Source organism: Balaenoptera borealis (genome assembly GCF_965194805.1).
Source record: "Balaenoptera borealis genome assembly, chromosome: 21".
Taxonomy (NCBI): domain Eukaryota; kingdom Metazoa; phylum Chordata; class Mammalia; order Artiodactyla; family Balaenopteridae; genus Balaenoptera; species Balaenoptera borealis.
This window is the reverse complement of record NC_138880.1, coordinates 7,041,010-7,604,852: the sequence shown is the minus strand read 5'-3', so window position 1 is coordinate 7,604,852 and position 563,843 is coordinate 7,041,010. Positions and strand designations below refer to the sequence as shown.

General features: G+C 43.4%; 1 protein-coding gene, 1 long non-coding RNA gene and 2 pseudogenes across 6 annotated transcripts; 3 read left to right on the top strand and 1 right to left on the bottom strand.

Annotated features, from left to right (window-relative positions):
- Window positions 1-48,399: 48,399 nt before the first annotated feature.
- Window positions 48,400-52,924, bottom strand: LOC309619633 (dipeptidase 2-like; annotated as a pseudogene). Its single transcript has 9 exons — window positions 52,374-52,924; window positions 51,940-52,069; window positions 51,577-51,718; window positions 51,208-51,275; window positions 50,912-51,087; window positions 50,462-50,546; window positions 49,718-49,793; window positions 48,934-49,069; window positions 48,400-48,833 (listed from the first exon to the last, which is right to left on the bottom strand). The product of its transcript is annotated as a dipeptidase 2-like (transcript).
- A 26,956-nt stretch (window positions 52,925-79,880) lies between these two features.
- Window positions 79,881-502,362, top strand: ZMAT4 (zinc finger matrin-type 4). Of its 3 annotated transcripts, XR_014239095.1 has the most exons (8): window positions 79,881-81,340; window positions 155,855-155,960; window positions 203,961-204,050; window positions 270,594-270,750; window positions 297,456-297,683; window positions 379,404-379,500; window positions 419,135-428,288; window positions 494,454-502,362. XR_014239095.1 is itself a non-coding variant. In XM_082375085.1 (7 exons), the coding sequence occupies exons 2-7, from the start codon at window positions 155,859-155,861 to the stop codon at window positions 419,148-419,150; spliced, it is 690 nt and encodes a 229-aa protein (XP_082231211.1). In that variant the 5' UTR covers window positions 79,881-81,115; window positions 155,855-155,858; the 3' UTR covers window positions 419,151-435,878. The 3 variants fall into 3 exon arrangements, 2 of the variants coding, with proteins under 2 accessions (XP_082231211.1, XP_082231210.1); XM_082375085.1 differs by lacking the exon at window positions 494,454-502,362 and having other exon boundaries at window positions 79,881-81,115; window positions 419,135-435,878; XM_082375084.1 differs by lacking the exon at window positions 494,454-502,362 and having other exon boundaries at window positions 419,135-435,878.
- On the top strand, window positions 90,709-100,056 carry LOC309619577. The gene is made up of 3 exons (XR_014239044.1): window positions 90,709-90,808; window positions 91,513-91,724; window positions 97,512-100,056. It is a non-coding gene; the product is annotated as an uncharacterized lncRNA (long non-coding RNA).
- Window positions 313,169-317,035, top strand: LOC309619484 (BAG family molecular chaperone regulator 1-like; annotated as a pseudogene). The gene is made up of 3 exons: window positions 313,169-313,193; window positions 313,277-313,287; window positions 313,852-317,035. The product of its transcript is annotated as a BAG family molecular chaperone regulator 1-like (transcript).
- Window positions 502,363-563,843: the final 61,481 nt, after the last annotated feature.

The window sequence follows — 563,843 nt, the reverse complement described above, 5'->3', positions numbered from 1 at the left end:
ACAGCCTTCTTTTCTAACTGCTGATAAATGTTCTTAGACATGACTTCCCAACAAAAATACAGAGGTTTCATATTTGGGAAGAAATAAAGAACTAAAGAGATGCTGGAATCCCTCCTTCTGATCCTTCACTTTCAGCCTAAAAGATAATAGAAAATGCAGAGACACAGGAAACAAATCAGGAAACTCTTAATATGATAATGGTTAAAACAATGGTTTGGGGCTTCCCTGGTGGCGCAGTGGTTGAGAATCTGCCTGCCAACGCAGGGGACACGGATTCGAGCCCTGGTCTGGGAAGATCCCACATGCCGCGGAGCAACTAAGCCCGTGAGCCACAATTACTGAGCCTGCGCGTCTGGAGCCTGTGCTCCGCAACAAGAGGGGCCGCGATGGTGAGAGGCCTGTGCACCGCGATGAAGAGTGGCCCCCGCTTGCCGCAGCTAGAGAGAAAGCCCTCGCACAGAAACGAAGAGCCAACACAGCCAATAAATAAATAAGTAAATAAAATTTAAAAAATTAAAAAAAAAACCACACACAAAAAAACCCCACAATGGTTTGGGGGGCACGTGCTCTATGCCAGACACTTTTCTTAAACTACGTTTTACTTTTTGAGGTCTAAGTTGATGTGTTTGGTTTTTCATGGCGCTGGCTTGAAATTTCATGCAGAGGTGATGAGTGTTGAGGTAACAAGCTGCCTGTTCCCTCGCCCCCTCCCATCTTCTTGGTCCCCAGCACCCGGTCACCTGACCACAGCTCTGTTTGCTGGCCTGGCAGGAGTGGCTGTGCTCCTGGGGTTCTGAGCTACGTGACTCGGAAGCCACAGAGACCCTCTCAGACCAGAGTCACATACGCCCTAAAGGATTCAGGGTCAATTACCCAAATAGGGGAGGGGGCAGCTGGGAGGGACCCTTGCCTGGAGGCCCATGTCGGGCGCAGGTAGACCAGAGGCTCCGCATAGACAGGCGTGACAGCAGCGCTGGGCACTGGACTCCTGGCTGGACAGCGGCCGGACAGCCGACTCACAGGTCATGAGTCTGGGCGAATATTGCTTCTCATAGACCTGCCCTAGCAGCAATTTCTATGGGGAAATACTAACAGGATGCCTCCTTCTCACGATATTCTGCCTAAGGATTCAAAAGTACTTCCTTGGATTCCAGATCTGTTACTTCTAAAGGCTCAGCCTAGGAGAAGGAGGGAGGGGGATTTCAGGGGAGAGGCAGGGCTGAGGTTTCAGCTCCGTCTTGTCTGGCCCCTGAGACTCCTGGCAGCAGGGACTGAAAGTCTGTCCACTGCAGGTCCAGTGGGTCCAGGGGCCTCCCCAGTCTCCTTTGCTAGTTCTTCCCTGGGGCGTAGTTTGCAGACCTCTTTTCTTCTGCAGTACACTCACTCCCATATCAATCTTAGGAGTATGGTGGCTTTAATCCCCATCTATAAGTGATGACTCCCAGCTTCCATCTCCAGGCTCCACGCCCCTGCACAAACTGCACGCTCACGCGTCCAACTCCCTTTCTGACACTTCCATTTGGGAGCCAACAGAACCCACAAACCCCACATGTCAAAGCTGAACTACTGGCTTCCTGCTTCAGACTTGTTTCACTGGTGGCCTTTCCCATCTCTGTACAGCAACTCAGTGCTTACAGTTGCTCAGGCCAAAAATCTCACTGTTATCTTTTTTTTTTTTTTTTTTGGCTGTGTTGGGTCTTCGTTTCTGTGCGAGGGCTTTCTCTAGTTGTGGCAAGCGGGGGCCACTCTTCGTCGCGGTGCACGGGCCTTTCACTGTCGCGGCCTCTCTTGTTGCGGAGCACAGGCTCCAGATGCGCAGGCTCAGTAGTTGTGGCGCACGGGCCCAGTTGCTCCGCGGCATGTGGGATCTTCCCAGACCAGGGCTCGAACCCGTGTCCCCTGCGTTGGCAGGCGGATTCTCAAACACTGCGCCACCAGGGGAGCCCCCGCTGTTATCTTTGACTCCTCAATTTCTTTAATCTATCCAATCTATGAGGGGCCCTTACTGGCTCTACCTTCAGAATACATCCAGAATCTAACCAAATTCTCAGCGTCATTACTGCCACCAGTCTGGCCCAGGCCACATCATTGTCCATCCTTGCCCCTACAGGTTTTTTTTTTTAAAATAAATTTATTTTTTATTTATTTTTATTTTTGGCTGCGTTGGGTCTTCATTGTTGTGCACAGGCTTTCTCTAGTTGTGGCGAGAGGGGGCTACTCTTGCAGTGTGCAGGCTTCTCATTGCGGTGGCTCCTCCTGTTGTGGAGCACAGGCTCTGGGAGCGTGGGTTTCAGTAGTTGTGGCGCACAGGCTCAGTAGTTGTGGCGCACGGGCTTAGTTGCTCCGCGGCATGTGGGTTCTTCCCCAGCCAGGGCTCGAACCTGTGTCCCCTGCATCGGCAGGCAGATTCTTAACCACTGTGCCACCAGGGAAGCCTACAGGTTTTTTATGTTTTGTCACTTCATTGATCAAAACCTTCCGAGGGTCCCCCCTTGCCCTAGGGTAAAGTCCAAACCATAGCTTCCGGGCCCAAGCCGGGGCCGCTCACCAGCTCTTTTCAAGAAGGGGCCAGTGTCCATGAAGTCGGGCAGAGTGAGCTCCTGGTGGGTCTAAACATCCAAGGGATACAAAAGAGGGGGAGAGGAAGGTCACAACAACCAAAACTGAGGTACAGGCTGAAACCTAGACTCAAGTGAGCATCTACGGTATTACGATTTCACAGAAATGTACTTAGAGGATGCAGGACCCCGCCACTGACTAGGAATACAGTGAGCAGTTCCAGACCCCCATCCAGGAATGATAAATGCTGTGAGTATATGAGCCAGGCCTGACAGCATTATGATGTGGGAAGTATTACTACCCCATTTTATGGATGAAGAAATGCGGCCCTAAAGATAGATGAAGCAGTGTTGTGTAGGGCCACACAGATGGGTTCAAACCCAGGTGATTTGCCTCTGGAGCCCACAGAACAGATCACAGAACGGCTGCAGTATAAGCATCCATTGCACAAAGGAATCTTTCTGGTCACAGGCGTGGGAAGCGGGTGTCAGGCTACTAGATAAGAGTTCAGATCTGGGGACCTGTAATAGCTACCAGACTGAGGACTGTCTCATCCTACTGTAGAGCCCCTTTCTGCAAACATCCAGTCATCCCATAAATGATCATTCACCATCCACCCTCTAGTGCCAGGCACTGTTCTAGAAACGGGCCGTCCGGGGTTGAGCACGTCTGCCAGGGTCTATGCGTTCATGGAGAAAAGTCTGAAAGCCTGTCTTGTGCTGATGCCAGCAACACCCTCACAGAACAGACCCCAGCAGTGACCCATGTCATCACAGACTCAGTCCCTAATCACACATCCTGACCTCATTTTGCTCCCTGCATGCACGTCTCCGTGAATCTTCCTGCACTCTGGACCACCCTCCGGACTCAGTTTCCTGTTTCCAGGCTCCTGTCACCCACCAGACCTGAGGCTCTGCACCAACTCCCTATCCCGATCAACTGCTGAGGGCAGACATGCAGGCTGGACCACCCAGCCTGGACTCTCAGCCAGGGAGGGGTGCCACCTGTAGGACAGCCTCACAAACCAGGGAGGGTAAGGAAGACAGAGGCTGTGGGCTCCCCAGTAGCCAAGAGACGTCATGTGGCCACCCACCTCCTGGTAGGGACTGAGTGTTAGTATACAGACCAGCTTGTGTCCATCCATCCATCCATCCATCCATCCATCCATCCACCCATCCATCCATCCATCCACCCATCATTCATTCAACAAGTATTTGTGGGGTGGCTACGATGAGCCAGGCATGTTTGAGGCACTTGAAATACATCATTGAAGAAAATAGATGTATAACTGAATCACTTTGCTGTACAGCAGAAATTGACACAAAATTGTAAAGCAACTATACTTCAACAAAAAGTAAATAAATTTTTTAAAAAAAGGATGAGCTTAGGCCAGAGCCCTGAAGTGCCGATGGGTTTGGAACTGGCTTATTGCTGCCACCAGAGGCTGGTGATGGAGGGAGGAGGAGGGGCAGGGAGTGGAAAAGCCCAATTTTGGACCATGATCTGTCATTTCCTGATCTTGTGACCTTGGACACCTGACCTTTCTTTTTCAGTCTTCCAGGTTTTCCATCTTGTTTTACCGGCAGAGTCATTATTTTAAAAAGACATTTCTTTCTCTAATGATTAGTGATGTTGAGCATCCTTTCATGTGTTTGTTGGCAATCTGTGTATCTTCTTTGGAGAAATGTCTATTTAGGTCTTCTGCCCATTTTTGGATTGGGTTGTTTGTTTTTTTCATATTGAGCTGCTTGTACATTTTGGAGATTAATCTTTTGTCAGTTGCTTCATTTGCAAATATTTTCTCCCATTCTGAGGGTTGTCTTTTCGTCTTGTTTATGTTTTCCATTGCTGTGCAAAAGCCTTTAAGTTTCATTAGCTGCCATTTGTTTATTTTTGCTTTTATTTCCATTTCTCTAGCAGGTGGGTCAAAAAGGAGAACAGTATGGAGGCTCCTTAAAAAACTAAAGATAGAACTACCATACGACCTAGCAATCCCACTACTGGGCATATACCCTGAGAAAACCGTAATTCAAAAAGAGTCATGTACCACAATGTTCAATGCAGCTCTATTTACAATAGCCAGGACATGGAAGCAACCTAAGTGTCCATCGACAGATGAATGGATAAAGAAGATGTGGCACATATATACAATGGAATATTACTTAGCCATAAAAAGAAACGAAATTGAGTTATTTGTAGTGAGGTGGATGGACTTAGAGACTGTCATACAGAGTGAAGTAAGTCAGAAAGAGAAAAACAAATACCGTATGCTAACACATATATATGGAATCTAAAAAAAAAAAAAAGGTTCTGAAGAACCTAGGGGCAGGACAGGAATAAAGACGCAGACGTAAAGAATGGACTTGAGGACACGGGGAGGGGGAAGGGTAAGCCGGGACGAAGTGAGAGAGTGGCATGGACATATATACACTACCAAATGTAAAATAGGTAGCTAGTGGGAAGCAGCCACATAGCACAAGGAGATCAGCTCGGTGCTTTGTGACCACCTAGAGGGGTGGGATAGGGAGGGTGGGAGGGAGATGCAAGAGGGAGGGGATAGGGGGATATATGTGTATGTATAGCTGATTCACTTTGTTATACAACAGAAAGTAACACACCATTGTAAAGCAATTATACTCCAATAAAGATGTTAAAAAAAAAAAAGACATTTCTTGTGGAAGCCAAACTTATGATTATTACAGGTCAACTCAAAAGGAGGTCTGCTCTGATTGAGAAGGGGAGGGTTCGGGGAGCCCAGCACCCTGCCAAGCAGAATGTCCCCCCAGACTGTGTGTGTGTAAGTGGCTCCTGGGTCGTCTCCATCCCACCCCGGGGCTCTGCGGGATATCCGTGAAGCCCCAGCCTGGGATCCTGAAGGCCCTCAGCCGCTGACAGGTGGTGATTTTGTGACTTAGAACTGCTGCTGGGGTTCTTGGTGTAGCAACTGGGGATGAGTGAGCTGGCAGTGGGTGTGCAGGGGGCTAAGGGAGCAGAGGTCTGGAGCAGCAGGAGAGGACCAGGGGACAGACCACGGATTCCCAGGGAGCAGTAATTCCCTTGACAGCAGCCTGCCTGCTTGGGACGGGGCATCCTCCTGGGACTTCCTTCTCTGGGGGTCTCTCAGTCATGCTGCTTTTCAGGAGACCTCCCCTGTCAGGACCCCCACCCTCTTACAGCAGATGCACCAGGCATTTGCCTGCTGGTTTCTAAACCTTTTACTTCTTATTGTGTAATATCCCAGTTGGAGATGGGGAGATGGATAGAACACAGCCCCGCCCTGGAGGCACTAAGGGTCTGGGGGGAGGGTGCTGGATGGGAGGGGGTTATTTGCATGTGGGACGGAGACCTGCACAGAGGCAGCTCTAGGGCAGAGGGGGGCACCACTGCCACCATCTGGGGGAGGCCGGGAAGTGAAGCTGGAGCTGCTCAAGGAGTGATGGGGGAGCCGGGAGGGACCCTGGGCGGAAGCAGCAGTGTGTGTTCTTTCTTCACAGCCCTACTCTTTCTCCACTTTTCCGTCTTTTGCAAATTGGCTAGTCGCCACTTATGAATCATAAGTAATCGCCTGACCTGGGAGCAGGGATTTCTGCACGCCCACTGCTGAGGGCTGCAGACAGCGGGCTGTGGGCAGCGGACTCCCTCCCAGGAGCTGAGTGCTGCGCCGGCCCAGAGTGGGTGCTCAGTAGCAACTCAGCTAGTGGGTGGATCGGAGTGACCTCCTGCACAATTAGATTCCTGTGCTGATCAGAAAAGATGAGGGGCTGACATGCACTGTCTGGGGTGTGGGAGCACTCAGGAGCATGGCCGAGTATGTGGGTGAAGCTGGGAGAGAGCAGGGCCGTCCTCTCCCTTCCCAAGGGTGGAGGAGATGGACCCGGGGCTGCTGCTTCCACGGGACTTGCCCCGAGCAGCCTGGCTCCCGAAAGAAGCTCTGCTTGGAGGCCAGGTGGGAGGCTTGGAGTGTCAACTCTTCGGGCAGAAATAGGGGAGCAACCTGAGTCCATACTCACAGCCGGCAACGTCCAGCCTTTTCTGTAAAGTCCCACATAGTGAGCAGTTCTGACTTTGTGGGCAACAGTCCCTGTTGCAACCACTCAGCTCTGCTGTTTTAATGCAAAAGCAGCCCTAGACCACATGTAAGTGCTTGGGTGTAGCTGTGCTCCAGTGAAATGTTACTTACATAGCAGGCAATAGACTGGATTTGGCCCCTGGGCTGTAGTTTTCTATCCCTTCTCTAAGCTTATGACTCTGACTTGATGCCTTGATTTTGGTCTCTTGTGTTCCTGACCTTCTTTTCTTTGTGCTACATCTCTTTGCTGATCGTGACTTCTGCATTTCTGACCTGAGCTTGGTCACCCAGCCCCACCCACTGGCTGTGTCTCCTATTTGGGCTGGACTCCAGCTCCGACTGCCCCACCGTAACTACACACGTGGAGACAGTGATGCCAGAGGACAGAGCGGAATTGCTCAAGAGGGAAAAATGCGAGTGCCCATCTCCGCGACGGATGGTGAGGAAGATAATTCAGCCAGGCTGGTTCTCCAAGCTCAGCTGAGCCTCCAGTTCAGAGTCTCTCTGGCACAAAACCAACCTCAGAGAGTTGGGGGTTGAGGGAGACATTTGGGGACTCTGGTCCAGGCTGGCTTATATGGCTTTGAGAGTCTGGGGTGAAATATCTTTTGGCTTTTTTTGGATGTCATCTGAAACCAGTGGAGGCCCTCAGAGGACATGCATGTCCTTCTGTCGTCCTGGGGTCACCCTGTCTCCCCACCTCTAGCTCGACCTCTGGGGTGTCACCCTTTCTTCACGGGCGTGAAGCCTATAGGAATTAGATGGTGCCCTGGAGGTCACTGGATCTAATTTCACTATGTTTTACTGACGAGTCAACCAAAATTCAGAGAGATGAATAACTCGCCCAGCAGCACACAGCTGTGAGCCCAGGTCTCCTGGCTCTGGCATCTGTCTTTGTCTTGCACCTACTCCCCACTTGTACTCCCTTCTTGGTGCCTTTCTCCTGAATTTCCTGAGTCGTTCACATTTTCTTTTCTTTTTTTTTTTTTCTGATTTGGTAACATTTTATTTTATTTTATTTTATTGGAGTATAGTTGCGTTACCATGTTGTGTTAGTTTCTGCTGTACAGCAAAGTGAATCAGCTATATGTATACCTATATTCCCCTCTTTTTTGGGATTCCCTCTCATTTACGTCACCACAGAGCACTGAGTAGAGTTCCCTGTGCTATACAGTAGGTTCTCATCAGTTATCTATTTTATACATGGTATCAGTAGTGTGTATATGTCAATCCCAATCTCCCCATTCCTCCCACGCCCCCTTCCCCCCCTTGGTATCCATATGTTTTTTTCTCTACGTCTGTGTCTCTATTTCTGCTTTGCAAATAAGTTAATCGGTACCATTTTTCTAGATTCCACATGTACGCATTAATATATGATATTTATTTTTCTTTCTGACCTACTTCACTCTGTATGGCAGTCTCTAGGTCCACCCATGTCTACAAATGACACAATTTCGTTCCTTTTTATGGCTGAGTAACATCTTCTTTATCCATTCCTCTGTCGATGGGCATTTAGGTTGCTTCCATGACCTGGCTATTGTAAATAGTGCTGCAATGAACATTCGGGTGCATGTGTCTTTTTGAATTAACGGTCTTCTCTGGGTGTATGTCCAGGAGTGGGATTGCTGGGTGGTATGGTAGTTCAGAAAATGCCAACACCATGAAAAAGACACACAGGAAGCCTCTTCACCACAACCGCTGACTGTGGTTCCAACTTCCTCCTGCTCTAACCCATCCCCCACCCCAGCCAGGAAGCCACCTTGGGCGGCAGGTGAAGCAACCTCTGCAGGTAGCTGGTGGTGCTGCTTGAGTGAGGGTTCATTAGGAAAAGTAATTATTCACCTGCCTCATGCAGAACAAACCGCCTTCCTCTCACCCCTCAACCCCCTGTGAGTCATTAGAAAGCAGAACCTCGTCGTCTGTATTCTCTCCATAAAATGTGCCCTCCGTTGGTGTGAGGTGATGGGTATTCTTCCTTTGTTTTTAAAAAGGCAAACACGAAGCGAAAACAAGAGGACCGAGGAGATCTAATTAAGCCTCCATAAAGCTGGGGCTGGCATCTCTGAGATCTGGCTGGAGCGAGATTGCTGTTCTCCTTCCACCCTGTCACTGATATAAATGAGTTCTTAATTCCTCCTTTTGTGCAGAACAGGTTATCGTGTTCCTATTCATTAAGTGATTTCGGGGCCCTGCAGCAGAGCTTAATGGGAGTTGAAATTAGCAGCCTCTGGCTTTGGTACTGTGGCCAGAATAGGGAGTCCTGGGAAGAGGAATCAGTTTCCCTGGATTTCGACGCTGAGGTTCTCAGACGCCTCTGAGTGACCTTGGAGGTACTTGAAGGGCAGTCCCATCAATTGCCGCTCACTGCCCACAGGATGAAGTTCAAGCCCCTTTTGGTGGACTGAAGGTGCTTTGGGCTGGTTCCTCTGTAGCTTCCCTCTCGCAGCTACCTGGTCTCCTCTCTTGCCCCATCTCCCGACCACACACGCTGTGGCCACAGGACATCACTCTCTGGGCAGCCCTGCTGTTTCGGGCTTCTGGAATGCCCGTCTCGCTCCTCCTGCTGCCATTGTTCAAGGCTCACCTCCAGATCTTCCTCTCCAGGAGGACATTTCTAACCCCTAGACATGACCATCAGACTCCTCCCTCCACACCCTTGAAAACACCCCTGACCACGCCCACTGCACCTCCTTCTGGTCCTGCCTGGACCACAGACACCGTGATGGGATGGGTTCTTCTTCAGATCCACAGGGCTTCGCTGGGTGTGGGACACATGGGCATTCCATGCTCGTCGGGGTAGGAAGGAAGGACCTAGGATGAGGGGAAGGCGGAGAAGGTCAAGGTGGCCGTAGAGGAGGGAAGGGCCATTCAACACTCCTCCGGATCTGGGCGTCTGGGGGAGAAGTGGGATGGCACTCTGTTCCCTGGCTCCATCCTTGTCACTCAACTGCTCTGAACATAGGCTCTTAGCAAGTTTCTTCCTCAGCGTTTCTGTCCTCCCTCTACCTCTACGCTTCATCACCGCTTCTCCCCACCGCCCCCATTTGTCAGACTCACAAATTCAGGGTGCATAGTTGCTTCCTCAGGACCACTTGGAGGCAGAAGAGTTTTCAACCGGATGTGATCCCTCCTAAGAACATCCCCTCAGCCTCCGGTCCTGGAGACTCAGCGTATGCGCTGCAGTTCTAGGTGCCTATTTATTTCAGGTGCAAACCTCTTTAATTATCAGTAAGGTCGCACCTCAGATGCAGACGGCTCTTTTATGATTACTCTTAATTTTGCTGTGCCTATGAGATGTGCATTTTAAGTCAGGTTCTGCAGAAGCAGACCAAGGAAATCTTCTAGGAGAAAGTGGGAAGAGTGCGGGAGAGCAGACGGGGGAGGGAAGAGGCCAAGGGAGGGGGCCGCCCTGGAGCCGCAGTCACTCCTCTGTTCATCTGCTCAGCCCAGTTGCTGGGTTTTCACACCCAAATCCGCTCTTGCCTAAGGGGGAGGGGAGTGTAAACTCCCAGTCGCCTCGGTTCTCTGGGCCCAGTTGCCTCTGGGAGCCCAGGGCAGACCTGAGAAGCAGTCCAGGTGCAGGCCTTAGACACGACGCCTGCAGAGGTGGGGAGGTGGGTGCACACACAGAAGGGGGTTCAGTGGGTCCGGGTGGACTGCAAGCCCCATCTACTGCAGCACGTGCCCCGAACCTAACATCACTAAAAGCCACAGGCCTTATGCACCAGTCTTGCCTTGCTGTCTTCTGCAGGGAAAACGAGGCCGAGAGGAGGACAGGGATTCCTTCAAGATCCCATAGATCGGGCTTCCCTGGTGGTGCAGTGGTTGAGAATCTGCCTGCTAATGCAGGGGACACGGGTTCGAGCCCTGGTCTGGGAAGATCCCACATGCCGCGGAGCAACTGGGCCCGTGAGCCACAACTACTGAGCCTGCGCGTCTGGAGCCTGTGCTCCGCAACAAGAGAGGCCGCGACAGTGAGAGGCCCGCGCACCGCAATGAAGAGTGGCCCCCGCTTGCCGCAACTAGAGGAAGCCTTCGCACAGAAAAAAAAAAAAAAAACGAAGACCCAACACAGCCAAATAAATAAATAAAAATAAATAAATAATAATAATTAAAAAAAAAAAAGATCCCATAGATCATGAGGGGCAGAGCTGGGACTTGAATGCAGACCTTCTGACCTTAGCTCAGCCCCCTTGCCTGGTGTCCAGGGTCCCTTATCAATATGGTACAAGTCAAAGATGCCCACCAGTAACCCACTCGGATAAAACTCAGTACTTTGGTTCTGAATTATTTTCAAAGTAATTAATAATAATGCAAAGAGATTTCTTCTCTTTAAAAAACATTTACAGATTTCCATTAAACTGCAAGGTCCCCTAGTGTCTGTGAGGTCAGTCAGCTATTTTACAAGAAACTGAATACACGCTGTATTTCCAGTTTCTTGCCCCTCTGCCCTGCCGTCCTCCTCTGCGTCCCGTCCCACTGTTCCCTGACACGTGGACAAGCAACTTGCCTGCTTTCCCGCAGGTGACGAGTGGATGAAATGGGAAGAAAACCCAGGCCCCATATTAAATCAAGGTGACAGTCAGTCCTGTCCCTAAGACTAAAGCTTTTATTTTTCCGTTGCAGATTCTAAGGGAAACAATGAAATTGCTACATGGGGCCCGTGTGTTTGTTATCATCAAAAGCGGGTTGTTCAGCTGATTGTCAAGAAATGGGGATCATCTTTGCAAGTTTATCTTACGTGACCTCTGCATAAACGCTAAGCTCCAGCCTGTGAGGACTGCCACGCCTTGAACCCTGGCAAACCTGAGACGCACCTCTCCATGGCACTAAACTCTTCAGCAACGTTTCTGAAGCAAATTACCCAGCTGCTGCTGTCTTCCCTACAGGACACATTTGCCATCCTCACCGTGGTCATTCAGGGGACAGAGAATGAGTGAGTTTGACACAACCTGCTGTCCTGGGCTCTCCACCAAAACTGCATCTTTTCTATGTTGGTCAAACACCCAAACTGAAAAGGCAGAAGGTGGCTGGAGCATCGTTACCAGCAAATGTTGACAGAGTCACATCCCTGCTAATAGCATTTTTAAAATGAGGGGTTTTGCCACTCAAATTCTCTGAGCACTATTAACAAGTCACACGGAAAAGCAATACAGACGTTTGACAAAGAGCAATTAGAGTTTACAGTGCGTTTGAGTGAGGATTCCAGCAGGCTGGCAGAGGTGAGAAAGTGCAGATCCAATCCGGGATCCTTGTCATCCACGCAAAGCAAACCCAAGTTGTCTGGGGTGGGGACAGCGTGGAGGGGAGCGTGCGGGACAGAGTCTAATTGAAAACTGACAGATGAAACTAACAACTGTCAGGACCAAGTGAACACACAGCTTCCTAGGCAGATCTGACCATCCTTGGGAGATTTCTTATTCCCTGTCCAAGACAGAAAGCGTAACTGAGCAGGACCCTATGCGTGTCTGCCTGCTTCTTGTTTGCAGAAAAACTTCAGCCTCCTAGGCCTTCCCCTAATTCCTAAGAACAAATTTAATCAGAGAAGTGAGAAAATGCAGAAACAAAGGGAAACAGTCAAGCACGACAAAAGAATAATAATTTCGCCATTAAACAAAGACCTTTTGTTCCTCCTCAAGGGCTGTAGATAATATTCTGAGCCGTGTCCTTTGAGCTGTTTTGCAGATACTGAAACCCCCTCCAGGTGGGAGAAGTTGGCTGCATGCTGCCCACCAGCACGTAGACTGCAGACCGGTTGGACCCAGAAGGTTGAAGATGCTGACTCCTGATTAGCTCACCACCAACCAATCAGAAGAATGCCCACAAGCTGATCACGCACTCCGCTACCCTCTCCATAGCCCTATCCTTAAAAACCTGCCCCTGAAAGACATCAGGGAGTTCGAGCCTTTTAAGCACTAGCTGCCTGGACTCCTTGCTTGGTGCCCTGCAATAAACACTGCACTTTCCTTCATCACGACCCAATGTCAGTAGATTGGTTTTACTGCACGCACGTGAGCAGACCCAAGTTTGGTTTGCTAACAAAAGTGCTTTCCTGGTTTGGGTGCTTGACAATGATCCCACCTGGGCTAATGTCCATTGAGACTGTGGATTTCTTTAAAGAGATGCTCCTAAGGGATTGTCTGCTTTTGAGACTTGGATTCCTTTTAAGTGAAAGTGAATGTGTGTTACAGTGATGTTTGCTTTAATTCACCCATAGCTTTTAGAGTCCTGGACATGTGGCCTGAAACCCAGAAAATCCATCTGGAATTGGACAACCACACCATCGCTGAGGCACAAGCAGGGCCTAGCGATATCGCTTATAGCCAGGAGAGAGCCTCCCAGGAGGAAAGTTATTACTTCAAGCTTCTTCTTACTTTAAGTTACATTAGAGCTGCAGAATCCTTAGCAATGTAAAACGTGCACGGTGCCTCTCAGTTGCAGAGTATAAAGTGGGGAGAAGGTGGTTCAGGGCCAATCAGGAGTCTCTTGTTATAGCTTAATTTGGGGGGGATTTTCCATGCTTTAATAGTTGTGTCTGCTGTTGGTGGGAAAGTAAATTGGTGCAGCCATTATGGAGAACAGTATGGAAGCTCCTTAAAAAACTAAAAATAGAGCTACCATATGACCCAGCAATCCCACTACTGGGCATATACCCAGAGAAAAACCATTCTTCGAAAAAATACATGCACTCCAGTGTTTACTGCAGCACTATTCACAATAGCCAAGACATGGAAGCAACCTAAATGTCCACCGACAGAGGAATGGATAAAGAAGATATGGTAGCTATGTGTAATGGAATATTACTCAGCCATAAAAAAGAATGAAATAATGCCATTTGCAGCAACATGGATGGACTTAAGAGATCATTATACTAAGTGAAGTAAGTCAGACAGAGAAAGACAAATATAATATGATATCACTTATATGTGAAATCTAAAAAAAATGATACAAATGAACTTATTTACAAAACAGAAATAGACTCACAGACATAGAAAACAAACTTATGGTTACCAAAGGCAAAAGGTGGGGAGGGATAAATTAGTAGGTTGGGATTAACATATACACACTACTGTATACAAAGTAAATAATCAACAAGGACCTACTGTATAGCACAGGGAACTCTACTCAGTACTCTGTAATAACCTATATGGGAAAAGAATCTGAAAAAGAATAGATATATGTATCTGTGTAACTAAATCACCTTGCTGTACACCTGAAACTAACACAACATTTTAAATCAAATATACTCCAATATAAAATTTTTTAAAATAGTTGTGTCTGCATCAAAAGGAAAGGTTCCTGCAATTAACATTTAGAGCCTTGTGTGAGTAGCCAGAGGAGGTGGTGAAATTACCTCCTTGAATCTCTGCAACTGTTTAGTTTCTGGATGGAGGAAGATGAAAGAATTAGGTCAGCTGTAGAAACCACCCAGCCTTAAGATATTGTGATGCTGTGAAGTTCAGATTTTATATCACAAATTCTGAGCCTGCTTTCTCATACGTCAAATGAGAATAATACAAGTGCCTCTGTCATCGTGTTGTTTATGTACTCTGGGACTTACATAAGATAGTATACATGACGGTAGAATGCCTGGTGTGTACTAAGTGCTCACAGATGTTAACTGTTATTATTCTTATTTCTGAAGCTAAGGTCACCAGACTTAGAAGTAAGAAACCAAGATAAGAAATATAAGAAATATATATAAGAAGTCCTTGGTTTTCTTATTTGCACAATGGGTTGCTTTGAGACTCCAATGAGATCATGTATGTAAAAGCACAGATAAATGAGTAAGTGAAATGCACACCTGTAAGAGTCCTATAAAACAGCTTGCAATGTCCTTTCACCTATGCACAGGGTCACCCCCTTTAGCTATGTGGACCTTTTCCTTCTCATTTTCTTGTGTGTGACTTAAGGAAACGCCCCTGCCGGTAATATGTGAGGGATGAGTATCTCCCTTGGTTACAGACAGGAGCCAACAGGTGCTTCCCCCAAGAGGAGGATGGCGAGGGGCAGGGGGAGGCTCCCGAGGGACGCAGTGGCCGCAGCCCTCCTGGGTGTGTGGCTTTGTCCCTGAATCCGATCCATTCAGTTCTGGGTCCTTCTGGACCCAGGAGGGCTCAGTTGTATTTGGGAAATGGAAGCAGCCTAATAGCTCATCCAATGATCATGAAGGCCTCTACTTTGAAAGCCTTTGGGGGACCTCTGTTTCTGTAGGATGGTGGGCTGGCCTGGGGGAGGGGCCGCGTTCACAGATGCTTGGGCCCTGGGCCACCCTCTCAAACCCTTCTGGACTCTTCTGAGGCGATGGCCAGGAAACCAAGAACTTCGCTACCTCTGGTCACTTCTGTGGGGTCTATGTGTAAGCAGTGAGCCCTCGGCACGTGCTCCTGGTCCCTCACTCTGCCCGCTTTATATACAGGACTGGGCTGGTTTGATACGACCCCGTCCTTAACAAAGGCACTGCGTCCCCTTCTGGGTCTGGGTCCCCGAGAGCAGCCCCTCCTTGTAGTTCAGACTCTCCCCAAGCCCTGAGGCCCAGGCTTTGATTACATGAGACCTCTGACCTCTGTCCTCTGACCCTAGATGCATTAGGTTTAGTCTGTGCTCCTCTCCCCCAGGACCCCACTCCTGGGAGATATTCTAAAGGACCCACCAACGAACCCTTCTCTCACCTAGGGCACCTACTGGCTCCACTGTTTCCTTTGATTGTAAGCAACAGAAAGAGACTCTGGCTTCTCTGGGGGTAGGGAGGGAAGAGTCAACAGAAGCTATCAGCCGGGGATTGCTGGTGTCCAGCAAGGCTGTTCTTTCCTCCTCCGTAGTAATGGTGTTGAAGCAGGAGGGGGCCCTCCAGCGGGGCCAACATACGCAGCCCCACCCTTACAGCTGGGGCGACCAGAGTGTGAGCGGGAGTTTCAGGTGCCGCCGCTAGGCTGCGCCCCAAGACCTCGCAGGCACGTCCTTCACATCTCTCCCTCCTTCTCTGGCTGGAGTAGCTTTACTGCTGTGACTTTGGGACACTCGTGGAGCTGAGGATGACAGGGCGGCTGGCAGGGAGCTGGACTGTCCCTTTACAAGGAATGAGCTTATGCTTGGCCGGAGCCCTTGTGTTCGGGGCTCTGCGTTTTAGCCGTTTCACCTTGACCCTCATGAATTCAGGATTGTGAATCGAGAGAGATGTGGAACAACTAAGGCTGGAGGAGGTGGGGGCAGCTATGGATGTCCCAGCAGCAGGATCTTACTAGGATCCTGCCATTACTAGGACCCTCTTCATGGTCACTACCGGGCCTTCTATTGGCGTGGGTTTCAGATATCCGTGAGATGAGGAAACTGTCCCGGCTTCGGTCTGGGGTACACCCTGCCGGAGAGGCAGGGTCGTCACAGAAGCGTGAACACTGAGGTCCCCCACCTCTTTGTACCTCAGTCTTTTCTGGAAAAGACGACCACTGGGCACTCTTTTTTCTTATACCTGGTATGTGCCAGAATCAGATGAGGCCAGGAACACAGGGAGAGCCAGGAATCTGGATTTTGGTGGGGAAGACAGGTGATTGAATAGACACAATTTGGAGAGGCAAGAGCTATACCTGAGGTTCTTATGGGCTCTTCTGAGAGCTCAAGGGAGAGGCTGCTAACAGAACCAGAGGAAGAAGCTTAGGACGCTGTGCAATGTTGAAGGCAGGGTTACTGTTGTGGAAGGACTCAGCCTGACTTGAGATGACACAGCAGCTCTAGCAAGTGGCCTAGAGCAAGTGACGTCAATTACCACCCTGAGCATGCTTCCTCATTTGTGAAATGAAGATGATACTACAAGCTGCTTGCTAGGGCAGAGCTCTAGCTGTGCTGGGAGTGAGGAGGGGAGATGCAGAAAGGAAGGGAGAGGAGCTGCCACCCTTGTTCTGCCTGGATTGTAAGCCCCTCTTTTACCCCTTTCCTGTTTGTCTATTTCTGTTCCCCTTAAACCACAATCCTGAAAATGAGATCACTAGGTAACATTTAACCTCACTCCTGATCTTTGCTTTACTGAATGTACACAATGCCTCGCTTAACCTGTGGATTCCTTCCCTGGATTAAAAGGAGTAAGAATGAAGAATTAAGCAGTTAAAGAATGACTGACTCTCTACCCCGAGTTTCCCCCTTAGCGAATTAGCAGGTGGACCACACAGGCAAGACAGCTTCCGAAGGAAGATCAAGAGAAGCCAGCAGTCTTCACACAATGGAAAAATGGTGAAGAATCTGATCTCCTACCTTAATGATCAATTGAGATCGTTTCCCCTTTTGCCCTTTAAAAATTGTCATGGCTGAGAAGAATCTTTGGAGTTGGTCTCTGGACATGAGTCCACCTTCTCCCCTTCCTTTCTATTGACACTTTCTCTTGGATTATTGGCTTTCGAGCAGTGAGCAGTCAAATCTGAGTTTGGTAACAGGATGGTATTTGTGAGTAGATATCCCTGGGTGCCCAATTGTCTGTAATGAATCTGTTGCCAAAGGCTATTCTCATGTGATCTGGTTACCATCTGTGATGATTAGTTTTATGTGTTAAATTGGCTGGTCTATAGTGTCTGGTGATTCAATCCAACAGTAGCTTAGGAGTTGTTGTAAAGGGATTTTGTAGATGTCGTTGATATCTACAATCAGCTGACCTTAAGTAAAGGAGATTATTCTTGATAATGTAGGTAGGCCTCATGCAATCAGTTGGAAGGTTTTAAAGGCAAAACCAAGGCTTACCTGAGAAAGACGTAAGAGCAGCCTCAACTCCTGCCTGAGAGTTTGCAGCCTGCTGGCCTGCCCTACGGATTTCAAACCTTGCCAGCCCCAACGAGAGTATAAGCCAATTCCTGGAATGCATCTCTTTGTCTCTCTACATACAGATGAGATACCTCTCTACCCTGCCCCATTCTATCTTCTATCTGTCTATCTATCTATCTATCTAATAGCCCATCTCTTGCTGCTACGATCTATTATTTATCCCTTTTTATTCTCATTCCCTTTTCCTTCCCTCTCTTAAGAAATCTTTCTAATGTACTTGTTACATATTCTTTCATTTTGATTTGTGTTATAGCAGATTATGTATCATATAGTGTACAAGTATCTTAATGTATATAAATAGAATTGGGTTGTTTCCTTCTTCTTCTTCTTCTTTTTTTTTTTAAATGCAGCAATATGTTTGTATCTTCCTGTTGGTCTGTGTACTTCTGGTCTGTTGCTTCTACCTGCTGCAGAGTGTTCCATCATGTGTGTCCGCCATATTTATTCCATCCTTTCCCCATAAACGGACACTCCCCACACAATCAATGCTCAATAACTGGCCTCACATGGGCACCTTTGAGAGTTTCTCTGTGATCTACACCCAGGAGCAGACTTGCTGGGCCATGGAGTGTTTGAGTGCTTAAGCTGAGCACTTCGAGAATGGTCCCCAGAACGGCTGCACCCTCTACTCTGCTCACCAACACTATCCAGGGTCTCCCACATCTCCACACCCTCAAAACCCACTGGCTTTATCCAGTTTTCTAATTTTTTGCTAAGTTGGTAGTTGTTAAGTGATGGAGCCTTATTGCTTAATTTGCATTTCTCTAATTACTAACCCATGTGAGCATCTCTCCATGTGCTTGTGCCTCCAGGATTTCCCTTTTGTGAGTTGACTGTTCATGGTTATCGATCATTTTCTTTGGGGGTTTCTGACTTTATCTTGTTGATTTTTTGATTTGTGGGAGTTCCTTGAAGATTTTTCGATATTAGTCTCTTGTCAATTGTAAACGCTGTAAATACCCCTTTCCATTTTGCTATTTAACTTTCATTGTAGAAAAATCCTTAATTTTGATGTTTTCAAATCCATTAACTTTTTTTACCCTATGCTTTTTAGATTTTGTTTATGAAGTTCCTTTCTAGCCCTGGATCATACACCTATTGGCTTCTGTCATTATCTATTTACATTACAGTTTTATCTGTCGATTGTAGATATTTAGTCCTTCTGGAGTCTATCTTGAAATGTTGCGTTAGATAAAGATCCAGTTCTATTTTTCTTAATCTAGTGAGCCAGCTTTCCCAACACCTTATACTAATAGTCTGTTCCAGTTTAATTTGTGGGGCTGTACCATCCCTGAATATTCACAGGGCTCTGTCTTCGCTTTTCTTTTCCTTCCCATGAACTGTGTTTGTTCTCACATGTGCTGCCCTGTTTCTATTGCTGTGGATTGATAGTGTATTTAGCGGGCAGGTCTTTCCACTTTATTCTTCATTTTCAAAGTTGACTTAACTTTTCATGAGTTTTTTTTTTGTCTATATCATTTTTATTGTTTTGATAAAACTGGATAGATACAAATCTTTATAAAGTGTGTGTACTGTATGAAGAATAAAAATACAACAAACAGCGATGGACTTACTCCTAGTTGATAAAATGAAACATTATCTGTGAAGCTTCCAACACACTGTTCCACAATCCATTCCTGCGGACCTACCTTCCAAGGGAAGCTTTCTCTGGAATTCTGTGTTTATCATTCCATTGCTCGTCCTGGTAGTGTGCACAATGAAATATGGATTGTTTTGATTTCAATCCTTTGTTTTTAGCTTGGATTACTCCTTAATTGTACATCAGTGGAATTATACTGACTGTATTCTCCTTTCACTTACTTTTTTCTCCTTAACATTACATTAGTGAAGTTAATCTCTGTTGTTCTAGAGCATTCTTCACAAGTGTGAAATTGTCTGTAATAGTCACTCCTGTTGCATTGTATGAACATACTCTATTTTACTTATCATTCATTCTGATGTTGAGTGCATTGTCTCCAGTGTTTAGGTAACACCGCCAGTGCTACTATAAACATCCCTGTATGTTTCTCCTCTGTTCATGAGTGAGTATTTCTCTGCAATAGAACTTCTTAAACTGCTTGTCTTCAGGACTGTTTTCACTTCTAAAAATTTTTGAGGACTTTAAAGAGCTATTGATTATATGGGTTGTATCTATTTATATTTATTGTATTAGGAATTAAAATCTAGACCGTTTAAAGATATGTATTAATTCATTTAAAATAACAGTAATATTAGGGCAGTGAAAATGCTCTGTGTGATACCATAATGATGGATGCATACCATTATACGTTTGTCCAAACCCACAGAATGGACACCAAGAGTGAACTGTAGTGCAGACTATGGGCTTTGGGTGTTTATGATGTGTCAGTGTAGGTTCACTAATTGTAACGAGTGCATGTACCATCTGGTGGGGCTGTTGATAATGCGGGAGGCTGTGCATGTCTGGGGTCAGGGGGTATATGGGAAAATCTCTGTACCTTTCTCCCAATATTGCTGTGAACTAAAAACTGCTCTACAAGTGACGTCTTACCAAAAAACATTGTATATTGATATAAATAACATATCTTTATGAAAAATGACTATTTTCTTAAAAAAATTAATGAAGAGAGGCATTTTTTAAAAAACTCTTTAATTTACATTTAAAAACTCTTTAATGGCTGGATATTCATGTCTGTTTCTACAATCTATTAGTAGTTGTTGTTTTGGTTGAAGTATGTGGAGAAAACCTGGCCTCGCTCAGATATGGACTTGAAAAAGATGGTAATATTTTAATGGCCTTTTCACGTAATTATGAGTATTCTTCCCTGATTTTATACCAAAACTTGCCAAGTGACTATTTCTTAAGTATTAGTTGCAATATGGAATCTGAAAGGTGGAATTTTACCACTGGCAGCAAATAATATTAGTTTTTCTGAGAGTGAAAGGGTCACTTCATTCATTTTTGCAAAAATATCTTTCAAATATTCAAGTCTGAGCGGCCAGGTTTGTCTGTTGGTATTTGTTTCAAATAAAAACAGTGTTTCACAGAAAACATGGTCAGTTCAGCTCACAGTTCTAACAATCACATCAGGGCTTTTCCTCAAGACAAATTTCACTCTTCAATATGCAGCTGAAGTGTTTCAGGTGTATTTCTCATTTCATCACATAAAATATTAAAAAGATGTTTCTCCAAAATTGAGATTTAATAAAATTAATGCCTTTCACTGTGTTAAGGACATTCTTACGTAATAAAGGCAAAGTTGTTTTTTTTTTAACTGTAAGTACATGATAAGAAAGCATACACAGTGAAAAAAGCAAATTACTTCTAAGTATTAGAATGATATTTTCTTTTTTTGACCTTGCAGGACCCCTGTAAGGGTCTCTGGGACCCTTGGGAGTTTGGGGACTATATGCTCTGTGCCAGGGCTCTACAGTACGTACTTGGTAGTGAAATGGCTGCGTTAGACGGGTATTCACAGCTTCACATTTCCTAGACAATGTCAAGTTGTTTTCCAAACTGATTGTAATAGTTTCACTCCTACCAAGGATTCTCATTTCTCTGTGTTCTCACCACACTTGTTATGACCACATTGTAATAGGGTGACTATGCACCAAACCTCACTGTGGTTTTAATTTGCAATGCCCTGTCCAGCATCTTTCCTAATCTTTATTGGCTATTTGTGTTTCTTCTTCCATCAGGTATTTGTGTTTTGTCCAGTTTTTTCTTGATTGTCTCCCCCCACCGACCCCGCTCTCTTTTTGGTCTGTAGGCATTCTTTGTATAATATGGATTCCTCCATTTTTCTCTTTCTAGAACCATTTTTCTTTAATCTTCTCCCCCTCTTCTTTTATCCTGGGATCTGTCACGCTTCACGATAGAAACTATACATTTTCAGGAGGTTATTTTTTTTCAGTCCCTTCTTATGTCTGCTGGTATTGTAGGCAGCCCACATTTTCCCTGTACCTATCAGCTGCTGCGCTACAGTGGCCTCTGGTCTCAGGGACCGACAGGTCTCCAGCGGGGGAGGGCAGGGTGAACTCTGCACCTGGCACGCTGCCCATATGACTTCTGTTCCAGGCTTTTGTTTTCTCCAAGGCTTGAGATCACTGCACAGATTTATTAGTTGTCATGAATTAGAGACATGGAGAGAGACAGGAGAGCTTTTGATGGAGGGGAGAGAGAAGGAAGAGATTTCCAAGGGCTGGGGAAGGGCAGATGGTCTCAGGACCCGGCAAGCAGTGGGAAGAAGGCACCCCCAACTGCGGCAGCTTGCCGGAGAGGGGCTGTCATCTCAGAGGACCGGGGGCTTCTCGACCTCAGCAAAGATTCCCATGCCCCAAAGACAGCATGCAAGAGGCAAACCTCTGATCTCCAAGAGTCCACTGCAGCTGTGGACGCTGTGAATGCCAGCACTGACCATGGCTGAGTCGGAACTGGTGGCCTTGCACAGTTTCTGAGCATCCCGTGAAGCTGAGCTCTCAGAAGTGACACTGGATGTCATAGTGAGCCGCTTCCTTGCCATCTGCTTAAAATCAGATTTAAAGAGAATGAAGAAATGGGTATTTCTTACACAGAAGTTTGGGGATTGATACTTATGATCGCTAAAATCATATCTCTGATTTTATTTCTTATGAACAAATAGTATTGGCTTTATAATGCTGAGATCACTCACTTCTCTTCTGGCCCTGAGTTAAACTTCCTAACCTCCTGCATTGACAAATAATAGCGGACCCATGCCCAAATTAATCAGTGCATTTGTCGATATGTGTGGGGTCCAAGAATCTATATTCTAATAAGTCCTCAAGTGATGTGTTTTATTTGCTGGATTTTTTCCTGAGGGGTTGACAAGGGATAAGGTTTCACTGGGCCCTGCTTCAGCATCTGTCTTGCAAGGTCATCGTCTGTATTAAAGAGAATGCCTGCAGTGTAGCCAGCATGGGAGACAGTCAGTAATGGGTGCTAGGGGAGGTGACGTTTGGCTTTAGTTGAAAGGTGGAGTAGAAGTTGGCCAAAGAACAGTGAGAAAGAAAGGTCAGCACACTGGCGAGGCAGCATGGCGCGCGGAGGGCAGCACATTCCATGTGGCTGAATCAGAGGGTCACGGGGTGTCCATGGGGAAGGCTGCTACACGTGGGTGAGGCTCAGGTCTTCGGACGCCAAGAGTTGTAAGTGGGAAACGGCGTATTTGGCAACTGGATTGGAAGGGAGAGGGGATGGGACCGTGGAGACAGTGAGGGGTTGTCCTATCAATCCAGCCTCACCCTCTGGGCAGCACGGGGCTGCCTGAGATGGTCTCACGCCCTCCCAGCTCTGGATCCATGCTTTAAGCTTTAGTTGCTGCTGCCTTTAAGACAGGTCTGAAGGCTTCTTTGTAATCGCAGTAACACGTTATGATCGCAGTGACAATATCCAGGCAGAAACAGCCCTGCTGGGCATCTAAGGTCAAAAGAATGGTCAGAACTATCCCCGTGGGCTGTGCAGCGCAAGGTCGTATCAAGGAGATTTGGGGCAAGTTACTCTCTGTGTCTCTCTTTCTAAGACAGGGGACCCCAGGGTGAACTAAACATCCTTACTTGGGGCGCAGCCATCAGTCGTGAGGTAGGGGTGGTCTCCCTACGTCCCTCAGATGATAACCTGCCAACGACTTCAGGGGAGAAGAGAGCCAGAGTCAGCTTTCTAAACCTGCTGCCCCCTCTCCCAGAGACCTGGGAAGCGTTTGCTTTTAGCCTACGCACTCTGAGCCCCTTCTAGCCACCTGCTTCCAGCCTCTGATTTTTATCTCTTTTATTTCCTGCCATCCCCAGCATCTAGAACAGTGCCTGACCCACCTTGGACACTGAAGCCTTTGCTGGTGGACGCATGGCCTCAGAGAAAGGATGCAATGGCTGCTGTAGGCTTGTCTCCCAGCTTGCCTCGCTCTTCTCCTTCTCCCCCTGCTTCCTCTCTGTTGGCACCTTCCCAGGGCTTCTAACGGAGCTCAAGTCTGCCTCAGGTAGAAATAGAAATGCTCTCCTCTGGCCCTCTAGCTAATATCCCGTCTGCCTTGTCTCATCTTCCATCAGCTCCCCAAGCTTCGCCGCTGCCCTCTGTGCGCCCCACTCACTCCACTGGAGGGACCCTCCGCAAGGTCATGGGTGGCTGCTCCCGAGGCCACCATTTGCTTTTCGCCACTGTCTTAGCTACTGTGTGAGGGCCACTTCCCTCCCAGAACCTTCCTTCCTCTCTTGGGAGGAAAACATTGCCCTTTCCCAATTTTTCTCCTAATGTTCAGATCACTGTGTCTAACTCTGCCTCTACCCCCAGTGCTTCTCCTTCTGCCTCTTAAACTTTGGGGCTCCTCGGGGTTCCGTCCTCAGCCCTTTCTCTTCTCTGCTCCCCAAAGGACGAATCACAGCACTGAAGATGCACAAAGGGGCCCTTCTTGACTCCAGGCTAATCACCGCTTCCCAGTGGCTCCACCTGGTGCATCTCAGGAGACCCAGGGAAGCCACCCAAGCAAGCCGAGTCTTGTCTTTGGAGGTCTATTCCCCGAGACCACCCTGGGTACCAATAGCTGTATCAGTCAGGACGCAGTGTTTATTAGAGTGAGTTTAACATAGGAAATTGGTTAAGAAACATTAGAGGACAAGATGCAGAGAGGGTCCAAGGTAGCTGTAAGAAGCAGCTCCCACCGCTAAAGGCAGGTGAGGAAGGGAAGAGGTCGGGGTAACAGATCTCAGAGGCTCTAGGAGCTGAGACTCAGGCCACGCAGAGACAACCCAGCCCATCTGGGCTGAAACCTCAGGAGTTTGGAGCAGAAACCACAGCACCAGGACCCCGGGCTCTGAGGAGGGATGCTGAACGGCTGGTGCTGGGATTTCTGAAGGGACACGTCAGGCTGGTTCCGGAGGGTGGAAAAGCATCCTTGGTGGGCAGCCTGGTGGGAAGCCAGCCAGACACGAGGGGAGCCTCTTCCCTCCTCCTGTGGCTGGGAAACAGGGAATCCTCTGGAAATGGAGCAATGGGGTCTCCAGAATTCAGCAGGATGATCCGGAGCTGAATGGATCATTAATATTCCATCATTCACCTCCACACCTGCCCCTCCCCCTGAGCTCCTGGTCTCAGGTAAGGCTCACCTGTTCATGCTCCAAACTGGCCAAGCGGGGTCCTCTCATGTCCCACAGCCAATCAATTCAGCCTCTTAAATTGTATTTTGAAGTTGTCCCTTCCTTTTTGTCCCCAACATCTCTCCACTCATGTTGACCCTGTCATCATCAACCTCAGCAGCCCCTGCAAGAACCTTCAACCAGGTCTCTCTGATTCCTCCGTTGTTCCCTCCAAGCCACGCACACCTTAGCCGAGTGGTCTTTCTACCGTGTTAATCTGATGATATTGCTCCACTGTTACACCTTCGTGGATGGCTCTTCTTCGTGACAAGCACCAAGAGTGGCTTTCTAAGGGTTTCGTCACCTTGCCTCTATGCCCCCTTCAGTCTCGTCCCTGTCTGCCTTGTCCCCTGCTTCACCCGTGCAGAACTACAGGTGCATCCAAGGAACTGTTCTTTCACTCCACCATGGACGTCGCTCTGAAATGCCCACCTGCCACCCCACGTCCTGGCTGTCCGGCAAACTCCTTCGCGTGTTCTCGAATCCAGCTGCCGTTACTGCTTGTGAGATGCCTTCCCTGATCTCTCCAGGGCGGTTAGTCACTCATTCCTTGGTGCCCCTCTCATGGCTTGTCTCTGAGATATTTATTTACCCCGCTGAATTGCATCATCTCATTTGCAAATCTGTCTCCCAGGATGAATTCGAGTCAGGTTGAGCAGGAAGAGATAGGAACCCCCAAATGACAGTGGCATAAACAATGTAGGTGTTCATTTCCAAGTCACACGTGACTCAGCAGTCCCGGGCCGGCGAGGCTGCCAGGGGCTTCTACCTGCATGACTCATCTCCCTTCCCGTATTCAGCTTCCATTCACGGTCCCACGTGGCTCTTCCAACTCAGCCCATTGGGCTCACATTCCAACCACAGGGAGGAGGAAAAGGAGGGTGAAGGACACAGCTTCTTTGGCTAAGGTCACCTCCCCAGACCACAGACTTCTGGGAACAGGGCTGTATTAGCTCCCCAGGGCTGCTGTAACAAAGGGCCACAAACTTAAAGCAGAAATTTATCCTCTCACAGTTCTGGAAGCTGGAAGTCTGAAATCAAGGTGTGGACAGGTCCATGCTCCCTCTGAAGGCTCTAGGGAAGGACCTGATCCGTGGCCCTCTCCTGGCCTCTGGTGGCCACCAGCGCTCCTTGGTGACCTTGGCTTGTAGACGCATCCCACCCCTCTCTGCCTCCATCTTCACAAGGTCTTCTCCTCTCTGTGTCTGTGTCTTTTTTTATTTTATTTTTTAAGATTTTTTTGATGTGGACCATTTTTAAAGTCTTTATTGAATTTGTTACAATATTGCTTCTGTTTTTTGTTTTGGTTTTTTTGGCCGCAAGGCATGTGGGGTCTTAGCTCCCCAACAAGGGATTGAACCCGCACCGCCTGCATTGGAAGGTGAAGTCTTAACCACGGGACCACAAGGGAAGTCCCTGTGTCTCTGTCTTGACGTGCCTTCTTATAAAGACACCAGTCATTGGATTTAGGGCACACCCTGATCCGGTATGACCTCCTCTCAACTAATTATATCTGCAAAGAACTTACAGCCAAATAAGAACATGTTTTGAAGTTCTGGGTAGAATGAATTTTTCAGGGAGAACTTTCGCCCCAGGATCAGGGTCTCACCTCTTCATCTTGCTAACATGAGGCATGGATTCTGGCACCTAGTAGGAGCTTAATAAAAAGTGTTCGGAATTGCCTACAACTCATTACCGGTTTCTAGTGTGTTCAGCTACAGTTCTCTTCAATTAACATTCACTGAGTTCCTTTTCCACGGGGCTGGTTAATCATTTTGTGACATTTTCTCGTGAAAAATTAGAACCAGATCAGTGTGGGATGACTTCTTGGTGATATTCATACTCATTTAAAATTCGTCTTTTTTTTTTCCTTTTCAAAATAATACATGGACATAGTTTAAAAGTGAAATAATACTTTTAAAAATCAGAATTTATGACAAAAAGAGCAATCTCCTTCCCATTTCTCAGTCCTGCTCCCCAGATGCAACCCTTCTTAACTCTTCTGGCTGTGGCTTGAGGTGTTTAACCCCATGATTCTAAGTACATGCGTGTATTATCAATTTTAGACATTGTCACAGACCTGTCAGTGTCTCACCCATGTCCCTTGGGCCTTAGTCCTTCAGGGCAGCTGGTCTGCTTCTAGTTGCTGATGTGTCATCTCTTTGCCTAGGGACATGCTTCAAAGACCACCCTGCCTGTGCACAGGGCAGGCCAGAAGTGCTGAGGAATCCCCCAGAAGTAGCCCCCAACCTGATGGGACTTGGTGTATAAACGCCCTCACTCCCTCGCTGCTGGTGGACCTGACTCTGGGGCATGCACTAGCCACCCCCAGAGCTTCTCTGTGGGATTAAGATCTAGTTGCTCTGGGACTTCCCTGGTGGCGCAGTGGTCAAGAATCTGCCTGCAATGCAGGAGACACGGGTTCGAGCCCTGGTCTGGGAAGATCCCACACGCCACGGAGCAATGAAGCCCGTGTGCTACAACTACTGAGCCTGTGCTCTAGAGCCCGCGAGCCACAACTACTGAAGCCTGTGCACCTAGCCCCTGTGCTCTGCAACAAGAGAAGCCACCGCAATGAGAAGCCCGTGCACCGCAAGGAAGAGTAGCCCGCACTCGCCGCAACTAGAGAAAGCCCGTGCACAGCAGCAAAGACCCAAAGCAGCCAAAAATAAATAAATTAATTAAATTAATTAATTAATTTAAAAAAATTTTTAAAAATAAAAAGATCTAGTTGCTCTGGTGGACTCTGCTTGATCACACACCGTGGTTTTTTTTTTTTTCTTTTTTTTCTGGCCACACCCCGACCAGGGACGGAACCTGTGCCCCCTGCAGTGGAAGCACAGAGTGTTAACCACTGGACCACCAGGGAAGCCCTGATCATACACCTTTATCAGTGGCCTCATTGTTCTACTTATTTCTCTATGGTGTTTTCTGTTTCTCCCAAGTAAGGTTTTTTTTTTTCTTAAAAAAGAGAAAAACACATATATACCATTTTTATTGTGGTAAAATATACATAACATAAAACATCACTTTAACCAGTTTTAAGTGTACAAGTCAGCAGCATTCAGTACATTCATGTTGCTGTGTAATCATCACCACTATCCATCTCCAGAATTTTTCATCATCCCGAACTGAAATTCTGTGCCCATTAAACACTAACTCCTTATTACCCCCTGCCCCCCTAAACCCTGGGTAACCACTTCAAGTAAGCTTTTGGACTAACTCTTATGTGAGGGTCTGCTTCTGGAGAAACTCAAGCTGAGCCAGACATGGACTATGGATTTCACATCATGGTAATTCATTCATTGTTTTATTCAATCAATTAGGTATCTACTGTGTGGCACGCACTTTTCTGTAAGGTTTATATTATACGTGATTAGGAAATGTTATAAAGGCAAATAAAGCAGAGTAAGATGATAAGGGTGCTGTAGGTTGGGGGAGCATTATTTTAGATATCTTGGGCAAAAGAAGTGACATTTAAGCAGAGACTTGAGTAAAATAAGGGAGTGGGATGCCATGCCTTGTTTGGGGAACAGTGTCCTAGGCAGAGGGAACTGCCAGTGCAAGAGCCCAGAGGCGGGAATAAACTTGGATGAGGATTTAGTTCTCCTCCCCCTCCCACCTGCACATGTACACGTCCCCTTCAGTCTTCTCAATATTAAATTGTCTAGAATGTGTTACATCACACATTCTAGATAAACTAGTAGTTGGTCATTACCTTATTAAGTTCATACAAATACTGTTCACTGCTAAGCCACATGCTGTATTATGGTTATATTTTTGCTCTTATACATCCTTTTGTTTTGTTTTTCCTAGAGTTAGAAATTCTTTTCATTTACTTTATTTAGTATTGATCAGGATTTGCTCAGAAAAGCAAACCAATGGTTTTGTTTTTTGTTTTTTTCACCACGGCAGTGAAGGCCCAGAATACTAACCACTAGGCCACCAGGGGTCTCCCTGAACTGTAACAGTTTTTTTGTTGTTGTTGTTCTACTTTTACTCCTGGATCTCTTTCTCCAGAAGCTTTCTGTTTTTCTGCTCCCTTCTTTGCACACGGCACTTGACTGTTGTCTTGGGGCTTTTTTTCAGTTGCTCTGATGTCTCACTGGTTTCCTGGATCTGGTCTTCTTTCTTGGTTTGCTCCCTGCCTGCCTCTTCCCCTGAGTTTGTTTTATGTATATATGTGTGTGTGCGTGCGTGTGTGTGTGTGTGTGTATGCATGTGTGTATGCATGTATGCACACGTGTATGCATGTATGCATGTGTGTTTGCACGTGTGTGCTCACATATGTATGTGTGTGCATGGGTGTGTGTGCATGTGTGTATTTGTATGCATGCATGCACGTATATATGTGTATGCATGTGTGTATGCAGTATGCATGTGTGTTTGTGTGTGTATGTATGCATGTGTGTGCATGTATGCATGTGTGTGTTTGTATGCATGTATGCATGTGTGTGTATTTATATGTGTGTATGTGTGCACATATGCTTTATTCCTGAAACTCCTCTTCTGGTACCTCCTAGGAAATAATGCATTGGAGATAGAACACTTACTCTCATGCCTGAAAATGTCTCAAACTTGGTTGATGGTTAAGTGTTTAATTTTGATTGGCAATTGAAAATCATATTTTCCCCCAGAACTTCCAAGGCCTTCGAACATCTGGTATTGTTCTTGAGAAATCCAATGACATTCGTATCCTCATTTCATCATATATAACCTTCCTTTCTCCCTCCCTCTCCCTCCTCCTCTGCTTCCTCCTCATTCTTTTCCTTTCTCTCTCTCTCTCTCTCTCCCTTTCTTTCAACTATCATTTTTATCCTGATTGTGAAATTTCATAACTAGGGTTTCCTGCTCTGGGCCTTTTTTTTGTACATTGCATTGGTTATTAAATGGGCCCTGTTAATCTGTCCAGATTGAAATTTTCCTATACTATTTCCTTTATGTCTTTGTTATTATCTTCCCATCCATTTTTCCCCTGTTTTCGTTTTATGGAACTTCTTCTACTAGTTAAGCATTGGACGCCCTGAACTGCTCATTGAATTCTCCTATCAGCTTATCTATAGCTCATTTGTTTGTTTCTTCTCTTCCTGTTGCTTTTTAAAAGTACTTTCTGGGATATTTACTTGATTTAATTGAATCTTCCACTAATTTTTTAACATTTTAACATTCATTATTTTAATTTTGTTTCTTAAAGAACTTTCTTATTCTCTAATTGCCCCATCTTGGTATTAGAGCATTCTGTTCTTGTTTCATGAGAATAATATCGTTCTATGTCTCTAAAGATACTGATGGTCTTTGGAAATTTTCTTCTGTTCTCCATATTTTCTTTATTTCCTGATTTTAAAAAAATCTTTTTTTGTTTTGTTTTGATCTTTACGTTGAATGCTTTCTTTAAAAACCTATTGATACTTTGCTGTCTGTCCACATTTCAGAATAGAGGACTTGAGCTGATGTGAAGTTCTCTGACTGTGGTGGGGCAATGCCTCCCAGGCTGTGCTATTGGGGGATGGGGGTGGTCATGGGCTTTTTCATGGGGAGACTCTCCATTTACTCTGGGCTATCTGCTTGTTAACAGAGAATTCTGTTTCTTGAGAGAATATTGTCTGACCTCCTGCCTTGGGATATGTATCTATCTGGTTGTTGGCATTTGGAGCCTGCGACTGGAAGGGGGTGATGGGGAGTGAAGAGGGGTGAGTTTCTTTGCTCTGTAGACAGACATCATTCATTTTCTTTCCTTAGCCTCATAGCTCAGCCACGCCTGCCAATGTGCCTCAAGTGCCTTTTTCTGAAGTCCATCCTGCAGGGTGGGAGGGGTGCTACAGACTGAACGTTTGTGTCCCCACCAGACTCATAGGCTGAAGCCCAATGCCAGTGTGATGATATTTGGAGGTGGGGCCTTTGGGAGTTGATTAGTATTAGATGAGGCGATGAGGGTGGACCCCCATGATGGGATTAGTGACCTTATAAGATCAGAGAGCCTCCCTCCCTCCTGGCATGTGAGGATAGAGCAAGAAGGTAGCCATCTGCAACAGGACCATGAAGTGGCCACACCTTGATCTTGGGCTTCCCAGCCTCCAGAACTGAGAGATAAATGTTTGCCATTGAAGCTGACCAGTCTAGGGTATTTTGTGATAGCAGCCTGAGCTGACTAGGAAAAGTTGTTCTTTGCCTGTGCAGGGTACGAGAAGGGGACCTGGGGGCTTGATTATTCTGTAGAAAGTGTCCAGACAGTTCTGTTTTCAGCCTCTGTCCTTGCCTATCTTCCCCAGAATGCAGCGCCTCCACCCCGGGACTGCGGGTCCTTCATCAGCCCCGTGCGCTAATGGTCCACCCTCTCCCCACCCTCTGACTTCCAGAATCGTGTTGATGCTGTGGCTTCCCCTCCTCTCCCTGTCTTTGCGAAGCGACCCTTTTGTTATTCCTTTATGCAACATTTCTGGTATTTCAGGCGGGACAGATATGTGTTTATGCTCATTCCCCATATTTACCTGAAGGTTCTCCTCTTTTGCTGGGCTGGTTGCACCGGCCGTTGGTGGCTACTGCATTGTCCACACCTCAGGCTGCCCTCCTGGAGACTGTGCGCAGGGATGTAGGGATGCAGGGATACTAGCTGTGGCAGGAACGAGGCGACGTTTAAGCATGAGCCCTGGTCTGAGCTACAGCTGTTGAGCATTTGCTCTAACGCATATTAGCTGTGTGTCCTTGGACAAGTCACAACCTCTCTGTGTTTCACCTGTGAAATGGGGGTTATAACAACACTTACCTGAAAGGTCAGCTAGATAGTGCCTGTAAAACACTTTGCTGCTTCCAGCACAGAGTAAGGGCTCAATAAATTGGAGCAATCGTTATTATTATTAATATAAGTAACATACTATCGTATTTCTCAGAGATAAGAATATCTCTGTATTATCATCATTACATCTGAGATTGGACCAGATAAAAACAAGACCCAATTATAATCATTTCTACCATGGGTCTTCTACCAAGACCCATGGTAGAAATTAGAGAAAAGTCCAAATGATTTCCACCAAGTTATGTATTAAATCGTTTATTTATAATTATTTTATTATTTATCATTTTATTGTGTTATTTTATTCTTTGCTATTTATTTGTGTATCTAGTTATTTATGAAGCACCTACTACGTAGCTGATGCTATATACTGTAAGCCCCATGGGAACCAGGCCACAGAAGTGTGAAAGTGCAGACTCTGTCTTTAGGGAGCTTACATTTCAGCCAGAGAGAATAGTTAAAGAACAGCTAAATACTGAGTCGTTAATTACTGGCTGAAGTGAAACAGGAATGAGCAAGGAGATGGTATGGGGGTTAGATGAGGGGAAACGTGGCTTGGGGGAAGATGTGGAATTGGTCTGGGTTTGGAGGATGAGGCAGGGCCAGATGCACCAAAGGAAGGACAAGGTCAGAAGCAATAGGAACCCCTTTCCCCCACCCAGAGAGGGAGGGGAAGCTTTGTGTTTGCAGATCACGGTGAGAAGGGGGGGGGCCAGGGGCCGCAGAGGTGGGGTGTAAGGTTGGACGTTGAGGTGTAATCAGATTGTGAGCGGCTTAGAAAGAGGGGCGGAGGGGCTGGCAGTTAACGTGGCAGACACTGGCTCTCCGGGCAGGAGCATGGCGGGGCGGATGGTGCAGCAGGTCCCTGGGGCTTTACTTCGGTCCCCATCTCACCCTCAGCAGAAGGAGAACTCAGAGGGAAAGTTTCCAAACTCGCCTGAGAAGCTGAGTGATGGGATGAATGAAAAATTGATGTGGGTCATAAATATTGTAGGAGAGAATGCACCAGATTCCCTTAAGGGTAAAGTTCAGGGAGAAACCTACTGCTGCGGAGGGAAAGGGTTCCGTGGGGGAGGGAGGGGGATGCCCATTGGGGGTTCCGCGGTGCCACTCCCAGTATCCGGGGCCCCCGGGTCCTTGGAGAAGCTGCTGCTGCTCAGCGATGCTCCTGATGGAACAGAACGGCCAGTGTCCATTTGGTGAAGGGCGTGGGGGCAGAGATGCTCCGTCTCCCTCAGCCTCAAGGCTGCTGCTCTGGATTCCTTTCAGCTTCCTCAAGGGGCGATGCAGATGTGACCCCAGAGAAGCTGAGGTCTCTGCTGAGCTCGCTGATGCTGGCTGGCACTGGATAGCCCTCCTTTTCCACCAGCCCCACAAGCTCTTCCTCACACGGCTCTCCATGGGGTCTGGGCGGAGTCCACAAGTCTCTGTGACCCTAAGTGGTCCCCCAGAGGTCAGAGTTCCGGGGCTCTGAGTCATTTTTCTGGTTGCCTCTTTGCTCCACACGCACCTCGGAGCACTGGTGCAAAGATCTTGGTGATGAGTCTTTGCATCCAAATACCTGCTGGTGAACTTTCTTCCGAGAAGGAGCACAGAGAGTAAAAGGAGGGAGGCGGAGCCTTAATGCTGGCTCAGGGGGTCAGCCCCCCTGCCCGCATCCCCAGTGACTTCTCATCACCTGTCTCTGGCGGTTTATTTCAGGAACACTTGAGATGGGTGTGTAGTGTGAGGGGAATAGTTACAAGCAACCAAGGCAGGGGTGGGGAGTGAGAACAGTCCTGCTGGGTGGTGGGCTGATAAACGTTCACCAGCTCTTGGGGGTAGGGGTAGGGGAGGCACCTTGACTGGCAACGTCTGCTGATTTCTGTGTGTTAACACTCTCACTGTGACCCAGGTCATGTCACCAACAGGATGCCAGGAGGCTAACACAGTTCCCCAAGACGTAGCAATAGACTCGCCCAAGCTGGTAGGCACATGCCTGGTCCCACTGTCTTTGGAAGCTTAGAAACCCGAGTGGCCATCATGCTTTCTACCATCAGCCACGGCGAGACTGGGTATCTTGCCTCCCTGTCCCTCAGGTGGCCAAGAGTTTGCCTTTCTCTGGACCCACGGTAGGTCATCATGGTAGAAATTAGAAACTGGAAACCCAGGGGAGCTTTGGAGAGTCCCTCTGGGCTCACTGACTGCTGATGGCATCGGAATCAGATGCAGGAAGGAGGGAGGGGCTGGTAGGAACCCCTGCAGTTGCCCCAGAGACTGAGGGATGGGCTGGCTGGCAACTGGTCCAGCTCTCCCTGCCTACCAGGGGTGTAGTTGGCAGTGCCTCCCACTGGCTGAAAGGTTTCTGATACCCCTGCCAGCCCTCTGAGTCTGTGTTGATGACAGCTGCCACCTCCCCAGCTCCACTGCGGGTCAAGCACTCTGCTGGCTGCGATGTAGACCTCGTCTCGGTCAGTCTCACAGCCGCCCTGGGAGGTCAGCGTGACCTTGACCCCACTTCACACGCAGAAACCGAGGCTTGGATTAAGTAACGTGCCCGAGGTGATACCGTTGGTAAGTAGCAGAGCTGGTTCTGTTTGACAAGAACTTGCCTTCCCAGCCATAATACATCTCACCAAATGCAAGGTCCAGGCCTTTTTTGGAGCTCTGGACAGTCAGGTAACGTGGACATATCCCCCGCCAATTCTTACGTCTGGTTCTCTGCAGCAGAAACTCACAAGACCTCGTCGAACTGCCACTCCGGGGCCAGATTGCCATGTTCAACCCACCCAAGGTCATTTCCATCTCCAGTCCTGTGGCAGTCAGGGAGGCTTGTGGACCCTGAAGATGAAGACAAAGTCAGGCAGTGTCTCCCTCTGTCGCGGGAGCAAATTAAGTTCTGCCAAAGATGGAGAAAGGAAGCGGCCCCAGGAGCAGTGGGTCTCCGCGTGGCTGGTGAGAGCAGAGGCTCGTAGCTCTCACCGCAGAGCGCAGGCGCGTTCTAGAAGGCTGGCAGGAAGACATCAGCGCACAGAGTAACTAATGCACGATAAGCTACAGTCTTGGGAGCTGTGAGATGCCGTCGGGAGTCATGTCACGATGGCAGAAGACCTTAATGACTGAGGAAGAATTAGGGGCCTCAGCAGAGCCAACTGAAGCATGTCAGGGGGTCTCCCCCAATTGGGGGAAGAGGCAGGTTCAAGCAGCCGATGCTGATTATGTAAACAGAAGGCTCCATACCCCGGAAAAGGTGACGTCATCAAGCTTTCCTTGCTTGATTGACACATCCCATGAATTCTGAGACTACGAGGCATAATCTGGTACCTCCTTGTCTTTTTAGCACCCTCCCCTCTACCACATCAGACACATTACTCATTTCCCATCCTCTGTGTCTTTGCTCACTGACTGTTCTCCCTGGAATAAACATCCCCAACCCCTTGGGTACAAACCTTCACATTTATGTGTAAGGAAGCTTCCCGAGGGCACGACCGAAGTACAGTTTACTGCTGCACCCACCACGTGTCTGGCTTGGTGCCTGGCACATAAGAAGGACTCAGAAGATATTTGTTGAGTACGATTTTATTTATTTTTTTATTTTTATTTTTTTTTTAAATTAATTAATTATTTATTTATTTATTTTTGGCTGTGTTGGGTCTTCGTTTCTGTGCGTGGGCTTTCTCTAGTTGTGGCAAGTGGGGGCCACTCTTCATCGCGGTGCGCGGGCCTCTCACTATCGCGGCCTCTCTTGTTGCGGAGCACAAGCTCCAGACGCGCAGGCTCAGTAGTTGTGGCTCACGGGCCTAGTTGCTCCGCGGCATGTGGGATCTTCCCAGACCAGGGCTCGAACCCGTGTCCCCTGCATTAGCAGGCAGATTCTCAACCACTGCGCCACCAGGGAAGCCCAAGTACGATTTTAAATTTTATTTTGGGGGTGATCCTACCCACCAAAACTTAAACCCGGGCCATGACCTGAACGGGTGATTCTACAGGACTTGCTGCTCCCATTACGAGGATTACCCATCAGCCCTTTGTGAATTTGATGATTATGCATTCATTCCCAAATACGTGCTCATCCTTAGATGCTCCAATAAAATCTAATTTATTAATCTGTAAAATTGAGACCCAGACACACCATGACCCTTGGTAATCCTACCACAAAAAAACACACAGAAAGCACAGCCTAATACAGAATCATGTTCCCAGTTAACCTTCTGAGTGTCAGTCTTTCATAAAACTTTTGCATTAGATGCAAGAGCCTCAATTAGACAAGGAAATTCTGCGGTAATACGTTCAGTGCCACACTTCAAAATGATTAAGCGCAGAGTCTAGCCATGGAGGGGATCCCAGACTTTTCCATGTGGAGTTGTGTGTAATTTCAAGTACCTTTTCTTGGTCTGCCTTGTAAAAATTGCCTCTGTTGGCTTTAATTTCCACTCAGCTGAGTCGCAGGGAAGGAGAGGGATGAGTGTCCAAAGTTACAAAGGGAGCATCTGACATCCAACAGAGGGAAACACAGCGACTCCACTGCAAAGAGGAAAAGGAACCCAGGGCTTCTTATCACGGTGCCCGAGGCCCAAAGAGTGATGGGCAAACTCAAGGCAAGAGAGAGAAGCACATCACCCGCCGGTGCCCGGCAACCTCGGCAGCCCCAGAACACCTCCTTCAGCAAGCCTGGTGGGGCCACCAGCTCTGAGTCTGTGCCTGCTCCAGCCTCCAGACCACACAGCCCAGGAGCCCAGCACCCCGTGTTAGTATTTGCAAGCAGATCAGCTGATCCTTGCAGCGCCTGGAGGGGAGAGACTCACCCCACCTCTTCCTGGGCTTGACATTGGATTTGAGCCTCTGGATGAGGGAGGAGGTTGAAGATGCTTGGTCCATCTCCCCTCATCCCACCCTGAAGGTCACCTGCAGCTTGGTAGACACGGCTTGCATGCGCTGATGGCCTCTGCATCAGCCTCCCATTGCTGCACAGAGAACCATCACAGAGGTAGCAGCTTAAGACAACACACGTCTCTCCTCTCACAGTCCCCGTGGGTCAGGAGTTGGCTCAGCTCAGCTGGGTCCTCTGCTCGGCATCTTACAGGCTGCTATCCAGGTGTCAGCTGGGATTGTGATCTCACCTGAAGCTGGGGTCCTCTTCTAAACTTACCGCTTGTTGGCAGTATCCAGTTCCTCGTGGTTGTGGTTATAGGGCTGAGGTCCCCATTTTTTTTGCTGGTTGTTGGCTGGGGTCCCTCTCGGCTCCTGGAGACTACCCGCTGGACCTCAACATGGTAGTTTGCTTTTTCAAGCCAGTGGGAGGGGAGAGCATGCACTACTGCTTCTTGTCTTTTTCCAGGGCTCACCTGATTAATTCAGTATCACTTAATGATGGTGCTTAGAGTCAAAGGATTAGGGACCTTAAATACATATGCAGTATCTCTTTTGCCACATAATGTAACATAAATCACAGGAGTGATAGCCCATCATATTCGCAGCCCAGACCACATGCAAGGAGATGAGATTAGACAGGATGTGCCTCCAGGAAGAGGGATTCTTAGGGGCCACCTTAGAATTCTGACTACCACCATTTCTCACCTCAAGCTCTGGGTCTCTCTGCTTGAGGGATTTCTCTGGCCACAGGAACACTGGGGATACACTAAGTGCAAGGGATAATCTCAACCAATGAAGGAAAGCCTGGTGGATAAATACCCTGGCTTCCAGGTCCCTTGGTGAGACAGTTCTGAGGTGTGAGTTCCCCAGTCTCAAAAGGCAACCCTGAGAGATTGCAGCCCATGTTCCTAGAGCAGCTACTCACCCACGAATGTGCCTTCTATTGTCTCAATTCTCAACTCCCTGCCACACTTCCTGGGGTCATCTCCTAAATACACGACTAGCCCCCACATCAGTATCCCAGGATCTGCCGTTGGGGAAACCTTATTAAGTCAGACTTGAACTTCATTCCTCATGTCCACTTTGCCTTTCCTGCAGCAGCCCTGTCAACCTTTCTCCTTCTCCTCAGGTCTCAGCCACCTGCGCTCACCCCAGCCCTCCTGAGGCAATGAAAAGCCTGTCTGATGGAACCCGGGCGATGGAGGCTGCTTCTGTTTCCTTCCTTCTCCCGCAGGTTTCCTTCCTGGCCCACTGCTCTCAACCCCTTTCCCCGTGTGCAGAGACAGAAGGGCTCCTCCCCGAGGCGGTCTTAGATTCCATGCCTCCCTTTCTCCCTGGGGACCCTGCCTGCCTTCCATCTTGCTTCTCTTCCTCACAAGCCACTGGCTCTTCTCCCTCCCACCAACATAAATAAAAGCTCAAGTCTCCCCTGAAGTAACTCCTTCTTTGGTTCGGCCGGCCCCAAATGCTTCCAGCCTGACACACCTTCCCTCAAATCGTGGTCTGTGCCCCCAGCCTCCACTTCTCCAACGCCAGGGGCTGCCCAAGCCCGTGAGGCTGCTTCTTCTCTCCCAACCCCACAGAATCCGCCTCCTCAGGCACCAAGGGGCTCCCCTTGCAGCATCCTTAGCTTTTCTTGCTTTGCTTCTCCATCACTTTGTTGTCGCTGGAGGATTTGAAGATCCTATTCCTTACTGAAACTGTCTCCTCTCTTGGTTTCCATGAAAGTGAGTTTTTCAGTTTCCCTTCTTTCCTGACAACTCCTTTGACATCCTTGTCTTCTCCTTTCTTCCCCATGCCCAAGGGTTCTGCTCCCCAAGCCTCCACCCTTTCTCTACGCATGCCCTCGGCAGCCTGCCATCCTCATAGCCTACCTGGCGCCCCACACTGCTTCACACTCTCCTCCGGCTTCAGAACCAGTTTCATCCTGAGTCAGGGATGAATGGCTCAGTGCAAATCCACAGTTGGAGAAATGTGGCACCAAGGCAAACAGGCTGTTGACGAGCTTTGATGTCTTTCCTTGTTTTGCTGAGACTCCGCTTTGTGTGACCAGCTCCCCACCCTGTGCCTCCAGGACCAGGGACAGCAGCAAGGGCCCACGTCGCTGAGTGTACCTGCCAGGCCGTGCTGAGAGTTTCTACGTTATTTTATTCGCTTTATTTCATCCTTATGATGGTCATGTGGGGTGAGAACTCTTTTCTCCACATTTTACAGGTGAGTAAACTGAGGCCAGAAGGGTTAAAGGTTTGGCCCAGGTGGGTTCCCAGCCCCCACTGCCTTCTCATTTTGCTGTGCACACCACCGTCCCACCTCCTCCACTGCATCTCCAATCCCTCTCCTAAGCTTTCCACCCATGTGGTCACTGCCTGGCAGATGCATGCGCCACAGGCTCCCAAAGGGTCCAAAAGCAGGCTTCTAATCTACTCACTCCACCAGGCTCTGTCCACACTGCACTGGAGTCCCTCTTAGCACCCTCCACGGCTCTTCACTATTTGGTGACAAAGGCCAGCTTCCTTCCCAGGGGTCCTTGGACTACAACCCCCATCAGACTTCCCAGCCCCTTCTCAACCCTTCCCACGTGGTCCATGCAGACACCCCAACTCCTCACTGTTCTATGAACGCATCATGCACTCTGCCTCTGGATTTTGCACATGCCCCTTTTTCTACTGAGAATACTCTGCCCTCTCTCCCAGACAGACTCCTATTCACCCCTCAAAGCCCAGCTCAAATGCCCCCTCTTTGGACAATCTTCCTTTGTGCTTCACTGGTTCCACTGTGTTACCACCTGTTAAGAACTCCAGCCACTCATGTGTGTGACTGTCATCCACATGCCATTGGGAGCTCCTGGAAAGTGGGGTCACTGCATTACCTATTTTTGAGTCTCCACTGCCCAGCCTGGTGCCATATTACTGTTAACATATGCTTATAGAAAGTTCATTCAATGTTGCTTCCCATACAGTATTATGGTATTTAATCTTGACAATGAAAGTATGGAGAAAAGGGAAGACTAAGTGATGGCGGAAATAGGAAGACAGGCTCTGCTCCATCTGGGAGCGCCAGGAAGACAGCATTAGTCCCTATATGAGTTTGCTGGGACTCCCATAACAGAGTACCATAGACTGAGTGGCTTAACAGAGATATATTTTCTCCCAGTACTGGAGGCTGAAGGTCCTAGGTCAAAGCGTTGACAGGGCTGATTTCTTCTGAGGCACCTCTCCTTGGCTTAGAGACGGCTGTCCTCTCCCTGTGTCTTCACGTGGTCTTCCCTCTGTGCCTGTCTGTGTCCAAATTTCCTCTTCTTATAAGAACACCAGTCAGATTGGATTAGGGCCCCGCATTACCTTATTTTAACTTAATTACCTCTTTATAGGACCTCTCTCCAAAAATAGTTACATTCTGAGCTTCTGGGGGTTAGATCTTCAACATATGAATTTTTGTGGGGAGGACACAATTCAGCCCATGACATCCCCACTTGGCAGTTGGGAAGGTGATGAAGATCACATGGGTGACCTTCTAACCATCCCTATACGCCACCAGTAGCCCTCACTGTCCCTACCCCTCTGCCTTTCCACAAGGCCTAAGGGTACCCAATAGGGGATGTGGCCTTAGCCATCAGCATCCCTCCAGCCTTTTCATGTCCACGGGAGCCGCAAGCTCTCGGCCATCTTGCTTTGGATGGAAGGGGGTGCTGAGGGTGCCTCCCTGAGTGTCCTCATGCAGGAGTGCCCCCCTGTCCATGTGTCTCTGTAGATGGAAACCCTCCCAGGCTCCCTGCCATCTGTCTCCCTGTGCACAGCCCTACCCTCCTGGCCATGCTGGCGCTTCTCCCTTTGGTCTTCATTGTCTCCTCTCGTTCCCTAATCGTTCGCTGGTGTGCTCTTGTCACTCCAGTAATGCTACCAACTCTTTGAAAGTGGCAGCTGGGTTTCACTGTCATTCCTCACAGCCCCTGACTTAGCCAGCCCCATCCTGGGCATTCAATAAATACTGGTTAAAATAAACCGAAATGCATGGAAATGCTTCAGTTCCATTGACTCACTTTACAGAATTAAAAACAAAACTTAAACTTTGGGAGCAAAGCCTCAGCCAGCCTCGGATTTCCTCCCTCCCCTCTCCTTGACAGGCTGAGGCCTGAAAGGAGAGCACAGGGGTCTCAGGCACATCTCGGGAGGCAGCTGACTGTCTCCGCCAGGGCTCCAGCCCCCTCTTCTCTCGTCTCCCCACCCCGTCCTCTCTGGGTGCCCACCTCATACACACCCCCCCGTCCTTCCTTTCCAAACACGTGGCAAGTCCTCCCAGGGCTGAGCGGTGTGGACAGGGGCGTCTTGCTTCTCTGAAAGGGGGACTCTCTGTCCCACCTCAGCGTCTGCTCTTCCCAGTTCCTCCCCACGCCTCAGGCCAAGTTTCATGCCAACAGGGATGTTTCACAAAATAGGTCTCTGAAGCCCTCGTCTGAAGCTGAGTGCCCTGAAAATTGCATTCTCTGAAAAAATAAGTTAGAGAATACTGTTACTTGATTTTCCTCCTGGGGATTCCCAATCTAAACACATAAATTAAAGGCTCTGAGAAGTCCCGCAGTAAAGAAATCTGTTTATCTTTCCTGAACTCGGCTTTCCCTACTTTGTGATTGCACTCCCCATGGCCCCTTCATTGCTCCTCTCCACACACGTGATGACTTCTAATATCCCAGGGACTCATGTGGAACTCATGGGCTCGTGAGTAGGGCAACAAGTAGTAAGTGGCTGATGGAGGAAAGGGGAGGTACCAGAAGAGATGCTGTAACAGCACCACCATCGTCACCATCAGCAGCAGCAGCAGAAGCGGCAGCGAGGTGGCAGAACCCAGCCTGTCAACCTGTCTTCGGGCTCCCAGGTCAATCTGTGAAATGGAAAGAAGCAAGACTCCCAGGCCACATGTCCTTGGGATGTGGAAGGGTCACAGGCGGGAGTAGAAGTGAGGTTTCTGAAGTAGCAACAGCAGCAAGGCTGCTGGCTTCATCCCCGCATGGCTCCAGTTCTCAGTCTTTATTTCTGCCTGTCTCCCACCCTCCCCACTGCACACCACCCCCTGCACCTCTCAGCTCAGGCTGAGCAAAGACCCTGAAGCCTCAGAGCCCAGCCCAGGGCCCACAGAACCGGGAAGAGAGCCCGAGGTTGCAGTTAGGGTGTGAGGTGGCGGAGACAGAGAGCAGGCTTGAGGCGTTGGTATTCTGTTCAGAAAGGCTGTCGGGACCCATGTCAATAGACTGATATTCTTCTGATGAGGTTTCTTCCCTTGGCCTGAGGGGAAAGCCTGGGAGGCGGAGTACAAGGGGAACAGCTTGAGATTCAGGAGCATGTGGGCTGCGGCTCCCAGAGGGGGGAGATGGGGGGAGTCAGCGCTGGGGGGGGAGGTAGGGGCAGGGGGAGGGGGAGCGGGAAGCCGGACTGGGGCCAGCTGCCCTGTCCCTCCCGGCCCCATCCTGTGGCAGCCAGGTGGGCGGTGGCATCTGTTGGCAGCTCTGGGTCAGGGGCGTCCACTGGCTCCCCCGGCAGGTCTTGGTGGGAGGGCGAGTCAGGCACTCTGTTCCCAGGAGGAGATGGCGGATCTTGGGCTTAATGATGGGCCTGCAGTACTGGCAAAGCGGGGATCACTCTGCCTGCCGGGAAATGCCCTAAGGAACCCAGCTGAGCTGCAGTTACGGAGGTAGATTTCCTGCTCTTTTCCACATCTCAGGATTAATCCAGAAGCCTGAGCAGTGCGTGTGATGAGGCTCAGCAAAGTGGCTGTGGGCATCTCCAGCCTCCTTTGGAAGCCCCGCTTTTCCTCTGGAGTAGGTGCCCTGGAATCTGGGCCAGCCGTACACATTTCAGCAACTCGATTACAAGAGACAGAAGAGGCCGGGTGTGTGGCACTAAGAAAACCGCACACACCCTGTACTTCTCTCTGCCTGTTGCTGGTTTGTGCATTTCCCCACCACACCTCCCGAGAGCAGTTTGTTTCCCGGAAGCAGCAGAAGAGAGGTCGGGAGAAGGAGATGCCTTATTGTTGTGAATGTGATGGACGTGGTGGCACCACAGGGGACTGGACACCAAGGCAAAGACTCCAGTGTCTGATGAACTTACTGGTTGAACTTACCGCTTACTGGTCTTTGGCAGGTTATCAGCTTCTAAGAGTCTCTGTTTCTTCATCTGTAAAATTGGATCACGGTACCTGCACTTATTGACTTAACAAATAATATAAACATATAAATCCATACTCTGGCGTATTCTAGGTGCTGGAAATCAAGCAGTAAACAGAACAGTCTCTCCTCTTCGGATGTTAACATGGGAAGATGGAAAACTCGGCAATGACATCTGTGTCAGGTGGTTATGATACTTAGAAGAAAAATAAAGCCGGGGTGAGGGGTAGGGGAGACAGTGTATGCATGTGGGGATGACTTTTCTTAAAGGACAGTCAAGGAAGGCATCTTTGGTAAGATGATACTTAAACAGAACCTGGAAGAAAATGAGGTGCCATATAGATGTCCAGGTACGGCAAAGAGCTAGTTCAAAGGTGCTGGAGTGGGAGAGTGCTTGGCAAGTTCAAGGAGCATGAAGAAGCTCTGTGTGGCTGGAGGGGTGGGAAAGTGGGGGTCAAGGAGAAGAGGGCAGAGAGAGAGAGAGAGTGTGTGTGTGTGTGTGTGTGTGTGTGTGTGTGTGTTTGTGCAGGGCCTAGTTGGATCATGCAGCCTTGCAGGGTTACTCAGAGTGAGATGGGAAACAACTGGTAGCCTGGAGCAGAGAAATGACCTGATGTACATTTTACAAGGACCACTCTGGTTGTTCAGTGGAAAGTAGATTTTAAGACTGTAAGCTCGGTGCTCTGTGACCACCTAGATGGGTGGGATGGGGGGTGGGAGGGAGGTCCAAGAGGGAGGGGATATATGTATACCTATAGCTGATTCACTTCATTGTACAGCAGAAACTAACACAACATTGTAAAGCAATTATACTCCAATAAAAACAAAACACAGCACTGTAAGTGGAGAAGCCAAAAGACCAGGTCGGAGGTGACTGAATCTCCAGGTGAGAGAGGAAGAGAGCTTGGATTTCAGCAGTGGTCGTGGTGATAAGTGACCGTCAGAATCTGGAAATATTCTGTAGGTAGAACCTGTAAGATGAGCTAGTATGAGGGGTGGGTTGGGTGAATAGTGAGACGCAAAGAGAGACCTCGAGATTTTATCCTGAGATTGGGATTGACACATACACACTACTGTGTATAAAATAGGTAACTAATAAGGACCTACTGTATAGCACAGGGAACTCTGCTCAATACTGTGTAATGGCCTGTACGGGAAAAGAATCTAAAAAAGAGTGGATATATGTATATGTATAACTGATTCACTTTGCTGTACACCTGAAACTAACACAACATTGTAAATCAACTCTACTCCAATAAAAATTTTTTAAAAAAGAAACAACACTTTTGCAATAAAAGAAAAGATTTTGTCTGAACGATGGGTAAACTGGAGTTGTCACATATTGAAACGGAGAACTGGGTGAAAGGAGAACCCTTTGGTTGTGGGGTGCAGGAACCAAGAATTTGGCTTCAGACACATTAAGCAGCAGTTGTCTGTTTGATACCCAAGTGGAGGTGATGGGTAGACAGAGGTGTGTGAGCATCTGGGGCCCCGGGAGAGGCTGGGGCTGGGATACGATCATCAGTGTGTAGTTCATTAAAAATCTTGGGGCTGCATGAGATCATCAACGGAGTGAGTGAGGACGGAGAAGAGGAGTGGGTGGGACATTCCAAGGTTTAAAAGTCAGAAAAATGAGACAGAACCAGCATCAGAATCAAGAGAGCCTGCTTAAGACGGGACATAGTACAGAGTGGGGGCTCAATAAATCACAGCCACTGCCATCACCATGACCATCGGTATTTTCATGGTCAGAGTACGGAGAAGTGAAGTTTGAAAACAAAATAGCAAGAGTTCAGGAGGACGCACTTCATCTACTTTTTCCTCTTTTCCTTCCCTTTCCTCTGGTTCTGCATCAACCGTGGTCTCAGACTTCCAGCTACTTAATAAAAATAAAACAAAACCATAAAAAACTTCCGGGCACCTTACAAGCCCACAACTCAGTTCAAAATATTCAAGAAGAGCTGAGGTCTTTGGGTTGTTGGTAGGGTGAGTAATCACTGAACAGAGTCAGGGAACTGGATGTGACTTTCTCCTCTTACCAACTCACTATATGACCTCAGGCAAGTCCGTCCCTGCCTCAGTCCTGGAGGAGGATAGAGACTTCCATTCAGGGGAGAATACTGATTAGCTCATCAAGTTTCCTACTTGGATGGCATCTCTGCCATTTGCTTTTCTCGTCTCCAAAGCATATAGATCCTATCCTCAATTATTAAAGCAAGCTAACAGTGCTTTTGATTTCCCTCTGAGAGTCTAACCTCGAATTGTTGGCTGTTTAGTACTTACAAAATCTGGGAGAGGAGTGCCCTTTAGGAGTGACCATCCAAGGTCCCCCGCCCCATCCACCCCTGTAGGCACTCTGAGGCAGATGCCTCTCACTGGTCTACCAGAAGGCCAATTACTTGAACCATATTAGTTTATTTCCTTGTATAATTATCTTCACTGAATTGCATTTTAGGATTCACGCCCTTGGCTTTAATTAAACATCCTTGAAACAGTCATGCAAAGTTCACTGCTGCATTTGCACGAGAACTACTGTTGCCGACACGACCTATACGCTTCTGGAAAAGACTTCCTGAGTGTTTTTGTGAAGCACAAGTCTGCAGGATATTAATAAAAATTTCATTATGGGAAAAGTTTAGTGAGTTTGGAAAAAAACCCAGGTGTCTTTCTTAAAGGTTATCTAAGAGGCTTTACTAACAAAAAGTACGGTGGATCCTTAGAAAGAGGATAAACTGCAAGATTTCCCATTTTGTCGACCCTTAGAATCCTGTTTTGGTGGTGCAGCTCTTGGGATCAGTGCTCTGAGCACCCAGCAGAAGAGGCTCCGAATGCTTCAGGCTCAGTTAGTCAAGCACCGTGAGCTGCAACAGGGAACATACAGACAGGAGGCTACGTAAGCAATTGACAGGGGAGCCTGCAGGGGGATGAGCAGCGAGTGGGCAGCTGGCTCTTCCGTGCACAGCGATCCTGGGTGCCTGGGGTCCCAAGAGGCTTTGCAACGTCCTGGCTGCATCAGATATTAACTTTGCTATTCATGGAGTTAGGGGTCCTAGTCTCAAATATACCCCTCAGTGACCCTCCTGTACAACAACACACAAAATTAAAATATTTTTAAAAATAATTCATTGTTAGGAAAAGGACACAGAGACATGTGCTGTGTTTACTGTTTCATGGGCGAGATGAGGAGGAATGCCACTCGCTCCGACAGCTCACTACCTAGGAAGACCACTGAGAGTCTCTCCCCTCCTCTCCTGCAGCTGGAGTCTCTCTCTCTCACTTCCTAACGTGTACACCCCATCAACCCTCAAATTTCAGCCTCAGAAGCTCCGAGAAAGCCCCTTGGGGAATACTCTGCTCCTCCCGTTCACTGGGCAGAGCGACCAGCACAGGTGTGTGTGCAGACTGTCTGCCCTCCTATCCATGCAAGGTGCATTATTTAGAGGCTAATGATTTCATTTTAAAGTGGGAAGTGAAATATGTTTCGCTAAAGCTTCCAAAGTGAGGGAGGAAGGAGGGAGGGAGAGGGTAGGTCAATGGGTAAATATGATTGCCTGATGGTCTGGGTCCAGCCATCTTCCTAAGGCTGTGTCTTTAACTGGGAGGTACAGCAAGATGATCAATATCACAAGCAACCTTAGGAGAACCACACGGGCCAGCCCGGAGCAGCAGAGTCTGTGTGGTGAGATTTAAGGGGGTGCTTAGTTGGCCCTCCAGCTGTAAGTGTTTGCCAGATGACTTGTAACTTCACCACTGGAGCTAAATTCCTTTGACTCTTAGGGCTCTTTCTGCATTCAAGAGTCCCTGGAAATGAGAAATCCCTGAAATGGGTTGTCAGCTAACCCTGACGCTCAGGAGTAGAGTTGGGAGTAACGGGACGCCGTGTACCCGGGGTCCTTCCTGGGCGTGTGTAACTCTGAGGCTAAGACAGTGAGACTGGCAGTTTCAGAAGAACCTCCAGGACCATGTCACCTACTGGCAGGCGGAGTAAGGACCCTGCAAGGTGGACAGACATACCTCTTCTCTTATCACTTGAGGGTCTGAGAGAAGAGGCACCGGGAGTTTAGCCTGAGCCCTTCCCACAGGTCTAGAGGTGGGAAGAGAGAGGGATGGGCTTTGACCCTGGGCGGCTCCTGCCTCCAGGCCAAGACCCTGGAGGAGGTTTAGTTTGTATCTTCAGAGGGGATGGGGTGCCCAGGCAGGTGACTGAAGACTTTCTCTCCGAAGGACCCAGCATTAGAGAGCTTAACAGCCCCAGACCCCGCAGGCCGGGAGAGCTTCTGGCCGTCCTTCCGTGGGGTCCCATCACCTCCCTGATGGAGGCAGACTGGGTACCAGGACCCTGCGGTGAAGCCGACTGGGGAGCAGCTTCCTCCAGCCTCTCCAAGCACAGACGTCAGCGGCGAGGCTCAGACTTGGTGGCTGTGCTCTGTCTCTGCACAGGCTTGTGTACGCGCAGCGGGGGACCCACGCAGGGGACCGGGGTGGGGAAGCACACAGGGGGAAAGTGTAGAGTGGATGCAAGTGGCGGTGGTGATGCTGGGGCAGTGCGAGCGGACAGTGGCTCTCCTGGAGTCTCCACCCCTCGGCGGGCTGGCGTGGGACCTGGGAATGGAAAGTCCACGTGGAGGGGCAGCTACTCAGGGCTGCCCTTCCGGGGGGGGGGGGAGCGGGCGGTGCTGTCAGGCGGGGGCTGCCTTCAGGGTGGAGTTGTAGCAGAGAAGTGGGGTCACCCCCCTTGGAAGCTTTGAGAATGCGTATGAGGAGGGGGCTGCGAACGGAATCCGGAAAAGGTAAGGAGTGCCAGCTTGGTGGAGTTGGGTGCTGGCAGGGCTCACCTTGGAGTTGTGGGAGCGTTCCCAGGAACATCCAGGGGATCGCCGCCGGGGCCCCAGTGGTCCCACAGGCCTCCTGAGGCTGGCTGTGCTGTGCTGAAGCCCGTATCAAGGGCCCTGGGGATGGCAGCAGAGGCCAGCATGGTTGAGGGTCCCCCGCACCCACCTCATCTCTGCAGGGACCACAGAACTGCACGCACAGTGGGTGTTCTTCACCTGCTCACAAAAGAGCCGGGTCATTGCATGCAGCAGGAAAGGCTTGACGGGGGGTGACGGGAGGGAGGGCAGGAGCAGAGATTTTCCATCTTGATGGTTTTGTTCAAGGCCAGCCCAGAAGCAGCTGACGTTGGCTTCATTTATCCAAAGGGCACGGCGAGTGACCCTCTACAACCCAGGGATCCTGAAATATTTAGCAGCTCTAATGTTTGGGTGGGAAGAGAACCTCTTTTGGATGAGAAGCTCAATTATTCAGGAAGGGAGAGCTCCCGTTGTCTGGGGCGTAGGGGGGGCACCTTCCTGCTGGGTTGGCGGGGTGCCGGGCGCGGGGCACCCTGCCTGGGACACTTGCCCTGCTCTGTGGGTGAGGCCTCTCCCACAGTGCTGGGCTCTGGGGGACTTTTCTCGTGGCCAAACTCTTCGTGAAAGTGGCACAACGGCCTATTTCTTCCAACAGCATCTCTGGTTCAGCCTAGGGTATGGTTCGAGGTTGCATCTCTTGTAAACCCCCCTTCAGCTGCTGTCAAGGGCTGGCACCCGAGTTCTTGAATTCAGGCTGATGTGGGTCCTGCTAGAGCCTGCTGTCATCTGCACATGTCAACAAATGTGTATGCAGGTGTGGACCAGCTGGATCTCTCTGCTTCTCTGGGAAGCGTGGTTTTCAGCAGCGTCAGGCTGGGAAGACAGACATTTCATTATCCCCGAAGTCCTGTGCAGGCAGTTGTCACACAGTGTTCCAGCAGCGGCCCACGGCCGGCACAGAACACTGCAAAGCTCCATCTAGCACAAGTGACCACGGGGAACGGGTTGAGAATCCTGCTGCATTGTACACGTCTCCTAAGGGAAGAACATCAAGAAAGATGAGCTCGCCGCGGAACTGGCGAACTGTGTGGAAGGAGCGGGATGTGTAGAGCTCAGCAGCGGCGAGCTCCTGTCATGGCTTGGCCAATTCGGGTCTCCCCCTGTAACTTATGAGGGTGTGGCGATGTTTTCCCAGATGTGGTCCCCATGTACAAAACGAAGAATCGCTTTGCACAAAGCCAGAAGGGATACATTGAAAGAATTATCAGAAAAGAATAATACATAGGAAATGTTTGTGCTCGCATGCAAGGAAACTTTGTGGGGTATCTGTGGCTGCCAAAGTGACATGTGGCAGGATTAACTGGATCACCAGAGCCAAAGAATGAGGACTGGGAAGGCAGCAATAACTGTAAGGCCTGGGCCCATGTGGGGGCAAGATTTTGAGAATGACCACTTAGGTGACAAAATGGGATTCCCACGAACCGCAGCTCTGGTTAGTTTCTGGTCTGGAGCCAGATCCTCTCTCTGATGCAGACGTGGGAGGACGGAGCGGCAAGAGCTGCCCAGCTGCTCATCTGGGAAGTCATCCTCCAAGGGACTCTGTCCCTCGTTCTCCTCCCGTACCTGGAGGCAGAAGTCAGCGGGCAGCACCTCTCACAGCACCCCCACGTACACCTGCTCAGACCACCTGCTCAGAGCTACTCTTTTGCCCAGCCCAGCATACCTGTTCCACCTGTCTGAAGACCCACCGCACGTTTCCTCGAAGCACACCCCAGAGCTCTTCCTCATTCCAGCCATGCCTCAGCAACTCCTCTATCAGTACCGGGTATATGGACACGTCCTCCAGCCCCTGTGGGAACCTGTGTGGCCGCCAGCCAGCCAGCTATTGGGTCTCAGACCTGTTCCCTGGTCCTGAGTCAGAACCAAAGCCCTGTGTGTCCAGGATCCACTGAACCCCAGCCCTGGTCAGATATGGAAAATGGAGACTTGGAGAGAGTAAATGATTCACTCCTGCTCTTCATCCTTCAGAGGAAGGCCCCAAAAGCGCCTCGACTATTCGTCAAAAGTCATTGAATTGTACTGTTAAGATCTATGCCTTTCACTGAATGCAATTTTTGCCTCCATTTATAAAGAGAAGAAAAGCTTTTTAAGAACTGGGTTGACCACCCCCCTGCATGCACAGACCCAGCTGCAGGCAGAGAAGATGGTCAGCCCAGCCCAGACCTTGCTAAGAGTCTGCTCAGAGGCCGTGGGTCTGCTGGCACTGGATGGGCGCAGATGCTGGGCAGATGAGCTCTGTGTGGTGTTTTAGACAAATATGATGACCTGGAGTAGGGCCAAACAGGAGAGCCCAGGAAGCAGACCCTGGGAGAGGGGAGATACCAGTTGGGCCAGCACACCTGAGACTATGGTCAAGGCCATGAGGACCACAGTGTGGTGGGCACAGTGGCTGTGAACGCCCCACTGCTGCCCAGCCAGCCCGAGACAAGCCACGGGGAAGCACTCACCGGCCAGCCCCGTCATCATCTCCGCCAATCCCGATGAACTTGCATCCAGTGACTGCCCTGATGTGGTCGAAGTGATCTGAAGAATGGGAAGTCAGCAGCGTGGGGCTTCCAGGGCAGGGGTGGGGGTGATGACTGGCCTCTGTTGATTCCCCTTTTTGCAGCCTGGAGGCCAAACAGGCCAGTTCCTTCGTGGCCTGGCACCGAGAGTACCAACTCGAGGGCCCTGAGGTTTGATCTGAAGTGATCCCAGCTGGCTCTAGACTGGACTTCAGATTTGGAGTGGACCCCAGAGCCCCCTGTTTGGGCCATTTCCCACCCACGATTCACCCTGCCTCCCAGTCTCCTTGAGAACCTGTGGGGGCTCCTTTCCCCGGGTGTGGAGGATGAGAGAGGAACAAGAGTACAACTGATGGAGACCCCAGAGACCTAAGGAGCTGTCCAGTCCCTTGGCCAGAGGTAGGGGCAGTGCGCTTTAGGAGCCCCTGCAGAGGCACAGTTGGGCAGCACCCGGGCTCTGTGTCTGACAGCCTCCCTGATACCCATCAGTATCGCAGTTCTGATTCCGTGGCTCCAGTTCCACATGGCAGCAAGGTGCTGTGTACCGTCCATTACTGGGTTCTTGGGAGCTGTACCTATTGCCAACAGGTGGGGCAAACCACTGGGGCTCTTCTGAAGTCCTCCCCAAGTTTGGACCCAGCTTCAGCTCCAAATCAGAGTTTTCAGAGAGCCCAGGGTGAGGCTCACCTGCCACAGTAGGCACGCTGGCTAACGGGTTGCACTGCAGCACCTGCACGGACAAGGGCACCATCGCGATGCCACCGTTCTTCTTCTGCAGGGGCGGACCGGTGGACAGGCAGCTTGGCCCCCAGCACGCCACCTGCCTGTTCACGCGCTCGGCCCCTGTGAGGAAGGTGTTGAGGTCAGAGTCGCCTCCTCTCTGGGTTTGTGTGAATGGAGGAGCCGCAGCCCTGGTCTGGGTGGTGTCTTGGCCCTGGGTTTCCGGGTTTGGAGGAGTCTCTTACCACCTAGACCCCCACCTAGGGCTCAAGAGTTCAGGGGCTGTGGACCGTGGGTTTTGGGGGCAGAAGGTATTTAACCTGGGGTTTGAGGAAATTGAGGGAGAAGAGGCTCAGGTTCAAGGGCTCCCGGTTTGAACCTCTTGCTTTAGGTTTGAGGGCCAGGGCAGTCTCTCACCAGAAGCTGCAGGATATCATCAGGAACATTCCGAGTGTTCTTGCACACACCCCGGGCAGCTGAGTGGGAGAAGGTGACAGCTGCCTGTGACACTTCTAGGGCTCGCCGTGCCACAGCATCGAGACGTGGGACAAGTCCACCATCATGCCCAGGCGGTTCATTTCTGCCACCACCTTCTGCAGGGACAGGATGGGGAGAGGGCATCAGGGCTGTATTTACCTTGTGTGCATTTATCTGTAGGGAACAGGCGGGGCTGGACATTCATGTGGGGCAGGGTATGGAACCCGGGTCCTTACCTCGCCCAAGCCGGTCAGCCGACTGACATTGCTGTAGAGGGTGGATACCCTTTGCTGAGCTCTGTGCCCTGCAGGATGGCCAGGAGGCAGTCTGACTGGTGGCCATGACTTGGCTACAAGAGCCTAGAAAGAGGTTCTGTGGAACCGTCTACACCTGCAACTCCCTGGTGAGAGAGGAGGGACCCAAACTGGGCTGTGCCTGGCAGTAGGAGGGCCCTTCTGGGGATTCAGTCTTGTTCTGCAAACCTCCATTCCCCTCCTCACCCCAGGTTCAGGGCCGGATCCCAGGGGTAAACTTGCTTTGGGCCCCAGCGTGATCTTGCGCAGATCCCTGCCTCACTGGGCCCTTACCATCTGCACTGCGCTCACCAGGGCGTGTTCCAGGTGTGGGTGAGTGTCACGTAGCGCACACCCAGCGCACAGAAGGTACGCAAGATGGAGAGGCTACTGTCCAGTGAGTGGCCGCCCTCCACACCAATGAGGCAAGCCAACTTCCGGGTATTGTTGCAAGCTGGGGGCAGGTAGGTCAGATGATCATTTCCAGAGGCAGGGGTAGCTTACTGAAGTCCCTAGCACCTACCACCACCAGTCTGTTTACCTTTTCTTTTTGTTTTTGGCCGTGCCGCGCAGCATGAGGGCTCTTAGTTCCCCCACCGGGGCTCAAACCCGAGCCCCCTGCAGAGGAAGCGTGGAGTCTTAACCTCTGGACCACCAGGGAAGTCCCCCGTCTACCTTTAACTGAGGTCACAAGCTCCAGCTCAGAATAGGAGGCGCACATGAGGCGGATGAGGTCAATTTGCTGCAGGGTGAGGCGCACAGCATCCCGTGCGTGGGTCTGGCGTGGGACGTAGGCTGAGCAGAACTGAGGGAAGGCCAGGGCTTGGTTTGGGCTTTGGCACTCCTTGGGCTTCTCATAGCCTCCTCAGCTGGCACAGCACCCACTGTGCCCAGAAGTCACATGGAATGCGTTGCTGTTGCTGTGGTACTTGGATGCCCGTCAGGTTGGCTCACTGTGACCCCTGTAGCCCCCAGCATCCATGGCATGGCACTTTCTAGGTCACTATGGTAACTTAGTTCCAATGTGACTAAGCTGTGGTCTCTGAGGCCCCCAAACTGCCCCACGTTCCCCAGCAGCCATGGTGGCACCTTGTGTGTCCCTTTGGTACCTGGGCTCCCACGAGACCGTCTTTCAGCCTGTCCAAGCTGGTCTGGCCATGGCTGAAATTGCACAGATTAACATCCTGGAGCCCATTGTGGTACAACTGCCTCAGGACCAGGGGCATGTCGTTGTGGCTGGAGGGAGGTCAAGGCAAATGGGTGGGCTCCTTAGGTCTTGGGATCAGGCAGGACACATTGCCTGGCCCGGGCCAGCCGGGGGGTCCCCCACCTCCCACTGTCACACAGACTATACTAGGAGCAGCTGAGGCCTGGGCTGAGGGCTTCCCACCAGGGAGGGGATGACAGAGAAGGGGAAGGGCATCCAGAGATGATGGAGAGGACATCCAGGGGTGGTGTGAGGGGGCCTCCCCACTAGCTCTGCATGCTCCGGACCTCCTCCCCTGCCCAGGGCCAGGCTAGGCCCCCACCGGCCCCCACCAGCCCGCACACACTGCAGCCCCCCGTCCACAAGCGGGAAGTCCCGCCTCAGGGCCCGCGTGCGCTCCCGCGGACTTGGGGTGCTGGAGGTGCCCGGCGTGGTCTGGACGCGGGTTCCCGGCCGCAGCAGCAGACGCAGCAGCAGCAGCAGACGCAGCAGAGGCCGCTGGCGGAGTGCGCGGGGACCTTCGAGGCCCCCGGGCCGCAAGCTGCGCAGGGCCAGGCAGGTGGGCAGAGGCGGGTCTGAGAGGGGCGGGCGATGGGGTTGTGCCCGTCGACACAGGCCACCCAGCGGCGCGGCCTCGCGAGGGGGGCGGGGTGAGGGAGGGGATACAGAGTCACAGGGCCCTGCGAGCCGTGTGCGGAGAGCCGCGATCCGCGAAGCCCGGCAGCCCCGGGGCGGCACTGCCCTCCCGCCCCCTGCGCAGAGGCAGCTCCCGCGGGCTAAGCTGCCCTCTGCTGAGAGCCCACTCGCCTCCCGTCGCGGGTTCCCTCCGCCCCTGCGCCTCTTCCCACTCCCGCTGCTCCGAGGGGGCGCCCTAGGTTGCTCTCCCCCGCCTCTCACCTTCCTGGCCAAGCTGGGCCGCTTCTCTCAGAGGGCCACCTTCAGCCCGAGGCCTCCCGGGAGCGCACCTCGTCCCCATCTGCCTGCAGCCGGCCCCGCGCACTCCGAGGGCTGCGTGCGAGCGTCTCTGCGGCCACAGGTGCTCTGGGCTCCCGGTGTCCCGGTACGGGGCCCTGTGGGCTGGTGTGGGGGAAGAGAGAGTTTCTGGAAATGGGGGGGTAACCTTGTGAGCTCTGGATTCAGGAAGGGGCCCTCTGCCCCCGACCTTCTCTCTCCACCTACTTGACTCCCCAACCTGCATGACCATTCTCTGGGGACTTCAACCAGCACCCGGGAACTCTCAGGAACCCCCCCCCACTTCTGTCAGCCAGCCTCAGGGAAGAGCGCCCTCAGGAGCTGCTACACCTCCCCAGGGCCTGAAGAGAGGGCCTTTTGGGATGTGAACTGAACACCTTCTGGGGAGAGTCAACGACCCTTTTCCTCAACAGAGCAGGAACCCAGTCAGTAGGCAATTTGAGTGGAAGGAAATGAAGTCATTTCCATGGCAGCAGAGCCCCCATCGCAGCAACCTTCCTCCCAGGGCTGCTGGCTGACCTTCTGGCCAGGATCCCTCCTACCTCAGCGTGGAAGGCCTGGCCTCGTGGAGAAGTATAGGTTCTGAGGAAGGACCTGACACCTGGGTTCTGCTGCTACACTTGCCTTATCTCATGGCCCTTGTGGCTCCAGCTTTCCCAGAAACCTCAAGGGCTAAGTGCGTGTGCTTGCTCAGAGGCCACACGCCATTCCCCATTTCCAGCCTCAGGCCCTCCCCCTAGCTGCCTCCTCTGGGGAACTCCTCCCTCCAACACACACACACACACACAAACATAGAGGGGATGTGCCTTCTCACAGAAGCTCAACCACTGAGATGCTTTAGGGACTGTGCCCAAACTCCTTCATCGCCAGCCTCTCAAGTGTTTGCTCTGACCCCTGGCACCCCTGGAGCTGTTCCACCTTTGGAAGCTTTCCTGGGTAGCAGGAGTGCCTAGCACAGGGGTAGTGACCTAAGTGTGAGCACTGGCGACCCTAGAAGTCTGTTACAGAAAAACATTGAGCAGTAAGGGACCCCCCTGGGGGCAGAAAGGGCTGGGAATAAAGGAGCACGTGAACCTCGGGGCAGGGTGCGTGCTGCTTGACTCTCCATCCTGTTCTTGCTTCAGGGAGCAGGTCTTCCTGGGTCTCTCTATCCTGCCTCCTGAGACCCCAGGCAGGAGGCTCTTTGGGAAGCCACAGATTGCCGCTTTCAGGTTCAAAAAACCCAGCTCCCCCCTGGTTTGTGGTGGTGGCCGCTGACAATGGCTCAGGGCAGGAGCCCATGTGGTAGACTGCTAAGGCTTCTCTGCACCCTGTCTCTGCTCCTGCATCCTCCTCGGCTCGCAGAGTGCAGACTTTTCTGTCTTCAGCTGACAAAGGGGCCCCTGAGGATTGAGCAGAGGAACGTCACGTTTTCTTCCAGGCCAGCTTCAGCCCTGGGATGTTCAGGGCAGACTCTCATTTCAAACGTCAGTTTCTGAGGCTCCTTGCTTATGGCCATTTAGTGTGGAAGGAGGCTCCTGGCTGAGGAAGGCTCAGACAGAACGCCGCAGGTTGTGATCTGTGGCAGTGGGCAGTGGGGGGACGGGGTGGGTCACTGCAGGAAGAGGCATTCGCTGCCTTAGGCAGTTACACCATGGCCCTCTCTTCAGAATAGCTCAGCCAGCAAGATGCTGTGGGGTCTACCTCCTGGCACCGTGCTCCAATCGCCGGATTTTGGGTCTGGGGCAACCCAGGTCTTCGTCTGACTCTTCCGGAGCGTGCTTTCTCTTGGGAGCACGTCTGGGGACTGGCTTCTCTGCTTCCACCTTTGCTGGCGTGGCCAAAGGAACTGCTGCTGCAAAGAAAATCAGAACTGATCAGTCACTTCTGCTGTACACAGTCTCCTGCCAGAATTTCCCTCTCTCATGTCTCTCCCAGTTTCTGGCTGAAGACCTTTAATCTACTTGACATCCAAAACACAGCCTTGGCCCATCGCCTCTATGAGTCTCTAGAGAAGGGACACTGGCTCTAAAAGTGTTTTGTGGAGGAGAGCAGGGGGAGGGCAGAGGTACTCTGCCTGGCCCCTCACACCTGGGCTTCCCCACCCATGCCCTAGTCTAGCAGACACCCCACGTGGGGCGTGCCGGTGGGCTGGCACAGCCCCAGGGGCCTCAGGAGGGCAAGAGAGACCCACATTCTGAGATTGGCTTGAGAGGCAAGATTAACGTAAGAGACAGCTAGGTTGTATGGCACTGACCCTAAGAGGCAGAGATTTGTGTGGACTGGGGAATCAGGGAAGGCTCCTTGGCAGTGGGCCTGAAGGACAAGTGAGATTTGGACCCATGGGGAAGAGAGGGAAGACATTCCAGTTTGGAGGAATAAAAGCAAAGACACACTCTCCTCGCCCTTGTCCTGCCCCAAATATAAATTCATAGAACCCTCACATTTTCACAACTGAGGACTGAAGAAAAGCAAGAGGTGAAGGGGCCTACCCAGTGTTACACAGGTAGCGGAGAGGTGTTCTGCTCAATGGTTAGGTTCATGTTGGGGCTCCGGATTTACAGCTGATAGGAATGTGAGGACAAGCTCATGCCATTTCAAACATTTCCAAGTGATACTGAGAGACATGTTAAAGGTGCAAAATGAGGGTGCTGAATGACCTCACAAAGTGGGAATGGTAGGCCCATTTTCATATGAAATTCAAAACAAGTTCATGACCAAAGGGCATAATACAAAATGACAACATAATCATTACACTCCCCTCTCCCCTAGAAGTAAAAATCATTATAATCCTCCCTCTCTCCACCATGAAAGGATGAGGTAAAGGCTCATCAGCAGCCCCCGTGAAACACATGGTCACCACTGTGAAGAGGTGTTACTAAGACGATTTGGTCCGACTCAGAGAAGGAAAGAGACAACTCTGCCCTTAGCCTGATCAGGCCCACAGGAAGGAAGCACACTGGGGGCAGCCTTTGAGAGTGTGGCAATGCGAGAGAACCTTCTTTAGGAGGGGACTCCCTGTTGCCGACCTTGAAGAAGCAAGGATGGGACATTCTTTTACTGGGGCTGTTGCAGAGGGGATGTGCCCAGGAGGTAGACACTGCTTGGACTACTATTTTAGAGGTTGGGCCACCCTGGTTGAGAACCACAGCACCTTGCATTCCTAAACTGCTTGAATCAGCGGGTGCACGTCAGGACAGACGAAGTCAGGCCTCATTGGAGCAGACTGCCTTTGGGAGTGGTAGAAGGTAAAATGTGAAGGGGAATGCTCTGGAGGAGGTTTGTCATGGCAGGTGGGCCAGCATGAGACCATTCAGATTCTCCAAGGCTCCAGAGATGAGTTGGCTGGGAGCATCCCTCTGATGTGGTGCGGGGACTCCTACCTTAACAGGACCTGGCTGGGCATCTGCGGGAGGCAGAATAAATGGTTTATTAACTTAAGAGAGCGAGAGACTCACCTGGGGGGTTCCACAAAACCACTTCAAAAGACTTGTACCTGGATTCTTGAGCCAACCCTCAGAAAACGTATCTAGATCTGGAGTAGGGCTCTGGAAGCTGTACTTTTAATAAGCTTCCTGGGTAGTCCCACCACAGTGGTCCATGGATAGAGTGACCAAAGTATTGTGTATTCTCGGTTGCTTTTGGGAGTCAAAGTGGGCAATGTGAAAAACTGCAGCAGGCATACTTATAAACAGGGAATATTCAAGGCAAACAGAGGGGTAGAGTTATTCTATGCATGAATCAGATTTGAGGAAAGCTAGCCTGGTGGTTAAAGAACACAACCCTTGGGACGGAGAGACCAGATTCCGTCCTACTTACTTGTGTGATTTTGACCAAGTTCTTTTATCCTTCTGACTGTTTCTTCATATGGAAAAGAGCTATGGCTGTACATTTAGCACAATATTCTCTTTTGGCAAAGGTTGCTCTGGGTCCATTTGTGTTCTCTGCAACTTAATCCTTTCCGGTGCGCAAGCATTTTTAAGTTGTTTGGTGAAGTATTACATTTGACTTTCAACTGTTCATTACTTTGGGCAAAGCTTATTTAATGCTGCAGAGACTAGAACCTATGCAGAGATAGTGAGAGGATGTGATAAGCTTATTCTGCCGGTTTATCAAAAAGTTTAACCTTTTCTCCTCTTCCTCCGCCTGCCACCAAGAGATGAGAAAGAAGGCAGAGCCTGGAAATGCACACCAAGCAATACTTCTGTGTCAGTTTGCCTTTTATTTCTCTGCCAGTACTTCCCAGAGAGATTTCACCAAAAGTGCCTAAGCTTGCCATGGCCATTGTTGTGAAGAACCTTTCTCTCTATTGCTAGTCACATCCCCTTTTCCTTCTCCTGGGCGCTTAATGGATGTTTGGGGACAGGAAATAAAATTTAAACTAAAACATCAAAAAAAAAAAGAAAGATGAGCTCAAGTAGGCGTTATTGTGGTCCAGATAAGGTTTGGTTCATTCATTCCCTCGATTAGCATTTATCCCCCTTTGTGCCAGGCATGTGGGGAGAGAGAGAAATGTCTTCAAAGAGTCTGTGGTTGTATGGGGGAGGGAGCTGTGGAAATCTGTCATTTAGAAACAGCATGGAAGTGCTAGGGAAAAATTGTTTTGTTCATTTATCGCTCACTCATCCGTTCACCCATAGCAACTACGAAGGGTTTCACGCGGAGGAACTGGCTGCCCTGAACTTGACATTCTCGTGGGGGGAACAACAATGTAAAGCCCCAGCAGTGGTCAGTCACCAGTAGTGATTTCAAGCCAGAAGGAACCACTCAGCAATGGAGAGAGGCACAGGGTGAGCAGTGACTTGCAGAAAGGAGGGGTTATTCATGCCAACTGCTGAGTTCAAGTTCATCTGGGTTGTTGTGTGGTTCGTGCTTACTGCATCTGTTTTTGGAACGTGGCTCCACCCTCCAAGAAGGGTGAGGATGATCACCCTTCTTTCCTCCTGCTGTGCCCCGGGGTCACCCAGCGAGTGTCTGCAGGGATGATCTGCTCTGTACTGGCTTTTCAGTCCCACTCCCGGGAGAAGAAAGACGAAGCTGTGTCTCCACCGCAGCTTGGCCTGATTCAGTCACTGGGTGAAAAGGTGGGAAGAAGGTCAAGTTCATGAGAACTGATGCACTGCAGAGTCATTTAGTCCTGAAGTACCAGTTCTGGTTGCTGGTGAGTTGCTAAATCCAGGGACCTGAATGTAATTCCTCCAGAGCCACTGAGACATCACTTCCAGGCCCATGGCAGGCTGTAGGGGTGCTGACTTTTCTCAGTGCTAAGGAGCAGCCATCTTCCACTGAGAGAGGACTCTGTGCCAGCAGGAGCAGAACCACACCAGGCAGCGAAGAAGGTTCTGCATCCCAGCATCTCCCAACACAGTGATAGATAAACGAGTAGAAGATGCGACAGGGCATTCACAATAGAACACAAGCTTATCCCCAATAAATATGGAAAGATGTTCAACTTCACTACCTAACAAAGAAATGCAAGTTATAAATCTATTTCTTTTTTGCTCATCTAATTGGTAGAAAGTTTTAAGAATGCACAAAATTTGCTGCTAAGGATGTAAGGAAAAGGCCGTTTTCGTCTGTTGCTGCTGATGGGGATGGAAATCGGTGCATACCTTCTGGAGGGTAATTTGGCAATTTGTGTATCAACAGCCTTAAAATGTTCATACACTTTGAGCCAGTAATTTTGCTTTTAGGATCTTATCCTAAGGTGAAAGTCAAATTTATGTACAAGACTTATGTTCAAGAATATTCATCTCAGCCAGTATTGTAATAGACAAAATATTAGAAGCTACCTAAAAATCCCACAATAGGGGGTTGGTTAAATAACGGATGGCCCAACTTAAGAATGGAAAATAAAGACGCAGACGTAGAAAATGGACTTGAGGGCACGGGGAAGGGGAAGGGGAAGCTGGGTCGAAGTGAGAGAGTGGCATGGACTTACATATACTACCAAATGTAAAATAGCTAGCTAGTGGGAAGCAGCCGCGTAGCACAGGGAGATCAGCTCGGTGCTTTGTGACCACCTAGAGGGGTGGGATAGGGAGGGTGGGAGGGAGACGCAAGAGGGAGGAGATATGGGGATATATGTGTATGTATAGCTGATTCACTTTGTTATAAAGCAGAAACTAACACACCATTGTAAAGCAATTATACTCCAATAAAGATGTTTTTTTAAAAAAAGGATGGAAAACAGTTCATTCCTTAAAAATGATTTTCTCCAAGAATATTTAATGGTGGGAAGATGTAGTGTAAAAGCAGGGCACAAAATACTAGATGGACTATTTCATTTTGTTAAAATTTTAATAATACAAGTGCAGAAAAGGTGATGAAAATAACAGTACTGATTTGACTACGGGACATTTTTTTCTTTAAATTTTTCTGTATTTGGTGTTATAAAGCATCATATATCCTCTGTGAGTCTCAGCTTATGTTCTGTGAAGTGGGACTCATCACATCTACACTGCAGTGCGCTCGGGCAGAGCAGCACAATATTTGAAAGTGCCCTTGACAATGACCAGCCCATTGTAATACTCCAGGAATGGTTATAATATCATTGCCAGTGACACACCCATAGTCCGGATATTATCCGTAACGATTACTAAGGTTGTTTATCTCCCTCCAATTTTACTAAGAAAAGGATTAATTGAAGACTCTAAGTCATTTTTACTGAGGTTATTATTATTATTTTTTTCAAAATACTAATTGTAAAGTCTGCAGTGGGTATATAGGTGTTCAACTTTTTTCCAGATTGTATGTTTTTGGTTTTTTTTTTTAATTTTTAATTTATTATTTATTTATTATTTTTATTTTTGGCTGTGTGGGGTCTTCGTTTCTGTGTGAGGGCTTTCTCCAGTTGCGGCGAGTGGGGGCCACTCTTCATCGCGGTGCGCGGGCCTCTCACTATCGCGGCCTCTCTTGTTGCGGAGCAGAGGCTCCAGACGCTCAGGCTCAGTAGTTGTGGCTCACGGGCCCAGTTGCTCCGCGGCATGTGGGATCTTCCCAGACCAGGGCTCGAACCCGTGTCCCCTGCATTAGCAGGCAGATTCTCAACCACTGCGCCACCAGGGAAGCCCCTTTACTGAGGTTCTTAATACTCACCTTCCTCAGAAGGGTGGACAAAACTCTCAGCTTTTTGTATTGAGTGCAAATGTCTCTATTCTTGCCCATTTCAGAGTCCTCCTCACTCAAAATCTAGGTTTTGTCGATCTTTAGTACCCTGTCTCTCGTCTTATCTCAGATTATTCTGTGGTAAGATGGTGCAAACTATGTATTTACTAACTGGAGAGAATTCAAGTCCCCGGAGCTGTTGTAGCTCAAAATTCTGTTTTAAGTGGAGTCATTTTCTGTGCTTTCCTTTCATGCTGTCTGCAAAATGCCTGTTTCTGTCCTCCTTGAGATCCAGGTTTACAGCGCTCTCCTTTTTCTCATTCTGGGGTCTCTATGTTTGTGGTGTCTCTGAGGGCCCATGTTCTGTTGAGGCTAAATTTGATACCTGGGTGGGGGGGAAGCAACGTCCAGATGGGTCAGCCTAGAAAAGGATCCCCCATTGTGTAGAAATTTAAAAACAGGCAAAATACCTGTCCTATCAGACACTATGATTTGCCCCCTCTGTCTGACGCAGCCCAGAGCTTCGTCATTTAATTCACACCTATGTACTGTGAAGGCCAAGCCAACAAGATCATTTTGGAGCCCTGAGTGGGTGCCCAGAATGGATGGGAGGGCTGAGGTAACCAGAACTCTGCCTTTTTTATGGACAGGTGTTAGGGCGTCTTCTTTTCAAAGTGACACATTCCCAACCCATTCAAGTCACGTAGAGGAAAAAAACCACTGTCACCAGCCAAAGGGAGAAAAACATGGGGCTGCAGAGGAAGAGGGATCTTGTGGGGACTCTTGTATTATTCATCCACGTGCAAGTATGAGCTCCAGATTTGATAAGACATGCAGTCTGATCAAAAGTCATGCAATTAATGATTTCTTTCAAAAATCAAAGAACTCTTTGATTCTTCATTTTAATGTAACTTTGACCTCTTTTCTTTCCATGTCATGAAAGAGGCCTTGACTAAGCTAAACATGCTCTCTCTCCGTGCCTGCAATGTAGCAGAAAGCATCCTCAGTTACTTTCACAGGCAGTGGAGAACTCCTTAATTTTTCTCTGATGACAAGAGCTCCCTTTGAGCCTGGGCCAGAGGTGAGCAAGATTCTGATTCTGGAAAGATGTAGAAAAATGAAGTTCCTTTTGCCCGAGGTTCTGGGTGAGCATTGTTGATGTGTGACTGTTAGCAGTCTTGCCCTCCTTCCACCTATTCTTCCTTTTCTGCATGGTGGACTGTCCTTTAGTTTTGGGGGTACAGTATTGGGGAAAAAACGAAGGGGAGGCTAGAGGTAAGTAGGCTAGTGGCGGGGATTTTGTGCAAGAATATTTGAAGGAGGAAGTGTGGGAGCAAGTGCTGTGGTAAGACGGGAAAGGGAGAATTAAAAAAAAAAATCTGTGATCCATAAATCCCCTTCAAAGACTCTAAGCAAAGTACTTAAATTATTTTACAATTACTTTTTGGTTACTACTCTGCAGTATAAAAAACAATAAGTTCACTTTTTATCGTATCCCCATGTCATTAGCATCATTTTAAAGACGTGTCTTAATGGCTGTATCGTGTACCATCCTTTATTTAACCAGCTCCCTTTTTTGGACAGTTAATTCAGTTATTTTGTTGTTTATATATATATAGATATAGATATAGATATAGATATAAATATATCTATCTATCTATATATATATATGGTGGATATTTTTGTTTGTAATTCTGATTATGTCATTTTGTCAGTCAGGATAATGGATGGTAGCTGTACTAACAAACAACCTAAAACCTCAGTGGCTTAGCAGGTGTTGACTGAAAAAAATGCACAACTAAAAGTTGAGAATCATCGTTTATTTGGTGGACTTGCTGAGGACTTAAGCCCGGGAGACAGTGTCAGATCGCTCTGAGAGATTGCACTGAAGAGGGAAGGGAGGAACCAGGACATATAGGAGTTTTGCAAAAACAAAACAAAACAAAAAATAAAACCCCAAAACAACCAGGTAGTCGGAACATCAAAAGATTACTGTTAATTAAAGAAAAACCAGACATCTCAAGTTAATGAATTTAGCATTTTTCTATGTATGGGAAGAGGCAGGAGTCTGGGCTCATTGGAATCCTTCCTTTGATGTGCATTTGAACTATCTAGAGCCAGCATCCTGCTTTTCTCCATCCTGAATCCCCTTGGGTGCACCATCGGGGATGGCTGCCATGGCTGATGATGGCTTGATGGCTGCAACACTCTGTTGACTGATAGGGCAGGCGACATTCTTCATCCATACAGGTTCAAGTTTTCTTTCTTGCTCGATTTACTGGCTAGGGTTGGAGTGGGAGACTCTGTTCTTTGCAGATGTGAGGGACTCAGGGTCCTTCAACATTGTGGCGTCACCTTCCTCAGGTCCTCAGAGCCCCGCGCTGGAAGCAGAGAGCTTGGAGAAGGCACGCACGCTCTTGGCCTCTTCTGCCCAGAGAGGACAGAGCCACTTCTGCGCATGGTCCACTGGTCAGGGCTCGTCCCAGGGCCCCACCCAGAGGCAAGGGGGCTGTCGAAGGGAATCTGGATGCAGCAAAGAGAAAGGGCCAATGGGTATTGATTAACAACTAGCCAAGGTCCTACCTACCTACCAATTCACTGTCAGATCTTTAGAATACAAAGGGTTACAATCCTGCCATCCTCCTCTAATTCGAGACAATTCTCCATTCATACTCTCTTTTGCTTAGAGCAACCTTGAGCTGGGTCTTCCCAGGCTCTTCTTTCTACCCCTACAGGCTGTGGTCTCCTCGGAAGCTTTGGTGGGATGCAGGCACCATCTGGGAGAAGGCGCCTCGGAACTCACATGCCCGCGTTGCCCAGGACCCCAATTCCTTCCACCTCTCGGATGCTGCTTTCTTTTCCCAGGGACAGAGCCAAGCTGTAATTGACTCCTTGGGTATTTCAAAGTCCCTGATCCCAAGACTGAAGGATGACTCCCTGCAGTTGTGAAAGGTTACCAAATTATCAAGACCTCTGATTGGGAGGGACAGTGGGAAGAGGGGAGGTGGTGTCAGGGGAAAGGCACTGACGTTTCAAACTCAACTGGCGACTGCAGCCCCTGGTAATGGCTTTAGTAACTTCCCAGCTGATCCCTGTGATTGAGCATCAGGACCACTGAATGCTAATTGAGTTGAAAAGCTTCCCCCTCATGTGCTAAAACTCTCAGGCAGTCAAAGGCTTCTGACCATGTCTGGAGTTGCGTGCTGGGGACAATGTGCTGGGTTGCCTCTGTCTACACTTAACTGCTGTTCGTCTTCCCGGCTTGACGGGGTAGGGTTGCTGGACATACACAGACTTTAAAATTATTTTTAAATTATTTTAAAATTTTTTAAACTGAAGAATGGTTGATTTACATTGTTGGTGGTTTCAGGTGTACAGCAAAGTGATTCAGTTACGCATACACACGTACATACGTATACATACATACATATATATATTCTTTTCCAGATTCTTTTTCATTATCGTTTATTGCAAGATATTGAGTAATATTGAGCACAGTAATACTGTGCTCTACAGTAGGGCCCTGTTGTTCATCTATTTTACATATATCATATATCTGTGTGTCTCTGTTAATCCCACACTCCTAATTTATCCCTCCCCTCACCCTTTCCCCTTCGGTAACCGGAATTTTGTTTTCTGTGTCTGTGGGTCTATTTCTCAAACAGACTTCTTTTTTTTTTTTTTAAGCAGATTGCACCTTGCTGTGGCTGGATCAATACTCTGGAGTGAGCTGTTTGCCCTCAAAACTGCTGGGGCCGCAGCAAAGGAGCTGCAGGATCCCAACGGGGTCCTGACGTCCATCTGCTCTGTTTTTTCCAGATATGCTGAATCGACAGTCCTGAGTTTTGAAGTTTTCCTGGAGGGGACTTGCGGGGATTTCTCCAGGATCGATGGAACTCCTTTTGTGGTGCTTCAGTGCTTCCACCATGAAGCGCTCATTTCCCTATGCACGTCCCCCCGCCCCACCCCACTGTTTCCTTTACTCTCTCTCCTCCCACCCCCAATACCCAGAAGAAGATCTAGGAATCAGGTCCAAACATAAGATCTTTGGAGAATCCTTGTGTGTGTTTTTTTTAATTTTTATTGGAGTATAGTTGATTTACAATGTTGTGTTAGTTCCGGGTGTACAGCAAAGTGAATCAGTTATACATATACATATAATCCACTCTTTTTTAGATTCTTTTCCCATACAGGTCATTACAGAGTACTGAGTAGAGTTCCCTGTGCTATACAGTAGGTCCTGATTAGTAATCTATTTTATAGGTAGTGTTGTGTATATGTCAATCCCAATCTCCCAATTTATCCCTCTCCCCTCCCCACTTTCCCCCCCTGGTAACCATAAGTTTGTTTTCTACATCTGTGACTCTATTTCGAATCCTTGTGTTTTACTCTAGTCCTGAAACTAGATAAAGCCTAGCCATCAATAAACAGATGAGGAAGTAGAGCCAGGCATTGGTTGAGTGTTGATGTTTCTGGTACAAGCTGACTCTCTGCTCATCATCCCACACCTTCATCAGCCATCATCATGCTGTCTGTCACCTCCTCTTCTCTGAAGAAGGCCCGGGCCATCTTTTGAAAATACTTAGCCCAGCACTGAGACCCTCCCAACTGAGAGAGCAGGAAGGGCCAGGGCTGCTGAGGTGCTCCCTGAACCCCACTCAGGGGATCTGTGTTGTTCCCTCCTGGGTGTATTGCGTGGACCCCTAAAATTCCTCCAAACCTCTGCCTCTGGGCTTCCAGATTGCCCCTGAAAGAAATGAACAATAATCATAATACCCACCACTTACTGACCGCTGGTATCTTGAGGGCTTCCTTGCCATTGGACAACATTTGTTGAGCTCCTACTGTTTGCCAGACAGTGGGTACATGCTTTATGTGTGTTTAGCCCTTCTGACAACACTGTGATTTAGGACCTGTTAATATGTCTATTTTGCTGAAATGGAAACTGAGGTTCAGAGTGGTTAAGTAACAAGGAAAAGTCCATGTTTTTACCCCCTACACTAATAGATATGTATATTTGTGTATATATATTCTATATATGTATATTTAACATATATATTATGTTGACTGAAAAAAATGCGCAACCTCAAAGTTGAGAAATATGTTTTATTGGGTGGGCAAAACTGAGGACTTAAGCCTGGGACACAGCCTCTCAGCTCTCTCTGAGGGACTGATCCAAACAGGAGAGGGAGGAACCATCAACTATAGGAGATTTTGCAACAAAGACCAGGTAATCGGAACATCGAAAGATTCCTGTTAATTAAAGAAAACCAGACATCTCGAGTTAATGAATTTTTAGTGTTTTTCTGTGTATGGGAAGATGCAAAAGTCTGGGCTCACTGAAATCCTTCCTTTGATATGCACCTCAGCTATGTGGGCCAGTATCCTGTGCTTTCTCATCCTGAGCTCCCTCGGGGTGCACCATCAGGGGAGGCTGTGGCAGTTGACTGCTAGATGGTGGGCATCCTGTTTTCATCCTGAGTTACCTCAAGTTTCACTATTGGGGCAACTATAATGTGATGGCTTGAAGGCTGCAACATCCTTTGTTTACTGATATGGCAGGCAACATTTTTTCATTGACAATTATATATATACAATATACACTGTTCATGTTACATATATTATCTATTTTATGTACTACGTATTTTTTATAATCTTTGCAAAAAACCTTGCAAGGTAGGTGTTATTATTTACATTTCGTGAAAAAGAAATTAAAGCCTCTAACAGGCTGAGAAATTGGTCATGTCACTACATCACGATTAACAAGTCAGTGAACAAGATTTTGAATCCAAGTAATCCTTCTGTGAAAAACAAAACCCCAAAAAACAAAGAAGCTATGTTCTTTCCATGCTCCAAAATATATTTTGGTCAAGTGACTTAAGAAACTCTTCTCAAGCTTGTCTAAAGCAGAAAATAAGACAACAGTGCTTTACTGGAAATTATCAAAAGGCAGGATCAAGCAGGAATAATGAAAGGGAGCCTGAGGTTTCGGGTGATGAACTCACTGGCTAAATAGGCCCCTGGAAACAGACCCACTTTTTTTTTTTTTTTTTAATTCATTTGTATATTTGTTTATTGACTGTTTTCCTCCAATAGAAAGGAATCTTTTTTTTTTAAACATCTTTATTGGAGTATAATTGCTTTACAATGGTGTTAGTTTCTGCTTTATAACAAAGTGAATCAGCTATACATATACATATAACCCCATATCTCCTCCCTCTTGCGTCTCCCTCCCATCCTCCCTACCCCACCCCTCTAGGTGGTCACAAAGCACCAAGCTGATCTCCCTATGCTATGCGGCTGCTTCCCACTAGCTATCTATTTCACATTTGGTAGTGTATATATGTCCATGCCACTCTCTCACTTCGTCCCAGCTTACCCTTCCCCCTCCCCGTGTTTAGAAACCCCTCTGGTCCAGTGGAGAAGCATATTCTAGGCCCCCGGTGCCTTTCAGAAAAGAGAACAGAGGACGATTTTGCAAATTGATTGTTAACCGGAAGTGAAAAATTCTTTCCTGAGCATTGTCCTGCCTTAAAAAAAAACCTGATGAAGTGAAACTACTTTATTCCTCCCCTTTGGATGTAAAGTTTGCCACATTTTAGATTTCAGTTAGGCATTGTTTGAACCAGAAGGAAGACTGGCTTTTAGAAAACAGACAATGGTATAAATTGGATTGTATACGAAAACAGGCTTTGTTAGTAAAAAAAGATACACAGATAGAGTCTTTTCCTATAAGCTTGGCTTTAAGAGAAAGGTTGGTAAGGGAACCATTTTATTTAACTGAAGAGGAAGTTTCAAGCAATAGTCAGCAGCTGGTAATCCCTAATTTGTGGGCTAATGTTGAAGCAAGTTAATAAAATGACCTCAGGGAAAGAGCAGGGTAGTGTTTTATAGAATTCTGGAGCTGGAGGGAACTAGCAGAGCATCCAGCCCAATGATCTCATTATAAAAATGCAGGAACTGAGGCCAGCAGAGGAGGGGCAATCTCCCTCCGGTCACAGGGATATAGTTGTTATGCAGAAAACTCATTTAAATATTATTTTTTGAACATGTAGTTGTGTGAATGAGAAGCAGAAAAGGTAACATTTACTTTTCTGGTCTCTGGACGTATCTCCCTAATACTATTTGCCTTTTAAACTCTCTTTTCTCCCTTCAAGATTGCATTAAACAAAAGAACAAAGTCAAGGGCTTTAAACATTATTTATTTTTTAAAACAATATGTGCATATTATAGATTCGGAAAGTGGTCTCCCTCTCACTCCTGGCTCAAGCCAAGCAGGTCCCCTCCCTCGGGCTCACTGCCAACAGGTCTCCATGTGCCCCCCAGACCATCCCATATGTGGACAGGCCCATACGTAACTACACACTTCTCTGCTATTCGTGGCGTCCTTCATCCTACTTTTATTATTTTGCAACATCCCTTGGGGGCTGCTAACACATCAGGTCCCATCCAGTCGCCTCTTTCTTTTTAAATGGCTGCATCGTCTTTCATTGTCTGGAGGTACGAGAATTTATTTAGTACATTTGGGTCACGTCCTCTCTTTTGCTATTTCAAATAGTACTGTGATAAATATCTTTGTACATACATCATTTCACACATAAGGGGATCTATCTGGGGTATAAATCCCTAGAAGTGAAATTGTGAGGACAAAGAGAATGTGTCTTACATTTTGTTGACATTTTGTTGACATTTCTAGAGAATTGCAAAGATTGGGGTACCTGTTTCTCCCCACCATGCCCAACACCCTATCAAACGTTTTTCACTTTTAGGCTAGGTGCGATTATGGTAGGTGAAAAATATCTGGTTGTATTTTCATTTCTATTCAGACTCAGTTGTATTGAACATCCTTATGTTTAAGAGGCTTTGCAGAAATGTTCTGTTTTTCTCTTTTGCTCATTTTCCTACCGGTTACTGGTCTTTTCTCTTATTGATTTACAAGAGATCTCTACATATTAAGGCAATTCATTGTTTCTCTGTACCATTATTCACAAATTTTACTTCCATTTTGTTACTTGCCTTCTGATCTTGTTTACTGGGTGCCTCTCACCTCCCCTGTTCCCCTCTCCCTCCACCCCCGTTGGCAGTTCAGAAGCTTTTTTATTGTTGTGAACAACTGTGTGGATCTTTCTCTTTGTTTGTGTTCGGATTTTGTTATCATACTTAGTAAGGCTCTCCCCGTTAAAATCTGTCATACAAAATCTCCTCACAGTATACTTCGACTACTTTTAGTATTCCCATTATTGCATTTAAATTTTTCATTCATCTGAAGTTCCTTTCATGTAAAATATGCACTAAAGATTATACTTTATTTTTTTCAGATAGTAGCCGAGATATCCCAGTACCATTTATAAAATAAGCCATGTTTACTACATTGATTTGAAATGCTACATTTATAACATAAATTCGAATCTACTTCGGGACTTCTATTTAGAGCCATTAATTATTCTGCGTAGTCAAGAAACAGTACAACATTCTCTTAATTCTTATAGTTTACAATATATTTTAATAGTAGTTTTTCTTGTTTCCTGAGGTAAGATTGTATTTCTATAAACTTCCCTCTTAGAACTGCTTTTGCTGTGTCCCACAGATTTTGGATCATCGTGTTTTTGTTTTCATTTGTCTCTAAGTATTTTGATTTCCTCTTTGATTTCTTCAATGATCCATTGGTGGGGTTCAACTTTTATTTTTATTTTTCTTTCTTTATTTATTGGTGGCACCATGCGGCACATGGGATCTTAGTTCCCCAACCAGGGATCGAACCCGAACCCATGCCCATTGCAGTGGAAGCTGGAGTCTTAACCACTGGACCTCCAGGGAAGTCTGGAGTCTGGGGGAGAATGGATACATGTATATGTATGGCTGAGTCACTTTGCTGTGCACCTGAGCCTATCACAACATTGTTGATCGGCTATACTCCAGCATAAAATAAAAAGTTAAAAATAAAAAAGAATTAAACAAAATTTTTTAAAGCAGATAAGTCCTCAAAAAAAAAACAACAACAAACAAACAAACAAAAACACTCCTACTCTCACTCTTCCTTCTTGTTGATTTTTTTATTGTACAGAATGGAACCTGTTTGTTTATTTGCCCCTCTCCTTCCAAAAGTCCTGTGGGTTTTATGTGCATTATTTTACAGATTAACTTAGGGAGAATTGATATCTTTGTGATACTACATATTTCTGCTCAAGAACATGGCATGCCTTTTGTTCATTAAATGGTTCATTTGTGTCCCTTAATGCATTTATAAATTTTAATCACATACAGGTTACACATTTTTAATGTAAATTCCCAAGTATTTTAACTTTACTTTTACTGTATTTTCATTGTATCTTCCAACTAATTTTTCATTATACAAAAATATTTAGCTTGGTATATTAATTATATACCAGACATCTTTATGCATTTAAAATTTTGTAGTACTTGTAACGTTATTTTCTAAGAATACAGTTATATTTCACACACACATAATAATAGTTGTACTTCCTTTCCCTCAAAATTCATACTTGTTTCTTTCATATAGTTGTATAAGCTAGTGTCTCCAGAACAATGTTAAATAAAAATGGTTACAGTAGGTATACTTATTTTGTTTTTTACTTTAATGGAAATGCTTGTTGTATGTTAAGCCTCACACTAGCCTTTGTGCTGATATCTATATATGGATACACACAAGTATGTACATAAAGTTTCATATTTGGGAGAATAAAATCAGGTCATATTAAAATAACTTTGATAATTGTTTAAAGTGCCAAACTGTATTTATTGTTTTATTTCTTTAATACATTGTTCCTGAATGCTGTCTTTTGAATTGTTTTAAAAGATTAACATTTTTTTTACTGTTATTATTTTAAAAAGGGAAATTACTATTATCTTTGGCCTGCAAAATTCCTTTCAAGCAATCATTTTAAGAGGAGCTATTTTATAATTCATAAGGAAGGAACCGCAATTTACTTTGTAGCAGTGTACTTCAATCAAGGAGAACTTACCTAAAATGTAGTAAACAGTCCAGCAAACGTCTATAAATACATTATCAAGAAGTCATGCATTGTTCTCCTGTGACAGGCTGAAATTACATGTACTGAGAAATGCTTTGTATCCAGCACTCTGCTGATGAATTCAGATACATTAGCTCATGTAATAATCCTCCTAACATTGTTTTAAGATAGGCTTTGATACACCTTTTAAAGTTTTGGGAACTAAACCTCAGGCAAGGTTTCTGATAGAAAAGGGCATACCTGAGAATCGACACCAGATCATCTGATTCCTAATTCAGCTCTTGCCAGGTTAAAAACGACATGCCAAATATCGGTCAATTAGTTAACATCTTTTTTTCAACCTGCTCTGAGAGTGGCCATTATGTCAGACCAACAGACGTGTCATTCCTTCTATAAGCATTTATTGAGCACCTACTTTGTTGCACAGAGATCTCCTGGTGGACGAGGTGCTCTGTCATCCTGCACGTCTGCTCACGTGGAAAAGGGGCAGGTTGTAGGGCTTGGGAGAGCCAGTCACACCAGGGTTCAGAGGAGGAGGCCACTCAAGGGGAAGTGTGCAGACCTGGGATTCTGGAGGGTGCTTCAAAGGTTGAAGATGCAGTTGGAGGCCATGAAAGGGAGGGATACAGCAGACTGCAAAAAATGGTGCAGACATGATGTATCATAATGTACAAATAGTAGGGTTTTTGTCCTATTACATTTTTAAAAATGTTCTAATATTAAAAATTAGTGAATTTAAGGGTGATGACAGCAAGAAGAAAAAGGAGAGGCTGAAGAAAAAGCATCTGTTAGAAGCTAGAGATTGGCTTAGAGTCATAACTGATAGCTAAACTAAAATATAAGGAAAGGAAAGGAAGATAATTTCCAGAAGCCACACACAAATACAATTTGGAAGGTATAAGATATTGGGATGCCATACATTCCATTTCTTCACCTTCAGGGAGAATTACACTCACACTATTCCAATAAGATAAAAGATCATGACTATAGACTGAATTGTGTCTCTCTAAAATTTATACGTTGAAGTCCCAATTTCCAATGTGACTATAGGTGATAGGGCCTTTTTGGAAGTAATGAAAGCGAAATGAGGTCATAGGGTAGGGCCCTGATCTGATAGGATTCGTGCCCTTATAAGAAGAGACAGCAGACAGCTCTGTCTCTTTGCCACAGGGGAACACAGTGAGTAGATGGCCATCTGCAAATCAGGAAGAGAACCTCCCCAGAACTCCATCCTGCCAGAACTTGATCTGGGACTTGTAGCCGCCAGAACTGTGACATAATGAATGACTGTTTTTAAGCCACCCAGTCTGTGGTATTTCCTTTAGGCAGCCCAAGCAGACTAATACAAACACATTCTATTTTAGGATAGTTCCCTAAAACTCCAACTCCTCACTAACCCTTCTTAGCATCAACGGCCTTGACACCGATCAGATGAAAATAAAGTAAAAGGTTAGCAATGACGTGAGGGGGTCCTTCCAGGATGACCTAAGAAAGTCTTTTACCCAGAGGTGATTTTACGCAGCTTTAGGAGCCCCTCCAAACCTGGTGAAGAGATCTGAGGAAATAAATTGGAAAAGTTGAAAGTAGCTTTGTGTGTGTTGTCGCCTGTGTGCACAGGAACTTACAAAGATGTGATGGTGAGGAGGCGTTCCTAATCTTTCAATGTAAAGTTAAGAAGGGAAATCATTTCCCCCTATAAACATACAATGCGTTACTCCAGGAAATGAAAGTTCATGTTAAACGAGCCAAAGGTTTAAGCCAGTGATACAATTCACTCACCCCCTCGTTCTTTCTTCAACCCATATTCATGGAGCCCTGGTGGGTACCAGGTGCTGTGCTCTTAGAGTCCCCACCTCCCATCATTGGTACGTATTGAACAGTAAACATTCTTTTCGTTGATCTCGGTTTTTAAAATATTCTATTGGTCAGGGCTCTTTGATACACTTTTCTTGATGACCACCTCCCGCCCCCCCACCTCTCAAGACCTTCAGTATCAGGGTGAAGAGTCCAGCAGAATTTTCCCAGTTTGGAGAAGCTCTGCATGTACTTCATAACCTCAGGAAGTATTTTCTTAATCAGTCAAGATGGAGAATCCCAGCTGGGCCTTTCTGTGCAACTGATTATTAGCTTTATTCAAACATTCACTTACAAATCTGCCACATGTGTGCTCTTATTCTCACAGACCAGGTCATTGCACTGCGCCCGTTACAAGGGCAGAAGGACCACATTTCCTTAGCCCAATGCTGCTCCCAATGGAGCCAAGAGGGAAGGACCAAGAAAAGAACACCCGTTCATAGAAGTTGTCGGTCTCAGAAGCCCAGCAGTGCCTTGAAAGTTGGCAAAAAAAGATTAAAGGCCACTTCTAGTCACAGCAGTGATGTTGCTGCAGATACACTGGCATATTTATCCTCTTCCAGCCCTTCAGTAGCCTGGGCTATGGAGATTGTCTTAAGGAGCTTGTGTCGATTTCCAAGCTTTCCTCTGGAAGCTTAGCCCTTCTTAAGTGTTCCGTAATAGCCAAAAAGCAGAGCTGGATTCTGAAACTCCATCACTCAGACATTTTGTATCAATAAAACTGATGTTAAGAAGATTTAAGCTGAAATGCTGGCTCCATCATTCTTTTCTTCCTCTCTGTCACCCAGCCCCCTCAGACATTCATGCTACAGGCTTCAAAATGGGACTGATGTTAATGAATTTCAGCACCAAGGAGTCATTTGCTGAGGTTACCTGAGAATAACCCCCCAAACCAACTCCTGAGGAAAAATCAAGACAATGTTCCATAGACCCACCTACTGTTCCTTTATGTCGCTCTGCCCTCACAAACAACTTGTAGCCTAAAGTCTTTTAAAACTGAACATCTGCTCTTCTTTTCTTCTCTAGACAATCTAGGCAAAGGGGTGGGATTTTATTTATTCCATTTGGTGAGATTTTCATATCTCCTTTGCTTGAAATGGCTCAATGGTCAGTATAGTTTAACTTACAAGAGGAGGAAAATGACAGTTTTATGAATATTTATCAAGAGGGTCTAATATTGAAAATTGAAAAAGAAAACAGGAGTCATAAGAAAAGGGAAGAAAGAGAGAGAAAGAGGAAGGAGGGGAAAGGAGGAGGGGATCAGAAAAGATAAATCACTGGAATTTAGAAATCAGAAAAAGGTCTGAGGGAACATGGCAGCCCTCCTTCAGGGAGACGTTCATTCAAACCATTTCAACAAGAGGAGAGGGTCTTCCTGTTTCTTAAGGTCCCTGGAAGAGCTGCACCGTCTCCAGTCCATATGCCAAGACTGTCGCTTCATCTGTCCCATGCCTTCTGCCCTGGTCTCTGCGGGAATCGACAATGACTGGTCATGCCCTACTCTTCCCACGTGTAAAGGGACTTTGTTTAAAATAGACCTGATTGTCATACAATCATGAAATGAAGTTAAAAAAAAAGTACCTGCTTCCATTAATAAGCCAGTGGTAAATAGAACCATCTCTCATGGAGGAGAAAGGAGACAATTTTGGTGGGGGCTGGTGGCTAGCGGGACGCTGAGGGTATCTTATTGGCTCCCCTTTGAAAAAAGCTGTCCAGAGCTTCTGTCAAGACAGAGGATAGAAGGCTCAGAGCTCTACCAGCAGACCAACGGGGTTCCTGGTGGGGAGAAACCAAGGGAAGTTGGTATTTTGGGAGTTTTTACAAAGGAAATGAACACCCATCTTCTGGAGAGTAGCTCAGAATAGATGTCCAGGTGATGGGGAGAACCCCTCCAGCAGTCTGAGCATGAGGGGATTCAAGAGTCTTTATTTAAGTCTAAAGAACACTAGACACTTAGTTAACCAAAGCCCACAATTGTTATGTGTAATTCATTTCTATTTACATTTTTTATCTTAGACTTTGAGATAACACAGCTTATTAAGGTGACTTCTAAGACAGAAGGGGAAGATGACTAGTATACAGTAAGCCTTGGAGAATAAGTTTCCCTTGGGAGCTGCCTTTTCTAGACACGTGATGCTCTCCTAAGAGAGAGTACTGATGAACATAATTCCTTAACAATTTGGGGGGATTGCTATACCAGCTCTTTACTTCTGTGGCACTGCAATGGAAACTGCTGGTTATGTCACAGCAATTGGAAAGGTGTGCAGCCCAAGTCCAGCCTGAAGACATTCTTAGTACCAGCCAATCACAAATATAGAATGCAGAGGATTGTGCAAAAACACTAATTTGCTTTTTCCATCAGACACCTTTCAGTGCTAACGGTGACCATGTTGGATGAGAGTCCAGGAGTTCCATCCCTCATCTTCCTCTTCAGTTGCAACTCCCCGCAGTTTTTCTGCCCCTGCCTTCCCCCCAGGATCTTCTCTTCATTTCAAAGGAGGCAAATATGCTTGATAGAAAGTACTCCCTTCAAATACGTCTTCATGACAGACCAGTGTTTCCTTGTTAATGTTTATCACTTTTCCTCGGTAACTTAAATGCATTCTTAGGCTAAAAGAAACCTCTCTGGCCTTACCCAGGCTCCCTTCTTGCTGGAGGAAGAACGCGGGAGTAGAAGGAGGGAAAATCCGGTCCTGATGTCACTGTGATGCTTTCAGCTCTTTGCTTTCCCCTGATGCTAAGTGCGATATGCATTTGGATGGCCAAAGAGGCCGAGATGGGATGCTACACTCTCCCCTGAACGTTTTGAACAGGTCGGGATGACCCTTGTGCTAGATGTTACCAGATGTCCATTTCTTCCAGCTGTGAAAGAAGTTGATCTGTCCACGTTGTCATCAACTGTTCATTGTTGGGATTTCTAAGTGTTTGGCCTGCACTGTCCTAACTGCTGTGGGTATCACTGTGGATTTGGGGGTGACATGGGGGTGGTGTTAAGGCTACCAAATAAACATAACATGTAGTAGCAGATATGAAAATGGCCATATGGAAACAATAGTGAAAATACAAACAAGAATGTAACTAATTTTAACTTGTGTGGTGCAGGGTAAAATTGAAGCATCCTGGCAGACAGGAGAAGTGACAGAAGGAGAGATGCGTCTGGACCTTGGAGGACGGCTGCGATCTCACAGGAGGAGGCAGGTGCGAGGGAGACACTGGCGCAGCCACCGGGAGGCCAGGAGGCTGGAGTGAGCATGCTCAGAGAGGCTGTGATGGGATCGTGGTCCGTGAGGATGAGGGTGGAGGAAGTTACACAGGTGGGATGGGGCCAGGTTTCACCTGACTCTGAAAGCCAGGCAGAAGGCAGACTAGAAACTTGAGGCTTGTGTTTCTCAAACCCCAGGCTACTCATAAATATGCAGCATCTTCCTGGAAACTCAGTGTTATACAAATATTTGGGGCAACTCATTCTTTAACTCATGTACTAAAACAAATGTTTTGGAGTAGAATAAAGTTGGCGTGACTTTCGTAATAAAATATGCATTTTTGAAGCCATTTTGGTTTATGGCAGGTCCCTTGCATGACACTGTCACACCCCCAGGGACTCTTCTCCGTATGGAGTGTATCACGGGACAGTCTGAGAATTTCCTTAAGCAATAGGAAATGAAACCGCACTGCCCAAGGCTTTGCTCTGTGCCTGGAGCATCTTGTCTGCCCCTGTGAGCATCTTCTTGTCCCACTCCAAGAGCTGACCTGACATCTGGGCTAGTAGAGCAGAATGACTATGTGTCCCACGGATATTCGCCAATGCCAAGATGTGGTCCCTCAATATCAAGTGCTAGGACATCTGTACGGTCCTTTGTCGGTTGATTTGCCGTCATACTCTCCACAGCCCTAGAAATAATAATATTACCCTGATTTACAAATGAGGGAATGATGTGTGGCAGGTTTTGTAAACAAGTTGGATGGGTACTTTCGAGAAGACTGTATGTCAGTACATGGGTCCTGGCAGGCAGGAGGCCCCATAGTCATATTCACGTGTGCAGCCCTTTGATCTGGAAGGTGCCTTCTGTCACGGTCATCCGCCAGCTTCATGGAAGGCAGCCGCCCTTCCTCATTCAGTTCTCCAGCGTCTGTCAACTGGTGCATTGCTGGACAAGAATTAATGACAGCGTTCAGTCTCATGTTTCTTATGAAGTATTTAACTGAAGCAAACAGAATTTAGGTGGGCAATTTAGTCTTGCAGATTGCTGTCTGTCCATCTGTCTGTTTCTGTCTTTTTCTCTCTCTCTCTTTCAGGTTATTGACAATATCATCATGATTTGAAACCCCCAGAATCACCTGCTTTTATTTAGCAAGGTATTTTAAATAGTAAAATACTGTCTTCAAAGCTCAGGAAGCCCTGTCTATTTTAATACCAACTTTCTGAAGGCTCATTAGTAATTAATGAAATCATTAAGAATGGTTCACAGTGACTGACACCTTCCTGGCAACCACAATCTCCTCTTGTACTTACAGGAAATGTCACTGGCTCCACAGGTTTGATTTGGGGAGTGGAGTGGGTGGGTGTAGGGGGCAGGAATCAGATTACATAAAGTTTCACAACAGCCATCAGCCAGAACGGAAAGCTGTGCGTATGTTCCTCCAAGTGTCTCTACTTCGGAAGCTGTGCCTGCATCCATCCAATGCTGGTTTTCAGAAATCTTGCTAATATCATGTTTTCCAAGACAGTACCGTGTGGCTCAACTCAATTAGCAAAGATGCAAGGTTGAAAGTCACCCTCTCTTTTTTCTGTTGTTGTTTTTTCTCCCATTTTCACACATTTCCTTTTTTCTTGGCATTGCCTAGATTTATTCTCCTCTTTTCCCTTTTAGGAACAGAATTTGGCATAAATAAATGATAACTGACAAAATGGTGTAAGCAGGAGGGTAAACACAGGGTTTCTCCAGCCTCCGCTGCAGGTCAGGGTAATTTGTCGTAGCAGGTGGTTACCCACAAGGAGGATGGGAGCTCCAACGGCTGCTGTTTAATTTGTATTTTAATACAGCAACCCACAGCCTTCCCTTAATTGCTGAAAATGGAACGCGAACCCCCTCCAAAGCCTTTCAGGTCACTAATGCACTGAAATTGTTAAATCGAAATGGACTGCTTTAGCCAGGGCACTGGCCACAAGATGGAATTCGGTACATTTCATACCTCAGTGCATTTAAATGGTATGGAGCTGATATTTAATACAAATGCAAGCACCAGTGGAATCCGCATACTTCATCTGCGTTCTCCAACACTCAGAATTAAGCAGTTGATCTATGGGACACAAAGGGATCATCCTTCTCTTAAAGAGAATATTTTATGACCAGGCAGTTTATTTATTTATTTATTTGAAGTTTATTTATTTTTTTTTATACAGGTGGTTCTTATTGGTTATCTATTTTATACATACTAGTGTACATATGTCAATCCCAATCTCCCAATTCATCCCACCACCACCAGGCAGTTTAAAAGGCACTGACATAAACAACTGTTTACAGCTCTCTCTCTCTCTCTTTCATCTTCAAAAGGCAAAAAGCACATGTAAGGACTTGCTGTTTGGCAGACAAAGCATTTTAGAAAATCACTTGAAATGCCTTTCCTTTTCCTTTGAGGATGACTGAACCTTTGATAGGTGCTCAAGAGAGTTCTTATAATTTAGTTTATTTCTCTTATTTTTTCTTAAGGGGGAGAAGTGGGATAGTGTGAAGGCACAGAGCTGAAGCCTGCGTTTTTTTTTTTTTTTTCATTTTACCTTCGTTTATTTCTTCCTTTATACAGCTCTGAGTTTCTGATTTATATCCTTTTTTTTCTTGCTAAAGAACTTCTTTTAATATTTCTTGCAAGGCAGGTCTACTGGCAACAAATTTCCTTAGTTTTTGTTTGTCTGAGAAAGTTTTTATTTCTCCTTCATGTTTAACAGATAATTGCACCGAATACAGAATTCTAGTTTGCTGGGGTTATTTCTTGCAACACTTTAAACACTTCACTCTCTTCTTGCTTGCATGGTTTCTGACAAGAGATTTGCTTCAGTTCATATCATTGTTACTCTATAGGCAAGCTGCTTCCTAATATCTTCTGGTTCCTTTTAAGATATTCTTTGTCTTTGGTTTTCTGCTGTTTGAGTATGATGTGCCCAGGTGTCTAATTTTTGGTATTTATCCTGCTTCATGTTCCCTGAGATTCCTGTATCTGTGGATTCCACCCATTATTCAAATAGACTTCTGCTTCTTTCTTTCTTCTTATTCTGGGTTTCCCATTATGCAAGTGTTAACATCTTTTGTAATTGTCCCAAATTGGGGGGCATTTTGTTCTTTTTTTCATTCTTTTATTCTTTGCCCTTCAGCTTCAGGAGTTTCTGTTGACAGGTTTTCAAGGTCACTGATTCTTTCCTCAGTCTTGTCCAGTCTATTAATGAGCCCATCAAAGGCATTCTTTTTTTTTTTTTTTCACATCTTTATTGGAGTATAATTGCTTTACAATGGTGTGTTAGTTTCTGCTGTATAACAAACTGAATCAGCTATACATATACATATATCCCCATATCCCCTCCCTCTTGCTCTCGCTCTCTGCTTTCTTGTGGAAGTGGAAATCTTATGGCTTAAATCATGAAAGTATTATTTATGACTTTTACTCCATGACTGAACATGCCAGATTTTCTGGGACAGGGTCAATTTCAAAGGAACAGCTAAGGTTAATTTCATCCTTGGGGCTTTGTAAGAATTTCACCTAGACAAAGGAAGGAAATAGAAAACAAATACTTTGCTACACCCCTTGTCCTATTTTTTGACTCCTAATAGAGGGTCACTCTCCTTTTAGCCATGCTGATATTTGGAAAGCCACTATGGAAATGACTTAATTTTTTGAGGTATATGTCTCATAAATAAAATGTGTGTCCCTCATCTTCTCATTTCCTTCCAGCGCTCGAGGGAGTAAGAAGACATGGAGTGAAGAGCTGCCTCATTTTCCAGAGAGAATAGGGGCACTGAGAGCTTGGAGGGACGTCGGTAGCTGTCACAGTGTTTTGTCCTGAATTTTTACCTCCTGGAATCCAGGATGGGCCCCTTCCCCACCCCACCAGCTGGATGAGTGATCACAGTGGAATAATGATGCCAGGAGGCTCAGAGGTACGCTCTACGTTTTGAGTTGGGTTTTCTTAGTCAGCCCACTTATTGAGTGCTACGTGCTGTCACTGGAGTTATAAAGATATACATGATACCGGCTCTGCCCCTACAGAGCTTGCAATGTGTTTAGGGAAGCCAGGCATATCCCCATGAAGCAGAAGCTCACTGAACAAGGCAGCAGGAACTTTTGCCTCCAAGGATGCAGATGGTGATAAAGATTGCAATTGTCTGAGGCTACAGGGGACGAACTGGAACCATAGCCTGCGCTCTGAGACATGCGGATCCCAGAAGGAAAAGGGTGAAAGGCGAGTTCTATCTAATCTGAAATTTGATATTCCAAGAGCTTCTTTAAAAGGCCCTTTTAAAATTCTTTTTCTTCCTCTTAAAAAATTCAGCTGTCAAATGATGTCCGCTATCAAATGATGTCCTTTCTATACAGTGAAAAATATACACTAAGGAAAGAAAAAGGGCAAGACTCATGCTCTATGATTCCTTGTTGAACAAGGAAAAGCATTTGGACTGTTCTCACCCTGTGATGAGTTCCTTTTCCTCTCCTTCCTTGCTTTGGTTGATGATGTGAGTCTAAGCAATTCACTGAAGCCACGTGGGAACAAGCAAAAGTCAGGGTCCAAGCAGAATTACTAGCTTGGGGAATGCCTGTCTCTCTGGACCTCCCTGTGAGGCCAGTGAGGATTTCCAGACTTTCGCAGACTTTAAAATCAGCTCTCCTGAGACTGAATAAGGTGCAAAAGGAAACTGTCTTCTCAGGTTGGGTGGACCATGAGGGAAAGAACGGATGGATAAATCCAGGGAAGGTGCATACTCTGTCCTCCCAAACAATCTAAAATGACCTTCACATGCCCTCCAGGGTGGCCCCGGGAAGTACATCACTAGATTCCTCCAGGCTTTACCTTGCTCTGCTTCCCAGAGCCTGTGTTACACAGGCAGAAACACCACCGTCATATTTCTCCCTGCCCTCAGGAACATTCACCAGTTGGGGGAAAAATAAGGCCAGAAAATTGTTGCTATGGGCTCTGTTTTGTGGAAGTTAAAATGCTGGTGCAGGAATCTGATTGCTTGATAGCTCCCTCTCTCTCTCCATCTCTCTCTCTCTCTCTCCCTTCCTCCCTCTCTCCCTCCCTCTCTCTCTCTCACCCTCCACCCTTTCTCGGCTCTCCCTCTCTCCCACCCCCACTTTTTCTACTCTCCCCTCTTCCCTCCACTGGACTCCCAGGGCTGCTCCCACACCGGGCCCGGAGGAGAGCCTTACAGGTTGTCAATGAAACCTGGAATTATTTCCTTTGATGGCTCAGATAATAGTAGGAGCCAAGGCAATGAGTGAGGTCGTCTGAAACCAATGCAGTCCTGCCCGGGACCCGGGAGCCAATCGCAGGAGCAGAGGGCGGAGCGTCAGCGCCAGCAGATAATTGCTAAGTGCCTCGCTCGCACAGTTGGTCCGAGCCGCCGCCGAAAGGTCTGGTCGCAGAGACGGGGACGCGTAATCCTCAGCGTGCTCCATCCCGACAGCAGCCCTCCACGGCTCGGCAGGGCAGCGAGCCTCTGGGCACCGGCCCCTCTGCTCCACGGAGAAGGTACTCCTGCTGCATCCCGGCGGGGCTGCTCTTGCGTTTCCGTCCTCAGCGGCTTGCAGTTTAGCCTCTGTAGAGGGGTTGCAGAAAGAAAAGTTTCGGGGAGGAAATGTGACAACGGAGGGAAATCACCGTGTTTTGTTGGGAGGAAAACAAGCTGACGGTTTGGGAAACTTCTGTGCTGTCTAGAACTGGATTTGTTTACTACTCTCAATTAGCCGCGCTCAGGTCTGTGGAAATAGGTCTGGTCTTGGGCTAGGGTGCCTGCCTGTTGGGGTGTAGATTTGGATTTGTTGGGTGAAGGGGGTTGAACCCTGGATGTGCTGCTTCCTGGCGGACCCGTTGCTGGGAGGCTGATTCTGGGAAGCCTGATGGGTTGGTTGGGTTTTCCACCATAGAGTCTGCCTCCTTGACTTTATCCTGACCTGCTGTCCCCCAACTCTTGTGACCTTCAGTTTGAGTCCTTCCTCAAACTTCTGTCTCCTTCCTCGCCCCTCCCGCTTGCCGACTCTGTCTGCGCTCACATAATGTGGTGGAAGGAGACATTTCCTGGGGTGTGGGCGACTGTCCTGTTTGACCTGATGGGCGTCTGCCTGTCACATAACTTGGTGAGAAACCAACAAAACGGTTCCCAGAGGAAAAGCCATCACTCCACTGATTAGCTCCTGAAAACTCTGGAAGACTGTCTGGGCTTGGTGTGTACTGAAATAAAGGGGATGGAGTGAAATTGCAGCCCGTGTGAAGGTTACACCCTCACCAGGGGCAGGCCGTAGGGTGCTAAGGAAGCCCGAGGCTCTGGGTGCATGGGGGGCTGAGGGGCTGCTGGCACCACCATCCCTGCTGCCTGTGATGACTGTTCTTCAAGTGAAGGGCTGGCCACGGCAGGAGGCTGGGCCAGGCTTGTAGCATCCTTGTTCATTTCTGAACAGTTAGGACCACAAGGGCCCTGCTTGCTCTGAGTCCCACCTGTGGTCCTGAGGAGAAGTCCTTCTCCCCACGTTCTGCCACCCGGGAGGTATTAGGTCCGTGGGCCTCCTAGGAAGCAGGGTCCCCATGGGAGAAGGTGATGTGCTTGGTCTTAAACTTCCTTCCTGCTTTGGTGCAGGCAGCTCCTATTTGAATGTTCCACAGCACTTGGCCAGGTGTGTCCTCCCACCTGCTGGGTCCTCAGAAGCAGCTGGTCCAGGACTGATCTTCCACATCCCTGAGTCCCTCTGAATTCTAGCCTAGACCCGAAGCTGGGAAGTTCGGTTCCCAGTCCTGGCAGGATGGGGATGTGCTGGGAGGACTCCTCCAGGACACCTTGTCCCCAGGACACCCTTCCCGCCAAGGTGTAGAAGCCTCCATTCTCTGGCTCCACAAATCACATTCACTCTTTAATTCTTGTTTCCTTTAACCTCCACAAGGGCTTCTCCTCCGCCTCCTTTACACAGCTATTTCGGGTGGGAGATGTTATTGCCGAAGCTCTACTCACAATGCTTAAAAAAAAACCGGCTGCCCGACTTTTGTTTTTCTTGGTCAGGATGCAGTCAGCTTTCTTCTCTGCACATGTTGCCTGGCAGTAAACAAAACAAGCTTGCAACCCCGCAGAGGAGAATGCCTTTGTGTTTGGGAGGCTGGAGTGGAGGCTGAACTTGTCTTGCCTGTTGGGGCATCTTTGGCCCAAGACCTTCTCCTCTGTGGTCTGTCTGGGGCAGGTGACCCCCAGAGAGCCCACGAGAGAAGACATCCAGCAGGTGGGAGATTTTGAAAAGGGGCACCTTGGTTTTCATGAAGGCAGTGATAACACGAGAACATGCTTTGGAGTTGGAGGGGTATCTAGAACCGGGGACAGGTAGCAAAATCGTGGGTCCCTCCCACCGATGCCGATCTGCTAGATTTCTATCGTGATAGAGGACATTCAAAGTAAGGCTTTGAAACCGGCTCCGGAGTGGTGACTCATGCGGAGCTAGAAGGCTGGGTGGGGGCGGGAGCAGAGGGAGCTGCGAAGTGCAAGTGGGACCCGCTGGAGACACTCGCTTTCCTCCCTCCCTCTCCTCCTCCTCCGGCTTCCTTGTAGCTCCCTATTTGGAACAAAGATCATTAAAATAACAACTTTAGGCTAAAAAAAGCATAATGGGAGCTGAAGAATAATTGAAGAGTCTCAAAACACCATCACTGCAACTTCCCCTTGGATGGGGCCTGAAACCCAGGGTCCAACCACTGCGTGATCCAGTTTGGAGAATTTCACTGCTGGCTGGTGTTGGGCTGACTGGTTCCTTGTGAAGCCAGGCACCTGTTTGTGTCTGAAGGGACTGATTAGTGTTGAGGAAATTAAATTTGTCACTTGTCATTTCATCAAACGTGGTAGCTTGAGCCTGGACCCCGGATAAGCACCTCCAGCTGGCCAAACAGGATTTCTCTCCTTTAGCCCCTGTGCTGTGGAGGGGTTGCCTCTTTCTGCTTTCACAAGCCCCGGGTGATTTACCTGGCCAAAGTCCCTTCCTTACTTTCCTGCTCCTCTTTCCCATTTTTCCTTTCATCATCAACACATCAGTAAATAGTCTGTTTGCCAACCTGCCTTGATCTTGTCATTTTGTGCCAATCACGCTATTAATGAAAACTGTCCCCTGAAGTAGGGTAGAAAACATGTTAAGATTTTGATCAGAGACAAGCCTTTGAGTCTTCTGTCTTAAGATTTAGTGTTGCGGTTCGGGGGAAATCAAATCAGCACGTTTATTGTGTTAAGTGTTTTTGTAAACGCCGTTGAAGCGTCTTCTTTTTCTCTGGTAGATGTGTGAACTCCCAGTTATCCTGGGGGCTGGGGTGTGTCTGGGGGTCGGAAGTAAGTCTGGAGTGGCCTCTGAAAGGTGGAGTGGTTGGAGTGTGACGCTTCTGTTTATTCAAGATGCGGTGAAGGCTGTTTGGAGATGCGTTCACTCTACTCTGTTATTTTCCCTCTTCGTTCTTCGTTTAGGAGCATTTCGTAGCCCAGATTATCAGTAGCTAATTCGCTTGTCTCCCTTTTCCGTACACGCACGTGGTCCCTTCCTCCCTCCTCACTTGGGAGCGATTTCACACTGAAGCTGGGACCTGAACCATCTTACTTCATCCCAATAGATGCCTGTCTTTTCTTCCTTCCCTTCTGGTTCTTCCTTGCCGTCACTTAAGGGCACCCTAGAGGTTGAGATTTAATATTAGACACCATGCTTACCTTACTTCTGAAACAGTGAACCGGGGGTGTCAGGAATTCTGGAATGCACCTGGCGTTGGCCCTGGGGGAGCACTGTATTCAGTTCTAGACCTGACCGGGCACCCGGGGTGGTGCAGCCGCCCTGTGTGAGGCCGGTGGCCACAGACCTGCTAGATGCACACGGATGCCCACCAGGCACGGGGTCACGCCCCCTCCTCCCACCGGCTGTGCTGAGCCCCACCCTCCCGTAGCCTCCATGCGCAGGACTGACCTTGGAAACCAGCACGCGGTGGCATTTGTTTGGTCAGTCTCCCATTCTTGGTTTTTTGTTCTCTCCTCACCCCTAAATCTCTCTACCAAGAGTTAGGATCAATTGACTTATTCGTACTAAAGTGTGAATAGTTAACAGTGTTGTCACTTTCGGAGGTGTCTGAGCTCTTAATGGGATTCAAAGTGGAGTTTCATTTGTCTGCTAATGGGATTGGGGAGGTGAGTTTGGATCAGGAGTGTCTGTGCGATTGTGGCTCTTTGCTTTTCCGTTAAGGCTCGTTCTGCTCTTACCCATGGACACGCTGCAGTTACTCAGGGCGTAGTGCTGGCAGGATTTGGGGTCTAGCAGCTGAAGCTTGATTCCTCAGATTTGACCTTGGGCACTGCATCTATTTTCCTTTTCTGACCTTCATGTAAAGCCCGGGGCTTGGACTGTGTTCTCATCCATCCTTTTCTGCTCTGACCTTCTCTCTGCATTTTGCCACCCGAGTCCTAAATCCAGCTGGGGATGTAACAGCTCCAGAAGGACTCGGGTTTACAGAGCTGCTCTGGTGCAGGCCACAGCGCTCAGCGGTGCTTCCAGATCCGGAATCCCGTGCAGGCAGGTCGGAAGGAATGGTGGATGCTGTACCAGAAGGAAAACGGGCTGAGGGGTGATGTAATAACTGATTTTGGTTTAGGAGGGGATGTTATATGGAGGGTGTCGACCAGCTGTTCTCCATCTCCAGTAAGGACTGAACGAGAGAAAATAGACAGAAATTGCAGCAGATGGACTTAGATTAGGTATGAGGAAGAATTTTCCATCAGCAAGAGTTGTTAAAAAGGGAAGGTTCGGAGCCTCCGTGATGATCTTTAGGAAACGGATGAGCAGGAGATTCAGCTGGAGGACGAGGCAGGGACTGTGGGGAGGTGACAGGCAGGGGCCGTCTGGTGCAGGGGTCCCGGCCCATTCCTGATGAGGGTCCTTGTTTATTTCTCTGAGACCTCACCTGTGCTCTGGGGCATCAAAGACACCGAGAATCAGTCCAAGGGACGGAGCCGACAAATCCGAGCTGCCCTCCTGCCGCTACCTGAGGGCCAGACCCTGTCTGTGGCTTGAGGACCTCTCCTCAAGCCTAACCTTTCACTTCCAATGTGGCGAACGAGGCCCAGAGAGGTGAGAGGCCTGGCGTTGTCACACGGTGACCCGATGGCAGAGCCGGGATTAGAATCAAGGTCCTCCATCCCAAGTCAGTGTTACGTGCTTTGTAGCTCATTTATTTCCTTGCTTCCAAATTGAAGGACCATTTCCTTTTTCTGGGCTGCTGTCTCTATCTATCCAAATGGCAGAGACAGGGAGCCCTGCAGTCTGCAGTGGTCATTGAGTGCCCATTACTGATACCGTGTAACCAACTCCAGCTTCCCTGGTTTACATGGCAGACACTTTGGTCCCTGTCATTGGATGGGAAGGGGCTTCTGCAAGGCCAGGGTTGGCAGGACGCACGCCAGACACTGGGGAGGAAAGGAGGGGATGGGGTGGAACTGCGGGGACCAGGAAGAGAGAGAGGTGAAAAATAAAGGATGACTTAATCTGCAGCTTACGAAGGCAAGAGCCTTTAGATGTCTAGTTCCAACTCCTCAACGGATAAATGAAATAAAAGTGGTCCACAGCATGTATGGGCTCTGGACAAGACACTTCACCAGTTACCTTTACCCAACAAAACAGAATTTTGAATTTCACTTGGATTCTCATTTCTAAGAGAAGCTTCTACAACGTGGGGCTGAAATTCTACCTTCCTTCTGGCCAGACTTGATTCACTTTTGGGCAGACGCACCTCCTGGATGCTCGGAGGCCCAGGGCAGCGTGAACACTTCCGCAGAGGGGGGCTGTCTCAGGGCCCAGAGGCTGGCTCCCTGGGGGCCCAGGGACGGGAGTGGAGGGGTCCTGTCTAGCCAGCAGCCTGGGGATGAACACAGAGGCTGGCCCTCTGGAGAGCCAGGCAGAGGCTGGGGACTGCTTTGCCCTGTGGTGCTTTGAGCCATGTAGGCAGCAAGATGAATTGGTGAAATGAGCATCACCAAATGAATACATATTTTATTTGAAAAAAAAAAAAGGGATAAAACACTGAGGTTTGTGCTGGGCTAGCTAGGGGTGAGTGTCCGGCGGGGAGGGCACGACCCTTGCATACCCACAGCCCGCGGGCGTGTCTTTGGGCTGATGAAGGCTTCCTGAGCACTGAGGCAGGCACCGGGGGTCAGGGTGGGGTTCTTCCAGGAACATGGTAGGTGTGATTCTTCCGAGGGAACCTCTGTGGAAGGACCGTCAGCCCCAGAGGCAGCCAAGTGGGATGTCTGTCCAAGGAACGGCCAGGAGAGAAGATGCAGAGAAGCCAAAGCGGGAGAGGACACGGTGAGCACCAGGGTCTGGGCTAGCCTGGATGTGAGACAGCCTTGAGGGATGGCGAGAGCTTGGGAAGATGAGGAAGAGAGAGGAGGGGTGGGTAGCCGGGGGAAGACAGGAAACCCAGGGGCTGCGGAGCTCGTCCGCAGAAGGAGAGGGAGCCCCTGGGCCCTGAGACAGCCCCCCTCTGTGGAAGTGTGCACGCTGCCCTGGGCCTCCGAGCACCCAGGAGGTGCGTCTGCCCAGAAGTGAACCAAGTCCGGCCAGAAGGAAGGTAGAATTTCAGCCCCACGTTGTAGAAGCTTCTCTTAGAAATGAGAATCCAAGTGAAATTCAAAATTCTGTTTTGTTGGGTAAAGGTGACTGGTGAAGTGTCTTCTCCAGAGCCCATACATGCTGTGGACCACTGCGTGGAACCTGGGTCACCAGTCCCAGCCCCGGGTGCTCTCGACCAGCCCTGCGTCCACCATGTCCTTTTCATTCAGAAGGACGTTCAGCTGACTTGTCACTTCTGCCCTCAGTGTGGGTGCCGTGCGCTACAGACACAAGGCGGTGTAGTAAGCCTGACAGTGGGGGGCCCCGGACGCAGGCTGCACTGGGTGCCCTTACTTGGCGTGGTCAGAGGAGGCCTCCTGCAGAGAGGATCTCGGGGGGCGGGGGGACCTGAGAAATAAACCGGGTCCCCCCAGGTGGCTGGTGGAGACAGGGCAGCCACAGGTCAAGACCCAGAAGCATGAAGCGGCGGGGGGCCAGCGCCCCGTGGGTAACACTTGGAGTGGCTCCATCTGAGCACACAGGGATGTTTGGGGGTGTGGGAGGAGGAGACACCGGTGCCCCAGGTGGGGAGGGACCAGCTGGCCAAACTCAGGGGCGGAAGGGCTTTAGGCAGGAAAAGACAGTCACGTTTGCACTTAGGGAAAATGAGATGGGAATGGAGAGCGGGGGTGAGGTTGGGGAGGGGCAAGCCTGGTATGCAGAGGCCGGTTCCCAAGTCATTTGCTGCTGTTCAGGGGAGAAAGGATGAGGGCCTGGAGGAAGAAGTCTAAGAAGATGAGGGACGGTCAAAGGGTGATTCTCTGGCTTCATGAGTTACACTAGATCAGGCAAAAATGAAGAGGAATTATTCATCCCTGGAGAAGGGGCTGACAGGTGAGAGGGAAAGTTGCACTATTAGATGAAAGAGAGGGGTGCCCCCCACTGAAGACAGGATGAGAGCAAATGGGTTTAAACAACAGGAAAAGGGTATACGGTAGCATTAGCATTAATGCCTTAATGGAGGGGATTTTTTTTTTTTTTTAAAGAAGAGATATGATAGATGTGTTTGTTGTTTTTTTAAAATTTATTTATCCATTTATTCATGGCTCTGTTGGGTCTTCGTTTCTGTGAGGGCTTTCCCCAGTTGCGGCAAGGGGGGCCACTCTTCATCGTGGTGCACGGGCTTCTCACTATCGCGGCCTCTCTTGTTGTGGAGCACAGGCTCCAGACGCGCAGGCTCAGTAGTTGTGGCTCATGGGCCTAGTTGCTCCGCGGCATGTGAGATCTTCCCAGACCAGGGCTTGAACCCATATCCCCTGCATTAGCAGGCAGATTCTCAACCACTGCGTTACCAGGGAAGCCCAATGGAGGGGATTTTTAAACACAGGGGCAGAATCATCAAAGGCGGCTGTGGACTAATTCTCTTCTCCATAGAGTATTAACAAATCAGCCTGTCCCCTGATAGAAAAGTGGGCAGAGGATGTAAAGAGATCATTCACATGCAAAGAAGGAGAAATGTCCAGAAAACTATGCAGAAGTGTCCGACCTCACTAATCACTAAAATACAAAATTAAAAACAAGATATTATTGCCCACCTAGCAGATGAGCAAAAAGGAAAATGGGTATCAGTGCTGTTAAGATTACTGGCAAATGGATGTTTTCAGACTTAGCTTGTGGGAAGATAATTTGCAAACGTAAGCGACATGTCTTAAAAACATACCCATTGAACTGGTTAGCAATTCCGCTTCTAGGAATTTATCCTAAGGAAATCATCAGAGCTGTGCAAAATAGTTCTAATCAAGGATATTCCTTTTAGCATTACTCATTATAACAAAACATTGTATGAGGGGGGGGATTAATTAAATCTAATATGGCGCATGCATAAAAGGGAAATCAAGGAAGCTATTAAAATGACATTCAATAATATATAAGGATATGGGAAAATGCTAACCATATATATTAAGTAAAGAAAAGTCTAAAAACGAATAGGGTATAAATGCAATTTTGTAAAAACAAAAAGATGTGTACAGTCAAGAAAAAATAGAATGGATTACAAATATATCGAAGTGATAACAGTGGTCCTCTTCGGGTTTTAGGAGGCACCGTTTTTTATTTTGTTCAACTTTTCTTTATTTCCCAAATTTCCCACAGTAACTGTGCTATTTTACAGATTAGAAAAACACGCTAAGTCAGTTCCTCAAACCATGAATGTTCAAGCAGAGACTCCACATGTAGCAATGGATCCGGTCCTCAGTTCTCACTAAAAAGCATCCCACGGGGCGGGGGGGACCCCCCATCCACTTGGTGAGGTCAGACCAATGTGCACAGGCCACTCAGCGTGTGCTTCCCCGCATCAGTCAGGGCGAGTGTCGAGGGTGCGGCACCTCCGGGCAGGACACGGGGACCCTGGGCGGTGGCATCCTGCTCCTGTCTCCCCACCTCAACCCCAGGCCCCGTCTATAGGGGTCAGACCCATCCTAGCATTTCAGGTGGTGTGTTGACAGGCATCGTGGATACCTGCCGATTTCCCCAGTCGAGACGTTGAGGCTCAGACAGGCTGAGGCTCGTCCCGGGTCACAAAGCCAGCGAGTGGCAGAGCCGGGTCGCAGGGAACGGGGATGTCAGAGCCTGTCCAGGTGGCCAGTGGTGCAGGGCTTCGGGTGCCGTGGAGTCAGCTGGCAGATTTCCACCAGGAAGGTGTGGCGCTGTCCTCCCCCGCTTCCCAGAAGCCATGCCTTGTGCTTCACTCCCTTATTAATTAAGACTGAGTGCGTGCACTGCAGCTGTTACGCTTAGGGAAGGGACTTCAGGTGCTGAAGGCTCTCCAGAGGCCACCTCCTGCTTCTGTCTCCCGGGGTCTCATTTCGGTTGCTGCCTTTCTGAAACGCCTTGGCTTCCCGCTGTGGTTTCCTTTGTTGCATCCGCTCCGGGCCGCCTGAGCGTCCGCGCCCGGTGGAAGTCACAGCTGGGCAGCTCCGTGATGTGTGCCCGGCCACGTGGAGGCTCTGGGCGGTCTTCCCTCAGGGGGGCAGGTGGCAGCTCTGATAGGCACATCCTTGGGGCTTCCTCGGGCTTAACTGGAAAAGCGGCTGGGCTGCCAGAAGGTCGGGCGGGGTGAGGAGGGGTGTAGGCTGCGTGGCCGATTTGCCGCCCTATTTATTTTAATAGTAACGCGCGCGTGTATGGTGTTCTGTGTTCACAAGCCTCGGAGGTGGGTGGGGAAGAAACTGATACCCGGAAGGGCAAAGCCACTCTCCCCAGGTGGTACGGGCAGCAGGCAGAAGGGTCAGCATGGAAGGAGCCAGATATTCGTCCTGCAAATAAATACCGCCTGACCTCGGAACCAGCAGGGCTCCTTCTGGCCTGTGTGTCCTGGGCCGCAGAGGGGCGGGCAGGGTGTCCTGTGTCCCTGGCGGCCACTGGAGGGTTCGCAGCGGTACAGGGGAGATGACTTCCGGTCCGAGGTGTAGTCACCCGAGACCGCCCTCAAGGCCGGGCGGAGGTGCTGAGAAAGTGGGTGTCCGTGGGTGTGTGAGTGGTCACAGAGGGCTGGGGAGGTCCTGAATACCGAGCTCTGAAGTGTGAGGATGATTTGGACAGAAGGAGGGACATCCTTGGTGTGAGTGGTGGTCTCGAGCCCAGAGCCAGCGTGGGTGTCAGGGCTGCTGAGAAGCCGGGGGTTCCAGGCTTTGCTCGGTTCCCAGAAAGCCCTTCTGTTTAATCAGCTGGGGACAGTGTGCTCTGTGAAGGGGGGCGGGGGGAGGGAGGGGAGGGAGGGGGGAGGGCGGGGGAAATGGGTTGGAGGTTCTCATACGGATTTGCTCCCTTGCACCACCTCTCTCCCTCCTTCTCTCTGTCTCCCTCTGTCTGCCTCTCTCTCTCCCTCTCTTTCTCTCTCTCTCTCTCTCTCTCTCCCCCTCTCTCTCCCTCCTTCTCTCTCTCCCTCTCCCTCCTGCCCCCCTCGGTTTTCTTCCTGCTGATGTGAAATTGCCGTGTGGGTTTCCAGGAGGAGAGGGAGGCGGGTTAGGACGGCTCCGATTCTGCCCGGTCTCCCCGCCTGCCTGGACCTCAGGGTTTTCAGAATGTGGGAAGAGGAAGGAAAAGTTGTGAGACAAAAAGACAAAGAAAAAGAAATGGGAGCGGATGGGCAATAGGTGGGAACGCAAGAGGGATGTTTGGAAATGAGGGAGCAGCTTACAGCACACAGAAAGCCCTAAGCACAACCTCTTTTTACACAGTAGACCTTTAAGTGTGATAAACACACAAATAAGAAGTAAACAGAGTCTGAGACCACCCTTTACAGTCGTCCCTTGGTATCCACAGGGGATGGGTTCCAGGACCCTCGTGGATACCAAACTTCACAGATGCTCAAGTCCCTGTAGTCTCCCCCCACCACCCCCGTATCCAGGGGTGAGGAACCCGTGGACGCGAAGGACTGACTGTATTGTCACATGTAGAAGCGTTTGCTCATCGCCTTCCTTTTACAGAGAGGAAAGAGACTTGGACTGGTTAAGACTCGCAAGGTAACACGGCTGGTGAGTGACAGATTCCACGCCTGGTGCATTGTCTGCCATGACCCCCCATCCGGCTCACCCCTTCTGGGTCAGGGTAGCCTGGGGGCCTGCAGGGGGGACGGAGGAGGTGGTGCTGCCCCGTGTGTCTCCAGAGCGGCCTGCTGGCTTCCGGGAGGCTTGCAGAGAGGGATTTGGAAAGCAGCTGGCGGGCAGTCCCCTCGTCCGTGGGGACTGGCTTGTCTCAGTCCGGTCCCTGGGGCAGGTCAGTGAGGGATGCCGCTGGCTCCGGGCTGGGAGAGCTCTGCGCTGTGGTCCTCTCTGACTTCTCCACGACGGAAGCCACGTGCTTCTCTTCCCCATCCTTTTGCTTCCTCAAGATGGGAGGGGGCTTCTGAAATGTCTATGTCCACTTGTTCATTGCTCAAAATGCTGAGGATTGACAAGCACAGCTCTCAACGTTGAGAAGACAGAGGGGACAAAACCGATGCAGTGCCTGTCCTCTCAGAGCTTCTGCTCTAGCGGAGGGACAGATGCAAACAAGTGAGAAAGTACATAGGAAGGTCAGGCAGTGCAGTGGGAAAAAGGAAGCAGAACAAGGGGATGGGGGGTGTGGGGAGGGTGTGCCCGGGGGCCCTCGGTAGTAAAGTGACCCTGGAGCGGAGACCCAGTGCAGCGGAGGAGGGTCCATGCGGCTGTCTGGGGGGAAGCCGTCCACCCAGGAGGGGCCCTGAAGCTGGAGACATTTTGAGGTGTCAGGGGTAGCCCTGAGGCCAGGCTGCCCTTCTTCAAACCACTGGAAAATTTTGAGCAGAGGACTGACATAGTTTCAATGGAAACGGATCACTCTGGCCGCCGTGTGTGCAGCAGTGTTGAGAACACCTCCAGGAGGTCTGCCTGGAGGCAGTGACCCTGGCGAGAGAGGGGGCGCCTTGGATTAGGGTGGGAGCAATGGAGGGGTTAGTGGGCAAATTCTGCATATATTTTGAAGGTGGAACCAGCAGGATTTGCTGATGAGTTGAATGTGGGGTTTGAGAGAAAAAGAGGTTCTAGAATGACTTCCAAGGTTTTTAGCGTGAGATGGGAAGGCTTGTGGGGGGAGCAAACTGGGGGAAAACAGGAAGGGAGGCGTTTGTCTGGGGAGATGCCAAGCATCTAAATGCAATCCACCAGTCAGCAGGATGATGGGTCTGGGGTTGAGAGAAGAGTTTTCTATGCTGGAGAAAAATCTTGGGAGTTGTCAGTGTCCTGATAATACTGAAAGTGTGGGACCAGATGGGATCACCTGGAGAGTGAGTGTGGATAGAGAAGCTCTAAAGACTGGATTCTGGAACTCCCGTATTTAGGGGTCTGGGATAGGAATCGGCCACGTTTTTCTTAAAGGGCCAGATCGTAAATATTTCAGACTTTGCTGCAATGACTCAATTCTGCCCTTGTAGCACAAAAGCAGCCACAGATGACACATGAACGTGTGTGTCTGTGTTCAATAAAACTTTATTTATAACAGCAGGCAGCTGCCCGAGGGCCACGTTTGCTGACCCTGGATCTAGGCCATGAAGATGAACCAGCAGGGAGCAGCCCAGGAGAGAAGAGGGGAACCCGGAGGGCATGTTTCTCAAGGGGAGCAATTTTCAGGGAGGGAGTGATCAGCGCGGTCAGATGCTGCTGGTGTAAGAGGAGGATGGAGAGTTGACGCTGGCCACGTGGAGGCCATGGGGGAGCTGATGGGAGCACGCTGGATGGGGCAGGTTGGAGGAGAGGCATGGCGGCGGAGGACGGGGGGAGCGCGGCTTGCTCGGTCTGGTAGCGACTTTGTGGAGGAGTGTGGTTGTAAAGGGTGCAAAGAAGTGAGTGGTTAAGTGTAGGGCTGTTTGGTCAAAGTCAGTATTTCTCCCTTAAAATGGGAAACATATCAGGGTGTCTGTGTGCCGATGGAGCTGGCCCAGTGGAGAGAGCACAGAGGTGATGCAGGGAAGGAGGCGAGCACTGCTGGGCGCTGGCCCGTGGGGGAGGGGACGCCATGCAGGGGTGCAGTGCGCAGGGCCAGGCGTGGCCTTCGCTGGCGGCTGAGGGAGGGTGGGTAGCCGTGGTCAGAGGCACTGGCGGGCTGGGGTGGGGGAATCGTCGAGGGCACTCTCTCCTGTAGCTTCATTTCCTCTGTGACTAGGATCAAGAGCTGTGACCGAGGCAGGGAGGGACCTCAGCCCGTGGTCCATGGAGAGAGATGCCCCCGGAGCCCCGAGGGAGGGGACGGGAGACAGTGACAGAGAGAGTTTGAGTCTCTAAATCAAAGTTAAAAGGTTTCTGCCCACGCTCTCCCTGTAAAAGGGGCCTTGTAAATTCTCAAGAGTTATGACTGAATTAATAAGGCCAAGAGGAGGGTGTGGATTGAGGGTCCTCAAAACTTAGTCTCAGATTCCAACAGGCCTGGAGCTGTCTGCCCAGGTGGCTCTTGTATGACTGTATTCTTCAAAACTCGAGATGTAATTGACATATAAAATTATATGTTTCAGGCATACAACATAATAATTCAGTATTTCTATATATTGTGAAATGACCACCACAATAAGTCTAGATAACATCCATCACCACTCATAGTTACCTTTTTTTTTTTTTTGCTACAATTGCATTTTGAAGAAATGGAATGGCTTGCCCGGAGTAATGACAATCCTCAGAAATCAGACAGTTGGGTGAGGCGCCGAGAGCCCCTTGGCCAGAGATGGAGGAGGGCTGGTGGATGCTTACTGCACTTCCTCCTCTCTCCTCCTAAAGCTTTTTTTTGAGACTTCTTGTTTTTTTTTTTCCACATCTTCCTATAAGGCAGGAGGGAGGCAGGAATGAGAGGAAGATTCCTCTCTCTAGTTTTTTTAAGATGTTCTGGGGAAAGAAGGGGGGACCCAGGTCACATGATCTGGACACGGGGTGGGGCTCAGGGTGGGCTGAGCACGCGGTATCTCCCGTTAGGAAAGGAGGCCTTGGGAAGAGTGAAATGCAAATATAAACTGTGAAGACAGAATATCTTCTTCGTTCTCCTTAGATGTCCGTCGGGAAAGAGACAGGAAAGCAGCCCAGGCAAGGGGTGGGATTACAGGGTGACCTGGGGCTTTAGCAAAGAGAACAGTCCAAGGTCACAAATCACCAGAAAAGCCGGGCATCTGAACTTGACCCAGGCTGTGCTGAGGGGACTGAGGACGGTCACAGCAGTGGGGGTGGCAGTGTTTGCTCAGGGAGCTTCAGAAGAGATGCCTGTGTACTGTCATTGCAGCCAAGAATGGGGGTGGCCTCGGACGGGACACATGACTGGCCCTGGGTCTGTCGGATTTTCTGAGGGGCCGCTCTTCTTGGATGGCAAAGGGTCCAAAACGTTGTGCTCCCCTAGGGGACAAAGTCCTTTGTGGGAGCGATAAAGGCAGTAAGGAGTTTGTTGTTCAGTGCTGATCCAGGAAGAGGGATCGCCCATCTTTTCTCCAAATCTTGTTCCTGGAGGTTCTGTTTGAGATAAAATAGAGGATCTGGAAGCACAGAGGTGTAGGGACCCCGAGTTTATCTAAGGCAAGGCATCTCTGCAGACACAGCTCACATCGTCCCTGTGGCTCTGCTCCAAACTTCAGTTTCCCCAGCTCTGCATGACCTCCTGGTACCCACCTCGGAGGTGTGTTGTAGGGATTAAGTGAGTATTAGCTGTAGAGTGTCCAACACAGCACTGTAATGCAGCAAGGGCTCGATGAGGCCTGGGAAGTTATACAAGGTGATGATGGTAGTAGGGAGGTAGTTTCTCTCTAAGGATGGCTCAGGGAGAGCCAGGGTAGTGGGCTGGGGTCAGGAGAAGCCAGGCGATGGATTCTGTGTGGTTCCACTACCGAGATGCCAGAGTGCTTAATAAAAAGTTTGGAATACCTGTTTTGGGGTTTCAGAGCTCAAGCTCTTTCTCCCAAATATTGCTGGTCAAGGTACCAGAGAAGAACACTGTAGCATTGCCAAATAGTGCAGTGCCTTCAAAAAATAATCCTGGGCAGGAAACTCTGAAAAGCTGCAAGAACCATAATATTGAGAGAGATTTAGCGGAACCAAAAATCCCTGCAATGCTTAGAACAGCAGGAGCATAGATTTCTCATACAAATCAAGTGATTTGTGTGAAAATCCTATCCATCTCCCTAACCTGAGCTGAATCAAGCAAATGATCGCTGTGAATTGCAGAGTGAGCTCTGAGGCAGGCGCAAGGCTGGTTTATGATCCTGCAGAACTTTTCTGCAGCATGAATTCCTGGGTCAGCAGGTGACTTCGAAGGAACGAAGCTCCCCCATCCCGGCTGGCCTCCCTTCCAGCTGCTTTGGTGCAGGGCTCTTTTTTTGGGTGGAGGAATGTCCTCTGACTGCTTAGGGCAGAGCTTCCTGGCTTCCATCCTTTGAGGGGATTCAGCCCGTGGAGGGGGACTGGCACACATTTCCCTGGGCCTCTGAGGAGTGGCCGTGGTGGGCAGGTGCTGGCCTGGCTGTGAACTTGAGCATCACGGGAGGTGTCTGGCCAGGAGATACTCCTACCTCTGTGTGGAGAGACACATGGATATCTCGCCTTGCCTCCGCAAGGAAAGGAATGGATGGTCCAGTAGAATGGGCCCTTGTGAGTGCTGTGCTTTTGAGCTGGTCTATGTTATGGGTCCTGTAGAGTTGATCCTTCTTTGACTGTGAAAGGATATCTCCCACTCGAGAATCATTAGATGGATGGGCTTTGGTTTTTGATCCTGGCTCTGAGAGATGGTTGTTTGACCTTGTGAAAGTCACTTAATTCGGCCTCAGTTTCTCCCTCTGTAGAGTGAGGATAAGGGGGCCAACCTTCCCGGGATGCCATGTGCGGCTAAGGTGAAGCATTCAAGTCAAGCCCCGACCACCGATAACAATCCCAGTAATAACAATAATAAAAATGCTAAGTAAAATGTAAATGAGATGCCCTTTTTCTAGCTCTAAAATTACTGAAGGTTAAAAATGACATTGCTCGGTGTCAACAGAGATATGGTAGATTGGTATAATGTCCTGTTACTAGAACTACAATTGGTGCAAACTTTCTGGAAAGCATGATTTGGGGGGATTTTCATACTTTTGATTTACTTCTAGGATTCTATCTAAAGGAAATAATCAGAAATGTGGGGAGATAGGTGTGCACAAAATTGTTCAATGTGGTGCTATTTATCTTTCTGAAAAACTGGACTCAACTTTTCGCAGTAGCAGGGAGCTAGTTAAGTAAATTACGGTACATCCATACAGTGCAGTAGTAGGTATCCATATAAAACTATTTGAAGAATGTTAATGATATGAGACAACGCTCATGAAATTGTATGCTATTTATTTATTTATTTAAATACATTTATTTATTTGTTTTTATTTTTGGCTGCGTTGGGTCTTCGTTGCTGTGTGCAGGCTTTCTCTAGTTGCGTTGAGTGCAGGCTACTCTTCGTTGCGGTGTGCAGGCTTCTCATTGCGGTGGCTTCTCTTGTTGTGGAGCATGGGCTCTGGGTGCATGGGCTCAGTAGTTGTGGCTCACGGGCTTAGTTGCTCCACAGCATGTGGGATCTTCCCGGGCCAGGGCTCGAACCCGTGACCCCTGCGTTGGCAGGCGGATTCTCAACCACTGCGCCACCAGGGAAGCCCATGAAGCTGTATGTTAAATACTTCTAAACTGGCTAATGAAGCGTGTGTGTGTATGTATGTGTATGTATAACATAAATAAAAATATACTAAAGTGGTAATAGAGATTCTTTGTGGATGATGAGGTTATGGATGATTTTTGTTTTCCTTTTTGTACTTTTTCCTACAGCTTTCAGATATCTTACGATGAGCCTTTATTAATTTTTATAATATAAAAAACAATAGAAGTTACAGAAATAACATGAGATCCAGTGACCTGAGCGGACCAGGTTCTTGCCCTGTTTTGGAAGTTTTTCTCTGTGATCAGGGCTGGCGTGGATTCCCTGGAAGCTTGTCGGAAGATTGAAAGAAACATTTTGGAACAAAGAGGCAGAAGTGGGGATGTGACGGAGACAGCGCCAAGCACAGTGGGTAGCCTGCCCGGGGTTTGCTCTCTGCCCTGAAATCCATTAGCTTCTCAGAAGACACAGACACGGTAACAGCCTGTGTGTTTAGTCACTGCCAAAGGCACAGCCAGACTGGAACAGGCTGCCCTCTCGCCTGGCCGTTGTCACCAGGAAGCCAGGAAGAGGTGTCTTCAAACAAAGAAGCAGCCCTGCCTCCACGCTGCTGCCAGGATGCGGGGCTGGACGCGCCAGGGGTGATGCAGCAAACATTTGGCAGAGGTAGTGGGACCCAGGCGGGGGGCGACTCCCAGGACACAGCTGTTCCCAGGCCGGGCCACCTTACAGGGTGTCTCACCCGTCCCACCGTGCGTGTTGGGGAATGGGGCACACGAATGGAATATTTGCAACTTCTGTAACTCATGAAGTATGGCGATGGAGCTGGCTGTTTAACAGAAATAATGCTTTTATTCAACAAATGCCTTTTGAATGTAACGTGCCTGGTCTTGACCTAGGTGCTGGGCATTCCCTGGTAAATAAAGCTTTTGTAGAGCTTGCTCTTTTTTTTGTATGTTGGACAACTTAGTTCTGATATATATGTTTTTAAAATCTGGATTTTGTGTGTGGGTGTGTGTATTGGTTTTGCTTAAAGTAGGACACTTGCTTTAGATCTGTGAAATATTGTAGAAATAGTGATTTTTTTCCTTTTAGTGTAGATGTCCCAAGTGTTATATAAGTTTAAGTATTTTTCTTTAATTCATCCTTAAGACAGCTCTGTGAGGTGGGGGCAGGGAGAGGATGCCGTTTGCCTTCAAGTGAGGAGCAGAGGATGGTTTGGGCTTGAACTGTGGCCCCTCTGAGAACCTTCCAGGGCAGCCGCTGACTTCAGTTCAAGGGGGCTGCCTCCCGTGATTGACGGTCAATGGCCACTGGCCACTTGGAGGCCCTTTGCTGAGGAGGTGCTGGGTTTTCTGCTCTCTGGAAACCATTCATTCATTCCCTTCAGAACTTTTTGAATTGTGACACGTATGATGGCTATTGTGTTTTTCTTTCATTCCACTTGGTGCCAGAATCTGGTTCCCTAAGATCCTCAGAGGCACAAGATTATGCTTAGCAAATGTAAATTATAACTTTTGTAAAGATACAGTCTTCCGCTGTGTAATATGTTGTGACTTGGGTTCTTCCTCTCTGCTTTGGAATGTGCCCAGATGTTTTGCTTCTTTTAAAGATCTGACATGGCCATGGCCGGCTCTATAAATAGTACCAAACATTAGCTATAATGCTGGTATGAGGCTGATTTTTTTTTTCCTGCCACCCACTGAAAGTCTTGGGAGAAAATTCTCTCTCTTTCTCGCTCTCTCTCCACACACACACACACACACACACAGTGTCTACGGTTATATTTAGACATAAGTAGAAATCTTGAATGTGTTCAAACACGTATGTGTTTTTGCTTCTTTTGTTTTTTAGGAATTAGGCAAAAAGGAGTTAAAGAGCTTTCAACAATAACGGGAAGCAAAATGACTTTCCAAGTACCTACTCTGTACAAGCACAGTGGTAAATTAAATCAGTCCCTGGCATCAGAATGCACAGTCCTGCGAGAGGGCAGCTTTATGAGTAGCTAATTGTACCAGGCTTCCTGGGCATGAAACGTGAAAAGATACCTCTTATAAACTCCTGGGGACTTTTCTCAGCTGCAGAGCGACTTTCTCACAGTTGCATTAGTTTGCTAGCACTGTGGTAACAAAGTATCACAGACTGAGTGGCTTAAACCACAGACATTCACTGTCTCAGGGTTCTGGAGGCTGGAAGTCCAAGATCAGGTGGCGGCAGGGTTGCTTCCTCCTGAGGCTGTGAAGGAAGATCTGTTCTGGGCCTCTCTCCTTGGCTTGTAGATGACCATCATTCTCCCTGTGCCTCTTCATATTGTCTGTGTGTCTGTCACTGTGTCCAAATGTCCCTTTTCATAAGGACACCAGTCTTATTAGATTGGAAACCACCTTAATGACCTCATTTTAACTTGATTACCTCTGTTAAGACCCTCTTCCCATGTTCTGAGGGGCTGGGGGGTTAGGACCTCATATGAGTTTGTTAGGGGGCTGGGGGTGGCACCATTCAACCCTAACAGAAGTCTTTCAGGTAATAGTTCTACCTTGGGCAATAACTTGCCTTAAGCCACCCCAGACTGCCAGATTGAGAATATTTCTCTCCCTATCCCCTCACTAAGCAGTGAGTTTCCGCAATTCCCGTTACTTTCAAATTTGATTCCGTGAACCCCATACTCCTTCCCGGAGCCAAACCCAGTTCCTCTTCTGTGAAGCCAGCGGAGAATGGCCAGGGACCACCCTTGATCTAGGGCAGAGGTTGAAAGGAAACAGCTGAGGAGCCTGTGTCTGAAAAGTATTCAACAGAACCCAACATGTTGGTACGCTTGCAGCCCATCGGCTAAAAAGAAATGAATGAGCCTGTGTCTGAAAAGAATTGGATGTCCGCTTATTGGTGCTTGCAGCCTCCCAGGGGCAATGAAACTACCCGTTATCACCTACAGGATTTCCAAGTTCAGAAGCACAGTGGGGAAAGAGGGTAATGTGTGTGGTACGTGGTGTCTTCCGGGCGTGGAGGAGGATGTGAGAAGTGGCAGAGTCAGGGCTTCAGCCACGGAACACAGTCAGGCTGTGACAAGTTCAAGTGCTCCTTGGTCCCGCCCCTCCGTGCATCCCACTCTTACACCCATGGCCAGAGCCGTCACACTGGAGGGGGTGGTGCTGAGCAGAGGCGAGACATTCTTTTTTTTTTGCCACACAGCATGCGGGATCTTAGTTCCCGGACCAGGGATCGAACCTGTGCTCCCTGCAGTGGAAGCGTGGAGTCTTTTTTTTTTTTTTTTTTTGCGTGGAGTCTTAAAGCACTGGACCGCCAGGGAAGTCCTCCGGAGGTAAGACAGATGCAGGGAGAGTATACATGTCTGGATGAGCCCTTTCATGTAGACTCTGGGCAGGGAGCCAGGGGTCAGTTACGTTTGTTCAGGAGGAACCTGGGGTTCCTCTGGGGAGGGTTAGGAACCTGAAGCTGAGGAACAGAGCCTGGTGTGACAGAGAAGTAAGACTTCAGCTTCACCCCCGGCTGTCCTGATCCCTCCCTTAGATGCTGCGGGGTTGTACTGGCCAGTCCCACGGACCGGGCGTCGGCACATTCAGCGCATACGGGATGAACGGGTCCAAGTTCTTTATCGTGGTGCTTCCATCTGCTATGCTGTTGACATTCTGAGCAGCAGAGGTGGAAAATCCGGGAGGAAAATGGCAAGAGGGGAGGCAGTTTTCTTCTACTGAGTTATGAATACAGATACCACCACCCTCCCTGCTTTTGCTCCCTGAGATAAGCCGGGTCTGATACCACGTCTGCTGCAGCCCAGTTCACTCAGGCTGCCAGTTAAAATTAGGAAAGGCCTTGGGCCACTGATCTGACAAAAGCGCACTACAGAAAGGTTCCAGAGTCAAGAAGCATTCATGTGCAAAAGTGGAACCCTTCATAAATTGTGTTTAAATTAGGTATGCTTAGCTGCCTTGGGAAGGGCACAGGGGAACAATGCCAAATGTTAAAGCGGACTTTTACAATTTTCACCTGGGGGCAAGGTGAGGGGAAAGCATAGGAAAGATACACCGTGTTAGCTTGGGGGGGTTGTTCTTCTCTTTGGGGGTCAGCCAGGGCTGCATTCCCTCAACTGTAAGATTTGAGTGGCTGGATCCTTCCAGCCACAAAGTAAGAAATTGTTAAGGAGGATGATGAGCTTCACTCTGCCTGGGGTCTCCTCTGTGTACATTGTACCCATCCCTTCACAAACAAACCAGCAAACAAACCTGTACCTTCCACTGCCCTCATATTCAGGTGAGCCCAGAATGTAGCTCTCAGGCTCTCAGAGGTTTTTTTTCTTCCAGAGAGCGCCTAGGGGTGATGATCTTAGCAGTGGATGTGAGGGGCACACTCGCTACAGATCCTGCACTGGGTCAGACCGGTTCTGCGTCTGGAAGGGCACCTGAACACAGACACGTCATGCCACACCTCCTACGTGCTCAGAACTGTGCCAAGACCACAAAAGAGGCCCAGGAGTTGCCTAGGATGTAGACTCGGAGACAGAACACACATCAAATGACCAGAGAACAAGGAAGGTGCAGTGGGGTACAGGAGGATGCGGTGAACGTGCAGAGGAGGGGATGACTGCTGTGGTGATCAGAGCAGGAGGCAAGTGCAAGGGCGAGGAAGGTTGAACCAGGGCCAGTTAGTCTAGGGGGTAAAAGAGGGGGGAAGGACGAGGCTCCTGGCCACTGGTCTGTAAAGGTCGGTTACGCTTTGCCAACAGTCCATAAAGCAGAAGTGGCCGAAGGGAAACCATCCCTCCAGCTCATCACAGAATCCTTAGCAACTCCATCATCAGAGTCCTTTCCCTGGACCTCAAAGCCGTGGCTCCAGTGGACCCAACTGAGCTCTCAGCACCTCCTCGCCCCCTGCTTGCCCTGGGCCCGATGGAACCGCCTCTCATCTCAACAGGCCCTCTGCTGGCCTAGGACACACTATTCTCCTCCGCCTAATGCCCTTCCTGCAGCCCTGCAGGTTCAAATCCTCCCCATCCTTCAAGGTTCAGTTCAAATGTCATGTCCTCTGTGGAACTTTCCCTGATTCTCTCCTGTTCCTGGCTCTAAGGGATGCTCCGAGTCACGTATATATACTTCTCTTTAATTGTTCTTACTACTTAGTAGTAAAATATTGATTGAGTAGTGTACCAGGCACTATTCTCTGTACCTTGGATAAATCAATGAATCAATCAAAGACTTCTGCTGTCATTGAGTTTATGTTCTAGCTAGGGAAAACATAATGAAGAATAGAAAGAACATGTAAGTAAATCGTATGAAGTATCAGGTGATAACTATTATGGAGAAAAAGAAAAAGAAGAGTGGGAGAAGGGCGTTGGGAAAGCGGATATGGGAGGAGTGCGTTAGGTTGCGATTTTAAAGAGGGTGGTCTTTTGATAGGCCTCCTGTGGAGGCTTACCTCCGTGTGAAGGCTTGTGCAAAGGCCCTGAGGTGGAAGTGTGCTCCAAGAACAAGGAGGCCGGAGTGGTTGTAATAGAGAAAGGAGTGGAGAGAGTAGGCAATGAAGTCAGAGAAGTAATGGGGGGACATCACATGGGGTCTTGTTGGCCATCTTAAGGACTGAGGGAGACAAGGAGGATTTTGAGGCAAAAAATGATGTGATAAGATTTATTTTCCGTAGGAATTGATCTGGATGCTACGTTTAGAACAGAGGGAAGGTAAAGCAGGTGGAAAGCGGAGACAAACCTAGAGGCTACGGCAGTGGTCCAGGTGGCTTGGGCCAGGGTGGAGGCGATGAGAAAGTGGTCAGACTCTGTATGTATTTTGAATTTGATTATTAGTGAAAAGATTGTGATATATCGGAAAGGGCAAGGAATCAATAATGACTGGGAGGATTTGGGCCTGAGCAATTGGAAGGCTGCAGGGTCCAACACCAGCGATGGGAAAGGCTGTGAGAGGGGCCTCGGGCAAGTGAGGGGCTTTGAGTTGGTCCTCTTTGGACCGGAAACTACTTAGGAGTAGGAGGCCATAGCGTCATTCATCTTGGCTGTCTCCTTTGGGACTCAGGAATTATCTATCACTGATGGATGTATCCTGTTTCAAGAGCTGTTCTGATTGCAAAGAATTCTTGCATTGGGAAGACATCGGTTAACTTCCGGTGATTGTTCAGGTCAAATGTCTCCATCAGCTGTGTCTCCAGGTGGGCATTCTGCTTCTTTGACACCATCCAGAGGTGCAGTGACAGGTCTCCTCCAGTGGAGCGGGGTTGTTTGATGAGGGTCTGATTTAGGGTGGGTTAATCTCATGAGCTGCCAGGACATTTGATAGGAGTACAGAATATTTTCTTGGAACTAATCTTTTCTCTCCCAGTCATTATCACACCTAATGAAGATGATTAATTGGTGTTCATTGGTATGCTATCGGAGTGTGAATACTACTAAAAAGTAAATGTTCCTTTGGATTCTGGAAACTAGAGTGTGAATGGGGAGGCGGGGAGGACTTTCTGTATGACCCCAGACTTTGGAGTTTCTGGTCAGGATCCTGCTTTGTTGGTAGAAAGATCTGGTTGAAAGAGTACCCAGGCTGACACAGAGGGTGCTTAGTTAAAATATTCCCAGCGGGGTTGTCCTGGTGTTGGGAATGGGTTGACATGGAACCTGCTTATGTCTGTGTCATCGCAAGAGGGAACTCTTTACTCCACAGGTGCTTAGAGGACATCTACTCAGTGCCAGTCACCAGGCCAGGAAAAAAGATCCCTGACACACAGCGCCTGTCCTTAATACCCGGTCAACTAGAAGAGGCAGACGTGAACGCAGCCAGAGGTCGAGTTGGGCCTTGGAAGAGATAGAGGTCCGTTGCCCAGCTGGACCTGGAGGAGTTTTCTAGAGATGCGAGTGTTGAGTTGTGTGGATAAGGATGTGAAGTGGTTCTCCTCCCAGATAAAGTGGGAAGGCCATTCTGGGCACGTAGGAGCAGCGTGATGGGAGGTGACCCTGAAGAGAGTCATGGACCGACCATGAAGAGCCTTACAAGGAGTTGGACTTTATCCCGTAAGGAAGAGATAGATATTAAACGTTTTTAAGTGGAAGAAGGATATAAATCAATGACCAGGTCCTGGACCCTAGAGTGGCATGAAAGAGGGGGTGGAAGGATGGGATTATGGAGCCTGGGGGACTAAATAAAGGCTTTCACAACAGTCCAGGCAAGAAGCGATGGTGGCCTGGATTAGGATAATAATGATGGAGACCCGTGCAGAGGGATCGGTACCTTTCTGCACCTCGATTACTTATGATTTTAGAAACTACTCTGTAATGATAGTGATGGCATTTACTAAGACACTTGCATCACTTAATCCTTCCATCCACCCTATGAGGTGGGCACTGTTATAGACTCATCCTATTTGTGAGGGAAACCGAGGCCCGGATTGGAATAAGTTGCCCAGCATCTCACACGGCCAGGGATCTGACCATCCAGCCCTTACTCATGGCACAGTGACTGCCTCCAGGGTAGCGAAGATCACCCCATTCCATGGATTGAGAGACTGAAGAAGAGAGAGGGGTCTTTGGGGGGCTGAGGGGAGGGAAGAGACCAGGTTGGCTCCTAGCTTTGAGGACCCTCGGTTCTAGGGAACTTTGGAAACACTGCCAGTGGGTCCGAGTGTTCCCTCTGGGGTAGTGTCTGAGGTGGAAGTTAGAGAGAAGAGGCACGTTAATGTCTGTGTCTGTGGGAGAGAACCTTCCATGTGAGAAAATGCAGTTCAGTTCCTAGCCGTCTCACCTTTCCCGAGTCTGAGGGCGGGAGCCGTGGTGAGTGTACAGCACCCCGCTTCATGTGCCTGGCTTACCCGATTCATACTGACTACCGTGACCCTCCTTGGGCCCCAGGGGTGAAATCTCAGGCTGTCAAGTGGAATTGACATCGTCAAAACCAGCAAAAGTGGAAAACAGTGAGGAGGACGCATGGTCTCCGAAAGGTCCTGTTTCCTGACACCCAGTGAAGGTGAACTATTTTCAGGCCTTCTGGGACTCCTTTGCAGGGGTGCCCGTATTTGACCACATTCTGGGTGTCTGCGTCTTCCAAAGGCAGAGGGCTCTCCGTGGGGGGCCTCGCTGTGTCACTGGACGGCCTGGCTTTCTCATCAGAGGTCAGGCAGCTGAGGAAACAACCTCCTGAGGAGAAAGCATTCTGTCTAGGGTGGCCACTGGGACTTGTCTGTTAAAATGAAGGACGTGGCTCTTCAAGGGTGTGTGGACGTTTGGGGGGCTTTGCCCCCGACAGCAAAGGTCTACGTTCCTCTGTTCCATCGGGGACCCCGCCCTGAGCCAGGCCGTCGGGAAGCCGCTGTGGATTTGGCAAGGTCCACCCGGTGACAGGGCAAGGTCATAGCAACAGCTTTGAGTGACTCATTTGCATCTTGGATCATGTTCTAAAATAGCTTTATTTCTGAGAGCCATTAAATACTGATAAGTGGGCATTTTGGTTGACGGAAAAACAAATAAGGAGCGACATGAACATTATCTTTTCTGCGCACCTGTGTGGGTGCATCCAGACAGGGCTGGCTGGGGCCTGGCTTGCCGGTCAGATGATGCCAGTGAGGTTTCTCTGATGGGCCAAAGGCAATGCACCCCTGCAAGCCGCAGCTGCCCTCTTTGTTATCCCGAAGGAGTCTTCATCTAAATCTCTTTGTCACCTTGCATGGAGGATTTTTTTTTAACCTCTCAGGGCTTCAGAGACTGAGGCTGATTGGTACTGACAGCCCCTGATTATTTAAAATCCTGGAGGCCACGATTTCTGCTGTGCTGGTCCATGGAGAGTTCAGCTGGCCGGGCCCTGCTGATAGCTCTGGCGGCTTGGGCTCTGAGGGCCGCATGGAATAGCAAATGCCCCCTTAAATTCTGAAACAGTCCACAGAAACTCAGAACACACAAAATCCCCTTTTTTCCTCCCCCCAAGTCCCCAACCAGCAGTGCCCCTCTCCTCAAATTCAAGTCTAGTTCTCTGGCCTCAGTCTTCTCATTTTAAGCACAGAAATCTTGCATTCTAAGAGTGGGCCAGAGTCTGCCTTCCCAGGAGGGGGCTTTGAGGACACCCCGGGAGCACTCACCAGGTTGTACATGGGCTTCCTTGTCCGGAGAGGGAGGGCTTGGGGGGGGAAGAGAGGAGGGGATCACTGTTACCTAGCGACAGCCACGTCCTACAACAGGTCTGCCGCTGAAGGAAAGATGTTTCCACAGGCACCTGGAGAGAACTCCCTGAGCCTCTCCGCGAACTGGGGAGCTCTCGAGGTGCTCTGGGGGGCCCGCCTGCGGAGTTCCTCACTGCGGGGTGCCTTTCTTGCCCCTGCAGACTCTGTGTGCCCGTGTGTGTGTTCACGTGTGAGCACATCCGTAGTCCACGTGTGAGCACAGTGGCGGTGATGGGAGTGCAGAGGCTGAAGAAGCATCAGCTCAGTTACAGGGGGTTCCAGAGGATTCCAGATGCCTTGGAAGTTGCCCTCCACTTTCAAGTAGAAATCCCCCCCACCCTTGGGCTGACTACTGCAGCGACCAGATTGGCCCAAATTGGCCCAAGTTGGCCCTGATTTCAAAATCCCATTTTGCTTGGAAATCATGTCATATATATTTTTTTTCCCCTGAAAGCCCAACATTGCGATGAATGTCTTTCCTGTTAGGTTTTAATCCGAGCTGAAAACACATACATTTAGGAGTGTAATTTGTGAGACTTATATCAGTGTAGACTCATCAAGGGGGCAGTTTATCACATCCTTTCCTGAGAGCACCTCCTGGATAGAGGAGGAAAGAGCACGAGGGAACTGGGCCCCCAGTGGAAGGGCAGGCTTCCGTGGCCAAGGAAGAGAAGGGCTGTAGGAGATGGGTCACTCCACACTCAGCCTTGTCCTGGGCTGGCTGGAGGGCCCCATTCATCCTAGGAGACCGAGCTCACAGCTGGTGATTCTCATTTATTTGTTGAGGTATAATTGATGTACAGTATTATATAAGTTACAGGTGTACACTATAGAGATTCACAATTTTAAAGGTCATCTTCCATTTATAGTTATTATAAAATATTGGTATAGTCCCCACGTTGTACAGTATATCCTTGTAGCTTATTTTATTTTTTAATTTTTTTGAACTATAGTTGATTTACAATGTGTTAATTTCTTCTGTACAGCAAAGTGACTCAGTTATACATATATACATATATATATTCTTTTTCATATTCTTTTCTATTATGGTTTGTCACAGAATACTGAATAGTTCGCTATGCTATACAGCAGGACCTCTGTTGTTTCTTGTAACTTGTTTTATACATAATAGTTTGTACCTGTTAATCCCTTAACTGTACCTTGCCTTCCCCCTTCCCTCTGTCTCCCCACTGGTAACCACTACTTTGTTCTCCAGATCTATGAATCTGCTTCTTTTTTGTTAAGGAACCTCTTTTTCATGTCGTTTGTCTACCACCCTTTACTTTCACCCCTCCATGACCTCTGCAGCCCCGTGCAGGTTCTGGGAATTCCCTGTCCCTTGCAACATAACGCTTTTGCTATTTCTGGATACAAAGGTGGAGGAATATGGTGATTGTCTCCAGTGTTCCCAGTTACCTCTAATTGTGTTTGTGCTCTCGTAGAAGAGGGCAGAGCAGGTGCTTCAAGACATCCCTTCTCTTCGTCATCCTGGTTACCTGCCCTGTGACATCCTTCAGCAAATGGTGCAGCAACTTTTGTAAAATAGAAATTCTCGCCACGCGTCTCTGTGGGGCAGTAAGACGTGAGCTCTGTCTTCACCTGACAGTGGAGTAATAATGCGCTTCCTTGGAAGTGTTCACATTCCCTGGGGGTAGAGAAGCTTTCAAGGTGAGCTGTCTCATGCATCCACCAACCTCCTTGGAAGGTCATGGGCTTGCTTTACAAATAGGGGAGCTGGAGAAGGGAGCTAAGAGTGGCACATGTGTCCGATAACTGTAAAAAGGTCAGATAGCCCAGCAGACAGGAGCCCCCTTTTTGGAAAGAGCGTGTCTTAAGCCTGGCTTGCTCCAGAATCCTCTTCCTTAGCCTGGAAAGAAGTCTCCACTTGATTTACAAGACCACAATCTAGACCCATTTCTGCCATTACTTTTTAAGGTCTGCAATAATCAAATCGGCTTTAGTCAATCAGTGCGTTCATTCAGCTACTCAACAATTATTTTTTTCAGCATCTATTATGTGCATGGTGTTGGAGGGACAAACACGTGTCAGAAACATTCTGTAGGTCTAAGAATCCGTCCTCAATCTGGGAAGGGGACGTCTGACATAAACAGATGAATACAGAGGCCTTTAGCAGCAAAAGCAAGACATGGATGAAATAAGTAATTAACTTCTAGGGAAGGATAATCTTCCCTTCCAGAATTAACCAGACTTCTTAATTTTTATCTTGTGGGAAAGTTGGAAAGATCTTCAAGGAAGGTGATGGAAAGATTAGGGAAGGAGATCAGTGAGAAAGAGCTGAGGGGCTGGGCTGTCTCCCCCAGGAGAGAAGGTGGGGAGAGGTCATACTGATGGCCGTCGGTGTGTGCACTTCTTTAGTGAGTTGTCCTGCGTCTCTCTTCAGTTTGTTTAAGAATAAGACTGTGGACAATACTTTTTTTTTTTTTATCATCTACCACACACCAGATTATATGAGGAATTGTATGCACATTATTCACTCACATTTTTTATTACTGAGAACAGTGTGGCAGTTACCATCCTGGGCACTGAGGTGAATAAAGCCAAGTTCCTGCTCTAATAGAATTTGGGGATCATCTCATTTTGTCCTTCTGTTATCCCTGGGAGGAAGAGGTTTCTGGTCTTTTGTAGAGAACGAAGTCAAGACTAAAAGAAGTTTAGTAGTTTAGCCAAAGTCAGGCTGGAGGTTTAAGATCAAGTCCCATAGTACGCTCCTTCCCCACGGGCAAAAAATAACCCCTCAATACCAGTACCAAGGCAGTAGATACTGGCTAACTGGTCAATATTTATTAGGAGGCTTGTCTGTGCTCAATAACATATTATATAAGAGATTCGCATTATGCAGACTGATGGTGTTTAAAGTTTCATAAGAGAAGTTGACTTTCTTGGTGGAAGTGAAGGTTGATCCGGACCTTCTAGAAGCTTCAGTGATATTTGTGGGGCTAAAGGGAGGGCCTTCCAGTGAAAAGGAATAACACAAACATAAGTGAACAGAGGTGGGACGTGTATGAGACGTGTCAGAATGAAGAATGGCGTCCCATTCAGAGGGTTTGGCTGGGGGTCGGGGGGAGCATTGGCAAATGGGCTGGACGGGTAGGGCAAAGTCCATCTCGTAGGGCTGTGAGGGCAAGAGGGGGAGCTTCAGTTTGGGGTAACGGCTAAAACTGCAGACTTTTTAATTGGGCAGCTGCCTGTGAGTGATGGCGTTTGGTCGTGAATCTGGGGTGGAGAGCAGAATAGATCAGATAGCAGAGCCTGGAGCCAGGAAGGCTGACTCTTGTGACTGCTTTTGGTGGCCATGGAGAGGGATGGACAGACCTTCCATCTGTTCTCCTTCTCAAGGTCAGCGTGAAGCCTTAGAGCTCACCTGTCAGCTTTAGGGGCAGGAGGGGTTAGTGGTGCTCATTGCTTGAAGCTGGGAGGAGGGGCAGGTCAAATCAGATGCCCTTGGACTCTGTTCTGCCTTGATGATCTGACCCAAACACTTTCTCTCCTTCTGCTTCTTGTCTTGAACCCCACGGAGCCCTCATGGTGCCCACGTACAGTCTGTGATTAGAGGGCTGGAAGGTGTGGTGTCCTGAGTGCGGGCAGTGCGGGCATAAGGTGAGCTGGTATCATTCTCTCGCCAGAGTTCTGTAGCAGAGCTGAGCTGCTCCTTCAGGCAGAGTCCTGGAGCTGCTAGAAGCTACAGGCAGAAAGGCCAGGAGGGCGACCTGTTCTCCTCCTAGACATTCCCAAGCTGCCGTGGCCCCTGGTCTTTTGGCCCCCTGGTCTCCTGATAGCCCGTGGCCCTCTGGATGTTGTCTAATTTTATTATTTTGAATACAGGAGATTTATAAATGCCAACTTAATGGGATTATATTTTTGTATATGAATATACCTGCAAATCAGAGCAAATCATTTGTTCATTCTTCATTCAACAACTATATTAAAATGATTGTTATATACATTATGCAAATATATTAATAATTTATTTGTGCCAGACATGGTGCTAGCCTCTGGGGTACAGCTGAGGACAGTAATCCCTTTTCTCATGGAACTGACAGTCTGCTAGGTGGAGACAAACAAGACAAATAAGTAGGCAAATTCCACAGTATTTTTTAAGATGGTAAGTGTGGGGTGGAAAAATAAAAACCAGGTAAGATGGATTGGGGATGCTGGGAGACAGGGAGGGTTGGAAGCCTACATCTGAGGGTTAGGTGACATTTGGACAGAGACTCAAAGGAAGTGAAGAGGGAGCTACGTGGGTGTCTGAGGAAGAGCCTTGCAGGTAGAGGAAACAGCAAGTGCAAAGGCCCTGGGGCGCAGTGTGCCCGGTGGGTTTGAGAAGCAGTAAGGAGGCCATGTGGCTGGAACTGTGGAGCAAGGGCAGAGCAATTGGGGATTCGGACAGAGGCACAGAGGGAGGAGGCTGGGATCTGGCAGATCACGCAGGACTCTATAGCCACTGTAGAGACTTTGGCTTTTACTCTGAGAGAAATGAGAAGCCGTTGGGGAGGCCTGAGCAAAGGAATCATAAGATCTGACTTCTGTTTATCAGGATCGCTCTGGTTGCTCCTTTGAGAACAGAATAGGGGGCAGGAGAGGGCACAGAGGGACCGGCGAGGAGACCAGGTAATAATGTAGATGAGAGGCGAGGGTGCCTTCTGACAGCAGAGTGTGGAGATGATGGAGGGCTGGATACATTTTGCAGTTAGAGCCAGAGAAAGAGAAGCAAGCGTTCAGGACGACTTTGCCAGAACATCTTGTCTAACCTCGTGCCTGCAAACCAAAGTCACTCTGTGGGTAGCCTTTGGGTTGACTGTGCCCTGAGGGCGCCGCCTAAATGCAGACCAGGGGGATAATACTGTTTCTTCATCAGCATGCCCTATGTGTGTGTATAAATGTTTACATGTGGACCTGTGCACATGAGAGTATGTGCGCATGCGTGTGGTGCCCTTCCTGTTGGACGCTTACATCCCCAGCAGTGAATCCATCCGCTGAGACCAGTATCTCTGGCTCCTTGGGCTCTCGCCAGCCACTTACATACCAGACAGAGCCAGCCCCCCCCGCCACGGCATTTTGCTTGTACATTTTGCAGGTGCTGCCCTCCTTTTAATTATCCACCCACTTCCCTTCCCAACCCCCTTCTTTTTGGAAGTTGTAAAAAAAAAAAAAAAGAGGAAACAGCCAGATGTGAGCCGCGTCTCATCAGTAATCCATAAAAAAACCAAGCATTCCCCGCTCATCTCTCATGCTTTATGAAAAGCTAAAATTAAATCAGGGCAGCGTTATTAAGCTAAGTGATTTTTGCTGGATTCGGATGAATTCCTGTGTGTGCCACATCGTTTGTTGGAAATGTGCTTGGGGTGCCGTAGGCTCTGAATGCACATCCACCAGCTATTAGTGGAAATGGATCTGCTTACGATGGGGCACGTGAGGTTTTCCAGACCCAGGACATGAGCACTGCAGGCAGAACCCTCATTGCGCGCAGCTCTGGGTCCTCCGGTCCCCACCGACCCTTAGCAACAGACAGCGAAGACAAGAAAAAAGAAAAGAAGTGAAGCGGTAGATGGCATGGCCCCTGTGGTGATGGATTCGAATTCCAGAGGGAGAACCGCGGGGGATCCCCTTCTTTCTGGGAACCCGGGAAGGTCAGGGATGGAGGCACTATATTCTGAGAATGCTGAGTTCTGGGGATGCTGTGAACTAGAATTGTTGATCTCTGCTTTCACCCGCGAGACAGACGTTCGGAAACTCTGAGCTGGCTCTGAGCGTGGCTGTCTGAGGTGGCCCCTGGGGCTGAGGCTTTTTTATACCCATTCACCTGCTTCCTGGCTTTCTTTCCTTTTGAGAAACTCGTGAGTTAGTTGGTTTGGCATTCTAAAATACAAAAATTTTGTTGGGAAAGTCAGATTGCTGTTCAGCCAACGGGTTGGAAAAGGGAGAGTCTCTTTTCGGGCTCAGACTTTCACGTTCTGCCGGGTGCAGTGAAACAGGATAAGATGGAGTCACGAAGTCTGGTATTGAGCCTCTACTTTATAAACTGAGGCTGTGAGGCTGTGTGGCTTTAGGTGACTAACTTTCTAAGTTGCAGTTTCCTTCTCAGTCCCGGTACAATAAGAATGATGTCATCTTTTCTAGGACTGTTGCTGGGGAGAGATGAGCCCTGTATTTAAATCACCCAGCTGGGGTTCAGCCTGGAAAAGATGCTGGGTCAGTGTCAGTGGTCACTGCGCATCCTTTGTGGACCCGGAAGGAGAGAGGCCTGGGGTCCCTGGCAGGGTTGCCCTGGGGGCCAAGTTCATGTCCTGCCTGGACGGCACTAGGTCGCCATCCTCTCCACTCCAGACATGCCCAGCTCCCCTCACACCCCGGAGAGCAGTGCAGGTGTAATTGTATGGAAGATTTTATTTGAAGGGGACATTTTCTGAGGGGTGTCAGTCTTGGAGTGTATTGGCATGTTTGATTCTGCATTCACGACTTGCTTTTTGTCTTGGATGTTGTCATACAAAACATTGTGTGAGGGTCAGAAATAGGAGAACGTGGCATTTGTTGCTCTTTCTACGAGGTATGGAGAACTTGTGAATTCAGCAAAAGGTTGATTCTTTCAGCCCTCTCCTTTGCCAAGAGATATCCACACACAAGCCCGACATTTTTAGGGGAATCTTGCATCAGAATTTGCCCGTAAGATTTAATTTCACATTTTTGCCTGACACTGTTCCGAATTCATTCAGAAAATTTCTGTGCTGTGTGAATGTCACTCTTTTATTTAAAGAACCGACTTACTAAATAGAGGAAGAATTTCAATACGTGTTTCAGTGAAAGTGCTCAGGATTTTATATTTTTAGGAAGTCAGCTCTTCATAAATATTGGAATTTCAGATGATCCAAATCAGCTTCAGTGCATTTTCAATTTTTGATATGTTGTGACATATATTTCAGTTTTTGAGAAATATAATTTGGTAGACTTTTTACAGTCATCTCCTAACATGTTGGGGGCTGTCTCTATATTTGCTCAAATCCGACTTACACCATCACGGTGCGTAAGAATACCAGTCACTTGGGCAAGTCACAACCCACTGTAGTCAGAGAGATGAAAAATTTAGAATTGAGATGCTGCACCACTTGTGTAACCTGTGTGACCTAGCGTCATGACGTCATCACCAGCTCATGGCTTCCAGGAACTGTGACAAGTACCCAGGCCACACAGGGTAACTGTGACACTTGTTCTCTTTTGCCCTTCCTGTTAAGATGCCTCAACCATTATCTTGGTCATTAGAACTGTCCTTTCCCACTTAGATGGCATATCCAAGGGTCACCTCACCACCACCCCACCATTAGAGATTTACATCTCTCAATTTTTCTCCAGCTTCTTTTGAAATGCAAACACCTTCAGGTCTGTAAGATTTTAGCGCTGTGTTTGATCTGTGGGCATAGAGCCAGTGTAGTAAAGGGAGAAGGAGAAATTCTCAAAAGGAAAATGAATCTAAACAGAGGCCATATTCTGCAGATTTTCCAGACACTGGCAGATAGACAAGTGCCTTTCCATTCAGGTTGAAGCAGGCCAGACTTCCTCAGCCTGGGACAACACAACTGTGGTTTATTCCATCCAAGCAAAAGTCAGATGCATCCATTTGCTGGCAGAGGAATTCAGAAGGTCATCATCAAGGCACGCAGTCCCATGCCATGCACAAACCATCTGTATGTTGGAATTGTGCCAGGCATGAGAGATGCAAATAAAATATGGATAAAAATATATTCCCGGGGGGGCGGAGTCAAGATGGCATACTAGGAGGATGCGGAATTCGCGTCTCCTCACAACTAGGGCACCTACCAGGCACCGGTGGGGGACCACAGACACCTAAGGGGATGGGAGGAACCCCCAGCAACCGACTTGCAAGATCTTGTTTCCCAGGCTGGAGGTCAGGCCCGAGCTCCAAGTCCAAACCTCTGGACTAACAGAGAACCTCAGACCCCAGGGAATATTAATCAGAATGAGGCCTCCCAGAGGTCCTCATCTCAGCGCCAGACCTGGCTCTATTCAACTGCCTGCAAACTCCAGTTCTGGACGTCTCAGGCCAAACAACCAGTAAGACAGGAATACAGCACCACCCATCAAAAATAAAAGAAATGACAAAAAAATGTTACAGATGAAAGAGCAAGGTAAAAACCTATAAGACCAAATAAATGAAGATGAAATAGGCAACCTACCTGAAAAAGGATTCAGAGTAATGATAGCACAGGTGATCCAGAATCTCAGAAACAGAATGGAGAAAATACAAGGAACGTTTAACAAGGCTCTAGAAGAACTAAACAGCAAACAAACAGTGATGAACAACACAATAAATTAAAAATACTCTAGAAGGAATCAATAGCAGAATAACTGAGGCAGAAGAATGGATAAGTGAGCCGGAAGATAAAATGGTGGAAATAACTGCCAGGGAGCGGAATAAAGAAAAAAGAATGAAAAGAATTGAGGGCAGTCTCAGAGACCTCTGGGACAACATTAAACACATCAACGTTCGAATTATAGGTGTCCCAGAAGAAGAAGAGAAAAAGAAAGGGTCTGAGAAAATATCTGAAGAGATTATAGTTGAAAACTTCCCTAACATGTGAAAGGAAATAGTCAGTCAAGTCCAGGAAGCACAGACAGTACCATACAGGGTAAACCCAAAGAGAAACATGCCAAGACACATATTAATCAAACTATCAAAAATTAAATACAAAGAAAAAATGTTAAAAGCAACAAGGGAAAAGCAACAAATAACATACAAGGGAATCTCCCCATAAGGTAAACAGCTGATTTTTCAGCAGAAACTCTGCAAGCCAGAAGGGAGTGGCAGGACATATTTAAAGTGATGAAAGGGAAAAACCTACAACAAAGATTACTCTACCCAGCAAGGATCTCATTCAGATTCGACAGAGAAATTAAAACCTTTACAGATAAGCAGAAGTTAAGAGAATTCAGCACCACCAAACCAGCTTTACGACAAATGCTAAAGGAACTTCTCTAAGCAGGAAACACAAGAGAAGGAAAAGACCTACAAAAAACAAACTCAAAACAATTAAGAAAATGGTAATAGGAGCATACATATTGATAATTACCTTACATGTAAATGGAATAAATGCTCCAACCAAAAGACATAGACTGGCTGAATGGATACAAAAACAAGACCCGTACATATGCTGTCTACAAGGGACCCACTTCAGACCTAGGGACCCATACAGACAGAAAGTGAGGGGATGGAAAAAGATATTCCATGCAAATGGAAATCAAAAGAAAGCTGGAGTAGCAATTCTCATATCAGATAAAATAGACTTTACAATAAAGACTATTACAAGAGACAAAGAAGGACACTACATAATGATCAAGGGATCAATCCAAGAAGAAGCTAAAACAATTGTAAATACTTATGCACCCAACATAGGAGTACCTCAATACATAAGGCAAATGCTAACAGCCATAAAAGGGGAAATCGACAGTAACACAATCATAGTAGGGGACTTTAATGCCCCACTTTCACCAATAGACAGATCATCCAAAATGAAAATAAATAAGGAAACACAAGCTTTAAATGACACATTAAACAAGATGGACTTAATTGATATTTATAGGACATTCCATCCAAAAACAACAGAATACACTTTCTTCTCAAGTGCTTATGGAACATTCTCCAGGATAGACGATCTCTTGGGTCACAAATCAAACCTTGGTAATTTAAGAAAATTGAAATCATATCAGGTATCTTTTTGGACCACAATACTATGAGACTAGATATCAATTATAGGAAAAAATCTGTAAAAAATACAAACACATGGAGGCTAAACAGTACACTACTAAATAACCAAGAGATCACTGAAGAAATCAAAGAGGAAATAAAAAAATACCTAGAAACAAATGACAATGAAAACACGACCACCCAAAACCTATGGGATGCAGCAAAAGCAGTTCTAAGAGGGAAGTTTATAGCAATACAATCCTACCTCAAGAAACAAGAAAAATCTCAAGCAAACAACCTAACCTTGCACCTAAAGCAGTTAGAGAAAGAAGAACAAAAAACCCCCAAAGTTAGCAGAAGGAAAGAAATCATAAAGATCAGATCAGAAATAAATGAAAAAGAAATGAAGGAAGCAGTAGCAAAGATCAATAAAACTAAAAGCTGGTTCTTTGAGAAGATAAACAAAATTGATAAACCATTAGCCAGACTCATCAAGAAAAAAAGGGAGAAGACTCAAATCAACAGAATTAGAAATGAAAAAGGAGAAGTAACAACTGACACTGCAGAAATACAAAGGATCATGAGAGATTACTACAAGCAACTATATGCCAATAAAATGGACAACCTGGAGAAAGGGACAAATTCTTAGAAAAGCACAACCTTCCAGGACGGAACCAGGAAGAAATAGAAAATATAAACAGACTAATCACAAGCACTGAAATTGAAACTGTGATTAAAAATCTTCCAACAAACAAAAGCCCAGGACCAGATGGCTTCACAGGCGAATTCTATAAAACATTTAGAGAAGAGCTAACACCTATCTTTCTCAAAGTCTTCCAAAATATAGCAGAGGAAGGAACACTCCCAAACTCATTCTACGAGACCACCATCACCCTGATACCAAAACCAGACAAAGATTCACAAAATAAGAAAGCAACAGGCCAATATCTCTGATGAACATAGATGCAAAAATCCTCGACAAAATACTAGCAAACAGAATCCAGCAGCACATTAAAAGGATCATACACCATGATCAAGTGGGGTTTATCCCAGGAATGCAAGGATTCTTCAATATATGCAAATCAATCAATGTGATACACCATATTAACAAATTGAAGAATAAAAACCATGTGATAATCTCAATAGATGCAGAAAAAGCTTTTGACAAAATTCAACACTGATTCATGAGAAAAACTCTCTAGAAAGTGGGCATAGAGGGAAACTACCTCAACATAATAAAGACCATATATGACAAACCCACAGCCATCATCATTCTCAATGGTGAAAAACTGAAACCATTTCCTCTAAAATCAGGAACAAGACAAGGGTGCCCACTCTCACCACTATTATTCAAAGTAGTTTTGGAAGTTGTAGCCATGGAAATCAGAGAAGAAAAAGAAATAAAAGGAATCCAAATGGGAAAAGAAGAAGTAAAACTGTCTCTGTTTGCAGATGACATGATACTATACATAGAGAATCCTAAAGATGCTACCAGAAAACCACTAGAGATAATCAATGAATTTGGTAAGATAGCAGGTTACAAAATTAATGCACAGAAATCTCTTGTATTCCTCTACACTAACGACGAAAAATCTGAAAGAGAAATTAAGGAAACACTCCCATTTACCATTGCAACAAAAAGCATAAAATACCTAGGAATAATCCTACCTAAGGAGACAAAAGACCTGTGTGCAGAAAACTATAAGACACTGATGAAAGAAATTAAAGGTGATACCAACAGATGGAGAGATATACCATGTTCTAGGATTGGAAGAATCAACGTTGTGAAAATGACTATACTACCCATAGCAATCTACAGATTCAATGCAATCCCTGTCAAACTACCAATGGCATTCTTCACAGAACTAGAACAAAAAATTTCACAGTTTGTATGGAAACACAAAAGACCCCGAATAGCCAAAGCAATCTTGAGAAAGAAAAACAGAGCTGGAGGAATCAGGCTCCTTGACTTCAGACTATGCCACAATGCTACAGTAATCAAGACAGTATGGTACTGGCACAAAAACAGAAATATAGATCAATGGAACAGGATAGAAAGCCCAGAGATAATCCCACACGCATATGGTCACCTTATCTTTGATAAAGGAGGCAAGAGTATACAGTGGAGGAAAGACAGCCTCTTCAATAAGTGGTGCTGGGAAAACTGGACAGCTACATGGAAAAGAATGAAATTAGAACACTCCCTAACACCATACACAAAAATCAACTCAAAATGCATTAAAGACCTAAATGTAAGGCCACACACTATAAAACTCTTAGCAGAAAACATAGGCAGAACACATTATGACATAAATCACAGCAAGATCCTTTTTGACCCACCTCCTAAAGAAATGGAAATAAAAACAAAAATAAAGAAATGGGACCTAATGAAACTTAAAATCTTTTGCACAGCAAAGGAAACCATAAACAAGATGAAAAGACAGCCCTCAGAATGGGAGAAAATATTTGCAAACGAAGCAACTGACAAAGGATTAATCTCCAAAATATACAAGCAGCTCATGCAGCTCAATATCAAAAAAACAAACAACCCAATCCAAAAATGAGCAGAAGATCTAGACATTCCTCCAAAGAACATATACAGATTGACAACAAACACATGAATGGAGGTTCAACATCACTAATCATTAGAGAAATGCAAATCAAAACTACAATGAGGTATCACCTCACACTGGTCAGAATGGCCATCATCAAAAAATCTACAAACAATAAATGCTGGAGAGGGTGTGCAGAAAAGGGAACCCTCTTGCACTGTTGGTGGGAATGTAAATTGATAGAGCCACTATGGAGAACAGTATGGAGGTTCCGTAAAGAACTAAAAATAGAACTACCATACGACCGAGCAATCCCACTCCTGGGCATATACCCTGAAAAAACCATAATTCAAAAAGAGTTGTGTACCACAATGTTCATTGCAGCACTATTTACAATAGCCAGGACATGGAAGCAACCTAAGTGTCCATCGACAGATGAATGGATAAAGAAGATGTGGCACATTTATACAATGGAATATTACTCAGCCATAAAAAGAAACGAAATTGAGTTATTTGCAGTGAGGTGGATGGACCTAGAGTCTGTCATACAGAGTGAAGTAAGTCAGAAAGGAAAAACAAATACCGTATGCTAACACATACATATGGAATATGAAAAAAACAAAAAGTTCTGAAGAACCTAGGGTCAGGACAGGAATAAAGACACAGTCGTAGAGAATGGACTTGAGGACACGGGAAGGGGGAAGGGTAAGCTGGGACGAAGTGAGAGAGTGGCATTGACATATATACACTACCAAATGTAAAGTAGATAGCTAGTGGGAAGCAGCTGCATAGCACAGGGAGATCAGCACATTGCTTTGCCAGCACCTAGAGGGGTGGGATAGGGAGGGTGGGAGGGAGACACAAGAGGGAGGGGATATGGGGATATATGTATGCATATAGTTGATTCACTTTGTTGTGCAGCAGAAACTAACACAACATTGTAAATCAATTATACTCCAGTAAAGATGTTAAAATATATATATATTCGCATTTTCTGGACTTTATGATTTAATTGTTGAGCAAGTAATAATGTGTGACTATTACTTTGTATAGGTAAATGCTGTAATAAAAGTGCAGGTGTGTGTGTGTAATCTTAAATGAATACCAGATTGTGAGTATTGGTGATAGAAAGCTTTACTTTGGTTTCTTACATAATGATTTTCACAATGTCTTCCATCATCGGTATCTCGTAAAAATATACTATTCTGATGAATTTGGGGGGGGGCAATTTCATCTAGTCTCCTGCTTCAGTCACTGTTACTAGATGGATTTGTCTTGGATCTGTATCTCCAGTCTAATTCTTGGTCTGGGGTGCTTTACTCCGATGTATCCAGTTACCTCCTAGGTATTTCCTCTTGGAAGCTCAATAAGAATTTAAACTCACCTGGTTGTAATTGAATCCATCACCTCCATCCCCATCCCAGCCTCACCTCCCACCTCCTCCAGGGTTGTTCTGGCCACAGTAAGTGGCACCCCATTCGAGCCAATGCCAGGGCTAGTTCTTTCTTTTCTTAAATTAATTAATTAATTAATTTGTTTGTACCAGGTCTTAGTTGCAGCTGGCGGGCTCCTTAGTCGCAGCTCCCGGGCTCCTTAGTTTCGGCATGCGGCCTCCTTAGTTGCGGCATGCATGTGAGATCTAGTTCCCTGACCAGGAATCGAACCCAGGCCCCCTGCATGGGGAGTGCGGAATCTTATCCACTGAGCTGCCAGGGAAGCCCCAGGGCTAGTTCTTGACTGTTCCTTTCCTTCAACCACTTCTTTCAGAGACCCTCCACGTATGCAGATTCTGCTTGCTGCTGACTTCTTTTGTCCCTTCATCTCCAATGCTAGAGCGGCCCACCGTGACCTTTCACAGAGCTTTATACACAGACTCCTAACCCATTTCCCACTTCCAGGCTTCGTCCTTCCCAAACATTCCCGACACCATAGCGAGAGTAATACGGATCTGATAACCTCACTTCCCTACTTAAGTTCTTCTGAAGTCCACATTGTCCTTGTGATAGAGTCCAGAGTCTTTCATAACCGTCTGGTTTCTTCACTGCTTCCTTTTCCATACTCATCTCTTGCTCGTGTCCTGGCCCACAGATGATCTCTGTGTCACCTGAATGGCCTCCTATTCCTCAAACGCATCATCTGTTTCCAACCCTCAGTCCTTTGCATGGCCTGGTCTTCCTGTCTGGAACGGTCATCTCTGCCCTGATTCACCCACACATACATACAGAGCACCTAGACTTGTGCCAGGTCCTGGACTGAGGGCTGGGACACAAGAAAGACTTGGTTTCTCCCCTTGGAGGGTTTGAAGCTACAGTAAGTCCCCTACATACAAACAAGTTCTGTTCCGAGGGTGCATTCATAAGTCCAATTTGTTCGTAAGTCCAACAAAGTTAGCCTAGGTACCCAACTAACACAATCGGCTATATAGTGCTGCGCTGTAATAGGTTTATAATACTTGTCACACAGATCATACTTAAAAACCAAACACAAAAAATAAAACATTTTTAATCTCACAGTACAGTACCTTGAAAAGCCAGTAGTACAGTACAACAGCTGGCACACAGGGGCTGGCATCAAGTGAACAGGCAAGAAGAGTTACTGACTGGAGGAGGGAAAGCAGGTGGGAGATGGTAGAGCTGAAGGATCATCAGGAATAGGAGATGGAGGGCAAGCTGCAGTTTCACTCATGCCTGCCGTTGATGGAACGGAACGCACGATCGCATCTTTGAAAGCTCGCAACTTGAAGGTTTGTATGTAGGGGACTTACTGTACTTGAGGAGGCCAGTTATGATGTGAATATGTAAATGCCAACCGTGACAAGTAAGGGAAGGAAGAGGGACGACAAAAGTGTGAGAAGGGCCTGATTTAGATTGGGGGGGTGGTCAGGGAGGGCTTCCTGGAGGGGAGACCTTTTCCTCTTGGGGGCTTTCTCCCGCCATTTCCTCCAGGAAGCTTCTCCTGTTTCCCAGCTGTGGGTTTCTCGGCCACCTTAGGGCTCACGTAGCACTGCCCACTTCCCTGTTAGATTGTTTTGTTATTTTGCTGCCATCCCCCCTCCATGTCTAGACTGTCAGCTCCACGAGGGCAGGGTCAGAGCCTGGCTTCTGCAGCTCTGATTTCAGGCACACAGGTAGTTCATGAATATCTCTTGATGGTTTGGGGTAAAGTTGGAAGCTCTTTCCAGTCACATGAGAGACAATGTAGTATGTGGCCCGTGTCCTCTGCCAAAATTCTCCATGGGCTGAAAACTCTGGTGACTCCCGGCTGCCCATCCCCTGACGGACCCCCTGCCTCACCTCAGGCTGGTACTAAAATCACACCAAGGAGCCGTTTCTTTTGGTTTGGAAGATCTCTAGGTGAAAGGCCTCTGTGGCAGGGGTCATTACCAAACAGTGCCTGTGCAAATATTATTATCCATATTTTCAGATGTGGACACTGAAGGTGAAACAATCTGTGACTTGCCCCAGGCCCGTATCCCAGAGCTAGGATTAGTCTTGGTCCATCTTTGGTTATGCTCAAGGCCCACTGAAGATGATAACAAAGTCTTTATTCTCTTTGCTTTACTGCATATGGTGTTAGGAAGTGTTCTAATTTCATTCTTTTACATGTAACTGTCCAGTTTTCCCAGCACCACTTATTGAAGAGGCTGTCTTTCCTCCACTGTATACTCTTGCCTCCTTTATCAAAAATAAGGTGACCATAGGGGCGTGGGTTTATCTCTGGGCTTTCTGTCCTGGTCCATTGATCTATATTTCTGTTTTTGTGCCAGTACCACTGTCTTGATTACAGTATTTGCTTTGATACCTGACAGGACACAGGTAGCAGAGTCACTGCCTCTTACCTTGAGCTCTGCTCTTTTTTTTTTAAACTATTTTTTCTTTTATTAAAGATATTTTCATTCATTTATTTATTTATTTTTAAATTTATCATTATTTTTTTGGCTGCGACGGGTCTTTGTTGCTGCGTGCGGGCTTTCTCTAGTTGCGGCGAGTGGGGGCTTGCGGTGCGCAGCTTCTCATTGCGGTGGCTTCTCTCTGTTGCGGAGCACGGGCTCCAGGCATGTGGGCTTCAGTAGTTGTGGCATGCGGGCTCAGTAGTTGTGGCTCGTGGGCTCTAGAGCACAGGCTCAGTAGTTGTGGCGCACGGGCTTAGCTGTTCCGCGGCACGTGGGATCCTCCCGGACCAGGACTCGAACCTGTGTTCCCCGTACTGGCAGGTGGATTCCCAACCACTGAGCCACCAGGGAAGTCCCTTGAGCTCTGCTCTTAATCAGAGGTTTTTTTTCTTATGTTCAAGGCCCTCTGAAGATGGTAACTGGTCCTATAATCTGCCTTGTCTGACGATTAACTCAGAATCCTGCAGATGCACGTGTGTGTTGCTAGCTCCTCCCCCTGCCGCTGTCAGGGATGTTAGGATGCTGACGATCTGCGTTTCCACACAAGTACTGCTTGTGGGGAGAGGAGGGAAAGGCCATTCACTTTTCTTTCTGTGGGTTTGTGCCCCTGGTTAAGCCTCTTCATCCGCTGATGAGGGTGGGGCGACCACCCCTGGTTCCCTCCTCCCCGTAGCTTCTGAGGCAGGAGGGAACCAGGGAGGCCTTGAAGGCGGGCATGTGACTTTACTGGGTATTTTGCATAAATCTAATATCCTGGGAAAACACAACCGTTCTGAAGTCTCTGAGGTTAAGAGTGGCCAGGCAGGCAGGGACAGCCCTGGCCTTGCTGGGGAGGAAGCAACATGTATGTAGTGTTGATTCTGTGGTCAAGGGCAATTACAGAGGCTTTCTTTGGACCCCAGGAGTCATCCTCTCTGCCTCCCAATTTAATTAAGTGCAAGTAAAATGCATCTAAATGATGGGAAGATGCCAGGACATGACACGCTGCCCATTGATCATAAACACAGCTGTTCTGTCCTTCAGGGTCACCTTTAGCCCCATGGGGCAGGTGACTGGCAAGGACCGTGTACAGTGAGTGTGGGCTGATTTCACGTGGTCACGATGTTGACAAGGAGGACAGGGGCCAGCAGATGAACATGATGGAGGAGAACAGAAGAGGAGCTGAGAGGAGAAGGGATTCCTGATGAGAGAGTTTGCTGGTACCTTGAGAACTGACCTGAACTCTTCACTGGGGGACAGATAATGTGAGCTGAGGCTATGGGAAACCCTCTCATATGATCTCTGCAGCTGGTCGTTCATGGAGCCTACATCTTCTAATTAACCTTTCCTCTGGGTGAAGGCATTGAACTTCTTTGAGACCCGTAGAAATGAAGCCATCTTCTCTGGTAGAGGTAACACTTTGACCCGTCATCGTTCAGCAGGGCTTCCCTATACTTGCTTATTAAGCCTGTTCATCTTGGGATCCAGAGAAAAGAGAAAAAAAATCATCACCTGATCTCAAGGCCAAGGCAGCACCCAGTGACGGAGGGTCTGTTCTGCCCAAGATCTTGCATTAAGGAGATTTCAGGGAGCTTATGATCTAATAGGAGGCAGAAGACAAAACCCAAATATTTCCAAGCATAAAGAGGAAGCTTCAAAGGAGGGGAATATGAGCACCGTCTCACTGCCCACTGATTCCCTGTTTCATTCATGGAAAACTTCTTCTTGTCTGTCCGGGTGAATTCAAGTCACCTTTGACTTTCCCTTTCTCCAGGTTCCTCGGGTGAAAAAAAAATCATTGAAGTATATTTCAAAGCATACAGTGAAATGCCTAGACATTAAGTGTAGAGTTCAGTGAGTTTTGATAAATGTTTACATTGTGTAACTCTCACCCAAATAAAAATATACAACCGATCACCCCTGAGTGTTCACTCCTGCCCTTTTCTAGGCAATACCTACCATTGCCTGTTCTTGAACGTCATATAAGTGGAATCATACATTGTGTCCTTTTATGTCTAACTTCTTTTGCTTCACATACTATTTTTTGAGATTGTTCTTTACGTGGGTAGTACATTCCTTTTTATTGTTGAGTTGTGTTTCATGCTGTGGAGATATCAAAATTGGGTTGTCCATTTTCCTGTTGATGGGCATAGGGAAAAGTTCCAGTGTTTTTCTTTTGTGAGCAAAGTTATGTATATTCTTATATGGGTCTTTTTGGGGATATATGTTTTCATTTCTCTTGGGTAAATATCTAGGAGTGAAATAGTTTTCACGTTAGCAAATATTTCTATACAGTTTTCCAAAGTGGACGCACCATTTTCCCTTCCACCATCAATGCATCAGAATTCGAAAGACTCTTGTCACCTCCCAGCATTTGGTATTGTCAGCCTTTTATTTGGAATCATTTCAGTGGATGTGTAGTGAAGTCTTACTGTGGTTCCTCATGTAAAATTAACCATCAAGTCCCAGTGAATCCTTTCTTGGCGTTGCTCTCAGATGCATCTTTTTATTTAACTTTTTTTTCTTTTTTTAATAGTCATACCCCAGTCTTGATCAGCTCTCATCTGAACTAAACAGTGATCTCTTCACTTGCCTCCCTCACTTCCCGGACCAGGCTGCCAGCGTTGCTCTGGTGGCTTCCTGATCGCTTCAGGACTTTACTCCCAAAGACCTTGAATGACTAACACCAATATCAGAAGTTTTTGAACTTTTAATTGCAGCAGAGAACTCTTTCTTTAGAGCAGAGCTAGTCTTTTGAAGGGAGATGGGAACCTGTTTCTGCATCCTTCCCATCTATCCCTCCCTGTACCTGCACCTGAGGTTCCTTCGTGACTTGTGCTCTTTGGAGCGTACGTTGGAAATTGCCCACTGCCCCCCCCCCCCGACCTGGTGCCTGGCCACACCTAGAGCCCCAGTCCCTACAGCCCCCTTAGGTCCCCTTCCAGCCATATCTTAGTGCCTATAGTCTTCTGGATGCCAAAATACTGTTCCAAGCCTTAACACCTCTGCCTGTGCTGTTTCCTATCCTTGGAAAGTGCTTCTTGCCCATTCCCCAATGTCCGCCTGGGGAATATGACATCCTGTGAGCCAAGATGCTCCGGTATCTGTCCTTCATGATGTCTTCAGGGTTGATGTCTCCTGCTCTGTGGACCACCTTCCCTTTCTACACACCCTGCTGGGCTGCGGTCCTCTTAATCACCCTTGTTTCCCCAGTTCCCCACAGTCTGATGTTCAATTTCCTTTACATTATAGGCTCAACCTACTTTTCTTACGTGATCTTCATTGATTTCCATACTTTAACCTTGCACTCCTGCCAGAGTGGTACACATTCCGTACCGTACAAGCATCTCTCTCCATGCCTTTGCCTATAATGTCCTCCCACACCTGGAATGCCCTCTTCCCTTTGTCTTCTTTTTCCAGCCCTTCCTGCCTTGTGTTGGCTCCTCAATTCTGCTTCCTCCATACAGCATGCCAGGACACCTAGAGGAAAGGTGTCCAGAAAGATCTCTTTCTCCTCCAAATTATCCTTAGTATTTCTGAATTCCTTTGTCACTCATCATATCCTTCCTAAAGGCTCAGTGTCTGTTTAGAGAGTGGAGAAAAATGCAGAGGAAGAGATAGTAGCAGCGTGATATAGAGTTCATTATATCCCCTCCCTGGCCCACATTGTCCACGTGGATTGTGACTTACTAGGGTTCATTCCCTATTCAGAGCCTGGGGGTCTTGTGGACGGGATAACTAGGTGGAACCTCTCCTTAAAAAGTAATGCTGAGAATCACGATAGCACCAAATGATGGAAGGATAGACCTCTCCACGTAAGTGGTGGGTGGACCTGAAAGACACGGGTCAATTCAGTTTGGAAAAATGCTCCAGCCTCCATGAGAATTGGTTCTGATTGCATCAGTGCTTTTGGCTGTGTGGTGGAGAGCTGTGGTACCCCACGCCTGCGGATTTGCTGGGACAGAAACAGTTTTCATCTCGGCTGAAGATGTCTCTGGCCCTCTGTTTCACATCATCCGAGCCTAGCAACTGAGAGCCTGAGGGGTTTTGAGTCATTTGGCACCAGGGCCATCAAAGCAGCCAGCAGAAAAGCCTCTGATGGGCTCTAGTGGGGTCCACTGGGATTCAGAACATCCTGGCTCTGCTGGGCAAAACACCACAGCTTGTTAGAAAAATAGTGCAGGCGTGAACGGCTCTGGTCTGGGCCAACCATCGTTTACAAAGAGCCTAAGTTAAGTGGGCAGCTGGCCAATTTTTGAAGTCTAGTGTCATTTGAAATGAACACAAACAGCGGGGGACGGAGGAAAAGCGTGAATGCCACTGTGTTCAAATTAGCTGTGGGAGTTTTGGATGATGTCGGTGTACAGTATTCATCTGGTATAAACTTCATCTCAAAACTGTCCTACCTGTCCTTGGATTATGATCTTCCATTAAACCGACTTTATGTTTTTTCCCCCCAACAATCAGCCCCTTTGGAGCATCCCACAGTCTTCCCTTCCTTCTTTCCCTCGCCCAAATGTAGGCATTGGCCACCACTGGTATCTGGCCAGGGTCTGTTGTCTTTCTCCTCTGCGCTGTGCAACTTGCAGAGGCCATTTTCACACATCCTGCTGCCATCTTTCTTCCCTGCCTGGGATGGTTCCAACACCACCGGCAGTCTTTGGGCCGAGGCCATGATCTTCAGAATCCACATTAGCTGGATTGCTGGGCGTGAGGTTGGGGAGAAATCCAGAATCTGAAGCCAACTCTGCCAAAGGGCTGACCTTCTGGAATCCCTCCCTACCTAATCCTCCTGACTCCTTCAGGTCCACAGTCAGCATCGCCTTAGCACTTTGAATTCTCATTTGAAAATGAAGTCACTTTGAAATCTGTTTTGTTACACTGTTATCACTGTCATTCCTTTATATTGTTTGGGGTTCTTTTATTGATGCATTGTTTATATAACCATATTTTGAACTCCTAGGGAAGGGACTTTGTCTTACTCCTTTTGTGCTGTCCTAGCCTCAGTCTCCACACGAATTTAGAGCTGGGTCCACATGCGGTGGGTGCTTTTTATTTTATTTTATTTTTTTTGGCTCTGTTGGGTCTTCGTTGCCATGCGCGGGCTTTCTCTAGTTGCAGCGAGAGGGGGTTACTCTTCGTTGCAGTGCGTGGGCTTCTCATCACGGTGGCTTCTCTTGTTGCGGGAGCACAGGCTGTAGGCGCGCGGGCAGTAGTTGTGGCATGCAGGCTCAGTAGTTGTGGCTTCCGGGCTCTTGAGCACAGGCTCAGTAGTTGTGGTGCACGGGCTTAGTTGCTCCGCAGCATGTGGGATCTTGCCGGACCAGGGCTTGAACCCGCGTCCCCTGCATTGGCAGGTGAATTCTTAAGCACTGCAACACCAGGGAAGCCCCGTGGGTGCTTTTTAAATGTTTGCATTTTGGGGGATCTTACTGGTAGATCATTTAGAACAGTGGTTCACAAAATGTGGTCTGAAGACCGCTGGGGTTTCCTGAGACCCTTTGCAGGATGTCTGTGAGGTTGACATTATTTTCATCATCCTATTGAGGAGTTCTTTGCATTTTCCACTTGTTGAAATTTGTGGAAACACATGTGGAAAGTGTTGGACCAATGAGGCAAAAGCAAAGTGGTAAAACTGTAGGCGCCTTAGTTCAAGTCAAGGCCATGGCACTGCACTGTGCCAGAAGTCAGTGTAGCAGGCACACGCTTGTGGCAGTAAAACAAAACCCAAAGCTGTCAGTTGTACTTGAGAATGTCCTAACTGAAGTTTTAGAAATTAATAATTGTATTAATTATCAACCTTTGAGTACACATCTTTTTAACATCCTGTGTGATGAAGTGGGAATGATATACAAAGGACTTCTGTTCTATACCATGGTACAAAGCTTGTCTTGAGGAAAAGTACTTGTTCAGTTGTTTGAGTTGTGCACTGACCTAGTGCTTTTTTCATGGAATACTATTTTTACTTGAAAAAAGGGCTGGTAGATAAACTACTCTTTGAAAATATGGTTATTAGATTTAAATATCTGGGGGGACATTTTCTTAAAAAGAGTGAAATAAGCCTGCCATTTCAAGGAAAGTATTTTTTGCCAGTGATAAATTTTAAGCGCTCAAGTGAAAATTAGAATTTTGGAAAATTTGCATCTATCATGATGAACTTGACAGCTTCCCAAACCTTAAAGACTTTCTGATGAGATGGTTGATATTAATGAATGTTCTTTTTTTTTGATAGTGTACAATGAAATTTGTCAAAATTTGAAAGATCTACATAACTCAGTGAACTGTTTTCCACATCATCAATGCATGTTGTTATGAAATCACTGATGGGTGGAAGATCCATCCAAAATATAAGAGAGACCGACAGTTTATTATAACAAAGTACAAAAAGTTCACTGATAGCGGTTTCATATTTCACATTGCAACTAACCTTTAAGAAGTTATCCCTCATCAAATTTTGACGTAGTATCACGGAAAAAAATATCCATAATTATGTGTTAAGGCTATTAAATCCTCCCTTTTCCAATGACATGTCTGTGGGAACTGGATTTTCTTCGTGTATTTTAACTAACAGCACATCACAACAGATTGAATGCAGACACAGACACAAGAATCCAGCTCTCTTCTACTGAGCCCGACAAAAAAGAGACTTACAGAAATGCAAAACAATGCCCCTTTTCACACTAATTTATTTTAAATCCAGTTTTTAAAAACAACTCTTGTATTTTAAATTAATTTTACATCTATAGAGAAATTCCAAACATAGTACAAAGAGTTTCTGCATTACTTTCATTCACTTTTCCCTTACATTGACATCTTGCATTACCATAGTGTATTTGTCAAAACTAAATATTTAACATTTAGAAATTATTATTAGCATTAACACAATTATTAGTGTTAGTACACAATTATTTTTTTTTGGCTGTGCCACGGGGCATGCAGGATCTTAGTTCCCCGACCAGGGATTGAACCTATGCCCCCTGCAGTGGACGCTCAGACCCCTATCCACTGGACCACCAGGGAAGTCCCAGGCCACAACTGTTAACTAACCTATAGGCTTTATTTGGATTTCACTAGGTTTTCCATGAATGTTCTTTTTCTGTTCCAGGAGCCAATCTAGGATACCACGTGACATTTAGAATACAGTTAGTTTTATATAAATACGGAATGTATGTGAAAATGTAATGGTTTATGATTGTTATTTTTAAACGAGTTAATAAGTATTTTTTAAAATGTCTTACTTTAAATTTCTATCACATTCAATACTGATGGATTTGACCCACGTAAACAAAAGCCCCTTTAAATTCTTAACAGTTTTTAAGTGTGTAAAGGGGTTCTGAGAACAAAAAGTTTGAGAACTGCTGACTTAACATATTCTGTAAGAAAAGAAGGCTCCTGTTTGCAAACTGCTCACCTGGGAGGGTAGTTACAAGGTTGGGGGTTTACGTAATGTCTCTGGAGAATATGTCCGCTCCTCCTCCCCACCATGAGATCTATAAATGTACATACGTGTGCAAAAGTAAATTCAGTGAGAAAGAAGCTGGGTACTAGAGGCAGTACTAGATCAAGCCACTTAATTTAGTCAGCCCACAAATGTTTGTTGAGGACCGACTATGCACCTCGCGGCATTGCAGACCCTGGGGATCTAGCTATCCATAAGGCAGAGGAAGTCTCTGTCTAAAGAGCTTAAATTCTTCTGGGGGAAGTTAGGCAATAAACACACAAACAAATTGCATCACTTTATGTACTGGTTCGAGCACAGACAACAGGGAGATCGGGTAGAGAGCCATGTCAGCAGGGGGGGGGGGTTTGCCTGCACACGTGGGGGCTTGGTCATATTTGGAAGAAAGCAGCCAGGCAGAGATCTGGTAGATGCACCTTCCAAGTATGAGCTTGGTGCTTTCAAGAGGGTGGAGGGAAGGCAGCGAGGCTGGGGGGTGTGAGTAAGGAGGAGAGTAGAGGGAGACGTGGCTGGAGAGACAGGCAGGGTCAGGTTGGGTAGGGCTCCTGGGCTGGGTAGCGGGTTTGGATTTAATTCTCGTTGCCTGGGAAGCTTTGCTAGGCTTTAAGCAAGGAAGCGGCAGTGTCTGATTGACGGGTGAGATCATCCAAGCGCCTCGAAGGATGGACTATGAGATAGCAAGATGGAGCCAGGAGAGCAGGGAGGGGATTTGCGGGAGCCCAGGTGAGAGATGATGGAAGCTTAGGCTCCAGGTGTCCTGTCCAAGATGGTAAGACATGGTCTGATTTAGGATCTGTTTTTGAGTTAGAAGCAGCATGTCTTGCTAATAGATTGGATGCGAGTGGGAAGGAAAGAGCAATCACGGAGGGATCTTGGGCTTCTGTCCTGAGCAGCTGGGTGAGTGTTTGTACCATTTACTGAGCTGGGGAAGTCTTGAGGGCAGTGAACTCACAGATGGTGTTCAGTAGTTCTCTTTGGATTCGAGTTAGATTTGAGCCCTGTTGGGTAGATAGCCAAGCGTGTAAACTACAGTGTAATTGAACAGATATTGATCAGGTACCTACTCTGTGCAAGACACTGATCTAGGTATTCAAGGATTTTCTCATGAATGAGACACACACACACACACACACACACACAATCATGTGTGACCGTCTCTCTCATCACAGTGCTTTGGAAGCAGAAAAGATGGAGTGAGTAATGCCATCTGGGTGAGTTATCCTCTTGCGACCCCATTCTTGGGAATATATTGAGAATGGCTTAGGTACAGGAAAATCCAGCAGTCAGAGTAGACGTGTGTTCTCTGGGGACAGGTGGCATGATTGGGGAAGCTTTTTGCAATTTGGGGGGACCCCAAGAGGTATATTGTCTTTTATCTCTTTCTCCTGGGAAGCTTAGCGTTTCATCTTACTCCTCCTTCCTGTAACTGTGGGAGAGAGGTGGGCGGAGGAATGCCATTACTTGTAAATATATTACAAGTCAGTAATGGAAATACTCGGGAAAGTAGAAAAGAAGATGGTTCCTTGTGGCATGTCTGGCCACTTTTGCTTGGGTTAAAGAAGAAGAAGACAGGGCAGTTGTGGGTTGAGAGTGGCCTGCGGTCAGCCGTGGCCGGCGCGGCTTCGGGGAAGAGGCTGACGGGCTTAGCGTCTTCTTCCCCGCCTTGTTTCTAGGTCCGCAGGCTGGGTTCTCTGACTCTCTGTAGGCAGCTGTGCCACCTGACCTGGCGACTCGTGATGCCGGCGTTGGGTGGTACCCGCCGGCCCGCTAGCAGCTGGTCCTCCTGCCGGACTCGCCATCTGCCAGGGGCAGAGAGCAGTGACCTGCAGGGGACCTCTGCACTCTCCTGGGTGCCGAGTCTGAAGTCCTCTGAATCTCTGAACAGATTCTTTGGGGCTGGCTGGAATGATGCAGGTGCTTACTTGGTTTTTATGATCAGGAATCACAGTGAAGGGACTTTTGAATTGAGGAAGGGAATGGATGAAGAATTATACAATCCTCCCCAAAGCTGTAATCTTTAAAAAACTTATTTATTTATTTTTTATTTTCAAAACAAACAACTTTTTATTGAAGTGTAGTTGATTTATAATGTTGTGTTCGTTTCAGATGTACAGCAAGGCAATTCAGTTATACATATATATGTATGTATATATACATTCTTTTTCAGATTATTTTCCATTATAGGTTATTACAAGATATTGAATATAGTTCCCTGTGTCATACAGTAGGTCCTTGCTGTTTATCTATTTTATATATAGTAGTGTGTATCTGTTAATCCCAAACTCCTAATTTATCCCCCCCTTTCCCCCGACCCAAAGCTGTAATCTCATCGGTAGTAATAAAAGAAAGAGTCTGCTACCATTTATTTAATCCCTTCTATGCACCAAGCTTTTAGGTACTGTATGTTCTTTGCCCTCCACACAACCCTGATATGATGTGGTTATTATTATTCCTATTTATTGATGAGTAAACTGAGGCTCAGTGATTAAGTAATTCCCTGAAGTTCTATAACTTTGCAAATGGCAAAGTCAGCCATTGCACCTTTTGAAAACATTTACAGTCTTTAAATTCTTTGAAATTATTAAAAATTTTTTTTTATTGAAATATAGTTGATCTACAATATCATATAAATTTCAGCTGTACTACCTAGTGATTCACAATTTTTAAAGATTATACTCCATTTATATTTATTATAAAATACTGACTATATTCCCTGTGCTGTACAATATATCCTTGTATCTTATTTATTTTATACATAGTACTTTGTATCTGTTAATCCACTGCCCTTACTTTGCCCCTCCCTCTTCCTTCTCCCCACTGGTAACCACTAGTTTGTTTTCTATATCTGTGAGTCTGTTTCTGTTTTATTATATTCACTAGTTTGTTATACTTTTTAGATTCCACATGTAAGTGATATCATACAGTATTTGTCTCTCTCTGACTTATTTCACTAAGCATAATACCCTCCAAATCCATCCATATTGCTGCAAATGGCATTATTTCATTCTTTTTTATGGCTGAGTAGTATTCCATTGTATATGTGTACCACATCTTCTTTATCCATTCCTCTGTTGATGGGCACTTAGCTTGTTTCCATGTCTTGGCTATTGTAAACTGTGTTGCTATGAACATTGGGGTTCATGTATCTTTTCGAATCAGTGTTTTTGTTTTCTTGGGATAGATACCCAGGAGTGGCATTTTAGGATCACCTTGATGTCCCCAAAGCCTGTGCTTTCCCTACTATAGAATACATGCTGCTGCCTGACTCATGTCTAACTCACCTCCCACTTTTCTCCAGAAAGTTCAATTGCCTTAGATTCCTCCAAAGAACTGAAAATAATCACTATCTTTTTGGGTGGTGGTGTTGGTGGTGGTTTTAGTGCAAACACTTTCTTGCGTTTCTGGGGATACTCAGGTGTAATGCTCGGGTGACAGGATGGACACTGGCCCTGAGCGCAGTCTGGGGTCACGGAATGTAAAGTGTGACGTCCACATAGAGGAGACACTTTTCCCCTTCAGCGCACCCTTCTTCCTCCTGGCCAGGTGTTGCTTTGGGCCAAGTCATTTCCCTCAGAGTCACACCATGTGAAGCTCTTTCCCCTTGTTTCTCTAGGCTGTCGGATTTCATTTCCCTCTGCTTGGGTTGACATCTTTTCCCCAGGATGGCTGATGGCACTAGGAGGTAGGCAGAGGGGCACCTACATCCAGAGTCCAGCAGAAAACCCTCTCCTCATTTTCAAAATTACCCACTGCCAGGGACTTCCCTGGTGGCGCAGTGGTTAAGAATCCACCTGCCAATGCAGGGGACACGGGCTCGATCGATCCCTGGTCTGGGATGATCCCACATGCCGCGGAGCAACTAAGCCCGTGCACCACAACTACTGAGCCTGTGTTCTACAGCCCGCGAGCCACAACTACTGAAACCCGCGTGCCACAACTACTGAAGCCCGTGTGCTTAGAGCCCGTGCTCCACAACAAGAGAAGCCACCGCAATGAGAAGCCCGCGCACTGCAACGAAGAGTAGCCCCTGCTCGCCGCAACTAGAGAAAGCCCACGTGCAGCAACGAAGACCCAACGCAGCCAAAACAAAACAAAACAAAACAAGAAAAATTACCCACTGCCAGAAGGTTGCCTGGTCCCTGCGGTTCTGAGGAAAAGTCTGGGGCTTACATTAGAGGCCGTATCACGTGTGCCTTTGAACTACATTTCCCATCATCCCTGCCGGGTTCGCGCTCTCTGGAGGCCAAGAAGGGCTGACCTTGGGTTTTCTCCTCAGTGCCACGCAGGCACCGGGCTTAACTTCAGCCAATTCAGCCTGCACTTGGCAGATGGACTTAGGCTGCCCCATGAGAGGTGACTCGAGGGGAAACTCCCCAGACAGAAGTCACCTCTGCAGGGACCTTCATTCGCCTCACAACCCAGTTGCACAGACGTGTACGTTATTAGGGGAAAAGGTCCTTTTTCTTGCAGTTGCCACAGCTGTGGAGCAACTTGGGAAAGCAAGTGGTGACGGGGGAGGCCAGCTGGCTGCTTGGGGCCTCCAGCACCTTCTAGAGCCTTGTAAGAGGGACCGGCAAGCTCCTCTCACAGAGAGGATGGTGCGGAAATTTCCCTGGAAGACCCTTGCCCTCCCACCTCCTCCCCTTCCCTGTACTTCCTCAGTTCCCCCTACTTTAACCAGAAACACTAAATTGCTTTGGGAACCAGCCAAGCTCTCCCTTTCTGCCCTCAGGGAGGCGGGGATAATGCCAGAAACTTGCTGACATCAATTAGAGCCTGTGCCTGTGCAGTGTTCTCTTGTGTAACCTGCTGTTAATTGTCACGGCATCTTTGTGCGATAAGCAGGGCAAATACGACTGTACCCATTTCCTGGATGGAGAGACTGAAACTTAGAAAGGTGTTTTCTAAAGTGTTTTCTCCCAGGTCAAAAGAAATGGGATGAAATCACCCCATTTCTTTTTCCTAAAGGCCTGGGGAAGGGAGATGCCTTTACAAGCCAAACAGAATAGCCTGAACTCACACTTTTAGTTTTCCCTTTAAAACAAAGACCTACCTGGACCCTTTTCGCCCTCAAAAGGTTGAAAAGACAGGGTCAGTCCTTCCTGAGAGGTCCTCCTTAAACCCCTTCCCCTCAGCCGTGAGGATCCACCCTTCCCTGGGCTCTTGGATTGTACCCACCCCTGCTCCTGCAGCTTCTGACGCGGTCCCCACCCAGAGGGAAGCGGAATGCTCATGAAAACCGGGGAGCCGAGGGTGAATGACGGGGAACATTGCTGCCTTTGTTCGTTAGCAGTTTTCACCATTTATCAAAGGAAATGAAAAAGAAACAGCGCAGGATTTTAATTACTCTGCATTGAGGAGGTGATCAAACACCCAGTGACGTTAATTATGGAATCCAGAGGCAGGCAGCTCCGAGGCGGCAGCTGCAGCCCTGCCCTGGGCACCCTCTCCCTCCATGGAACCTGCCTCCACGGCCCCCAGACCTGAGCTCCAGGACGCTGGCTCTCCCTTTGTGTCCTGAAGCACATCTAGAAGGAGGGAGATTTGGTCTTCTTGTTGGGAAGATTGGAGTTCAGGATGAGTGGGAGGGTCGGGGCGGCGGTGGGCTGGATTGAGGAGAGGGAAGGGAGGAAAAGGCTGTAAGAAAAAACAAGTGTGAGTGGGGAGCCCTTTTGGAAGAAGCTCACAGGGCGGCAGCATCTCAGGGCGCAGCCAGAGCCAGTTGGCGGGCAGACTATTCGGTGCACCTTTGGCAGATGGACCGCTTTCTCTGATGCCTCAGGAAGGCTGTTGCTGAGCTGATCTCCCTGGGCCTTGAAAGAGGCTGAAGTCCAAATGTTGGAATTCCAGGATCCACAGACGAGGAGAGGCCCGCATTTTCCCGGCGTGGAGCCCATATGCCAGTTGGCTGCTCCCTCCTTTTGACACCTTGCCTCCTCGGGGGCTGGTCCTAATTGATGCTCAGCTCTATCCTTGTTCAACGCATCTTCACCCTCAGTGGCCCCCTCCAACCTTTTTTTTTTAAAAAAAAACTAACAAGTGCATTTAGCCTGGGAGGCTGAATCATTTCCTAACAGGTTTTTTGAGATTCCCTGGGCAGTGAACACGGCTTTTCACCATGTTCTCCCGGCGGTCTCTTGGGGTTCTCACCGTGTCAGGACTCTCTTGCCTGAACACGAGCAACTGTCTTGCCTGCAGTCAAATTACGGGAGGCGGCTATGTTTGCAGAAGTTGTCACAACCTGCAGGTCTGATCAAACATCTCACCAACTTTAGCAGAGGCTGCGTTATCTTCCAGAAGCAGCAGAGTCGCCAACTGGCATGCGGGAGACACCAGAAACCCGAGGGCAGGGTGTCTGTAATTGCCTGGAGATACCCATTAATAACTTTCAACTTTCTGTCCTCTTCCGAGGGCAGTCTGCAGAGTGGTGGATCTCGAAACGAGACTATTTCCTCTGGAGAAGCCAAGCTTTTGAAATTAATAATGAAGTTGCTGCAAAAGTTCCCTTTGATGCTGTTTGGCTGTATTGATCCGGGCACAGGTCCAGGGCGTCCGCACACTTCTTTCCCGAGATGATCCAAGTCCCAGGGAGATGGGGGAACATTGAAAGGTGAAGCTATGAAGGGCTGAGGATGCGATATTTATTGGTGAATGATGTTCAGCTCAGAGCCTTGCTCAGCACCTGCAATCACGTTATCTGGGACTGAATCTAAGGCAGCCTCTCTCCCACTGCGCGAGCATTCAGTGTCTTTGCTTTTGTCTCATTGACGCACTGAGGTCACCCCTTGGACCTTCCCCTGGGAGAAGCGTTATTTCTGCTCACAGCAATGCCACAGGCGCCCGAGTCCCGACCCTGACCCTGACCCTGCCACGGACAATGTGACCCAAGGCAAGTCCCTTTATTTCTCAGGTCCGCAGTTTCTGCTCTGTCAGGTGTGAGATAAGGACACTCTTACTACCCCAAGAATGTTCAAAACCTGATTGTGCTCTGTGTGATCACTTCCGAAAGTTAGAAAGTTTTGTTGTTAATGCGAGGTCAGCCATTATTTCATTTAACTGCGATGTTTGCTTTCTCAGTTTCCCCTTCTTCATCACTTTTCCCTTGTCACGTCTGCTGGTTGTATCCTTGGGCAGTTTTCAGAGGCCCCTGGGCGGGGCTGAAGATGTTCAGTGTCACTGGTTGGGCTTTTGCTAAATTGCATCACTGCCATTATGTGAGTCCTGGTTTTCCGGATGCCCTGTCTACACAGCCCGTAAACTCCGGGGGAAGAAAGAAGGAACAGATCCTGAAAGTTAGTGCAAGGTCCTCCTGGGTTTGTTTTCCAGTCATGCCCCCAATTGCCCCACCAACCAGAAATCATAACCGGCAGCAAATCCATTCAACCGATTTTTTACTTCACTGGTAGACCAAGAGCCTCTTGTGTCACCAGGAAGTGGTGGTGACTTGCTTGCAGGCACAGATTCCACAGACGGGAGACAAAGAACAGGCTCAGGGTGACCCTTGAGTCTGTGGAGCTGGCATCTGGTGAGTAAATGATGCGCTTCTGTGGACTAATGATTGTCGGAGCTGCAGGCTGGTGAAGTGTCAGTGTTGAAGGCTGTAGACTTGCTGCTGCTGCTTTGGAAAGATCAGAGGAGAGGTTTGAGCCCAGCGGGTGGAAGGGATGTCTGGGCCACGGGCAAGCCTTCTCTCCCTGGGAAAATGGGGATCACGTCGGTCTGTCCCTCAGCTCTGCCCCAGTTCTACTCTCCTTTCCCGCTCGCAAATGCAACCTAGCTGGACACAGCGGTCTGTGACATCGATCTGGGTCTTTGATCCCGCAGCACCTGGTAAATTATACTTTCGGGGCCTTTGTCAGGGAGCTGTGGAGTTCAGCGGTGACTGGAGAGGTGGCCCACGCGGATGTAATGGAATGAAGGGTATAGTTCCAATTTACAAGCCCGATCCCAGCAGTGGAGGGCTCTGAGACAATTTGGCTCCCAGTTTGGGAAGGGTCAGAGGGAAACCCAGAGTGTTTCCTGACTTTGCCTTTCTGTACAAAGCTCCCACTTCAGGGCTGGAGCTGTTTTGGAGGAGTCTTTAAAAATGTGTAATTTATAATATTCTGTTGGACTCTAGGTGCCTGAAGACCAGCCAAGGACTAGCCAGATTGGAGCTCCATAATGATTCCCTTCCTCTTGCAGAGATTTTAAAGTGGATTAAGTGATTACAAGTGCCTAATTACTATGGACTCCCTTTATGACAATGACACTGGCAGGTGAAGACAGCTTGTAAATTATTGCTTTCTCCTGACCCCCCAGATCAAGTGCAGCAACCCGGGCAGGTCTGTGACAAAATCAGGCAGGTGGCAGCTGCGGCTGTCTGGGCCTTTCCTGACCACGAGATCTGGAATTCCATCAGAGCCTCAAACTCTCTCTCCTTTTGGCAAGTGCAAAGAAAGGAAGGTTTTAACAAGGATCAGGAGACCCCTAAAGCAAAAGCTGAAACAACAGTTGATTTCAAAGCTCCGGAAAGCTCTGGAAATATGGCTGGACTTGCAGGCAGGAGACACAGATTCGAGTCCCTGGGACATGAATTTGACTTCCTGCTCTGTCTGTGTTAGTTATGCTGGGCTTCCCTTGGGGCTGTCACGTGGGCTTTCTGGGCCTCAGTAAGCACCTCCCAGGGCTGTTGTCATTATGGGTGTGGCATGAAATTCCTGCTCAGCGTGTTAGATTGCCAGAAATCAAGGTGTGAGCAGGATCCTGCTGTCTCGGAAGGCTCTAGGGGAGGATGCTTCCTTGTTCCTTCCAGCTCTGGTGGTTTCTGGCATCCTTGGTTTGTTGACGCTTCACTCCCATCTCTGCTTCTGGTTTCACGTGGTCGTCTCCCCATTTGTCCAAGTTCCTTCTTAAAAGGACACTAGTTATTGGATTAGGACCCACCCTGATTCTTTTTTTTTTTTTTTTGACATCTTTATTGGAGTATAGTTGCTTTACAATGTTGCGTCACTTTCTTCTGTGCAGCAAAGTGAATCAGCTATATGCATACGTATATCCCCATATCTCCTCCCTCTTGCATCTCCCTCCCACCCTCCCTATCCCACCCCTCTAGGTGGTCACAAAGCACCAAGCTGATCTCTCTGTGCTATGCTGCTGCTTCCCACTAGCTATCTATTTCACATTTGGTAGTGTATATATGTCAATGCTACTCTCTCACTTTGTCCCACCTTACCCTTCCCCCTCCCCGTGTCCTCAAGTCCATTCTCTACGTCTGCGTCTTTATTCCTGTCCTGCCCCTAGGTTCATCAGAACATTTGTTTTTTTAGATTCCTCCACCTCACTACAAAAAACTCAATTTCGTTTCTCTTTATGGCTGAATAATTGCTTTACAATGGTGTGTTAGTTTCTGCTTTATAACAAAGTGAATCAGCTATATATATATACATATATCCCCATATCTCTTCCCTCTTGCATCTCCCTCCCACCCTCCCTATCCCACCCCTCTAGGTGGTCACAAAGCACTGAGCTGATCTCCCTGTGCTATGCGGCTGCTTCCCACTAGCTATCTATTTTACATTTGGTAGTATTTATAAGCTCATGCCACTCTCTCACTTCGTCCGAGCTTACCCTTCCCCCTCCCCGTGTCCTCAAGTCCATTCTCTACGTCTGCGTCTTTATTCTTGTCCTGCCCCTAGGTTCTTCAGAACCATTTTTTTTTAGATTCCGTATGTATGTGTTAGCCTACGGTATTTGTTTTTCTCTCTGTATGACAGACTCTAGGTCCATCCACCTCACTACAAATAACTCAATTTTTGTTTCTTTGTATATATGTGCCACATCTTCTTTATCTATTCATCTGTTGATGGACACTTAGGTTGCTTCCATGTCCTGGCTATTGTAAACAGAGCTGCAATGAACATTGCGGTTCATGACTCTTTGAATTATGGTTTTCTCAGCGTATATACCCAGGAGTGGGATTGCTGGGTCGTATGGTAGTTCTATTTTTAGTTTTTTAAGGAACCTCCATACTATTCTCCATAGTGGCTCTATCAATTTACATTCCCACCAATAGTGCAAGAGAGTTCCCTTTTCTCCACACCCTCTCCAGCATTTATTGTTTGTAGATTTTTTGATGATGGCCATTCTGACCGGTGTGAGGTGATATCTCATTGTAGTTTTGATTTGCATTTCTCTAATGATTAGTGATGTTGAGCATTCTTTCATGTGTTTGTTGGCTGTCTGTATATCTTTGGAGAAATGTCTGTTTAGGTCTTCTGCCCATTTTTGGATTGGGTTGTTTGTTTTTTTGATATTGAGCTGCATGAGCTGCTTGTATATTTTGGAGATTAATCCTTTGTCAGTTGCTTCGTTTGCAAATATTTTCTCCCATTCTGAGGGTTGTCTTTTCGTCTTGTTTATGGTTTCCTTTGCTGTGCAAAAGCTTTTAAGTTTCATTATGTCCCATTAGTTTATTTTTGTTTTTATTTCCCTTTCTCTAGGAGGTGGGTCAAAAAGGATCTTGCTGTGATTTATGTCATAGAATGTTCTGTATATGTTTTCCTCTAAGAGTTTTATAGTGTCTGGCCTTACATTTAGGTCTTTAATGCATTTTGAGTTGATTTTTGTGTATGGTGTTAGGGAGTGTTCTGATTTCATTCTTTTAAATGTAGCTGTCCAGTTTTCCCAGCACCACTTATTGAAGAGGCTGTCTTTTCTCCATTGCATATTCTTGCCCCCTTTATCAAAGATAAGGTGACCATATGTGTGTGGGTTTATCTCTGGGCTTTCTATCCTGTTCCATTGATCTATATTTCTGTTTTTGTGCCAGTACCATACTGTCTTGATTCCTGTAGCTTTGTAGTATAGTCTGAAGTCTGGGAGCCTAATTCCTCCTGCTCTGTTTTTCTTTCTCAAGATTGCTTTGGCTATTCGGGGCCCACCCTGATTCTATATGACCTCATCTCAACTTCCCTACATCTGCAAAGACCTTATTTCCAAGTAAGGTCACATTCCCAAGTCCTGGGATTTAGGACTTTAACATACCTTCTTTAGAGACATGATTCAACCCATAACAGTCAGTTAGCATTGACTATGATGACGAGTATCTAGTAGCATTTTCCCAGATGTCCCACAGATGCGGTCTGAACAGTGGATGAGGCTAAATCCAGGCCGTGGGAGGGTGTGGCTCAGAACAGAGTTGCCCTGCCTGGGCAGAGGCAGAGTTGGTGAACTCACTTGGTCCTCCTGGGATGTTGCAGTGCATGAAGGGACATTTATTCCTCTTTAGTGTTATCTCCTGTTCCAGCTGAGACCCAGTGTGCAGCTGGGAGGTGAGGGAGGGGGAGGGGAGCTTACTGTTGGGGAGGGGAGGCTATACTCACTACTCCTCCCAGACCAGATCACAGAGGCCTCGTTTTCTAGGGTGGAGCCCCTCTGTGGGCTCTGAGAAACCTACACGTCTGCACTGGTAGGTGGGCTGCCTGGCTCTCCCTGGAGAAGACCTGCCCAGGGCAGCCCAGGGATGTCCCAGGGATGCTCTTGGAGTTGTTTTCTTTGGGACCATCCTCTGGGCTCTGCTTGATAATTTTCAGGATAACACTCAAAGAATAGAAACAGCAAGTTCTCTTTAGACACAGATGGCCACACCAGTGCGTTGCAACCCTAGCTGACGTGCTTAGAACGGCTTCCAGTCCGTGGGGCAGCACAGCACACCAGGGGTGCAGCATATCTTATATCTGTTATGTATATGTGTACACCGGGAGCTGGGAGGACCTAGAAAAGTGTCCCTAACCCAGCTTGGGTGAGAAGAAGAGGAACCACGTCCCAGGGAGGTGACGCCTGAACACCTGGATCAGTGGGGTGATGGAGAGGCGAGAACACAGGCTAGCAAAATGGGGGGACGAGCGTGCAGGGCACACTGTTTGTGATGCATGGCAAGTCTTTGGGCTGGCTGGGCTTTGTTGGCTAGTGCAGCAGTTAGGAGGCTTGTCTGCTCCCTGAATGCATTTACATTTCAGTGGGAGTTAACACTTGTTCAGGTTTCAGACTGGTTCTCATCAGAAGCTGTAAGAGCAGCTAAGGTCCTGGAGGAAAACCGGTCAGTGACAGGGGCCAGCACCTCTTCTGGTGTGTTGTACTACGTTTTACCCGAGGGTCCCACTGACTGTGGGTCTAATGACATCCCCAAGGGACATCTCTTACTGTAGGACAAAAGAACCTGCGCAGTCTCTTCCTGCCCCGTGACACCAGCATCCAATGGGTTCTATTGTATACGGTTCCCATGTCATAGGGTGCCATCGAAGATGAGCCAGGGATCTCCCCCGGGTGCCAGGTGGCTTGAAATATCTCATTAGGAATAGCTGTGTGGGAAGAAACAATATTTTTAGCCGTGGGTAGGCAGTGTTACTGAAATATGAGTTATTTGACATTACGGAACTTAGAAGCATCAGTTCAAGTCAGATGGTGCAATAATAACTGTAACCGCAGTGGAGACCACAGATCAAAGGGCTGGGAAATGGGATTCAGCTCTGGCATGTTTCTCTGTTTTGCATATTATTAAGTAGTACTGAGCCAATCTCAGGATACAGCGTTACCAGAGACAATTCTTGCCTCCGGTTGCCTGAATTTTACTCTGAGGATGACTTGCTGGGCTCCCAGAGGAATTCTAGGGCTTCGGGAACTGATCAGGTCTCTGAATTTCTGATGAGGTGGGGTCCACAGTGGGCCTACGGTGTGAGGTTCACCTCCTGGGGAGAGAAGCAAGGTCAATGTGTGGGTTTGCCGGGACGTAGACCCTGCAGGGTTTAGTGTTTGGGATGTTTACCAGGAGTGGCACCTGGGATGGACATCGTGGAAGGGAGGGGCAATCTCTCTACCTGCGAAAGAGGGTCCAGGTTGAGACTGTGTGTGCGACTTGTCCATCCTAAGACTCAGTGGCTGGTCTTTTCACCCTGCGTCCATCAGCGGCTGGGTGTGGGCCACCCTGGCTGGGAGTGTGACATTGGACCCGGTGACTGCAGCAGAAGCCATTCCCGAAAGGCAGACAGCTGAGCCCCAAAGCCAACCCCACTCCCAGCAGCTAGGGCAAGAAGGTCTTCCCTGAAAGGGCATCTGGACCTCTCGTCTCTCTGTCCACCCCAGGAAGCTCCAAGTACTTATTTCAGTGTGGGTCCAGATCACTCAGTCAGTAAGCACGTCATGGCCCATCGAGTTGGGAGGATGGCCTATTACTCTGGGTGGTGAGAAATCAGAACTGCTGCTCGTGATGTGAATGCACGGCTAGCGTAGGTGAAATCGGTACTTAAATCTACTTCCCTCTCTGACCTGATATCTGCACGACTCACAGGTCCCTGGCCAGGGCGTTCTCATTCCTGACCAAAGGATCAGTCACCAGAATCTGAGAGCCTGGCGGGGGAGGCGAGGCCCCCAACCCAATACCCCTCCCCTCCTCACAACCCCTCTCACCTACTCCCCAGAGTCCGACCCAGAAGGTGGTCTTTGTTAGGCATCCCTGATTAGCCAGGTCCCGCAAGTGTCTGGTTCCCCCCCCTAATTTAAAAGGGTGGCTTTGGTTCCTCCTTGCCCAAAATGCTTCCTAAAAGGAAAACAGTGAACATTCTGGACGGGCAGGGAGGTGTAGGAAAAGAATGTTATTGTATGAGGTGGGGATCCCCAGTTTGTGTTTGCTCACAGGGGTCACCTGGGGGTAAGTCCCATCATCTTCCTGCGTGTCTTCTCTGTTCTCTCTGAGTGTGGAGAAGAGGGCAAGTGGTCCCTAAGGTCCTTTCCAGGGCTGCGATTTCCTTATTCCTGTCTCCACCGTGGGATGTGGTCTTATTCCGTCTCCATTCCCCTCAGGTCCGGGTGGCGAGTCCCACGTCCCTTGACTTCGGCAGGCCGGTGTTCACACTGCCCTGTTTCCTTACCAGCCCATCCAGACACTGATGTGCTCTTCCACTGGGCAGCCCTACCTTCCTCCCAGCAGGTGGGGAAGCGGGGTAGGAGGGAGGCTGGGTAGGGGCACTGATTTAAGGTCAATCCGGTCTGGGTAGGTGGGCAGGAGAGGTGGAGGGGCTGACAATTCACTGCCAGGCTTGGGGCAGGGGTACGACTTCAGCGATGCATGGGGGAGGGGGCATGGCCTTAGAAGGGCATCCCTCAGCCCGTAGTTGATACGCCTCTCTTTACCCCAAAGCCACAAACTGCTCAGCCAGGTGATGAATCTAGATTTAATATGGTTTCATTTTCTGGAAACTGCCCAACCCCAGCTCAACTCAGCTGAAAAGGCAAGAAGCACTGATTCAGGGCAAGAATTTGAAAGTGCAACTACATTAGGAGCTGGAGTGGTGAGATGGGAGCTCCTTCCCAACATCAGGGCTGATGCCAGACGGCCAAGCTGTCGTTTCTGGCGAGGTGACAAGGCCCTGATACTCTGCTGTGAGGCACTTGCTCATTACCTGGCATCCCTGTGGTCATGGCCGTCTGCTCGGTTCTCCCCCCTCACAAGATGGCAAAGCAGATCGCACAAGACACCAGTGCCAGCATGCCGGGCACGAGGAGGATGAATGCACTCAAAGCCGGACAGAAACAGAGTGGCCTTCCTAGAAGGTGCCACTGGTATTTGAAAAGGGCTCCTAGTTAAAATACATGAAAAGGCCCTTCTAGTCAATGTACCAGTACATAGGCTTTGTCCTCAAACGGTGTGGTACTTTTCCATAAATTGCTTGATTTTTAGATGCCATAAAAGCACCACATCTCTTCAAATGAGGAAGTGATTGGTACCGGCCCGAATAAGCATTCTCGGGTAGACCTGGGCTGCTTACTGCCGTCACCCAGAGCACACAAGGGACAACGTAGAGTCGAATCTCTCAAGCTTAAGACCCTTGAAAGTCTGGCTTTTTCCAGCTCCCTCAAAAGCACGTAAGAGGTTTAAATGGTAAAAAGTATGCTTCTGGGTAACTGTTTTCCAGCCATGTCATGGTGCTTGTGTTTGAGTTGAGTTCGCTAAGGTCATGCTAGGTAGACCCTGGGGTCGTGGTGACTTAGCGCATCAGAAGTGTATTTCTCAACCACATAACATCCAGTGGGCACCAGGGGTTATGGCTGTGGGGCCGCACTCCATGTGGTCACTCAGGATCCCAGGCTTTCAGAAGTTTCACTTCTTTAACACGTGGCTTCCAATGGACTAGGGGATGAGTATCCAAACCTCAGGAGAGAGAGCAAATAGAAGATCGTGCAGCCGGCTTTCCAGGCCCGCCTACAAGAGTGCACTTTGTTTTTGCCCAGATTGCATTGGCCAGAACTAGTACAGGCAGACTAACTGCGAGAGAGGATGAGAAATTCAGATTATTTTTTGTGGCTGGGGAGAAGGAAAAATATAATGGTGTCTCTGTTATAGAGAGTGTGGAGGATTTGTTTCCAGAAAATTCTGTCTCATCATTGGTGCATAGATGGTATCTATCTATTTATCATCAATCTATCTATCTATCTATCTGGCATCTATCTAACCTCTATCTATCTATCATCTATCATCATCATCACTATCATTTACCATCTTTAATAACAATGAGCCCCTATATAACACCTTTCAAAGCAAAGTTAAGATCTGGCAACAACTTGCATCCAGTCACGTGACTCCCTCATCCTGCCCGTCTGCACTAATCACCATCCTGAATCCTGTCCTCATTTTTTTGCTAAACATTTTCAGAGTTGTATCTTCTCTACATGTATCCTAAAGACGTATCTATTTTTATTTCAGTTTTTTACTCGTAGAAAGGATCTTGTGTACATGCTCTTTGACTTGGTTTTTCCATGTAAACATTCGACTGCCGCGGTTCATCCATATTCTGGTGTGTTGTGGGACATCACTCATATCGTGGTTCTCCCTCAATTTGTTCATCCCGCCTCCGGCAGATGCGCATCGGGCTGATTGCAGGTTTTGCTATTTGAACAATGCTTCCACCCTCATCCTTTACACGCCTCGTGTCGTGCACGGAGCAAGAATATTTCTTGCCTGTCAACTGGAGTGCTTAGCTTGATGAGATAATGCTTAACTTTCAAACTGCTCTTCCTATCAAAAGTGTGTGAAAGACCCTGTGTGTCCATACTTTCACCAACACTTGATACAGTCAGATATTTTCATTTTTACTAATCCCTTCATTGTTTATTAATGTGCATAACACACACACCTTTTTATGCTCAGCTTCCCCTGGTAGCTGGATTCCCTAAGCTGTCATTATTTTTCCTACTTCTTGCTGCATCCCAAAGCAAGACGTGCTACACGATCTCAAACCAGCTCTCAGATGGGAAAAGAAGTTCTGATTGAAAGATTTCACGGAAGGGGCAGACCTGCAGGCAGGTTGTTGTCAGTTTGCGGATGGGTGGCCCCTACCTTTGCAACATTTAATTCCTGCGTCTTTTCATCTTGGCCACTCCAGATACTATTACACAGCTCTACAATTTTGCTGATTTTATGAAAAGCAGCACAGAAATCGAGACCAAAGAGGAATTTCCTGAGGAGCCAAGGCAAGTTAGCAGGCTGGAGTAGGGAACGGGGCTGAGAATGTCTGCTGGCTGATGGAAAGCCACACAGCATCCTCGGAGTACAGATTAGAATAAAAGTGATTGTTTTCCCCGCAGCGGCTCGGTCTGGCTCATCTGCACTTGGTTACAGGTGCAGAACTATGCCTCCAAGCCCTGGATGTGATAGCCACATTCACATCTGCCCTCAATCTGTCTGGTTCAGTAGGGGCAGTCGTGTGAAGATAAATCATGTAAACAAGTTACAGTAATGGAATACTTACTTATAAACTGCATTTGCAAAGGCTTGTATCCACTGTTCAGAAGAAAGAACGTGTTGTCTTGCAGCTTGTTAAGAAAATCCACCTGTTTTAAGGGTGCACCTGCTCCACCCAGGCAGCTGGCACCCTGGGAAGTGAGGAATCCACATCGTCAGCTTTCTTCCTTCAAGTCGGGATGGGGAGGTGGCGGGGAGGGGGGTGGGGAGGGCGGGAACCTACTCTTTAAGATGCGAGCAGCTTTTCCATCTGGGTGCACAGCCCTTCAGTTTGATGGAAAGAGCAACAGAAAACATAAAGGGCGTGTTCTTCTCGCCCATATTTTCTCCTCCCCTCTCCTCCTCTTTGTGGCTTAGTAATTTATTTTTTTCTCTCTGCCTCTGGCCTTCCTCCTGAGATGGGGGCTCTGTGTTGGCCCCGACGGAAGGGATAAACAAAGGGAAAATCTGAGTTCTCCATCCACCACCCATGTCTCCCCTCTGATGTGGCAGAAAGAGAAAGAAAATGCCTCTGACCCACTGTGATGGGGAGAGGTGCTGGTGTGTACCCATTCATATCCTACGGAAGGAAATGGTGCTTCTCCTGACAAAAGTGCTCCGTCAGGCCACTCAGACCCATCAGCTGGGGACAGTTGGGCTCATCGCCTGTTACCGCCAGCCACCTTGGGCCCTCCCCACAGCTGTCTCCTCTAGGGCCTTTGGGAAACCCAGACAGAAGAGCTCTTACCTTTTGGAAACCTGTTCACTCCCCTGCCTCTGCCCACATCCCCCATCTCTACTGTTCGCTGGAGACAAAGGTCCAACCCTGAAATCTTAGCAGGGACTTCTAAGCCACAGAACACGTAGAGATTCTAGAATGACATAAGAGAGAGATAGAGCCACTGCCTACTAGCTGGTATGAATATTTTATTTATGTGTGGAAGGAGATAGGGATTCTGTGTGTGTTTCTGCAGAATGGTGTGTACCGAGTCCAGTGTGTGAACCTTCTCGTGAGATCAGAACCTTGGAGTTGTTCACTGCGGCAAACCTAGTGCCTAGAGGGGCACCAGCACATAGTAAATGCTCAATAAACCCCAGGTGATGAGTAAAAGGGGGATGCGAGCGAGGCTGTAGGATATGCTGGACTTGGGCAGAGGCTGTTTTGTAAAGGTCATAGAAAATCTGAGGCGCTGGGGTTCCTGGAAGCCTTGGGCTCCACTCAGCCCCCTGGCGTCTACAATCCAGGCTCACACGTCCTGACAAGGCACAAGGGGCCGGAGAGGGAGAAGTGGCCGGGGACCAGATGCACACGTGTGTGCCCTCAGAGGCTGGCCCAGGCTGGGGGCATGTTTGCTGCTCTCCGCCCCAGGTGTCATCGGCCAGCCCGAGCCATATGTGGACGAGACTGACAGATATGGTTCCACAGCCCAGGGCCTGGGATGAGGCACGTGTGCCCAGCAGAGGCAGATGCCTCTGAGTCAGGATCGCAGTGCCCGGTTTTACAAGTGAGGAAAATGGTGCCAGTAAAAGGCAATTATTCAAGTGGTGTTAAGTCAGCTTTGCAGCTCCTGGCGACGCCAAGCAGAAGAGAGAGAAGAGAGTGGTGTGGGGAGTTCTCTGTCTCTCTCAAGCACAGGCTGGAAAGCAGAGCTTGCGCCTGCGTGTGGATAATCTGTGGTGAGGGGCCTGGACCTCCAGATTCCTTTACCTGAACATCATCAGGAAGCGGGAGGCAGCATCCGATCAGCAGAAAGGGCTTCGTCCCAGGAAACAGGGAACCCAAAGGTGCTTCAAGCTGGTTGTGTATCTGACGTCCGTCCGGATCTCAGCCACTTCACGGAGGTTCCAGGTCCCCCGTCTGGCCAGCTGGGGGTGTGCGGTGAATTAAAGGATAACACGTTGGGTCTGTGGCCCCGAGAGCTGGGTTCGGGCATCACTTCATTTGCGTGCTCTCGGCCCCCTTTCTCTCTCGGGTGCGATTTCATGGAAGTCCAGTTTGCTTCCATTTCTGGAGCACTTCCCGTGGTGGTTTTTGCTCAGGCTGCTTCGTCTGCTGCCATGGCAACCAGCCCTGCGTCCCCCACCTTCACATGGAGGGAGATGTGAAGGGACAAGACAGACCCAGCTCATCTGTGGGATTGTTGGTCCCTAGAGGCAGGGGTGGGGGTGAGGGGTCACTGTGGAGATGTTTCCAAAGTCACGTGTTTGTCTCCAAATCTTTGTCTGCTATGACAGGAAGGCTCGCGGGGAAGGCGGTTTATGTGCCCCAGAAGGACAGTGGCAGAGCCTGAAAGGGGAAGGGAGCACAGATCAGGCCACAGACACAAGAACACCAAAAGCGGGCTCCAGTTCAGGGCCCTTTCGCCCGTAGAATAAGAACTCAAAGTATCACAGAGAAGCAGACCAAGGCTTATTTGTTTTGTGCTGAAAATGGACCAGCCCCGATTCTCATAGCTTTCCTCCTTCTGAGTAGAACTTGATCCCCTCCAGTATTGGTAAGAACAAAATAGGAACCATTTCAATAGTCTTTTTGATGTTAATAATTTTAATTTTAAGATGTGGCTGAAGGTAAACGGCAGCAGGATTCCTCCTGTCTGTTTCGCGTTCCTAAACCAGGGGAAAGTTCGTTTTAATTGGTGGCATTTTCAGTCAACCATTCAGCTTGTCAAAATTGAAAGAGACAGAAGTCTAGCCTCTCCGCACGGGGCACTGTGGCCGCGGGAGTCCAGCCCTTTGCTGGAGTGGGCACGGGACATAGAGTGGAGGGTCCCAGCCGGATGAAGAGGAGCCAGCCAGGCTAGACAGAAGGGTGGGCTGGTTTTGCAGGGTGTCAGGCCAAATGGGAGGGCAGAAGTAGGTACTGAAGCTGAGGGTGAGTCAGGCTACCGATGTGCAGGCAGAACAGAGGTAGAATGTGCGGGAAGACGGTAGCACATCCCAGTTTGATTAGATAAACGCAGGTAAAAGCGTCTGGACCCTGAGGTCAGTTTCAGCTTCCAAGGTTCCACCTGGACAGTTGGGGCTCTCCAGGCCACAACATATGAATTCTGGGCAGGATGTCTGCCCGACACTTTCATTTTCATATTTTTAATGCTGCTCCCTAGACGGGCGATAGGAGAACAGACTGAAAGGCTCACCGCGCTGAATTCCACCCCAGGGAGGGAGCCAGGGTGAGGGCTGAGCGGTTGGACACAGAGTCAGCCCCAGCTTGGTACCCGACTGCCACTTACAAACTTGTTACTCAATCCGAAGCCTTAGTTACTCATCCGGAAAATGAGGCTGATGATGTTACCTGCCTCTTGGAGGAACTGAATCAGGTGGTAAGGCTCTTAGCCCTAACCAAGCCTGACTCAGAAGCACCACTTAGTATGTTTATAGTAGTAAAATAAAATCTTCGTTCCTTCTGGGTCTAGAGTTTTCACCAGAGTCAAACGCTGTTGAGAGTACTTTTTTTTTTTATTTTGGCCGCGCCGTGCAGCATGTGGGATCTTAGTTCCCCGACCAGGGATCGAGCCTGTGCCCCCTGCAGTGGAAGCGCGGAGTCCTAACCACCGGACTGCCAGGGAAGTCCCATGTTGGGAGTATTTTTAGATGCAGTCCCTGATACTGATGAGTTCACAAAGTCAGACGGAGTGGCAGTTTGGAAATGCAGAAATATGCCCCCAAGGGTAAGAGTAACACTGTGGTTGAAATTGCCATGAGTCTTAAATCCTATTTTTAAAGGGCTAGTGAGGGGAGAGAGAGTGAGTGAAGAGTAGGTTAGGTTATTAGATCTTGTAGATAAGCTTCGGAGGGAAAATGCCAAAATCTGTGACAGGATATCCAGCGGTGGGGATCACCAAGCCGAGGGCTTCTCTCTCCAAGGGATGGGAGCAGAGATGCCACCCTGGGGAGTGTGAGAGCTGTGGCCACCGCAGGGCCACCACAGTGAGTGGCTATGGGTGCAGAGAACTGGTCTACCCCCAGACTTCGGGTGGAATGTGCTTTTCCTCTGTGGCCACCCGGGGAGCAGGTCACAGCGGGAAGAGCACACGTGGGCAAGAGAGAGGGTAGGACGCAGTTCTCATCAAATTGCTCCGTCTGCCAGTATCAGCACCTACCAACAACAAAAATAGGTTTTAAACATTCGTGAAGTATGGGGTCTTCACAGGCATAAGGCCTGAGTATCAGCTGGCAGTGGAATCAGTAGAAACAAGACATTTTTGTAGATGATATTGTTAATACAAAAGAGAAAGCCTGTGAAGGCAATAAAAGCTATGATTTCAGCACACCGACTGTGTTATCTTCCCCCTTAGTCTTGAATGTGGTTCTGTTTATTTCTCTGCTTCAATATTTACAGCATCCCTCCTGAAAATAAGAATAACGATAATATAAAATTAATAATATTCATACCAGTGGTGGTAATACCTGTTTTTGGAGTGTCTACCATATGCCACAGTCTTTGTTAGATGCTTTCAAGCTTCACCTTCTCTAATCACCGCAATAACCGTGAGAATGTTTACCCCATTTCACAAATGAGGAAAGCAGGGCTCAAGGAGGATATATAACTTGCTCAAAAAACCTAGTTGGCAAGTGACCAAACCTGGATTTGAACTAATGTCTTGTTTTTCTCTGAAGAGCCCTGCATGGGTTTTGGGATCTTTAAGTCAGAAGCTATTTTAGCATTATTAGAAATGGAATGGAATGAAGAATATTAATCTCGGCTATGAAGCCTCAGGTTTCTTTGAATTTTCAGCCAGTGTTCCTGAAATCTACTCTTGAGGAGCAGAAAGAAGCAGAAAGGAAGGCTTCACATCTGCATTTGAAGATCCTGAAAAACGCCATTCCTTACACCTTGAGAAATGTGTTGGGACCTGGCTCTCCTGCTTCCATCTGGACCTTGAAGTTTGTGTACCCCTCTCTTCCTTGCATCTTGCTGCCTTTTCCCCTCATGTTGCATAATCCCAAATAAGCCCACCAGTGCCCTTCATATATATCTTCTTATACCTACTGACAGTAGGATTTTCTCCTGTGCCAGGGAAAAGAATTAGCTCCCGAGTTGGAACCCATTTCTCTCCACTCCAATCCTGTCCATCCTTAAATTTCAACTCTTATAGAGCCTCCTTGAAGAGTTCCCTATAATGCCTCTTGTCTCTGCAAATCCTGTAGCACTTTTTACCAGCCAATTACACTTGCAGCCTGTATTTGGTGGGTATCTCTCTTCTCACTCAATAGCTCATAAAAATTTGGAAGACAGGATCTGTGCCTTCTGTTATCCCGATGCCTCACACATAATAGATGCTCAGTAGCCATTATTGAATAAACAAAATCTCTCCCCTCCAAATTTTCTTTATTTATTATACTGAACTACACCTCTGAGTCTTACACTGTCACCGCTACACATTTAAATATTGCTATATAGAGACCTTGGTCTATTGCTGTATAGAGACCTAGGACAGCCAGTGAGAATCTAATCACGTTCCTGTTCTAATACTGCCTCCAATTCTACTCTGGGCCTTTACTTTCCTACAATACAGGCAGCCCTTTCCTCTGTGAATACTGAAGAGTGATAGAGAGGTTATTCAAGTCTTCAGTGTTTGCTTTGGAATGTGCCAGGGTGGGGAATACTGAGGAAGCTTTCCTTCAGATCAGTTTCAAATTCAGGACATCAGACTGCTTCCCTTACTCTTGTCTCCCTCCTCACAATGCCCCAGTGCCTGGTCAGAGTTCAGTACAATCAGCATGTTCTTAGAGTTTGGGGGGGCGTGTCACCACACATTGGCCCTGATGGACAGTATGACTGACCAGTAAGTGATCAATGGCCCAGCCCCATCTCAGCTCTAGCCAATGATTCAGCACCATGGACAAGGTTAAGGAAAGACAGTCAAGTTTTCCTTTTTCTTCCCAGCTCTCCTGTACTTCTGAAGGCCAGTGAAGCTGGGAATCCTATTCTAAACAAGCTGGAGGAGAGGAGCAAGTGGCAGCCTCTCCTCTCGGGAAGTCTACTCTTTGAATCATAAATCAGACCCTCTGCATGTCTAAAGTGACCTACACAGAAAGAGTTCTCTTTTCTTGGAGTAAAGGTCTCATGCACAAACCAGTCTGACACTTGTTCACTGATAGCGTCCCACTGGAATTTAACTCATTCAGGTATTCTACTCGGGCCATGTCGATTTCAGAGGGGTCTTTATTACCATTTTACTGTATGTGGGCTTGTTCAAGTCAATATTCTTATATAAAACAGTGGGAAAAGCCAGGATATTCTCTTCTTTCTTTGATTTTTTTTTTTTTTTTTTTTTTTTTTTAGTATACACATTTTATATTCTGCCTTTAAAGCTATTTCTGCTGCACAGCTGCTTTACCGAGACTCAGACTCCTACGGGCCCTGCTTGGTCCGACATGTACCTTGAATATCCTTTCACACTGTTTGATTTCTGCAGTCAGTTGTATAATGAGGCGGGAGTGTGCATTGAGTTTGGAGATTCCTATTAACCAGGTCACCCGTGAATCTATTTTCTTGCTTTTCTTTATTAGAAATAGCAGGGAACACGATAATATTTAAACACAACTACTTATAGGAGCTTGGCTTCAAAAATACACCTTACCAAGTTTTCTTTTCCCATTTGACATTTCAAAATGTACTACATTTTCGCATCATCAAAGCGCCTCTTCTCCATTTGCACTCTAGGCTGTGAATACAGACCGTTGCAAATGACAGTGGATGTTTTGGAGGGTCATTTGGATTTGTGATCCTCTGCTGACATATTTGGAGTGTTTCATTCTGCTCTTGGCATTGCCTTTGAAGATGGTTCATAAAAAGACAGACACAGACCAAGACGATAAGGCAGGACAGGTGTTGGGAATAGATAGAAGAGAGCTATCTTCAATACTTGAGGGAGGGGATCTCATGAGAAAGGGGAGTAGAATAATTCTGTGTTGTTCCCAAAGAGAATCAATGAGTGAAATCTACAGGGGGACAGATTTTGAATCGACCTGAAAAGTACCTAAATACTAGAGCTGCCAGGCTCTCTGGAACAGGCTGCCATGTGAGGTCGTGAGCCTCCAGGCACTGCAGGTGCTGTACTCCAAGTTGACCAGGCTGTCTGCCCGGAACGATCCTTCCAGAAATAACAGGTCCATTTCAGCTGTGAGAATCACTGGTCCTTACTCTTTGGCATTACTGTTGGGACTCAGGGCATTGCAAACCATAGGTACTCTTGTCTCCTGGGAGCAGAAACTGTGAATCCTTTTGAACTGCTTAATACAAATGCCCTAACGGGCCAAGATAGCCAAAGGTAAGGTAGAAAGTGAGTTTGGAGTTGTTGAGTAGGCAGCCTTTTATTTCAGGCGGATACTTTACTCCCATGACCCAGCTATTTAGATGATTTTTTTAAATGTCTTAAAATGGACCACAGTCCTTCATCTTGTTGCATTAATCCAGACTTGCCCGATATCTTACCAACATCGGGATGTCAGTAAAAATGGGATAGTGATTCCCATTCAAATAAAAGGAGCTTTACAGTTTATACAGTACATTCTTCTAGATTTCTCCTTTTGATATTCCCCACAGTTCTCTAAGGAGGCCTGGAAAATGTTGTTTTCTCAACTTTTATAGGGAGAGAACTGAGACCTAGAAGGTTTAGTGACTTACCATATCATGCAGCTTGCAGGTAGCGCTTGACCTGGGCTGGAGAGTGGGAATTGGGATCAGGGAAGTTGGGCTGTATCTGTGGCCATGCCAAACATCAGCAGTGTGACTCTGGACAGTGTCATGTGTACGGTGAGGGTGTCGGAGTAGGATGAACTCCATCCTCCACCATACAGGGTGCCCACCCCACCCTGCTGTCTCGGCTTCTCAGGCCTCTTCATATGCATGGCCTCTGGCACAGTCCTTACTCTTTGCTTGGCAGGTAGGAGGTAGGATGAAACGAATTTTGGGGTTAGAGAAAAGCATCCTGATGTGCTGGTGTGTGTTTCCAGGGTGGTGACATTACATATCAGCTACTGTAAGACACCTCTGTGTCAGCTCACTTTCACAAGCTTGAGAACATTGGCTGCATTTTGGTTTGGGGTTTGGAATTTGAGGATATGTTTGTTTACCTTTGTGGTCTCACTTGTGGTGTGGAGCGGTGGAAGTGACCTTTATGAATTTCCTCTACCCTACATGTAGAAAAGTCAGCAGGAATCATGAGGGCTCCTCACTTTACAAGGCATAGACTTGCAAAGAAAGTGATACTTTAATCTGATTTTACTTTTTAATTGTCTGAGTAAAGCTATTGAACTCAAAAGTCAATTTGATATTGCTTATAAGTCTCTTTACAAAACTAACCTGTTTCCATGTACTGCAAAAGCAATCCATGTTCATTGTAGAAAATGTAAAAATAAGGAAAATTACGTGACTACCTATAATCTCCCAAAGATAACTGCTATTAACCTTTTGTTAAAACTTCCTGGAATGGTTTTCTGCACACCTATACATGTTTTAAAAGAAATTAGTATAATTATGTACATACTGATTTGTAAACCTTTGTTGTTAATGGTAAACTTTTTCCTATTTTACTAAATATTTTCTTAAAGGATTTGATCGGAGTTTGGATTTAGGAGCCATGTAGTATTCTAGTGTGTGGCTGTATCAGAATTTCATTTAACCTATTTCCTACTGTTGGCTATATTGTGTGCTTACAATATTTTGCTAATATGAATCATCTTTGAAGATGTCTTTTCACATAAATCCTTGACAATACAGTAGATGTAGGTCTGATTTGTCAAACAAAGAAAACTAAAGCTGGATTTCAGTTTTTCGGGGTATCAGCCACACTGTTGAGCATTTATGAGAAAATGGTCACCTATACACTTACTAAGGTCGATTGACATGATCACCCCAAAGGTTTGGGGAGATCTCCCCCACTGTCACCATCATTGGATCTGGTACCGGGCTCCTGGCTTCTTCACACAGTTAGTGTCCTGCATAAAAACCAAAGCAGTGGATTCATCTTGCTTTTCTCTTCTTTTGCTCCTCTTTTAGCCTGATGAAGTCCTCCGATATCGATCAGGAGTTATTTACAGACAGTTATTGCAAAGTGTGCAGTGCACAGCTGATATCGGAATCTCAGCGCGTGGCCCACTACGAGGTAAGAACAGCTTCGCCCACTCAGTGTGTTCAAATGGAAGCAAGAGTAGCCTGGGTCAAGGCTGTGGGACTTGAGGGTGTTGCTTTCTCGACCTGGGGCAGATCTTGAGAAGCACAGGGCTTGAGCCGGCGAGTCTGAGATCAGGCCAGGACAAATGTGCACGCGTGGGGTTGGAGAGAGCGCTGAGGATGTCACTCTCAGGCCCCTGGCTGCTTCCCAAATTCTGCTTTTTCCTTTGTCCCTCAGCCCCTGGGGACCCAGTGCGCTTTCTCTACTTGTTAAATCTGTCATTGCTCATCCCTAAAGTTCCTTTCAGGGACACAGCCCAGGTTGCATTAGTGCCAGCTTCTCTTTCCTTCTCTGACCCTGAAGAAAAAGCTCAGAGGCCCTTTCTTCATCATTGGAGGGAAACATGGCAGCATCAGTGGTTCAGCACCAAATTCCTTCCACCTTCTGGCTGCTGCCCCCAAAGGTGTTTATTAGCAAGAAGACATCCCCCCACAGGGTGATGCCCAAGTTTTAAAGCCCAAATACTCTTGAAGGACATAATTCATTGGCTTTGGCTTTTTAGGATGGAAGTTCAAATGGCTGCTTTTTGATCTTTTATTGGGAAGAGAGGATGAGAGGAGACAGGTCGACCAGTTTCGGAGGAGGGAATGGCGGGGGGACACGTGTGGAGAAAAGGGGAGCCTGGGCCCCCAGATGTTGCTCAGGGCCATTAGCTTTGCAAGAGAACATATACCAGCGAGAACATGAGCTTTCAAGGGCAATAATTTGTAAGTAATTTTAGCTTAGAGGGCTTAGCCAGCAATTTTCTTTTTGTCTGACAAATGCCAGTTGTCACTGTCACTCACCAAACTCCTCAGAGCCTCAGAATCCTCTGTGCACGAGGAAAATAATAATAACCACACGCACACACACATACCGAGCGACGCATTCATCGACCACGTGTGCTCCTCAGGGTTTTGTGGTGACCAGAGAGACCCCTCGAAATAGCATTTGTGAAAACACTTTGGAAGCTGTACAGTGTGGCAAACGTGCAAAATTACGTTATTTCTCATTATTAACTCCGTGGCAGCAATATTTGGATGAAGGCAAAGAAAACTTGCTCTTCGGAGAAAACTTTTAAAAATCAGCCTCTGTGAAAAAAGTCAGCATATTCTTTTGTCAGTAGGCAACTGAGTGGAAGAGGAAGGAACTGTGAATGCAGAAGAATGATCAACATGGAAGATAGCCATCTTTTGAAATTAAGAATTTCTAAAATCTGTAGGTATTGCTTTGTAAACACATATGGTTTTTATTAATTCCATTTCCCCAGTGAAGGAAAATCAGGGAATTTGTCCCTGCTCTGAAATTCCACAGCCTCCTATTATGTTCTCCCTTTATTAGACTTTTTGGGTTCCATTTTTAATCATCTTACTAGATTCTTGAGGCCAGAAGGAGAGTTTTATTCATTTGATCTTCCATAATTCCTGGGACAGCATGTGCACATCAGAGCTGTTCAGGGAGCTTTTGTTTACAAAAATAACCTGGTGACACTGTCCAAACACTGCTTTTTTGTTACCTGAGCTAGAAAAGTAATGTCAGAAAATCGAAAACAACAATTTTTTTAAAGGAAAAACATCTTAGCAGCTCAGCTACGGGTTTAGTTATTTGAACTCAAGTTTTCCTGTTACCACACTGCACCAGCTGTGGCATAACTTAATTGTTTAGAGGATGTGTTAAGATTTGTTGTGTGTAGCATAGATGAGAGGGAGAAGAGAAAGCAATCGCAACAGATCTGCAGTTAACCGAGTTACATATCATCAGAACAACATGAAATGTGTTCCCGTTAACCAGGGATGGGAACTCTGGGCAAGGGTTCATCCCCTGCTTCCAGGTAGAGGTGGGTACTTGCTTCGGGGAAAATACACATGCAGAGCTGCTGCGGGTTCCGAAAGGGTATAGCTGGGACTGAGCACACCTCGTGTGGTCTCTGGTCTTCCAGCTTCGGTTGGAGACGTCCCCAGTTCTTCATCTCTAGGAGGATGGCTCCTATCAGATGATCTCAAAGGCCATCTGAGAACTGATATTTTCATGCCATTCATCCCTCCCACCCTCCACACACCCGCTCTGCTGAAATTGCACGTAGAGTGGGTCTCTGTGAGTCCTGTTGCCAAATTTGCCCGCTGTACATCGGGGCCGGATTAAATCTCGGAGACAGAGTTTTGGGGGAAGTAGAAAGAAATAGCTGTATTGCTTTGCCAGGCAAAGGGGGCCTAATGTCCTCAAGACTGTGTGTCCCACCCTGGAGAGGGTAGTGAGGAGTCTTACAGTGTTCAAGGAGCAGGGCGTGGTGAGCACGTGGACATTCTTCTGATTGGTCGGTGGTGATGTAAGTGGGAATCAACATCATCAGCCTTCTGGCTCCAACCAGCCTAGGGTGTGCGTGTTTGTGGGCAGCACACAGTTTACTTCTCCCACCTGCTGAGGGTTTCAGTATCTGCAAAACAGCTCGAAGGACGTGGCTCAGAATATTATTTATAGCCCTGGAGGAAGGTCCTTGACTTTGTTTAATGGTTAAAGTAATATTATTTGTCTTGCTTGACCATTTCCTTTCTTTCTGCATTTTCTCACTTCTCTGATTAAATTTATTCTTTGACTAACGTTCTCCTACAGACAAAGAGGCAGGCGGAGGACATGGGTGGGTGTCCATCCTGGGAAGGTCTCAGAGGGTCCAGCTCCATTACGGTCCCAAATCCCAGTCAGCTCACTGAAAATGTGTCTACAGTTATTCTCAGTGCTCTTTCACTGATTTATTGCTTCAGTATGATTTTACTCTCAGTTTGACCAGATCATATTCCCAGCCTCCCTACAGGGCAAATCAGTGGGAATCTTCCGTGTATTTTCTGCGTGCCCAACGCTATTAACGTTTGATATTGCAGGCGGTTCTGGGTTATGTGAGGAATAGTCCCTGCCACCAAGAGGCTTATGAACTTCCTTGGAAAGGAAAAGCCATGGATAGTTTAGTGTGGTATCTATGTGTGTGAGACCGGGAACAGGCTCTGTAGATTCTGCTCCTAAAAAGAAGCTGATCTAACTTGATATAAACAGAGTGTTCATTCTTCTGCCCATTTGACTTTCTGATGTATATGCTATGTTGTGCTGTTAATTTTTTAGATCTTTGCATATTCCAAATTCAAAAGGGTGAGTCATCACCGAGAGCTATTATGGTCAAGAGAGATTTGTGGGGATGACGTGAATTTTCGAGGTTTCAGTGGATGCGTTAAATTTAGAGGTTGCTAGAATAAGAAGCCTTGGAATCTCCAAGGAGGCTGGCCTGGCTGGACTGGAAGATTTGTGCTGGAGGAGAGAGGCTGGCAGCACCTACAGGTAGGGTGTGATCAAGGGGTAAGGAAAGGGGAGTCTGGACTCTTGTGAGGCTCTTAAGTATTTGAGAGTGTAAAAAATAACTATGCATTTCTGAGTGACAGCCATCGACGGTGGTCAAGATGTATTGTTGGGAAAAGAACAGCTCTTGATATGACTTTTGCCAAGAGGCTAACGTGCCAGTCCACTGAAGCTGGAGGAAAAAAAACAGAGCAGACGTGTAATGGCTAATAGCTTCATGTCCCATTTAAAAGCCTGAGCCTTTTTACAGGAGGACACAACCTAATATATGTCTAATAGACTAAACCCTTCCATGCTATACTTTTTTTTAATATCTCTTTTTACATATGAAGTCCTGGGCTGAAAAAAAGGGGAAACATAAAGACATTATTGTTTTTCTTACTTACTAAGCATTAATAACATGTAATGTTTCGGTGGAAAATATAATTAGATGTTGTCTCTGCTCACTGGTTGAATAGTCTGAATCAATAGAACAAGTAGACACAGACACAGAGGGGAAGAGAAAGCTTTCAAATGAATATGCCTGAATGTTACAGAGGTTAGAACTTGTTTCCCATTGAGGCCATGAGGGAAGGGGTGGTTTTCTAAGTGTAGGAAGAAGAGGATTGGAAGACTATGAGAACTGAAACTAAAAGGACAGAAAGATTATTTTCTGGAGTAAAACTAAAGGAAGAAGATGAATGATCACATCTAGCAGGAGAGAAAAAGCTCTTGTTAGGCAGGGAGCCAGCCATCAACGCGCCAGCCCCGATTCCTTGCCCGTTTTGTGAACCCTAATACCCTTGTGTTACTTTGCCGGCTGTGTAATTAATCACTGCTTGTGAAATCCATGTCTCAGAGGCACCTCCAAACAAGATTGCAAGCTTCCTGAGGGCAGGCCAGAGTCATGCACTGTGTTTCTCATTTATTTCCACAGCTTGGCCCATGGCTGTTGCTCAGTGGCACTTCGAGGGTGATGAGGAGGTTGCGGTGGGGACTGGCAGAGGGAAGCAGTGGGGCAGGTGTAGTGGAAGCGTTCATGGATGCACCAGAACACGCGATGCTGTACGTTTGGAGTCGCTCTATACTCTCGGAGCGGCCTTCAATGTAGAGGTGACAGTTCTGCAGTTATAGGAAAGACGGTTCTCTAAACTGATGGGGAACTCTTCGGGCATCTCTGAATCTTGTAGTAATGTCAGTCCTGGCAAGTGAACCCTATCAGTCCCCCTGGGAATGTCAGAATCTAGGGGCAGGTGCATTGGGTCTGCAGGGGCATGCTGAAATGGATTTTTCAGTTTCACCTGTTTTGATGGCCTTCCAACAGAACTCTGCCTTCCTTAGCTTCTGTTTAAAGTGGGGAATAGCTGAAGGGCACTCTCTTAGTCTCTATAGGTCCAATAGTGAATGGGGCATAAGTGTTTCCTGGGTAGAGACAACAAGGTACACATGAGGTCTCCAATATATGCTGATTACTGTCTTGACTTTTTGGTGTTACCAATGCCTTTATTGCCTTCTCCCCCTTAGTCCCTCATACCTTCGTCTCCACTTTGCTTCTTCTTTTTGCTAATTGCCTGAGTAAGCATGCAAGCTGGACAACTCCTGGCATATGTGTGAGAGTTGGGGGTCAGTGTTGTGTTGTGTTTCTGCATCAGTCCTGCCAGGTACCACGCTAACTGGACTTGAATATCGGCAGGGCTCACTGTATCCTCACACCACTCGCATCTCTCCTGGGTACCACTGGTGATGTGCTCCCGGAGATGCAAGTACTAACTGTGTGAGGACGACAAAGGATCTTTATTGCAGGGTCCTGTGGAGATGCCTCCTTTGCATTGTACACTGAGATTTGCTGTTTTAGTCTCTTCAGATCTCTTATAGTCATGACATGCTTAATTTCTCCCAGATGCTCTTACTACAATTATTGGTGCATCTGCCCAGGCTAAAGCAATCCTTACTACCTTTCCTCATGTCCTTGGTTGCCTGATACTCTTCGATGTCTGTTTCTTGACCAAATCATGAAGACTCTTGAGCTTCTGTGAAATTTGTTCCTATTCTTATGTTTTTCTATTGTTTATTCCAGCAGGTCTGGCCAGTTTACCTTTTATCACTTATTATTAGTTAATACAGTTTAGTGGAACATAAAATAAATGATTAATAGAGAAGCTACAGTGAAGTAGACAATACTAGGCAGAAGATCACACTCGACTCGGGACAACACAGACATTGACCAAGAGCAGTTGTCAGACGCTGCGCTTACTGCTCATTGGTTAAGAGCAGTTGGTTAATGAGTTCTCATTTGCTGAGAGCATATGACGTCACTCAGAGGATTTTAGGAGCCAGGCCACACTCCATTGGCTGGAACTCAGTCACATGGCCCCACTTAACTGCAGGGGAAGTTGGGAAATGCTCTTTCAGGGTTTAAGGAAATGAAATGGGTGCAGTGAACACATAGGATCATCTCTGCCGCGTCAACCCCTCTGGTCACCATTACATTCTCCCTGGGGCACGTGGAACACATGCATCCCATCTCCATGGGAACAGCCTCCAGGTGCTACCCAGTCACTGCCTACAGCTCAAATGTCAGGATCTCCAGGAGGGGAGTGGCTTTCTCTATCAGTTGTGGATGTGAGTCCTCTTGGTTCAGCCACCAACGAACAAAAGAGAAATGTCATCTCTCCCCCTCTTACACTTTAGGGTGGTGATGACAGCAGTAATATTTTCCATCTGAAAAAGGAAGAAAAGAAGGCAGAGAGTAACCGCTAGTCCATAGCAAAGTTGACATCCTGCAGGGCAGGCATTGGGAAGTTTCTCTTTCCAGGGAGTGGGGGAAGTTACCCAAATAGATTCCGATCTTCCCCTCTGGGAGGGACTTTTTGTTCATTTTCCCCAGTGATCCCTGGCTCTGCCCCCAGAGTTCTTCCCTGTCAGTCCATGGTCCTCCTTGACACATGTGAAACGGATCCTGGGTCCTCCATCCTCCTTGGGGACCGCCAGCGCCCACAGCCCACTTTCTGCCTGAGATTGATTTCAGGTTTGGAGACTATTCAAAGCTTTTCTTATTCCAGATCATAACAGCTTTAGTAATACAATTCTGTCAGTAATATAGAAGGCTTCTGATTTGTTTCCTTTCAGAAAGCTCCTCATGTCATAACCATAGTTTTTCCCAGACATAATTTCAAGGCTGTTTATTATATTGCTTCCTTACTTCTGTGCCTCTATTTTTCAGTTTCATCGTGGCTACCTTGAGGTTATTTAAAAGTGGGTGGAAAGACCCATCCTTAATCTGATTTTTGCCAAAGGCCTGAGTCACAACGTGCAACTGAGAAATCTCACGAGGTCTGCAATACACAATGTCTTTGAAAATGACAGAGAGGCAATGAGGGAAGGGGCAAGGTAGGGTAGGGGATCAAGAGGTACAAACTACTATGTATAAAATAAATAAGCTACAAGGATATATTTTACAGCACAGGGAATATAGCCAATATTTTATAATAACTATAAATGGAGTATGATCTATAAAAATTTGGGATCGCTATGTTGTACACCTGAAACTAACATAATATTGTAGATAAACTATACTTCAATTAAAAAAAAAGTTAAAAAATGACATCTCTTACTTTGAGGTGACTAGAAACAATTAGCAAATGACGTTTCCAACTCTTTAAGTCTCAAATTTCTGAAATAGCTTTTTATTTTGCTTATATTTATTTGCTAGTGTGTCAGCTACACATCATAGTTCTTGTAGTTCTTTGATACTTTTATTAAAAACCTAGCTGAACATCAGTAACAGGCAACTAGGAACAGGTAACATCTATCCAAGCAATCTGTTTTTCCATTCTCTTCTGGTTTTCTTAGAATTTTAACCACTTCCTAGTGCAGAACCATCGAGTTCTAGCACCATAAGCTCTGGAGGCAGGTCTGCCCTCCGGGGTATTATAGGCAGTAGCTTTGCCAATATGTTGTCACTGTATATCCCAGATCTGCTGTATCTGTACCCTCCCCACCTAACTCTCCACCTGCTAAGCCAATGCCAAATATTTGGTGTCTTGTTATGGGAGAACCCCCATTTCTATCTTAGACGAGGTAGGCTAACTGCAGTCACAAAAATCTCAGCATCTTAGAAATAAAAATTTCTTTACTGCCTGCGTTATAGCCCATTGTGGGTTAGCAGAGGGGGTTTTGTACCATGTAATTATTTAGGACTAAAGTTGACAGAGGCTCCACTGTCTTTGCTCCTGACAAAGATGATAGAGCCATCAGTTGCTCTGAGTGTCAAAGTCCAGCTGACATTTGGGGGACCAATGGGCAATGTGGGTGACTGTGCAGGACATTTTAGGGGCCAGGTCTGCAAGTGACAACACCATATTCACCTACATTCCACTGACCAGACCTCAGGCCTATATTTTCTGACTGCATGAGAAGCTGGGCAACCAATGTGGCTTAGCTGGGTTCCCTGGAGGAAAATGGAGCCGGTTTGGTGAACATAGAGCACTGCCTCTGTGCACTGCATGTGTGTGACACCAGAGGGACATCGTGACCAGGACCTGCTGTGGGTTTGTTGGGGATGGAGGGGGGGACGTAGAGAAAAAAGAGGAAGAGAGGAAAGGCTGTACATCCCCAAGGGAGTGCTCTTGACAAACAAACATACAAAAAACAACTCTGGGGAACTTCCTTGGTGGCACAGTGGTGAAGAATCCGCCTGCCAATGCAGGGGACACGGGTTCGAGCCCTGGTCCGGGAAGATCCCACATGCCGCGGAGCAACTAAGCCCGTGCGCCACAACTACTGAGCCTGCGCTCTAGAGCCCGTGAGCCACAGCTACTGAGCCCACGTGCCACAACTACTGAAGCCTGTGTGCCTAGAGCCCGTGCTCCGCAACAAGAGAAGCCACTGCAATGAGAAGCCCACGCGCAGCAACGAAGACCCAATGCAGCCAAAAATAAATAAATAAATGTATTAAAAACAAACAAACAAACAACTCTGGCAATCATGTGTCTGGGGACCCCTGTGAAGTTGATACCTATTTCATTTCCATGATGTGTGGAAAACTGAAGCCAATATGTGTTGTTTGTCTGAGACAAAGAAATACAATGCTATCAAATGAGGATTTTCTCTCCAACTCCTCCGACTTAATTGGTCAAGCCCAGAGATTTTCCATTTGGAATTTGGAGCCTGTGTTCTGAGTGGCATGTCCAACTGGGAGGATCCCCCTCTGCTCTGCCTTTTTGGGCCCCGCCATCCGGTCTCCCAGGCTCTGAGCTCTGGGGGGCCCAGGTGGTGAGCGGCCTGCCTACCCCACCCTCAGGGGCTCTCCATCTGTGGGCAGAAGCTGGGGATCTGCCCTTGGTATCTCAGCATCTTCTAAAGATGGCTGGCTGGGATAAATTTCTCTTTGCTCTCCCTTATAAGAAAAGGTGTTCTTCTGCTTGAGAGGCTGCTTTATCACAGGCCCTTGACTCTGATCTAGTTTCCTGCTTTGCTTTATCCACCAGATTCATGGCCGCATCCAGCAACAGGATTTTGTGTGCACATTTACTGTGCTCACTTTACCTCTGGATGTTATTATTTTCCTTCCCCTGTTTTAGTTTAAATCTGTACCTCTCAATTATTTATTTCATCCTTTTGCGTTAGAGGTGGATGTATTTTGATATGTCTTCTTAAAGTCTTTGAAGAAAAGAGAGGGGGATAAACATATCAATATTTAGTCTTTTTATTTTTAACATTTTATTCGGTTATTTTTGAAGAGGGGGTAAATTTATATGACTCAAAATTCAAAAAGTGTGGAAGAGTGTATAATGTGAAAATTCTTCCACTTATTCCCATTTCTCAGCTACCCAGTTCTTCTCAGAAGAACCCTGGGTGACCGATTTTCTTTGAAATAATCTATGCATATCGATGCAGCTTAATATTTAAAAAAAATTTATTAGAGTTGATTTACAATGTTGTGTTACTTTCTGCTGAACAGCAAAGTGTATCAGTTATACATATACATATACCCACTCTTATTTAGTTTCTTTTCCCATATAGCTCATTACAGAGTATGGAATAGAGTTCCCTGTGCTATACAGTAGGTCCTTATTAGTTACCTATTTTATATATAGTAGTGTAAATATGTCAGTCGCAATCTCCCAGTTTATCCCTCCCCACCGCCACTTTCCCCCCGGTAACCATAAGTTTGTTTTCTACGTCTATGACTCTATTTCTGTTTTGTAAATAAGTTCATTTGTACCATTTGTTTTTTAGAGTCCATATATAAGCGATATCATATGATTTTTGTCTTTCTCTCTCTGACTTATTTCACCCAGTATGACAATCTCTAGGTCCACCCATATTGCTACAACTTAATTTTTCCTTTTCTTTACTTTTCACAAATGGCAGCAAGCTAGACCCTCCACTTTTTGTTTGTTTTAATTGTGGCTTAGATTCTTTTGATACGAATGTATCACAGTTTGTAAAGAAAAAATTTACTGAATTGACTGATGACTCCTTGGCAGGCTAGATAAAACTCTGGTAGCAGGAAGATGCTCCCTGTGAATCCATGTTTCCCATGTTTCGTGACGCACAGGTGAGTTGCTTTTCAGATCCTGGCTCCTACTGAATGGTTATTGACAGTGACAATTTTTCTTCCAGTTTTCCGTTCCCGGCATTCCCTTGAAAGCATATGCATTTCCGACTTCCGAGTCGCTGAGCCATCTGGGCTTGTTGATTCTTTTAAGAAGATGTTAGCAGACAGGGGAATCTTGAAGGCTAATGACCTAAGGAAGTGGGTTGGAGTGCGGCTCTCGCTGTGGTGTCTTGCCCACGTTTCTTCTGATGCTTGGAGAAGATGTTGACGGCATCATATTTCCGTCCCTCTCTGTGATTTGAGAATTTAATTCATTTCTTTAGGCTTTTACTAAGATGCTTTAATTTTGAGTGGAATGTTTCTAGCTTTGAATTCCATCCCTTTCCCTGAGGATCATACAAAGGCATAACTGTATCTACTCAGGCAGGATCCCTACCACCTTCAAATTGCCCCCTCCTGCCTGCAGCCCCCTTCTCCCTGCCCCATCCTTCAGGTTTCCTGGCCTCTGGGCACATCTGTGCCACCACGATGCCAGCTGCTGAGAAGACTCTCCTATCCACACACTCTACTGACTCAACTATAGAAACAGTCCCGCCCTCACCCTGAAAAACCTACAGGCAGATGGAAAGTGTTAGATTTTACTGAGAAAATAGGAAAAATAGAGCAAAACTCTCTTCTATCTCTGCCCCAAATATTCCTCCTCCTGCTCTGGCCTTGCAGTCCCAGATGTTGCCTTTGACTTGGGATGTTTCTCCACCTTCTGGTTCCAGAAATCCAACCCATCTCTGTTTTCATTAATTCCTTGTAGCTCTTGACTTACTGGAAACTAAACCTCTCCAGGTTTGGCCCTAAATGATACCTCTCATCTTACTGCCCAGTTTTCTGTGGCCCTAAAGCGGCCCCTGTGTTTAACCTGGGGAATTCTATGGGATTCTATCACTTACTTTAAAGCAGCATCTTCTTTTTCCACTTCATGGAAACATTCATACTCCTTCTTGGCCCACATGCTAAATTCCCCAGTTTGTATCTGTGGAGTGAATTCACTCAGTTTATCCTCAGAGCAGGCAGAGTTTTCCTGAGGTAGGAAAAGAGCTTCTGGTGTTCTCAAGGTCAGAGGCTTGCGTTGTAAGTGTAATCTTAGTGACGTCACTTCACCCGTCCAGAATTGAGTTCCCCCTTCTGTACCCTGAGAAGGTTAGGGGTCTTCTTTCTTTTACCCCTATTCCTTATGCCCCTCTCCCCTGCATCTGCACAGGTAACCATTTTATTAGGGTTGACATATTTTTTATTTGTATATGGTCTTTGAAATGTATGTTGCTTTGTGGGCGTGTATATTTTATTTATTTAATTTTTTGTTTATTTTTAAAATTAATTTTTATTGGAGTATAGTTGCTTTACACTGTTGTGTTAGTTTCTGCTGTACAGCAAAGTGAATCAGTTATACGTATACACTTATCCTCACTTTTGTAGATTTCCTTCCCATTTATGTCACCGCAGAGCCCTGAGTAGAGTTCCCTGTGCTATCCAGTAGGTCCTTATTAGTTATCTATTTTACACATAGTAGTGTATGTATGTCAATCCCAATCTCCCAGTTCATCCCACTCCCCTTTCCCCCTTGTATCCATACGTTTGTTCTCTACATCTGTATCTCTATTTCTGCTTTGTGAATAAGTTCATCTGCACCATTTTTATAGATTCCATGTATAAGTGATGTTATACTGTATTTGTTTTTCTCTTTCTGACTTACTCTGTATGACAGTCTCTGGGTCCACCCACATCTCTGCAAATGGCTCTATTTCATTCCTTTTTATGGCTGGGTACTATTCCATTGTATATATGTACCACATCTTCTTTATCCATTCCTCTGTTGATGAACATTTAGGTTGCTTCCATGTCCTGGCTATTGTGAATAGTGCTGCAGTGAACATTGGAGTGCATGTGTCTTCTTGAATTACGGTTTTCTCCAGGTATATACATGTATATTTTAAAATAATTTTTATTCTAGTATAGTTTTAAATTTACAGAAAAGTTGCAAATGTAGTATGGAATGTTGTGGTGTACCCTGACCCCATCTCCCCTACTGTTAACATCTTGAGTTACTGTGGTACATTTGTCACAGCTAAGGATCCCAGATTGATGCATTATTATTATCATTATATAATGTACAAAGTCCGCTCTTTATTCCTTTTTCTGTTCTAGGATCCTGTCCAGGATTCCACGTTACATTTAGTCATCCAGTGTCCTTAGGCTCCTCTAGACTGTGACAGTTTCTCTGACTTTCCTTGTTTTTGATGACCTTGATAATTTTAAGGATTATTGGTCAGGTGCTTAGTAGAATGACCGTCAGTGGAGATTTGTTTGCTGATTTTCTCATGATTAGACTGGGTTTATGGGTTCTTGGTGGGGAAGGTCCCAGAGGTGAAGTGTTTTCTCATCACATCCTATCAAGGGTCCTGTCATCAACCGGTTGGGTCACTGGTGATGGTGACCTTGATCTCCTGGATCTAGGTAGTGTTCTCAGGTTTCTCCACTGCAGATTTATTTACCTCCTTTTCCGTATTGCAGTCTTTGGAAGGAAGTCATTAGGCACAGTGTAGGCATGTCTTTTTAATGGCATTGTGATGTGAGTTTCATTCTTGCTATTTCATTCAGCAGGATGTTTCTAAGACTCATCCATGTTCCTACGTGTGTCTAATCTCTTTCTTCTACCTCCTGCTCAACATTCCACAGCGAGCATTTATCATATTTTGACTTTCTCATTCCTTCAGGGATGGATACTTAGGTTTCTTCTGGTCCCCCATGAACACAAACAATGCTGGACAAACAACCTTAACCATGTTTCCTAAAGGACCTGTGTGGGCATTTTTCTGAGATGGACATACAGACAAGAGGAGACCTTGTGCCTCATAAGCCCTGTTATCACTTACTTTGACTGAGCCTTGATCAGGAGAGGGTTGGCACCATCAGGAGAGGGTGATGCTTCCCATAGCCACATCTCTGCCAATAACTGGCTTTATCCAGCTTCTCATTTTTTCCTAATCTAGTTGCTATGGGATAGCTTTGTCATTTGAAATTGCATTTCTCAAATTATTATAAAGTTTGAACAACTCTTTTGTACACTTACTAGCCCTTTTGCTGTCATTTTCTCGTTGCTGATTTCTGTTCATATTCTTTGACAATTTTTCTGTCAGTATTCTTGTATTTTTCTTTTTGATTTCCTCGTATATTCCTTCTTGAGTTTAGACACTGGAAATACCTTCTCCCATTCAGTCATCTTCTTATTATGTCGCTCGTGATGTCCTTTGTTCATTTTATTTATTAAGCTTGTTAATTTTTTTAAAATTAATTAATTTATTTTGGGCTGTGTTGGGTCTTCCTTGCTGCACACGGGTTTCTCTAGTTGTGGTGAGCGGGGGCTACTCTTCATTGCGGTATGCGGGCTTCTCATTGCAGTGGCTTCTCTTGTTGTGGAGCTCTAGGCATGTGGGCTTCAGTAGTTGTGGCACGCGGGCTCAGTAGTTGTGGCTTGTGGGCTCTAGAGAGCAGGCTCAGTAGCGCACGGGCTTAGTTGCTCCGCGGCATGTGGGATCTTCCCGGACCAGGGCTCGAACCCGTGTCCCCTGCATTGGCAGGCGGATTCTTAACCACTGTGCCACCAGGGAAGTCCCAAGCTTGTTAATTTTTATGTGATACATTTAATAAACTTTTTGTCTTACGGTTTCTTTAAGAAGTTCTTCCCATTGATTGATCACAAAAACATTGAGTATCCCAGCTCCTATTAATATGACATTTCTATTTTTCACATTCATGGCTTTAACTCTGTTAGGAGTCTCCCTTTGTATATTGTGTAAGGTAGGAGTCCACTTTGATTTTCCTCCATATGGTGAACCACTTGTCTTACCACCATCTACAGTCCTTTTTTTCTCCATAGTTTGTGGTGCCACCTTTACTATATGTTCATTTTCCACATGTACTTGATTCCAAATCAGACCTTTCTATTCTGCTCTGTGATTCTGTCTATCCGGGCCAGTCTGTACTGTAATTAGTTACTATCCCTTGGTGTCATGTCTTAATATCTGAGAGTGACAAGTCACATCTCTTTCCTCTGCCACTGCAGAGCTGTCTTGGTTAGTTGTGCGGTGTCCAACTGTGTTGTTCATATACATGCTTGAATAACCGCACAAACTCAGTTGAAATTTTGATTGGAATTCCATCAGATTTCAGAATGAATTTCAACAGTGTTGATATCTTTACAGTATCAAGTCATTTTATCTTAAAGCAGGGATATCTATCCATTTATTTATTCCATTTTAAACCCATTTTTACATTAAAATTTCAAAGAAATATAACTTAATAAACATATAACCTATGAGCACATATACAATTGTATAATTTAGTTCTTGATGTTATTTATTCTTTTCTATTCATTGACTAAGGTTTAGTCGTTCCTCTTCAGCTAAACTCGAATTGTGTTGAGGACCAAGGGTCATGCTTTTAATTTCTTTTTTCCCTCCTCACTGTCCTGCAACCTAGAGGGTCTTAATGAATACCACTTTTTGGATTTTTTTTTTGTTGTTGTTAATTGATATCCAGGACAAACACCCTATGGAAGGTTATTTTTTCTGGTTTCCTCTTTTACAATTTTGGTCTTTTATTCTCCCTCTTTACTGATTTGCTTGCCTTTTCCATCTGGTTCCCTTGTTTCCTCCCCTGGGTGAAAATGCCTAATGTGGCCCTTGTCACAGTAGGGTTTATCGAGTGAGGCTAAGCACTTTTTTTGCAGTGTGGTGCACTTCCCCTGGGGATGAACAGTGACACTTAAAACTCATCTGTGTCCTTGGTGTTTTGTGACCACCTAGAGCGGTGGGAGGGAGACGCAGGAGGGAGGGGATATGGGGACATATGTATATGTATAGCTGATTCACTTTGTTATACAGCAGAAACTAACACCCCATTGTAAAGCAATTATACTCCAGTAAAGATGTTTAAAAAAAAATACATTCAAAAAAAAAAAACAAGCTCAGCTGTGTCAATAAGTTAGGTGAGTTTTCGGCTTTACACAACTGCATTGCCAACCATTAGAAAGATGCTAACATTTATTGCCAAGCTTAAATATCCTGTAATAAAAAGCCAAAATATGCAGTCTTTTTCCCCCCCAAATCCTTAAGCTGCGTTTTCATTACCACATCTTCTTTACAAAGTGCTCTAACATTCGTTATGGAAACTTTTATTGTTTTAGGTGCTCCCATGGTAGTCTTCTTTGATCTAAAAAAAAGCGTTTTATTTTCCTAAAACAAAGTCACAGTAGATCCTCCTTATTTTGTTAGTGACATGTCTAACCCCTGCCCTATTGGCTGTTTTGCTTCGTGTCTCCTTTTCAATCTATATGATGACCCAGAAATATGATTTGACTTGCACCCTATCCAAATCCATATAATAAATTTGTATGATAATGAAGTTCTCCATGTTGAAAAGCTGCTTTAATCTGTATCACTGTGCAAAGAATTCAGCAAGTTATTTGGCTTTTAGGAACTGCATGTAGTGAGAAATAATTCAAAGTTGGATAAGCTGAGGGCACTTAGAACGCATGGTATCCCTTGGCTCTGGTACTTTAAGAACCCAGATGTCTTTGGAATGGTTTGGCATGCCTCAGATGAGACATGTTTGTGTGGTATTTATGGACTAAGCAATGTGCTGATTCTGTTGAGGCAGAAACAAAGTTTGGAAGTTAACCTGATGTCACTGGGCTTCCATGACATTAAGAAATTTTCTTGAAATGTTTTCTGGGTGAAGGAATAAGAAGTGATGTTTACTACATTAGCATCTTAGAGACCAAACTGTGTTTGCCCAGGAAAGCAGTCTTGTAGCTAAAATATTAATGTGGCAGAGTTACACGTTCTCTGTTTAATAAAAATGAAGGGCCACGCCGGGTGGTAAGGACCAGGGCTGTCCCATCAGTCTCTGGAAGACGTGAAACACCGAGTGCATAACTGGTTTCACCCTCGCTTAGCCCACCCAGAGTTTTAGGGTTGACTCCAGAACTCAAGAGGGTCTTATCCTCTGGAAACATTCATCTGGGAAACTGCAAGTCTCTTAGGCTTGTTTTTGTGACAACGGTGGACGGAAGGACACACTGGTTTGTGTTCTGATATTTAGGTCAGCCGAGTAGTGTAGGATTTAAGAGGTGACTGACTCACTGCAATTTCTGAACATTTTCTTCTAAGTCTGGAGCCTGGTGATGAACCCCCTGATGTTTGCCTGCATTTATGCTCCCAACGTATTTTTTGAACATCTACACTGTGTAAATGCACCATAATCGATTCCATTTTCCTCCTCTTCGGGGATCCCTAGATGAAAAAGACAAAGCTCTTGCACTCATTTGGACAGAGCAGAAATGACACCCGTACAAATGAGAAGGTGTAAGGAGCATTAGGGAAGCGCAGGTGTGTGTTATTCATCACAGAGATTTAGGGTGACTTGGTTAGAAGGAAGATTCCGTTGGACTTGTTCTTCTCTGTTTAATGAAGTGTGAAAATTTAAAAACTTCCTGTGTCTTTTCTGTGGACTAGATTTGTACATATAATATATTTAATAATTAAAAGGGGAAAATATGGTTGCTTAATAGAAGAACAAAGCCCTGATTATGGCAGCACATCTCTGAAAATTAAGGTCACTCAAAGTCACATTTAGGGAGCCTTGCTTTTTCTGTCCTTGGATACTTGTCATGTGTGTGATCATGAGGAAGTACATATCCGTGTCTTTAGGAAATAAAGTCAATTCAAACGCCCTGAATTTAAAAAAAAAAAGAAACAAAGCAAAACCCTGACAGTGATGCCCTGTGTCTGCTTCCCTGGAGGTTGAGGTTTGTGGCTCTGAGATTCCAGGGAGTGTTGGCACACTGTTGACTGAGCTGTCCGGATGCAAGACGTTTCGTGTTCCTCACATTTGGTACATGGATGGAATCTTGAGGTTCTACAAATTCTTTTACTTTTCAAAATTTTTTTAATAATCATTTTTAATGCATCTATTTTGGCAGGTATAAAGATGAACCATTCCCCTTTTCTGTGTTAATAAAAGATATTTTTATGGAATAAGACTTTAGATCATTAAATTACTGTTTCTCACACAGGAGTCATCATATCCTTAAGAATTTTGTTCTTGTGGACACTTGAGAATTTCTTCTTTTACTTGTGTTTGAGACACATTGCATCTGAGAGCCCACTCTTCGATTACTCTTGTGGGGGCTTAATAATTTTAAATTGCTTTTGTGTCAATGATCTCCAGATTTGGTGAGCCAATGATTTAGATTATTAAGATGATCACTAGATTGATGGATTTAACAATTGATTTTACCTATTTTCCAAGTATGCTGGTGGTGTTTTTAAAATTGTCTTTTATACTTTAACATTTTGATTAGCTGACTTTCTTTTGTGTATTCAAAAGGAAAATCACTTAGGGACTTCCCTGGTGGCGCAGTGGCTAAGAATCTGCCTGCCAATTCAGAGGACGCAGGTTCTATCCCTGGTCTGGGAAGATCCCACATGCCGCGGAGCAACTAATCCCGTGCACCACAACTACTGAGCCTGCGTGCCTAGAGCCCGTGCTCCACAACAAGAGAAGCCACCACAATGAGAAGCCCGTGCACCGCAGCGAAGAGTAGCCCCAGCTCGCGGCAACTAGAGAAAGGCCGCGCTCAGCAACGAAGACCCAATGCAGCCAAAAATAAATAAATAAATAAATAAATAAGTTTATTTAAAAAAAAACAAACCGCTTAGGAGAGCCTTCAGAGACCTCAAGAGAAAGCTCCAATAGTGAAGGGAACAGATCTGTGAATTTGGAATAAAGAAAAAAACACTTTGTTTCCAGTCTTGTCTGACTCCTTCTGTTTCTCTCTTTCCCCTAGATTTGTCTCTGCCCGTATATAAGAGAGAGAGAGAAACACAAACAGTGTTTGATGATCTGTTTCCTATCATCTATCTATCTATCTATCTATCTATCTATCTTTTACTTATCTATCGAGAGACAGAAACAGAAACAGACAGACACAGAAAGGAAGAAGCTAGACTAGATGGTAACAGAGGTAATTGAGCCAACTGAAGAGAGTTTGGTTTGAAAAAAATCCTTCGAAATGGTAGAAACAGTTTAGAAACACGGAGTGGAGAAGGAGGTAGGGGGTAGAGGTGGTCTGTGCACTAAGGTGCCTCTAATTTTAGCCGCTCTTTTATTCACTGATAAAACACTGTGTTGGCCCAGGATGAAACCCTAGGAAGTAAAGTTGAGGGATAGCAGCAAGGCAGTAAAGATAAGGGAAAATTAATCTCAGCAGGGTGCTGCTTTGGTAACGCAAGTACGAATTACCCTCTTTGTCAATGACGTTTTCCTGTCAGAGCCAAGAGAAGCTGGGAGGGATTGGGACGACTAGGAGCATCCACAGGCGCCTCTGTGGCTCTAAAACAGCCTAGATTTATGCCGCATGTGGAAACTCAAGGCAGCTCTTCGAGGTAGAATCAGTCAGGGGATAGAGATGTTGATTGGTTTCGAAGTGTTCTCTTCTGCTTTTCAGCAACGTCTTTTTTCAGATAGTTGCAACAGGGCTTGAGAAATAAGATGTCCTGCCCTCTGTGGGTTCTCATGCATTAACAGCTGGGGACCAGGACCTCGGAACCGAGCCCTACAGGTTGGCAAGACCACATCCCACTGTGGGGCTGGAGAAGAAGGAGGAGAACAGCGGAAAGTTCTTTCTGAGATGTGTGTGGGGCATTACGTTGCAGATCAGATATCTGAGCGGAGCTGCCCCGGTTCATGCTTGGATTTAAAGATTTTTTGCACTCCTTCAGAGGAGGCAGGGGAACGAGCCGCGGGCAGATCCCTCAACCTGTTGTAGAACCCCCTTCCCAGATGGTAGCGCAGCCCTCCTGTCTTCCTGCTCTGAAACTGAGGGGGCAGTCGAGACCGGGGAGGGGGAGAAAGGCTTGGACCACTGACACCGTCCCTTAGGAGCTCACCCAAGGGACTGGCCAGTCTTCCTCACATCCTTGACTGTTTCCCACCTGGCTCACCCCTTGGAGGGCTTTGGCCTGGACTTCGGGGTCTTAAAGGCTGCCTGTTCTCGTGTAGTTGCCACAGACCCGTCTCACCATGGAGGATGCCGCGGGTGAAAAGTGTGGGCTGGCCGACCACTCCCTGCCTGATCTGCTTCCCTACCCAAGCCCTTCTTGATGGCAACGCTTCCATTCACCGAGGGCCAGGCATTGTGCCAATCTCTATATGCATCATCTCATATTGTTCTTTTCTTTTTTTAAACACTAAAGCTGGTTTTTTTGTTTGTTTTTGTTGTTTATTTATTTATTTGGCTGTGCCGGGTCTTAGTTGCAGCATGCGGGATCTAGTTTCCTGACCAGGGATCGAACCTGGGCCCCCTGCATTGGGAGCATGGAGTCTTAACCACCGCACCACCAGGGAAGTCCTTCGTATTGTTCTTTTAAGGACTATCAAGTGGTAGATATGGCGATTTTCCCTTAGTCCTTTGAGGAAATTGCAGTTCAGAGAGGTTAGGTAATTTGCCCAGGTGCAGTACCTGGACTCTTATGTAGGAAATTCCCCCAATACCACCTTCCTTGGTCCTGTCACGCTCTCTCCTTTCTCTGTCTGAGAAAAGTCAGGTGACAATGCAGTTGAGTCCAACTGTGTTTTCTTCAATTCAACAAGCATGTACTGTGCTCTTAGAAAGTGCTGGGCGCTGAGCCTGGGGCCCAAGAATACAAGGATGAATGGTGGTGTCTCTGTGATTGCCTGGGGGCTCCCGGAGAGCAGGGATGGGTGTGTAAATGTTCGTTATACACGTCAGGTTGCCCCAAGGGTTAGGTCAGACCCACCCTGACCCCTGGCCAGGTGCTGGGCTGTGTTTTGGTGGGTGGGACGTGATGGATCATTGGGTGGGATTCACAGAGGAGAGGTGAGCAGTCTCTGAAGCTTTCAGCAGTTATAGACACGGGAAATAGGAGGCTCCAGGCTGTTGGCACGAAGTTCCAAAGTCAGAGTGAATACGAACGGCGTGCAGCCTGGCTTTGCTGGAGAGAAGAGCAAGCCCAGGGAGCCTGGAGGTAGAGGTCAGGGGACTGGCTGACCCCAGAGGTGAGGGGACCCTGCGTGGGGCTGGAAGGCTTGATGCTGTTGTGAATCCTGCCTGCGGCCAGTCAGTTCTCCAAGCACAGCAGCTGGCTATTTGGCCTAGAACTCCATGCAGCTTCCCCGACACCCAAAAGGAAGAGAAAAAACCAAGATGGCCTTTGACTGAAATGGGCAAGAATTCCAGACTGGATTCGATGAAGAAGCAAAGGCGATACTGTGAAAACTGCGTCAGGCGTGCAAATCCAGGCACCTTCTCCCATCTGGGCGGCAGCTGTGTGGGGCGGCCCGGGAGTGAAGGAGACACCATTCTCATTAGTGCTTTGGAGGCAGAACTGCAGCTCTGAAAGTTTTCTTTCTGTCTTTTTTTCTAAATACCACCGAGACAGTGATAAAGAGCCAGGTGAAATTCAAGGGTGGTGCTTAGCGGACAGCATTGTGAATTGCTCTGTGAATTGCTGATTTAAGCATTTGCTCTTTACCTTCTCCTGAGCTAAACGGCCGGCGCACAAAGAAACATCCTGAAATGGAATATCAATGCTCTCATTTTCATTTCAGCGCTGATCTGAGTAAATCATGCAGGACCGTTCCTCTAACGGGAAAAGGTGGGGGAGGGTGGAGGCTGATGTAGAGTTTGGGCGGAATGGGCAGCGGTGTTGACATCCCCTCTCACTGCGTGCATCTTGGAGCCCCCGCAGGTGCACGCACCACGGCAGGGGCGCGCTCCACGGCCGGTGCACGCTGCCTGCCTCGACCCCGCTTCCAAGGCAGGGTTACACATGGCGTGAAAACTTCCCCTTTCTTTATAGCCTCGCCCGCCTCCGCCAGCCAGAGAGAGTGAGGTCATTCTGGGGAGAGGGATCACAGCATAAATCTCTCCATCCCCTCACGCATGCTATTTGAGACTCAAAGTGAAAAGAAAGGGGAGAAAAACAAAGAAAAAGAAAATGTGGAAAACTCAAAAGTCATAGCCATATTTTTAAGTACTTCTTTTGCTTCTCAGGTCCATTTTGTAATAGGAAAGGATGAGATCCTGTGTAAGCGGTGTCTTGTAAGGTACTTGTAGTGATGGTGATTGGAATATAAAGCATCACTTTGGATGCTCATGAATGCCATTGGTTTGCGATTTGCGGGGAATGTTCATTATAAAGTATGGGGAGATTTTTATATGCAACATTAATGCCATGGATTGTATCCAGTAAATCTGGGGAGAAAGTTTATGCCCTGAGCCCCAGAGCCTCAGCCCTTTAAATCAATACCGCACTCCACTGCTGAGAACAGTTTCCCAATTGATGCATCAGTGCAGCCAGTGAAAGCAAAAAGGAAGCCCCTAAGGAGGAAGCAGGTGTGACACTAAATTCTCCCCTCAGCTTAGGGACAGCCGAGGCTCTGAATGGCACCTCTAGACCATGGTGTGTCATAAGGGTAACTTGTACCTTTGAAATGCCTGATGGGTTGATGCAGCGGGCTTTCTGTTTGTGTCTTTAGGATTCAGGTGCAGAAGTGCCTCTTTGCAGGAGGGCAGTGCAGGGACATTCACACCATTGGCCACAGCTGCCCAAGAGGTCTACCCCCAGGTCAGGTGCTGTGATGGCGTGCACAGCCATAAATATGGCCCAAGGTTAGGGCTTGCAAGGCAAGGGCCGGGTCCAGAGTAGATTCTTGATTGGAGGGTCTGAGGGTGACGATGACGGCAGGATCGTGAGCTAGGACTGCTCAGGAGTCCTTCATGAGCAGATCGGGAAAAAGAAGCATGGAGGACTCCTGGTGGCTCTGTCTGGGTTTCCAAGCCGATTCGAAGTGTTTCTGCATCTGTTACTTTCTGTTTTCTGAGCTTCCTCCTCAGCTGTCAGGATGATGACATTCCATTGGCCACTATCACCCAATCTCCCTCCTGCCCCATCTACAAGTTCTTGTTTTCCCATTTACATAACCATTGTCACGCTAGAGCTCAACACGTCTGTGATGACGGCTGTCCATCTGGCAAACCAGCGGAGACAGACCCAAGGAGAGAGAACAGAGGCTGCAGGGAAGGGAGGTCCCTGGGGCTGGGGACACCCGTGTCCATAGGAAAGCGAGGGTCAGAAGGCCCCAGGGACAGTGCATATCTGTTTTGTGCCACCGTGTGGTGTCCCGATCCAAACAGCATACACCCCATAACGAGACAATAAAAGCCCATGCAAAGTCCTTAAGAAGAAGCCTGATGTAGAAGCCTGACTGTTGCCTCCCAGCAGATAGTGCCTGGGTCACTGGGCTGGTGAAATACTTTGTGAACTGCAACACAGTATGTGTATATTTCCTTTCTAGGTGCCCCAGGTTTGAGTTAATATCCACAATGGAGACAGGTCCTGCTCTATAGCGTGTTGAGTAAACACATTCCTACATTCTGAATCAGGGCAGATCCCAATGCCTCTCTTCAGCTGTTGGTGCAGACAAGCTATTTCCCATCCAGGCTCTTGAGGGCAGTTTCTTCCTTAATGTATCCTGACCTCCTGATCAAGCTGCCGAGTTTTGTTAGCCCAGGACTGTGTCATGTTATGGACCCACATGAACAGATCAATGGATTTTATTTAATGATATTTACGTTTCAGTTCAAAAAAATTCTGTTAAAGGTAAAAATAAAAATGGCCTTTTGACCTCTCCTGAATCAGCCCACAGATAACTAATTCCATGGAACTTCTCTTCGGTGGAATTGGCCATTCTGTTCAACCGAATGGGAATACAGGAGAATGGGGAGAAATAAGCATGTTTTGTTTTCCGTGGATGGAAGACCTTGAGGAATGTACAGATCTGGGGCAGAAAATACACAAATATGTGCTTCTATTATGATTGCAAAAAGAGGGGCAAGTCTGTCACACTTTTCCTAAAGGAGGTGACAAGAGGAATCCAGATGGATTGTAATGACAAATGTCACATCTCAGGGGACCCCTGAACCTTGGGAAACCTCCGGGCGAGAAAAATGACCCAGATAAAATGGAGTGGTCCCTGTCTTCCCTGATGTGCAGGTTTGAAAACACTGGGGGCACTGCTTGTCACAAGCTATTCATTTTACTTGGAAATGTTTGCAAGTGTTGGACTTTTTGGCATGACTTGGAGATGAGATTAAACACCACCAGAGCTTTAGAAACACCCCCCAGTGGAAAATTTGTGATGCTTGAAAGGAAGCAGCAAATTCGCAAAAGGATTTCCAGGCTGCTGTGAAGTCATGCTGTTAGGAAAGGAAGGTCAGCCTTAGGCAGATTGGAAAGTCGATGGAGCGTGTCTTTGGGACTTGTCTGAACTCCTTTAGGGCCCCTTCTGCAGACATGAGGGCTGCCTCCCCGCCAGGTGCACACAGCCTGTCCCAGGAGTTTTCTCCCTGAGCTCACCTGTCCTTAATTTCTGTACTCGGCCATGAAAGGCAAGATGGGTTTCTTCTTTTTAAATTAATTGACTTAATTTTTTAGAGCAGTTTTAGATTTACCCAAAGAATTGAGCAGAAAGTGCAGAGAGTTCCTGTATATTCCCTAACCTCTGTGTTTCTCCTACTGTTCACATCCTGAATTGGTATGGTCATTTGTTATAATCCATGAACCTATGATGACACATTATTACCCAAAGTTCATAATTTACTTTGGGTTTCACTGTTTGTGTTATTCATTCTATGGGTTTTATGTCCACCATTACAGTACCACACAGAATAGTTTCACTGCCCTAAATACCTCTTGTGCTCCACCTGTTCATCCCTCCCTCCCTCCATGTAAGCCCTGGGCATCTACTGAGCTTTTTAACCATCACCATAGTTTTGCCTCTTCCAGAATGGCATATAGTTGGAATCACACAGTATGTAGACTTTTCACATTGGCTTCTTTCACTTACTAATATGCGTCTCAGTTTCCTTCATCTCTTTTCATGGATGTATAATATTCCATTTCCTAGATGTACCACCATTTATTTATCCATTCACCTACTTGGCAAATTTTGTTGACATCTTGGTTGCTCCCAAATGTTGACAATTATGAATAAATCTGGTGTAAACATCTATGTGCAGGTTTCTGTGTGGACATAGTTTTCAATTTTTAAAAAAATCAAGATATATTTTTTCTGATTATCAGAGAAATATAAGGTTGAAATTGCCAATATATGATCTTTTTCACTTACAAATAAAGAAGTTACATACGGTTCAACGTAATATATGCTCATAGTATATATCTCAAAAACCAAACTATAGAAAATTGAAACAGGATTTTTATTATAGGTAAAGTTAACATAAGACTATGTTATGCCTCAGGGTCCATCCAGACTTGTTTTGCCCCCATACCTAGTCGTAGCTGGAACTTTGTGCACAATCCCAGAGAAGGTGAGCTCTCACTGCTTGTCTTGGTTGGGCAGCAAAACAGCCCTCCTCACCCTGGAGACATCACTGCCCAGCTGTGCAGTGACACTCTTAGCTAGGCCAGTAATGCTTACAGACTTCTAGTTTCCAGAATTGTGAGAAAATAAATTTATGTTGTTTAAGCCCACCAGTCTGTGGTTATGGCATCCCTAACAAACTGATACAGTAAGTGGATGTTTGACTTTTAAGGAAATTCCCAAACTGTTTTCCAAAGTCATTGTACCACTTGACATTCCCCCAGCAGTATATGAAAGTTACAGTTGCTCCAAATCCTTGTCAACACTTGGTATGGTCAGACATCATTATTTTAGTATTCCAATAGGTATGTAGTGGTATCTCATCGTGGTTTTAATTGGAATTTTCCTAATAGCAAATGATGTTGAGGCATCTTTTCATGTACTTATTTGAGATTTGGAGAAATGTCTGTTAAAATCCTTTGCTTATTTTAAAAAATCTTATTGTGTGTTTTCTTATTACTGAGTTTTGAAAATTCTTGACATATTTGCATACAAGTCCCTTATCAAATATGCGATTTGCAAATATATATTTTTTCAGGTGGTGGCTTATCGTTTAATTCTCTTAACTATACATTTTGGAAAGCAGTACTTCTTGATTTTAATTAAGTCCAAATGGTCCATTTGTTCACACTCTGTGGATTGTGCTTTTCATGTCATAGCTGTAAAATCTTTGCCTAATCCATGATTTCAAAAATTTTCTATTTTTTCCCAGAAGTTTTATTGTTTTAGGTTTCACAGTTGACCATTGGACCATTTTGAGTTAATTTTTTTAATTAAGTTATTTTTTAAATTGAACTGTAGTTGATTTACAATGTTGTGTTAGTTTCCGGTGTACAGCAAAGTGATTCAGTTTTTTATACATATATGTGTGTGTGTATATATATATGTGTATATATGTGTATATATGTGTATATATACATATATATATACACATATATACACATATATACACACACACATATATATATATCTGAAAAAGTATATACTTTTCAGATTCTTTTCCATCATTACAAGGTATTGAATATAGTTCCCTGTGCCATACAGTAGGAACTTGTTTATTTATTTTATATATAGTAGTTTGTATCTGCTAATCCAACCTCCTGATTTATCCCTCCCCCATTTCCCCTTTGGTAACCATATGTTTGTTTTCTATGTCTGTTGAGTCTGTTTCTGTTTCTTAGATAAGTTTATTTGTATCAATTTTTAGATTCCACGTATAAGTGATGTATGATATTTGTCTTTCTCTATCTGACTTACTTCACTTAGTGTGATAATGTCTGTGTCCATGCATGTTGCTGCAAATGGCATTATTTCATTCTTTTCTTATGGTTAAGTAATATTCCATTTTGTGTGTGTGTGTGTGTATATCTATATCTGTATCTATATCTATATCTATATCTATATCTTACATATTCTTTATCCATTCATCTGTCGATAGACATTTAGGTTGCTCCATGTCTCAGCTATTGTAAATAGTGCTGCTATGAACATTGCATGTATCTCTTTGAATTAGAGTTTTCTCTGGATATATGCCCAGGAGTGAGATTGCTGAATCATATGGTAGCTATGTTTTTAGTTTTTTAAAGGAAACTCCATGCTGTTCTCCATAGTGGCTGCACCAATTTACATTCTCACCAACAGTGTAGGAGGGTTCCTTTTTCTCCATACCCTCTCCAGCATCTATTATTTGTAGACTTTTTGATGATGGCCATTTTACCTGGTATGTGGTGATTGAATTAATTTTTATATGGTGTTAGGTATGGATCAAAGTTCATTTTTTTGTATGAATATCCAATTTTTCCAGCACTTCTTGTTGAAAAGACTGTTCTTTCTCCACTGAATTGCTTTTGCATATTTGTTAAAAATCCAATTGACCATGTATGTGTGAGTCTATTTCTGCCCACTCTATTCTGTCCTGTATTTTTCTATATTAATGCCAAATCCACATTCTCTTGATTACTGTAGCTTTATAGTCTCAATCAGGTAGTGTAAGTCTAAATCTGTTCTTTGTTTTCAAAGTTGTTTTGATTATTCTAAGTACATTGCATATTCATATACATTTTATAATCAGTTCATCGATTCATACAAATACAAAGGCTACACAGATTTTTTATTGGAAGGTTATAAATAACTTACAGGAGGAATAGACATCTTAACAATGTTGAGTCTTATAATTCCTGAATGCAGTACATCTTTTCATTTACTTACTTTTTCTTTAATTTCTCTCAGCAATCTATTATAGTTTTTAGTGTATAGGTCTTGCACATAATTTGTCAGATTTATCTCTAAGTATTTCAATTTTGATCTGTTATAAATAGTGAATTAAAAAATCAATTTCTGATTGTCGCTAGTACATATGCAATTGATTTTTGAATATCAATCTTGTATCCTGAAACATTACTAACATAGTGCCCAGTTCTAAGAGCTTTTAAGAAAGATTCTGCAGTCTTTTCTACACATAAATCTTGTTGTTTGTAAATAAAAATGGGTTTATTTCTTTCTTTTGTAGAAATAAATGAAGACCAATCGAAAGAGAACAAGCAAACACTGTTTATTCAGAGATTGCTATAGCAAGGGAGTCAGTCACCATCACTTGTGTTTGGTAGAAACTCAAAGACAGGCAGAGGGGTGATAAAACTTTATAGCTGCAAAAAAGAGACTCAGGCATGTCCTGATTAGAGGCTCTTAGCAATGGGGAGGCTTTAGGTGGGTTAACTATGCGATTGGTTTGGGACATATATTTGTCTTTCTCCAGTTGGTCCTAAATTGAAAGCAGGGGAAAAATTAGGGAGACTTCAGTTATTAATTATATTCTTGCAGTTTTGGGCTATTGCTACAGGCATTACTATTTGGCTTCTCGGACTGGTTGCCACGAAGACTAGTTTGATTTTCTGGACTGGTTACTGCAGATAGTAGGTTGACTTCTAGGACTGGTTGCTATAGCTATGGGTCAGAGTTCTATATTTATACATGGTTTGGCCATTGTCCATTTGTATATTTAGTCTTTCACTTTATAATTTGGATACATTTTCTTTTTCATGCCATATTGCCCTGACTAGAACCTCTAGTACAATATTGCATAGCAGCGGTGAGAGTGGACATCATTGCCTAACTCATCTTGGGGAAAACATTCAATCTTCCACCATTAAGTATCACGGTAGCTTTTGGTTTTTTATAGATGCCTTTGATCAATTTGAGGGCGTTCCCTTCTATTCCTAGTTTGCTTTCAGTTTTTATCAGGAATTGATGTAAGATTTTCTCAAATGCATTTTATTTTCATCTATTGTGATGTTCACATAAGTTTTCTTCTTTGCTTTTTTCCCCCCTCCTTTTATTTATTATTATTATTTTTTATTTTTTTATTATTATTATAAATTTATTTTTTTGGTGGTAGGTATAGTGAATTCTATTGACTGGTTTTCAAATATTAAACCTACCTGACATTACTAGGGTAAATCCCACTTGGTCATGATGCATTATCTTTTTTATACATTGTAGGATTTCACTTGCTGAAAATTTGTTAAAAATTCTTACATCTATGTTCATGAGGAATACTAATCTGTAGTTTTCTTTCCTTGTAATATCTTTATTTTTGGTGTCAGAATAATGCTGGTCTCATAGAATGAGCTGGGAAATATTCCTTCCTCTTCAACTTCTGGAAATGTTTGTGTACAACTGATGTTATTTCTTCCTTAAATGTTTGGTAGAATTTCCCAGTGAAACCATCTGAGTGTGGTGTTTCCTTTGTGGAAGGTTTTACACTACAAGTTCAATTTCTTTAATAGATATGCTATTTAGGTTATATTTTCTTGAGTGAGCTTCAGTAGTTTGTATTTTTCAAGGAATTTTTCCTTTCATCTAAGTTGTAGAATTAATTAGCCTAAAGTTGTTCATAATATTCTCATTAATATTTTAATATCTGTAGTACCTGTACTGATGTTAGCTCCCTCATCTTTGATATTGGTGATTTGTGTCTTTTATGGGTTTTTTTTTTTTTTTTTGGCTGATTAGTCTGACTAGAGGCCTATCAATTTTACTGATCTCCAAGAACGAGCTTCTGCTTTCATTGAGTTTTCTCTATTTTTTTGTTTCCTTTCTTGATTTCCACTTTGATATTTATTTTTTCTCATTTTTACTTTCATTAGGATTAATTTACTTTTTTTCCTGATTTTTTTTTTTTAAGGTAGAAACTGAAGTCATTGATTTGAGACCTTCCTCCTGTTCTCATAAGCATTTACTGCTCTAAATTTGCAATGGCATTTTCAATGTGTGTATATCATGAATCACAGAGCGTTACCATTGATTGGGACATTAAAAATTGTCATGTCCTACCTTTGCATTTTATAGTTAAGAGACCATAAATTAGTCAGCATCTCAAAGTTAATGTATGTTCCTTCACTGGCCTTTAAACAACTTCTCTCATGAACCCAATTTTGGAAGGTTAATCTATCTTTATACTCACAATCTAGCTTTCTGGTCTGTTTTAATCTTTGTAACAGATTTCAAAATTACATTCTACCTATTCATCCTCTTTGAACCAAGAATAGCCTTTGGAAAAATGCAGCTCCAGTTTTCTTCTGTTAGCACAGCCTGTGTTTGTATACATCTATTCTAGGGCCCAGACTCTTGAGGAAGGGGAGTACTGTTAGACATACCAAGTCAAAAGAAGATCAAGAAGTGTCAGGCTCCCTAAGGATAGCTGAGTGAATTCCAGCCAGTAAGTTGGGAGGCACAGGACTGAACAGATGTTCGTGGAAGGTGATGCTGAGATTTCACAAGAGAATAACTAGATAGCGTATGCTGGTTCATCTTCCTTTCGGTAGCATCTCTTTTTATAGCAATAACTCAACCCAGAATAATCCACGTACCACATGACTTGTGGAGGTGGTTTTTGACCCTTGTCTGTACATATTACACATCAAGAGTTTGGAGAATAAATGAGTGAATGAATAATTGTTGTGTAATTGTTTGTACTGTTCACCTGCCACAGTCCATATAACTTCTCATAGCTGAAATATCACGGGAATTTTTTGTACAGTTGGTTTAATCCAGTAAAAGGAAACTAGAAAATTAATGGGGCATGAACGTTAGTTAATTTCCTCCCTCATCTTGGCCCAATTTCATAACTTCACTCTCAGCTGAGATGAATAAGATTTGAAACACCAGGAACTGGATTGAAATGTGTCTTAGCGTCAACATATCACCCCTTGTTGAAGTCCAGAAGAAAAGAATGCGTGGAGAACAGATGGTTGTGTTGAAGGCAGTAATTTCTGCTGGATTCCTAATTCAGCAAAGAAGAAAGGAACCTGCAGCCGCAGCACCCCGTCCCCCCGCCTTGGCTGCTGTGTTTTGTCACGTAAGCCAGAAACCACTGCAGTGGGCTGTCGGGGAGCTGAAGACAGCTAAACCCTCTATCCTTAAAAAAAAAAAAATTGTCATAATTTTCCCACCCTTATTCATCAGTTTTCAAAATTTCAGTCCATTTATATGAAACAGCCAATTACTCAGCAGGTGAAAAGAAGTGGGGCAGGCTTACTGGAAATTTAGTTAAGAGCAGGTGGCAGAGGGAAAGGGCTATGCGTGGTACTGCATAATCATGGGACGCCCGATAATGTTAGGATGAAGATGTTATTATTTTCCTTGGCTGAGAAAGTGTCCAGCCTGAATGCATGATTACACTGGTTAAATACTTCTCAGTAGTCTTGGGCTAACTTTATATGTGCATATTTATCTGTGGGCTGACTTTCGGGAAGAGATTCTGAATCAAAATTAGATCGTCAAGAATGATGAGGGTAAGGAAGAAATTATAGAATACTGACCATGTGTTTGAGAAAGACAAGCAGAACTGAATTTGACCGTCAGTTCTGTTTCCTTTGCTTTAACTTGTCTCGAGACAGCGAGACTAATATACTATCTGTAATCTATTCAAATCAAGGGGTGCTTTTTTGACACCGACTGCTCACCCTGCCTTGTGGTAATATAGAAGATTCATACATTGCCCTTTGCCAAAGCAGTTGTGGTTTGGGCCTACATGAGTTATGTTGGGGGGATAACTAGATATGCATTTGATATTGCTGGGGAGTATTTTAGGAATTGCTTAACTGAAAATAATAAAGAGGCTAAAATATACGGGAAAGACAATGAGAGCTGTGAGAGTTTCGAGTAGGATGAAATTAGTTTCTGGAGCAACTGGGGAAGAGTCCTTAGAGGGGTCAGTCTTGGAATAGACATAGAAGGGTTATTATATTCGGTTATGTGATGAGAGGCATAGGTGTGTCTCAGGAATTGGGAAGAGAATCAACAAATATACAGACACAGGAATATGCATTTTGTGATCTTAGGATGGTAAGGGGAAAGTATCCTGTGGTACGGCATTGTAGTTAAGACTTTATTTAACCCCTGGAATGAGAAAGCCTGGGTTCAAGTACTGGCTCTATACAACCTGTTAGTTGTGTAACCTTGTACACACCTACTAAGTGTGTAACCTGGATTAGTTAATCGCATTCAAAATTCATAAAGCCTTCTCAAAACCGGGCTATGCAAGGTCCCTCTCCTGGTATTTATTTATGTTCTTTTCTCCACATACCCTGGGAAGGACCTGGCCTTGGGGATCCCTGAAAGAGTTGACAGCTGAGGACTGGTTGCTGACAATACTCCCAGAGCAGGGGCCACACGTTCTCCATGGAAGGGGACATGGGGAGTGCCTCTTCACATCCATCAAACCGACTAAACTCTCCTACAGTTCCAGTGGTCTGTCTGTTGACTCTGTCAATTTCTTTCTAGATACATTTTTTATTATTTGCAAACAGTGAGTTTCAGCTCTCCCCTTCCTTTGCCCAGATCTCTTTTTCTTTTACTTTCTTTATGGAGTTGATGAGGGGCTCCAGTGCTGTGTGCAACAGCAAGAGTGACAGTGGTCATAGTCTTTAAAGAAATACAATCAAAATTTCTCCAGTAAGCATACCGGTCGCTATAGATTTTTCATACAACCAGTGTGGAGGCAAGAATGCTCCCGTCTTTCCCTAGTTTACTAAGTTTTTAAAAGAATATAAATAGGTGCTGGATTTTATCATATGATTTTTTCGTATTGGTTGAGATAATGATTTTTCTCTTCCTTTAGTCTGCTGATGTGGTAAATAACATTGAGCTTTTTGACGCTGCGCCATGCTTGCACTTCTTAGATAATCCAGTATTGATCATGATACATTACTTTTAAAAAAAACCCCACAATTTTGTATTCAGTTTGTTAATTTTACTTAAGGGTTTTGGCATCTACATTAATTTTTTAAATTTAATAGACTTAATTTTTTAGAGCAGTTTTCAGGGTCACAGCAAAACTGAGAGGGAGGTACAGAGAGCTCTTATAGACCCCCTACCCCACAACAGGCATAGCCTCCGCCATTTCAACATCCCCCAACAGATGGTACTTTTGTTACAACTGATGAACCTCCACTGACATCATCATCATCCAAAGTCCATAGCTTACCTTAGGGTTCATTCACTCTTGCTGTTGTACCTTCGGTGAGTTTGGACAAATGCATAATGACAACCATCCACCCATCATTATAATGTCATATTGAGTAGTTTACCTGTCTTAAAAATCCTCTGTGCTCTGCCTGTTTATCCTTCCCCCTCTGTAACCCCTGGCAACCGCTGATCTTTTTACGGTCTCCATCGTTTTACCTTTTCCAGAATGTCATATAGTTGGAATCATATGGTATGTAACCTTTTCACATTGACTTCTTTCACGTAGTAATATGCACTTAAGTTTCCTCTAAATGTTTCATGGCTGGACAGCTCATTTATTTTTAGTGCTGAATAATATTCCCTTGTCTGTATGCACCACAGTTTATTTTATCCATTCACCTAACTAAATGACTCTTGGTTGCTTCCAAGTTTTGAAAATTATGGATAAGCCTTCTATAAACATCTGTGTGCAGGTTTTGTGTGAACATACATTTCCATTTTGTAAAAAAAGATGTATTTTTTGTCTGATTATCAAAGAAAACTGAAGTCGAACCATATGAAATTTCCAATATTTGATTGCTTTTCACTTAGAGAAATAACAGATTCACATAGTTCAACAATCATGGTTGGCGGTATATTACACTGATGGATTTTCATCTGTTAAAGCAATAAACCGCATACAGCCATGCTGTGTAATCCTATTACCTAGTATTTCTGCTTTTTTATTTTTTAGGATTTCATGTTTTTGTTTCCTATTGGTAATTGGTAATATCTTCTCAACTCCTTCAATATATTTAGCATCCTTATTTAACAATTTTGGTTGGTATTTTCCAATATTTTTGCTTCACTTGGTTTTGTGCCTGGTTGCCTGCAAGAACGCTGGTGTTCCAGACAAAGGCAGAGACATTGAAAAGGGCACTAGACAAGGAAGAAAGATGATGACTTCTCTTTGGAAGTACTGGGTTTGAGCAAGACAGTGGCTGGACCTACAGGGGATGTTCTGAAGGCCCTTAGGAAGAGGCAGATGGGGGTCAGGAGGAGACGGTGAGAAGTGGAGTCTCGGAGTTTGAGAGCTGCGAGATGTCAGAGCAGCCCCTCTGTGCCACACAGCCTCTCCTTTCGAGCTCTGCACTTCTCAGCCTGCGCTTTGCAGGTCCCTGGGAGGTTGGCCGAGACCGGCTCTTCCAGATTTTGCTTCACCCTGAAGTGCGATCTAGCTGAAGCTGGAGATAGCTCTCGCAGTCTGTTTTCTTTTTCTTTCAATCTGGGCTTGGCAGCCACAGAAGGGACGGGGAGAGGAGCTGATCAGAAAGGAGGGAAAATAGAACCAGGTTTTCAAAAATCCACTTGCCTTCTAAGCACTGGGGGAGCTGCGAAAAACCTAATTCCCGGTCCCCTGGCCCCTAGCAATTCTTCTGATGAGGTCTGAAACCTTCCTTTTAAAAAAAAACACCCTATGATTCTGAAACAGGTGGTCCAGGGACCAAACTTTGGGAAAGATTGGACGGAAAAGAACTACTGCAGGTGTGGTCTGTATGCAGAGGGGCGGGCGGTTGGGTGGAAACTAGGGATTCCTGCGCCCCTCCCTGCTCTCCCCGAGAGGGGGCACGCTGCACTATGTGCCAGATGGATGTGCAAACCTCTGCTTGCTTTAGGTTGTGTGTCCCTCTGGTCCCTCCAGCTGAGGGAAAGGAGTGACACAGGGACTCTGGAGCATCTGGGGAGTATTTATTGAATACAACCATCTTCCACTGAACAAGTCTATCTCTCTGAACCACCTGGCTAGAGAGAATGGATTATTTCAGAATTCCCTATTTTTCTTTAATCATGCTATCAGTTCAAAGCAACCTGCAAACAGATTAAAATCTGGGACTTTGAATAGGCAAATAGATAAGCTGAAATGCAGGTGGTGGTGAGCTGAAGGTGACAGCAGATTTGCAGCTGGCAGCCATGTGCATGTGTGGCCTGAAGGTCTGGAGAGCAGTATTAAGCAAAACAGGTATTTCTGGAAAAATAAAACATGCTTCCAGATACTTGACTCTAGGGATTCAAGAGAAAAAAATTTCTGTTTCCCTGTCATTAAGTGAAACAAAGTTATTAACCTATTTTTCGACTAGTGACGTGGCTGGACCCTCAGGATTTCAGCAGTGCTGAGGCTTCCCAGCCCTGCCCCACTTCAGCCGGCTAACTTGGTGTGCAAAAATCTAGCTAAACATGGAGGGGGGGACACTAGGGTAGGAAGAAATAGACAGTACATTCCTTGCACGTTATTTTACAGTGAAAAATGTTCCTAATAAATTTGCTGATTACTTTTCTCAGATTATAAAAGTTATATGTACCTACAAGTATTCTTGAAAATAGGATGAATGCACAATCTGTGAAAATAAAATCACATTTCAAGTGTACCAGAGGAAACTGACTGTAAAATTTTAAATTTTCTTGTACGTGGAAGAATCTCTTAGTTAGGCAGATATTGTTTTGTTTGTTAGTCCAATTAAAAATTATTATTTACTATCGCTGCATTCAAAGTGAGGTCTATTGGAGTTATGTTCTACAGTAAAAGTCATCTGGCCATTTATTTATTTATTTCAGCTTCATTAAGGCATAACTCACAAATACATTTGTAATATATTTAAAGTGTACATCATGGTGATTTGACATATGTACACATTTATGTACACATTGTGAAAGGAGTCTCTCCATGGAGTTAATTAACACATCGATCATGCCACCTATTTATCATATTTATGTATTGTTATGAGATCGATTAAGTTCTACTCTCCTAGCAATTTTTAATTATACAGTACAGTGTTATCAAGTATAGTCACCATGTTTTACATTAGATCCTCCGACCTTATTCATCTAACAGTTGAAAGTTTGTACCCTTTTACCAACCTCTCCTTATTTCCTTCACCCTGCAGCCCCTGGCAACTACTTCTCTACTGGTTCTGTGAGTTCAGCTTTTTACTGATTGATTGATTCCACATATAAGTGATTCCACGTGGTATTTCTCTTTCTGTTTCTGGATCATCTCACTTAGTGTAATGCCCTCAAGGGCCATGATTGTGTCTCAAATTGTAGGATTTCCTTCATTCTCATGACTGAATAATATTCCTTTGTATGTAAATACCACATCTTCTTTAGCCATTCATTCATTGATGGACATTTAAGTTGTTCCATATCTTATGATTTATGAATATTGTGAATAATGCTGCAATGAACATGAGAGTGCAGGTACCTTTTTGATACCCTGTTTTCATTTCCGTGGGATGTATGCCCAGAAGTGGAATTGCTGGATCATATGGTAGATCTATCTTTAATTTTTTTGAGGAATCTCCATTCTGTTTTCCAAGGGGCTGTGCCAGTTTACCTTCCCACCAACAGTGCACAAGGGTTCCCTTTTTCCACATCTTTGCCAACACTTGTTATTCCTTGTCCTTTTGATGATGGCCATTCTGAATGATGTGAAGTGGTATGTCAGTGTGGTTTTCATTTGCATTTTCCTGATGGTTCGTGATGTTGAGCACCTTTTCACATGCCCACTGGCCACTTGTATATCTTCTCTGGAAAAATGTCTATGTAGTTCCTCTTCCCATTTTTAATCAAATTGTTCTTTGTTTGTTGTTATTGAGTTACGTGAGTTCTTTACATATCGTGGCTGTTAAGCTTTATCAGCAATATGATTTGCAAATATTTTCTCCCGTTCCATAGGTTACCTTTTCATTTTGTTGATGGTTTTGTTTTGTTTTTGCTGTGCAGAAGCTTTTAGTAGAAGGAAATAAATATCAAAGATCAGAGTGGAAATACATGAAATAGAGACTAAACAGACAATAAAAAAAGATTGATGAAACTCAAAGCTGGTATTTTGAAAGAGCAAACAAAATAGACAAATTTTTATCTAGACTTACCAAGAAAGAGAGAGCACTCAAAACCAAAATTATAAATGAAAGAGGAGACATTACAACTGATACCACAGAAATACAAAGGATCATAGAGACTACTGTAAACAAACAGATGCCAGAAAACTGGCCAGCCTAGAAGAAATGGATGAATTCCTAGAAAAGTACAACCTACAAAGACTGAACCATGAAGAAATAGAAAATCTGAGCAGACTACAGAAATTGAGTCAGTAATCAAAAACCTCCCAGCATAGAAAAGTTCAGGACTAGATGGCTTCACTGGTGAATTCCACCAAATATTTAAAGAAGAATTAATACTAATCCTTTGGAAACTCTTTCAAAAATTAGAAGAGGAGGGAACACTTCCAAACTTACTTTACGAGGCCAGCATTACCCTAATACCAATAAGAGACAAGGACACTACAAGAAAAGAAAATTACAGCCTAATATTCCTCGTGAACATAGATGCAAAAATCCTCAACAAATATTAGCAAACCAAATTCAGTAATACATTAAAGGGATGATATACCATGATCAAGTGGGATTTATTCCAGGGATGTAAGGAAGGTTGAACATCTGCAAATCAATCAGTGTGATACACCACATGAACAAAATGAATGTTAAAGTTATTTGATCATCTCAATAGATGCAGAAAAAGCATTTGACAAAATTAAACATCTATTCATAATAAAACTTTCAACAAACTGGTTGTAGAGGGAATGTACCTCAACATGAGAAAGACCATATATGCTAAGCCCACATCTTAACATTATACTCAATGGTGAAACACTGAAAGCTTTTTCTATAAGATCAGGAAAACGATAAAGATGCCCACCCTCACCACTTTTATTCAACATAATATTGGAAGTCCTAGCCAGAGCAATTAGGCAAAAGAAAGAAATAAAAGGTATCAGATCACAAAGGAAGAAGTAACACTGTCTCTATTTGCAGATGGTCTGATATTATATGTAGAGAACCCTAAAGACTGCCAAAAATACTGTTAGAACTGATGTACAAATTCATTAAAGTTGCAGGATACAAATCAATGTACAAAACCCAGTTGGTTTCTACACACTAACAATGAACTATCAGAAAGAGAAATTAAGAAAGTAATCCCAGTTACAATTGCATCAAAGAGAGTAAAATACTTAGGAATAAATTTAAACAAGGAGGTAAAAGATCTGGACACTGAAAGTGACAAAACATTGATGAAAAAAATTGAAGAAAACACCCAGAAATGGAAAGATATTCCATGTTTATGGATTGGGAGAATTAGTATTGTTAAAATGTCCATTTTACCCAAAGCAATCTACAGGTTCAATTCAATCCCTATCAAAATTCCTAGGCATTTTTCACTGAAACAGAACAATTTCAAAATTTGTATGGAAGCACAAAAGACCCTAGGTAACTGAAGTGATCTTGAGAAAGAAGTATAAAGCTAGAGGCATCACACTTTCTGATTTCAAAGTACATTTCAAATCTTTGGTAATATGTATACATATAGCTGATTCACTTTGTTATAAAGCAGAAACTAACACACAATTGTAAAGCAATAATACTCCAATAAAGATGTTAAAAAAACCTCCAAAAAAACAGTATGATATAGGCATAAAAACAAACATACCGATCAATGGAACACATAGATCATAAATAAACCTTTACATGCATATGGGATCAAGTAATTTATGACAAAAGAGCCAAGAATAAACAATGGGGAAAGGATAGCCTCTTCAATAAATGGTGTTCAGAAAACTGGACAGTCATATGCAAAAGAATGCAACTGGACCACTGTCTTATTCCCTACACAAAAATTAACTCAAAATGGGTTAAAGACTTAAACATAAAATCTGAAACCATAAAATTCCCAGAAGAATGTATAGGGAGTAAACTCCTTGAGACTGGTTTTGGCAATGATTTTTTCGGGGGGTTTGACACCAAAACCAAAGGCAACCTAAGCAAAAATAAGCAAGTGGGACTATAAAAGCAAAAACAGACTACAGAACAAAAAAGCTTCTGCTCACCTGACTATTTAAGTAATTAACATGCTTTTATAGAGGAACCGCTCTGCGCAGATCTTTTAAAGGTACACAGTGAGAATGGATCAGGCCTATAAAAATAACGAAAATTGAGGATTCAGTCATAACAACGGAGTTCAGTCTCAGAATAATTGTCTGGTACATGCCAAGGAGTATAAAATAATAGGATAAAAAGAGAATCGAATGTAAAAATGTTACACAGAGTAATGAGGCCACATTAAACCTCCTGCTGCTCTGCTTATTGGGTGGTCTGGGTGACTGTCATCTATTTCAGAAGACCAGGGACTCGGTTGTATCTTGTTTTCTCCACCACCTAAACCTCACTCCAAACAAATAGATGGAGACAAGTGTTTGCCCTTGGCAGTGGTTGGGTTAATCTTGGAAGACCTCATAAAGCCATGTTTTTATAAAGTGCTAACCTTTTTCTTATTCCAGGCATGAATTTTATAAGAGAAACCAAGAGACCTTGGGAAAATGATTGCGCAGGATTGGCTTGTGTTGTTTAAGCTTTCACATTGCAGAAGGCTTTGGTAGCTTTGTTGCTTCCAATCACCCCCGTCTTCTCTGACTTTAATCACTGATCTCACTGGCTTTATTTTTTCTCTCATCTCTAACTTTAACTTCTTTACAGGAGCTTCTGGAGGAAAAAAAAAAAATCATTTTTGTTTTATTTTCCCAAACAGTAAAAGTGAGGCCTTAGGTGAGGTATACTGCATTATGTATCCTCCGGTGTTCTCTTATTTCTCCTGTGATTCTGCTTAAAATGTGCAGACATCTTGGAGAAATATTTAGCTCTGCCCTCACACAACAGAAAAATTGTTCCTCTGTACTTTGGTGGTAATGTAATTTTTTGAGTTGCAAGACTTTGATTTAAAATTGTAATGCACTGATGTAGGCACTTGTGTAGGCAGACGGAAGTAACGGATTTAGTGCGAACATGTTTACACAATCACGAATGCTGCCCAGCCCACCCTATATGGTTTTCTCCAACAAAAATTCATTTTTCTCAAAACTTGTTTAAGATAAGTATTTCTCATTTCAAATGCTCTTTTAAAAATATTTCAGAAAAATAATAAAATGACCTAATTCTAGAAACTTTAAGGCTATACTATTTGCTTTTGGGAAATGGACTGATTCCTGTGTATAAGAAGAAAGACCCCCCTCCAAAGAGCAGCTGGTGTGGATAAATGGCACATGTCTTAGTCAGCTCGGGCTGCAAGACAAAATAGCATCGCTTGGGGGCTTACACAATAGACATTTACTTTCTCACGGTTCTGGAGCTGGAAGGCTAAGATCAAGATGCTGGCGTGGTTTCTGGTGACGTCTCTCTTCGTGGCTTGCAGAACTGCCAGCTCCTTGCTGTGTCCTCAAATGGCCTTTCCTCTGTGCACGTGTCCTCCTCTTAGAAGGACGCCAGTTCTACTGGATTAGGGCCCCACCCTTCTGACCCCTTTCAACGTTAATTACCTATCTCAAAATACAATAATGCTGGGGCGTGGAGGAGGGTGGTTGGTGAGGGCTTCCACATATGAATTTGGGGGTGGGTAATACAATTCAGTCCATAGCAGCACAAATGCCTGGGATCCTATGATTAAAAACTAAGTGACATATCACCCTAGGCCACAGCCTGTGTCTGACCACAGGTTAAATGAGATTTACTAAACCAGCGTCTGGTGGATTGGGATTCTTGGAAACAGTGGAGGAGTTGGCTCTGCCAGTCCCGAACCTCCTCTTGCTCAACCACCTGGATCTGCATGTGTCATGATGGCTGCAGCAAGAGGGCTCATTCTGGATCTGGACTTCTGTACCAGCTGCAGCAATTCCTCGGTTTCCTTGGAGTTTCTCTTCAAGCTCAGCTGTCCTCAGGTCCCCTTGAGAGTTTTCCTCTAATGTGTACAGTCTGCAAAATGCCTGCAGGAGCTGTTGCCAGAACTCTCTCTGGTCTGCACGCTTCCTCCTCCTCTTGGACCTGCCCTCCCCGTGGGGTTCAGGGATGATAAGAACTGGGAGGTGGGTTTGATTTCATTTTCAGAGTGGAAGGGAATCTATAGCAATGATGTATACACACTTCCACACAATCGTGGAAGTGTGTGTTCATCAGGAGTCTTGGGCTCTGGTTCTGGATCACCTCTTTCTTTCATGCATGCGTTCAGCCCCTCAATCAACAAACCTTTCTTGAACACCGACTGTGTGTCAGGCATGATGCTAAATGATGGGGATGCAAATGAACAAAATAGGTGTAATCCGTGTTCTCTGAGGATTTAGAAGTTGTGAGATCATTGGCCTCATCTTAAGGTGAAACATCAAAACTGAAATGAACCTTTAAAATTGTGATTTTTTTTTCCCCTCTAATTACTGGAATGACTAGGTCCCTTAAGGAATTTGGAAAATTCAAAAAAAAGCATACATTGAATTCACCTGTGATCCATGGTAAAGAATATTAATCTTTTGGTGTGTTTCTTCCTAGACTTTGGCCATGTCTATGCACACAAACACGTATAGTACACATAGATATTTTTGTTTAAAAAATATGGCATCTTTTATTTTCTGGTTTGAAACAGACTTTTTTTCTTAGTGTTATTGCATAGATATTTTTCATGTCATTAAGTATTATTAATATACTTGTTAGTGGCAGTTTTGGTGATCTATCATATATATGTCATAACATTTATCCCTCTCATTCAGGACACTTAAATTATTTTCCCATTTTCACTATTATAAATAAATGACAGTACATGTCTCTGATTGCTTCCTTAAAATGAACTTGTAGGAGTAGCATTTTGGATCAAACAAGTTTTTGCCTTTTGAATATATATTGCAAAATTTACATCCAGGAAGATTGTATCAATTCACATGCCTATTAGCTATGTACAAGAGTCTTAGTTTTCCTGTATCTTCACTGATATGGATATGTATATTTTATAAACCTTTGCCAATTTAATGGGTGAAAATACATATGTATTTTAAAGTAAGAAATATGAGGTAAAATTTGGATGAACTTCTCTTTATGTATCTTTTAGCTATTTGCACTTCTACAATTCCTATTTATATCTTTTGCTTATTTTAATATTATTTTTTCTTATAAATTTGTTAGAACACTCTTTATCTTAAAGGTATTAGACCACTTTCTTTTACATATTGCAAATATTTTCCTACTTTGTGGTTTGCCTCTTACATATATGTATTTCAGATTACAAACATATATATATATGTATATGTATATATTTAGCTATATCTATCAGTACTGCTTCTTTTGCTTTGTTGTTTAGAAAACTTTCCAATCACAAAGTTAGATATATTTCCCTAGTTTTCTTTTTGGTCCCAAACTATTGGGTCTATTTTGGGAGTTTTTTCCTATTCCATTTTTTTGTCTATTTTTTCTACGGCTAAAGCTGCACTATATTTGTCCTGGTCTTTCGTATGTCAGATCTCCAATATCATTTTTTTCCTACTTCTTTATCCTATTCTTCTGCATTCTAGGAAGTGATTCTATCTGGACTTCACACTGACCTTCAGTATTGATTCTGCTCTTGCCCTGCTGTGAAAGGCCTTCCAAATTAAGCTGTAATATTTTTAATAGCTTTATTTTATTAACTCAGATAGTACATCTTCATCTTAATCAGTTGTCTTATCTCATCTTTGAGCTTTAATCCTCAGTCCATATTTTCTGAAATTAAATGGCCCAATACAACATGCCACTTAAAACTTACTGCTATTTATTGTGGTAAATATTTTGCAAAGAAAAAATTCCTTGATGTCTCTTCCTTGAGGGTTTTTTCAATGTCTTCTTTTGTGTCACGTAATTGTTTTCTGTGTGCCGCTCATCAGTTTAAGGCCTGCCGCACGTCCCCAGTGTGTGTGGATCAGCCTTGGGTCCTTTCATAGGCCACCCAAACCTTCTTAGGATCTTCTGATCCAGTGTCAGCTGTAGGACTGGATGACAGACCATTTCAGTAGCCCAGCAGCCTGGGTAGGACATCTTGCCTTGGGGCCTTGGGCAGAAGAGTTTTATTTCTTCCTTCTCTGTGTTGGTAAAGACTTTCTCTAGGGGGTCAGTCTTCTCTTCCTAGATTTCCAGGTGGTCCATCTTCCACTGTAGGTTTCTGTATCCAACCAATCCGGGTGCACCAATCTGGAAAAGAGCCCTACTCATCAGAGGGAATCTCCAAGACTCATGGTTTCTCTTGGTTTATCTGCATTTAACCTTGACTTCCTAGTGAAGTTGCCCCCCAGTTCTTCTGGGGCTCAGCCGTGGGACCTCAACTTCAGAACGTTAAGTGGGGACCTGCCAGGGCAACCTCTCCTCCTTCCTGAGAGATGGAACTCCCATCTCACATCGGCCAGACATTCTTGGGCAGCTGGGGAGTTAAACCTTTGGTATGTTTTGTCTCTGCTCTACTCAGCTGCTCTTTACCCTAGAACGAGTGGAAATACCTCAAAAATTGGTGGCTTGTGAGAATCACTCTTCTGTAGTGATCAATCTGTTCCGGGTTTTCTTTTTTTCTTGTAGTCCTTGGTTTATGTTAACTGGTTTCTGGAAGAGGTATAATTAGATACCTATGATGAAATAAGATGGTGAAGATCTAACTAGGAAATCAGCAATGGATCTTAAAGCTTATTTGAAATAACACATCTCCTGTCAGCCTCATAGCTGTGATTGGAGGATAAAATGAGAGGATAAATGTGAACGGACTTTGAAGGCTGTTAGGAACATTATGCAAATACAAAGTTGCTTTGTTATCGCCACATTTTATGAGACCAGAAATCAGTAGCCTTGTTGGAAGCAAATGTGAGTTGCGAGTTTTTTAAGGAATGTGTGATAATGGAAGATGGTTATTTAGGTGAAGCAGAGAGCCGTTCTATTTCTATGTGTTTCGCCCTCTCCTTTCACAGCAATAGATCTGAAATAGAGGTTGGTCTCGTTCTTTATCCCTGCAAAGAGAAGGCTGGCCTGAATTTCCACTTTAGACTATTTCTTACAGTGCCAAGAGATTGTTTCAGCCAAAGAAACTAATCTGCAGATAGGTCTGCCCACGCACAAGGCCCAGCAACGGGGGCAAAGGCTTTAATTAAAATGGAAGAGTTGGTCATTTCTGACCTATCTGGGAAGCTTAAAGTTGATGTGGTTTGAATGAAAGTAATGACTTTTGCTTAAAATGCGAATATTAATGCAAGAAAGAACCTGGGTTTGACTCTGAGTGCAACTGAAAGAGATTGTAACTCCTTTTTCATGTTTTTTTCCCCCTGAAAGGAATGGTCTTTTTCCCTCCTGAACTCCGTAAGGTATACATTTAACATATAAGGTATATATTTTTTTCTTTTAAGTTCCTTTCAGTTGGCTTTTTAAGCTCTTAAAAGCAGTGTAAATTTTAGATATTAATGGATCTTTGAAAACGTCCTAAGGACTTGCTATTGTTCGTGTTTATTTGGATGACATAAGTCAGTTTCAGAAGTAGCTTTCTTCCAGGGCTTCTTGGTTTGGTTGTCTGGACAGCACTTACCATCCCATAATCCAGCGGTCCACAGCCCGCTAGGAACAGGGGTGCAGAGCAGGAGGTGAGCGGTGGGCGAGTCAGCGAAGCTGCATCTGCCGCTCCCATCGCTCGCATGACCACCGGAACCATCCCATTTCTCCCACCCCCACCCCGACCCCAGTCCGTGGAAAAATTGTCTTCCACGAAACCGGTCTCTGGTGCCAAAAAGGCTGGGGACCGCTGCCATAATCTCCATTCACACACAGAAAGCTAAAGTGACCACACCGTGAAGAGTACACATATTTACCATTGAATTTGTACGTACCAAAATCAAGTTTTCAATTTTGAAGTAGCACGTGCTACCCTTGGGTCAAGTAGGCTCCTCTAAATAACAATTATTGCAATGAAAAAAATATGCATTTTGAATGTTGATAAGGGTAGATGGAAGTGTGGTCAGTTATATCAGTATATGTTAAACGCATTCCAGATCAGTGATGCTTTTTACTAATTACAATTATTTTGCGTATAAAGTAGACTTAATGAGGAATTACAAAGGCTTGAGCACTGTGAAGTTATTATTATTTTTATGTTAAAGATGAATCTGTTATAAAAATTAGGAAGGAAAACCATCCAGCCTCCTTCTACCCTAATAAATCATGCTTTTTTTCCTTTTCCCTTGCCACTTCTTCTCGGTATACTTATGAATTTTTATTTAATTGTCATCATCGTATACAAGCCATTTTGAGTTTAGCATTTTTCGTCCAACATTCATTACGTAGAAAGCATTTTTTTCCATTTCCAACTGATCATAAGGGCATTCCACGGCTGCTTGAACCCATCCCCTGTTGTAAAAAATGTAGCTGTCTCCCAATTTATTAATTTATTTTTTGTTCCGATTTCGATAATGCCGCAATGAACATCTTTGCTCAAATTTAATTGTAACTTTTTATGGGGAAGGTTTTGTTTTTAGAATAAATGGAATGGAATTTCTGTGCCAAATTCCAAGCAATTTCAGATGGTTAAGGGAAGTTGAGAGGAGGGTAGTTAAGAGAAGTCATTTGGAGGAAGATGCAGTAGGTGACTCGGTGTCCTGTCACCGAGGTGAGTGTACAAAGAGGTGAGTGTACCAGGAAGAAAGGGGAGGGCTGCTGGCGAGCTCCAGGGCCGAGGCAGGGCGAGCTGAGAGCACCTGGAACATTCTGCTGGGAACCTCTTTCCCTTTGTCAACCAACATGATTTGTGGCTTTGGGTTTGAATCAGACTCACTGGGACTCCGTGCTCCTCTCACTGGGGACTGGACTGTCATTGGGGTTGTTACTTCCTCCCTGAAGTCAGGGTGGGGAGGCCTTGGCTCCAGCTTGGAAAAAGCAGCAGGGGGAAAAGAGAGAACCAGGGGGAAAAGAGAGAACCAGGCGGAAAAGAGAGAACCAGGCGGAAGGGATGCGGCTAAATGGTGAGCCAGAACGCCTCCGCCATCAATCTACAATCAGGTGGTGTTTGCCAAGACTCTGTTTCTTTTCTTTTCTTTTTTTTTTAAACTTTCAGTTTATATATATATTGACTGATTGATTTATGGCTGTGTTGGGTCTTTGTTTCTGTGTGACGTTTTTCTCTAGTTGCGACAAGCGGGGGCCACTCTTCATCGCGGTGCGCGGGCCTCTCACTATCGCGGCCTCTCTTGTTGTGGAGCACAGGCTCCAGACGCGCAGGCTCAGTAGTTGTGGCGCACGGGCCCAGTTGCTCCGTGGCATGTGGGATCTTCCCAGACCAGGGCTCGAACCCGTGTCCCCTGCATTGGCAGGCGGATTCTCAACCACTGTGCCACCAGGGAAGCCCGACTCTGTTTCTTTTCACCCAGACACTGGGGCAAGGCAGTCCTTCCATGAAACCTGGAGGCTGGGAAGCTGAAGGAGAAAAACTAGCCTTCAATGAACAAAATCACAAAGAAGGCTCGTCGAACCCAGCATCGCTCACCACTAACGGCTTCATACCCGAGCTGCTCTTTTACTCCCCCCCGCTTTTTTTTTTTTTTTTCCAGCTAATGGGTTTTTACTAGTTTTGTCAAACTGCAAGTAAATAACCTAGTGAACTCTGTCTTTGCTGGAAATAGTCTTTTGGGAAAAAATGGTTTATTTTAGGAAAGAGGAAAAATAAAGCCGAACCACAAAACAAGGCTGCATTATGAGATTTCCAATTTTGCCGTGATTTTGTTCCCTGGGTAGATTGATGCTGCAAGGATTGTGATAAGAAGTTCTTCTATGGTAACGAACGCAAAATTGAAAGCCTACTTCAGCCCCATTTGAGCTCACACTGTTATCACTTTGTCTTTTCACCAATTACCTGTCTGTGTGTGCTCTTCACCAGCCCAGGCTCTGTGGCCACGTTCACTGCCCTGGAGATTTTGACATCTTCTTTCATTTTATTTTATTTTTTTGACTATAGCAGTATTCCTAATATTCCCACTACCCCTTACCTCCCAAAACCCCACAATCCTGTAGGAAAGGTGTACACATTTTAGGAATCAACATATTTATCTGCAAAAGGAAAAGTGCTAGTTTGCATGGCATCATTCTCAAAAATATGCAGAAGCTAAACAATGATGTTGAAATCGTCTGACACGCGTTCATATAGGGTTCCATTTCTCTGTCCTACCAATCTTCCTGGCAAACGAGACTCCAGATAACCTTGATTAAAACTTAAGACACAACCTAGAAAGGACTACAAATATATTTTAAAATCACACTTTTTTATGTCTCTAGTATTTTTCACGTTCTGATAGCACTTTTAAACCCATTTAAAGACCTTAGAAGGGTCCAGGGACTGTTTGGAAGCAGTCTTTGTGCTCCAGGAAAAATGAAGGAATTAAAAAAGTGATCAATGAGGAAAACCAGACAGAAAGGATTTACACTACGTCCTGTAAGCAAGATGCCATTTGCTGTGTATTCTCTGAAAATCACTTTGCCTTTGTGGCTAATCCATGAAGGCAAACCATTATTCAGGAGATCGGCTAGAACCCAATTGTAAAGAATGACAAGTGGAACCAAGGACTGGAAAAGAAGGAAAAAAATCTCTGAGTAAAGGAAGGGGATGGGGGACTTAGAATCAGGTAGCAAAGGATTCAAGGAGAATTCATGTTATGGAGAGCACACAGAACTCGAAGTTAGGACCGATGCAGTCTGCAGTGAGCGATGCTTAGCATTACGTGGATTACAGTGTTTCCGATACAATGTCTCATTTGCTTCTCATGGAAACCCTAATAAATATCACTGTGTTCATTTTGTACATGGAGAAAGTGACACTCGTTTTGGCTACAAATTAGAGTAAGTGACTTGTTCGATATCACGACTTGTTCGATATCATGACTTGTTCAATATCATGCAGCTAGAAAGTGGTAGGGCTGGAACTGGGGTTCTGAACTTCTGACTCTTTTATTGGTGTTTTCAGTCCACCATCCTGCCTCAGGTAGCAACTTGGAAGTTAGAACTGCAGTGTTGTTGAGAGGTGAGGAGAGTTTGGATGGGCTCTGAGTTCAGCAAAGGAGGAAAGATGGAACTAAGAAGGGCAGGAATAGAGACGCAGACGTAGAGAACGGACGTGTGGACATGGGGGTGGGAGAAGGGGGTGGGATGAACTGGCAGATTGGGATTGACATAAATACACTACCATGTGTAAAACAGCTAGTAGGAACCTGCTGTATAGCACAGGGAGCTCAGTTCGGTGCTCTGCGGTGACCTAGATGGGTGGGATGGGGGGCTGGGAAGGAGGTCCAAGAGGGAGGGGATATAGGTATACACATAGTTGATTCACTTTGTTGTACAGCAGAAACTAACACAACATTGTAAAGCAACTATACCCCCCCCCCAAAAAAAATAACCCAGACAAGGCAAAAAAAAAAAAAAAGAAGGGGTCAGTTTCTCCACACTCAACATAGAGCAGTCAGGACAGATGGAAATTCATAGTCCTGCTCATCTGCAGGAGGTGGGGCTTGATTTGTTCTGTTGCACCTGTCTGCTTGCGTGTAGCTTGGCTCTGATCAGGCTTTGGTTGGAGGTGCCGTGTGCGTGTCCCCATCCCAGGGCGGCGTTGTCCCTGGCTCCTTAGGGCAGGGCAGCTGCAGTGAGAGTGGGGCTGGGGACCTAGCTCTTCATCACAGTTGATCCTTGTTTTATTCCCTCTGCTGACCTGTTCTTACCTTTGAAGACAATTAAACATTCACTCCAGGCTAAAACATCCCAGTGGTTTCACCTTTCTTCATGAACTCTGTTTTCTAATCCTGAAATTATATTGGCTTGATGACCTTGGGCAAGTCCCTTAACCTATCTGAAACTTCACCCCACGGGACCCATAGGAATGTGCTCAAGTGTTTTCTTTTTTTTTTTTTCAGTTTTAATATTTTTTAATTGAAGTATGGTTGATTTATAAAGTGTTAGTTTCTGCTGTGTAGCAAAATGATTCAGTTACACATATATATACCTTCTTTTTAAAATATTCTTTTCCATTATGGTTTACCATAGGATACTGAATGTAGTTCTCTGTGCTCTGCAGTGAAGACCTTGTTGTTTCAAGTGTTTTCTGAGCAAAGTCCTTTTGGGCATTTGCAGTCACTGGCTATGTGTCCAAAGATTCAGAATGCCTTCTCTTTCACAGTATCTGTTTCTGCTTTTTCTTCCCAGAGTCGAAAACATGCCAGTAAAGTCCGACTATATTACATGCTTCACCCCAGGGACGGTGGGTGTCCCGCAAAGAGGCTCCGATCAGAGAATGTGAGTATCTGATGCCACATGTTATCCTTGGATAATTTGTTCTGTTTGCTAAAAACTTTGCAGGTTTGGGAATTGCAGTTATGTCCAGCTTAGTGGGAAAGCTAAGTGAGTTGAAATCGTTCGCATTAAATATTACAGAAAATATGACATGATAGCAAGTCTTTTCCTTTTTTCCTGCCAGAACTTGCCAGTATGGGGTTGGGAGACTTTTTGATGATACTGTGCTGGGACCTCACAGAGAAAATAACAGACAGAAGGGCTGAGACAGACAGAGGCTGTCTGCGGGGAGGCGGGCACCTTCAGAAGACATGACCTAAGGGCAAACCTGTCAGAAAGATCAGATGCTTTGCTTTCTACATAATGTATGTTTCCTTTGGTGTGTAAAACAGAATGCCATTTGTTCATTTATAATGAAAGCTGTGCACATCTTGCAAATAAAAATATTCAGGGCTTTGATCAGCGTTGCTTTTTCCTGAGGGAATGTTTACTTAGGAAGACAAATGACAATTAGAAAGTTGCTTTGAGGGTTTAATGTCAGAGCAAAGGGGTTCCCTTAGCCAGGCCAAGGCCAAGACTGATGAGAGAAATATTGCTTTCTCCCAGCAGGGGACCCTTTTCCTAATGAGTGGAATATTCTTACCCACCTGTGGCAGAGACCCTCCATGATAAAAACTGCCGATGAAGCACAGAAACGCCTCCCCCTTTGAGGGCTGAGAGGCTGAGGACGTAGAATTCACACCCCACACTCTCACGTGCTTGTGATCCTGCTTTCTTTCTGCTGCCGTATCGATGCCAGTCTCATTAAAAATTAATACGTGATCATCAAAGAGACTGGACGAAAACTGTACTTGTTTGTTGTCACAGAAGAAACAGAGAGAGAAAGGTCACTGCATGTGACCAGAGGCAGCGAGCCGCGCAGCTGGCAGGGTCCACAGATTCCAAGCCCACGTCTCAGCATCACAAGATGGGCCGCTCACGTACACACTCATCTGGATGCTGTGGATTTTTCTTTACTGCCCACTGAGGAAACAGGGACACATAAGCCACAGACCTGTGGCTTTAAAGAGACTTAAATATAGTGAGAGAGGTTAACACTGTATAAAAAATAGCTCTGATGCCACAGTGTAGGTGTTTGTTAACATTTGTACAAAGCCCCATGGAGACAAAGGGCGGGTGAGTCATGCCAGGGCCGTCCGACCAGGGAAGGTGTTACTGCAGAGTTGGCATGTGAGCTGGGCTCTTTGGGCTTGGATGGGTGGTACCAGATGGAGGCATGAGAGTGAGGGGAGGACAGGTGTTTTCTTGGGTGCATCCCTAGCAAAAGAACCTATTAAGACACAGGAAGGTTGGCCTTAGTCAGCTTTTATGTGATCTCAGAATCCTGTAACCACGCTGGAGTCCCGCCCTCCATCAGCTGTCTGTTAACAGAGAGAACGGAATTAGGTTTTTTATTTCCTCTTGATATTATTCAGCGATGTATCCCTTTATTCAATAGCCATTTAGTATCTAATCCTAAGAGTCAGAAACAGTAGGATTCACGGACATTTGACAGCTCTTTGAACACAGATTATTTTCTATCCACTCAAATTCTAATTATGAATGTTGCACTTATATCTGAGCTCCTAGCGAGTGACCCATCAGGTGTAGGGGAGGAAAACCTTTCCTTTCTAGGTTCCTTGGCTGGTCTAATAATTAAACTGACATAAAACACATGAACAGAAGAAGAATAAATTTCATTTCATACATGTGGGAGCCGCAAAGATAGGAGACTCAAGGAGGTGACCAAAACAGGCAACTTTTATGCTTTTTAGACAAAGAAGCAAAGCAATAAATTTGTGAGGAATTGACACGACAAAGGCTTTTGGGCTTGGGGTAGCAAATTAGAGAAGGAATAACAAGTTTGGTTTATACAGGCTTCTCCTCCCCCTGAATTCCGTATCTTTGGTGATATGGATGTCTGTCTACCTCCTGGTACAGGGAAGGTGCCTTTTACATGGGAGATTTATTTCCTGCTTTCAGGAGGACAAAGGATGGTCAGAGTATCCTTCTTGGACCTTGCTGTTTCTTAAGTAACTTCATTAAAAAAAAATCAATATGCCGAGGTGGCTTATTGTGGGGTGGGCTTATTTCTGCTCCCCTTCACAAGCAAACAGAAAGGGGCACTGCAACTCCAGCTGCGACTTTGAGGACACGATCTTTGCTGCTCTGGTCAGATCCATGTTTCACCCCACTCAGGCTCCGGTTCTGCCAGACTCCTTGGGGTCAGTTGATACAGGGGAAGAGGTTCAGATTTTACAGAAAGAAGTGTTTGCAAGGGCTCTTTACCAGAGGCCCCTTTGAGAACTTTTTCCTGGATTTTGAAAACTTAGCTCTACCAGCGATTTGTCGATTGAATCATTTTCTATGACTTGTTAATCATTGTCTGGAAGCAAATAAGTAAGTAGGAAAAGCAACATAATGATCTTACTTTTTAAAAGAGATGGTTGATGCCTTAATAGGCTGTATGGACATTTCACAGGAGTAATAGATCATTTCCATTAGGCATCTTGATGCATCGGATGCTGTGTGGAAGGTACCCCCGGCCCCTCTCCAGGGCCCTGAAAGTTGATGTTGGTAACTATTTGGGCCAATTTTCTCTGGTACAGCCTCACACCTAAGGGTTGAAAGACTAAATACACAAATCGACAATGGCCAGAATATATCTAAAAGTAGAACTTTGACCCACAATCTGCAGCAACCAGTCCAGAAAACCAACCCATTGCTATCCAGTAACAGGCCCAGAAGCCTGCCTGCTGTGAGTCAGACTTGTAGGATGTCAGACCACCGTCTCTAGTGACAACCCAGGGGGTCAAAAAATAGCCCTGTAACAATAGGCCTCGAATGGCCAGGCTTGATGAATAGCTGACAGCTTCCCTAATTTCTGTCCTTGTTTCCAACTTAGGACCAACCAGAAAAAGCCAAGTATGTACCCCTAACCAATCACATAGGCTGTCCCATTCTAGGTGGCCCACCTGCAGTTTCCCCAGGTCAACAGCCTCCAATCAGGGCACGGGTGAAACCTACCCCTTTTCCATTATGAAGCTCCTCCACTTCTCTGCTTGCCTTTGAGTCTCCTCCAAATGCAGGTGATGTTGGCTGGCTGTCTTGTTACAGCAAGCTCCACATAAACAGCCTTTCTTGTTCCCATTTGGTTGTTGTTTATTTCCACAGGGTGGTAAAATGGGGATGAGAATAAGAATATCTAAAGTACAGGTTCATCCTAAGACTCAACTGAACTAACCCGTTTATATAGCACTTTGTTTTCAAAGTGCTTTCTGCAGGCATTATTACTTTTTATTTATTTATTTATTTGGCTGTGTCGGGTCTTCGTGGTGCTTGCGGTGCACGGGCTTCTCTCTAGTTGTGGCACGTGAGCTCTCTAGTTGCAGCGTGTGGGCTTAGTTGCCCCGCGGCATGAGGGATCCTAGTTCCCCGACCAGGGGTCGAACCCGCGTCCCCCTGCATTGGAAGGCGGACTCTTAACCACTGGACCACCAGGGAAGTCCCTCTGCAGGCATTATTATTACTGAGCCTCTTGCCACCAGCGCCTGTGATCTTGGGAGGATGTAATACTTTGGTCCACTTGCCTCTCCAGTCTTGCCTGTTCTCCCACCTCCCCTGCTCCCAGGGTCTGTGGTTTGCATCGTAGTGTTACTTGATCGAGAACACTTTTATGGCTGCCCCGAATATCCAACAAAAGGAGTGTTTCTGAAAATAGAAAACTTGTTGTTGATTTTCCAAACCCTGACCACACATGAACCTTGGGCCCACAGTGATCCCTAAAATTGATGGGTAATGGCAGCCTGGGAATACACAGTAACTCTGAATTTACCTACAGATGAACAGAAGTGCCTGTTATTTTTCCCAGAGCCATTGCCATTTCTATTCCAGGTCATTTGACCTTTTGTTGTCGTTGTTGCTTTTTAAAAACTTAAATTCATTTCTGTCTTCTGGCCTTTCCAGCATTTTAAATTCCCTGCTTTACTCTTTAAGAATCCTCATTTGGGTCTTCTGTGTTTTTTCCCTGAAATTTTAGAGCAAGACATTTTCCCCTTGAGGGCACAGAGTAAAATTAAATGCGAAATAAATTGTTAGAGTTGATTGCCTTAGAGAAATGTTCAGGAATCCCACGGGCATTAGAGCCAAAAAGGACTTTAAAGATTATCTAGTCCATCGAGAGCCTCGGTTTTCTACCAATGGTCCTTTTTATTATCTTCTCACTCACGGGTCACATGCTTTGAAAAAAAATTGTCTGCTTGGGAAACAGCACTTTTAAGTTAAAAAGGTGATTTAATTTTACTTTTATTTTCATTCTGTAAAGATAAGTAACTGCCAACCCAAATTGCCCCTTGGTATTAAATAAACAGTGTTTTTACATGGAATTAATGTAATTTCTTCTAAGTGGGGAAACTTGACATTTGGTTAGTGTGATTGAACTTATCACTCTTAAATATTTATATGGTTTCCCTTAGGTCTGAAATACTCAGCGCAGCTTGAGAACCTCCATTATCATGTTCACAGGTCCCTAAGTATCCTGGGTTTCAGGTTGGGAGGACTTGATATAACCTCCCTCCCACCCCGTAATTACAAAGGTGAAAATAAGGCCCAAAGAAGTACCATGACTTGCCCAAATTTGTCAGGCCTGAGAATAAGACCCTCCCGGCTTCCCTAAATCCTATTCCTGGGCTTCTTCCACGTATCTTGAAATTGCATCTTATTTGGAGTCATGGAAGCCATTGCTGGGTCCATAGCCAGAGAATATTGCTGTTCTGGGGCAAAGTAATAATAGTAACTGGCGCTTATCAGGTGCTTCCCACTTAAGTTCTAAATGCTTTATATACAACCACACATTTCATCCTCACACCTCCTGTGTAAGGCAGAAGCCAGCATTATCCCCAAGAGAAGCAAACTGAAATCGAGATTAAGGCATTTGACTCTGGTCCTACAGCTGGTGAGTGGCAGAGACAAGGCTGGGAAAACACGAAACACAACAAAATAAAATTCCCTCTGGCCCTGCAAACTAGCTAACCATGCCACTCCCGGAGACAGGTGGTGAGCATATATTAAGTGCTGGGGGCACAAAGATGGAAGGGCATGGAACCTTCCTCAACAGAAATCGGGATCTAGTCGGGGCTTCAACGTGCAAATCATGTCTTTTCATACAGCGTGCTAGGCACTACCCTAAACATATGTCCAGGCTACCATCAACAACAATAATCAATAAACAATCTATAATAGGAATAGCACAGAGCTTTATTTGAGCCCAGAAGACACCCTCTCAGACAACTCTGAGGAACTGCTCCAGAGAAGCTTGGTTTTCAGCACAGTTTTATGTCTTGTCGGAACTAAGAGCATCAAACAAATCAGGATACCTTCCTTCAAGGTTTCAGAAAAAAAAAAAAAAAAAAGAAGAAAACCCACCACCACATAACACAGTGAGTCAGTATGGCCTTGGCGCCTGGGAAGGGGGTCTTATCATGGAAGGAGCGCGAGCATTGGTGTCCCAGGAAGGGAGACATTTCATCTTTATTTTTAACATGGACATTCTTTACTTTTGGTCCCTGTGCCCTTTTCTTTAGTAATTAAAGCAGATGTACAGTGTAGGTTTGATAGGCCACAAACAGGCTGTTTTAGTTAGCATAAAATTCAAGTTATCTCCTGTGTAAGCCAGAATGACTTTCCCATACCTCTATGTGAAAATTTCTTTTCTCACTACCATCTGGGCACAGGGGAGGGGTCCCCGATCTCTCCTGGCAGGACGGGGCAGGACAGTGTTTCCTGGAGAAAGGGACCCTGAGCTGATTCTTGAAGGGTGGGATGTGGATGGTGCCAGTGAAGAAGGGTGGGAAAGGCCTCTCCTGAGTGTGGCCTCGACATGAGTGATGTCTTCAGGGAAACACAATTCAAAGGTATTTCTAGATGCAAAGTGCTAGCGGGTGGCTGTGTTCGTCTCCTTGGGCTGCTGTAACAAATGACCACAAACTGCTTGGCTTACAACAATAGACATTTATTCTCTCACAGTTCTGGAGGCTACAAATCTGAAGTCAAGGTGTAGGCAGGACCTCCCTCTGGAGGCTCTGATTGACAGTCAGGTCCCCGCTTCTCTCCTCGCTGCTGGTGGCTGCTGAGAACGCTTGTTGCTCCCTGGCTTGCAGCTGAGTCACGCCAGCCTGCTCGCTTCCCCGTGTGTGTCTCTGGGTGTCCTCTCCTCTTCGAATAAAGACCCCAGTCATCCGATTTAGCACTCATTATAATCCAGTGTGACATCATCGTAATTACATCTGAAAAGACCCTATTTCCAAATAAGGTCACATGTCCGAGGTGGACCTCAATTTGGGGGGACAGTATTCTCCCAGCACAGCAGTAGAGACAAAAGTGGGGATTGGATGGTAGACAAAGGTACAGACCCATACTGTGCATAATATTGACATTTACTTTGTCAACATTTTCCATTTTCTCGACTGGTCTGCTGCCGAATGCGTGGGGAATTCTCAAAGAGGGGTGCATCTACTGAGGATGCAGTGCCTTGGCTTCCAGTTGCACATTTAGAGCTAGAAGCGGGGATTCTGTCCCTGGCTCAGCTGCCTAGTAGTTGTACAGCATTGCTTTGAACTCTCTGAACCTTCACTGCCGTGGTTTTATAATCAGGGATTACAATGACTGCCCTGCTTGTTTAGAAGCTTCCTGTTTGCGAAGCTGTGTAATAAACGGTAAAGTGTGTGTAAAATGTTCCTTCATGGGATTCAAAAAAATTATTTGTCTATTAGTTCCATTCTTTCATCTCTGCAGTGCAATATACAACTTCTATCTTCCAGTTAGGGGCAGGCTTACTGTGCACATCCGGAAGACTCGAAGAGCAATTAGGAAATCCATAGGTGTGACTTCATATTCATTTATGTGTCTTAAGCCAGGGGTCAGAACATAGCCACCGGCCAAATGCAGCCACTGCTTATTTTGTAAGGTCTGCAAGCGAAGAATGGTTTTTACGTTTTTAAATGTTTGGAAAAAATCAAAAGAAGAATAATACATCGTGACATGAAAATTACATGGAGTTCAAAAATTAAGGCTCATAAATAAAGCCTTATTGGAACACAGCCAGACTCAATCCTCTCCATACTGTCTAGAGCTCTCCTCACATCACACAGCAGAATTGAGTAGTTGCAGTGGAGGACTCTTTGTCCCACAAAGCCTGCAATGTTTACTCTCTGGCCGCCACACAGGAAATGTTTGCCCAACCCTGTGTGAAGTGGATGATTCTGGTGAAGGAGGAGGTGAGTTGTCATCCCTCTGGGTGGCTGTCTCCCTACTCATAGGAATGATCCCTTTGGAACATTCCAGACTCTAAAGCTGCCTTGTCTTCTGTTCATTTCCAGAGTTTCGTTTTTTTTAGGGCCCAGCAGGTTGAAGGTTGTAGGGAATAAGAAGTATCATTCCCAACCCCTGAACAGGAACTTTGTTGCTATTTTGCTTTGTTTCTTTCAATAAGATAGATTGAAATTTACGAACAGTTTATGTTATAAGAATCAGTTTGAAGTCGGCCACACTGTGGAAACAATGAGGATGATTTGTTTCTTCTGCCATCTTCCCACCAAACTGAATTTATGGTAACCAGGACTCCTGAGTTTTCTGAGACAGCCCTGATGTAGAATATTTTTTCTTGTCACTACAGATCAATGATATGTCCTGAAAAATCTAGTATTTCCTCTCCAAACTGTACCCAACAGGGGAGTAACACTTTTGTTATACAAACACACAGATGACAATTTAAATGAAAAAACAGATGTGAATGTGTAGTATGGCACTTGAGCTGTATACAACTTCCTAGGCCTGCGACAAGACCTGTAGCTTGGGAGTCCGGTTCTGAAGCTCATTTATACTAAAAAATATATATCATAGTCATTACTTCCATCTAGAATCTGATTCAGAGGAGAGGAAAGAATTCCCCAAAATGACAGCTATGAAAGTAATTTTTTTAAGGTGGAGGTAGTATCATGGGTGTTTGATTACTGTCAGCCTTGTGGCCTCCTCCTGTACTCTGTAATCCCATTATTATATTGTTATCATTGGATATATCCTCTCCTTAGCAGAAGACTTATTAAGCCCTTTTTATGTGTCAGGCCCTTTACTAAATACTTGGTATTTATTTCATTTGAACTTTACAAGTGCAAGTAGGAATCTTCATTGCCTCCATCTTAAAAAGATGTGAAAGCTGAAGCTTAGGTCAAGTATCTCATCCAAAATCGTACACCTTGTAAGTAATACAGCCAAGGTTCAAACACAGTACAGTTTAGCTCTCAAATCTGAGCTCTGAATTACTATATATTCTTCATTTACTTAATCTTTCATATTAATTGGCTGTCTACCAAGAGTCAGGTGCTGTGTTAATTACGGAGAATTTAATAGCAAATGAAACAGATACAGTTTCTGTTTACAGTGTTTACAGGATAGTGTGGGAAATGGACACTAATTAAAAAAATCATACAAATATCTAAATGAAGGAACGTAATGGAATAGTAGAGAATGGGGAAATCACAAGGTCTTTGGCAACAGGGACGTCTTCTCTGAGTAAGGATTAGTCAGAGCAGTGAGGGGAGACAGGAGAATTCCAGACAGATGGAACAGCATATGCAAAGCGTCTGCAGTCAGAGAAATCACAGCGTTTAAGGAATAACAAGAAAGCCAGCATGGCTAGAAGCCGTGCGGTGAGGTGCAGAGAATGGATTGATGGAAACAAGAGTGTCATCTACTTTGAACTGTCAACTGTCTGACTTTCAATTGTTTCCTGTGTCGATGAAAATCATCCATAAACAGTCTATAATAGGAGTAGAAAAGAGTTTTATTTGAGCCAAACTGAGGGCTGTAGCCCAGAAGACAGCTTCTTAGATTACTCTGAGAAACTGCTCTGGAGAAGCATGGATTTCAGCACAGTTTTATGTCTTGTCAGAACAAAGAACATCAAACAAGTCAGGGATACATTCCTTTAGGTTTTCAAAAAACCAGATCAGCAAGCACACAGCGAGTCAGTATGACCTTGGCACCTGGGAAGGGGGTCTTATCATGGAAGGAACACCAGCAGTGGCATCCCAGGAAGAGGGGGTATTTCATCTTTATTTTTAACATGGACATTCTTTACTTCTGGTCAGTGCACCCTTTTCTTTAATAATTAAAGCAGATGTATAAAGTAGGTTTGATAGCCACAAACGGGCTGTTCTAGTTAGCATAAAATTCAAATTAAGCCAGAATGACTGCCCCATACCTCAGTATGTGAACGTTTCTTTTATCAACTGAAAGAGTATGGCCTTGGATGAGGGTGACGGCAGTGGAGAAAAATGAGTGATAAATAGATCTGAGGGACAATGAAGTAGGTAAAAATGGATGAAGTGGATAATAGGTGTGAAAGAGAAGGTGGTTTCTGGATGACTTCCAAGCTTAGAACTTACACCACTGCATGGTGGCCACTCCCACCCACCTCCACCCTACCCCCGCCCCCACCCCCCGCCACAATAACCTTGAGGTTGTGACCCAGAGACCAGAAAGATCTGAGAAGCAGGGAAGGACGTGACGAAACCCTTTGTCCATGTTGCTCCAGGCTGAGCAGGGCTAAAGTGGCGTAGAGGTGAATTTGCCCCCAGCCAAGGGGTATGGGGCAGCAAGGGAGAGGGACCGGGGGGTTTTGTCCTCAGAGCTTCTTCCCAATCAAGCCTTTCTACCTCTCTGATGGAGGGTGAGGACACCCAGGGGCCAGCCCAGGGCGTGGAGCCCAGAGAGGCACGGGCTAGAGGTGCCCTCCTGGTGTGCTGATATCCAAAGGCAGGACAGTGCGTTGAGTGAGTTCAAGACAGTCACCAAGGGAGGGGCTGCGGACAGGACAGTTACCAGAACCCCGGTACCCTGAATGAAGGATACCAGCAGGAAGTTATTGCAGGCGTCCAGAGGGGACACGGAAGTTGGCGGTAGTTGGATGATACGCCTCTAGCAGGAGGACTGGATTATTTAAAAGGTGGGAACAGTTTAGGTGTGGTCTCGGGACCTAGGTCCAGTGATTCCCAGGGGGTCCATCCCGTTCTTCCTTTGTTTAAAAGGCAGAGATGGTAGGACCCAGAGAGCACGATTTTAGACTTCTTGAGTGCATGGGCTTTGCTTACTCACCTTTGTACCTTAGCACCTCACACAGAGGGGCTCCATAAATGATTGTTCATATCTTCATAATAAGCTATTGCCCCATTGTTTTTGCTTTAAAACAATTAAGACTTTAAACAATAGTTTTAATTTAAAAAATGATCATTTGTATAGAAAGTCTTCTAGAACATTTCCATGAAATCATAGTTTAGTTATACACCTATCGAAGTGGCCTCGTTGAAAGAATATTTTGTGAAATTGGCTTTGTTGAAGAAAATCTGAGGGTTATGGCCAGTTTGCACAAGAATCTTGACCAGGTTCTTGGTCCCATGGGGGTCACATTCAAATAGGAAAAACCCAAAGAAAGGGAGAGGCAGGTCCTTGGAGGGCGTGCTCTCATAGCACAAGCTGGTCCCTCCGGCAGTTGCTTCTGATAACCGTCTACACGTCCTGACTCCATCCTCCCCCTTGGCAAACCCTACTGCCCTCTCACTGGACACCTCTGCTGCTAGACATTGCCTGCCTTCACCTGTCTGCTTTTGGAGGCTTGATCCCATTTTACCAGAAATCAAGGCTGTGTGAGCCGGAGTTGGTGTGCGGCTCACAGAGGTAGATGTCCTTCCCAGATCCCAACCTCCTTTCAGCCATAAGACAAAAGGGACGTGATAGTCAGGAAGTCCTTCTCTGGAGGACAATCTGGTGCTGCCTCAGGGGTGAAGAGGTCGAGAATGCCTCCTGGGTGACCTTAAGACTTGGAAGGGTATGGATCAGATTCCCTAGTGTGTGTCTTCTCACTTTGCACACCACTTGGGCCCTTGAAAATGAATCGAAAGATATTTTTGTTTAGGGTAGTTTGAATAAAAGAATTCTGGTGACCACAGATTGCCAAAGAGCTGTTTGATCTGTGACAGTCTCTCTCCAGCTGATTTCAGCTCTGAAAGGTTAGTTTCTATGTTGCTCTGAAATGTTAGCTTCTATGTTGGCTTTTTTGGGGGCAGGTAGCATGGGCACACAGGAGCCTCCAGGCACAGGTGACTCGCTGGCACGTGACAGCTGGGATCTGCAGCTCTCTCCTCCCTTTCTGCTGTGTCTCCTCTTTTTAGGTGTCTGTATCTCAAACATATCTTCCCTGTCTCAATTATTTTTTTCCCCTGATAGATAGATTTCCTTGGTTAACATGCTAGAATCTCACAAAACATCAGTTTGTTTTTCTCTGAAATCCCAACTCTATCCTGAAAATTTTATCACTCATGTTTAATCAGATTTCTTTCCTTCTGTGTCTGGGTCCATTTATCTTCATCTCTTCCCTGGCTGCAGGGAGGGGTGTGAGGGCATCTTGCCTCCCTTCCCTGCTTTGTCCTACAAAGCCCCGTGAGTCTGTACCCTCGTGCAGCCGTGTCATAAATCACGCCTGCTGTCACCCTGTTACATGACCCCCAGTGCCCGTTCTGTTTCTCCTTTGTCACCTCTGGGCATTCCTCACGCTCAGAATATTATTCTTGCAGAACACAGAAGTCCGTTTCCTTCACTACCTTCTGGCTTGCAACCGTTTGGCTCCGTTTAGGTTGATGTGTTCATTTAGGAATATATGTATATTTTTCTTCTTGCCTTAGAACCGGACAAGGGGTTGTGACATTGGAATACAAGATACATTTTAACTTCATGTGGCCTAGACTTGCTGCAGGTCATGCTGAGACAATGATGAATGTCTCCTGTTAAACACCGGAAAGCCTTGCAAAATACATTTTGAAAATAGGGATGATGCACTGAGTTCTACTAATTTGCAGTAAAATGGCTTTTTGGACTTGGATCCAGCGAACCTCACTCATGCACCTGCCCCATATCACAGACTGAGCTGGGAGCTCTGCACATGTGAGCTTATGTCAGTCTCAGAACATTGTCTCAACGTGAGCATTTACTGTGCCCGTTTTACAAATGAGATAAAGAAAGTTTTGGGGGCAGGTCATCTAATTCTTTCTCATTCTCCCACTTCCCGGTGGCAGGCTTTGATGCATTGACTTTCTTTATTTTTAAGAACACGCTTTCACTCCTGGCTCAGCCATTTCATATATCGGTGACATCGGTAGTGCTGTGTTCCCATAGAACATTCTTTATGGGAGTGACTCAAGGAAATCTTCCACTCAGAGCCTGCCGTGGGCTGGAGCAATGTTTGGTGGGACATCCCAGTCACGTTCTTTGTTCCCCCAGGTCCCTACTAAGGGTTGATGGCCTTACAGACCTATAGAAAACCTGAGGTTTTAGATGCTGAGGTGCCACCTGATTCAGTGTAATATAAAGGAAAAGTCATAGGCTTTGGGAACTTCCCTGGCATTGAATCTGGCCTCCAACTTCTGCTAGCTGGGTGACCGTGGTCAAGTTTCTTAATTTTTCTAAGACGTAGCTTCCTCATCTGAGAAATGCTGCCAACAGCCCATATATTCCAGGACTACTGAGAAGAATACAAGTGATAATGTAAACGTGAAGTAGGGAGCCCCCCAGAGCCTGGTGGGGGAGAGATGCCCTACACCTGTTACCTTCTTCTCCTTTCTAATAGCCCAGATGATGCTGAGTGTCTTCCTGCTGCTGCATTTGATAGGGGGAGAAACACATACAGACTGGTTAGAATGACCTAGTGGTGAAATTCAGTGGTCTGTATCCAGAACTAGACGCTGCTGAGAGATACGTTTTCTGTAGAAGCCCTAAGTGATGGCCAAGGAACTAGACAAACCGAGAGGAAATATTGCAGTGTCCAATAATAACATTCTTGTTCGAAGGAACCTAAACTAATTCAAAGGGTGAAAAATATGGTGTTGGTATTTGCACATCAGATCTTTGCTTGGAGGAACACTTTCATCTTGTCCTGACTTGGCCGCTATCCAGTCCCCATCATTGAGTCTAAGCGGGAGAGAGTGAGATGTTTGGAACAGCTGCAGTGACAGCAAGCACACCCCTAGGTCACATGCGTGGTGTGGTTGGTTGTGCTGTATTCCCTTTCCTCCCGCTCACGGGTGGCATTATTCAGTCATGGCACAGCGACTTTAATAGATATTAAAAATGCAGCTGTTTAAGCATGTCATTCTTCAAACCCCATCGAAACTCTCTCTGGAAGCATATGTGAGCGAATGGTGCAGGGCTGTTTCCTACTTGCAACAGGGATTGTTCCTCTTGATCTGTGACATTGTATAGCCAAATAGCCCTGTAATCATTTATAATTCCTCTATTAGCTTTGTCTTTTTGCCAAGTATAGTTAAAAGAAAAATTGTGTAGATAAGGAGATGATTTTTACTGTAAATTCCTGATGGAAAAAGGCATTTTTCTTCAAAGTTATTAACTGGGTTTTACAGCTGACCTTTCAAGGAATGTCTATGGCTTCAGATACTCAAGAACTCAGCAAATATTGTCCTCTGTATAATTTAAATAGTCATTATAGTTTGGGCTATAAGCACTGAATATGTATTGTAAGACACAATGTTGGTTTTTTAAAATTTTTGATATTTTATTGTAAAAGAAAAATGTCTGTTTCCTTTCTACACTGAGTGTTGGTTGACCTTTTCTTATTAAAATTCCTCATCACAGCTGTACATAATCCTAGAAGGTCACTGGTTGGCATTAGCAATCCCAGAAATGAATGGTCATGATGTCACATCCTAGAATTGACAGATTAGTTTGTTTGATCTCTCATTACCCTTCTATCCATGACTGTAATGGGGAATGGAGAAATTCAAGATTGGATTAAGGCCTGAAATTTCCTCAACACCAAGAAATAAGAGTTGTGAGTGTGTCTCTCCTGCCCTTCCCTCACTCCATACAGGCTTGGCTTTTTTTTTTTTTTTTTTTTTTTGTGAGCATTGTGACATACTGTCCTGGGCAGTAGTTCTTTGCTTTCATGGCTAATGATGCAAAAAGGAGAAGGGAAGGGGAGAGAAAGAGAAAAAAACAGGACGCTATCAAGACAAAAGTAAAGTTAAATCATAACCAAAGAATATCTGAGTTTGGAAGGGATTTCAAGGTTTCTCTGTGGAAGCCTTGTCACTTAGAAATAAAAGAGAAAACCTATAGTCCTGTCTGCATTTCACTTGGACTTCAAGAAAGGCTGAGAGATCTTGGACAAGTCATTAAACATTCCTGGACTGTTTCCTTGTCTGGATTAAATGATCACTTGTTGCTTTCCGAGCTTCATCAAATGTGATTTAAATATTCTCTGGAAACCAATATTATGAATCATAAATAAACTGATTCGTAAATAAATTGTTTACCATTAGAAATATTTCTTTCATTTTCTAATGCAATAATTATTCATCTGTATAATCCGGTAATAAGTGCCAATTCCAGATAGAGAGTCAGTGGTGAGCAAAGCCAGACCCAGACAAGATCCCCCTGCCCTTGGCTGAAAATGACAACCCTGATGAATGCTGTGGTGAGTGGGCATGGTGCCAGGGGAGCTCATTAGGGGAGATGGCCTGTCTGGGAGCTGGCAGAAGGTCTCTCTGAGCAGTGATTCCTACGTGGCACCTGAAGGGTGCATAGGTATTCACAGGTAAGGAGGTAAGGGAAGATCATTCCAGGGAGAAGGAATCACATTTATGAAAGTTTGGGGAGGGATGGAGAGAAGGCGAGCCTGGCAAGGGCAGAACAACGCCAGGTATGGTGGTAAAAGAGGCTAGGGCAGGCACTAAGTAGGAGCCAGACCACTGATGCTTTTAGGGGAAGGCTGACGATGTAATGGACCATCCCAGCCCATCCCAACTGCGATACGTGTGCAAGTGAGAGGGCACTATTAATAATGAAACTGGAAAAATAGGTGTAACCCACTATGTATGATCAAGGGCTCTATTTAAAATCTACCAAAAGAAGTTTTCTTTTTACTTTACGTGGAATGAGAATCGTCAATGGATTTTAAGCCATAAGGCTGAAATGATCACATGTGGCTTTTGAAAATCAGTCTGTTGCAAAGTGGAAGAAAGATTGCCGAGGGCCTTAGAGGGGAGCAAGGGGACCTGCCAGGAGTCTGTTGTAGAGGTTTAGGGGAGTTTGGACTGGGACAGAGCAGGTGGAGATCAGAAGTGAATAATATGAGAGAATTTAAAGTTAACATCTTCAGTGATGGAGGGTTGATTGCAGTAAGGGTTCTAATTTGTTTCCACCTCCTTGTATACACACCCTTTGGCATCATTCTCCCAACCTGAACCAGGACTAAAATAGGCAATTTGCTTTGGTAGTGGAGTAGTAGGAAAAGCACCACAAGTAGAGACATGAAACACACGTGTCCACTGCCCCGAGACTTGTGACGCACTTGGATTCTGGCAACCCATCTGGGCCAGCTGACTGGAGGATGGGAGGGCACGGGGAAGGAGGTGGGGGCATCCCAGTGGAGACCACCAGAAACCTGAGACCCAGCCTAACAGCCGACTGCCAACGTGGAGAGTAGGCAAGCCTGGCTCAGACAAGGAGAACCGCCCGGCTGAGCCCTGTCCGAATTGCCCACCTGTGGAATCTCAGACTAGGGAAATAGTTGCTGTTGCAAGCCATTACGTTTTGGTTTGGTTTGTTACATAGCAGTAGATGCAGAAGTTGTTACTGAGAGAAAACTCTGGACGAAGACCAGATTTGCATAAACCCATTTAGTTTAGACATGTTGATTTTGAGGAGCTATTGAGATATTTTGGAGGTGATGTCAACCAGGGGTGGGGATTTGTGTCTGGAGCTCAGAGGAGAGATTTGTGTGGAGATATAGATGTCTGTGTGTGTGTGTGTGTGTTTGAGAACCTCCAGGGAGAGGGTGTGAAGAGAGGGGAGGAGAGGAGGGGAGGGCAGGGGAGGGCTGGGGCAGGAGCCTGGAGACCTACTGCTGGGAAGACAGTGAGGCCTCAGAGGACATGTGGAGGAAGCAGGCAGAGTAGGAGGAAGATGGGAGTGTGTTGTGTATGGGAGGCTTAGCTGGTTACCATCAAAGTCACGGTAGAGGATGAAATCAGCTATAGAACAATATCTTTTTGCATTTTACTACTTCAATATTCCATAAAACAATACCAAATTGTCCATTTTCTGTTTCCTTAAGAGGGCAAGTTGAATGATGGGCGCTAAGAAATATGAAATGTCCCCTTGCTTTCTTCCCTTCTGGCACATGAGGTGGAGGGACAGAGGTTTTGATGACCTGCGGGTGTAGGATAAACATTCTCTGGCTGGAAATGGAGGGGCGTTGCCTGGCAGCTCTGGCTCTGGGCACCGTGTGTAGCAAGGGATAGGCCGCCTGTAATCCTTCTTCTGCACCTTTGTTCCCTCCCAGGGCCACTGTGCTTGACTCCGAGATACTCTCCTCCAAGCCTTGGCTCGGGAAAAGCTCTTATACGCTCATTTATACTAAGGTGCAAATGACTGATATGCCTGAGTCATTTGTTCTGCTCAGAAAACTAAATTTTAAACATGAAGAAATCTCTCTCTATTCTGGGAAATGCAGTTATGTGAATGTGGGGAACATGGTTTCATATACCACTTCCTTGCATTACGGCCCTGCGGTTTGCTTTTATATATTGAAAATAGAGCCCCATGTTCTCAGATTGTGGACTTTTGGGTGTTTTCAGTCTAGAATAAGCATGCCTCATGGACTTTTCTTTTCTCCTCACAGAAACCTGCTTCCCCTCCTATATGTCCTTTTACGATCTAATGATACCAGACGTCTTCCATTTTCTCAGGCTGCAAACTATTGAAATACGTTCAGCCCCGCTCACCTGCCACATTCCGATCCTGTGATTCTGCCCTGTCTGACCCTGCTCACCCCATCTCGGTCCCTTCCTGCTGTTTCAGAATGAGATCAAGCCGTCATCAACTCCCACTCGGCCTAATGCCTTTGCCTCCTTACCCTTGTTCTGTGTCTATCTTTGCTTCTATCCAGCCTAGAAATTTTGTTACAAGAATTGCCTTTCTTGTGTCTTGGTCTGATCTTGTCCCATCTTCTTTATCTACCTTTGATGCATTTTCTTGTAGGATAAAACCTAAACTTCTCAACAGGGCACCTGTAGCCCCTCCTAATTTAGCTGCCTAACTAGGGCTTGCCTCAATCGTTATTTTAGTTCGAAGTTAGGTAGGAATTGCAAGATACCAAGGGCAAGTCCGTCCAAAGGATTTCACTCTCCCTTCATTCCCCATTCCCAGTTTACCTTTGTGAAGATGCAATGCTTGAACTGTGCAGGGGGTACTATATGCAAGGTGGGTTTGCTCAGTCACTCACGTGGAGGGACACTGGTGAGTTACAGCTGGGCGTAGCCAGGTGACTACATTCAGGAGAGGTGCTCCAGGTGACGGGGGTCTGACGGCATGTGTTTTTTCACTTAGAACAGAAATGAGGGACCACTGGATACATCTTTTCACATTTCTTTCACCTCATTTGGGACACTGATGAGCAGGGTGACCCTGATATTTCACGGAAACATACAAGGAATGAAACACACAAGCCTGATAACTAAACCAGCTGGGGGTCTGCAGCGGGGTCGTGCCCCTTGGCCTCTCCTCACCCTCACACCACTTCCCAGCTCCCTGTCTCCAGCAGGCTTGCCTTCTATCTCTACCGGCCAGGGACCCAGAGTCCTTGGTGTGTTTCGATATAGAAATGGAGCTGGCAGACGCAATCTGTGCACCAACCCCTCCTGCTTCCTGCGAGAAAGAAACATCCAAACATGCAGCGCCAGAGAGCCTGGGCCCCAGGTAGGAGATTGTCTCCAAGGGGTCCTTTAACAAGACCTTATTATCCCACCCCGTCACCCTTGTGGACTCAGCTCCTGGCGTTGACCCAAGGGAACTCTAAGATCATGTCAGGTCAGATTCTCCTCGTTCCTGGAAGTGGTTACCATGCATCTTCTTTCTTTTTTTAAAGCTGGTCACCCTCCTAGAAATGAGTGCCCGTTCCCCCCCCTTCTTTGCCTGAAGAACCCCATTTCTCACTCATGGTCCAGCTCGGAAAGCACCTGCACCTCAAAGACCACCATCACCTGGGGGCCCTCTGCATTTTGTTTGGTGTGTGTGTGTCTTTCTTTTTTTTACTAAGGACTTCCCTCTCTATGGTAAGGTCCAGAAGGGCAGGGAATATGTTGTTTCCTTTTACATCCAAGATACTTAGCACATGGGTGGTGAGTGAATAAATGAACAAGAAAGTAACACTTGGGTTTGAACCAGACCTCTGTCAGTGCAAAACATCGTTTCTTTGCAAGCGGATTACTTGGCCCTTAGGAAATGCTTAGTGGGACCCTCAGCCAGGGCAACCTTGGATCAGCTGTCTGGGGCGTCTGCCTGACATCTTGGGGCCATTAGGAAATACTCAGGAAGGAAGCTCCCTGTTCAGATGTCATCACCAATTACTGCTTTCAGGTGTTAACTGAAACGACCCAATTAAGCAAATGTTTTAAAGCCTTGAATTCTTGTTGAGCAGAGAAAAAGATCAATTATTCAAAGGCTCCTTTTAAAGAAGAAGGCATTTGGAGGACACAGGAACCACGTTACATTTTGCCTCACGGGAATAGCTGTGTTATTTCCCTTTCTGATTATAAAATGAGATACAGTGATTCTTATTTTCTACATGGTTTTATTTATTTACTTAGTTTAGTTGCAAACTAAAGTCCCACCCTGAGAGATGTCGTCATTAACTGTATGATAGAGATCCTTTCTGGTTTCTTTACTTTGATACACCTGCAAATATACGTATATATAAAAAATATTTTGAAAGTTGCATTTCTATATACAGATATACATCTGTATATATGCATACATAATATTCATATATAAGCTATATATAATATTTACATATGAATTGTATGTTAACTATGTTATATATGTATTTTGGGGGCAAAAATGGGATAACACTATAGATAATGTCTGTGTCTTGCTTTTTTATATAATAAAATAGTTTAGTCAAATTCCTATGGCAACACAACACATATATCTTATTTTTAATGCTTTCTTTTAAATGTTATATTGAATGAATATTCTGAAATTTAGTTAATCAATTTCTTATTAATGGATATTTATGCTATATCAAAATTTTAACTATATTTTGGTCCACTTGTACAAGTGTTTATTTAATATCCTCCTAGCAGCATTTCTGTGTTATAGCCTTTTGATATGTAGTCTAAGGCTAAGGCTATTGCCTGCCAGGAAGATTGTACTGACTTGTACTCCCACTCTCAGTGTATGAAAGTGTCCATTTTACTTCATCCTCACAAATACTAGATGTTAGTAATCCTTTTAATCTTTGCTAATTTGGTAGATAAAAATGAGATTTCATTATTTGGTTGATATAGCTTTAGTTACTAGTGAGGTTTGATTATCATGTGGTTATGTCCATCTTTTCTAAACATTCATAGCTTTTTCTGAATTTCATAGTATGTCATTTATCCTTTACTCACTTTTACTTTTTATTCTATATTATCCCCCTACCCATTTGTGAAATTGTTTTCTAGCTTTGAGTCCAGTACTGTTCAAATGAGGTTTTGCTAAAGGACATGACACGCCAAACCAACCGAAGTGGATTCTGCCAGAATGTATGAAGTAGTTTAGAAAGAGGAAATTAAAATTTGGGGGAGCACCTTTGAATTTGATGTCCCTGTAAGTCAGCTAGAAATTTCTGCCCCTGCTTCTCATTCCTTTAACTTTTCCCCCAGTCTGTTCATTTTATCTGCACAGAAGCTACAGCATGATTTTTTAACCACGGAGCCATGAACTTTCAAGGGAATCTGTGGATAGAATTCTAGAGATTTGTGAACTTTGATGGGAAAAAAATTACATTTTTATGCGCACTGACATCTTGAGATTTAGTATTTCTTTCAATTATACATGTGAGCAACAAACCGTAGTAATAGTAGCAATTCCTGACACCAATAAAAACCACCAATATTTTGAAATCACATCACTGATGTTGAAAGCATCCTCTCTTTATTACAAAAACGTGAAATATTTTGTTGGTTGTATTTCACTACAATTGGGTTATTCTGTAATCTTGTGCATTTTGCTTTATACACTTAAAAAGATTATTTTGAGAAGGGGTCTGTAGGTGTCAAGGCACACATAGGTTAAGAATCCCTGAGCTGGAGAAAGTGTCAAGGTTACTGGAAGATTCTTACTTGTTCCTGCGTAAGGTTCCTTCTTTGCCCTGACCTCTCCTTTCCCTATATCATTCCTCACTCTCCTGGATCCCTGTCCTAGGCCCCTGGAAACTTTTCAAGTGTTATATCAAATATATTAACATCTACCCTTGTTTCCCATTAAATACATTTTTATTATAAAAATTTGAAAGAATTATACTAATTGTATTTTTTAAATCACTTGGTTATGAGAAAGTTATTTCATTTACAACTGACTGCGCTTTCTTGACAACTATTGTACTTACTCAGGGGTTCTTGCGAAGCAGGCGAATCTAACATACAAATTGTTTTCTAAATGTAACGAAATTTTTATGAGCCCTAAATTTAACAATTAATGAAGTTGACACAATGATACGTTTTTGTACATTTAATTAAACATTTAGCAATAGCCATTGTGCAGTTTGCTTTCCATATTTTGGAGCCAATCTTTTAAAAGTATGTTTTGTAGGTTCTGGAAAGCCCCTGGGCCCTGAGGCTGGTGCCTGTAGTGCCTAAAGGGATATGGTACCGCCTGGGGGTGTAAATCAACAGCCTTTGTACTCAGCCTTTTGTCAGACCATGTCCTTTCACCTGTTGCCCTTAACTGGAAACTCCCCACGTGGTGGGCACTCTCCTCCCACCATCTACTTCCAGCCTCATTCTGTCCACACACGTCACCCTACAGCTCTCCTTTAGCTGATGCCCATGGTCTGACCCTGTGAGGTCTTGGATCGCTGAGTCTACCGTCCAGACACTGCCAAGAACAACTTTCACATCCTTGGAGACAAGCCATCCTGCGTCCTGACCTCCTCTAGGCTCCTTTGCAGCCAGGTTTCAACTTTGTTTCAGGGTGTGGCCCCAGCTCCCCAAACAACATCGTCATTTCTCAAGAAGTTTTTACTTCTTGGGAACGAATGAATGATCTTTGTCTTCTCATTGCCTTAGTCGTATTCCTTCATTATTACATGGCACGTAACCTTTTCTGAAGTATTAAAATGCAACATAGAAACTTCTAATCACATAGGGGAACTTCGTATTCCCCCAGTTCTCCAAGTCCTAACTCCTAGGATACCTTGTCTTTACTGCATCCGTATCTCCAACACCTTAACCCTTTCCTTTTCAACCCATCCAGCGGGCACCTCTTCGCTTTGCTTTTTTCAGTGCTCTTTTGCCAGAACCTTCATTGCCCCGGCTACAGCAGCAACCGTGGTACTTATATTAATGACTAGCGCCACCCAGGGCATCCCATGCGCCAGACTCTAAGCTGAATGTTTCACGTGCGTTGTTTCATGTTACTCTTCTGTGGGTACTATTACTCTTTTCATTATAAAAAAGCAGCTGAGGATAAGATAGATTAAATAACTTGTTTAATAGCATATAGTTTGAAAGTTACAGAGCAGAGACTTTATGTCATTTTCCATAATCTATATTTATATAGGGAGATATATCTGGATAAATCTGTATCTCTGTCTATGTTTATAGATAGAGATGGATAATCAGACCTCCCTCAAATTCACTTACTTTCCTTGAGCACATTTATGCCGATTCCTCATCTTATTTACTTCCCACCCACCTGGCCAATGGCCCTGCTGAAATATTGGTCAAGGTTACTAATGACTGACCTGCTAGTGACCAGTGTCAGTGGGATTTTTAGTCCTTTCTCATCTGATCTGAGCATATGACACCAATGATATTATTTTAAGAACTTTAGTTTCCTTGGATTCTATGACGTTCCTTCCTTCTCCTATATCTCTGGCTTCTTTTCATTCTCCTTTAATGGCTTGCTTCCATTAAATCCTTAACTTCTCACACGCTTAGCAGTCCCATCCTTGGCCCCCATCACTTCTTTTTCTAAACGTTCTCTCTGTATCTTCCATTCGCTGCCATGGCTCCATCACCACCCCATCTCGCCACGTTCCCTCCCACTTCTAGACCTGTATCTAAATGCTTTACCGATCTCTCCCTCTGGAAGTCCCATGGGTGCTCTGTCCTGTTGGAACTAAACCCACTCCGTGTCTTTCCAGTCTTGGCAAATAAGACTCCAAGCCAGACACCCTGGAGTCATTGGAGTCATTGGTGTTTTCAGCCCCCGCTTCCCATCCCTAAGGAAGTCCCACCTGTTGTATCTCGGGGCCCTCGCTGACCTCCGTTTTCTCCCATCGTTCCCTCTCTGGTTTCCACGTCCCGTTGGCTTCACTCTCCCCGTCTCTCACTCAGCTGGAGAGGGTCCTTCTAGAATGCAAAACCCACCCCTTCGTGATCTTCCCCTTGTTCGTGCTGTGACCTCCCGTCTCCCTGTCCTCCTCCTTGTGAGCTGCATCTTGTCACGTCTTACTTTTAAACTTGCTGTGAACTTGTAAAATACTCCCAGCAATTTTGGACACTTTTGGTGTTTACTGTTTTCCTCTACCTTGACTGTGCGTTCCTCTAAGGCAGGCATCAGGCCTCTTTTTTGTGTGTGTCCCCAGAGCTTGTGCTGTACTTTCCTCACAGTTGGTCCTCAATGAGTATTTACTGAATGAATGAGAATCATGGGATGCTACTCTGAGACTGTCAGATAAAACTTACCGCTGAAAGATATAAAAATAGCAAAACCAGGAAAGCAAACGTTTCTGGGTAATATCCAAATTTGAGGGGAAATACCTACAATTTCATGGCTGCAGTTTGCTCCTTGTTATGGGTATAGATGATCAACAGGGTCCTTCCCTCTATGTCCTGTGCGTTTTCACGGTGGGTTCTCTGCAGAGGCCAGCAAAGGTTGGGGAGTCATCCTAATTTTTACCAGCAAGCCTTACATGTTTTCTTGGACTCAGGCCCTCAGCCAGCAATGTCCCCTGGTGCTGGCTTTCCCTTTTCCTTCCCCGTGTTCCCGAGGCTGTTGTGGTTGGAATATTCTAGAAGCTCAGGCCAGGTGAGTCCAACTCTCCCCCATCCCACCTGATGTCTGGGCCGTCGGAAGGTGGATGTTTTATCGTGTTTCTGCTGCTTCACATTGCAGCATCTCCCTATACACGGATGTGTTTCTTATCTTTTCTATTTGTGCTCCTGCATAATTCATCCGGGTTCTTAGCTTTTAAGACCTGATTTCCAGTATCATCCCAGCTACCGATGTACTGTGGGACCTAGGAAAAGTCGCTCAGACTCTCTGTGCCTGTTTCTCTTTCTGTGAAAGGAAGATGCTTTCCCAGTTCCCTTCCAGACACGCTGTTTTGGGACTCTGAGTATTGCGGTGGCACCTGTCCATATGCCTTTGTCTACAGAGAGAGTCGCTAAACTCTCCGCTTTAGGAGGACGATTGCATACACTGGGCACGAAGTTTTGCACATTCTGATGGGCGGCTGCAGGGAGGCCCCTTCTCTGTGAGGAGAGTTGGAAAAGTGGCTGCAACACAAAATGTATATTTTCAAGCTTCACAGTGGGTTACATTCCTGAAAACAGCTCTCAAATATTTTTTAACAAATTTCTAACTCATATCCTGTATGTTAGTAATGCTTTTTAAAAATATCTGACCCTGTCTGATAATGGACTATTCTCAGTGAGTATCTTTTTCAGAGAATTGGCTGTTACTCTTGTGAGCACCCAAAACGAATATTTAACTATTTTGATGAAAAGCCTCATAAAATGTATGAACCGTTATCCTGTCCTCTATAAAGAGAAGATATTGAATATAATTTAAATTTCCTGGGTGGCCAAGGTCGTCTCTTTTATTCCTTATTCAGCCAGCATTTATTAAACTCCAAACACGCGTTAAGCGTTGTGCTCAACGTTGAGTGTTCAGCATCTTCATTGGCAGATTTATCATCACCAAGGATTCCTTACAATGGCTCCACTTATGCAACTTGACTGTTGTGCTGTTACAGATTAAACCAGGAGTTTTGAGCGTTAATAAGGGAGGATTTCTGCCTAGAGCATCAGATTTGGTGAGCAGTTCAGATGGTCACGCGCTCAGTTGGAAGCTGAGTCAGTCCTGCCGCAAACGGGCCTTCTTGTCATCTAGTTATGGGCGTCCTCGCAAGAAAGAGTTGAAAATAGTCTATGTTCTTCCAAAAATCAAGCTCAACAAGTTCTGTAATATTTAGGTCACCAGAGATACTGATGTTACTGTATTATTGGCAATAAAACTTGACTCAAAGCCCATATGAAATGTTTAGGGTATTTTTAAAAATCCTTGCATACTCCTCTAGTTACAAAGGAATGTTTGTTGCAACATTCAAACGAGAGCATTATTTCAAAAAATGTAATTTCTATTGTATTTCTAATGTCTTTAAAGGTATGTTAAGTTTTGGACAATTCAGATATCTTTTGGGGATTTTCAATATTGGCCTCTGGAATACCTATCTGTAAATTATCTATTTATCAATTATCCCTAGGTACAATCATCCCATAAGGCTATTATTATTATAGCCTTGTGGGATAATTGTATTCTGGAAAGATTGACCCATAATGTAAAGTGGATATTACTTCCCCTTTGACTTTCTTTATAAACTTGGCCATGCTTCTCTATAGAGGGTGAGGAGAATCGACTGATGAGTTTTTCTCAAGAGAGAGGGCTGATTCTTTCTAACTCAGCACCTTTTCCCCCGAGGGCACTTTCTTAGTAGTGGCATTTTTTTTTTCTTCGTGTGGAAATCATCAAGTTTGCACTCAAATGTTCTAGATTTTGTTTTATTTTGCACAGTTGCATAAAGTTGGCTGGGGTTCTCAGGCAGATGCCTATAATGAATTCCACATTTCCCACACTGGGTCTTCAACCTGCGGCCAATACCTCCTCTTAGGGGCCATTAGAAAATGCGTGAGCGTGTCTGGGGTTGTTACAATGGGGTCTCCTGGCATCGAGCAGGGGAGGGTCGGCGGTCCTAACCGTCTTGCAGTGTGCAGGGCCATATTTCACAGGTAAGAACAGACCTATCTAAAATGCTAAAAGTGTGTCTGTTGAGAAAGAAGAATTTTACTTTGGTGTTTATTGATTGATTGATTCAGCAAATGTTTACTGAACACCCACTGTATGCCACACACTGCTGTAGGCATTGAGGATACAGTGAACAAACAGACAAAAGTCTCTGTCCTTCTGCAGTGGAATATTCTAGTGATATAATGAACTGTTTTTTTGTGGTTTTTTTTTGGTTTCAGGAGTTTGTTGTTCAGGTGTGTTTTGTTTTGTCTTGAGTGTAGAGATGGAAAACAATTGCACAGATGGCCTTATGTACAGAGGAGTTGGGTAGATGCCTTTCAGTGTGAACCCGTCTTATAAATTCTGTTTCTGGGGTGACTTAAGGTGATTCATTCCAATAGTCAGCGCATCTGAGGGACAGTAGGGGGAAAAATCCATACGACAGAAACACACAACATGTATTAATTCTTCAAATTAGCATTTAGTTCTGTGTCCTTAAAAAATGATAAACACCAGTAGTGTGTTGCAAATTTTGGCTCTTTATTTATGATCAGAAGCACACCTGAAGCTCAGAATGTCTTAAAACCTCCAGTACTTCTATTAAAGATTAAATTATTAGCAACTTACATCCCCCAATTTTTATTACAATGATATTATTATCTCAATAAGAGTATTGACTAATTCAAGAATGAGGGCTACACTAGAACTTTGCAGTTCCTTAAAAAGAGTTTTGTTTTTTACTTATTTCTCTAAAAATGTGTAAAATGATTGTCTATTTAATGTCAAATATACTACTAATGTAATTAAAGGTATACCTCATTTTAAGTTTTTGAGATAGTTCTAGAAAGCTGTGTGTAAACAGATAACACGTTTTAAGAGTCCCTTTTTATTGGTTTACATTTTATTTTGAGAAACGTTTGGTTTCGTGCCCTGACCTTTCTGCTGATCTCTCATCCTGCCTTTTCGGTGCCTGCATTTTGCTCTGGATTTCCCATCCCAGGTCAACACATTCTCAACTGAAATCATCATCTTAAGCAAATAATTTCCCCTTCCCAACTACTGTTACTTGACAGGAAGCATCACTGTTCTTCCAGGCTCCCAAACGCATTCATTCAGTCCCACTCAGCTCCTCTCCTTCATGTATGCAAACCTAAAGCCATGCTACTGTTCTTGAAGATACTGCAAAGTTTAGCTGCTCCTGGTGTGTACAAGATAAGCCTTGGTAACATGGGACTCTAGGACAATCTGCCATCTTACTTGCCCTACTTCCAAACACACACTGTGGACACAGGGATCCTGATGTTAAATTTCAGAAGAGGTCTGTCAATCTAGGTAATGAATAGATACCAATACCTAGACAGGTTGTTCCTCTTGCTTCTTTATAGTGCTGATGAGAGGATACACCATGATCAATCACGTCTGTACTCCAGTAGGAGCAGTATTTCGCTTCCTGTACAGCCTTTTGTGCAGCTAAACATAAGAAGAAGTAGTGGGTTTTCAGAGCAGTCTCCAGGTCCTGTGTACTAAAGAACGGATGAGTAACCTTTACCAGGAATGCCAAGAGGACGTTTCTGAACTGATCATGTCTATAGCTTCTGCTCTGAAGGCCCCACTGCTCTTGCCCCCAAGAGTCCGGTCTGTTCTGGAATGTCCAGTACTCGCTCCTCATCAATAACCTGGTCTTGGTTTGGTCCTGAGCAAAATGTGTCTCTGATGACTGTGCTTTTCTTAGCCGTGGCAGTGGTACCACAGGGCTACAGTGCCATCCCTCTAACCGGTGTGTGTGTCTGCATCTACCCCAAAGCCAGTGATGATGGGGCCATTGAAAGACTCTTGGGAGGAAGAGCCTCCTCCTGTTTGAAGCCCCAACTGAAAACGTGTGCCCAATTTGGGCAGCGCTGTGACATGTCCTAGTGAGCGCAACTAAGCCTCCTTCAGACACCAGCACGTGGGGCATCACCCAGCGGCACACGGGGATCACCCTGCAGCACATGGGGTCAGTCCCCCCTCACATCTCTACCAAACTATGGTGATGTATTTGTATCTGATATCGCTGCTTTTAGTCTTCTCTCCCCATAGAAGATGCACAGCATTTCAGAAGAAAATGTTGCTCTCCTTAAGTAAGCATTCATCCTGTCCTTTCTCTTTGCAGACAGCTTAGTGGCTCTTGATTGCCTGACAAATCCATCACACACTCCGTACCCTGGAATTTATGTCTCTTCTTGATTTGGCTCCAAATTACCTTTATTTTATTTTTTAATTAATTAATATTTTTGTTTGGGGAAATGTTTTTTTTTTTAATTTTTGAATTTTTTAAAAATATCTTTATTGGAGTATAATTGCTTTACAGTGGTGTGTTAGTTTCTGCTTTATAACAAAGTGAATCAGCTATACATATACATATATCCCCATATCCCCTCCCTCTTGCATGTCCCTCCCACCCTCCCTATCCCACCCCTCTAGGTGGTCACAAAGCACCGAGCTGATCTCCCTGTGCTATGCGGCTGCTTCCCACTAGCTATCTGTTTTACGTTTGGTAGTGTATATATGTCCATGCCACTCTCTCACTTCGTCCCAGCTTACCCTTCCCCTGCCCCATGTCCTCAAGTGCATTCTCTATGTCTGTGTCTTTATTCCTGTCCTGCCCCTAGGTTCTTCAGAACCATTTTTTTTTTTTTTAGATTCCATATATATGTGTTAGCATACAGTATTTGTTTTTCTCTTTCTGACTTACTTCACTCTGTATGACAGACTCTAGGTCCATCCACCTCATTACAAATAACTCAATTTCATTTCTTTTTATGGCTGCGTAATATTCCATTGTATATATGTGCCACATCTTCTTTATCCATTCACTTACGTTGCTTCCATGTCCTGGCTATTGTAAATAGTGCTACAATGAACATTGTGGTGCATGACTCTTTTTGAATTATGGTTTTCTCAGGATATATGCCCAGTAGTGGGATTGCGGGGTTATATGGTAGTTCTATTTTTAGATTTTTAAGGAACCTCCATACTGTTCTCCATAGTGGTTCTATCAATTTACATTCCCACCAACAGAGCAAGAGGGTTCCCTTTTCTCCACACCCTCTCCAGCATTTATTGTTTGTAGATTTTTTGATGATGGCCATTCTGGCCGGTGTGAGGTGATACCTCGTTGTGGTTTTCATTTGCATTTCTCTAATGAATAGTGATGTTGAACATCCCTTCATGTGTTTGTTGGCAATCTGTATATCTTCTTTGGAGAAATGTCTATTTAGGTCTTACGCCCATTTTTGGATTGGGTTGTTTGTGTTTTTTTTGATATTGAGCTGCATGAGCTGTTTGTATATTTTGGAGATTTATCCTTTGTCCGTTGGTTCATTTGCAAATATTTTCTCCCATTCTGAGGGCTGTCTTTTCGTCTTGTTTATGGTTTCCTTTGCTGTGCAAAAGCTTTTAAGTTTCATTAGGTCCTATTTGTTTATTTTTGTTTTTATTTCCATTTCTCTTAGAGGTGGGTCAAAAAGGATCTTGCTGTGATTTATGTCATAGAGTGTTCTGCCTATGTTTTCCTCTAAGAGTTTTATAGTGTCTGGCCTTACATTTAGGTCTTTAATCCATTTTGAGTCTATTTTTGTGTATGGTGTTAGGGAGTATTCTAATTTCATTCTTTTACATGTAGCTGTCCAGTTTTCCCAGCACCACTTATTGAAGGGGCTGTCTTTCCTTCACTGTATACTCTTGCCTCCTTTATCAAAGAGAAGGTGACCATATGTGCTTGGGTTTATCTCTGGGCTTTCTATCCTGTTCCATTGATCTATATATCTGTTTTTGTGCCAGTACCATACTGTCTTGATTACTGTATCTTTGTGGTATAGTCTGAAGTCAGGAAGCCTGTTTCCTCCAGCTCTGTTTTTCCTTCTCAAGATTGCTTTGGCTATTCAGGGTCTTTTGTGTTTCCATACAAATTGTGAAATTTTTTGTTCTAGTTCTGTGAAAAATGCCATTGGTAATTTGATAGGGATTGCATTGAATCTGTAGATTGCTTTGGGTAGTATAGTCATTTTCACAATGTTGATTCTTCCAATCCAAGAACATGGTGTATGTCTCCATCTGTTTGTATCATCTTTAATTTCTTTCATCAGTGTCTTATATTTTTCTGCATAGAGGTCTTTTGTCTCCTTAGGTAGGTTCATTCCTAGGTATTTTATTCTTTTTTGTTGCAATGGTAAATGGGAGTGTTTCCTTAATTTCTCTTTCAGGTTTTTCATTATTAGTGTATAGGAATGCAAGAGATTTCTGTGCATTAATTTTGTATCCTGCTACTTTGTATCCTGCTACTTTACCAAATTCATTGATTAGCTCTAATGGTTTTCTGGTAACATCTTTAGGATACTCTATGTATAGTATCATGTCATCTGCAAAGAGTGACAGTTTTACTTCTTCTTTTCCAATTGGGATTTACTTCTTTTTCTTCTCTGATTGCTGTCACTAAAACTTCCAGAACTGTAGTGGTGAGAGTGGGCAACCTTGTCTTGTTCCTGATCTTAGAGGAAATGCTTTCCGTTTTTCACCATTGAGAACGATGTTGGCATATGGGTTTGTTATATATGGCCTTTATTATGGTGAGGTATGTTCCCTCTATGCCTGCTTTCTGGAGGATTTTCATCATAAATGGGTGTTGAATTTTGTCGAAAGCTTTTTCTGCATCTATTGAGATTATCATATGGTTTTTATCCTTCAATTTGTTAATATGGTGTATCACATTGATTGATTTATGTATATTCCTTTATGCCTGTCTAGATGGTTCCTCTTTTCTACTTACAATCACTAACTGCTAAAACCCTGCTAGCTCTGAGTCTCACCTAGGCTACCATCTTCTTTGAGAAGCTTTCCTTAAATTCCCTGCTGGAAATGACATCTCCATCATTTTAATGTTCATAGCATCTTGTTTTCACCTGTCACCTCCTAGAACTAGCTAATTATTAATATGTGTCTTCAGGGGTGTCAGCTCCTCCAGGGCAAGGATCGTGAGTTACTCATGGTCCAGAGTTCCCCACTCATGGGGAGGCTTGGGAAACGTTTTCTGAATGAGTGAGTGAATGAATGAATAATAGCTGATGTGTAAATAGAAAATTCTTTATCAAAATGAATAACTTCCTCCTCATGTAGATGCGCTCTCAGATTGTTTTTCACAACTAACAGTTCTTCAAATGGAGCCCACCTGTAATAGTTATCTGCAATCCATGTATATGTCATTGTTAACGAAATCTGAAAGTTGTGCCTAAGGCTCCCCAGAAAGTAACAATCTTTTTTTGCCTGCCCCTGAAATTGCCTTGACACAGCTTGTAATAAACTTTGACTGCCCAACAAACCCCAAAGCTTCTGCATTTCAGCAACTTGTTAACAGGCCCCTGAACAATTCTAGTTAATTCTGTAGAATACACAGGATTCACTCTGAAGTGTATCTTATTAACACAAGTCCTGTGAATTAACATGATGCCTAGGCATGCATTGCAAATTAGATGGTTACCCTCTTTCCGCGCAACAAGTTTAAAATGTGGAACATAGCAGCGTTTCAAGGCATTTTTAAGTTGGAAGTGAAATACACCAGAGTTTTGATTTTTTCAAAGACAATAGTGAACCTACTGAAGGTCCAAAAATGGGGTCTATTTTGCCCATTGACCCCCTTGTAATAATTTTCCCTGCAAAGGTGCGTTCGGGACTCTTCTAAAAGAATGTCAATGTACTTCAACTCTGGGAAGAATTTTTTTTTAAAGTTAAGAGCGTGAAGGTCACGCTCAGCCTCTGCCTGCCAGCTGTCCCTGGTCCCCGAGTTCTGCATCCCTCTTCTTCCCGCAACCAAGGCAACTGGAGCCCGTTTGGGGAAGAGATGGTGAAGATCCATCCCACAACTCTTTTTTTTTTTTTTTTTTTAACAAGTTAATATTTTATTTTATTTTTTTACAGCAGGATCTTATTAGTTATTTATTTATGCATATTAGTGTATATATGTCAATCCTGATCTCCCAGTTCATCCCACCACGACCCACCCACCCCTGCCCTACCCCGATATTTTTAAAACCAGCCTCAGTCATGCTTGCTTCAAGACTTATCCTGGCATCATGGACCACTGGATACTTTGGCTAGGTGTTAAACTCTCCTCTTGTCCTTTGCCCGAGTCCCATCGTGGTGACTTAGTTGCCATCTAGGGCACTCTTGGCATGAGTCCTAGACATGAATCCAGCTCAATGGCTTGGGCCCTACTCCCTGCTGACTGACTGTCCTAATGCCCAGTGCCTCCTTTCTGCTTGGACTTCTGAGGGCTGCAGCCCCAGGACCCTCACTCTGTGTTCCCGGCTCTATTTGATGCCAACTGTATGTCTCTTGCTTGCTGTATGTCACCTGCCCCAGTACCTCCTACTGGCTTTGACCTTCCTGTTTCAGGTCCTCTTATTGCGACCCTTTGTGTATAAGCCAGATCTGTTTGCCCTTCCTTCAAGGGGAGCTATTTCCCTGGTGTTTCCCTAGATGCTTATGATGAGACCCCTGCCAGAACTACACCAATCAGACCCTCCATGTACACACTTGGGTCTGAACCCTTTCAGGGAGAGCGGGTTGGAAACCCATATACATAGAAATATACAACGTGTACAAATCAAGTATTTTAAAGATTGTAAAGAATTGTTGTGACTGTATTAGGTTAGGGAAGTCAAGCAAGATCATCATATGATGGCATGTTCATGCACATCTATATAACATTTTCTATTTTTATATGATGCCATTTTAATAGATGTACCCATCTTTTCAAATGAGACATGTGTATATATACATACATACATCGCAATTCATCCTTAATCACAGTTTTATTTCTATATATTTATTTATTTTTGTTTAAAGATTTTTTTAAAACTTTGGGTTTGTTTGTTTGTTTATTTATTTATTTATGGCTGTGTTGGGTCTTCGTTTCTGTGCGAGGGCTCTCTCCAGTTGCGGCAAGTGGGGGCCACTCTTCATCGCGGTGCGCGGGCCTTTCACTATCGCGGCCTCTCTTGTTGCGGAGCACAGGCTCCAGACGCGCAGGCTCAGTAGTTGTGGTTCATGGGCCTAGTTGCTCTGCGGCATGTGGGATCTTCCCAGACCAGGGCTCGAACCTGTGTCCCCTGCATTGGCAGGCAGATTCTCAACCCCTGTGCCACCAGGGAAGCCCTATTTCTATATATTTTAATCGAGTGTTTGTATGTATTAAATCATTCGTGAAGATAAAGCAGAGAATACTAGGCTGTTTTACCTTTTAGCATTGGGTTATTTAGTGTTAGAGAGACCATGTAGATGATTAACTGCAATATGAGTTTATTTTGTTATTTAACATGACTGACTAGAACATGTTTGTATAGCTAATGGTTTTTTAGACTTTATTTCAAAACTTACTATTCATGTAATATAAGTCCTTCCAGCAGCTTTTGCCTCTTCTAGCCTAAAGGTGAGAAGCAATACATATTTCTCCCATTTGGATGCGAGATTTGAAAGAGATAATTAACTACCCTGCGAAGGATTTATGCTCCACCTTCTGGAGTACAGAATCATCACTGACAAGTGACCGCCCAGCTGGAGACGACATTGTCTAGCCCTTCCTACATTTAGATGGGTCACAATCATCTTTCTCAGTGATGGAACATGAACAGAAGTGATGCACAACACTTCCAGGAAAAACTTTGAAAAGGAAGTGTAAAAGTTAATAGGTGAAGACATCTGTGGTCTGTTCATACAGTGGAATACTGTTCAGCAACATGAAGGAAAGAACTACTGATTCATGCAGCACATGGGTGAGTTTCAAGACATTGTGCGAAGGAGCCAAACACAGAAGGATGTGTATGGCGTGATTCCATGAATACGAAGTCCAAGACTGGACAAAACTAATCGCTGGTGATAGAAATCAGAAATGCCTGACAGTGACTGGATGAGAGGTCTAGGAAGTTTTCTGTGCGAGGGGAATGGTTGGCCTCTGTCTTGGATGGTGATTATCACACGGGGGTAGCAGTTGTCAAAACTCACTGATCTGAACATTTAAAATCTGACCATTTGTGTGTGTAAATTATACATCAATAGAAAGACATGCTTTCCCTACTCTTTCTTTCCCCATCCTCAAGCAGAAGCAATTTCATCCCCCAGGGGACATTTGGCAGTATTTGGAGACATTTTTGATTGCCCTCCTTCTGGCATCTGGTGTATAGTGTCCTATGATGCTTCTCAACATCCTACAATGACAGGGCAGCCCTCAACAACAGAACATCGGCTGTTCTAAAATGTCAGTAGTGCCAAGGTTGAGAAACCCTGCGTTAGCTGATTGCAGAGGGCTCTGAGTCCCCAGAGAAGGCTGAACGCACGATATGGAAAATCGTGGCCACCCACTGGCCAGAAACTGCAGAAACATTGGCTGTCATGTCAGCAGGAAATGCATTTTCACTGTGTTAAGGCATTGAAATATTAGGGTTTGTTTGTTTTAGCGGTTAGCGTTACTTTAACTAATAGATCAAACTTTAAAATGTTGATACCAAGAATAATACTTATTTCAGTATTGTCTTCCTTATTAGGAGACCTGAGTGAAATTTATCTTAAGTCTTGTTATCAAGCAAAGCTATGCTTCCTTTAAACAATTGTTGTGATTTTATCTCAAGGACATTGTCTGTTTTGTAACTTACCGTGTTTCCTTTCTTGTTTCCTATTGTAGAGAGCTTAGAACTCAATTTTTAGGTGGTTCTTAGAAGCAGCTCTCCCGGAACATATGGTTTGCTTTTCTACATGCTCCCCTAGCCTCTATCTTTAATGTTTCCTTCCCTTATTTTCCACTAGCACCGATTCCGATGGCTACTTATTTTCCCTTTTGGTATTTAGATTTGTTTTAAGGCTAGCTCATATTCTTTGTGTAAAAATGCAGCTTATAAATATAAAAACATATGAATAAAATAGTTATCCAAATACCAATGTTCCTTTACTTAAGGTTTTGAATTAATAATGATTTTTGTATCCCAGACCTTGAAGGGAGTTTCATTTTGTCTTAACCTCTTAAGGTCCAGAGAGATAAAATGATATGTCCAGGTTCCAAGTTCATAGGGATAGTTCATGGAAGTATTTTAATCTTTAAAATAGAAAGTATTCTCTACTGTATAAAGTTGTGTGTGTGTGCATGTATACATATATATGTATATATAATATATATAACTTGGTCATCACTAATTGGACATGGCTTGTGAATTATTCTAGTGGTGAAAGGGGATCTGTGTTAATCTACAACAGACATTGTTGTTTGTCTACTTAGCATACCTCTTCACTCTTTTTCCTTTTGATAGAGCCCCAATTTGTTTTACACACCCACCCTTCTCAGCTAAAGCATAAGCTCAGGGGAGAGAGGCGTCCGTCCCAGGACCAAAGGCTGCATCATGACTAGAGGAAGCTGGTCCTGTGACTTGTGAGTCATTGGTTTAACACAGGAGCATGTACTGTTGTTCTGGCTACTGAGATACAGGGTAAGACAGCTGAGGGTGGGTGTGGCAGTTATGGGAACAGTTTGCCGCAATCTTAAAAACAGACATAAAGAAAGATTGTTCTGTTGCTGGACACTGTTGTGTCAGTGTGAGATGACTGGAATTCTGCAGCCATCTTAGTGCCACGAGGAGAGTTCACCTGAAGCACATATCAGGCTAAGCATGGCCGGCCAGAAAGAGCAAAAGAACCTTGAGCTGCCAGGCCACTAACAAAACTAACCCTGGGGCTAAATTCTCTCTCAGCTTACGAAGTGAGAAAATAAATTCCTCAGGCCAGTTTGATTTGGTGTTTTCTTTTACTTGCAGTTAAAAGCAAACTTTCAAATGACCTTTTTTCTGCATTGGGTGACCTAGGGTGTCCTTAACATTTATACTGTTCTTACAGGTGACATCTGGGCTCATGAGCTAGAGAATGTGAGTCCTTCACCTCAATCAGAGCTTGCCCTAAGAAGCTGATCTCACTAGCCCAAGCACCTAACATAGCGGTCAGCAAGCTTCCTCTGGAAAGGGCCAGAGGTGGGTGTTTGAGGCTTTGAGAGCCACGTGGTTTCTGTTGCAACTACTCAACTCTGCTGCTGAGTGCAAGAGCACCACGGGCAACACATAAGCAAATGGTAGTGGCTGTGCTCCAATAACGCTTTGTTGTCAGAGAGCAGGCAGCGAGCCAGACTTGGGTAGTGGGCCAGAGCTTGACTTCTGACCTAAAATACATGCTCAGCCGACTGTGGGTGAGCAAGGTTCACGGGGACAGAGCGGCCACTTGCCTGACTCCCATTTTCTCCCCTTTCACTGGCACTGTCTGTCCTCTGGGGAAAGAGCTATCTGCAGTGAGATGGTGGGAAGAGCAAAAGTCAAGGGAGAGAAAATTGAGAAACAGCAGATTTATATAATTGACAGTCGACTTAATCAGTTACTGAATAATTGATGGTTGGCTGCACTTTTTGGAAACCATTTGTCTAGAAAAGCCCATGAACTTGATGCTGCTCGATGAAAGAGAAAATCACATCTGGAGAAGGTTTCCTCCCGTCCATCTGCTTTAACTCAAAGCATCTTTGACCAAAGAAAGGCAACGTGATCAGCCTTCAGAGTTTGCACCGAGGCAGGTGCATCTGGGTAGTCTGTGCAGGAATGTTGTTCTAATTAGGGAAACAGGAAAGACTTTAATTCTGAAAGTGCTTGTCTGTCACATTTAGCCAGCGTGCTGTTTGAGATAATCATGAACTCTGTCAAAAACAACACGGGGTAATGGAAATCAGGTAAAAAATTGATCTAGGAAAGTACCAATGATGAGTATCTGTTGAGAAAAAAGAGAGGAAAGGCAGAGTGGAAATTGGAGGATCCTGGTTACATGATCTAATGAGTAACATTGCAAAAATTATACGCTTGTGTACAACACATATTCAGAAGAATGTTCATTCACTTTGCAAGTCCTTCTCTTATCTCTCGTTCTCCCTGTTTCTTCAAATGCAACGCTGTCTGTGACAGTAGGTGGAAATGAAATGATGATTCTGAAGGAGTTCCTCAGCGCACGTAGCCCTGGAGCGAGAGCTTCCCGGTGGCTGTTCGATGGGTCCTGCTCTGTGACCACCAGGCAGGGTCAGAAAAGCTGCTGCATCCCTGACTCAGCATCGTGCTTTCAAGCAGCTGCCCCTTGCACCCTGTGTAGAAGAGAAGTATACGTCGTATCACCCTCATACATGCTTATATCCAGTGCCTTGGTGGATTCTGATTAATACAGACACACACAAAAAGAAAACAGAACAAAAGAACCTCCCCTTAAGAGGCACCCCAGGAAAGATGTTACATTAGCTTAGTTTCTAATGAGGTTCTCTGTCTCTTTGGGGAAAGAGTAACCACAGCCCCGACGAGACACGAATCCCCTCTACCTCTTCCCTATCGCTCTCCCCGCAGCCTGACTGCCACTTGACAATTAATTGAAAAGCCTATGCTTTTGAGTTGCTGCCAGGTGATGGAGCAGGAATTGACACACTTACAGGTGTCTCGGGAAGCGCAGCTCTGCTGCCTGGCACTCCTGAGATGACTCCCGCTGTGGGCCCCCTCAGGGCGAGACCCCTGGGAGGCAGCCGATGATCACAAAGTATCCACTTGCAAGTCATGCAGTGATGGAAAGGGGTCGTCGTTTCAGCTTCATTGGTGGAAGTGCAGACAGATTCAACAAGACTTCTGACGCTTCGTTAGTAAAACTGTTTTGTAGATGAACATGGGGAGCTAGAAGTATCCGGTTACCTCTTCCTCCTGGGACCTGAGCCTCTTTTTGTCCTGGGTCCTGCCTACGTGCCCACTTCATCTTCTTCCTCAAGTGCCCTACTCTGCTTGCCTTCCCATTTCCAGATTGCACCATCTCCTTTCTCATTTCTGCATTCATATATGCTTGGCAAAGTCTTACTCAGCCTTCAAATCCCAGTTTAAAAATTTCTTCCTGTAGGAAGGTCCCAGCTCTCTCCAGAAGAGTTATTCTCTCTGCTGTGCCTCCCCTTGTCTGTGATAGAACATATCAGAATGTAGTGAAATCAACTGACCTGATTATGTGTCATTCTCTCTCCTTCCACTGCAAGTTCTTGAAGGTCAGAGTCTATATCTTATTCCTCTCTGATGCCTGGCATATAGTAGATGATTAATAAGTATCTGTGCATATGAATCAGCCCATGAAAAGCTAGATACCATCTTAAGACATCGTCGAATGATTTACTGAGCCACAAAACAGGTTAGAACAAAATCAAACACTGACAGAGCACATCACCTCTGTGCAAGCTAAAAGCCAAGAAAGTAATTTTACATCCTGACTTCCCTTGAGACTTGGGACCACCACAGATACTACATCCAGCTCCTTGAATGGTTTTGTCACTCCTTCCCTTCCCCATCCTATTTGGGTCATATTATCGAGGGTCAGCCTACCTGAATTCACCTGTGCTTCCCGAGACACCTCTAAGTGTGTTCATTCCTGCTCAGTCACCGGGCAGCAACTCAAAAGCATAGGTTTTTCAGTTAATTCTCAAGTGGCAATCAGGCTGTGGGGAGAGCGATAGGGAAGCCTTAGGGGGATTCGTGTTTATCCCAGGGCGACTTGCTGGGCAGAGAGTCGAAGGAGAACATGGGAAGTGGCTTTCATGTCGAGACAGCAAAGGCACAGGAAACGTCAACCCACAGGACGGGAAAAACCTGAAATGCAGACTAGGCAGGGCAGCTACCTGGCTCTCAGGGGCACAGCCAGGTTCAAGGGCAAGGGCGCTTAGCACAGGACTTCAGGAGGCAGCTTTGCACATGGGATGGCAGTAGCAGTCATTGTCAGCGTGCATTTTCAGATGTGACGCTTCCAGGACAATCTGCCGCCCCCGCGGAGCACAGCCCCCATCCACCGGCTGCGTCCTTCTTCAAGATGAGACGAAAGGCAGAAAGCTAGTCCCTGCCCCTCCCCAAAAGGCACCAAAGCACAAATGCATGGTGTTCTAACAATTCACTTGTGAATCTTTGCCTGGAGTGTGGAACCCTTTTTCCATAGAAATAATACGGTAGAGGCTGGTTTGATTTCCACCTGGTCCACGAATCCTCATCAGCCCGTGAACTACGTGACGTGGAGCATGGCTAGAACCTTCCAGCTACACCTAACCAATCTTAACGATACGCCTTCCAGAAGGTGACTGTGGCCTCAGATACAGATGCTCACGCTCCCCGGCTCTCTGTCCTGACTCAGGGGCTTCTGGGCCCTTGGTACCCACAGGCTCCAGTCTGGAGCATCGGTTAGTACTTCTGTGACCGCCTTGTCGCCTCCATCTCCAGCTTCTTGCTGAGGGAAGGTGTGCTTGCAGGCTCAGTCAGGTGGGGAAGAAATGGCCTCGTCCTGGCTGTGTGGTGGGGTCTCGGACTCCTTGGGAAACCGTTTCTTGTGTGTGGGTTATTGTTGTGCTGAGACCGTGAACGTCGCGGACTGGGAGGACTAGCTTGTGAGTGAATGAGTGTGCGTGCGTGTACGTGTGCGTGGGCCTGCGTGTGCGCGCGCGTACCTGCATTGCGTGCGTGTGTGCGCATGCGCCTGCTGTCCGTGCTGTGAGTGCGCATGCGCTCGTAGGGAGCGCCGGACGAAAACCGTGTGCTTCCGTCCCCCGGGTCCCTTCTGCGTGTGGATCCTCGTCCCTTCCCTGGTGCTTTGTGCAGCCTGTACGTCTCCTTCGTTTACTCCTGCTCATGGACACGAGGGTCGTGTGTTGGTTCCAAGTCTGGCTTTTCCCCTTGGGGTTTCATCACACTTTTATTTTTGTGTCTCACAGGAAAAAAGGGAATCGTTATTCACTTTTTGGAGAATAATTTGAATATGACTTTGTTATATTTGATGCCATTTTACTTGTGGCCACGTTTAGGGCCGTTTGTAAAGAAAAGCAGAGAGTGCTACCAAAAAAACCATTCCAGGCATAGAAAGAGAGGCGGCTTTACGTTGTTTATGATCAGACTATGTACTTATCTGGTTATAAATATAAATTCCCTACCCACTAAGATGCTTCTAGCTGATAGTTCTAAAATGCAGACACATGGTTGGCTTTAAGATGCAACTCTATGCTTCAAGAAACCTCTACCCTCAGTGTCACCTGAAGGCTTAAAAATAGCTTTCTCGTGGCATTTGCTATTTTGCCTCTGATCCTATCTCCCTCTCCCCTCATCCCCTCCTTCAGATCGTGCTATCAGGAGGCAGGGGCTTCTGAAAGAGTCTACCTAATGATTCTGAAATTGTACCTGGCCTTTGAAGTCACACTCCCGGTCATCCATTTCCTGTAATTTGGATGAGGGCAGCAGGGAGAAGGGATGACGCAAATGCTTCTGACCTCAGGCCAAGACTTGTATTTATCCAAAGCAATCATAAGACTTTTTAGAAAATTGGAAAATCGATTAAGAAAAGTTTGGGGATACTTGCCGTGAATGGCAGGCTAATCTTAGGACCTTTCGTACTCAACAGTGCTGATTGTCACATCAATAGTGACAACAATCACCTGAATGAGATTGACTTCCTCTGGATCATTAAGGATGCTGGTGTTTCCAGACAAATCTCTGAGGCTTAAATAACATGGGCAAGAAGTTGATAAGAATCTTCGGATGCAGAGATTCATTATGAAGTTGGAATCAGGCAAAGGTGAGTCCACTGTGGACCAATGATGGTGTAGATGGCGGCTTGGTCCTCTGCGGAGGACATGCCGAAACTGTCTCCAGGTCTCAGTTCCAGTCTAGAATCAGCCTTGAGGAAGGACGGGGCTGCTGGGGGGCGGGGCTTGTGCCCTCGGGCTCATGGAGAGCAGCACATGGGGAGGCCCTCGCCGTGGACCTCACTGACTGTCCAGGTCCACATTCCCACTGCTTTCCCTAGTGTGTTCCTCAAAGTCATAACAACTCTCGTGCCAACTTCTTCACTGAAAAAAGAATAAGAAAAAAAACATCCCCGTGGTATATAACACATTTAGGGAGAGAGCCCTCAGGCTTATTTCTGGGCTTGACCCATTTCCCATCTGGGAGGTGCCTCAAGAATCAGACATGATTATTTGTTTCTTCCTCATCTGAGCTTCCGGGTCGATGCCACAGTTGAACCTTAGGAAGTGTTTGTGTATCAGAGATTTAGAGGAAGAATATCGTGAGAAATTGGAACTTGAATTCACAGGGATATGAGAGACGATTGCGTCCACTCAGAAAACCATTTTCCTGCACCGGCAGAAACCTTATTACAGAGCAGGGCTGAGAACCATGATCTAGATGGGCAGTTTGCAAACTTCGCTTTTGGCTAAAGGTTTTTGTTTGTTTTGCTCTCTGTGTCTCTCTCTCTTTCTCTCACTGTTGTGGAGGTGAGCTGGGTGGGGAGAGAGTGTGGGAGGCCGGTGAGCTGATAAGGACACAGTACCTGTTGTCAGGAGGATGCTCTCCAAGGGATCATGGGTGATTTCTGTTCTTTCTGTTGCCCAGATCTTCTTCATACTGTAGCCTTTGAATGAACTGGTAATTTTAAAAAATAAATAACTGCAGTTTCCTAAACCATTTGTCATCCCAGCCATCCTGAGGGTATCGTTACAAAGAGCTGCCCCCATGACACACTGGCTTACTTTTATCTTCAGAAATAGGAATCAGCAGGGCTTGGTTAGCTTGTCCAGTCCAAATAGATTTCTTGCTCTGACCCCAGGCCTACCTAAGAGGGTGCCCAAGTTTGAGTCAGGCCAGTCTAACCCTTGAGGCAGGCTCGTAGCAGGGCATGATGGGTTGCTTGATGTTTAGAGCAAAATTGCTACCAGTTATGAAACACAGGATGTTGTGTTAGTTAATTAACAGCTATTTATAAGCGGCTTTTCTATGCGAAGTTCTAATCCAGAAGCTGGCAGGAAGGAGTAAAAGAGAGCTGAAAAGCAGAATGCCAAATGCAATGTAGTATCCTGGATTGGATCCTGGAACAGACAAAGAATCTGAGTGGAAAAACTGGTGAAATCCGAATAAAGTCTATGGTTTGGGTAATAGTAATGTACAGATGTTAATTTCGCAGCATTGAAGAATATATCATGGTTATGTACGATGTTATCATTAGGGAAAGCAGAGTGAGCAGTATATGGGCACTTTCTGTACTATCCTTGTAACTTTTCTGTATATTTAAAATTATTCCAAAATAAAGTTTATTTAAAAATAAAATAAAAAGGAACATACCACTGAAACTTCCAGTAACCTTACTTTACTAAATTCAGTCCCTGCTTGAGGCTGAAAGATTCTCTGAAGTTATAACTCTCTGAAGTTTTTTCAAGAAATACACATTTTTAACTGAATGTTTTATTTTGTATATTTCCTATTAGAAAGTGTTCCTTTGGTCTGGCTTGCTTAGTTGAACTGACACAGAAAGGCTAGTGAATATGTGATTTGTTCTGACCTTTCTGTACAGCCTACATCAGAGACAAGCACATAGTAAATGGTAAATGAGATTCTCAGAATACCTTCCATCTGACCCCATCAGACTGGGACTTAAGGGCCTTCGGTGTGTTCAAGGTTTAATAGCAAAAGGATGATTCCAACCTACTGGGAAAAGACGGTATTACTGAACAATCGAAGATAAACTTACAGGATTATAAAAGAGATACAGAATGTTGCAGCTAGTCTCGCTGTTAAAAGTTCTCAGAACTTTTCATAGGAGGACAGTATTTTATATCCAGAGAGATTAACTCACCAGTGAAACAATTTCACAACTGCCTTTCTGCTGGCAGTTGAGGGAATAAGAGGGGAAAACAGATGGGCGTGTGGTCTCCAAACCAGTCTAGAGAAAGTGTTCATGTCCCAACTCCTACCCAGTCTAACCAGCTGGAAACTGGGTCGATGTTGAGATCTTGAGGAGACCTTGCGTTTGAAAACCTCCACAGAGCGCAAAGCACGAATGAAGAGCTCCTTTAAAGGGTAGACATTTGACCCCCAATCCAACCGACTCTCCCTTAAGTAAAGGGACGCAGAGTCCGAGGAACGGCTCCTGCAGTAGACTTAGGACATTCTTTTTTTCTTAAATTTAATTTTTATTTTATATTGGAGTCTAGTTGATTTACTATGTTGTGTTAGTTTCAGGTGTACAGCAAAGTGCTTCAGTTATACATATACATATATCCATTCTTTTTCTGATTCTTTCCCCATATAGGTTATTACAGAATATTGAGTAGAGTTCCCTGTGCTATACAGTAGGTCCTTGTTGGTTATCTATTTAATATATAGTAATGTGTATATGTTAATCCCAAACTCCTAATTTATCCCTCTCCCCCCACCTTTCCCCTTTGGTAACCATAAGTTTGTGTTTGAAGTCTGTGAGTTTGTTTCTGTTTCGTATACAAGTTCATTTGTATCATTTTTTTAAATACCACATATAAGTGATATCATATGATATTTGTCTTCCTCTGTGTGACTTCATTGAGTATGAAAACTTCTAGGTCCATCCATCTTGCTGCAAATGGCATTATTTCATTCTTTTTTATGGTTGAGTAATATTCCATTGAATATATGTGCTGCATCTTCTTTATCCATTCCTTTGTCGATGGACATTTAGGTTGCTTCCATGTCTTGGTTATTGTAAATAGTGCTGCAATGAACATTGGTGTGCGTGTATCTTTTTGAATTATGATTTTCTTTGGGTATATGCCCAGGAGTGGGATTGCTGGATCATATGGTAGTTCTATTTTTATTTTTTAAGGAACCTCCATACTGTTCTCCACAGTGGTTGAACCATAAATGCTGGCGAGGGTGTGGAGAAAAGGGAACTGTTGGTGGGAATGTAAATTGGTAGGGCATTCTTTCGATGGAACAGAATCACCTGGAGCTTGGTCCCGGGGGCAGCATCACCGATGCTGCAGGTCTGGGATGGGCTCCCGGGAATTCACATTTCCAGCAAGTTCTCAGGTGATACTGATGCTGCAGAGCCGGGTACCACAATTTGAAGATCTAGACTTTCTTTTCTGAGTATTCACGGTGAATCCAGTGGAGATATTTATTTATTTTTCCTTTAAAACTGTCCATAAATTCTTTTCTTTAGGTCTGATCCTTTGATTTCCTGTCCCCAAGGCTCTGGTGATACCAGTGGGAACTGCGGTATAATGTCTGCTTCTGACTGTCCTCTCTGTAGACAGTTGAGACCTGGAAGTGGCGTTTGCGGGGGGGCGGGTAAAGACATAAAATCACAGGTGTTTGTAGATTTGCATCCCACATCTTGCCTCCTTGACAGTTTTCCTTCATGACTTGTAGGGTCAGGGAGTTCCGGGACCTTAAGCTTATTCAGAAGTCTGCAGAGGTAAGTGACTTGACCCCCATGGGAACATGTGGAAAAAGAGGTCATGGACAGGGGACCCGGATATTGAGGTGGGTCATGCTAACTAGAGACATTCGTGTAGATCTGCCCCATCTATGGCTGAAAGGGTATCTCATCTACAAATGCATGATCTCTCCCCTTTTAACTGAAAATTTCCAAGATAGTGGGCATCATGGTTTGCTCACATTTTATTTTAAAAATTATTTTTTAAAAATTTTACTTCTTTTCCTACTGTATAGCACAGCTAACTGCATTCAATATCTCTTAATAAGCTATAATGGAAAAGAATATGAAAAAGAATATATAGATATGCATAACTTAATCACTTCGCTGTACACTGAAAACTAACACAACAGTGTAAATCAGCTACAATTAAAAAAATTTAAAAACGATTTCACTTCTTTTTTAAAACAAGAAAGGAACATATAGTCAATATGGAACGTTTAGACAATTTACGAAGGACAAAGAAAGAAGTTTTATGAAACTGTATATGCAGAAAATCTTTTTAACAGTCAGAGGCATGTTTTTCTAGTTTTTGTTTTCACTTGTCTCTTTTCTCCCTTGTCTTATGTCTATATGAATAAATAAAATGTATGCATACGTATGCAAATATTGCTTTTTGTATGTGGTAGCACGTGGACCATGCTGGTTGTTGCCTGTAGATGACTTTCCATTGCATGCAGCGTAAAAGCCAGTGTCTTTATTATAACCTACCGTTTGCACCATGTCCCCTTCCTGGTCATCTCCCCGACCTCATTACCACTCCTTTCACTCTGCTCCAGCTATGCCAGTCTCCTTGCTAACCTGTGAGCACCGTGGTCACCTCATGCTCAGGACCCTATTACTTGCTGTTCCCTCCACTTAGAACACTCTTCCTCCTTGTATCTATCTGCACGACCAATCATCACTTCTTTCAGGCCTTTATTCCACAGTGAATAAGTCCCTTCCACAGTGAAGTCTCGTCCACAGTGAAGTCTTCTAGGACCACTTTATTATTTTGTTTGTTTGTTTTTAATTTTATTGAAGTATAGTTGATTTACAATGTTGTGTTAATTTCTGCTGTACAGCAAAGTGATTCAGTTATATTGATGCATATATATATATTCTTTTTCATATTCGTTTCCATTATGGTTTATCACAGGATATGGAATATAATTCCCTGTGCTTTACAGTAGGACCTTGTTGTTTATCCTTCTTATATATAATAACTTGCATCTGCTAATCTCAAACTCCCAATCCTTCCCTTCCCCACCCCTAGGACCACTTTAAAATTTCACATCTCCTGTCATTATTTCCTCCTCCTTAGGAATCATGACTAACATATGATGTATTTTACTTATTTATCTTAATTATTATCAGCTTCCCCAGCTAGGATATAAACTCCATGACAGGGCTTGTCACCTGGGTTGTTTCCTGCGCTATCCCCAGTGCAGAGATGACACTCCATAAATACTTGTTTAAAAGTGTCTAATGAATGAGCTTAGTACTGCATCAGGAATCATATTCCATGTCTGTAAATATCTTCTATCATGACTTTAATAGCTTTGCTTTCACTTAATAACTTTGTATTCCATCATGCCCTTATATAAACATGCCTCGGTTTATTAAACATTAGTTCAATAACCAATATACCACCATTTGTTCAAAAATTGTCCTCTTAATTTCAGTATATACATTTTTGCATTTAGCTATTATAGTCAGTGCTTATCAAATAACCTTGTATGTATTCACTCAGACTCTCATGATTTCCTTAGGATAAATTTCCAGAAAAGAAATTTCTGGTCGAGAAGAATATGTCATTAAGATTTTTAATGTTGAACTGTTTTTTATTTTATGCTTAAAAAGTTTAATCCATCCTAAGATTATATGAATATTTCTGTATATTTCTTCTCATTATTTTATGGCTTTATTATTTTTCTCAAATTATTATTCAGTCTTCCAATTCCATTTATTTAATAATGTCACTTTTCTCACTGACTTGAAATTTCCCTTTATTTTATCCTAATTTGAATTTATTCTGTAGTTGTTTCTGCATTTATTTTGTTTCATTAGCCTTTCTGTAACAGAAACCCACCTTAAAAACTCCTAGGGTTTTATGTTTTTCATATTTGAAGCTAAATCACTCCTAATTTTTAATGTTCAAAATTGTCTAAGCTTTTTACTGGTTTTTTCTTGCAGAAGAAATTCAGATTTCTTCTTCCCCAACGTCCAGTGGTTAAACTTGTGTTGAATTTGTAAATTAATCTGAGAAGAAATAACTTGGTGTCCAATTGGCTAAGTGTCTAATTCCTTTCTTAGAGCCATGATGAAACGTGGCCTGATGGGCACAGCTCCTGGCCCATCCCCAGTTTCTGCAAGATCTTCAACTACAGTTAAGCCTTGCTTTCTGAGTAGCATATTTTCTTATCCTTGCTGCCTGGTTTTCTAACACTAGGAGTGGCTGCCTCGGTTTAAAGATATGAGTCCCAAGATGCTGAGCCCCTGCAGCTGTCCCTGCCTCTGTCCCTGTAGCCCATCTTTTTGGCTGCTGGGATGGGAAGCTACACCCACCAACGTATAATGGATTAGTCGCGTTTCCTTACCCAGCTGATAATTATGAATGAGTGTCACAGAATGGATGCAGATAAATGACAACTAGTAAATGATTTGTCAGTTCAAAAAGCCATATGATAAAGTATAGCGGTTCAGTTTTTGTTGTGGTTGGTGCAAGTCTGAATTTTGGGGAAGGACAGTGAGATGTAGACAGTATATTTTTATCTTTTGTTTTATGGGTCTCATGAGATGTGACCGTGGGTAGGCGTATAATAAAAACAGTAGCTTATTCTTAAATATAGCCTTGCTCTGGGTCAGGCCCCATTTAAGTACCTTCCACCTACAAATTCATTTAATCCTCACTACTACCCTACGAGGGAAATTCTATTATTATTCCAGTTTTACAGCTTATCTCAGTTGAACTCCTTATGCCTTATGGCAAGTGGAAATTCAGTTTAAGTCCTGGTATCAGGTGGTCTGTCAAATTAATTTTTAGTGTGCATTTCATCTCTTTCACTCTTTGTTAGTATTTTAGAGTTATACTCAGGGAGACACTTAGGGCTGCTAGCCAGGTGCATTTTAAACTGGAATCCATCTTTTCAAACCATTCATTAGAAAATAAAACACAGATACAAAATTCTACCAAACAAAAAAAAGATGTTTCACTTAATGAATTTTCAGGCAAACACCCTGTAACCACGACCCAGGTCACTCATCCCAGGAGCACCTCCATTTGCTCCTTCCCTATCTTGACCCTTTGTGCCACCAAAATAAACTGCGACCCTGACTTTCCCAGAACCATTTCTCAGGTTTTTGTATAGTTTTATGACAATGTGTGCATCCCTAATTACCAAAGTTTAGTCTTGCCTAATTTTTAAAAACTTGATGAATTTGTTCTTATTTAATGTTTTTCTTATTTAATGTTTATCTCATTATTATTATTAGTTCCCTGACCGGGGATCGAACCTGTGCCCCCGTCAGTGGAAGCACGGAGCCATAACCATTGGATCGCCGGGGAATTCCCTGTATTTGTTTCTGTTGATTTGAGTCTTCAGTTTCCTTCTCCATTTTCTTCTTTTCATTATAATTTACCCGTAGAAAAAACTTGGGGGCACTTGACCTACAGAATTTTCTAGAGTGTAGGTTTTGCTGCAAGTGTATTTGTGGTTCCATTCAATACTTTTCTTTTATCCTGTCTATTCCCTGCAAATTGGCAGATGGATCCAGAGACTTGATAAGCTTTGGGATTGATGCCTTTGACAAGACTGTAAATGGTGTTGGGTTCTTTCATCCAAAGACACATGATATGTGATTGTCTCTCTTTTTGTGATGTTAGCAGCTGTTGGTGCTATTAATTCACTGAAGCTTGCAAAATTTTTTTCTTCTATCATTTTTTTCATTGATTAGTTGGAATTGTTCTGAACGAGCAGTTTTCCTCATTTACTGTTTGGTACTCTGTGTTACAGGTCTTTTAGAAAAGGCAGAAATATTGCTTTATTCTGTCCTTTTACTTATCAATTTTCCAGTTAAGGAATTGGGTTCCCTGCAGAGGTGACCGAATAGACTTTTAAGACATACTGTTATGAGTGCATGGATTAAACGTATTTTGGTGTGTTTCGATCAGTTGCAGTTACTATCCCTTTTGCCAGTGGGAGCCTCTTCAAGTTTGCCTCTGAGCCGTTGTGTCATGACCGTGGTCATCTTTGATAGCTTTCTTGTTATCTAGTATGGCAAGATAGTCCAGGCTCATCTTGCCCACTTCCTGGAATCAGCTTCTTTTCTCCCAAAATCTTTTAGTGGGAATGGTATTTCAAGATTGCTAGGATCCTGAGTGCTAGGGATATTGTACTGGGTTTGTGATTGTTTTTAGGTCTCTTCAGTGGATAGAACTAAGAAAGATGTGTGTTTCCACAAGACCTCACCAGTAAAGACTGATTCTTCCAATTCAGTCATGATTTCAGGGTTTGTACTCACCCTCCTCTATTCTTCTGTTTACATTTTCTTCTGTTTACCTTTCTTCTTGATTCCCAAAGACACGGGAAATGACAAAATTTGAATGTCCCATGATTATTCATTTACTCTCTCCAATATTATAGACATAACATGCTGCAAATAACCATACTATTACTACATCACTAATACATTAACTGATAAATATTTTCCGCAGCACATATTCTCCCCAGTTTAAATAGTTATACTATATCCACAGTATCTGAGCATATAGACACTGCATACTATACTTTCTCCCTATTAACCCCCTTTATCTTAATTTCATGAGTAACCATACTATACAACCACTACTCTTCTATTGATGTCTCTCTAGTCATTTCAGCAGATACAGTAGGAAAGGCTCATGAGAACAAAGTTACCTGAGTTCATCCCTGTTATCACTTTGGACCCTTTCTATTGAAATGTCAGGTTTGCTGGATATAAAAAAAAATTGGGCTCACCTTTTTTTCTTGAGAATGTAAAATATGTTAGTCCATCTATTTTTAGAATAAAACACTGCAGTTGAAAAGTCTGATCATGATCTAATATTGTTTTCCTTATAAATAAGTCATTTTCTTAGAGGCTCAAATACTTTTTTAAAATGTTACTCTCAAGTTCAGTAATTTTCCTGGAATATATTTTAGTATTGGTTGCTCTGAATTGACACTCAGAGTATGCTCTTTTAATATATATTCTTTAATTTTAATTTTAGAAAATACCAGCATATGCTTTTTCTAATTTCACTTTCTTTTTCAAAGTCTCTTATTATTCATATATTGGATTATCCTTGTCTTTCTTCAATTTGTCACTTACTATTGAATCTCTTTATATCTCTACTGCCTTAGAATTTTAAATGTTTTCCTTGATTTTACCTTCTATTTCTCTTAGAGAATTATTCATTGTGTTTATTCATCTTCTGTTTCTTCTAGTTTAATCTTCATTTCTGAAGTGATTTATTCTTTTATTTCCACTTATTTTTGTAGTTCTTACACCTAATTTGTGAATTTTCTCATTTTTATGTTGTCCTTTCATGCCTTGTATCATTTTCTTAAAGTGTCTTAGTTTGCTTTGACATAGAAGATTACTATTTTGATTTGTTTTGAAAGCATTTGTTTCTGATATGTTTTCATTTTCTGTGAGCTTGTTATTTTGCTCCTTTTGAAAATAACTCTTATGGAATATGATTTTCATAGTTTTCTCTTGCTCATTATCATGTATTTGTCTCTTGAACTTTTAGAAGGAGGTGTGATTCAAGTTTGCTTTTCTAACTTAACAGAGCTCCTTTCTTTTTACATTTTTGGCATGAGCATGTTTGTGTTTAGTGTTTAAAAATACAATAACTTGTTTACTGAATATTATTGGCTCTTTTTCACTCCTGCATGTTTGTCTGAACCTTTCTTTTCTTTGTCTCCATTGTCCTTGTTCTGACCGATTTTTAAAAATTTTTATTTTATATTGGACTGTCGTTAATTTACAGTGTTGTGTTAATTTCAGGTGTACAGCAGAGTGATTCAGTTATACATATAAATATATCTGTTCTTTTTCAATTTTTTTTTCCCATTTAAGTTATTACAGAATGTTGAGCAGAGTTCCCTGTGCTATACAATAGGTCCGTGTTGGTTATCTATTTTCAATATAGTAGTGTGTATATGTCAACCCCAAGGTTTTGATTCTATCTTCAGCGGCGTCTTTTCAGTATAAAGTTCTGTCCTGGTAAGAATTCTGATGCATTGCCTTGGAAGTTCCAAGGGGCAAGACTGTGCTTTCCTCTCTTGACCTTGCATACACCCTTGCACCTACCTGCTGTTGGGATGGAGCAGGCCCTCCTAATTTCAGCTGCTGTTCTCACATGGATCTGCCATGCTTTCTCATGAGGACTTACTGGCCGCTGAGGGCCCTCCTGCTCTGAGGTCCAACAGGTGCCCCATGCCTTCACTCTGTTTTCCTGCACAGAGGCTTACACCTACAGGCCTTCTAGATCTTGTTGTTTATTTTTATTCACTTGTATTTTGAAGTTCCTGGGACTACCTTGTCATTTAGTTTTGTTAGAAGTGTTGCCTTTGGTTTTTTTTTTTTTTTGTTTGGCTTTTCAGTTCTGTGTTTATTTGGGGATTTAGAGAAAATTTAAAACTACCGCTGTCGCCAACATCTTCTCAGAATCCTCATTTTATTTTGTGTGCATGTATTTTTTCATTCATCAGCAGATGTTTATTGGATGGACTATGGCAGGTCCTCTTATAGACACTGGGGGTAGAGCTGTGAATAAAACAGAGTTCCTGGCCTCAAGAAGCATACATTACAACAATAGAAGACAGGGGTTAAACATGAACGCCCGTAAATAAGTGAGAAAAAGTCAGGTATAAATAAATGCCATGAAAAATATAAAATAAGATAATATGCGTCCATCTCCCAGTCTATTTGAATATGTATGTATATATATATATGAATAATATAATTACAATATTATAATTATATGTTATATATGTATATACATAAATATGTGTATATACGTGTGTGTGTGTGTGTATATATATATATATATATATATATATATATATATAAACTTTGAAAAGTACTTTCCAAACAAAGCATGTTTCCATATATTGTATTCTTTTATCCTGACTTTTACCTCATGAATAGACAGGGCAGATTTTATTTCATACATAACAGGGGAGAAATTTCAGACTCAATAATTATGTGACATCTTGTACATTTAAAGCCAGGACTTAAACCAGCATCTTTTGAATGCAGATCTGCTCCTCTTTAATGCAGTATTCTGTGTTTTTTTTTAGGACGTCACACAAAAACACCATGCTGGGCACTGGGGATGATACCTTTTTAGACCAAAGAATGAACGTTCCAGTAGAAATAGTGAGATATTTGCTTGGTGGTGTTAAGTGTGTGGGGAGAGACCTAAATGAAGTTGTGCAGCTGTGAGGGAAGAATGAGATCTCTTGGTGGTGGGCTGTCTTGGGGAAGCCTTGATGAGGGAGATGGTATCTGAGTGACTCTTGCATGTAGAAGGACTGGGGAAATTCTAGGTGGAAGGGGCCATGTGAACAAGGACATGCAGGGATGTACTCAGGGTGGTTGTAGGATGGGGGGTTTATTCCTCCATTCAAGCTGCCATGTTCCAGGCACTCTGCTGGGGCAGAGACAGAAAGATGGACAAGATAGGGGCTTCCACTTCTGGGGAGTCGCTGCTGTCCAACCTGATACAGAAATGGGACCAAAAGCACTGGATCCTCCGTCACCTGCAGCATCCGACAAGGGCAGGCGGCCAGGCTATGAAGGGCAGAGACATTGAGAACTGGGACTTCAGGCCATCTCCTGGCAGGTTGCTTTGTGTTCCTGACCTTGAAAAAATCAGTTTGCCTGGGGCACATGATGTGTGAAAAGCAGTGGAAAAGTGTGTTGAGAGTTACGTGGTAGCAGACTTTAAATGTCATGATAAGGAATTTATTTTTAGGTAGTAAAGGGCCCTTGAAAGCTTTTGTTGAGACAAGTGACCTAAGATGCCAGTGCCATGTCATGGAAATAGCACTGCCTTGAATTCAGTGAGTCAAGGATTCAAAAATCAGTTCCCCCACGTTCTAAACATATGACACACTGGAGAATTTATGTAAACACTCTGGTTTCACTTTCCTGATCTGTGAAAATGGGAATTCATTTATTTATTCACTGAGTCCTTCATTCATTTATTCATTCATTTTTTAGTTCAACTAGTATTTGACAGTTACTCATTATGATCTAGAACTATGCCATCCAGCCCAATAGCCACTGGCCCATGGAGCCACTGGACGCCTGAAATACGGGTAACCTGAATTGAGATGTGCTGTAAATGTAAACACCAGATTTCAAAGTCTTGGTAGGAGAATAAGAATATAAAATGGCTCCTTAATAATTTTTATGTTGAATACATGTGGAAAGAAAATAGTTTGAATATATTGGGCTCAATAAAGTATGTTTTTAAAAATTCATTTCACAGGTTCTTTTAATTCTTTTAATATGACTATTAAAATTTTAAATGTGGCCGTATTTGTGGCTTGTCTTACAGACTCTAGGCCAGTCTGCTTCTCTGGACACTGGGCACACAGGACTGAATAATTTAGTGGTAGGGGACAGATAAGAAATAAGTTGATTTAAATAGCTAAACCGTGTAATTTTAGAATGTGAAGTAAGTGCTATGAAGAGTATAAAAGAGAGGCACGCAGTGGAGAAGGACTCAGGCTTGAACGGTGGCAGTGATCAGAGAAAAGACTATGCAAGTGGACTGAGAGACAGACAGAAACAGTTTGGGGGTGAAATTGGAGGACAAGGTGACAGGATGTGCTGATGGCTTGTATTTGGGGGATGAGGGAAAAGGGAAGACAGAGATAAATCCTAAGCCTGTTTTTGAGTTATTATGAAAACTAAGTGTGGGAAAATACATAAGGTGCCTCATATGGCTCAGAAAAGGCAGCTCTGTGGGTACGTGGGGTCTGCAAGTGTGGATGGCAAAGGTGAATAGGGCTCTCTGAAGGAGGAGGGCCTCGCTGGCATGGGTGGCATTCAAATTTTAAGGCCGCCTCAGCTCTGTCCAATCTTCAAGTGGTGTCTCAGACAGGACATACAGCTTTTCCTTTGGAAGGTTCTAGATTTTCAGAGCTTTTAGCCCTTGGTCTCCCCCTCTTCCCTCCTGCCTCTCCCACCGCCTTTGTTCTCTGTGGCACATCTATTCAATGGTGACAGTTTTGTTTGCCCCTTCTCTTTGTTAGTGGGGCTTATCTGACTTATGTGCTTGTCCTGTCTCAGGGGCTCTGGCTAATTTCTCCCTTTGGGGGTCTCATAAGTACTGTTACCATCTGTTTAAATATTTCTTCAGTGACTGCAGAAACAAACCAGTGCCTTCCAAACACCAAAGGCACACAGACAATTCTGCATCTCTCCCGGGGAGACATCTTCTTTCTCTCTTTCCTTTAGTGTCAAAAGGACCACTTTCCCCAATCCTATGGAAATGGAGGGATGGTTTCCATCCAAAGGATGGGTTGTGTATCTCTCTAGTCAACACTGGGACACGAGGCTCATGCCAACTTTCTTGCAGACACTGTAGCTTCCTCTTGGGATATCTGGTCACCATCCACTTTCCTGGCCAGCAGGACACATCCTTGTTGTGTGGGCAAACTCCCATGATAACATACCATTGCCACTATGTCCATTTCAGTATTGAGTGTGAGCTCCATGCCCATTGACCTTTTCCTGAGACACAGCAATAATGCTGGCAAGAGAGCGTGGGGGAGATGATTTTATGCGGAAAACAGATGTACATGACCAAGTTAGAACTGGTTCATGGATGGCCACTTCACATCATTCATTCAGCAACTATTTATTCCATGTTTATTGAGTCTCTTCTATGTAATTAGACCCACAGCAGGCTCTGGAGATGGGGGGGTGGGGAGGGAGGATCACTCCTATAGTTCTTGCCTTCAAGATGGTTTTGGAGAGATGATCCTAATAAAAAAATGCAGATGAAACAATTAAAGAAATATACCTAATCAAAATTTAAGGCACAGATATTCAGGACGGGGAGAGGTCAGCCACTGAAGATGTAGCTGAAGTTCACAGGAGTCCTGGAGAAAATGGACTGGCATCTGGGTGTGATTTGAATAGCCTGGGAGGGGAGAGGACAGCGTGACCTAAATGGAGGGGGACAGGATGTGTGAGAGAGAACAGTGGGAGAAAGATTGCCAGGGCCCCGCAGTCAGTCAAGAAGCATCTTCTAGATCTTTTGTTCCCAATAAAGTAGGAGAGAAGGAGAAGGAACACTCTTTCCTGCTTACTGCCTCTTTTCGAAGTTAAATACCAGACGATAAGCAACGACATGCATAACTCTGGAAATAGTTGCATTTATTGGACATTTCATCTTACTGCATGGTATGTGCTGGGAGATACAGTTATTTCTGGCTCTAGCAGGGGGTGTCAGGTTGCTCTTGCCTTTAGGTGTAGGTTAATAGCAGCTGCAGTTAGAGTTCCATGATAGCCACGAAATGTCTTTAGCTAAAATGGACACCAGTGATCGGAGTTCCAAGGACTTCCAGCTAGTTCTGAGACATATCCTACAAGGCAGTCCACATGAACAAAATATTTTTTATTTTTCCCTTTCTCAGTGGATTTGCCTCCAAGCAGAAGATGCCCAGAAAAGAAAAGTTATGCTTCAAATGTAGTATTCCTTTGGGCTTTTGGAATACTTAAATGCATCTCTTAGGCTTTCTTCCTTTAACAGTTTTATTGAGATATGATTCAGATATCTTACAATTCACCTGTTTAAAGTGTACAATTCAAGGGTTTTTAGTGCATTCACAGAGTTGTGGAACTATTACCATAGTAAACCATAGAATATTATCCTCACGAGAAAGAAACCTTGTACCCATTAGGACTTGCTCCCATTTTCCCTCACTCTCTCTCCCCTTTTCCTACTGTGTGGCAATCACTAAGCTACTTTCTGTTTTTATAGATTTTCCTATTCTGAAAATTTCATACAAATGGAATCATACAATATACGGTCTTTTGTGACTGCCTTCTTTGACTTAGCATAGTGTTTTCAAGGTTCATCTGGGCCATAGCATGTATCAGTACTTTATTCTTTTTATTGCTGATAATGGGCCATTGTATGGATTATGGCACATTTTATTTACCAGTTCTTCCGGTGATGGGCATGTGGGTTATTTCCACTTCTGGGCTATTATGAAGTATACTGTTATGAATATTTATGTACATGTTTTTATGTGGACATATATTTTTATTTCTCTTGAATGAAATATACTTTCAATTCTCATTTTTCATGTAGTTATGTTCTGTAAAGTCACCAGCTCTGAGTTAGCAAATGCTGAGCCACTGCTTCTAGGGGAAATACAGGGTTAAGTTCCTGCAAGCCGCTGGTCCCGAGGCTTTTGTCAATCTATCGATACATAACCTCGTTTTATGTGTTTCTCTTTAAAGATGCCTTATTTAATATACATTTCTTACAAATAGTTGATTATACATAGTTCTTTTTTATGATAAAATTAGCTGAGGAACGTTTAATATTTTCCTGACTCTGGGTAATGTGGTACATTTCATTGACTTTTAGCCTCACAACAATGCTGTCCATTATGCTTTTTTATCAGCTGTTATCTTGTGAATCCACACATTTAGCCACTTTTCCAGATTTTCCACACCTTCATCATGCACTGCAAATATGACCTTAGCACTTTCTGGATAACATAAGGATCAGCGAATTTTCTCTTCCTTATTCCAGATGTACAGTATTGTTTATGGATTAACACCAAACTCAAACAGCCAACATCACTATGAGTCACTCCTGAATGAAGCTGATGTAACACGTGTATTTCCTCTGTAAGGTGCATCGCAACCTTCTTGTGCTTGAGAACACTGCCCAGCCCTTCAACATTGCTCTTGGGGGTCATTTGAAGCAGTGAAATCACCAAGAAAAAGCACAAAAATGCAAAAAAAATGTGGAACTGAATGGTCCATAAAAAGAACACTTGTTAACAGCATGAGAGGTGAAACAAGAAGGCAGCATTGCCTTGTTCAAGCTCAGCTGGGAACGTGTGTGTCAGGTGACTCATTTTTTTTGCCACTGTGCACGAGTCTGCGAATTACCACAATAGCGCCACAAGTGTGGATTTGGGGGTTACAAATAAATATTTGCAAGTAGGTAAATTTGCAAATGCAAGTTTCCCCCACTCTCTGAAAGTAGAGCGTTCCTATGAAACCTTTCGTAAGCTGAAATGGCGTAAAGCGAAGAAGCGATTACCTTAGGACACACCTTGCTAACGGAGGCACAGGTGCTCACAGGGTGTGCAAAGCTACGGCAGCTTGATGCTGAGATGCTGTGTAGTTCCTGGGGAGGGAGCCTGTGGCGCTCCTCTGTCTGCTGCGGCTGTGTGCTGCCCCTGTAACAGCTCAGTGCAAGACAAAAGCTCAGTGCTGTTTTCACTTCTCTCCCCAAAAGTCAAAATCCTCTTGGGATTTCTTTCAGTTAGTGAAACAGGTACTAATTGGAGGTCTTCTGTGAAAGCGAACTTCCGAAAAGCGGGGGATACCTGTATGTGCCTGTAAGTGAGAAGGACTGATTGTATCTAGAACCGGAATTGCTGGGTCATACGGTAGCTCCACGGTTCAGCTTTTGAGGAACTGCCAGATGGTTTTCCAATGTGGGGCGGTGACATTTTACACTCTCACCAGCAGTATATGAGGGTTCCTAATTCTCCACATCCTTACTCATGCCTTTTATTGCCCATCTTTTTAACTCTAGCCAGCCTAGTGGTTATGAAGTGGTATCCCACTGTGGTTTATTTGCATTTTCCTGATAATTAGTGATTCAAGCATCTTTTCATGTTCTTATTGGCCATTTGTATATCTTCTTTGTAAAAATGTCTATTCAGATCCTTTGCCCAATTTTTTCCTTTCAGTTTTATTATGAGATAATTGACATACAGAACCGTATAAGGTTAAGTTGTACCGCATAATGATTTGACTTACATATTTACATGCATCATGAAATGATGACCACAATAAGTTTAGTGAACTTCACCCATTTCATATAGATACAAAATTAAAGAAATAGAAGAGATATTTCTTGTGATGAGAACTCAGGATTTACTCCCGTAATCACTTTCATTATACCATACACTGGTGTTAATTATATTAATCATGTTGTACCTTACACCCATAGTACTTATTTAGCTTATCACTGGAAGTTTGTACCTTTTGACCTCCTTTGTCACCATACAAAGATATCACATTATTATTAATTTTCTCCCACTACACATTTCATCCCCTGACTCATTTATTTTGTAACTGGACGTTTGTACCCCTTAATTTCTTTCATCTATTTCACTCATCCCCCTACCTCCCTCCCCTCTGGCAACCACCTGTTTGTTCTCTGTACCTATGACTCTGTTTCTATTTTGTTATATTTGTTCACTTGTTTTGTTTTTGTTCATTTGTCTTATTTCTTTGATTCAACATATAAGTAAAATCATACAGTATTTGTCTTCATCTGACTTATTTCATATAGCATAACTTCTAGGTCTATCCATGTTGTCACAAATGGCAAAATTTCATTCTTTTTATGAGCAACATTCCATTGTGTGTGTGTGTGTGTGTGTGTGTGTGTGTGTGTGTGTGTATGTATTATGTCTTCTTTATCCATCCATTCATCTGTTGATGGGTACTTAAGTTGCTTCCATATCTTGGCTATTGTAAATAATGCTGCAATGAACATAGGGGTGCATGTATCTTTTCAAATTAGTGCTTTTGTTTTCTTTGGAAACCCAGAAGTGGAATTGCTGGATCATATGGTAGTTGTATTTTTAATTTTTTGAGGAACCTCAGTACTGTTTTTCATAGTGGCTGCACCAATTTACACTCCCAACAACAGTGCACAAGGTTCCCTCTTCTCTACTTTCTTGCCAGCACTTGTTATTTATTTTCTTTTTGAAAGTAGCCATTCTGACAGGTGTGAGGTAATATCTCCTTGTGGTTTTGATTTGTATTTCTCTGATGATTAGTGACGTTGAGCAACTTTTCATGTGTTGGCCATCTGTAGGTCTTCTTTGGGAAAAAATGTCTCTTCAACTCCTGTGCTCATTTTTTAATCAGTTTTATTTTTTAATTGTGAATTGTATGAATTCTTTATATATTTTGGATATTAACCTCTTATCAGATATATGATTTGCAAACACCTTCTCCCACTTGGTAGGTTGTCTTTTTGTTTTGTTGATGGTTTTCTTTGCTGCGCAGAAGTATTTTGCTTGATATAGTCCCATTTGTTTATTTTTGTTTTTTGTTTCCCTTGCCTGAGAATACATACCTAAAAAGAGATTGCTCAGACTGATGTTAAAAAGTGTACTGCCTAGGTCTTTTCCTAGGAGTCACTACAGATTGGTTATATATGCCGTTTGCCTGATATATCTTTTAATTTTTTTATTTTATTTTTTAAAACTATGCTCATTTTATTTTATTTTTTGGCCACGCCCTGTGGCATGTGGGATCTTAGTTCCCTGACCAGGGATTGAACCCATGACCCCCTGCAGTGGAATCATGGTGTCTTAACCACTGGACCACCAGGGAAGTCCCATCTTTTCATTCTTGTAGTTTCACCCATTTGTATCACTGAATCCAAAGTGTGTGTACTCCAGACAGCATATTGATTGGTCATGTTTTCTATTTATCCAGTCTTATCATCTCTATTTTGATTAGACTGTATAATACTGCCACAGTTTAGTGTTATTGTTGCTATAGTTGATTTATGTTTACCATTTTAGTTTATATTTTCTGTATGAATTATGTCTTTTTTATTCCCTATTTCTCCTATACCACTTTCTTTTGCATTAAGAGAATATTTTGTACTATACCACTTTAATTCCTTTAGTGATTTTTCACTGTATTATTCGAAATTATTTATTTAGTGGTTGCTGTAGGGCTTACACATACATCCCAGCTTATCAGAATCTACTTAAGATTTATACTGACTTAATTTTAGCCAAATATAGAAATATTACTCTTGTATAGCAGTCTTCTCTCCTTCCATTTTTTGTGCTACTATTATTATGTATATATATTACATCTATGCATGTCACAAACCCAATGATATATTGATATAATTACTATTTTATGTAATTTTATATCCTTAAGGAAGCTGAGAAATTAAAGGAGAACAGTATATATTTTAGTGTTTGTTGTATTCACCTTCTTATTTACTCTTTATGGTTCTTAACATTAGTTCCTGTGGATTTGAGTTACAACCTGGTGTCATTTCCTTACTGTATTACAGGTTTGCTCCCACCTACCTCCTTTGTGCTATTATTGTCAAACACATTATATTTCTATATATTATTGGCCCAACTATACAAATATATACATGTGACTCTACATACTTTTTAAATTAGTTAAGAGAAGAAAGACATATGCATTTATGTTGTCTTTTATAATTACATAGTTACCTTTACTGGTGCTCTTTGTTTATTGTTTCTTTTTATGAGATTCAATTTATTGTCTGATGTCATTTGCTTTCAGCCTCAAGAACTTCCTTTAGTATTTCTTATAGTGTGGATCTGCTAGGAACAAATTCTCTCAGTTTTAAAAAATCTATGAATGCCTTTATTTAACCTTAAATTTTGAAAAAAAAAGTTTTGCTGGATATAAGATTCTTGGTTGATAGATTTCTTTCTTTCAGCCTTTTGAGTATGTCATCCCACTGTCTTCTGACCTTTATTGCTTCTGATGAGAAGTCAACTGTTTATCTTATTTTGGTTCCCTTGTCTGTGATGAGCTGTGTTTCTCTGCTGCTTCAAAAATTTCCCCTTGTCTTTGGCTTTCAGTGTTTTCACTATGAAGTATTTGGATGTAGATCATTTTGCGCTTATTCTACTTGAGTCTTGTTGAATGTCTTGGATGTGTAGATGAATGTTTTTCTTCAGATTTGGGAAGTTTTCAGTCATTATTTTTTTTGAATATGTTTTCCTGCTCCTTTCTCTTTCTTTTCTGCTTCTGGTATTACAATTTTATGCATATGTTGGTGTGCTTCATTGTGTTCCACATTTCTCTGAGTCTCTGTTTAATTTTCTTCATTCTTTTTTTTCTCTCTTTTCTGAATTGCACAATCTCTATCTTGATCTATCTTCAAGTTCACTGATTCTTTCTTCTGCAAGCTCAAAACTACCGATGAATTTTTAATTTCAATTACTGCACTTTTTAACTCCAGAATATCCATTTTATTCTTTTTCATTGTTTCTATTTCTTTATTGATATTCTCTACTTTATAGCCTATTGACATCATACATTTCATTATTTAAGCATGATTTCCTTTAATTCTTTGAACACATTTGTAATTGTTTTAAGTCTTTGATGTTGCTTTGAAGTCTTTGCCAGATAAACCTAACATCTGGGCCCTTTTTTTTTTTTTTCTCTGTATGGGTTACACTTTTCTGGGGTTTTTTTTTTTTTTTTTTTTTTAATTTTGTTGTTGAAAATTTGATATTTTAGGTAATATATTGTAGCAATTCTGGAAACTTATTCCCCCACCCTCTTGGGTTTGTTTTTGTTCTTGATGGCTTATTTATTTGTCCAGCGTCTTTGCTAGATTATTTTAATTATATCTCTTTCCCCCCCATGATATGCAGCCACAAATGTCATTGCTCAGAGGAACAGCCTTAGGAAAGTGCACAGTCATTGTGGGGTGACAGTGTTTTTGCAGGACTCTATTTGACTGTCTCTTTCCCTGATCTTCTCTGTTAAGCTGTCTGCCTCTGCTAGAATCACACCTAGCTCTTAGACTCTGCTAATTGCTGGATGATTGCTCTTCTGTTTTTGCCAGTGCTCAATATAAATTCTGATCTGATTAAATTCAGTCCTTTTTGTAGCATTAGTTTTTGAGGCAAGTCTTTGAAGTTTGTTCTCACTCCGGGAAGGCTCGCTTTAGCTGTCTGTTTCCCTGGTTCTTTCTGATAAACTAGCTGGGCTATGGTTTAGCTTATTGCTCAGATGGAGCTATCAGCTTTCTCTTAGTTGCTTACCACCAAAACCTCCATTGTTTTTGAGAGCTTCCTTTAGCATAAACTTTCCCACACTCTATTTCAAACTCAGTCAGTTCCTCTGGGGAGAGTTTAGGAGCTCTCTGTTCTTACAGCCCCTCTCCCCACTCTGTTCTTATGGAAAAATCTCTGAGCCACTGCTTTTCTCAGAGTGACAGCTCTGCTTTATTATCTGGGCAGAGGTGGCAGCCTCTGGTCTTCTTAGCTTGTTTCCCCTGGCACAGAACCTCTGTCCTCCAAGCAAACTGGGGCATGGCCAATCATGGTTCCAATATTCTTGGCCTGCTATGCCAGGGAAAGAGCTTCTGTCCTATGAATAAGAGTGAGGAAGAGAGTACCTGATCTCTGTCTGGGCTACATTGCCAGGAATTTAGTTTCTACAGCTTGGAGCTAAAGGGGATGTGTTGGTGATCTGTTCTTCTTGATATCTCTTAATGGGGAGCTGATGGGAGAGGGAACACTAATTTCTTGACCACACACAGCAGAGTGGACCTTTTTTCATGCTGAACTGGGGGGTCAGTAGGGAGGGAGAGGTTGTCTCTGAAGTGCCATAGACTCTCACTGTTCTTACTGAGAGTTAGTATATTTTCTCAAATAGATATATATTTTTTAATTTAGTGTTTGCTCTTAGGATAATTTTCAGAGACTTTAAAGGGTTTTTTTAAAAAAAATGAATTTTCACTGGTTATGGTTATTTTGCCAGGGAACAATTTCACAGCATTCCTCACTCTGACATTCTGAAGTAAAAGTCTCTCTCTCAGACTTTTTACACTCACTTAAAGTAAAGGAGAATGAAGAAAGTTATTTGAATTAAGTAAAAAAAAAAAAAAGTACAAAAAAAGAAAACAGAATTTTGGGACTAGATTTCTGGCCTAGTCAGCCAGGTTTTTTTCACCTAGATGGAATTCTTCTGAAAAGTTCTTAACTTTGCAAAATGCTTTGACTAGGCAGCCTTAGGACCCTCCACAATTTCTTTTTCTTTCAGCCATGTGGATACTGCATTGAAAAAGTCCCACTGAATGTTTACCTCCAGTTTGAAAACCATATTTTAAGACAATCTTGGACTCCCCTTAATTTACTTGGTAGTTGGGGGCCATTCTCAATTCTTTAAGCCAGAAACCTTAAATGTGTTCACTGAGGTCAGTTCATCAACTTTTAGGGAATTTCTCCCCTGAGCCATAGAAGAGCAGGGCTCTGGGGGGCAGTAGGAGACTCTAGGAACAATGCTATGATCTGTAGTTGCAAGGAGCTATGAATTTAGGATGTAGATAGCCAGGAACACACAATTAAATTCCAGCAGTTTCCAGGCCCTTGGTTAATATTGAGATTCTTTCTGAGTAGTTGCATCTCCACCAGGGTCATTAGAGGAATCAGAGATGGTGGCATCATGTGAGTTACACTGACCTCTTTAGTAAAATATCCTATAAAAGATGTCCTGTGGGCCTCAAAATCTGCCTAACTTCTCAGGGCATCCCAGCCCCTCTCTTGTCAGACAGCTACACTTTCTTTGACCCTCTTCTGCAATGATGGCATAATTATATCCCATGATATATTTTGCATAACAGTTGGTTCTCTGCTTCTATTATTCTTTGATTCTTCTATATCAGGGGTCCATGGTACCGGTCCATGGCCTGTTAGAAATGGGGCCGCACAGCAGGAGGTGAGCGGCAGGCAAGCCAGCAAAGCTCCATCTGTATTTACAGCCACTCCCCATCGCTCGCGTTACCGCCTGAGCTCCGCCTCCTGTCAGATCAGCGGCGGCATTAGATTCTCATAGGAGCGCGAATCCTACTGTGAACTGCGCATGCGAGGGATCTAGGCTGCGCGGTCCTTATGAGAATCTAATGCCTGATGATCTGAGGTGGAGCTGAGGCGGTGATGCTAGCGCTGGGGAGCGGCTGCAGATACAGATTATCATTAGCAGAGAGGTTTCATGGCACAGAGACCATCATAAATCAATTGCTTGTAGACTCATATCAAAACCCTATCAGTGAGTGGATATTGAAAACAAGCTCAGGGTTCCCACTGATGGTGCATTCTGGTGAGTTGTATAATTATTTCATTATATACTACAATGTAATAATAATAGAAATAAAGTGCACAATAAATGCAATGCCCTTGAATCATCCCACAACCATCCCCCCCCCAACCCCGGTCCATGGAAAAATTGTCTTCCACGAAACTGGTCCCTGGTGCCAAAAAGGTTGGGGACCACTGTTCTATATTGTGATGTGAATGAGATTGCCCAGCAGAGCAGAAATCGAAGAATATATATTAAAACCATGATGAAACAAACATAAATTTTTGGAAAATGTTGCCCTAGTTGAACCCTCAAGTTAGTTTACAAATTGTTGAAAATTCTGGTTCTTTTTCTGGCCAACTTCCTGTTAGTCTGAAAGATCTGGGCTGACCATAGACCTCCTTGCATTACCTGTCTCCTCTTTTGACTTCTTATGGCATGCAATTTACTAACCTCACAAACCAACCCTCAACTCCTCCATTCATTCAGTAAATATCTGCAGGTCCCACTGTGTGGCAAGCATTGTGCTAAAAGCTGGGGCCTCAGTATCAATTTCCTTGACCTTAGCAATGTCCTTCTTCCTCACAAGGGGAACAAATATGAAAACAAATAAATATCACGACTCAGTGCTCTATTCTAAGAGAAGTATGTACAGGACACACAGAGGACCCTAAGATCAGTGCCCACTTCTGCAGGACAGTAGAGGGAGACAGAAGAAGCTTCATCTCAAGAAGTGATGGTTAACCTGGGTCATGAAAACAGGTTCTGGAAAGAGGAGATTAGACAGGAAATGACGAGGAAGGACATTCCAGGCACAAGAAAGGCATGAAGATGAAAATCCACAGAAATAGGCTCATTTACATTACTAGTCTTTTTACCTTACAATTGGGAGAGCGTGGGTCCAATAGGAGACTATATGTCTTTGATTACAATATTTTCCTTTCATTTTATACCTGCCTTCTCCAATTCTCCTGGTCCCAACCTCCTTAATAACAAGGAGTAGTGTTATATTCATCTAACACAGCATCTCGCACATTTAGGAGGTCCTTAAAAATGTGTTGGGTGAATGAATACCATAAACCCACTGGTCATTATACAGTTTGAGGGCTGTCCTTTGCCCCAGAAACTAGTTCTGAATACACTTTATATAATGACAGCAGCCACTTTCCGTAGAAATGTCTCCACCTTAGAACTCCAGGGAGAGAGGGACAGGCTGGGCCGGCAATTTTGCTAGAAAGAGGCAGGAGGGATGCACGTGATCTAAATAGGTGTAGCTTGTGAGTTAAGCTTTGGCTTATGATCTTCTGCCTAATTTTAAGAAAAAAATTAGGTGCTTTGACCCATATTATGCATAAGTAGGTGAAAACGGGTAAATCAAGCAACCACTTTCACCTTGACAACCTTCCTTTCTCCCCTGCCCCAAATGTAGGACAAATATCCTCTCACACAGAGTGGGAAAGTGCCAGTTTGTGTCTCTCAGTCCTCCCGAGCTGCCCACTCCTCATTTATTGGGCTCAAAGCCTTCAGTAACTCCCTGATTTGTATTTCCCAGTATTCCTAGCTCTACCCCATACATAGATCTGGGGCATCTCCTGGGCTTGGCTGGTGAGGTCGATGCGGGGAAGCCAACTCTTCTCGTATTTCCTGCCTGGTCCAGTCAGCTCCACAGTAGACCAGACAAAGGGGTACAAGTATTTATGACTTCATTTTGGTTTTTTATTTTTATTCCTTTTTAAATTAAAAATAAATTTTTTGGTTGTGCCACAAGGCATACAGAATCTTAGTTCCCCGACCAGGGATTGAACCCGCACCCCCTGCAGTAGAATCGCAGAGCCTTAACCACTGGACCGCCAGGGAAGTCCCTTTTTGGTTTTGTATTGAGGAGAAAACCTCGGCTTGAAACCCTCAGCAGGGGTACACTCGGTAAGTCCAACCTCGATGTCTACCCAGACGTCCTGCCCTGAGGTTTGTGCCTCTCTAGGAGACCCCTTTCGGGGAGCCCCTCCCCTCTCCATAGACTCCATCTCCTTTCACTGACCCCCACCCCAGCCCCTAGCAGTACATTTCTTTCAACCTCACTCATTAGCTGTGGTAAGGGGGCTGCGGAGATGCTAAGATTTAAATGCTAAGGTCAAGAGAATAAATGGTTGTAAGTGGGACTCCAAATCTCAGAGACTCTTATGGCATCTCTCCCTTTTCCCGGTCCCCGAACTGCGGGCCAGCCTCCTGGTACATTCACACACACACACACTCACACACACACACACACACACACACACACACACCCTGCTCCTCCCAAGATTGCCTGCCAATTGTCAGCCATATTACCAACGAATGCCTTAAGAAGGAAGGAGTTAGTTTTCTAACTGCCACATAACTTGCAAGGCAGCACTCTCCAGCAGTCTGGACATCTTATCATTATGCAGAAAAATACAGAATTCCCTTTCTCAGTCCCATCCCCACCCTCATCCTCATCCCCATGCTATTTTATTTAAAAAAATTTTTCATTGGAGTATAGTTGCTTTACAATGTTGTGTTAGTTTCTACTGTACAACAAAGTGAATCGGCTATATGTATACCTATATGCCCTCTTTTTTGGATTTCCTTCCCATTTAGGTCACCACAGAGCATTGAGTAGAGTTCCCTGTGCTATACAGTACATTCTTGTTAGCTACCTATTTTATACATAGTATCAATAGTGTATAAATGTCAATCCCTATCTCCCAATTCATCCCACCCCGCCTTCCCCCCTTGGTATCCATATATTTGTTCTCTACGTCTGTGTCTCTATTTCTGCTTTGCAAAATAAGATCATGTATACCATTTTTCTAAATTCCACACGTATGCGTTAATATACGATATTTGTTTTTCTCTTTCTGACTTACTTCACTCTGTGTGACAGTCTCTAGGTCCATCCATGTCTCTACAGATGACCCAATTTCATTCCTTTTTATTTTAAATTGCACTCCTTGGGCCTGCCGGGAATAGGAGAAGGGGCCATTGTGGGGCAAGATACTCACCCAAGGCTGCTGTTTTAATAAAGAGATGCTTTGCTACTGCCGTTCCCCTAAGGAATAGATTAACTCCTTATCTGAGAGTCTTCTTTACCTTCAATTTCTAACTAGGCACGAGGGGAGCCCATGGATTAATCTTCCCCTCACAGAATATAAGTAATTGATGATCTGTGAGCACAATAGACAGGTCACATGGTCTGACAAAGGATTTATTTTCTCCAAATCATTATTCATTTTCGTGAAGTCTTACAAAGGAATAAAAATCAAGCTGGATTTAAGTATTTTGTGCCGCAGTTAATGAATCACCTGTCCTTAAGGAAAGGAAAATGGCAAAAACTCTCTTGGAAAATTCAGCCAGCATGCTCACCATAGCTTTATGATATAGACTCAAGTTAATTATGAAAAATATTCATTTCCTTAAAGAAATCTTTAAAAAAATCTTGAACATGGGACCACGTATCCTGGTGAGACTAAAGTGGGTCAAAGGCAGAGCTGAATGCCAAATGATAATTTTTGCTAAATAATTCAGGCCATGTGAACTCTGATATTTTACTTACTTTGATGCGTATAATGGATGCAGTGAGAGACCCCATTCCTCCCGGTGCCAGAGCCACTGTGATTTCACCTGCTGTGGGCCTTGGTTTTCTGCGGGTAGGTTCATATCCGCCCATTCGTCCTGTGTTCCCAGTGCCCAGCAGTAGTGGTCCCTATTAAATATAGGTTGAAGTTAGTAACTGAGAAAGTTTTGATGATGATTATCATGGAGAAGAAAAAAGAGATTGCAGAGCAAAGACAATACAGACATTGCAAGAAGAAAGTCTATGGCAAGTTTCACGTGCGACAGAACGGAATGGGACAAAAACCTCAGAGGCCTTGGGCCTCTCTCTAATGTTCTCTTCATCTGTCTCCCTCACAGGGAAGTGATGCCGACATGGTGGATAAAAACAAGTGCTGCACCCTCTGTAACATGTCCTTCACCTCCGCAGTGGTGGCCGACTCACATTATCAAGGCAAAATCCATGCCAAGAGGTTAAAACTGTTACTAGGAGAGAAAACCCCATTAACGACCACAGGTAGGTGTCTGAACAGTGATGGCGGGGAGACACCGAAATCCAGTGCCCATCCCGTTCGTCAGGCTCCCTCTTCACGGGTGGCTGCCAGAATGAGAGTGGATGAGAGGAAAACCCAAAGGGTGAGCAGGTAGCCAGCCCAGTGGAACTTGTGCTGTCATAAGACTGTTAAATCCAAGGGCTGGTTCTCTCAACCTGGAGCCTTCAGATTCGTAATTCAGCAGTTTGCATCTTCTGAATGGCTGTTTCCATCCTGCAAGATGTTGTCTGTCATATTTATCGTATATCATGTAAGATAATCTATTATGTAAGGAACACTGTCCTTTCTAGTTTTGGTCTGTAATCAGTAGGGGTGATGGATAGTGTATTGTACACGTATTGCTTCCCTGCTTACTCCTGGTTAATGTTCTTATCTTCATGGGGATAGGGAGGAGGAAAATGGGAGACTTTAAAAACACTTTCATGTGCTGACACCCGGGGTGCACCCACCCCCTCCCCCCAGGTGACATTTCAGTCATCTGTGTAGGGAATGTTGTGATTCAAGCCTATTAACTTTCACAATAAAAAGCTTAAACATTGATAACAGATCATTTGACCCTCTAGTTCTTCAGAAGTAACAAAAAAAAAATTCTTCAGAAGTCTATTAAGTCATAGAACTAAATTACTACTGTTATCATTTAATCAAGATAGATTCTTTGGACAAGATGTACATTGTGGCAAAGATGTTACTAGACTAGGTGATAATCCCAAGAAGTTGAGGGTATATTTCATGATGTTGACTTTTTCAGTGCAATTACAAGGTAGCAGTGCATTGTATCTGGCTGCCTAATGAATCATGCATAAATCGTGGGTGTAATTATTTTTTCAATGGTATTTTTGAAATTGAAGAGAGTCTAAAACAATAGTTGGCTTTTATCCTCACTGGTGTTTTTCTTAAGAAAGATATCTGCTTTCACTTGGAGACGAGCAAGGAATCTTTTCACTGCATTTTTCTACTTAGTTGAACTAAAGACTATTGTTTTTGTAAAGGTGGCTATGACGTTCAGATATAGGATGGCGTTGCAAAACACGTGGAATTTGGAGACAAGCTCAGCTTGATTTAGGCACATTCTGTGTGTTGACATTTGATAAGCAGGCACTTGGTGGAAACTCTTGATTTTTGCTCTCTAAAAGGTTGGATACTCACCTTGTAACCTACTCCCTCTCAAATCTCTTAAAATAGACACCTCAAAGAAACAACCACTGGAAAGTTTTTATCTGTTCTCCATGAATGTGTAACTAGCCCATTTGTTCTCTCTGCCTAAGCTTAGTATTGCTGTTAAAATTAATTTTGGGGGTGGTGATGGAAGAGAAGAAGCTATATCTTTGTTTATCACATTAATTAGCAAATGGGAGTTATTATTTCTGTAAAAAAAATCACCACCAGGCAAAAAAAAATAGTGCTTTGTGAATTTCAATACGTCCTTAAGATAACCAAGCATCAGTTTGTTTTTCTGAGTTATCCTCAGCGTTGTTAGTTGCCATCAATATATCCCAAAGGAAAAAGATCTAAAATACTTGAAGTGCAGTGTTTCCTTAATGACTTAGTCTTGGCATCCACGGAGCTGGCCCAGTCCTCGCTGTGACAGGCATCAAGGCGCTGGGTGGGTGAGGAGGGAATGGGGGTGGGCGGGGGGAAGGTAGCACTCATAGCTCGTGGCTTGGGCTATGGAAACAGATGCTGGTTGTCTTTTCCCAGCATCTCCCTTTCTGCAGCGTAACCTCTCATCCATTCTCCTCCAAAGCTGCTTTGAGCAGAAGGGATCTTGGAACATGGTAACTTCAGACAGAACTGGAGAGCCTGGGAAGCTACATTGGTTCCTGGGCTGGCGTTGTTGTCAACCCAGCTGCTGGCAGGGAGCAAAGAAAGCAATGTGTCCTCCTAGAGGGAGGTGAGTCATTAGGTACAAGTGTAAGCAGAGGGTAGGCATTATGTCCTGAGGCACAGGACAAGGTTGGAGGGCCTGATAGGAGGGTGGAATCCAGCAATGGAGATTCTGGGTACCGAGATCGTGCTGAGACTCAAGCAGGGTTCCAGCATCAAGAAAGTCGGGCAGGTGGTAGCAGGGTGCTGGCTGCAGTCCTGGGGCTCTAGGGAAAGAAAAGGCTGTTCAGAGCATGGCAGGGCACTGTCATTTTAGACCAGAGTGCTGGGCTGGAAACCAAGTATAAGGACACATCAGGAACCCGGTTTGCCAGACCTAGGATAGAGGTTGAGGCTTGGCCTCCAGCAAAATGCAGTTACTGCAAATGCAGGATAAGGACCAAGAGGCAGCAGGAAAGAATACCCAGGCCATGGGCTTCCTGAGCCCCCAAGTGCAACCCCTTCTGCTCCTTGAGCGGAGTCGGGATTGCCTGCCATCTGCCCTTGCTGCCTGCGGCCGAACCCAGCAGTGGTGCCCGAAGGTTCACCGTCCTCTGCCCATCTAGGAACTGCTCTGCCTAATCAACCAGATTGGCTTGACATTACTTCTATCATGAAAACAAAAGGAAAAAAGAGAACATATAAATCCCAAACAACTGAATTCAGAAGCAATCTCCCTGCTCAGGTGTGCTGCTGAAGCCTCCGCTCCAGAAATAAGAGGCTCCTGAACGGCGGCGATTTCTGGGCAGGAATAATTGAAGCACAGCTCATTGCTTCTCCGAGCTGCTCCATCTGATGAGGGCGAGCGGTTGGTATCCGGGAATCATTACCTTTCCTCCTACTCAGGATGTGCTTTGATCAAGCATCAGCTGGGGATCCTGCAGAATTACATAGTTTAGGTTTGGGTTGCCTTTCCAGATAGACGTGTATTTACTAGAATTTCTGAAATGCTTAGCAGGACCACTAGAACAAAACCCAGTTCCGGATCTTGTTTGTTAGTGTGTTGTGGAATCTCTGCTCCAGTTCATGCTTTTCTAGATCCTTCTGTAAGATGAGAGCGTGGTGAGGACTCGGGACCCATCACGTTCTCCAAACCTTGGCAGATTCCAGCGTGGAGGTCTTGCCCAGCTCGGAGGCTAGATTGAGGCTGCCGTGGTCGTGTCACTGCCACACTGTGGGAAGCGTTCCGAGGTGACTCAGAGGACAGAGGCCAGAATGATGAAGGGCATGGAAATCCTCTCACTGGAGGGAGAGGAAAGGGAGTGGGGTTGTTTAGCACGGAAAAGAGATTACTCAGAAGGCTGTCATGGGAAAGAGTCATGCTGTGTGCGTGTTACCGGGTCCAAGTTCTCTCTGCTCGCCGCACGACAGGCCAATAAATCGGAGACAAGGTGTTGAGGCAGGGAATACGAAAGCCGCCAGACCGAGATTATGGCAGACTAAAGTCTCAAAATAACCATCTTATCGGGGTTTGGATGCCAGTTTATTTTATAGCACAGAGAAAGGAAGGAGATGAGGAAGTAAAGTAAGAAGGCCATAAGTTATGCAACTATCACCTGGAACGGCCAGCCTCCGGGAGGGGACGTGTTCATTTCTTCTTTCTTGCAGCCGTCCACAGGTGGAACAGGGTCCAGAGTTTCCCTGAACAAAGGCACTTCCGTTTAACATTCAGGCAGAGGGGCAGGGTTCCCCAAGGCAGGCAATTATGTACAGACAGTACCCTTTTAATGAACAAAAGCAGCGGAAAGCAAAGGTTACGGTAAAAGAAACAGATCCAACAGGTAGTCCAGTTTGGCTCTTCCCTGTTGTGTGCGTGTGTGTGTGTATGCATGTGTGTGTGCGCACGCATGCATGTGTGTGCCTGGGTGCAACAGATTCAACCAATGAGTAGGTAGACATTAGGGGGTTAGATCTGAGCTCAAGATAAGGAAGGCTTTATTAATGTTCAGAGACACTCAAAGGTGAGCTGTGTGTCTGGGGGCTGCTTTTGAAGCAGAGGCTGGCTGACCACTTGGCAGGGCATTTCCTGAGGGGCTGCCACCATCATGACACTAGCCTAGAGGACACTTAATGTCCCTAGATTACATGGTTAGCCTGGATGACATTTAAAGACCTTCCAACCCTGAGATTCTCAGCGGATGCTACCTACAGGCTTGACCCACTGACATAATATGGCAGAAGAAATCCTAGCCTGGGAGTCAGGAGACAGGAAGTGAGGCCCTGGCTCTGTCTCGTCGCATCTCCTTTAGTAGCTCCACATACTTTTCAACCTTAGTTTTCCCATCAGTCGTCTATTTCTTATACTGGATGCATTTACCTCACTGGCCCTTTTACAGAGCAAATGATAGGTTGAAAAGTGCTTTGAAAATTAGAAGGTCTTGTGTTCTTCCCAGGTGAGCCTTTGGTGAGTTGATGGGGGGTAGTAGGCAGCCTGACCCCTTTCCTCTATCAGAGCCTCTGACGTCCTGATTATTATTAACATGGGGTTATTCAAACTCTGCCTTGGGAGGAGCATAAGGGTGCCCGGGATTGGGTCTCCTTGGAGACGGACCTTTCTGGGATGAGTTCCGTGAACCAAGGCGGGGCCTGGCCCAGGAGAGGGGGGCAGTGCTGGTGCTGGTGGGCCGGGGGAGCAGGGACTGTGAACTCAGGGGCAAGGGGGTGGCCACGGAGCCGAGGACACAAACAGGCTCTGGCGTTTAGGAAACCTGTCAGACGGAGAGAGACACAGCCACCAGCCGAGGGCAGGACTCTGCATCTGGGACTGAGGACTGGCAAGCAAATAGAGGTGACAGTAAATCTTTTTCAAGACAAGAACTCGGGCTTCCCTGGTGACGCAGTGGTTAAGAATCTGCCTGCCAATGCAGCGGGCATGGGTTTGACCCCTGATCCGGGAACATCCCACATGCCGCGGAGCAACTAAGCCCATGCGCCACAACTACTGAGCCTGCGCTCTAGAGCCCGCAAGCCACAACTACTGAGCCCGCGTGCCACAACTACTGAAGCCCGTGCACCTAGAGCCCATGCTCTGCAACAGGAGAAGCCACCACAATGAGAAGCCCGCGCACCGCAACGAAGAGTAGCCCCCGCTCGCCGCAACTAGAGAAAGCCCGCGTGCAGCAACAAAGACCCAAGGCAGCCAAAAATAAATAAATAAAGTAAATAAATTTATTAAAAAAAAAAAGAAAGAAAAGACAAGAACTCAATGTCTCTGAAGGATCAAACAAGGAACCAGACACCAGAATGAAGGCCCAGAAGGGAGTGCCAATCTCAGGTATATGGAAGGAGCTGTGCGATCAGAGTGGAAACACAAGGGGCTAGAAGGTTGCTGTAAACCTGCTCACAGAAGGCAGGGATTGGCCCCGGAGGCCCGTCACAGGAGCCGAGTCTGTAGGTGAAGGGGAAGCACTTCCAGCAGAGCAGGGGAGGATGAGGAGCCAGGTGGGCGGCTCCGTTCTGGGCTCCTGTGCCGTAAGCGGTGCTGGGTTTTCCCCGTAGCTGCCTGGGCGCCCTGTAGGGGTATGTGTTCAGTGGCTGCAGGTCTGCCATTGGTGGCGCCCCAAGGGTACTGTCACTGCCTGCAGGAGACCGAATAGTGTATCCGAATGTGTCCACTTCCGAATCCCCAGAACCTGTGAACATGTGTTACATGGCAAGGGGCAACTGACGTTGCCTATGGAATTAAGATTTCTGACCTCCAGAATGGTGATACAGTAAAACTGTGTTGCTTTAAGCCACTAATTTTGTGGTACTTTGTGACAGCAGCCAGAGGAAACTAACACACCTGGGCTAAGTAAATACTTAGCCAAACAGGACACTCCTTTATGTATATTTTACTTATTTCACCTTGGGGAGCCTCAAATTCAACATAGGGAACACTGACATGACTGTTTTCAGAGACTTGCCTGAGGGAAGGAGGTATATCTTTGTATCAGGGCCTTACCCCCAAGTATAACTTATTACTTCGCTGTGCAAAACTGCTGCTGACTTTGTCCTGTGATATTAAGCAGGTCAGTCAGACCCCACCCTTTACTGACTGAGGACTTCACCTGCCCGGACTGCCCTTTCCCAATCTGTACAATGGGTCTAATGCTGTTACTTATATCAAAGGCTTTCCACAATGATTATAGGATCTGATTAATAAATGCAAAGTGCTAATCACAGGGCCACGTAGAGCTCAGGAAATGTTTTGCTCTGTTTGCTTAGGAAATGAAGCTGTTTTTATTTACCCTGCTCCGAACTCCGGGCTATATAATTTTGCTCTTGAAATACTTTATTGTCTTTTCATCCAAGGCTGCTTCCGTTGGGTGAATCTGCTTTACCAAGAGCACCTCCTGGAGGGAAGAGGGCTCCACACTTGTTCTCCCGCATCCTCCCCGGACACAAGCTTGCCTGTCTTCCGTGTTCTTGAAACAGAGAGTGACAGCCAGTGTCACCCGGTGTTCTGTCCCTGCCTAAGGACAAGTACGAGTGCAGATGTAGGGGTCAGGGTACAGGTCACAGGAACCTGGGGAGAAGATGAATCAAAACAGCCAGGGAAATCTGCCAAAGGAGACATAATCCAGCGTGACTGGGCAGAGAGGGAGGATGGAGCTAATAGGACCGAGCAGGAGACCGGATTTGAGCAGAGGGCAAGTCGGAGGATGGGAGAAGCAGGGCTCTGTGCTGTGTGCAGGGAGGGAGCCACTGGTGGTGTTGGCCTGGGACGTCCAGGGTGTGGACTAGCCGAGTCCAGAAATCATAGGAGGAAGAGGCATAGTCGGTGCAGAAGCTTGGGGTGGGGCAGAGGTGGGCTGTGAGATGGGGAGAGCAAAGCAGGGTTCAGGGTGAGAGAAACTCAGAGGTTAGGAGGAGGGGCTGAGTCAGGGATCCAAGGGCCGTCGGGTGCATTGGATGGGAGCAGGGCAGGGCAAACACAGAGCTGCGGGATTCTGCAGATCTATTTCTGGCTCTATGGTCCCACCTGCTCCAGCCTCATGTGATGCCACAGGACACCAAGCTCAACGGGTAATTGAAGATTCCACTGATGCCATAAGAGGGGCTGCAGGAAGTCCTACTGGCTCTTCTCAACCAGCTCCAGTCCCACTGACTTTCTGGCCAAAGGTAGTTCCTGCTGCATCAAGCATGGGGCCTTGTTGGCCATCGATTCACCCAGCAACTCTGGCATTCTGGGACAGAAAATTCCACTCTAAGGGCTCATAGATGTAGCTTCTCTACGGAAGCTGGAATTCCCTCACCTGGTACCTGCCTCAAGTGAGTTCATAACTTGGAGGTTTTAGTTCATTGTTTTCCTAGCTCAGTTCCTGTCACCCTTGGTCCTGGGAATGTAAAGGTGGGTAAGACACCACACGCCCTTCTGAGGCTTGCCGTTTGGTGGAGGAAACGTGGGCCCTTGGCTACAATGAACGACACACCGTGAAGATCTATGGATACACAGGATCTATTGAAGAACAGTTAGAATCATTGCAGTTGCAGAGATCTGAGAAGAATTTAGGATGAGACTTGTCCAACTAGGGCCTTAATAACTATATAACCTATGGCGTGGGGTGTAAGGGAGGGCTCTCAGTTTCTCACAGGAACCCTTTATCTAGCTCAGAGTTTCTAATCTCAGTGGCGCTGACATTTGTAACTGGCTAATTCTTGGTTAGGGGAGGGGTGCTGTCCTGTGCATTGTACGATGTTTAGCAGTGTCCCTGGCTTCCACCCACTAGATGACAAAAGAGCCCCACTAGACATGTGACAATAGGAAACATCTCTAGACATTGCCAGATGCTTCCTGGGGGGCAAAGTTGACCCCAGTTGAGAACCGCTGAGCGAGATCAGGTTTAGCAAACTTTGGCCCGAGAACCACTGAGCTAGATCAGGTTCAGCAAACTTTGGCCCGAGAACCACATCTGACCTCTCATTGCCCGTTCTGTGTGGTCTGCAAGCCCCAAATGGTGTTTATGCATTTAAGCGGTTTAAAAAAAAAATCAAAAGAAAAATATTTTGTGACACACGGCAAATATAGAAAATTCGTATTTCGGTGTTCCATAAATAAAGTTTGATTGGAACACGACCGTGCTCATTCACCTGCGTTCTGTCTAGGCCGCTTTTGTGCCACAATGGCAGAGTTGAAACCACAGAATCCACAAAGCCTAAAATATTTGCTCCGAGGTCCTTTATGTGGAAGGTTTGCCCACCTCTGATCTAGACAGTGAATGATCTTGGGGGAGAGGCGGCGAGGAGAGAGAGTGGTGGTATTATAGGTGTGTGTGTATAAAATGAAACATTCCCCAGGACCACACACCTTTGAGGAGCTGGGGAGACACCGGATAGGGGTTAGTGGAGAGATCAGGACAGATGGAGGGAAGTTAGAGAGACGAGCCTTGGGGAGGTACCTTGAGAGCAGAGAATGAGGGGAGGCCAGTGGCCCCCTCTTGTTGAGAACAAGGAATTCTCCAGAGAAGCTGCAAGATGTGAGTGATAGCAAATATCTCCACTAGGCCTGAAATTCAAAGACATTTAGAAAACGAAAGAGATGAAATTATAACCAGATTTGATCAAAACCTTCATATGCTTATACCTCCTGATTTTAAATTCTTATTTGAAATCTGAGGTCTGATCTGTATAGTTTCCCAGGGGTGCTGTAACAACTTCTCATAAACTGGGTGGCTTAAAACGATAGAAATTTATGCTCATAGTTCTGGAGGCTAGAAGTCTGAGATCAAGGTGTGGGCAGGGCCTCGCTCACACTGAGGCTCTGGGGAAAAATCCTTGCCTACCTTCTGGAGGCTTCTGGCAGTCCTTGGCTTTCTGTCCATCATCCCAATCTCTGCTTCCATTGTCACATGACCTTCCTCCCTTGCATCTGTGTGTCCTTTCCTCTTCTCATAAAGATACCAGTTATTGGATCTATGGCTCACCATAATCCAGTATGGTCCATCTTAGTCTAAATAATTATATCTGCAAAAACCCTATTTCCAAAGGAGTTCCCATTCTGAAATTCTGAGCGGACATGAATTTGAGGGGAGACACTGTTCAACACAGGATACAACCACCTTCATTTAACTGAAGTCACTGGCCCCGATATTATGCTTGCTAGCTAGTGATTTTTCCCCTTTCTCTTTATGACCAACCCATACAAACAAAATAATTGAAATAAGAATGAGACTGAGCTCTGACTCAAAATCCTAAAGAAAATCCTAAAAGAAAACATCCTTTAACTGTCCTTTAAAAAGTTTTCTTGAAGAAAATGTAAACAATTTAGAAGAAAATGTAAACAATTTAGAAGAAATTTGAAGCTTAGAATAAAACCTTTAAACTACAGGTATTTCCCGTTGTCTACCATTAATCAAAGTGAGATCTAAGATTACCCATAGTCTATACGGTTAGGTATTATATTTAGGATTAACAGGAAAATTTATTTGTGTTTGTGGCAGAGACATTGCTCATCCAAACACCCTTTGCTTCCTACCTTCCCGAGACTTTCAATTGGTTGGGAGCAGATGTCTTAAGACCGGGCTACAGGATGGAGGAGGGCCATTCAACCTACACTAGACTTTGCAAGAGCAAAAAAGAGGCCTTTATTGTGATACTTGGGGGCTGTTTGTAACTGCAGGAGAGCCTAATCCATCCTGCTTGATACATTGTCCCTGAAAGTTACTGTTTCACGTGTAAGCTTTTATGAATACATCCATCATTCTTAGCCAGAATGGATACTGAGCACTTTCTTTTATATAACTCTCAGACATCACTGGCTTGACTCAAATTGGTGAAACAAAGAATAAAGTAGAGGGCAAACATAGGCCCTGAAATCAGACTCGGCTTTAAATTCTGGTTCTATTTGTGTGAATTTTACAAGTGATTTTAAGTCCTCAGCCCTCAATTTCATATTGGTAAGATTATAGTGATACTGAGATTATATAATTATTGTAATGAGGAAGAATATATATCTAAAATACTTACTATAGTGCCTGCCTCATGATTAATTATTGAATGAATATATGATTGTGTATAAATACTTACATAAGTATACACAAACACACAATCCTCATTATTTGTGGGATTTTGTATCTGTGAACTCACCTACTCACTAAAATTTATTTTTAACCACAAAATCAGCACTCATGGCATTTCATGGGCACTCACAGATGTGTGCAAAGTGGTGAAAAATTTGAGTTGCCCCATGTGTATGTTCTCAGCGGAAGGCAACACTCTATCTTCGAAATTTCAACCCTCATACTGCAAACAAGTGCCTTTTTTGCAATCTATTTCCTGCCAGGTGTTTTGCATTTTTGTGCTTTTTGTTGGAAATTTTGCCATTTAAAATGGCTCCCCGTTACGGCCCTGGAGTGCTGTCTAGTTTTCCTAAGTGCAAGAAGGCTGTGATGTGCCTTACGGGGAAAATGTGTGTGTTTAGATAAGCTTTGTTCAGGCATGAGTTGTAATGTGTTGGCTTTGAGTTAAATGTTAGTGAATCAAAAATATATATTAAAGAAGGTGTCTTTAAACAGAAGCACACGTAAAACAAGATTCTGTATTGACCAGTTGATCAGAATGTGACCACAGGCTCACAGGAACCTAACTCTCTATTTCCCCAAGGAATACTCAGTCAGTATTTACTAATTCAGTATTCTTGGAGAGTTTATAGGATATAACTACCACGGATAACAAGAATCAACTGTCTACATGACAAAAGTTACTTTATATTCGTTACATTTATAAACTGTAGCTTTCAAAAAGTCTTTTCATCTCTCAACAGTGAAGCAAAAATATATCGTATTTAAAAGATCCTGCCCTCTGGTAAAACTGTAGTTGAGCAGGCTGAATCTAACCTAATGAGATATATATATATATATATATATATATATATATATATATATATATATATTAACCTAATGATAAAATCAATGATCGTAACTGATAATTGTTAAGATATTATCTCACCCTGGATTTCCCACCCCCCGAAAAAAAAGATACTATTTCAGAAATATTGCCTTCGTTGTTTCGTTTAATCTTCATAATAAATACAAAGTATTATTAGCTCCATTTTGTTGATGAAGAAACTGAGGCCCTATAGGGTAAAGTGACTTGCCTGGTGTCACATAGTGAAATATATAATCAGAACTTGAACCCAGGATTTTTGATTGCATTTTCTAAGGCTTTTCCCTTGATCTCTAGGTGAGGATAAATAATTCTTCGTAAAATGATCTACAGACATTTGCTTACCTAATGAACAGCACAGTTCAACCCCCAAGACTCTCACTAAGATGACTGGAAGCAATAAAGCCACAGAGACAGATATTTATACACCTTCAATCAAGAATGTCTCTCAATTTAAAAAAATGAAGCTCAAAAAAAAAAAAAAAGAATTTCTCATTTGTGGGAACAGTGAACCACTGTGTGGGGAAGGAAATAGACAAGCAATGATCTTGTCCACTCTGCTTGTCCAGTGTGTGGGTGTATTTATCGTATATTCCTCTTCTGAAATCTTGTTGCTTCTCTCCTTTTTTCCCCTTATTTCCTATTGAAAATGAGACAGACAGAGATTTAGAACTTTTCCATAAATTTCTATGGCTGATACCCAACTGCTTATTTGAGTTCTCTGTTGAATGAATAAAGAAAAGGGTATTCTGGATCTGTTTGAAACTTAAACAAATTCGCGTTTTGAATAATATATGCATTTCAGATCCAATCAGTGCCTCATATTTGCATTGAAGATTTTCTCCACCACAGCAGTTCTATCATCCGAATCATGTTATTTGGTGTGCCTGGCATAAACTGTCTAGATACTTGTCTTAATAGATGCAAACAATAGTTTGTCAAACAGGCAGATCTTCGTAGTGGTGTGTTTTCTTTTAAATTAGGAAAGCTGACATGTTCTAAGGCATTGTCCTCAGATCAGTGCACTTGTTCCAATGATGACTGTGGCTTTTCTGATGCTTATGAATGCAACAAGTAATAGATTCATAGAGTTGCAGAACTGGAACGCTCTTAGCAATTATTATTTCAACCACCTCATTTTCCCGATGAGGACACTGCAGGCTAGAGAGATGACATTATTTGCCCAAAGTGATAAAACTGGTTGATGGCAAAGAGGCTTCTCTTTTCTTGCGGTGATCTTTCCCTTGTGTCACACTGTCAGGAGAAAACACACAAGTCAGGCTGCTGACTACCCTATAGGGAATCAGGTTTTTTTTTTTTTTTTTTAACATCTTTATTGGAGTTTAATTGCTTTACAATGGTGTGTTAGTTTCTGCTTTATAACAAAGTGAGTCAGTTATACATATATATATGTTCCCATATGTCTTCCCTCTTGCATCTCTCTCCCTCCCACCCCTCTAGTTGGTCACTAAGCACCAAGGTGATCTCCCTGTGCTATGCGGCTGCTTCCCACTAGCTAGCTATTTTATGTTTGGTAGTGTATATGTGTCCATGCCACTCTCTCTCTTTGTCACATCTTACCCCTCCCCCTCCCCATATCCTCAAGTCCATTCTCTAGTAGGTCTGTGTCTTTATTCCCGTCTTGCCACTAGGTTCTTCATGACCCTTTTTTTTTTTTCCCCTTAGATTCCATATATATGTGTTAGCATTATTTGTAGTGAGGTGGATGGAGTTAGAGTCTGTCATACAGAGTGAAGTAAGTCAGAAAGGGAATCAGGTTTTAAACGAATTAGCATGAGAGGTAAGCCAGATTCTTTTGGTCATGATCATAAGAGGCTTGGAACAATGATTAGATCAAGGCTACTGTCTTTTTATTTTATATTTGATGACCAATAAAACAACGCATCGGTGATTGGGTAGAATTAAAGATTTCAACAATGAGGCTACGTCCCAGCTGATTTTCACAAATCTTTTTGAATACCACAAGCTCACTTTTCTCCTCTGGGTGATCCAACAGCAGTATAAGATAGCTGATGATTTGGGCAGCTTTTATGATGCAGTTATACCTTTATTCCAGAAAGTGTTCTTTGACACATTTTTAGGAAGGAATACAGTAGACCAGTAAAACAATCAACTTCCTGTGCTTACTCTGAAGCTGTCAATAAGAGGCATGGGCAGGACTCGGCATCCACACAGAATGCATTATGATTCAGAAAACTGTGAGTGAGAGATTTTCTGGCAACAACTCTTAAATTATTGACTAAAGACAAGAACCCTAAAACCGTCTAGTTTATGAAATCGAGAAGGCACTTGTAGAGTAAGCATTCCACCTGAAATAATTGGTAGTAAATGTCCCAGACTGTATTCTCATCCTCTGAAACATCTATGTATTTTAAACATCAGCCTTAAAAGTCTTGCTTAACACTCAGTTTGGTTTCTTCAGTAATCAGATGCAGTAAGTGTGAATTACTGGATAATACTTGAGTGCCACAAATATTAAATTTCTTTATATTTAAAAAATCAATTTACAAGACTTCTGTCCTCTAGCCTTGAAGCTTGGTGAGAAGGCCAGTCTTGGTCATTCCTTGGGGTACCCTCTCCATCTTCAGGGCCACACAGGGGCCTAGAAGCATGTGGGTGCCCTCAAAGCGGTCCCTCAGCCTGTGGGCTCTGGCTACTTTCTGATCACCCAGGAGGCTGCTGGGTGCTGGGCTTCCACAGGTTCAAGGTGAAGACCCAGGACTTCCTCAGAAGTGGGTCTCACTTTCCTCTCTGCCTGTGCAGCCTGGCATATTCCTCCAGGTCAGTGACTTTCCTTGGTGGTTTCATCCCCTCTGTGCCAAGCTAGGCTTTCAAAGAGAAGGCCGTGGTCCCATTATAGACATTCCCGGGACATCCTGCCACCTTGGACACCCAGGTCTCTATCCATACGTACAATCCTCTTTTTTCCTAGTCCCTAGCAATCCCTTTCCTGACATCAGTCACACGCCTCTGACACTCAGATCCCTTTGCCTCTCAGCCAGCCCAGAACAAATGCATGGGTTCCTTCTCTCGTGGGGGTGAGGAAAACCGCAGCTTCAAGGCTCTCATGTTGGAATGCGATAGAAAAGCACCTTTCCTCTTCATGAAGTGAGTCTATAGGAAAATAGGCAGTTTCTCAAGGGGTTATCCTGCATGATAAAGTGTCATGTGATCCAGACACCAAGCAAGTTTCCCTGCCTGAAAACAGAAAGATGACATTTCATGCTTTCTTACTGTATGATCAGCCTCCAGAGAAGTTGCTTCTCCTGTGTAGGATTTCCTGCTAAGTGACTCTCTTCACTTGTCTGGTGGGCACACACTAGTTTATGGCTTTAATAGAAAATCCATCTAGGTTTTCAAGAGGATGTTGTCCTCTTGAAAGGGGGGGGAGTTGCAGCCACTCTTATAGTTAATGATACTGGCTAAAGACACCACCTGGGAGTTCCAGGTGCAGCCCTCAAAACCGAAAGATACAAAGGTCTTTGGAAGCCAGGAGCCCTTGGTCACTGGAAGGCATGATGGCCACTCTGTCCCACCTGCTGGAATCAGTTACCCGGGCAGCAGGAGTCTGGGGTTAAAGGCCTCCTCACAAATTCTCACTGTACTTACATCTCGATTAGTGCAAAGTGCCAATCATGACATCTTCATTTTGCTTTTCAGTCAATAGAGCGGGTGAAATATTAATACTTGAATTTTCATTTTCAGATAGTAGAACTAATAGATCAAGAATGCTGATGGGCGAGGGAGGCGAAAACTAACTCTGGCAATGTTTTCCTTGATCTTTCTTAATACCAAGGAGAGGGGATTTTTAGTCAAAATAAGTCAGAAAGAAAGATGTCCATATATCTGTTTAACCCTGATGATTTAATATTCAAGAATTTTGCTTTTTGGAAAAAAAATGTTATGTTTCATCCAGAGACTAGTTATATCTAGGAATTCACAGAATCTGGACTTAGCATCTTATCTATCTGTTTCCAGTAAAGTTCCATTTCATTCTAAGTCCCAGTATCTGGTGTGATTTAAACACTCTTCCCCTCCACCACTGGGTATTAATAATGCTCACATTCTGTAAACCTCCCTCAGGTCCCCATCCCAGGGCCAGGAAGCCTGCTTCACATCAGGCATGAAGTCCCTTAAGCTACCTGTCTTCCAAAGGCCTACTGTTCCAGACTCAATCTCTTTCCCTCTCTGAGCAGCTTTGGAAAACAGCTGGCCGTTGGTCCAGATGCCATAGTCCTCCATGAGTCTCAAGATGTATAAGTCTGCAGCCTCCTTTCTTCTGGTTCAGCCATTCCGAATCCTTTAACCGTTACTGATGCGCCGTTCTTCCGAGGGCCAGCTCTCTGGCTCTTATGTATCATTCTACAACGTGTGCCGTTTACTTTGGTAACCAGCCACTTACAGCAAGCTCCCTGAACGTTTCATCACCACTACGTCAGCTTATTCTCACCCAACACTGCCCTCCCTCGTGCTCACCGCGTTCCCAGTCTTTGCTGGGCCAGCCTCTGGGCCCACTTGTGGCAGAACTAAAATCAGCGCAGCAGGGAGCTCAGCTCGATGCTCTGTGACCACCTAGAGGGGTGGGATGGGGAGGGTGGGAGGGAGGCTCAAGAGGGAGGGGATACGGGGATATATGTATACATATAGCTGATTCACTTTGTTGTACAGCAGAAACTAACACACCATTGTAAAGCAATTATACTCCAATAAAGATGTAAAAAAAAAATAATAATAAAGTCAGTGTGGGGCAGTGGAAAAAACATGGAGCCGGAGTTAGGAGATCTGAGTTCCAGTCATAGTTTCCTCTGTGGCCAGGATGCTTGGGAACTAACATTCACCAACCAAGCAGGTACTTTGAATCCTCACAGCAACGATATGAGGTTGAACAATTAGCCCCATTTTATTGTCTAATTAGAAACCCCACCCTGAGTTGTGGTTGGATTTCATTTAAAAACCATGTTATTTTTTTTATTCCCATTGTCTCTTTTGATTTTTTTTTTAAGAAATCTTCTGTAGAATTAATGCAACATAATAAAATAGTTCTACATTTTTTAATTTATTTTTTACTTTTTATTTTTTTAAAGCCTACTGCAGCCGGTATTCCCAGGCGGTCTCCCATCCAAGTACTAACCAGGCCCAACCCTGCTTAGCGTCCGAGATCAGATGAGATCGGGTACATTCAGGGTGGTATGGCCATAGACCTAAAACAATTTTAGTATTTATTAAATAAGAAAGCTGTCAATTGGAATAAGGAGGGAAAAAGGAAGTTTATTTAAAAACTAACATCTGCAGGAAAACAGCCAAAAATGTGTCTAGAGCCTGTTACACCTTCCTTCTGACAGGAGGGGGTTGGAAACGTGCTCTGGGAGACCTCGTGCTAACCCGGCAAGACTCTGCCTAGGCTCCAAGTTCTAAATTCTACACGTCATTGTACAAGATGCCACTTGAAATGAAAGATGTTTCCATTCCAAGAGGGCCGGAGTGGTGCTGTACGTCTCATGGGGAAGACGGTGCCAGTTATAGTCGAATGGATGAGACAAGGAATCACAGATGCTTGGGAAGGTCAAGGTGAATGTGGGGTCCAAGCCAGAGGGTGTTCCTTCAGCCCCATGGTTCCCAGCCCTGGCCGCACACTAGAAGCACCTTGCAAAAGTGCTACTGATGCTACTGATGCTTATCCCTGAGCCAAGGGATCCTGATTTAATTGGTCTGGGTTGTGGCCTAGAGTCCATAAGTATTCAACTCCTCCCAGGTGATTCTAACCCTTAGCCAGGGATGGGAACCACTGAATCCTAATTCAGTGCTTTCCAAATTTGATCTGCATATGAGTCATCTGAAGCTCTCATAAATGTAGGTTCTCATCCAGTGGTCCAGGACTGGACCTGAGACTTGCATCTCCAGTAAACTGCCAGGCGATGTTGATACTCTCGGTCCTTGGAGCACACTCAGGGTAGCAAGTGTTAAGACGCTTCACACTCCTTGGCTGTTAATGGCACTCTTGTCCTAAAAATTCTTCAGCTGAGAGCTTTTCTGTTCTCTCTTACACACTCCCTTTTGGCTGTGTCTGCCTGGCAATGCACTGTGCAATTTATGGTCAAAACCATAGTTAAAGGAATGATTATGGATGATACGTCTAAACAATTCGGGCTCTGAGTAGGCTTCTGTTTCCACAGGAACTGGATTGCCTAATGATTTTCTAGCATTTATCTTCAAAGTCTTATCTAGCCTAAAACCCCTTCCTTATGTACAATCATCCTCTACCCAGCAACCTCACTGCTCAAGATCAGAAGCAGTGGTGTAAGGCCGTGAGGTCCTTAAACTCTTTGGGGCTGGAGAACCTTCTTGCTTTAATATTCTGGATTCTCTTGATCCAGGTATTAGGGGGCAGCTCGCATGATGGGGCCGGGTAACCCCGTCTGTGTCACAGTCTGACCTCTGGAAGTTCTCGGGTTGCTTTGAGGTTTATAGAGCTGACTCTGAAGAGCACCAAATCTTCAGACTTAGCAGTTTCTAAGTGGCAGTTAATGCAAAATACTTTATTTCTAGATTATTTGGATTAACCAAATAGATACAGGCAAGATAGATGCAGAGCTAATATTCATAGTTTTAAATACAAAATAGAGGCAATTTTCGTAACTTGCAAACTCTGGGTTATTGAGGTCAATGTTACTTTTAGGGATGTGGGCTTAAGGTAACTCAAAGCTGAGGCTGGATGGAGAAGCCAGGAGATCGCTTTGGGGCCGCGAGGGATGCTGCCTAAGGGTAAAGAAGAAAAGTGTAGATGCACGTGTTCTACTCAGGGGACAGTATCAGCGCTAACTTCCCTAAAATTACTTCTCAAGTTTCAGCTTCCCTCCAGCCCAGGCCAAAAGGCCACCCTCTTTCTCTCTGTCTTCCTCCAAACTTAGCTTGCACTTTATCTCCGCTGTGCTTCTGGCACTGATCACTTTTCTCATCTTTGAATCCTCTGTAAATATTCATAGGCTATAAGAAACGATCCAGGAAGCTGGCTCCCTGGTTGAATAGCTGATGCCGCTGGATAAGTAAATCATTCCCATCCCTGAGCATGGCGTATGGATTAGGTGACGCCGGAGAACGATGGCAGAATGAAAAGTGCAGGAGTTAGTATCCGTTCCCAGGGGTCAGCTCATCGGCCCTCCCTCGCCCTCTAACAATACTGGCTGTGGTCTGGGGGATGCTCTCCCTCTCACCACTCTAAGGATGGCACCTGCTGGGGGCAGGCATGGGGGTGGCAGTGAGTCGAGTCTCTCTCCGGGAAGCTGACTTTCTGCCTCTCACCTGAGATTTGTGAGGAGAGGCACTTCGAGCAGTGCCCAATTAGCAGGTCATTAATTCTTGCTCAAGCAATAAGCAAAGTATACAGTAGGATGTCATAACTCTTCATGTCCAAACAACTTAATGAGTATTTATGTCCTAATGACTTAGCAGCCGTGTGCAAAAATAATGCCCGTCGGGACTTGCCTGGTGGCGCAGTGGTTAAGAATCAGCCTGCCAATGCGGGGTACACTGGTTCGAGCCCTGGTCCGCGAAGGTCCCACATGCCGCAGAGCAACTAGGCCCGTGCACCACAACTACTGAGCCTGTGAGCCACAACTACTGAGGCCCGCTCGCCTAGAGTCCATGCTCTGCAGCAGGAGAAGCCACCGCAGTGAGGAGCCCACGCACCGCAACGAGGAGTGGTCCCGACTCGCCACAACTAGAGAAAGCCCGCCTGCAGCAACGAAGACCCAACGCAGCCAAAAATAAATAAATAAAATAAATAAATTTATAAAAAAAAATAATAATGCACGTGCATTGAAAGAAGTCTTAATTTTGTACTTTATCCTTAAATAACCACACTGACTAATGGATGGGTTTGCCTGTTGGGCACTGCGTAACTTCTCAAATCTTTAAATTACACTGGACTTTATCAACTTCATTTCCTGTTCCTCATTGATTGGTTGGATGGATTGGAGATATACAGCAGCCTCTGGAAGTCCAGCTTCACGGGAATATGAGCTCACTGAAAGGACTGTAGCATCTCATGCTGAAACTGTGAATTACCTGGAGATAGCGGTTCCCACGGGGTCTGATGGATTCGCTATGCTTTCTCAGGATTTTAAAAGATCGTATGGGCTCTTCTGTGTGTTCACTGCATCATCCAGGGCACCTCTGCACAGAGTTTGAGAACAGAGGTGATAACCGAAGATTGTGAGACTGAACTCAGAGGGAATAAAGCACCTTAACTGAATAGTGTTTGAAAACCGAATGCCGTGAGTGTATTGTACCCACAACGCAGCAGGGCTTTTTAAGATCAGTCTGGACAGAGAGGATGCTATCACATCATCTTAGCAGAATGTCCTAAGGTAAAACCATGATTCCTTCTCTTACATAGATAGCTTGATGGAGAAAAAAACGAGTCCTCTTATTCCACAAGCCTTGATTTAACACGCACTGGTTCTGGGCACCTGGGATACGTCAGCGGACAAAATTGATAAAGATTCTATCCTCCTGAAACTTACGTTCTGTCCTCCTGTTTCCAATGCGTAAAAGAATGTGGAGTACCACAGCCTTAGGATTCTTTTGTCAAACAACATGAGAAAGTTATAAAAGGGCTTTGATCTCCTCTCAAGTTCTATTTAATGGCTTATTCTCAAAGATTAGGATTCTGCAGAAAACAGGCGTACTTAAGGTATTTAGAACCTAATCAGTGACTGAACCAGAGGGAATTATTCTATATTAATGAAAATCAATAATCTATGAATAGGGTATTAATGAAGACTGATGATCTATGAATGCAGTATGGGTGAGGAAGCAATTCTCACTAATAGGCTGATTATACTTAGACTGTTGATACAAAATTGAATTGGAATGATGGTTCTGGTAAGTCACCCTCATCTTTGTTTATTCTCAGGAAGTGTTTAATGGTACATACTTTGGAACTTGGGATATTTGACAGTGTTCTTTAATTTCCTTCCTGGCATCGAAGAAATAGCACCTGGATTTTCCTATCTTGCAGCTTCAGGTAGCAGTATTCACTTCCAAACATATCAGATGAGAAGGAAGAGAGATACTTCCTTTTACCTAAATCTTTAGAGCCATTTCAGGGTCGGCTGTGGTGGGAATGGAGTTGCCCCATATCTTTTGGAGAAATAGGAGAAGCTGGAGCTTTTATATGATATTCTGACTGAGTCAGCTTTCTCCCAACCTATCCCACCCCCATCAAAAATAAATTAATAAATAAATCAGTGCAAAGAAAATCTTGTGAGGTTTAATCTGAGACCTTGTTGTGGCACCAAAAGTCCCTTAAGCAGTGTTTTCTAGACTTTGCACTAAAAGAAGTTCGCATGAAACGTGACCTCTATGTAAGATGAAAAATAAAAATGTTTTTCCCCTGCATCAAGGGTTGTATGAGTATAAACCACATCACTCATCATCCACAACTTAAAAATAACCACTGCTAAGATTTTTATTTATAGTCTTCTAGCCTTCATATATAGTTTTATATGTCTATGTGTATAATTTAATAAGTAATTTGGTTTACATCCCACATGTAACCTCCATCTTTTAATTTATATTATATCCTGAATGTTTCTCCAGGTCACTAAATTTCAGAGTATAGAGATCCACAGTTTATTTAATTCATCCCCACTTGTGAACATCTAACTTGTTTTTAATCCTATGAAGTAAGTTTAATCACACCATCAAAGATTTTAAATTCAGCTGTCACAAGCCATTTATTAAAACATGAAAATCCCCTGAGTTGATATTAACTGAAATTTACTAGCTCTTTTCTTCATTTATTCATCACATGTTCATTGAGCGTTTATCATCTACACAAGAGGCACTCTCCTCTGTGAGAAGTACAGAGGAAGTGTACGTTTTGAGCTCTAACTTTGCACAGTTTGCACAGTTGAGGCATTTACCTGCAGAAGAGGCTCGACTGTTTGGAGGCTGAGCTGAGTCAATGTGTGGTGACAGCCGCTCCTCAGCCAGGCACTGAATGGTCTAGTCACATTGAAGTGTCAACTGCATTTGCAAAAAACAGTGATACTTGCTGAACAATTCCTCCTGTCTTTAATTTGATTTAGGATAGGAAGAAAAAACAGAAAGGCAGTTTATCATAGGGACTGGAAATCAGAAAAATTATTTTAGAGAACATGCATATTTCCAAAGAATCCCTACTGAGAACAGATGCTGAAACCTAGGAAGTGTGTCCTGACTCTGTGGTTAATTTGCTTGTTTATTTGGCCTGTTGCTCCCTTGGCATCACTGGGAACTAGCTGACATTGAAATATGGTGCTGGGCCTCAAGTCAGAAGGTCTGGTCTTTGCTGTTTATTAATTAGGGGCCCTACGCTGGTTGATTTATCTCCCTGAGCTTCAAGCTGCCCCATTGGTCAAACTGAATTTGGGGGCAACTCAAATTTTAAAAAATACATGGAACAGATGTAATAGAATAAACTGCATGATATCACAAAACTTGGAAGAATTAGTAATGTAGATAAGAACCCTTAGGTGAGAAAAACACATGCTTTTTTTTGAATGTGTTATGGACTTTTATTTTTTTAATGTTTTATTTTTATACAGTTTTTTTTTTTTTTTTTTTTTTAACTTTTGGGTTTATTTATTTATTTTTATGGCCGTGTTGGGTCTTCGTTTCTGTGCGAGGGCTTTCTCCAGCTGCGGCAAGTGGGGGCCACTCTTCATCGCAGTGCGCGGGCCTCTCATTATCGTGGCCTCTCTTGTTGCGGAGCACAGGCTCCAGACGCGCAGGCTCAGTAATTGTGGCTCACGGGCCCAGTTGCTCCGCGGCATGTGGGATCCTCCCAGACCAGGGCTCGAACCCGTATCCTCTGCATTGGCAGGCAGACTCTCAACCACTGCGCCACCAGGGAAGCCCTATACAGTTTTTAAAGGTTAGTTTCCATTTAGTTATTCCTAAATATTGGCTATTTTCCCCGTGTTGTATAATACATGCTTGAGCCTTTCTTACATCCAATAGTTTGTAACTTGCACACCCTCCCCCCCATAATGCACCTCCCCCCTCCCCACTGGAAACCACTAGTTTGCTCTCTATATCTGTGAGTCTGCTTCTTTTTTGTTATATTAACTAGTTTGTTTTATTTTTTAGATTCCACATATAAGTGATACCATACGGTATTTGTCTTTCTCTGTCTGACTTATTTCACCTAGTATAATGCCTTCCAAGTCTATCCATGTTGCTGCAAATGACAAAATTCTGTTCTTTTTTGATGGCTGAGTAGTATTCCACCGTGTGTGTGTGTGTGTGTGTGTGTGTGTGTGTGTGTGTATACATATATATACACACACACATATATACATGTATATATGTATGTATACCACATCTTCTTTATCTGTTCATCTGCTGATGGACACTTAGGTTGCTTCCATATCTTGTCAACTGTAAATAATGCTGCTATGAACATTGGGATACATGTATCTTTTTGAATTAGTAGAAAACCACTCATTTTAAAATGAGTCCATTTATGGGATTATTTTGAAAGCCCCCAGATCCTTTGTAAGAATGAATGAAAGAGGGGGAGAGAAAAGGAGGAACAAAGAAGAAAGGAGAGAGAGAGAGAAAGTGTAGGAGACAGAAGATACTATTGCAAGTCTCACTTGTGGAGGTGTGAGAGTTGAAGGGCGCCCTGTAACTGTGGACTGGAAAGCAGACAGGCAAGTGAGAACACCATTTCCCGGAGGTTGTGGTATCCCCTTCTCTGGCAAAGGACACCCACTTGTTGCCCTAACAAGTAAACCTCTGAGATCTATCAGTGGATCCTGTCTGCTTGGTTGAAAGAGAACCTGCTCTGGTCTCCTGAATAGTTATTTCCAAACTTTTTCCTAATTCTTTTCTCCAGTGGGATGTTAAATCAGGTCTGATCCCAGAGGTTAGGGTGACCAACTCATCCCAGTTTGCCCAGAACTTTCCCGTTTTAACACTGAAAATCTCATGTCCCGGGAACCCTCTTGGTCCCAGGCCCACTGGGATCGTTGGTACCCTGTCAATAGCTGCAGTGAGGATTTGGATGCTATATTCAGTGAATCAGAGTAAATGGTTTCCTGTTTGAAAGTAAGGTTTCCAGAATGAGATGCATAATTTGTACTCTCTGAAATGTATAAAGATAACCTTGTGGAAACCAGAGGCATCAGAGATTTGCCAAAGGTCACACAGTTCAGGGGTGGTAGGGTCCAACCCAACCTTGATTTTCAATTTTGATTCAAAGCTATTTCCATTCCCTTTATACTACTACCTTTGTTTGCCTTTATAGGAAATATAAACTGGGTTTTATATTTTCAACTGAAGACAGTTGGAAACAAAAGCATAAGAGAAATTAAACTTTGGTGCTGCACCAGGATAGTAGGATTATTAAAGAGGAAAAGCTACCATGCAAATGCAGCATCAAACTACTTTCTTATGTGCAAGATAAGATTATCTTATCTGATGAATATTCTATAGTGTATTGCTCCTGCCAGAATATGATGTATAAGGTATCAATTGATGAAATCAACTCTGAAATGTTTTTTAGGGCCCAGTTTAGAGAAAGGTAAATTATGCTTCAAGAGTCAACATTCATTCAGACTGCAAATATTTTATATGTTTTCCATTTCTATCAAAAACAATAGATGGCTATAAATCCTCAGAAATTGATAAAGATGCAGGAAACTTTGGAAGAAAGATTCAATTTCCTTCAGAAAAGTAAATAGAAGTCCTTTCACATTACAGGTCAACTGCATATTTGTAGCTTTTATTAGCATTTCTAAGTCATAGCAGAATGATTCTGGGTGGCTGCCAGGATGGTACAGCCCCAGTTTTAGATTTATCATCACATGGCGATGTGTGTGTTTATATGTGTGTATGTGTGTGTGTGTGTGTGTATATATATATATATATATATATTGAGTTGTGTTCATGTAAATAATGCTGCTGTGAACACAGGGGTGCATGTATCTATTTGATGTAGTGATTTTTGTTTTTTCTGGATATACACCCAGAGTGGAATTGCTGGATCATATAGCAGCTCTATTTTTAGTTTTTTAAGGAACTCCATATGTTTTCCATAGTAGCTACACAAATTTACATTCCACCAACAGGGTACGAGCTTCCCTTTTCTCCAACATTTGTTGATGATGGCCATTCTGACAGGTGTGAGGTGATACCTCATTCTGGTTTTGATTTGCATTTCTCTAATAATCAGTGACGTTGAGCATCTTTTCGTGTGCCTGTTGGCCATCTGTATGTCTTCTCTAAAATGTCTATTTAAGTCTTCTGCCCATTTTTTGATTGGGCTTTTTTTTTTTTTGATATTGAGTTGTATCAGCTGTTTGTATATTTCAGATAATCACTTCTTATTGGTCGCATCATTTGCAAATATTTTCTCCCATCCCATAGGTTGTCTTTTCATTTTGTTGATGGTTTCCTTTGCAGTGCAAAACTTTTAATTAGGTACCCTTTGTTTATTTTTGCTTTTATTTCTTCTGCTTTGGGAGACTGATCCAAGAAAATATTGCTACAACTTATGTCAAAGAGTGTTTCATCTATGTTCTCTTCTAGGAGTTGTTTGGTTTCATGTCTTACATTTAGGCCTTTAAACCATTTTGAGTGCATTTTTACATATGGTATGAGTGAATATTCTAATTTTCATTGTTTTACATGTAGCTGTCCAGCTTTCCCAAACTACGTGCTGAAGAGACTGTCTTTTCTCCATTGTATATTCTTGCCTTCTCTGTCATAGATTAATTGGCCGTAAGTGTGTGGGTTTATTTCTGGTCTCTCTATTCTGTTCCACTGATCTTCATGTCTGTTTTTGTTCTAATACCATGCACTTTTGATTACTGTAGCTTTGTAGTGTAGTCTGAAGTCTGGGAGGGTTATACCTCCAGCTTTGTTCTTTTTTCTCAGAATTGCTTTGGCAATTTGGGGTCTTTTGTGCTTCCATATAAATTTTACGATTATTTGCTCAAGTTCAGTGAAAAATGTCCTGGGTATTTTGATAGAGATTGCATTAAATCTGTAGATTGTTTTCAGCAGTATGGCCATTTTAATAATATTGACTCTCCTAAGCCAAAAACATGGGATATCTTTCCATTTCTTTAAATCATCTTCGACTTCCTTCATTAATGTCTTATTGTTTTCAGCATATTGGTCTTTCACTTCCTTGGTTAAGTTTATTCCCAAGTATTTTTTTGATGTGATTTTAATTTTTTTTTTTTTTACTTTTCTTTTTGATATTTCATTATTGGTGTACAGAAATGCAACAGATTTCTGTATATTAATTTTGTATCCTGCAACCTTGCTGAATTCATTTATTAGTTCTAATAGTTTTGGGGTGGAAACTTTAGGGTTCTCTATATAGAGTATCATGTCATCTGCAAATAGTGACAGTTTTACCTCTTCCCTTACAATTTGGATACCTTCTATTTCTTTTTCTTGTCTAATTGCTGTGTCTAGGACTTCCAATACCATATTAAATAGAAGCAGTGAGAGTGGGCATCCTTGTCTTGCTCCAGATTTTAGTGGGAAGGCTTTCAGCTTTTCACCATGGAGTATTGTGTTGGCTGTGGGTATATCAGTTATTTAATCTAAAAATAAAATCCACATAAAAGTGATTTGAAAGCTTAGTGAGTTGATCAGATGGTTCATTAATTTGTTATTGAGGTTCCAGATCTCACCTTTTCCTTGGAATAACCCTAATTTTCATAGTCTTGCCAGCTGCATTCCACATCACAGAGGCAAAGAAAAAACAGAAGGCATTGCTATATTGCATGATGACTAACGGGCCATGTGAGAATTTAAATTTGTTTTCTTCTCCAAAAGATTTGGAGCAGAATTTTTTTCTAAAATTAAATTATGTCCCATATAAAATACAAAGATAACCGAGGTCTAGAAAAAAATCCCTTTGCTTATTAAGAAGTATGAAAAGAGTTCTTAGGGGTATTGAAAGGAATATTGGTCTTGGAAATTAAGGATTTGCTTGGAGTCCTGCCTTTACCGTAACTAGTTACCTTACCTTCAGTAAAACTTTGGCATCTCTGAAGTCCATCATCTGAGAAACAGGATAGTAATCCAACTCATAGTTATTGAAAAGATGAAAGCAACTTGTATGTTGTAATGCATTAAAAAAGTTATTTTTGTTTTCTGTTAGTAAACTCTTCCAAGTTAGATTCTCTTTTTTTTCCTGGACCCAAAATAACTGTAAGCTCACAATGGAATGTGTTAATAGCTGAGGCTGTGCAATCTCAAAATAGTGATAGTATGTCTTTTTCATTTAGATAAGCAACATCTGCTCTATAGTGTTTGTCTTTTGGTCTTTTAAAAAAATATTGTATTTTCAATGTCAATTTTAGCAGGTATGGGTTGAAAATAACCTCTCACAATAAACAGAAATAACTGACAATAAAATTAGCATGATTTCGTCAATTGGTACAATCCATGCAACTGACAGATCTGCTTCTATCACTTTGGCAAATCCTTTACTTACTAGTTATTTCCATCTATAGCACACAGATGTTTAATTAATTCATTCAGAATCTTTCAAGTCGTGATTGTTCAATGTTTACTTCAAGTTTTGGCTTTGATTAATAAATCACTCCCTTACCTCCGAGATTTTATTTTTAAAAACCTTTCTTTCCTCCTAAAGGATGGTCTCCTGACCTATCAGATGGAACCATAACAAATTGCAAACTTTGATCGCAATAAGTTAGGAATTTTTAATTGTAGCCCAACTTCAAAAACAAAGGCTGGCAAAGATCATTTTTCCCAATCTCAGTAAATTCTTGGATTTTTGAGCTCTAGAATCAACGGGAGACCCTTTCATCTTCAGCTGTTGAGGACACGTTCACTCAGGAAGGGACTAATGTGGCTTGTGGTTCTCTCTGGTTGTTTTTCTCCCCAGCAACGCCTCTGAGCTCACTTAAACCTCCGAGGGTGGACACTGCTCCAGTGGTCTCATCTCCCTATCAAAGAAGAGATTCAGACAGATACTGTGGGCTCTGTGCAGCCTGGTTTAACAATCCTCTGATGGCCCAGCAGCATTATGATGGCAAGAAACACAAAAAGAATGCAGCAAGAGTTGCTTTGTTAGAACAGCTTGGGACAACTCTGGATACGGGGGAATTAAGAGGTAAGAGAAACTCTTCTGATTTCTGCCACAGAACTGGGCTTTCAGAGAAAGGACTGTGTTTTCATAAACTGGGATGATTCTTCCTATTGCTTTGCTTACTAAGGACAATTCTAGGATCCTCCAAAAGGAATAGAAGGAAAAGGAAATGAACAGAAAAGTAATTTTTGCCATCTCCTTTCTTTCAAAGTATTTGTGATTGCCATATTTTTATTGACTATGTTTCAGATCAAAACCACCCATTCATGAACTAGAGTTTTTCCTTCTGCTTTATCTTTAAACACCTTCTGGAATGAATGCTTTTGTACATGAGCAGTACAAGAGCAGATGCAAAAAAGGCCAAATGGTGTTATCTTAATTTTAAACTTTTGTGCTTTTATGAATTCAGCCAAAACAAAGCAACACATTGGCTCCATTTCATGGATTAAATTAAGCCCAAGGCCTTTTCATGGGCATATCTAGGAAGCTGAGGTAAGACAGTGCTGTGGACCACTATAGAATCAATACCTGGCTCCCCCCATCCCCCATCTGATACGTATTTTCTCGGTTGATGGAAACCATGGAGCATTTGAAGTTCATGTGATATTTTACAGAAGTTGCTGAGTGGAGATTTGGAAGTCATAGGGTGAGGGTCAGTCCTATGGATTCCTGAGGAAGCCACATACCATTCTGTGGAACCTAATAGAATATTTCATCATCAACAACCATTTAAGCATTTTTGGTCACCTAAACAGTTTTGATCAACTGATGTTGGCAGTGTAGAAGTAGAAATGCATTTTCTCAGAAAAATAATTCTGCAAAGGGTGCTCTACTATACCTCAGATATTTTATGGTTTAGATATACTTTTAGGAGTTGGCCAGGAGATCATCCATCATAATAGCTGTAATAACAAAATTTACAAGTCAGTTCTGAGAATGCAACCTGGGTTTGAGCTGGGTTCGGTATGTAGAGCCTGCAATTCTTATTACCCTTACCAGGCTATGAGCCTCCAAGGGAAAATAACCTGGTGTAATTCTAGACCAAATAAATGGGACAGAAGTTCTTGCTGTGTGACCTGAGAGGAGGGACAGGTCACTTCTGATTATGTTGGTTGGGGAAGACTTCACCAAAGAAAAGGACTGGAGTTGGAACTAGAAATGTGGGTGATCTTTTAGCAGGTGAGAAGGCATCCCATGTGAGCAGAATCATATATGTTTAGGGAAAAGAGAGGAAAACATAAGCTGTCGCTGGCGAATGAACAGATTATCATGGAAGAATCCTATCATACAGCATAGATTTAAGACTGCAGGTCCATTAGGAGATCTATGGAGCTTGATGAGAGACTGATTTTTCCAAGATAATGATTAAAAACAGCAGGTGGAGCAAAGAGCAAAAACACTATTTTTGTGTAGGTTTTCTAGCTATAGAGAAACAACATGGAGCTTCATATTTCAGTATGTTGGATAATCACGTTGCAAATACTTTTGAATTGTTGGTACTATTGCGGTCTGCTGGGGAATTTCTTGTGTTCACAGTCTCGGTCTTGTTAAAAATACAGGAGGAGTATTTTTTTAGCTGAAGGCCTCCCCATGACTCGCTGTTCCTGGCAGATAACAAGTGTGCTCCGCGACTCCTTCACGGCAGGCACTGAAGGAGGAAAGTAGGGCTTTATTTATGTTTTGTGCCAGATATTATGACTTGTAGAAGAATTATTCCTAGAGCACATTCTTCTTGTCTGTTTTGAATTATCGGTGCTGCATCTTTTATGTACAACCTCGTCTTTAATGACTTGGGCGTCTGAATTCTGTAACATTTGAGTGGTTTGTCTTTTATCCCGAAGACAAAAAAGGCTGTTCTTGGACTTGATAACTCAATGTGATTCTGACTCAGTAGCAAATGCGATTAGCATTGAACGCAGCGTCCTTGAAACCGACCTTTACACCCACCCCAGGTGACATCTTGATGTGTGTGTATTCAGGCATTAAATATTGCAGAAGTTTAGGGAATAAAGCAATGGTGATAACCTAGCATGTTTTAAAACACACGCGCGCGCACACACACACACACGCACACACACACACACACAGTCTCCTATTTCTGGAACGCTTCTAGTGCATGATCAATCAATTAATAAAGGCAAAAATGCTAACCAGTAAATACAGGCATATCCATAACTTTTAAAAAACTGGTGTCAAGCAGCTGGAGGATGGCAGTGTCACAGGCTTCCTCTCTTTCTTAGCACTTCTCAGTTTTTAATTATTTTATTTTATTTTATTTTTTTGGCTGTGTGGCACATGGGATCTTACTTCCCCGACCAGGGATCGAACCTGTGCCCCCTGCAGTGGAAGTGTGGAGTCTTAACCACTGGACCACCAGGGAAGTCCCAGCACTTCTCAGTTTTTTAAACTCTACATCATTTACCAGTTTATTATGGTTTTCCTGATTTCTCCCTACAGACTGTTAGCAACTTGAAAGCAGGAATCTGTGTCTGCTTTGCCCATTGATGTGTTCAAAAACACCTAGAACAGTGACAGGCACAGAGTAGGTACTCAATAAAATTGCTGAATGAATGAATAAACAGAGAAAGCAGAATTTAAAAATCACCTAAAATCCTGCATTTTTTAACATGGCAATCCTTTTCATTTCTAAAGGGATCCTGATTGAATAATTTTTACAAGAAATTATTTATGATTTTTTCTTCTACTTTAAAAAAACGATGTATATTTTATATATTGTGAAAGGCAGAGATATGAAGTGTTATATAGTTCACTGAGTTTTGACGATGCAAACTCCTGTGTAACCCACACTCCTACCAAGATCCGTAACTTTTCCATCATGACGTCATTCCCACGTGCCCCATCCCAGTCAATCCTAACTTCCCATTCCAGGGAACCACTTTTCTTATTTTTTTCACCAAAATTTAGTTTTGCCTGCTCTAAAATTTCATACAATTGGCACAGAGAGTATGTATTTTTCTGTGTCTAGCTTCTCATATTGTTTTTGAAATGTATCCATTTGTTGTATAAAAAGCAGAGTAGCCCCTTCCTTGCTCTTTATCACTGAGTGGTTTGCTTCTAGACAGAAATCCCACAATATGTCTATCCATTCTGCTCTTGACTTTTTTGGTGCTATTTTGAATAAGGCTTTCATGAACATCCTTTTTGTTGTTGTTGTTGACAGATGTTTTTACTTCTCTTGTTAAATACCTCAGAGTAGAATTGCTGGGTCATAAGTTGGGTGTATTTTTAACTGAAGAAGAAACTGCCAAAATGTTTTCCAAAGTAGCTGCATTATTTTACACACCCTAAAGCAACATATATGAATTCCATATCCTCACCAACATTTGTTTTTATCAGTCTTTCAAATATTAGTCATTCTAGTGGGTGTAGGAGAGTATTTCATTATGGCTTTAATTTGTGTTTCCATGTTGACTAATTATGTCAAACACTTTAAAATGTTGGTCATTTGTATGTCTTCCTTTGTGAAATGTCTGTTCATTTCTTTTGCCTATTTAAAAAAAGTGGCTGTCTGCCTCATTCTTTATTTAATTTTTTTTAACATCTTTATTGGAGTATAATTGCTTTACAATGGTGTGTTAGTTTCTGCTTTATAACAAAGTGAATCAGCTATATGTATACATATATCCCCATATCTCCTCCCTCTTGCGTCTCCCTCCCACCCTCCCTATCCCACCCCTCTAGGTGGTCACAAAGCACCAAGCTGATCTCCCTGTGCTATGTGGCTGCTTCCCACTAGCTATCTGTTTTACATTAAGTAGTGTATATATGTCCATGCCACTCTCTCACTTCGTCCCAGCTTACCCTTCCCCCTCCCAGTATCCTCAAGTCCATTCTCTACAACTGCATCTTTATTCCTGTCCTGCCCCTAGGTTTTTCAGAACCATTTCTTTTTTTTTTTTTAGATTCCATATGTATGTGTTAGCATACGGTATTTGTTTTTTCCTTTCTGGCTTACTTCACTCTGTATGACAGACTCTAGGTCCATCCACCTCACTACAAATAACTCAATTTCATTTCTTTTTATGGCTGAGTAATATTCCATTGTATATATGTGCCACATCTTCTTTATCCATTCATCTGTCGATGGACACTTAACGTTGCTTCCATGTCCTGGCTATTGTAAATAGAGCTGCAATGAACATTGTGGTACATGACTCTTTTTGAATTATGGTTTTCTCAGGGTATATGCCCAGTAGTGGGATTGCTGGGTTATATGGTAGTTCTATTTTTAGTTTTTTAAGGACCCTCTATACTGTTCTGCACAGTGGCTGTATCAGTTTACATTCCCACCAACAGTGCAAGAGGGTTCCTTTTTCTCCACACCCTCTCCAGCATTTATTGTTTGTAGATTTTTTGATGATGGCCATTCTGACTGGTGTGAGGTGATACCTCATTGTAGTTTTGATTTGCATTTCTCTAATGATTAGTGATGTTGAGCACCTTTTCATGTGTTTGTTGGCAATCTGTTTATCTTTTTTGGAGAAATGTCTATTTAGGTCTTCTGCCCATTTTTGGATTGGGTTGTTTGTGTTTTTGATATTGAGCTGCATGAGCTGCTTGTAAATTTTGGAGATTTATCCTTTGTCAGTTGCTTCATTTGCAAATATTTTCTCCCATTCTGAGGGCTGTCTTTTCGTCTTGTTTATGGTTTCCTTTGCTGTGCAAAAGCTTTTAAGTTTCATTAGGTCCCATTTGTTTATTTTTGTTTTTATTTCCATTACTCTAGGAGGTGGGTCAAAAAGGATCTTGCTGTGATTTATGTTATAGAGTGTTCTGCCTATGTTTTCCTCTAAGAGTTTGATAGTGTCTGGCCTTACATTTAGGTCTTTAATCCATTTTGAGTTTATTTTTGTGTATGGTGTTAGGAAGTGTTCTAATTTCATTCTTTTACATGTAGCTGTCCAGTTTTCCCAGCACCTCTTATTGAAGAGGCTGTCTTTTCTCCATTGTATACTCTTGCCTCCTTTATCAAAGATAAGGTGACCATATGTGCATGGGTTTATCTCTGGGCTTTCTATCCTGTTCCATTGATCTATATTTCTGTTTTTGTGCCAGTACCATACCTTATTGTTGAGTAATAGGTAGAAGGTTTTCATATATTGTAGATACAAATCCTTTGTCAGGTATACCCATTGTGAATATTTTCTCCTAGACTATGACTTGGTTCTTCATTTTCTTAAATAATGTCTGGTAAGCAGACACTATTGAATTATGAAAGTATAATTTCTCTTTATTTTCTTTTATAATCATTGCTTTTTGTGTCCCATCTAAAAAATTTTTGCCTACACTCATGATCAAAGATAATCTTGTATATTTTCTTCTGCAGGTTTCATAATTTTAGCTTTTATATCTAGGATTATGATGTATCTCAAATTAATTTTTGTGTATGGTGTGAGGAAGGGGTTGAAATTCATTTTGTTTTTAGATATTTACCCAGTTGTTGCAGCAAATTTGTTGAAATTTTTTTTTTTCCTCATTGGATTATCTTGGCACCTCTTTTGAAAATCTATTGATTGTGTGTGAGTCTATTTCTATACAACATATTGTGTTCCATTGATTTATTTGTCTATCTTTATGCCAGCACCACACTGTATTTATTTATAGCATTAGAGAAGTTTTGATATTAGGTAGTGCAAGTTCTCCAGCTTTGTTCTTTTCTCTCAAGATTGTTTGACTGTTCTAAATCCTTCACATTTCTATATAAATTTTAGAATCAGTTTTTCAGTCTCTACGTAGAAAGTTTGGTGGAATACTGAATGGGACTTCATTTAATCTATAGATCAATTTGGGGAGATTTATTTAAATGACTCATGATATTGAATCTTACAATCCATGAACATCATATATCTCCCTATTTTCATCATATATCTCCCTATTTACTTGTTTCTTTAAGTTCTATCAGCACTATTACGTAGTTTTCAGTGTAAAGATTTTACACATTATTAGTTGAATGTATCCTTGAGTACTTTTTGCTCTTTAACACTATTATAAATTATATTTTTTGAAATTTCATTTTTATGTGATTTTTACTGACATATAGAAAATACAATTAATTTTTATACATTGACCTTGATTCTGGTGACCTACACATAACTTTCTACCTATTATTTGTATATAATTTAATAGCACCAAAAAACCTTGTACCTTTTGTATTTTTTTGGTATCCACACTATTTAGTCATTGGAAACTCTACAGAACCGTATTAGCTTTCTGGCCTTCCTTTGCTTCAAGTGGCAAATCAAATTTTTAAAAAGGAAATTATTCTTGTAGATTAACAAGGGATTTTAAATGGGATTGGCCTAAATAGTTATTAATATGAATAACCTGGTTCCTGACTCAAGTTTAGTGATATTTGTTCCAGAAAATAGATGACATCTGTCTCTACTTCCAAGATTTAGTTTAATAAGAGAAACGGCCACCTCTTTCTGAACATGGAGTCCAATGTAGAAAGCAAAGGAAGTTATTGAATTATAGAATTATAAAATCCAATGGAGAGAAAGTGCTTTAGAGGTTTTCTTTGTAGTTTAATTTCTTCTTGCTAGCATAAAACACAGATATAAGGAAATTTCTTATTTAGAAACAGGGAGAGTATAAATTATGAATTTAGAGCTCAGTGAAAATAGAATATTCATTTTGCAGACCTTTATTATTTAGTCTTTTAAAAGTGTTAGGATGAGAAAATGCACAGTTATTTCATTGTTTCGGAGGAAACGAAAACAGAGCAAAAGAATCCATTTGAAAATTTCATAATGTTTCTGAGCATCAGATGCAGACAGTGCTGGAAAGGACATCAAACATCATGAATTATGCCCCTTGTTTTTACAGAGCGGGGTTCTGGGGCCCAGAGAAGTGGGGTAACTGTCCCCTTCTAAGTTATGGCTCCTGATTGGAGGTGCATCCATTTCCAGTGACTCCTCATTGACTAACTAGAACTCTGATGATTAACTCTTTTGTTTCAAAACAGCTAAGTTTGGGAACTTACATATATTTTAGTATAAAACTCTCTTTGAATTCAAGTATAGAATGGGCACAGTTCAACTCTCAGCTTTCTGGGAATGAATGATTTACAGGGTACATCATATACTTTAATAATAGAGTTTTCCCCACCTTCATGACTCCATCTCAGTTAGAGAGAATCTAGAAAAGGCAAAGAAATCATATTCACTTTTCCCAGGGGCCTGGGATTGAGAAGCAAAATTCTGTGAAGAGAAAGCTATTTCTAGAGAGGCTGCTAGAATTGATGACTCCCTCTCTAATGCAGCTTCTGCCTTTATTGGAGGGAATGGGGAATCATTTCCAGGGGTTGCAGGAAGCTTACCTAGGACTTCAAATCATAAAAGTGGTATGTGAGTGGGAATGAGCAGACTTTCCTCAAAACAGGCAGAACACTGGAGTGAGAGAGATTTACTTTTTGAATTATTTCTGCTGTGGACTTTCAGATGATAGTGGGTTCCACTTAATATTAGTTTGGCCTTTGCCCACGTGGCAGGCAGTAGACAGCTTGGTCATATCATTCAGTGACCCTCCTCCACCTTCAGGTCACCTAAGGTACCTGTGCAGGGGACTTGGGCACTGGGGCTTCTCCAAGACCAAGGAAGGAAAGGCACTCTACGTTAAAAAATGAACAGTTTCCAAGGGCAACAAGTGCAACTATTGCTGTGTGACAATAACCCCAAAACTTAGTGGCTTAAAAAATGGTAAACATTTATTATCTCTCAAAGTTTCCAGGGAGGAATTTGGGAGTGGCTTGGCTAGGTGATTCTGGCTTGAGGTTTCTTATCACTTTGCACCTGAGATGTCAGCCTGGGCTGCAGTTCTACTTCTAAAGGTGGCTCATTCCATTCTGGAAAACAGAGTAGTGGTTTCCGGTCATTGGGGGTGAGGGGAAAGGGTTGGCTACAGGGGGCCGTAAGAGGGCATTTGGGGGGTTGTGGAAGTTGTCTGGACCTTGATATGGCTTCGTGGCTGTATGAGTTTGTTTGTCAAAACTTACGTAACTGTATCCAAGGAGAGAGTGGGGAGAGTGGAATGTCAATTTCAAAAGCCAAATAAAAGAAGAAAGAAAATGTGAGTCACTCATATGTTGGTAGGAGGCCTTTGTTTTTCTCCTCGTGGGCCTCTCCCAGGAGTTTTGAAGGTGCTCGTGCTGTGGACCCTGGCTTCCCACAGAGCCTCAGGTGAAAGCCATCCTTTTTAGGATGCTCCAAGGTCACGTGGCCTCGCTTCCATCACTTTCTGTTGGTTAGAAGTCAATGCCAGTCCCTATTCAAGGGGTGGTTGGGAATTCAACTCCACCTTTGAAGAGGGGACTACCAGAGAACACGTGGACATTTTTAAACCACCACAATCAGAATGCAGGTGGATACCCGACCCATGTGACAAATACTGTGCTGTCATACCCTTTGTAGACTTTGGAGTGGAAAACATCTTATCCACAGGAGGCATTCATGTATGCAATAAACACAAGTCAAGGATTTCATTAAAAAAATCTGATAGAGATTTCTGCCTATTCTCATGAGAACCAGGTCAACAGAAAATAGTTTCTCTGAGGTCCTCTGCCCAAGACTTGATGGATGTGACAGCAGGAATCGGCAAAGACAGGGCACACTTTCCCAGGTGAAGGTTGCTTGAGAATCTCCATTTGAGTTTTCAACAATCCTTCCTTCATCTGACAACCATTTTCCCTTAAGACATGGCCACTCCAATATGCTTGGGGATTCCAAAGTTTTGGGGAGCAAATTAATTGGAGTTAACAGTTTGCTCGTGGGCTCCTAATCTCCCTGTGAGATGATAGAAACAGAAATTCTGATCAGGTGACTCGAGGTCAAGATTTTAGAAACAGAAAGCTTGTTATGTGTTGGTGTATTTCCTCTTTGATGCCTTCTTTGATTTTTTCATTTATTTTCCACTTCATTCCACTAACATTGAACTCCTACCTGGTACAAGCACAAAGTGCTGGAGATTCTACAGTGAATGAGAAGAGAAGGTTCCTATCGAGAAGAAGTAGGAAATAAACAAGCAAAATACATTAACCCTGTGACAAGTGCTAATGGGAGGTGTGTTCCTTTAAATGGGAAAGTTAGTGACAACCACTCAGAGAAGCTGACATTTTGAACTGTGACCTGAAGGATCCAGACACGAAGCACCTGCCCCTTCAAGCAGAGGTGCTGGCAGGTGCAAAGGCCCTGTGGTGGGCAGAGGGCCTGAAACTAATGAGAGGAGAGGGGTAAAAAGTGAGATTGTGACCTAGATGAGGTCACACTGCATAGATCTTAATAGATCATGGGAAGAAGTTGTGATTTATTCTAAGTGCACCCACGTGTTTGCATCTCATTTTATTTGTGAATCCGAATGTTCCACCTTTTCTCTACTTCAGGGCTTAGTTCATTTCCATTCTGGGTCACCGGCTCTTCCCTCTGTCCAAGAGCAGGTCCTGCTCCTGTCATTCCTGGGGACGCACCCTTTACCTGCTTCCTTTGTTCAGGGCTACATCTCAAATCACTAGCAGGTTTTTAGGGTAGCAGCCCTTTCTGGCCAGAGGTCCATCATTCATTCATGGTTTTCAGGACTAAGAAAAAGCTCTGGAGTTCCTTTAGTATGAAAGTCATACTGACCAAGGTCTCTTTAATAGTTTTGGGGGAGTGGGGGGCATGGGGGGAGAACCAAAATTTCTTGACAGTCTTGGGGAGGAAACCAAGCTCGGGAAGAGCATGTTGGTTCCTGAAAAAGAGCAGGGGAGTTAGAAAGAGATGCATTAGGTGCATACAGGCATGTTTGGGCAGTTTATTCACAGGAAAATGGACCTACCGAATCCCCATTGAAGTCTTCATTTCAGAACAGAGGATTCTGGTCACTGAATTGAGCCTTGTTTAAGTGAGCAAGTAAAAGAGCCCTGTGAAGGTGACAGTGGGCGTGGGAATGGAGGTGGAACTCCCAGATGGTGCGATCAGAGGCGTCAGGTGAACCTTGAAGGGCACGGGAAGATGTGCAGGTCAGGCAGCTGAGTGGGACCACACTGCAGGCTGAGGACGGACCCCACGCAAAGGCCTGCGAGCTGGGGGGACAGCAGCGCCCCCTGGGGGAACTGTGTGGGATGGCTGGAGCTTAAGGCCACTTTTGGGGTTAATGGGAGAAGCACCTCGAGAAACAGTCAGATCATGGCGGCAGTTGAATACTTCCACTGAACCCTGAAGGTTATGGGGAGTAACTTAAAGATTTTTGGCAGGAAAGTTACATGTTGATATTTGTATTTTTGAAAGAGATGTCTACAGACAGCAATGTGGAGCCTGGATTAGAAGGGAACTGGATGGGAGGCAGGGAGATTATTGGGAGGCTACTAATTTAATCCAGTGAGAAATTATGCCAACTTGAGCTAAAGACAGTAGTAGCAGCAGGAATATCAGTAAAGGGAAAAAATGAGGAACAAATTGGATGTGAATTCAACAGAATTTGGTGGACAGTTGGTCCTCCAGAGCCCTTGACAGCTGCACCTTCATGTACAGGCAGGGCCTGCCCATGATTGACTCTTAACTGCATGCCCAGATACCATCAGAACCTTCTGCTAAAGCACGAATCCCAGGGCTGGGCATTTGGTGTTATCTGTCCTGATACTTTTAACCCAGTCGTGGTCTTGTCAAAGTTTCTGGAGGGCAGGGTCCATACCTTCTTATTCTTTGTATCACCTACAGTGTGCAAAACAACGTATCATTGATGGAAGGTCCTGAATGGATGCCCAGGATTTGAGTGGTCTCACTCCTATTAACCAACTCCAGTTTTTCTGGTGCACTCAGAATTATGGGTCTCAAACGGATGATTGAACATTCCCCAGTGCTGAATACTTGATAAAAAATTACTATGTCAAGTAAGGTGCATTTTTATTCCATTTAATAAGTTAAAACAAAAGCCTTAGTTCATTCCTTATAGGAATATTTTCAGTCTCTGAAAGCTGTATGTATTTATCTAGTTGAGAATCAGCAGAAAATAGGACCTTTAAGCAGATATGATAATTATAGAACAATTGAATGGTAGGGGAAGAGGTGCCAGAAGAAAATGCTCAGCTTAGCTTACACCTGGTTGTTTTTGCATTATTATTTTTAATGTGTTTTGACACCTCAGCTGTTGCATCTAGACTTGCTCTGATGTTCAGAGCCCATATTTTGGGTTAGATAATTAAACTGCTTAAATGGCTCGTGTTCCTGTCATATTACTGGAGTGGGAAAATAGGGTGATATGGAAGAGATCATTTTCATTCATTCACTCACTCATACTCACTAAGTATCTATTATGTACCAGGCTCTGTGCCTAAAGATTTACAGAATATTGAAATGTCTGACTCATCGTCCAATCTCAAAGCATTTAAAGTCTTGAGGAGAGCAGGGAGAGCAAAATAATACATTTATTGAAATAAGTATAACACAAAATATGAAAAAATAAAATCAGAGCTTAAAAGCCACTCCAGCATGATGCCTTGGGAATTGAAAGTAGGGAAACAATGACTTCCAACCTGGAGTTAGCAACAGGACACGTGGAAACTGATGACCAGTTTCTTTAGAGAAGAGGGATCAGTATAACTAAAAGTGTAGAGAGATGGCAGAAGTATGAGCACGATTAGCAATCCAGTTCACTGGAGTTAGTGACATAAAGCTGAGAAGACAGATCCGAACCAAATTATAAATAGCCTTACATGTCAGGCAAAGCTGAACTTTATTTGATAGCCACTGACATTTTTTGGGTTTTTTTTTGAGTAGGATGATGACCGGTCTTATCTGTGCTTTAGGGGGATAACTCTGTGATGGATTGTAATGGGGGGATTCAGGAGGCCAGGAGACTGGATAGAATTGATGCAGTGTGAAGGCCTGGAGGGGCCCAAGGTCCAGCAGGGGGAGGGAAGAAATGGGACCAGTGAAAGATACACGTATTTCTCTTTGCACTGGTCAGCAGACTTCCCCACGTCGGCCAAATGAAGAGAAGTCAGAGCATTAGAATTCTCAAAGACACCTTGGCGAGGCCTTGGGAACACTCATAGGGAAAATAGAAATTTAATGAGTAATATGAGTAATGACTCAGATTTCTGTTCACTCTCAAATCCAACAAGAAATGTAGCTGATGAACATTCATGGCAGTCTGTTTACATCCTGTAGGGCTATTCTTTCTTCAGCCGAGACAGATTTTGGTCCATTATTGCTCTTCATGAAGCGAATGAATGGAACACTGTCTGAAGAAGCTGGGTTAACTCTTCATCGTCACGGACTAGGTTCCAGAACGGACGAGCTTGGCTTTTCAAACGGAATCATTCTGTCTCCATTTATGCGTTGTGGGCAAACTCATCAAACAGAGAACTACAAAGCCGCTTGGATTTCTAATTTCAGAGTGGGCTAATACATTGCAAACAGCCTTAAATTTGACACATGGAGACAGTGTCCTTGGTTTTGAGATGCTGACCAAGAAAAGGGCAAAAGCAACATCAAAACACACGCACCGGGGTTTCCCGGGTGGCGCAGTGGTTGAGAATCTGCCTGCCAATGCAGGGGACACGGGTTCGAGCCCTGGTCCGGGAAGATCCCACATGCCGCGGAGCAACTGGGCCTGCGAGCCACGATTACCGAGCCTGCGCGTCTGGAGCCTGTGCTCCACAACAAGAGAGGCCGCGATAGTGAGAGGCCCGCGCACCGCGATGAAGAGTGGCCCCCGCTTGCCACAACTAGAGAAAGCCCTCGCACAGAAACGAAGACCCAACACAGCCATAAATAAATAAATTAAATTAAAAAAAAAAAAAACACACCCACCAAAAATCCAGGTCACTTAAGTGTTCTTTAGTTGCCAATTTTGGCTACATTGAGGAAGCTGACAGTATCACGTGAAGATGCTTTCCTTCCTCAGTGCTCTAAGTCTTTTCCTCAGTATTGATTGAAGGTCTCTCTTGTTTAGTTTAAGCTCCAAAAACAGAGATCGTATTTTACAAGAGCTCAGCACGGTGTTTTCCTAAGGTTCTGGGAACGTGTATCTGCCATGCTGGCTCTTAAATAGCTGTGGGCTTTGGTAGTGGCTCTGTTAGTTGGGCTTTGTATTCAACAAAATAAGGGATGCTTTGGGAAAACATGCAAAATCAGGAGAAACCTGTCTTTTAACAAGTGGGAAACTTTTCTTTGTTTCTAAAATTATAGCTTTAACTCCACGCAAAAAAGTAATCATAATTGTCGATTTTTTTCAAAGCTGCTACCGATAGACCTAATTTTCTACAATAGATGGGATTCTATAAAGTGGATTGTGAACTGAGATTAAGGTATACAAATGTCAGGTTTACTCAAAGGAGAGCCTACTGACTGATGTTTTTGTTCACTATCTTATTTTGACTAATATTTAATGAGCACTTAGCGTATAACAAGCATTGTGATAAACCCTGGTGTATAAAGATGGCATTGCCCTGAAATATAAAAGACATTCTCACATCTTCAAGAAGTCCACAGCAATATTTTGAAAAGCTGTTTACCTGAAAATCTCTGGTGTATCCTGCATACATAAACGCATAGAGATACAGGAAGGAAAACACACCCACAAAAGCGTAGTGCGTTCTACACGTTCGATCTCTTTTACAAACAGCTTCTGCTACTGGCAATTATCATCTCATGTGAACAGTTTCCCAAGAAAATGGGGATTTTATAGTTGAGGTTGATGTAAGGGAAGAAGCAGTAGGCATCCTGGTAAATTGTGTCTGGAACCTTTGTATGGCTATATGCCCAGGGTGGAAACTGCTACATGCAAATGGAGACTGTCAATCCTATAGATGCTTTGCTCTAATGGAATCACTTGAAAGAAAGATCTCTTCATTTATTCATCCACTGGTTGTTCAACGAATCCTTATTAGGTGATTATTATGTTTGTGTTATATGTTATCATGCTGGATGTTGGGATGCAATAATGAACAAGACACGGTCCTTGAGTTCAGGAAATTTCCACGCTTAATAGGAAAAACAAGCATTTTAACATTATTTGTAAAATGTATTTAAAATTCCCAAATGATTTACATGTCCTTACTGTATGAAATGGGAAAATTTTCCTTAAAATCTTGGAGAAAACATTTTCATTTAAACATATACCATAATAAAACTAAAGATTTCCTTAGAAATATGGAGGCTGGTGGTGTGCTGCCAGTAGAAACGTTATTTACCAAAACAGATCTTCTATTTGGAAGGTATGTACGATGCCTCCGTTAGCTAAGTGGGTTCTTAGACCTGGGTAATGAACAAAAATATGCCATAACTTGAGTTTGGAGTCTATTTTTGCGAAGTATGCCAATGTTACATTTACTAAAATAGCTAATGGACCAGTGAAGTGGCATCGCTTTTCACTGATACCAGCTGGCTAACTGTTAACTGATTTGAAATGAGTTATCAAGCACTGCTGTTTTGTAAATAAGAGTCTTGAGTTTTTATGCCGTTACGTGTGAAAGAGGGGCATCTATCGCTCACTACGAACTTTTTTTTGGTGGGAGCTGTGGTTTCACAAAGTCCTGGTTACTCATTAAGGTTTGGTATAATGGACTCAGAGACAGAAACCCTGGAGTTGAGTCCTGTCTCTGTTAAGCAGCTAGGAGATCTTGATGGGTCGCTTCACCTCTCTGGGCCTCAGTTTCCTCTCTTATACAGTGAAGGTGTTGGGCTGGTCATCCACAGTGTCTCCTTAGTATCACCTTCCATCTAGTTTCCATCCCATCCGTCTGAACCACAGAGGAACACTTTATTGTAAGTCCATGTGCTTGGGGTGTGGACAGCTGAACCTCTGGAATAGGATCTGTTACAGATTGTCTAAGACCAGTTTTTATGATGAACTAACCCTACCTTGGACCCATAAGGAAGAGCTTTATTTTGCTCCCTCTCTATTCTTTTTGACCACCCATGGGCTTCTGCACTTGGGCCACAATGTAAAGACTTGATTCAGGTATGTAGTCTTAGTAAATAGCTTTTTCTTACTGTTTGGCTTGAGTCTGAACAAACTATATCTCTACTTGAAGCTCTAAGCAAACCAACACAGTTAGAACTCTGGAGGCACCCTGACTTATTCCCCTAAGACCTGAGATTTTCTGTCAACCCCTAAAGGTCAATGCCAACTTCATCTCCTTACTCATCCCCTCATCTCATCTCTGTTCTGTAGCCTTCCCTCAATTTCAAGTGCACATCTTGTAAGTTTCCAATTTTCAGCCCTTAGACATAAAAGTTCTTCAGCAGAGTCAGTGGTAATTGGCCTCTACAACACACATGCACACACACGTCCCCACACATACATACGTGATTACTGATCATATATATTGTTTCTAATTGTCTCTCATTTTCTCCCAGTGTGGTTACTATTTGAGTGGAATTCACGATTGTTGCACCCAATCATGGGGGTCCAATTCCATTAATAGTGGGATAACTCTAATCAGATCAACCCTCCCACTGATAAAGACTATAAACTCTGGACAGTATATAAAACTCATGTAACTGAAGGCAATGAAGAACAAACATTCAAAAACAGGTGAGAGCTTGAGGGAATTGAATACTTGGAAGAAACAAACAACATTGAGTGAGTTTCCCAGTTTTCGTGGCTTTTTCCCTCAGGGCTGACCTCGGTCAGCATCAAGCTGATTGGCTAAAGCTCAGATAAAAGCCTACAGTCTTAATGGCCTGAAAAACCAGAGCAAAGAGCTCTTGGGGACAAGGGCACTAGAAAGTGGAGGAAAAATTCAAGAAAGAAAAGCCATAGAGCGGAAGCTTCAAATTCTGTGTTTATACTCTGCCTAAACTTGTTCCTGACACCTAAGCAACACCTCCAAGAGGCCAACTCCAAACATCCTAGCAAAGGCTAAAAGGCCTGAGCACCCATTTCAACTGCTACTCCCCACCCTCTGCTGCAACACACACACAACTGGGGAGCGTTTGAGTTCAGCCAAGTTCACTGCCTTCTTTAAAAATCAGTACTCTTTGGAGGAATATAGGAGAATCCAGAGTTTACACAGTGTATCATTTCACAATGTCCAGATAAGATACCAAGTTAATACACATGCCTATGAAGAAATAGGAAAATATGACCCATTTTTTAAGAGAAAAAGCAATCAGTGCAGACTAACACTGAGCTGATGCAGCTAATGGACATGCTTGAGGATGTAGAGGGAAACACTGTCATAATGAGATAGGAAATAGAAAATCTACTCAGCAACAGGAACAAAAGCACCCACAGCAATGCGCAGCACGATCTGTAAGTTACCCCGCAAGAGGGCTGTAGTGAACCAATGGTCCAAGACCCGGCCCACGTTGTTGCAGAGGCCACAGGGGTCCCGCTGCCTTTTCAGAAACTCATACTGAAGGGGAAATCTCTGAAGGAAATGGAGAAACCATTGTCAGCGCTTGGAATACCAAACGGTGCCCGGGTCATGTTAACTGGGAAAAAGAACAGTCCCGAGGAAGAAGCTGAACTAAAGAAGCTGAAAGACTTGCAGAAGTCTGTGGAGAAGATAGCTGACCGACTGGAGGAGCTGAGGAAAGAGCTTACTGGAATCCAGCAGGGTTTTCTGGCCAAGGATTTGCAAGTTGAAGCTCTCTGCAAACTCCATAGGCGAGCAGTTTATGAAGATCTTGGAAGAGATTGACACACTGATTCTGCCAGAAGATCGCAAAGACAGTAGAATGAAAAAGGAAGGGTTTGGTGAAAATGATTCAGGCGTTCCTAGCCGAGTGCGGCGCAGGGGGGCCGAACATCGGCCAGGAGACGGAGCGACTGCAGTCATGAACTTGGCCCTGACTCACCGAGGTGAGGCAGAGAAGGCAGGGCTGCCCCGAAAAACAGCTCCACAAGCTCTGCCCTCTCTGGATCAGCAGTTACGCGCCTTCCCCGGGGCTGCTGGGGACAACTGGACGATTGCCAGTTTTCCTTCTCTTGTACGCGCTCTCGGTGAACAAGTATTGCCTGTACGATCTTAGCGCCCCTGTCAGTTTGTCAGTCCGTCTCTGTATATCTGTGCCGTCCAGCAGCCGACCTTGTCTGGAGGGGGCCTCCCCTGCCCAAGTCTTCCCGGCTTTTCTGACCTTCGGATGCTTTCTTTGGGCTGGTGAGAGCTCTCATTTGTCCTGGGGTAGTTCCGGGTTCATCAGCTATGCTGGTCTTCAGATATGTGAGGCCTTTTTGCGCTTACGATCCCATAGTCCCATCTGTGTAAACCAGAATCACCAGGAGGTTCTGCGTCTGGTCAGGAATGTTGGGAATGGCTCAGAACAGGTGTTTGGCACACAGGGAGTCCAAGTATCTCTCGTTGTGACCTAATTCTGGAATAGCTGGCTGGGTTGTGGGTTCATAGACCCTGTCTTCAGCCCCCAGTGACCCTGACCAGCCACCGGCCGTGAGCTCTCAGGGGGCCATTCCTGGATTGGGGCCTGTGGTTGATCCATGGACTTCCTTGTCCCCAAGCAAATCTCTAGGAGGTTAGAACCCAGAGTTGTCTAAGTCTGCTCGAAACCAGATCAGAACCAGAGTTCTCCTGGGTCAGGGGGAGACAGAGTGAGTAGTAAAGCAGGCAGGTAGTGAGGGCCACTGTAAACTTCCCAGGAGTTCCTTCAAAGGCATGTCTGTCAACCGTACCCTTCTGAGATCTACATTTCCTTCGAGTTCCTTCGAGGCTGTGTTTGTCTGTTTTGTGGCCTTTTCCCCCTTCGTTGTTATTTTAAAAATAGAACAGTTTATATAGACGTCAGCAGGCAGAAGAGTGTTTAGAATTTTTTTTCTTTTTGGCAGATGAAGTATGGGAAGCAAAAGCCTTCTGAGGTTCTAGTCTAGCTATGTTATCAAGTTGAGAGTGGCCCTGTGTGCCGGAACTCTTAAAACGGGTCAGCTGCTGTCACCCCATTTTTCACACAGTGCCCAGGAGATAGGTTTCCAACAGGCCACTGTGTGGCCAACCTTATTTCGCAGAGAGGGCATCAGTGAAGCCCCGGGAATTTAGGGCTGTGTGGGTGGGACCTGGGACAAGGTGGTGGTAAGGGGGGTGGGCAAGAGGACAAGGCTCAGGGTCCAGCCCACCCACCCCCAACTTTGATCAGAGCAGTCCAGTATTTATCTGTTTCTAGGTAGTAGCTGTGTGGCCTTGGGCCACAGCAGGTTCCTGTGTGCCAGATACCATTCTAAGTTCTTGAGGTGTATTAGGCATTGAATCCTCACACAGTCTAGGAGGTAGACAGATACTCTCCCTGTTTTAGAGATGAGCTCAGGTAATTTGCTCAAGATCATAGAGAGACAAAGCAAGGACACAAACTGAGCAGCTTGACTCCGAGCCCATGTCCTTAATCTCTACCAGTTTGCCTCCCACCTGACATGGGGTTGCTCACACCCTCTCATTATTTATCTCCCATGTTGGCCTCTGCACTCCCCCTCTGGCCCACTCCAGTTCGTCCTCCACAGAGCGACTGAGTGATCACGAAGTGCACATCTTATCATGTCAGTCCCCTGCTTAAAAACCTCAGTGGCCCCCATTTCTCTTGGGATAAAGGCCAAGGTCCTTACCCTGCGCCCTTCTCATCTCGGGCCACTCTCCTGTTTGCTCTCTGCTGTCAGCCACTCCGGTCTAGTTCAGGCCCTCAGGTGCTCTGTACCCTGTCCCGCCCTGGGGTCTTTGCACACGCTGTTCCTCTGCTTGGACAGCTCCACGCCATCCTTCCCCTACCCCTACCCCTGTCCTAGGCGACTCCTGTTCATCCTTCAGAACGTAAATGTCTCTTCATGGAGAAACCTCACCTACTACTGTCTGAGAACATCAAGCCCCCAGGTGATATCCTTTCACAGTTTGTCATGACTTTTTACGAAAAACAGCACTTATCGTGGTCTATGATGATTTATTTGTGGGATTATTTGATTAATATTTGCCTTTATGCTAGACTGTGAGTTCCTTGGGTTAAGGAGCTTCTTTGTCTTGTTAACAGTGTATTTCAAGCACATTGTCTAGTTTATATTAGGTGCTCAATAAATATTTGGAGAATGAGTGAAAAAAAAATTTACTGGATGTGTTTATAAGACCAATTGGATTTGAACAAAGAGTCAGCAAACTTGAATTTATATCAGTAGAAATGACCTAATCTAAAGAACACAGAGAAAATATATTAAAAAAATTAAAATGCCACAGTAGTGCATGGGATAATGTCAAAAAGTCTAACATAGGTGACAGAAACAAATGTACGTAAGTAGGATAAATGTGAAGAAAACCATACCTTGAGTCACCAGGATCATCATAGTCAAACTGCTGAAAACAAAAGATACAGAGAAGATCTTAAAAGCAGCCGAAGAAAATGTACACATCACACAGAGAGCAACAACAATATGAATTATAGCTGATTTCTCATTAAAACAAAGAAATTGAATCCAGAAGTCAGGGGAGCTCCTCAAAGTCCTGGAAAGAAAACAACAACAAACAAATAAACAAACCTGTCAACCAGTGAAAATACTCTTCAAGAATAAAGATGTAACAAAGACATTTTCAAATAAACAAAAAACTAGAGTTTGTTGCCAGCAGACCTGCACTGCAAGAAGTGCTACAGAAGTTCTTCAGGCTGTACAGAAATACCAGATGGAAAATCGGATCCTCAAGACGGAATGAAAATCACCAGGGATATTAAATATGTAGATTAGCATAACAGGCTTACTTTTCCCTTAAGTTTTAAAAATTACATATGATTCTTTTTAATTCCTCTTTTTAAAAAATTGAGACATAATTTACACATCATGAGAGTCACCATTTTAAAGTATACAATTCAGTGACTTTTAGTGTGTTCGTGAAGTTGTGCTGCCGTGAACACAATTTTAGAATGTTTCTTCACCCCATAAAGCCCCGTACCATCAGCAGTTATTCCCCATTCTCTCCTTGCCCCAGCTGCTGGCAACCACTAATGTACATTCTGTCTCTGTGAACTTGCCTATTCTGAACATTTTGTATAAAAATAATCATACAATATGTGTCTTTTGTGTCTGGCTTTTTTACTTAGCATACTGTTTTTAAGGTCCATCTATACTGCAGCATGTATCAGTACATCATTCTTTTTATTGCTGAATCATGTTCCATTGTATAGATCACCTCTGTTTATCCAGTCAGCAACTGATGGATATTTGGGCTGTTTGCACATTTTGACTATTATGAATAATACCACTTTGAACATTCACAGAAAAGTTTCTGTATAAACATATGTTTTCAGTTCCCTTGGGTATATAACTAGGAGTGGTATTGCTGGGGTATACGGTAACTCTACATTTAACTTTTTAAGGAACTAAAGACCTGTTTTCAAAATTGGCTCTGCCATTTTCCATTCCTACCAACAATGAATGAGGGTTCCAGTTTCTCCGCATCCTGGTCAACACTTATTAATATCTATCTGCTTGATTTAAACTATTCCAGTGGCTGTGAAGTGGTATTCCACTGTGGTTTTGATTTACTTTTTCCTAATGGCTAATGACATTGAGCATTTTTTCATGTGTTTATTGGACATTTGTATATATTCCTGGGGAAATACCTGTGTATATCTTTTACCAAGTTTTTAATTGAGTTGTCTTTTTAGTTTTGGATTGTTAAGAGTTCTTTATTTAGTCTGGATAGTAGACTCTTAACATATATGATTTGCAGTTTTTCTCTCCCATCTGTCAGTTATCTTATTAGTTTCTTAATAGTATCTTTTGAAACACAAATGTTTTTAATTTTGATTGTTTAATTTATATGTGTATGTACATATATATGTATATGTGTGTGTGTATATATATATATATATTTGGGGTATCTTATGTAAAGAATCATTGCCTAATCCAGTTGTCACAAATTTACCCCAATATTTTCGTCTAAAAGTTTTATAGTTTTAGCTCTTCCATTTAGGTCTTTTATCCCTTTTGGATTAATTTTTTTTATAGGTTTGAGGTAGGTTTTTAGCTTCATTCTGTTGCACATACATATCCAGTTGTCCCAGTGACATTTGTTGAAAAGACTATTCCCTTACTGAGTTGTCTTGGCATCCTTTCTGAAAATCAATTGACTACAAATGTATGGATTAATTTCTGGACTACAAGTCATATTCCATTGATCTGTATGTCTATCTGTAGTCCAGTACCAAACAATCTTGATTACTGTAGCATTTTGAAATCAAGAAGTGTCAGTGCTCCAAATTTATTCTTTTTCAAGACTATCTTGTCTATTTTGGGTCCCTTCCATTTCCATATGAAATTCAGGGTCACTTTGTCAATTTCTCTAAAAAAGAGAGCTAAGATATGATAGGGCTTGTATTGAATCTGTTGCTCAATTTGGAGGATATTGCCATTTTAACTATTAAGTCTTCCAATCCATGGATACAAGATCTGTTGTATTTAGTTAGGTCTTTAAAAAATTTCCTTCAATAATATTTTGTAGTATTCAGTGTACAAGTCTTGCACCCATTTTGTTAAACTTATTCCTAATATTCTTTTTCATGCAATTTTTTTTTAATTTTTGAATTTTATTTTATTTATTTTTTTATACAGCGGGTCCTTATTAGTCATCAATTTTATACACATCAGTGTAAACATGTCAGTCCCAATCTCCCAATTCAACACACCACCACCCCCACCCCCACCGCTTTCCCCCCTTGGTGTCCATACGTTTGTTCTCTACGTCTGTGTCTCAATTTCTGCCCTGCAAACCGGTTCATCTGTACCATTTCTCTAGATTCCACATACATGCGTTAATATATGATATTTGTTTTTCTCATTCTGACTTACTTCACTCTGTATGACAGTCTCTAGATCCATCCACGTCTCTACAAATGACCCAATTTCATTCCTTTTTATGGCTGAGTAATATTCCATTGTATATATGTACCACTTCTTTATCCATTCATCTGTTGATGGACATTTAGGTTGCTTCCATGACCTGGCTATTGTAAATAGTGCTGCAATGAACATTGGGGTGCATGTGTCTTTTTGAATTATGGTTTTCTCTGGTTATATGCCCAGTAGTGGGATTGCTGGATCTTATGGTAATTCTATTTTTAGTTTTTTAAGGAACCGACATACTGTTCTCCATAGTGGCTGTATCAATTTACCTTCCCACTAACAGTGCAAGAGGGTTCCCTTTTCTCCACACCCTCTCCAGCATTTGTTGTTTGTAGATTTTCTGATGATGCCCATTCTAACTGGTGTGAGGTGATACCTCATTGTAGTTTTGATTTGCATTTATCTAATAATTAGTGATGTTGAGCAGCTTTTCATGTGCTTCTTGGACATCTGTATGTTTTCTTTGGAGAAATATATATTTAGGTCTTCTGCCCATTTTTGGATTGGGTTGTTTGTTTTTTTAATATTGAGCTGCATGAGCTGTTTATATATTTTGGAGATTAATCCTTTGTCCATTGATTCATTTGCAAATATTTTCTCCCATTCTGAGGGTTGTCTTTTCGTCTTGTTTATGGTTTCCTTTGTTCTGCAAAAGCTTTGAAATTTCATTAGGCCCCATTTGTTTATTTTTGTTTTTATTTTCATTACTCTAGGAGGTGGATCAAAAAAGATCTTGCTGTGATTTATGTCAAAGAGTGTTCTTCCTATGTTTTCCTATAAGAGTTTTATAGTGTCCGATCTTACATTTAGGTCTCTAATCCATTTTGAGTTTATTTTTGTGTATGGTATTAGGGAATGTTCTAATTTCATTCTTTTACATGCAGCTGTCCAGTTTTCCCAGCACCACTTATTGAAGAGACTGTCTTTTCTCCATTGTATATCCTTGCCTCCTTTGTCATACATTAGTTGACCGTAGATGTGTGGGTTTATCTCTGGGCTTTCTATCTTGTTCCATTGATCTGTGTTTCTGTTTTTGTGCCAGTACCATATTGTCTTGATTACTGTGGCTTTGTAGTATAGTCTGAAGTCAGGGAGTCTGATTCCTCCAGCTCCATTTTTTTCCGTCAAGACTGCTTTGGCTATTTGGGGTCTTTTGTGTCTCCATACAAATTTTAAGATTTTTTGTTCTACTTCCGTAAAAATTCCATTCGTAATTTGATAGGGATTGCATTGAATCTGTAGATTGCTTTGAGTAGTATAGTCATTTTCACAAAATTGATTCTTCCAATGCAAGAACATGGTATATCTCTCCATATGTTGGTATCATCTTTAATTTCTTTCATCAGTGTCTTATAGTTTTCTGCATACAGGTCTTTTGTCTCCCTAGGTAGGTTTATTCCTAGGTATTTTATTCTTTTTGTTGCAATGGTAAATGGGAGTGTTTCCTTAGTTCTCTTTCAGATTTTTCATCATTAGTGTATAGGAATGCAAGAGATTTCTGTGCATTAATTTTGTATCCTGAAACTTTACCAAATTCATTGATTAGTTCTAGTAGTTTTCTGGTAGCATCGTTAGGATTCTCTATGTATGGTATCATGTCATCTGCAAACAGCAACAGTTTTACTTTTTCTTTTCCAATTTGCATTCCTTTTATTTCTTTTTGTTCTCTGATTGCCGTGGCTAGGACTTCCAAAACTATGTTGAATAATAGTGGTGAGAGTGGACATCCTTGTCTCGTTCCTTATCTTAGAGGAAATGCTTTCAGTTTTTCACCATTGAGAATGGTGTTTGCTGTGGATTTGTCATATATGGCCATTATTATGTTGAAGTAGGTTCCCTCTATGCCCACTTTCTGGCGAGTTTTTATCATAAATGGGTGTTGAATTTCGTCAAAAACTTTTTCTGCATCTATTGAGATGATCATATGGTTTTTATTCTTCAATTTGTTAATATGGTTTATCATATTGATTGATATATGTATATTGAAGAATCCTTGCATCCCTGGGATAAATCCCACTTGTTCATAGTGTATGACCCTTTTAATGTGTTGTTGGATTCTGTTTGCTAGTATTTTGTTGAGGATTTTTGCATCTATATTTATCAGTGATATTGGTCTGTCATTTTCTTTTTTTGTAGTATCTTTGTCTCGTTTTGGTATCAGGGTGATGGTGGCCTCATAGAATCAGTTTGGGAGTGTTCCTTCCTCCGCAATTTTTTGGAAGAGTTAGAGAAGGATGGGTGTTAGCTCTTCTCTAAATGTTTGATAGAATTCACCTGTGAAGCCATCTGGTCCTGGACTTTTGCTTGTTGGAAGATTTTTAATCACAGTTTCAATTTCATTACTTGTAATTGATCTGTTCATATTTTCTATTTCTTCCTGGTTCAGTCTTGGAAGGTTATACCTTTCTAAGAATTTGTCCATTTCTTCCAGGTTGTCCATTTTATTGGCATAGAGTTGCTTGTAGTAGTCTCTTAGGATGCTTTGTATTTCTGCAGTGTCTGTTGTAACTTCTCCTTTTTCATTTCTAATTTTATTGATTTGAGTCCTCTCCCTCTTTTTCTTAATGAGCCTGGCTAATGGTTTATCAATTTAGTTTATCTTCTCAAAGAACCAGCTTTTAGTTTTATTGATCTTTGCTATTGTTTTCTTTGTTTCTATGTCATTTATTTCTGCTCTGATCTTTATGATTTCTCTCCTTCCGCTAACTTTGGGTTTTGTTTGTTCTTCTTTCTCTAGTTCCTTTAGGTGTAAGGTTAGATTGTTTATTTGATATTTTTCTTGTTTCTTGAGGTAGGCTTGTAGAGCTATAAACTTCCCTCTTAGAACTGCTTTTGCTACATCGCATAGGTTTTGGATCGTCGTGTTTTCATTGTCATTTGTCTCTAGGTATTTTTTGATTTCCTCTTTGATTTCTTCAGTGATCTCTTGGTTATTTAGTATCGTATTGTTTAGCCTCCATGTATTTGTGTTTTTTACGTTTTTTTCCCTGTAATTCATTTCTAATGTCATAGCGTTGTGGTCAGAAAAGATGCTTGACATGATTTCAGTTTTCTTAAATTTACTGTGGCTTGATTTGTGACCCAAGATGTGATCTATCCTGGAGAATGTTCCGTGCTCACTTGAGAAGGAAGTGTAATCTGCTGTTTTTGGATGGAATGTCCTATAAATATCAATTAAATCTATCTGGTCTATTGTGTCATTTAAAGCTTCTGTTTCCTTATTTATTTTCATTTTGGATGATCTGTCCATTGGTGTAAGTGAGGTGTTAAAGTCCCCCACTATTATTGTGTTACTGTCGATTTCCTCTTTTATAGTGTTAGCAGTTGCCTTATGCATTGAGGTTTTCCTATGTTGGGTGCATATATATTTATAATTGTTATATCTTCTTCTTGGATTGATCCCTTGATCATTATGTAGTGTCCTTCCTTGTCTCTTGTAACATTCTTTATTTTAAAGTCTATTTTATCTGATATGAGTATTGCTACTCCAGCTTTCTTTTGATTTCCATTTGCATGGAATATCTTTTTCCATCCCCTCACTTTCAGTCTGTATGTGTCCCTAGATCTGAAGTGGGTCCCTTGTAGACAGCATATAGATGGGTCTTTTTTTTTATCCATTCAGCAAGCCTGTGTCTTTTGGTTGGAGCATTTAATCCATTCACGTTTAAGGTAATTATCGATATGTATGTTCCTATGGCCATTTTCTGAATTGTTTCAGGTTTGTTTTTGTAGGTCCTTTTCTTCTCTTGTGTTTCCCACTTAGAGAAGTTCCTTTAGCATTTGTTGTAGAGCTGGTTTGGTGGTGCTGAATTCTCTTAGCTTTTGCTTGTCTGTAAAGCTTTTGATTTCTCCATCGAATCTGAATGAGATCCTTGCCGGGTGGAGTAATCTTGGTTGTACCTTCTTCCCTTTCATCACTTTAAGTTTATCATGCCACTCTTTCTGGCTTGTAGAGTTTCTGCTGAGAAATCAGCTGTTAACCTTATGGGAGTTCCCTTGTATGTTATTTGTCGTTTTTCCTTTGCTGCTTTCAATAATTTTTCTTTGTCTTTAATTTTTGCCAATTTGATTACTATGTGTCTCGGCCTGTTTCTCCTTGGATTTATCCTGTATGGGACTCGCTGTGCTTCCTGGATTTGGGTGGCTATTTCCTTTCCCATGTTAGGGAAGTTGTCGACTATAATCTCTTCAAATATTTTCTCTGGTCCTTTCTCTCTCTCTTCTCCTTCTGGGACCCCTATAATGCGAATGTTGTTGCCTTTAATGTTGTCCCAGAGGTCTCTTAGTCTGTCTTCATTTCTTTTCATTCTTTTTTCTTTAGTCTGTTCCGCAGCAGTGAATTCCACCATTCTGTCTTCCAGGTCACTTATCTGTTCTTCTGCCTCAGTTATTCTGCTATTGATTCCTTCTAGTGTAGTTTTCATTTCAGTTATTGTATTGTTCATCTCTGTTTGTTTGTTCTTTAATTTTTCTAGGTCTTTGTTAAACATTTCTTGCATATTCTCGATCTTTGCCTCCATTCTTTTTCTGAGGTCCTGGATCATCTTCACTATCATTATTCTGAATTCTTTTTCTGGAAGGTTGCCTATCTCCACTTCATTTAGTTGTTTTTCTGGGGTTTTCTCTTGTTCCTTCATCTGGTACATAGCCCTCTGCCTTTTCATCTTGTCTATCTTTCTGGGAATGTGGTTTTTGTTCCACAGGCTGCAGGATCGTAGTTCTTCTTGCTTCTGCTGTCTGCCCTCTGGTGGATGAGGCTATCCAAGAGGCTTGTGCAAGTTTCCTGATGGGAGGTACTGGTGGTGGCTAGAACTGACTGTTGCTCTGGTGGGCAGAGCTCAGTAAAACTTTAATCTGCTTGACTGCTGATGGGTGGGGCTGAGCTCCCTCCCTGTTGGTTGTTTGGCCTGAGGCAACCCAACACTGGAGCCTACCTGGGCTCTTTGGTGGGGCTAATAGTGGACTCTGGGAGGGCTCACGCCAAGGAGTACTTCCCAGAACTTTTGCTGCCAGTGTCCTTGTCCCCACTGTGAGCCACAGCCGCCACCCGCCTGTGCAGGAGACCCTCCAACACCAGCAGGTAGGTCTGGTTCAGTCTCCCCTGGGGTCACTGCTCCTTCCCCTGGGTCCCGATGTGCACAGTACTTTGTGTGTGCCCTCCAAGAGTGGAGTCTCTGTTTCCCCCAGTCCTGTTGAAGTCCTACAGTGAAATCCCACTAGGCTTCAAAGTCTGATTCTCTAGGAATTCCTCCTGTTGCCGGAACCCCAGGTTGGGAACCTGACGTGGGGCTCAGAACCTTCACTCCAGTGGGTGGACTTCTGTGGTATAAGTGCTCTCCAGTCTGTGAGTCACCCACCCAGCAGTTATGGGATTTGATTTTACTGTGATTGTGCCCCTCCTACCATCTCATTGTGGCTTCTCCTTTGTCTTTGGATGTGGGGTATCTTTTTTGGTGAGTTCCAGTGTCTTCCTGTTGATGATTGTCCAGCAGCTAGTTGTGATTCTGGTGTCTCGCAAGAGGGAGTGAGAGCATGTCCTTCTCCTCCGCCATCTTGGTTCCTAATTTTTTTCATGCAATTTTAAGTGGCATTGTTTCTTAATGTCTTTTTTGGATTATTTATTTCAAGTATTTAGAAATATACTTTTAAAATATTAATTGTTATCTTAAAACTTTATAGAGCTCACTTATTAACTGATTTACAGTGTTGTTCAGTGTTTGATTTTTTTTGTTCTTGTTGATCTTTTGCCTAGTTGTTCTATCCATATTTAAAGCAGGATATTGAAGTCTCCAATTATTATAGTTGAATTGTCCAGTTCTCATTCAATTCTGTCAATTTTTGCCTCATGTACTTTTTTTTTTTTGTCTCATGTACTTTTGAGGCTCTATTGTTAGGCATACAAATAATTGTTATATTTTTTTGGTAGACTGTGTTATCATTATAAAATGTCCTTCTTTGTCTCTATACCATATGTAGGTTAAATAAAACTGAAAAGTATAACATAAAGAATGGAAATGTAAGGTTCGTACACTTTTTTTGGAAGGGATATGATATTAATTCTAAATAGAATAAAAAGTTAAAGTATGTGTATGAAAATCCTTAGAGAAACCACCAAAAAAGATAGTGGATAAATTAAAATGGATTTCTAAAATAATTCATTGAAGTCAAAGGAAACATGAAAGGAGAAGAAAAACAAAAAATAAATAGGATGAACATAAGTAGTGAAAATGGAAGCCTCAAATTTGACCATCTTAATAGTTACATTAAATATAAAATGATTAAACACTCAATTAAAAGGAGGAGATTTTCAGGATGAATAAAATTCAATACCCAACTAAACCTACAATGGAGATACCTCTTTGTGTGAACTTATTACAGAGGAGATGCTTATTATCTATCATGGTGAGAATAACTAACAGAAGATTAGGATTCTGTTGGTAAGAGATGTGTATTTTCTCTGTAAAATTATCCTGTTGTGTTACTGTTACATTACTATACACATATTACTCCATATGGCTGTATACATACAACGGTATATACTATACTTTATGATTTAAGGGTGTTCAAAGGTAATTTTGATTTTAATGTATTTTGTTTTCTATGGAAACTGTGCCCCTCATGAGTTGTCACTCAACTTTGCTTAGCTCACCTCCCTTGTGTGAACACCTACCCAGTGCTGGAAACCTTACTGCCATATTTGAAGTTTTCCAATCACATCTCACTTGGGCATTTCCTCTAGAACCTTTATCTTAAGGCTCCCCATACCCCATCCATTAGGCTAAAGAGAATTATTTTCCCCAATCAAGAATATGACTGGACGTAAGTTTCTCTTCTATTGATTTTTTTCTCCATTTGTACAGTTATTTTCCCAAATAAAGGTCCTTCTGCAATGAACCTAGATTTTCTAAGTGTTCTATTTGACTGTATACATTCTTCTTGCTAATCTATCAAACTAACTTAACTTCCTTAAGTACATATATATTATATCCTGGCTTTCCCTACAACCTTAGGTGTCCCTTCAAGTACTTTTGCTGAATAAAATTAGGTTATTTCTTATCTCAGTAATTCATGGTTTTCATTCCTATCACCATTGGTTATTTTATATATTTTAAATAAACTTTAAAATTTCAGGATAGTTTTAGATTTACCGAAAAACAGTGAAGATAGTACAGAGAGTTTTCATATATACCATACCTAGTTTTTCCTGTTATTAACGTCTTACCTTTCTGTGCTACATTTGTCACAGTTAATGAGATAATATAGATAAATTAATATTAACAGAAGTCCATAGTTAATCAGATTTCTTTAATTTTCACTTAGTGTCCTTTTTCTGTTCCAGAGCTCCGTACTACATTATAATTATTAATCATGTCTCCTTAGGCTCCTCTTAGCTGTGACAGTTTCCCAGACTTTCCTTGTTTTTGATGATCTTGACAGTTTTGAGGGTACTGATCAGATACTTGGGAGAATGCCCCTTAATTGGTACTGTCCTCATGATCTGACTTGGGTATGGTTTTTTGAGACGAAGACCACAGTGTTAAAGTACCACTCTCACAACACGTCCTATCATATGTACATACGATCAGTATGACCTATAATGTTGATGTTAACCTTGACACCTGGCTCATGATCATGTTGTCTTTGGAAAGAAGTCACTGTGCATAGCCCACACTTAAGGAGTGGGGAGTTCTCCTCTACCACCTTAAGGATTAATTAGCTATATAGATATTATTTGGTACTCTTCTGCATGGGAGATTTTTATCTCCTCCTTGTTTATTCAATCATTTATTTATATCAGTATGAACTCTTGGATATATTTATTTTACACTTTTGGTGATAATCCAATTCTACTCTATTAATTTTGTTGCTTAAATTGTTCTAGGTTTTACCATGGGGATTTCTTGTAGTTAGCGCCTGTGTCTCTTTGATATACTCCCATTATTCTGGGGGTTTTGTTGTTTGTTTTGCTTTGTTTTGTTTGCACTTCCTTACTTTCTGGCACAAGTTACTTGAAATTCATCTTGTAAATTTCCTTCCTCAGTCCTAGAATTAGCCATTTCTGGAAGGCATCCTGGTTTCACCCACCTTTTTTTTTGAGAATGATATTAGAAACCAAGATCTGGGCACTAGGTTTCTTGCTTACTTGGAAAGAATTGTTTCTGTTTTATTCTATCTGGACAAATTCTTTCTTTTCAAGTTTTGTTTTTTTGTTTTTTATTTTAAGTTCCATCTATGTCCTTTAGTTCATCATTTCTCTACTGGAAGAATCTCCAAAATGGTCCCTCTCTTTAATCTATTTCCCATTTGGCAACCAGAGAGGTTTTCATAAAATACAAATCCCATTATGCCATTACCCTGCTTTAAAAAGCTTCATAAGCTCAGTATTGCCCTCAGGAGAAAGTTTTAACTTAATATTGTTGGAAAGGATTTTGGGATCTTGTTATTACTTTTCTCTCCAACTTCACCTCTAAAACCTCTCAACCTTGGTTTACACTTCATCCATACGGAAATAATTTTCATTCCTTGTGAGGCTTTGCACAGTTTTATTCCTGGAACACTGCCCTTACTGCTATCTTTTTGTCAACACACACACACACACACACACACACACACTTCACTGGGTAGATACCTACTGAATTTTCAGATCTCGCCTTAGATGAGCATCTTCTAGGAAGCTGTTACAAGAATGCTTCCAGGCTGGGCGTCCTTCCTCAGCTCCCCATAGGACCCTGCACTATGGTTTCACTTCACAACACTCCTCACAATGGTTGGCAATCACCTTTGCACATGTCTCTTTCCTCTAGGCTGAGAGCTATGTGATGGCAGAGACTTTGTACCTAGTTTCATCACTGTAGTGTTAACACGTAACCCAGTGTTAACTGGCACTTGACATGCACTAAAGAACTATTTGTTTAGTGAGTCGGTAAGTGCCCCCTGGGGTATTCCCCATTATGCTTGTCTCATGGATATAAAGGGCCCTGACATACTTCCAAAAGAATATGGTTTTCCAAGTGTTATTATAAATTGATTTTTACAGGCAGAGACTCCCTTGGTATGTGAACAGGTAATGTCACCCATCTATCGTCACTCATAGTAAGGCAGCATTCCTGGCGTCTTTTTTTTTCATTTCTAAATGAACACAGAAGGCAGAGTGCAGCTTCTGAACTGCTTGAGCCTAGTCCTAAAATGTAGCGTGTGGCAGGTGCTTGGTTAAACAGACTGGGAAACCAGCCACAGAGAAATGGACAGGGATTCTAGAGCTGCCAGGAAATGTATACCTGTGCCTGGTGACTCAGGATAGAGTGTGATCTCAAAGGTATTTCCAAACAAGTTCCAAAACGTCCCCCCAGACAGTGACACACTCACCAAGACTCTAACAGGGGAACAAGTAGATAAGTTTTGACTTTGCTCATCCACACTTCTATTTTATCCAGAGAAAACTTTGGTGTCTTTCAAATATCTTTCCTTGGGAAACTAAGTCAGTCATCTTACTTTCATGAAATACAGCCCGGATGTGAAGTTTCAGACCCACCAGAATGGAAATTGATCTTTACTCCTTCCTAACATCAATTCTCTTCCTCTAAATCTGATAGCGTAGAGACGTCGCCTCCAATCCTCCTTCCTTAGATAAGGAAATGGAGAGAATATTAATAGCCCTCCTCTCACAGATAGCTTTTACAGGAGAGAGGCTAAAACTGCCACAGCATTGCCAGATTTTTCTCCCGAAGGAAGGACATGCTCGTGTATCAGGTTTAGAAGGAAAGTCTTTTATTTTCGTACTGAATGGAGTGAGCTGGAAATACTTGTCCTAAAAAGATGACCCTTTTTGGCCAAGTGAGGGAAGTAGGAAAGCTGAATACACTGAAGTATTGATATGTGTTTTCTCTAGTCTTCTGGAAGCCACATTGATTGCGTATATGTACTACCTCTCGGCCATACTAATGAGGATGACTAAATGTTTAATATTTTTCCTACTCTGTCTTTGATATCCCAGGATAATTATTTTTGAATACCCTATATTATTTAATGCTCACCCACCATAACAGTAGGCTATATGGTGTAGGTATGATTTTTTAATGGCCCCTTGGTTTGCCAGATAAAATATAAGATGATCAGATAAATCTGAATTCCAGATAAACAACAAATAATTTTTAGTATAAGTATGCAATGAGTATGCAGTATTTGGGACATACTGACCCTAAAAAATTATTTGTTGTTTATCCAAAATTCAAATTTAACCAAGCATCCTATATTTTCATTTGCTAAATTTGGTAAACTTAATGTCATGCCTAATTCTTCAGGCCAAAATATCTTTAAAAGTTTGAATTTCAATGAAATAAAGAGAAAAAAGACATCTTAGAAGAAGAAAATAGTTTCGCTGCCATTTGGCAACATCAGCTTTGGTTGTCAGGGATCCTCAAATTTGCAAAGTCATTTAAAAAAAATGACTAAAAGTCACCAACGCTTTTTTTTAAATAATTCATTTCTGTGCACATTATTGAGACATTTAAAGTATGTAAACATTTCTGAACTTTTACTTTTCCTGTTCCTCTAACAAGATTTGAAAGTCACCTGAGCAAAATAAATGTAAATGTAAGTGGGTATAAGGGAAAGGCAGAGGACAGGGGAGGGGAGTGACTTGTGTTAGCTTGATATTTTTTCTTTTTTTTAGAACTCCTTTCTCACTTGAGTCCTTCCCTGCATCTTTCTCTTGTATAATAATGTGTATATATATATATATATGCACACAAACATATACATAACATTACATATATATTTATATAATATATACACTACATATATTTATAAATATATGCAAAAATAAACAATACATTTATATATATTTGTACGTTGTTACATATGCATTATTACATATATATTTATTTATGATAAAGATCTTTTGCTTGTTTGAGACAAGCACCTGCCCTCAAAACTATGAGGATTAGACCCAGGCAAGCAGGAACTCAGATAAAATTTTTCCGTGATCATCTGTGTGTGTGTGTTCTTGCCTTGTCTCACTCTTCCCCTCCCTCGTTTTATTTTCCGTATAAATGTTATTTAGGAAAATCCAGCCTTATCTTGGCTGAACCTCAGAGAAACAGCGTTTTGTCTTTCCATTCCACCTCTGCGGAGGATTGTTAGAAAAACCCTACGACTGAGAATGGTGGAAGTTCTGAAGCTTAAGAGTTACTCCCCGACCTTGATCCCTGTGAGAGCGTGGGAATCCCAGTGTGGACCTGGGGGCCTTATGGAGGGCTGGGGATTCAGAGCCTGCATGGGTATATTAGCCCCAACTGGGCCTCCCCAGCTCCCAAACTATCTCCACGCTCATTCAAAACCCTGTAGAAAACTTTACCAGAGTAGAATTTTCATGTCCCCAATTTTCACATCTATATCTGAGCAGTCATGGATGAGAAATACAGTTAAAGAGAAGAGTCAGGCTGGAGACTTGGATCCTTTTAAAGAGTGGCCGGCCAGTATTTCTCCATGACCCTGTCTGTGGCTTGCAACCTTACTATCTCTGGGCTTTGCTCAGCTAGGAAGCAGCAGTCATAGGCCTGGGGGTTTGGGTGCAGGAGGGGGCACCCTGCCATCACCAGCATAGAGTCACTGCAGGCATAGACTGAGCTTCCTGTGACGGAGGGTAATTATTCATTGCTACGTAATGACTTCATGCTTCCGTATCAGACTGATGAAAACCACGTAGTAGACTGAACTCAAAAGCTTTTCTGTTGCACTTCATATTTATAATGTGCTTTCTATTCATGAGCATCTTTTTGTTCTTCCAGATACAACCTTGTACACTGACTCAGAGTTCCCCCGTTTAATAGAAATCCGAACGGCGTGTATGTTCGTTGCTGACCTTGTTTATGTTCCATTTTCCCCAAAGCACCAGAAGCTTTTCCTGGGGCCTTTCACACCCAGGCACAGCCTGAAAACTGCAAAATTGAGAAGTGGGTGAAGTTTGACCCAAACACTAGCCCTTGTTTCTTGGGATGCCTTTCCTGCCCTCTCGGGGCCTCTCCCGCAGCGCCCATCTTGCTGATCTGAGACCTCTACCTCTCCATCCTTAATTGTTCCTCATAACACAAATATTCTCCTGTCTGATAAGCACTTATTTACGCGGGAGAGGGGACTTCAGTGGAGCTCCTCCTAAACAGAGGAGCCTTTTAACCCTCACATCAGCTGTGCAATGGAAGATTCCATCCCTCATTAAATGACTGTGAAGTAAAGACAGATTGAAGATTTGGTGGTGGTGGCCTGAATGTCTTCCCAACATCCCCAAATTCCAGCATCCTGGCACACCCTGCTCCATTCCCTGACCTCCAGGGATTGGTACCTAGTGTCCTGGTGAGTCTGGAAAGCAAGGACCTTTCCATCCAACAGTCACATGAGTGGTTCAGGGGTTCTTTTTTTTAATAAAGTACCTGTTCAAGTCTTTTTTTTTTTTTTTTTAAAGGAAGCTCTTTTTTTTATATTTATTTTATTTATTTATTTTTGGCTGCTTTGGGTCATCGTTGCTGCATGCGGGCTTTCTCTAGTTGTGGCGAGCGGGGGCTACTCTTCGTTGCGGTGCATGGGTTCTCATTGCAGTGGCTTCTCTTGTTGCAGAGCACGGGCTCTAGGCACGCGGGCTCCGTAGTTGTGGCTTGCGGGCTCAGTAGCTGTGGCTCACGGGCTTAGTTGCTCCGCGGCATGTGGGATCTTCCTGGACCAGGGCTCAAACCCGTGTCCCCTGCATTGGCAGGCGGATTCTTAACCACTGTGCCACCAGAGAAGTCCCTCAGGGGTTCTTAAAAGCAGACATTTGTCCAGGACTTCATCACGATAGGAATTGTCTCGCGGCTATTTCTGTACACAGCTTCTATTACTGCAGAGGACCCACCTAATAACTATTTTAATATGGCATTGGAGGGATTTCTGTTTCTAAAGTTTACTTTTAATAATTCTCTGAGTCCCATTAATCTCTCTCTCTTTTGGGTGAGACAGGGAGTGACGGGTGCCAAACCATAAGGAAGTGCATGTTGACCTCTTGTTTTAAGTCACTTTATCCGGATCTTGGTGGATTCAGACTTGAAGGGAGGAATCACACAGTTACTGGGGCGTCAGCCTCTTCAAGTCTGAGTCAGCCTCCTTGCCATTAATTCTGATTTGGCACTAAGCAATTCCCATGATAACTGCTGCCTTTTCTTGCCTCTCCAAAAGGGCCTCCATTCTGAGAATAATCTGAAAATAATTTCATGTTATTTTATTTTGGTCGTATGACTGTAGTGTTCCTTCTGACCCCGTCTCCAACACCTGCAGTTTGGCTGAGAAATGTCACTTCGAGACAGAGGAGACATTTCAAGTGTTCTGTGTACCCTCCTGGGAATCGCAGAGTTGTGTCTTATCTATTTCAGTCTATTTCATTGCTTTTTTATATTTGAGATTCAGACTGTCTTCCTCTCTTTGGAACTTTTGAAGGTGGTTATTTTTCAGGAACTATACACTTGAGCCTCGGCTAAAGAAGCAATTACTTTTTCAGGATACCTGGCTCTGCATTTGGCAGCTCTCACATCAGGAGAAAGCATAGGGACTCCCTCTGGAGGGAGGTGGTTTTTTTTTTAAAAAATGAAAGGTTTTCATTAAAAAAAAACTTGACAATTGTGTCTTAGGAACTCAGTGAAATTAAAATTGATCCTAGGGCCGAATCCCTCATAAAACATTCCTCAATGCCCCAAATATACGTGTTAGACTGAGACTTGATTGTCTGTGACAAAAACTCTCCCCAAGGCATTGATCCATCATCAGTGCTTTCTGGTAGGTACTCAAAGCGCCACTATTTAATTACAAGCTCCCCTAGACTATGCCACTGGTGACTGCCACCTGTTTATAGCTTATAGCTCCAGAAGGTTTGGCAGGCATAGCAAATTATCCTTCTCTTCTAAGTTGTTGTTTGTTTTCCTGAAAGAAGAATAGAAGGCAGCCGAAGAAATGTGAAGGCATTTAAAGCTGACCTTCGAAACACCAAAGAAAGCAAAAAAACCAAAAACATTGTGAGGCCTTTCTGATTGTGTTTGTCAGAATAAATTGAGCACTGTCTTAAAAAAAAAAAAAGGAAGCGGACGTGCAGGACTTGAAGCCACTGTTTGGCTTTATGTCAGAGATCCTGGTTTTTCCCAGAGTGAAAGCTTTTGTGTACCATACTTCAACCCCGGCTGCGTGGCCAAGTCTGTTCTTCAACTGCAATCAGTTCTGTGGGTGCAAGCCTGTTTCTCAAGAAGAAAAGGCCTACAAGATGTGTAAGTGTGTGTGTTTACACCCTCAGATGTCTACTAAGAAATGTTCTCATGTCCATTACATGAAAAGGCGATGACATATTGAAAAGTGCCAGGGACTAGTCACAGGTTCTTTTGGAAATGTCCTTAATTTTGATTGCTGGACTTCCTCCCAGTTCTGCACGGCTTCTCTTATAACATTGGCTAAGAAGCTTACTCCGATATCTGGAACCTTTAGAAAAGGGCCCGGGTCGCTGACACTTATTCTGGCAGATGGTGATGGAGGTCCCCAGAAGATGTCAGAACTCAGCCATTCCTGCTCTCAAACTTTACTAATTAGATTACAGTTTCTTTGACTTAGTAAGCTCCTCTTTTTATTTTATTTTATTTTTAACTTTTTAACTTTTTTTTTTAATTGAAATATAGTTGATTTATAATCTTGTGTTAGTTTCAGGTGTACAGGGAAGTGATTCGGTTATCCATACGTGTATCTAGCTGTACCCTTTAAGCTCTCCTTTTTAAACGTTGCTTTTCAGAACACATGCACAAAGGCCATGTCTGTTAGCCACTTACCCACAATAGTGAATATTTTCATGGCCGTGACACCAAAGTTAATGAGGGGAATCACTGAAGAGGCAGAGGAATTTTTCGAATTAGTAAGTGATAGAACAAGGGGGCAAACCGAAGACTTCCAAATTAAAGTATGGGGGCTCTTTCTGGAACATTGTAGCCACTCTTTCAGTGGGAATCATTTTATTTTTTTACTTATTATTTTTTAAATCGTTGTATATTTTTATTTATTTATTTATTTATTTTTTAATTTATTATTTTTTTGGCTGTGCCGTGCGGCATGCAGGATCCTAGTTCCCCGACCAGGGATCGAACCTGTGCCCCCTGCAGTGGAAGCTCAGAATCCGAACCACTGGAACTCCAGGGAAGTCTGGGGAATCACTTTAAATGAATATTTAGTGTATGACTACCTAGTCTACTACCAGGGAAGGGGATTTTGATCACTTGGCCAGGGGATGGGATATCTTGGAACACATGTACGCCTGGGCGCTGGGCTGCAATGTGTGTGAGTGTGTCTGCGTGTGGTGGGCTGGGGTGTCCTTTAGAGAGAAGGAAGTCGCAGAGAGTTGAGGACGCAGCAGGGGACTGTCTGGGGAGGGAAACGGAGGCAGAAGTAAGACAGAAGAAGCAGTGACCAAACTTTCCCTAGTCCTTCTCACCACTGTGTTTAGGTCTCTGGAGAAAGTAATGATCAAGATTTACTGAACATCATTTCCCAAGCCACCTTTTATTTGTCGGTGCCTTGGCTAAGTGGACCTCTCAGAAATCATACGAATGGAAATGCTTTGTACAGGTTTGGGAGAGAAAACCTAGGAACACTATCCGTTCATGAGATTTGGGGGAATTTCGTTGTCTGTACTAGTAGCCGAGCAGTTTACACAAGGGCCGCTGGGAAATTGCTGCTCTTCCCTTTGAAAAGATCATCCACCATCTAAAAGGGCAGACAGAATAGAGCCATATGACTAGCCTCTAGATATATCTCCATGAAACTCCTACAAATGTGTACAAATTAATATACTGCAAATGATCGCAGGGTGCTGAAGGGATGTGGGTAATGGAATCCTGCCTCTGTATCTTTTCTCTGTGTGGATGGCTCCATCCTTAGATGCTTTTACACACAAGTGGATTGTGGGAGATTATTGATGTTTGAATAGTTTTTTGTAAAGCGATCAGAGGTATTATGAATGCAAAGAAGGTAACTGAGCTTAAGAAAACCGTATTGAATGATGCCCCCAGAAAGGAAACTTCTACCTGCAAACCGTTCACATTTCCTGCCCAACTCCCCGTGTATAGAACCAGAGCTTCTGGAGCCTCTTCATTACGTGTAGAATAACTGCTTGATGCATGACATTACTGCCTTGACTTACTTTTACATTTCTGGGTGAAATTAAGGATGTGGAAATAATCTTTCTCTAGAACTGGTGGTGTAAGGAGTGTTTCTGAGCTGTGAAGGATAATTTCTTAGAGGTGACAGCAAAGAGAAAATATTTTTCCCCAGCTATTTAAGGGAAAAAACCTGGGATAAACATGAATTCATTTGCACTGTGCTTAGATGCTTTTTTGTTTGTCTAAACAAATAGGGTCTTCTTCATGCACCTCTAGCTGCTGGGCCAAAAAGAAAGAAACTTTATTGAGTCCAATGACGTTTAAAGCTTAGTTGTATCTGATATTTAAACAAACCTTTTAGATAATGTCCATCTATGGGGTACTTGCTCACCCCTCTTCTTTCGCCCCTGCCCATAGCAAGAAATCATCCTAGTCCAAGAGTTTTATAGATTTTTTTTGGCAAGCCATGCTATTTTCTCTCCTGCTTATTACCAATTGATAATGTAAAAACAATGCTATCGCAGAAATAAGAAAATAATAAAAGAGAAAGAACATTTTTTTAACTTTACTTATTTTTGGAAAAAAAAGTATATGCCATTGACAGGTTGTGCATTGGTAAGGTATTAAGGAGTGAAATAAGCAAAATAAAATAAAATTTTTAAAAAGAAAAATCAAACTCTTAAAGGTAAGAAAATGACTTCGTGGACATATGCACAGGTACACTGACACAACATGTGTGTGTTAACAGTGACTGGGGTTAGTGGGGCTACTGTAGCTCTGGGATGGCTCAGGTCCTGATACATATCTCACTGTAGCCCCATTTTCCCTCTACACTGCCAACTATTCCTCACTTTTTAAGCCCTTTTCTTCTGATAATTTATCCTCTCCCACAATTATTTAAATGCTCAGAAACAAAGTTTCCCCTTATTAACTATCACTAGCCCGATTCATTTATCCCCTCACTCAGTATCTTTGCACAGCATGTTATGGGCAAAGCACATGGGCACTCCAGGAAGTACAAAGATCATTTACACTCAGATCTTAACCTGTACCTACTCTTCAGGATTTATAGAATGTGAATCTGTATGTGTAGAATACTACAGGGGTTGGGCCCGAGACTTACAATAGACATCACTGTGTCTGAATATTGGTCCCTTCCTATTTGGTGGTGTGAGCTTGGACAAGTAACTTAGCCTCTCTGAACCTCAGTTTCTTCATCTGTAAAATGGAACTGATACCGATTACACTCTACATAAGAGATGTGTGAGGTTTAGAGAAAGTCTATTTCAAGGGACCCATGTTAGGCCTGACAGGGAATATGACGTTCTCAGTGAATGTGAGCTGTTGTTTTACTGATTATGGATGTAACTATGAAAGGCAGCATAGGCATTTGAAGTACAAATAAATGTGCTGGGGATTTTGGAGCACAAGTAGCATATACAGTTGTCCTTGGGAATCTGGGGAAGATTGGTTCCAGACCCCATACCAAAATCCACAGATGCTCAAGTCCCTTATACTGTATAAAGAGGCATATAGTATAGTCAGCCCTCTGCGTTCTTGGACTCTGTGTCCGTGAATTCAACCACTCTCAGATACGGTGGACCGACTATACTTCTGTTTGGAGAAGGAAGAAAAACTTTGTGTAGAATGTGAAATTTGGTCCAGACAAGAGAGAGTTTGCATGAATGCCGCTGACGGATGGACATCCCAGGTGGAGGAAGCCACATGAGTGATGTGAAACTTTTCACATGGAGCAGCAAATCGTTAAGTAGGAATTGAAAATAAGTTTTTTTTTAATTTTGTTTGTTTGTTTGTTTTTTGTTTTGCCAGGAAGTAGAATTCCAATAGAAAAGGAAGACTTAAAGTAAGGCTTTCTCAAGTAGACATTATAATATGCTTCCACACGATCTGTCATAGAAATACAATCTTTTTTTCCATTGTGTGATGGATCTTTATCACTATGTATTTAGATTCGAAGTAGTAGTGATTCTGTATTGCGTAGATTTGTGTTGGCATTTTCCCTCGTGGTTACTCCTTGTTTTCATTCTAAGTTACAAATAACCCAGAAACAATGTTGACATCCTTGTAGTTTATTAGTGACATTTTCCAATTTCCATCTCTCTGCTCCAAATTAGAGATCATGTTCCTCTGAGGCTCATGCCACCCAGCTACCAACTTCTAGACCTTCAGCCCTCCAGTAATTCCTCCTTTCCATCCAAAATTTCATGCCCAGACCACAGCTTTCTAAGCTCAAAACAGTTTCTTAATTTCACTATAACTCTTCACCATGCGGTCTCGTAATATAATAGACGAGAGGGCTGAGTCCTCTTAGTTCTATCATTTATTAGCAGTATGACCTTGGATAATTTACCTAGCCTCTTTGATAGTCATACTGCAGACTTCATAGTTATTATGAAATGAAATAATGTATGTGAAATGCTTCACACAATAGTTGGCTCATAATAAACCTTCCAAAATCTTACTGTTCAGTGTTACGACCTTTAGTCCCTTGATCCATATATACCATATTATCAACTTTTTCCTGACTTCATTTCTTTGATAACCTAGACATCAACCTGCCTCCCCCTTATTAGTACCCTCAGGTCCCTTGCCCTCTTGTGTTTACACCCCCTCAGACAGGCTGTAACCTGGAATCATCTGCACATCTTCACATCCTTTCCTGTGATCGGGGTGTGGAGACACCAATGGGAAAAATCACCTAAACCTTGGGCCGTGGTAAATTAACACAATCCTTCCTCAGCCCTTGACTCAGAGCTCAGTCCTCCTGTGTATCTCTGTGTAACTTTCCCTCCCGTTCCCTGTGGACGGTTCAAAGCTGACGACTTATTTCAAGCCTCTTCCTAACCTCCATCACCTTCACTCTCAGTGGTGGCTTCCCCTCCCACCACAGAGACAGACGTGAGACCTTCCAGCAGTCAATCCCTTGGCCTCCTGCCTCTGCATCTGTAGACTAATCCTCACTTCCTTCCCTATCCTCTCCAAGGACTCCCTAAGAAATAGGGCTGTGTCAATTACAAAGCCTTATTAACATACCTATTTGTGAACACAGAGAGTGCTTAGTACCATATAAGAAAAGAGATGATGCTCTCATTAGATTTCAAGTTGAAGAAGCAAGTTGAAATCATTTGAATATGAAAATCAGCCTAGAAAATATTGAAATCTCACAGGTATAAGATGTCTTAATTCTATTCTGGGCTTATACATAGCAGAAAAAATTGTAATGGTAGAAATATTATAATTCAAATGATAAGTTGAATTACAATAGTGTTAATAAATGTTAATGAATATTAATTTTAGGAGTGTGTATGTCTTCCTGGTCCATAAAGTCAGTAAAACAATGAATATTTTCTCTTTCTCTGTGTGTGTATATATACTTACACACATATAAATACACGCCTATATGTATGTATATATAGACTTTTGAGTATATATGTGTGTATGGGTTTGTATTTGTGTATATATTCTTATATTCTTTTGTTTATCTATGCATTAGATTCTAATGCCTAACTCTACTGCAGATACATCTAAAATGTTCTCGTTGCATAATGAGGTGATACATTCTCAGTGTGCTTAATGCCCTTGAAAATCTCAGCCTTTCTGGTAGACTATTCCGCAGCAATATTCTTAAGGGAAATACATGTCTCAGATTTTCAAGGACAAACCAAATGTCAAATCTCCTGATCCATTCATTGTTTGATTATTGATTGGTTCAATAATCACTTACTGACAGTCTGCCAGACCAGGCACGGTCCAGTGGGGGAGATAGGTACAAAGGTAGAGAAGAACAATGCGATTTTATACACAGAATCATTTGGGAAAACTGCAGAGGGAACACATAATTCAGAGTGGGGTGATCAGGAAGAGCTTCACAGGGTCAGATGTGCTGAACTTTGTTTTGGAAATGTGGTTCATCCAATGGATAATTCCACAGCTCCTGGTTCTATTCTCCTTTTACCCAAACTCCAAACCCAGCTTCTCCTGCAGAGGGCTGCAGTTGTAAATGGCTCTCTCCAGCCTACCCCCATCTTCTCCGTGCCTTCTTTTACCTCCCCAGTTGAATCCTAACGGGTGCCTGTCCCCCCAGCGTCTCCCGTTAGCAATCAACGGCTTTGCTTCCTCTTAATTCTAAAGACCCAGGGGCTTCTTCCTATAGTCACAGAAGCCTACCTTCACACCAGTGGGATAAAGGTCTGGTCTGTCCTCCCAGACAGTGTGCTGGGTACCGCGCTCAATCACAAAGAGATATTAACCAGCTTTGCCATTCCCCAGACACCCTGCATGTTTACTGCTCACGGCAGGGCATCAGGGAGGGCGGCATGCAATGGGGCAGGTGACACAGGTCAAGATCGCAGGGCTGGCGGTTAGCAGGCTGGTTTAGTGTTGGAGACTAGTCTTGGCCCTTTACACAGACGAGCTGTATATCCTTGGGGACTTTATTTCCTTCAGTTTCCTCATTTGAGGTCTAAAACCCCTTCCGATGCTCCTATCCCTAGAAAGCAGCTATACGAATTCCTATTTTGTCAGAATCTTCATTTTATTCAACAGGAAACATTTTGATTTCCTGTTGGTTTCCAAGATACCACACTTACCTGGGTTTCCTCCTCTCTGGCTGCACCTTCTCAGGCTTCCTACTGGCTTCTTCTTGCATATCTGATTCTAGCAATTGAAGCGCCCCAGGGTCTATTCTTATCATCTATTTTTTTCCAGCTATGTCTTCTCCCCCGGTGCACTTACCCAGTCCCTTGGCTTCAAATACTGTCTTTATGCTGATGACTCACAAATTTCTTTATCTAGCTCTGACCTCTTCTCTAAGGTCTAGACTGATGTATCCGGCTGCCTGTTCTACATGTGCACTCGGGTCTAATAAGTATTTCAGCCTCAACAGGTCTCAGGTGAGCCAATCTTCCCTCCCACCACCACTGCTTCCTACCTTGTCGCCAGAAATGGTACCACATTCTGGCAGTTACTCGTGCTAAAACCCTGATATGGGTCATTCTTGATTCCTTTCTTTCCCTCCGGTCCCACATTTGATCCATCCATAAATCCAATTTTTCTCTACTCCAAAACAGATACCCACAGTCTGGCCATTTTTTTTTTTTAACTTTTTGGCCACACCCCACGGCATGTAGGATCTTAGTTCCCCGACCAGGGATCGAACCAGCGCCCCCTGCATTGGAAGCGCGGCATCTTAACCACTGGACCGCCAGGGAAGCCCCTGAGTCTGGCCATTTTTAACCACCTCTACTGTGACCACCCTAGTCAAAGCCACTTCAACTCTCCCAGACCAATGTTCTTTCTCTTCCCATAACAGTCAGAGTCACACTTCTAAGGCATAACTTAGATTATTGCGTGTCCCTGAGAAAACACCTCCAGTGGTTTCCCATTGTAACCAAATGAAATCCAAACTTGTAATCAGAGCCAGTAAGGCGCACTCTGTCTACCTCCCGCCTCCCCTCCCTCTGTCCCTCCACTCTTCCTCTTGCTCACGATGTTCTGAATCTGATCTTTCCACCAGACATGCCAAGCTCGGTCCATTCGCAGAGCCTTTGGATTTGCTGTTCCTCTTGCTTGGAATTCTCCTCCCCAGATCTTCTCCTTCTCATTATTCAGGTTGCAGCTCCCATGGGACCTTGCCAGAGGGATGCTTCTCAACGCTCTAGGAAAGGCAGCCCCTGCTCCATCACTCTCCACCCCGTTACCTTGTTTCAGCTTCTTCATGGCACTTGGAAGTATCTGCAATTACCTGATTTTCCCCCACATGCTTAATATCTGTTTCAGTTCATCAGAGTCTAAGCTCCGTGGGGCAGGCACTTGGTGCATTGTCTTCACAGACACATCCTCCGTGGTTGGGTCAGTGCCTGGCTCATGGGAGGTGCACAGTGGATGTGTGTTGATTTACTCACTGACCACTAGATTCAACCAGCTCTTTCTGCTTTGATTCTTCAGCAACTGGGTGAAAAATGGAAGATTCCCTCATAGGAGAGAATCCTTTTATGTGGTTCAGTGCCTTTCTCTGGAAGCAGGCAGGAAGAGGATGTGTACTGAGATCTGAGAAGAATCTATGAGCACTTTGAGGTATATTCACAGCTAATCATTCAATCAGATATCCCCTTATTCCACAAACATTTCTTAAGAATTCAATGTGTGCTGGGCACTTGAGGCTTGGGCAACAAAGGCAAACAAATCAAGGTTTCTACCCTTAAGGTGCTCATAATTTGGTAATGAAGGTAGACACTGTCTTAGTGAGCTCGGGCTGCCATTACCAAATACCAGAGACTGGGAGCCTTAAACAACAGAAATTCATCTTCTTATACTTTTGGAGGCTGGAAGTCCAAGACCAGGGTGCCAGCATTTTCACCTTATGGTGGCGGCTCTTTTGATGGTCTGCGGATGGTCACTTTCTTGCTGTTCCCTACCTGCTTGTGGACAACGAATGCCACCTGCCATATCAAAGGATGTTGCTGCCATCAAGCTGTCACCGCAGTCTCGAACTTTCCCTCACCCCGCCAGTGTGCACCCTGAGGGGATTCAGGATGGAGAAAAACAGGATACTGGCCCTTGCATCTTCTCATACATAGGAAAGCACTAAATTCATTAACTTGAATTTAATGAATCTGGTTTTCTTTAATTAACAGTGATCTTTTGATGTTCCAACTACCTGGTTTTTGTTGCAAAAACACCTATAGAACCTGGCTTCTCCCTTACCTCTTCAGGGCAGTCTCTCCCTGAGGGGCTGCATCCCAGGCTTAAGTCCTCAGAAAGTCTACCAAATAAAACAAAATTCTCAACTCTTAGGTTGTGCTTTTTTTTTTTTTTTTCTTCAGTTGATGTGCCTTTCCTCAGTGCGTGCATACGGAGAGAAAGAGATTTCTTTCTCTCCTCTTATAAGACCACTGGTCCTATCAGATTAGGACCCCACTTTTATGAACTCATTTCACCCTAATTACCTCCTAAAGACCCCGTCTCCAGATACAGTCACACTGGAGTTAAGGCTTCTACATATGGATTTGGGGGGGGGGACACAACTCAGTCTGTAGCAGATCCATACCCAGGTCCTTGCAATGCACCAACAGAGGAAAACGCAGGATCCTGAAGGCACCGACAGGTAAAGGCAGTGTGAGTGGGGTGAGCAGACCCATGCACTTCCCCAAGGGTATTGATACTGGGCCAATGATGAGAATCTGGCAAACTGGTGTTTCTCCTAAGCCTTGAGTGTTTGTAGGATACAGGGGACAAAGGGCCACCAATCACAGAAGCCTCCCCCATTGGAGTCAAACACGTTAGCACTGTAGCTGCTTGGATGGGGCAGGCTGAGGCTTTGTTAGTTCTGGGGTTTGTTATGGCAGGGTGAAACTTGGAGGAAGAAGAGTTGTTTAGTTCATCTTAGAATTGATGTGACCTGTCCGGGGTCCCTGTGGTTTTAGAACTCAACATATCTCATGCCCCTGTGAGATGGATTTCCCACAGCCAAGAGCACTGTTGTTTTCTGGTTGTTGCTGGAATGCTAGATGCCATCCCTTGTCCCCTTGTGCCGTGATATAATATACCCTGGCGGTCTTGGAAAAGAGAGATCTGGGGTCTGCAGTCTAGTGATGACCACTTCCTCCAGCCAGGCTAAGCAAGGCCAAGCTGAGGCAAAACTGCCACATCTGTCTTCTTGGCCTCTTGGCTCCTCTTCTGAGTAACTTGCATATTAGTAAAAATGAAGATCACCAAAATAATTAAGTTACCGAGTCCAAATTCATCCTACTCACCACATGACAGGCCAATAAATCAGGAGATGAATTGTTGGGGCAAGGAATAATGACTTTATTTGGAAAGCCAGCAGACTGAGAAGACGGCGGACTAATGTCCAAAAGAACCATCTTGCCTGAGTTAGAATTCAGGCTTCTTTTATACTAAAAGGGGAGGGGGTGCGGTTGGTTATTGCAGACTTCTTGCTGTCAGAATCCTTTGTTCTTGCATCTGCCCACATCGGTTAGGTCATGATGTTCCTGTAAAACCTCCAACAAGACAAATGTTATTCTCTGTTCTGCAACTTTTTATCTCTATATGAATGGAGGACTGTTATACCTTTAAAGGTCAGAGCCTTGAGAATGGGCTATCCTGTATATTTCAGGCTATAGGCAACATTCTTTTACAAAAGGTGCAGAGCCAGTGTGACTAAGCATAGGCAACAGAGCACAAAAGTTAAAGTAAGAGGAACAGATCTAATATGGAGTCAGATTTGTTCTTCCCTATTACACTTATGCTAGGCATTTACTAGTATTTTCTTATGCATTATCTCACTTTTATCCTCACACCTACCCTGCAAGGGAAATGATGTTAGTCTTGTTTTTCAAATTCACAGAGGAGCACTTAGAGTTACAGTATTTGCCTTGAGAGGCCTTCAAGTCTGCCGTCTTGTCACTATGTCACATTGTCCTAGAGCTGCATGCTGCCCCACTGCGCTGCCACGAGGCCAGGCACTCAAGTGACAGCTGCTAATCTCCAGCTAGCTTCTTCTGTTATGTCAGGGGACCCTCCCTCTGTCTGCGTAGCCTCCCATGGTTATGAAACCAAGCAGGACCCTATGGACCCTTCCCAGAAAAGACCCCACTATCCCCCCCCACCAAATCCTCAGACTACTTTTTGTCAGTAGGAAAACTTTAATAAAAGAATAAATTTAATCAGAGACATGAGAAAAGACAGAAACAAAGGAAAATCAGTCAAATAAGACCAAGTAACAATAGCTTAGTGGTTTTTTTTGTTTTTTGGGTTTTTTTTTAATTTTTATTTATTTATTTATTTATTTTTGACTGTGTTGGGTCTTCGTTTCTGTGCGAGGGCTTTCTCTAGTTGTGGCAAGCGGGGGCCACTCTTCATCGCGGTGCGCGGGCCTCTCACTGTCGCGGCCTCTCTTGTTGCAGAGCACAGGCTCCAGACGCTCAGGCTCAGCAATTGTGGCTCACGCGCCCAGTTGCTCCGCGGCATATGGGATCTTCCCAGACCGGGGCTCGAACCCGTGTCCCCTGCATTGGCAGGCAGATTCTCAACCACTGCGCCACCAGGGAAGCCCAATAGCTTAGTTATTAAATAAAGTCAAGGACCTTTAGTTCCTCCTCAAGGACTATAGATAATATTCTGAGCCATGTCCTGTGAGATGTCTTGTAGATACTGAAACCCCCGCCAGGTGGAAGAAGTTAACTACACGATGCCCAGACTGTAACCATGACATAAGTGGCCACAATTCCAAGAACTGGCCTCAGAGAAATGGGAACTAACCAACTCTGGAACTGAAGTTTAACTGGACTTAAAACAATCAAGCCGACGCTGATCAGACCACCGCATGACCAATTTCAAGACGACTGTCAGAGCTGACTGTGCTGTTTCTACACGTAACCCCCTCCCTCCACCTATACACCCCTGAAGCTCCCCTTTAAAAGCTCTTGCCCACTGATTGGCAGTGGGGAGTTGGCCTTTGGACAAGAGTCCACCTTCTCCCTGGTTGCCAGCCTCTAGAATAAAACAAACTTGCCTTTCCACCAATCTTGCCTCTCGAATATTGGCTTTTGAGCAGCTAGACCCGACTTCAGTAACAGTTAGAGTGTCCTCAGTGGTCCCCCAGCCAGACGGATGGCTCCCTGAAGCCACATGTGCTGTTTTATTTGTCTTGCTTCCCACCCCTTAACACAGAGTCCAACACATTGGTGAGGGAAGTGGTAAATGTTTGTGAAATGAAGTGTTAATGCTAAGTAACCTCTTAGCATCATAACATTTGAGCTGGACTTAAATATCCTCTTTAGCAAATGAGACAGAAAACTCGGAGAAGTGAAGGATTTGTGCAAATCTGCCCAGTTAGTGCCACTATTTAGAATAGAACTGATTCTTGGCCCAGTGTGCTTTCCTCTTTGTAAGCATGCATCAGCTGTGCCAGGTTCCTGGAAGTCTACAGCCTCAGCCTTGGAGGGGCCTCCTCGTAAGTGGTTGAGAGAAGACAGGTATTTGGGTCCATGGTCCTTCTCAGTATCCTTCAATGGTGTACCTTACACACATATTCACTCTTTTCACCGTTTTCTTTGGGCAGATACAAGTGTAAACTCTGGATGTCTGAAATAAACTATTTTGTTTCTTCTGCATTTCATATGCTTAAGTTATAAGCCATAGTGATTGGTTAGTGAAAAGAATTAGCAGCTCATTTATCAATTGAACTTTCTTTTGTGTTTTCATGTATTGGTGATGGGCAGTTTAAACATGTTAAATACTTTGAACTGACTCTTACTACTAAGCTTCTGATAACTGTTATTTTAGTAAATGGGAGTAGAGTTTCTATTTTTACTAAAACTATACAAAATATTCAATATTTATAGTGCCTTTAAAATAAATTCCCTGACCTTGTAACTGGTGTGTTGCCTCTGACACAACTGAAATTGAAAAGCTTTGGGTAAGCTTTTACCAAACATGATTTGACCTGCTTTGAACAATTCATAGATGGCGCGAAGAATCATTAGAATAATTAAACTTAGACACCGAGTGACACTTAGAGATGTGGTCCAAGTTGTTCACTTCACAGAGGGGAAAATCCAAAGAGACACATGCCATGTTTTTCTGATTCCACACCCCCACCATCACCACCATTTCCCATTGACCTTGAAAGCAGAGGCCTCTGGACCACTTACGAACGTGGTGCAAAACATGCCCAAGGGCAGGGCCCGAGGAGTCGATGCCATTAGCTCAGGGATGTCACATCATGTCACTATTGTTGCTTATTCCTTCAGCTCTAACCTTGGGACTTGAAATTCCCAGCCCTGCCTGGTACCACCGGGGTGACTCTCTCTTCTTTCCTCTGTCCTTATTATCTGCTCCAAATTCTGAATCCCTGAGTCTTTGCAGATTACCAGCTGCTCAGACCTGGACCCACTTCAAAGCACCAGCTAGTGGAATTACAGCCTCTTCCAGCCATTTTCCTCCAGATTAGAGTATGGGTTTAGGGCTATCTTCATGCTCTTGTATCTGCCTTCATCCTTTAATGCAGCAAGTTCTGGCCTTGCCTGCACCTTCCAACATCTTCCCATCTTTCCACCTGCTGCCTTTCCACAGGTGGTCCTGGTGTGTGCAGGCCTGTCTCATGGGCACAAGCCCTGTGTCTGACACTGAGTCATTTTCCCAAGCACCCCACCCCCAAGTCCCTTCCCAGTAGGGCTGAGACTAGAATCACAGTGTCTCCCAGCCAGCCCACTCTCCTTGCAGGGCATCACCCACTCTTATTAGGTTATGAAGATGGAGCTCAATAACGGTGGATGTCATTTCTCTAATAAAACGACTCAGGCCTCAATTTTGTGAAACAGAACATTGCTAATGTTAGAATATATATAATTCCGTCAAGAATTTACAAGAATTCCAAATGGCCTGGGATGCATTAGAAATGAATAAGCAGCAGGGGATATATAATCAAATGCTTTTGCTGAAAAATAAATGTACGGCACAGGCTTGAAAGGAGCTTGAGCAGCAAAAAGGCTTGCCTGAGAAAACCACTAAGAGAGAAACATGTTTGTGCACATTCACATACAGATTGTATTAGGCACTGTAATTGCAGAATTATAACCTATCAGGGCCATTTGTTATGGGATGACTCAAATAGAAGCAACGGCAAACCCCAGTGGCTGGATCAAGAACTTAATAAAATCTGTAAACAAGTGATAAGAGTGAGGAATCGTTGGTTGGATAATTTGTGTTATAATAACATATGGTCGACTTTACATTGGGAACATCTCAAAATCTGAAACAAACATGTCTTCCTTTGACCTAAGTCCTTGCTTTGCTATTAAACAGGATTCCTAGACCTTGTAGGAAGGACCCTACAAAAATGGTCTTTAACAGTGGAATAAACTACAAAACAGAAACAGACTCAGAGACATAGAGAACAGACTTGCGGTTGCCAAGGGGGAGGAGGGAGGGAGAGGGATGGAGTGGGAGTTTGGGATTGGTAAATGCAAACTCTTATGTTTAGAATGGATAAACACAGGGTCCTACTGTAGAGCACAGGGAACTAGATTCAGTATCCTGTGATAAACCATAATGGAAAAGAATATGTAAAAAGAATGTCTATATGTGTATAACTGAGTCACTTTGCTGTACAGCAGAAATTAACACAACATTGTAAATCAACTATACTTCAACAAAAAAAAAAATCCAAAAAAAAGAAAAAGTGATGTTAGTCAAGTGGCAGATCTCCTATCCCCAGGCAGGAAAGGCCTCGCTTTGTCCTGGTTCTGTGCCCTGTGGCCACCAGCCCTGCCGTGCTCTGGGGAAGGACAGAGTAGGAGGGGGGCTTCTGACAGTTCCCACGTCAACCTTAGCTCCAGCTTCGACTCTCTTGTTGCTCTAAACACCCAGACTTTTGTCACTTTAAAGTGTGCCTCTGCCGTGACCCTTCAGCATAGAGAGTGGCAGGATGGGTCAGGGCTCCTGCCCTATAGCAGTTCTCAGCCTGCTACCTTCCTGAACAAGCCACGAGCCCAGACACTTCCATATCTTGGGATCTCTCGGAACACACTAAGTCCCCTACATACGAACGAGTTCCGTTCCGAGATCGAGTTCATAAGTCCAGTTTGTTCGTAAGTCCAACAAAGTTAGCCTAGGTACCCAACTAACACAATCGGCTATATAGTGCTGTACCGTAATAGGTTTATAATACTTTTCACACAAATAATACATAAAAAACAAACACCACAAATAAAACATTTTTAATCTCACAGTACAGTACCTTGAAAAGTACAGTAGTACAGTACAACAGCTGGCACACAAGGGCTGGCATCGAGTGAACAGGCAAGAAGAGTTACTGACAGGAGGAGGGAGAGCAGGTGGGAGATGGTAGAGCTGAAGGATCATCAGGAATAGGAGACGGAGGGCAAGCTGCAATTTCACTCACGCCTGATATTGGTGGAACGCACGATCACATCTTTGAAAGTCCGCAACTTGAAGGTTCATACGTAGGGGACAATGTATTCAGCTGGTGAGAAAAATCTAGATTTCTATGTTATGACAAATAGCCTCCAAACGCTGGAATTTTATTTGGCTGATGGCCTATTGTGTTTCTACTGTGCGTTTTCCTTGTAAGTGATTTCACTCTGAGAAACTAGATTGACGTGTCTTGGGCTGTTGGTAATGGGCTGGGCTTCAAGTCTGAAAAAGACATCACTGACCCACAAATAAAGGGCATGCACTTGGGATGTTTGTGGTGGATGTGGTCTCCCTTGATCTCTCTGCCCTCTGCCAGGGCGTGTTTCTTCCTTCCTGGGGTGGAGAGGTGCCCGATTCACCCTCCGTGCTCTGCTTTACCTGTCAGCAGTGCGGGGCTGATGCTAAGAGATGAGTGAAATAGAATCGCTGCCCGGCCAGGGCTCTGCACTAGATGTTGCTCGTGTCTCCCTGGCCCTGCATCTCTCTGGCACCTGCTTCCTTGGACCTTGCCTCTACCAGCTGTCCTGTCTCCCCCTCTGTTACCCCAGGGACTGAGCAAAAGCTTCTGTCTCTGCTTCTCTCCCCATGGTCCCCATCTGGGCTCACGCCCCCCCATCAGTGTCTGCCTTACGGGCACCTGTGTGAGCTCTGCCTGTTTCCAGCCAAGTGTGCCCCATTCAAGTAGAGAAGACCAAATTATCTGCTTTTATTATTTTTTGACCTTTTCTCTTCTACCCGCCCCCCTGCCCCCACCATCTTCCTGACTACAGAGAGTTTGAATGGGCGCACGAGGTCAAGTCCACTTGGGGCCAACCCTGTTGACGCTCTGCCCATATCACCCCCCACCTACAGCACCTCAGTGCATGTCACCTTGACCTCAGGCCGTCGCCACCAGCATCTCTTTGTCTAAGGGCTTTCTCGGGTCACCAGAGTCCACTTCGTTGTCCCTGTGGCAGGCTGAAACCATCAGAGAATTAATACTCCTGCCCCTTCCCCCAGCGGCCTGTCCTCCATGACTGACTAGGAGTTGGTGTATCCTCACCCCTCAGATGGGATTACTCTCTGACAGGCACTTTGGACACTCACTCCTAGAGGCCCCAGTGGGGTTCAGCCTTCTTCTTAGACCTCGCTTACTGGGGAACAAATCCTTCATTAACCAGTTTCCTTACCCCTTTCCCTACTGCCTCATTAGTGCTTCCTGGAATTGTCTTCAGAATAAAATTCTTGCACTTGATTCCTTGAATCAGCCAGAGAAACCCAAGCTCAGATGCCACTTAATAGCACGTCAGGGCATGAGGCAGGAAGCTGTGTCTTTCAGGCTAATGGACGGTCAGCCTGAGTGAGCTAGACCCTCACTTCTCCTTTCCATCTTTAGCGTGGCTCTGACCATTAAAACTTGTAATTATTTTTTTTTTCTAGTCGCAGGAAAAATGGAATGTGCTCAATCAAAATGACCACACAATTTCAGTTTTTACATTAAACAAATGAGTTAGGAGCTTGGATTTAGAAGTCTCAAAAGACAATTAAAACCCTTGTACTCAAGAGTATCTGATTTTCTGTCCACACGAACTGCATCCCCTTAAAAGATATTTAAGCCATGTTTTCCTTTTTAAAATCTGGAGCATCTGTTAGACACTATGAAATATATTTGGTGTCAGGAAGTATTATTTATAGGTGCTTTTTATCCTCAGACCCTCTGATAGAATTGTTTGTGAGTGTTTAGCCTCTTAGAGCAGTGATGTAGAAGATAAATACCAATAGGTCCTGCAGGACTCTGTTATAAATGAAAACACTGCCTCACGTTGCCCTTGTCCTGGATACCCCAGGACAAAGAATTTTTTTTTTCTTTGTTAGAATTGGACTGCTGTTTAAAAATACCTCTAAATTGTGAATCTGAAGTCATATTAAAATGGTACTGTTCCTCATGGTGTGTCGGCTCATTGCCACACACCCAGATCATGGAAACCTAGTGCCTGGAGGTTAATGTGTAGAAAACAATGGTGATTCTTTGGAGAAATGTCTATTTAGGTCTTCTGCCCATTTTTTGATTGGGTTGTTTGTTTTTTTGATGTTGAGCTGCATGAGCTGTTTGTATATTCTGGAGTTTAATTCTTTGTCAGTTGCTTTGTTTGCAAATATTTTCTCCCATTCTGAGGGTTGTCTTTTCATCTTGTTTTTGGTTTCCTTGGCTGTGCAAAAGCTTTTAAGTTTAATTAGGTCACATTTGTTTATTTTTGTTTTTATTCTCATTACTCTAGAAGACATACAGATGGCCAAAAAACACATGAAAAAATGCTCAACATCACTAAGTATTAGAGAAATGCAAATTGAAACTACAATGAGGTATCACCTCACACTGGTCAGAATGACCATCATCACAAAATCTACAAACAACAAATGCTGGAGAGGGTGTGGAGAAAAGGGACCCTCTTGCACTGTTGGTGGGAATGTAAATTGATACAGCCACTATGGAGAACAGTATGGAGGTTCCTTAAAAAAAAATAAACATAGAACTACCAGGTGACCCAGCAATCCCACTACTGGGCATATATCCTGAGTAAACCATAATTCAAAGAGACACATGCACCCCAATGTTCATTGCAGCACTATTTACAATAGTCAGGACATGGAAGCAACCTAAATGCCCATCGACAGATGAATGGATAAAGATGTGGTACATATATACAATGGAGTATTACTCAGCCATAAAAAGGAACAAAATAGGGTCATTTGTAGAGACATGGATGAACCTAGAGACTGTCATACAGAGTGAAGTAAGTCAGAAGGAGAAAAACAAATATGGTATATTGACACACATATGTGGAATCTGAAAAAAATTGGTATAGACGATCTTATTTACAAAGCAGAAATAGAGGCACAGACATAGAGAGCAAACGTATGGATACCAAGGGGGAAGCGGGGTGTGGGATGAATTGGGAGATTGAGATTGACATATATACACTATTGATACTATGTATATAATAGATAACTAATGAGAACTTACTGTATAGCTCAGGGAACTCTACCCATAGTGCTCTGTGGTGACCTAAATGGGAAGGAAATCCAAAAAAGAGGGGATATATGTTTACATATAACTGATTCACTTTGCTCTACAGCAGAAACTAACACAACATTGTAAAGCAACTATACTCCAATAAAAATAAAAAAAAATTTTTTAAAAAGAAAACAATGGTGATTCAACTCTGACCAGCCAGGCTGTCTCAGTCATGCTTTCTAAAAGTGGAGAGTGGGGTAGAATTTCTGAGAACATTCTAGGGCTCTGATCTGTGCCATGTGCCTTATTTGTTGTATTTTTAATCTCACATCAATTGTCAGCGCAAAGCTATCTATGGGACGAAAGCTTCCTTTTGGAAAAGGCAAAACATTTGGCTGGTCTTGGGTTTCCTCAGTGGCTGGCATATTCAGGAGACAGTTTGCATCCGTGGACATAATTCATGGTACATCATCTCGCCCTGAGTGATATAACCTTTTGTTGTGTGGCACTTCTTCTGAATTATCCTGTAAGCTTATGGGTGGTTGGGACCCTGCCTCTGCTTTTAAGGATCCCACATTGCATGTCCCATGCCATTTACTTAGCTAAGGCATTGTAACCACAGAGGGTGTGTCACAGATATTTGTTCAAAGAACATTCACCATATTCTTGATCCATAATTTGCCATTTCATTTTAGCTTTATACACATTTCGTAATTCCTCAAATCCAAACGATGGTGTCCTTTTGTGTAGTGATCCCCCATTCTAGGATAACATTTAGACTGTATTCTTAGAAGCTGTGTCTGCTACCAAAGTTGTACCATTTTTCTAGGTAACATTTAGATTGAACCATTGGAAATTGCCAGTATTCAACCTTTCACGTGCACTGGCTTCATCCTGTCCAAAATACATATCTCTAGTCCTGGGAATTCTGATTCATGAGTCTGGAATGAGGCCCTGAAATGTGTATTTTAAAGAAACTTCTTGTGTAGATCAGTGTTTTACAACTACTGTCCTAAAATCTTGCACTGCCTTTCCCTGAATTCTAATACAAGAAAAATGCACATTCTGTGTATTTTTTAAAATTTTGTAAAAAATATATAATATAAAGGATATATGATTCATTGCATTACTTTATGACTCTTATGTAAAGATCGTCATGACATCATGACAAATTCCTCCCAAAGCTCAGGGTCTAGTCAGAGTTGAGATACTTTTTCTTGATAAATGTACTTCCAATTGTTATTAACTTATGAAACCTATTATGTTTCTTTCTTCATTCTGACTGCTAGAAAACCTAAGGCAAAATTTTGTAAAATGAATGTAGCATTCCCCCAACAGACTCTTAAACTACTTTTTCTTTTAATACTTGCTGCAGAAAAAGGAAAGTAAGCCAAGCCTTCTTATCTTATTGAACATGGCCTTTTATTTAAAGTTGTGCAAAATCTTTTTTAGAAGTTTTCTTAGTCCTGGTTTCCCTAGAGAATAGAGCTCAAGGCAAGGATTAAATGTCAATGCTTTGTTTGTCGGGTGCAAGCCCAGGGTAGCAGAAGGGAGGAACCATGGAGGGGATCCAGAGAAGGATATGATGTAATGAAACGTGATGCATTTCTGTGTGAGCTGCTGCTTCATGATGGGCTGTGAGAAGATACAGAGGTGACCCAGCAGGGCTGTCAGTCAGTATGTGGAATGCCACTGGACTGTCTATCAAGGAAGCTTACCTTAAAAGAGCCCGTAAGAGGGAGGAGCAAGGGGGAATTCCTTTGTCCAGATCTATCCCATCTCTGATTTTGTTTGGGGGAAATTGGCCGTATAGAAAGCTGACTCTCTCATGCTATCAGGTTGCGTCACCCAAGCTTTCAGAGGCTGCTCTGGGATGCCAGATTCCATGCCCTGCAGCGTGACGTTTCTTTCAAGTCCAGAAGGGGCCAAAGAAACAAGTCACCCAGTGCACGTGCCCGGCCTGGTGCTCTCAGTAAGACCAAGTGACTTCCTGGCCCCCAGTGGTGGCATCAAGTCCAGGAAACTGGCCAGTTGAGGAAATCCAAGGTTCCAGATAAGATTTGCCTTTGCTACATGCGTAGATAAGGAAGTCAGGAGCAGGTTACAGGTGGGGGTGGGAAGAGGCAGGAGGGAATGAACATCCATAGCTGAGGACAGGATAGGATAGTGATAGGATAGGATAGGATAGTGATAGGATAGGATAGTGATAGGATAGGATAGTGATAGGATAGGATAGGATAGTGAATAGGATAGTGATAGGATAGGATAGGATAGTGATAGGATAGGATAGGATAGTGAATAGGATAGTGATAGGATAGGATAGGATAGTGAATGTAGGAATCTTGGGAAGAGGGTAAAGCTTATTTAACCAATTTAAATGGGCAGGTGAAGAATTTCTAGTTTAGAGAATGACTGGGTAGGAATACAATAAACCAGAATATAGGCAATCAGAGAAACAGGTTTATTGGGAGGTAAGAGGATTGAGTGGGTTGAGGGAGTGAAGACTGTTTTGGACGTGAGATTGAGGTGCCTGGGGGTCACTCAGGTGAAGATGCCAGTCAGCCATGAGATACGTGGGTCTGGAGCTAAGGCGTGAAGGCCAGGACTGACCGTATGGACTTCAGATCATCAGCACAGAGGTAGAAGCTGGAGTCCTTGAGTGGGTAAGATCAGTGATAAGTGAAGATCAAGGAGAAAAGCCAAGCACAGAAGCTTGAGGAATATCAGTGTATAAGGAACAGCTATTGTGTGTACATGGGAAGGGGTAGCAGTAAAGGAAACTGACAAAGAGTTGCCAGGAATATGGAATTAGAAATTTTCTATGGGTGTCACAAGTGACTTCTTTGACATAGAACCTGCGTTTCCTACCCAGTAGTTGTGTTGGCACACAAATGAATCTTTGGGCTGCAATATTGCCCCAGAACGCTAGTGGCTATTATTTAGCATAATAGACTCGTGGGAGAGAGAAAAGGAGAGATTAGGCATGAGCGCTGATTGAGTATCTGTAATATACCATGAACTGTCCTGGGTCCTTTATATACGTTGCCAATTCATTCCTGCACAATAACCCTCCAGAGTGAATGAAATGATCTTTATTCTTGCAAAGCAGGAAACTGAGCCTCAGTGCCTCACGACAGTAAGTCCTGGGACTGGGAGTGAAACCTCAGGTTTGTTTGAACCCAAAGCCCGTGAACTTGCCCTCCTCTGGACTACCTCTGCCTTTCAACCATGACAATGCAGGTCTGACCATTAAAAACGCTTGCTGAAAAATCAGCTCTCTAGGTTACAGGGAGAGTTCCAGACCTTACTTCCCCAGTTTACTGTGGCACTTAAGCTGCTTGTCTGTAAAACTAAAATAGATGATAGTAAAATTTTATTTTTAACCTCTCTTGAGAAACCATTTGAACATTTGAGACTTTTACTTTTCATCTTTACTGGTCTCCCTTACTAGTGCTCAGAATAATGAACATCCTACTTTTTTTTTTTTCCAGAAGGAAATCCTACATTGATTTGGTGTAGAAAGGAATAATGGTTTTCTAAATGTGATTACATGCACTAGACAATAAGTTGAAGTGTGAATTTTCAGAGATCAGCTATATCCCACAGATAATACATACAAATTCTAGGCAGACACCATGAATGATGACACATCATTGTCCTTTAAATGGGCCACAACCCAAAGAGTGTTGTAGCTGATGCACTAGGCTGGTATTTTTGCCTTGAATAGATTTTCTGCATTTGAATAGAATATTTATGCTTTTATGCTAAAATAAAAGGGCACAGTCAAATAAGCCATTACATGGTTCATTAAAACTACTTTTACGTGACTCTCTATAGCAAAAGATTCCACAACTTGTGTATTTGCCAAAGGAACTTTTCAATTAAGCACAGACCACTTGTTCTTAGAACTCAAAGGAAAGTGCAGATGCCACCTTGGTTCTTTTTGAAAATGATAATTGTCTATTTATGTGGTGATGAAGAGAAATTTCCATAACAGCCGGCACACACATAAGCTGAGACCAGCCAAGTAATGCAAAGGGTAAATCTGGTTACTCAGTTTGAAAATAGGAAGAAGCCTAGTCTAGGACCAGCCTGGGTTTCGCACACAGCCTCCTTTTCTTATTGCCCCATCTTTATCTTTCCTTTCTGCTGTTTACAGAGGCTGCACATTTGAATCCAAGACATAACCTACGATTCAGAAATGCACAAGGCACCATCTCTTTCTTATTTACAGTCTCAAGAAAGCATGGCAAATGTGCCAACATCGAATTCTTATTTCTGTGTAAAATCCAGGCACTTTTCCCAAGCAGAAAATATAACAGAATTAAATTGTATTCATGTCATTTATGAAAGAAATGCGTCCTGCTTTCATCCACATGAAGCAGACGACTCCTCTTTCCTTAAGTGGTTCAACTGGCAATCAAGCTTTCCAAACAGATGCAAAGAAAAAAAAAATGTATATGATTTGGTGGATCACCCACTTGATTAGGATATTTTTTGTGTGATTTCCTTTGGATATCTCCTCGTGGGATGAATTCCAACCCTGCATCACTGCTTCACCCAACCCATTTTTGCTTTGTAATATTGTGTCTGCCTAAGGCATGATGTGCTCACAAAGGTTTGCCTGTTTGATCCAAGATAAAAGTAAGTAGACACCCAGGTGGCCTTTGTACATGTGAACAGTATTTTGCATATTCTTCAAATTTAGTCGTGTGTGCTTCTGTGAATAATCTCTCAGTTTCCTGGATTTATTGTATACAACGCACGCTCTCCACGCTCTGGATTCAATAATGAGTGGGGATTTATTTGTGGATTCTTTGTAGTGTATGTTGGGACAGAATAAAGGGACTAGGGCTTGGATCTGGCCATTAACACAGCAAATTCTGTGACCTGACTCCTCTGAATGGGGGCTCTGCCAGCTTAGCTGGAACCTGGGACATCTTCTCAAAGGGAGCTGAGGGAACAGAAAGGACATGAAACTTGGGGGAAACCATGGTCCAAAGCTACAAGAAAAGTTTGGAGGGATGGCACACCAAAGTGTGTTGAATCAGTTATCCATCAAGGAATCGAGAAAGTGAGGGGAGGTAAGAAGAAAATTGAGAAGAATGCAGAATAAAAGGTCTCGCTTTGCTATTTTGTCACAGCGAGGTGTCTCTGGGGTTTGGCCACATTCCAAGTGCTGGTAGGTGATCAGATTGGCCGATGTTAGTGCCTAACTGTGGGTTTGGGATGTAAATTCTCACTGAAAACAAGAGCATGGGGACCACCTGTGGGCGGTGGTCAGCAGGTTGCTGTCAGGAAAGTACTAGCCAGCCACAGGGATGCCCGCTGTGAAGCGGGGGATGTTCCTGTGGGCAGGTGGGGCTTTGAGATCTAGAGGCAATGAAGAAACTCCACTTAATTAAAGCAATTCTGCTCAAAAAGTAGTTCATGGCCCGTGATGCTCTGAGAACCAGTTTTTACTGGTCTGCAATGAGATAAGCATAGACATTGAGAGTAAACGTTTAGAAACTTTTCCCCCTAACTTTATAGAGTGATTTTAAGCATGTTGAAGCTGATAATAAAACTCTGAGCTGGTGTTTTACGTGCCTTTGCTTTCATTTTATTTTCCTACTAATTTAATTTTTATTGGATTTCACAAAAGTGCGGTCTGCAACATATTGAAAATTAAAAGTCAATAAAAACAAAAAATTCTGGTTCTTTATCACAGATATTTTGAGAAGCACTGAGCACGTAAGGGGAATAAAACAGACCTCAGAGGCCCCAGTTTCCCCCTTGCCTTTCACCTTTGCCCCCTTCCTTGCTTCTCTGCTATTTACCTCCCCCCTTCCTGGGAACTTTGGAGACCTGCTAAATTACAAGGCTTATTAAACCTGTCTCAGTTTTTGGTACCCGGACTGCAAGTTTTGGTTCAAGTGGAAAAGGGCTGCCTTCGTCCAAACCACTAGGAACCATCCTCAGCTTTCCCTTGCCCTATAATCCTGACCCTGTTTCAACCGGGTGTCACCTGATCTTCGGTTCTCCCTGATGGCACATCAGATGTATAAAGCCTTTCCTTCAACAACTGAAAATATTCAAGCAATAAAAGTTGCTGGGAGTGAGAGCCATTTTCAAGTTGAGGGATGGAGGACAGTCTTATCCTGCTGCCTGTCTATGTTATGTGCTTGACATTTAAGTGCTCAGCTATAGATTAAATAGATTTTTTTCCAAACCCACCTGGTCAGAGGGACAAAAGTTTTACTTAACTTCCACCCTGCTGGAGTTCTGGAACTGACGGGAAGGATGGAATGGCTTGCTGGTCTTTTTTGTAGGCAGTTGGAAGGGGACTGGGACAGCAGGGGACCGACACGAGGAAATAGCACTTCTCCAGTGTGCTCAGGCATCACGAGGACTCAGGCATCACGACCAAGCCGAGAATCTAGTCTCCACACTTGGGGTGAGATGGAGTTACACAGCCTAGATGTTGGGAGCCCTTCAGAAGCAAATTACCGGGATCAGAACTTCCTTGCTTCCTCCTGCCTAAGGTTGGCTGGCAGGGGCTCTTGGGACCGCCAAAGGTGCGGCTAGGTGTTAGGTGTATGTGTGTGTATTTGCCCGTTGTTAAGGGCAGCTGGGTCCACTGTGATGGAGAAGGAAGGATCTGCAGGCTGGTACCCAGGCAGGACCCTCTGGCATCCTGTACTGAGCTGTGTAGGAATGTTTTAATTGGTTCATTTTTATCTTGGGAGAAGTTAGAGATAAGAGTTAGCACAGCTTAGGCCAGAAAGGAGGTCGGAATAACAGAATATCGGAATGTGATGGAAACTTTACTTTCCTTATTGTTGACTTTTGTCCTAGCAGGAATGACAGATGTCCAATTTATGGAAATAAGGCAAAAAAGAGCTTTATCCATCACCTTCATTCTCCCTTCCAACATCCCTCCCCCCCCCGCCACATACACACCTGTTGGATTGCACAGCTATTTTGTGAGCAGCGCTGTGAGCAGAGCTCTTTGCAGGTGCAGATGTAGGTAAAAGGATGACCGTCCTGAGATGCCATCGTTGCTTCAAAGCAGTTTTTAGTTTAAATGGGGAGTTGAAAACATTGAAAAAAATAAAGTGTACTAGTTTGAATAGTTCAAGACCAAGAACATTTGCAAACTCTGTATGACCAGGAGAGACCATCACGGTCCAAGGAATCCCAAAGGTGACTCGGGCACTGAGGGTGGTGAGGGAGGGCAGGCAGAAGAAGAGATTGTGCTGGGAACTGAGGGCTCAGTTGGACTGAGTGATGCCTCCCCACGCTCCTCCTTATACAGCGCATGCTCAAGCAATCTCCATCCTCCTCCATCCTCCTTCCAGATGTCTTCACCCCACCCTCCCACCTGCCTCGAGGCACAGCCCTGGGAGAGGAAGCCGTGCTCCGGCACGCACAGCTGCACACTAACGCAGATGCCAACACTTAGGTTCAAAGCAAGCTGATGATTCCCTAAAATGGTACGTCGTCAGACGAGGTGTGCCCCTATTTTTAACGAAGGGAAGAGAATCTTAGCTCTTTTAACGGTGAAGACCTGCTATATTAGGGAAGCCCTTCTTTGGTGAAGTTTTTCCCAATTTTACCTTGGAAATCGAATTCTTCAACTTCCTGAAAGTCAGCGTAGAAACATTTAAGTCTATATGTGTATGCGTGTATGTATATGTTATACATGTTTATGTGTATGCGTTTATGTGTGTATGTATGTGTGTGTATTTGACTGAGTCCTACTGATTAACTGTAGTTGTAGACCTCAACTGAATACCCACTATGTGCCAGACCCTATGTTGGAAATACATAAATGAATCAGACATTTCCCATTCTCCATGGCTATAACCAAGTAATAGAGGAAGCCGGAGTGTTATAAAATTAAAGTGCAATGGGGTAAAAAGAGGAGAAACGATAAAATAAATTGAAATGAGTGAATCTGGGGCCCTAAGAATTCATTTTAGAAATACTTTGGAGTAGAAGGTCAGTGTCAGACATTTGTAAGATTTCAGAAAATCTCAAATTTACAACTTTTGATTGATTTGCCTATGTCTACTGACCTTATTGAATTAACTCTTTTCCAGTCAAAATTTCCCACCAGATTGTAACTATTGACTAAAGAATAATCATTTGTATTGGCTGATCAGAAAAAATCCTGTAACAATTCACATACCTGGTGATAGTTAATCCTGGAAACTGTCAGTTGGAGTATCAAAGCAGTATTTTATAGCTGTTGGGATTTGATCTCACTGGATTGTAGGCCTAATGTTTTATTTTTTTTCCTATACACATTCACATAGAATTCCAAAATCAATTCACTAATATACATGGTACCTTACTTTCATGTTCAAATTATGCATATAACATACTGGCATGTAAAAACATGAATTGCATGTGTTCTTTTTTTTTAATCTGTGGTATAATCTTATATCATAAAACTCAGGGAATTTTAAAAATATACTCTCTGCATCTTCAAATACTTCCTTTTGGAGAGGCACATTAGAATCTTGATGGGAGGAAGAAAGCAGCATAGTTACTGTTGAAACCCTCTCCCTTCCACAAACATTGGTTTTAAATAGCCATGAAACTCAAATAATAGGTCAATGAATTTTCCCATCCAGGTAACCAAAAGAAAGGACTGTTTTGGATATTTCTCTAAAGATTAAAAAACATATCTTCATGTTCAGCTTCTCTGAATTACCTTTGAATGATTGTACATTTCATTCGTTCATCCATTTATCTATTCCAATATTTACTGAGTGCTTCTATGTCAGGCACTTCTCTGTGCTTGGAACAGAAAGACAAAGATTTGTGCCTTTTCGAATGTTAGATTTTAAAGCAGCATTGCAGAAAATTGTTTTAAAAAGTAAAATCAATAATCTGATAGATGGTGTAAGTGCTATGGAGAAAGATGAGAGGAAGACAGACAGGAGTGGGGCAGGAGGTTTGCAATTTCATTAGGGCAGTCAGGGAGGGCCTCATGGAGAAGGTGACCTTTGAATGAAGCCCCGAAGAAGCTGAGGGCGAGCCACACACAGCCCTGGGGATGAGCAGACAGAGGGGGTAGCAAGGGGTGGGGTGGGGTGCTGGGACAGGAGTGTGCAAGGCAGAGAGCAGTGGGAGGCGAGGCAGAGGCAGCGCGGGAGGTCCAGACAGAGTGACAATGTGATGCCACTGTGATGGGAGCTGTTGGACTGAAACATTAACAGGATCCTTCTGACTGCTGTGCTGAGAACAGTCTAAAGTTGGGGAAGAGGAGAGAAGCAGGAAGATGGGTGTGGGGACCAATTGAAGTCATTCAGATGGGAGATTATGGGGGCTTAGACTAGGGTGGTAGCAGCAGAGGTGTCAGGGATGGATTCTGGATCTATTTTATCCAGAAATTCCACCTCAGGCTAGGGACACAAAAGAACTGAAAGCCAGGACTCAAACAGATAAGTATGGGTACAGCAGGCTCATAGCAGCAATATTCACAATAGGCAAAAGGTAGAAACAACGTGTCCAAGGACAAATGGATAAACAAAGTTTAGTATGTCCATACAAATGGACTATTGTGCAGCCTTAAAAAGGAAGGATGTTCTGACACATGCTACAACTTGGATGAACCTTGAAGACATGATGCTAAAGCCAGACACAAAAGGACAAATTCCTGTATGATTCCACCCATGTGAGGTACCTAGAATAGTCATATTCATAGAGACAAAGTAGACGGTGGTTGCCAGGAGGGAGAGAGGAAAAAAGTTGTTGTTTCACGGGTACAGAGTTTCAGGTTTGCGAAATGAAACGAGTTCTGAGGATGGATGGTGGTGATGGCAACTCAGTGATATGAATGTACCGAACGCCACTGAAGTATACACCTAAAAATGGTTAAGATGGCAAATTTTATGTTACGTGTATTTTACCGCAATCAAAACAATTTCTTAAATGTCAGATTACGCTCTGGATCTGTTTTGAAGACAGAACCAACCCAGTGTACCAGGGAGCTGGATGGGGTTGGAAAGGGCTTGGAGGACGACTCTGAAGGCTTAGCCGGTGCTCACTGGACCTGATGCAAAGCATTGTGGGAGGAGCAGTTGGAATAGAAGACGAAGAGCTTGGTGTTAGACGTGGAGACATTGCATAGTTAAAGCTCTCTTGCTTTTCCTCTTTTGGGGGGAGAAAGGCATATTCTGCGCTCGTCTTTGGCATTTTATGAAATTAGGGCTACTACCCTGGTCCAGAACACTACCTTTTCCCATCTGAATGACTGTAATTGATCTCTACACTGTCTCCCTGCTTCTGCTCTTGTTCTGCATTTAGACAACTCTCAACATAGCAGTCAGAGTGATCCTGTTGACTTTTGGTCCAGTGGCTGCCATGACACTCTGATTAAGAGCCAAAGTCACCACAGTGGCCACAGACCCTCGCATGGTCTTGACCTCCCCCATCGTGTGTATATACCATTAATCTTCTTTATCCAGGGTAGTTATTCTGTAAATCCCCCCACCCCAAATTACAAATACTGAACCATTGCTCCCAGTGGAAATATGTATATCTACATAGGTTCTGGTATCAATTCCAATGCTGGCAAGGAGTTCCCCACACCAACAAGCAATTCTTGAGACACCAGCTGGGTGTGCTACTATTCAACTAAACTTTGACGCCATTTCAGAGACAGCACCAGATCCCATGGGTTAAAGGTACAGTCCGTCCATACTGCCCTCCCAGCCCCACTTAAGATGCCGGTCACAAGGCCAGGTTGTTACCTATACTTGTGCCTCTGACCCACTGGCTATCGATTGGAGGTTCCAATGACCCCCTCCTTGGGCTTGATTAATTGTCTAGAGCAGCTCACAGAACTCAGAGAAACCTTTTACTTACTAGATTACCAGGTTATTATAAACATATAATTCAGGAACAGCCAGATGGAAGAGATGTACGTGGGAAGGAGCTAGGATCTTCCGTGCCATCTCCAGGGGAACCACTGTCCTCACATCTCCACATGTGCACCAACCCAGAAGTTCTCCAAACCCAATCTTTTGGGTTTTTATGGAGGCTTTATCATACATAGGCATGATTGATTAAATCATTGGCCATTGGTGACTGATTCAACCTCCAGCCAAAAATCAGAAGGGTGGGTCTGAAAGTTCTAAGCCTCTAATCACATGGTTGGTTCTCCTGGCAACCAGCTCCATCCTCATTAACATAACAAAAGAAAACTTTCTGCCCTCACTTTGGAAATTCCAAGGGTTTTAGGAGCTCTGTGCCAGAAACAGGGGTGAAGACCAAATATATGTTTCTTATTATAAATCACAATATAACTACGCCTATCATTTTATCTGTATATATATATCTCACATAGATTAGAATCTTTAACAAACAACTCAGACCGGTAAAGGCTATTTTCCTTTTATTCAAAAAGGGAAAATAAGGTTTAGAAGTGGTAAGCAACGTGCCTGAAGCTGCCCGATGAATAGGGGCTAGAGTTGAGTTTCAAATTCCATCAACTGGCCCCGAAGCTGGATCTTGTTGCCTTACATTGGTTGTTCCCCACCACCTCCATCCTCTGTTCGTCTCTGTGCGAGAGCTGAAACTAGGAAACGGGGTATCACCTGTTCAGCCTCATCAAGGAATGTGCATGTGGGCTGTTCTGTACATGTCTGAGAATGACCAAAGAGCATCACCAGTATTGATTTTGGGGATTACAGATAAATTTTAGTAGGTAAGTGAATTCACAAATTCAGATCCATGCATTATAATAGAATAGAATAGAATAGAATGATGAGGAGATATATCTATATATCTATTTATCTGTATATCTGTTCTATTCAGGTACATCAAAGTCTCCTGGGAAGTCAGTTTGAGCATTTGGAAAGGAATTGCTGCTCTCACCAGAGCTGCTGCCTCCTCAGTGTTTATAAGGGCCCAAGAGAACAAATAGTATTGTTAACAAAGGCTATTAATGGAAGAATAAAAACAAGTCTTCAGATGGATCCTTGAGTGCACGCCTTAAGAATAAAAAAGATGGAATTACACAACTTCAATATACCCTTCCACGTTTTCCTTTTTATCTAATTTATGAACTTGGCTAATTACCTATTCAGTAGCCTCAATCACTCAATTTGAGAACAAAGCAGGCAAAATATATTGAGATCCACTGTCAACAGCTTCCTAAGAAGTAGTTCATATAATGTCATATCTTCCATGTTTTCAAAAAAATTTTAAAAAAGAATAGAGATAATTTTTCATTCAACTCTATGCCAAACAAATATATAGGATGATCAGTATATAAGTAAACATTTGACCTGTCAAAAAAGATGTGTATAAATAGCATCTGTAGAGAAGGCAGCTTGCCAGAATAATTTGAATATGCCTCAGGATGCTAAGAAAGAGAACTCTTTCTAGAATATTAAATTACTATGAAACCTCACACTCATGAGTTAGGTCTTTATTTTTGTTCAAAGCAAAGGCTCATTGTGGTTAAAAATAACAATTGTAGTTTACATTTATTGAGCTGTTTGGTTCTTTTCTAAGTTGTTCACCTACATCAACAGTTTTAATTTTCATATAATCTTTCTGAGGTAGGTACAATTATTATCTCCCTTTCATAGTTTATGAAATAGAGATTCCTAAGGGTTAAATAACAAGCTTAGATTGAAAGAGGGAAAAATATGTGATTCCTCCTCCTGAAAATGATTGGTACTTTATTCTCATGCCCTCTGTTTCCCATATTCGCAGGCCCCGATATATTTGAGAATTATTGAGTCGCAGGCATTTTCTAGATTTTTTTTACAGTGTTTTCTTTTTCTAAAATCAACATTTATCTATAAATTGTGAATTTTGCTATTCTCTATTACCTTGTAAATCAAACAGGATCAGGTGAGCTTCTGTAATTAGGTGAGGCTACTGTGATAATGGTATTGAATGGGGATGTCTCTTGCCATGTGTCCTAGAGAAAAGTCACTTATTCAAGGCACAGTGGGGCCATGTGTGTCAAGGCATTGGTGTCAGGCTGGCCCAGGGGAAGGCAGGGCATGCACTCAGGTGGCTGCGGAGATTTGAAGGCTACCGTCTTCATAAAGGTCTCTGCTACCCATCTGGTGAGGCCTGAAATTCTACCTTTCATATTATTTTCTTCAAATGTTGAAGGCTTTTTAATTTCAAACATCCCTATTAAAAGGCCAATACCGCAGGAAGCAGCAGACAGCCATGACTTAACACAGGGTCTGGCAGGCTGTCTGCTGAAAGCAAGATAAAGACCCAGCCATGTGAGACAGATGTTTACGAGCAGGCAAGAGAGATTAACAAAGAATCAGAGGACACCAAAGATAGTATTCATTTACCAGACGGCCAACTAGTGTGTGAACGATAATGAGAAAAAGAGGGAGAGAGAACAATCTCATTTATAATGTGATTCAAAGGAGACACTGACAATTAGGACTTTTTTTTCATTCATATTTCACCTTTGAATCCTTCTTGGACTAGGTCTCTTGAAAATGACCACAAGTGGTCCTCCTGCTTCCTGGGGCCTTTTGGTTGACCAGGGTAGTCGGGACAGCTCCAAAGCAAAGGTCGCTAAGGATGCATTCGGACCTCTAGCCGATAACAAAAGAGTTGACAATCACTGTGTCCTCAGCTGATGCAGCTAAAAAGCCAATGCCATGATCCTTTGGCAGCTGTGGACCTATCAGGACTACTGACAGTTCTTCAGGGAAATCACAGGGCCTGTGATTCCCTAGCCCTCAGGAAGAAAAGAGAGATGGCCTGGAAGACACATCTCCACAGGGCAGAGAGAGAAGGGAAGAGACACGTGTTTCCTTTCCTGTGCACCCTTTCCACAAGCCCTCATGAGTTTAATTTAACCCATTTGTGTTTAATGTAACCCATTGTCGAACTTGATACCATAATTCACAACTTCACCTTAGGAGTACAGTTTACTTCATGCGTGAAACAATCTGTAATCAAAAATTATATTGTAGAAAAAAACACATTTATGACAACACTTTACATGAAAAACATATAGCCCTGCTAAGTTGTTAGTTGCCTGTGTAAGTTGAGATCTATGGCAATGGCATGGGACCAAAAGGAAAAACACATTTCATGTTCCATAAATTTCCATTTTTATCACATCAACACCTAGACCAGGAAAAAGCTATTTCACCCATATGTTGTTATTTAATATATGGTTACAGATACCTTGACTACATTTCAAATAACAGATTACTTCAGAGTAGGTTTACTTACTTCTGTTTCCTTTGCATTTAATTCAAATCACAAAAACAAAAATGAGTTCAATTCTTTGGTTTGCTTGCAGTTTGCTAATAGCCATCATAATAATAGTGATCCCCTCCAAAGCTAAAACAAGGTTGTCTGGGGGCTGCCTTGCTCAAAGTATGAAAGTATATCGGGACTTCCCTGGCGGTCCAGTGGTTAAGACTCCATGCTCCCGGTGCAGGTGGCATGGGTCCGATCCCTGGTCGGGGAACTAAGATCCCACATGCCTCACAGTGTGGCCTAAAAAAAAAAAAAAAGTATCATCTATCCTCTGCGACACAGAATACATGTAAACCTTCTTCTGATCAAGCAGCTCTTTAAATACTTAGAATGAACTACTCTGTCAATTCTGAATCTTCACAGTAGGGTGACAATTTTCTAGTCCTTTCTTGGGTCAGGCATCCAACATGGCTAAAATTGTCTTTTAATTATGGGGAATACATTTAGCCCATAGCTTTAGGTTTTGTTTGTTTGGAAAGAGCTTATGAAGATGTAAAGCCATTTGCTTCCTGATTCCATTTTCAAGGCTTCACATAAATACTATTTAAATAGAGAAAGAATTGTTTTAGGAAATGTGTGTTCTTTGTTTAATTGACTGTCAGATATCTTGCAGTCTGTGCCAGCAAGCAGTGGGATGAATTCAAAAGATTAAGCATTTAAATGTTCTGAAGGTCATAATGATTCTTGTGTGGAGTAATACTGCTCTTCTTTATCCGGTACTGCAGCCAGCCCTGATCCTAAGAGGTTTCCTTAGCTGACACTCACAAGGAAGAGATACTCCACAGCGCAAGTCTAAGGTCGGACATGGCAACGCTCCTCGTGTTATCCTATGATGGGTGGCATGATAAAATGCAGTGATTTTCAAATTCTTCTCCACAAAGCCCAGGGTCCCTAAGTAGGGGTACCCTAAGTGCTATGCTTGGAGTTTGATGGTCTCACTGCTGTTTGAAAACCCTAACCCCCCTTTCAACTAGAGCAACTGTGCTTTGTCTATTTTATGCATTATTTTCAAATTAAGTTGTTGTTTTTTTTAAACAGGATTCTTCTGCTTTTCTTCCTTCACTCCTCTGTTTCTTTTAAAAGGCCTAGTGTCGTTATTAAGGTCACTAGTGTTGAATTCAGAAATAAGTAGATTCAGGTCTCCTTGTCGACTTGCTAGTTCTATGACTTTGTTGTCTTTGAACCATGGTTTTCTTATCTGGAAAATGGGCTAATAATGTTCATAAAGTGGTCTTGAGGATTAAATATGATAATAATGTCTCCTTCATCCTTCTAGCAGAGCTTTCTTCTCTCTGGTTCCTTGCTAACCCCTCTATCAGTCGGGGTTTGACCAGAGGAGTACAACCACCAAGACTGATACAGAATGAGGAACTTATTGTAAGGATTATGGGAACTGGAAAGACAGTCTTTTCTTCTGCTGTTCCTTCTGCATCTAGTCTTGGGCCTGAAGTCAGTAGGGCCGGCAGTCAGGAAGGAAAGGTGGCCGTGAAGTAGAGAAGAGCAAGGACAAACTGGAACCCACGAGTGCAAACTGGAGGCTGTGTCTGATGTGGGTGACCTGCAGGATAGGCTGGGGCTTTGCACCGTGTTCCCACGTCCACATCCTGCCTAGGATTCAGCAACCTGGAAGGTGGAGGTCCGATGGGAGCCAGAGATGCCCGTGGGTCTGGCTCCACCCCATGCATGACGGTGAGCATCTCTGATATCAGGGGGTACTAACTGCTCCTCTACCCTCCTCCACTCTCTTCTCTTTACCTACATTGTCTCCATAGATGATCTCACCAGCCCTACAGCTTTAACTACCACCTATATGTCAGTGACTCCCCGGTTTACCAGAACATTGCTTGTCCTGACTTTTCTACGATTGATGTTGATATGCTGGAGCTGGAATCTCACCGACAGCCAAGTACACCACTGGCCAATGGCAGACTGGCTAATAGATGGTGGCCGTCTTTCACTATCATCTGGAATGAGGGCTCATCATCTTCTCATAGTACTCTGGCTGCCACTCCTTCCTAACTAATCGAAATGGATACATGAGCTACATTGTATTTGCAGCTATATTCCCTAAAGGAATAGGCGGAATTCATTGAGGTAGAACTTAATGGGGATAAACAGTATAAAAAGTAGAGGAAATGAAGATTTGGCTTAGCAGAAATCTGGGTGCAAAAGACTTAGAATTGATTGCTAGCAGGTTCATTATGAGTATAGATTACAGTGGGTCAGGGTCAGGGTTGCCAGACACACATACATACTTAGAGCTTTAAAGGTATTGATAGAATTAATGGTGCACGAGAGCTGTGAAAGCCTTGCTCTGCTTTGTACGGATGAAACCACACCAGGGGCTTGGCCTTCAGTTCGAGGGTCATAGTTTAAGAATGTCATCAACAAAGAGGAAATGCCATCCATAAGGTAATAAGAGATGATATGGGGAGCTTGAACCTATGTTTTAGTGAAGAACACTGTCAAAGTGCCAATGGACTTTCAGCCTGGTAAACAGAGCCTTAGAGGATGTGATAACTTTCCTCAAGTATTTGATGTATTTGAAGAGATGGGAATAAACTTGTGCACAAAGCAGAATTCAGGACAGTGGGTGTTTGAAAAAGGACAGCCTCCAAATGCAAGCAGACACAAACCATTCTGCTTGTAAACCTTCATGCGACGCCCATGGGGTTTTGGACTAGACCAATGGTTTCTCTAAAACTTGCCCCCTGGGGAGCTTTCCAAAATGTAGATTTCCAGGTCCCACTCTAGATGCACTGAATCACAGTCATCTGGGGTGAGGCCTGGGATTTGTGTTGTTAATAACTCCCACCTGATTCTCTAGTCACCAGTGTGGGAACTCCTGGACCAGATGAGCTCTAAAGAGCCTTACGTATTTCTGTGACTCTATTCCTCCTGTCCCAGGAGGGCCACGTGCATGGTGTGAGAAGCAGCCTGAGTAGGAGGGATGGGTTCAAACCCAGCTGTGTCTCCACCTAGCTCTGTGATTTTGACTAAGTCTCTGTACCTCAATTTCCTCATCTGCTAAAGAAGGATAACGGTTGTGTCTGCTCCTAGAATGTTGCCAAGAGTAAATGAGTAGATGGGTAAAGTAAGCACAACAATGCTTCTATATGGCATATATAAGATAAGGATTAGCTATGATTTTTTTTTTATAATTGTATTTATTTTATTTATTTATTTTTGGCTGCGTTGGGTCTTCATTGCTGCACGCGGGCTTTCTCTAGTTGTGGCGAACGGGGGCTACTCTTCATTGCGATGTACGGGCTTCTCATTGCGGTGGCTTCTCTTGTTGTGGAGCACGGGCTCTAGGCACGTGGGCTTCAGTACTTGTGGCACACGGGCTCAGTAGTTGTGGCTCGCGGGCTCTAGAGTGCAGGCTCAGTAGTTGTGGCACACGGGTTTAGTTGCTCTGCGGCGTGTGGGATCTCCCCGGACCAAGGCTCGAACCCGTGTCCCCTGCATTGGCAGGCGGATTCTTAACCACCACTGTGCCACCAGGGAAGTCCTAGATAATGATTTTTTATACCGGAAGATGACACATCCATTTACTAGACAGTCTGATTCATGAATATTTAGGAAGTAGAGGAGAAAGAAAGAACTCAAAACCAAAGACTTTATTTTTTTGACTTTCATATTATTAATCATCTTTTAAAATGTTTCCAGCTTTAGCAACCATTATAATACAGAACATGTGCAAACATTTCTTGGAGAGTTACAAGGTTATCAAAGCATAAGTAGGAATATAAAGTTTACTTTCTAGGAATGTAAAACAATAGAAGTTGTAGGGAGTAAATGAGGGTAAACTCAAGTCTCAGGTTTGCTGAGATTTCTGTCTAGAACCACATCCTTCCGGCTTTTTTTTCTAATAAAATGAAATATGCAGATCTTGGGTATATAATCTGATGACTTTTGGTAAATGAATATACCCTGTAACTACCATCCCAAGATATAGAACAGTTATATTACTCTGGAAAATTCTCTTGTGTCTTCTGCCAGTCATTCCCCATCCCAGAAGGCAACGTTGCTCTGAATTCTATCATTACAGCATAGCTGTGCTGTTGTGCTCTTTTCTGTCTGACTTCTTTACCTACACATTATGTTTTTGATGCTAATTTATGTTGTTGCATAAATCAGTAGGTTTTGTTTTGGTTTGGTTTGGTTTGGTTTTTAGTTTCCACATATTATTCCATTATATAAATACGTCATAATTTGCTTATCAATTCTTGCATTGATGAACATTTAGATTATTTTGAGTTTTCGCCTATTATGGATAAAGCTACTATAAGCATTTTTGCAGAAGCATTTTTTTAATCCTAAGTTTTTGTTCCTTTTGGGTAAATGTCTAGGAGTAGAATTTCTGAGTTATAGGGTAAGCCTATCTATAAGAAACTGACAGTTTTCCCATTTTACATTCTTCTGTATGTGAATTTCAGCTGTTCTATGTGGTTATTTACATTTGGTAAATAACCAAATGTTATTTATGTTGTTGTTATTTATGTTGTTTTATTTGATGTTAGCACTTGTAGTGGGTATGAGATGGTGTTTAATTGTTCTTTTAATTTACATTTCCTGGTGACAAATGATGTTGAGCATCTTTTCATGTGTTTATTAATCATTTTTATGTTTTCTTTTATAACATATCTGATCAAATATTTTGTCCTTTGAAAAACTTGGATTGTTTGTCTTTTATTTATTGATCTGTAGGAGTAAATTATATATTCTGGACAGAAGTCCTGAACAAGATATATGAATTACAATTATTTTTTTCCCAGGATGTGGCTTACTTTTTTGGTTTTCTTGATGGGTCTCTTTATAAGCAGGAGCTTTTGATTTTTGTAAAATCCAATTTATCTTTTTTCTTTTTTATGTTCACCGTGTTTTAATTCCTAAGAAATGTGTGCCTATACCAAGTTCATAGACGTATTCCTCCGTATTTTTCTAGAAGCTTTATAGTTTTAGCTTTTACATTTAAGTCTGTAATCAATCTTACTTTTAATGTGTGTTGTGAGGTAGAGGTTGATGTTCATTTTTTTATTTCATGCATTTATTCAGTTATTCCAGCACCATTTGCTGAAAAAGCTTTCTTTCCCCCATTGAATTGCCTTGACATCTTTGTTGAAAATCAATGAAAGTGGTCAAAAGGTACAAAATTCCAGTTATTAGATAAATAAGTACCGGGGATGTAATGTACAACATACTGGCCATAGTTAACAGGGCTGTATGATATATTTGAAAGTTGCTAAGAGTAGATCTTAAAATTTTTCATAACAAAGAAAATTTTTTTCTTTTTTTTAATCTGAGATGATGGATATTAACTGAACTTATCGTGATAATCATGTAGCAGTATATGTATGTCAAGTCATTACGGGGTATACCTTACACTTAAACTTATACAGAGCGGTAGGTCAATTGTATCTCAATGAAAGTGAAAAAAATCAATTGATTCTTTGGGTGTGGTCTAGTTCTGGGCTCTCTATTCTGTTCCTTTGATGCATTTTGTCCATTCTTATGCTTATGTAACACTACTGTGATTGATCGACTTTCATAAGCAAATCTTGAAATCCTCAAGTGTGAGTCCTCAAACTTTTTTCTTTTTCAAAATTATTTTAGGTACTTTGATTTCCACATAAATTTTAGAATCCACTGATCTCTGTAATCCTTTAGTGTTTGATAGAATTCTCCAGTGAAACCCTCTGGAAGAGACTGTTGGAATTTTGATTGAGTTTTCATTGAATCTATAGGAGAACTGATATCTTAAAAGTATTGATTCTTTTAATTGATGAGTATGGTGTATATATCTCTGTATCTATTTAGGTTCCTCTTAATTTCTTTCAGCAATGTTTTGTAGTTTTCAGTCTTGTACATCTTTTATTAAATTCATCCCTAAGTGTTTTAAAATATTTCTGATACTGTTACAATGGTATTTTTACAAATGTATTTATCAGTCGTTTGCAGCTATTTCAAGCATGCAATTTTTTCTGTTGGCCTTGTGTATTGTGACATTATTAAATTCACTTATTCTAGTAGTTATTTTGTAGATCCTTTAGGATCTTCTATATAAACAATCATATCTTCTACAAATAAAGACAGTTTTACTTTTTCATTTCCAATCTGCAAGCCTTTCATTTCTTTTACTTTTCCTATTGCACTGCCTAGAATCTACAGTGCAGTGTTGAATAGAAATAAGAAAGACATTCTTGGTTTTTTCCTGGTCTTAGGAAACTTCAGTATTTCACCGCTTAATATAATATTAGCTGTAGGTTTTGATAAGTGCTCTTTATTATTAATTATTAATTAAGGATGTTCTTTTCTAGTAGGCTGAGAATTTTGAACATGAATGGATGTTGAAATTTGTCAAATGCTCTTTTCTGCATCTATTAAGCTTACATTATTTTCTCATTTTGTCTGTTAACAAAGTGAATTATATAATTTGATTTTTAGATGTTAAACCAGTCTTACTTCCTGTAACAGACAAACTTGTTTATGATGGAACTGTTATATGTCTGTATGTATACATACATACAGAAATATCTTTATCTATAATGTGATTCTTACTAGTTTTTAAAGGATTTTTCTGTCATGTTCATGACAGATATTGGCTTGCAATTTTATTTTCTTTTATATTCTATCAATTTTTTTAAAAAATTAGTGTTATCTTACCTCAAAAACAAGTGTGGAAGTGTTTCTTTCTCATCTGTTTGCTAAAAGAGTTTGTATAAGTTGATACTGCAACTCTTTAATGTTTGATCCAACTCTCTGGTGAAATCCTCTGGGTCTTTCTTCGTGTGAAAACCTTGGACAATAAATTCAGTTTCATTAATAGATAATAGCTACCCTAATTTTCTATTTCATCTTGTGTTAGTTTTGGTAAGTTGAATTCTTAAAGACATTTGCCCATCTCATATACTTTGTCAAATTTATTGACATAAAATTATTCATAATGTTCTCTTATTATCCTTTTAAAACTGTCTGTAGTATCTGCATTAGAAACAATTCTTTTATTTTAGTAATTTGTTGCTTTTTTTTAAACCTCCATGAAACTTTCTAACGGTTAATACTTGCATTAATCCTTTCTAAGAGCGGATTTTGGTTTTGTTATTTTTTCTGTACTCTGTTTTTTATTTCATTGACTTCTCTTTATTATTTCTTTCCTTCTACCTGATTTTGTTTTAATTTTCTTGTCTTTTTCTACTTTCATAGCATTTAAACTTTGACCATTGATTTTAAACCCTTCATCCTTTCTAATATAAAGCTATATATTTTCCTTTAAAAACTGATTAATATAAACTTGTTGATATGTAGTATTTTCATGATCATTCAGTTCAACATATTTTCTAATTTCCCTTTGGATTTTTCCCTTTGATAATAGGTCACTTGGAAGTATTTAGGTATTTTCATAAATGCTATTAATATTTATTTCTTATTAATTTCAGTGGTAGTCAAAGAAACCACTGTACGAAATGTAAATATTTGAAATTTAGTAAGAATTTTCAATGGCTTAGCATATTTCCTAACTTAGTTTACTTGCTATATACACTTAAAAAGATTGTGTATTCTCCACTTGTTGAGTGTACTGTTCTATAAATATCAGTTGGTACAATATGGTTGATAGTTTCACTTAGATACTATTTGTTTTGTCGTACTGTTCTGTTCTTACTGAGAGGGGAGTGTTAAATCTCTTATAATTATGGTGTCTGTTTCTGCCTGTAGTTCAATCAGTTTTTGCTTCCTGTTCTTTATGCTTTATTGGCTAAATTGGATTTACAATTGCTAGGTTCTCCTAATGAGTTTCTCCCTGTATTATTACAAGACATCCTCTTTATCTCTGGAAATATTTCTTGTCTTGAAGTCTATTTTGTCTGATATTCATATAGGAACTTCCACTTCTGGGTTATCAAATATTTTTATTATCCTATTTCATTTTCTCTATAGTCTCCTTAGGTTTATATCTTCATATTTGTTTCTAGGGGATTAGGATGCATCCTTAAATGACCACTGTCATTTAGAGTTAATATTGGTAAATTTATTATTTATTAATTAGATTTTATACACAATATCATGAGCTCTCAAACTCCTACCCATTCTTGGGCTATTGTTGTCACATATTTTACATCTATATACAGTATAAGCACCACAATACATGGCACAGTGTTATAGTTTTGCTTTAAATTGCTCTCTATCTTCAAATAAATTTAGAGCAATAAAAAAGACACCAACATATTAATCATTTATGGTGTTCTTTATTTTTTCCTGTAGATCTGAATTTACATCTGGTGTCATTTGCCTTCCACCTGAAGAACTTTATAAGCATTTCTCTAGCGCAGGTCTGTTGGCAGATTGTTCTTTTAGTTTTTGTTTATTGAAAATGTCCTTATTCCACTTGAAAGTTTGAAGGATATTTTTGCTGGATATAGAATTCTGATTGTTTTGTTTTGTTCGTTTGCTTGTTTCACGACAGTTTCTTCCTTAAAGGATCCAAGTCCACTTCACCCTGGTCTCTCTGTTTGCTCTTTTCTCTCCCTGGACAACTCTTTAACCAGTTCCTCATGTCACAGGCTAATTCTCATCTCTCTGGTTTCATTTCACGCTTCTCAGAGATCTCTGTTGACCATGCTATCCAAAACCAGCCTTCTTCTCTGTGACTTTCTCATTTTCCTCTTCACATCTTGTGCAATACTTCCACAATGTTTTTATTTGTTTCCTTGCTTCTTGTCTTTCTACCTGAGTAGCTCCATATGAAAATTTATTTTATATTCTCCTACATTCTTGGCATTTGGCAAAATACCTGGCATCATGATAAAGGCACAGTGATGTTTCTCTAATGTAGAATGGATGCAACTGAAGTTACAGGGGCATCTGAAGTCTAGCTTTGCTAGAATTGAAAAGACACATTGAGTAGTCACACTGCTAAACTCTCCAGGACCATCTGTTTTACACACTGTGCTAGGGAATATAAATGCAAAAGTGAAGCATCTTCAAGAAACTTTTCCAGATTCTCTGAGTTGGAAACAATCTCCTCCTCTCATTCCCCTAGCATTCCACTTCATCCTGACTGTGGTACTTTTTGTGATTGACCTTGTACCATTGCTGTTTCTATACATATCTTCCCTCTCCAGCTGGATTGTCAGGTCCTTGCAGGCAGGGACGATATTTCTGAACACACACTGGCAATTCTGCAGAAATAACCTTTACGTCTGCAGACGTTTCGGGATACTCATAAAATGGTATTTCATTGAAAATGAATTGAATGAGAAAGTTAGCATTTTTGTTTAATAAGGTTCTCTATTTCTCTGTGGAAAAAGGAGCTGTGTAATTCCAAAGTCATTAGGATTTCAACTCAGCATTAATAAAGCCCTAGGTTCCCACCAAGGACACTGTGTCACGTGTGGAGGAGGACTCCTCTGCCCCTTCTCTGCCTTTGTTCTTTTTTTTTTTGTTTATATGCACTGCCTTCCTAGTTTATGCTCCCTGCAGGTTGCAGCACAATAACGTGCCAAATATTTCCTGCCCACGCTTCTGTTTGGCTGCAGAGCAGGAGAACTGTAATGGAAAAGCAACAGATCAGAATAGTTTTTAGATTTGTTGGTGCTCTTAGAAACGCCCACTTTTAAACATATATATTTATGCCTGTTGCCATGCTCAACCTCCGTTCATTATGAGGAGACCTTTGATGAGTCTGCAGTGTGAAGAGGACCCATATAAATACTGGTTACCGTTTATTATGACAAGACTGATGGAGAACTCTGGAGGTAGGAAGGCTGAAGCTAGCTTTCATGTTCTGTGCATAACAGAGGAGAATGGCTCAGCCCCAGATAAGCATTCAAACAACTCACATGTAGGTTGTGATAACTTATTGCCCCTGGGTTTGGGGACTATGGTAATCTTCCTGAGTCATGCACACCTGCGAGTGAAATGGAAGAGCCTTGGAAGCACAGCTCTTCTTTGTAACTTTTTTCTTTAAGACCCAGTATTGTTCTGACAAGTTCAAGTTAACAAAAGGACCATGGCACTAGAGGGCGGTACTCTGTAAGGTGGGTGTGTATGTGTGTTGGAGGTGCGGGTTACAAGTCTGAAACTTCTTGTAGGTTCCCAGGCCCCATCCAAGGCTTATAGAATCAGAACCTGCAGATGCTGGGCCTGGGAATCTGCATTTGAGCACCATCCCCAGAGGATGCCCTGGGACGTTTGGGAGTCACTGCTTGAGGGAATAGAGAGACAAGAGTTGTCTCTTTTGTCTGTGAACTGTCAATCTGTGCCTGAAAAATTTTGAGTCCCTTAGATTGCTCACCAAGAAGATCCTGTGGTCTCATTGCTTTTTTCCCGTAACTGAATTGACTCTTAATTGAGCAATTAGGTCAGTCAGTGTCCGATTATCATGTACTTGAAACTAAAACAAAATAAGTTCGTCCTTACACTGGCCAAACCAACTTATCCTGTCATGTCTAACAGGTTTCTCAGAAACATGCATTGGGCTATAGGAATTTGAAAGTCCACAGGAAGTTCTGCCCTTTGTCACATTATCTACATAAGAGCAATTCTGATGGCACTGCAATATTCAGCAAGCAGGATTCATTGGATGTAATCAGAAGTAACTTTGTTCTTGCCATCCACTGCCCTTTCATGCCATCTCTGTGGGGTTAATTTTTTCCTACCCCTTGGGTAAAAACTAGGGTAAGTGTCATGAATTTTCGCTCACTTTTAAGTAGTAAAGAGTTCTTTACTTTCATTCTTAAATACACAAAATTCTATGTCCTTAACTGATATATCCAAGTTTTTTTCAGTAGCTTTTAATCTACTGAAAAAAACTGCACAGGTTCAAGGTTGAGAATTATGCTTTATTCAGTGAACTTACTGAGGACTTTAGCCTGGGATACAGCCTTTCAGATAGCTCTGAGGGAGTGTTCCAAAAAGGTAAGGGAGAAGCCAGGATACATAGGAGTTTTTGCTGAGAAAAAAAAACATGTGTTCAAACATCACAAGATTACTGCTAATCATAAGAACAAAACATTTCAAGTTAATGATTTTAGCGCTTTTCTATGTATGGCAAGAGTCTTGGGCTCACTGAAGTCATTCCTTTGATATGCATCTTAACTATCTCGGGCCAATATCCTGTTTTTCTCCATCCTGAATCCCCTCAGGGAGCCCCACTGCCAGGAGCGCCTGCAGTGGCTGATGACTCCTTTGTCTACTGAAATGGCAGGTGACATTCTTAGTTCACACAGGGTAGAAAAATAATTTTTAAACAGCTCCAAACTTTATTGGAAGTGAGTTTTCCCCCTCCCTTAGCTCAGTTCTGCTTGGGCGGCCTATTTGCCATGGGAAAAGGGTGCATAGGCTCTTCTCTTCCTCTCAGCCTGTGGCTTTTGCTTTTCTTCCTTTACCTCTGCCTCAGGTTCCTCCAGGGCTGAGGGATGCAGGGTATCAGGTTAGAAAGGCGAGGGAGATAAAAGTTTATTTGATAGATACCTATACAAAACTCGCATAGACACTGCCTGACTCTTTCTCATGGGGTGATTTCATGGCTTTTTCAGGAACTCAGCATTACTTGATACTTAGCCCATAGGCTATGTACCTCCTCTGGGGTCACTTTAAGGCCCTAGATATCCAGTTGAACCCTGCTAGCATCCTTCCGCTGAGGTCACATTGCCCCCACCGTTCATACACGGCACACACGTGGTCTGTGGGAAACTTCACATCGTTTGCTCTGACAAGCTCTGAGAATACAGGTCAGGCCCAGTCCTTCCACCTCTCTTACTTCGCCATCAGAGTAGCTAAGTAGACACAGGCTCCAGACTTTGGATCTTGCCAGTGTTGTCGAGTCCAGGACACTGGGCTCCAAGGACAATAAGGCATTCCTCAAGCTCTCTGAGTAGTTCCACTGAATCCTTTTCCCATGGGTTCGAGGTGAGAGAGAAGGAATCCCCCATCTCACATGGAAGAGGGTTAAGCCAAACTCATAGTATGATAGAGCTCCTTTTAAGAAATTCCCTATTCCTTTCTTTCTTCTCCAATCTCTTTTTCAGACTGGTGGTGAGGGATCAGCTTTAGTTGGAAAATGGCTCTTGACCACTTCTGTTGGATGCGCTGAACTGGGGCTCTCACACTCCACTTTAGTCATGGGGGTGTAGCTAGCATCTGTGTCTTAGAGCTTCAACAGGGGGCTTCCTCCAAGATACTGGGAAATAAAGATTCCCTTGTAATATCTCTTTGCAATCATAATACCAGCTAGTTTATGTTTATCACTTGTTGTATACCAGACGCTCCTTCATACATGCCTTATCTTACTCAGTCCTTCCCACAATCCTATAAGGAAACAGAAGTTCAGAGAAGTCAAATAATTTGTGTCAAGTCACCCAGATAGCAGGTTACAAAATTCTTCCCAACACTGTGCATTATTTTCTTTTGAGGAAAATAAGAATGATTTTTGTGTCTTAGAAAGAAAATACTATGCATTCATCAGGGGGAAAAAAATGCTATAGCTGTTTACTATCCTGGCTTTGACAATGGGAAGATATGGAATTTTGGAGCAAAATTAAGAACAGCAAGTCTCAGTTGCTAAGCATTTGAATAGACTTATTCACTTAATTCTTATAAAACCTTGTGATGTGGATGGACTCGTCTTCATCTTGTAGATGAAGAAACTGAGGCCAGGGGGATATTATGTGGCTTCCCCTACATTACACAATGAGGAATATTTGGAGCCAGGATTTAAAATCCAAAGTCTCAGACCATGACCCTGAATCTACTTTTCCTCTCCACTCTGATGGGACATAGCAGGAATATGAGCTGTGGAAGTTGTTTGGTTGATGCTTCTTTCAAACACATCTGACTCTAGATGAGGAGCGACAGAGGAGTCAAGGTTTTCACTAAACTCCTTGGAAACAAAGAGCATCTTATTCATCCTGGAATCCCTAGTGCCTGGTCCAAAGTTGACTATTAATGAATGAATGAAATGGGTAAACAGTCAATAACTTTCTTTTCAACTCTCTGGTGGAAAGTAAGTTTATATGTGGGTTAAATTAAGACACCATCCTCCTCCTGGGTATTTACATTTTATAAGATGGTCTTGGGAGAAGAGCTCAGATGAATGATATCTAAACTTGAATTTCTGATTCGGTCCTTGGAATAGAGGTGGAAGAGGAATTGAGACCGAGATTTTCTCTGGAGTCTCAAGTTTCACTGCAGAAATGACAGCTTACATGTCTCTCTGCCGTAAGGAAAAAATAGATTGCTTCTTTGTTTGGGTTACGGAGCGCTTCTTTGTTTGGGTTACGACGTATCCGGAAGCATTTTACCTCAAAGAAGTATGTTCTAATAATTTCAGTCATCCAGCAAGGGGGCAGGCGGCTTCCAAAGTATTCACAGTCATACTTCTTCTGAGGAACCTGTCGGCTGGGCTCTTGGAAGGAAGGATTGAAGTGTTATTGGTGGGGTAGACCAGATGGCTTCTAAGAGACTCTGTCCCTGACCTTTTGGAGATGTAGTATTCGTTCAGGTGGTTGAAGACAAGGATGCAGCTAACCAGGTCTGTGTGTCTGTCATCCACAGGTCTGAGGCGCAATTACAGATGTACCATCTGCAGTGTCTCTCTAAACTCAATAGAACAGTATCATGCCCATCTGAAAGGATCTAAACATCAGACCAAGTAGGTACTTTCATGCTTTCACTCTTCAGTCCTTTTGTATGTAACTTTTAGCATGATGAATAAAGGCTAACCACTTTACTTATTTCAAAATAAGTAGATGAAAACTGTATCTCTTATCTCCAAGGTTCCCTTGATATTTATGCTGCTCAAGCCTCCAGAGTCTGCCTAGCGCTGCTTGAAGAATGACTTCTTGCCTTTTTTGGACACAGTAATGACAATATTTTTTTTTTTCATTTTTTCCTTCTTTTCAAGGCTAGTCAGCACATTTGTATGAACTTCAGGAAACTTTTAGATCTATATTAAGTGTTTTTAAATAAGCAATGTAGTCTCTACTTGGAGGATGGTCCAGACCTCCGTGTTGTGAAGTCTAATTCTGTGAATGTCTTCGACCACTTTCTATTTCTAGAAGCATATTGTTGCTTAGTCTGGAAACCTAACAAATCCCCTGGAATTTTAAGTCATTCACATACATAGCTATTTTCAATTCAATGGAAGCTCATTCCATTCCCCCTCCCCCAAATTCTCATGATTTTAAACCAGAAAAGTCTAATCAGGCATCATTTCCCCTGTATTTATACTGCTCATCTTTTTAGAAAACCGATGACATTAGCTTTTAGGTATTTTTAAAGTAGCTGCTAGGACTGCTAATAAAATCTAATAAAATAGGAAAAAACAAAGAATATCTCAAAAATATGTAATTTTCCTGAATATAATTGTTTTCATTTCTCTCATATTCATTAGCAGAATCATTGAGCAGATTCGACTGTATCAGGGCCTCATAAATAATGAATGATTCATTTAACAAAGGTTTATGGAGCGCCCACTGTGTGCCAGACCCCGAGTGTGCCTTGGGGAAGAAAAGATGAATGGATTTAGGCCTTCCTCTTGCGGAGCTCCCTGCCAGGCTGGGGAAACAATCATGTAAACAAATAGATTGTTCTCTGTTACCATAATGTGGGCACCCCGATCTTTGAGGACCAGGACGGGAGCATCGAGGGGAAGCTTTCCAGCGACATCAGTGCAGAGGCTGAGCTCTTAAGGATGAAGTCAGGGTCTGATTTTGTTTTCCATTATCACCCAGCCCCCAGCACAACACTTGATACGTATTAAGAGCTTCATGACCATTCCTGATGGAGTGAATCTGTGATTTTTAAAAGATGAGTAACGACAGCAGAAACTAACACAACACAGTAAAGCAATTATACTCCAATAAATATGTCCCAAAAAAAAAAAAGGAGAAAAGATGCGTAACGATTTTCCAAGCACGGATAGGAAGGTACATTCCAGGCAGGGAAATTTCTTGGCAAAGATACTGCAAAGACATAGATTCACAGGGGTTTCTGGTTTCAGGGGAGGAGTTTAAGCCCAGAGTTCCCACTGACTCTCAGTTTTTCCTCAATATAGTGTGGTTCGGTGAGTCAAAGCTGCTTTCATCACTTGCTTTACTCTGATCCACCCCCAAAGGGCTTTTATCAAGGAGGTTCTTCAGAAACAAGACTGTCTCTGATACTGAGCACCTAGAGCACTTGTATTGATTATTGGGAGCTGCTGCCCCAACCCCCAAAACGGTCCCTCCAGCATCTCTCTGACTCTCACGTTGTGAGCCATACCGTATGCATTCTAACGAGCATGCATCTGACGTACGCACAGACACCTTACAAGGAGCTGCAACAGTAAATGATCATCTTTTAGGGGCATGTATTTATTGCTCTTCATAAATAGAAAAAGGTAGACAGCAGTGACTTTAGGTGGCAAGAATCATGTCAATAACTGATGCAGATAGATAGCATCTCCAGCTTCAGGAAAATACCTACCTCTCTATGTGTACCTATAAAACTTCACGTGACAGAATTTGTACCAGGCATAGTCACACCTAATACCTTGTTTATTCCCGTTAACTACCTTGAGATACATATTACTGACCCATTATTTGATCTGAGAAACTAAGGCTCAGAGAGGCGAAGTAACTTTCACAACACCACCTTGCCAAAAAAATGGCAGAACCAGGACTGGACCCAGCAGCATCTGACTCTTGCTTTTAATTAATTCGTGTCACTCAGCCGCCACAGACAGGCTTTGGACACAGGACTGCAGGGGCTGCCAGTAGAGAGTCCTATGATGAATTTTGAAAAAGGGCATTGCTTCCCTGGTGTAATTTAATAAGTATACCTGACTTCAGAAGGGTACGTCTCCTGCTGTGCTGCCTTCTTTCCAATAAACAAGACAGTTTGCTTTTTTTTTTAAACCACAAAAGCACAAGGTTGAAGAAACCTTGAAGAAAATAATTGTCATAGCTCTGTCCCGCAGGCCATTTCATCTGTCTTTATGCCAGATTTGAGTATCCTGGGTGTGTATATGAGTCTGTCTTTGTTTACGAGACAGACAGTTCCATAATTTTCTTGTAATATCTTTGTTAGGTTTGGTTTCAAGTGTGTGAGGGCCTCGATAAACAGATTCTATTTCTAATCCCTGAATGAGTTTGTGGTAGACTGCTGCTATTTCTTACCTTAAATACAAGGAAGAATTCATTAGTGAAGCCATCTAGGCCTAAAAATTTATGCTATGGGAGTATTTTTCTTAGAAATTTAGTTTCTTTAATACAGCATTGTTCATATCTTCTATTCTTATATCAGCTTAAATAAGCTTTCTTTCAATTAATTTGTCCATTTCATTTACATTTTAAAATATATTGGTTTAAAATTGTTCATTTTATCCCCTAATTTTATTTTTAATGCTTGTGGAATATTTTTATTTCCAAACACTGTTTATTTGTGTCTCTCCCTTTTTTTTTTTTTTTGATCACTTTTCTTGTTAGAAGTTTATCAATCTTTATTAGTTGTTTTTCTTTTTTTGATGAACAAATGTTGGGGATTTGTTGATTTTCTTTATGTACAGTTATTTTATGACATTTAAAATATTATTTCCTTCTTTCTACTTCCTTTGGATTTAATTTGCATTTTCCCCTGGCTTCTTAATATAAAAGTATAGGTCCTATAATGAAAAAGAATCTGAAAAAGAATATATATAAATATAAATATAAATAAATGGTCCTATCTATCAATTAGGCCAAGTTTCTTAATCTTGTTCAAATCAGTATATTCTTACTGATTTTTTTGTCTGCTTTTTATATCCATGAGAAGCAGACATAATTAAAAACCTCCAACTGTACATATGATTTGCCTATGTGTCTTCTTAATTCTATCTTTTCTTTTTTGTTTTATATATTTAAAGTTATATTATTAGATGCTTACAAATTTAGGGATTTTTAATGTATTCTTATTGTATGGGCCCTTTTTTTTTTTTAATCACTTTTTGCCATCATGAAATATCCTTCTTTGTTACTAGTAGTATTTTCCTTGAAGTATACCAACGTCAACTACAGCAACTCTTCAAGGCTTTCAAAAGTTTTTCCTTTAAATTGTATCCAGTTTTTATTTTGTTCTCAGGTGGAAGTTTAGTGTGATGGAAGTCAGCCAAGTGGTTCTTAACTGTTCTAATCTGACTAAGTCAACATAAGTATTAAAGTGTCAGTAATTTTCAAGGTCTTATATTTATATTTTTGCAGTCATTTCTAGAGGAGCGTTGAGATGAGCAGAGATGATTCAGTTGTGTAGTGGAAAGGACACTGAATTTTATTTCTAGTGCAATTTTGCCACTGAGTGACCCTGGGCACTGACAAACCTTCTTTAAGTCTCACTTCCCTCAAAGATGAGTGTTTAATGATGACAAGAACACAACAAATATGCTTCCACTTCCCATGCTTTGCTCATGATCCTGGTATTCTTTTCTACGAATCCTGAATTCAGACTTAAAATTTTTCCTAAAACATGTCCCAGTCAGCCTTGAGCATTTATTGAAGTTAGCAGTGACCCTCCCCTGCCCCAATTATGTCCACCCAGAACCTCAGAATATGACCTTATTTGTAAATAGGGTCTTTGCAGATGTAAAAGTTAAGAATCTCAAGATGAAATCTTTCTGGATTTATGAGAATGATTTATGGTGTCTTTATGAGAGAAAGGAAAGGGAGATTCGAACACACGGAGAAGGTGGCCCCGTGAAGACAGATGCAGAGATTGGGGTTCTGTTTCCTCAAGCCAAGGAACACCAGGAGCCAGCAGCGTCTGGAGGAGGCAAGAAGGAATCTCCTCCAGAGCTTTTGGAGGGAGTGAGCCCTGCTGACTCCTTGATTCCAGACTTTCATCTTCTAGAACCTTGAGAGAATAAATTTCTGTTGTTTGAAGACACTCAGTTTTGGGTACTTTTTTAAGGGCAGCCCTAGGAAATTAATATAGTGTGAAACCTACATGCCTTGTTCCATAAGTAATCCTTCAGTCGTATTTTCTGGGCAACTGCTTACAATGCCAATCCCAATAATGACAATGATGATGGTCATAGGGATGCGGGTGGAGAAGATGGTGATGATGATGACGCCACCACTGATAACCAAAGTGGGACTTGTCTGAGACTGGGACACAGCCACAGACTAAAATGCTTTGGAAGTGTTACATCTAATACACACAGCAGCCCTGTAATTGACCAGAGGCTCCACTTTATAGGTTAGAAAATTGAGTCTCAGAGAAGTTCAGTGACTTGTCCAAGGTCCCCCAAAAAATTGGTCAGCAGAGTCAAGAACAGAAGTCAGGTTACTGGCAACCTTTACTCTAACTGTTATAACAGTACTTAAATAATACTATTATTATTACATTGTTCTTTACTAGTAGTAAAAAGACTTTTTCTTTTTTTTTTGGCAAATGTCATAAACAGCAAAATGACTGTCGAATTTTGCTCCATGGTTAAATTGCAAGAGAAATATTCAATAGCTAATGAGAGTAAAGGTTTCGAAATGCAAATGATCACACTGGCATATAAAGCAATTGCCTATTGGTAGATTTTTCAGCATTTCCGGGGGATCTAGTCTGTCAATCAGTACAAATGTTTAAAATGAAATTTAAAGGCAGATGAGTACATACCATAGACTAATGAACAATTCCCCCATAATGTACTTAAATCTGAGTTTAGGGAACACTTCAAGCCTCAGGACATTGTATTACCTAGAATTAAAGGTTATAAAATTTGTCATTACTTACTTTGATATTTCACTTGGTTGAAAATGAGGTACAAGTGTTTAAAAGAATAAATCAGACTGACCAAAAGTTAGTAGTAATTTCTATATGTGCTGCTTCCTTTGAGAAGAAGCCTGAAGTGGTGATATCCATTGCTTTTTCTGCAATTTTTCCCAATTAGTATGAATCCTCCAGAGAAAGCCTTCATATTATCCATTTCCCCATTATATTCATTTATTTGTGAAGTGATTGAGTGGATGTTCAGTCTAATTTTCAGAGCTAGAATATATTTGCTTTAAATACCTTGGAATTCAGTTCCTGCATTCAGGATAATAGTTAGTTGTGTATTGGGGGGGAGGAGGGTGGAATAATAAATAATAATAATAAAATAAATATTTTTGCAAGAGATGCTCAACATGAAGAAGCTTCTGTACTTATAATAAATAAAAATAGCTTAATATACCAAGAAGATGTTCTCTTTGGAAACAAGCAAACAAAAACCAAATCAAGGCATGGACTTCTTCGAAGGCTAAAAGTATAGAATTTTTTTTGGTAGAATTTTCAATGTGATTTACTGACATTAACCAAGAATTTCAATAACCTAAGGGGTTGGGACTTTGGTTCTGAGTTCTGAGACGGGCAGGGCATAAGACAGTGTTGAAAACAGAGCCGTCCTTTCCCAAAGAGGGTCAAGTTATTTCTCTTCAGCTGATAATTATTCATAAGCTGCTTGAAAAGGCTTGGAATAAAGGGCAAAATCTAGAATCCAAGGCAAAAGAGCTCCTGCAGGAAGTGGAGCTTGTGGAATATCACCAAGTCTTTCTAGCCAAAGGGCTAGATTTGCATCCTAGGCACTGTAAATAGGGTGCCTCATGCAGCACAAGGATGGGGATGAGGCAGGGCCTGTGGGTCAAAGGGCATTCTCTATTTAGCCCTGTTTTTTAAAATTTATTTATTAAACTATAGTTGACATACAACATGGAGTTAGCTTTAGGTGTACAGCTTCAGATTCTATTCCATTATAGGTCATTACAAGATATTGAATACAGTTCCCTGTGCTACACAGTAAATACCTGTTGTTTATCTACTTTATATATAGTAGTGTGTATCTATTAATCCCATAATCCTAATTTATCCCTCACCCTCCCCTTTCCCCTTTGGTAAGCATAAATCTATTTTCTATGTCTGTGAACCTGTTTCTGTTTTGTAAATAAGTTCATTTGTATCTTGGTTTTAGATTCCACATATAAGTGTTATCATATGATATTTGTCTTTCTTGGTCTGACTTACTTCACTTAGTATGATAATCTCTTGAGTCCATCCATGTTGCTGTAAATGGCTAAATTCCATTCCTTTTTTATGGCCGAGTAATATTCCACTATATATATATATATATATACCACATCTTCTGTATCCATTCCTCTGTTGATGGACACTTAGGCTGCTTCCATGTCTTGCTTATGTAAATAGTGCTGCTGTGGACACTGGAGAGCATGTCTCTTTTTGAATTAGAGTTTTCATCTTTTCTGGACATATGCCCAGTAGTGGGATCGCTGGATCACATGGTAACTCTATTTTTAGTTTTTTAAGGAAACTCCAGATTGTTTTTCACAGTTAGCCCTGTTTTTTACAGAACATTCGAGTTCACTGCTGTCACAAGCCCTCCCTTCTCTGAGGAAGACCTCAGAGCCCAACTTCTCAAATGGAGGAGACAATAGCTTATAGGTAGAGGGATTCCAGAGAAGCCAGAAAAAAACTAGATCTGTCTCTCTCTATGGCACTAATACACAGGCAATTCCAACAGCTGTACTTTTTCCTAAGTCTCACTTGCATGCTTTTGCTCTATGTGCCATATCTAGGGATACATTACAATTACAGTCTGTGAATAGATTAGGCCTTTTGTGGGCTTGAAAAGTACTAAATGGGGAGCATTTTCACTCTTCCATGTTATTTATAGAATGACTGATGACCCCTAGTGCTCTTTAGCTCACTCGTTTTCCACCCCCCTTCCTTCTGGACAGACTTGTAATCATTATTTTGTCTTGCTTGAAATTTGTGTGAGTCATAACTGTTTCCAGAGTGGTTCTGAGCCGATGCTTTCAAGTCTCAGCTTTAATTGTGGGTCCCATTGCCCACCTCTCATGTTCTTTGTCAGGCTGCTTCAGAGAGTCACCTAGTACCATTCTCCAAGGGTGCAAGGCCATTACCTGATGTGGTTCTGAAAAGTGCATCTGTGTCAAGAGAGAAAAGAACCACCAGAAGGAGGTGATGGAGCCCAACAGGCCTGGCCTGGGAGGCGGGCAGCAAGTCCCAGGGTCACTGCTTCTCAAATCATGTCCCCTCACTGAGTTTCAAAGCCCTCATTGAATATAGGGCAGTCAAGGTCTCTATCAACCCAACATTCTCTAATTTTATGCTTCAAGACTGAGCTTTTTAAACTTTTTAGTGTTTTCCAGCGGCAGAAGAGTAGCTGTAAAGTCATCCTTCTTTCGTGTTGACCTCTCTCCTGCTGGGTGGCCCAGAAATTGACCAGTCCCCTCACACTCAGGTCCTGCTAGAGGAAAAGTGTCCTCCAGGCCTGTTTATCCTGTTCTTGAACAAAAGGCGGAAGGGCTTTTCCAAGGCTATGACTTGGGGCAAAAGAAGTGAAGTTGGTCATATCAGGAGAAAGTAGAGAAAGAAGCTTATTTTCACTTCATTCCACTCTATGAATACCAAACACACATTCTGGTGGTTTCTCAGGCAAATGGGATGAGTGAGAGGGGGTTGAGGAAGGCTCGAAAGGGAACCTGGACCCATCACCTGAACAGTCCAGGCTTCTGTCCTTACACTCATTCTGGGTCTTTTGTAAGTTACTGTAACCCCTTCTCACACATCTCCCCAGAGTTCATTAGACACTAGAGTGTGTCCAGTTGTAAGCTATATTTAGCTGCTCTTGACTTTTACTCCAACCAGACTTTGGTAAAATGTTGAATTTGGCCAGCGTTTGTCTAATCTCTTAAAAGTTGTCATGGAACATGGAATGCCAGGTAATTGAATTAAAATAGATGAAGGACCTTGCTTCATTTAGGTCAATGTTGATAGGGGAGTAGGCGGAGGAGATAAGATGGGGATGGACACGTGCCTTGGTTGTGTTCCTGAGTCCAGCTCTCCATCTCTGCCCTTTGGCTGGAGGAGAGGATTAAGTCCATTCTAGCTGGGATTTTCATAGTGTAAATGGGGTAGTGGTTTGAGTGATTGGACAAATCAGCCCCTCACCCCATTTAATTCACTCCCATGACCAAAATCTGTTGAGTGCCTGCTATGTTTGAGGCGTTGAAACAGGCCTTGGGGACAACAGAAGGAGCTCCTTTTACCTCTCAACAAGTGTATAATCTAGTTGATAGGAAGCAACATGTAGTCAAGTAAATACAGTTAAAATCAACATAGGATATATTGGCACAAAATGCTGCTGCAATTCAGAAGTAGTTGCATCTGGTTGGGGGCCCGCAGGAAAGGTGGTCATGGGGTGAGTACAGGAGAGTGGCTTGGGAAGGAGACCATCTGGGTTCAATCTTGGCTCTACATCTACTGATTGGGTGGCCTTGAGCTTGTTACTTAAAGACCTGTCTGGAGCTTAGTTTCCACACCTGTAAAATATGACAGATTATAAAAAGTCTTAGCAGAACTGACTGTGGTGAGGATTGAGGGGGTTTTTTTAAGTTGTTATTGAATTTGTTACAATATTGCTTCCGCTTTCTTATGTTTTGGCTTTTTGGCCTGGAGGCATGTGCGATCTTAGCTCCCTGACCAGGAAGGCATTGGAAGGCGAAGTCTTAACCACTGGACTGCCAGGGAAGTTCCTAGGATTGAGTTTTAAGAACAACAAAAAACAACAATAACAAAAAATACAAAACTTCTTAGACAGTACTTGGTATGAACTTTTTTCTCATGTGTTAATTATCATTCTGTAATAATGAAATTACATTTGAAATGGACTTTGGGGAACAGGCAGATGAATACTGAGGGATCCGTCAGTACTTCTTTATCCCAAGTACTTCTTCTGTAATATTGGTCCAGAATTCTTTATAGCAAACTCTAGTTGCTTGCCCAAAGTTGGGGTTTTGGACTCACAAAAAGTTCAGACCTGTTCAGGGTATAGAACCCAAACTGACCTAAATCAGACAGTGGGATATAAAGAATTATCTAGGACAGTCCTCCGAAGACCAGTTTCATTCTGAGTTTCTTGTGGTCTAATGCCTTCCAGCTGCTCCAAGTCTTCATTTTATACAACAGTTTCAACCTTGGTATTCAATCTTGCAACATCAGAAAGAGCATTTTTTTTTTTAGAATTTATTTTATTGGAGTATAGTTGGTTCACAATGTTGTGTTAATTTCTGCTGTACAGCAAAGTGATTCAGTTATACATATATGTATACTTCCTTTTTCATATCTTTTCCGTGATGGTTTATTATAGGATAATGAATATAGTTCTTTGTGCTACACAGTAGGACCTTGTTGTTTATCCATTCTATATACAATAGTTTGTTACCAGTTACATTTTGTCAGCCGTCTGTAATTAGCACATTATTCTCCAAAGACCATGGATTATAATCCTTGAAAGTAAATAAAATAAATTGAACTATGCTCCTGGCTGCATTTCCTAAAATCATTTTCCCAATATTCTTTGAGACTCTCTGGAGAGATTTTCTTTACCATTCTGATAATATGGAGCTCATTTTTCTTCTCCATTTGCATTTTTATTTCACCATTAAAAAATAATATGTATCTGCAGCACATACTAGATCCTTAGCTAGCATCTGTCTGCTGCAGCACATACTAGATCCTTAGCTAAGCTCAACATTAACTTATTAAATCCGATTTTGATTCACAGCATTTGATAAATCCCCTATGTTTCAGAATTGGAAGGGTTTTCTCAAAAACAAATGATCTCCGTGTATGAGGGAGACACCTCTTTAAGTGTTAACCACTGTTATTTAAGTTGTAACTTGATGATAAATATTTTGAAGATTTTTTTTCTTCTTTGAGTTAATATTATCTAGACCATTCAATATTGTGTTAAGTATAGCCAGATGGAACCAAAATCTGGACCTCAGTCCGAATATGCATTTTTGAGCATCATTATAGTATATACGTGTCACTTTGAATAATCCCTAACAGAAAATAGGAAATATGTATATTTTTCTATAGCTTTTAGAGTCACAAAGAAATCTCAGTCCATTTCATGCTGAGTAGTCAAATATAAATCAAAATCTATATAGCTAGCTTTCAGAAATGTTGGTGGTATTTCAAGCTCAGGACACAATTACTTCAAAGTTCTACCCACAGCTTCTGGTCCTGTTATACTTTCCAGAGATATATCTGTCTTTTCTCTTCCTTATTTAAGTGCCTCTTCTTCTAAAGACACCCAACAGGCTAACATGTGCTCTTTACTCTTTTTGATTTCCAAAACCATCACCACTGAATTTATTCCTGTTCTAACAAAAAAGATCTTGTAATAGCCTCAAATCGAGGAGTTTCAGACCTCTGATTTTCTTTCCTTGATTATAGATAAAGTTCAAACAATAGATTCTGTTTTCTAACATCTTTCCAGTGCTAAAGATAAACTTACTAATAGCTAAGATTTTCACGGTCAGGCATCTTACCTAAATTAGAACCTAGTTGCCCTGGAGTATCTATATTGGAAAGGACCCTTTTAGACCAACTACACAGGTTTCTATCTCTTACTCTTAGAACCAGATGTTATGATTGTGTTATTCCGTATTTTATAAGAGTCCTGCAGGTAAAAAGTGTGCTTTCCATGGAAAAGAGAGACCTGATCAGAATGTATTCTGAGAGATTCATTACTGCCAGGAAATTTAGTGGATTAGAAGGAGGCTATTTAAAAGTGACAGGAAAGGGGCCAGGCTCCCTCACACCAGTATTTTAGGAAAACAAGTACAAGTGAAAACAAGTACAAGTAAAAGATCTACCAGCACATTTCATTGTGTATGTACATTGGAGTGGCATCTTTCATTTCAAATTTAACTCTCAAGAGATCCAGTAACAAGCCACTAATTAGCCTTCTAGAACATGCAAATGATAGTTCTACAGTGAATCTAGAGAGTGCATTCTGCGGATGGAATTTAGTCCACTGATGATCTGTTTACGGTGACACAACATGTCATGATGAAAGAATTCCAGGATATCCATTGATTGGGTCAGTAGTTGAGTCAGTTATTACAGAGCAATCCACTGCGTCCTAGGGTCCAAGGCACTTAGCAGAGAATGACAAATTAACAAGTTGCCTTCCCTATCCTTAAAGCACTGGTGTAATTTTTAAAGTGCCTCAACAATAAAGCTTTGTGATCCCAGAGAGTAACCTCTCCTTCTGGGGTCTCTCTGGAGGGAGAGAGGGCTGGTGGCCCATCTCAGCGATGGAGGCTGGTGGGCTCTCTGAGCAGCTGTCAGCGCAGCGGAGCCGGGTGACCAGACTCAGTATCCCCAGCTGTGTCTCCAAGCAGCTGCCACCAGGAAAGTAGGTTCTAGGTACAGCTTTCAGGATCCAGAGCAGCCTGGAACCTGAGTTGGGAATGGAGGAGAGAAGATGACCTGAGGGTGCAGGAGAGATGTCAAGTAGGAACAAGATGAAGCATCAAGAAAGCACTTGCTGTTTTGTTGTCTTGGCCATCCCAGAAGCTCTGCCTTCTAAGGCTTTCCCAAAAAAGCCTTTGCTTTCTTCAATCAAGACTTCATATTTTCTGGGTTTTCTTTGAAGAGCCCTCATGACTTATATAGGATGATTTAAATCTTGCAACACCTGATTGGATATTTCATTGCTATTCCTGCGAAGAAACCGGGAATGAAAATTACATTAAGAAAAAGTGACATTCGTGATCAAAGAAGGATGATTAGAGGCATTCATCTGTCCAACTTGGGTTGAAAATCAATTCTAATTATTTGTTTTCTCTTCATGCTTATAACACGTTCTCTAGTGTGTGGTTCTAGGAATTGGTAGCAAATGATCAGCTTCTATAAGATAGCATGCAGATAAAAGCGTCAGCCTGAGTCAGATATTCATAACAAGAACTGCTTTATGTGCCAAAGCAGATTTTTTTACTATCCATGCAGCTAATTTTTCTTTTAACCTTGAAAGAGAATTGTTCTTGGATCTTTTGATTAAAATATCTCATCCTGTGCTCACAGTGGATGCGCAGAAATTAATAGTCTTTCTTTTCTCAACCGTCTAATTAGGGTTGAGGCCAACAGAGCATACAATGACTAAAGCCAAGGAATATCGTGAATATCATTCCAAGATGTTCTCTGCTAATTGTGAGTAATTTCTTCATTCCCCTGAGAGGATGTGACAGCCTGGACCACTGGACCTGCCTTAGGATGTGATATCAGGGAATGGCTTTCTTCTCTCAAAGTGATACCCTTCCCTCCATACACACCTGCTAGCTAACTGGGGAAGAAGAAAAAATATTGCTTCTGTCTACTTTCCCATAGAAGTCCCAGGGTTAGTTGTACAATGGGGTGTGAAATGACAAATCTGAGAATCTTATCAGTGAGAAATTTAGATGGGAGGGCCTGAGGTAGACATTAAAGGGTGTCGTTGAGTGGGGCAGAGAGGGCAGAAGGGGGCCTGGGACAGGCAAGGTCAAGCTTGGCCTCTTTGGGCCCAGGGCCAGGCAAGCATGAAGAAATAACATCTGCTTCCATGTACTCTGGACTTATAAAAAGGCAAGTGAGAAATGGAAAACTCAAGGAGATAACTATTTCTTCTACACACCTCTTCCCCATCATGGCTTTGTCCATGGTTATTTCTTTGGCTCCTCTAGCTTAGTGCCCATAAAGCAAAGATTTCAAATATTCTGGAACAAGTGTAGATGTACTGAGCTCATGACTCACCCACCCATTTTTATCCTTTTGGAGGACAGGCAGGGAATAAGTAGCTTCATTACCATTTTCAGTCAGAGAAGTGTTGGTGGATAGCAGATGTGTGGCCTCCGAGAGTCTGGGGAGCCTGGCATGAGAAAATGGAGAAGGGTCCTCCTCCTGCCACCACGGGGTGAAAGGTCAGAGGCTGCCCCTGCAGGGGACTGACCACGGGAAGCGAAAGTAGGGGCTGGGAGGGGCTGAGATGCCCCACTTCTGTTTCCCAGCCTCCCCCCAGCTCCTCCAGTTTTGACTGGTTTTCAGAGTTAAGGGTTGGCCATCTTTGGGGACAGAGCCCCTGTAGCCTAATAAGCCATGTGCTTCTCATCTGTCTTCATCTCTACTGGTCCAATCAGAAGGTCAGAGGTGGGGAGATGGATTATCAAGTCATGGAAGATCATGCAGGTGGAAACGTTTAAGACATAGTTCTAAGTCAGATTTCAAAATCTAGTTTCGAACATTTCTTTTCCTTACATATTTTTCACTTTAAAATTATTTCTCCTACTAATAGTACTCAAAGAAGATGAATTGCATCTGTTACTTTTGGATTTAGAGAGCGGATGTAGTTATGATTTCCTGGCATGTTCCTCCATTGGTAGAGCCAAAGACTTGAGAATAAGTCCATTCGATTCCATGTATTTATATGTAGCTAAATGTCACGTATTGTAAGGCTAGAAGACCAGCCAATAGTGTGATCCCTGCCTTCAAGAAGCCTAAAGTTTACATGAGGAGACTAAATTAACAGGTGAACATAATAAAAGAATCTAAATCTTTAGATTAGCATCTAAATGCTAATATCTGAGAGTGATCTTACATAACATCATGCAAGGAATCAAGAGAAGGGAGAATAAATGAATAAATGAGAGAAATATGCTTGGGTGAGATGAACCTGGGCTGGGGAACAAGGATAGATTCAGTTTGGGGTGGGATGAGTTTAAGGGTCTAGGAGCATTCAGGTGGAGATTCCAGTGGATATTTAGTTTTATGAGACTGGAATGCAGATCATAGATGACAGTTGAGATACAGATTCAGGGGTCATCAGCTCGTAGGAGATTGTTGAAGTGGATGAGATGGGAAAAGATGAGATTATTCAAAGAGAGTGTATGGAGAAGAACAGGGACACACACACATTTGTGCACGCACACACAGGGTGACAAAGGAAGTGACGTCATCACTTTTCCCCATAATAATGCATTTTATATTTCTTTTCAAGTAGGAGGAGAACAGGACAGATTAATGCTTCAGAAGCCAAGGAAGAAAAGCATTTCGAGAAGGAGGGTGCAAAACAGAGTCACCTCATACCAGAAAGAGTCAAGTAGGAAGGGGACGAAAAGTCCAGAGGGTTTGTCAATGAGGCAGCGGTGGTTGATTTTTGCCAGGGACTTCTTGCTGAAATTTGGAGACCGTGATGCCCGCAGTGTCTGGGGTGAGGACGAAGTGCGGGTGTGCCTCACCAGTGTTCTCACTGGATGAGCAATACTGACCTGCAGCCCCACAGGTAATAAGCAGTGAGGAGGGCAGAGGGTGACGTGCAGAGGAAAGGGCCTTGAGTGAGGACGCCACAGTAAATAGCAGAGCCCTCATTTAAAATAATTGTGTGTGGAATTTCATGAAAACAGAACTCTGTTGGAACTGGACATGTAGGGTCAAAAGTGCCACCCACTGGACTTCTTCCCTGGCCCCTGCTGTCCTCTAGAACTCCGAGGGAGCATTCAATAATCATTGCTGAATGGACCACAAGAGGAAAGAGTCAAAGGTGCCTGCCTTTCTCCAGCCTGGAAGATGGAAGGGATGCTGATGGAGGCCGGCAGGGACTTCAGTCAGCTAAGCTTTAGACACATGGCTTTTGAAGTGATGGTACCTTATCAGAGTGGGGATGTCCTGTAGGTAGCTGGAAACAGGCAAGGTGTGCAGATACAAGTCAGGGCTTAAAACGGAGATGATGGAGTCAGCTGGATAGAATTAAGTTAAAGTCTGGAGAGTAGAGGTGTCATTTGGCAATCAGACAGGGGCAGAGAGAAAACGCATCACCTTGGACAGTTCCCCCCCTACCGCCTGACCCCTTACACACAGGGATTTGCAACAGAGATTTGACTTTAGGCAGCGTGGCCGCTGGTTAGACACTGTCTAAGGCTGTCGCCTTTGCATCTGATGCTGGAGCTTGAAGGATGCAGCACAGGCCATTGGAAAGAGAAATGGATTGAAAGTGGGGAAGAGCCTGGACAAGCTGGAATTCGTGAGCACCAGCTGGAACCTGTGAGGATGGATGGAACCCCTTGTTACTGCTCACTGGTTATCACCACCCACCCCAGTGAAGGGTGCATTCTGCAGGAGAATCAGGTGTGGACCTGTGTGAACCACGAAAGCGCTGACCTTCAAGTGTAAAAAGACAAAACTGGAACGAGACAGGGAAGGGAATTCTAGAAAACGTTCAGCCTAGCCAAGTTAGCACACTACAAAATGACCACAGCACACTAATAGAGCAGCTGGGTAACGATAGAAGGAAAAAGAGTTAAATGCCAGATGAAAGTCCAAGGCATTAAGTGCTGAGTCATTTGGTCCTTCTTTGAAAAAAATTAAATCAAAAAGGAACTTTAGAGGCCTCCAATTTTCTCAGGAAAATGAACTTGTTTTATTAATGAATGGCATTCTGAATCTCTTTGTTTAGGTACATATAAAAATTATAAATGAAAGACCATCTTTTTTTTTATTTTTAAAATTTTTTAACATCTTTATTGGAGTATAATTGCTTTACAATGGTGTGTTAGTTTCTGCTTTATAACAAAGTGAATCAACTATACACATACATATATCCCCATATCTCTTCCCTCTTGCGTCTCCCTCCCACCCTCCCTATCCCACCCCTCTAGGTGGTTGGAGAAGACCATCTTTTTTTAAAGGAACCATATGGCTTTAATGAAAATATTCTAGAATCACATGTGTAAGATAATTAATATCCACCTAGAAATGAACTGAACCCAGAATACTAAAGAACTGAAATACTACCTGGAGAAAACATGGTTTCCTCTGAAATTAATTTAAATTACTGAAATTTATTTGAGGGGAAAGATACAATGATTTGTTTTCTCACTGGTGAGCAGAAAAAGAGAAAAACATTTTATGCTGGTGCTATAGCTTGGGGATTTATTACAGAGCTTTCCTGGAAAATAGAACATCTGTGGTTGCAAGTATTATTATTTATATAATTTGTTCAGGACAACGAGTTATGATAGGAGGTCCAGTTTCCCTCGGTGAAATTGTCTATTTTACTTTCAATGTGTATATTTAAAGTTTGACAGGGTTATGGAAGATTATTCCAAAGAAAATAGGTTAGCCACGTTGTGAATGGGTGGAATTGGAAACTTGCTAGGTGGCAGGAATGATGGCAATGGCAGGGTCATCTCCTGAAGCTGATGTGAGGACAAGAGTTAGGGGACAGACCTCAGGGGACAAAAAGGTGAAAAACTTACAAGAGACAACACCTGCTCTGTAATTCCTGCCAAGGAGATTATCAAAACAGTTTGGTCACAAAGGGGCTTATGGGGACCATTCCTGGGTGCTCTATTCTTTTCTATCAGCACACTTTCCAGAAGAGATCTAATCCAGCTACACACACACATTATTTATTTATCTCTATGAGTATTTATATATAAAATACACACATACACATATATCTATGGAGATATGGATTTGATTATATGTATAAACACACACATATACTATCATATATACATTTGATGGTGTATGTATGTATATACATATATGTGTGTATATATGTATATAAACACTTTCCCCTGGAACTCCAGACTCTATTCAGACCTCAAACTTAACATGGTTAAAAAGAGAAATCTTGATAATGTACAATATTTGTCTTTCTCTGTCTGACTTGTTTCACTAAGCATAATACCCTCCAGCTCCATCCATGTTGCTGCAAATGGCATTACTTCTTTCTTTTTTATGGCTGAGTAATATTCCATTGTATACATGTACCACGTCTGTTTTATCCACTCATCTGTTGACATTTAGGTTGCTTCCATATTGTGGCTATTGTAAATAGTGCTGCTGTGAACACTGAGGTGAATATATCTTTTTGAATTCGTGTTTTTGTTTTCTTTGGATATATATCCAGAAATGGAATTGGTGGATCATATGGTAGCTCTGTTTTTGGTTTTTTGAGGAACCTCCGTGGTGTTTTCCATAATGGCAGCACCAATTTACATTCCCACCAACAGTGTACTGGGGTTCCTTGATCCCCACATTCTTGCCAGCACTTGTTATTTGCAATCTTTTTGATGACAGCCATTCTGACAGGTGTGAGGTGACATCTCATTTGTGGTTTTGATTTACATTTCCCTGTTGTTGAGCATTTTTTCATGTGCCTATTGGCCATCTGTATGTCATCTTTGGAAAAAAATATATGTTATCTCTTATATGTTGAATCTAAGAAATAAAACAAACGAATATAACAAAACAGAAACAGAGCACAGATAATAGAGTACAAACTAGTGGTTGCCAGTGGGGCAGGATGAGGGTAGGGGAATAAGAGGTACAAACTATTATGTATAAAGTAGATAAGCTGCAAGGATATATTGCACAGCACAGGGAATATAGCCAATATTATATAATAACTTTAAATGAATTATAATCTATAAAATTATTGAATCACTATGTTGTATACCTGAAACTAATATAATATTGTAAATCAACTATACTTCAATTAAAAATAAAAATAAATAAAAAAATAAAAATTAAAAAACATCCTTTGGAAACACCAAAAAATATAAAATAAAATAAGAAAGAGAAACAAAAAGAAGGAACCGTTGACTTCCCCCTATAACCTCCTACCTCCTTCTCCTCTGATCTCCAAATATCTCTAAACATCACTACCGTTTATCCAGTTTCTCAAGGCAAAAGTCTAGAAATTAACCTTGATCCTTTTCTTTCCCTCCAGTTCCACATCTAATCTATCAGCAAGTCCTGGGACTCTGCCTCTCCACATCTCAAATCAGTCTGCATCTCTCCAGATCTTATTCTCTTTTACTAAAAATCCACTGAAGGCTACCCATTGTACCCGGAGGAGAATCCAAGCTCCTCATCCTGGTTCATGGAGCCCCATGTGATCTGACCTCCACCCACCTCTCTGTGTCAGCTCAGACCTATCTCCCCCTGCCCACTTGGATCCAGGCATACTGGCTGGCCTTCATTCTGATTTTGAAACAGCCAAACCTTTTTTCTGCCTGAACTGGTATCCCCTACACAACCTGGATTTCTCCTTGATGTGCTTTTCCACCAATCATCACATGACTAGCTCCTCTTGTCAACCAGCTCTCAGCTTAAATGACTCTAAAATATTCTCTGTCACATCAACCTATTTTGATTCTCTACCTAGCACTTATTCCTCTCTGATATTTCTATCTATCTATCCATCCATCCCTCCATCTATACTTTCACAAATAGAAGAAATATTCCAGAGGAACAGGGATTTTCTCGGTCATGTTCACTGCTATATCCCCAGTACCTGGAAGGGACCAGCCCACAGAAAGCATGCATTGCATTCTTGTTTTAAAGACAGTCAGAGAGAGAAAATTTTAAAATGATATGGAAAATGCCATGTCAAAGGAAAGCAGAGGGTACTATGGGAGCACAAAAGAGGGGCAGCCAACCTAGCCTGGGAGAAGACTTCCTGGAAGAGGTGGTACTTGAGTTGTTGATGAGTAGGTGTACAGGAAATAAGCAAGTTGGTCTTACAGGTAGCAGAGTCACATTGAAGTGAATTTTAGAATATCACTCCAACGTTGGATTGAAAAAGCTGCATATTGGAAAATTCGAGAAACAGAGACAACAATTGAGTGATTATTAAGGTAGTCCAGGCCAGAACTAGGACCATGATTGCAGGACTGCGTGGAGTAAGAGAGAGGGAAACTATCTTAGACAATAATAGTATTAGGAGTTGAAGAAAAGGATGAGTGAAAGTGAGCTTTATGAGATAACTCCAGACTTCAGAGTCAAGAACTAGAAGGATGGGGGGTGGCATCACTTGAAGAAAGGAGGAGGAGCCGACTTGATACAAAGAGGAAAATGATGAGTTCACCTTTAGTCATGTTAAGTTTGAGACGTGTGTGTGGAGCATTAAGAAAGATTTTCCACTAAAACATTGGATATAAGACTTGGCAGTGAGGGTTGGTGGTACAAAATCAGTTAGGAGTGTTTCCATACCTGTGGACTTGGGAATCCTCATATAGGTGGTTGTTAAAATGGAGAACATGAGTGCTGTTGAATAAAAAGGATAAAGGGTGAAAAGAGAGGCCAGCAAGCACGAAACCCTGGAAATAGCAAAATTTAAGTGTGGGTAAAAGATATTATATGATGGACATCCAAAAGGAATAGTTATAGAGGTGGGAGGATCGTATGGCTGGTATCTCAGAACACTGGATGGATTTTTAAGAAGGAGGGAGTCATGGGCAGAGTCAAATGCAGGAGAGAAGTCTGGTAAGGTAAAGTCTAAATGCTATCTGGATAGTCTGGAAGTGGGCTGTGTCGATGACCTCAGTAAAAGCAGTTTGTGGAGTGGTCGGGAGAGAAGATGGATTGCGGGGGTGTTGAAGGAAGAAGAGAGGGGAGGAAGGGACGATGATGGTGTGGACTGTTCCTTGAATAAATTCACCTTGCATAGAAAAGGGAGAGATCCGGGAGGAACGGGAGCAGAGAGCTCAAGGCAGGAGGAGGACCCACACTCCGAGACTGGAGGGATCATGGGTGTATTATTAATCGGAGAGAAGGAGGCAGGGGGATCTGTACTGCAGGAGGTCAGTCTTATCAGTAAACAGGAAATGATCCTCTGCTGAGAATGACGGGGTGGGGACTGGAGGAGAGACCGTGCCCCTTTGCAGTGAAGAACATGGGCTCTGACATTAGTTAGTGGGCACATAACTCGCTAGTTGTTTGACATTGAGAAAGTAACTTAACCTTTCTGGGTTTTGGTTTCTTCATCTGTAAAATGGGTATACCAGGACCTATCTCATGGGGTTGTGAGACTCAAATAAGATCATTACCGTAAAGCTAAGCACTGTGCTTAGCTTGGGCGAGCACTCCAGTGTGTTAGCTGCTACTTTTGTTGTTGTTGTTGTTTTTAATCTTGAAGACTGTGATATCTGAAGATATCTGAGATCGTGACTAAGAAGTATGGATACTTGGGAGGTGGTTGATGAAGAACAAATAAAAAGACTGGTGAATGCTACTGATGACCCAGCTGGGATGGATGAGGAAGTGGCATGGGGAAGAATGACATTTCCCACAAAGATGTTTAATTGATTTCCATGTATGTAGGATTGTTTGACACTTTCCAGAGAGCTCTGTGAGGGTAGAAGTTTATACCTAGTTTTTTCATTGATGTACTTCCAGAACGTAGATTACTTTGTTAATTTTTTGTTTTTGTTTTTGTTTGTTTTAAAGATGGTGGTAGGTTTGTAATTCATCAAAAACAGAAGCAGAAATTGGTGGTAATCTTGACATTGGTGGTAATCTTGACATTGGTGGTTGTAGTTGAAGCCTGCTCTAGTCTTGCCCTTTACCCAAATACGAAAGCCTTTAAGTGCCAAAAATTACTCAGGGGTGACCAACCTTAACCTTATATCATGTCAGGTTATAGCTACAAGGAATTTTAGGGACAGAAATACTGAGATAACAAGAGCTATGCCAATGGATGTGATGATTAAATGAAATCATGTGTGTAAAATAGCTGTTGTACTTCTTGACAAAGAATGTATAATCAGAAAGTGTTTATTTCTTTCCTCTCCCCTAATAACTAACACAGTCACTGGCTTGGGAATAGATTCTTGCAGAGAGTATAATATGGAAGAAATTATGCTGGATTGAAATTCAGGGGTCCTGAATTCTCATACCACCCATATCACTCATTATCTGTGAAACTTAGGCATTCACTTTATGTCATCTACAAAATACATAATAATAGTTTTCCTACATTCCCAATGGGATTATTGTGAGGATCAAATGACATCAGGCATGAAATGCTATGTGAATGTAAGGTGCCATTATTTTGGTCCTCAACGCCACCTGTGACCCAGACAGACATTTCTATCTTGGGATGAGACTCAACCATGCCTTTGGAATTTTTTTAGCGTTTTTAGGCCCCGTGTTCTTGTGTTGGCACAAGAAACCCAGCTGCTACCTTGAAACACAATATACCACCTGTTACTTCTAACTAACTCTAAAACATTAGAATGTCTGTGTTTCCTCTGTATTAACTCTCTATTGCTGTGTAACAAAGTATCCCCAAACTAAGTAGCTTCAAACAACACATATTTGCTATCTCACAGTTTCTGGGAACCAGGAATGGTGCCTGACAGAGGCATCTGAAGGCTTGGCTGGGACTGAGGGATGTGCTTTCAAGATGGCGCGTGGACCTGGCTATTGGCAGGAGGCTTCTGTCCTCACCACACGGCTCTCTCTCCATGAGATGGCAGCTAAGTTCTTCCAGAGTGAGAAACCAGGAGGAAGAGCAAGGAGGAAGATACAGTGCCTTGCGTAACCAAGCCTCTAAGGTCACACACCATTTATTCTACTCTTTTCTCTATTTGTCAGAAATGAGTCTGGCCCCATGAAGGGGAGTTGGGATGGAGACCGGGCTCCTCCTCTTGAAGGGAGGTGTGTGAACGAATCTGGGGACATATTTTAAAGCCACCACAATTCCCTAGAGTCCAAGTCAATTCGCAGTCCCTTTGGACATCACCTGCCACCGATGGTGATCCACTTAGCGTGGGGACCTCATCTTCCTTCTCACTTCTCAGTCAACTTCACCTGCTTGCTCAAGTTCTCCCAGTAGAGTTTGATTTATGTTTATCCGTATGTGCTAATACACTATCTCCTTTAAAAACGAACATCTCTGGAAAGATGGAACATAGTGCCTGGCACAGAAAAGAGTTCAATGAACATTAGTTCAATGTACTGAAAGATCCCTAATGGAAGTAGTTTATCTGACCCTTTCCAGGACACAAGTTTTAGTAAGTGGACGTGAGGATTTGGAGAGTAGGACAGGGATCGGGGAAAGAGGTCCAGTGGGAAAAGGAAGAGAATCAGGCACTCAGATCCCAGCTTTACAACTGCACGTGTTTACGGAAAGCTGGGAGGTCCGGAGGTGGCCTGCAGTCTCTGGCAATGGCAGCAGCAGCAGCAGCTTGATGGGTGGGAAGATGACCTTGAGAGTGGGAACCACCCTGGGGAAATCTCCCAGATGCAGCAAAAGAAGAGGTCTCTTCAGGACTGGAGAGCCCGAAGGAGTGAGTGAGTCCAGCGAGGTTCAGAGAGGGTTATTATGTGAAACCTTTCCAAGGAGATTTGAATTTTGGAGAAACACCAAGCTGTAAATTCATCTCAGACATTTGCAAATGCATTCGGTGCCACGACAGCCCTGGCTGTCGACCCAGCCAGTGTTTATTGAGCCGCAGTTGTGTGTCAAGCGCTGTTCCTTTGGCGTTCCCATTTATTATCTCATTCGATCCTCGCAAACACTGTATGGGAAGTTTTATTATTATTCTCCTTTTATAGGACATTAGTGCTCAGAGAGGTTATGTGCTTTGTTCAAAGTCACCAAGTTAGCAAGGGGCAAAAACGGGGCTTTGAATCCAAGTTTTTACATTTGATTATATCACAACCTTCCTCTCTTAAAATGAGAAATTGCAAATGCAGATACATGCTGGATTAACGAACATTTCTTAAAACATAGCATCTCTCCCTAAATAAAAGATGGGTGTAGGGTAAGCCCTAGGCTTATCTCATTCCATGAAAGGTACCTTGCTCTTGATGACATGGTTTCCCTTCAGTGACGTGTAAAATGGGGGCGATGATTTTCTTTGGGGGTCTCTTCTGCAAATCCATGCCTCTCCCCACAACAAACTGCCCATCTTTCGCAAACATACAGGCTATACCTAATCTAGCCTCTACTACATAACAACTAATAACAGCCTAACTACCAAAATAGTCCAACAAAACAAAATTACAAAATGTCAAACACTTGACTTTCAGTTATACTTTAAATTGCAAGGTCATTAGGACAATTCGATATCTTTCTTACTGGCCTTACCTGTTAGAATTTGCTCATCCTCCATTATTCCTTCAAGGAAGCAAAACATTTTCTCTCTCTCCCTTGAGTTTCTCTAGGCTCTCTGGTTTCCACCCCTGCCCTCCGGGCTTGTGTGCCATCCATTCAGGGGTTCGTTCATGTAGGCAGTAAGCATCACTCATTCACTCCTTCACCATGTATTTATTGAGCATCTACTCTGTGCTGAGCACTTTTCTAGTCAGTGATGAACCATTTCTGGTTGTGGGCCAATCCCTGTGCTCAGCTCTCTGGACATAGAGATGTTGTGTAAGACGCCACGACTGTGATGAGGCCCTGTAGTATAGTATAGAGGCATGATGGCATTTCAGCGGGGATACCATGGAGACGTGTGACTATTTACTTCTCTAATATGAGCAGTGCTATGATTAGTTATAATATATAGTATGCTGTTATTATATACGATGCATTGTTTTACCCAGGGGTCATAAGACACCTTGGAGAGGACGTGTCGGATAAAAAGCAGGCTTTCCCGACATGGCCATCGTGTTAGTCTGGGACCAGCTCCTCTGGGAAGCAGATGCTAAGAGGATTAAATGTGCAAGAATATTATTGGGGGAACAACGGTGAGAGAAAATGCGGGGTGATCCAGGAGAAACTGAGAAAGCTGTCAGACCACACGGCTGACCCAGGGTGAAGGAGAGAAGGAGGAAAGATGGGTGGAAGTGTCCCAGATTCCTGTCGTCCAAGGAAATCAGGGCCATTGGAAGACAGAGAGGAAAGCTGTCTCAGAGGACCTCCTGCCTTCAGGGGAAGGATCCGCCTTGACCTCTCAGCTGCCCTCTGTCTTGCTCTGGTAGAAGCAGTCAGAGGACTCTGCACTTGGGTCCCTTGGTCTGAAGCCACCCTCCCTGTGGAAGCAGGTCCCTGAGGCATGTTCTCGGGGACCCACAGTGGCTGTGAGGCCAGCTCTCCAGGCTGAGAGGGCGGATTAAGCAAAGCATTTGCTTATAAAGTGTTTTGGTAAATTTTAGGAGAACTCCAACCTCAATCTGGCTAAGTTGCATTTTGGTGGAAATGAGGATGGATGAGGGCAGGTATTGAGAAATAATAAGCAGAGATGTTCCGTAGCTAAATCACAGAGTCTGATATGTACATCTAAGGGGTTTAGGCAGTGAGGAGACATTGGAGAGTTTTAAGTAGGGAAAGGACCTGATAAGGTTTGTTTTTTTTTTTTTTTTTTCTCCAAATAAATCAGTGGGTGGATTAGAAGATGTGATAAGAAACAGGGAGAGCAGGTAAAACAGGTTATGTTCTGACTATCGCAGTAATACTGGAAATGCAGAAGCTTGGAAAGGTGTTTGGAAACTAGAATTAGCAACACTTGGTCACCAGTTGTGTGTGAAGCGCCTTTGATTTCCAGCTTTCTGGCTCGGGCACTAGACAGTGGGGTCATTTCCTCAGCTAGAGAGGGACTGCATGTAGAGACACTGGTTTGGGGAAAAAAAAGAATGCTTTTTGGACAGTGTGGCATTTTAGATCCCTCAGCACTGATTTACCCAGAGCTCAAATGATGACTCAAGGCTTCAGATGCAGACTGGGAGTTGTGAACCTTTCTTTCCTGGGAGGCATTTTAACAACCCCGGCATGGTCAGCGGCCGCCTTGAATCGTGTAAAGTGAGGGGTTTAGTGAGCGTGCTTCCCTTGCATCTGGGTATCGATTTTGACCTTGGTCTACTTAGCAGAAGTCAGTAAAGAGAACAACAGCCATGAATTTCTCATCACATGGACAAGGTACCCTATCAGCCCGTCCCTGTCTCTGTCTTTCTCTGTCCCTTTGGGAGGATGCGTCTTTGCTTTCTCCAGACAGGTGTGTGGGGTGAACCTGCAGACACTGGTCACACCCTTATCTCTGAGAGCTGATGATGGATGGATGGAGGGGAAAACATTACCTGGCTTCCTTGAGCCAGCAAGGCAGAAATCAGCAGAATCTCTAGTAAAACAATGTGCTTTGGTTCCAAACTTCATTTCCATTCTTTAAGTTTCATGACATTCATTCAGGCAACATAAAAATTTCCAAGCAAAATTGTATGCATAAATCACACCATCTTGGGGCAAAGGAGAAAAGAAAGAAAGATTGCTGTGATTCTCTGGGGAATGTGAAGAGGGTTCTGAAACAGCATTTTTAAAGCACTTACCAGTCCCAGGAGGTATCTAAGTACTTTTGTTACGGGGTGCAACCTCCTGCTACCGCAGGGTGGGCCAATAAATCAGGACACAAGGTATAGGGACAAGGATAAAGACTTTATTTGGAAAGTCAGCAGACCAAGAAGATGACGGACTGCTGTCCTAGAGAACCTTCTTGCTGGGGTCTGGTTGCTAGTTCCTTTTATGGAGCAAAGAACGGGGGAGGTGAGGAAGTAAAGTAAAAAGGCCAAAAGTTGTTGCAGAATCTCCTGGTTTCGGCCAGACTCTGGGAGGGTGTGTGTTAATTTCTTCTTTCCTGCAGCCATTCACAGGTGGACCGGGTCAGAATGTTTCTTGTGAGCTAAACAAAGGTATTTTAGCTTAAGGCTTGGGACGGGAAGCAGGGTCCCCAGAGATGGACCATTATGTACCCTTGAAGCTCTAGGCAACATCCCTTTAGTGGTTAACTTGTAGCAAAAGCAATAGAACACAAGGTTAAAGTGAAATAAACAGATCCAATATGGAGTCAGATTTGTTCTTCCTTAATTGCACTTTGTATCATTTTTCCTTCACCTTCCCTGTCCTCCTCCTCCTCCCTCTCCTCCTTTTGTCTTTGTCTTTATCTTGTTTTAATTCACTAAATCCTAAAGGATGAGGGCACTCCTAGGTCCAGAACACACTGATGGTTTTCCATCTTGCTCACCATAAAAGCCTCGGCCCGTACCAGCCTACAAAGGCTGCACTCACCTCACCGTTGTGCCTACGGCTTTCTTGTCCTCCTCCAGACACACGCCCCGCTTTGTTACTCCTTGGACACCTCAAGAGAGCTCTGTCTCAGAGCTTTTGCCCTTGCTGATCCCCTGCCTGCTCTTCCTGACAACCACTGGCAATTTCCCGGCACACGCAAGTGGCAAGTCTCCTGACCACTCTTAAAAATTACAACTCTAATTCCTGCCTTGCTTAATTTCTCTTCATATTCCCTATTGCCTTCCATTATACTGTATAATTAACTTATTCTCATCCAACACCAGCCTCTCCCTACCAAAATATAAGGCATGGACTTTTGCCACTTTGATTTCCTGCTGTGTCCTCAAGCACATTACAACAGTGCCTGGCTCTAAAAGGGCGACTATTAAAATTCCCATTCATTTTCATTAATTACTAAATATTAATAATTAATAGTAATTAATGGATATTAATAGGACTGGGCTGAAAAGCTGGCATGGTTTCCCCAAGTCGCTTATTTAGTAAATGGCAAGGCTTTAATTCACATCCAGATCTGTGTCTGGCCCATGATCCATGTCCTATTCACTACACAATGGTTTCCTTCCTCTCCGAAGAGCCGGCTAAATACCTTCCTATATTCAGGGGGTGGCTTCTGCACAGGGGTTCCTGCTTTCCAGACTGAACTGTGGTCAGGGATCCGATTGTGCGAAGGCAGGAAAGGAGAGAAAGGTGATCGGTCACGAGCCTGCGGGGGGGTTTTCTGCTTACAGGAGTTCAATGCAGGTGCCTGGGGAGATCACTGGAAAGCTTCTTCCTGAAGCCCAGGCTGGATCGCCTGCACACAGACTCTGGGAAAACCAGTGCCACACGCGAGCCAGCCAAAGGTTCCACTTTGACTGCAGGCACAGATGTCTAATTGGAGCTTGCTGTTTATTAACACAAGTTGCTTTACCATTCGGAAATGGGAGTTAATCAAAATATTGCAAATGCTGCACCTTGAGAAATGTCACCCCGGGTCATGTTTGCATTTCCATATTTGTTCCTTGTTAGTTTGGTGTGTGAGTGTGTGTGTGTGTGTGTGTGTGTGTGAAATGCTTTAAAAAATAATTACGCTCTACTCAGACCCACCCCTGGTAGCAGGATGTGTCGGAGTCTGTTCAGAGGATCTGGAAGATGCATCGTTGAGCCATATTTCGGTGCAGCTTGACGAGCTGCACATAACCTACATTTCTGTAGCAATCGGTTAGAGCAGAGTGCTTCCTGACCCTGGCAGCTCACAGGGAGCCTCGGAGAGCCGGGCTCCCCGCCCCCTTCCCTACCTGCCAGTCGTCAAGGAGTAAAGGTCATGGGCTGGAAGGGATAATTATGCTGCCTCAGGAACCGGTGCTCCCCCCTGAGGACCACTGGAATGTAATTCATTTCTTCACTCTTTCCTCTCAAGTATTAACAAAGTCAACAAAAAAGGCTTTTCTTCTCCACCAGGACTTGCCAGCCCTGGATGAGAGCAGTCAGCATGAATTTTAATCAGAGAGTCTGTTTTTCAGCCCTGAATTTTCCATAATCCATTTTTTTTTTTTTTTGTCTATTAATTGAAAGCGAATATGCGTAGAGTTTGAGAACTGATGGATTTGGACGCCTGGGAACCCAGTGGCTCACATGCAGAGCTGCGCCGGCGTGCGCCTGTCGGCAGAGCCCAGGCTTATGTAAGGGGTCCGTTAGAAGATGATGTCTTTCTTGTTAAAGTGATTCACCCTGTGGTTCTTTAAGTGGGTCAGCCAGTGCTGTGAATTAACTTACACAAAAGGGAATCACATTTTCTCTTTATTTATTTTTATTCTTTTAGTAATGAATCTATAGAGGGGGTGAGATGCACGCCCTGGGTAAGGGGGGGGGTCTCCTTACCCAGATCTTCTTTTTTACTGTATCTGGGCTTTTGCTCTGCTTTGTGTGCTTCCAGCTACTCTACCCTGCTTACCTTTTCCAGGTGTGTGACTGTCATGATGCAAGGACCATGCCCACCTGCCTCAGAATGGTCCGAGGCAGGACCATTCTGCCTTCGTCCTGTAACTTCTCCTGTGATCAGAAGGGCCCTGGAGTGATGGCGTTTGAACAGGGACACATAGATCGTTTTTTGGTTTTTGGCCAAGATTTAGTGAGGGGGTATCAGTGTTTCAGAGGATTACTGGAACCAGAGCAAATCATGCCTTGGTTGTGCTTTTCCCACTTGATATTCTATAACGTTTTTCTTCTACTTACTGACTGTATTAGTTTCCTAGGGCTGCTGTAACAAAGTACCACAAACTGAGTGGTTCGATGACAGAAGTTGATTGTCTCCAAGTTCTGGAGGCCAGAAGTCTGAGGTCAAGGTGTTGGCAGGACCCTCTGAAGGTTCTAGGGGAGAATCTGTTCCAAACCTCTCTCCTAGGCCCTGGTAGTTCCTTGGCTTATGGCAGCATAATTCCAATTTCCACATGGCATTCTCCCTATATCTGTGTCCAAATTTCCCCTTTCCCAGCATCTAAAGATGCTGGTCATATTGGAATTGAGGCCTATCCTACTGCAGGATTACCTCGTCTTAACTAATTACATCTGCAGTGACTATTTCCAAATAAGATCACATCCTGAGGTTTTGGAGGTTAGAACCTCAGCATATGAATTGTGAGGAGAGAGGGTGGGGGACAGAATTCAGTTCATAACACTGGTCATTAGTTATCTGTTGTTGCCTAACGAATTACCCCTAAACTTGATGCCTTATAAGAATCCAGGCATGGCTTACCTGGGTTCTCTGGCTCTGGGTTTCTCCTAAGGCTTCCATCAAAGCTGCACTAGGGGTGCATCTACTTCCAATCTCCCTCAAGTGGTTGTGAGCAGGATCTAATTGCTTGTGAATTGTTGAGATGAGGGTCTCTATTCCTCACTAAATACTGACCAGAGGCATTTCTGGGCATGGGCAGCTCACAACCATCTGAACAAGAAAGCAGGAGGGCAAGAGAGAGTGAGATGAGATGGAAATCACAGTCATTTATAACCTAATCTTGCAATAATACTGTCCATATCCTAATTGCTAGAAACAAGTCGTGAGATCCAGCCCACACTCAAGGCGAGGGCATCACACCAGGACATTGGTACCAGAATCCAGGGACCGTTGGAAGCTCTATTAGAAGCCACTTACCACGGTGTGTCCTCTGAGTCGTCGTCCTTTTTCATGAAAGCTAATACATGCTTGCTCCCAAGTAGTTTGCTTGACCTGCTTCTTGCCAGTAGGAAGTCTGGGGTCTACTGGCCTCTTTTCATTTTGTACTGTGTCACTCCTTTTAGTCCAAAATGACAGTGTTTCTGCTGATACCATTTTCTCAAAAGCTCTGTGGGATTTCTGTGAATCCAGTCGGGGTTCACTGTACTAGAACAAGGTCACATCCACAAATCTCTTTGAGAAGAGCCTTCCTCTAGCTTTGGGTCCTGTTGAGAAGACCAAGAGTCAATGCCCAATTGTCCCATTGAGACAACCCGGAAGGCACACCTTCAGTCTCTTTACAGGCTGCTGTGCAGGACCCAGTAACAGCCCATGCTTTGATCTTTTTGGAGTCTTAACCCAGGGTTCTGCAGTCTCATTCAGCTCTGTCTCTAGACCACATTTTTCTGACAGTGCTTGGAAGCCATTTCTTAATTTTAGCATCTTTTTCTGTCCGGAGAGGCTGAGAATTTTCAAAATCATCAAGTCTTGCTTCCTTTTCTTTTAACAGTTCTTCCTTCAGTTTCTTACTCTTGCAGTTTACTATAAGCAGCAAGATGAGGCCAGATGGCACCTTCAACCCAGCTTAAAAATCTCCTCTGCTGGATCACCAAGTTCATTAAGCTGGTCAAGACCACTTTGTGAGGGGGAAACTATATTTTAACAGCCCCTCCCGTGCATAATTGCAACCCACCCCCCATGCCATCTCCCTGCTCTTCCATTCTTGCTCCACCATTGGCTTCATTGCCCTTTGCAGTCCCTGACTACTTAGGCCAAGGTTTTCAGCATCCCCAGGCTGACGAACATCTTGTTTCCAATAGCTCAAGTCCGTTAGATTCAAGTCCTTGGACACCCGGAAGTCCGAAGTGATAGAGATTCATCATATAAGCAAAACACGGATGATGCTGTAGTTGGCTAATATGTTATTCCCACAACACTATCTCAATTAAAATGTATAAAATAGCCTTTAAGGAGCAGTAACGACACATTATTGCACAAAGCTATAATTCTAATGATTTACGTTTGAATAGCTTTTCCCACCCATTTTACCGTTTACAAAGAGTTTTCATTAACCTGCTTATTCCTCACAAACATCCTTTGCAGGAGATATCTTTTCCCCAGTTTCGAGCTTTGGGAACGGGGGCTCAGAGAGGTCAAGTCATTTTCTATCAGTTACATGATTTAGAGGATGTCACGTGACATTGGAATTTCAGACTCCACACCTGCGTGCGCCACTCTGCATCGTAGATGTCCTCCGGGGACAATATGGAAGGTAGAGTCGTTTGGAGTCGGGGATCAAGGTGGATATTTTTATTAGGATGATTTCTAGATGTGGCTGAATTGTCTCCGCATCTTTGAGTTTCCCTACCACAGACACTGCAGACACCACTGCCCTCTCTTTGTAGTGTGTGTTTTGTTTTGTTTTGGTCCAGACCTGGGTGCCCTGGAGGATGCTGTACCAGACCACGGTCCTCCAGAGGCTCTCTGTGAGCACAGGCTGGCTTTCTTGGTCCTCTTCCTCGGCCTTTTGGCACATTTATAAGATAGAGTTTGGCTCTACTGGCAAAATGTCCTGACAGCTTTCCGTAGTGAATTTGGACATCTGCTGAAAGGTTTGGCTGTGTTTATAGCTGGTGCTGATTAGCAAATAAGCTGAGTCTGAAGGGAAAATAAATTAAAAAGGAAAGGATAAAGTTGGTATAGAATCTTCTCTATCTGTGGATTTGTCATTTTGGAGTTTGTGATCATTTAGATGGGGCTGAACTTGGAGCTGGATGACCTAAAGGGTTGAGTCTGTCTACACTACAGTGACTTTGGCCAGGCCACAGGATTCTAGCATGATGGAGGTTAAAGCGCCTAGAGAATATGTCTGTCCATCTCTTGATTGAATAGTTGAGAAACTTGAGGCTTGGGGAGATGAAGCTATACTTGCAGTGTAGCCATTAAGTGGTAAATCCAGGCCTAGATCTTAATTTAATGCTCTTTCTGAGGTCACTTGTTCCATCACACAATGTTTTGGTGTTTTGATAAGAATGTAAGAATTGTCAAATAACTTGTTATAAAATTTGCATTGTTATGTTCGTCCAGCAGGCTGGCTCAGGGTACCAGGGTCCTCCGTGACCCCTCCGTGGCCCATGTGTTGGTACAGACCCCCATGTTGCCTCCAGCAGCTTCCTGCCCTCTTACTCTCTATCTTGGCATCGTCCCCCTTGCAAGCTGGCTATATCCCATCCCACCAGATTTCCCAGTTACCATCTTAGCAATCAGTGTTGCTTTTCAGCTTTTATCACTTCTGTGACCCGTCCTTCCCTTCCCTCTGACCTCACCACAAACCCCATCAACACATGCTTCTGCCAATGTGTTCCTTTGCTTCCACTACTCCATTTCATCGGCCTTCGACCCATCTCTGCCCAAGGGTCAGCTTTGGGGAGTGGTTTTCCCCTTCTAAAATTGCTGACCTGAGCATACCAGGAATTAGCAGGAATTGCTAGCCTCCAGGTTGTCAAAAGACAGGTGCCCCAGGATGTTTGCATGAGAGCTGAAGGAGAGGAAGACAGTATATCAGGAGTTTGGACATTTCCCCTTTCCTGATCCCAAACTTAGAGCCACTGAAGTGTTTGAGAGAAGAGTACAGATTATTTGAACATAGTGATGGTCTGTCTGTCCGTGAAATGCACCCATTGTTTTTCTTCATTTTATTTTACATTTGAGGGAAATTGATGGATTTTAAATGGTCACAGAACTTTTTTAAAAAGAACTCTGATTTATGTTTCAAAACATCTCTGATTGCAGACACCTTGATGGTTCTAGACCATCACTGTCCAATAGAAGATCCTGTGGTGATAGAAATGTTCTGTATCTACTGTATAAAATGCAGTAGCCACCAGGTACAGTGGCTTCGGAGAGCTTGAAATGTGGCCCGTGTGACTGAGGAAATAAATTTTTAATTTTATTTAATTGTAATTATTTTACATTTAAATACCACATATAGATACTGGGTACCACAGTGTAGTCTAGACCACTTTAGACCTTTTTTTTTTCTTTTCCTGCCGGAGGGGACATTGTAAACCCATCAAATATTAGCATTCCTCCTACCCCCAGTATCTTTATGTTATACTCTGTGGTTTCCCATGACCTTTCATGACTCTGGAAACACATAGAAGCAGAGATGCCCTTGGGTTCTAGAAGGCATGTCTCCCTTCCACACCCTGCCTCTGTTCCCGCCAGTTACGTCAGCCACAGTAATCGACTTCGCCTAAAGCAAGGGCCCATGCAGCAGAGTAAATAATACCAGTACTAATAATGATAATGAGAGACCACATGTATTCCTTGTTCCATGTGCACGAGATACATAATACTTACAGGTGTTAACTCATTTAATCTTTTTTTTTTTTTTTTTTTTTTTTGGCTGTGTTGGGTCTTCGTTACTGCGCACGGACTTCCTCTAGTTGCAGCAAGCGGGGGCTACTCTTCATTGCGGTGTGCGGGCTTCTCATTGCGGTGGCTTCCCTTGTTGCGGAGCACGGGCTCTAGGCGTGCAGGCTTCAGTAGTTGTGGCTCGTGGGCTCAGTAGTTGTGGCTCGTGGGTTCTAGAGCTCAGGCTCAGTAGTTGTGGTGCACGGGCTTAGTTGCTCCGCAGCATGTGGGATCTTCCCAGACCAGGGCTCGAACCCGTGTCCCCTGCATTGGCAGGCGGATTCTTAACCACTGCACCACCAGGGAAGCCGAGCTCATTTAATCTGGAAACAGCCCTGTGAGCTGTTATGCTATTATTATATCATCCCCATCTTATGGATCAGGAAACGGAGGTAAAGGCCACAGAGCCCATGAGTGCCGGCTCTGAGATTTGAAGTCCAGCATTCGATGGTGGAGCTCACTCTCTGACAACTACAGAGCTGCCTCTGCCTTATTCGCACTGCAGAGAAGCTTCCGGCCTGCCCCCTGCACCTGTTCGGGGCCTGTCCCACACGGAGGCGGGGTTGGGTGCTGTCCGCTAAACCAGAAGCAGAGCCAGAGAGGTTTGCTTCTGCGGTACTGCAGTGCAGTTGTGGCACTAGTTACCTGGGGTCAGCAAAGCCTTCACGAGGTGAGGGCATAATCCTGCATCAGGCCACCTTCACTTCCGACACCAGCTGCAAGTGCAGGGGGTCCCCAGACTATCTGTGCTTCTGGCCAAGGGCTTACAGATTCCAGGGTCCCTCCCCCGCCCTCAGGTTCAACAGTTCACTAGAAGGAACTGCAGAACTCAGGACAGCACTAGACTTATGATTACAGTTTTATTATAAAGGATAGAAATCAGGAGCAGACAAGATGCACAGGGTGAGTTCTGGGAGGGTCCCAAATGCAGAGCTCCTATGCCCTCTCCTTGTGGAATTGGGGGTACCACCCACCCTCCGAGCACATTGATGTGGTCACCAACAAGGAAGCTTAACTGAGCTTCAGCGTCCAGAGTTGTTATTGGGGTTTTGTTTTTTTCAGTATGATGGATTGAATCATTGGCCGCGTGACTGACCTCTATCTCCAGCCTCCCTCCCCTCCCCTGCGGTCGGTGTAGCACCATTTGGCTGAGAGCCTCAACCCTCTAATCGCATGGCTGGTCTTTCTGGCATGGCCAGCACCCATCCTGAAATTATCCTGGGACTCACCATGAGTCACCTTATTAGGATAAACTATCAGGGCCCACCATGAATACCAAAGACCCTCCTATCACTTAGGGAATTCTAAGGGTTTAGGACCTCCACCCAAAACCTGGGACAAAACCCAGCTAAATTCCTTATTATATAGCACCTGCATCAGAAATGTTTCTTTCAAGTGGCTAAGATCAAGGATAAGGACCTTCGAATTTCTAAATTTTAGTGGTTACTAGACATATTCATACATGTTATCTCGTTTAATCCTCCTGAAACCCCCATGTGGAAGGTATTCTTGGTGTCTTTGTATTATAGATGGATAAACTGAGACTAAATAAAGTTGAAAATGCGGTACACGAATATCCGGGTAGTAGCAATTGGTGCTGGAATTTAAAACCAAGTTTCCTAACTTTAGATCAGAAGTCCCTTGAAGCTATAAGAAGAGGGGTAGAAGAAGATAAGAATAGAGATAGAGATGCTTTGAATTCTTAATTGTGTTTCTTGTCTGAAAATGCAGGATGGAAGCGGACTTGGCCAGGATAGGACAGGAAATGAGGACTGTGTGAATCTGAGTTAGTTTCCTTCCCAAGGAGACGATGATTTCCTCTCTGGTTTTTCTTCATGGGTTTATTTGGAGAAACTCATGCATCAGTAAGTCCCGTGTCAGGCCTTATCCCAAGCATTGAAAATACAGAAATGGACAGAGTCCCAGGCTTCTTTGCAGGGGGTCAGAAAGTAAATGCGAGATGGCCATAGGATGTGGTTAGAAGAACAATAGAGGAAAGCACTTAAGGTGGGCACCTATTCAGGGTGGGGTAGGGGGAAGAGAGAGTCAGGAAAGATTTCCTGCGGGAGATAAAGTAGGAGCTGGGGCTTAGAAACAAACAGGGATTAACAAGGCCTAGAGTTCTATAAGGAGATGGTACTGGAATCTCTTGCCTCAGTCTAGGAGGCTGATGGGTCCTGGTGATGCCCCCAAATGTAGTGCTTTGAAGGTTTCTTGCTCTGTTTGCATCTGCCTCAGCTGTGGCTAGAACCCCAGCATTGGGGGAATGGGGGCTCGGGGTGCGGGGTGCAGACCTCGGGAATGCTGAGGGTAATGGCTGTGCCCAGGGCTCCACGGGATTTCTCTTCTGTACAACGAGGACTTCGGACTTCCCGACATGTTCCCTGAGAAATGTTAGATGCCTCTAACATTTCATCATTTTGTGATTTTATGAAAAATGTTTTGCAAAGCAAAGGAATAGAGTAAACAGGATTATAAAGAGAATATTTGCCTTCTTAAGGGAACAAATTGTTCTCAAACACATCAGGAGCATTCATTTGCATATAAACAATGCAAATTCTATATGAGCGGAGGAGGCTTGTTTTCTTAGGTGTTTTGGTAAGTTAATTACCGATCGTTCTTGTCAATTGTGCTGCACTAGGTATATTAGGCAGTGGTAGAGCTGCATTCATTTTAAATATTGTATACTTTGGAATATTTGCAATTCTTTGAATGTTCAGAATATTTGAGTTTTCTCTGATCTAGCCTGAATTTTCTTAAATTATTTCTGTATGTAATGGATTATACATATACTGGATTTGCATTTCCAAGAAGGTTTGGAGAAGTCCATCTTGTGTAGCCCAGCTGAACCCCATCCACTTTTAGTTATCTGGGGTTGGCTCAGGACCACCCAACAAAGTTCATACAATCTGTTAGGATGCAAAGCCCTATCTGTACTTTTAACTTCCAATGTCTTGTGGTCTTTCTGCATCTTTCTCCCCCTATAACTATGGAGTGCCCCCCACATCAATCAGACTACATAGACTTCCACTAATAATTAACACTTTGCAAGTATTTTATTTGTTTAGACAGCTCTTGAAGATTTGGTCATCATGGAGTTAGTGCCGTGCACAGAGCAAAGCTGTCTTCTTGGTTCTACTCTCTCCATGCTTCATCCCCTTCCCCCTTCCCCCTCATTCTCTTTCTCTTCTCCCCTTTTTTCCCCACCCCACTCATTCCCTGCCATTCACCCCTCTCAGAAGCAAAACACACTGCACCCCTTGTCTTAAGTGTAGCAGTTTACCAGTCACTTCCTGTCGCTTGGGCATTTTCTTGGGGTTTTGTTCTCTACTCCTAAGTGGTTGCTCAAAAGATTCCAGATACATTTCTTATTGTGTTACATCTTGCCAGGGTTATTTCGTGAAAGGGTATCTTAAGGAAATATGCTTCCACTAAGTGGGATGAGAGCAGCTGCCGGGGATGAGTTCCCGGGCAAGAAGAAGAGCCTGTGCAGACTGTAGAAGCACGTGGGAGTCTGGCCGGTTCAGAAACCTCAGGTAGTTCTCTGTGATAAGAGTTCAGGGTGATTATGAAGGTGACCGACCAAAAGATGGAGCTGGAGAAGCGGGCAGCAGTCACATCGCAGAGGAACCTTGTGATTATATTTTTCTCCAGTGGGTGATGGGAACTTAGTGAGTCAGTACCCCAGTGCGAGGAAGCAGCAGAGCTGGTTGCAAAGCTGCCAGATGGAAGACCGTGCAATGTCAAAGTCCTGGAATAGGGCATGGGTGGGTAGGGGATGCCGAGGAAATACATGTTGATGAGCGAATCAGGAAGCCAATGAGATTTGTGGTTGATTGGTTATGGGGTGAGGGAGAGAAAGAAACAAGTCAGGGAAAACCCCGAATTTCTGCCCTTGATTCTTATTTGCCAAGTTAGGGAATGCAGGAAAAGAAAGAATAGAGATTGGGAGATGTTCAGTTATAGAAACATAATTTAATCTGGAAACATAATTTTAATAACATTGTAACTATCAATAAATTGGGCAAAGATGACAAGCCCTTGGACGTCCTTCAAGACACAGACAGCAGGCTGAAAAAGTTCAAAGTCACAACTGCCCAGCAACATGTTTGTGGAAGACTCTGGAACATAACTCCTCATCTGATGAATCCTGGCCATATCATTTCATATAAGCCACGGCTCACGACTTCGTGGTTCATGTCACTGTAAACTTGCTGCCTGGCTGTCAGAAACTGGGCTTGATCAGGGCTGAGGATGTTCACTCTGCTTTTTAATTGGTTTATCAAACAGCCTAAATTCAGCCTGGGATTAATGATTCGTTACATTTTTCTCTAGTCACCACTTTAAACACACTTGGTCTGAGCACTTTCTTTCCTCCTGTCTCTCTCCTTGATAATATCTAAGAAGACTGTGTACATTTCTGGTCATTTTCAACGGTGAGAACAGTTTAATTTCAGTATTTAAGACTCCTTTTCAGGTATGAAGTCCTTATCAGATGACATAAGACTTCTATCTCGCAGCCCGTTCCAACATCTTTGCTCTCTGGACCTTCCTGGTCAGATCTGTGAAAGGCGTGATTAGTGGAAAGAAAAGCTTTTTTCACTAACTGGTCCTGCACATGTGATTTTCATCTGGTTGGGACCCTGGAATCCAAGACCTGCCTGCAAGCTCATCACACCCCTCCTAAGGCCGGAACTCCGACAGGGAAGAAGGCAGATGGGACCCCAAACCCCCTGACGTGGAACCTTCTCTTCTTGAAGATCAGAGATATCCATCCCGCATTGTTCTAAGCTTTTCTCACTGCATTCTAAGTCCCTGAGAAAAGTCCCAGTAATCTTTAGTTACAGGGTTTTGGGGCTTTTTTTTAGACAATGACACAAAGCCCACATTGTCATCATTTGTACCATGATATAAGTCGAAAATAAAGTGAGCTCTGTGAGTATGATTGGTATGAATACCATGCAATGGAAATTGTCTCTTCAAATCGAATCACGCTGAAGACTCAGAAAACAAAGACTGTCCCTCCCCACAAATGGAAGCTATGTAATGAATTCTTTTTTCCCCTATGCCTTTCTTCAATTTTCTATTTAAAGAAATTTCTGAAAATACATGAATTATGCAGCTTATCTCTCGGATGGAAAAGAATTTTCTCCTTGGATTGGATGACTGCATATTTATTAATAGCAGTAAAAATTTCCATGTTCTTTTGTATCAAATGGGATGCTGACTAAAATATGAAAGAGCCTTTCCAGCAATAATAACAGTAACCAGTAACGGCTGAATAATTATAAAAGCTGTATGGAATTGAAAGGCATTTTAATTTGTCATTACTTCTATGTGTTTAGGAAGGATCTGAATAATTATTCTGACCATAAAAAAGAAGAGTGTACTATTTTTCCTCATTATAGGATTATGTTCTTAATGTACCACTTTTACTATAAGTTAAAAAAAAAAAAGCAAAAAAAAAACCTCTCTTGTGGTTTCTTCTAACAATGTAATCATGATTGAAGTCTGCTCAGCTGGGAATATATTTGGTTTTCTTACTATTATGTAGAGATACTGCACTTCAAACTCATTTTCATTTGAAAAGTGTTCATCTTTGCAGATTCTAAAAATGAGATTATGCTTGTTTGCTTAGTGAGAACTTCCAACCTTTATGTCACATTAATTCATGAAGATGACAAGGACTATAGAATTTCCTTAGGTCATGACCGGATGGTAGCAGAAACTGAATATGAGATCCTAAAACAGGATTTTTCTTTTTATAACAACTATTAAAAAGCATCAGTGTTTACCAGGGTCATTCCAAGGCAAAATTTCAAAGCTATTTTTACCCAAAAAATGCAGGTAGTCTCCATTTTCTTTTGGTCTGCATTATCCCAACAGCATTCAGTTCTTACTCAGGTCCTAAGAATATTTTATGACAGCACTGTTTTTTGGAAAATAAAATGTCAAGATATGCTGTGTGCTTCTAGGTGAGTGATAAGATTATTCCTTTGTGGCATGTGAATTTTCATTTACCAGATTTCCACTAAGATATTTAGATCTTAGTGTTGAGGGATAGGAAAATCTATGCAAGGATTTTGACATGCTCCAGCACTTTGCCGCCCTCCCCACTAAAATATAGCTTTAGGGTCAATGGCAATTGTTAGAAGATACTCTTTTGGCAGCCTCGTTGCAGCCAGAGGATACCTCCAATACTGTGAGAAAAATGCCCTTCACATCATGTCAACAAGCTTTTTGCCTTTGATTCTGATCTTTCCTAGAGTTCAACTCCCATGCTTGACAGCTGATGACCTTGGGCCATTAACTTAGCCAATTTCGGCCTCAGTGCTCTCACCTTTAAAATGGGGAGAAATGACATTAAAGGTGGATGAGGGGATTAAATTATCATGTAAAATAAATGTGAAAGTTTTGACACATGGTCGGCATGTAATACATGGAGGTGTCTTCTTACCATAAAGGAAAACACAACTAAAAACCCATTAAAAATTAGTTATCTATTTGATTTAAATCTATACTTTTGAGAGTAAAACCAGAATCAATTTCTTCCTATTTATCCAACTGAAAATTTGAATGAATTGAAGGGGGCTTATACTTCTTTGAAATCTAAATGCTATAATGTTGTTCTTCCCTCCCCAAAAGAGGGTTTGGCAAAGAGTGATACCTGAAACTTAAAGATGGGTGTTTGCAATACGCCGTATATAAAATTCAATTTATTATTTTAATTTTAAAGAACTTCCAGAATGAATTTAGTGTCTGGGTTGCCAGTATAGAGATATCTGTTTTCTTCTACATACACTGAAGTGACATTGGTAATTGAATTATTATATATGCATGTTATTTAGAACTTAAAAGATTCATCGTTATCAATTCAGCTTTATTTTAATTTGATGGCTAAAGTGGTATGGGGGATGGGAAGAGCTTAAGAGAAAGAGAGGGAAAGGGGGGTGGGGGGATAGATGAGAATATGTAATTATGAAAGAAGGTAAGACTGTATTTCCTTCTGTTTTATAGCCTGAAGAATAAGTAGTGAAAACATCAATCGAGAGATAAGGAAAAATAAGTCAGGATTTCTGTGCCGTGGAGAATCGCTTACCAGCCACAAGAAGAAGATTCTTTCTTGAACAATGAACATTTCTTATGAGGATTCACAGATTAACATATGACTAATTTAAGTTTTGGAGAGTGAATGAGCTTTCTTTCTTTCTTTTTTCTAATTTTGTGGTAAGTTATGATATTTGGATGGTTTTTTAAAATTCTTTCCTGATAATATATTTAGCACATGTTCTCAATTATAATCCTATAGCAAACAGCGGGAGCGTCATTCAAACTTAAAGACAGTGGAAAATCTCAATTTCCAATTTATTCTCAGATTTCTTCAACGTATAATTATTCTGTTAAATCCTTGCGGATCGAGATGTAAACCACTTCAATCATGAAATAAACTTTATTTTTTCATCTTGTTGACATGATTGGTGGCAACGTGCACAGAACCAGACAAATCACTATTAGTAGAAAATATATAATGGACACAAACTCTCATTTCACCTTCCAAAATGTGAGCCATCTTTGCCATCTGAGCAAGAATGAAGAGGGGAATCAAGGAGGAATCCTTATCTTTTTTTTCTGATCATTCAAACAACAGTTTCTCAAGGTTAAGCCAAGTCCTCTTTTGCAAGCTGCCAAAATAATAGCTTAGGAAAAGAATTAGTTTGCCTGCATGATGATCCTCTTAGGCAAAAATGTCTTAATAGCAGTTGACCTTGATGAAATGTTTTCCCAAAGGCATTCAAAAGAAGAATGATCAACCCCATATGAGAGGGAAATAAATGAAGGCTTTTTATGAAGTTGGCCTGAATTGTGGGCTTTCGTGTAGGGCACTGATGATTTGGAAAAAAGTGAGTGAATTCTGAACAAATGACCGCCTTGGGTACTGAGGTCACCTAGTCCTCTGTTTCTCACTGAAGTCCTTTTGCTGAACTGAGATTCAACCACTTCTTTAGAGAGAACGCCACTGGCCAATATGGCAGACTGGAAAACCATTACTCTCTGATGGGGACTATCTCGGAGATTTAAATTTCTAGGTTGAAATCTTCTCCATGGCGAGTGGATTTGGAGTCCTACAGGCTGGCTGCAAAGCTGGGCATTTAAATGCTTCTATTCTGGATGCTTCTTAGGGCCTGGCTTACCTTTGTACATTGTGACTCCAGCCGATTGATCTCTTGGTGTCAGGATTTTCTGTATGTCTGTGATTTTTCCACAGAGAGCTGAGGTCGTTAAAACTCAGTGAGCAATAAATGAAATGACTTAGACATGCACAGCGTTGTTATGAAGGTGTTTGCAATTTGGCACCGTTCTCTTGAGAAGGGTCCACTCAGGAGAGACCAGGCTTGTCAGTTTCCGTGTCTGCAGAGAGAAGAGGCCGCGCCAGCCGCACCAGTCATGGGCCATCCCTTGGGAAGGAAGAAGGCTTTGAAAGGAAGCAATCTATTTTTCTGTTTTGGAAAGCACACAAAAGAGGTACAAACCTCCAATGATGACTTTTCTTCAAGTGTGTAAAATAAGACTTTCTTTGTCAATTCTGCTGTAAAATAAGCATTGTCCAAGTAAAAAAAAAAAAAGAAAGAAAGAAAATAAGTCTGTTTCTGTTTGTGAGCGAGCTCATATCCTTAAGCGTTTTTTGTTGTTGTTGTTATTGTTGTTAATAACAATATAGACACGCCTATGAACGTAGATCTCTTTTGCTTTTCAGAAGGGCTGTGCCACACCCTTTATAGATAAGCTCCCAGATATAATAATCAGATTATTTCAGAATTCCTCATCTAAATACCATTGCTCTTTGGCAATCTGTCCAGTGCAAGTGAATACCCTACCAGAGGTCTGTGGTTTGTTTTCAGATTTCTTTTTTTTCTGCCCCTGCAGATAAAGGGAACTGTCCTTCCAGTGTACCATGGAAGTGACGTTTTCTGTGATGAATGTTATTTATATTTGGGGAAGTCTTGAATGGAAGCATCTCTGCTGGGGAAGCTAGCTACTTGTTGTTTCTGTTCCTTTTTTGGGGGGTATGGTTATACTTGTTTAATTAGGTCGTGTCTTACCTTCCAATTTCATTAGGAACAACGGAACTGAGATGTAAGGGAACTATTTTCAAATAGCCAAGTTAATTCTGGTGGAGAGGAAGAGCCCCCTGCAGATCTGCTGCTCTGGAAGGACCTTCTGATTACAGCAGAGATTCCGGGAAAGAGAAGAGTCCAGGAATTTCCTGTAAAATCTCAATTTAAGGGAACTGGGGGAGAACGCTATCTATTTGAAAGAGTGAGAATATCCAGATCATCAATATTTAAAGTATTTGCACTGTTCCAGAGTATTTGTAGCCATGTCAACTAGACTAACCAGCGAATGCCCATTTGAAGTTTGACTCCCATGAGAGAAAAATGGTTCGGAGTTAACACACAAGCCTAATGGTGTTCTTACGTTAGTGTGAAATGTTTGTATTTAAAAGGATCCTTGCTAAGAGGTTGAAATAGTCCATGTCTTCTCAGGGAGATAGAATCTCCTACAGTGCTGGGCATGTAGTGCACTTGCTTTACAGAGTTTTTCCTCTTTAACTACAGAGGAAACCTTCAGGCTGGCTCCTGGGCCATTGGCCACAAATGCCACAGGAATGAGACCCAAGTTAATGAGCTTTCATTGCACATAGTCTCCGCAGCCCAACACACTCATAAATATGATCATAAAGCAATCTGCTAAGTAGAGAGGACTCCAGTGATCCCTTTGGCTGATAAAAGTAGTAACAAAACTCATCAGCAGTTGCTTGACTACAAAGACCAATAGAATTTGTTTTTCCTTTACCTTTTAGATGACATATAAACATACATGGGAACTGCAGGAGTCTTTATACCTTTCCATTGACCTGAGTTTATTAGACCAATCAGACCAAGAGAAGAAAAACATGAGATAGATGAAAAAAATGCTAATACTCCCACTGGGAAATTTGAGCCCTGGGGTCATTGGGGTGGGCAGGTCTCACACCTCTTCCGAAGCTGATCTTTGAGTGAGGAGGTTCTGACAGGTCACATGAGCACAGCATATTGGAACTCCAATAAGAAAATAACCTTTCTTAACTGTCAGGTAATAAAGTAACTACCCTTTCTATGTTCCATCCAAGCTAAATATTCATCGTTCATTTGACCAGATCGTACAAAGAATCGATGGTTGTTCTTTTGTCACCAGAATGAGAATGGTCTGATCAACATACTATTGTGGGGATGGATTTTTTTTCTTTTCCTGCTTCTTACCTAATTTACTCATCCTAAAGTCATGCTAAACTACCTCATAGGTTTGTGGTGTGGATTTGCTAATTAATACATGTCAAGTGCTTAAAAATATAAATCTCTGGATAAATGTTGCCTTAGTTTTCTAGTTTAAGATATGCATGTCAAATGAACTATCTGGTTATTTCATTGTTATCTTCATGTTGATAAATTTGACTTGAAATTTCGTATACAAATATTTTGATGTGAAATGAAATTTTGAGAGTCCCAGCATGGACTGAGAACATCTAACTCAAGTCTGGCAAACGTAGCCCCTAAGGAAACAAAAAGTACCTAGAAGCAAAACCAAAATGTTTTCTTAAGCAGATTTTAAAGCGGGTGTTCTCCCAGGTGGGGTGGAGAGGAGGTCAACACTTATTTTAAAGAGTGTATTAAGTCATTTGCACTATAATAGTTTAAATGCCAAAAATGGTCAGTGATTTATGTTGAAAAATCAATTAGAATGGGGTGAAGGTTATGCCTATATAACGTAACCCTTAATTCCTTCCCATGTTGAGTTAAAGAGGGAGGAGTCATGATTAGTCCATATATTTTGGAACACCTCCCTGCAAGAGAGACTGGGCAGAAGAATGTCTGCCTTGGTTTGTTTCTTCCTAGAAAAATGGTGAACACTGGTTGTTTTTTTTAAAAAAGGATATAGCCTAAGAGAAAGGAAAGGAATTAAAATCTGACAGATTCTTCGTAATGTCATTTGAAGGCTCAATGGCAATGAGTTAAAAAGAAATTTTCCTGCTGGCTCTACTTGGTTACCATTTTTCCCTGTATGATTAATTACTCCTTAGTCACCATTCTGAGGAGCAGTTTTATTTGCTAATTTCAAATGTCTCAACTTCATTAGCAATTCATTCTGACCTTTAAAAACCACATTCTATAATCTTCAAATTATATGAGTGAAGGAAAAAAAAAAACCTTATTTTCCCTGTCCCCCAACCTCCAACTATCATGCACAGGTTACCATTGTGAAGAACAGTCAAACTACTTGTCGTGTGCTAAACTGTCACATCAACAGTGGTTCTTTGAAGTCCAAGCTCAAGTTCTCTCATCCCACAGGTGGTCACCAGGATCAGGCTGATTCAACTTCAGAAAGTTGAAGTAATGCACAATGTAGTGCATTTGGCTGCTAAATTTATTCATTTCTTAATTAAAGGGAAAAAAGTGAAATTGCTATACACAATCATGGACTCCTCTCTTGAATCCTTGCTATTTTGAGAACTCTCAGTGCATTTTCTACTTGAAATGATTAAAAGTCTGACTGTAAGACCACCAGTGATGGGCAAGGTAAGGTTTCCTTGTGGCGGCCAACTCAGTGACCAAATGTCCTACTTTAAAATCAGTTTCTTATTGTATATTCTCATATTTCTTGCTATTGTCTTCATAGCTGGATGGAGTGTTAATCAGTATTCATAACAGCATCAGTACTGATGATTTTATCACTCAGACTCAAAGAGTTGCCATGCTGGGTCAACCCCATGTCCCATCAGTTTACTAATCTGGCCGTACGTAAATGGTTTGAAGAAGCTCAGAATGGAAGGATGTGATTGGCCTCCCTAATATTAGTTCCAAGAAAATTATGAATGCTGCATATGTATAAGCAAGGTAGTAGGGATGTTTTCCTCTTTTGTCAAAAAGATCATCTCTTTGGTGGAGCTTGAGAATAATGGAAAGAAGGGCAGTCATCTTGCAAGGAAGGCTACCTGCAGAAACTCTGAGAACTGTCAAAGCATTAGGAGGATCACACCCAGTAGAGAAAAGACATCCTCTGGCCTCCGGGGGTCCACAGTCAGCTGGAGGAGCATTAATGAATGGTTTGAGTTTTCCTTCCTTTTTTCTTCCACATTCAATCTTCTTTTCTCTTTCAGCTTTCATGTTGATTGGCAACAAGGACCACGCATTCAGAACTCCTCAGTGGTGTGTACTTTTCTCCACCCCTCTTGCTTAACTAGAGCATGTTGCTGTTAAAAAAAGTGATTAGTAAAAGGAAATACAGTCAGTGTATGGAGAATACTTGGCATTTTGGAGACATATTTTTTAAAAGCCAACAAGTTTCTACTTTTGACTAGGTATCTTTTTTAAAGCCTCTGTCTTCATTATCTTGTTCTTTACGACTTAATTTGAGGCCAGTTACGAGCTCATCTCCTACCTCTTTATATAAGCTACCATCTCTCAGTGCCCTTTAGGTATAGAGAGTTTAATTGTGATGAAAGCTAATCAGGTACCCTTTACAAGCCACCCATGGGGGTTTGTAATAAACTGAGTGTTCCACCCAGGGATTCCATCAGCCATTTACTTCTTTGATGGTACTGAGATGCAAATGAACTAAATACTTGAGTTATTTTCCAGTGACCCCCTGGTTCAGAAACTGCCTATCTTCCCAGATGAATGGTGAGCTCTCTCTGGGTGGATTTGGACTCAGTCCTTATCCATTTTTGTACAGTAACACATGTCTTGGTTACTATAGGGCCTTATCTCTGCAGATGTTGAATGCAAGACAGAGTACAGTTCCTACTTTTAGGAAATATCTGATATTATCTGATGTTGATGGGATTTGAAGAGAACAAACCAGTTTTCCTTTGCAATCATTCTTCTTTAGCCAAAGCTCTATTTTTTGAGAATAGAGATGGATACCCGAGGAGGGAAAAACCAAAACCAAAATCTATTTATCTTTTTTGCAAACTCTAGTAATTCAGTTTATAACAAGGACTAAAGGGGTTGTATGGGTTATGTTTATCATATGTGCATATATTGATTTAGTAATTATTTATTGAATAAAAAATTCCAGACAAAAGAGACACTATAAAAGAAATGATACAGAAGTTAAAAATAACTTGAATTTAGAATACAGTTCTGCCATTTATTTGCTCTATGATCTTGGGCAAGTTATGTAAGTTTTCTGAGCTTCAGTTTCTCAGTGTTTAAGGTGGAGCTAATGATACTTGTATTATAGGGTTGTAAAAATTGAACAAATTAACTATATGCATTTCTTCTTCTCCCCTCCTTCTACCATCCAACTAGCTAATAATTGTTTAATGTAAAACAGAGCCATTCAGTGTGAGTTGGAAAAGGCCTTTACGACTATCTTGCCCATCTCTCTCATTTTGACCATTCTTGTTTTTAAAAACACGTGATGAGATAGAACCTTGTATAGAAGAAGGTTGCAGCTAGTATAACTCCAGTGGGAAAGAGCTTCCCAGAAGAGCAGAGCCCAAAGCTTTCCAGAAGCTGTCAAAGTGAACTCCCCAGAGGCACCTTCATCTGTCTCACTCCCGCTGCACCCCTCCCCCATCCCCAGGTTCAAGCATCTCTGCCAGCCACCCCTCCCCCCAAGCATCTCTTCCAGTAGCTCTGTCTGCCTGTTGGGCTTTTACCTTGAACCAGGACCCACACTTGCAGCTACCAAGGAGTGCTCATGATCAGTTTGGCTCTAAACACAGAGAGATAAGACACGCATCTCCTCAACATATTTCCATAGGCAGAGCAGAGGTTAGCATATGTTTTTATACAGTATTTGTAATATAGCGTACATGTGTATATGCACATAAATATGAATCTGTTACAGCATGACCTATTCATTTCTATACTTTTTTTCTATTTTTGATAAGATGCAAGATGAATAGCACAGCTGTGGATTATTCCCCTTTGTTCCTTTGTCTCATGAGAGGAGCCATTTAACTGTAAAAATGAAGCTGGATTTATGACTGCCAGTCTGAGTGGTAATAAATGTCAGACAGACATTGCTGAGTCATAAACTTTGTGAGCTTGAGCCTAACCCACTGCATCAATCAGCTCATTACACATGAGCCCCCAACTCCAGAAAGTCAGCTGACTATGCGTGGACATGAGATCAAAGGACCCAGCTCTGTAAATATGTCTGCCCCTTTGGCACCCTAAATTTTTAATTGTTAGCTGATTAGAATTCCTTATGTGTTTGCTCAGAAATCTGCCCTCTGGTTCAAGTTCACAGCACAGATGCTAAAGAAGCATGGCCGGAATCCTCATCACTGGGTGTGGATGAGTGCTTTCTGGCGGGGTTGGAGCTGGCTTAGTTCTGCCCAGTCCCGTTAGGGACACAGTGGGTTTAGGAGTCCCACCCGACCCAGCCCCCGAGCCAATGAGAGCTGTACCCGGCAGTCAGTGCGGTTTGGACGCGTACTATAGCCTTCTGCCTGGAGCCTGCTGGACTTGAACTTTTCAGAGTCAATATTCCAACCACATCAGGCTGCAGTGTCTCTGGACAGCCCTCGATTCGTGTCTAGCTGCTGACTGCTCTGCTTGGTCCGCATTCCTGGAGTCTGATCCCAGCAAAGAAGGTGTGTTCATTTCACCAGCTCCCTCCATCCTGATGACGTGTCCTACTGACTCCTTCCTTGAAGACAGGGGTCCTGTTCGTTCTCTGCACCAGCCATCCTTAGCTTACAACCCTCTTCCTGATATTCTTCTCATCATCAGTGGATGGGGCCTTGATAGTCCTGACAAGTGGGGGGAAACACAGCCATGGCTTTATAAGATCCACGCACATTTTAAATATAGATACATCTTCACGGCTTCAATGATGTGAAGTTAAATACTTAACAGAAATGATCGTGAATTTAATTTGAAACTCTATGAATTAGGCGGCATTAAGGTGCAAGAAGGGAGTTGAAATGTAGGAAATTTAGGAGTTTTAGCCAGGCTCTGCCAGGTGAGAAATTGGGGCTTTTATAAAGCAAGCCGCTTTGCTCTCTCTAAGCCCAGATTTCTTGGGTAAAACAGTAGGGGAGGTATGGACAAGATGGTCTCAATTTCCGTGTCAAATAGGAAGTCGATGGAATAGTAAAGAAAGCGATCATGCCTTTTACTGTGGTACGGTGTGCTGAAGTAATACCTCCTCCGTTAGGGTTACTTCAGTTTTCAGGAATGTGAATTAAAGCAACTCAGAAAAATTAATACGACTAGATCACAGGAGGGCAACACCGATGCCACCTGCATCCTAAATGAAGTTTGCAATTACTTTGCCCACAATATTACACTATCAAAAACTCCCAAAGATGTCCAGAGGGTTTCTGGCATTTTACTCTGTGCACTTGGCAGTGACAGGAGGATACCTTGGGGCTGCTGTCACCATTCACCTCTCCTACGACAAGGCTCCGACTCACCGCTTCTTCATTTTCGTGACCCCGCAATTGTCCGGTGCGTCCCAGGTCTCAACTGACAGTGAGAAAGCACTTTAATTTTGTAACCAAATATGTCAAACAATTTAGCAACAACTAAAGAAAGAGCACGGACTCCAGGATCAAATCAACGTGGCGCTCGAGGGCAGCAGGAGGAAAAGTGGCATCCCAGCCACGGTGACGGTCTGTAGACTGTTCTGCAGCCTAGGTGTCACCAAAAACTCAGATGCGTGGCCACCATCCATCATTTTCAAGCGTCACCCCATGACCACCTGCCGCAGCCCAAGCAGCACGTCCTGTTGCTTCTCCCAGGCTTGAGTCAGAGGAAAACAGCACGCACCAGAGAGCCCTTTGAGAAGCAAGGAGGCAGCACCCTCCAGCCTGGTTTTAGGCGTGTTAGGAAACGTCTGTATGAGAAACAGAAGAGGCGGGGTGTTCATTCCTCAGATCAGAAGCAGCAGGGAGAGCAGGGCAGGGGAGTCGAGCTTTCCCACCCTGGGGCCCGGTGCCCAGCAGCTTTCAGGCTCTGGCTCCCCCCAACCATCCCCTTGGAATCAGGCTGATTATTGAGAGATGGAAATCACTGCCTGCTGCTGTGGAGAACGCCCACTTGGCGCCGGCTGGGACAAAGGGAACAATAGAGATAAGGCTTTGGAACACAGCCTACAGGAGACAAGAATCGCTCAGGTAATAACACCAGCCCCACGTGGCCTGAATGCTCTCCGCAGGGACAAACTTTTCTTGGGTAATCATGGTTGTTAGGATGGAGGATGTAAATAACGGGGAGAGTTTAAATTGAATATTTGACAGCACTGAAATCCTCTGAGCGTGCGTTGAATTTTTACTTAAAAAAAAAAAAAAAAGCTTTATTTACACGGAAGGCCTGCAAAGGCTTCAAACAAATCCCTTGTATCATTTAGGGGGAGAAATATTTTCTTTGTCCCTCACACTTGGAAATGACAGGTGCTGTCTCCTATGTAGGGGGGGAAGAAAAAGTCCCTTGGAAGTGGCTGTTTTAGGTGATTACTTAAGCCAATTTGCTTCTAAAAATGACAAGATTGGCAAACTGCCCATTAGCACATTGGCATATCAAATGATAATGATGTTCCCCAGGAAGATTAAAGCACTATATTGGTTTCCACTTCCTGGGCAGGGGGGTAGTGGAGGGAAGAAGGGGAGGCCTGGCTTCTGCAAAACGGCTGTAGCTACTCGAAGGTTCTAGATTGTTGGACAGGGGAGGAAAAGCAGGGGGATGGGAAAGTAGAATTCAGGCAAAATCAGGGCTTAAGAAGGAAAGGAGAAAAGTATGAGTTTTCAGACATTTCTTTAGCCATTTGATACAGGCTAAAGAGGAAAAGTTGAAACTGAACTTTCCCTGTATCACCTACACTGGGACAGGCGCACGGTTTGCAGGGTGCTTGTGGGTCATCCTCTGAGGTACCCCGACTGCAAGGTCTATAAAAGGCTCAGGTGTCAGTGTGCTAATTGCAGGTCTGTCACCCCCTCTGAGAATCTGGGAAAGGCCTTCTCTGTCCTTGCCCATCCAATGCAGAATGTGTAGGAGAGGACCCAGAAGTTCACCCCAGCCCATGCTGCAGCCTGTTCTCTGGATGCGTCCAGAAAAAAGAAAAAAAATCAAATGGAGGCCCCCCTCCACCTTCTGCAAAACAAACTGAGAGGGATAGCTCGCTCTGCTTGAGGCTTTCTGTCCCTTGTATGCACATTTTTTGACACAAGCCCTTTTAGAGAAGGAGATGCGGAGGGACCCTTCTGGCTGCCTGTCATTGCTGGCCCGCGGTGGAAACGTACCGCAGTGCAACCCTGCCTTGTTACCTCTCAGGTGCCCTCTCGTGTGAGGCACCCGGGCACCCCAGCATCCTGTGTCAGCAGGGCTGAGGAAGCAGCTGAGTCCGGGCAGAGACCCAGGGGACCGAGCAGACAGCCAGGGCTCGCACGGAAAGAACTGCTCAGATGGACGTTGCACGATTTTCAGACAACCTTGCAAAGCCAGGTGTCATTTGGAAAAGTGTTCCTATCCAGCGACAGGGCACGGTCTGAACACGGATTTGTGGAAAAGACTGAGCAGCAGGTCAGAAGTTGCCAGGGAAGAGACTGGAAAGAGAGGGGCTGGGTCCCAGCCATCCGGGTGAAAAATGCATCAAGGGCTGGTCCGGGTAACACTGGTGTGCTGTCTGTGGTTGGCCGTGGTTCCTCAGCTGGCAGGGCAGGTGGCTATACCCTGCTGGCCCCAGATTGAGCAGGGCCCCCAAGCAGGGGGTGAGAGCCAAGAGAGGACACAGAATTGAAGACGATGCAAAGTCAAAGGCAGAGCAAAGGATGGAGCGCAGAACCTCACGGGAGGCGCCCGGAAGCAGCACCACTGAGACCAAGCCAGCCACCCGTAGGGCAGGGCTTCCCAGAGGGGACCCAGCTTCCCCCGACATCCACAAAATTCTACCAGATAGCTGGATGTTGCTCCAACATTATTTCAGATTTCTCTACGTGTTCCTGAGCGGTTCTGCCCCTGGGATGTTGATGGGCTCTGCTCCCAACTGCTGGGGACTGAGTAAATGGCAGATTTCTGCACCAGCCCATTATTGGTGGGTGGTCAGCTTAGCCTAGATGTTCAAGACACAAGACACATGGATGACGCAGGTCCTTCAGGGTCTACCTCAGTGGGCACGAGGCTGCTGCTAAACATCTCCCTAGTAAGAGACAACCTTGGGGAATTAGGGCAGCCGAGAGGGGCAGATGGGTTAACGGCTGCCTGGAGGTGGTAACTTAGGGTTTTTGTCAACTCTCAAATCAGCATTGAAAAACAGACCTATTTTGTGGGTGACATTCTGTGCTGTTGTAGGTCTTATTTCAATGCATTTCGGATGCTTAAAGTACAGTACAGACATTCTCACAGGTTAAGGAGAAAGCTGTGTTTAACTGTCACAAACTTAAAGCTCTAATTAGAACTGCATTTGCTAATTACATAATTCGTATTTAAATTGATAAACCTAGAAAAATGAAACTGCTTATTGTACTGAGGGACCAACAGAACTGTGTAAGAGTAATGTGAAGCTCTCAAACACATAAACAGAATGCTTTCCATTTGATTAAATGTGTTCCTTTAGTCAAAAGGTGTTCCTCTATTCACAAAAAAGTAACTTGTCATGTCATTTTCCTATAATTGTTTGTGAAATATTCCAGGCCAGTTCAAGCCATCAATAGAGTCAGTGTCTTATGGCTTTAACTATGTTTTGGGAACATCTACGCTTTGTCCTTCTGAAAATCTCCCCCCTCCCCAAATCTGGGGAAATAGATGAAGTCAAATCACTCTGTCGGGTGGGGCAACGAGTTGGTTCTTTACACATTTGCAGAAAGCTATAGATCATCCTTGGGCTCTTTCAATGAGGAAAGTCTGTTAAATATAGTAACTTGGGCAAAAGAAGATTAGCTAGACCTCATTAATCCTCCTCTACAAGTGAGCGAAAATGACTTCTGTGAGAGGCTGAAGGCAGAGAACTGGTTATTTCCATCCGTGTGCTGTTGGAGTGATTGTTGTCTTGGAAACGTGAAGGCCATCACACATGGAAACATGATAGATGGTGAGAAGTAATTGACAAAACCATAGCTAACGTGTGCCTGTTGAACTTGGGCAGAGTCTCTTAAAAATGAATCAGAGGGAAGGAGAGGCTTGCTGGCAGACATGTCCTCACGTAGGGCCTGTAGCATCTTTCTCTAAGACAAGGTCCTTGTGACATCCCTACTCCCTTATAGCTGTATAGTTCTTGGAGTGTGTACCAACCTCCAGCTGAGTGAAATGAGGCAAAGAATCGTAGAGGATTCACCCAAAGTCCCGGCTGACTAGTGGCAGAATTAGGGCCAGAACCCAGGTGGTGTGATCACTCCCTAAACTATGGTACTTGGTGTTTCCTGAACCAGAGCTTGGGCGGGGGCTTGCCCAGATAACAGCCTTGGTCTCTGCCAAATCAGGCCCCCAGAATGCCTTATGCACCCCTGAGGTTTGAGAACTCAGGAAAAGAGCCCCAAAGAGAAACCCAGACTCTATAAGGCTCCAAAATATTTGTGATCCCTAACTGATAATGAGAGGGCTTAACCTACAACCCCAGGTATATTCCCAACAGAAAGGGGAGACCACCCTTCACAACTGGACACACAGAGACTTCTTCCCTGATGAAGTTCCCAGGAGAACTAGTCAGTTTCCTTTGGCCTTAAACCAATAGGCTACCAGGGCGGGGCTCCCACACGTGTTTTGTTTCTGTGGCCCCTCCCACATTTGCCCTGCTTCTCCGTGACCCTGCCCCTCTCCTGAGCCAACCACACAGAGGCCAATGCTGCTTTTGGTTAATCACTTCTTCCCCACGTTTCTGGGTTATCGCTGATACACAGTTTGCTCTTTCAGAATCCTTGTAACAGTCCAATGGCTCATTTCCACAAACACAAGCACACGCAGTATTTGTCATTTAAAAAAAATCCACTTTTAATTTATTCATGCATCATCTTTACTTTTCTCCCCATTCCTAACCAAATGTCTCTTCTTACTGGTGTTTTCAACACCTTCTCCCTGAGTAGTCACTGGACACGTTAAGCTTAATCATGTTCGCAAGACACTTCAATACAAAGTCCAAACATAACGAAACCAATCAACCAACCAAAGACAATGGCTTGGGCTACCGTGTGAGAACATAAAGTGGCTTCTTTTGAAGGCAACCCAAATGGATGCTCTTTTGCTCTGGAATGTAGCCCTGTTTATTCTGAATGTTATTATTTGACAGTGTGTGAGCAGAAAAGCACCCATAGCTGAGTGGTAACAAGCAATAACCAGGCCCTGAACTGTTGCCTAGATGTTGAAAGAGTGAGCAAAGCTGTTCCACTCTGGGGCCAGGGTCCCTCCGATGTGTATAAGATGTGTCCTGAACGCTTTCAGCTTTCCATCTGCCTGAGCACCAATTTTTCTCATGAGCAAAGCCCGACTCTGCCCCGCAACCAATAAGACGATTAGAGGTCAGAACAACAATGGCCTTCCATTCATCCCCGGCTAAGTCCTCCTCCTGTGGGCCTCTAGGGCAGCCCGGGAACCTCTGTCACCCTCCCCAGCATGGGATCTGAGGACGGGAGGGAATACTCCCTACCAGCCTTCTGAAAGGAAGGCCAGCTCTGGCCTTTATTCCTGCCAATTCCTCTCTTTGGAGCAGAATTCAAACATGACCCCAGCTCTGCCCATTTTTTTTTCCATCTGCCATTTGCGCTTTCAAAGCTTCACCCCCATACTCTTATCTAAGACTGGATCCTTGATTTCCACATCTGTCATCTAGGTATAATAATACCTACTCTAAAGTACAGTGGTGAGGATTTAATAAGACAATATTTGTCAATGTGATTAGTGCTAATTCTTACCCAAAGTATTTCAGAATGGTTTTGGGTATAAGTGTCACAGCTATTATATATTTATTATAGCTTATATATCTAACATTGTGAACTAACCTTCCTTATCTGGGTTAATACTTTATATTTTATTTTCTATTGTTAAGATTGTCCCACTCTTCTTACTTTAAATTTTAATTTTTTCTGCTTTGTTTTTGCTCACTCTATCCCACCCCACTACCCCTGTCTTTTAGCTTCTTATGTCATTTTATTTTAGATGTGGGTTTGGTTTCTTTTTTTTTTTTTTAATCACTACTGGGAGTCTTTTTCTTTTACCAGGAGAATTAAACCATTACCTATTTTGGCATTTCAGGAAATTTAGTCTGAGGTCTTTTTGCTTTACATTTTGTATGTTTCCTTTGTGTTCTCTAAGTTACATGCACTGTTTCCTTTCTTTTCCTCTAGTCATTTGTAATTTAAATAAAATTTAAATTTTGTAATGGTTACCTTTAAGTTTCTCTAAGCATATACTCAAATCTATAGTTCCTTAATTCTTGATGCAAAAAAAGTCAATTCCCCCTAACTTGACTTTAAAGAAATCAGCATGATTTAAGTCAAAATTGTTCCATCCTCTTGGCCCCCTCCAAGGAAACCCCACTGTGAATGTTGTTCAGTTGTGTTCTGAGACCTCATGCAGAAGAGGAAGATTAGTCTAGTCTGATTTTCTATTAGCAAGAGTTTAAACACATAGTTTTTGTTTGTGTTTTCATGTATCAGGAAGTTGAGATGTGGGCCATCCAGGGCTAGTACAGCTACTCAAGGATGTTTTCAAGATTCCAGATTCTTTTTGTCCTTCTCTAGCTTTTGTCCTTGTGTTTCTGGCCTGACTTTTGATCTAGGGATGCAAAGATCAATAAGGCACACTTCTTGCTCTCAAGGTGCTCACAGAGTAGTAGGTACAGTGGATAAAATAAGCCGTAGATTCTTTGACACTGTCCTCCTTTTGGAATCCAGACTGGCTTTGACCATGAGAATATGGCAGACGCGATGCAGTGCCAAGTTTGGGTCCAGGACCTTGCAGATAGGTGGTTTCCAGTTCCTTTCTCTCACAGAGCCCTGGGCCACCATGTAGGAAGTCCGACCACTCTGCTGAGTGGGCCACGTGGAGACCGGGAAGACGAATGGGGTGGATGAGGCGCCTGACCGGAGCCCAGCCTTCCAGACGTCCCCACCAAGTGCAGACATGTGACTGAAGCTGCCTGGACTTTCCAGAGGAGAACAGCTGCCGACTGCCTGCTGCCAGCTGACCCCTTGGACACCATGTGGAGTTAACAATTCATGCAGCAAGCCCTGTCTGAATTCTTGACCCATCACATCGTGAGATAAGATAAAATGATCATTTGAAGCAAAGTAGTATTGGAATAATTTGCTACACAGAAATAGATTACGAACAGGGATGTGTAAGTAAACAGACAAGTATAAGACAGTATGAAAGGTGAGGGGTAGCTGCTTAGGAGAACAGAGTTCAGTAGTGAATTAAACAAATTTATAGTTTTAGGCTTTTTGTTAGTTAGAAAGAAGTAATAATAGGCACCTCTTTCTAACCAACAGGTAGCCTAAAACTATATGTATGCAGTTGAACAACATGGGTTTGAATTGCCAGGTCCACTTACGGGCAGGTTTTGTTCAATGAATACCTACTGCAGTACCTGTGGTTGATTGAATTCCCAGATGCAGAGGAACTCTGGATATGTAAGTCAGTGGACGTAAGTCACACGCGGATTCGCAACTGCACCCCAACCCCCATGTTGTTCAGAGTCAACTGTTTTTTTTTTTCAATTTCATGTATTTCTGTAATTATTAGTCAGGTCTCTTTTCTGTGGCAGGTGGTAGAAGTCTATTTCAAATCAGCTGGAGCAAAAGAACTGAGAAAAAGGAACTCCAGGGTAGCGTCCAGAGGCCCAGGGAAGCCACAGGGTCCAGTGTAGGGACCACTCTCTCCATGACCTTCCCAGCTGTTCCATCTGGATTCCTTTCTGCTTGCTTCCTACTCAGACTGGTTCTCTTCACAGGGGCGAGAAGGGAAGGTGGCCGATGACAGAACAGAAGGAAAACGCCTTCCCCCTGTGTATTTTTTTTTTTTTTTTGTCTGCACTGGGACTTCGTTGTTGCGCGCATGGGCTTTCTCTAGTTGTGGCGAGCAGGGGCTTCTCTTGTTGCGGAGCATGGGCTCCAGGCACGCGGGCTTCAGTAGTTGTGGCTCGCGGGCTCTAGCGCGCAGGCTCAGTAGTTGTGGCGCACCGGCTTCGTTGCTCCGTGGCGTGTGGGATCTTCCCGGACCAGGGCTCGAACCCATGTCCCCTGCATTGGCAGGCGGATTCTTAACCACTGCGCCACCAGGGAAGTCCCCCCCTGTGTATTTTTAGAAACAGTCTTCGGGAGGACTGGCCAGCCTTGGCTCATGCACTCCTGTGCTCTGAGGGTAAGGAATGGAGTCAATGGGAAGAAGGTCCACGGGCACATCACAGACACAGCTGGAAACAGCACTGAGACATCATCACTACTGTCAGAAGATGCTCTACCAGAACTTACAAACTCTGAAGAATTTCCAGAAAAGAGCTTTTTGAAAATAAACAAAATTCAGTATATTGCAGAGCAGCATTACTTCAAAAATACAGGTTATTAGGTATATTAAAATGATTATTAGGTTCCTACTAGGTGCAAAGCACACTACAGACGCTAAGCAAGATTAAAATGAAGAATTTGACCTTAAGAATCTTTGGATCCAGTTTTATCACGATCCATTAAACTGTAACAGTTTTAACAGTCATAAAAGATGTAACTGTGAAAAATTATAGCCTACTTTGGACCAATTTCTGAATATTGTTAAAAATGTAGTTTTATGAAGGGTTCAAAATGTAATTACCTTGAATAAATCTGTGAAAGAAATGCTGGAGAGGCCATACCGTCCATATTTTATTTTATTTTGTTTTTATTTTTTGGCTGCATGGCTTGTGGGATCTTGGTTACCTGGGCCCCAGGCATTGGAAGCTCGGAGTCCTAACCACTGGACCTCCAGGGAATTCCCAATAGCATCCTTTTTTTTCTTTTTTTTTTTTAGGAATGAGGCTTGGCCCCATAACTTACACAAATTTTTTAAAAATTTATTTAATTAATTTATTTTTGACTGCATTGGGTCTTCATTGCTGCGCGTGGGCTTTCTCTAGTTGCAGTGAGCAGGGGCTACTCTTCGTTGCAGTGAGTGGGCTTCTCACTGAGGTGGCTTCTCTTGTTGTGGAGCACAGGCTCTAGGCGCACAGGCTTCAGTAGTTGTGGTTCATGGGCTCTAGAGCACAGGCTCAGTAGTTGTGGCTCACGGGCTTAGTTGCTCCACGGCATGTGGGATCTTCCCGCACCAGGGCTTGAACCCGTGTTCAAATGGATTTTATTGATGGAATATTGAATATTGAGGAACAAATAGACATCCTTTCAAACACATGTTATTTTATTTACTTTATTAAATTATTAGTTTAAAACATTTTTATTATTTTAAGATTGACTCTATTCTATAAAAATCCAGTAAAAGACTGCAGATGAGTGAAAACTCTGTGACTGTAGTGTGTGTACACGGTTGACTGTCAAGAGTGATATTAAGGTAATTTATAGAAATATTAAATTTGTTGTTCTTCATATATCATCTACTTTTGAGGGCAGTTAGGTGAAGAGAGATAGGTTTGTCTGAAAGCTCTTAGAATTTTTGACTAACTCTTTAAAAGCAAACATCTCATGAAAGACATATCTGCCTCTTGGCTTCTTTTCACTTATTTTACCAGCTTTTAATGACCTCTTTCAATCTGTGCCTTGCGTCTGTCTTTATATTTATGAACGTTTTTCTCTGATTGTGTGTTTACTTATTGCTTCTGTCCCATTCATTCCTCTTAACTTTAGTTGTTTGCATCTCTTTGCATTTTTAAAATCTACAGTCAAATGGAGCTTTGGAAATGCATCTTCCAGATTGCTCTTTTGATTTTTACAGTATTGATTCTGTCTTTTGGGACTTCTGGGACTTCTGATGCAGATGGCAATTCTATGATTACATTTCAATTGTCTATAATCTTTCCTTCTTTCATCTAACAAATTTTTAATCTCTTCCTGATTTTCAGCCCCCTATTTTTCCATCTCAATTTGTTGTCTCAACAGCTAATCTTTCAATTTTCCTTTTATAAACTGTTCCTATTCTTGGGTATTATTGAGAATTTAAGCAACATTAAGCAATAGATTTCAAAAGATATTTTTGTTTCCTGCACTAGATGATGAAAAATATGTGTTTGCTCTTTTATGTCTCAAAATATATTCTTGGGTCCAATGTTTATTTTCTTTTTATTGCTACTCATCCTTACACGAGGCAAGAGCTAGTAGGGTCTGTCGTTTGCCCTCAAAAAGAATGGAATTTCCTAGCTCCCCTATTTTCACCTGTTTGAATTTACATGCAGAAGGATATATTGAAGTTTAGAAGCCTTAGCCAAATTTCTGGTGCCTGGTATTTATTTGTCTAATGGGTACCTCTTAGGCCTGCACTGTTCAATACAGTAGCCACTAGCCACATGCAGCTGTGAATTAATTAAAATTAAATAAACTTAAAATGTCGTTCCTCATTTGCACTAGCCACATTCCAAGTGTTCAACGGCCTCTGAGTGCAGACATGGGATGTTTCCATCTTTGCAGAAAGTTCTATCCAACAGTATGCTTGACTGTGAGATTCGTCTGCTTATACGTTACAGTTATCTGACTGTGGGAAGGAAGTTAAATTTCTTTCTGTAAAATTAAAACATTCTAGTTCTTTTCTCTTGCAAGACACAGAAAATGTAAAACTACAATCCCTGATGGGTATCACTCCCATTGTTCTTCCCATTTCCATCCATGTTATTACAGTCTTTTTCTTCCAAGGTGTAAGACAGTCCCATTTATTTACTTCTTTTGGCCACTGCTGGGGGTTTGATTCTCAGAGAGGATGTTCTCAGAAAGAGACTAATTTCCAGAAACAGAGCCTGGCCAAGGGATGCAGGTGTGGGTGGGAGAGCATGAAGAGTGAAGGGCGGGGCCACCACAGAACTAGCAACTTCACTTTAGAGGTGTGGTCTTTGGCTCCTGGTTGCCAAAGGCCCATCTCTCTTAAGAGGAGACACAGCAGGAGTAATGAAAGTCTCTTGGGAGTCTCCATGGCCAAGTTGTTGTACCTTAAATCTTCCTCTGTGTCTTGCTGAGAGCAAGACCATCCACCGACTTCCGTATCTCCAGAGAGATTGCGACTTCACTTGGCTTTTGTATTTCAAAGGTTGTTCCAGTGGAAAGGCTGGGAAGGGCAAAACAAGTGTTGGAATCCAGAGATTGTCTCTTCAGATTCAGAGCTGATAGTTCATTAAGCACAGCAATAGTTCAACAAATATGTGTCGGAAGTTAAAATAAACACACAACCCCCTCTCCCCACTAAAATGTAATAATGCCTGAAGCACACTTTTTAGAACAGAATCCAGTTCCTAGGCACGTATCTGACATTAAGAAGATGTTTAATGAATGTTTATGGAATGGATAAATAAGTGAATAATACATCTTTAAAAAAACACACAGGGCTTCCCTGGTGGCGCAGTGGTTAAGAATCCACCTGTCAATGCAAGGGACACAGGTTTGAGCCCTGGTCCGGGAAGATCCCACATGCCACGGAGCAACTAAGCCCGTGTGCCACAACTACTGAGCCTGCGCTCTAGAGCCCGCGAGCCACAATTACTGAAGCCCACGTGCACCTAGAGCCGGTGCTCCACGACAAGAGAAGCCACTGCAATGAGAAGCTGGCACACCGAAACGAAGAGTAGACCCCGCTCGCCACAACTAGAGAAAGCCCGCGCGCAGCAACAAAGCCCCAACGCAGCCAAAAATAATTACAAACAAACAAACAAAGAAAAAACACACAAGTAATTGTCATCACCTGAACGTGGCCAGCTCTCTCTCTGGGAGCTGTGTTTCTCTTTCCCTGTCCTCTTTGGCCCTTCCCTTCCTGGTCTCCAATTCTCCATGCTCCCAGCAGGATCCGAGACCCATAGGCATGACACCCAGCTGGAAACTCAGGAAACACACATCACTGAGCTTACTCCTTTAGTGAGGATGAGAAGTCGAATTTTAGAATAATCTCTTCTTTCATGAATGTTTTTACTTGCTTTCAAATAAACCTCTTCTTTCTACTCCATTTTTTTTCTTTTTTTCCAGAAGAAGTATCTGAAATCTTAACCCAACATTTAGGGAGAAACCCAGCTTGGACTAGATTGAAAATTCCATGAGGGCAGCAGCAATATCTATCTGGTTCACTGCTGTTTTCACAGGACCTGTGTGGATTTCTTTCAGACTGTAGAAAACACATATCTTGATGCTTTACTAAGTGACCAAACAGAATTTTAAGGGTTTCAGGATCAATCGAATGTATTTTATTGATGGAGTCTTTTTTTTTTAATTTTATTTTTATTTTTGGCTGTGTTGTGTCTTCGTTGCGGTGTGCAGGCTTCTCATTGCGGTGGCTTCTCTTTTGTGGAGCATGGGCTCTAGGCATGTGGGCTTCAGTAGTTGTGGCATATGGGCTCAGTAGTTGTGGCTCATGGGCTCTAGAGCGCAGGCTCAGTAGTTGTGGTGCACGGGCTTAGTTGCTCTGCAACATGTGGGATCTTCTCACACCAGGGATCGAACCCATGTCCCCTGCATTGGCAGGCAGATTTTAACCACTGTGCCACCAGGGAAGTCCCACTGATGGAGTCTTGAAATGAATTCTATATAATCTTATTTTATAGGTAAGGAAACTGAGGAGCAGAGAGGAAACAAGTTTTTAATCATAATAAGAGCATAGTCTTTGTAACTGAATAAATCTGTATTCCATCATTTGTTAGAAAAGTGACCTTCTGCAGTGGGTTAAATGACTCAGCCTCAATTTTCTTACCTGTAAAATGAGATTAATCATTCTTGCCTTTTCAGATTCTTATGAGATAATGAGCCTGGTGGCCATTCAACAAAGAATAACAATTATAATTGCAGTTATTGTTTTCAAGGACACATAGCAAGTTAGTATCAAAGTGGATCTTCTTTTCCCAGCCCTGTGGTCACTCTGTTTTACTTGGTGATGTCGGAATCACATCACGTGTGATGGGAGTTCTGACCCAGAGGTTTGTTGTTGGCTTGGGGATGGGTCTAGAGGGCAGAGCTGGAGACAGGGTGGATTTAATTAGCCCACTGGCCTTCCTCCTGCTCATCCCCACCTTCTGTATAGACCACTGGAATATATTCAAAATACCCCAATTCATTGGCCTGCTACGAACTTCACTTGTGAAGGTTGGGCTGTTTCCTGACATTGAGACCGAGCGCCTAGTCTTCTTGTAGTTAAGAAAAGCCTTCCTTTCTCCTTTGTTTCAGCAGTAAAAACTGGTGTCATGGCCTGTGTCAGGTGGAAGCAACATGCAGAACAGAGGTCGACATTGGTGACATGTAAGAATACACACAGACTTGGATGGGAAGGTTCTACCAGGGAGACGGATGCCCTCCTCCAACCCAACCGAGAGGAATGGAGACAAATCCTCCTCCATTACAACTTCTCTCTTTATTTCAGCCCCCCTATCAGAGGCCAGAAAACTTTTTTCTGTAAAGGGCCAGATAGTAAGTATCCTGGGCTTTGTGGATCAGATGTTCCTGCCACTGTAGCATGGAAAGGGCTGTATTCAATACAGAAATTAAAAGAGTGCACTTGTGCTCAATAGCCCTTTTCTTAATGAGGAATTGAGATTCGGATTCCATGTAACTTTCACATATCACGAAACATTATTCTTCTACGGATATTTTTCAACCCTTTAAAAATATAGAAACTTTTCCTAGCTTGTGGACTGTACAAAAAATTGGAGGGTCCGATGTGGGCTGTGGGCCATCATTTGCTGACCTGTCCCATTAAATCACAGACCAGAGGATTTTGAGACAATTCAGCGACTGTAGGAGCCGTAGGCGAAGGATGCAAAGTATACAAGCGTGAGTTTCCAGCCCTGCTGTCTCCCACCCTGTGTTCACACCCTCCTCTCAGGCTTTCCTCCGAAATTCTGGTTTTCAGAGAACTCACACTGGCTTTCAGGCTACAAGAACCTCCACCATGACAGTGATGCACCCGCAAAGCTGCCTTCCCTACCCCCAGGGCTGCGGTGGGGAGGATGGGAAGGATGAAGATTATCGGGAAATCCACCTATTTTGAATAATTCACACTGTCAGATCTAAGACTGCCTCGTCATTTGTGTAAATATCTTCTCCTTTAAAATGCAAATCGTTTTTGGATTGGCATACTGAGATGAAAATCCTTAGAGCAGGACCAAATTCCCCTTTGGGAATGCCTGGCCCTCTGCAGTCTCAGACATTTCCCCATGAAGCAGGTTAAAGGAAAAAAGGTCAAAAATACTGACACCCCATTTCAGAAAAGTTACCATCTCATTTCTGGCATCTCGAGTTCCTGCTCCCATGCCCTTTCTTTCTTTCTTTTTTTTTAATAAATTTATTTATTTAATTTATTTATTATTTTTGGCAGTGTTGGGTCTTCGTTGCTGCACGTGAGCTTTCTCTAGTTGCAGAGAGCGGGGGCTGTCCTTCATTGTGGTGCGCGGGCTTCTCATTGCGGTAACTTCTCTTGTTGCGGAGCACAGGCTCTAGGGCACACGGGCTGCAGTAGCTGTGGCACACGGGCTCAGTAGTTGTGGCTCATGGGCTCTAGAGTGCAGGACTCGGTAGTTGCGGCGCACGGGCTTAGTTGCTCCACGGCATGTAGGATCTTCCCAGACCAGGGCTCGAACCCGTGTCCCCTGCATTGGCAGGTGGGTTCTTAACCACTGCGCCACCAGGGAAGCCCCACACCCTTTCTGAAAGGCCTAGAGATCTATCTTTCTGCCCTGTTCACAAACCAGACTGGCAGGACTCAAGGCCCAAGGTTTCCAGCACTGAGGGTCTCCTAAGACAGAAGAGGGGGCTCCTCTTCCATTCCAGCTGCAAACATCCCTGCTTCCTCGACACAAAGGCAGCCCAGGATTTGAGGGGCATTTCCTTGCTGTCCCCGGGGCCAGGTTGCTCCAGAGAACTGAAACACACCCGTGTTGGCTGCTGTCACTAGAAACCCCAGCTGGCAATTAAGCCTGACAGGGGCCAGAGGTGGCAGCCTGCAGAGCCAGTCCTGCCTTGAGAGCCCAAAGCGCAGAAAAACAATAAAATATGGTGAGCTGGTGTTCTAGTTCCAGCTTGATTACTAAAGAAAAAGCAACACGGTCACTTAACCTCTCTGATCCTAGACCGTCCATAAAATGAGAAACTGGATTAGATCAGCCTTCTCTGTGGGGGGGCAAGGGAGCAGGCGTGGAGGGAACAGTCAGAAATATGCTGGAAGACCATGTTCTGAATCAAATGCCAGCCTCCTTCCCCCCAAGCAACCCGAATGGATCAGAATTGGGGTGGGGCACAGGCAGGGTGTGACATTTGACAAAGCTTTGCCAGGTATTCAAATAAGAAGACCCTACCCCAGGTGAGAACCACTGGGCTAATTCCTCCCTAAAGACCCTTTGGACTCTGACTTTCAATGATTCTTTGAAAGGGTTAGAGTCAAGACTACTTTCCTTCTGTCCTTCCTTAATAAGCTGCTGTGGGTTAATGGAACACTTAGTTTGAAACAATGGAATACTGCAATTGTGCCATATTGATTTTTTTTTTTTAATTTGTTTAGAGGCAATTGGTTCCCTGCAGCCCTACCCTTGAGATGATATTGTGAGAGTTGGCACTGCTCTGGGTTGAGTAGATGCAGGTGCCTCTTGTAAATGGGAAGATGTTGGTGTCAGGCAGAAGCATCCCAGGTAGAAGTTACACATCATGGAAGTAGCACCTTGAACCTGGACAAGGCCAGTCCGGATGGGCCCAGCTGATGGTCAGGGAGAACCTGGCTTCTGGCAGGTGTGTCTTGGTGTTATACACATCTTTTTGTTACTCTAAGCCATGATTCCACTTGAGGGACATTCTTGGGTTTTTTCCTGGTTTTCTAAGAAGGTCAAGATGTTCTTCCAAACTTATATGCTCCAACAGAGGCTTGCACCTTCTGTTTTGTAATACACATCACACTTGTAGTTAATGGCTTGTTGAGTTGTCCATCTTCTGCACCAGCGTGTAAGCTCCATGCAAGAAGGGACCTTGTCCATCCTGTGTGACACTCTGCCCAGCATGGTGCCTGGCATATCATGGGAAATGATTAGAAACTTGTTGAATATGAATTCTACCTCATTGAAAGATTCTTTGGCTGTAAAGACTTCCCCCCAAACAACTGTTTGTTCTCTAAACCACAGCAGCCTGGAGAGCTTAATAATTCCCTTGCTCCATAATTACCTGCTCAGCCTAGGTCCACAGAAATTCCTGGTACTTCAAGCCCCCATTCTAGGTCAGACTAGAATAGGAGGAAATGCTACCCATGAGTTTTTCCTCCATCTTCCTGCCCCTCATCCCTCACCCCATCCTTCATCCTCCAGGTTCCCTGTGGGATCACAGCCTCAGCAATGAAGTCTAACTTCTCCAAATATACAGGTATCTGCTCTGAGCTCTGAAGTCCCTGCCAAAGGTGTCTCAGGGATTCGAGAACCTGATGTAATTCTGATGCAGTGCATGATTGAAGGAATGGTACCTTCAGGGCGGAGCCAAAAGTGTACCAGGAAGAAATAGAAAATATGAACAGACCAATCACAAGCACTGAAATTGAAACTGTGATTACATATCTTCCAATGAACAAAAGCCCAGAAAAACAGAGCTGGAGGAATCAGGCTCCCTGACTTCAGACAAAGCTACAGTAATCAAGACAGTATGGTACTGGCACAAAAACAGAAATACAGATCAATGGAACAGGGTAGAAAGCCCAGAGGTAAACACACATATGGTCACTTTATCTTTGATAAAGGAGACAAGAATAATCAGTGGAGAAAAGACAGCCTCTTCAATAAGTGGGGCTGGGAAAACTGGACAGCTACATGTAAAAGAATGAAATTAGAACACTCCCTAACACCATACACAAAAATAATCTCAAAATGGTGAATTCTATCAAAAATTTACAGAAGAGCTAACACCTATCCTTCTCAAACTCTTCCAAAATATAGAAGAGGGAGGAATACTCCCAAACTCATTCTCTGAGGCCACCATCACCCTGATACCAAAACCAGACAAAGATGTCACTAAAAAAGAAAACTACAGGCCAATATCACTGATGAACATAGATGCAAAAATCCTCAACAAAATACTAGCAAACAGAATCCTACAACACATTAAAAGCATCATATGCCATGATCAAGTGGGGTTTATCCCAGGAATGCAAGTATTCTTCAATATATGCAAATCAATCAATGCAATACACCATATTAACAAATTGAAGGATAAAAAACATATGATAATCTCAATAGATGCAGAAAAAGCTTCTGACAAAATTCAACGCCCACTTATGATAAAAACACTCCAGAAAGTAGGACTAGAGGGAAACTACCTCAACATAATAAAGGCCATATATGACAAACCCACAGCCAACATCATTCTCAATGGTGAAAAACTGAAACCATTTCCTCTAAGATCAGGAACAAGACAAGGTTGCCCAGTCTCACCCCTATTATTCAACATAGTTTTGGAAGTCCTAGCCATGGCAATCAGAGAAGAAAAAGAAATAAAAAGGAATACAAATTGGAAAAGAAGAAGTAAAACTGTCACTCTTTGTAGATGACATGATACTATACATAGAGAGTCCTAAAGATGCTACCAGAAAACCACTGGAGCTAATCAATGAATTTGGTAAGGTAGCAGGATACAAAATTAATGCACAGAAATCTCTTGTATTCCTATACACTAAAGATGAAAAATCTGGAAAGGAAATTAAGGAAACACTCCCATTTACCATTGCAACAAAAAGAATAAAATACCTAGGAATAAACCTACCTAAGGAGACAAAAGACCTGTGTGCAGAAAACTATAAGACACTGATGAAAGAAATTAAAGATGATACAAACAGATGGAGAGATATACCATGTTCTTGGATTGGAAGAATCAACATTGTGAAAGTGACTATACTACCCAAAGCTATCCACAGATTCAATGCAATCCCTATCAAACTACCAATGGCATTTTTCGCAGAACTAGAACAAAAAATTTCACAATTTGTATGGAAACACAAAAGACCCCGAATAGCCAAAGCAATCTTGAGAAAGGAAAACGGAGCTGGAGGAATCAGGCTCCCTGACTTCAGACTCTACTACAAAGCTACAGTAATCAAGACAGTATGGTACTGGCACAAAAACAGAAATACAGATCAATGGAACAGGATAGAAAGCCCAGAGATAAACCCACGCACATATGGTCACCTTCTCTTTGATAAAGGAGGCAAGAGTATACAATGGAGAAAAGACAGCCTCTTCAATAAGTGGTGCTGGGAAAACTGGACAGCTACATTTAAAAGAATGAAATTAGAACACTCCCTAACACCATACACAAAAATAAACTCCAAATGGATTAAGACCTCAATGTGAGGCCAGACACTATAAAACTCTTAGAGGAAAACAGAGGCAGAACACTCTATGACATAAATCACAGTAAGATCCTTTTTGACCTGCCTCCTAGAGGAATGGAAATAAAAACAAAAGTAAACAAATGGGACCTAATGAAACTTAAAATCTTTTGCACAGCAAAGGAAACCATAAACAAGACAAAAAGACAACCCTCAGAATGGGAGAAAATATTTACCACTGAACCGACTGACAAAGGATTAATCTCCAAAATATATAAGCAGCTCAATATCAAAAAAAAAAAAAACAAGCCAATCCAAAAATGGGCGGAAGACCTAAATAGACATTTCTCCAAAGAAGACATACAGATTGCCAACAAACACATGGAAGGATGCTCAACATCCCTAATCATTAGAGAAATGCAAATCAAAACTACAATGAGGTATCACTTCACACCAGTCAGAATGGCCATCATCAGAAAATCTACAAACAATAAATGCTGGAGAGGGTGTGGAGAAAAGGGGACCCTCTTGCACTGTTGGTGGGAATTTAAATTGATACAGCCACTATAGAGAACAGTACGGAGTTTCCTTCAGAAACTGAAAATAGAAGTACCATACGACCCAGCAATCCCACTACTGGGCCATAACTCAAAAAGAGACATGTACCACAATGTTCATTGCAGCACTATTTATAAGAGCCAGGACATGGAAACAACCTAAGTGTCCATCGACAGATGAATGGATAAAGAAGATGTGGCATATATACACAATGGAATATTACTCAGCCATAAAAAGAAATGAAATTGAGTTATTTGTAGTGAGGTTGATGGACCTAGAGTCTGTCATACAGACTGAAGTAAGTCAGAAAGAGAAAAACAAATACTGTATGTTAACACATACATATGGAATTTAAAAAAAAAATGGTTCTGATGAATCTAGGGGCAGGACAGGAATAAAGATGCAGATGTAGAGAATGGACTTGAGGACATGGGGAGGGGGAAGGGTTAAGCTGGGACGAAGTGAGAAAGTGGCATGGACATATATACACTACCAAATGTGAAATAGATAGCTAGTGGGAAGCAGCCGCATAGCACAGGGAGATCAGCTGGGTGCTTTGTGACCACCTAGAGGGGTGGGATAGGGAGGGTGGGAGGGAGACGCAAGAGGGAGGAGATATGGGAATATATGTATATGTATAGCTGATTCACTTTGTTATAAAGCAGAAACTAACACATCATTGTAAAGCAATTTTACTCCAATAAAGATGTTTTAAAAAAAAAGTGTAAGGACTCTGAAATAGACAAAGGATAGACGAATTATGACTCACCTGGGAGGCAAATGAAATACCCAAAAATGAAAAGGGAAGGAGAAAAGAACAGCTAGGATGGAGATTAGTTTTTATTTTTCCTACCCATTCTTCTTTCTTCCTTTTCCCTCTGTAAATCATGAACCTTTTGCAAATCATTTCCAAAGTTGGCCAGAGAAAAAGAGGAGGGGGTCATAACTGGCATGAGATGCTTGCTTCTGAGGTTTTCTGTTCTTGAACAATTTCCCTCCTCATTCTCTGTTGCCCCAGCATGTACAGCTCAAGTGTGGCCACCCGCGAGCACTCAGGGGTTTTCTTGGCCGGCAGGGCTAGTAAAAATCCTGCAAATGGAATGGAAGAAGCAACTTCAGAGCTCTTTGGAAATACTACACCCACTGGAGGGAAATCAACAAAACAAGGAAAACAGCATTTTAAAATGAGTTGTCTTGTATTTATCCAAGTTCACAGTGCTCTTAGCAGGTTGCAAATTAATACTTCAGGCCAGATTCTGAATAAGCCACAGGGGACCAACAAGAACCTTCCTGCCTGGAAACTAAGAAGGCCTAATGGATCAGCTGTCACTGCCTCTGTTTGGTTGGCAGTTAGAGTTTGTGTCAAGCCATTTCTCCACATTATCAAGGCACAGAGTATTTTACATCTTTCAATGACACTCACCATTTGGCAGGCTAATGCATGCCTTTTCCCCTGTCTTTTTGCTAGCTCCTGTCTTTGCTGGTAACCCAACACAGTCTGGATTTGTTATCTCTCCCAGTCCAGCAGGAAAATAATGGGGAGAAACAGAAGATACATTTACATGATGAGGAAAAGCAAAATCTTAGATTTCGGGAACTGAAAAAGACTTCCAAGCGGGGGGTACCTAGAAGGAACAGAGGTAGTGGTCTGAGTCTCCCACTGATGGGGGAGACCAGTAAGGGAAGGCATTATTTGGAAAGAACTTCCAACAAAAAAAAAAGAAGGAATAACCGTCAGTCTGCTTCTTATTATCTGGACACCGATAATTCTAAACAATGCCAGTGAAGAAATATTCCTCCAGCCGGATGGCTGCTCCCCTGGCCCCCGTGAGATGCAATTGCTTCAAAGTAACTTAACCCAAGTCTTTTATTTACTGAGGAGGAAGGTGAGGGCCCGGAGGGCCGATGGCCCCTGGGCTGGAGCATTTCATAGAACCCTGGTCTCTTTGCTGCCCCCTGGAGGCCTTCCCTCTCCATTACGCCGCCAGACCCCAGGTGAAAAAACACTGGATGAACCCAGTAACCGGGCAAAATTGGATCATGCTAACCGAAGGGAGATATCTGAGAAACTGGGAAAAAAGCCCAGAGCAGCTGCCCTCTGCCCTTGCCTTGTTTATGAGCCGTATTTGAGAATTTTCAATCTTAAGGCTCTCTTTTTCTATCCTATCTTTCATTTATATAAAAACAGATTTCTTTTCAGATTGGAAAATACGGCTATGCTCAGATAGGCTCATTTCCATTTTAAAATCATGGTAAGACCCTTCTGATTTTCTGTGTGACTGTGTAGTGGGTAGGAATCGCAGTTCTCAAAGACAGGTGTGCAAAGAATATTGTGTTTTTTAAATTAAAAAATCAGTTTAATTTAGACTCACAGTTTTCATCCCACTAAGCAAGCAGGAGGCTCAAGCTCTGGTATTTAGGGGCTGTCCTATCTCAGGGACCTTGACCCGTGTAGTGCTTTCTTTGTGATTGGGCCGTCCTGCTGGGCCGTTCTACGTCCATCCGCCTGACAGCCCCCTGGCTTATATTCATTCCTTGGCCTCCTCTCGAGGGAGTTTCCAGTTTCCCTGGATAACATTTCTGCCGTGGTGCTGTTCAGTAGGCATTTCGTTGTTGAATTTCCTGGCATTTTAGTATTTATTATCACATGTGATTTTTTTTTTTTTCCCTTTTAAAGTGAATTATTTCTCTCCTGGGATCTGGGGATCAGAGACATGTTATTTCAGGCCCAACTTGAAAAGGAATTAATCCAAGGAAATGCATCCAGAAGCCAAGAGAAAGGTGCATGTAGGAGGAATCTTACCAACACCCACATCAGGAGCGATTTTGTATTTGATTTATCCACAAGAGGTAGATGAATTCACCACCCAGGGAGTTGTATCTCCCCGGGTTATTTCCCAGTCTGACGTCCCTCTGCCCACAACGTCAGCTTTCCACTAAAAAGTGGAAATCGTTTGCTTATACCCAACCTTTGTCTTCACTCACTAACTCCACCTGTCAAGCATTTGTCAAATGCCAAGCCTTCCCCCACCCCTGCTTTGCCAACCAGAGAGAAGGAATCGGAAAAAAAAGAAGAGCAGGGCCCCGGGAGCTGGAAGATGGGGTCAAAGGTGATGGGGTCAAAGGGAACAAAGTCCAGGACTTGATGAGTTTGCCATCCAGACCCACTCCCCTGAGGTTCGAATCAGTGAAAAAATACCTTGAATCCTTTCTACTCCTGTGCTTTTTTACAATTGACATAATACCTTCCAGTAAATGACCTCCTTTATTCCTCACAATAGCCCAGGGAGGCAGGCACTTTGCAGATAAACAAATAGAATTTTATCAGGAAGTCCCCAGCTCTGGGTCATTCATTAGGTTAATAGCACAGTGGGACTGAGTGACCAGCCCCTTCCTCCTATGATCTAGGGTTTGGAACCAGCAAGACCTTGACTCAAATCCTAGTTTCAGCCCATATTAGCTCTGTGACTATGAGGAAATTCTTTTGTGATGCTCTGTTGGGAATTGTCCCTGTTTTTCACGGGTTTTCTTGTGAAGATTAGATGAGTTACCATAGTATTAATAAATCCCGAGCACAACAGCTGGTACTTAAGAGGGGCTTAATCTCTAAGAATAGGAAAGAACACATTCATTCCAGGATCTGTAGACAGCCAGACAATTAAAAACAAACAAGCAGAGATTTGATAAGAAATGAATGAAAGGTTCGTTATCCGTGCTGGGATTTCCTAGTTCTTCAAATGAATGTAGGAAGCTTTAGCCTTTAGATAAACTTAGAATCCTTGCCTGGCACCAAGTCACAGCCTGGAGCTGACACAGCGAGCTGCTACAGCTCCACTCCTGCAAAAAAATGAGTGTTCCGTCAAACCTCTGCTGCTTTGCATATGTGTCTGCAGTTCTGCTGTAGGGTTCAAGTTCCAGGTGGTCGTACTGAGCTATTTCCATATGTTTGCATAAGCTGCTCTCCGGAATTTGGAATGGAGCTGTTGGACCATTCATGCTTTTGTCTCGTCCTCGTTTTGGAATCTAGCATCTCTTTTCCTCTTGAAACCTCTAGTCCTAGATTGATTATTGCTTTGACCTTGATTAGGTGAGTAACAAATTCGAGAGATGAGGAAGTAGTAACTTAGAAGTGTTCTGAGCCTCACTGGAGACCAGCTGGATGGAAACTTTTAGTCCGGGTCCGGCATAGGGATATCCTCGAAATGCGGTGCTTCATTTCCCCACCTGAGGTTTCCTTCCACGAGGGAAAGCTTAGGGAGTATAACGTTCCTGCCTCCGTGCCCTTTGTCTACCTGCTTGCTATGTTCAAAATCAAGATGGAGAGAAAAAGTGCTATTTATTGTCTTCCTTCAAATACTTTATCACTCTTGGCTGTTCACAGTCTAGCCTTCGCCCTGTACTCTGAAACAATCCACCTCGGGGTCTACAGAAGTGTTGGGGCCACTTATATATTAATTGGAATATAATAACATAAGGATGGGGTAGAAGGAGAAACGGGGCATCTGCCTATATTGAGTGTATCTGTGTTCATGATTTCCCATGATCATGGACCCATTTATATAAACTGGACTCATTTATATTGAAAATAACTGCACCAAACCGAAGTAGATCAGAACCCATATGCTCCTGATGGTTAATGCATTCTGTTAAAGTGGGTTCAAAATCCACTATGCTTAGTTAGCTCCATAGAAGCGAAAACCTCTTCTGAGAAGTTGTAGACTTAGGAGGCTGTCTCACAAATCCATTTTGCTGGTCACAGGGGAAACCTCATGAAATTGTGTAAATGGATCCATACAAATCCATTCCCACCAGAAGGAATGCAGTTCAAAGTGATGTCCTGTGTATAATAAAAATAGAACTGATCACGGTATTGCCTGTATCCAATGTAACAGCCATAACAGTTTGCAGACACCAGTATTATGAAGGAGAAGATTGATTGATTGATTGATTGATTAAGAAAATATTTATTGCTTATTTTCTGCAGAGGTAGGTGCTCTGGTAGAAATGGATGAACACAAGGTGAGATCCCCAATGATGCTTAGCTACCAGGACGTAGTATGAGTAACATGGGAAATTAACTAGACAAGTAGATACAAAAAGTACCAAAATGGAGGAATAGATGGTAAATGCTAGGGAAGTTCTTTGAGGGCTGGCATGGTTAATGGGAGTTCAGAGAAGAGGTGAGTAGGGTCTTAGTAGTGAGGTGGGAGCAGTGAGGAGGGAAAGTGAAGGTGGGAAACAGTGCCTCGGCCACAGGTACAGCATGGGCAGAAGTTGTAGGATGAAAATTACCTGGAGTGCTTACTGTGGGCGGACTACCTTCGATGGCAATGGTTTTGTTAAGACTGAGTGAGAGATCAGGTGAGAACAATGCGTGGTGACCAGATGGTGGAATGGCTTGAAAGCTGCATGGAAAGGATTCGGACTTTACCCTGTAGATAATGCAGAGTCCGTGAGGATTGTTAAAAGGGGGAGAGGTATGATTAAAATATACAGATTTTTAGATGAAAAAAAAAATCTATGCCATACAGCATAGGCTGATGAGAGAGAACCTGGAGAGAGAGAAACTGTTAAGTGGATAATGGATTTGTTGAAACAGCAGGATATTAACTAGAATGGTTGTAGAGGCTTGGGGAAGGTAGCAAGGGTACTAGCAATAGAATGGAAGCATAGTTGTTAGGACTTAATGATGGTTTAGATATGAGGAAGCAAAGGGTGGAAAGTTAGACCTGACAAAGCTTTCAGATGAGATGTCTGAGAAAGTGGCAGTAGAGACTTACCACCATGGGAAGCTCGACTGGGAAAATTTCAGTTCAAGTAGATGGTGCATCCAATGGTCACTGCTCACCTGCCATGGCCCTGCTTGGCCAAAGGCACCAAGGCCTTTCTCTTGCAGACTCAGCCCTGCCCAGGTGCTGCACCACTGAGAACCCAGACTGAAGCTCCACTCAAGCCCCTCCTCTCCAGCGGGCAGGCATTGCCACTGTCTGCTAGTCTCACTGTCACTCCCAGTGGCCAGGTCACCTAGAATCAGAATTTGATGTTTCTATTCCACGTCTGCATTGGGTCTAGGACACACTCCTGAGACCATTCACTTCAATGACCTTTTGTCACGTTTCTGCTACCTTTTATCCCAGGGCTACATCTTGCTTCTGGCTTATTCTGCCTCACTTGGATTTACCACCTTGGTTTATCATTCTGTTTTCTTCCTGATACTAAGAACTGCTGCCACTCAACCCTCTGTTCCCAACTGAATCAGACCCCTTAACGATGGATGCCAGTTTGGGATGGATTTGAGTTTGCAGTCGTGGTCCTTCTCCTTCTCCAGAGATGATTAGCTCGTCTTTCTTGACTGGCCCATCAGTCTTTGGTATCAGAACAAACCCACTGCTTGGTGCCTTGGAACTCTCGTGAGATGAGTGACTATGGCTATTCCCTTAGTGATGGTTAATGATGAAAGTGTGATACACAATTAAAAATGTCAAGGAGGTAGTTCAGCCTAAAATATTGAAGCTGACACAGGAGGTCAGGATTAGACATCCAGATTTTGGAGTTATCTCCATGGATAAACACATCATTACAGTTACTGTTAAAATCAATGTCAGATACACACGGACAAATGAGTCAGCAGGAAGCACTAACAGCAAAACTTTGCATCACGAAACATTCCATTCTTATTATCTTTTTAGAAATAAGACACTGGTGAAAAGTTGCTATATTTGGGAAAGAACAGAGCACTATTTCCACCTCAATAATTTTTTGAGGAAAAGAGAGTTAAAAATGAGCAGAGATGAAAAGTTTGGACGTTGAGAGAGTCTAACATTAGGGACATGGGAGGGAGAAGAAGAGAATTAGCTGTGGAAGAAGGATGAAGGGAGGTGACAGGGGGTTCCGCTGTGTGGGGTAAGAGGTGACAATCCTACGGAGGTGTTGGGGAGACAGACAAACCTGCTTCCCTGCCCAGGAAGGACTGCCCTTTCCCATTCTTGTGGTCCTTTTTCAGGAAAAGAGTTTGCAATAGCAAAACAATGTAGGAAAACAGCCTTTGGTCTTGTGTGTTTCTCTTTGGACAGAGGATTCTGAGCAGGAGTGCTCTTCCCTCCCGGCAGTCATAATGAGAGGACGGAAGCTTGGTGGGGTCTCTACGCAGGGCACCTCGGCCACGGAGGCACCTAGGCCTGTGTCTGCGTCCACAGCACCTGTGGACACAAGACCGAATCTCATGGGGTTGGAATGCAGAACACGTGAAAAGTTTCCCATTCGATATCAAACAAAAATATATCATGGCCTCGAGCCAGTAGATATTCTGGGACTGGCCTTTTTCTTCCAGCCTCTTACATGTAACCAGCTGGAAGTCTTTTTGAAGAGCTGGACTATTCAACCTCTGAGATGAAGGATTTGTCATTTAATGGGGAGGCCACTTTTCAATGCAGAGGTGGAACGCTAAATCCTTGGCTTATTCTCCAGGAATTCTCATTCCTTCTTGATAAAATAGGCTTCGTAGAGAAAGACGTGTCAAGGAGCAAATATGTTTTAAGTGTAAAAATAAGCAGGTGTATAGATAGGCAGGTTTGAGGGGTATGAGACAGTATTGTGTATCCCCAGGGTACCAGACACCTTCTGATGAAAAGTCGGAAGGAAACACCTGAATTCCTATTTCACAGGCAGTATGAGTTTCTGTTGAAAAACTATGGAAAATAGGATCAGATGGTTTTAGAGTTATTTAATTTGGCTCCGAGTAAAGGAAGGCTCAATTATGGTGAGAGAAGGACTAGATTGCAGGGTCTAGCACTGAACTTGGCACCATCATGTGTGTGCCCCTCCTCATGTCTCCTTGAAAACATGTCTATTGTACTCCACGGTGCACTGTGCCTGAATTCCAATATCTCCATAGTATTTGGGGGCCCAAGGCATTGGATGGGTAAATACAAGGAGGAGGACCACAATGAAGGTCAAAACACATAAATTCAAGTTCTGTCTCTACTCTTTACTATTTGTGCGATTCAGCAAATTACTAAAACTCTCTGAATCTCAGTTAACAAATCTGAAAAATGAAAAGATTCCTATGTGCCTTAGGGTTGTCATAAAGATTGAATGGGTTAATACTTGGTAAACTCTACAAGCATCAGGAAAAGGGCATTTTTAAAGCACCAGTCGTTATTTGGAAACACTCCAACTTGACAAAAATCAAATCACTAAAATTATCACCAAAATCACTGGGAAATATTATTTTCTCATGCAGACAAATAATTTATGAAACAAATGTTTGAGAATAAGATTGATTTTAACTTTCAGTTACTCAATACATTATTGACACTATTCATTAAAAAAAATAATAAAGCACAGTTGGCTGGAAGGAGGGCTCAGAATTCAGAATCCAACCTCCAGGAATGCAAATGGTCAACATGTCCTGGAGGAAGAAGTCATCCCATTGGCTTCATTTCTAAAACGACAGGGATCTACGGTATTGAGTTTACTGACGGGTTGTGAAGAACTCTGCTAGGAATGGTGTTAAGGAAGCTGGCACTTTCTCACTCCTCACAGGCATTACTCAAGATGGAGATGCTGGGCTTCCCTGGTGGCGCAGTGGTTGAGGGTCTGCCTGCCAATGCAGGGGACACGGGTTCGAGCCCTGGTCTGGGAGGATCCCACGTGCCGCGGAGCAACTGGGCCCGTGAGCCACAATTGCTGAGCCTGCGCGTCTGGAGCCTGTGCTCCGCAACAAGAGAGGCCACGATAGTGAGAGGCCCGCGCACCGCGATGAGGAGTGGCCCCCGCTTGCCGCAACTAGAGAAAGCCCTCGCACAGAAACGAAGACCCAACACATCCATAAATAAAAAAAAAAAAAAAAAAAAAGTTGGAGATGCTGCTGTGAGAAAATGTTTCCCGTACAGAAACCTTAAGTGGGACTCCTCAGAAGAAATTCACATTTTTCCATCGTGCTCTACCGACTGCCCATGCTGCACCGGAGATGAAGGGAAGCTATCTGTGGTTGCAGCTTATTTCAACGTTGTTGGTCATTTATAAACTGGGTGACATCGGTTAGGATATTTAACCTCTTTATATATATATATATATATACATTTTTTTTTTTTTCATCTGCAAAACAAGTAATAAATAACCCAGCCAAGTAGGTTGTGGTGAGAACTACATGCAATGACTCCATGAAGACCAGGCTACTAAGCGCTAATAAGACTAATAACACAGAAGAATTTCAACATCAGTTTCCTGCCCTTCTTCCCTCCACCCCCTGCTCAGAGGGTAAATGCTATCAAGTTAAAAAATTTAGAGCAATTTGATTGTGTACACTCTTCTAAAAGTTGCAGATGACTTGCAGTTGATCTTTCCTTTCTAATCTTTCCTTCTGAATACATTTTCACCTCTAGATTGGCAAACAAAATTGTGCCATCAACTTCACGATGACTGAATGGCCACAACACGTATCTCCTATGTTGTGGACTGTGAAAGTCACGATTGTCTTTTCTAAATCGAGTATTTAGGATTTCTTGTGGAATGTCCAAAACATCTACTTAATTAGGATGTTTCCATTTTAGTATCAAATTTTTAATTGACCCAGAACGATAGCAACCACAGAATGGTAGATTGACTCTGAGTATCTCAAGCTATTTGGTTATTTTTTTCTTTCTTATTCAAAACTAACGTCTTGAATAGGCTTGAGGGAATAAGTTTGAGACAAAAACATCCCACTGCTTTTCTACCATCTTTCCTGGATAGTCATTACATTCAAATGAGCACAAAGTAAAGGGATCTGTAAAAGTAGGGTGAAATCCCCAGTTCCCCTAGGGAGTGTCCCGCCAGCAGAATCGCTGGGGTGAAGCGTCACTGCCTCCCTCCACTGGCAGGGTTGTCCTGCTGCCACACCTGATGCTCTTTGTCCTTCCATTTACCGTCCTGACTCGGCCAGCATCACCTCTGAAACATCTACGATGGTTTTGTCACTCTCTGACCTGCCATATTTGAGCAGCCGGTATGGCGCTGGTACCCAGGCTGCTGCTGCTGCCGCCTTTGTAAGGGGACGGAAAACACCCCCCTCTCGTATTACAGTGCTGACTGCGTTCTCTTAGAGAGTGACTTTGTCTCCACTTCCTGAAAGGAAGCTAGATGGAAAGTACTTTCGTGGTTGGGATGGGGGACGTTGGCGGAACATACAGGGCATGACACCTCAGGGTGTTTCTTGAGCTGTGTTTAGTTTTCTCCAGTTGCCATAACAACTTCCTACAGATTTGGTAATTTAAAAAGAACAGAAAAGTATTCTCTCACAGTTCTTGTGGTCAGAAGCCTGAAATCAAGGTGTCTGCTGGGCTGCACTTCCTCTGAAGACTGTAGGGGCATTCCTTCATTTCCTCTTCTGGATTCTGGTGGCCGTTGACATTCCTTGTGGCTGCGTCATTCCAATCTCTGCCCTAGTCTCCACGTCGCCGTCTCTTCTCCCTAAGTCTCTCCTCCAGGTGTCTCTTACAAAAACACTTCTCATTGGGTTTAGGGCCCTCCTGATAACCCAGGATGATCTCGTCTGTAGCTCCTTAGCTTAATTATATCTGCAAAGACTGTTTCTCCAAATAAAATTACATTCACAAGTTCTGGAGATTAGGACCTGGACATATCTTTTTGAGGGCCCCCATTCAACCCCCTACAGCCTGCTGCATGGATTATAGACCTCAGAGGGCAAGGAAACAAGGGTCCCTCTTAAAATAATCCAGGCAAAAGCTGGAGGTGGCTTGGACTAGGTAGTGGTGGTAGAGGCCATGGGAAATGGCCAGATTCTGTCTGTATTTTAAATGTAGGGCTGATGGGAAGTGCTGTTGAACTGGACATGGGTTCTGAAAAAAACAACAGGAGTCAGGGGTGACTCCAGAGTTTTTGGCCTGAACAGCTGGAGAAGAGGGTTTTCACTTATTGAGTTGAGCACCATTTGGGCAGGAACAGGTCTGAGGTGAAAATCGGGAGTCCAGTTTTGTACATGTTACATTTCAGAGGTCTATTTGCTATCCCAAATGAAATGTGAGGTAGTCTATTGGATACATAAATCTGTACGCAAGAATCATCAAGACTCAGTTTTCTAAAGTTCACGGTCATAGTTGGAGGAGACCCATGTGTAGACAGACAATAATAATCCACCTTGATAAGAGCTATTGAAGAGAGGAAAGCAAGTCCCGTGGGGTCTAAGGAAAGGAGTTGGGGGCTGGTCTTAACGGGTTTTGGTGGCCACCCAGGCGGAACTCCTCAGCCATCACCGAGAAAGTCCAGAGCAAGGAAGTCACCCTGAGGGAGAGGAGGAAGGAGAGCAGAGAGGGGTACTGTGACAGCACAGGTGGCACCACGAAAGTCTGTTTTATGGGCAGAGAGCCAAGGTGGTGGACCTGTCAGTGCCCAGGGGACCTGCTGGCCAGCACCTAGGGAGGAATATTGCCCATCAGGAGTGGAGGAGAATGATACACAGAGACTGGGGATTCAGCCAGGCCCCCCCATGGAGCAACAGAGGATGGGCGGGGGGAGCCGTAACACATAGGGCAGGAAGGTTGCACACACCTGGGAGAAACCCCGTGACTCTGAAAGAACCAAAGGGAGATGTTTGGAACTAACCTTTATGCAAATTTGCTCCTGGTCAGATGTGACCTCCTGCCCACTTATTAGTGTGTGTCCCCCTTCGTGCCCTCAGCCCCTGGGGCCCAAGAGATGAGCTATAGATGATTATCCTTCTGCTGGGAGAGTACTGCAGACAGCACAGCACGAGCCGACACCCAGAGGCATAAACTACTGGCACGTACGAGGGTACTGCGGCGTGCCAAAGCAGTCAAATTCAAGCTCATATTCTTTTACTTTAGAAAAGGAATTTAGTTTTGAATTGACTCCTCCTAGTTTTAATGAGTGGGTGTTCAAGTGGGTACACATATAATATATTCACCCAGTTTGGTGGTAGCTTTCCATCTCTGTATTTGTGTGCACATGTGCTTGTGTGTGTGAATGTCAATGTACATGCCTGGGAGGTGAAATGAATTAAGAAGAAGGAGAAGAGAGGAAAAAGGGGTATTTGTGTCTGTTACATACATATCACCTTTCTTTGTGAAGTCTAAGGTTCCTTCCAGTGAGAGAGGGCAGAGCTGGGAGCTCTGCTTCTATGACAACCTGTGAGGCAGTGTCACTGCTTGCAGCCCATGTTAAAATGACTATCTGTCCAGCATGACATCCTGTCAGGATGCAAACAGGACAAGCTGCCTAGAGCATCCCATCTCAGTAGAATCTTGAGCTTCTGAAGGTCATATGTTGGTGTAATATTTTTTGGAGCCTTAAGGAGAAAGATGGGCAGAGAAGGAGAGAGACCCTCCCTAGATGTTCCTGGCGCCTTGCCTTGGGCTGCCTCACCCCCAGGCCACCCCTTGTCTGGGATCCTGTCTCACCTTCAGCTCTTCCCGTCAGGTGTGCCTGGAGTCCAGTGCTCAGCCCTAAAACAACGGAAAGCACAAGTTTCAGGGACAAAGATTGAGGGCATCACTGTTTGCTGAGTTTTCATCACGAAGCCAGAGCTGAAAGCTACAAAACGAAGTCCACTTGATAAGGTGGTTATTTTGATTTTGATTCAAAGGTTTAAAAAAAAAAATTTAGAGAAATGAGCAGGAGAGGTAAGTCTCAGCCAAAACCAGATCTTAAAGTGGAGAGGCACCTCTCAGGACCCCTCCCTGGGGACATTTGCCTCGTTTGTTAAGATGTGAGAATGGAGAGGCGATCTTTTTTGTTAAATGCCTTTAGTAGCCCTCCACCTTTTCAGATTCTTTTAGCCTTCTCTGCTTTACTGCCATCACGCAAGTAAATTACACTGAATCCAAAGTATTGGATAATTCTACTTTTAAAAATGGGGAGAGAGGAAACGTAAGTCCATCCAGGTCATCTCTTCTGATCGGCAGATGAGCACAGAGATGCTTGCGTGTCTCTGTGGAACAGCCAAGCCTGCGCACAGCTGTATTGGTCCTGTCCAGATGCTGCTAAACTGAAACACTGATTCACGAGTCGTGAAGTGGCAACATCACTCGGAAAAAAAATGCAGGTAGATCTGGTGGTTCATAGGAATTTATTGACAAGAAAAAATTCTTTGTCCCTTATAATCAGGAAGAAAACCACACGAGCACTGCTGTCTTTTTAAAAAAAATAATTGTAGCTTGTCAGAGTCTTAAGCACAGTCCGGCAAAATTCTAATTCCAAAAGATACAGGCACCCCAACATTCACAGCAGCACTATTCACGATAGCCAAGACATGGAAGCAAGCTAAGTGTCCATTCACAGATAAATGGATAAAAAAGATGTGGCACATGGAATATTACTCAGCCGTTAAAAAAGAATGAAATAATGCCATTTGCAGCAACAGGCATGGACCTAGAGATGATCATACTAAGTGAAGTAAGTAAATCAGAAAGAGAAAGACAAATACCATATGGTATCACTTATATGTCGAATCTAAAATATGACACAAACGAACTTATCTGTGAAACGGAAGCAGACTCACAGACATAGAGAACAGACTTGCGGTTGCCAAGAGGGATGGGGGGAAGGGGAGGGATAGATTGGGAGTTTGGGACTAGTAGATGCAAACTACTGCATATAGAATGGATAAACAACAAGGTCCTACTGTATAGCATGGGGAATTATATTCAATATCCTGTAGTAAACCATAATAGAAAAGAATATGAAAAAGAATATATATGTATAATTGAAGCACTTTGCTGTACAGCAGAAATTAACACAACATTGTAAATCAACTATACTTCAATAAAATAAATTAAAAAAAAAGAATGGTCTGGGTATAGTAAAATGTCCTGGCAGGCACCCACTGGAGGGGTGTTGGTGGGCTGAGTGTGAAGAATAGTGTTAGGCCTTCGCTAAATGACAGTATTTTGAAATTCTTCGGTTCAAGCATGTGGGCACAGGCCAAGAAATGGAGACTTAGCGACCAGCATGGGCTCAGGAATGAGGTCACAGCACCCACTCTGGGCCCTACCTTGGCGAGTATAGGTAGTGCATGAATATTCTTAAGGCAGAGTCTGCAGATTCCTGACAAGGGAGCGTGGGGCCTGGGGCTGAGATTTCCTCTTCACAGGCTCTGCTCCCTTCTCTAATTCAGTCTTTTAGAGTCTTATAATATTTGGGGGACAACAAAATTAACACACAAGCAACCTTTCATGAGCGGTTGACCACAATATAGGAATGTGATGACTAAGATTACTAAATTACACAGTTAAGGAAAATAGTAAAGAATTCTGTTGTTAAGAGGGTTGATACCATAAAATTGAAAAATTGTGGATCAAATTACATATCCTTCATATTGATACTGACCAGGGCTCTTGGCCTTCCCAAATCAATAGAAATTGACTAGAGGCCAGACAGGAAATTCAGACAAAGCTTTATGGGGGCCTCTGCTGCAGCAGGGGGGCGGGGTAGGCAAAAACAAGGAACAGGTTCCCTTGCCGGCTCTCTGAGCGCGGAGCAAGCTGGCTCCTCATATGGGGTGAGGGTAGAGGTGCGTCCAGGGGTCAGGCTGGAGGGGTGGCTTGCCCACCTCTTTGGTGGTGTGTGCAGGGGGCGTGCGCAGTACCCTGTTTTTGCTCCCAGCTCTTCAGAAGTGGCAGTTGGGTTTTTTTTGGTCTTTCTTTAATCTTTTGTCCATAATTTGCCCCAGCTGTGCATGCACGCAGTTATATTTAGTCCCATGTAGTCTCTTTGTATTTTGTTGCTGGAGGAGACATCTGTCCAGGTGCAAGCCCTGCAGAAAGGGTCCCAGGTCCCAGGCCTGTCTCAGTATTTGTGGAATGAAACATTAAGTGAACCTTCTTTGGCCATTTCTCTGCATCTACCACCACCCTCCCCGTCCTGGTAATCCCCCAAGTCCCAGGGGGGCAGGGATCCATTGCTTTCAGGTCCTGTTCTATTTTGCTTCCTCCAAGCTCGGATCAAACCAAGGGCAGCCTCAGTGATGATCATGAATATTGAACTGAACTTTGCTGGGTCGGGGGGATGGGGAATGACCATATAGTCATTTTTATCACTCTGGTTGTCCTGCACCTGCTTAAGGAAGTGAGACTCAAACATTTCGAGGTAGAAGGAAGACTACTGCCATCAATGAAGCAAGGTCCCCCAACCTCTTTTTATAGCTCATTACAAACGTTGCTTAGATAGATAAACATGGGGGTGGGGATAAATTGGGAGATTGGGATTGACTTATACACACTACTATATATAAAATGGATAACTAATAAGGACCTACTGTATAGCACAGGGAACTGTACCCAATACTCTGTAATGACCTACATGAGAAAAGAATCTAAAAAAGAGTGGATACATGTAAATGTATAACTGATTCACTCTGCTGTACACCTGAAACTAACACAACATTGTAAATCAACTATACTCCAATATAAAATTTTTAAAAATAAAAAAATATAAACACTGTTACACAAGGACTTAATTTTCCCCATTTTGCTTTCCAAATCAGTGGTAACGTTCCAGGCCCCAGTGCTCAAGTTGGAGAGATTCAATGAACCTGTACACAGAAAATGAATCACATCACAGTCAGATCCTGAGCCCTCCTGAAGCCATTAAGCCTCAATATATATGTTGTTAATATTAGTTGATGTGGATTTAATAGAAACCAAGTATCCCAGTTAATTAAACGTGCTGCTAGGAATATTTTCAAAGCTTAATTCAAAGTCATATTCTATGGCTTCGGGCACCATTTTCATATCACTGGAGTATTATCAGTTCATCTTGGATGAGAAATAAACACTAGGAAATAGACAGTGAAGAGTGTGTGTTTTCCTCATTTTCTTAATACTAGCTATTTGCAAACCAAAACAAAAATACTGAATCTTTAGGAGTTGTCTTCCTGGCAATCCATATGATTTTCCTCTCTCTCTCTTAAAGATTCCTAACAAAAACATAACAATGCTCCAACAAAGCAAGTCTGGAAAGCATGTTCGCTGTGGCTGGACCCTTAGAGATTGTATCCCTCCCCCCGAGTATAATTGGCAATGTTTGGAGACACTTTTGATTTTTATGATGGGGAAAGGGGTGGGTTGCTGTGACTTTGAGAGATATGCTAAACATTCTGAATGCACAGGACAGTCTCCCCGACAAAGAATTATCCTGTCCAAAAATATTAGTAGTGCTGAGGTTGAGAAACCCTGCTGTAGGGAATCCATTTGCTGAGGATAAGATGTCCCAGATGTGCTAAAGGCAGCATCTCCTATGGCAGGGGTCCCCAACCCCCGGGCCGTGGTACCGGTCCGCAGCCTGTTAGGAGCCAGGCCGCCCAGCAGGAGGTGAGCGGCGGGCAGGCGAGCGAGCGAAGGCTCATCTGCCGCTCCCCACCACTCCCCATCACTCTCATTACTGCCTGAACCATTCCCCCTCGACCCCGTCCATGGAAAAGTTGTTTTCCACAAAACCGGTCCCTAGTCCAAAAGGCTGGGGACTGCTGTCCTAGAGAAAAGAAGGCTTCCTCTACTTCTGAAGCGTGGGCACACTCCTGGGTCTGTACCCACGCGCATGTGCAGATCCTTCAGCAAGCGGCTCCAGCCCAGCTTCTTCATTGGCTTCCTCCTGGTGTCCCCATGCATGTTGATAACTTCTACCCCTGAGCTAACGTGCTTAGTGACGGGCACTACAGAAGGTCCCTGAATGATGATTTCTCAACTGTACCACGGTGCGAAAGCAATATACAGTTAATAGAAACTGAAGTTTGAAGCTTGATCTTTTCCCAGGCTAGTCATCTGCGGTAAGACCCTCCCTGGTGTAGGTGAGTATCCCAGGGAGCCGTAGCTCCCATGCCATCATGGGGTAAACAATCCACACCTTTGTAACCATTCTGTACCTGGACAACCATGCTGTTTTTCACTTAAAACAGTATTCAATAAATTACGTGAGAGATTCAACACTTTATTATAAAATAAGCTTTGTGTTAGATGATTTTGCCCAACTGTAGGCTAGTGTAATTATTCTGAGCACGTTTAAAACAGGCCAGGCTAGGCTAGGATGTTTAGTAGGTTAGAGGTTTTAAATCCATTTTTTAAAATTAATTTTTAGTGGAGTGTGGTTGCTTTACAATGTTGTGTTAGCCTCCACTGCACAAAAAAACAAATCAGCCATACACATACAGATATCCCCTCCCTTTTGGACTTCCCTCCCAGTTAGATTTAAATCCATTTTAAAACATTTAAAATTTTCAACTTACAGTATTTTCAAGGTACAATGAGTTTATTGGGATGTAACCCCATTGTAAGCTGAGGAAGATCTGTAATGTAATGTAATGTAAATCAGACCCACATATTAATCTTAATTAATGAAAATAGATACATGCCTAAGTCTTCTCAGCTTTATCTCTCCACTTAGACCATATGCTCCTTCTCTTTCTTATCTAACAAAATAGTGTCTCCCTAATACCCAATACAGAGCTAGCCTCAAAGAAGATTTCAATGCATACTTGTTTGTTGATGGAATGGCATATACTTACCTGCATTTATTAATTCGCTTAAATTTACAATTATCTGCTCTCTTAAATAAAGCACGAAACCAAAATAATCAAGTCACAATGGAAGACATTTAAACAAAACAAACCACCCCACCCCCCAAACAACTCCACTCATGATTAGATTTGGAGGCATAATCTCACAGTATTGAAAACCTGGCCGAAGAAATCACTTATTCATTCATCAAACATTTAAAGAACAGCTACTATGTGGTTGCCTATTGGGAACACAGAGGAGAATGAATAGTTTTCCTCTGTGAACCACAAAGTCTAAACATATAAGAGGGCAAATAAGTCACCAGTTAGATGGAAGTGTGATAATCCATATACAGGTCCAAGGGCTGTGAGAGCCTAAGGGGGAGGGATTTGCTCTTTGGATCTGGGAGACATCTGAGAATATTAGGCATAGAAAGATGGGTAGAAATTTTCCAACTGAATAACAACACAAAGGGATTATTTCTTGCCAGAGAAAAAACAAGCAAACAAACAAAGATGAAGGGATACAAACTCTTGGTGAGATCAGAGACTAATCTATTATTAGTCTGGTAAAATTGAACTCTCACATGAGTGGGGTGAAATTTCATGAAATTTATGAAATCATAAATTAAGGATGGAGAGTGAAGAGTCATATAAACCATGCCGAGGGCTTTGGCTTTTTGTCTATAGTCAGTGTTTAAGAAGGGGAGCTTGGGCTTCCCTGGTGGCGCAGTGGTTGAGAATCTGCCTGCCAATGCAGGGGACACGGGTTCGAGCCCTGGTCTGGGAAGATCCCACATGCCGCGGAGCAACTGGGCCCGTGAGCCACAATTACTGAGCCTGCGCGTCTGGAGCCTGTGCTCCTCAAGAAGAGAGGCCACGATAGTGAGAGGCCCGCGCACCGCGATGAAGAGTGGCCCCCGCTTGCCACAGCTGGAGAAAGCCCTCGCACAGAAACGAAGACCCAACACAGCCATAAATAAATAAAAATTTAAAAAAACAAATTAAAAAAGAAAAAAGAAGGGGAGCTCTCTTTCCTCAGGTCCAAGGTCTTATGGGTGATGACGGGGCGGTTTGCATCTGGAGAAAGCTTTGGAGGCTGCAGAGGCGTTTGATGGGTGAGGGAGTTAAATTCAACTACGAAACATCAGCTTGTTTAAGTAGACACTGAATCTGCAGGTCCAGATAGTATTGTTCTCTGTGTAACTGGGAGACAGTCAAAGAGGGATGATGAAGACTTTTAGAGCGGTGTCACTGACAGAGCTTTGTTTTTGGAGCTGGCACACCCTTCGTGAGCACCTGTGCTTTCCCGTGGCAGGAATCTGTGCGGATGCCTGTCTGCTGTGAAATGGGCTCGGGGATGAACGGAAGCTGCAGAATCCACTCTCTGTTTGCTGCCAATCCCCTCCTGCTTTCTGTCTCCCCTTGATAAAACGAATAAAGCAAACCGGAGCTATCGGGCTTCAAAGAGCTGCACAAAAATGTAGGAATGAATAACAAGATCGTAGATGTGGGTGAGCAGCCGCATTAAACCTGGTCTGTCACTTGTAGGTGGTTGGGCCTTCTGCCAGCAACTGTGATGATGTCTTGTTAACTTTCTCCATTGCGAAGAAATTCCTCATTTCTTCTTTTACCTCCCCACCCTTCTTTTGAAAATACGCAGTTTTAAAAAAATTATAAAAATAGTATACACTTATTAGTGGGAAACTTGAGACACCCAGAAAAAGATAAAGAAATAATACAAATCACCCACATTCCCAACTTCCAGAGACGATCATCATTCATATTTGAGCGGCATGGGATAATCAGATGAAGGCTTCATATTCTATTACAGATAATGACCAAAGCTAATTTGATAATTTTCTATTTTGCTGGAAAGCCTATCACCATACAGGATCTGTGAATTGGATGGAAAGGAGAAGGTATCACTGCTATCAGAAATCTTTACCTACCTTCCTTCAGGTCACCCAACACCAGGCAGTGATGAGTTAGACCCAACAAGACATGCACCAACTCTCAGCATGAGGCATTTAGTGTATCTTCAGATGTGGTACTAAGGAAGTGGATTGGCCATGAATGGACCCTTCGTGAAAGAGTATGAGTTGTTGCCTTTGGATTTAAGGTTCTTGGGTGGAACACAGTAGCTGTTGAGGACGATGACTGCCTGGTCACAATTCCACATGGTCATTGGCCAATAATGTCAACTAACATAGGTCCATTTTATATTGACAGCTCTTTTTTCTTCCTTTTTATTGCGGCCTGAAGAGCAGGCACAGGAAGAATTGATCTTCAATTGTTAAATGGGATTCCTTTCATTCAGTAACTGATAGATCTGGAAGACCATGTTGCCACCACAATGCCTGATGACATCTGGAACCCACTCTTTATTCATTCAGGTCAAGTTATTTCCCTGTTAGACACAAAATCACTGAGTGAGATCCACCGGAATCAAGATGAATTTTTGCTCTCTTGGTTTACCTGATGGGGAGTCCTGTGGTTCAGTCAATTACCAGGGGCTCCGAGGAGCTGTGAACCACTGCTGGGTGTGGCCAGCTCCTGCCATCATACCTTCACAGTATGACTCAGAGAGCTTTCTGCTCCCACATAGCTTCTTAACTTGATTTGCCTAAAATTCTTTGCTTTGGTGGCACTGGAGGTCCCACCTTTAATGCCAAGAGGAATAAAAAAAAAAAAGAAGAGATGTGTGGAGAAGGCAGGAGGTGGCACTTTTGTGCCCATATTGTGTGTCAGGGGTCTCGCCTCACCCAGATCTTTAAAAATCAGTGGACTGAGCTACAAATAATGCCCAGACATGATCAACAATGACACACAATTCAGGTCATTATCCTAGACCCCTTATTTGCCCATGATTTTCTTATGCTTTCGCTCCTGGCATGCGGCCCTTAGTCACACCCCCTGGCTTGGCTCTCTGATTCTGGCAACTCCATTGATCAACTATTGGAATCCTCCTTTGATGAACTGAATTTTGGAATCTCACTCTTTTCCAGTCTCTCCATTGGTTCTGCTTTGCTTGGTGGTATGAGATGGAGAACTCTTCACTCCAGCCCTAAAATCCTACAAGCTGGGTCCTGGGGATATTTCACCTCAAGCTCAAGGTTACCACACCCCCATCTCATAAAGCATCACTGGGGGAAATGACACAGGCAGGGTTTTCACCACTCTATTGTCAGGTGTTTTCTCACCTTTCACTTGACCAGTGAAATTACTGACCCTGACTTCAGCCCAACGATTGCTCCCTGTCTCCCTTAAAATCTTTGGGGGACATTTAATGTTGCCCCATCATCAGTTTTTCCTTATCAGGGGGATCGGGAAAGTGGGGAAGTGTCCAAACTTTATGACCACTGCTTCTACCTTACCAGACCCTGGCATGGCCAGTACCGTATGTGAAAATCAGGGTTGTGCTTCTTAATTAGCAAGGAAAATGGGCCACCAGCTTCTTAGAGCAGGTTCTACCTTTTCAAGTCTGCAACAGCACCTTTCTTGGAGTCCAAATGCCCAGGCTTCAAAGTACTACACTCATTTATCACTAAGGAGGGAGTGTACTGGAGGAAGGCAGGATGGTGGTGCCCTCCAGCAAGTGGCTTGGCCGTAGTCTCAGTACAGCCCAGGCAGTTAACTTCCCTTGACCCTTGCCACTTCCTCAACCCCATCCCTGACTCCTAGCCTCTACCCATGAGGCTGGCAATTCTGTCAGGTTGAAGTAAGACAGGAATAATAAGGATGGGTGGGAGGTATGTATTCTAATAATATTTAAGAGGTAGAATTGATCAGGTCTTGATGACTGCCTGGGTGCTTTGGGTAAGGAACCTGGATTTCTAGGATGACTAGGAGCTTAGCCTAGACTAAAGAAGAAGGAGCATTTGGGGAAGAAGAGAATTCGTTTGTTTTGTCATCCATTTATTCTTTTAACAAATATCGTGTATTTTGGTGTTATTATTTTAATGTATTAGATAATATTAATTTACTGTTTAACTTGTTCATTCTTTTGAAGTTGTTCTTAACATTTATTAATTGTCCACCATATGCCAGGCACTAACTGAGATGTTGAGTATTGAGCAGGAAACAAACCAGACTAAACCTCTGCCATCATGTAGTTTATATCCTAGTGGAAGGGGGAAGAGGATAAAAGGGAAAAATAAGTAAAATGTAGACTGTGTGTTATGGCGAGAGCTAGGAAGAAAAAGAAATCAGGGGAGGGAAGAAAAGAAGTACTGGGTGGGGTGGAGGGGAGGCCTCTTGGAGAAGTGACATGTGAACTCACACCTGTAGAAGATGAGAGGATGCTCTGGGCAGGAAGGGGTTCTAGGAGGAGGAAGAGGCAAATGCAATGGGCTTCATGTGTAGGTGAGCTTGGCCTGTAGAGGAAGATGAAGGCAGAGAGGGTAGCTGGCCGGAAATGAGCAGGAGAGCAGTAGGAGGTGAGGCCAGGGCAGTGGTGGGCAAACCTGACCCGACCTTGTGCGCTTCTGCAAGAATTTTGGTTTGATCCATGAGGGGCTGGCAGATCTTTGGAGGGTTTTGTGCAAAGTACTAGAATCTAGTTGATAAAGATTGTAAGATGATAATGATGATAAGATTCATACTGATTTCAGAGATGTTAAACTGTGAAGAAAAAATGAACATGTACCTTAGAATTGATGAAATGGTTATATTTTAGAAGGATCACACTAGATATTATGTTGGTAACAGATCTAGAGGGGCAGGGGTAGAAGCAAGAGACCCTTTAGGAGGCTACTGCAAATATCTAGGGGACAAAAGAGGGTGGCTTGGATGGTGGGGTTGCAAAGGAGCAGTTAGGAAGGTAAAAAGTGGTCAGGTTTTGACATACTTTCAAAGTCAAGCAGACATCATTAGCTGATGGCATGGTTATAGGATACGAGAGAAAAAAAGAGTAGAGAGTGACTCCAAGATTTTTGGTCTTAGTGCCCCAAAGTATGGAGTTACCATTTACTGAGGTCAGGAGTTGGAGGAATCTTAAGAGGGTATTTTGGTTTTGGACAGGTTGAGATGCCTTTCAGATGTTCAAGAAGAGATGCTGAGTAAACAGTAGGATATTCATTGTTGTTTTCAAGGGAAAGTCCTGGATTAGAGACGAAAGTGCGGAGTCCTCACCGATGAAACACATTTAAAGCCAGAAGAGTGAATGGCATTACTAAAGAAGTGAGAAGAGATATAGAAAGAGAAGCGCTTTAAAATCTGATCCTGGAGCCCTCCAACATGAAGAGGGAGGAAGATGAGGAGGAACCAGGAAGGAATGTGAGAAGGAGTAGCCTGTGAGGTAAGAGGAAAACCAGGAGAATTCGGCATCTCGGAAGCTGAGGGAAGAAAGTGTAGCAAGGATTAAAAGGGTTAAAAAATTGTGCCAAATGAGGCTGCTGGGTCAAGTAAGATGGATGGACGTTTATGATTAGATTTAGTGTCTAAGTTGGTCATTGGTGATCTTGATGAAAACAGTTCCATTTTAGAGGGGGTAGAAGGAACACTTGATTGTCCTAAGATCAAAAGATAAGGGCAGGAGATGATTGAGCAATGGTGAGTCTACATAACTCTTGGGGCGTTTTCTCAAAGAGAATCAGAGACGTGGGGGCAATAACTGGAGGGAGAAGTGAAATAAAAAGGTTTTTTTTTTTCTTTCTTAAGATGGAGAAAGAATACTATGTTTATAAGAAAATGGGAATGACCCCAGAAGAGACGGAACATTGGATGATGCAGTAAAGAGGGGGTTATTTCCGGTCATGCATCTTTGCGTGGATGAGAAGGGGTGAGATCAGGTCCACTCGTGGGAGGTCAGGCTTAGTAAGGAACAGGAACAGTTCACCCTCATTAATAGGAAAGAGGGCTCAGTACAGGGGCACAGACAGAGGTAGTAAGTAGCAGCATGGTGGGAGATCAGGGAAATTCTCTCTGATTGCTTCTATGCCTTCAGTGAAATGGGAAGCAGTCATCAGTTGGGCAGGAGGACGGTGGAGGAGGTTTGGAGGTTTGAGGAAAGAGAAGGAATGAAATAGTCATCTTGGAGAGCTGGAGAATAAAAAGTAGTATGACTGTAGCAAGAAGGGTCACATTGAGATTTGTGCACATAAAGTGAGATCTGTCAGTATGATCCAGGGTTTTTTTCTAGCCAGGTTCATCTGCTTGGTGCAGGTGCTGAATAAAGGAGAGTCCAGTTGAACAAAAGATGGGGCTTGATGCAAAGTGATTATAATGATGCGACAAAGGAAAGGGTCGAGGCAGTTGAGGGTTAATGAAAGGAGTGATTATTCTAAGCTGGGTTAGGAGAGATGTGACGGTAGGTATGTAAGGAGAGACTACAGATATACTAAGACCAATGGCTTGCAGGGAGTAAGCACATAGGAAGTTGTGAACTGAAATTGTGCTGCTTGGCATTGAAATGATGGAGGTGAAGTTACTGATAATGCTGAAGTCTAAGATGTATTGAATTTGAGTTGCTTACAAGATAGGCAGATAGAAGTCACCAGAACTGGTTAGCAAAATGGAAGGTCAGGAAGGTCACGGCTGAAGAAATGGGGCTGGTATTTGGTACAGGTGACGGTTGAAATCATGGAGGTGAGCGGTCAGAATTGTCCAGGAGACCAGAGAGGGAGAAGGTACTGACTTCTCTTGCTTGTTGGTCTGGAAAAGAGATCAGGCTTTTCTATCATCAGCAAGAAGCAGAAGCAAGACTGTCAAACTCCTTTAGAGATGCAGCCATTTGTCCATGTGCATTTATTTATCCATGAAGTCACGTATGCGGAGACAAGGTCCCCTCGGGCAGGGGTCCTGGGTACCTTAAGGGAATTATGGGTTTGGGGAGTGGGGTGAATTTGTAGTCTTGAGACCCTAAGCTTTTATTTTCAAACTTCACTCTTTGCAGAGTTTTGCCAGAAAGACTCAGTGGCTTTTCACCTTTCCAGGAATTACACATTTTATCAGCAAAATCACTCATTAAAATTGCCCATCCAGAAAGAGGAAAACCCCTGAGAAGCCTCAAACATGACTTTGTGTTCCCTGGCAATAGAACGCAAAACTCTCTTTGGGCAAAGGAGCCCAGTGAGACTCTTGCAATTAGACAAGGCTTGAAGCACTAGAGATTTTTAGAATATTCTGTTGCAAGAGAACTCAATTTTTTATTGATCTCCTTTAGGAAAAAGCTAATTATTTTTGATTGTCTTGACTGAATTGCCAGCAGTGTGGTTTCTCAGGCCTATTGCTTCCATGTATATATCAAAGCATTGAACTTTCAGGTGAGTTCATTCTCTGCCTCAACACCAGACAGCCTTGCGTTTCTTAATTTTAAGTGAAGTCACCAATAATGACACTTTTCTCACTGTTTTACTCTTGCAATGCTTGAAGGGAAGTGTGGCAACATCGGTGGGAATGGCTGAGTCCAGTTATGGAGACGAAACCCACACCCTACAACTTTGTCCCCAGTGACACCCCAAATGTCCACGTGCCTGAGAGTCATGGGGGGTCTCTTTAAAATTTCCTGGGCTCCATTCCTAGAGAATATGGTTTAGCAAATCTGAAGTAGGTCCGGTGAATTTCTTGCAAGCACACAGTTGATGACAAGTGTGCTGCTCAGAGGACCACATTTGAGAACCACTACCTATACCATACTGAGGAAGGACAGAACTTGCATCTTCTTGTCTGCAGGGCTCAACTCTCAACAGAACCCTGAAATTAGACCCTAAATACTGGTATACATGTGTGTTCATTCACTCAGGCCACCATAACAGAGTAGACCAGACTGGGTGGCTTTAACAACAGAAATTTATTGTCTCACAGTTCTGGAGACTGGAACTCTGAGATCAAGGTGTGGGCAGTATTGGTTTCTTCTGAGGCCTCTTGCCTTGACTTGTAGATGAATGTCTTCTCCCTGTGTCTTCACATAGTCTTTCCTCTGTGTCTCTTCTTATAAAGGCACCACTCATATTGGATTAGAGCCCACGCTAAAGACCTCATTTTAACTTAACTACTTCTTTAAAAACCTGTCTCCAAATACAGTCACATTCTGGGGTCCTAGGAGTTAAGACTTCAACATATGAATCTGGCGGGACACAATTCAGCCCATAACACCACCCTTCTGTGGTCTTAGCTCCATGAAAACCGAGCCTCTCTCACAAATGCTGCTGGGAAAGGGCAGACCCCCTGATGGTCCCTGCAGATTTGGGGGGGGCCACATGGAAAGCTAAGAAGGGCGAAGGCAGCAGCAGATGGGACCCAGGGCTGTCTGGACAGTGAGACTGACAGGCTCAGCTTCATGCCAAAAATCCCAGTGGTCGCATTCAGTTCTGGGGCTCCCAGCCCAGCTTTCCTTCCTCTCAGCCTACACGTTGCCAACTTCCTTCACTCAATTCATGTTTCCCAAGGGCCTATCACACGCCAGGCAATATTCCAGGAGCTGAGGATGCAGCGGTGAACAAAGACACCCCTGCCCTCCTGGAGCTTACAGTCTAGTGGGGAGACAGACCATCAACAAGTCCATCAGTAGATATGAGGTCAGGCAGTGGTACATACAGGATAAAGCAAGAGGATTGGGAGTGATGGAGGCTGTAAAATGACCCTCCTATGCCACCCCTTCAGTTTCACGAATCCGATGCCCTCTCTCACTCCTTCAATCGAAGCATGTTCTAAGGGGGAAAAAAAATCTATATATGGAAAAAACTTGAGCAGCCCAATTCTCTGAAAATAACATACAATAAAAATACAAGAGGTACTTTTGAACTAAGCCCCTCATTCTCTACCTCAGAATCTTCAAAGCCTTTATTTTAGACCAGGAGTTAAAATCATCTGGGAGGGGTCCCCTTTGAGAATCCAGTGAAATGTATTAGATTCCAGAAAAATGTACATGAGCTTATGCGGCAATTTTATGGATAGTTTTATGGGTTTTACAGATTTTTTGAAATCTTCCATGGACTCAGATTAAGAACCTCTCTTTATGGTAATAGGAAGGATAGTTAGAGCTGCAATTTTTGAACATTTGCTTGATAAGCTGTATGCTAAAACCATTCAATGCATTGTTTCATTTAACCCTCCCGAGAGAACCGTATATAACGATCGTTACCCTGCAAGCTTATTAACGATGAGGAAGCTATGGGTCTAATAGGAAAAGCAAGGCAGTAATCAGTGACGGAGCCAAGGTGTGATTCAAGGAGCCAAGAATCACAGTGATAGTCACACCTGGCCTCTGCCTTTCCTTCTTTAATGTTTTATTTTGAAATACTTATAGATTTACAGAAGAGTAATGAAGATAATACAGAGACGTCTCATAAAATCTTCACCCAGCTTCCCCTAATGTTAACATGTCATATAACCGTGCTAGATTCATCAAAACATCAAAAAATGACACCACTCAGCTTAATCAAGAAGACAGGGAGGGAATTCTCTGGTGGTCCAGTGGTTAGGACTGCGCGCTTCCACTGCAGGGGGGCACAGGTTCAATCCCTGGTTGGGGAAATAAGATGCTGCATGCCATGCGGCACGGCCAAAAATAAATAAATAAAAAAATATATAAAATAAAAATAAAGTGTACAGTTGGCTTAAGAAAAAAGAAGAGAAGGAAAACTGCCAGATAAACAGACACAGAATGACAGGCAAAATAAATTGAATCGTCAATTGAATTGTCTGTGAAGTTTCACCGAATGACATCAGGGTATTTGGGATTCACCATGATGATTATATAATATCAAGAAAAGTTTAAGGAGATTCAGTATTCTCTTTCAGAATTAGTAAAAGTTCCTGGAACTCTCCTCTTGACAGTACTATTTGCGAGCCCAGGATACAGGAGACTTAGGAGTATCTGAGGGAGAGAAACAGAATGTTAGAGAAGCTGTAAAGTGGTCGAGTATCGGGGCTCTGGAACGAGGCTGTCTGGATTTGAGTTTATTAACTCTGTAAACTTTGGCACGTTATTTATCACCTCAGTGACTCCATTGTCTCATCTATAAAATAAGAAGTACAGTGGTCCTACTTCAAAGTCTTATTGAAATTAACTTAGTTAATATATATTGAGGGCACTTAAAACAGTGCCCAGAATGTAGTGGATCCTCAATAAATTTTAGTTATGATAATAATAATAATAATATAATAGATGTACATAATACATATTACATAGAAAAAATAATATAGTAGCTTATCATGAGCACTCTCAAAGTCCAGCATAAGTTCCTTTATCATTTCTTTATATCTCTCATTGGATTTCTGATAAGTCCATTGGGACAAACCTTGGATGGCTGCCCAAGGTGTCCATTGGTCCCCTGTTCATTGATCTACCCCCTCCCTTTCTTTTCCTTCATACCCCTCCTTTCATCATCTCAGCTTTATTCTGCCACAACCCCCAACTCTAGGGCCCTCGTATTAGCATACATTTTTCACCATGGAGCATCTACAAGATAAACAGAAGTCTCTTTTATTGATTTTCTCTTGGAATAACTTTAAAATGTTATTAAACTAAAGGAAACTGTTTGCCCCCAATAAGGATGTAACACACTGAAGGGCATGAAGGGTGACCTTTACGCTCTATCCCCTACTATAATTTTTTGAGCTTTACAGCCATGGAGACCCACTCTGTTCCCCCACAGTTATTACATAGAGGTGAGTGGAAGGAGTTTTTACATCAGAGCACCTTAAACATCAGGCAGGATCTAACCACTTGGGAAGTGCAGCAAAGACAACACTCTATCATCTTCACCATGTTCTCCTTCTGAACTCAGAATCTGGGGTTTGCAAGCTTGGATTCTAAGACTCCAAGGTGGGAAAAACTCTCTCGTCTGTGCTGTAAGAGGAGGAGAACCCATCTCCCTCAAAGAAGGAGTGCCATTTTCTCCCCAATCCTGGGAGTTGTCAGCTCTATCCATCTTCTTGCCCAATTTATTGCTTCCTCACTGAGGAAAGAATGTAATTCCTCCCTGGTTCTGCTTCTGGTAAGGACCATGAAGGCTCTGAGATTTCACCTTACTTGCCAGGAAACAAGTTAACCTGCTACCTTTTCATAGATGTTGGAAGGAGACACAAGATTCCTGGATCAGAGATAAAGGACGTTATTACTCAGGGCACAGCAGACAGCATGAGCTTCAAGTTCACACTGGTTCCTCTTGCCCCCAAGCCCCATGAGGGTGATGTAGTGATGGGCCCGGGTGGATACTGCCCATGCAATGGGCTTATCTCAGCTGGGGAACCCCAAGCTTAGTAAACCCCCAATCTTATAAGGAGGCTTCTAGCAAACATGCCCCACATTTGCCTAGAGGGGACATTATCTTCTTTATCCTGATCAGGAAACAAATATCCCCTCTTACTTGGAAGGAGACACTTTTTATCTTCAAAGGCTGTTTGCTATGCCACCATCCTTTTAAGATAGTCTGGAAATAAGCTGTTGAAGCCTTATGGCAAGATGTGCTGACGTGTAAGACATCCAGAGAGAATTGTCATCCAACATTTTTTCAAGGTACTCCTGGACAACCAGATGATGATTGCAGACTTTGGGTTGTGCTAGTCTCCTCCATCAAGGACAAGCTCTCCAGAAGGTTGTAGCTGGGTGTGTCTGAGCATAATGACAGAAATACATGTGTTAGGAAGTTCTTACTTCTTAGGTCTAATGTTGAGAACCATTGGCTTCTTACTGAGTACCTAAAACCTCCTGAACTTGGGGAAGTGTATATGACAGTCTGAGTTCATCTGTTCCATATCCGTTAATTCACACATCAAAACCAAAGAGGCATACTGACTCTAAGACTTGGCTATAATGCAATCCAGAGAGGTCCTTGACATGAGCTCTGAAATCTTTGCTTTCTGGCAGAATGACTCATCTAGAACAATTACTCAATCTTTTTAAAAGTATTGCCCTCACAAGGAGTTTTTTTAGATTCTTTTTTCCTAATTGCCTCTCCTCTATGAAATGTTGATACCACAGATACGGTCTATCTCTTGATTTGTGGCCCACAAACAACTGTAATATCAAAGTTTTCTTATGTACCCAAGAACCAATTTTCACCTCCTTTGGGATGATATCACCCATTGAGAATGCATGATCTAGAAGATTCTTGTACTAATTAGGAAAGATATTAGTCTGGATCCTCTGAGAAGCAGATGCCAAGACAGGTTAAACATGCAAGGATTTTAGTAAGAGAAATAGTTGTACGAAAGTGTCTGGAGGGAGGGAAACAGATAAGGTAGTTTGCTAAGCTCCAGCCACAGAGGCGCCATTGGATGTGGTAGCTGAATGTGGACCAAAGGTTATTCACAGACAATTGGTGTTTGTAAATAACTGATACTTGCTGCCCAGCACTGCTGATCGCCCCTCTCCCTCTGTTCACACGTGGCACCACCAACCTTATAGAGAGGGGACTGAAATCCCTTCTGATGGAATGGGCTTGAGGCAGACACATGGAATAGAACCCAGAGCTTCTCGAGGTTGGCTGCTTCTTACACGTGCCCCCAGGACCTTTGTTAGACTGCACTTGAACTTCGGAATTTTTCCACAATGCCATCTGCTAGAAGTGTTTTGTTAACGCACTAGAAGTAGAAGATGGGGTCTCCCCTGACAGAGGAGATTCCATGAATATGTCTAGAAGTTCACTCTTATCATGAAAGGAGAAACTTGTAAATTTGCTCCTGTATAATTTCTTCTGCTTTTCCCCTCAATCCAGGAACCCTATGTTGTTTGTTTCCCTTACTGTGGGACGTACTTCTCCTCCACCTGAGTCAATTGAACTAACAGGGTGAATCCTTTTACACCTCTCAAAATGCATATGGTTATTAGGAGAGCTGGGGCTTATGGAATTTCCACCAGCACTTGCTTAATTCTCATGGAATTTGTCTCACCTCACGCATCTTTCCTCTTTTCAAGGTCATATGTAAAAATATTTCTAACCTCATCAAAAACTTGGAGTCCTTTTTCTGCCAGGTGGTCAGTAATTTAGTACATGCTTCCTCAGCAGTTTCTAATCTGCCAAAAAAAAAAAAAAAAAAAAAAAAAAAAACTCCAGAGCAAGCAGCCACGTAAGTTTCATGACTTTTATACCATGGACCACTTCTAAACTCTCCCTAATCCCCTGAATTTCCTAAACTTGGAGACATTTTATTCCTTTAACAGTTTCTTGGTATGTTTATTTTTTTTTTCTTGGTTTTTTTTTCTTGTTATGTTTAAACCCTAGTTCCAATTACTTATCCCCTGGGACCTACTGTTTCTCCCCCTGCCCTCCCCCTCCTACCCACTCCATAATCATCAGCTTCATATTTCCAGTAATTCAAGCACAATTCGCATGGGCTATCCTATTTCTGTCAACCGAACATCCTGAAGAAGATGAGTCCGGATCCGATGTGGGTTGGGGTCCTTACCCCAGACTTTTATCACTTATGGATTGTCTCTGAAGCAGTACAAACTTAAAAAAAATTCTCTGTGGGATATTTACCATCTCTCAGCATAACTTTAAAAATGCTAGTCATCTCTTCTCCACCAGTTCAGAATAGGAAAGAAATGTACAGGATGATGGGGACAAAGAACTGTGTCCGGCTAGACCACCTCTGTCCCCGGCTGAGCCTAGAAATTCCACCTGTAAACAAAGACAGAGATGCTTTGACATTGCATATTCAGAGGACATAAAGGAACTGGGCCACCGGAGCAGTCCTGGGTTGGAAGATGGGGCAGCGTGACCTGCTTCCTGGGAAGGGAAAGGGGGGTTATTTGTATTAATTTATTTAAAGAAGCTAAAACTTCTAAGTATTCCAGCCCAGGGGATCCTCTGAGTTGAAAGATGAAGTTACAACCTTCACTTGGTATAAGGTTCTCTTGCACATACATAGGAAGTTCAACAGCAGAAAATGTTATGTCATCATATGAATAAGGAATGCAGCAAAAATAGAACATTGAGTAAGAGTAGCTCAAACTGTATGACATGCCTATTTTGCACTTAATAGTAAATCTGTAGGCAGCTGATTTTTAGAGTGACACAGCGGCTCCACACTAGAGCCCGTGGAGATGTGTGAGATTTTCTTAGTGTTCCCATAATGGTGCCAAACGGCCAGTTCAGCCTCAGTTATTAGCCCTTTGTATGACTGTGCCCCGAGGTAGGAATTAGGAGAGGGACCAGCGCAGTGAGAGAGAGAAAAGAGCGTGTGAGACAGAGTTCTTCTTGTGACCCTCTCTTACATCAGAGATGAAAATCTTTTCCAGAAACTCCTCAACAGATGTCACCTTACAGCTCACTGGTCCGAACTGAGCTAATACTGCCCCAGATCAATCACTGACAGAGGGGATGGGATTTGATGCTTGACGAGGAACAACCACAGTTCACCTCCTGAGACATGGCACATGGCCTCCTGAACAAAACCGGGCATGGTTGGCAAGGAGGAAATAGAGACAAGTAACAGCATTGCTATGATCGTAAAGGCAGACCTGTGACAGTCAGCTGGCGTATCTTTTTGGCAGTGAGCTCTCTTACCCTTTGTGAAATCTTTTGGAAATGACACCTAAATAAAAGGACTTTGGGGATTATCAATTTCAAATTCTCGCATGCCCTTCCAAAAGAAAATCATTGCACTGATCTCAATTATAACACATATCATTTTGTAGAAAAACAAACACACCATGAGCTGCGTGGAGATCAGGACCCAATCTTCCTTCATTTCCCCAGGTGCACACAAGACACCTGGAAGATGTTTTCTGCTTGACTTAGCGGAATGAAACTCCATTGAATAGATGAGCAAACTTAGATCTACAGAAGAGAAATGACAAGTCCAAGGTCACTCAGCTAGGTTTCTTGGAGGGAGAGCAACCAAGAACAACTTGGTTCTTCCGACATGTGGTTTGACTCTAATTTTCCCATTTTCACGTGCTACTTGTCCAAAGGAGGCAGGTGAGGATTTGGGGTGGACCCTAAAAATCAATCGCTCACGAAAAACTCTGAAGGATGCAGGAGGGTAGTTCTCTCACTAAGATCACATATGGAGCTCAAGGGAGAATCAAACCCTCTTGTTTGATATCTTTTAATGACTTTTCCAGAATGTGTGAACCTTCTGTGGGTTCTCCTAAGCCAGAGGGTGGTGGATGAGGGGTGAGAAAAACCCGTCACTGTCCTGCATCTCTCCCAAACTGTCCCCTGCTGAATGACATTTATTTTTATGAGACCACTGACGATTAGCATTTTTAAGATGCCATTGTCAATCACAGCCTGTAATAGGAGAACGTTTATTGGTGATGTTTTCTTTTCCTTATTACAAAGAGAGAGTGGAAAACAACTCCCTTTGGCTACTTTGTGGAGACACTAATAACCCTTTGTCTCTGAGTAGAAACCTTCACGAAGAAACCCTTTCCCTTTCCCTGTCCACGTTCGGCCCTGTCAACTGAAGAAAAAAAAAATGCACAACCTAAAAGTTGAGAATTATGTTTTACTTGGTGGACATTCTGAGGACTTCAGGCCTGGGACACAGCATCTCAGATAATGCTGAGAGACTGCTCCGAAAAGGCAGGGGGGAGGGGCGGCAGAGGGGGAGAGCCAGGATATGTAGGAGTTTTTGCAACAAAGGACCAGGTAGCGGGAACATCAAAAGATTGCTGTTAATTAAAGAAAACCGGACATCTCAAGTTAATGAATTTAGCCGCTTTTCTATGTATGGGAAGATGCAAAAGCCTGGGCTCCCTGAAATCATTCCTTTGCTATGCACCTCAGCTCTCTGGGGCCAGCATCCTGTGTTTTCTCATCCTGAGCCCCCCTCAGGGTGCACCGTTGGGGGTGGGTGCAGCAGTTGACTGCTAGATGGCAGGCATTCTTTGTCTCCATCCTGAGTTCCCTCAGGGTTCACCATCAGGCGGCTGTAATGTGATGGCTTGATGGCTGCAACATCCTTTGTTGACTGATACGGCAGGCAATATTTCTGATTCACAGCCCGCACTCCTTGGAACAGATTGTCTTCTGTGTGACCCCCAGACTAGGCTGACCGGAGCAGTGGCCTTGCCAGACTCATAGCTTCCCTTCTGTTTTTACCCAGTCCCTCACCAAAGGCTTTTGGAAATTCATGGTGACTGGGGCATGTGATGATGCCCTTGGAGTCCAGGTGTGGAATAGAATCTGGGCTCCCAGGGGGCAGGGGGGGTGTCAACTTATAAAGAAGATTGAGGACCCAAGCCTTAGGTCTACCTTTGCAACTGAATAATGATCTATAAGATACATTCCACCCTGTTTTCAAATAATGGCTTGGCTAATTAAAATCAAATTGCAAGTGAGCGGAGCCCATTAGCTGTATTTTGCTCAGAGCTTGAGTTTTTGTGCGCTGGGAGAACAAGCGTGCACTACCTTTCCCAAAGCCTGTGATGCCCGTTATGCCTCTTCTCTGCATCTCCCCTGCGCCATCTTTCTTCTCCTGCTATTGGTGCAGCCAAGCTCCCGCCTTTGCTGGGGACACCAAGCGCCCAGGGTCCCCTTGCTGTGCTCCCCGCACTAAGCATTCCTGAGTGACTGCATCCAGGGTCTCTGCCCTCCAGGGCTTTGCTTCTGCAGGTGTAGCAATACAACTGTAGACACAGGCCCCTGGACTCTAGAAAGGGTATTAGCTCACTTCAGAAAGCTTCTTTGCCCTGCCTGTGGCTCTGAGCTCTGAGTTCTGTCAGAGAAAATACTGCTCTGGCCTCACCAGCATAGACTCAGGAAAAATAGAAAAATATTCCATTTGGTTTCCAGGTGAGTGCTATCAAACTGTCAATGAACAGACACTCCCAATGCTTTTGAGCCCATCAGAGTGTTGATTCAGCAGCTGAACAAGCTTTGGCTGGGTCAGTGTGGACCCCTCAGTCCAGGAAAGGCCTCCTGGCGGTGGGCAGCTTGGGGCTGGCAGGGAGCCCTGGACAGGAGCTGGGGAAGAGCCTGTCCCCTGGGATCCGAGTGCTTTGACCTCCGTATGCCCACTTTGCGCTTGTCTGAAATGAGAAAAACAAAAATTTATCCCAGAAAATGTAGAAACGCTACACAGAACGATTACTGTAGAAGAAAAATAGCTTCCAGATCTACACAATCCCTGCTCTCCGCCAGCCCCTCTCAGGCTCAGACTGCCTCACAGGCCAATTCTTTCACATGTTTAAGGATGAGAAATGGAATATTTCCTGCCCTATCAGTAAACAAAGGATGTCACAGTCTTCAGCAAATGCAGCCGCCATGAACGTGATCTGGTGAGCCCTGAGGGAACTCAGGAAGGAAAGAACACCTGCCATCTAGCAGCCATCAGACTAGGGCCACTCCCACAGTGAGCCCTGAGGAAACTCAGGATGTGAAAATACAGGATACGGGCCTCAGATAGCTCAGGTGCATAGCAAAGGAATGATTTCAGTGAGCCCAGACTCTTGCATTTTCCCATACATAGAAAAGCACTAAATTCCTTAACTTGGGATATCTGGTTTTCTTCAATTAACAATAATCTTTTGATGTTCCCGGCTATCTGCCTTTTGTCTCAAAGCATCTATATAAACTGGCCCCTACCTTGCTTCCTTGGAGCAGTTCTCCCAGGGTAAATTGAGGTGCTGCCCCACCCTGGGCTTAAGTCCTAAACATTTCCACCAAATAAAACATAACTCTCAACTTTTAGGTTGCATGTATTTTTTCAGTCAGCAAGGAACAGGGAATTCTTAGACTGTATAAGTTGTTCCAGTATGTGGGAAAAAAGGAAATATTCCAAACTGATCTTATAAAACCAAGATAGTATTGATAACAAAACCTGACAAAGCATGGTTAACACACACACACACACACACACACACACACACACACACACACACACATCCATCTAACTTATGACTATGCATTTATTATAAAAATCCAAAATTCCAAAGTAAAACACTGGTGCATAAAAGCAAGCAGCATATTAGAAGATTAATATATTTCATCAAGGAATGCCAAGGTTTGAACATTAAAAAATTATCAATATTATTCACCACGTCAACACGTTATTTTTACCACATTACCTTGGGTGAGGTGTGGTGTGGCCAGATGAAGGTCAAGAGAGAGAGAAACCAGAAAGTTTTAGTTTTGCTTCTCAACAGGTCCCTGGGGAGAGCTCTGCAGGCTCACGGGCCACTCAGGGGCAGCAGGGGTTGGGGGCAAGGCCCGGGGGAGGGGACTTCAGACAAGTGTCCTTCTTGTGGTGTCTGCAGGAAGGAACAGGCCAGGCAGGGCAAGCAGGCTTAGAATTGGCTACTTTGAATGATATCAGCTGGCTCTGGGCGTAGGGACGGTGCCTGGGTGTCTGGAACCTGGCCCTGGGGCCATCAGAGCTGGAATATGATGGTCTACAATGTAGAAGCCTCCAGAAGAGAGGTGGTGAGGTGAGGACTTAGCCGCTCAAGAAGGAGAATGGACCAGCCTTAGCCAGGTCCTTATAACTGGGTCAAGACAGCATTTAGCCATTTGCAGCAACATGGATGGACCTAGAGATTATCATACTAAGTGAAGTAAGTCAGATAGAGAAAGACAAATACAATATGGTATCACTTGTATGTGAAATCTAAAAAAATGATACAAATGAATTTACTTACAAAACAGAAATAGACTCACAGACATAGAAAACAAACTTATGGTTACCAAAGGGGAAGGGGGGGGAGGGATAAATTGGGAGTTGGGGATTAAAATATACACACTACTGTATAGAAAATAGATAACCAACGAGGACCTACTGTATAGCACAGGGAACTATACTCAGTATCTTGTAATAACCTATAATGGAAGAGAATCTGAAAAAGAATATATATATATAACTGAATCACTTTGCTGTATACCTGAAACTAACACAACATTGAAAATCAACTATATTTCATTAAGAATTTTTTAAAAAGACAGCATTTAAATAACTACGTTATGTAAGTAAAAGGAAATAATATCATTTCAACAGCTCTTTAAAAAATATTTAATAAAATATAATAACTTCACTGATTAAAAATAAACTTAATAGAAAAAAAATTAATAAAATTTAAACATTTCCTTGACAGACTTGGTGAAAAGACTAATAGAGTTCTCATTAAAGTTAGAAACAAGATAAAGATGTCTATTATCAATACATATTTAATAATATTCTGAAGAATTATCCAATATATGGAGAAAAGAGAAAAAAATAAGTGCAAATGTTAGAAATGAAGTTACTTTTTGCAGATAATTTGACTGTACACCTGGAAAATGCAGGATGATTACTGAAGTATTAGAAGCCATAACAAAGTTTCATAAGGAGGCTGGTTTTAAAATTAATATACAAAAACATATATCCATCACCAATCAGCTATAAGGTATAATCGACAAACAAGTTGTCGTTTGAAGTGCAAAATCAAATATAGGAGAAATATCTAAGAAGTAAATTAATGAGGAATATATAGAACTGATAAACAGGAAACTTTAAATTCTACTAAAGATCCTAAAATAATATTGAATAAATACACATATATTTCAAAATAAGAAAGTTCACTAATATAAAAATTCTTTATACATGTTCATACATGTTCTCTAAATTAATCTATACATTTGATGTTTCAGTCAAGAAACAAGATGGATTTTGGGGGGATTTGATAAAATGATATTTTAAAAGTAACATGCAAGAATGACCGTATCTACTTTTAAAGGATGAATAACATGGTAAAATAATCATTATCAGACATTTAAGTGTACTGAAATTTTAAAATGTTTATATTGGCACATTAATAGATGGGTAAGGAGACCAGCTGATGTAATACAATAGTAAAGAATAGACCCTAATACAAATGAGGATTTTGTGGATGGTAAAGACAGAGGTTGGGGAAAGACATATCGTTAAAACTATGTTAAGGCAACCTGCTATCTTTTAGAAAAAAAATAGTGGCAGATTCATTATAAGATTTGAATGTGAAAAGATGGAAGCAAATATAGTTGGATTTCTTTATATAATTGCAGTATGGAGAGGCCTTTCTAAACATGGCAAACCATGGCAAAATAATACTTTTGATTCCTCGAGGCAAAAATTTTAAGAAAACATAATATAAACAAAATTATAAAACAAGTGACAACCTGGAAAAATATTTACAATACATTAATAAAGGATTAATTTTCTTTATATATATATGATTGTTTTAAGTTGATAAGACAAAGAACAAACAACCTATTACAAAATGAGGGTCCAATAATTATATTTCTAATACTTTATTCTGGAGGCATACTCACGCAGGAATGCAAAGTTGCGTTTAACAGTAAAATAGTTGTAGTGTTATTTTTAACAGAAGGAAGAAAAAAAGAAACAGAAAGAGGGAAGGAGGGAATGGTGAGAAGAAGGGGGACGGGAAGAGAGGGAGAGAAGAAATCTTTACGAGGAAATTATCAATCAGAAGTTGGCTCTAGATAATTAAATTTTTTTCTAGAAAAATATAATATTGCTTTCCCTTTAAATCTAAATATGCTACCTGAAAGGCATTGACTTTTTCCATTCTATTTTAAGAAAATGTTTCTATTTTTATACTACTCCATATCACCTTGTATTAAAAGGATTCAAACCATAAAATGATATGAAAAATTGAGTGAAATAGACAAGATAAAAATTCACATCAGTGAAAATACAGAAAAAATTAGAAAGCAAGTCCAATAAGCCAAAGCTATGGAAAAATGCCCATGTTTTTAAAATGCTGTTTTGAAAATTCAGCTCCTGAGCTTCCTGATGGCCCAAGCAAAAAGATAAAAGTATAGAAAAACTCATAAGATACAAGTTTTTTAAATGTTGAACAAAGATTTTCCTTACTTTTGAGTTTTCAAATTTTTTTAAATTGAAGTATAGTTTCTGTACAATATTATATAAGTTACAGGTGTACAATAGAGTGATCCACGATTTTTAAAGGTTATACTCCGTTTATAGTTATTATAAAATATTGGCTCTATTCTTCATGTTGTACAATACATCGTTGTAGCTTATTTTATACTTAATAGTTTGTACCTCTTAGCTCCCTACTCCTATATTATCCCTTACCCCTCCCCACTGGTAACCACTAGTTTGTTCTCTACATCGGTGAGTCTGCTTCTTTTTTTGTTATATTCACTAGTTTGTTTTATGTTTTAGATTTCACATATAAGTGATATCATACAGTGTTTGTCTTTCTCTGTCTGACTTATTTCACTTAGCAAAATGCCCTCCGAGTCCATCCATGTTGTTGCAAAGGGCAAAATTTCGTTCTTTTTTATGGCTGAGTAATATTCCATTGAATATATACACCACATCTTCTTTATCCATTCACCTGTTGATGGACACTTAGGTGGCTTCCATGTCTTGGCAATTCTTAAGTTTTGAAGAACTGTCTTATGTGGGTTTTTAGATTCCTTATGTTTGAATGTAGGTGACACTGGACAATGTAGCGAAATGTATTTTCAACAATATTATCCCTATATCATATGCTGCAGCAAAACCGAATGTGCAATTCCAGATATTTTCAAGACCATTTCCAAATGCCAGTCTATGGCACACGTGTTCCCGGAGGATTGGCAGATGGAGAGGCAGTGTGTTATGCCACAAGAGTCAAAAAACACAATGATTAAGACATGGATCACTCATTGCCTCTGGATGCAGACTGCTGGGCTTGAATCTCACTCCCCCAACTAATAACTGTGTGACCTTTGGAAAGTTTCTTTACCTCCTCATGCCTCAGTTTCCTTTTTTGTAACATAAGGGTAAAAATAATAACTCATAGAATTATGATGATTAAACTACTTAATATATGTGAAGTGTTAGAACAATACATGGTATATAGGAAGAATCCAAGTAGTGTTAGCTAAGGAATGATACAGTCAGTCCCTCATATTTACCTCAGAATCATATTCAGAATGCAAAACACTGAAAAAAGCTTTTTTAAAAACTAATATCTTATTTGCCGAGATGAATAATATTTCCCTTTAATCTTTGCACATTAAAAAAGAAAAACAGTTAAATTCTAGATAGCAAATATGGAGATGGTTATTGTACATTATTTCACATTTGTTCTTTCTGTTTTCCTTCTGGGAATCCATCAGTTCTGGGTATTGGTACGGTTCATTTTGCTGACCGAAAGGAATTGGATGTTTAAAAGTGTGGAAAGGCATTTCTACTAGGACAGCAGCAGTTTGGCGGGCACATTGAGAAGCCTGACCGTTCTGTTCCTTGACTCAGAATTCAGAAGAGAGAAAGTTCCAGAGTGAAATACCAAGAGGCACTTATAGAGACAGGACAACTTTGGTACTTAGGAAATAGCTTCCGGTGTATCCTGGAAGAGTCTTTTCTCTGCCTAGTGGATTTCTGTGTCAAAGATTAGTTTCTGATTAGGGAGTGACTGAGGCTGTGTGACCAGATGATTCAGGCCAGCCCACCACTGAGACTTGTGGTTCCATTGGGGTCAGGAATCTGCAGGGTTAAAATGGTCAGTCACATCTGGATAAAAAGGTGAACCAGTCATTCTCTGTGGCCCAGAGACCAGTGCAGATTTCCCTAGAGCAATTTAAAAACTATACATGCCCAGGCAATACCCTAGAGATAATGACTTGGTTGAGCTGGGTTATAATTTTAATGAGATGCTGATGTGTCCCCCCTGATTGAGGATTACTTACTACCTTACATTATAGAGGTTCCACATTCAGGTCCATAGAGGCAGGTGGCCAGAGGGAAAGTGTAGCATTCAGAGCATTTATAGATATCACCCAGATTATTAGCCAGGTATACGCTGCCGTTTAAGAGCTGGATACGCTTGTCTCAAATCCCAGTCCAAACCCCACAGAAAGGCCACAGCCTCACTGTGACTTCTTCCAATCTGGGGAATATTGGGCTGTTGACCTTTGGCCCAAAGCTCCAGTTTCTGCTGAAGTCACTCAGTTTATGGTGTGTTTCTTTGCCTTTTGTAAGGTCTCCTTGTTCCACCCTACATCAAGCCATAGGTACAGCTAAATTCCTGTCCTTAATTTTCATGGAAAACCACTCATAGATTGCTGTGCATTTCTAGATTTACAGAAGTTTTGTAGAAGGTGGAATGGGGTTAGGATGGAGTAAGCCAGATGGGTTCTGAGCAAATATTAAATATCCTTGATCTTAAGTAGTGGTAGCCTTCAAGACCTTCCCGGATTCCATTTAAGCTCCATGTTACTTGACCTTCCCCTTTCTCTGCCTTGCTCTAACTGATTCCTGATTCACCATCCATTTTTAAAATTAACTTTATTAGTTTATTTCACATAAACCAAACTGTAAGCATTTAGAGTGTACAATCTGATGAATTTTGACAATCGTATACATAGTAAAACCACTGCCACCATCAAGATGAAGAAGGTTTACATCACCCACAAGTTTCTTCATGCTTTTTTAAAAAAATTTTATTTATTTTTGTCTGCGTTGGGTCTTCGTTGCTGCACGCGGGCTTTCTCTAGTTGTGGCGAGGGGGGTCTACTCTTCCGTTGCAGTGCACAGGCTTCTCATTGTGGTGGCTTCTCTTGTTGTGGAGCATGGGCTCCAGGCGCACGGGCTTCAGTAGTTGTGGCACATGGGCTCAGTAGTCATGGCGCACGGGCTTAGTTGCTCCGTGGCATGTGGGATCTTCCCGGACCAGGGCTCGAACCCGTGTCTCCTGCATTGGCAGGTGGATTCTTAACCATTGAGCCACCAGGGAAGCCCTCCATGCTTTCTTTCATTCTAACCTCTCTCTCCCCCAGCCACATACAATCCCCACATGCAGGTGACTTCTTTTCACTATTGATTAGTCTGCATTTTCTAAAATTTTTAAAAATTTTCTAAAACTCAAATCATAGTATCTACTATGTTGTATTCCTCTTCTGTGCCTGGCTTCTTTCACTCTGTATAAGGATTTTGAGATTCATCCACGTTTATTCCTTTGCATTACTGAGTAGGATCCCGTTGTACAGATACACCACATTTTGTCTACCATTCACCTGCTAATGAATGTGTGGGTTGTTTCTAGTTTGGGGCTTTTGCCAAGAAAGCTGCTGAAACATTTGTGTACAAGCTGTTGTGTGGTCATGTTTTTGTTTTTCTTGGGTAAATACCTAGGAGTAGAATGGCTGGCCCATATGATTAGTGTGTGTTTCACTTAAGAAACTGCTATATTGGCTGAACATTTCACTACATCCTTGGCAGTGTATTATTAAACAGGTAGATGCACTATATCTTTGCCAACAATTGGTGCTGTCAGTTTTTTGTTTTCATTTTTGATTTAGTATTTAAATGGGTATGTAGTAGAATGACGTTTTATTTTCCGGCTCTAGAATTGCCACTGTATTCTCTTTTATATTTTCTATCTCTTTGCTAAGAGTCCCTGTTTTGTATTCATTGCAAGTAAATATTCCTTTGCCTCGTCTGATACATGTGTTACAGTGGTTTAAAAAATCTTTATCTGCTAATTCCAATATGTGGGACTTCTCAGGATTGGCCTCTATTCATGTCTTTTCCCTTGAGAATGGGTCCCATTTTCTTGGTTCTTTTTAGTTTGAGGGTACTGGTTACTGGACATTATGCATCCAATTTCAGAGGATACTGGACATTATGAATGTTATTTTATGGTAACTCTGGATTCTGTTATTTTTCCTCAAAGATTTTTGATATTTGGTTTTAGCAAACAACTCATTTGATTAGATTCAGACTTATCCCCTTTCTCACCTATAGTGGGCACTGCTCAAAACTCAGATCACATCTTTTAGCCTTAGCTGAAAGCTACTTTGAGTCTGCTTATATTTGCCTTTGTCAGGGGCCAGCCAGAAACTTGGGCAATGTTTATATATGGAATTTGGGGCCCTCCTTTGTGCTTTTACATTTCCAGTATCCCCTCTTCACTTCTGGTGGCTGGGGTCGCCTCATGTTCTTCCCTTTGGTTCCCTAGTATAGAAAGACAGCTGCTTTTTTGTCTCCCTTTCAAAATCTCTCTGCTTTTGGTCATTTTCCAGTGCCTTCGGCTGTTTTTGTTTATTTGTTTTTTGTATTTTGCACAATGTTCATAGTTGCTCTCTGTGGTTGGGTCAGTCTGTGAGGAGCTTATTCCTTTCTATCACCAGCACCAACCTCTCATTCATTTTTTATCCTAAATAGATAACTATCTCTTGCAGCTTTTTCGTCTTATTCCAACCCATATTTCGGGGTCTTACCTTCCACCCCCAAGTGACTGATGGTGTTTTCCAAAATAAAAATAGTCCTATCTCTAAAGACAAGTTTGGGGTGCCAGCTGTTAAGATAGATAATCTTCCCACCCACCCCCCCTTTTTTTTTTGGTAACCCAGCCACAGAGCTAATAATTCAAGGTTAGAGCCTATAGGTGAGTTTGGGGCAATAAACACAGGGAAGAAGCATGGAACACTATAAAACATTCTGTTTCTGCAGACTATGCACGACTGAAGAAAAAGAGACCAAGAGAGAACAATAAGTGAGGTCGAGAGAATAAAATGAGCAATGACCTTATCAAAATAACAGAAGCAGCCAAAGATACAAAGTGGTTGCTCTCCAACAGAGGCAGAGAAAGCCCCTGTAAAATGCTGACTGGATACCAAATAGGTGCAGTGTGGGGTCTGTCGTCTGCTACAGGAAGGGGCAGATGGCAGGTGATGACATAAAGACACAGAAACAGAACTGAAACTCCCAGTCATTTGCAGTGAGATGACTATTCCCAACTCCCCAGCAAGGAGAGGCTGGGAATTAAAACCACAATGCCATCATTCCAGCATGACTGATGAGTCAATGTGGTGAGCACATTTGCACACTCTGTAATGCGGTCACCTACCAATAGTTTGTGCTTGTTTTCTCCTGAAGTTTAGAGAGAGAATCCTATTCCTGTCTGGTTGGAGTTGGAAATATCTGGTCATTCTCATACTGTGCACTCAGGCACGTTGCATGCTTGGGGCTCAGAAGGCGCTGCCACACCAATAGCTCCGGGAGAAATGGTAGAGGGAGACCAGAGGGGCCCATCCAGGAAAGAAAACTACTTAAAAACAGAGTGTTTCCTGGGCCAATCTGATTATCAGTTTATTAGTAATATATATATGTGTGTGTGTGTATATATGTGTATATATATTCTACCTCTTAGATCCCCCAGGGTGGCTGAACCACACGTTCTCTGCTCTCTCTCGTCTTTGCTCAGTTCCTTGAATCTATCCAACTGCTCACAGCAGCATGATACTAAAGACAACCTCAATCTCATACGTTCCTCACACCAACCTCCAACTGCTCTCTCTTGTTCTTCTCAGCCCAGAGACTTGAAAGAGTCATTTACATTTTCTATCTTGACTTTGTCTCCTAGTCACTTCTGGGTTCATCAAAAAATATTATTATGAAGTATTTCAAATATTCAACAACAATGTATGTAATGCACGTATAAGCTATGGATGTTAATACCCGTGAAGCCTTCACCCATCTTAAGAAGAAGAGTGATAGTGATACCAGTGTGCATCTGTCCACAGTGGAGTCCCTTTCCCACCCACCTTTGGTTCCACTATACTGATTTTTCTGGTTTTCATTTTCTTCCTATTCACCACAGTATGACCTACATGTATATATCCATTAGCAATATATTGGGAGTTTTGGTATATTTTCAACTTTGTATAATTTATATTATGTATTTTCTAATACTTGCATTTTCTCTCAATTTTGTAAGAGTTCTTTGTTTTGTTACAAGTGGCTGCAGTATTCATTTTCACTGCTGTATAATACTCTGTTGTGTGATTATAGTTTAATTTAGGTATCCATTCTCTTTTTGAATGACATTTGAAGTTCCTCCAGGTTTTATCTTTTTAAAAAAGGTTTGTCTTCACTCTACATTTTTTTCTTGGGAGACTTACTTTTATAACTTTTAAATATGTTCCCAAATTTCAATTACCCTCATCTTTAGATCACACATTCAAATTCTGCTGGACATTTCCAGCTGTGTATTTCACAAACACCTCAAGTTCATAATTCTTGAATTCTCCCTAATCTTCAACCTGTATCTAATTGATTACAAAATCCTGAGAATTTGACGTACAAAATATTCTGGAATCCATTTTCTCCTTGGCAGCCCTGCTATGACTATCCAAGTTTAGCCTTTTACAGTTTCTCCCTTGGGCTGTTGAAACAATAACACAGTGAGTTTCTCTGCCTTCACACTTACCCTGTGAGTGACATCATTGGTACAGCCCCCAGAGTGATTTATCTAAAACTCAATGTGACTGTATCAGTTCCTAATTTTAAATGACCCCTGGTTTTGAGTCACCTACACTGTAAAATCCAAGCTCCTACCACGGTACCCAGGCACTTCACAGATTCCTTGCACTGCCTTATCTCCTACTCCTCCCTGTTTACATTTTAGATGCCAAAGACCTCACGGTTCTTCAGATATACTGTGTGGGTTTCTTCCTCCAGGCCTTGCATATGAAGTTCCCTCTGCATACAATACTCATGTTTCTTTCTTCAGCTGACTACTTCCTTCTCAATCAGCAAGATTCAGGCCAGTCATCCCCTTCTTATTCTACCCTGTTCCTGCTCCTCCCATAGACCTTAACCCATCGTGTTAAGAGTGTTCATTTATATGTCTATATTCTCTTCTAGAATATAAACCAGAGAAAAGACACATTTATTTTTATGTACTCAGCACTTAGCACAGTGCCTAGCTCCTAATATTTTCTCAAAAGATGAAAATAAGACTTTGACCTGAAATAGTTAAATTACCTCATCACACCCTATCACAGTGGCCTGAATGAAATACATGTTGACACTACACTTCTCTTCCTTAATTTTCAAGCAAGTTTCTGATGTCCAATTAGTTTTTCTTAGTGAGTTAGAATCTACAACATACGGTCTCTATAAAGGGGTACTTGCTGTTTGTTATACGTTGGGTATGTTGCTGTCAGCGTGTTTACCCATTTAGCCAGTGTTCCTGGTCGTTATCGCTAAATAATAAACTACCTCAAACTTAATGATATAAAAACACCATTTTATTGTGCTTGCCAGTCCCAAGAGCCAGATATAGGGCACAGTGGGAATGTCTTGTCTCTGTTCAGTGCTGTCTTGGTCCATAGCTGGGGTGCCCGAAACAGTGGGGGGCTGAAATCACTCCCATGCCTGGTACCTCGGCTGATATTACTCGAAGTCTTAAAATACCTACCCATGGCATCTCCAAGCTGCTCGAGCTTCTCACATAATAGTTTTACTGGGTTCTGAGAGGGATCCTCTCCAAGAGAATCAGGTCATCTGGAATTATTTCTGCAATGCGTGGCTGGTTGAAGCAATCGTATCTTCGTAAGCCTGAGCCTCTGAGTTCTAACAGTCTGATGTCTAGACAGGAGGGACTGATGACTAGATTCACACATGGGCTGCTCCTTGGAAGCTCCATCTCAGTGCCCAGCTGGCAATCTTAGCTGGTGTCCCTTTTAGGGTGGCCCCCACCTGCGGGGAATGATGGATTTCTCATTGACCTGGCCCCCCCCCCCCCCCCCCCGGGAGAGGTGAAGTTATCACACATTAGTAAAAAGAATGCATTTCTCAATTTCAAGGATCTGGGCCTTGTTTGTTTCAGGGGCATTCCTGACCTTTAAGGTTGTTTATCTGGGAATTCACTTGACCTTCTGTGATAGATCTCGGGGCTTCCCTGTGGAGAACAGACTCTTACATCCCAAACAGTAACTTTCCATGATCTCACTCTCTTTCCTCTCCCCTTTTGTTATCAGTCAAGTTTCTCTGGGTCCCTGAGAAAGAACATATTGCCCCAGGGAACAAGGTATTTCCCAGAAATGCAGGCTTCACCCTGGTGCTGAAACACACCGTATTTTGGAGTCGTTCTCTTGCTCAGTTTACACTGGAGTTTGGCAGCTGCGGTTGCCTGGGGCGCCCGAGCCCAGCCCCCTCTTCAGTCCTCACACCCAGGCGCCGCCTTTCACTCTCCACACCCATCCCTTTCAGCATCACCTCTGCTCCATCCTTCCACGGGTGCCTTCCTTCTGGACAGAACTGTGTCCCATCAATCCAGATGCAGACGAACTACAGCTTGCCCTTCTTTTTTAAAAAAATTTATTTATTTTATTTATTTTTGGCTGCGTTGGGTCTGTTGCCGTGCGCGGGCTTTCTCTAGATGCGGCGAGAGGGGGCTTCTCTTCATTGTGGTGTGTGCGTTTCTCATTGCGGTGGCTTCTCTTGTTGCGGAGCACGGGCTCCAGGCGTGCGGGCTTCCGTAGTTGTGGCACGTGGGCTCAGTAGTTGTGGCTCGCGGGCTCTAGAGTGCAGGCTCAGTAGCTGTGGCACACGGGTGTTCCGTGGCACGTGGGATCTTCCCGGACCAAGGCTCGAACCCATGTCCCCTGCATTGGCAGGTGGATTCTTAACCACTGAGCCACCAGGGGAGCCCCCAGCTGGCCCTTCTTAAAAGCCAGATCATTTTGCCATCCTGGGAGAATCTCCGGATGTGCTTCACAATCTCCCAGATTCACAGGCTTCCTTCCGAGCCGAACGGAGGTCTCTGAGCTCCTCTTCCTGTGGCTCCTGTGCTATCACAGGTGCACCTGTCGCTTGCCCTCCAGGCTTTGAAAAGGCCACCATGTCAAAGCCCACTCTCAGATTGATTTCCTCCTTCCCAACGTTCTTCTCTCCCCAGCGATGCTCTTCATGGTTTTCCCATCTGCTTCTTTAATAATAATTAAATCAACGCAAAGGCCACGACAGTCACAGGGCCATTCCAGAAGAGGGGAAGAAGAAAAGGTTCATTTCTAAAATAGAAATTCTAGTGCACCAGGAGGACAGGCATTACAGTAGTCAGTACGTGAGCCATTTTGTTATGGAAAAATCTGGGTTTGTTTTGCTTCTGTCGTATTTTTCCTGTTGCTTCTGTCTCCAAAGATATTGTCCTACTTCAGAGCAGGGGTGCTTGCGGCATTGCTTTGCTTGAGGTGGGACAGTGGGGAGGACTGCAAATCTGGTTAGCAATTCCTCTGCACCAAAGTCAGCAGATTTGCCCTGTGGGCAATTGGCTCCCGGCTGTTGGGGCAGGGCTGGCCCTGGGGTGGGGTGACTGCAGGACTTCGGGCCCCCTGCTTCGGTTTCCAAATGGAACCATCCCCAGGGTGGCCAAGCCGCTGCCATTTGTCAGTTTCTACCGGCACATCCTTTACAGATAAGTGGGCTGCAGCTCCGCCATATGGGCTGCTAATGGTGCAGCTGCCACAACAGAGCTGCACGCTCAGGGCTGAGCGAAAGAGCTGCGCGGAACGGATGGGGCCTGACACGGGAAGACTAAACACTGTCTGCCAGGCTCCCTGGGGCTTCAGTACGCACTGATGGAAGCCGAAGAGGATGTCTGAGAAATCTCACCTGCTGCGGGCCCAGACCTGCCTGCTCGGAACCTGAGGTTTCAGCATTCCATACCACCCTCCTTGGGGAGCAAGTGCTTTGGCTGTTTAATTGGGGTACATAACACAGGTGGCCTCTGGACCAAGCCTGAGTTGGAATGCCCCTGTCACTTCACAACAGCATGATTTGGGGCAAGTTAATGAATTTTCCTAAGCCTCAGTTTCCTCATTTGTAAATCGAGGATGCTAATACTTATCTTGGAGGGTTGTTACCGTGATGACTTGAGAAACTATACGTAAAGCGCTTTACACGGGGCCCGGTACAAAGGGCCTGGGCTTTGCAATCAGACATACCTAGGCTGTAATCTTAGCTCTGCCACCTACTGGCACCTGGAGCTTGGGAAAGACCTAACATGATAAAGCCTCAGTTTATGCATCTGTATAATGGCTCAACAATCATTTCCTAGTCAGTTGTTATTAGAATTAAGTGACAATCAGTGAATCTAGGAAAACATCTCACACACACCGGAGGCATGAGGATGCTGGTTTCCCTTCCTCTGTCGACACAGCTCGCTCTCACTCATCTGGTGCCTGTGTAGGAAGTGATTTCCCCCGTCACCATCGCCAGTTTATCGAGGCCAACAAGGACTTGCCTGTCAGGATCCTGCCGAGGAGTTCATGCATCCAGCTCACACCTGCAGTCAGGAGTGGATTTTCCACCCGAGGTGGCATGAAGAAAAGGTACGTAAATGTGGAGCTTTCAAACTCTGCTTTCACGAAGACTAATTACCACCCCTGAAAGGCCCAAGCCCGGGATTTATATGTGTGGTCGCAGATTTACCTCATTCCTTCCAGACCACCACAATAAGCTCAAAAGAATGGATAAAAGTCATTTCCCTTTGTTGAAAAATATGGGGTCGAAGCTGTAGGATATAAAATAGCATTTAAGCTATTCCTGAAGGGAAGAGGCATTTGGTGAGAGAAGAAAAAGCATCAAAAAGCAAAGAAAACAAAGGGAAACTGTTTTAGGCAGCTAAAACAGAATGCTACAGAAGGAGTTCGGGTCCATGGAGACGCAGAGAAATTAGCACAGTGGCAAAGGGGGAATGACAGGACAGGACAGGAAAAGGAGTGGGGTCATGTGACACTTCTTTGTCCTCTTCTAGCCTCTTAGGTAATGGGCTCTGAAATGGAGAGAGACCACCTGAGAAGGGGCCCGGCCATCCTGAGTCTGTTGGTTTCCCTGAGGGGATGGCACGCACCAGCGCAGAGGAAGCCTCAGGGCTCCCAGATGTCTTTGTGCAGCTGAGTTAGGAGGTTGAGTGTGAGAAAGTTACAAGATAAATTCCGTGACTAAACCTCAAAGCAGATGGCAGAGCTGGAACATTGTGCGTGAGGAGGGAGTCCGGTGATGATGAAAGCCAGGACAGTGAGGAATCGTCTTGGGCATCCCAGGCTCGCTGTGGTCAAGGTCAGAGCTCTGATAACAGGCACAGGGCACCTTGGAGCCTTTCTGAACTGTTATTCACATCTGATGCTTTAGTGTACCCAAGATTCAGCACCTGAGCAAAGAGGGCTACAGGAATTATTGTTTACATTTTTCAGATGGGAAAAGCAAGTATGGACATCATTAGAATCATAGTCTTAGAAATGAAAGGAATCTTGGTTGTATATGTTACCAAAGGGACTTGCAATAGCTCACCATAAACAGAGAGACCCATATATACTGAAGCTGTTAACACAGACTGAAAAGGTGAAAGGGACAGAACAAAAGAGAGAGAGAGAGAGAAACAAACCCAAACCCCAAACTCCTTTTTAAAACCAGCAGCAACTGGAGCTTTATGCTTCCTAGCAACAAAGACAAAGGGAAACAAGTGACCTCAAGATCACCTAATCCAACCCCCTCATTTTAGGGATTAGGAAATGAAGGTCTATATTATTTTTAAAAGCTTTTCATCAGTGAAATGTGTTTCTGGAGTTTCTGTAGCTAAGTATGGAATTATTTCCACTTTAATGTTGCAGATTGATGTTTTTCAAATGGGCTTTTTCGTGAGGCACAGCTGACCTCCCAGAAACCAATTACGCACCAGAGCAGTGCCGAATGCTACATGAAAAATTAACCTTCAAGGGGTTAGAACTGCTTCCACAACAAGAAAACAGTCCGTTTACGGGAGTACCACGGTCCCGACCATCTGCAAGCCTCGTGTTCTGGATGCCCTCTCCACTCCCTTCAGTTACATTACTCCAAATCCTTCCATCCTTTTGTCATCCTCACCTTGCTGTCCTGATTTCACCCTAGTTTTCCACTTTTGCACATGGTTGATGGGCTTAGGGCAAAGTGAGAGTGGCCCCTCAGGAACCCTGCCTGGATAGTGATTATTTGCTGAAATTTGCCCCAGGAGTTGGGCAGTCAATTTAGCAGATCATCAGGCAGGTAACTGATGTACTTGAGAGAGCAAACCCTCTCACCCAGTCCCTGGTGCACCAGACAGGTTTTGAAAGGTAACGAGTGGAATGATGGAGCCTTGAAGCCTCTAGGGCAGGAGAGAGAAAAATGCTATTGGAAGGGGCCCTGATACATCACTAAGTGATGGGACTCATGACTCAGCCATGGTATCTACCCCCATGAACCTCCCTACCCAAGGCACAGCAGCTGATCTGATCTGTCTCACCTGCTTCTCGTCCCAGCTGGTATGGCAGCAACCAGCTCGACCTGGATTGCCGACACCTTCACACAGGTACAACCTGGCAACACCTCACATCACCCTTGTGCCAGTCGCCTCTTGCTTCCCATTTCAGGGCATCTCTGCTCAGCACATTGCATCTGTGACCTACAGAGTAAAACTTTGATTGGGGGGAAGAAGGGGGCAATTTTTAGCGCTTCTTTGTGGATAACCCTCAGGACCAGTTACATTTAATGGTGGCTGTTTCATCAATGTCTTTCGGGTTGTCTCTCTCCCCTGCCCCCTGCGTCATTCTCCTTACCCCTCTCTCCTGCTCTGTGAAGTTCCCTGGTGAATTGAAAGTTGAAAGGCTCTGCTTCAGTCTCAGCTTCTGGGAGAAGCTGGGCATAGACAGGTACTTACCTTCTGGACCATTTCTCCTGCTTCCAGTTAAACTGGACCAGGCTTTCTGGTCAGGCTTACTGAGAGAGCAAATTAGATTCTATGATTAATTTGATTTTTAACTTTGATTTTGGCCACCGAGACTTGATTTGCCTCTTTTGGAGAAAGAACCCTGATTTTCCTTGGGCAGTTATCCATTTACCACCCCTGGTTACGCAGATCCAGTGAAGTTCATTCCAAGCGGAGCTCAAGGAGTGAACATGTGGTTTGCTTCCAGCCAATCAGAGCACTGTATACCTGCTGGCCAATGGCTGATCCAGGATGGTCACATGATCCAAGCTGAGCCAATGTGACACGATAAAAACTTTTGCTAGGACTATTGGATAAGAGGCATATAGTATCTTCCACTGTACTTGCAAGCCTGAACCTAGAAAATGTGGTAACAGGGCTGTTGCAGCCATCTTGCTAACCCAAGGGGGAAGTCATCTCATGAGGGATCCAACATAGAGGAAACAGAGCTCCGAGAAACCAGGACCTGGTGACATAGTTTGACCACACTCTTCCCTCCCATTAAGCTATGGCTGAGGCCCTAGACTTTTCATTTATTTGAGCCAAACATTCCCTTTCTGTGTAAACCATTTTGTTGTTGTTGTTATTGTTCGTTTACAATCCAGAGAATCCTGACTGATTTAAGGGTACAGATTTGCAACTAGTAGATAAGTCCCGGTGATCTAATGCACAGTATATTGACTACACACAATAATACTAAATAATAAGCATCAAACTTGCTAAGAGACTAGTCTTGATTATTCCCACCACAAGAAAGAAATAATAATTATGTGACATAATAGAGGTGTTAGCTAACACTACAATGGCAACCATATTGCAATATATAAACGTATCAAATCAACCCTTCCTACACCTTAAACTTATACAGAGTTATATGTCAAATATACTTCAATTTAAAAAAAAAGATGGAGGAGGTCTTTTATTTATTTATTTATTTATTTATTTATTTTCCCTCCATTTTTACCAGTAAATTCATTATTTTAAAGGTGCCCAGATCAGTTGCCCATTTTATGAATTTGTTGATTGTTCCCTTATAGCAATAAGAAAATCTGTGTACCCTGTATTCTTGTAAAGTGAATTTTCTTCTGGTGACTGCTTCAAATATGTAAATATATCTCATATATAGTGGTATGTAGTACTATCATTATCATTGCTTCTCAAAAATCCTGCAATTTTTCTTAGTATCCTTTGCTCCAAAAATTGTCTAATAGTTTTTAAAAAATATTCAGATGAAAGAGATTTTCAATTTTTTATATTTTATTTTAAATTTCCAGATCTTATGCATGATTATAAGAAAATATAAGATTTCTCTTTATGATACTTCTTGATATTTTCCTGATATGACTCTTCATATATAATAAAATATGACATGTTCTATAAGCATTTTGGAAGAACATACGCTGTCTCTTTTTTAGACTGTAGGGTGTTATGTATAAAATTTACTATATTAATTATGTTTCTTTTATTTCCTATATTCTTATTTATGCCCACTTATTATATTTTATACTGAAAGTGGTATATTAAAGTTTCACATTATAAAAAAAAAAAAAAGAATCTTGACTGATATATCGAGTTCCTTCTGCCTCACGTTCCTTAGTTGTGTGGTCCATTTTGGTTGTCACTGTTAGACTGTTTTCTAAAATTTATGTGTATTAAATGTTGAAGATATAAAAAAGAATAATTTTAAGATAGCTATCTATCAAACTCCCAATTTTTGCCACCCAGTTTAAGAAAGAAAACATGACTGTTTAAAGTTCTCTGTTGCCTCATCTAGATGCTACACCTAACTCTACACCTTCAGAAGTAGCCACTACCTTGAATTTTGTGTTAGATCCCCTTGCTTTTCTTGAAAAATTTATCATATGTTTGTATCTCTAAATAATGAATGGTGGTTTTGCATGATTTTTAACTTTATATGAATGCAGTCATGGTGTACATCTTCTTCCTTGGCTTGCTTTTTAAACTCAACTCTGTACCGACGATCCCCGACTTACAATGGTTTGACTTAACGGTTTTTCAACTTGACGATGGTTCGAAAGCATTACACATTCAGTAGGAACTGTACTTCAAATTTTGAATTTTGATCTTTTCTTGGGCTGGTGATATGCAGTATGATCCTCTCTCAGAATGCTAGTCAGAGGCAAAGAGCCGTAGCTCCTGGTCAGCCATGCAATCAAGAGGGTAAACAACCGATACACTTACGACCATTCTTTCTCACTTTGAGTGCAGTATTCATATTACCACGTGAGATATTCAACACTTTATTATAAAATTGGCTTTGTGTTAGATGATTTTACCCAACTGTAGGCTAATGCACTTAAGTAGGCTAGATGTTCAGGAGGTTAGGTGTATTAAATTCATTTTTGACTTACATTATTTACAACTTAGGTTGGGTTTATGGGGAAGTAACCACTTTGTAAATCGAGAAAGATCTGTATTCTGAGATTCTTCCGTATTGTTGCGTGTAATTATAATGCATTCATTTTTGATGTTGTATGCATATACTATGATTTTTTCTGCTGTTGATAGCATTTTTATTTCTAGATTTATTTGCTCTTGTAAACTACTGTGCTATGAACATTCTTGTACATGTCCTTGTGCACCTGTGCATAGGTCTCTTTAAGGCTTATATCTTCAAGAAGAATCTTTCTTCATCTGCAGGTTCATATTTACTAAATAACTCCAAATTGTTCTTTAGAGTGGTTTTACTAATGTACACTTCCATAAATCATGAATAAGTACAGTTTTCCCATAATTTCTCTAAAATTTGATATTATCAGACCTTATTGTTTGCCAATAATGATGCCTATGAATTTGTATCCCTTGTGGTTTCAACTTACATTTTTTTCTGGTTGGTAATAATGTTGAAATCATAATGACATCAAAAGGATTTGATCAATGTTTCCTCTGAAGGTAAAACATATATTATATATTACACATCTTTTATTTTAAAGTGAGCACCTGACATATATTTTTCATCAATTAATGAGAAAACCAAAAAAAAATCGTGAGGTTGTTCAAGGAGAATTGAAGAGAGTGGAGAATTTGTAGTGGCTGATGCTTTGAATGAGGTGGCTAATTTCCACACAAAACTAGTTAAAATCCTACAGTGTAATAAAACTTCAATTTGGAGGATTATCACTTCTATATACATAAATCTTTTGCATCTCTGTCAAATGGAAAAATTCTTTGCACTCATATCAGACCAGAATCATTTACATTGCTATACATTTTTTATATCATCTATACTTACAGACTTGAAAACTATCCTAATCAACAGTGAATAATAAATCAAACGAAGGAAAACATTCCAAGTGGAGAAGTTGACATGATTTTTCTGTATAGAACCGGATAGTAAGTGCTTTAGGCTTTGTGAGTAATTTGGTCTCTGGGGCAACTACTCTTCTCTATCCATGAAAGCAGCCATAGACAATATGTAAATAAATAAGTGTGGCTGTTCCTATTCAATTGTATTTATTTGCAAAAAATAGGTGGCTTCAGTGTCTGACCTGTAGGCATAGTTTGCCAACCCCTGACCTGGAGAATCAGATAATCCACAGGGGAGCCTGCCAGAAAACACTCAGTGATACTGAAAGAACATTCAGTAATCCCTCTGGTCTATTTTTTTCTCAGCAGATATTTTTCTTAGCAGTCTTTCCTTTGATCATAAATAATCTTCCAAGATTATTCTTGATCACGAAAAGCTGGCCTCATTGTGTTTGACTCTAATTCATTTACACAGTTGCCGTAAAAAGTGTTAATTTACGCATATAAGCCACATTTTGATTCTGTCAGCAGATCTAGAGCTCTATGGTGTTGGGGATTGTAAGGCCCGAAAATTAACTTCCCTCTGGAGAAATGAAATAGTTTCTATTATTTTTCATTCCTCTCATTTTCTCTTTTAGTTTAAGGCCAGGGAATCAAATCCAATGTCTATAAATACTGGTGAAATTCTCTCTCCTCTAACTAAGGTTCATGGCCAGCCAGGAAATGGCCTTCCATACTACCTTATAGGAAGCTTTAAGCCAGGGGTCAGCAAACTTTGTGTAATGGGCCAGACCGTAGACACTTTAGACTTTGAGGTCATAACATCTCTTTTCCAACTACTTACTCTGCTGTTGTAGCGCCATCAACAATATGTAAACAAATGGGTGTGCTTGTGTTCTAATAAAACTTTATTTACAAAAACAGTCGATGGGCTGGATTGGATGGGCAGCCATGGTTTGCCAACCTCTGCTTTCAGCCATAGAGCAGGTAATAGCCCAGTTTCTCATCAGATATCATAGAAAGTAGAGAAGAGCAGATCAATATTCGAAGACAGATTTATCATTTTAATAGAGAGTAAACCTAATTCTGGTTATGCATCAATATAATATTTGATTCTAAAGGAATGAAAACTCTTTTAAAATAATTTTTTGAATGAACTCATCAAAACTGAGCCACTTTTGGCAAAATGTTAGCACAGTTTAATGCTTCTTTTCAGACTCATTATTTGAACGTATCATAATCCAAGGAAAATAAAATTCCCTCTTGCAAAAGGAATTCATGTGTTTTTCATCACGATCCTCTTTAACATGTTAGAACTGCCAGTCACTTAATTTTAAACAAAACTATCATATTTTTCACCTAAGCAAATGAAATCACATCTAATGACCTTGCATACTAAGTTGTACCTATATGCTACTCTTGCTCCTAGGAGAGCATTCATGTATGGTAAATAAAAATTTTACCAAAGTATGTAACATCTATTTCACAGAAGGAATTAGGAGGTGGGTGACATGTACAAATGCAAGCATTTTAACAAAATTTCAAGCTCATTTACATATATAGCATGACTCTTGTGGCCACAGATACCTTTTTTACACCTTTTTAATGTTTTAAAGCAGCAAAAGTGAAGACTTCTGTTAACATTGCTTAGGGATATAGCCACTCCAAAACGCATAAAATAAGAAGTTACAAAGCAAACACTATATATACATATACTATTATATATATTTTACATACATACATACACTTTTCTTGATAGTATTCTATCTTAGAAATTAGTCGAGTATTCAAAGATTATATATATTAAGCAACTCAATGAATATTGGTTTAAGACCTTAAAATCACCTATGAGATTTGGTAATTATGTTTAAATTGAGATAATTACTGTTAACATAAAAACACTTATCAGAGTTATAATTCAATTTAAACACATAATTTTATGTTTTTCATAATCTGAAACATTTGTGAGAGTAATGTAAGCCTCTTTATTTAGTAAATCAGTGTAAGAAGTTTAGGAAGATTAGATTCACCAAACTTGTCATCAAGAAATTAAAAAAACAAACACACAAACAAAAAGCTACATCTTCCTTTTAAAAATGAAATGAAATGTGCAGTTGTATATACTCTACACTGGTAAAGTCAGGGAAATAAACATAGCTGTTTTGAAAGCAAATTAATTGTACCAGACTGATTTGCTCAAGGATTCATTTTTATAACATGAGCTTAGCTTCCGATTTAGCACTTTCTATGAGAAGTTTTCTTTTCTTTAAAAGTTAGCAGATTTAAAGCATTAGAAATTCAGGGTTTTTTTATTTTCTGGGAATTGTGGGAATATGAGATTTAGATAAGTTCTTATTAATGTCCATAAATCAATGAGAACAGAGCACGTTTATTTTAAGGGATTTTGTAATTTAATTTATTAAAATACCCTGTATATGAATATATCCACATACACTCACGTGCATGCACTCTCTCTATATGTGTATATATATATATGCATATATATACATATAAATGTGTGTGTGTATATATATATATACACACACACCCCCACATACACACATATATACATTCATGAGACAAAATGAGAGGTGAAAGCTTTTCCCAGTTACAGACACAGGGAGTTTGCAGCTTATGCTTTACAACTGCTGTCACAGGACAGAATAACATAGAAAACAAAAATGCATCAATCCTGATCTCAAAGATCTATTCTCCTTTCTAGTGGAAGCAAGGCATGTTCTTGCCTAAACACACACAGAAAAAATCTAAGAAACCAAATTCTCTGTTATCTCTCCTCCAGTGAGACGAATCCCTCTCTCTCTGTTAGAGATTACCTAATGGTAATACCATAAAATCAACCCACCAATCACTGCTGCCACCAGTGGGCAATGACTTATGAGACATGAAAATCAGAACTAGAGGTGAACTCAGGGAAGAAGCAGAAGAAGCAAAGACAAGCCACAACAGAGCATTAAGAAGGAAAAACGAGAAAGAAAAACAAGGAAAGAAAGAAAGAAAAAAAGAAAGAGAGAGAAAGAAAGAGAGAAAGAAAGAAAAGGAGGAGGGGATGGAGGGAGGGAAGAAAGAAGGAAGAGAAGAAGGGGAAAGAAATCTTAGTGTGACCCAAGATTCACCCTAGAAGTCAAGACCTAAGTCATGTTTACACCTAAACAGCCCATAACGGCACTTCTTGGGCAACACAGTTCAAGTAGCTGTAGAAGGTAAACCAACTAGTCATCTCAGTAGGACCTCCAAAAAAGTGTCAAATATAATTTTCAAGAAGCTAAAAGCCATGTCTCTCATGCAAACATGAAGTAAGCATGTGTGAAAGATTTATGCAACTCATTAATGATAGAACCAGCTAGATGAGAAGGCCTTCTCTAATTTTCGTTTAAATATTTATTGGCTCACTTACATGCTCAAAACCTTCAGTACACCCTTATTTTCTTTGGTTTCTTGCATTTGATTGGCATAGAAAATCAAAAAAAAAAAAATGAAGAAAATCTTGGATCTTATGGAAAACAACATTCACAATAAATTTTCCACATCCTTATCATGTCTTTTGACTTCAAACCCTGAGTTCTTTCTACTGCACCGTCACCACAATTCCTGTTTTCTAGAAGCTTATAAAAACTTTGGAAACATGAACAAACAGTGAACAAATAAGGAACCCAAGGTAGAAACTCAGTGGTCACTGTGGGCTGATTTGCTCATAAAATCAAATTCATGGAGCAGGCAGGAACTGAATGGGTTCTGAAAGTCAAAAGTCCTTTAATAAGAGATATTCAATGGAAATAGGGCAGGATTTCATCTGCAGTATATTTGGGGGGATTTAAGCCAAAGAGAAGGTGAATTCTCAACTGATGACCCGAAAGTTGTCTTTATATGTTGTTCACTGGTAGTAGGTTTTACTGTTTCAGGAGAACAATTGAATTATAAAATATTTCCTGCCAATCTGTATTATCTACTTCTCACTTTTATTGTGAAAGCTCCAGACAGGAGCAAGTGGCAAATTAATCCATATGCCCTCTCGCCCATACATGAAATAACTTTGTATATCAGCTTTTAGACAATCCAAGAAACACCTTATTTGAAACCTGGTCAACAATGAGAAGAAAAAGAAGGAAAAGAGAGAGAGATGAAACTGACTTTCCTGCAAAACTTTAGAAAACAAAGGAAGAAACCATCTTCTAAGTAAAGAGCTTAATGCTGAGCAAACTGAATCCCTAAGTCCAAGATGTGGCCAAAATGACTTCAGACTTAAACTTGCAAGAACTTGATTAACACCAGTTCTTGGATGGGATCAGATCAAGGTAAACATGAGATATTTACGGTGAGTAAGCGAGGAAGGGTGATGGTATAGACATAAGTTGTTGATCCGGGGGCCTTTCTTTTCTTGTTCTCATCTTTATGGGAGAAAGGAAATAAGGTCTCTGAGTAAGACCCCTGTGAAACCACCTACTGTGAAGCTCCTCAAAAAAATATAGAAAGAACCACTCTTTAGGTGAAAAGTTAATAGCAGCAAGTAGGATAGAAATCTTTTGTGGAACAATATTTTTCTAAGAATGTAAAACAGATATGACTTGACAGTTCTTTCCATTTAAAGATGTGCAGTGTAAGTTTAGATTTCATAGTATTGTAATTCTCCTGCTAAGTCCAAGTTTAGGCATTCTAGCTAAATTTTTTATTTCCCATTGGTTGTCATCTGTAATCCTCAATGGATGTTGATTACGGCCCATGATAAAGAGATGAATTCATTAATGACTTATGGAGAATCCTTAACGATGGGGGTCCTGTGGGCTCTGGACATCCTGATTCAGTAGGTCTAGAATAGGAAATCAGCATGTATTTTTATTTATTTATTTTTTAATTAATTAATTAATTTATTTATTTTTGGTTTTGTTGGGTCTTGTTGCTGCGCGTGGGCTTTCTCTAGGTGCAGCGAGCGGGGGCTACTCTTCATTGCGGTGCGTGGGCTTCTCATTGTGATGGCTTCTCTTGTTGCGGAGCACGGGCTCTAGGCATACAGGCTCAGTAGTTGTGGCACTCAGGCTCAGTAGTTGTAGCTCGCTGGCTCAGTAGTTGTGGCTCACGGGCTTAGTTGCTTCGCGCATATGGGATCTTCCCGGACCAGGGCCTGAACCCGTGTCCCTTGCATTGGCAAGCAGATTCTTAACCACTGTACCACCAGGGAAGTCCCCAGCATGTATTTTTAAATACTCTTTAGAATTTCTGATGCTCCAAAACATTAGGGACCATTACCTTGGAGCATTGGGAACAGAATTGAAGATATAGATTAGTCTGCTTGTCTTGGAATATGTCTTCCAGAGGACTGCAGAGATGAGATTTAGAAGCAGGAGAGCAGCAGGAAATTGGATCAAGAGAGAGGAGGTATGGTAAATTTGGGGATGCATGTAGAGAAATTTGAAAAAATGATCTGAGGAGTTATATAGTACTGCAATAATGAAGATAGCAGAGGGATCTTTTAGTTAGCCTCGAGACAGCCAAGATCAAAAGTCCAGTTAGCTCTCTCAGGCTTCTTGGGATACAGCTGTGGCCTGATAAGACAAGCTGGATATGGTGATGACCATGGAATTTCCTTCTCCTCCTCAAGAAGGAGGGCAGTAGGTATACTGTATATATGCTCAATGCAGTGAACATTCCCTGGCCATCAGATCATGGTCACCTACCAAATGGTATCTGATAAAACATTCTTTCCTACCTGCATAGAGTACCTTTCTGAAAAAAGCTCAAGTTTGGGGGAAAAAAAAACTACGTAAGGCACTTTTTTTCCCACTTGTATCATCTTATATATAATTCAACACTTGATGTACCGTCATTGAATTTTCTTGGTAAGAGGATGTGAGAAACTGACAAGTAAGTCAAGTAAGAGTCACTAGAGTGGGCATGGAGACATTAACTGAAGACCTTTTCATGCCTTGCAGTGGGTTGAATTGTGTCCCTCCCCTCAAAAGGATTTGTCCATGTCCCAATCCCTGGAACCTGTAACTGTGACCTTATTTGGAAAAGGGGTTTTTGCAGATGTATTTGAGCTAAGGATCTCGAGATGAGATCACCCTGGATTATCTGACAGCAAGCGTCTTTGTAAGAGAAACACAGAGGAGAACCCAGAGGAGAAGGCCATGCAAAGACAAGGCAGAGATTAAAGCCAGGCAGTCCCTGGCCAAGGAACACCTGGAGTCTCAGAAGCTGGACGGGGCAAGAAAACCTTCTCCTCTAGAGCCTCCAGAGGGAGCAAGCGCTGACCAACACCTTGACTGTGGTCTTCTCACCTCCAAAACTGTGAGAGAATAGATTTCAGTTGCTTTAAGCCACTCAGTTTGGAGTCATTTGTTACAGCAGCCCTAGGAAACTGTGCATACCTCTCTAATAAGAGCGGGGAGATGGTCTTCTCTCACTACTGTTTTGTGCAATGTGTATGTGATGGAGAAAGAAAGAGGGATAAGGCCCATGAGGAGATAAGCAAAGGTCTCAAATTACTGGGAATGGCAGATTCCCATGAATTGGGAGGCGTGCGTTCCAAGGACCATGCTTGGAGATGGAATATTATTAGTGATGTGGACATGCTAGTTACATAGCCAAGAAAACAGAGGAAACATGGGAGAAAAGCAGTGGCAGAGGAAGTAGGAACTGGCAGCTTTAGAGAATTTCAGTGGCCAATTGAATGATTTAATCTGTTCTGGATTTTTCCTTGAGAATGGAAGTTTCATAGGGATATAAACCCCCCATGATTCTTCTGATGGGAACCCCATGACAGAGACGACTAGGATTGCACCTTCTTCTCAAATATCAGGTGGATGGAAGGGGTACAGCACCTGGTTATGCACTCAATGCTTACTCATTAAACATTAGGTGCCAATTTTTTCCCAAAATATCCTTGCACTACATCACTGTGTCAAACGAAACCGAAATGCTTCCTGAAGGGATAATTGCTAGAAAAGGAAAAGAGGCTTGGAGAAAATCTACATTTTTGGATGTTTATTCAACCTTTCTCCTGTGTCAAATGATCAGAAGGAACATTTCTCCAAAAAGTCACATTAGAAACATTAAGGCTCACGTCTCATCAAAGCCAGATAAATGCAGGAGAGAATGCTAGACAGGATAATATCTTCACAGTAATATTTCTTAAATATTTTTCACTGAAAAATAAATAAAATGTAATTTGATAATAAAATAATAAAATAAAATATTTATTTATAAATAAAAAAATAAAATAATTTTCATTTTATTTAGTAGAGGAGAGAACAAAGGGATTTCTGTTAATAAATATCTTAAACAGAACTTGATACCAAATTTTTTTATTGAAGTATAGTTGATTTACACTGTTGTGTTAATTACTGCTGTACAGTAAAGTGATTCAGTTATACATATATATACATTCTTTTTTTAATATTCTTTTCCACTGTGGTTTATCATAGGATATTGAATACAGTTCTCTGCGCTATACAGTAGGACCTTGTTGTTTATCCATTCTCTATATAAAAGCTTACATCTGCTAACGCCAGCCTCCCTCTCCATCCCTCCCCCAACCCCTCCGCCTTGGCAACCGCCAGTCTATTCTGTATGTCTGTAATTCTATTTCTGTTTCATAGATAGGTTCATTTGTTGATACCAAATGTTTAAGGAAACGCTTCTGCTTACTAATTTACTTCCATTTGCTAAGGCAGAATCAATATGCACAGAAAAACAAGGAAACTTTGTAAAGTGTTTTCTATTTTTCTGTAATTGGTCTCCACTTTACTTTCATTATTTCCAGGAGTGGACAACTTTTTGGGACACATATAATTGGTTTAAAAGGCACATAATTTTAAAAATCATTTAATTTTAGTAAGCCACATTACAGCCTGCATTATTCTTTTCAGAACTTCAGCTAACCTCGACTGCCAGCATGAGTGACACAAAAAAACTCAACAGACAAGGTCAGCACTAAAATGGAGTGTTTTAAATGTCTGTTCCAGACTTGTCTCCTTCTGCTGGTTTAGAAGTCATTTGTGGTTGACCAGTTATACGAGAAGTTGTGCCTGGAAATGAGTTAAGCGATGCCACATTTTGACCTTTTGTTCTTTATAGACAAACATCGGGGGCAACAGCCTTTCTTTCTGCCCTTTATTCTGGGTCTGGGTCTAATGTCAGTCTCTCTCAGTCTGCTTTCACCAAAGACTTGCACTTACTGACAATTTAAAGCCTGTGAAAAATGCCCTCCTGGTTCAAATCATCTCCGTTTTTTAAGGCACAGTGCCCATCCTGCAGTTTCCAATAAGCCTTTCATGATGCTGTAATTCTAAAAAAATCCTTTCCTATCAAGTCATTGCAACTCTTGCTTAGGAGTTAAGTTTGAAACCTAATGAATTAACATTTTCTGTTAAAACTCTGTGTTGACAAAGAGTTTATCATCAACTACATATTTTAATAATTATCAGAAAATTTTGAGGTAGGGTTTATTATTACTACTTTCTAATTTCAAGATCATGACACTTGAAGTGATTTGCTAAAGGTCACAAATGCAGTGAGCAACCGCCCCAAGATTCTAACCCAAGTTACTCATTCATCTATTTGTTCACAGGGACTGTACTTCATTGATTTTAAGGTGCATTTTTGGTTTAAATTTTAACATCTCCAACACTGGTATGTAGTGTTTAATTGGCACTGTTTTTGTTGTTCAAGAGTACAAAATACAATGGCATTTCTTACACCAACGCTATCCTAGATTAGATGGAGTATTTTTCTAATAAGGTGTTACCGTATTTTTCTAATAAGGTGTTACCAGCTGTGCTGGGCACAGAAATAAAACTGTGAGCAACACATTCATATTTCCCACTCCCGTAGCGTTTCCTGTAGCATTTCTGCCTCATCATACCACCCGGCCCTAGCCTGTTGTAAATTGTTTTCTATTTTGTCCCATGTGTTAGAAGCAATGGTCTTAAGATTACAAGCCATTTGAGGTGCTGCGGCTGGCCGAATTGCCTTCCTTGTATGTAACCCTTGATATCTTTCCAGTGTATCTTTTTCTGATGCTTATCTTGACTCTCCATGCCAAATGGAAGGGGTCTCAGGTGGTAGAATCATTATACTGATCCATATTTTTACAACATTTTTTTCTAGAATTTGAGAAATCACAGCTGCGCCAGTGATAGGGAGACAATCACGTCTCTGCAGTTTTGCTACACTCTCATTTACCGATGTTTAGGAGCTGATGCCTTAGGAGCACAGGAGTAGTTAATAGCTAAGTCCCTGCCCCCCACATATACTGGCCCCAAATACCACCATCCCACTGCCCCAAACAAGACAAAACTGAAACAGACTCTGTTTCTTTATAGCAGTCTTACATTGGTAGCTGCCACAGGTTCAAACACGTGAGGTTCTGAGAAATAGTGCAGCCAGGAAACCTGAGCTCCAGGCTGGCTCTCCTGCTACCCAGCTGTCCGTCTCAGAATCTCTGTTTACTTGCCTCTAAGATGAATGTATTAGACCGAGTGACCTCCAAGTCCCTCCCGGCATTCACAGTGTAAGAAGTGGAGGCCAGCTAAAGCTGGGTTTCATTTTTCTATTATGTGCTTCCAGTTAGGGATTACTATTCAGCAGATGCTGGTCCCCTAATTAAAGGGATGCAACAACAGTTGGGTAAGAATTGGCTCTGGGAGGTCCCATGTCAGCAGGCCAAGTCGTGGCTTTCACGATTATTTATTAACCCCTGTAGTGGCACAAGGCAGAGGAACCCGGTGATTTAACAGCCCCCTGATCCCATGTCTCCTGGTGAAGGAAAGGGAACATGGGAAAACCAGGAGGGATGATGGTGGACAAAGAGTATTCTATTACAGAGATCCACATACAATCTCTGTGCCTGTGGAGGTCATGTCTCACTGCCAAGTAAGTGACCGATGTGAACAAGCAGCAAATCCATCATCTAAGCCAGGGCCATCCTAGGGACCTCAGGGGAAGTCACTACTGATAATTAGAACTGAAATACAAGCTTGCAATTCTACTGCTTTCTTTTTGTTTATCTTAATTCTTGAAGTGAGGATGTACTTGTGTGTATATGCCTTTGTTTGAAATTGTACTCCCTAGGAAATAACCAGGTTCTTTCACATGTGCAAGGCTACATTCTTTTTTCCCTCTGGACATCTTATCTCTGAGAAGGGGCCAAGGTGTCAGGAATCCTTGAAAAAACCTGATGCTGATGAAGTAGCTGATGACTTCCAACCCACCCTTGCTCACCAAAGGCTGTGATGTAGAGCAAGTGATACAGTCAAAAGACAAACCAAAGCCAATCAAAAAGTTGGGAGGTGCCTTGAAGATGTTCTGGTCCAAACATTGCCTTTTAAGAATGTGGTGAACTGACTTTCCCAAGGTTGGTTAGTTCTTGAACTTACATCTCCCTGTTCTCAGTTCAGTCTCCTAATCCCAGCAGCCCACCTCCCAGAGGACGTGCCTCTGTGCATCAATGAGGTACCGAACGCTCCAATCAAACAAATGCTCCCCGGGATGTACACTCATCCTATCATGAAGCACTGAGCTGGGAAACAGAGTCTGCCCAAGATACTGTCTCAGGAGTAGAGATGGGGAAGGAGCTGGAAAACATGAAACGTGAAGGTGAAAACACTTTAATCAATAGAAATGCAAAATTAGAATGTCCCCTAAGACTTTTGCTTTGGTGTGTTTTTTATCTTCTCAAGTTAGAAGGAGAGGTAGCTTTGTTGTGGTAGAAAGCCTCCCAGACATGACATCAGATACGCAGGTTCTAGCCCCAGGTCTTTCATTTGCCAGCTGAGCAATATAGCTTAGCAGAAAAAGCCTTTGGTATGGAGTTCAAACGGAGCTCAGTGAGCCATTCTGCAGTACCTGCCATAAATATATACACAAAAATTCCTAGTGGGTCTCTCTATATCATGTCTATATCATTATAGACATGATATATATGTATATTTGTACATATATTCACACATATGATATATTTATTATATTATCTCTCTCTATATAATATATATGTGATATATATATACATATATTATGTATATATAAATATATAATCAACATATTAACTGTATTTATAGTTTATAGATAATATGTAGAGTTTCTTCTTTTTTTCTCTCTATATGTCCCTATGTCTGTATTTTTTTTTTTTGACAAAGAAAATGCATGACAATTTTAGCTCAGTCATGTATTAGTGGCTATAAGCACTTTCAAATCCTCTTTCAATGAGGAATGACAGCATATACTTGCAGAAATAGCTGTGTCATTAAATATGATACGACGGGCTTAGCATATAGTAGTTGCTCAAGAAACATTCTTTTTCCCCTGAGAGACATTGCATAATTCTTTATTTTTGCTGTCTCCATTTCTTCACCAAAGAAGCGGGTATGATGATAATAACAAGCCATAAGGTAGTAAAAGTTAAATGTGATTAAAATATGTGAAAACGCTATGGAAGTGAAAGGCAATGCTGTGGGGTATCAATTCTGAATATAATGATATAAACAGTTTTAAACTACCATTGAAATTATAAAGCAGTGCTACACAAATTGGCATAAAATGAAGCCTATTCCACAATAAACTACCACTAGACACTCATCAGAAGGGCTACATTTTTTTTTAAGTGATAATACCAAATGCTGGCAAACGTGCAGAGAAACTGGATCACTCATACATTGCTGGCAGGAAAGTAAAATGGTACAGCCACTCTGGAAAACAGTTTGGCCGTTCATTGTAAAACTAACTACGTGATTACCATGTGAACCAGTAATTACACCCTGAGGCATTTATCCCAGAGAAATTAAGACTTACATTTACACAGAAATCTGCACATGAATGTTCCCAGCAGCTTTATTCATAATAGCCAAACACTGGAAACAATCCACAGGTCTTCAATGGGTGCAAGGTCAAACTGGACACCTAGACCTTGAGTTACAACTCAGCAATAAAAAGGCATGAACTGTTGATACATGGCAACCACTTGGATGAATCAGTGGGGTATTACGTTGAGCAAACCCCAACCCCCAAATGCCAATCTCAAAAGCTCATATACTGTGATTCTATTTATATTAAGCATTCTTGAAATGACAATGTTACAGAACTGGAGAACAGATGAGAGACTGAAGGGGTCAGAGATTAGGGAGGGGATTGGGAGGGAGATGAAAAAGCAACATGAGGATCTTTGTGGTGCTGCAACTGTTCTTTACCCTGACTGTAGTAATGGGTGCACAAACCTACACACCTACACACCTATGCATAAAATTGCAAGCACAACAGGGAACGTCTGCATAAAATCAGTAGATTGTAACAATGTCAGTATCCTGGTTGTGACATTGTACTATAGTTTTCCAAGATGTTAAAGGTACATGAAATCTCTCCCTGCTATTTGTTCCCACTGAAGGTGGTGCATGCTGAGAGCTGGAAGGATACACTGTTAGTCAGGGCTCAGCTGCACGTAGCAGAATCCACTCTAGCTGGTTTAGGTACTAAGGAGTTCAACAGAAGGGAATCAAGCGCTTACAAAGTCACTGGAAAGGTATGAGGAACAGGCTCTAGCCTGAGCTTCCAGCCGTGAGTCCCCAAACAATACTGATGAACAGGCCACCAAGAAAGCTGCTGTCTCCACAGCAACCAGCAGCCACATCAAGAAGCTACCGTAGCCCCTGCTGGCTCAAGACCCACTACTTCAGCTGCCGTCACACTAGCAACTCGGTGTTCTGTGCCAGACATGGGCCAAACACAGCGTGGGCGCTGTGCTACTGCCTTCAATGCTTTAACAACTATGCTGTTGTCAGGAGAAACTGCAAACTCAGCAGAAGCACCAGCTCTATCTCATTTCCAAACCTCCCACGGTGCTTTGGCTTGGGGACAGGTGGATCACATGGCAAACCTGAGGTTTAAGGGAGTCTGAGAATATGCAGTTTATATTTCCAGCTTCCAAGGTGAAGTAAGACTTGCTATGGGAATTTGAATGGAGCTTAGAGAGCTTTTCTGCAGTACCTGCCACGGGTCTATCCCGAAATTTCTAGTGCATCTCCGTATCATGTGATGATAAGCCTTTTTTTAAATTTCTATTCCATTCTCTATGTCTGTTTTTAATTTTAAACAAAGAAAATGTATGACATTATTAATGAAACCAAAAAGCTATTCCATTTTTGAAAAAGCCAAACTAAACAAGTATCCAATGAACAAGTTTGGCGGGTGGAGGTGGGGCCACAGGGATTGGACCAGATCATCTTTAAAGTAACTTTAGAGTCCTAGGGCCTGTTTGTCTACAATAAATGGCCATCTCAGCCCAAAGAGCTTCAGGTCCAGAGCTGAAAACTGAAATGTCTGCAATAGAGCATAATATAAATGAGTGAGACGGGCCAGGTGAGAGAATATGGAGAGGAGAGGACCAGGGCAAGTATTTCCTATCTGACGTAGAGAGTCACTATTCTGCTCCAGCTAATTATTGCCGGGTGGAAATTCAGGCTCAGGTTATGCGAGCTTCTGGTTACTTTTTTTTTTTTTTTAACGTCTTTATTGGAGTATAATTGCTTTACAATGGTGTGTTAGTTTCTGCTGTATAACAAAGTGAATCAGCTATACGTATACATATATCCCCATATCCCCTCCCTCTTGCGTCTCCCTCCCACCCTCCCCATCCCACCCCTCTAGGTGGTCACAAAGCACCGAGCTGATCTCCCTGTGCTATGCGGCTGCTTCCCACTAGCTATCTATTTCACATTTGGTAGTTTATATATGTCCATGCCACTCTCTCACTTCGTCCCAGCTTACCCTTCCCCCTCCCCGTGTCCTTAAGTCCATTCTCTATGTCTGCGTCTTTATTCCTGTTCTGCCCCTAGATTCATCAGAACCATTTTTTTTTTTTTTTAGATTCTATATATATGTGTTAGCATCGCCTAAAGTCCATTCTCTACCTCTGTGTCTTTATTCCTGTCTTGCCCTTAGGTTCTTAAGAACCTTTCTTTCTTTCTTTTTTTTTTTTAGATTCCATATATATGTGTTAACATACGGTATTTGTTTTTTTCTTTTTGACTTACTTCACTCTGTATGACAGACTCTAGGTCCATCCACCTCACTACAAATAACTCAATTTCATTTCTTTTTATGGCTGAGTAATATTCCATTGTATATATGTGCCACATCTTCTTTATCCATTCGTCTGTTGATGGACTGGTTACTTTTTAAAGGGAAGTTATGAATAAGGACTTTTATAGATGATATTATAAATTTAAATGTTGGTTTCAGCACATTTAAATCCTGGCTTCTACTGACTGCAACAGAGATAGCAGCTCCTGATAGCCTGTTGTCTGGGAAGTCATTACGGGAGGCTCAAATTGAAATATTTTTACTAACACCATGAAGTCTAGACAGAACACCCCGGCAAATTAGATTTACCCTGAGAGTTCCCAGGTACAGAAGCTCTGCTTTAAGCCCTTGCTGCACCCGCACTTCTTTTTTTTTTAAATTTATTTAATTGAAGTATAGTTGATTTACAATGTTGTGTTAATTTCTGCTCTACAGCAAAGTGATTCTGATATATATACATATGTATATTCTTTTTCATATTCTTTTCCATTATGGTTTACTACAGGATATTGAATATAGTCCCCTGTGCTGTACAGCAGGACCTTGTTTATCCATTCTCTATATAATAGTTTGCATCGCTGCACCTGCACTTCTGTCTCTGAACTTCTCGTACTTTTCTGAACAACTCCATTGGAGGAAACCCAGTCAAGCCAATGGGTATAGCTAGCGTGATAAGAACTTGGTAACTTTTCCCAGAGAACCCCTTGGGGCTACGGTGGTGATGAGTTTGGTGGCTATTGCTGGGATTTGTCTTGTCTCTGCCTCTTCCTTGAGCATCATATCAACTGGTGTGGCAGGGGACCAGGCACAGGGTATGAGGGACGTTGATGCTCTGAGACACCCTTCAGTACCAAACTCAGGCCTTATAGCTCCAGCTTCAAATATATCCCTCAGAGAAACATAAAAAGAGGAGGATAGGCTGCCAGGGAAAGGTAGAATCGTGTACACACAGGACCTAACGTTTGATGCTGTTCTCTGTGTACCAGGCAATGTCCAAAACACCTTACCTATATTAACTTGTTCAGTCGAGGTCAAGCAATGTACTGGATCCAGTCTACACCTCACTGCAGGTCCAGGAACTGTCTAGCCAGAGATGATCTAGTGATGGTCAACACTGCCCTCAGCATCGAGGAACCTGGCCCCTAATGCTGCTGTGTCTGCCCCTGCAGGCCGAGGGGCCACCTGCCTTAGCTCCTTCAGCCTTTCCTGCTGCTTCTGAGCACAACCCACAGCCTTAGACTCACACCGGGCCAACTGTCCCTCAGCTCCTACCTGGGGTTCACCATGGCCTCTACAGGGTGAGACCTACTAGTCACCCAGACATGGGCAAACCAGAAGGTCAGGGCAATTAACTCCCAGCAGCGGTGAGCTTTGATCAATGGAATTTCAGGCTCTGCAGATAAATTCTTTTTTCTAACCCTTGGGAGGTAGTTTCATACTGTTTCTTAAAAGGTATTGACAAGACTGAAGAATCAGCTTGTCCCGAAGCTGTGATCAACCCAGTTCCACACAGCCTTGTATGTGGTCTCCTTCTTTCCCTGTCCCTCTTCCCTTTCCTTTCACTCGTGTATTCAGTAGGCTTACACTCCCCCCAAAAATCTGAGCATGTCATCCTGTGCCTTGTCCTTGGGTTTCTAGGGGACCCAGATAACACTTGTAACTCATCCATGGCTTTAAAGCAAGAAAGTGCCACCGCCAGGGTTAGAGCCCAAGAACCTGTTCCCAGAGTTAGTGATTTTTAACCACTCAATCTACTATCCCTAAAGGAAAACCTAAAACTCAGGGTTATAAAGTTAACATCACCTTTAAAAATAACCTCTCCCTATCTGGCTGCTGTTTCGTTTCTTTCTCCAGGCTTAGATCTAACCTTCACTTTGCTCCAGGCTGGGTGCTGGAAGTTTCCTATACAAACTGCTAACTTTGTTTATTCCATATCCCCCAAGGAAAGGATGTCGGCTCTCAGCGGGCAAGATCTACTTGATTGCAATGGGAGAACTTGAAATGTGGCATGTAAAAGCTATTAAATTATGGCCACACAGCTGTGTTTCAGAGTACAGCTCTGTTTAGGTTGGCAAAAAAATCCCAGCTTCTCTCCAAAAATACTTACTGTGTTCTTTTTATGAATGAGGTACAAAGGCAGATACAAAGATATAAAGGGGGGTCAAACGCAGTCCTTGTACTCATAGAGACCTCCTTCTAAGGGGCAAGACAGGTATGCCAAGAAACAAGTTTAGCAGAGTAGTCAAGTGCGACACTCACATCTTATTTTTAAAGAGATCTTTGTTTTTATTTGATCAATTGAAGAACTTTAGGCACATAAGGGTTCTAACATATTTTTTTTTAAAGGAGTGGCTTCCCAGATCTGTGTAGGGCAGGAAAACCGTGGGATACTCAAGGACGATCAGCAAAACCACAGTATATTGGATCTCACCCACAGATAAAGTCACATCCAACTACCGGTCCGAAAACAAATGCTGGCATCTATCAAATTCTTGTTCCATATCAGGCTTTTCAAAGCATTTTATCTATTTCAACATCTTCGTGTTTTCCAAGTGAAGTATGAGGTAGGCGCTGTTAATGGCTTCCTCATTTTACAGTGAGAAACTGGAGCACAGAGAGGTTAAGTACTTAGCCTAAGGACACACAGGAAGCAGACTGTGGCCAGCCTCTGAGCGATGTGAGCTTGTCTTCAGAGTCACCCTCGGCATCCACACTACCCTCCTCCCTCTCTGAGATGTGAACATCCCACTGGGCATGACCTCTGGTGGATGAATATCTTCTAGCCTCTCTTATGATGTCTGGCTTTCTTTTCAAAATTATGCCATTAATCTTTTAGAAATGATTCAGAGTTTCTCCATATATGACCTCTTGAGGTGATGAAGATAATATACGTATAGCGCCAATCTGGGACACGTTTGAGAATGAAAGGTGAGCACTGTTAATAATTAAACCAGGACAACTGGTGAAACCAGGACTATTCCAGGTAAACCAGGGTGAACAGTTACCTGAACCACATCGTTTATTCCCAGAGAGAAACAGCAGAATACGAGTGCAAGGCAGTAGGATATTTATATATTGGTCTCTGCCGCCAGTTCCTGGCACAGAGCTCCTAAAACCCTTGTAATTTCCTAAGTGATAAGAATACTAAGAGCACCTCTTGTCCTAATATTTGTCTTTGAGCCCGTCCCTGACACAGGACACCTAAAACCCTCATAAGTCCCTGAGTGATACCAATATTAGGAGCATCTTTTGCTCTAACGAGATGACTCTGGGTGGGCTCCTGGGTGGCGTCTGGTCACCAGAAAGAAGCAGTCATGATCAGAAGCTTGGAATGTTCAGTGCTACCCTCCCTCCCATTCTCCAGAGAGCGGAAAGTGTTGGAGTTCTGTGAGCGGCTCTAGCAAATTAACTGAATCCCAGGATGAGGTTGTGAGAACCTCCAATCTATAGGTCAGAAGTGCAGGTGACAACCTGGACTTGTGACTGGCATCTGAAGGGGACATGGTGGGGAGTCTTGTGGGACTGAGCCCTTCACCCGTGGGATCGGACACCATCAAGTGTCAAGTGGAGTTAAATCGTAGGACACCCAGCTGGCGTCCCGTCTGAGAGTTACTCATTGTTGAGGGAGAAAAAACTCATATTTTGGGTGACCGGAAGTGCCAGGAGCGCTCCTGTAAGACTCTCAGGTGGAAGAAAGACAGCAAGGATGAACTGGGTTTCTCCCCACACAGGAGGTGAGAACTGAGCTTTTCATTTACATCATACCAGGTTGGAGCCAGGGTGTTTAAACAGAAAATCTCAGCGAGAATATCACGGAGCTAGTAGAGGGAACCAAGAGCTCCTTAGAACGGAATCCTTCAAAGTCTTTCCATTTCTTTAAAGGTCCTATTTCAAACTTCTTAGTATATCATAAAAGGTCCCTCATTATCTGGGTTCCTGCCTGCTTTCCTGTCTCATCTCCAGATTCCTCCTTCCTCCCAGATGCTGTGTTCTGATCAGTGGGTTAAGTCAAGTTTCCCATTCTTCCCACATCTATGCCTTGTACATGCTGCTGCCCTTCTGTAGCCGCCAGCTACCCCGTCGTGCAAGGGGCAAGCTCCCATGCCCCTCTGAAGAACCAACTCAGAGCTGACCCATTTTCTTGCTAGAATGTGAGTCCTTTGCGGAAGAGACTGGGTCCAAGCTCCACAAATTATAATCAGGAGACTCAGGAGGTTTACCTGGATTTAACTGACTCCAAAGTCAGGTGAGCTGACTCTCAAAGGATTAGGAGGAAGGAGTTTGTCAAGCAGGAAAGGAGGGAAGGAGGGAGACTAATTTGGGCCAAAGGAACAGCATATGAAAAGGCAGGGAATTTGGGAATGTCGTGATGGAAAAGGACAAAAAACCCAGAGAAGCAAGAGAGGAGGCTGGTAAGGAAGGGGGACCAGGCTGTCCAGAGCCTCAAGGCTGTGCTAACACACCTCACAGAGGTAGAGACTGAACCACACATTTTGCCAAAGTTGGTCCTGAGCTACCAGCGGTTTCAAAGGCTGTTCATTTCGCAGCTGAATTCCTGAGAGTACCAGGTTGTTCCTGGGATGAAACTATCAAACTCTCTGATACACCAAAAAAGGAAAATACCCTGTCCATCTCCAGTGTGGCTTTGATTAGAAAGATGTTATTACCCTTTCAAAAACTTACCATTTTGTTTTCCTGGAGTTTGATCAAGGCCCCCCCCCATTTATCTTGAAAATGCTAATTTCTGCACTATTTTTAATTGAAGCGCTTTAGGGCAAATTCAATTAACTTGTGGCATATGAACTGAAACTTACAATATATTCAAATAATTCCACCGCCCAGTTCACCAATTAACCAATTTCTACTGTGAGTGCCATTGTCATTCCAAATCTGCACTTGAACTCCAAAGAAATGTTGAGGGACTTCAGCAATCACAAATAAGTCCCAAATGCATTTGGGCTTATTTCAAGACAACCTGGCTAAAAGGATACCCATCCTAACTGGTACTTAGAGAATCAAGGCAAGGGGCCTCAGAGATATTTCAAATTCTTCCTCTTCTAAATGAGTCAACTGAGGTCCAAAGAGAGCGACCCCTTCAACAAAGGTAGCAGAACTAAGGCTAAACAAGTGTCCTGCCCATTGCCTGTCTCAGTACTGTCCCAGGTTGGTTGGCTTCTACTTGGGTCCTTGGGTGACATTTACTTTCTAGTGGCCCTGTAAGGAGGGTCCTCGTGTTTTAGGTTGATGAAGCAGTGAAGAAGGGACAATCAGGAATGGAGCTTTCCTGGTTTTCTCCTTACAGACTGTGTAAAGTATTGGGTTTATATTTTATCACCACGAGCCCTAACTGGATCCAGCTCCTCCCATGCAGCATGCTCCCAGATCACCTTCTGGAACGCTCTCTCCACAACATCCAGCCCAGGAGGGTGGAGTCCGAGGAGAGGAAGGGGATGAAGCAGGTATGAGGCTCGAGATCTGTATTTAAGTCCCTCTGTGTACTGGCCACTCCAAAATGCACTTCAAGGCAAAATTGGGATTATCTATAAGCAATTGTTTTTCATTAACCACAGCTGTCCAACTCTTGCTAGCAAAGCCAAAGCCGAGCTAGTGAACAGCTGCTTCATATCCCCGCACAATTGTTAGGGCAAATGTCCATAAATCATTATGCAAATTTGCCGACTGTGACAATGTAGATAGAATGATTCACAATTGAATGTACTGAATTTCATGGGTCAAGAATTCTCTAGGCAGGTGTATCCATACCTTATCCAGAAGAAGGTTTTGCAGGAATTACTAGGAAGAATTCACAACTTGGAGGACAATCGTTCCCCTGCTTAATAAATATTGTCACAATAACATCTTTTCAACTAAAATAAAACTTTTGTGAAGAGAATACAATACCGCTAATCCCATTGCTCAACACAACTATTGCATTTTTGCCTATTTACTTTCCAGGCTTGATATTTAGTCTTGAAAATTTAAAAACCATCCTGAACTTGCCCTTTCACTATTTTGCTTTTTAAAAATTTAATATATAATAATTTTCCCTTATTTCTAGTTTTAACTTCTTATTTTAAATAAAATGTAATGTTTTATCACCTTGATGAGCTATAATTTAATGTAACAATTTCTCTCTCTTAATTGTGTTGCTATTATACATTGCTGCCATGAATATATTTATGCTTTCTTAATTATTTTTGCTTTTATGGAATTGTTTCCTTAGGAAAAAATGTCATGTTTGGACATAAGGTGTGAACACATTTATGGTGCATGCTGTACATTTTTATATTGATTTCCAAAAGGGACATACTAATTTGCAATGCCACCTACAGTATATGCATTTGCCAGTTTTCCAGAAGTCTCACCATCTTGTCTTTTACCTATTTATTTATTTGGAATTTTTATTTATTTATTTTTTTTAGCATCGTTATTGGAGTATAATTGCTTTACAATGTTGTGTTAATTTCTGCTGTATAACTAAGTGAATCAGCTGTATGTATACATATATTCCCATATCCCCTCCCTCTTGCGTCGCCCTCCCACCCTCCCTATCCCACCCCTCTAGGTGGTCACAAAGCACTGAGCTGATCTCCCTGTGCAAAACTAAAAATAGAACTACCATATGACCCAGCAATCCCACTACTGAGCATATATCCTGAGAAAACCATAATTCAAAAAGAGGCATGTATTACAATGTTCATTGCAGCACTATTTACTTATTTATTTTTAAAAGTTTTGCTAATTTGCTAGGCTGTAAAAGGCACTCAGGTTGCTATAGAGCATTCATTTGATGAAATGATTGACTTCAATCATTTGTATAACTTGTATAACTTCTACCCTGGTATTTCTCTAGCCTTCTGGATGATTGGGTTTGTGTCGTCCACTTCTGGCAAGCTGGAGGGGAAGAAAGAGGGAGCTAAATACTTCCTATGTCTTTAGCATTGGCAGAGCAGCTCCTAGCTCTTCCAGGATGTTGATAAACCATCACATTGTAATTGGAACATGCCTAGACCTTGACCTTAAAAAAGACCTGTTGGGTCCACATGCCTTAGCGTCTGCCCACACAGTCAGTTGAGAGACTTACTCAAGCTGGACCAGACTCATTCCAAGAGGCTACTTTACCTTCTGGTCTCTGGGGTTTCTGTCTAAGCCTCTGTCTTGACCTTGAAGAATGCTGGTTCCTTCTTTCTCTAATCCCACCCTTTTTTAGTGCTTTCCAAATTAGTGTAAACCATAAGGTCGTTTTGCATTAAGTGGTGGTTGAAAAAGGATAAATCTGAAGAGATTTTTTTTTAGCTGGAGTCTGAGATAAGCAGATTGTTTTTTGTTTTTTGGGTTTTTTTTGTTAGAATGATCACTCTGGCAGCTGCAGAGGATGGATTGCTATAGATTGAGGCAGAAACACCAGTTGGGAAGATGTTCTATTAATCCAAGTGAGAAATGATGAAAGCTGGAACTAAGACAGTGGCCATGGAGACAGTGATGGGGGGATAGATATTAGGTATTGGTGAGACTTGATGGATCATTTAAGGAGCTTTTTTGCAGCAAATAATAGGAAAATAAACAGCACAAACTAGCCTCAACAGTTGTATGCCAATGAGATATTAAATCCAGAAAGAAGATAGACTTCAGGAGTTGCTTACAGTGATTCCTACTCTGTGTGTCCACTTTATTTTCTATGCTCACTTCTTTTTTTATTTTTTTAACATCTTTATTGGAATACAATTGCTTTACAATGGTGTGTCAGTTTCTGCTTTAGAGCAAAGTGAATCAGCTATACACATACACACATCCCCATATCTCCTCCCTGTTGTGTCTCCCTCCCAACCTCCCTATCCCACCCCTCTAGGTGGTCACAAATCACCGAGCTGATCTCCCTGGGCTATGTGGCTGCTTCCCACTAGTTATCTATTTTACATTTGGTAGTGTATATATGTCCATACCACTCTCTCACTTGGTTCCAGCTTACCCTTCCCACTCCCTGTATGCTCACTTCTTTGTGTTGATTTTATTCTCAAGATGAGAGCAATATGGTTACAGCAATTCTAGACCTATTATCTATCCATGTATGAAATCATCCAGAGAGAGGATCATTTCCAGAAGCTTGCCCAGCAAACAGGAACAGACTTTCCTGAAAGCTCCTAATAAACATCTCCTTGATTCTCACATGATTGGGTCACGTGCCCATCCCTAAATCAACCACTGACAAGGGGGATAGGATTACTGTCAAACCAATTAGGATTTCCCTGAAGTTGATGGTGGGATTCACTTCCGAAGAAGCAAGTGGACTGTGTTGAGGGGAGAGGAGGGGAGAAAGCTGAACAAAATCAGAGTTTTCTAGGAATGGGGGAGGCAAAAGTGGGTGTGTAGTAAGAAGTCAACATTACTCAATACAGGTAGGAATTGTTTGAGTGTGGGGAAGTGGAGGGGGTGATCATTACGATTCTTAGGTTTACTGAACTGGGTGATAAGGTAGATTCACCAGGATCAGAAATGAAGCAGGATAAATGGGTTTGGGCCGAAGATCAGTGTTGAAGGGCATGAGGCATATCTATGTAAAGATGTCAGATAGACAGTTTGAAGCTAAGGAAAGGGTTTGGAGTAAAGATATATATTTGGAAGTTATTGGCACGTGGAAGTTACATGTCACACAAGTGTACAGTGAGGTCATTGTTGGACAAGATGACCCAAGGAAGTGAGTGAGGAGAGACAAAGAGAAGAATTTCTCCCTGGAAAGGCCAAAGTATAGGCTGGAATGAACTAAATGCATTTGCATATCAAAGAGGTATTCTTGAATTTGGATAGCTGTGGCCATGAAAATTTCTACATAACCAAATGATTTCTAAGCTCTGTTGGACAGCTCATTATTTTTAAAGCAACATCCTCCACTCAACAAAATTCACTGAAGAGTATGAAAAGGGCTTTGGCGTTCTTAGCAACGGGATTGGACCTAAAGTAATACGTACTTCATAGATTGTCAAAGTGTTTGGAATCCTTTTATGACACAAATAATCAGCTATGGTTAATAGGCTACATGGTTTCTCTTGGAATGAAGAAATGTTTGATGATGGACTTCCCTGACAGTCCAGTGATTAGGACTCCGCACTTCCATTGCAGGGGCATGGGTTGATCCGTGATGGAGGAATTAAGATTCCTGCATGCCACGCAGTGTGGAAAAGAAAGAAGGAAAGAGAGAGAGAGAGAGGGAGAAAGAAAGAAAGAAAGAAAGAAAGAAAGAAAGAAAGAAAGAAAGAAAGAAAGAAAGAAAGAAAGAAAGAAACGAAGGAAGGAAGGAAGGAAGAAAGAAAGAAAGAAAGAAAGAAAGAAAGAAAGAAAAGAAAGAAAGAGAGGAAAAGAAAGAGAAGAAAAGAAAGAAATGTTTGGTGAGACTGTTTTTGGTGACTTCCCTATTAGCTGTAATAAATTAAGCTTGACAATCTTATAGGAGGACCTTAGCAAAAGCTCAAAGAATATTAAGGTCAAATCTAACTGAAAGTATGGGGATCTCATTCTACCAAATGGAAAGTGAAAGAACAAACATGCAGGGGGAGAAAGCATCTGAGTTTGCTAGACTTCTGGGAGCTATGGGGACTTGCAAGCCTGGCCCTGCTGGCTGGCAGTCCCCCACCTGGCAGGCTTGCCCCATGGTGCTGGCATGGAGAGAACCTCCCTCCCAAGTGTGCAGGAGCAGACAGGAAGCAAAGCCCTTCCCCCCTGCAGGAGCTGACTAGCCTGAGAAGAGGGCAAGAGAGCTCAGCAGACAGTCTCAACCTCAGAGCTTTCTAGTCTCTTATTTAGAGGACGTTTCCCACATACATGAAAAGGACCTAATGGACAGTGTTTCCAAGCCAAAGAGAAAAAGTCGATCCAATGCTAGATAGAAGCAACCAAAGGGTCAGTTTTGACAGATGCCTTGGGAAATTCAGGACAAGTTTAAAGGTGAGGGCTGTCTACCTCCTTGGGGTGGAGGTGAGCTCCAGGCTTTTCCTTCTGGCTCTGGAATTCTGTCTTTCTATGGTTGACTGGCACTGAGCTGTAGAGCCAGAGAAATTGACCGGGATGCCCAAGGTCAAGTGAGATCAGCTGCTCCCTGGCCATGTGACCCTGGACTCCACTGCATTTCTTGGATTCACTTTCTCTATTTGGAAAAGATGTGACTCTCTGAGGGACAGTCAGTGCAGTGGTTAAGGGCAGAGTACCCCCATTTACAGCCTGGCTTAACCACCCCTGGGACTATGGGGGGAGTTAGGTTAACCTCTCCGCACTTTAGATTCCACACCTGGAGAAAGGATCCAAGGCCTCCCCGGTGCCCAGAATATTGCCTGGTCCATACTGAGTATCGTATACATATTGGCTACTTTTAGTCTAGCTCTCATTTTATGTAAATCTGTAATTCTAGGCCCAGCACTTACCATGCGTCTTTTACCCCATATCAAGATCCCTAGGAATTAAACATGTTTCCATAGTCTTGGATGTGTCTTCGCAAAATTCCATAGCCAGAAGTTAGTGTTGCTAAGTTGCCTTTTTATTACTTTTAAATACTTCTAAACCCTTTTAGGGAAAGTTGTTTGCAAAATAATGTAAAAAAATTGCAGTTAGGCTTTGCAATGTCTTATAAAACCATGCCCTCAAGGGTTTCTGTCTTCTGTATTAAATGGAGCTGTAAATAGAATTAATTACCCGAAAAGATGGATGAGAGTCCACTGGCTACTTGATGAGAGCTGTCACTCCTCCCGGCTCAGTAACCTTGGCTCCTCAAAGTGTGGTCCACTCTGAGTGCAGGGGGATGGGAGGGCGGAGGGAAAGGATGCTACTTAAATCTTTCCACTAGAAAGAAAAGTGGCATTTTAGGTTCTATCATTCATTCATTCATTCATCCCTCTTCCCCCTCATTTAATAATCCTTCAGTTATTCATTTAATAACCCTTGAGATTAGGAGTATGCGTAAGAATTACTTGTGGTTACTTGTTAAGATATAGATTCCTAGTCTTTTCCTTCTGATTTAGTAGAGCTACACTGAGGCCAGCAATCTGCATTTTTAGACAGAACAGCAGAAGATCTGGGCTTCAACTTGGAAAACACTTCTTAACTATGAGGCACGGTGAAACCAACACTGGACAGACTTACAGGCAGTGTAGATAGAAGAAAATTTCATATTTTTCCAACTTGTTTTTTTTTAACATCTCAACATTTGTTCTATGACATTTATTTGGTGATAAATTTATTTGGAAACTTATTTAATTAATATTTCTATTAATAAATATTCCAAAAAATTTACCTAATAATACACTTCTACCATCTGAAGCTAACTTCGAGCTGTGAAGAAAGCTCAGCAAACAAGATTATAACATGCATTCTTCTGATTTGGAATTTAGATTTTGAATGCCAGTTTCAGAGGACTAGCATCTGATTTATCTTAGATTTGTACTTGCAACATGTAAGTATTTAATTTATAATTTTTAATTTTAATTTACCTTCGAGGATGCGGTGGAAGGCTGGGCCAATTAACATTTCACCAGTTATCTAATTAGTCCCCATGGAAACCTGAATTAATTGGCATTATAATTCCTAGTTATTGCAGTGATATTTTAATGTCCTTTTCAGATCGGTATGATGAGTGGTTGCCCAGCTCTTCTTCCCTTAATCCAATCTGGGTGGGACTATTGGATATAGGTAGGAAACAGTGCAAAAGAGGAAAGTCTGGGGCTTGGACCAGGCACTAGATATTGGTCAGTGTCGGAAGTCATGGCCAATGACCCAGAATGGTACTGCTATCCAGGTTGTCCAAAGCGTGGATGTCAGGACACTCCACAGAGCTCTCAGGAAAAGATGGCGGTAGTGGTTCAGTGTGGACTACTCTTTGGAAAAGTAGCCAGCAGTTAGTACTCGAAGAGGGCAGGATTCTCAGGAGAGATACTTGCAAGCGTTGCGCAGGTGTCAGGGTTCCATCACTTGGTCTGAATTCAAGGCAGAGCTCTGTCCTGCAGTGACCAGCAGGGGCTCACACGTGGATGGTATGCAGGCTATACCCTGCATGGAATATACAATGAAGGTTACATCATGTGTAGTGTGTACAAGGAAGGCTATATCTTGTGTAGAGTATATAGTGCAGCTAAAGGAACACAGGGGTGGGAAGAGAAGCTAGGGTTCCAAGTGGCAGATCTGTCCTTAGTAAACTTAATTTACTTATCTTCCATTCATTAAAAAGTATATATGTATACATTTAAAGTGGCTTCTATGCTCCAAGCCCTGCTTTAGCGAATAAAATAGGCAATTCCTGTCCTCATAAAGCTTCAAATAGTAGCAGAGGCCACAGACGATAAAAACATAAACCTAATAAACACATTACAAAATATAATGCAAACTGGACTTCCCTGGTGGCGCAGTGGTTAAGAAACTGCCTGCCAATGCAGGGGACACGGGTTCGAGCCCTGGTCTGGGAAGATCCCACATGCCGCGGAGCAACTAAGCCCGTGTGCCACAACTACTGAGCCTGTGCTCTAGAGCCCGTGAGCCACAACTACTGAGCCTGCACTCTAGAGCCTGCAAGCCACAACTACTGAGCCCATGTGTCACAACTACTGAAGTCCACGCACCTAGAGCCCGTGCTCCGCAACAAGAGAAGCCCGTGCACTGCAATGAGGTGTGGCCCCCGCTCACTGCAACTAGAGAAAGCCTGCATGCAGCAACAAAGACCCAACGCAGCCAAAAATAAATAAATAAATAAATAAATAAATAAATAAATAAATATAATAATAACTGATCAAAATATAATGCAAGCTATTGTTACCCCAAAACTGGGTTCGCCTCTTGGTACGTGTCGAGCCAAAAGACACAACCAACGCAAAGATTGGGAGACGGAGGGATTTTTTACTTGCAGCAAGTGAGGAGAACACTGGAGATCTTTCCCAAACCAGTGTCTCCCCAAACTGCAAAATTGGGGAAGTTCCAAGCTAAAGGTACATGCATATTCATGAAGGGCTTTGGGCTGTCAGTCATCAGGAGTCCAAGCTTTAGTTGACTGAGGTCAGGAGGGTCAGAAAAGGTCAACATCATCACCTCTTAGGTTTCAGTTGGTCTGGTAGTTGAGCACTTCAGGCCAATCCTTACCATTGAAACAGAACTGGGAGTCTTTACAACTGATGTATTATCTTTGCTATTGTTACTTCTCTTGCCTGATAATAGTCATTTGTCTCTGCATTCTTTGGTCCCCTTAAGGTCATTAGTTACTGAGACCTGTTCAAGGACAAGCACCGTTGCCAGGCTTAGATGACAAAATGGCTTAGGCCAAAAATGGCTTCTCTTCTGTCAAGAAAGCCATGCCTGGCCCTCTTTCTCCAGGGACCCCCTACCCTATCTGCTTACACTATTATTACAAATTACAAAATAAATACAAGAGTAAACCTAATAAAAACAAATATTATATTGTTTGTTATCAAGTGACAAGTCCTATAAGGAAGAAAAAATTGCAGTGAAGGGACTTTGGGAACGTAGGAGGCGGCTACATGGCAATTTTAAATATGGTGATCAGGACAACCTCAAGTTCACTGGGACGGTGACCTACGATTAAGAAACAAACTTTGGGCTTCCCTGGTGGCGCAGTGGTTGAGAATCTGCCTGCCAATGCAGGGGACACGGGTTCGAGCCCTGGTCCGGGAAGATCCCACATACCGCGGAGCAACTGGGCCCGTGAGCCACAACTACTGAGCCTGCGCGTCTGGAGCCTGTGCTCCGCAACAAGAGAGGCCGCTATAGTGAGATGCCCGCGCACCGCGATGAAGAGTGGCCCCTGCTCGCTGCAACTGGAGAAAGCCCTCGCACAGGAACGAGGACCCAACACAGCCATAAGTAAATAAATAAATAAATAAAATAATAATAATAATAATTTTAAAAAACCCAAAAAAACAAAAAAAACAAACAAACAAAAAAAAAAAACAAACTTTAAGGAAGTGAAGCTGTTAGGCACATATGAGAGGAGAAAATTCCAGGCAGAGGACCTGAACAGTGTGAAAGCCTTAAAACTAGAGGTTATTTGGAATATTGGAAGAATGGCAGGTGGCCAGAGTGGCTGGCGTGGAGTGATGGCAGAGACTAAGGGTCATGCGAGCCATGAAGGGCCTCCTAGACCATTGTAAGGGATTTGGCTCTTACTTGGTGGGAAATGGGTAACCATTGCAGGCTCTTGAACTCACTGAACCTGAACCTGAACTCACTGAACCTGAACTCACTTTTTTTTTTTTTTTTTTTTTTTTGGGCCATGGCTCTTGACTTGTGGGATCGCAGTTTCCCTAACAGGGATTGAGCCTGGCCCATGGCAGTGAAAGCCCATAATCCTAAACACTAGGCCACCAGGGAACTCCTGAACTCACTTTTTTAAAAATACTTTTTAAGATTGAAGTATAGTTATTGTACAAGATTACATAAGTTACAGGTGTACAGTAGAGTGATTCATGATTTTTAAAGGTTATACTCCTTTTATAGTTATTATAAAATATTGGCTATATTCTCCATTTTGTATGATATATCCTTTATAGCTTATTTTATACCTAATAGTTTGCACCTCTTAATCCCCTACCCCTATATTGTCCCTCCCTTTTTCCCCCTCCCCACTGATAACCACTAGTTTGTTCTCTATATCTGTGAATCTGCTTCTTTTTTGTTATATTCACTAGTTTGTTTTATTTTTTTAGATTCCATGTAGAAGTGATATCATATAGTATTTGTCTGTCTCTGTCTGATTTATGTCACTTAGCATAATGCCCTCCAAGTCCATCCATGTTGCTGCAAATGGCAAAATTTCATTCTTTTTTATGGCTGAGTAGTATTCCTTGGAAGTTCTTGGTGCCCTTGAGAAGAACCATTTCTGGGGTGTGCTGGAGATAAACACCCAAGGGGAATGGCCTTCAGGGAGAACAGGAAGAGAGGGATATCTGACAGCAAGGTAAACAATTCTTTCTAGGAGTTTTACTGCAAAGGGGAGCATAACAATGGGTCAGAAAGTAGGGGAGAAAAGAGGGTCGAGAGAAAATATCTGGGGTGGATACACAACAGCATGTTTCCAGTGATGATGGAAATGTTCCAGTGGAGAAGAAATGAATGATTCAGGAGAAAGAGGGGAGAATTCCTAGAGCTGTGTCTTAGCTCTTTTGTCTTCTGTGGAAATGGGCTCAGAATCTTCCTGTCATTTTTGAGGGGCTGTTTAGAGAGTGAATGAGATACACCTCCCCCCCCACCCCCCCCCCCGGCTTCAGAACATCCAGGACTCCCTCCAGGGCAGGAAGAGCCAGTTTCTTGGCACCTGCCAGGCACCGGGCACCGTACTTCGTAAACATTAACTTTACACTTCACAACAACCCAGAGCTTTATCTCTCATTTACAGAATGGAGAAGTTGCATGACAGTGCCTCAGGGAGGTTAGGAATTTATCATCGGCGTAGCTCGCAGGACACAGAGCTAAAATGCAAATCCTTGTCTTTATTACAAAATCAGAAGTCTGGTCTCTCTCCCTGGCCAGCCTTCTCTTCTAGTTTTCTTTCCCTGCATCACTTTTCTCTCCTCTCATTCCCTCTGGGCTCTTCACTCTCTATGCCTTGTTGTCCAGACTATCTCCTCACTCCCAGCCACTTTCCCCTCATTCAAAATCAGCTCTGATAACATTAACACCTTATGGCAATTAAAACCGTAAGTTGCCCCCCAAGAAGTATTATTTCTCTTCTAAAAGGAACCCCCTCCCAAGACAGACCTCCCTTCCCTTCCCACAGTGAGTCTCTAATGGTAGACTTTCACATATGGCAATTGTTGGAGGACAGAAGAGAGACTTGTAAAAAGCTCCTGAAGCAGCACTATTCACAATAGCCAAGACATGGAGCTACCTCAATGTCCATTAACAGATGAATGGATAAAGAAGATGTGGTACATATATACAATGGAATATTACTCAGCCATAGAATAAAATAATGCCATTTGCAGCAACATGGATGGACCTAAAGATTATCATACTAAGTGAACCAAGTCAGAGAAAGACAAATACCATATGTTATTATTTATAAGTGGAATCTAAAAAAAAGATACAAATGAACTTATTTGCAAAAGAGAAATAGACTCACAGACAGAGAAGACAAACATGGTTACCAAAGGGGAAAGAAGAGGTTAATGGGTAAATTAGGAGTTGGGATTAACAGAGGCACACTAATATACATAAAATAGATAAATAACAAGGTCCTACTGTAAAACACAGGGAACTATATTCAATATCTTGTGATAATCTATAATGAAAAGAATCTGGAAAAATACATATATACATATACACATATACATACATATATATATAACTGAATCATTTTGCTGTACTACTGAAACACTGTAAATCAGCTCTACTTCAATAAAAGAATTTTAATTAAAAAATTAAAAACTTAAATAAAATAGAAATAAAAGCTCTTGAAATCTAGCTGTGAAGGCCAGTCTCTATGCCCCTGAAAGACTTCTCTGTCCCTCCATGCTGTTCGTTTGGACTACTACTTACTCTTCAAGTCCTGAAAACTTTATGACCTCAACATCTGCCGGGTCCACACTAGCTGTTTTCCCTGTTTAAACTGACCAATGCTACTGTCCACCGCATTCTAAATACTCCTCTCTCTTGCCCTTTATTCTCTCCTGTTCTCCATTTCTTTTGCTCCCTTTGTTACACACACACACACGCACACCCTGCTCTCGCTTGGAACTTGGAGAAAGTTTGGGGAGGATGGAGTGACCTGCCACTGTTGCTAATAGGTCGCATCAGTATCTCGAAAGGCGCCCCATCCTTCTTCATTTTCTCATCATGTGGCGATCCATAGTCTTGCCTGACTGTAAACCTTTCTCAGAGGTTCCACACTTTTCGTTTCTCCTTATCGTTTCCTGGGCTGGGTCTGCTCCCTCCAAGATGCTCGGGACAGAAAGGGAGGAGCTGGTCCTAAATTCGCCAAGGTCGAGTGGCTCGTGCTCGCTGCTGTGTCGCCCCCGTGGCACGCGTGTTCACAGGTGTGTGCGAATGAGCGTGTGCGCACGTGCACCCACGAGCATCTATTTCTTAAATGTAAGAAGGTCAGTAACAACTACTTTTCGGCACCCTCGGGGAATGGAACCTACCAGAGGAGGAACAAAGTGCAGAAGGATTTATTCGTCCCTATAAATTAATGTCATATGGAAAAACTCCTTTACGCTAATGACTCGCCGCAGCCGGCAAGTATTACGACCTCGTTTCCAGGAATGCTGCTCAACCCCAGTTCATGATGCTCACTCTGGATCCCAAAGCTTCATGCTCTGATGAAGGGCTTGTGGGACGTGTCTCTGACCTTACACAGCACAAGCAAATATCAATATGTTGTGGTTTGAAGGGCTAGAATGTTCTGATTACCCAAAATGGAAATGACACCTCCCTGGTCTCATCACAATAGCTCCAGCTCCTGTGTGACGGACTACGTTGGGCTGGGTATTGAAAGTAGTGGCTGAAAGGAAAACACACTGTGTGTGTGTGTGTGTGTGTGTGTGTGTGTGTGTGTGTGTGTTTATAGGGGGCATATAAACCCACTCACTCCTGATCGTGAATTAGTGGATCAAATTAGTGTTAGGAACCTAGAAAATTCTGAGGGAATGGGGCCGAGAAGCATGTGGGATGCAAAATAATGGCATCGCAAAGATGGTGACATCTTAGTCCCTGGCACCTGTGCGTAAGTTACGTTACCTGGCACTTTGCAGATGCCATTACTTAAGCACCTGGAGATGGGACAGTTATCCTGGATTTTTCAGGTGGGCCCAGTGAAATCATGCAAGTCTTAGAAGCAGAAGGGGAGGCAGAGAAGGAGAGGTAATGACGGCGGAAAGGTAAGAATGCTGGAACCAGAGAAGGACTCAACTGGCCATTGCGGGCTGTTGGACGGAGGGAGGAAGCCAGAGCCGCAGCACTTGGAGGAGGGTGGCGGGAGGCGTCTCCAGAGGCTGGAAAAGGCCGGAAACAGCTTCCCTCCCCCGCCCTCCCCCCGGGAGCCTCCAGAAAGGCACTCAGCCCTGCTGACATCCTGATTTTAGCCTAATGACACTTTCGTACAGGACTTCTAACCTACAGAATCGTAAGATAACAGCTTTGTGTTATTTTAAGGGACTACGTTTGTGATGACTTGTTACACTAGCAATGGAAATTAATACGAAAGGAAAGTTTTGAAAGAGAAGAAAGAGTCCAGACATCTGGAGCATGGGAAAGAACCCCGGAGGGCGGGCTAGGTGGATGAATTGAGGGCTGGGAAGACAGGAGGTGGAGCTGGACTAAGAGACCCGGAAAATATGAGCCAGGGCAAGGGCAGTTGTAGCGTGAGGTCTCGGGTGCCCTTCTTGCGGGAGGAGGGAGGCGGGGCTCCGGAAGGGCTGGAGGAGGCGGGATGAGAAACACGTGACTAGGGCATGTCCACCTCCCCCCCACCCCCCACCCCCCCTGCAGAGCACCGGGAGGGAGCCCGCAGCTGGCTGTGCCCCCGCTGCCCTGGCTCCTCTTCCAGATCATCATCTTCCTCTTCCTGTTCCAACGTTCAGTCTGGACCCAGCATCTGATGAGGGCTGTCAGATGTAGGCTGCAAAGGACTTTGTCTCAATCCTGACTCAACCATTCGGGATGATGAGATTCTGTGACACGTGATGCAGGTTTGTCAAATATAGCTTCACGGATGAAAATTGAGATGAAAAGAGGGTAGCAGGGTAGATAACTGTTTTCTGGAAGCAACCTGGATTTCACAACCTGGCTGGTTCAGAAAAAAAATTAAGTTTCAGTAACATATGGCATGGTTTTTGGGTTGCTGAAGCCAGAGGGTGGCAGGCATATAATTTCCAGTGACAAAGGACTCACAACTCGTAGCTTTCAGGGAGAAATTGCCATCTGTCTGTTCCTGGATCTCAAGTACCGTCTGCAGAATGAACCCTTGATGTGAAGTGGTACATAATGATGAACCAAGTTAGCAATGTTGATCTTTCTAAAAATTCTCTCCCCATATACCCAAACCCACTGAACGGGTGTGAAAATTCTATGAAAAGAGGGGTGCCTGGTGCATTTTATACAGTGACAACAGGCTTACAGTTTAAGCAAGAGGCATCTTTCTCTTCTCTTCCTCCTAAAATATGCCACAAGTATATAACATCTGAATCAGTGACTGTGACGTGAATTTCTCCAGGTGTTTGGTTTCATGGGCTTTTGCCAGGGACCATCCCTCACTCCAATCTCTGCACTCCTGAGACTATCTCAACTATGGACAATCACTCTTATCACAATGTAATGTTAAGAAGTGCAACGAGCAGAAAATACTTCAGAAAATGCCAGGAGTAGAGACGGCAAATAGCAACTGACAATTCCTAGTTAGATTTGGCCATGCAACCCATTTACCTCACCCCCTCTCCATGGATAAGGTGGTTGTTTTTAGATGGGCATTTGAAGCCCAGAGATGCACTTGCTTCAGTTTTTAGCTCCCCAGCTCTCAGGATCCCCATAGACCTTGTGCCCTCCCACCTCCACCCTGCCACTGGGATAACAGCCCCCTTCCCCCAGGCTTGTTGGGCACCCAGTGTGCCCTAAGCGTTATTGCTGGGCAGGAAACCCTCTCAGGCAGGCTGTGGGGATGTCCCACGGCTGCCACCCTCAAGAATCTATGGAGCACAAAGTGATCTCCCAATATTTAGCTGACACTTTCCCATGACACTAAATCCTTTTCCTACCCCCAGGAGATGAGAAAGCTCATTTCCTACTACTCCACCACCTTATTGTCTTTCTCTGATTTTGCTGTATCCCTGCCTTTTGCCCTATGCTTACCAGAGAGAGGCTCTTAATCTCTGAAAGCCTCCCTGTCACACTTTCCCGGGCTCTCACCTCGCCTCTGTACTTTTGGTTTACATATAATTTAGTTCCACTGCTCTCATTGTCAGTCTCTGCAGCCTGGGATGGCGTGGTGACAGTATCTGAGTCTCCTTTCTCGTGTACCCCCAGCTTTGAGAAATTCAGTAGGTTTTGGCAAAGTGCCTTGATTTTTACAGGTTCAGAATTTTTCACGCTGACCCAGTTAGTAGAATATAGTGGGAGGAGAAAAGGGGAGCAGGAAAAGGAAGAAGAAGAAGAAGAAAGAAGGAGGAAGAGGTGCAGAGGAAGTCCTCTGCAGTATTTTCTCAGGAATTAATTTAAAAAATGAATTTCCATCTAGATTTTCCTGCAGGTCGCTGACCAAGAGAACTTAGCAGACGTGAGTTTTGCACACATACCCTGTGTTTATAGCACCAACAATGGTCCGGTTAACATAAGAGGTGGAGTGGGAGGGCAGTGGTAGAGTTTAGCCCTGCAGCTGGACAGCCTGGGTTCAAATCGCATCTCTGCCACTTCTCATTGCCATGACCTTGGACATGTCAATTCATTTCTCATGCCTCAGTGTTCTCTCCTAAAAAATGGGAATAATAGAGGAACCTCTCTCACAAGTGTATTATAAGAATTAGATTACTTTATAAGCAAAATGCTTAGACCAGTACCTGGCACATGGGAAGATTACATGGCATTTTCTATCTTTGTCATCCCATTGTAAGCGAGGTGGAAATGCAGTCCCAATGCTCCAGATGAGTCAATTCCTTAAGAAAAGCTAGAAATTGGATTTTTATTGTGATGTTTAAATATTGGCATCTCATTTAATAGCCTTCAACACTGTACACAGCAAACAAAATATGGCAGAGGGTGGAATTCAGCCTGGAGCCCTCCAGTTTTATAGTCTCTGAATTGGAGAAATCTATAGTAGATGCATAATTGCATGTAATCATTCCCAAGTTCTGGGTCTTGGAAAAGTTGGTTTGAAGCAGGGCTGCACCTAGATCTTGAATGGACGGAACTGGTGTGAAAAAGAGAAAAACAAGCACCTGCTGTGTGCCAACCTCGTGCCAACACTTGACAAATATGATTTTATTACTTTCTCACTATAAAGTGAAAGGTGAGCATTGTCATCTTCTTCTCACAGATGAGAGGACTGAGACTCAGGGAAATTAAGCAATTTGTCCAAGTTTACGTGGCCATGATGGCAGAGCAGAGATTCAAACTCAGATCTCGCCCCAAAGCCTATGTTCTTGACCACCTTTTAAAACTACTTGTTGGACTTCCTTGGTGGCACAGTGGTTAAGAATCCGCCTGCCAATGCAGGGGACACAGGTTTGAGACCTGGTCCGGAAAGATCCCACATGCCGCGGAGCAACTAAGCCCGTGTGCCACAACTACGGAGTCTGTGCTCTAGAGCCCGCGAGCCACAACTACTGAGCCTACACGCCACAACTACTGCTGAAGCCCACGCACCCAGAGCACGTGCTCTGCAACAAGAGAAGCCACCGCGATGAGAAGCCCGTGCACCGCAACAAAGAGAAGCCCCCCGCTCGCGGCAACTAGAGAAAGCCCGCGTGCAGCAAGGAAGACCCAATGCGACCAAAAATTAATATAAGAAAGATCATAACCAGCAACTGAATCCAGCGGGAACTAGTCCTTCAGTCCTTCCACAGGCTGATTAAGAGCAAGCAATGCTATGCCAGGAGTCTATTTACAACAAGACTGGGCTTCTGCCTTATGAATGATCAGCTCTAAGAAACTCACAGGTCACCTTGCCATTGGCCATGGCCTCTGGCATCCAGGCGGGACCCCCGCACAGATGCCGGGGATACAGCACCAGCTGCAGGGGCTCTAACCAACCCATCAGGAGGCTGTGCTCCATTCTCCCTGCAGGGAGCTCCTCGCAAGCCCTGTTTCTTTCACTCTCACTCCATCTCCATTGTTGTCCTTCCTCTGTTCTAATTGGAGCCTCGGGCTGTAGAAAACCCCAAATATCATAATCAAACAGGCCTCCCAAGTCTGCAGAGAACTGATGGGTAAATGAACCACTGCAAGAAAAGCCATAGAAAATAGACGTTGATCCAAACTTGGAGGTGAAGGGTGTGAAATTGTTTATAAATTGTCTGGATAATTGTAGGCACTGGAGTGGGGCAGGAGGGCTTCCATCCTCTCTGATTTTTGCACAACTTTAATTAACTTTCAGACAGGAAATAGCATACTCTTCAGAGCCAGGCAGGGCTGGATTCAAATCCTGCCTTTTCATACTTACTAGTCTGATTGGAGAGTGGTCACATTTTCATCAAGTTGCAATTTCTATATCTGTGAAATGGACATAATACATTTTCTTTGAGTGCTGCAGGAAGACTTAAATGAGGTAAGTTACGTAAAGCATATAGAACTGGGTCTGGCATATACTCATTCAATAGTGACTCTCTGGCATTCCTGGATCCTCTTAGAACTAGGACCCAAATCTCCGAATCCTCATCATGTATGAACTAAATGTGTCATTTTCTCCCCCTAAGCCTGCCCTTCCTCCCAACTCCTTATCCATCTGAAGGCTGGAGATCTTAAGTTCCCCCTTTCCCTGGCATGAGGTCCTCTCCCCACCCTTTCGCACTCTGTTCTCTGTCCCTGGAGACCCACTTGCCTGTAAGGATGACAACAGGCTCTCGCAGGTACTTTGTCTCTAGCTGGGAGTGTCGATAGGGGGCCTGAGCAGGAGACCAGAACAGGGTGGCAGGGTGAGGTCAGGGTGTTTATTCCCTGGTTCCTTCCCTAGGGGGCTACCTGGGCTGGCAGGATCCCTTCTCAGAAGATCAATGCTCCTCTCAAGGGGTCTGCTCTACAGAACTTGCCCTCTTGATTCTGATAACAGATTCCTTCCCTCTCCCTTAGAATCTAGCCCCAGGTTCCTATACAGTCCCTCGCGGTCCCCGACACCTTTGTAATTAGACCCTTCGTAAAACAAAACAAAACAAAGCCTACTCAAATTATCCTAATTTGATAGGTCATCTGTGTCCTGTATGAATTCTAAGTGATTCAGGGGCTGTATCTCTCCTGATGCTCAAATCAAGAATCTAGAAGTCATTTTAATCCACCCTCTCCTGTATCCCTGATTCCCACCAGCCATCCAGCCCTGTCAGACGTACCACCCAAATACTTCTGGACGTGGTCATTTCCTTTCTCTCCCCAGTGATGGTCTCATCAGCTGAGATCTTGAGTATTGCGTGTTTGGGTTTCCCAGCTGCCAACGAAATGATTTCCTTGACTCCACTTGTACCCCTCTTTGATCCATCCTTCCTGTTCCCAACAGGATGGTTTGCAGATTGTTTCCTGGGTCCCCAGTCCTTAAAAGACAGTGTCCAAAGAACTCAGCACGGCACACAAAACACATCACAGCGTGAAGCTGACTTACTTCCCTGCTTCCTCTCCAACGCCTCCTTCCCTGCTCCCAGATGTGGCCACTCAGACCACGTATGAACTCTGCAGTCCAGCCACATGTGACCATCACAGGCAGATTCGGTGGTGCCATCTTGGTCTGAGAGAAACAAGGATGGAGAGGAAGCAATGCTTTGAATGGATGGTGTTTGTAGCTCCTGTTGTGCCAGAGCATTTGTTCCAAGATGTGCAGAGACAGCAGCTCTAAACGTGCTTAGCCCCCTCCTGCTCTACTCCCTTGCCCCTCCTAGCATGAGCTCCGCCACTCAGCCTGGGGTTTGAGGAGAAACATGTTTTGTTGAACATGACTTCAAAAATACGCAGACGTAGAGAACAGACTTGAGGACATGGGGAGGGGGAAGGGGAAGCTGGAACGAAGTGAGAGAGTGGCATGGACATATATACACTACCAAATGTAAAACCGATAGCTAGTGGGAAGCAGCCGCATAGCACAGGGAGATCAGCTCAGTGCTTTGTGACCACCTAGAGGGGTGGGAGGGAGATGCAAGAGGGAGGGGATATGGGGATATATGTATGTGTATAGCTGATTCACTTTGTTATACAGCAGAAACTAACACACCACTGTAAAGCAATTATACTCCAATAAAGATGTTAAAAAAAAGAAGAAAACTTAAGCCAACTCCATCTGCTGCTTAAACGGAGAAACACAATCTTGTTTCAATATTGGGAAACAATCTCTGTTGGATTTAGTAAGAAACGATGTATCAGTTTCCTAATGAGTTTCCAAAAGTATCTTGACTGTTGCAATCTTCCTTTAAAGGCACACCGTTACTTGCCCCACAGTCCTTCACACCAAATGCTGTGTCCATGCAGCACCTCGGCCCAGAGTATCCTGCCCACCCTTTTCTTACAGGTAAAACCTACACATTCTCCAAGACTTAGCATAAAGCAGGCAGGCACTCCATGCTTCCATCCCTGGAAGCCCTTAGTAGATACGTCTATTTCAGGACTCATATTGTGTGGTATTTGGTTGCTGGACTGTGAACCCCTTGAGAGCAAAGGTGGATCTGACTCTGTCCCCCTGTGCCCTTTGCCCTTCCCTTTCACCTGCCATTTGGTCTTCCGGGGTTCCAACTCTGGATCACATCACCTCCCTAGAGTAAAACGTCCACAGGAAGGCTGCCAAGCTGTGGTCATTTATCAAGTAGGTCTGCTACTTCTGCTCCGTGGCCTGGGAGAGACACAGACATATCGGGGAGTGACCAGGCACTTTGCTCCATCCCGTCCCGGGAGAAGGGAGCTTTGTTATGTTGGCAAGCCACTCTAGCCTCTCAGAGAGGTTGGAGTGGTCGATCATGTGCTCTTTTGAGGGTTTGTTCTTTATAAGAAACTCAGTCAGAAGCATCAGATAGCTCCACTCAGCTGCTAAGGTGGAACTCACTTGGGACTTTGCATTGTTACTAAGGGTTCACTCAAAGGGTCTCATTGAAGAGGGCTTAATGAAGGGAATTTGCAGAGGTGTAGCCAGGGTTACTGGACTAACAGGGGACCACGAAGCACCCAGGGACCAGCAATAGCGCAAGCAGTACCACAGCTAGGCTGAAGGGGCAAGAGGAGGATGCTGTTACCAGACCCAGCAAGAAATAGCAGCCTTGGAAGTGGGGATCTGCCCCACAGAGAGTGTGGCTATCAGTGAGGAAGGAGCAGGAGGAAGAAATACCCCAGACTTTCTCTCTTCTTTCTTTCCAATTCTGCCAGTGCCTCCTAGTGGATGAACCCAATTGTAATCCAAAAAGCAATGGATCCCTGCATGGTCAGCATGTGGGCATCAGCTTCATAGGCCCAGACTTGGAGAGAAGACTGGAGCACAGATTCAGGGGGGAAAATACAGAAAAGCCAATGGTCATGCTGGAATGTTCTGAATTGTCCACTGTGCTCTGCAAGGTGGCCTGGAATCTCGAGGGACTCTTATAGACTAAATTGTATCCCCCCCCCCAAATTCATATGTGAAGCCCTAATTCCCAATGTGTTAATATCTGGAGATGGGGATTTGTGGAAGAAATTAGGATTAAATGAGGTCAAAGGGTGGGGCCCTAAACTAATGGGATTGGTGTCCTTTTGAGAGGAGACATGAGAATACTCTCTCTCTCTCTTTCTCTCTCTCTCTCTCCCTCTTTTCCTGTGTATAGGTACACAGGTACACACACAACACATACACACACACACACACACACACACACACACACAAATGCACACAGAAGCAGGATGGCTGTTTACAAGCCAGTGAGAGAGGCTTTACCAGAAACTGACCACGTTGGAACCTTGATATAGCAGCCTCTAGGACCTTGAGAAAATAAATGTCCATTGTTGAAGCCACCTAACCCACGGTATCCTGCTATGGCATCCAGAGCAGACTAGTGCAGGACCCTCAGAAGAGGAGGCCAAATTACAGCAGAAGGACCACCCATTGTTCCACCTACACCAGTAAGTATGACTTGGCAAAAACTGCTCTACTTGGCTTCCTGGGAAATCCAGATTTCCATTTCATTGATTATGAGATTAAGTCCACAAATTCACAGATGGCTAAGACATCTAAATTTCTTTATTTTCTATAACTGATATTAATTCCTACTTTGAGTCTCAACTTTGCAAGTCTCGAAAACCTATTTCCATTGAGTTCAAGGGCCTTTTTACACAGTGGCCTCTATAATGCCAGATTTGGGGGTGGGCATTTGGTCTTTGATGTCATCCTGTATCCATGCAGGCCCCTCCTGCAGCCCCTCAGCCCAGCCCCAAGGCCTCCTGTGGGCCACGGCTCCACGTGCCCTGTTTGCTCCATTGCTTGGGGCATTCCTCTGTTCCCACTCTTTCTCTATGTGAGAAACGCTGCCAGGCTGTCTCGGGCCCACCTTCCCAGGTGCACCCCACAGCCATTTGGTCCTCCTCATCTTCCCATCTCTGACCTCTCCTCAGGAAGGATGGAGGCTGCCGAGGTTTGTCACTGATTCCCTCTGATCTCAGAGTCTTCACACTCTTCCAGTATCTCAGTCACCCCCTCCCCAGGGCTTAGACATCTCCATCGTGAAATTATCTTGGTCTCCCTTCTGATTCCTTCCCCTCCCACACCCAAGAGAATCATTTATATTCTTGGGAATAGAGACAATGTACTCTTTCATATAGTCTTCCGAAGTCAAGAATTAGCTTCCTCTCGTTGTTTTGCTATGTCTTCCTTCCCCTGGAATAATGAAAGGGGAGACAAAACAGATAGGAAATTTGGGTGGCAGAAAAAGGAAGCATTGCCTATTTCAAAGTACCCTCCTCCCATACAGATGCGGTTCATGAGGATTGGAATTTCGGGGGAAAGCCTGGGGGTCTCAGGAGTCACTGATGCTCACGCGTTGCCGGGACACAGAGCAGGGCCACAGTGACTGCTTCCAGGCACCCCCAGCTCCGTTACCTGTGCTGCTGGCTCGGCCCTCCATCCGCCAGCTCATCCTTGCCTGCTGCAGGCAATACGTGTAGAGCGCAAGAGGGATTCATTCATTTTTCCCAGGGGGGAGACCGAATTCCAGGGAAGGTGGGTTTCAGGAAGATGTTTGCACCTATTCCGCAGTCTTCCTGGATGAAGGGAGTGAAGGCCGGGTCCTGGATACCTAGCCAGAGACACCCTAATCCTTCAGAGCTGGAAGATGGGGTAGTCCTGCCAGCATCTGGGAAACTGAGGTTAAAGCCCTGGAGGGAGGGTGCAGTGTGCACTGAATCTCGACAGGCCAGATACGGCACGCAGAATTGGGACAAGAAGCCAAGGATTCAAGGCCAGGGACCCAGAAGAAACTTCACATCCAGAGGAAGGTGAGCTGAGTGGAGGGCTGTGCTATAAGCAGCCTGCTGGATAGTAGCTGTCTAAAGAACCAGCTTAGGAATCCAGAGTGGAGAAAGTTCCAGCACTGTGATTGATTAATGCAAACTTTCCTAAAGCTCTTGACAAACGCTGCCTGCTCCAGCCAAGCTTCGGTGGATGGAAGAAAATATTTTGTCAAAGGCAGAGTAATATTTTTGGTATATTTATGATATCAAGCGTGGACGTGAACAGGCCTTGCTCTTATGAGGATGTATGTATAACAGATTTTTTTGGGTCTGGGAGACATTCTATCTCTGATTTTTATGAGCGATCTGGAAGGGCAAGTTTACAGAGATATCCCCAAAGTTGCCAATGACATTCAGCCTTTCAGCATTTCCTGAATGTAAAATATTAAGCAGACAGACACAGATAAGCTTTCCAAAAGATGTCTGCCTACTTTGAGAGAGGAGGGGTCTTGAGGTGAAGGCCAGATGGCTCTTTCCCAAGTCATCTAACAGGGAGGTATTACCTTGGAGAATTCACCATGCCCTTGAAGTCCAAACTGTGTCATTGTCCTGGAGTCAGATGGAAGCTGGGACACAGACTCTCACTAATCAAATTAAAATCAAAGTGAAGTGCATTAGGAGACTGAAAGCTTCTTTGGATACAATGGAAGTTAATTTTGATCCAGTGAAAAGAGTTCTCATTTTTACTGCTGGGGGACAATTCTCAAGTTGTGTAGTAAGCACAGAATCAGAGCAAAGGGGGCAGGGGGTGGGGTGGAGAGTCTGGGAGATTTTTGTCCAGGCAATGGTGTGGTATGATGAATCACCCCTACCCTTTGCTATAGAACTCCTCTCTAGTAATTAAATTAAGGTTGCCTTGCAGATTCAGTGTCTTCTTAGCTTGGCCAATGCTGGAAAAACACCGCCAAATTTTGTCCTGTTGAGCTATACTTTTGTGATCTAGACTGTCCCTTTATGTTCACGCATTAAAATGCAATTGATTAGGCTGTTGCTTCCTAAATATTAACAACATTCTTGTCCGGCCTCTCTGAGACCCAGGTCACCTTCTGTGGAATTGAGGGACAATGCAAATCCTTTGGTCACATATTTACAGACAGTCTCTTATCTACGTATCCAGATTTCTAAACATTGCATGTGGATTTTATTAGTTGAACCCTCGGAAGCGAATCTTATTTCTCTTATCTCCAAGCTCTTAGGGGACAACTCAGACCTCCTCCCCACCCCAGACTCACATCCACAACATAATGTTCTGGTAGAAGGGTGACAGAGAATATCTATGTGTTACCTACAATATGGGTAGGGTACAGGGCCTCATTTGTAATCCACTCTAAGCAAAGGGTACCCCTTAAAGTTTAAAAGAGATTTCATTTAAGGACAATTCTTTTTTTTTAATTGAGGTAGAGTTGATTTATAATGTTGTGTTAGTTTCTGGTGTACAGCAAAGTGATTCAGTTTATATATATATTCTTTTCCATTCTGGTTCATCACAGGATATTGAATATAGTTCCCTGTGCCATACAGTAGGACCTTGTTGTTTATCCATTCTGTATATAAAAGTCTGCATCTGCTAATCCTGAACTCCCACTCCATCCCTCCCCCAACCCCTCGACCCCCCACCCCCCCGGCAACCACAACTCTGTTCTCTGTCTGCGAGTCTGTTTCTGTTTCGTAGATAAGTTCATTTGTGTTGTATTTTAGATTCCATATATAAGTGATATCATATGGTATTTGTCTTTCTCTTTCTGACTTACTTCACTTAGTTTGACAATCTCTAGGTCCATCCATATTGCTGCAAATGGCATTATTTCATTCTTTTTTATGGCTGAGTGTATACATGTACCACATCTTCTTTATCCATTCCTCTGTCAATGGACACTTAGGTTGCTTCCATGTCTTGGCTATTGTAAATAGTGCTGCTTTGTACATTGGGGCACAGGTATCTTTTCAAATTAGAGTTTTCTCTGTATATATGCTCAGGAGTGGGATATATGGCAACTCTATTTTTAGTTTTTTGAGGAACCTCCATACTGTCCTTAAGGATAATTCTTTTTTTTTTTTAAGGATAATTCTTTAATAAACTAATAATGTAAAATTATGAAATCAATTTCCCAAATAGGTGATACAGGTTAAAAACATAATAAGTACCTGAAGGTCTCCTTAAATTCTTGACAGACCTTTTATAGATTATTCAAGGAAAGATGGAGTTTGGAGGTCAGCCAGAGCCTCTGAAGCTGTTACCAGAGAAGGGTACCAGGTACCCCTGCAGCATAAACCCCGGGTCCTGCCATTAAAGAGATGACACTGGACCAGGTAGATCATGACCCACAGAGGCAATTTCTGATTTGCCTCCTCACCGCCCCCCCCAGCAAGTGTAGGTCAGGTCTCCTGAAAAAACAGACTGAGACTTAGATATGTGTGCAGACTTTTTACTGGGGATGCACTTTCAAAAACAATATCTAAAAGAAATGAGGGAAGCAGGACGAAGCAGAGGGAGATTCTGGGCTGTGATACAATTGTGACAGAGACGTCTGAGTCCTGTGGGAGCCTCCAGGGCTGGGATGGTCTTGCTTTGAGGACAGGGAGTCAGGCCTCCGTCAACCCTTCCACCCCTGGGGAGGGTGTGTGACCTTGTATGGAGTGGCTTCTTTGACTGAGGGCAAATTCTAGAGGGGTCCTCAGGGGAGACCCTTTGGCCACGGATGCTCCCAGCAGCTGGGGACATGAGTGTCCCACCCTGGACAGGGCACGGGCACATCCAGCAAAGGGGGGCTCATAGACACTGAGCAGATGGCAGTATCTGGTCATGCAAGCTGGGGACAACCCGTTGTTAGAACTGATATCCCTGGTCTGGTGTATTGTCTGCTAAGATATGGAAGCACTGGGGGAAAGACATCCTTCTAGAGGCAGAGTGACCATTTCACCATAAAGGTGATACGTCTTCCATGCCACCTCCACTCAACATCCCAAAGAGGAGCCAACACGTGGCACCACCTAGCACGGCCTCTTGCCCCCCACCCCGTCATATTCACAGAATCAAGATGGTACAGCACAGGTGATGTGGAGGGCTGCTCAGGGGGTGACAGTCTGGGCAGAAAACATGCTTTCCAACTGTGCCCCTGATATTGGTGGGACTATGTGGAAGGGAAGCTGGTCATCTGACCCTGGGTGAAGATCTCAGAAAAACAAATGGAATTTCTCTGGTGTCCGACTCCCTTCTCTGCTCTGGTGCCTGGTGCCCTGACTGTATGCTCTCCTTCACCTCCTTCTCTCTCTTACATCAAACCACTGTTGGGAAATGACATGAAATTTACTGGCATTGGATGTAGATGACTCATAATCATTGTTCCCTTTCCTCTCCCCCCACCCCATGAAATATTAGCTTTGACCTTTGGCAGTCAGCTCTAATGCAGATGAGGCATTGGCCACAGTCCTGGCAGCAAAAGGCAGAGAAGACAGACTTCTGGAGAACGTGAAAGAGACTGGTAGTAGCCCACCCAGTCTTCTTTCCTCTCTTCTGTTTTGCTGACAGAAACCCAATTTTATTTTGCGTGGCCATGTGCTAAGCTAAAAGACTACCTTTCCCAGGCTCCCGCGCAGTTGGATGTAGCCAAATTGATGTAAGTGACAGTCACTGGGAGACACACACAAGAAAAATTTCAAATCAAGCTGACTCCACTGCTAGGCTTTAGTTTTCATTCAGCACCCCCTGCCCTTCTTCCTCCTCTTGTTTGGAACACGAACGTGATGGCTGGAGAGTCAGCAGCCATTTCGAAAAATGAGGTGACCTTGAGGATGATGGAGCAGAAAAGTAGAAGCAAATCAGTCCCTTGAACACCCTAGTGCTAATATAGCCATCCTGGACCACCTGCTTCTTTCACGTGAGAAAGAAATGAACCTCTACCTTGTTTAGATCACATATTTGGGCTTTCTGTTATATGCAGCTGAAACCAACCGTAATCGATATAGAATTTGGTTCCTAGAAGTAGGGCGCTAGAGAAAACAGAACCCAAAATATCAACCTGGCTGGATGGAGGAGGTGGAGAGGCTTTAATGTCAATTAAAGATTCAGGTATTGTAGTCTGCAATTCCTCCTGTCCTTGTTACTGCGGTGGTGAAACATGTTGTCAATCTGTTGGCTACTGTACCTTGAAAATCAGACCTCATGCTGACCACCGTCGAAGTGTTGGGAAAAGTGGTAGGAAAATTACAAATTTTGATATGTCCTAGCCTCCTCCTGCCGCTCTCAGCGGAGTCCTACCGGAGAGTAGGAAGCTCGTCTGAGAGCTAGCCATACTGTAGGCACTGATGGAAAGAAATACCAATTTACTAAGAGAGACATTCCTGCCTGCAGTCTGCAATCTAGGTAGAATAGGAATCTCATAATTTAAGTCTCTCAGGGTTGAAAAAGCCAAATGCATTTGTACCCCAAACAGAAGCAGTTATGAGTAGTGGCTGTAAGATTGCTGAGAGGTAAGATTGATAACCCTTCACAGGAAGTAAAGAACTTGCTGACAAATATAAGATTAAAGGTATTACATTCCCATCCAAGTTCAGTGTATCAGATTAGTCCAGGAAGTGACCGTTAATTTGAGTGGTTGAGAAAGCAAGACATAGCAGAGCACAGAGGCCAGTAAATAAAAAATGAAACCCTTCCTGCTAAAAAGCTCCTTTTAGCCTGCAATCACTTTGTATATGACTGAATAGAAGCAAGAAGTCTGGATACTTGGTCAGCTTTAAAGAAAAGAAGATGAGGGGAGGGGTAAATTAGGAGTTTGGGATTAACTGATACACACTACTGTATATAAAATAGATAACCAACAAGGACCTATGTAGAGCACAGGGAACTATATTCAATATCTTATAATAAACCGTAATGGAAAATAATTTTCTAAAAAAATCATTCAATGGTTTCCCACTACAATTACAATAAAGACCCCAATCCTAACTTATGTCCTCAGCCTTGGCCAGTCTTTATGCTCTGAGAGTGGAGATTCTAAAAGCCTATGGTTAGAATAAAGCAAGAAATGAACCCCAAGGGGCATGATCTCTGAAGCAAAGCAGGCTGTGTCTGGGCTCTCTAGGACTGCTGGACAATGGAACCCTTGATAGGTCAAGTCCAAGTACACACAAGACAGACAGACATGAGGACAGTTTGCGTTTCAGCTAGCTTGCTACAAGTCTACGGAGTCTAGATGCTTGGTCCCCTGTCTTATCAAAAGCATACTATCGGTTTCACTGACTAAGAGTTATAAGTCCCATGGCCCAGCAGAGAGAAAATTCCTGGGCTTTTCCATTTTAGTTATGACTGTGTGAAAATAAGAAGTAGAGCCTGTTGCTTGATTTCTTTTTTCCCAGGGTGCTAGGGTTCTATTGCTGCTGTAACAAATTGCCATAAACAGGGTTATAAACAGAATTTATTCCCTTATGGCTCCGAAGAGCAGACGTCCTAAAATGGGTCATCAGGGAGGTGTTCCTTCTGACTCTAGGGGATGATCTATTCCTTTGCCTCTGCCAGCTTCTAGAGGCTTTCTGCATGTTTGGACTGTGACCCCCTCCTCCATTTTCAAAGCCAGTAACTCGGGATCTTCCAATCTGTCTCTCCGTCCCTCTGCTTCCATCCTCACATTGCCTCTAGCAGACTCTAACTTTCCAGCCTCACTCTTATAAAGACCCTTATGATTACATTGGACCCATCCAGAAAATCTAACCCCCCATCTCAAGATCCTTAACTCAGTCACAATTGCAAAGTCCCTTTTGCCATGCCAGGTGATATATTCACAGGTTTCAAAGGTTAGGACATGGGCATCTCTGGGAGGTCATCATTCAGCCGACAAACACTAAGGTCAGTTTGATATCCTCTTGCGTGTACTTAGTGGCCTGTGTTTCGAGATCCCAAAATCTCTTCCTCTGCAAGCCTACCGTATCGTCTTTTTTGCCATTAATTTTTTCTGCAATTAAAACTTTTACCAAGAGACCTCTATTAAAATAAACTTGCAGTGTTAATGTTTAAAGCTGTCAGCTTTTCTTTTCATTCCTTGTCGACCTGCACCTATCTTGGAGATAAGGAGAAATCATCTTTAGACCAATTCAATTTTATTAGGAGAGAAGATGACATGAGAAGTTAGATTGCCAGTGTGAGCCTGCATGGGGCTTTGCTGTAGGGACCTTAAGCGAGGTGGAACCACTGGTGGTCGGGGAGTCACACCCTAACAGTGAAGAGTGGGAGTGTAGAAAGGCAGTGCTCAGGAAGAGAAAGAGGGTATGATGGCAGAAGCAGTAGGAAAGCAGGGGCTCCTTCTCTGAAGAATGTCTAGGAACAGCATCACTGCAGATAGCTAACATTAACAGAGCTTTGATTACACGTCCATGTAGTAGACTAAATTATTGGTCCTAATTCTTTATACTGCTTCCCATTCAAATCCATGTCCTTGGCCATAGAACTTTTAAATTCCTCCACCAGAGACAGACTATATTTCCCTGGTCCTTGATTTTGGGCTCATCCATATGACTTGTTTGGCCAACAAGATGTCACCAGATGAGAGGGAATCGGGGGCTTAGTGAACTGGCTTGTTTGGGTTTGCTCTCTTGTGCTTCTGTCATAGGAATAGGAGACTATTCCTGCCTGGCCCAAGGAGGATAAGAAAAACGTGGAGTAGCCCAGTGCAACGTGCACTTGGAGTTGCTCCCCCTGGATTCACAGACATATGAGGGATCAATGCTGATCGTTTCATGCCATCGAAATTTTTGTGATTGTTTGTGTCAGGTTGCTTATTTCCTGAGCCAGTCAGGAATCATTCTAAATGTTTTACATGTATTAATTCATCTCAACCTCCCCTCAGTCTTACTGAGTAGATATTATTCTCTCTATTTTGCAGAGGAGGAAACTGAGACTTCGGGCCATTAAGAAACTTGCTCGAGGTCATGCAACTAATAGGTGTTGCAACTACAATTTGAATTTAGGTAGTATTGAGTTCTTAAAGTTAACTACAGGATTATACTCTGGTCAGCAGAAGTTTCTTTCCTTTCCTTCTTCTACTCTTTATGGTCCATTTTCAAACTGTTTTAAACTATTGGGGTTTTAAATCTTTCTGTGAGCATATCAGATGAGAAATCCACTGGGCTGAGTCTGGGGTCCTGAGTTCTGATCCCACTACCAAAAAGGAATGCAAGATTGCCCAAATAAAAACAATCTAGAAGAAAAAAGATATCTCATTTGCCAATTCATGACCCACATTTTCAAGGCCTGATTCAGTGAACAATACACTGGAAAAACAAGGACATGTGCCCGGAAATCAACCGTGGGTGGCTCAGTGGATAGCCAGGAGATGCCCAGTTCCAGAGAACTGGCTGTGTTTGAGCTTTTTATAAGTAATACTTTTTTTCTTGGCCTCAAACTCCTGAAAAGGAGAGTTTTATTCTTTTTGGAAACATTTGGAAGCTGCGTTCACAGGAGGATGATAGAAGCCTAAGAGGTCAGTGGTCATTTACAGATGAGACTTAAGGAACCCAAAACATGAATCTGAACACGGACACTGCAAAGTGGGGTTTCCATGAGGCAAATAGTTGACAAAGGCTGGAAAGAGACCCGAGGAGGTTCAGATGTTTCTAGATAAACACAGGAGGCCCACAAGTCTACTGAGACTCAAAAGAAATAAAAGATTTAGGAATTACTGACCAGGGACAATGAGAAAGATTACTTTGCAAGAATTAAAAAAAAAAAATTGTGTGTGTGTCACATATATGGTATCTGCTATCTTTTTAAAAATTTATTTATTTTTTAAAATTTCATATTGGAGTACAGTTGATTAACAGTGTTGTGTTAGTATCAGGTGTATAGCAAAGTGACTCAGTTATACATATACATATAACTATTCTTTTACAAATTCTTTTCCCATTTAGGTTATTACAGAATACTGAGCAGAGTTCTCTGCCGCTATACAGTAGGTCCTTGTTGGTCATCTATTTTAAATATAGCAGTGTGTACATGTCAATCCCCAACTCCCAATATATCCCTCCATACCACCCCCCCCATAACCATTAGTTCTTTCTCTAAGTCTGTGAGTCTGTTTCTGTTTTGTAAATAAGTTCATTTGAATCTTTTGTCTGGCAGTGATTGGTAGTTAAAAAAACATTAAAAACAAGTTGATAATGTTATTGTGGGAATTATCAAGGTAGCAGAGAGCCAGGAAGACTATTTCTACTGTTCAGTCTTGGATGATGAGAATGATAATAGTAATGATGACGTCCATCAGCATTTATTGTATTGAGTTCTTTATGGATTACTTGATTTAATTTTTCAAAGCAACCCTGGAAGGAAGATACTAATATCTCTTTGACAGATGCAGGGCTTGAGACTTATAGAGGTTACATGATTCTCAAGTCACAGGGTGTCAACGATGGGACTAGTATTCAAATACAGAAAGTTTGACTTAGTGCCTCTTAACAAACAGAAAAACTTATAAAAACAGAGGAAGTGGTTTCCATTTTGGAAAAAAAAAAAGCAGAGGTGACACACTCCCTTGGAATTTCTGTAATAGATGAAAGGGCACACATGTTGCTGGCTGATGAGGAAACCTGTGATATATGTGAAAAAGGGTAACCTATTAAGCGCTTGACAACCCCATCTCCCTGGCCGTCCCAGGGTGAGTACATAAGGGACCTCAGTCCTCCATGGCTTCTACCGTGTTGATCTAGCCTATCCAATATAAACTCTATCCTCTAGCTGCTTGCCCCTTTGCCCCTCAGAATGCACCCTCGTGCCAGGTGAGGGCTGACCAAGGCAGGAAGAGGACCGGCATTAGAACAGGGGCAGGGGAAGCGTTCTGTAAGCCCAGGAGCCAGAGCAGGAAGTTCTCTCCAAGAGAGTGAAAAGTACCAGGGAAGCAAGAGCAGACTAAGCCAAAATCAGAAACAAAAAAACAGAGTCTTGGAAGAGTCAGAGGTGGATATCAAAGTCAAATCTTTGGAATCAGAAAATCAAAACCAAGAAAAATAGGTTAGGGGCAAAGTGGGTTTGCAACCAGGGCGATTATCTTGAATGCAGCTTGGTGTTTGAAATGGGCTTCTGCAAGCCTGGAGGGCGTGATGCGTGAATGTATTCATTCTGCAGGAAGGACCAGGCTGAGGTTGGCACTGCTGTGACTGGGGCCAAAGCTTAAGTCCCGCTCTGTGTGACGGAGGCTTAAACCCTGGGTTCACAGCTTGCCAATTGCTCCCCCAGGAAACCTGTTCCTTAAATCACTAGCTGCTAGCTGGAATCAAGCCCCCAAATGAGCTGGCCATCAGGAACTACAATGCAATCATAATGTCTGATCATAAGGATCTTCTATAATTTGTATTTCTGCTGCAGCCTCCTTTTCCACCAATGCCATCAGTTGTTACTCCCAGACATCAACACAAGTCCACGTGACCCCGACTTCTCCGTCTTCCCACCCATTGCCCAGGCCCAGGTCTGCAGTCACATCAGTTTCCCCTGGTTCCATTTCTGTCACCTCTGTGTGGCATGTCCTGGATGCAGAAGGAAATCTTCCCGGGACAATGGAGACTTCTTTAAGGGTAACAGAGGTTGACAGAATGAACTGCTGTCCAAGGTACCTGTTTTGTTGTTCTTTGTTTTGGGTTTTTTTTTTTTTTTTTTTTGCTTGTTTCTCTCAAATTAATTATTAATTCCCCCACATCTTTTCTACTCTGGCTTACATTACAAGAAGTTGACCCATGAAAACTACATTTCTCTAAAGCTCTCCTGCTAAGTTTTTGGGTCCAGCTAATGGGAAACATTGGCAGGAGCCCGGAGGGTAGAAGGAAGGGAGAGGCCAGGGAATTTCTCTCCCTCACCCCCTCTGCTTTGGGCTGCATCTCTGGAAGGGACTGTGTCTCCCCCATGGTACCAGCTCCCGTCAAACTACACCTCTCTTTGGGCCCAGCTCCTACAGGTGGCCCCCGGCATGGGTCCAGCTTCCATTGCATAACTCTACCTCCTAAGCTCCTTGTGTTTCTCCAGATCTAGGGGGGACTGATGGTGGTTTCCTCAAATTGCTAAATCTCTGGGTTGCCTCCCAGGGCCCTCTTTGAAATTTCAGGTCCTCCAATATCTTCCAACTATTTCCCCATGCTGAAATACTTCTGTTGGCAGGAACCTGCCTGATACACACTGAAAGGCCAGTCAACTGGTGTAGGAAAAGGAAAAGTGTAGAGAAAAGAAGATTGCAGGGCACTAACGCAGACTTTGGAATTGCCGAATTTTCCCTGGGTTTGACCCTGATGTTGCTGGGTGGGCAGGAGGCCGAATGGGCCTAATTCATGGTTCCAAATGTGGTGGCCACTTGCTTCTACAGATTACCCAAGTTCCTTGCTGCCCTGGGGATCATACCTGCCCCGGGCCAAATTTCCCAGGAGATTGGTCTGGGCCCCTTCCTTCTGCATAAGTGGTCTCGAAATGCCTTGTTTTCAGGAATTTTTTTGTCGTTGAGATTCAAATACTGTCATAAAATATCTTCATCACAATAAAACCACAAAGTACAAAGTTACTGTTCTGCACCACATCACAGAAGGATGCATAGACATTATTCAAATGTGTTCAGGGCAATTGCCACACAGGCACTTGCAGCAGGCGGATGGGACTTAAAAATAGCACATTCCATTAAAAGGAAAAAAAGACTCTTTGGTAACAAAATAAGTGACTGTTCTGTTTTGTCCCTTTTTTATACAGACACCAGCCCCCTCACCAGACTCTTTGCAGAATTGTGGTTTTCCAGGAAATGTAAGGGACAGGCAGTGGTGATACCAAGTGGATCCAGGGAAAGGGGAAGAGACAGAGCTGTGGACAAAAGAGTGTGAGACCACCGCCCCTCCTCTGCCTGCTGTCTCCCCAGTCCCCACAGAACTTCCCTGCCTTAGTGAGAGTACCTGTGATGGCCGGTGGAGAGGGGCCTGTCTGGAGAAAGGCTGCAGTACCTGGTATTGGAGGGGGAGAAGAAGGGAGGGACTTTGTAAAAATTCAAGGTGTCAGCAATTTAGAGAGGTTTTGTCGTTGTTTGTTTGTTTGTTTGTCATACTTCCCTACTTATATTACAAATGGAGAACTTAGACCCAAAAGAACCAATGGACTGGACTTGGCCAAGGTGCCTCAGCTACTTAGGGGCACAGTCAGAACTTGGAGTCCCAAACCGATGTTCTTTACCCTCTAACTTGGTGCAGTGTTGAGTCTGTTTACCAAAAAAAAAAAAAAAAAAAAAAAAAAAAATGTATAATATGAGAGTTGTGAGTTAAGTTTTATTTGAGGCAAAAGGAGGACTATAGCCCGGGAGACAGCGTCTCAGATAGCTCTGAGGAACTGTTCCAAAGGTGGGGACAGGGGGGTCAGTATTAGATACGATTTTAGTGAAGGGGGCACATGCAATCAAGTACACATTTTGGCAGAAGGTGGCTGGTAGTCATGAGGAGCAGATGTCTCCATTCATGATTTTAGTGCTTTTCTATATACAAGAAGATGCAAGGATTTGGGCTCATAAAATCTTCTGAAAATCTCTAACTACCTGAGGCCTGTTCTTCCAGTTTTTCCCAGAGCACAGAGGGTCTCATTCCTGATCTCCACCCTGAACTCCTTTGAGGGTGTGTTGAAGGTCAGGGACTGAAGTGGTTACTGACTTCATCCTTGTAGAGGCAGATGGTGAGTGCCAATTTTTAGGTGCAAGTCTAAGAAAAGCACATGTGTAATAACTTGAATTTCAATTCTTCATCCCACTTATCTCAATAAAGCTGGGATGGATGGATAGATGGATAGATAGATGATAGATAGGTGGATGGCTAGGTAGATAGATAGATGGATAGATAGGTGGGTGGGTGGGTAGATAGATAGATAGGTAAATAGATGGATAGATAGATGGATGGATGGATAGATAGAAAGATGATAGATGGATGGCTAGATAGATAGATGGATAGATAGATAAATAGATGGATGGATAGATGTATAGATAGATAAATAGATGATAGATAGATAGATAGATGGATAGATAGATAGGTAGACAGATAGATAGCTAGACAGATAGATAGGTAGATAGATTATTCACTCCCACACATACATAATAGGAAGGTTCCCACTCAGAAGCTGATGCGGAGTAGCAGTGCACAGAGGATCAGACAAACACTGGGAAATCTCAGTGCCAGCCCCTCCTGGTCACTTGTAGATGAAGGAATTGGGGCTAGTTCTATGACCCTGCTGAGCTTCATTTTTCTCATCAGCAAATTGGGCATAAAGGCACAAGCCGTAAGTACTTCATAGGGAGTATGCTACTAAAATGAATCAAAGTATAGAAAATCAAAGCAGGGGTCAGCAAACTTTATCTGAAGGGCCAGATAGTAAATATTTTAGGTTTTTAGGCCAAATGCATTCTCTATTGCAACTACTCAACTCTGCTATCATAGCACAAAAACAGCATTGGACAATACCTAAATGAATGAATGTTCTGGGTTCCAATAAAACTTTATTTACAAAACAGACAGAGGGTCAAATTTAGCCTGTGGGTTATAGGTTGCCGATCCCTGAGAGAAAGTCCTCCCACTCTGTTCAGTGCATCTTCGATGAAAATGCCTCCTTGCTTCTCCTCCACCACATCCCTTCCCTGTCCCAGGGCTTGATGACTCAGCCCCAGCCTTATTTGTGGAGCGCCAGCTTTTTAAGGCAAAACATAGCTCACTAGAGGGGTTTTAAGACATATAGTCATCTGCACCAGAGGAAGGAAAAGCTAAAAGCGCATTTATAACCATTTATAGCCACAGTCACAGCCAGCCTCCTTTATGAATATGTTTATGTCTGCATTTCAACTCCCAGCCACACACATAAAGTGATGCAGAGAAGGAAACGGAGTCATGGATGGAAAGACACGTCAGTGGATTTCATTGACGCTGTAACATAGGACGAGATATAAGCATAAACAACAACTCTGGATATTTATAGCCCAGCTCTAACTTTTTAAAGCACATTCACATTTATTTTCAGTTATCATGATAAGATTAGGAGGGAGTTTTGACAGATTTGAGAGAAAGATTCTTAGCTAAAGTCACAGTCTGACTGGCTTGTAGATCTTGGGGTGCGAGAAGCTCAGAGACTGTCTTGTGGACCCAGCCAAGCACTTCCGCTCAGAATGAGACCTGGGTTGGCCACAGAACGCTCTTCAGCCATGGTCATGCTTCTTCCCAATGCCCTGCCGGAGAGTGGTGGACACAATCTTCCTTGAGGACATGATCTTCTTCTCCCCTGATTGAGTCCCCTTGATCGATTAAGTCAAAATGAAGAGGACTTTAAATGCTCTGGGATGGATGGGGGAACACATAAATCAATCCTCACAAAGAACTGGGGATTGGGTGAGGCTGGATTGATTATTTCTCGGACCATGGGTGGATTAGTCATCTGTGGGTAAGCTGGAATCAGAAATGCTCCCCAGGCTAAAACCTGAAGTTAGACGATTTCCACTGAATCTGTGGTAGAGGTCCCCAGCCTTGGAACAGGAGAGGCAGACACCAGCAGCTGGCCTCAGAAGAAGGGTAAGGAAAGGAGCCCAGACACTGACTTCATCTTGAAAGAAGAGTGAAGATGCTTCACAGTGGGATCAGAACAACTAAATCAAGTAGCTGATGAATACGCTTCAGAAAACTAAAGAAGAAACCAACGTGGAGAGAGTTCTTCAATGGCTGGGCCACACAACCCACGCAGAGGAAAATAAATTGCCTGTAACACACGTGCAGGGTAGTTTTGACCCCATGGGAAGAGCATAGGACACATATAAAAGTGTCTTTCTTATCCAAGGGCACCTGATGTTGGGGGACCACCTTGGGGATCACACATAAGTAAAGATTGGAAAGGTTCTGAAAAGAGCTAAAAAGCCCATTTGAACTATTAACCTAATACCCACACATATACTAAGCTGTCATCTTATACCTTTGCCTGGCATCCGCCTGAAACCAGCCTTTGTTGAAATCTAAGCTGGGAATCATGGAGAAAGGAGGATGGGGCTAAGCCCAATTTATAATCACGTGTGGTCAATGAGCATTTATTGCCATAAATTGAATGTAAATACACAATTTGTCAAGCACTCCTTGTACTTAAAATTTCTCATGATTTTAATTCTGTCAATATTTACTGCTTCACTTAAACCCTCTGGTTTACATGTAGTTAATCCTTGCTTTTCTAAGGCAAAAAAGCAAGGATTTCCTGATTTAGAAAGCTGAAAGGCATTTTCCCTTAGACACATTGCAGTATATTAAAATTCTTCAAGAACATTGGTGTTCAAGAGCACGTGGGCCTTTATGACTGTGCAAGCCGGCTAACTCTACTGTGGAGTATTGTTTCTCTGAAAAGTTGTTCCAGACAACTGATTTATAAATGGCTGCTGTCTCTGAGGGTCAGTTTTAAGTTTAGGACTGCAGGTCTGCGCACACAGATGTGTGTGTGTGTATGTGCGTGTGTGTGTGTGTGTGTGTGTGTGTGTGTGTGTGTGTTTATTCAACACCTCCCCAGTCCCATTGCTGTCCCACAGAATGAATACCCAGAAGCCTGACCCTCAAATCATTGTTTTGTCTTTTTAAAGGCCTCATATGAATATATATATACATATATATTCACTTATTTCCATCGCTCCCCATCCCCCATCAAATGAAAAATTGTCTGTCAAAAATCAATGCTTCCAACAGCACCTTGTTCTCTCAGCCCATTATGTCCCTGAAGGAAGCTGCAGTGCCGCCCATGGGCTTCGTCTCTATTGTGTGGACTAAATAGAATCACTGAAGCTATATTTCTTTTCTATTTTAAACAGCAGCAAAAAAGAAACGGGGGAGAAGAAGAGCCATGCGGTTATTTCCTGATTATGCTCACAATGGGGGGATGAAAGACGCTCCCCCTCAGTGAAGTGAGTGAAAGCCTTCAATGCAACTCAGGTCAGTTCAGGCAACAGTGGATCAATTCAGGGCGGAGGACACCCCAGTAGAAGAAAAGGTCCGAGGAGCAGGTTTTACCCCCAACCCCTTCTCAAAACTGTGAATTTCTTCTTCTGGGAGGTAAGGGGAAGAAGAGGAGGCCATTAGAAAAAATGCATTAAAAATATATCAAATTATTAATATAATCTTTCCTTTCCTCTTTGTAGCTGAAAGTTTTACTTCATGACCTATGATCTGTTTCTAGGTTAACTCCAAACTTTGAAAACCATTGAACAATGCTTACATCGTTAAGACTACATAATTTTAATGTCTGACAAAATGTTATTCTCATCTTCCATGGACATATTTCATGTTTCCTGACTCTTTTTCTTTCAATTTTCTGATCTGATTAAAGGTAAGAATAAAAAAAGAAAGAAAAAAGAAAGGAAGAAAAAGAATATTCAGCTTCTCTCTTCTACTTAGGAGTCCCTCAGGGAGATAGATCCCAAGAATTAGTCTTCTCTGCTACCCTCTTTGGTCTTAGCATGGGTGTGCAGAATCACTTTTGCCGTCTGCAACTGTATTTCCAGGACAAATCAGGGTCTTTGCTCCTCAGAGTTCCTGGGGATAAATTCATGTCCACAGAAGGTCTCATAGAATACTAGAATATACAAGGATTGAAGGCACTAGAATGTTTCACTTCTTATATTGAAAAAAAAGGAACTTCCCTGGTGGTCCAGTGGGAAAGAATTTATGTACATATGTACATAAATATATACATATATACATATATTTACACAACATTGTTAACTAACTATACCTCTATTAAAAAAAGAAGAAAAAAAAGAGCCATAGACAATACATAAAATAATGGACATGGTTGTGTTTCAATAAAACTTTATTTATAAAAAGGACTTCCCTGGTGGTCCACTGGTTAAGAATCTGCCTTCCAAGGCAAGGGATGAGGGTTTGATCCTTGGTGGTGGAACTAAGATCCCACATGCCACGGGGAAACTAAGCCCTAGCGCCACAACTACTGAGCTTGCACACGCCTCAGCAAGAGAGCCCGCATGCCGCAAACTACAGAGCCCATGCGCCCTGGAGCCTGGGCGCCACAACTAGAGAGAGAAAGCATGCACTCCACAACTAGAGAGAAGCCTGCACGCCGGAATGAAGAGCCCGCACCGCAATGCAAGACCCAGCAACTAAGACCCGACACAACCAAAAAATAAAGAAAATAAATAAAATAATAAATATTAAAAAAAAAAAGAAAAAAAAACTAGTGTGATTTGCAAAGAACTGGGCAGGAGAACTTAGTGGATCTTTCCCCTGGGGCCAAAATGAAATGGTGGTTTAAGCTGATCTGCTGAGAGAAGGGATGATTGTGTGTTTGCTTGAGAGGCCAGGGGTGAGAAGAGAGGCTGAATAATCAAGATCGCCCATCCATAGAGTTCACTATATCTGTGCTGTAATGGAAAGCATAGGGGACTTGAAGTGAGAAAACCTGCAAGCAAGTTCTAGCTGCACCACTGGTGCATAATAGTTGTATAACCTTGGAATGACATTCATACTTTCTGAAGCTCAATTTCTTCACTTGTAAACACATTGGGACAGTAAGTGTTCAGTTAGCATCAAAGTATTTTATGATAATCGAAGGAGAAAATGTACTAAAAACATTGTGAAAACTAAAGTGCAATGCAAATAGATGTATAAGGGGCCTAAGCAAGCCAGGTGTTAATCAGGCACTGATTTCCTGCCTTTCGAAAAATGAATTCTGAGTAAGATAGTTATTAAGTCTTGGCGAACATATAGGTGGTTGCTTTAGCTGTATAACAAACCTATTATTTTGTTCTATTCCTGTTCATTAGTTCATCCCATAACATTGTTATTTGGATACTTAACATACAAATTGACAAATGAACCACGGTTCTAATTTAATTAGATTTGGAACAACATTTTTAGTACATAATGACTTTCTAACTTGTAAATTTACATGTGGGTTTTTTTAATTGATCTGGGTGAATAATAATAATCCTTTATAGTTACACAGCATTTCAGAGTTTACCAAACACTTCCACGTAATTTTACTTTGTTTTATTCTCTTAAAAACTCTGTGTTACGTAGAGCATGGATTATTATATTTATTTCTTTTTTACAGATGATACACTAAGACTTAAAGAGATTATGATTTTTTCCAAAGTCTCCCAGTAAGAGACCAGATCCGGGTCTGGAACCCACAAGGGCAAGAACACTCCCCATTATAGAACCGTACTTGTCCTTGGTCCCAAGACCCCAATACCACTACCTGACCTTGCCACACACTTGAAAGTTTTAGGTTACTCTGGTCAGCACTGAAGTTGATGGATTTGTAAAGCTGTGGATTTGCTGAATCACTGCCACTCAGATAATGATAACATCCATTTCTCTTCTTGGTGAAGGAGAAAAAAATGTGAGAATGGCAATCAGGTTCCTGGATTTCTTGTTACAATTGGGTAAATGTTTGACCCCCAAGGCGGTCCCGTACTAGCAGCCTCCCTGGGACAAGAGGGCACTTTTTGATGTGACTCTACAACTCTCTCCCTGGGGTCAAGACTGCGCTTGACTTAGAGGCAATTTATCTTCCTCTTAGTGGTTGTATGACTCAGCCATGGACGTGAGAGAGACAGCAGCCAAAATGGAACCACTGTATCTTTTCTGACCTGCAATTGGAAGGGACATACCATTGTTTTTGTTGTGTTCTCTTGGTTCCACAGACCAATCTTGGGCCAGTATGGGAGGGGACTACAGGATGTGACGACCCAGAGACAGAGATTACGGCTACCAATCTTAGGGTGGGTGTGGGGTATTAGTAACTTCGCAGATGGTACTCGGGCCATCACAGGGTAAATGCTGTTAGGGGAGAAATGTTCTCTCTGGAACCCAGGAAAGCAGCCACCTCTGGAGCACTTCTCCTGGCACTCTAGCAAGGAAGAATAAAGAGAAAAGTTGTACACAGAAGGTCCCACATGCCCGTGAGGAACAGTGGAAGTATTTCCCATTGTCTGAGACACGCCACGTTATGATCTCAAGAGGCAGAGGGCCTCAGGCCATCTCACAGTGGTGGTGAGAGAATGTAGCTCCAGATGGTGTGAGGACCACTGCTGTTGGAGGCCAGACACCGACCTGGTGCTATGGCACTCCTTAAGTCAGTCTGGGTTCTTCCTGGTGTATAATGTTAGCCGCCAAGAAGTATGAGGTGGCAGAGGATTAGCTATAGCTTCACAATCTTGCTACGAGATTTATAATGAAAGCAAGTCTTAGACCAAACTCTTCCCCATATTAGGACATTTACTTAAAAATTTTTTTTATTAACAAGTAAGCAAAAAACAATGTGATAAACTCCAGGTTTCTAACCTTAATGCTCATCAAACCAATTCTGTAGAGAAAGCTCATCTAGGGCAGATAGAACAATAGTCTAAAGACAGGATTCTGTTATCAGTAGAGCAGGAAATACACAACCAAAACCTTCTGATCCTAAAGCTGGTCACAGGACCATGTAAAGATCCAGCTTCCAATGCTTTCCCTTAGAGAAAAGGTTGCCAATGTGGTTAGATGCTCAAGCAAAAGTGAGGGGTGTCTCTACAGTATTCTAGCCATGCCACACACTTTGAATCTCATCTATAAGGACCCATCATGCTAGTTCCTAAAGCCTTTGATGTTGTTGGCAAAAAAAGATAACTGAAGTATTGTGGTATCATTCATGGGTGAATATGACTTAGTATTTTCAAAGCATTTAGCCCAGAGCCTGGCCTAAAGTAAACACTATGTACTTGTTCCGTTTACAAAAAAGAAAAAAAAATAGCAGCTACCCCTGGAGTGTGCCAGCCTACAATGCTAGGAGTGTGAGTTCCAGAATAAAGCATCTGACTGCACTAAAATATAGTTTTCACTAACACACAAATAATATCACGCTGTTTAGGCTGATGCAATTTTAAGTAAATTACAGATTCCAAGTACGCGCTAACAAGCCTAAACAAAATTTGCAGGTAAGCAAAGATCAAATGTGATGAGTTGCATCTCAGGAGATGCTAGTGGAGGAGAGAGTACAGGTGCTGACCTGGCCCCTTCTCCTCGTGATGCCACAGAAGTCCCCCTGAAAGGCTGGAGAGAAGGATGAACCTGACAAAATGACGATTTCCTGAAAGTGACTAAATTCAGTTCTTTGCTCCACAGGTTTGCAAAAATGCAATAATTACTCTAGCACGTAAACTTCTTTCGTAAGTCCTTTCAGATGCTTCAGTGGTATCAGTCATTACCTGAGGGGTGTACTCAGCACTGTGGGATTCTCTGCATTCTGCATTCCAGTAAACCCTCACCTAAAGGCTAAGTGCTTTATCTGCGCTTAATCCCCGACCCATCACCCCAAACCGGATGTTATAATCCCTTTATTGAGTTTCAGGTGGGAAATGACGACTTACATTCTTTATGCCCTTGAAACGTTCTCCCCAAATAAATTCTCATTGCCCCCTGTCTCTATGGTAATCAGCAAGTCTCTCTCCCCACCACCCCCGCCCCCAGTGACAGCAGCTGCGTCTAAATCACCCATCTGTTGTCTTTCTGGGGCTCTGCCATATCCTGCATCATGCCCACTTGCAAGTGTACCACATTTCTATTTAGAAACATTCTGCCTACCCTGGTTATTTTTGGCTACTTATCAATCAGTGCGCATCTCTTTGGCAGGCAGTGAAACTGCTGAACTGTTGTGCCCCAAGTATGCCCAGCATCTGTGGGCTGGGCCAGCAGTGGGTAAAAGATGTCAAAATGAGAGGGTAAGTGAAGTCTCTGGCACTTGATACATGGGGAGTGGAGCTGGTTGGATGGTGGTGAGGTGCAGGGTGTCTTGGTCTGTTCCGGCTGCTCTAACAGAGCACCATCCACTGGGAGGCTTATTAACAACAAAAATGTACTTTTCACAGTTCTAGAGGCTGGAAATCTGAGATTAGGGTGTCAGCACGGTTGGGTACTGGTGAGAGCTTTCTTCTGGGGTGCTGTTTCTCCTTCTATCCTCACATGCTAGAGGGGACCAGAGAGGATGAGGGAGCTTTCTGGGGTCTTCTTAAATTTTTTTTTAAATTGAAGTATAATTGATATATAGTGTTGTATTAGTTTCAGGTGTATAACATAATGGTTTGATATTTGCATACATTGTGATCACTCTAAGTCTAGTTACTATCTGTCACCATACATAGTTACATTTTTTTCTTTTTTTGTGTGATGAAGACTTTTAAGATGTACTCCCTTAACAATTTACATATATGTAGTACAGTATTATTAAATATAGTCACCATGCTGTACATTATATTCCCTTGACCTATTTATTTTATAACTGAAATTTTGTACCTTTTGATTCCCTTCACCCATTTTGCCCTCCTCCACTCCCCTTCCACCCTGGCAACCAGCAATCTGTTCTCTGTAACTATGAGCTTGGTTTTCGCTTGTTGGTTTGTTGGTTTGTTTTGTTTTGCAGATTACACATATAAGTGAGATCATACAGTATTTGTCTTCTCTGTCTGACTTATTTCACTTAGCATAATGCCCTCAAGTTCTATACATATTGTCACAAATGGCAAAATTTCATTCTTTTTTATGGCTGCGTAGTATTCCATTGTGAGATACTCACATCTTTCTCCATTCATCTATCTTTGGACACTTAGGTTGTTTCCATATCTTGGCTATTCTAAGTAACACTGAAATGAACATGGGGGTGCAGATATCTTTTCGAGTTAGTATTTTCATTGTCTTTGGATAAATACTACCCAGGAGTGGAATTGCTAGATCATATGTTACTTATATTTTTAATTTTTTGAGGAACTTCCATACTGTTTTCCTCCATACTGTTTCCATAGTGGCTGCACCAATTTACATTCCCACCAACAGTACACAAGCGTTCCCTTTTCTCCACGTTCTTGCCAGCACTAGTTATTTTTGCCTTTTTTGATGACAGCCATTCGGACAGGTGTGTGGTGATATCTCACTGTGGTTTTGATTTTGTATTTCCCTGATGCTTAGTGATGTGGAGTATCTTTTCATGTGCCTGTTGGCCATCTGTATGTCTTCTTTGGAAAAATGTCTGTTCAGATCCTCTGCTCATTTTTTAATCAGTGGTGTTTTTTACATAAGAGCACTAATCCCATTCATAAGAGCTTCACCTTCATGGCCTAATTCTCTTCCAAAGGCCCCACCTCGTAATACCATCATTTTGGAGGTTAGGATTTCAACATGTGAATTTTGAGGGGACACGAACATTCAGCATAGAACACAGGACAGAAGGAGGAAATAGAAAGTTTAAGCGTTGGGACCTCTGGTCATATGTCATCAGAATAGAAATTCACATGGGTTTGGAAATATGCACAGAGCTTATATTTTTAAATTGAAGTAAAATTTGCATAACATAAAATTAACCACTTTAAAATGTACACTTCAGTAACATTTAGTGCATTCATAAAGTTCTGCAAAGGACCATCTCTATCTAATTGCAAAATATTTTCATCATCCCAAAAGAAAATCCCATGCCCATTAAGCAGTGGGTTCCCATTCCTCCCTACCTACAGCACCCAGCAACCAGCACTCTGCATTCTGTTTCTCCGGATTTACCTATTCTGTATATTTCTTGTAAATGGAATCATGGAATATGTAGCCTTCTGTGCTTGATATCTTTCACTTAGCATAAAGTTTTCAAAGTTTATCCACATTGTAACATGGATCAGAACTTCATTCCCTTTTATGGCTGAATAATATTCCATTTTGTGTATAGATCACATTTTGCTCACCCATTCGTCCATTCATGGACGTTTGAGTTGTTTCCACCTTTTAGCTGTTGTGAATTATGCTGTTATGAATATTTGTTTACGAATATTTGCCTGAGCACCCGTTTTCAATCCTTTTGGGTATATACATAGGAGTGGAATTGCTGGGTCAAATGGTAATTCAACATTTAATATTTTAAGGAAATTCATATTATTTTCCACAACAGCTGCACCATTTTACAGACCTACCAGCTATGCATGAGTGTTCCCATTTCTCCACATCCTTGCCAAAACTTATCATTTTTGTTTTTATTTTTAATTTTTTTATTATAGTCATCCTATTGGGTGTGAAGTGGTATCTCACTGTGGTTTTAACTTGTTATGGATTGCATGTTTGTGTTCCCCCAAAATTCATATGTTGAAACCCTAATCTCCCACATGATGATATTTGAAGAAGGGAATCTTTGGGAGGTGATTAGATCATGAAGATGGAACCTTTCTGCCAGGAGCAGACACAGCAAGAAGACAGCTGTCTGAAAGTCAGGACAGAGCCCTCACTGGAACTCAGGTGGCACACTGATCTCAGACTTCCCAGCCTAATAGTTCTTAGGAGTGAGGGAGGAGCAGATGATTTTAAAGTATGCATAGC

Coding starts and splice junctions, on each gene's coding strand:
- ZMAT4 (XM_082375085.1), top strand. CDS start 155,859: ATGAAGTCCTCCGATATCGATCAGGAGTTATTTACAGACAGTTATTGC. Junction 270,751..297,455: donor AACCCCATTAACGACCACAG/GTAGGTGTCTGA, acceptor TTTTCTCCCCAG/CAACGCCTCTGAGCTCACTT. Junction 297,684..379,403: donor GGATACGGGGGAATTAAGAG/GTAAGAGAAACT, acceptor TGTCATCCACAG/GTCTGAGGCGCAATTACAGA.